The 576,716-nt window shown below is 38.2% G+C and overlaps 1 protein-coding gene, 3 long non-coding RNA genes and 1 pseudogene across 23 annotated transcripts; 2 read left to right on the top strand and 3 right to left on the bottom strand.

Moving 5' to 3' along the window:
- Positions 1–15,910: 15,910 nt before the first annotated feature.
- On the bottom strand, positions 15,911–264,396 carry LOC129524574 (uncharacterized). Of its 3 annotated transcripts, none has more exons than XR_008668399.2 (5): positions 263,932–264,368; positions 262,085–262,183; positions 165,932–166,048; positions 27,776–27,833; positions 15,911–16,044 (listed from the first exon to the last, which is right to left on the bottom strand). It is a non-coding gene; the product is annotated as an uncharacterized lncRNA (long non-coding RNA). The 3 variants fall into 3 exon arrangements; XR_008668398.2 differs by lacking the exons at positions 15,911–16,044; positions 27,776–27,833 and adding exons at positions 85,172–85,230; positions 86,611–86,651 and having other exon boundaries at positions 263,932–264,396; XR_008668400.2 differs by lacking the exons at positions 15,911–16,044; positions 27,776–27,833; positions 165,932–166,048 and adding an exon at positions 212,992–213,259.
- An 8-nt stretch (positions 264,397–264,404) lies between these two features.
- On the top strand, positions 264,405–425,489 carry ELAVL2 (ELAV like RNA binding protein 2). Of its 17 annotated transcripts, none has more exons than XM_055350522.2 (8): positions 264,405–265,100; positions 265,378–265,475; positions 353,345–353,588; positions 384,465–384,568; positions 410,462–410,615; positions 414,013–414,238; positions 422,105–422,143; positions 422,704–425,489. In XM_055350522.2, the coding sequence occupies exons 2-8, from the start codon at positions 265,449–265,451 to the stop codon at positions 423,032–423,034; spliced, it is 1,125 nt and encodes a 374-aa protein (XP_055206497.1). In that variant the 5' UTR covers positions 264,405–265,100; positions 265,378–265,448; the 3' UTR covers positions 423,035–425,489. The 17 variants fall into 17 exon arrangements, with proteins under 17 accessions (XP_055206497.1, XP_055206498.1, XP_055206499.1 ...); XM_055350523.2 differs by having other exon boundaries at positions 422,707–425,489; XM_055350519.2 differs by lacking the exon at positions 264,405–265,100 and adding an exon at positions 350,508–350,598 and having other exon boundaries at positions 265,406–265,475.
- Positions 285,159–291,021, bottom strand: LOC129524575 (uncharacterized). Its single transcript, XR_008668403.2, has 3 exons — positions 290,949–291,021; positions 288,853–289,628; positions 285,159–285,698 (listed from the first exon to the last, which is right to left on the bottom strand). It is a non-coding gene; the product is annotated as an uncharacterized lncRNA (long non-coding RNA).
- A 7,409-nt stretch (positions 425,490–432,898) lies between the features above and the next one.
- LOC101148091 (nucleolar protein 56-like) lies at positions 432,899–433,426 on the bottom strand (annotated as a pseudogene).
- Positions 433,427–463,645: 30,219 nt separating this feature from the next.
- LOC115935840 (uncharacterized) lies at positions 463,646–513,293 on the top strand. Of its 2 annotated transcripts, XR_010130190.1 has the most exons (5): positions 463,646–463,914; positions 465,606–465,801; positions 466,014–466,222; positions 466,490–466,604; positions 509,702–513,293. It is a non-coding gene; the product is annotated as an uncharacterized lncRNA (long non-coding RNA). The 2 variants fall into 2 exon arrangements; XR_008668402.2 differs by lacking the exon at positions 463,646–463,914 and having other exon boundaries at positions 465,164–465,801.
- Positions 513,294–576,716: the final 63,423 nt, after the last annotated feature.

Consider the following 576,716-nt stretch of genomic DNA (forward strand, 5'->3'; position numbering starts at 1 on the left):
TTTAAAGGACCCCAAAATAAGTAACCTATGAAACACACACAATCTGTATCCTTTGCTGTTTAAATTATTGCAACAGCCCCTATCTCCCAGCTTCCAATCTTGCCTGATTTTTATCTCTGTTCTGTACTACAGACAAAGTGCTCCATCTAAAACATAAATATGACCATGTCCTCCTCTTGCTTAAAAACTTCTAATAGCTCCGTATTTCTCCTAGGATTTAGTCTCAACTCTTTATTATTGTTTACTTTTCATGTAGTCAACACACACTTTATGATCTACACACAACTTGAAGCTGCCATTACAAAATTGTAACTGACGCAGTGAAAGAGATCTGACCTAACCAATTCCATCTTGTCTCTAACCTCCAAGCTGTCCTGGGCGTAGGCTGAACTAACTTTGGGAGGAACTTAGTTTATAGTTTATAGTATAAAACAAAGATGATAATAGCCCTTTCCTAAAACAAACCTCCTTTTTGCCTGGGGATTAGACTGCCTTTGCAAGACTAACAAATTCTCCACAAGATTAGAAACTATGGTGCAGGAGTCATACAGCTGGAGGCTACAAGATTCTGACCCTCCCTAAACTGCTCCTAAGATAAGTGTGTGAGACATTTTGCAGACCCTGCACTTGAGGGATCAGCTGGTGCCACCCAGATCCATAAACTGGCTCATCTGCTCTTAGGAACTGACTCAGCACATAAAGACAGCTTCCACTCCCTGTGATTTCATCTCTGACCTGAACCAATCAGCACTCCTGGCACTCCAGCACTCACTGGGACTTCCTGCCCACCAAGTTGTCCTTAAAAACTGATCCGTCTGGGCCAGGCGGCTCATACCTGTAATCCTAGCACTTTGGGAGGCAGAGGCGGGCGGATTGCCTGAGCTCAGGAGTTCGAAATCAGCCTGGGCAACACGGTGAAACCCCATCTCTACTAAAATACAAAAAATTAGTCAGGCGTGGCAGCGTGCGCCTGTAGTCCCAGCTACTCCGGAAGATGAGGCAAGAGAATTGCTTGAACCCGGGAGGCAGAGGTTGCAGTGAGCCGAGATTGCATCACTGCACTCCAGCCTGTGCGACAGCAGGACTCCGTCTCCCAAAAAAATAAAATAAAATAAAATAAACTCTGATCCCCAAATGTTCAGGAGACTGACTTGAGTAATAATAAAACTCTGGTCTCCTGCACAGCCAGCTCTGCTGCACAGCCAGCTCTGCGTGAATTACTCTTTCTCTATTGTATTTCCCCTTTCTTGATAACTTGTCTCTGTCTAGGCAGCAGGTAAGGTGAACCCATTTGGGCAGTTACAAATTTAGCCAGCTACTCTACAGACCCTACATCACATTCTTTGGACACACAAATTTGTGTCCCCTGCCCTCCCCCATACTTCCCATTCTCTTACCTCAAGAGACTAGAAGCCATGTGCTGTTTCCTATTAAATCGGCAGCCATACCACCACCATGTTGTCACTGAGTAGGCATTTCACAAATATTTATTGAAGGAATAAGTGAATGAATAATGAATGCACTCTGCATCACTGGTCCAAATCCAGGAATAGTGATCAGCAGCCCACAAGGGATCGATCTAGCAAGAAAAGGCACTGATTGATTCCTGGGAGTAAATTGCAGTTGATTTCCCATATTTATGAGTAATTATACTGGAAAGAGTTTTAATAAATCATATCTCAGAGAGAACAGTCATTAAGTCCCACTCTAAGTTTCTTTCTTCCTTAGAAATATGCATGTCTTCCCAATATCCCATTGCTTTGAATATAATACCTGATATGCCAGATGTTTCTAAGCTGACATTGCCCTATCTATCAGACAAAGAGTATCTAATTCAGGGCCTAAATATAGGCGATTGTTTCTCTTTCTCCAACATACTATTTTTGGATAAGTATTTTTCTACTCATCCTGTTTCACCATGTAATCTGGCAAACTTCAAAGTTTTTTTTCTGTTCCTGTTAATTCTGATGGTTAATTTTATGTGTCAATTTGACTGTGACATGGGGTGCCCAGAATAACCATTACTTCTGGGTGTATCTGTAAGGGTGTTTCTAGATGAGATTAGCATTTGAATTGGTGGACTCAGTAAAGCACCCTGCACTCAATCATCCAATCTACTGAGGGCGAAACAGAATAAAAATGTGGAGAAGGGTGGAATTCAGTCTCTGCCTGACTGAGTCTTCTCCTGCTCTCAACTGAGACTTATACTACAAGCACTCTGGTTCTCAGAACTACATCCCCAGCTCTCCTGGATCTTCCTCTTGCCGACACCCAATTGTGGGACTTCTCAGCCTCCCTAATCACATAAGCCAGTTCCTTAAGATAAATCATATATTACACACACACACACACACACACACATGCACACATCCCCTATTGATTCTGTTTCTCTGCAAACTCCTAACTAATACACCTACCTCCTTCATATATATTCTTATCAGGTACCTAAGACAATATGTTTTTTTCCAAATTACCCTGACAATTACTTTCTATGTATCAATACTTACTTAGATTTTATTTCATGCTGAAATAAGCCTTCCAATAATTACAAAACAATACAAACTTTTATATTCATTTATTTAAGAAATAGTCATTGAATACTTACTTTATGTACTGAATAGTATACTATAAGGTATATAAGATAATTTATATTGTACATTTATATTATCCTATATGCTTTTTTAATCTAGGGACATAATAAAATAATTTTATATCACTCAATAAATGATACAGATCTTTTATATGGTCCTTGCATATTTCCTTATTAAATGTTCTAAATATACATAGATGAAAGATAGATAGACTTTCAGATAGACACTTGAATACTAGGATTTAGTTAGATTTGAATATTTTTTCATATACATGTTATTGAGATTTCACATACCTATACATACATTAAATTGACAGTTAAAATACAGTTTATCATCACTGAATTGTTCTAGTTTTTAACAGTTCATAGGACAAGGCTTCCATCCATTACTTTTTTGTCAATATTTTCTTAGCTCTTCTTGCTTTTTCTCTCTTCTAGGTGAATTTTAATAAGATTTCCTCAAGTTCCAGATAATCATATAAGGGTTTTGTGCAGAATTGCATCAAGCCCATAAGTTAATTTGTGAAGAACTGACATCTTGACCTTATATAGTAATCCACGATGATTATATTAATAATGATGATCTGGGACAATCTGCTGTTGTCTATGCTTATTCTTAGTTTATAGAAATATCTAGATATTACAAAATATTACCATGAGTAATCTATCCATTTGATCATTGCTCAGTCAAAAACAAAGAAAAAATTATACTTTGTCAAAATTATTAATTATTAATTTTATATTCCTACCTCAAAAAACCATACCAGACATGCAATGGTGTCAAAATTTAAGACAGTTCACTAGCTGGACAAAGACATCCTGATACAAAATTCAACAGAAGCAAGAACTTTCTGCTTTGCATTCTTTTCATGAAAGAGTGACTATCTTTTAGTACTCCACTCCCTAACCTAATAAAGGTCATCAACTTCCTCAATACCAGAATATAAAATATTTAAAGTTAAGGATACAATAGTGTTTTAATTCAGAGAAATTATGAAAGAAAAGAATAAGCTTTGGACACAGAGAGGGGAACAACACACACTGGGGTCCTGTCCGGGGATGGGGGTCAAGTGGAGGGGAGAGGTTTAGGACAAATATCTAATGCATGTGGGGCTTAAAACCTAGATGATGGCTGGGCGCGGTGGCTCACGCCTGTAATCCCAGCACTTTGGGAGGCCGAGGCAGGTGGATCACCTGAGGTCAGAAGTTCAAGACCAGCCTGATTAACATGGTGAAACCCCGTCTCTACTAAATATACAAAACTTAGCTTGGCATGGTTGCAGGTGCCTGTAATCCCAGCTACTCGGGAGGCTGAGGCAGGAGAATCGCTTGAACCCAGGAGGCAGAGGTTGCAGTGAGTCGAGATCACACCATTGCACTCCAGCCTGGGCAACAAGAGTGAAATGTCGTCTCAAAAAAAAAAAAAGCAAAAAAACCTAGATGACGGTTTGATAGGTGCAGCAAACAACCGTGGCGCATGTATACCTATGTAACAAACCTGCACGTCTGCACATGTATCCCGGAACTTAAAATAAAATAAAATAAAACAAAGTAAAAAAAAAAAAAAAGCCATACAGTGAGATTAAGCAAAACCAGATAACAATAACAATTGTCTGCACTGCTGTAGTATCTTCCTGATTTTGAATCTATGCAAAGTAAAAAAGTGTAGCATATTGGTTTGTTAAGTACCTTCACAGCAGAGATCTTCTCTTTATTTACATCTTCTCTTTGTTTACATCTAGCACATGGCCAACAGTCAGAACTGGGGAATTTTTCAAAATAGGCTAGCTATAATTTTTAGGTCATAAGTGGTATTTTTCTGAATATTCAAAGTGAAAAATATTGTAGTCCATAGCTTAATTTTTGATCAGTATACATATTCTACTCTAAGAATCTCTTTAAGGTCAGAATCTGTATCTTATTTATCTTTTTACCAACAACATTTAACACTGACCAAGCTTGCACACATTAAATTAAAATAGAACAATGGCATCATCTCTGAGAATGAAAGTAATAAGTAAATGTGTGTGTGTCTGTGTGTGTGTGTGTTTTATTGTATCCCAATACAGAGATACATATGACCAGTGTGATTTCATGCTTTGAAAATTGTGAAAATAATTGGCTTGGAATTAACAAAGTTACTGGCATTTTAAAAGGCCATGTGCTAGAGAAAAAGTGCAAAACTTTTACTAAGTTGTAGGATAAGCCCTTAATAATTATATCTACGCAAATTATCACATAGCTGTAGAAGCCAGAAGTTTTCTAAAACTAGTTGAGAAGTACTAGTTGACCTTTCCTATCTTCCTTAGAAGTGTGCCTTTATTAGCGTGCCCTTCAAAAACTGCAAACTGCACAGAGACAGGAAAACAGTGTTCTCCCAAGGAGTTAGAAAGGAAAGTAAATCACAGATGAGTCTAGCCTCTGACAGACTCACATAGGCCTTGTCCCTTGGAAACCTCTTCATTTTTTGCAGTCAACTCTAGAAAGCAGACAAAGAAAAAGACATTTGTAATTTTGACCTACACTTAAAAAATATGCTTAACAAACAGAAAGATGCTACAGTTCAGAGGGACATAAAAATGTTAGCTTTGTAATCACCATAGCAGAGGCACACGAGATTGCAAAAATGCCAATTTTGTCCATGAGAAACATGTGCAAGACCTTGCTGCAAGCCACCATCTGTATGTTCCTTACTGCAGCCTTTTCATGCTAAACCAATGGTTTGTGTTTGTAACAATGTTTGGTAGGGAAAGTAAAATAGCAAGACAAAAGAAACATGAAGGATGCCTGTTCCATGATGCAGCATCTCTCAACTTTAGTCATGATTATATGTTAGCTAGCCATGTACAAGCTTTTCACAAAATTAATTATGCCAACAGGCACTGAAGTAGCCATGCTTTTCCATACAGACTAGAATCATTCTTGTGTTTTCACAATGCCCATCAAGCCCTGCTATAAAATGAGGAAGCCTCTTTCCCGGGAAGCCTCCTTTCTTCATTCATATCACTCACTATCAAACGGAAGAGATGTCATTGTTGATTAAGTGCAGGTATTGAGAGTGATGCTAGGATAGAACCTTCTAGTCCATGGCATGGCAGAGAATGGTGGGAAGAACTTTGAAAAGTAAGAATAACCTGCATCCCTCTGAATAAACCGCTTGATATATCTGCATTTACTTCTTTGTTTTCATCAAGGGTGTTTCATAATGTTTTTGTCCTAATCTCCTTAAGAAACAACAGTACTAAAATATTATTTAAGAAATTCATTCTATGTCTCAAATATGCTTAATAAAGTGGGGGAGAGGGAGTTATGTTCAGGAAATGTGACAATGCATAAAAAGATAGTCATAAAGAGCACAGATATATAGAAAAAGAGTCACATCTTCCTCAAGCCATAGTCTCATTTTTTTCCATAAAGCAAAGAGGACACAGGTGAGTGAAAACATAGAAAAAAATGTAGTAGCCAGACTACTATCACCTGTCCAAGAGGATTGTAGCTCTAAATGTGAAAATAAAAACAACCAAAACTCCTGAAAGACCATGTAAGTGAGTATCTTCTAAATGATTGTGAGGTTGAGAAATATTTTCCAAACAAAGAACAAAAAGCACTAATCAAAGGAGAAACTAATAAATTAGACTACATTAAAATTAAGAAGTTCCTTTCATTAAAAAAACACTTAAGAGAGTGAAAAGGCAAGCCACAGTATTTGCAACACATATAATCAACAAAGGACTAATATGGAATAAAGTACTTCAAACTACCAATAAGAAAAATCCAGAACTCATTTGCAAAAGGTGGCAAGAGACTGAAAAAGGATTTTACAAAACAGGATATCCAAATTTCCAACAAATATATTAAAAGGGGTTAAACTGGCTGGGCACAGTACCTCACATCTGTAATCCCAGCACTTTGGGAGGCCCAGGCGAGTGGATCACTTGAGGCCAGGAGTTCGAGACCAGCTTGGCCAAAATGGCAAAACCCCGTCTCTACTAAAAATACAAAAATTAACCAGGCATGGTCGCTCACACCTGTAATCCCAGCTACTCAGGAGGCTGAGGCAGGAGAATCACTTAAACTGGGGAGGTGGAGGTTGCAGTGAGCCGAGATTGCACCACTGCACACCAGCCTTGATGAAAAAGCAAGACTCCATCTAAAAAAAAAAAAAAAAGTGGTGTGATTAAACCTCATTAGTAGCCGAGGAAAGATAAAGGCATACCTCTGCAAACCCATCAGAATTCAAATAACTGAAAATACTAAGATTTGGCTAGTCTTAGGAACAACAAGCAGTCACACACTATTGACAGAATGGAAAACTATTTGGGATATCTGCTTTGTATTGTCTCCTCAAGTTAAAGATACCACATCTAGTGACCCAGCAACTTCATACCTAGATATAGACTAAACATGTATACGTACTAACCAAAAGACAAGGTCAAGAATATTCATAGAAACATTATTAGTAATACGTGAAAACTGAAAGCAATTCAAATGTCCATCAACTGTAAAATAAATGAACTGTGGTACATTCATATAATGAAACACACTACTGCCATTAATATGAACAAACTACACCCACGTGCAATAACATCCATGAATCTCACAAACATAATTTCGCAAAAGAGGCCAGGCACAAGGGAATACATTTCATATAACTCCACTTACATAAAGCTTTAAAAAGTAGGCAAAACAGTTCTATAGTGTTAGAAGTCCAAACAGTGGTTACTTCTGGGTAAAAAGGAGGGTTCAGTGATTAGGCGTGGACATAAATGGCTTCCAGGGTGTTGGCCCCATGTTCTATTTCTTGAGTAAGAAAGTGGTTTCACAAGTGAGTTTATTTTGAGATAGTTAATTCAGTTGAACACTTATTTCTGCACTTTTCTGTGTGTGTTACACTTCAATTGAGAGGTTTTCTCTTTTTTTAAGCAGCCAGATATAGTCTTTCTTTGGAGAATTAAAAACGAAAAAACAAACAAAAAAAGTCACTAGTATACTCAATTTCTATCAAATGCCAAGCCATTTATCAAAATAAGCTAATCTTTTTTTAGAAGATTAAGTCCATGTGATTGTCCTCTTAAAATTAAGATTGACCCAGTTATTAAGATGAGTAAAGTAAGAAATTGAGTGATGTATCTAAAATTTAAAGGTCAATAAATTCCAGGCCTAGGGTACAAGTACTAGGTCCTACTATTACAAGCCCAGTACCATTTCTGTCATTACACAAGTGCTTTGAAGTTTAAAGCATAGTTTTGCTTCGCATCTTCAATCCACCAAGAAATTGTATGTAATAGGATAGATAAGCTAGCCTCATTGTGCTGCCAGGAAATTATCTGTGCTAGAAGGCATCTGTTGCTGAAATCACCCCTCCTGAAAAGCCTTGGGGCATCTACCATGCCTACAGGCCCCTTCTGAGGGCAACCATGTTCAAAGGACTCTGGGCTTTGGATAACATAGCCCTGTGACCTGGCCTCTACCATATTACAGTGGTTAAAGGCAAGGGATTTGAAGTTAAACGGAGCTGAGTTTGAGTCCCAGCTCTGTCAGTATGTAGCACTCTCTCCTACCTGAAGACCCATCAGTGCAACCACACATTCTCTGTGGCAGAGGTGATAGTGAGATGTGGAGACAGCTGGAAGTCAGTGAGAATACAAATTGAAAATCCACATTAAGGAGGAAGAGTCCCTAAAGTGATAGGAGCCAAGTAGGCAGAGGCCAAGGTCAACAGAGAACACTTTGCTGGCAGCATGAGCAAGAAACTGAGAGACTTAGGTTAACAGGCAGGGTGCAAAAATAGTGAGCAATGGACAGTGTTTCTGAAGGAGACATTTTCAGACTCACTGTAATCAGAGTTGCTGGGTGGAAAGTGTAGCTTACTAACGGACACGGAATAAAGCTGAGGTTCTCTTTGAAGCCTCTTCTGTAGCTACTGAAAGCAACCTCAGCCCTCTTCCCATAACATGACCAAGCTGAGCACATCACTGTTCCCTGTGCCCAAAAGCTCTTTAACATCTGAAATACCCATTAGGAGAGAAAGTTAAAGGGTCTGTCCCAAAACCAAATAAGTAGACCAGAGCTAGATTAAGCCAATGGATAAAGGTTCAAGCTGATTCAAGAAAACACTTAACTTTTACTTAATGAGTGTTATTTGTAATCTTCTTAAACTTGTCCATCACAGACTGATTATTCAGTGAACAAATTATTTCTAAATCTAAACAACAGTTAGTAGAATCTTCTTAGCGATTCACACAGAGAAAACGTCTGGAATTGATCCACTCCACCAGAAACCAAGGCATTGCTTACAAGTCCCCAAATGGAAAACACAACCACAAGAGGAAACAGTCTTCAAAGTCTACTCGAAGACAAACCAATTTGAAAAGTGGCAATATGTATCCCACATGCTAAAAGATCTAGACTTAGACCACGAATTTGGCTTCAAGCATAATAAAATTACCACATTAATTATTTATGTTTTGTTTATACTAGAAAAACTCATGAAAAATAGAGATAAACAGTTTTATACATAAGGAAAACACCAGAATATCTAGAAGCCATTACTACCACATAAGGTAATGTTTGACCATTAGGGGCCAAAGTTTTGAATAGATATTTCCTTAGGCTCCTATTTAAGTTAATATTTAAACTATTTGAGTTCCTTTGGCCTTCTTCCTCATCAAATAGAAGTTGAGGACATCTAGCAGGTAGACATCCAGAAAAAGATGATCTGCAAGGTTATTTGAATAACTGGAGGTTAAATGAATATTGTGTCACTATTTTCAAAGTGAATATTATAAATTCCTTTCTAGGTGTTTTCTTAGAAGCATTTTACCATTATGAACACTATTTGACTACTAATAATTTGAAGTTCACATGAAAAACATTATATCTGCTATGATTCAAAAAGAAATAGCAACTAGGTTGTGAACAAGGGCCATGTTCATCTTGCTGCATTTAGAATAATGTAGCAGTGCCTATAACAAGTAAACAGCGGACAGGCTTGGTTCTGCTGGATTTAGATTAACCTTTACAAGCAATACAGAATTAGATTATGAAAATAAATTGAAAATGGCATCTCCTTAGACTCACTTTGTAGTCTGCATTTTCTTAAGCTTTTATGTCACTGTCAAATATTAGTTCAGGGCTCCATTCATATTTATAACATTTTATCTTTTTTTTTCCTGAAAAGATAAGCACCAGTCTTCAGACAAATATTCTGACTACTGGATACAAAAAAAAAATCTTTCTTGAATGGTTAATGTTTCAAATATGAGCACAGATACCAGATGGCAAAAGGGGGAAAAAAGAATTCAAGTTGTTTCATTGTTCAATGATAAGGATTCTTCCATCTGCTGACTCAGTACTAAGTTGGTTTGCACTCTCTTAGAGCCAACACAATTAAAATTCTATTTGAAGTGAAAAGTTTCAGAAAAAAATTAGAAACCTCAGAAATCACAGAAATACAAACTACCATCAGAGAATACTACACACACCTCTACGCAAATAAACTAGAAAATCTAGAAGAAATGGATAAATTCCTCGACACATACACTCTCCCAAGACTAAACCAGGAAGAAGTTGAATCTCTGAATAGACTAATAACAGGATCTGAAATTGTGGCAATAATCAATAGCTTGCCAACCAAAAAGAGTCCAGGACCAGATGGATTCACACCCGAATTCTACCAGAGGTACAAGGAGGAACTGGTACCTTTCCCTCTGAAAATATTCCAATCAATAGAAAAAGAGGGAATCCTCCCTAACTCATTTTATGAGGCCAGCATCATCCTGATACCAAAGCCAGGCAGAGACACAACCAAAAAAGAGAATTTTAGACCAATATCCTTGATGAACATTGATGTAAAAATCCTCAATAAAATACTGGTAAACCGAATCCAGCAGCACATCAAAAAGCTTATCCACCATGATCAAGTGGGCTTCATCCCTGGGATGCAAGGCTGGTTCAATATATGCAAATCAATAAATGTAATCCAGCATATAAACAGAATCAAAGACAAAAACCACATGATTATCTCAACACATGCAGAAAAGGCCTTTGACAAAATTCAACAACCCTTCAGGCTAAAAACTCTCAATAAATTAGGTATTGATGGGACGTATCTCAAAATAATAAGAGCTATCTGTGACAAACCCACAGCCAATATCATACTGAATGTGCAAAAACTGGAAGCATTCCCTTTGAAAACGGGCACAAGACAGGGATGCCCTCTCTCACCACTCCTATTCAACATAGTGTTGGAAGTTTTGGCCAGGGCAATTAGGCAGGAGAAGGAAATAAAGGGTATTCAATTAGGAAAAGAGGAAGTCAAATTGTCCCTGTTTGCAGATGACGTGATTGTATATCTAGAAAACCCCATTGTCTCAGCCCAAAATCTCCTTAAACTGATAAGTAACTTCAGCAAAGTCTCAGGATACAAAATCAATGTTCAAAAATCACAAGCATTCTTATACACCAATAACAGACAAACAGAGAGCTAAATCATGAGTGAACTCCCATTCACAATTGCTTCAAAGAGAATAAAATACCTAGGAATCCAACTTACAAGGGACATGAAGGACCTCTTCAAGGAGAACTACAAACCACTGCTCAAGGAAATAAAAGAGGATACAAAGAAATGGAAGAACATTCCATGCTCATGGGTAGGAAGAATCAATATCGTGAAAATGGCCATACTGCCCAAGGTAATTTATAGATTCAATGCCATCCCCATCAAGCTACCAATGACTTTCTTCACAGAATTGGAAAAAACTACTTAAAAGTTCATATGGAACCAAAAAAGAGCCCACATCACCAAGTCAATCCTAAGCCAAAAGAACAAAGCTGGAGGCATCACGCTACCTGACTTCAAACTATACTACAAGACTACAGTAACCAAAACAGCATGGTACTGGTACCAAAACAGAGATATACATCAATGGAACAGAACAGAGCCCTCAGAAATAACACCGCATATCTACAACTATCTGATCTTTGACAAACTTGAGAAAAACAAGAAATGGGGGAAGGATTCCCTATTTAATAAATGGTACTGGGAAAACTGGCTAGCCATATGTAAAAAGCTGAAACTGGATCCCTTCCTTACACCTTATACAAAAATCAATTCAAGATGGATTAAAGACTTAAACGTTAGACCTAAAACCATACAAACCCTAGAAGAAAACCTAGGCATTACCATTCAGGACATAGGCATGGGCAAGGACTTCATGTCTAAAACACCAAAAGCAATGGCAACAAAAGACAAAATTGACAAATGGGATCTAATTAAACTAAAGAGCTTCTGCATGGCAAAAGAAACTACCCTCAGAGTGAACAGGCAACCTACAAAATGGGAGAAAATTTTCGCAACCTACTCATCTGACAAAGGGCTAATATCCAGAATCTACAATGAACTCAAACAAATTTACAAGAAAAAAATTAAACAACCACATCAAAAAGTGGGCAAAGGATATGAACAGACACTTCTGAAAAGAAGACATTTATGCAGCCAACAGACACATGAAAAAATGCTCATCATCACTGGCCATCAGAGAAATGCAAATCAAAACCACAATGAGATACCATCTCACACCAGTTAGAATGGCAATCATTAAAAAGTCAGGAAACAACAGGTGCTGGAGAGGATGTGGAGAAATAGGAACACTTTTACACTGTTGGTGGGACTGTAAACTAGTTCAACCCTTGTGGAAGTCAGTGTGGCGATTCCTCAGGGATCTAGAACTAGAAATACCATTTGACCCAGCCATCTCATTACTGGGTATATATCCAAAGGACTATAAATCATGCTGCTATAAAGACACATGCACACATATGTTTACTGCTGCACTATTCACAATAGCAAAGACTTGGAACCAACCTAAATGTCCAACAATGATAGACTGGATTAACAAAATGTGGCATATATACACCATGGAATACTATGCAGCCATAAAAAATGATGAGTTCATGTCCTTTGTAGGGACATGGATGAAATTGGAAATCATGATTCTCAGTAAACTATCGCAATGACAAAAAACCAAACACCGCATGTTCTCACTCATAGATGGGAATTGAACAATGAGAACACACGGACACAGGAAGGGGAGCATCACACTCTGGGGACTGTTGTGCGGTGGGGGGACGGGGGAGGGATAGCATTAGGAGATATACCTAATGCTAAATGACGAGTTAATGGGTGCAGCACACCAGCATGGCACATGTATACATATGTAACTAACCTGCACATTGTACACATGTACCCAAAACTTAAAGTATAATAAAAAAAAAAAAGAAACCTGAGAAATCTTTTCATAGGTTATACCCATCCCTTAAACAGCTAAGGTTTTATGTGTACAAATTCAAGTGCATGACAGCATTAAGATAGAAAATACCTTTTGAAAAATTTTAAAGACACATTTATTTAAGTAATAATGAAGACTATTTTATGTGATTAAAATATAAGTGAACATCTGCAAGAAGTTAGAGTCATGGTGAAATAAAATGTACCTAAAGTAATGATATACTGGGGTAACCATCACAAAGGGTGAAATGGGAGACTACTGGTAATTGAACAATATGGCAGCCATTGACAAAGGAAAAAGTTTAAATGGCTGATACACCGAGATCAAATGGCAAGTAATGAGGAGAATGGAAGAGCAATGACTAGCAACCACAGCTTAGAGGACAGCAGAAGGCTTATACACTAAAGTAGGCCTAAAGAGGAGAAGTGGCTAGAAACAAATAGAATTCATAAGAACAAGACTCAAGTAAGAATCATGAACAAGAGAGTCCTAGGATCCCTCCAAGCAAGTTGACGCCTAATACATTTTCCCCATGATCCTTTCACAGAAAGAGTTCCTACTCAAAATAAAATATGCATAATATTAAAAAGGAATTTTCCAGGGTTACCTTCCCTTTTTTTTTTTTTTTTTGAAAACACTACCCAGTTTAGGGCATCTCTTTAATATTTAAAAGTTCCTCAAAAGATCATGACTTCTGTATTCCTGATGCCTACTACCTAGTATATGATTAATGTTCTACAAATATTTCTGGGTTTTTTCCCCAGCTTTATTGAAGTATAACTGGCAAATTAAAATTATCTCTGTCTATATATATGTAAGGTATATATGATGTTTTGATAGACATATGTAATTTGTGATATGCATACCACAATCAAGCTAAAGAACATATCTGTCACCTCGCCTAATTACTGTTTTGTGTGTGTGTGTGTGTGTGTGTGTGTGTGTGTGTGTGTGTGTGTGTTGAGAACATTGAAGACCTACTCTCTTAACAGGGTAAAAGATAGAGGCGGCCAGGTGTGGTGGCTCACACCTGTAATCCCAGCACTTTGGGAGGCCGAGGTGGGTGGATCACCTGAGGTCAGGAGTTTGAGACCAACCTGGCCAACATAGTGAAACCCCATCTCTACCAGAATACAAAAATTAGCCAGGCATGGTGGCGGGCACCTGAAATCCAAGCTACTCAGGAGGCTGAGGCACGAGAATCACTTGAACTCCGGGGGCAGAGGTTGCAGTGAGCCAAGATCACACCACTGCACTCCAGCCTTGGCGACAGAGCGAGACTCTGTCTCAAAAAAAAAAAAAAAGATAAAGACAAGGTAAAGTGATAAAGGGATATTTACTGGGTACTTTTTAGGTGGTCAGGAAAGTGGAAAGTTGACTGTAAAAGCTGAAATATGATGGAAGGCAAGCAGCAAGTCACTATATGTGGACAAACATCTCACAGGGTCCAGCAAGGGAAGAGGCTCTGAGGCTAATGCGTGATGATACTCTTCAGGAGTCTTTTGATTAGGAAAAAATAGAAAGATTTTAAATAGATGAATGTTTAATGTCTATTCATTATTCTTCATTAACAGAAAAAATATACACATTTATATATTCATACTTTAATAAAAAGAGTGTCTGTCTCAAAATAAACCAAAGTAAAATAGGAGTTCTCTCTTTCCCTCTCTCTCTCTCAATCTCCCTCCCTCTCTCCCCCTCTGACAGACATTTTGATTTTCAGTCTGGATGATCTGTTAATTGTTGAATGTGTGTGTGTGTATACATATATATATATAGAGAGAGAGAAAGATACACACACACATATATAATTTAGGTTAATCACATTTGTTTTTTAATAGAGGTTTACCTCCCATGCTTGGGATCTATAACATATGCCTTAACAACATTATTTCTAGTCAAGCAAAATAAGTTTCTGATATATTTCATATATTAGATTATATTCCAACAATGCAACAAAGTAATATTATCTTCATTCATAGATGAGAAAAACTGAAACTCAGAGGAAATTTGTAACTTGCTTAAGATCACATGACGGGAAATGATAGAATTCAGGTCTGAACCTGGGTGTCTTGACCCAAAATCTTAGGCTTTTCCCCATTCACACACTTAATACTAAAATGGTGCTATCTTTGATGTTTAGGGTATTGCCACCCAAAATTATTTTCTATATTTAAATAAATCAATTAAAGTTATTAAAATAATTTTATATATTTAAAATATATAGGTTTTTAATGTTGTTTTGATTTTATCTTTGACCCACTGATTGTTCAAGAATGTATTATTTAATTTACACATATTTGTGAATTTTTCCATTTTCCTCCCACTATTGATTTTAAATTGCACACTGTTGTGGTCAGAAAAGATATTTGATGGGATTTCAATCTTCTTAAATTTATTAAGACTTGTTTTATAGCCTCACATATGATCTATCCTGGAAAATGATCTGTGTGCACTTGGAAAAAAATGTGTATTCTGCTGCTATTGGATGGTATGTTCTATAAATACTTGTTAGGTCCATTTGGTCTATAGTGTTGTTCAAGTCTGTTGTTTCCTTACTGATTTTCAGTCTAGGCAACCTGTACATTGTTGAAAGTGGTATATTAAAGTCCCCTACTATTATTTTATTGTCTATCTCTCCCTTCAGATCTATTAATATTTGTTTTATATATTTAGGTGCTCTGATGTTGGGTGAATATATATTTATAATTGCTATATCCTATTGTTTAATTGACCCTTTTATTATTAAATAATAACCTTCGTTTGACAGTTTTGACTTACAGTCCATTTTGTTCAACATAAGTATAGCCACTCCTGCTCTTTTTTGGTTACTATTTGCCTAGAATATCTTTTCTCATCTCTTCATTTTAATTCTGTATGTGTTTCTAAAGTAAAACTGACTCCATTCTAGGCAGTATAGAATTACATCAAGGTTTATTTTTTTTAAGCTGTTCAACCACTTCATGTCATTTACTGGAAAACTTAATGCATTTACATTTTAAGTGATTATTGATAATAAGGACTTATTATTGCCATTTTATTCATTGTTTTCTTACTGTTTTGTAGTTTCTTTATTCCTTTCTTCCTCTCATAGTCTTCCTTTGTAACTTGATGATTTTTTGGTAGTGGTATGCTTTGATTCCTTTTTCTTTATCTCTTCTGGACCTGTAACAGGTAATTTTCTTTGTGGTTACCACAGGGCTTACATGAAATATCTTTTTCGGTTATAATAGTCTATTTAATCTAACAACTTAACTTCAATTACATACAAAAATTCTACACTTTTACTTTTCCTCTCCTCACTTTTTATGTTATTAAGATCACAGGTTATCTTTTTTATATTGTGCTTTCTTTAACAAATTGTTATGGCTAAAGTTATTTTTGATAATTTTGTATTTTAACTTTTATGCTAGTGTTAAAAGTAATTTATATGCCACCATAATAGTACTAGAGTCTGACCCTTTGATGATATTCTTACCTTTACAGTGAGTTCTATACTTTCACATGTTTTTATGTTCTTAGCTAGTGTACTGTTTTTCAGTTGAAGGAACTCCCTTTACCATTTCTTGTAAGGCTCATCTAGTGACGATGAACTCCCTTAGCTTTTGTTTGTCTGGGAAGATCGTTATAATTCCCACATTTCTGAAGGATAACTTTGCCAGGTATAATATTCTTGATTGAAAGGTTTTTTGTTGTTTTCTTTCCAACACTTTGTGTATTATGTCCCACTCCCCCTTGGTCTGCAAGGTTTCTGCAAAAAAAAAGTCTGCTGATAGTCTTATAAGGGAAGGTAGGTTCCCTTGTATGTGATAAAAGGCTTTTCTCTTGCTGCTTTCAAAATTCTCTTTGACTTTTTTCTTTTTTTATTTTATTGAATATTGATAAATTACAATTGTAGGTATTTATGGGCTCCAATGTGATGCTATGATATATGTATGGAATGTGGAATGATTAAATCAAGTTAATTAACATATTCAACACCTTAAATATTTATCATTTATTCATACTGTCTAACTGAAACATTATGCCTTTTGACCAATATCTCCCCAGTCCCCCTTCCTCGGCCTCTGAAAACCACAATTCTGCTTCTTCCATTAGTCTGGTTGTTTTAGATTTCATATAGAAGTAAGAATATATGGTATTTGTTTTTCTGTGCCCAGCTTGTTTCACTTAGATGAATGCCCTCCAGATTTATGCATGTTGCTGCAAACATACATACAAATGGCCAACAGATATATGAAAATATGTTTAACATCACTAATCATTAGAGTAGTGCAAATTAAAATCAGAATTAGATATCACTGCATACCTTGTAGAATGACCATTATAAAAGAGATGAAAGATAACCAGTGTTTGCAAAGATAGACAGAAAAAGGAATCCCTTGTATATTGTTGGTGGAAATGTAAATTAGTACAGCCATTATGGAAAACTGTATGAAGGCTTCTCAAAAACTAAAAATAGAATTACCATATGATCCAGCAATCCCACTTCTGGGATTTCCAAAGGATCTGAAATCAGTATGTCAAAGAGGTATCTGCACTCTCAGATTGCAGATATCTCATATTACAGCAGTATTCACAACAGTCAAGTTATGGAATCAATGTAAATGTCCATCAACAAATAAAGAAAATGTGGTATATATATACATATATATATATATATATACACACACAATAGAAACTATTCTGCCTTTTAAAAAAGAGAGATTCTGTCTTTAATTTAATAATTTGATTATAATGTGTTTAAGTGAAGATCTTTTTATGTCTAATCTAAATATACATTTATGTTCCATGTTTACTTTTGGGCTTCATGGATCTGGATGTTCATTTTCCTCTCCAGATTTGGAAAGTTTTCTATCATTATTTCCTTAAATAAGCTTTCCTCTCTTTCATCCTTGTCTTCTCCTTCTGAAAATTTCATAATGTATATATTTGTTTGCTTAATGGTGTCCCATAAGTCCCATTGTCTTTCTTGTTTTAAAATTGTTCCTCTCACTAGATATTCTCAAATGACCTATCTTTAAGCTCACCAATTCTTTCTTCTACTTGATCAAGTCTGCTGTTTAGGCTCTCTGTAGAAATTTGCAGTTCAATTATGTGTTCTTCAACCCTAGTATTTCTGTTTGGTTCTTTTCTATGGTTTCTATTTTTCTATTGAACTTCCCATTTTGTTCATATATTTTTAATCTGATTTTTGTTTAGTTGCCTATCTGTGTTCTCTTGTAGTTCACTGAGCTTCTCCAAGATAATCATTTTGAATTCTTTATCTAGCAGTTCATATACTTCTATTTATTTAGGGTCAGTTACTGGCAATTTATTTTGTGCCTTTGGTGGTGTCATGTTTCCCTGATTATTCATGATCCTTTTGGCCTTGTGTTGGTGTCTATGCAGTTAAAGAAATAGGCACTATTTCTAGTCTTTACAGACTGGCTTTAAAAGGAAAAACACTTCACCAGTTGGCTCAACCAGAAATTTTGGGCAGCTCCGCTCTGAGGGTGCATAGATAGGCTGGCTACTGAAGTCACCAGAACCGCTGGCTTGATGCTTCAGTCAGAGGGCAGACAGGTGTGGCACCTGGGTTTGTAACATTTGGCCTGGAATCTGGGATGACAGGGCCAGGTGTGGCACTGGGGCAGGGCTGGCGCTTAGATTTGCAGGAGCCAGCCTGAAGCCTAGGTCCATGGGTACTGGTCCAGTGCCTGGAGCCATGGTAGCTATCATACAGCATGAGTCCATAAGGGCAGGCCTGAAGACTGAGGCTTTGAGAGCCAGCTTAGCACTGGGACAAGCCTAAAACCTGGGTCTGTGGGGGCAAGTCTGGTGCTGAGGTTCACTGGGGCAGACCTGGTGCTGTAGCCTATGATGATGTCTTGTGCTTATGTAACTCTTTTCCCAACCTGAAGATTATCTCTCTCTCTCTCTCTCTCTCTCTCTGTCTCTCTCTCCATATATATACTGTGCTGTGTGGGCTTGGGAGAGGAGTGATGCAAGCAATATGCAACAATCCTTTCTACCTTCTTCAAAGTGCCTTTTCTTATTTCTGTGTTCCACCCAGGTACTGTAATTCTCACTTTGATTCCTTAGCTCTTGCAAAGGTATTTGTGCATGAATGGTTATTAAAATTGATGTTTCTGTGAATGAGCAAGCACTGGAGACTCCTATCCCACCATTTTCAATGAGTCTCTTCTTCAATCAATGTTTCTCTGTTATTATACATTTCCTTCAATCAGGATAAGCTTATTAAGATCAAAAAATTATTTCTTTATCCTTTTTTATGAACAGTTTACAATAGTGTCAAACCTCAATTTTCTCCATAATAAGTGATGACAAATATGATGAATGAAAGACAATATTTCCTGCAAGTATATAGCAGTTATCTCTGTTTCCTTCTTTGCTTCTTTACTACTAGTACAATGGTCTCCAAAGAGAGAAGTATGTGGCCCAGAAGTTGGCAAGGTGAACCATCAAAGCCCAGGAAGAAAATATTAGAATTTCTATTTCTATTTATTTTTTCATCTAATCCCTTCGAACATCTAAATTTTGCACATGCTTACATTATATATTAACCCATTAATACGCAAATACAATTTATAAATAAATAAGTATATTTTCCCTGTGAAGAACTGAGGACACAATTTAGAAAGATTGGAAACCATTCTACTAAACAGCTAACATACTAAATCCTTGCCACAAAATAAGAATGAAAAAATCATTTACCAAATTTACCATGTTACTATACTTTTTAAGTTCTAATTACTTTTTACATATTAAACTATAATGTGTTAAATAATATGGTTTGAAGTGCCAAGTGCCACTTAGACACAAAGCACTCAATCAATAAATGCTGTAAGCCAACAATATTTTTTTTAATAAATGAATGAACATTCTACCAAAACTGAAAACACTGTGGTAAACTGAGCTCTCAATAACTTGGTATGTTGAGGAGCTCCATGGAAAAAGGGATCCAAGTTCAATTACTTATTTTGTAAATGCTGCATACTATATTACACTCTTTCAGATTCACAGTAAAGATGAGTATGCTAAAGGCTCTGGGAAATCCTGCAAGTCACAAGTAACTTTAAGTTTGTTTATTCCAACATTTCCCATTTCCACATTTTTTTTTTCCACAGCACTTCTTCCCCATTCATAATGTCCACTAACTACTTACAGGGAATAGTGTTCCTAAGAATGCACTTGGTGAAATTCTGTTTTAATGACATTTCATCTAAAAACTGAAGGCTCAGCTGAACACAGAAGCATTCTTATTGGTTGCATATGAAGCTAAGGGGTAACTGAAGCCATTGTACATAGATTTCTGTATTATGCAATGTTATTAGCAATGACCTAGATTGTGGGTATAGCAAGGATGCACCTTAAGCTTCCTAGTGAAATCTAAGTATGAACTTTACAAACATGTTATTTGGTTGGGTATATTTTTATCTCAGATATTTAGCTAATTTATGTATACAGAGACTACCTGATTTGAAAGGAGGAATTATCATTTTTATAAAAAGGGGACAAGAAAAGAGGAAAAGGCCTATTTAACTAAAGTCTTTGCTTTGTGTCACGCTTCATGCTAAAAATTTTAACTTTTTAAAATATTTAAATCTCCCAACAATTGTATTGGCTATATATTTTGTTCCCTCTTACCAAGGAGGAAGCTGAGATTCAGAGAAGCATAAACTCCTAATTACAAGAGCCTAAAGTGACAATGCAGGTTATCATCCAAATTAGGATACTTCTGAGAATGTCCCATAATAATTCTGGGACTTTTTTAGCTTAAATTGCTCTATTCCAACCTTTCTTAAAGAGACATGGTTTGAACTCGGGTCTCCCAAGCATCTCCTCATTTCATTATACCTTGTTGCTTGAGATATGAATGGAATTTAAGATGTCAAGAGAAATCATCCATCAATGATAAGAAAAAACTTTACAAGACTGCTTTTAAAATGTTTTTAACTGCAAAATAGAAAAGAAAAAACAATGGTCAAAACATAAATTGTATCTTTCACCAATGCAGAGCTGCCTTTAAAAAATTCTAACATAATACTAGGTATATCCTAACAGGTGTATGATAAGAAATGGCTGGGAATAATCCTTTATCTTAGATCTAACATCACCCAGAATCTTTTTAAAATATTATATTGCTTGGTGCTTATTTACCACTTACAAGGAATATATCAAGAAACTAGGAGAAAAATCCAGAAAATAGCAATTGAAATGGTTTAAAGCATTGTAACATAGAAGTTATGAAAAAAATGAGATAGGATTATTTAGTCCAAAATGAAAAGTCAAAGGAGTAACTTTAAAATTGCCTTCAAGTGAATTAAAAATTGCCAAAAGAGGTCTTCATGTCCCTAAGGATAAAACAAGAGTCGAAGATTTAATTACACACTGTGAGATTCAGCGTGTGGAATTAAGTCTTGTTGATAAAAACTATTCAATAACACAACAAGTAACAAGGGGGCATCCCCCAGACTCTTCTACATAAAAGAACAACTCACCTGCAAACATACCTTGACAATTGCTTTTCTTGAAGGCAGAGAAATAGAAATAATAATCACTTCTTGTCATACAAGTCCTATGATTCGTTGCTCTGATTTTCCCGTTCTTAATATTTATGCCTGATATAAATAATTGATCATTCAACATTCCCCACTAATAAAGTTCAAACTTCTTATGATGTCATAGAAATGTTTTATCATATCTCTATCTACTCTACCAGCATAATAACTTGCCACTCCCTCGGCATATCATGCCTTCTGTCATACTAGAGAAAAAATACCGCAAGGAGCACTCCAAAACCACAATGTCCTAACAGTTCTTTGTCTTTACACATGCTATTTCCTTTGAACAGGGTGCACTTCTTTCCTCCTGACCACTCAGTCCATCCTCCCACCTCTTCCCAAGCCCTCAATTTATTCTACAAACCATTATCATTCTTGAAAATAAAACTCAAATGTCTCCTCAGCTGTTTAAACAGGTGAGTCGTTTCTGTCTGTCTTTAGTCTCAACAGACAAATTTAGCTTCTTTCTGTGCTTTCAAAGTACATTTTTCCCACCTTCATTATGGCACATATCACATTATTATTAAAACTCTTTATTTGCCTGGCATCCTGAGTAGACTATGAACTCTCTACTGGCTGCAGGATGGGAGAGAAGGGGCAAAAACAAGATGCTATTTGGCTTTATTCTTTTTGCTTCTCAGTTACCTAGCACATAGTAGGTTGCAAAATTTTTGCATTGAATTAATGAAGCAACTAATTACCTTTTGAGTGCAAAGAAATATTAAACATTCAAATTGTTGCTGTGGAAACCATATCTAGGGATTTCTATTGGTCTTTAAATTCAATTGATTTAGACTTGTTTTCCAAGTTTCTTCTGAAAGCATTTTTACCTTCAAACGATAGAATCAATAATGTATGTTTAAACTCTCTGGAGCAAACATGTGTGTCTGATCCACTTTATCAAACCCAGCAAAATACCCAGGACTCCAAAGGTAAAAACAGTGAAGAGCCTATCTGCATAAAAGGATGGTTAGAAAGTGTAAATCATCTCATCAAATCAGTTCCAGAAAAAGCTTCTGGGAGGTACACAGGCATCCAGATCCCCCTTCAGCTTGATTTGTATATGAATAAGGACAGCAGGGTTTTCCATGAGGAAAAATAGTACAGTGAAATATTTTATTTATTATTAATATAGACATAAAGGAATATCAGACATCTTAAATACAACTGCTCTCTTGTTGCCATTTGTGAGATGTTTGCTCTTTGATGTAAAGTTAATTTATTTCTCTACATTTGCAACATTTGTTAAAGCATTTACATCTTGAAGAAAATGAATAAATATGTCAAATGCAAGGATGCATATTTTAAATATACTATTTACTTTCATAAGACAATATACTTTCAAAATATTTCCTCTTACTTTAAACATTTTTACTTTTAAATGGATTCATTTTAGATTAAATCATTCTTAATTGGGCACTTCAAAAAGCAAAGTGAAATTACATATTTATACATTTTAATGGATTTTACTCTTTTTGATTCCAAGTAAATTGTCTTTTTAGAAAATTAAAATGAATGAAAATAATAGCTTAAGGTAACAAAATCTTGTCCTGCACAGTTAAACTGATTTTAATTTCTGCTAAACTAGAGCTAGAAACTAGAACTCATTTCCTTAATATTTGTTTCTCAAATACCTTCAACCTTTCCCTTTTTGTCTCCACCTTCCTCTCAGCATTTTGACTGGTCCAAATTCCTCCTGTATACACAAACTAACAAACTAAAATAGAAACATGTCAAATTCTGGCTATTTCCCCAGTTCTCTCTGCCCTTTTACAGGCAACCTTCTCTCTCCCTGTGCTTCCTTCCTTCAACCTTCTGCAATCTGGCTTCAGCTCCTTCTGCTCCACTGAATCTCTTCCTGTCGAAGTCACCAATAACTGCTTGTTATTAAATCTGAAGGTGTGTTTCATTATTGTGTTCTTACTTTGGCAGTAACAAACCGTTCTATTTTTCTAGAAGTGGAATTTTTAATTGCTATAATATCATTCTTACTTGCTTTTCCTCCTGTATCTCTGGTCACCCTTCAGTCACATAATGGGCTTCTTTTTCTACACTCACTCTTTAGATGTCGTGCTCTTCCGAGCATTAGATTATTCTCATTCCCACATCCTTTGTGACTGATGGTTAGATAACAGCCTTAGTGAATCACTGAATTCACATTCAATTCCCCTCCCACACTCACTGGGCTGGCCTTTTGCTTGAACCAATAGAATGAAGGGAAATGACACTGTGCAAATTCTGAGCTGGGCTTTAAGACATCTGCTTTCATCTTTTTGCCACCCAGAGATGCCACGTAAGAAAGTTTGGGGTATCCTTCTTGAAGATACAGGCCTATGTATAGAGAGAGACCCTGGAAGATGAGAGACCATGGGGAAGAGAAAGATCTGACCGGCTCCCATCCATTCCAACAATCCTATCTCAGGTGACAGCCACATTGCATCCTCCAGTTCCAGTTGTGCCATCAACTGACTGCAAATGCATGAACGAGCTCAGCCAATACCATGTGGAAGAGGGACAAGCTACCCCACTGAGCCCAACTCAGGTTTCAGAATTATGAATAAATATTTATTAGTGTTGTTTCAAACCACTAAGTTTTGAGATGGCTTGTGATGTGGCAATAATTAACTGATACACTCTCGTTAGGCAATCACAATCACTCCCATAGTTCCAATTTTCATCATTGCTTGATGACCTTTAAATCCAGACCTTCACTTTAGCCTCTTCCTGAGAGGCAAGTCCATATACATAACTGCGAAGTAAATTTTCATGCTGGGATGTCAATAGGACTTCCAAACCCTGGCACCTGAGTTGGGAGACTGGAAATCTAGAACTACTTTTAGGGTGCTTATTATATGTGGCCTTTCCATGTGGCTTGGTACGTGCATTCTGGTATGGTGGTCTTAGGACACCCAAATTTCTTATATGGCAGTTCATGGCACCGAACGTGAATGTTCTGGAAAACAAGGTGGAGGCTGCATTGCTTTTCCTTATTCAGCCTCATCAGTCATGCTGCATCACTTTGGTTGCATTCTATTGGTTACAAGCAAGTTACAAGCCCACCCAGAGTCAAGTGTTGTGGGGAGAGCCTCACCGCTTGATGAGAGGAATGTCAAGGTCACATAAGCAAAGATCACGTAGAATGAAGATATTCTTATGGCCATCATTAGAATATGGAATCTGCCACACTAACACACTCGTACATGGCAAACAGCATTGTAAATTGTTACAGCCATTCTGGAAAACAGCACAACTTCTTTCATTTTAACTCAGTAATCTCACTCCAGGAACTTCATAATGAGGGAAAAATCAAGAAAAGCAAAAAGATCATAATTAAATGCTGATAATCCATTAGCAAAAATAAATAAATAAATAGAAATAAAAAATTGAAGCAACTATCCAAACAACTACGACAAGCGAATGACTAAGAGGTACTTTTACACAAGAGAAAATAGTCACAAAGGCAACATAAAATATGGGAATTAAGTGATATAGCAATGAATAAAATTAAAAATGCAATAAAAAATAGATTAGAACGATTGGCAGAAACCATTTTAAAACACAACTGACTGTGCACTAGTGCTATTTTCTTTAATGAGTTTGGATGGTGACCTCAAGTCTCAAGTTGCCCACATGTTTCTACCCTTCCATACAAGACTGATACCAAAGGTGTGGCTTCCTAGTGTTCTGGGAAGATTTTCTTTTGTTTGTTTGAGTAATGCGGCTGCACAAAGAGAGAGGACTAGGGTAGCAGAAAATAGAGACATCTCCTTCAACTATTTAGCCTGCATGTAATAAGACCTGTGTGTCTATCCTTAGCAAAGTCACTTCAAATAATATATTAACCTGAGTGAGATTGAGGCCTAAGTGAATATAAACCTGGGGAATTTGCATCCAGGAGTCTATCTAGAAAAAAGGGCTTCCTGTTGTGCATGTGCCCTCAAAATGGGATTTCTTTCCTACTTATTGCCACTTTTCCAAGTTTGGATAACAGTGCATAGCTGGCCCAGCAGTATTCTCTCTCTAGACAGAATCCAGCCAGATTCAAGAGTCAAGTCATCTTCAGCTGGAGGTAATTCCAGGCCAGATTTATTTCATCCTGATTGAGTTGTTACCTCACCCCTGAGCGCCGCTTAGTAGGCAGTATGTTATATACTGTATAATTATATAATAATCTGCATTCTGTAACTTGTATGTATTTGTAGTTTTGTGTGTCATGGATGTATGTGTCCTGCTACCCTAGTAGATGCAATGCTCCATGTGGATTTATATTATGCCTTACAAATTTCTCATACCCCCGTCCATACCACACACTTTTGTATTAAGGATATAGCAGGTATGTAATAATTCCTCTATCATTAAAATACTTAGTGGGTTTTAAAAAAAATTTTTTTGTACAGACAGGGTCTTGCTACATTGTCCAGACTGGTCTCAAATTCCTGAGCTCAAGCAATTCTCCCACCTCAACCTCCCAAGGTGCTGGGATTACAGGCGTGAGCCACCACACCCGGCCGTATTATTAGAATACTTAATTTTATGTCAAGATCAGCTCTATTCAGAATGTATCACTCTATTAAAATACTTGATTATTTATATCAGGTCCTACATGATTCCCCAATCATACAAAGGTAAAATATAATTAGGAATAGGCAAGTCAAAAAAAACAAAACAAAACAAAACAAAACAAAACAAAACGAAAAACAGCCACGTCACAGCAGAAAGATTCCAGAATAACTTAACAAATGCACAAAAGCCCTCAAAAACGCTAGGAAGAAACTCACATTTTCTGACAAGAAAACAAATTCATGAAAACATTAGCCAATATTAATGTGCAGACTGACAGACTGATATTTAGGCATCAAGAGGTAGTCACAATGACTGGCATATACTGCCACCCTTCAACTTCATTGAATATGACCCTACATGGATAGGTATACTCCTTAAAGGGTCACATTCTGTAAGAGATGCAGTTTGGGTACCCGCATCTGTTCTAAGCTTTAGAATTTGACCTCAATTTTCAGCTAAGACTTGTGCATCCACCTTGGCTACTTCCGTCAGAATTCTCTTGTAAAATATTAGTAAATGAGTTTTTCCTGTACTATTCCTTTCCACAGTGACTCTCTCCCATTCTTGTCATGAAGGAACCCAAGAATAAAGATAGCAAATTCTAGACTTTCATACCTGCCAGATGCCAAATAAAAAATTCAGGGATAAATACATATAGACCAGGCTGTGGAAGCAGTTGTTTTCTGTTTACCCAGTCTAGATAAAAATCCCACGAAAATCCCAAGTTTGAGAGGATATGGATATGAGAGGTGTGATAAGTAAAGAAGGGGAAGGTTTAGCAAAAAGAGCAGCAGGAAAACATACTGCTATGGGACTCGTGTAGAGACTGCCCTGTGCCCACACCCATAAGAGAGCTCTAAGTCATAAGAGTATAGGACCCCCAGAAGGGTTTCAGGATCGAAGAACAGAAAGTACTGAAGCCTGGTCTCTGTCTTGTTGTCCTGGAAGCTGGCAAGCACTGCAGGCAGTATCCAAGCTACCCTGGCCTCTGAATAAAGCATAGTTTTTAAGTGCTCTAGCGGATGGGCAGTTTGACAGGACACTGGAAATGGCCATTTTCCCAAGTGATCCAGAATGGAGTGGATGCTGCTGTAAATGCAACTGGAACTCTAGGCTAAGAGGACACTCTAGAAGTGGCTTGAGTTTGGATACTGTATTAGTTTCCTAGGGCTGCTATAACAAGGTACTACAATCTTCATGGCTTAATACAACAGAAATTTATTATTTCACTGTTCTGGAGGCTGTGGGACTTGTGTAGAGACTGCCCTGTGCCCACACCCATAAGAGAGCTCTAAGTCCAAAATCCAGATGTCAGCAGGCCCAGGTTCTTTCAAAGGCTCTGGGAGATAATCTGTTCCATGCTTTTCTCTTGGCTTCTGATGTCACCAGCAATCCTTGGCACTCCTGGGCTTACAGATGCATAACTCTAACCTCTGCCTCTCTCAGAGCATGGCCTTCTCCTCTTGTACGTTCATATATTGTCTTCTTATAAGAAGATACTATTCTTATTATCTAGAGGCCCACCACGCTCCAGTATGATCTCATCTTAACTAATTACATCTGCAAAGACCCTATTTCCAAATAAGGTCACATTCTGAGATATGGGGGGGTACTTTCATATTTATCTTCAATATATAATTGATAAACTTCAATACATATTTTTGAGGAAGACAATTCAATTCAAAACAGATGCCCCATAAGATTCCATGAGAAGTATGGTCATGTCCAAGGACCAGAAAGGATTGTATCATCTTGTGGATACTCACTTGGAAGAAAAATGGCCCTGAGCCAGATCACCTTCCCAACTCCCATGGTCCAAAGCTCCTAGAAAATTATTGGAAAAAGGAAAGAATAAGTAAGAGGATTAAATGAGCTTAAAACAGACGCCTGAGTTTATCTTAAGTTGACTAAGATATTTTATTTTTTATTTTTCCAATCAGGCAACCTCAGGGTTCCAACATTGAAACTAAACAGAGGTATTGAGAAAAATATAAGTTGTGTTTCTGGAACATCCAAAGTTTTTAAAGTAAATATAATAACAGTTATAAATCTATCTGTTCTGTAGCAATCCTTGGGGAAAAGGAAGGGCCAGATGCCAGTTTTCTTTAACGGAGAACTTTATAAAGACCACAAAGGGATTAATTAAGAGTAGCTAAAGGAATGAAAACTACATACAATTTACTTAAACTACAAATAAAGAAGGTAGTACTGACATTATTTTTGCAGTCTCCCTGCGTTAAAGAATTTATGACCTCCAATGCATCGTGCGACTAAGGCTTTCCCCTCTGCTCCTTTGCTTTCACTGTTCAGTTTCTGCCTCATCGGCTTTCCCAATGTCCCCCACAGTTCACTTTCAACAACAATCTACGGTGTCAAGAATCCACTTCGAAATGGTAAGTTTTGTATTTTTTCTTAAGAGAAGTATCATTCTTATCAGACTTTAGACATAAATATTTGTCTTCCAATATGCTCTGAAATATGCCTGCCATGGCTCCTCTGCACCCAGTGATGGTGTATCTCTTTGTTCTCAGTACACACACCAAATCTTCCCTTCCAGCTGATCGGAACATAGCGCAGGGGTTAGGACATGAGTTTACATCCCGACAGCCTCAGTTTGAACACCAGCTCTGCCACTTACTAGCGGTATGATCTTGGGCATATTATTTAACCTTTCTGTGCCTTAGTTTCCTTACCTATAAAATTGTATCTACCTCATAAGGCTGTTGTGAGGATTAATTAAACGTGTTCATTCTTATAAAGTACTGAGAGTCAGAGTCAGGTTAAAGAGTAAGCACCCATTGTTTATTATTTCTAATAAAGAGTTCTTTCACATCAATTAGAAAAAGACAGTCTAAAATGAGTCAAAGATAAGAGCTGGCAGTTCACAAAAGAGGAAATGCAAATGATCAATAAAAAATGAAAATATACCATGATCAGTAAAGATAAAAATGCAAATTAAAACAACACAATGTTTTTTTGCCTATTACGTGACCATGTAAAAGTCTGAGAACATTCAGTGCTAATGAAAACCTACAGAAAATGGCAGTCTCATTTATTATTGATGAATGTACATTTTTATAATATTTTGGAAAATAAAGCTAGCAATATAAAATTTATAGTATGCACACTCCCTCACTGAGTATCTTCATTTTTAGGATTCCATCAGGGGGAAAGAAAAAAGAAAAATCAGCAATGTCTGATACTGTCAAAAGTCTTACCCAAAAACATATCTAAAAGATTTATAATAACAAAATCTGTAAATAACTGGACTATCCATTGCTATCGTCTGCATATTTGTGTTCCCTCAAAATTTATATGTTGAATCCTAATCCTCAGTGCAATAGTAGCAAGAGATGGGGCCTTTAGAGAATGAAAGGGATTTGTGCCCTTACAAAAGAGGCCCAAAGGAGTTTGTCTGCCCTTTCTGCCATGTGAGGATACAGCAAGAAGACACTGTCTATGAGGAACAAGCCCTCACCAGACATCAAATCTGGTGATACCTTAATCTTGGAATTCCCAGACCCATAACTGTGAGAAATAAATTTCTGTTATTTATAAGATACCCAGTTTATGATATTTTGTTACTGCAGCTGGAATAGACTTAGATATCCATATTTAGGGAAATGGTTTCCTAAACCATGATATATTAATTCTATGAAACAATAAGCAGCTATTTAAAAATGTGGATCATTATGCATTGACTTCAAAATGGGTCCACAACAGACCATTAGGGAAGAATAGCAGCTCCATGTTAGGTCCTCATGTTTGTTTGTTTTTTAATCTTCAATGGGTATATATGTATATATGTGCGCATGTGTGTGTGGCATTTGTTTCTATCAGCAAAGGAAATCATAGTTTACAGTAGTTACATTAGAAAATGGGATTAGATAGAGAAAGTGAGAGACTATCAATTTCACTTTTGATTATATATTGTTTGGATTGGTAGACGATGCAGGTATTATCATTACATTTCAATGGAAAAATTGTGAAGAATGGAGAACAAAAAAAATTTTCAATAAAAGTCAAAAATCAGCTACTGCATACTTTCCTCAGGGCACAACAAAGTATTCAAAGTTATATATGAAAATGTTTCCAAAGGACATGTTTAATAATAGAAAATAATTCTTTTGTAACTTTTATTTTAGGTTCAGAAGTACATGTGAAGGTTTGTTACATCAGTAAACTCGTGTCACGGGGATTTGTTGTACAGATTATTTTATCACCCAGGAATTAAGCCCATATCCAATAGTTACCTTTTGTGCTCCTCTCCCTCCTCCCACCCTCCGCCCTCAAGTAGACCCCAGTGTCTGTTGTTTCTTTCTTTGTGTTCCTAAGTTCTTATTATTTAGCTCCCACTTGTAAGTGAGAACATGTGGTATTTGGTTTTCCTTTCCTCAGTTATTATCCATGCTCCAGCTCCATCCATGTTCCTGCAAAAGACATGATCTCATTCTTTTCATGGCTGCATAGTATTCCATGGTGTACATGTATCACATTTGCTTTATCCAGTCTGTCATTGTTGGGCATTTATGTTGATGCTATGTCTTTGCTATTGTGACTACTGCCGTAATGAGCATTCATGTACGTATGTCTTTACAGTAAAATGATCTATATTCCTCTGGGTATATGTCCAGTAATGGGATTGCTGGATAGAATGGTAGTTCTGCTTCTAACTCTTTGAAGAATCGCCATACTGCTTTCTGCAATTGTTGAACTAAATTACACTCACACCAACAGTGTGTAAGTGTTCCATTTCCTCTGCAATATCGCCAGCATTTGTTATTTTTTGACTTTTTAATAATGGCCATTCTGACTAGGTGTGAGATGCTTTCTCACTGTTGTTTTTATTCACATTTCTCTAATGATCAGTGATATTGAGCTTTCTTTCATATGCTTGTTGACTGCATATATGTCTTCTTTTGAAGTATCTGTTCATGCCCTTTGCCCACTTTTTAATGGAGTTGTTGTTTTCTTGTTAATTTGTTTAAGTTCATTATAGATGCTGGATATTAGACCTTTGTCAGACGCATGGTTTGCAAATACTTGGATACAGAATCAATGTACAAAAAGTACTAGCATTCCTATGCACCAAAACAGCCAAGCCAAAAGCCAAACTAGAAAAGCAATCTCATTCACATTTGCCAAAAAAAAAGAATAAAATACCTAGGAATACAGCTAACCAGGGAGGTGAAAGATCTTTACAATGAGAATTGCAAAACACTTTTCCAAGAAATCAGAGAAGACACAAACAATTCAAAAAACATCCCATGCCCATGGATAGGAAGAATTCATATCATTGAGAGGGCCATACTGCCCAAAGCAATTTACAGATTCAATGCTATTCCTATCAAACTACCAATGACATTCTTCACAGAACTAGAAAAAAACTATTTTAAAATTCCTATTGAACCAATAAAGAACCTGAATAGCCAAGGCAATACTAAGCAAAGAGTACAAAGCTGTAGGCATCATGTTACCCAACTTCAAACTATACTATAGGGCTACAGTAAACAAAACAGCATGGTACTGGCACAGAAACAGATAAATGGACCACCCAATGGAACAGAATACAGAGCCCAGAAATAAGGCTGCACACCTATGACCACCTAATCTTTGACAAAGCTAACAAGAGCAAGCAATGGGGAAAACTCCCTGTATAATAAATGGTGCTGGGATAACTGGCTAGCCATATGCAAAAAACTGAAGCTAGGTCCCTTCCTTACCCCATAAACAAAAATCAACTCAAGATGGTTTAAAAACTTATATGTAAAACACAAATCTATAAAAATCCTGGAAGACAACCTAGACAAGATGATTCTAGACATAGGAAAGGGCAAAGATTTCATGATGAAGATATCAAATGCAATCACAAAAAAAGCAAAAATTGTTAAGTGGGATCTAATTAAACTTTAGAGCCTGTACACAGCAAAATAAACTATCAACAGAGTAAACAGACAACTTACAGAAAATAATTCTTATATACAAACTATCAAGTAGTTTAAAAAGTTTAGTGACGAGTTCAATCAAGCAGTGAAAATTAAATCCCTTTACACTCAGCAAAGGGCTGTCTATCAGCAAAGGGCTACACATGACCATGATACAATGAAAACGTGGAACATACACTGTTATAAGTTGGAAATATAGTTAGGTTTTCTCTTCCTAAGAGGAAAAAGAAAAATTTAATTTTCTGTCCATTTGTAACAGGCCTTGGGGTAAATGCTAAAATGCAGCCTAGAGTAGATGAAGAAACCTTTCTTGCTGGAAAGAGGCACAGTGTACAGCAGTATTTCTCTGCAGGATGAGAGGTATAGGGGACAGGGGTGCTTCCAGAATAGAAGAGCTGGGACCCAATCAGAATCTGAAATGTAGAAAAGAGAGGCCATCAAAAAGCATATTTAATATTTACTTATTTCATTGATTCTAAGAAGTATAGTTTTTCACATTTTAATACCTCTGAAATTAGGAAGAGTCTTAGATTTAATGACATATTATAATCACTGCTGGCCAGGTGGCAGTTTTGATGTGGTTGACATTGCTTTCAGTATAAATATTCACATTGTCGTCACTTCCATTGAGTTTTGAATATTCTTGGTGCTACAAGTGTTGAGTTTAATTGCCATTTAAAGTGTCTTCTAAAAGATTGCAACATGATTCGGCATTGAGGCAGAAGTCATTATATACACAAAAATATACAGAAATAGAGCAGTGGGGAATGTGTTTCCTTTTAGTGAGGCAAATATTCATCATTTTAGGAATGACTAGAGCCCCTTATTTCCTCACAAAACAATAATGTGTTTTACAGAACCTAAGAAAAAAATACCCAGAAGTAGATGAAGCTGTGTTAGGTTTTGTTATTAAATGCATACAAAAGGGATTGCCTATCACCTGCCACGCAGAGGAACTAAAAACAAAAGAAATTGCTAAATTTCTTGGAATTGATGAAAGACAATGAGTGGTGATGTGACTCATTCATGCATCATGCAGGACTGTTTTATAAGGCATTATGTCATAGTTTTGTTGATAGCATTTGTTTTTCTTAGTAGAACATACATAATCCCATGGTATGTCTTTCAATCAATGGCATCACAGATCAATAAAATATCGGTAAAATATATTTTTCAATAGTGAAAATTTTTTTAGAAACCCATTGGCTTTCTGATTTAAAAATTCAGAAAGAAAAAAGCCAGGAATAATATTTTAGGTTGGTAGAAATAACAAGCAACATTTCACAACTAGGCAGGGAAAGAAAAGTGGGCCCATGGCCATTGCATTCTCTTGGGTTTCAAAAAAAAAAGAAAGAAAAAGTTTGAGAGGCATTGGTTTAGGATAATCTGCATCCCATTTTGGCTCTTCTATTTATGTTTTACAGCTCCCTAGACAAGGTAGTGAATTTCAGCCTTAGTTTTTTCCTCTGCAAAATAGGTATAACAATACCTCCTCAACCACTTGTGACGATTTAAAAAGCAGCACAAACACGTAGTTCATCGGGCACTTGGCTTGCAAATGCTCATTAAAATACCAGCCCCTGTGTTTTTCCAAAGGAGCGTGCCATCTTTAGGTGAAATTCTGGTTTGTAGAGGTTATGTCATCTATCTATAAGGAGCATAAGCTGTTAAAACTCTAAGCTTTAAAACATACAGATTCAACATTTAAAACAGGATATGGGTTGATTTGAACAATACCTTGATTTGATAAGATGCATCTTTTCTAATGTGATTTAATCTCAAATATTTTCCCAAATATAATTCTTCTCTTGGAAGCTGCTACTAGCTGAGAAATAGTCACCTTCCCCTGCTATTTCCTCTAAAGAAAGGAATTCAGAAACAGCCTGGGAAAAATACTTCCCCTGTCAAAGGTAATAAATCAGAGTTTTTTTTCATTGCTATCTTAATTTTCATCTCTAATTATAGCTTGGAAAAAATATTGGGGTGCAAAATCAAACCAATAAAAAGTTTACTTTTGTAGATTTAAGATGGAGAGATTAATCTCCAGGAAAATTAAAAGACATCTTTGTTATGCCTGAGTCCTCTTAGTCTATGTGTAATTTCAGCCATCACCAAAAGTGCTCATCACATAAATGTCAAGGGGGAGAACAAATAAAAGTCACAACAATACAATAAACTGGTTACTTTAAAGAATATGAGGTCGTAAAGTTTCTAGCAGTTTTCTAACTGTTCTGATGAATTACTGAATTCTTCTTTCCAAACTGATATTGCAGAAGGATATCTATACAGCATTATAGGCAAGGATTATGACTCTCTCTAGGGACTATAACAGAGTATTGCTTCCATTGCCCTGTGGTTCATCTTCCTTTTCCCATCAGGATTATTACAACCCGGAAACAGGTATATAAGAATGTGCTTCTTTCACCTTTATGCACTGGACTAAGAAGCAAAGAAGAGCTCTAGAGATCCCATATTTTGGTTCCACTTAGAAACATTAATAGATGCTAAAATCTGAAGAAACTTTACATTTGGAAAACAAAATGGAAATAAACTTAGAGTCAAAGAGGGATGAAGTGCAAATCCTTTCTCTTTAGCTTTATAGGCATGTATTGAAAATCTACTACATACTACACTTTGCCAAGAGCACAGAGACCACTGGGAGAAGCAGATATATTAGTAGAGTTTTAGTGTCTAATATTGTTAGTGCTAAAACAGATGTGTGAAGATGGCTATGCTCTTCTACAAGCATGTTTTCAAGGTTTTCTGGCATGACTCCATTCTATATTCTTACTTGAAACCTATGTTTTAATCCAAAAGACTGCAAAGCTTGCAGCGTACTTGCCTAAATCCATCACTTTCTGAATCCCTGTCCACCTCCACATAGTTGGTATCATTTCATGTGCAACATTAGCAATCCCACTCTTTCCCACTTATTTCTTTGCAGCCAATATTAAGGCCCTATTTCTATTCCAGCTCCTTACTTCACGGAGAAGTGATACTGTATACTTCATGTATTCGTCCATTTTCAGGCTGCAGATAAAGACATACCTCAGACTGAGAAAAAAAGGAGAGTGAATTTGACTTATAGTTCCACATGGCTGGGGAGGTCTCACAATCATGACAGAAGGCTAAAGGCACTTCTTACATGGCAGCTGCAAGACAGAATGAGAAAGGAGCAAAAGTGGAAACCCCTGATAAACCCATCAGATCTCATGAGACTTACTCACTATCACAAGAATAGCATAGGAAAGACCGGCCCCCATGATTCAACTACTTCCCACTGGGTCCCTTCAGCAACATGTGGGAATTCTGGGAGATACAATTCAAGTTGAAATTTGAGTGGGGACACAGCCAAACCATATCATTCCACCCCTGGTCCGTCTCAAATTTCATGTCCTCACATTTCAAAACAAATCATGCCTTCCCAACAGTCTCCCAAAGTTTGAACTCATTTCAGCATTAATTCAAAAGTCCACTGTCCGAAGTCTCATCTGAGACAAGGCAAGTCCCTTCTGCCTATGAGCATGTAAAATCAAAAGCAAGTTAGTTACTTCCTGGATACAATTGGAGTATAGGCATTGGGTAAATACAGCCATTCCAAATGGGAGAAATTGGCCAAAACAAAGGGGCCAACAGTCCCTATGCAAGTCTGAAATCTAGCAGGGCAGCCAAATCTTAAAGCTCCAAAATGATCTCCTTTGACTCCATGTCTCACATTCAGGTCACTCTGATGATGCAAGAGGTGGGTTCCAATGTTCTTGGGCTGCTCTGCACCTGTGACTTTGCAGGGTACAGCCTTGTCTCCCAGCTGCTGTCACAGACTGGCATTGAGTGTCTGTGGCTTTTCCAGGCACACAGTGCAAGCTGTGGGTGGATCTACCATTCTGGGGTCTGAAAGACAGTGGTCCTCTTCTCACATCTCCACTAAGTGGTGCACCAGTAGGGACTCTGTGCAGGGGCTCTGACCTCACATTTCCCTTCCACCTTCCCTAGCAGAGGTTCTCCATGAGAGACTTGCCCCTGCAGCAAACTTCTGCCTGGACATCCAGGCATTTCCATACATCTTCTGAAATTTAGACAAAGGTTCCCAAACCTCAATTCTTGACTTCTGTGTACCCACAGGCTCAACACCACACGGAAGCTGCCAAGGCTTGGGGCTTGCACCTTCTGAAGCCACAGCCTAAGCTGTACCTTGCCCCCTTGTAGTCATGGCTATAGCAGCTGGGACACAGGACACCAACTCCCTAGACTGCACACAACACCAGGACCCTGCACTGGGCCCGTGAAACCATTTTTGCCTCCAGGCCTGTGATGAGAGGGGCTGCCATGAAGACTTCTGACATGCCCTAGAGACATTTTCCCCATTGTCTTGGGAATACATTCGGCTTCTCGTTACTTATGCAAATTTCTGCAGCTGACTTAAATTTCTCCTTAGAAAATAGGATGTTCTTTTTCATCGCATTGACAGGTTGCAAATTTTCCAAACTTTTATGCTCTGCTTCCCTTATAAAATGGAATGCCTTTAACAGCATGCAAGTCACCTCTTGAATGCTGAGCTGCTTACAAATTTCTTCCACCAGATACCCTAAATCATCTCTCTCAACTTTAAAGTTCCACAGATCTGTAGAGCAGAGGCAAAATGTCGCCAGTCTCTTTGCTAAAACATAGCAAAAGTCGCCTTTACTCCAGTTCCCAACTAGTTCTTTTCCATCTGAGACCGCCTCAGCCTGGACTTTATTGTCCATATTGCTATCAGCATTTTGGGCAAAGCCATTCAACAATTCTCTAGGGAGTTCCAAACTTTCCCACATGTTCCTGTCTTTTTCTAAGCCCTTCACACTGTTCCAACCTCTGTCTGTTACCCAGTTCCAAAGTCATGTCCACATTTTTGGGTAACTTTTCAGCAGTGCCCCACTCTACTGGTACCAATTTACTATATTAGTTCATTTTCACACTGCTGCTAAAGACATACCTAAGACTGTGAAGAAAAGGAGGTTTAATTTGACTTAGAGTTCCACATGGCTGGGGAGGTCTCACAATCATGCAGAGGGCAAAAGGCACTTCTTGCATGGAAGCTGCAAGAGAGAATGAGGAAGGAGCAAAAGTTGAAACCTTGATAAACCCATCAGATCTCACGAGACTTACTCTCCGTCACAAGAATATCATGGGAAAGACCAGCCCCCATGACTCAATTACCTCCCACTGGGTCCCTCCCACAACACGTTGGAATTCTGGGAGATACAATTCAAGTTGAGATTTGGTTGGGGACACAGCCAAACCATATCATCTCATGAAGAGGTGATACATTCTAGCTCATGAAGAGGTGATACAACACATCTCATGAAGAGGAGGAAGAACACAGTTCTAGAACTGAATTCAGGTTTCATTAATTAACAATGTGACCTTAGGCAAATTACATCACTTCTCTGAACTTCAATTTTATCCTTCATAAATGGGGCTAATAATACTCTCTTCAGGCTTATTTGTGAGGATTAAACAAGATCATGGATAAAAATAATTTATCGAGTTTAGTACATGAGAAGCTGTCAATAAGAGTTTGCAATTATTATGTTACTTTGTCCAAGTTAATTAATATAAAAGCAACCTCATCATACATGTAAGATCTTGTTCCCCCTTCTTAGAGAAGGAAATTGTCTGTAGTCTTGTGTAATAGAACCAAATAGTAATCATATCATTCACTTAATGAGAGCTACACAACCACCTTTTCAAGGTTGTTACTGAACACACAGAACACATACCAGGCATTTACTAAAAATATTCACTATATTTCAGAGGGAACTAGTTTACTTGGAGACACTTAAACTCATATAATGATAATAATAGCAAGCACTTACTGAAAAACTCCTGTGTGTCACTCTTACATGGTCTTTTATAGCCTTGCTATCTCCCATCAAGAGGTGGAGTTCTTATTTTCCATTCCCTTAAAACTAGCTGTGCTTTTGTGACTGATTCAACAAGTAGAATGTAGTGAAAAAGACATCATATGATTCTCAAGGCCAGGTTGTACAAGGCAATGTGCTTTTCATCTGTCTATCTCTCTTGGACTCTTACTTTTAGAATCCAGCCAGCATACAGTAATAAAACCAAGCAGCCACATGTAGAGAATCTGTATAAGTGTTCTCTCCACAGCCTCACTGAAGGTTCTAGTAACATCCAATATCAATCCCCAAACATGTAAGTTAACCCTCAGTTGATTCCAGTCAGAGCTTGTAAGCCAATTCAGCTGATGCCATACTACCAGAGATGCACTGTCCCCACTGTCCTCCCTTTCACCTGTCTTCCCTTCCCATGCTGGCCACTTCTGTCCTAACTCTGGTCCCTTATTACTTCATACATACTCATTTCAAGAAGCTCCTAGGTCTCATCTCTGCTGCCCTCTACTCCCTTAAAACCACTCAGCATATAACTAATAAAAGGCCTATCTTACTAAAACATTAATTCTATCCTGTCATTCCTCTATTAAAAGTACTCAAGACCTTCCCACATCCTAAAGAATAAACCCCAAGTGCACAGCAAAAACCTCCAAATTCTGTCCCAAATTAACTCTTACATCTTGCCATCATTTCCCAATATGAACCTCCAGATGCAGACAGTCAGGACTGTTTTCTGTTCCTTAGTGGGGCCTCACAAATCTGAACTCTTGCTCATAGAATCACATTCTTATAAAGACTTCATCCAGTGGTATGCTAAACACAGCTCAAACAGGCTCATGACAGCTAATTTTTAAATATTCAGGAACTTTGCAAGCATGTGGTTAAATTACTGATAGCTTCAAATTGGCCATAGCAGAAGTATTTACACCATGGAAACTGGCAAACACTGCAAAGTGGGGCTTTGCTGAAGTGGAAGGGGAAACCAGTTTACCAGTACACCATTACGCTCATTTGTGTGCTTCATGTACTCAAATCTACACACAGTTTGAATCCCAGATCAAGCGAAATCTTCTCCACAAAGCCTTCCCTCATTACTCAATTTGTACACTTCCTAGCCTCCTATAGTTTGTTTCAACTTCTCAATTGTCCTTAAAAACCTACTACTTTGTAGAAGATTGTGCCCCAGCAATAAAGCAGCAGAACTGAGGAAAGGGGCTATGCTTTGTTTGTTTTGGTTTGTGCATGACTTATAGTATCTAGTGGCATGCCATGTACATTGTAGGTATTCAAAGAGTTAGAATGAGACTTATATTATGAAATATTTCAAGGATGCTCTGAGACTCTAAGAGTAGGTCTCTAAGGACTTTATCACATCTTTCCCAAGCAAAAAAGAGGATTGTTCAGGGAAAGTATTATAAGTCAATATAGTATCTTGACTCTAAAAAGTAAATTTGAGATTATTGGTACTATGGTTTGGATATGGTTTTTTTATTTTGTTTTGTTTTGTTTTGTTTTGTTTTTGTCTCTACCAAAACTCATTTTGGAATTTGATCCTCAGAAGGGTGGTATTGGGAGGTGGGGCCCGTTGGGAGGTGTTTGGGACATGGGGGTACATCTCTTATGAATAGCTTGGTGCCATTCTCCTGACAATGAGTGAGTTCTTGCTGTAGCAAGACTGGATTAGCTCTTTAGGGAACGGATTTTTTCCCTTGTGAATGGGTTGTTATAAAGCCAGGATGCTCCTCGGGTTCTCTCTCTTTGTATGTTTTCACTTCCCCTTTGACCTTCTCTACCTTGTTATGACACAGCACAGAAGAACTCACCAGAAGCCAGGGCCATGCCCTTGAACTTTTCATCCTGCATAACCATGAGCTAAATAAACCTCTTTTCTTTATAAATTACCCAGTCTCAAATATTCTGTTACAGCAACACAAAACAGACTAAGACAATGAGCATACAAACAAAAAAAAAACCTAATAAGATATAAATATAAAACCCAGATAAAGGGAAAATGCATTTTTACTAACTAGAATATCAAATGCTACATTTAACCATTACATTTTGTTCTGAGCTTCCTGGCAACTGGAGCAAAATAAATGGAACGTAATGAGTTACATTGTTGGCAATGTAAATTTATTATTATTAAAAGGAGAAAGCATATGTGGGAAGAGACAGCATTTTCCCCTGTTAAATACTAAAAGGCATGTTTCTGAAGGTTTATATATAACATAGTATGTGATATGGTGGACAATATCCTCAATAATCTGTTAACAAAACAAGTTCAATATAGGCTGTTTCTTCTAGTGAACCTCGAGAAAAACTGACTGCATAATCTTAAAGCATAACTCATTCAAGATAACTATATAGACAAGTGTATACTCCAAGTATATAGATACCTAGTATTCTAATAATATAAGAGAAATAAAAGTAAATCATATATAGTAGTATAGTAGACAATACTATAATCTTTATACAACATTCCTATATATCACGCCTTTCAAGAAGGCATCTGGTAAGAAATTAAGTATTCTCAAGCCAGTAGTGATGGCATTCTGTAACAGATTCTGCAACAGATTGAGGTTCTATCTGTCAAATTCCTTTCTCTGGCAAGGGCAGTAAGTAGGCATGTCCCTTATAAGTGATTCCAATACAGAGAACCAAAAGTCAAACAGCAGAATGATCTCAGAGACAAAGAGCTAAAGCAGAAACTTGTTCAAAAGGGGATACGAGAAAAATGAGACCTGAGGCAAGAAAGATATGAATTCTGTATTCTGAAAGATCAGAATATAGAAAGGAGGAGAGTAAGCAGAAGAAGTTTGTCAAAACTTACACAAGAAAATAGAAATGAACATCAGAGAGTGGAGGCTACAAATTGCTAGAATTTTGCATGCCACTGACATTTGTTTGAGTAGACAAGGCAAATGCATTTAAAGATGTTGGACACAATGAAAAAAGGCACATGCTTTGGAAAATAAGAAGGTAGTGTGGTTGATATCTTCTCTGTTTAAAAAGTTTAGTCCTTTAGTCAGTATTTCCTCTAGAAAAAAATGCCATCCACTTCTCAGAGAAGATAGAAAGAGCATATGTTTAAGCTTTTTGTGAAAATTTTTCTCATCTTTGGACTGTTGAAGCCAAGCATTTGAACGAGTGCTTGATACAGTCTCAGGAATACCCACCACAGACCATGAGATAGATGGACTTTCTTTTGGAGGAGAGTGGAGTTGTACAGTTGAGGAGGAGTCTAAAATACTTTCTTATGAGGGTTACCAGCCACCTACTGTGGCCATAAAAAATGCTTCAGTTATGCTCCAACAGAACAGCTGTCTCTAAACAAAATGCACAACCACGGCACCTGCCAGGATAAGTTAACTGAAAAAGTCATCCCCTGATGACTGAAGGACTTGACTTGTTATTTAATATTGACCAAGCAAATTGGTGAATGTCTGCCAAAGACAAGGACTTTAACCTAGTGAATATGGAGCTGTATTTTCTGAGGCAGATACCAGAACCAGTTTCCTTTTAAGGCCACTCCCAATATTTACAATGAAATTATGCCATCTGTGCTTAGGATAATATTCATCCTTCTAGGTACTATGGCAGAAGAAAGTATCATGTTATGTCCCTCTCAGCCATGAAATTCCATGGCTCAGCTATATCACAGTTAGTGATAAATATCATAGAGATTAATCAAAAGAAATTGATTTGACTCAAAATAAAGCAGAATAGTTAGAGATGTCCAAAGACAGAATGAACAAAGTAAGATAATACATAGTGAGGGCTGGGCCTCTGAGAAAAAGGTAGATACTACACAGAGCTGATATTGTACAGTGACAATATTTAAGACATGATACAAATAATGAATGTATGTTCAGGCTTGATGACATACAGGATATCTTACAATCTTAAAGTTCTATGCCTCTGTATGCCTTTTATCCAAGTTTCTTCCCTGGATTTCTGACCTATATTTTCTTGCTTGGATTACTGGTATCTACAACCTATTTTATTTCCATACTTATTCTCATTGTATCCTTCCCACACACACACACATCTTCATTCCTTGCTTCTGCTTTCAAACCCTCACTGCTAGTACTAATCTTGCTGCTTACCTGGATGTAAAGAGGCTGTGGCGTTCTGGCTTCCATCTTACACTTAACCTCCTGTCACTGCCCTCATCCCACCATGGTCATTGTTCAAACATAAGCCTAATTAATGTTTCCAATGATGACTGACTCTAAGTAACATAAAGTGATCTACTGTTCTTTAGTAAGCAGAAGTGAAATTTTCAAAGATTAATATATTTGGAGTAGAGCTAAGATTTCTCCTCACTCTCAAATTCTATGTGCTGAGCTAAGTTCACCCAATAAACACGTCCCTCTTCTCCACCTGCATTCTGAAACAAATACAAAATACAACAAAACAAAAGAGTAAGACAGTTAGAATAGCAAAACATCACCTTTTATATTGATAAATCTAATCCTGGAGAATGTGGTTTGTATATTTGGCAAATTTAAATCCCTGTTATTGAGCATCAGAAGTAGAGTGTCCTCCTCATCCAGTCATTGGCAGCACCAGACTTCCCTGTGTGAGGGCCTGTTCTGTACAATTTAAGACATGGGGTAGCAGAGCAGAATGCATGCTCCTGTGTGTAGCTATGCTCCAAGAGAAAAAGGAGGGTAAAGAGATACACGATGCATCCTTAAGTCAGTTCCCAAACTAACCAGTCATCTTTCTCACTCCAAGGGGAATTGTAAGGGATGAGGCAAAAAAAAAGAAAAAAGAAAAGAAAAAAAGCCCAGGAATAATTAGAAGACATTTCCCTCTTGGAAATCAGAGAAAGAAGGAAGAAGGGCCTTCCTCTCCCAACACTAAAGATTATAATTGATTCAAGAAGGTGGAATACAAAGATTTATATGATTTAACCCAGGTCAATTTCAAGTGATCATGTCAGGGTTGGTGTAGGTGAGGGATGAGAGAGGTTCAGGGAGGAGAGTTATGAGAATGAATGTATGTCACCAACCATCTCCTAAAATGAATGCTCTCTTTTACTGACCAACTACCAGGACTACTGTCTGTCATGTACTATTCTACTCTAAAATTCATGTTATTTTGTTAGTTAATTTAAGAAACTCTTATTTTGTAACTACTCTTTGCCCAGCTCTGGTATACAAAACAAAATATAATGGTCTCTCACCTCAAGGAGCTTATGTTCTGGAAGGCAGGAGTTGTCAAGAGACAATTGTAATAAATCAGGAAAAGAACTATAACCAAAACAAGCACATGGTACCATGACACCCCAAAGGAGGACTTTTAAATCAGACTTGTAAAGGCTTCCAGGGAGATGATACGTATCTGTGGGATTTAAATATAGGACATGGAGAGAGAGAGTTATGTCGAATGACAGGAGGGGCAAGACATGGTGTGTGTGAAAATAGCACGCAGGTCAGAAAGGCATGCCAGATTTGCGTTATTTTCAAAATTACACAGAAGAAAGGATGGGACAGGCAGCTTCCAATAATCTGGCAATTAATCTAGGCAAGATGTGAGAGCACCTAAGGCCATGAAAAAGCAGATGGAGAGGAAACAATTGATCTGGGGGATGTTTACATTTTGAATCGATAGAGGCTATGTGGAGGTAGGGGAGTCAAGAATCGCTTCTCAACTGCTAAATTCAGATGCCAGACTGGCAACATTTCATCTCCTACTGCAAGGTCTTTCTGCCAAAGCTGCCTCACCCTGTTTGAAACACGTATTCCCTGTAATCCAAAACCTTCATGGTGATGAGGCATTCCAGACAGAGATCAGCATATGAAGAGCTGCATCCAGGCCTGTGTGATGCTGGAGAGTTGCAGCCTTGGGCTTCCAAGAACATCAAGAGTTAACTTTATTTACAAGGTTGGTATGTACCATATCCATCCTCCTCCCTCTTTGTGTCATAATCACTCAGCTCTTGATAATTAACATGATAACTGACCCTTTGACAATCACATTAAACTGCACAGCTCCTTTCACCTTCGGTACTCCACGGCAATCACATGCATGATAGGGACTGGGAGACTTTCTCCTTTAATACACTGGCTAGGGTTAAAATATACAGGGTGTCAAAACAGATGGCAGCAGGCACTATATTCTGTATACAGCTCAACCTATTCCATATCCACAGTGCAAAGAATGGCTGACAGAAAATCTATGGCTCAGGCTCCAGCATAGAAAACATTAATGCAGACATTCTCTGCCCAAAGGACTTGGCATTTACCACACTTTCTACTGGAAGCACAAGTGTCCTGTGCCAAAGGTCAGGGGCAGAGGGATTAACTTTTCCCATATATTTAAGCAAACTGTCCATCACACCAAAAGTGCAGGCACGCACACATACACACACACTCCATTTATTGTAGTTGATTATGAAAAAGGTCAGCTGAGTGATTTGCTGCCAGACACGCACACACACACACACACACACACACACACACAAATACACATGAAACACCTGCTAACATGAGCAAACTAGAAAAAGAATGACCAGCTCAACAATTTCAAACAACAAAGAAAATCTGGTCATTCCTATCGATAGAATCTATTGCTTTCAAAGATTGAAACGCAATGATGTTCACTTTTCAGTTCAACAGGTCATTTATTCCCTAAAGATTTTTGCAAAGTGAGAAAATAAAACAAACAACTGTGTGTGCCAAAATGTCAATAAGCACACATTTGATGGGCTTCCCACCTTAATAAATAAATAATTTCCTAAATAACGCAGAAAGAACACTTCGCCTCTTCAAATGTAACACTACAATATATTTTTTAAAAAATCAAGCATAACATTACAATATATTTACAAAAAGTCAAATAATGAATGTGTGGTTATACTACTTAGGTAATCTGAATATGCCACTTAGCAAGAAATATGTCACTTATCAAAAATAAAATGTTTTGTCCTAGTTTTTTGATTTTCATGGGGATCTAGAACACTACATATACATGATATACAGTGAACATATATATTGCAAATTGCATATATTTTACAAATTACACATCACATACATTTACATATTTTGTGTTATATATTAGAAAGCATACAAAATATAATATGACAAATATATGCATATTTTTGTTTGTATTCCCTCAAAACTAAAATTTAAGGCTTTTACATCAATATTCTCTCATTTTTTACACTCATATTCTCTCCTGAAATCTATCTAGAGTAGTAAAAATATGCACCCAGGTGGAATGTATAAGAATGTTCTCAGTGTCACCCACTCCTTCTTCCCATTTTCTTCTGAACACATCTTGTGAGTCCCAGGGAAGTATTTAATGATGAGCCATGAGTGATGTCATCCACTTATGTGTCATCTTGCACATCCGTCTCAGGGCAACGTTGGGAATGGACAGCATCTCCCATGGGGTCAGATACAAAGGAAAAGCTTCTTTCCTCCACAGATAGGTTTGAATGATGCAAAGCAGGTCAGGGCTTTTTTTTTTTTTTTTTTTTTTTTTTTTTTTTAGGCTGCTCTGTAAAATTCAAAGCCAAAAAAGAGTTCAAATTGAATCTTTGACAGACACTGCTTTTGAAGAGACTTCCTATCAGTAAAAAGTGCTGTTCTCCAGGTGATTTCGCATATATTTTTAATGCCAATTCGTGTCAGTATTGACACTATGTTTTGACGGTAAGAGGAATTAAAATGATTCTGAGTACCTGAGGTGACTCTATTGACACATCAGATTACGCTTAATGTTTCAACAGCAAAGCAAAGTGGAGCAAAGCAGTCACCCTACCATGCCTGGCTTATTAAAGCCTTTTTCCAGCCAGGACTACGCACCTCGCAAGGAAGAGCTATTTCAAATAGAATCAGTTGGCTTTGAATATATTTTTTTAATCATAGAATAAGAGATTCTTTACCCTTTAAAGGTTATGTTCAGTTTTTCAGTGGGAATATACAAAAACTGGCTCTTTGTTGAAGACTCAGAATTTCCTCCCTCGGGAATTCCCTGATTCCAGAAGCCTACGCGGGAGGAGTATAAGCACAGCAGCTGCAGCAAGGCCTGGGCTCCAGGTCTGAAGGCTCCCACGGTCCACCCGGAGAACGCAGCAAGGATCTCAGGTCTTTGTTTCAACAACTTATATTAGAGCAAGGAGTCTAAGGTGTCTAGGGCTTCGTGAATCATCACATTCTCATGCAACACTAAATCTTTTAATCATACAGGAGGAGCTGGCTTATAGAAGGTCAACTGTACAATTTGTTAAGAATTACTCCCATAGCTGAAGTATGCATGGACAAAGTGCAAAGGATACTAAAGATTAAGCTCTCTTCAGGCCAAGGGAGGTGCCAATTCGAACATCTTCTTTCTCTCTTCAAAGATAAAAATATCATCCAAGTAGACCCTACAAAGAGGGGCTAGGTATGCTTTTAGTCAGTTTTGTTTTTGTTTATTTATTTCAATTGATGATTAAAAACTATATCATTTATCATGTAAGGCATCGATGTTTTGAAATATGTACACAATGTGGAGTGCCACTTTTTTTTTAAGTTAGAAAGAGCTATTAGCCTTTCTATTCTTTTCTATTTTTTCTATTTCTATTTTTCTATTCTTTCTATTCTATTCTTATTTTCTCAAGGTCTTAAAAAATATTTGGCTCACTGGTAGGGACCACCTGATATTTCATACCAATGGAATTACATCTTGGGATTCCTACTCTTAACAACAATTACCATAAGGCAGAAATTTGTCACCAGAGGTAGGTTTGGGGATTTTGTTTATTTACAACTGAATATTTACTTTTTTGTTTTTCAGTGTTTACTTGCTTTTTTCACCTGATTCAGTGCAAGCTGGAATAGAAACTATCTGCTCGCCAGACACAGTGGCTCACGCCTGTAAACCCAGCACTTTGGGAGGCCAAGGTGGGCTGATCACAAAGTCAGGAGTTCAAAACCAGCCTGGCCAATGTGGTGAAACCCTGTCTCTACTAAAAATGCATAGATTAGCTGGGCGTGGTGGCAGGTGCCTGTAATCCCAGCTACTCGGGAGGCTGAGATAGAAGAATTGCTTGAACCCAAGAGACGAAAGTTGCAGTGAGCCGAGATCATGCCACTGCACTCCAGCCTGGGTGACAGAGCGAGACTCCATCTCAAAAAAAAAAAGTAAAAGAAAAAGAAAAAAAGAAAGCAACTATCTGCTCATACCTAGGACTATGGGAATCCAAAACATATTTCTTCATCGGTGTGTTTGTATATGAATCTAAGTGGAAGAAAGCAGATAATTCTCCCTAAAAGACATATTTTGCAGCTATCTGTGAAAAACAGGCAAGCCATTGCTCGGCTAGTGCTGGTAATCACAAAGCATTTTCCTGAAAGCTTTGTAAATGCTTTTCGCCTTACAGATAAGAGATTTAAAGTAGACAGAAATAAATGACAGAGCTCACAGGGACTTACCTCTATGGCACCGCCGCTTGCCTAGCAGGCTGAAAACTCCAGGCTTTTCACGGTCCCTGTCAGGTTTGACTCTCCTGCTGCCAGCCAAGATGTGACGGCAAATAGGCAGAGTGGAGAAAAGAATGTGAACAGGATTCAAGTCAGCCAGACCCCGGGTTGAACCCAGCTCTGCCACTGACTATCTGCGAAGTCCAGCTTCTCCTATTGTAAAATCAGGATGATAAACTAATACCAGAGTGCAGTTAGGAGGAGTAAATTAAAGTGCCTGGGCTAGTGGTTAGAAATAGGAATTGGTTGTTTTTCCTGCCTGAAGCACATACATTACTTTTTAGCCACATCTTGAAAGCAATCTTAATATAACAACTTCCTTTTACACACCAAAGTAAGAAGCACCCTACAAATGATATCCTACTCAGCCTTTTACCCAAGCCATACATGCCTTCAAATCCCTAGCAGTGTCAGTTGGGTTTTCATGAACCCGGCATCACAGAAGGCATTGGATACATTTTCTTCCCTAGATGTATGCTCTCCAATTTAAGAGAGCACCCAAGAAGCTGAGTTTACAAGAGAAGGGATATCTAGCATGTTGACCGCTCATTCTGAGTGCTACCAGAGCTCTAGAGTATCAGCAGAGCATAGGTGAGACAGCAAAAGCTTTTGGGAAATCTTATGTTAATAATTAGTTCGGTATGGCTAAAAAGACATTCCCCATGTGTACCCAATGGTAGTTTTTTTCACGGTGTTTCCTTTTTTTTAAAATTTTATTATTATACTTTAAGTTTTAGGGTACATGTGCACAATGTGCAGGTTAGTTACATATGTATACATGTGCCATGCTGGTGTGCTGCACCCATTAACTCGTCATTTAGCATTAGGTATATCTCCCAATGCTATCCCTTCCCCACCCCCAACCCCACAACAGTCCCCAGAGTGTGATGTTCCCCTTCCTGTGTCCATGTGTTCTCATTGTTCAATTCCCACCTATGAGTGAGAATATGCGGTGTTTGGTTTTTTGTTCTTGCGATACTTTACTGAGAATGATGATTTCCAATTTCATCCATGTCCCTACAAAGGACACGAATTCATCATTTTTTATGGCTGCATAGTATTCCACGGTGTGTATGTGCCACATTTTCTTAATCCAGTCTATCGTTGTTAGACATTTCGGTTGGTTCCAAGTCTTTGCTATTGTGAATAGTGCCACAATAAACATACGTGTGCATGTGTCTTTATAGCAGCATGATTTATAATCCTTTGGGTATATACCCAGTAATGGGATGGCTGGGTCAAATAGTATTTCTAGTTCTAGATCCCTGAGGAATCACCACACTGACTTCCACAATGGTTGAACTAGTTTACAGTCACACCAACAGTGTAAAGTGTTCCTATTTCTCCACATCCTCTCCAGCACCTGTTGCTTCCTGACTTCTTAATGATTGCCATTTCTAAATGGTGTGAGATGATATCTCATTGTGGTTTTGATTTGCATTTCTCTGATGGCCAGTGATGATGAGCATTTTTTCATGTGTTTTTTGGCTGTGTAAATGTCTTCTTTTGAGAAGTGTCTGTTCATGTCCTTCACCCACTTTTTGATGGGGTTGTTTGTTTTTTTCTTGTAAATTTGTTTGAGTTCATTGTAGATTCTGGACATTAGCCCTTTGTCAGATGAGTAGGTTGCGAAAAATTTTCTCCCATTTTGTGGGTTGCTTGTTCACTCTGATGGTAGTTTCTTTTGCTGTGCAGAAGCTCTTTAGTTTAATTAGATCCCATTTGTCAATTTTGTCTTTTGTTGCCATTGCTTTTGGTGTTTTAGACATGAAGTCCTTGCCCATGCCTATGTCCTGAATGGTAATGCCTAGGTTTTCTTTTAGGGTTTTTATGGTTTTAGGTCTAACGTTTAAGTCTTTAATCCATCTTGAATTGATTTTTGTATAAGATGTAAGGAAGGGATCCAGTTTCAGCTTTCTACATATGGCTAGCCAGTTTTCCCAGCACCATTTATTAAATAGGGAATCCTTTCCCCATTGCTTGTTTTTCTCAAGTTTGTCAAAGATCAGATAGTTGTAGATATGTGGCATTATTTCTCAGGGCTCTGTTGTGTTCCATTGATCTATATCTCTGTTTTGGTACCCATACCATGCTGTTTTGGTTACTGTAGCCTTGTAGTATAGTTTGAAGTCAGGTAGTGTGATGCCTCTAGCTTTGTTCTTTTGGCTTAGGATTGACTTGGTGATGCGGGCTCTTTTTTGGTTCCATATGAACTTTAAAGTAGTTTTTTCCAATTCTGTGAAGAAAGTCATTGGTAGTTTGATGGGGATGGCATTGAATCTATAAATTACCTTGGGCAGTATGGCCATTTTCACGATATTGATTCTTCCTACCCATGAGCATGGAATGTTCCTCCATTTGTTTGTATCCTCTTTTATTTGATTGAGCAGTGGTTTGTAGTTCTCCCTGAAGAGGTCCTTCACGTCCCTTGTTTGCTAATCCACAAAGGAAGCCGGCCTTAGCTCTGTCCATGGTATCTCCAGGCTGAACACATAGGAACCCTGTGTACCACTCAGCCCTGGCTCTTTCTGCCCTTGCACTAACCAAATCCCCCTTGACAGGCAGAGGAATGAAGTTCTGTGGCCCTGTGCATTCTGCCTCCCCCATGCACTTTACCTCTGCTTCATCCACTTCCCCTAAAACTGGCTCTCAAAATACATATTCTGGCTTTGCCATTACGTGACTTCCTTTCTCCGTCTCCAGTTCCAGACTCCTTTTCTGATCCTTACCAACATCAGCATAGAATTATATGTAATTATAAAGAATTACAATATACTCTAATTTTTTAAAATTTTATATATATATATACATACATATTAACAGAGTCAACTTAAGACTAAATATGTATTTATTCATATATTTATATATAAATAATTTTAAAATAAACCTTTATGTTCTAATACAACTATTTTATACTTCTTTTGGAAGAAGCTATAGAGGGTGGGAGAGAGGGAAGAAGGTAGAAAGGAAAAGAGAGAGGGAAATTTAAGTGTGTCAATACATCAAAGACTGAAAGGACAAAATGAAATCTCTCTTCAGTTTTTCACCTGAGTGTTATATTTTCTATATTCCCTTACAGTAGTCACCAATTGCTATGGGCTTCTTCAAGATCAATATGCCCCAGAAGTGCAAATCAAATGTGAAATAAGATCAAATCTTCTTTCAGCTCTTAAGTCTATGCATTGCCAAATGCCCCCAAACAATAGAGATGTTTTCTCCAAACTGGGAATTCTTCATCCATCATCGCAATGAACCTGTGCTTTTATCATTGCATTTGTATATTCATTCAATAAATATACATTGAGTATTCATCATATACCAGAAACTATACTGCATCAGGCCTCAAAAATGTTAAAAGCACTGTTGTCAACCCTAAAGAGCTTAGAATAAATGAGGGACACAGAAAAACCAGCAATTAAACTAACATGGATGGACACAATGTTAGGATTATGTACATGATTCTAGGAGTAGTAGAGTAAAAGCACAACTTAAACTAATAACTCCAGGAGGGGCTTCGCAGATGAAGAAATGTGACTTCACTATGGATAACTGTGCAATCCCCAACCAAGTGCCAAACAAACAACACAAAAAGGCGTTCCCAACAATGAAAATCAAATATGCAATGACATGGAAACATGAAACAGCACCATATTTATTGAAAACTGCTTTTCATATAATAAATAGACCCCAGATTGTAGTGTTAGGAAATCAGATTAGAGAAGCATGTACAGCTAGATCATAAAGAATATTGGGTGCTAAATTTATCCTGTGGGCTAAAAGGACTGTTAAAGAATTTTAATCAGTGGAGTGATGAAATCAAATTTGCATTTAAAAAGCTATGGCTGCAGGGTAAAGGCTAAATTAAAGTAGTGGGGTGGTGGAGTCAGCAAGTCCATTCACCTAGTAATCCAGTGAGAAGTGCTAAGGCAGGAAACTTGGCTATAAAAGTGCAGGGAATTTTGGAGATGAACTCTACAACTGCTTATAACTATTAAATGAGAAAGAAGGTGGGCAAAGTCATCTGAGATGACTCCCGGGTAGAATGGTAGTGCCAATCCTCAAGACAGGAACTATGTAGGGATGACATATTTGTAGGAAAATGAATAGTTCAGTCTGGACATTGAATTTGAGGCACCTGTGGAACATACTACAAGAGTAGTCCATGGACAATTAGATGTTAAGTTCTAGAGATCAGGAGGAAATCTGGGCAGGAGAAAAGAAGGCCACTAAAAAGGTAGTTGATATTGAATTACCTGGATACTTGCCTACTAACACACATCTCCCTTTTGTTTTCCTTTCTCCCTTCTCTTCCACCTCAATATTTCCTATTCTCTTTAACTCACAGTCACTTTCAATCATAGTACAATTAATCATATATGTTTTCTATGGGTCCTACTATATACTAAGGAAAAGAAAATATGAAAGTAAACTAATGACATCAACCAAGTTTAATATAATCAATTCTGTAAAATTTTATCGTATATAAAATAGCAGGTGCTACACACAAGTGAAATAAACACTGAATTTTAAGTTCTGAAGAACAAAATTGGTTTTATGCCTTCTACCTTGCAGCATTACTACTAGAGAGGATACTATATTATTTTATAATTGTTTGCCAAATGCCCACACATAATTATAAAATAAGACTGCATGTCCTACCAACTACTTCTTATCTTTCCCAGGTAACTATCAAGAATAGTCATTTATATTTAAACTCACTTACAGAAACAGTGAGGACAGGACATTTGGGGTCCCTGACACATCAGTTTGGGGCTTTACATAACACCTATCTTTAGAAAAAAATATGCATAGCTCTTTCCAGTCTTTCAGTTTCAGAGCTGACGGTGTGGAGAATCTACACCAAACTGCAAATTATTTTGAATTGGACACACATGCCACGCATTTGTGGCAGCCTAGCATTTGGCACCAATCACACGTCCAGTCAACAAATGCAGGAGAAAATGATTTTTCCCCCCTCAGGCACTATGCTACAGAAAAACCATGATGACAGTCCTTCTCTGATATTGTGTTTTGTGGGAGGGGAGAAGTTCATTTCAAATTAATTTATGATCTGTGAAAAGTGCTAGAAACACGCTTCACCGCACCTAGAAGCGTAATATCCACCACTCCCTTGTAAAATCCATTTGAGGGGCTCTCAGGGCAGGACGACGCTCCCTGCTCCTGGGTCAAACTGCCAGCATTAGCTACTGGTATTCAGAACCATGGAATCAATTTAAGGAGTCAAAGGGGCCTGTCACTTGGAGAGACTTGGAAAGATTTCACTAAATGCCGCTGTAGTATCTGAAGGCTGAGCTTAGAGGAATTTCAGTCCACCAGAGGTATCACCTGGGCCAGTGCACATATGTTTTTAGAAAACAAAGTCCCTTTCCGTACAAGAACCTCATTTCTTATTATTGGAGTCTGTGCAGGGCAACGGCCAGTTTTTCATCCAGTTTTGCACTAACGGAACGCTTGTCAATAGCCAATTGGTGCCATTTGATCCAGGGCTTACACATACCAAGAGACTTCATTACAATCACCAAATGTGTCAGGCCCTGATTAAAGTTGTTTTTCCTGCGGGGCTTATGGATCCATATCTATTTTGCTGCTCCCCAGCTGTCTCATAACTCAACTATGAAGCTTTCTTTCAAAGCTAGGCTTTTTGGTTGGCACCTGTTTTTCTGCAGCAATATCACTACTATACAAAATTATAACACAATTTTTTTCAGAGATTTATCAGCTTTTCCTCAGACTCAGCACAGTTCCCACACACCATGTCTGAAGCAAAGTTTTATTAATTAAAAGAAACAAAATAGAAGACTGTAGCATCAAACCCAAACATTTACCCTTTGGGACTTATCTTTTATAATAAATATAATTGTATTGACAGTCAGACTTCGACCAGCTATAAGACAAAGAAAAATTTGTTCAAGGCTTCTTGATGAGGAGGAAAGCAGTGTTCTTATGGAACCCAGAAGTCCTTTCCATACATATTCATAAATGTTTGTTCTGAAACTCTAGGAGGCAAATAGAACTCAGAGAGAAGGTAACGAACAGAGACCAAGTAACATATGGTAAGAGCCAGAGCTTGAGACAGAATATCAGAGCAGAATAATACCTGGAAGTTATTAGTTGAGGTAGAACCCAGGCACTCAAGAGCTAGGTATGTTATATGTGGAGAGAAAAATAAAGTATCGAAAAACCACATCAGGAATCAGGACACAACTGTATCAGAGTTTAAGGTAAGGTTGTGGAATAAAACAGGTAAGCAGTATTAATGGAGAAGCAAGCACCCAGGCTAGAGACACACATCAGCTTGGTAACCAAGTATACAGAGCAGCATTCCAAAATTCAAAGATAAGGAAAGCAGGTTAGAAAAGACATCACAGTAGTAGCCACAGACTGCTACCAATAGAGACCTTGTAGAGAGGATATCATTTGCCTCACCCAAAAATCTTAGCATTTCTACAAGAGCACTGACCATGTCCATAGCAGAATAACCTGTGAGAAATAAATAACTGTATGTGGACCAACTAAGGGAAATACTTCATGACTGGCAAATCCAAACAAACGTGTCTCACATGCCAAGACCTATCCCTTCTCGGCTTAACCCTTTCCTTTTCGGAGCTGAACTGATTTTAAATTAAAATTGTTCTCTAATTTTTTCATCCATTCTATGGGCTCCATATAAGATGTCTGCCTGTTTCTTCCCTAACTTGACCATTTTTCCTGTCTTCCCTAAGATTTGAGGGAAATTAGGAATGTGATACAACCAAGTAAATTAGAATAGACAAGGAAAAGAATAGAGATTAAGGAGTCCATATTCTATTCTCTGTCACACAATCCATTCAGGGTTTGAATCTGGAGAAGTTCTTAATTTAGAGTTGATACAGAATTTTCATTTTAAAGGGAAGTCTTTGTTCATGGGACTGAACTATGAAGATTTTTTGTTTAATCAGGATATTAATACTCAAAAGAAGACTATTGAACAAAATCTGTTCCTTTCTTAGGAGCCAATTACTTTTTAAAATAATACATATGCTAACAGGTCTTAAAAAAAACATAGTGCCAAGGGTGAGAAATCAATTTTTACTAGTATATTTTATATAATACATATCTTCCATGTGAAAAGCCCTAAAGAGCCCCAACAAAATATTCTATGACGTGGTCCTTCCATTCTTCTCTTTGATTATAAACAATTTCAACTATTACTACTGCAATGAATCAGACTGATGATAATGCTACAATAATAACACTTAACTTCTAAGAGCTTCCTGTTGGCTTTGAACTTTTTTTCCTATCATTTCTTTTCCAATCTTGATAGCCGAAGCAAAATTTGATTTGAGGATCTCTTGATGATTTTCTGTGTTGTATCTTTGGTGCTAAGAAATAGATTTAGTGTCTCATAGCTTTGTTTATGGTCAGATTAATATCAAGGAAAGCAGTATTCTAAGGAGAAGAAAGGGAAATTTGCTTTTAATCATATGCATTTTCTAGAAGAAAATAATGGTGGTAGAAAAAGCATTACTGGTATTCTAACTTTGGGTTTTTATTAATAAATACAAATTAAAAATATCTTTACAAAAGTATCTTGAAGACACATAAAAATAATTTTCTATTTGTTTTTAACCAGCCAGACATGTTCATGACAAATAGGATGTTGTTGTCATTTCAAAACTTTGAAAGGAAACTTATTTTCCAGTTATTTTATTGATAAACACATTTTAAAAGAAACCCTATTCTTTGACTCACTGAGATTTCTGTTCAGAGCCATAGTAGGCTTATACCAATGTAAATGCCACACAATGCTAAGATGTAAGATCATTCCCTTGAAAACTTCCCAGAAATTTTTTTAGAATCTTGTTTAGAAAATTAAAGATGGAACAAACTGCATTTAAAAAAACACAACTCTACTGTGGTCAAAACAAAGATGTGCTACACTTTATTGCGGAATCTATGCCTCAAAATGAAAACCTCCGAATATCACTTTAAAACATGAGATGAGAAATAAGAGTACATCTCCATGCTGAGAAAAATGGTCTCCAATCCTCCGATTGTGCTTATTATTTTGGACATCAGTGAGGGCTTGGAACTTCCAGGATGAGAGCCCACTGTTTATAAAGAGAACTAGAGAGTATTTTATCATTAGAACAATCTCACAATTTATCAAAGTAGCAGCAGTGATTCCTGGTGTTCTCATTTAGCTGAATACAATTTTAATTTTGCCCCACTGGAAGAGGGGACTGTTTTGTGAATGGCAGTGTTCATTAATGAAATCTACTGCTAATATTATATTCAAAGGAGATCAAACAGCAGATCTCTAAAAATAGCAAGAATTTTATAAAATTTGTTTGATTCTATAGATTTATATATCGGTGGCCAGGATTCTCAAATGTTCTAAGAGATGTAAGTTAGAAACAAATGTCATGGATTAAAAATATTTTTTCAAGCAAGAAAATCCTCTTTCAGACCAAAAGTAAGACAAAGATCTTATGACTTGACCACATATTCTGACATAAATTCCCTTTTCACCTGCTTTTCTCTTTACTTAACTTTTCTTTTGCCTTTCATTTTCCCTTATATATTTTTCCAGTTTTTGCATCATTTTCTTTCTAAATTTGCTCCTTTTATTCCCTCCTCATTTCTTGACATCTTAAAGTCTTATCCATTTGTCTTTTTCTTATTTTTATTCATACCTCCTGTGGTTCTTCTCTTCCTATAGCACCAGGCTAGGTTCAATATCTTCATGCTTTCATTTAGAAATAGTATCAAGAAAGATATATCTCAGTTTTAGGTAAGAATATGTGATACATTTTTTTAAATGAGTTCTCAACCAGAGAGACAGCTTCCAAAAAGAAAATAATATAAAAATTTTGAATCCTAACCAAGTTATGAAATGTTTTTCAGTGGAGCTATGATCAAGATATATGACTAACTAAAATATCAACATGTCCTACAGAAAGAATTCAAAGAGGATTTTATACAGAAATGAACTGTTGTCCTTTTGCAAAATAGTTAACAGTTCAGTAGCTTCATGTCTTGATCATTCCACCAACTTTTGAATTCAGGGTTTGTTTTTGTACCTCCCAATGCAAGGACAATGATTTTCCCATAATTGGCACTTTAAAAACGTGTATTGTGTTGTCTTCAAGTAAGAGTTAACTTGAGCCATGTTGTCAACCACCATTAAAACTGTATGTTTAGTCAGATGCCTATATTTCTTGCAGTAAGTTTCTTGTACTCATGTATGGGTAAGAATAACGAAAAGCAATCATCTTAACATTGGCTAATTATAATACCTAATGATTATTGATCATCTACTACATTCAAGTTCCTCCTGTGACAATCATTAGATTGTCTCCAAATTTTCCAACAACCCTTTAAAGTAGGTATTATGATGCCCATGTAATAGATGAGGAAACAATCCCAAGAGGTTTTGACAAGTTCATGTAAACCCAGGTAGTAAGTAAAGTGAGGATTTGAATGTAAATCAGTCTGGTGCCAAAGCCCGTGCTTTTTCCTTAACACGCCCTGCAATTGCAGCCTTAGAGGCAATAGATATGACTGGGATGATACTACAAAGGGAGGCTCTGAGAGTTAAAATGATTAATACAAACTTTACAAATACTTTTGTTGATTTTCATCCACAAGTTAGGTATTCTTTTCATTTATGTTTTCAAATTTGAGACTGCATTCAATAGGAGGTATGTTTCCAGTGTGCCTTCCTGCTGTCATTGCTCATGATTACAGAAAAACTATTTCCGTGCAGCTAAGTATGCAAGCTTACCAAGATGGGTTACAGCTTTCTCCTTATTTACTGCTTAAAACTATGTCCTTTTTCTTTGGCAAACAATATATTCATTTAAGAATAACTCCATGATCCTTCTGTAAACAAGACTACTGCAGAGGTGACACTCAATTTCTGCAGCAGATGGTTCTTCATGGCTCCCCACTGGCCAGGCCACAGAGTGACTTTGATAGCAGCCAGTTGCCTGCCCTCTCAGGATGAGGCACACAAATACAGCTGCTTTTTGGGGAGAAAGTTGGGCAAGAAGGGCAGGAAAATGACTGTCTAAGCGGGGAAGAAGCAAAAGGGATGAGGCCAAGACCAGAGGCTCACTTAGAACTGGCTCATTTTACCAAATAATTACTGCAGAGTAATAAAGACCATCAATATACACTTTTGGTTATGTCATGGGACAAAGCAAACACTATCTGACACCTGGGCTTCTTGCCCATAATAAAATGTATCATATAAATGAGACTGATTTCCTGCATTTATAAAAAGGTGAATAATCTTCATTTCCAGTGTAAATCATTACCATTAGTTCACAAAACATTTTCCTTGTTCAGGAATTATAGGAAGGAAGTGATGTCAAAAGAGAATGTAAAAGAGAAGCAAATTAAATGTATTACTTGATGATTTTTTATGGAATATGCTATGGTTTAGATATGATTTGTTTGTTTCCATGAAAACGCATGTTAAAATTTTATCCTCAGTGTGGTGATGTTGGAAGGAAAGGCCTAGTGGAAGTTTGTTGGATGATGAGGACAGGTTTCTTATAAATAACTCGGTGCCATTCTAGCAGTAGTGAGTGAGTTATTGCAAAACTGGACTAGTTCCTGCAAGAGTAGGTTGTTATAAAGCCAGGACTCCACTTGGGTCTTCACACGTGTTCCTGTCCCCTTTGACCTTCTCCATCATGCTTTGACCCAGCATGTGGCTCTCACCAGAAGCCTAGCAGATGCCAGCATTTTCCCCCAGCAGAATCGTGAGATAAATAAACCTCTTTTCTTTATATATTATCCAGTCTCAGGCATTCTGTTATAGCAACACAAAATGGACTACGAGAGAATCCTGTATTTTACCCAAACTTTTTTACCATTATTTGGCAAAATTGAACCAAAACCAAACCTTATAAGACATGGTTCACTATCCCCTTATTACAAATGAGAAATTTGTAACCAGTTGGTTTCAGTGGTAGAAAGCAAAGAAGCTGGGATTTTAACTGAGATTTTAAATCTAAACCACAGAAACACACTTTCCACAAGACTACCCAGCTTCTGAACACACATTTTACCTTTGAAGAAGCATGTATGTAAATCCAGATTTTTCTCTTACGTTTCCACAGCCAGGGCATGTGGCCTATGCAGTTGCACAGAGCTCTGAGATGAGACTGATCCTATATTTGGTTTAGTACCCTGATGTCACCATCTTGACATCTCAACAAGATACCCCACATTATTTTGCACTGGGCCCTATAAATTAGGTAGCCAGTCCTGTCCACAACACCCCGCACAGCCCTACACTAGCATATAAGACACTGAGCCTTGATTGTGGGTTTAGGAATCTATTGTCTCCGGCAGATTGTTACCCTTTCCTAGCAGGCCTCTATGACTTTCCATGATGATCACCAGTTACCCCTCTGGTCTCATCTCTGTCCTGACACTTTCCTCTCCAGCCATATCAGCCTCTAGGCTCTTTTCTACTACACTGAACACCATGCCCACTGCCTAAAACACTTTTCCCCCAAGTATTCCCATTCTTCTTTCCTTCTCTTCATTTCTCTGTTCAAATGCTATTTCAATAGACAGGATTTTCTTGACCGTCCTGTTTAAAACAATTTCCCCAGCATTCTACCCAATCATTTACCCTGCCTTATTTTTATTTATAGTTTTGGGGTACCAGCTTAAGTGATACATACTCACTGGTTTAATTTACATTATTATGAGATTATTTATGCCCCCCCACAGAGATGTATATGTTGAAGCACTGACTCTCAGTACCTCAGAATGTGACACTGGAGGTGAGGCCTTTAAAGAGGTGATTAAGTCAAAATGAAGCCACTAAGGTGAGCACTAATCCATTCTAAGGGATATCCTTATAAGAGGAAATTTGGACATACAGAGAGAGAGCAGGGAATGTGCACACAGGCCGTGTGAGGACGCAGTGAGAAGGTGGCCATCTGCATGTCAAGGAAAGAGGCCTCAGGAGAACAAACCCTGTCACCACCTTGAATTTGAATTTCTAGCTTCCTGAACTGTGAGAAATAAACTTCTGTTGTTTCATCCACCCAGGCTGCGGCATTTTGCTGTGGCAGTCTCAGTAAACTAATCCAACTGTCTTTGCCATCCTAAAGAATATTATGTCTCTCAGAGAAGAGATGTTGTTTTGTTCATTGCCATGAACCCCAGTGCCAAGCAGTAGACACAGCAGATATTTTAAATTATTGAATAAGCAATGAATGATTTCATAATTACTTAAGAGCAATTCAAAGAGAATATCCAAACCATTTATGATACCAAAATACTTTATTTCATGCTGCCTGAATTAATTCTGCCACAGAAGGACTTGGGAACCATTTTGTTAAACAAAAGTTTTTATTGTAATGGGACTTAACCTGCTCTTTGTTTTTATCCAGCCTTGTGATGTAGCCACTAATGGATTATGTCAGGACCATGAAACTAAAGATCACAATACATGCTTGAAGAAAAGCTATTGTCACCCAGTGTTTGTTATTAGAAAAATTACAAAAAACAACCTACAGCAAAAATCAATCAGGAATTAAAAGGATACCACACCACACAACCAGCCTCCCATGCATTTCTTTGATAGTCAAGATCAGTTACAACTAATTGCTTTTAGCACTTGTAAGGCTACGTAGCTATGGCTTCATTCCGACGAACGACACATTGAAATTGCTGTGCGTTCCTCAGGTTGTATCAATACTACCACAGCTTTTGTCCTCACATTAACAGGACAAAACAGGAGAGTAGCAGATTACTAATCAACACATTGATTGATAGTCCCACAGTCCTCTTGACTTTTATGCCCGGGGTGGCGAATATTCTGTGGGAGGTAAAAGGTATTGAGCACCTTCGGGCATTTTTATCCCTGATGACAGTTAGGTTTAGACATCTTCTACCAGGAAGGTAAATAGAGTTATTCGACTGTTCCTAACAGACTACAAGAGCTGAATTATCCACCTTATCCCCAGGTTATATTTGCTTGCTGCATTAACGCAGCCTAGACCTACAGGAAATATTATACAGATTTTCATGATTTCCATGTATAAATGTATGAGATCAAAAGGAAAGTGATCCTGTGGTAGGAATTTCAGAGCAGCTCCTATTTTACACTCAGCTTCCTCACGAAAACTTATTTCCATGCTACTGAAAGCAAGGAAAGATGTAATAAGGGTACCTACAAGCTGGGTATATGCCAGCAACTCTAGGACACTCTCTAATACCTTAGGCCATTGAATTATCAACCTAAACCTCTGGAGTAACTCTTCCTATCAATAGGAAGTGATGAAGCTAAAGCTGAAGAAAGATTGATAACTTGTCCAAGATCATGCACTCAGGAAGTGAGAGATATGAGTATCTTCCCAGCATTCTAATTTCTTGTTGTGCCAGAAGCTAACTTCTCCTTTTGCAAGGCCGGCCCTTACTCTGTTCTAAGTCTTTGAAATTTGGTTGGGGCAGGCCTACCAACTGGTTTTGAGGAATGGACATGTGAACTAGGTCTCTCCTTGTCCATAGCAGTAGGAGGATGAGGATGATAACCAGGGACTTCTGTAGGAACTGCTAGGTAGGTGGGATGTTATCCTGGACTTACCACACGTCATTATAGGAAGAAAACCTAGGTAAGAATAAAGCTACTACAGAGAAAAGTCAAGCAATAAACAGAAAGCCAAGCAAAGAAATGAAAAAGGAAAGGAGAAAAACAGAGAAAGATGATAAAAGTGCTATTTGACCCCTGTATCTAACCATGCCACAGAGCCCTCACAGACCTATACCCTAGGTGTTTTTTAGCTTATCTGCCATTGAATTTTTTTTCTAAAACCAAGTTTAGTATTTTTGTTTGTTTGTTTTTTGTCGTATGCAATCAAGAGTCTTCTATTATACCTGGGGTACTGACATGTGCTATTTTTGATCAATCACGTATTCATTTTATAATGTTCTTTTCCTGTGACAGACTCAATAGTTTAGGCTTTAAAAACAAATACAAAAAAAACTATTTGACTCCACTCTTTTCAATCTAACAGTTAAAATAATCAAAACCTCTATGTGTGCAATAAATCATAAGTGTAGTGTCAAATCCATTATGAAATGAGATAATAAGTGTTTACTAAGAAACCACTATCTTCTGATCCTCGCACCACCTGCTAAGGTATTGCCATAAGAAAGAAATGATTGGAGAGTTGAAGGGACTTCATCAAGATCCCTTAGCAGTTCTTGGTAGGGATAACTTGACTACTTATCACTGCTCTATTACAAATACCTTTTGGTATTTTAAGAGTAGATAACCAGAATGATAGGTGCCTTTTTCTTAAGTAAATTGTGAAGCATTTCAATAGGTTTAAGATACAAAAAAAAAAAAAAAAAAAAAAAAAAAAAAAAAAAAGCACTCCAGCACTAAACAAAGATCTTAAGAAAGGGGGCCTCATTTTTTATTCTTTTACACTTTAAGTTCTGGGATACATGTGCAGAACGTGCAGGTTTATTACACAGGTATACATGTGCTATGATGTTTTGCTGTACCCATCAGCCTGTCATCTACATTAGGTATTCCTCCTAATGCTATCCCTCCCCTAGCCCCCCACCCCCTGACAGGCCCCGGTGTGTGATGTTCCCCTCCCTGTGCCCACATGTTCTCATTGTTCAACTCCTGCTTATGAGCGAGAACATGTGGTGTTTGGTTTTCTGTTCATGTGTTAGTTTGCTGAGAATAATGGTTTCCAGCTTCATCCATGTCCCTGCAAAGGACATGAACTCATCATTTTTTATGGCTGCACAGTATTCCATGGTGTATATGTGCCACATTTTTTTGTGCAGTGTATCATTGATGGGCATTTGGGTTGGTTCTGAGTCTTCCCTATTGTAAATAGTGCTGTAAACATATGTGTGCATGTGTCTTTATAGTAGAATGATTCATGATCCTTTGGGTGTATACCCAGCAATCGAATTGCTAGGTCAAATGGTATTTCTAGTTCTAGATCCTTGAGGAATCACCACACTGTCTTCCACAATGGTTGAACTAATTTACATGTCCAACAACAGTGTAAAAGCGTTCCTATTTCTCCACATCCTCTCCACCATCTGTAGTTTCCTGGATTTTTAATGATCACCATTCTAACTGGCATGACATAATATCTCATTGTGGTTTTGATTTGCATGTCTCTAATGACCAGTGATGATGAGCTTTTTTTCAAATGTTCGTTGGCCACATAAATGTCCTCTTTTGAGAAGTGTCTGTTCGTATCCTTTGCCCACTTTTCGATGGGGTTTTTTTTTCTTGTAAATGTGTTGAAGTTCCTTGTAGATTCTGCATATTATCCCTTTGTCAGATGGATAGATTGCAAAATTTTCTCCCATTCTGTAGGCTGCCTGTTCACTCTGATGATAGTTTCTTTTGCTGTGCAGAGGCTCTTTAGTTAAACCAGATCCCATTTGTCAATTTTGGCTTTTGTTGCCACAGCTTTTGATGTTTTAGTCATGAAGTCTTTGCCCATGTTTATGTCCTGAATGGTATTGCCTAGGTTTTCTTCTAGGGTTTTTATGGGTTTAGGTCTTATGTTTAAGTCTTTAATCCAACTTGAGTTAATTTTTGTATAAGGTGTAAGGAAGGGGTCCAGTTTCAGTTTTCTGCATATGTCTAGCAAGTTTTCCCAACACCATTTATTAAATAGGGAATCCTTTCCCCATTGCTTGTTTTTGTCAGGTTTGTCAAAGACCTGATGGTTGTAGATGTGTGGTGTTATTTTTTAGGCCTCTGTTCTGTTCCATTGGTCTATATCTCTGTTTTGGTACCAGTACCATGCTGTTTTGGTTAATGTGGCCTTGTAGTTTAGTTGGAACTCAGGTAGCGTGATGCCTCCAGCTTTGTTCTTTTTGCTTAGGATTGTCTTGGCTATATGGGCTCTTTTTTGGTTCCAGATGAACTTTAAAGTAGTTTTTTCTAATTCTGTGTAGAAAGTCAGTGGTAACTTGATGGGAATAGCATTGAATCTATAAATTACTTTGGGCAGTAGGGCCCTTTTCACGATATTGATTCTTCCTATCCATGAGCATGGAATGTTTTTCCATTTGTTTGTGTCCTCTCTTATTTCCATGAGCAGTGATTTGTAGTTCTCCTTGAAGAGGTCCTTCATATAAGAGGGCCTCATTTCAAAGTTAAACAGGCAGCTAAAATATTTCTACATCCTTGGTTTTCAACTGTGTTTTGAGGAATGGAATTTGTTTCAATTTTTTTCAAATACAATATTGCTTGGTGTCCTATAATGTAAAATAGATGACTATTTTAAGGTGTATATACAAGTTAATGTATGTAGTATTTCCTTATAAAATACTCATTATAATGTTATGCATTATAACCACTTTTATAATGAATGGAGAAAACGAAAGTATTTTAGTGAACATTCATTTTGAAATCAGAAGTACGTATGACAAGTGCAGCCCTAGATAAGCTTTACATACAATTTCTTTCTAATTTTTTTTGGTTCGGTTTTATGGTATAAATAAAAGTCTCAATTCCCACATATGAATGTCTGCAAAGTGGGAACAGAATTTTTTGTTTATTATGAACCATTTTTCTCACCATCTCAGGATACTCTTCAAATAAGAGGAGATGGTAGATTTATCTAGAACTGGGAAAAAGAAAGTTACTCCATTGCACATGTGTTTTTTACTAGAACAATAATAGTTAATATTTATTAAAAGTTTTCAACGTATCCATTATGATGCTTTCAACCTCAAGCAGAAGACAATATAATTAACATTGATTTAAGCAAGGTGTCCACAACTCTTTCTGCAAAAGGCCAAATTGTGGATATTTTAAGCATTGTGGGCTATGCAGTCTGTGTTGCCATTAAACAACTCTGCCATTGTAGCATGAAAGCTGCCATAGAGAACATGTAAATGAATGGGCATGGCTGCATTGCAATAAAATTTTACTTAAAAAACAAACAAACAAACAAACAGCCAGATTTGGCCCACAGGCCATAGTTTGCCAATGCCTGGTTTAGGCTATAATAACTTTTGTAAATTTAACTAAAAGTCTACAATTTGGATGTCTTTAATTGGCTCAGTGGCTCAACAATGACATCATAGAGAAAGGCTTTTCCCATCCTTCCACTATCCTCAACACATTGATGTTCATTCCCCATCTTGGTGCTTCAGGGTTGCAAGATGGATGCTGCAGCTCTACTTGGCAAGTTTTCCAATGACAGAATTTGAAGCAGAAAGATAGAGGGCACAGCAAAATTAGGAAGGTCTTTCCTCTTCACATTTTATTAGTGAGTAATGCTTTTCCCCAAAACTCCTGAAAAGAAGACTTTTCCTTATGTTCATTGTTCATACACTCAACCCTAGACCCCCCACTGAAGAAGTGAAGTGGCATCCTATCTTAGCTCAATCAAATCCTGACTTAACTCCTGGGGTTGTTGCAGCCAGAACAACATTGGGTTCTCTTTGCAAGGAAAAAGTAAGAGTGGTTATTAGGTGGGAAATAACAAAATTTGCGACACAATGTTTCAAGCACTGTGATGAGTTATTCACATAAATAATCTTATTTTACCGCACAATAAATTATTTAATTACAACTTCACAGATTAGGAAACTAAAATAATGAAAAGTTAATCAACTTCTGTAAAGCCTCTCAAGTGAGTGATGTTGGAGCTGGGACTTAAACCCTGGAAGCTTGACTTCAGAATCCGTGCTTTATTGCCATAGGGTTGACACTTTGGGGTGGGCTCATAATAATTATAAATACAGTTAAGTAAAATTTTATTAAATATAAACATAGACTACTTGAACCATTTCCACAGATTTTGGGGAAAATTGAAAACCATTATTTTAGCATAAATATAGGAGATTGTGGTCTCTTAGGGTTTGAAATCAGAGAACAGTCTGCAAATGGACAGAATAAGTCAAAAGAGACCAGCAATAAGATCCAGCTACCAGTATAGAATAGATGTGAATCTCCCAGTAGACAGTGTACAGAGTAGGGTGACACCTGGAGGCCGCTGATTCAAGGACAAAGGTAGTTGGATTGTCAGAGTCGTAGTAACAGATAGCATGGCCCCAGATTTTGAGGACTTCAGTTCTAGATAGACAAAAAGTATGAGTTATAATCTCAAGTAGCAGGAATACTAGATGAATTATCAAAGCAGGGTTAAGACATAGGGCAAAAATGAAAACATGTCACTGAAACTGAGACACAAGTTAGAGTTTGGTATCAGGATTCCAATTCACAAATCAAGAACATTAGATCAGAGTATACCTGTCCAAAGACACTTAATATAGGTCCTCCCAAGCTATCTTCCTCAGGTTTCTTAACTTTCTCCGATCAGAAACAGGACTGTCTCCAGAATCTAAGTTTGAACTAAACATTCAGTTGAAGAACTTGATTGATCCGAGAGTGGAAATATTACAGAAATAGAGCTAAGAAGGTCGCAATACTGTCATAGTTTGGCTTTCCCATATAATATGTCAATTATTCCAAAATCTTTAAGTGAATATTTATATTTTAAATCACATTTTGACATTGAAAATTTTTCCCTAGTTGTATAATAACACAACCTTAAGAATCTCAATGCTTACATAAATTCTGACAAAGGGCAGCCTATTTGAATGCTTTCATTCATTCTCTTAAAAAATCAGATTGCCCAAGAAACAACAGGTGCTGGAGAGGATGTGGAGAAATAGGAACACTTCTATACTGTTGGAGGGACTGTAAACTAGTTCAGCCATTGTGGAAGAGAGTACGGCGATTCCTCAAGGATCTAGAACTAAAAATACCATTTGACCCAGCCATCCCATTACTGGGTATATACCCAAAGGAGTATAAATAATGCTGCTATAAAGACACATGCACATGTATGTTTATTGTGGCACTATTCACAATAGCAAAGACTTGGAACCAACCCAAATGTCCATCAATGATAGACTGGATTAGGAAAATGTGGCACATATACACCATGGAATACTATGCAGCCATAAAAAAGGATGAGTTCATGTCCTTTGTAGGCACATGGATGAAGCTACAAACCATCATTCTGTGCAAACTGTCTCAAGGACAGAAAACCAAACACTGCATGTTCTCACTCATAGGTGGGAACTGAACAATGAGAACACTTGGACACAGGATGGGAAACATCACACACCAGGGCCTGTCATGCGGTGGGGGGAGGGGGGAGGGATAGCATTAGGAGATATACCTAATGTAAATGACAAGTTAATGGGTGCAGCACACCAACATGGTACATGTATACATATGTAACTAACCTGCACGTTGTGCACATGAACCCTAAAACTTAAAGTATAATAAATAAATAAATAAATAAATAAATAAATAAATAAATAAATAAATCAGACTGTCAATTACTCTGTATCTTCTTGGCATATTCAAATAAAAACCATGCTATATTAAAATACAGTAGACTACTAATTTCCTTTTTCACATTCATTCTCTCTCCTTTCATATAATTTGAAATAAACTCAGAGCAAACCCCAACAGAAAGTATTGCTATTTGATGAATATTTAGCCACCACCTACTAAGACAATTTGAGTCCTTTGCTATAACACATCCAACCATCTAAAGTATAAAACTATGTTAAAGTACATATAATAAAAATTAGGTAAATAGAAGTATACAGTGTCTTATCTGATTTATGAATACACAATTCATCAGTCTTTCTCAAAAATGCACCACTTCCTCTCAGCTCCCCATCACTCACCAAATCAAAGTCTTCATCATTTCTTGCTTGGAGTTTGACCTTGCTAGCCTTGCTTATGAATGACAGGCTTAACTAGTCTTTTCTCCTCTTCTCTATCTCCAGACCTCCAAAATTATGTCAAAGCAATCTTTCTGAGACAAAGATCAAATTATGTCATTCTTCAATTTAAATCATTCTGTGACTCCTAATGTCTAACAAGATAAAATTTAAACTCATAAGCAAGATATAAAAGATTACACATTGTTCCAAACATGGGATTATTGATGTGTTTGCATTTCTGTTTCCTCCACCTTGGATGGTCTTTCCTCATTATCTCTGATATCCAGTCAACTTCACATCATCTTTCAAAGCCAAATTCAAATGTCTTCCTCTGTGAACTTGCCTATTTCCATTTATTCCTCTATGTTACATTTTAAGCATACTTTTATTACAGCCCACTATTCTGTAATCTCAACATTTTATTATTTTATGTCTTCTGGCCTACCACTATGCTAATTAAGCTCCCTTAGTTTCCTTAATGAATTTGAAAATAGAGCAGTTCAGAGAGAAGTGCATTTGATCATCTTCTGTGTGGGATCCTTTACAAGGCCAGACATCTCTGACATAGCATCCCAAAAATCCATTAGATAATTACGGCCATCTTCTTTTAAATTGCAGATTATGTAATCAGTATATTTGAGAAACAATGGTGTCTACTTCCAACATGTCCCTGGATGTTATTACAGTTTTTAATGCACCAGTCCAAAAATCAGACTTTTTAAGGTTAAACCTTCTTAAGTCCAGTCCACTCCACAGCCCCTTGTATTAATAAAGGACAAATAAGATATTCCAATAGTACTGGAAATTACTGAACTATACCAAACTATATGTAACTCAAATGCCCCTCTTATTTGTAAAAACCTACATTTTATGGTACTGACCATCACTTTCCCATTCTAAAAAAGAAATGGTCCCACGTGTTCTCGAAGGAACCCAAAGAATATCATCCACAACTTCATAAATAAATACTCTCTCTCTACCCTAAACTTACGCCTGTTAGGAGTTTACTGGGAGCTATTTTTTCCCACCATATCCCAGACACTGTAGTTCTCAAGATATCAAAGCCATCCAACTATTCAGCAGCAAAGTGAGAGAATGTTTCTCTCTCTTTCGGGTTTCTCTCTGCAGAAGGAGGTTGCAATGCAGTGTTACCATTTGTCTTACAGCTCCTTCAATATTGACTTCTAATCCCACTGCCTTCCTTGGGGTTCATACACAAATCAAGGCTAACTGGGCTAGGGAATTGATCTGAATGGGAGACACCATGCTGCACTTGCTTCTCTCCTCCAACTTCAAAGACTTTCACCTTTCTTCAAATGTACCTCCCAAGAGGCTCTGAGGTCCTCATACAATCGTTTTTTACTAAGTCACACCACACGTCTGCCAGACCTGCCCAGACAATTCTAATTCTCACTTAAACTAAAATTACAATCCTAGCCAAACATGTAAAATTCCATTCCCGGCACATATTACATGTTTAACAACTAAGTGTCAAATAAATACATAAGACTGAAGTCAGATTGATATATGACTTATTAAATCAATCAACGAGCATAGGCTCTCAATTTCTTCCCTGTAGCATTGATCCTTGGGGATTTCAGTCTTTTCTGGGTGACCTCCAAAGCCATCCTGTCTATCATAGCCAGAAAGTGCTCTTTCCTCAGGGACCCAGTGCCCACATCAATGCGTCAGTATTGTATTTCCACAGTTTCTGTGAAAGGCATTCTCTGCATATACCAATTACACACATCATGCCTCTTGATTCATAAGAGTAGGTGAGGCCAACCCCAACCTCCAGCCCTCTGGATGTTACATGGTTCAAGCTTTACTAATCAAAGTCATAAACACTCAAAGACTGGTATAATCATAATCACCTTTTCAGAGTCCAACCAGTCTCAATACTCCAAACAATTGCTGGAATTATTGAAAAAGAGACAATTTTTTAATGGGAGTTGCTAAGCTGGTAAAATATAAACCTAGAATTGCTGCTGGCTTCTTTTTTCAAGATTGAGAAAAGCCTGCCTAAGCAATAAAAACTGAAAAGCAAAGCTAAGATACGGAGAGATACTGATTCCTGCTGCCAACATCATTTGAGGCCTTTATCCACTTGTACTCTCAGCTAGCATTGTCCCCCAAATTTTCAGTTATACAAGTTAATAAATTCACTCTTTTTGATTGAACCAATTTGAGTTCAATTTTTTGTCACTTGCAATAAAAACATGCCATGAATATAACAAAACATTTTGCTTATATTTTCTGAATTATCTGAAAGATATTTTAATTAATACCATCCCCCTGGAGTCAACATCCTTGGCTATGCTCAGTACTACCAATCATATTTATTATTCAGACCACAGATCAAAAATTTCGCATAATTATTTTTTGAAACCCTAGCAAGATTTCATGATCACACACAATGTGATCATGATTACTCCTGCTCCATGGGTACAGATTATATTTTCCAAAACTGGCCATAATATTTCTGATTCCATATGCATTTCCAGCACTTTGTCACTCTCCGTCAAGAAACTGATTCTATTTCCTCATCCCCAGAACTGAGCTGGCCTTTATGAATGCCTACATGGTTAGAATGCAGCAGAAGTGATAATGCATGACTTCCAAAGCTAGGTCATAAATAACAATACAGTTTCTCTCTCTCTCTCTCTCTCTCTCTCTCTCACACACACACACACACACACACACACACCCTTTATCTCCCTCTCTTTCTCTTTGTCCTTGAAATCCAACCACCATTTTGTGAGAAAGCCCAGGCCACAGGAAGAGGCTGTGTAGGGTGTAGGAGTGTTCTGACCAACAAGCCCAAAGAGATCCTCTGGCATCAACCACGTGAATGAATAAGACTTCAGATATTCCCAGCCCCCACTCAATTCTTTCAGCTGAGGCTCCAGCCACTATAGAGCACAGACAAGTCATCCCATTATGCTTTGTCTAAATACCTGACACACAAAAATCATGTAAGATAATAAATGCTTATTGTTGTTTTAAGTCACTAAATTTTGGGATAATATTTTTAAAATAACAATAGATTATAAATACGCCCGTCCCCATTATAACTATCTTAATTGCATAATTCTCATAAGACCTATTACTTAGAACCATATTGACCACCCAGATGTTAAGGAACTTAGTACAGACTTTAGTCTCTCAGCTTTTACCAGTAAACTCCTCTTACTATTTCTTTCCATGGGCCTCATGCTTCGAAAGAGTTGATCTACTTAATAAGCTACAATATATACACATCAATCCGCTTTTCTTTTTCTCATTAATCAGATATTCCATAACTTTGATCAGGATGAAATAATCCAAATTGACACACTGTAATTCTAGTCAATAAAATTCTAGTCAAACACAAAGAAGTTGGGAATGTTGGATTGTCTATGCAGCCTTATCAAAAATATTTTTTGATTACCTCCCCAAGTCTCAGAACAAAATATTTTGAATATTTACATACTCTTAATTTGAAAACTACTGCCACAGATGATAAAACATAAATAAAACTAGATTGAATACTGAACATAAAAGTGTTACTGACACTAATAAGTTAATGTTTATTGCTTGACTCACTAATCCATTGGTAACAATGAGGAATTTAACCACCTAATACACTTTTGGAAGCTATCAACAATAATCTTAAAAAAAAATTATCTTACCGTGGGCAACTTGACTTTGGTGAACTACAGGCAAAGTTGGCAACAGGAGCAGTCCCATGATTACTGAACAAGAGACGTCACAGCTGTGCTTTATTGAGCATCTAATGTGAACCAGCAATATGAACGTGTGATGTTGATTGGCATACTATACTTGTATTTTGTCTACACACCCATAATTTATCCAATCTTTTTGACCAAACAGGTAGTGAGTTCAGGCAAACAACTAATAATGTAATTTTTAGAAATCAAATGGTTTAGTATGCTTGGATTGAGGCTTTGTTTAAATAACTAAACCAGTTGAAAATTGTCAATACAGCATGAGTCTTTCCATTTTATTTTCTACTTGCCTTTTCCACAATCTCTTTCCCTGAAAGTGTTTTTATATTCATTTCAATTCAACAAATATTTATGTAACAGTGGGAAAAGTGCTAAATATATAGAAAAATATAAATCAGCCATGGCCCTTGCCTCAGGGAGCTTATAGCTTAGAGGGTGATACAAATAAAGAAAGGTTACCCAAAGGCTCAGAGGAAAGCTATTTGGGCAGACTGTTTGCACAGATGGCCATAATAATTCTTCCCATCCTGTATCTCTCCCTTTTGCAATGTGACTTTGCCAATGCTCTCATCAGGAAGTGACATCAATTTCTCAGTCTCTTGACTCTGGGTTTGCCCATGTGACTTCCCTTAACCAATGGAATATTTGCTAGCATAATACAAGCAGAGAATTGAAATGTGTTTACACTCTGGGGCTTGCCTCTTCCAGATGCGATTGCAACTCTAAGACCACTATGAGAATGAGCTCCAGCTCGCCTGCTGGAGAGGCCACATAATGAAGAATCAAGGAGTTGACAACCTGCCAAACACCAGACATATGAGTGAGGTCATCTTAGATCATCTAGCTCCATCCGAACTGTCAGATGACTTGGGTTATATGATTGACCCCAGGCAAGACAGATGGTCACAGTACCACTCAACTTAGCCCAGCACAAATTGCTGACCCACATGATTATAAGCAGACAAGCAATTGTGGTTTTAAACCACTAAGGTTTGGTGTGGTTTGTTCTGCAGCAACAAATAATTAATGCAGTCATCAAATCCAGACTCAGAGTGAAGAGATGAAAAGGAGTTAAAAAGACTTCTAAAAACCTATGCATTCAAGAAAGAGAAAATACGTGACACAACACAGACAGTAAAGGAACTTAAATTCTGAAAGAGAAGACAGACAGCTATCATTACAATAACAAATTTTGATCATTGCCATGAACCCCCGTGGACAAAGCAGGGGTTTGTGGTAGCCAGGTTCTAAGACAGTCCCCTCCTGATCCTTGTTCCTTTTGATCCTAGGTGACCAATAGAATATGCTAGAAATGATGGTGCATAACTTCTCAGGCTAGATCAATGTACTGCAACTTCTACACTGGATTTTTGAATATAAGCCAGCTGTAACGCCACGAGGACACTCAAGCAGCCCTTTAGAAAGGCCCAAGTAGAGAGGAACTGAAGCCTCCCACCCGCAATCAGCACCACCAGCCAGTTACATGAGAAAACCACCTTCCAAGTAGATCTCCCAGTCCCAGTCAGTGCTTCAAATGACTCACCCCAGTCAACATCTGACAGCAATCTCATGAGGGACCCTAAGCCAGAATAGCTTAGCCAAGCCACAACCAAATTCTTGAACCACAGAAACCAGGAAAGACAGTAAATAAATATTGTTGTTATAAGCCACTAAGTTGGGGTAATTTGTTACACAGCCATAGTAACTAATACAAGGAACCTGGACATCACATAAACAAGTCCTGAGAAAAGAGGGTATCTGTATATATAGCAATTATTCTCTTGTTCAGCATTATACCACTTCAATTCTCAAGAAAATATGATCACGAATCATTCTCTGGAAATTCTCCAGGAGAGCTGGTATTTCTGTTAATTCAACAGATAGAAACTGGTTAAATAAATTATTTCTAATGTGATGTTAATAACCAAGCCTAAAACACAGTGTATTTTTTCAGTTATGAGTAATTCAGAAAGTGCCAAGTAAGTAGCTAGGGGAGACAGCATGAAGTTAGAGAAGTTCTGGGACTTATATCTTCAGCAATGTTGTCATGTCATTAAAAGTCATTTCTGTTCTTTCCTATTGCTTAAAAGCTCTGCATCTTAGCAGGAGGGTATATTGGTAGAGTCTCTAAGGAAAATAAAATTCTTATAACAATGATAATCATAATATGATGTGATGAAATATCTTTCCCTAGAGTTTTTGAAAATCAAATAGGTTAATCCCTGACTGAGAAAGAGGAAGGTTTTTCTCAGGGCGGGAATGGAGTAGGGGGAATTTTGAAGTCCATGTGGACACAACAATTTTCCATGGGGTTTCCTGGCGTATGATTCCTAACCCTCAAATTTATCACATTGGTGAGGCAGTAAAAGACAAAGCATAAACTGTGGAGAACTAAAGAGTTAAACAGAGCCATGGAGTTAAATCCTGTTTCTTGCTCTGCCACTTTGTCTTAGCTCTGCCACTGTACTAGATGGCAGGATCTAAGTTAGTGAGTTAATCAGCCTGCACCTCTGTTTTGCCACCTTAAACATACAAGAAACCCCCTTATCAGGAATCATCAGGCAATCAGAAAATTATAAGTATATAACTTAAATATTTTATTTTAAGCTAACATGTATATCCATTCATTGGCCAGTAGTTTGATTTAGAACCAAGGTCTTTTATTCAAGAACTTGGGATTCTTTTAAGTGGAATCAAAATTTAAATAAAATTGGGAAGCCGTTGTGAATGAAGAATTTGTCTCAGATTTTATTATTTTCTCTCAATCTTTTACAATTGCATCACTCATACTTAATTTGGCTGAATATCTTTGTACCTTCCCTTTATTGTCTTTTCATCCAGTTTAGGTTTCATGGAAATAACAGTTCTATTTCCACATTTATATTTACCATTGGCTTATGTAACAATTAACATAATTATATAACTACAGTAACATGTTCAATTGGTATAAAGAGGTTTGGAAACTACACATCTCTAAACACAAAACTCAGTGATTAGGAGCAGAAGTGTGCAAGCATAGCAGAAAGTAGCCCACTAGCCATGAATACTGATGATGCAGTGAGTAACAATTTGTACCTTTTACAGAAACAATGGAGAACATCAGTTACTTTTCTAGGGTGTTTGAATGTAGCTCTATTGAGAGAGCAACTGCCATATCTAGTGTGGGCTTTAAAGTCAGAAAAAAAACCCTGAGTTTGGATGTGCCCTCTGCCTCCTGCTAGTAGTGTGACTTTGGGCAGACGCAACATCTCTGAATTTCTGCTTATTACTAATATAGTAGAGATAATAATACATAGAATAGTGTAAGAACTTGTGCCTGGGTTTCAATCTATGTCTGCCATTTATCAAGTGTATGATCTTGAAGTAAATAACTTGTTCAATCTCTCTAAACCTCAGTTTTCTCACTTATAAAAGGACACTAATGATTGTACCTACTTTCCAGGGTTGTTTTGAGGACTTAATGAGATAACATATATAAGCCGATACACCCAGCAATTGGTAATTTGTAAACTCTAAATAAATATTAGTTGCTGTCGTTTTGGCTAAAGTTGGAAAAATTAAATTAGGCATGGATATAAAGTATCTCATAAAGTAGCTCATAAAGTTTCTCGTGCATAGTTGACATCCAATAACTGGAGGTTATTATTAATATTATTAAATGTTAATTTGGTAATTCTTGAAAAGTAACTATTACTGCCAATCTCTTCACAGATGATGTATCACAGAATCTTGGTAACTTATTAAGGACACACATTCAGCCCTATAAATAACCTCTCCCTTAGGAATTCCAATTTAACTCTATTTATACCATATCCCAGCTAGAGAATTCACTTTACCACACACAAAAAATAAGTTCTTATGCTTGGCAATTAGGAGAAACACTTTATCTTGAAAGTCAAATATGATAGTACTTAACCCAGAAAGAGTTTTAGGAACATGGATATGTTTCAATGCACTGAATAGGAAAAATTCAAAAATTTTTCCCTCTTTAAATTATTTTAAAAATATATTAGGATACTGTGTATAAATCCAGTGCATTTTATGGACATGTTATGCCATCATCATCTGAAAAAGAGAGGTAATAGTGCCTACCGATGCCAGATTATCTGTAAGGAGTAACTACTATTTCTAATGTTCTTTCTAAAATACACAGCCTGTAAAATGGCTAATAAACATTTTCTTAAATTACTTTTGAAAACAGCAACATTAAAAAGACACATCCTCGTGCTTAAGATATTTACGGTAACTCCTCAAATGCTCATATATCTGGATTTACGCAGCACCATACTAGACAAGGAAAAAAATGGAAGATCTCATCTAAAAGCTTCCTTGGAGGTTACTAGAGCCTTGTTAGGGTGCTAGTGTATTTTAGACAATGGCATCCTTTAGGCCTCAACTTTCAACAATAGCCCCTAGAAAAGATAAGGAATCTAAATTACCTGTGTAATTTTCGGGCCAGAGCTTAGAATACTCATCCACACACAAACTATTCACCTTGCTGCTCTTTGCTGAGTACGAGAGTGATCCATCTGTCCTCTGTTTTCTTATCGTTTCTCATAAATTGCTTACGTTCAAATTAGCCAACAGACACTGTACCTAAAACCATTAGGCCCTGAAAACAAAATATGTAATTAAGGTCTACCTTTCCCACCTCCATTTCCACTGTGAAAGCACTCCAGAGCATTTGGTGAAATTGTTGCTTTTAAGTTTGCTTTGTGAAGAAGGATTTGGTGACTCCTGACCCTCGAGCGTTGTTCTTTGACCCATCACTTTTCTCCACCATCTGGCATGTTTACTTGAAGTAAACGCCTTGGGTCAGAGGGCACAGCAGACATGTGGAGGGACAGCTTTGTCATAAAAGCAATAAAGAATGAGTGGGCACTTCAGAATATAGCACTGTGCATTTTGTTCAGCTGCTGAGCACAATGAGGTAGAGTTAGTCATATGGCTAAAAACAAAATAAATAAAAAGTGAGTTACCGCACAGCCCAGCAGACGGGTAAAATGCAAGATACTCAAGTTCAAAATCTGAGTGCCGTTTCCTTTTCTATTCCTGGGAGTTACTTTTTCTGCTTTACTGGGCACATTACTAAACAATATGTTACACCAGACACAAGGGGAAAAGTGGTTTATAGGCTAAATTAACCAGATTGATTATTCAGGAAGAGTGTTGATAGACCAATAATCCCCAAGCAACAAAATTAGAGATAGAATGGAGTTATGAACTAAAGATCAGGTAATCAATTTTTTTCATATCCAGGGCTTATATTGTAATGAGATAATAATGATGATTTTATTTTTTAATAAATGAAGCTTTTTTGAAAGTAACAACTCAAAAGCAAACCTTGGCATCAATGTGTGCACCCATATTAGACTCCCAGACAGGAAGCTATGTGCAATAATCCTCCGCCCCTTATTTTGGCTTTTGTCCTAAAAACTAGGACACATTGAATGAAGCTGTGCAATCTCTAGCACATAAGCCCCTTACCAAAAACTCGAGTTTCATTTATAAATAACTACTTCTGGTTCCCTTTGTAGAACTTCCCTGGAATCTAAAGATCGTTCAAGCCTATTTCTTCTCTCCAGTTTATAAAAATTATAAATGATCTTTGATTGATTCAAACTGCTTTCCTGTTGCCACAAGAAACATTTTTCTCCATAACTCTGGCATGCACAGAGAAAAGAGGGAAGATGGAAACTTCTGATCCTGCTGAAGTCTTGGTGCTAGGCTCACTCCAACTTTCTGTTGCTTACCTCTGAACATTTGAGGAGAGAAAGAAGGCCCTGAAATAGAAACTCAAACGTGATTTGTGTTTATATTCATTCTTAATGTAAAGAGGGAAAATTGCCATGAGTCGTGAGATGAAAATGACTAAAGGGAAGAGTTAGTCAGCAAGAGAAAATAAAAAAGGGAATTTTTCCCCTCAGAAAAAAAAAAGTCATAAAACAAAGGGAAAAGATTAAAGGATACCTCCTTCTTCCAGACTGATTGTCAGGGGATAGTTCTTCGCATCACGAATACGCTTTGATCCTGGATGCTCTGTATTTTTAGTCTTTGCCAAGTTGGTAAAAGGGATGTCCCTCGTGGAAGATTTTCTCATACGGAGCTTTTCAAAACAAAATTCATCTCTATCAAGATTTCTATCCCTTGCAACATTTCTCTTGAAAACTTCATGGCACAGAGCATAGTCATTCTCTTTCCAATTAGACTTTCTGTAAAGAGCAGCTATTTGCCCAAGTTTGTCCTTCCCAATTTCAGAACTGATCATACTATAGATAATTTATAGATGGACATGGAGATCATACTAATGTGTCCACTTACAAGCAGAGAAGGGATTCCTAGGCTTCTTTTGAGGAAAAAGCCTTCTAGTGAACTTCCCCCATTCATATTTAATAAACCAGTTCATGCAAGAAAGAGCAAAAAGAGCAGAGGCTTTGGAAAGAGACAAACTAGAGCATGAGCCTTACCAGTGCCTGCACTTACTAGTACCTGACCCTGGGCAAAGTGTTCAACCACTTTGAGGCCCAGTTTTCTTTTCGTAAAAGCAAGGATAATAATATTCATCTTTTAGTATTATTGTGAAGATGAATTGAGGTAATGTGAGTCACAACATCAAGTACAGTGCACTCAACAAATGTTGCTTTCATTGTATATTAGTTTTATGTAAGAATCTGTACCTGTTCCAAATCATGACTAAACTCAAGTTGTCCCTTGAGAAAATGGCCTTTTCCACAAGAAAGACAATCACAAGCACAAGACAATTCATTCTGCAAACTGGTCTTTTACTCTGATGCCCTTTTAAGCCAATTCTCTGTACTCTCAGAGCAGATGCATCACCAAACTTTCCCCTAAACCGTGTCTAATCCTTTCTACATATTATGCTTCCTTAGACAATACTGCATTGCTTTCAAGTTTGAGGGTGAAAAAAAAGGACAGGGATACATTGCTTTCAAAGTTGAGGGTGACAGGAGGACAGGGATAGAAGAGACTAATGGGGTCTGAGAATGGTGATAGTGGTGCAGGGAGACATGACCTCAAACATCTAATTAGAGGAAGTGGAAAAATAAAACACAGCCATAGCATTCTGAAGCATGAGAACCTGATCACAAGCTATGTGATTCTATGTTAAAAAACAAAAAAAGTATTTTAAAAATCTCTACCTTAGTTCAAAAAGAAAAAGTGATAGAAAAACACTCTTCTTAAACAAACAAACAAAAAAATCAACAACAACAAAAAGAAAATAGCACCCTCATGTCAGCTTCCAAGACATTATTTCTACAACCTGTGTAAGATTCTGTACTGCTCGGTTCAAGGCATCATTCTGCTGTCCTTTAGTGACCTCCTTGACACTGGCCCACTCTTACAGAAGGATCTGAGTCCATGCTCGCTACCCCAGGTCCTGTCATAATTATCAGTCATGTCTTGAGAGAGCATGAACTTCAGATGTGGTTTGAAATGCGGTGCCTGCCTTTCTTCTTGCCAGCTGTGTGATCCTGTGCAAGTTGCTGAAACTCTCTAAGCCTCAGTGTTCACATCACAAAATGGGGAAAATAATGCCTACCTGACAGGGTCCTGTGAGGATGAGATGAAGTAACATAAGCAAAGCTCAGGCTTGGGTCCATGGGGGCTGGGTTAGGGGACTATTGGAATGACCAGCACTCAGTGTACCCAAAGTCACCTCTCCTCTTTAACCTCAGCCCACTGACCTTAAACCAAATTTCTGCACCATGGCTTCTTTCTATCTTGTTTTCCGAAACAACTTCTCAGTATTTTTTGTACATATGAACCCAGTTAAACCTAACAAAAACCCATGAGGAAGGAAAAAGTATGTCCTATGTTATAACTGAAGATACTGAGACATGGATTAGTGAAGTCACTTGCCCAAGGTTTCACACAAAGACAGTGAAGGTTAGAAAAGTATCTGGGACTATCTGCTAAGAGTCATAGAAAATCAATTTAAAAACACTTCTTTCTATGCCCAAGTATGTAACAAACTGAGAAATATATATCAGAGTTAGACATATGGATTATTGGTAAAGGGCTAAACAGAAAGAGATAACTTAAGTACAAAGAAATAGGGTGACATGCCTCCCTGAATTGAATTTACCCTCCTCTCCAAAACACTATTGGTCAGACCCACACAGCCTGCACTGCCAAGGAGCAGCTGAGAATGCACCTTCTCTTCACACAGGCAGACCTCAAATAAAGAGAAGAGCAGAAAGGGCTAAGGCAATGGCATCCAGTTTAAATCTCCTTACTCACAAATGGGATGTCAGTCTTCTTGACATGAAGAGAAGAGAATGAAGGCACAGAAAGTGACTGGATAGGAAAGTCCCTCCACATGAAAAGACACATGAAGAGTGGAGAATAAACATCACCCACAACATATCTCATTCCAAAATCTGGGCTGCTACCACCATACTAAAGAGAAGCAGAATATCCCAGTGTACATTATGGAATCAAATACCCCTAATTTTTAATTTAATCACAGCTGTACCATGTATTAACCATGGGCCCTCGGGCATATTCCTTAATATCAAATGTTCTCATTTTCACGTTTGTAAATAATGGTGCCAAATACATGAAGCTGTTGTGCGTTTCATATTGATTAATATATATGAAGCCTTAATATAGCAACTGGTACATAGTAATTACTCACAAAAGGTTAGTGATTATTAATAATAATATTGAAGAAGAATATTCAGAGTGATTGTGAGGTCAGAAACTGTGATTACAAACCATGCTTTGGATAAATCTATTACTCAATTTAACTTTTATGAGAGCAGAAAAGCTTTTAATAAATTAATCTTATTACTGGTGCTTTCTCAGTGTGGTGACATAAGATCTATACTAGTCTTATGTCTCTGGGTTTTAAATTATAAATTTTTTTCTATTCTTCCTTATGTTTTATGTATTTCCAAATTTTCTACAATGAATGAATACTATTTTTAAATCAAAAAAGGGAAGAAAACAAAATATGAGATGGCCAGCAGTCAATAAATATCTACATTAGGCAATGGGTTGAATGATATTCAATTCAATAAAACTCTCTTCCTGGTACCTGTTATAAATGGTTCTGGGAAAGGCATCTTTACAATAACATAAAGAGGCTATAGACATTTTATTCATAATTATGTTAACTGCCCCTTTTATTTTTGAGGCTTTCTTACTCATGAACACAGGCACACTCTACATTTTTAATTTTTTATGAATGGATGTTTATTTCAAAATGAGAATTTTTATAAATAATAAAATGCATTAACATTGACTAAGCATTACAGTATTTGAGGGGCTTATAATATCTTCAACTGATACTATCCCTAATTTTCACAACAGACCTGAACAGTAGATTAATAATGTAGGCATTACTATTCCCATTTCAGAGAGGAGGAAACTAAGGCCCAGAGAGGTTATGACTCTCTCAGGATTTTTGTAATGTCAAGCACCCCAGGTGCATTTTAAAGTATATTTCAACTTACACAAACGTTAAGGTACCCACTGATTTCTTAAAGCAAGGTACACCTATAAAACCATACATGCTGTTTTGTAGACCACAAGGTTTTTTAACAGCATCCCATATTTCTGTTTTGAGTCTCTTGCCGCTTGGGTAAACATTGTACTTTTCATCGGATATACTGTAAGTCATTAAAGTCAGTAAATAGCAGAAATGAATAAAACAGCAACTTAGATATTTTTAACACCTCTGAGTTAAAACCACTTTGCAGTGGGGAAGAAGAACAGATGCCCGCTTCTAAATGTGAGAGCCACCAACTGGGAATTTGCTAGTTGTAACTGCTGCCATCTGTTTTCCACTGTTCTTTTTACCTGCCTCTCTTAGATTTAGTATTTGAATTCTGGGCCATGGATTCTTAGTATAGGCAGGGGAAGTGTGGGAGGGACTCCAATTTGAAATTTTCCCAGGTGCTCTCTCCTGCATTAAATCAAAGGTAACTTCTCGGGGGGAAAAAATATTATGAGGGTGATTATTTAACAACTGCATTTTATTCTTCTATGCATTCTTGGTACTCCTATTTTCATGTGCATTTTTTCCTATTTAATCAACTTCCTGCTTTTCCTAAGGGCTTTACGGAAACACCTCTCTGATGCCAATTAGGGCACTGCTGTGTGAATTAGTTTCTTCCCCAACTGCATAAATAATTTTAGTCAAGCCATATATCCCTTCAGAACTCACTAAATCAGCACTTAACTAGTTTTGGGCACTAGCTGAGTGGCTTTTTCTCCTAGAATAATCATGTTGAGTGAGATACTATTTGTGCCAAAAAGAAGCAGATAAAATAGGTTAGTAGGACAATAAAGGATAATTAGAGATTGTTCCAGTTCATCCTTCTGCCTTCCAGTAGAACTGCTTTTAAACCACACTAGAAAGAGAAAATCTGCCCTTTTCTTTTAGGAACATCTGTAGTGGAGGCTTCTCAACATTTGATTATAATTCTGAGTGACATATGTGCATGTGCAAATAACTTCTGGCTAAAGGCCAACAAAGAACAAGAATAATCACCCAACCTGTAAATGAGCTTTCTCTTTAAATCTACATGTGAAAGGTGGACTTCTCCTTTTTACAGAAGAAAAACAAGTTCAGAGAAGTTACATATTTTGGTCAGAATAACACAGCTAGTTTGTAACATAACAAGATTTAGTGCCAAATCTGCCTAATTATGTCTTTTGCCCAAATTAAGAGAGGAGTGCTTCAGAAGACAGGGCCCTGACTTCTATTAGTAATTTCTTCTGCTGCTTTCTTTTCAGATTCTGAGTCATTCGGAATGGTATAAGAAATACAAAAGGTTATAGCCAACTGCTCAAAGAGCATGTTCAAATGAGACAAACACCAGGCTGTGTCTAATCCAGCTGCTTCCGTACCTCACTTCGATTTTCTGTACATCAATTTCCTCTTTTCTGTCCATAAATCTTCCACTAAGAAAAGGAAGAAGAAACAAATAGAGAAGTGGCCAAGGACGGTGGCTTGTTCCTGTAATCCTGGCTACTTGGGAGGCTGAGGCGGGAACACTGTCCTGTCACCCAGGCTGCAGTGCAGCGGTGCAATCATAACTCACTATAGTCTTAAACTCCTGGACTTAAGTTTAAGACTATAGCTAGCTATGATTGCACTACTGCACTGCAGTCTGGGTAACAGGACAAGATCCCATCTCTCAAGAAAAAGAAAGAAGGTGGAAAGATCTCTCAAACTGTATACTCAACTGAAATGCCAAGTCAAAAGTCAAACCTAACCAGGTCTCTCCAAGCGAAACCAGGACACTAATCCCTATAGTGTTGTTATATTGCAGACAGAGAAACCTTCTTAGGAAAAGTGACTCTTTTTAAAGAGCAAAATACAATCAGTAACATGACCTTGATGTATTTGAAAGTCATCTTCAAAACACCTGTAGAAAAATGAGGGATTTCAACAATGATACAAGTTAGAGAAGATCATGACCCCCTTGATATAGTTTGATGGGCCACCTGATTCCCAACCAGGGCAGCAGTACATGTCTGCATTTAGAAGCTCTTCGTTTAAGGTACAAATATCACTAGGAGACTTAGGTGAGTGTTCCAGTGTAATTCTTTTCACCAAATATGCATTGTTCAACATTGGTGCTAATGTGTTGAGCTGATCTCCAGGACTGAATTGTCAAATCAGGTCTACACAAATCAGAGATCCCCTTTGGAATTAAGCTTTATTAATGATTGTGAGGATGCAGGCAATCAAGGGGAGACAGAATAGTGAGAGATGCAGGCCCTCCAGAGTGGTTCCTCCAACCCTTCCTCCCTCCCTGGACATAGGTTTCTGCCCAGAACAATAGTTGAGTTCTCCAGGTGAAGCTTTACAATTATGATTACCCCACACAGCAGGTGGATTTAAGTTCTGAAGCATCTCTATTTTATACCTTAGATCAGGGGTTGGTAAACTATGACCCACAAGCCAACCACCATTTTTATTTCACAGGAACACTGACAGGTTTACTTGTTATGTTTTGTCTATGTCTGTTTTTTCACTCCAATCCAAGTTGAGTAGTTGCAATCGAGGCCATGTGGCTCATATGCCTAAAATATTTATTCTCTGACCTTTTAAGAAAAAAAATTAATCAATCCCTGCCCTTGAATGTTATATAGCCCAGATGACATTCTCCAGGGAGCTAAGTTTCATTTTGCGGGTCCTATTTACTATAGGTCTTTTCCAGGGACATCCTACTAAGGACTATGTGCAAATAAGTTCTCTTTCTCCCCGAAAATATCATCATCCTGGAAATGAGACCAAGTCACCTGCCTCGTCTTTTTTCCAGGGGAATCTCTTACCCCTGCCCTCAGTAAAGGGAGTAAGAAATTGGATCTCAGGTCAGATGCTGTAATTCCTTCCTCCCCAGTGCTAAAATGCCAGTAAAACCCAGTTACTCTCAAGGAAGGGAGGAAGAGAAACAGGCAAATTATACATGATGATAACATAGAGTAAATGTTGTATCACAGACAGGTACTGAATGCTTCAGAATAAAGAAGGAATCAATAATCCAAAACTGGGAGAGGGAAGATAATAGAGAAGAGAAAGTAGGGGTTAGGAAAGTAAAAGTGAGCTTAAAGAATAAGTAGGATTTGACAGCAGGAACTAAGAAAGGAACAGCGAAGGGAAAAGCAAATTGAAAAAAATATATACGTATTTAATGGGTAGGGAAGATTGAGCCTGAAAAGCCATTTGCCAAACACAGGGTTCCTGAGCTCTGAAGGATGGGAAGCAGGACCAAGAAGGCAAAAACAAAAAGCACCTCAGGTCATGAGATCCGAGTTCAAGTTGAGAAGAAAATTTCTGGTGGCAAATTTAGTTTGAGAAGTTTTTGCCTTCTTAAAAAACTTTTCATGTCTTACATTCGCTTACTCTTGGTCACTGCATGACTCCAGTGAAAAGTGACATAATACTTAAAGGTTAAGTGCCACAAACAAATTTGCCTCATGATGAGAGAAATGTCAGGAAAAGAAATTAATTAGAAAACGACGTCCCTCAGTAACCGAAGTCTTCACCTGCAGTTAAAACAAGATCGTACCATTCTAAAATGTCAAATTTATCTCTTTTGACTCACTACATTTTTTAGGCATTATAATCTTGATATAAATTAATAACAAATTTTCTATAACAAGTGATCTTTACCTTTTTAAGTCAAAAAAGGAGTTTCTACCACAAGCTGAATATCACATGGGATAGTTGGATTCATTTATTTGTACATATATAAAGCAAAAACTTAACTCCCAAAGCTTACGTCTATGAACAGAAACCAAACAACATCACTTTTTTTTTCTTTTTAGCTCTATAGCATCTTTCAAGAAGAAAAGTTCTGTTTCGTTTTGTTTTTAAGTCCAAATTCAGTTAGTGTTTTTGGCTTAAAAATGACCAGCTTTATGTCACTGAGTTCAAATCGAATTTTTTTATCCAAACTAATTTGACTCTAAAGCAGCAAAAAGTAAAATATTTAAATCAACAAAGAAAATGTATTCCAAGGACACCGATTCTACTGTCAGAAATAACTGTTAAGGAATTTCCTTTCTAACAAACAGTGTCTTTCTCTAATCAAGGCTCTGCCAACTCCAGGTCTCTAGTCCCTTCTCTCTCCACTGTGACCGCTCAGGTGCCTCAGGGGTGGAGAACACATCAGGGCATCCCTCCTTATTCTGTTTCCAAGACAACTTCTGTTAAGACAAAGTTTTAATCCCACAGTTTATTAATCAAATCTCCCCCTTGATCCTTATTTCAATGAGAAAAACTTATGTCAAAGGCCAAAGGCAAACCAGAATTCCCCATTAAGATTCTTCAACAATCATTTCAATGCACATCAAACAAATACCACATTTAGAGGGAAAATCACTTAGTTGATAAAAGCAAATTATAGGATATGTTATTGCCATAATAGTGCATGTCGTTTGAAGCTTAGGGAGCTAAATCAAAAATTTTCTGCCCCATCCACTAAAATTCCAGCTGGGATGCAAAGGCACAAGATGACAACATCAGAAGCAGTTGAATTTCTATGACCTTTTATATGGTGGCCAGAAAACCACAGAGAGACTCTTGACAAATTCCTTCTGAACTTAGAGAAAAAACAGATTTCCAAACTCTCCCCCTGGAAGAACTTTAGGGCAAGAGATAGCATAAAGTTTTTGCTAATGGTTTTTCTTTATTCCAAGGTGAGCCAAAGAAAACTTTTATTTGTAATAGAAGATAGTTTAGCAATAGGAACAAAGCCAGTAAATACAGGGACTCCAGCTATATCATTGGGGACCCAAGAAATGCTATCTTTGGCATAAATATTACAGGTCTGTCATTTCTTACGATGGCAGCAAGATTTTCTGTAGGTGGCAGAAAGTTGTTCTTGTTCACTGATTTGGAAGGTCCCTGTTTTAATCTGCAAGGTAGAAGGTGGTTATATAACCCCAAAAGATCTGAATACATTAATATAGATCTCTTTATAAAACATGGAAAATGAATAAGAGAATAATTTAACTATAAGAAAATATTACATCAACATAACATGACATCTTTTTTTAGGCATTGTCCTATGCTTGCTGTTTTGTAATTGTTTTGGATTTTGTTTATTTGTTTTACTTTGTATGGTCTTTTTTTCCAGAAGCAGTCACGATGAACTTGGCAGTCCCACTTCTGCCACATTCCTGTCACGAGTAAATCTCTAAAAGGGGACTCCCAAGACCGTAAGATGAGTTGGTGGGAAGATACTGAGGGAGCCCTAGTTTCACACTTCAGATGATTCTTTAAAGAACTAAATTGGTTCTCCATTCTAGTGATTGCTTCATTTCCAAGACCTGGTGTGCAACTTACTCCCCAGTAAGACCGAATTATGTCTCTTTTTTTTCTTGTTGTCATATCTTATTATTCATTCATCAAATATTGGGTTTCTCCTCTATGCCAGGCAATAGGTTAAACAATGGAGGTCACAGTGATAAAAGAGAAAGATTCTGCCAGGTAGAAATTTACTAATGAGTAGTTCCATTCAATGAACTACTTTCCACAATCCTTATTCTTTGGGGACTAGAATGTGACTTCTTAACAGAGCCTTCCTCAAGCAGCTTGAATCTAATCCCTAAACCCAAGCACTTTAGCAAAACCCTTTCTAATTCCTCTTTAAATTCCTTCTAAGATGAGATTTAGATCCAGAATCTAGAAAAGAACTGATCTTCTTGAGCATCAAGTGGTTCTCAGGAAAGACCGAGAAGTAGTGTGCACACAGAGTTGCATAGATCACTATGTTCACGAGTAACCCTGGATGCTAACTTAGATCCCACTGAGATCCCTGGTCCCCTAGTCAACCAGGATCCTTTCAATTCTGTTTCCCATATGAACTCAGGTCTCTAGCAGCAAACAAGTGAAAAATAATGTAGGGAATCAGAAGCATTGCCCACTCAGGGACATCTGTCTTTCCAAGGCAGGAGAGACACGTTTGAGCCATCCCTAGTATTCTGGGAAGGCTAATCATCTCCAACGGGCCTTACACCTCTAAAATGCTACAATACTAGATTTCAGGTACAAGGTCTTTTTCACTTACAATGTAAAAATTTACTTCACAAAATTATTTTGACGTAAAAAAGAATGTACTTTTAATTGATGATAGCTGTTCTTAATTTAATTCAAGAACAGAGATAAATAGTTCATTGTAGACTAACTCTGAAAAAGTACCAAGAGACTGAAAAAAAACACATAATTCGCATTAGCTGTATTATTTTAAACCCAAGAATAGGCTCGTGGTGGATAAAATGAATTTGAGTCATACCTATCAATGTGTTTCTGATTTTTCTTCAGGAGAGCACATTTCTGAAAAAAAAAAAAAACCAGTAAAAGGGTGTAGAATATTATGTTTTCCAAAGTTTGCTTATAAAACCCTGACAGCTAGTGCAATCCTGGCCTCAAATCCTCCTGCTAGGACCTGGGTGACATAGAAGTTGAGCCCTATAGCAGCTGCTTAAGGCATAGAGGTTGATTTGAAAGAAGATCCTAGAAAATGAAATAATTTTAGTACTGTAAGGAACTCACAGGAATTTAGAAGAAGTAATTTTCTGCATTTAATGCATTGATTTATAATGGTAAAAATTAAATCAGAAAGATCAGGTTGTCTTAGGTAAGTCCTCTCAAACGCTAAGTTTTTTAATTGGAAAATATATATATGTGTGTGTATGTGCATGCAAACGTGTACTACAGATGTATAATATAATATATACATTTTGTAATTTTAAATAAGTATGATCCAATCTGGTCTGCTATTCTGTCCCACTCTCTCTGTCCGTCTATGCTTCTATTGGTGCATTACAGGGATATATATATTCTGAAATAATTATGTAAACAAAATGGTGCTTTGTGATAGTCTCAAAAAATAAAATAAACAAGGGATGCAACCAGGTTCTAAAACACATATAACTCAGTTTATTTGTTAACACAGAATAATAGCTACAGAATCCCCTGAAAAAATATGTGATTATTTCAAATATACTTACAAAATATCTTAAAAATTGTTTTGAGGTTTGAAATGGAAGTATTTAGCAAGTCAGATCTGAAACAGTCAACAAATGCATCAGAACTAGAAAGTTTTCTGTAAAATACTATTGTTTAAATAACTTGCCCTCCATAGTTTAAAATGTGCTGACTTCCAATCTGTGAACTAAGAGGGCCAAGAAGATTAAAAACTTTTTGATGGTTAATTCTCCTCTCCCAACTTACACCCACTTCTAGCTCCATTTCCAGGGATGACTTTCAACTGTTTCTTTTCTTCATTTCTTGGTAGTTTTCTTCATATACTACCATTTATGATTAACAGTAAGAAATTCACCACATTAGCACTACTGCCCAACCCCCAAAGGCAACCCTTGTTATTATCATCTGGAGACTGTCACTCCAGGAGCCATTCCCACTTATACACAGAGACGAGCAGAGAGTAACACATAAAGAACAGCAGTTCAAATGAGATCATACTTATTTTCAATTTCTAAATTAGTTAAATCTATTTGAATTTCAACATAAGAAAATAAAATGAAATGAAGAAACGGTAGTTTGGACACCTATTCATAATATTGGTACCTAAAAGAATTCTTTAAGAAAATAATTTTAAACATTAAAAGATAGGAATTGTTACTTCAGAGGGGAAAAAAAAACCTCATGATTTAAATTTAGAGCATCATTTTGAACCTCTACTATAAAAGATAAGAAAATTAAATAGGAATAATAAACCTTTCTCTTCTCTCCCCACCTTGTAATATTTAATTGTTCATTATAAGGTTTATAGCATGTATATTCTGTTCTGCAAACAAAATTCCCACAGTAATTTAATATTTCTATACTTAAGTATATTCAGTGAAGAGTATGGGTCCTCTATCCTGTGTTTTTTAATTTGCGTTGTGTCTTTTTTGGCTGGATGTCATTGTCCAGTTTTTAGATCATTTGCAACTAAGGTGCATGGGTACAGTATTGCTTCACTTCTCATTTACTTGAGAATATCTGTTCATTGCCTTGGTATTTGAAGGAAATGTTCGTTGGGTGTCAAAATTATTGGGACACATTTGATTTTCTCAAAGTTTTGGAGCTATTGATCCTCTGTGTTCTCACTGATAATTATTATAGAGAAGACAGAGGCCAACATTATTTTCCACCCACACAAATAAATTGCATTCACTGACTAAACATCCATAAAAGTCTTTATCTTGATGTTTAATAACTTCATGAGGGTATGTCTTCTTGATGCTTCATTTAAATTTTTCCTGGGACATGGTATAAGTATTAGTCCTATAAAATATAAATTCCATGAGAACAGTCAATCTTTTCCTTTTCAATGTTCTGTTCCCAACGCCTAAAATAGCACCTGAAAAAAACTAGCCACATAATGAACATTTTTGAATAAAACAATAATACAAGCTTTTATTTCAGAAAAGTTTTCTTCTAGTATATCATTAATCATTATTAATATTTTATATATCCTTTATTCTTCAGAACCAATTATGCATACATATAAACTTTCTAGTATGTCTTTCATACTTATTATAATTTTAATATTTATACTTAAGTTTTACATATGCTTACCTATCACATTCTTGATTGTATATATTTTCAGTTGTATTATTCTTTCTGTGTGGATTTTAATGTGGTTCTTAAAATATTTCTGAGTTCTTTTCCTCCTATTTCTTTTCTGAATGCTGCTACCTGTTTAACTGCCTATTCAATCATTCTACCTAGATACCTAAAAGAAACTTAAAACTCCACATATTCTAAACCTAACTCATAATCTACTGCAGAATCATAGTCTTCCTTCAGTCATTCCTATCTCAGTAAATAACATCACCATCTACCCAACTCTATGAGGCTGAAAATGTAAAGTTATTTTAGTATAACCTTTCTTCATCACTTCATCCGAATCACCAAGTTAATGCCCACTCTGTAAATCCTTCCTATAAAACATGTCTTAAATACATCTGCTTCCTTCCATCTGTTCTGCCACCAAATAATCCTTACCACCAATATTGCTTGCCTGGAGGTAGGAAGCAGCCAGATGGTATAGAGTATTATAGCAGTATGATAAGGAGATTAAATTTTACTAAAATAAAACAATTGGGAATCTCAATGGCTAAGCCTTTTACATACCTTATCCCATTTAACTCTTCGAACCCTCTGAGGTAAGCAGGGGTAAATCAATTTGGTACATGTATAAACGAAGTAGTTTTTCAAAACCACAGAAATGTTGGAGCTAGGATTCAAACTCAATTTAATATGAATCCAGAGGCCATGGTTTTAACCCCTGTACCATATTGCTTCTCACCTAGATGGAGGTGATAATTGAAATCATAAACACTAAATGGAAGATACAATATGCCAATAGAAGAGGTGAAAGTCAAGGATGTACCTTTAGTATACATATACAACTCTACTTGAAAGATAGGAAAAGTATTCAATCACAGTAACAAAGGAGAGGAAAGAACAACTTTCGGTATCATGGAAACAAAGAGATGAACTTTTCTTAAAATATGTAATATGTTTAGGAGAGATGGTGAACAATGATATCCGAAATCTTTGATCTGTGATAATGCCAGTGGATGCTGTAGTGACAAGGATTTCTGGTGAACTGTGATAGCACTGCCCTTCTGTAGTGATGAAAACAGACCACACTGCAAAACATTCACAAGTGGTGGTTACATAATTTGAAAATGAGTGAGCAAATTAGGTTTTTTTCTGGAGAAATTTGCCACTGAAGGGGAGAACAAAACATTTTATCTCAGAAGGGTGGCAATAGAGAAGAAATTGCTCAAGGAGGAGAAAACATTAATATGTTCATGTCAGTGTAGTAAAACAGCATTGGTGTATTAGTTCATTCTCACACTGCAATGAAGAAATACCCGATACTGGGTAAATTATACAGAAAAGACGTTTAATTGACTCGCAGTCCCGCAGGGTTGGGGAGGCATCTAGAAACTTAACAATCATGGCAGAAGGGGAGGCAAACACTTCTTTCTTCACATGGTGGCAGCAAGGAGAACTGCCAAGCAAAACGGGGAAAGCCCCTTTTAAAAACATCAGATCTCATGAGAATTCACTCATTATCAAACGAGGGAAACTGCCCCCAGGATTAAATTACCCCCAACCAGGTCCCTCTCACAACATGTGGGGATTAGGGAAACTACAATTCAAGATGAGATTTGGGTGGGGACACAGCCTAACCATGTCAATTGATCAGACAGACTCTTACCTCAGTCATCTGAACAAATCACTTAGCCTGATACTCTATTTACTTGTCTAGAAAATGAAATTAATAACACCACCTCAGTTATCTCACAATTATGATAAAAATTATATGAGATAATATTTGTGAAAACTCATCAGTGCTATACAAATATAAAATATTTTATTACAAAATATATATAAATATCAAAGTTGTTTCACATACATAAAAGTAGCAATTTAATATACAGTTTTTCTACTTTGTAAAAGCTTACTAATATAAGACTACATCTGTATGTGCCTGGAAAAGAAAGGAATTTTCAGATGAATTTTTTAACTAAATTAACAGTCAATATCTTCTCAGTAGACAAGATCAGTCATGTCATGTAGCTAGTACAATTAGCTTGGAAATAAATTTAAAAAAACAATCTGTATTTTGATCTTGTCCTTTATTATGTCACAAATTATGGATGGAATGCCAATTAATGTCTACAATAGTGACAAACAATTAATTGGAATTTCACTAGCACATCAGTGATTGGTTCTAACAAAAAAATCAACCTTTATTAATGTCAGTAAGTAGGCTTGAATTTCCTCACATGAAATTAATTTTCACATTCCTTCATTTGCATCAGAGATAAAAATACAATAATATCCAACATCTAAATACAGTACTCTGTTTATAACTTAAAAATAACAATAATTTTAACCCCCCGCCCCCGCAAAATTATGTCTTCTCACAATATAAACATAGAACAAAATTTAATTTTCAAAATATGCCCACTGGTCTTCATTGACAAAAACATTAAATTGTACTCTATCCCAAAATGCCCTTTCAGGCATTCAATACATGTCCTCAAGATGCAGGAGGCAGTGTAATTTAGTCATTTAAAGCATCATCTCTGGAATGTAGCAGACATAGTTTCAAATCTTGGCTTTACAATCTAGTAGCTGTAGAATTTGGATAAATTATATAATTTCTCTAAGGTGAGTTTACTCATTTGTAAAATAGAGATTTTAATAATTATTTCCATCTCATATTGGTGTGAGGTTTAGATGACTTAATGAATCTGAAGTTCTCAGCACAATGCTTGGGAAATAGTAATAGCTGTTTAAATATTAGCCATTTTTTGCATTTTTTTCATTGTTACACAGTAAATGTCAGGACTGGGAAGGTGAGGATTATACATCAAGATTACGTATGCAGCAATTTTATTTAGGAGTGCCCTCACGAACAATACCTATGGGGTTGTAAAGGAAGTAGGTAAGCAAAGGAAAAAGTTGAGGGGCAGCGATGTCACAACAAAGGCCTGAGCCAATCCTTTGGTGAGCTGTGGAACTGGGATAGCATATCAGAGCTGTCTCAATCAAGGCAAGAAAATAAGGTCTTTATAATTCCACCAAAGTAGGCACTGGGTGCAGACTGTTCTCAAAGATAGGATATGACTTTGGTTGATATGACACTCTTTAGTTGAGGGCTATCCTCAGTGAGGGACTCAGCTGACACTCTTCAGCCACCATTTCTAACAGTGTGGGAATGAGTGCCTTGGTCCTAAAGGAAAAACTGGGAATCGTCTACAGTAAGTTATCTAAAGTTTTCACTACTGAATAAATACAGTATAATAAAGCACTTTTCAAATCAAAGGAAGGTCCTTTTAAATTGCACAAAATATGCTGAAACAGACTTTTATATATTTGATTATTTTAATAGATGTTCTCATTTAAATTAGAAACCAGAGTTCATAATCTTAACTTTTTAAAATTTGGGATGTGTGTGTGTGTATGTTCTACCGTCTTAATTATGCTTCTTTCTCTGTTAAACCTCTTTTTAAAGATAGCATATTCAAACTTCTGCTCAGTGTAGACAAAATTAATACAAACTCAGCCTCACTAGAATCCATTTCAAGAAGTTCTATTGTTTTCTCATATAGACAAAGTGCAAGTACTTTGTCTGCAATGATAAAAGAAAAGAGGACATTTTATCCCCAGTTAATAGGAAAAAATTTCCTGAAGAAGGTTACACTTTAACAATGGAAAAAGTGGAACTTGTAGAGATGTAGAAGTTTTTAACATAGATGCAAATTGAGTGCATTTCAAAAATTCTGAGAGAGATAATCAGGCACATGGGAGAGTGAGTCAGTTTGCCTCAGTGACTATTCTGAGGAAGCCTGATTAAGAGATTTAAAGTAAGAATTTTGTTCTTGTGCCTAAGGTAATTAGAGTTTCCCAAAGAAATGTAAAAAATCTTATTATGGTGAAAGTAGCGTTCAGACAAAATAAATGTGACTATAGCATTCAATACTAACTATGGGAAAGTATGCTGGGACTTACAAATTGATGAGAATAGGGATAGAAACAGTACTTAAGAAATGATCAATACATAGGCAATGGATACACACTAAAGAAAATCAAAAAAGACAAGATATAAGAAATGATATTATATATTTAAATTCAATCTAACTCTGAAGGAAAATAAATAATGAGAAGTCACATTTTTTAACCTCTCTCTTTAAAAATGTAGTTGAGACTAAAGCATTTGTAATTCAAAAGAGAAGCCTAAGATAAGGGATTAAAGGAAGAAACAGCTCTCTTTTTGTTACTTTTCATCTAAATAAGTGAGTTTATTTTTGCATTGACTGTAGAAGAGGAAAAACGTAGGAGCCATAATTGGAGTTCGAATACTGAAAAATCTAGCAATTTGGAAGTATGTACAAAATCATAAGAAAACTTTAGAACTAGGAGTGACTTTAGATCTACCTAGGGAAAGAGATTTTAAACTACTTTTAATAGCAGAACCTTATTTTCCCCAAATGGAATAATCTTCAGTACTTCTGATACACAAAAGATAAAAGTGCAGCTGTCTGGCTTGAAGTAGGGACAGGAATTTCAAAGCACCACCCATCGGGTTCATTTTCCCATCCTTGGAATAAAATTTAATAACCCTTGTTCTAGTTCAACATCTTTAGTTCATGTATAAAGCTACAAAGAATGAAGAAGGCAAGCTAACTTATGAAAGTCAAAAAGCAAACACAGGGCAAATCTGAAACTAGGACCTAGGTAATAAGTATAGTATCTTCTGCACAATTTGCCTTCTTAGACAATGTTCCATATGAACAAGATTTTACTGCCATCAAAGGGTAAATGTTGATCATTAGGAAATAATATATCATAATTTGTAAAACAGGTAAGTATTATTAAATACAAAAGTCTAGAAACATTTTTATATTTTCTAGCAACATTTAAATTTGTCTGAAAATATGTATCAAAAACTCTCAAAATGCCTTTAACCCAGCAATTCCACTTTCAGAAGTGTATTCTACAAGTATATGTTGATACATGTTTATGAAAATTCAGCACAATTATGCTCACTGCATATCACATGAAATAGCTAATAACTGTGAATGGTCTTTATGCCTACAAATAGAGGTATCATTCTCAAAATGTTACACCCTTAAATTCTAATACTATGCAAACATTGGAAAGCTGGAGGTATATCTATGTAAGTGGAATGGAAAGACATCACAAAAATTTATTATCAGACACTTCTGCTTTTTGAGATTTGATGGACTAAATATTCTGGAAGGTTCACATATTACCAAAGAACTAGATCCTGCATCAAACTAATTACATTAATGGGCTCCCAAGAAGTAAGAGAAATCTCCAAAGGGAAGAAATAACCCTGTGAGCTGAAATCTGATTGGTGATTGGTAAAGACACATAATAGGCAGGCATACCTGATAGATACATGCCATTATTAAAGCCACAATCAGGAGATAAATACCTTAACCAGTGGGTTATAGGTACGAACTAGAGACTGTTAGATTAATCTGGTGATCCTGGAAAGGAAAGGGCTAAGGTAAAACTACTTTGGTAGTAGCACTTGGCTTCTAAAAGAAATATATGCAAATCATTTATGAAGCATAGCATTTGTCAGTTCAACCTCTACATTATCCACAAGTTAAAAGCAATTAAATATGATTTCACAAAGATCACAAACACATTTTAAAGGTATTATAAATAATGATCAGGCAGATTTGAATAAGAAAATAGTAGAACTTTTTAGTAAGAAAATAGATAAAAGAACTTTTTTGTAAAAGTCCTATTTATTTTCAGACCCTCTACATTTGGGTGAAGGGCAAAAAAAAACACCTAGGCCCTACTACGCTCAATTAGCTTGGGGTTGTGTCCTCTGTTATAAGCTTATTTGTGTGTCTCTTTCCCCTCCATCCCAATTCATATGTTGAAGCTCTAAACCCCCCTACCTCAAAATGTGTATTAAAAGATAGAGCTTTTACAGAAGTAATTAAGTTAAAATGGGGCCATTGGTGTCCTTATAAAGAGAGGAAATTTGGACACACATAGAGACACCAGGAATATGGACATATAAAGAAAAGACCGTGAGAGGGCACAATAATAAGATGACCATCTGCAAGCCAAGTAAATAGGTTTAAGGATAAACCAAACCTGCTGAAAACTTGATCATCGGTTTCTAGCCTCCAGAATTGTGAGAAAATAAAATTCTGTTGTTCACACCATCCAACCTGTGGTATTTTTGTTATAACAGCCCTAGCAAACTAACACATTCTCAAGAAAAGACATGCTGAAGTCCTAATTCCTGGTACCCGTGAATGTGATCTTAATTAGAAATAGGTTCTTGGCGGATGTAATCAAGTTAAGATGAGATCATAGTGGATTAGGGTAGGCATTAAATATCATCACAGATGTCCCTGAAATAAGACCATGTGAAGACACAGAAACACAAAGAAAAGAACACTATATGAAGATGGAGGCAGAGATTGGAGTGATTTATCTACAACCGGAGGAAGACCAAGGATTCTGGGAACCACCAGTAGCCAAGAGAGAGGCATAGAACGTATCTTTCTTCAGCGTCTCCAAAAGGAATCAACACTGCTAACAGCTTTATTTCTAATTTATAGTCTTCAGGATTTTGAGAGAATAAATTTCTGTTGTTTAAGCCAGTGAGTGGTAATTTGTTTCAGCAGCCCTAGAAAACTGAGACTTCCCTGCTCAGCTAAGCTGCTCAGAAGCAGGCTTACTAAGACTCCACAATCAAGACCCGGGCACACAACACATGCCTAGGACTCAAACTAAAACAGAACCTCAGAAAGCACTCTGTCACCTCCCCCGCCAACCAGGAAAGCAAGTAACAAATAAATAATAACAGTAATCTACTACTAGAAAAAAGGAGAAAACAGAGAGAGAACTTCTCTAAGGTACAAGTTTAACAGAGAATGTCAAAAGCTAAGTATAGAGTAAGTATATTCAGAAAAACCCTCCATTATCTCAACTCCCATCCTAAGCACAAAGTAATGCTAGAGGAATTTGAAAACTTTGGAGCATTATATAAATTATAGCAAGAAGAAAACACAGACTTGGTTCACCTCCCAAATGGATTGGTTTACAACCTAGAAAAGAATGAGGCATGCCTATTTACAAGCATTACTACTATGAACCTCAGTCCTACACAATGTGTCCAATTTGCAGCTAAAATTACAAAATACACAAAGAAGAAGGTATAAGGAAAAAGGAAAGGCCAGGCACAATGGCTCACGCCTGTAATCTCAGCACTTTGGGAGGCCGAGGCGGGTGGATCTCCTGAGGTCAGGAGTTCAAGACCAGCCTGACCAATGTGGAGGAACCCCATCTCTACTAAAAATATAAAATTAACCAGGCATGGTAGTGCATGCCTGTAATCCCAGCTACTAGAGAGGCTGGGGCAGGAGAATTGCTTGAACCCAGGAGGCAGAGGCTGCACTGAGCCAAGATCGCATCATTGCACTCCAGCCTGGGCAACAAGAGCAAAACTCTGTCAGAAAAAAAAAAGAAAAGAAAAAGGAAAAAGCAATGTGAAGAGGAAAAGCAATTAAGAGTACCAGACTCAAATATAATAGATGTTGCAATTATCAGACAAGGAATTTGATATAACTATTATTTATATTTTAAAAGCCCTGCTAGGAAAAGTTGACAACTTGCATAAACAGATAAAAATTTTTAGCAAAGAGGTAAAAAATAATAGAATAAAAGCTCAAATTGTAATGGTAGAAATGAAAAATAGTAGTAGAGATGAAGAATTCTTTGATAGGCTCATCAATAGACTTGAACACACTAAAGACAAAGAATTGGTGATCTTGACTAAAAGTCAACAGAACTGGAATCCAAAAAAATAAGAAGAAAGAAAGAAGGTGAGACGGTGAACAAAACATTGAAGAGCTGTGGACCAACAAAAAATGGCCTAACATGTCTGTAATTGGAATACCAAGAGAAAAGATAAAAAGTAAATGGAAATTCTAACATTAAGGAAGAGCAGCAAATTCCAGATCTAAGAAACTCAAGTAATGCCATGGAGAATAAATGCCAAAAAGCCCCACACTTATATTATAATATTATATTATATTTATTATATTATATTATATTATATTATATTATATTAAAATTTTAAAACCAAAAGAGATCAAAAATTTTGAAGGAAGCCAGGGGAAAAACAAGTTACGTACAAAGGAACTAAGATTTAAAAGTTACAGCAGACTTTTGTCAGAAATTATACATGCCTGAAAGCAATGGAAGAATATCATTAAATTAATGCAGAAAAAAAATTAAATATGGAATTCTATACCCAATGAAAACACCTTTCAAAATGAAGGTAAAATATAGACTTTTTTGGACAAACAAAACTTGAGAGAATTCATTACTAGCACACTTGCACTACAAGATATGTTAAAGGAAATTCCTCAGTTAGAAAGAATATGACACATCACACAGAAATTTAAATCTATACAAAGAAATGAATAGTCCTGGAAATAATATTTATGAACAAATATATAATGTTGCTCTAAAAGATAGTGGATTATCACAGCAAAAAATAGTACCAATTTATTGTGTATTTATAGCACATGTGAAGATAAAATTATAAAAAGATCCCAAAAGAAGGGAGGGAGGAATTGGGAGTATAACATTATAAGCATCTATGAAGCACTATATGTGATGTGAACATAAAATATATGATTAATTAAAATATGAACCCAATAACAACTATAAAAATATATACTAAGTAAAAATAATAAGTGAATGATATAGATAAAATGGAATCATCATAAAATAAATAATACAAAAGAAAACAACAAAAGAATCAGAAAACAGATGAGTGCATACAAAAAATAACTGGCAAGATGGTAGAATAATACAAAAATGTCAGTACTTACATAAAATGCCAAAACACACACTCGTTTAAAACTAAGATTGTTAGATTAATTAGAAAGGCAACATCCAATTGCATTATGTATTCAAGAAACTTACATTAGACATAAATATGCAGACAAATGAAAAATAAAAGGACGAGAGTGTATATATCATGCAAACAACCACAAAAAAAAAAATGCTGTAGTGGCTATCTAAATAGTAGACAAAGTAGACTTCAGGAAAATTAGTATAATAAAGAGAAGCAGCTTAGTAGAATGACAATAATTCCAAACATGCATTCATCTAATAGTACATCAAAATATACAAAGAAGAAAACTAATAAAATTGAAGGGAAAAATAGACAAACTACTTATTGTTAGAGACTTAAATATCCTTCTCTCACTAATCAATAAAATAACTGGACATAAATTCAGTAAGAATATAAAAGACTTCAACAACACAATCAATCCTCTTAACCTAATTGACATTTATAAAACAATGACTGACTATACATTCTTTTCAAATGTATGTGGAACATACACTAAAATAGATCACATTCTGGATCATAAAACAAAGAGGAAGTCAAATTTTCCCTGTTTGCAGATGACATTATTGTATATTTAGAAAACCCCATTGTCTTAGCCCAAAACCTCCTTAAGCTGATAAGCAACTTAAGAAAACTCTCAGGATACAAAATCAATGTGCAAAAATCACAAGCAATCCTATACAACAATAACAGACAAACAGAGAGCCAAATCATGAGTGAACTCCCATTCACAATTGCTACAAAGAGAATAAAATATCTAGGAATCCAATTTGCAAGGGATGTGAAGGACCTCTTCAAAGAGAACTACAAACCACTCCTCAGTGAAATAAAAGAGGATACAAACAAATGGAAGAACATTCCATGCTCATGGATAGGAAGAATCAATATCATGAAAATGGCCATACTGCCCAAGGTAATTTATAGATTCAATGCCATCCCCATCAAGCTACCAATGACTCTCTTCACAGAATTGGAAAAAAACTACTTTAAAGTTCATATGGAACCAAAAAAGAGCCTGCATCGCTAAGACAATCCTAAGTCAAAAGAACAAAGCTGGAGGCATTGTGCTAACTGACTTCAATGTATACTACAAAGCTACAGTAACCAAAAGGGCATGGTACTGGTACCAAAACAGAGATATAGACCAATGGAACAAAACGTAAGCCTCAAAAATAACACCACACATCTACAACCATCTGATCTTTGACAAACCTGACAAAAACAAGAAATGGGGAAAGGATTCCCTATTTAATAAGTGGTGCTGGGAAAACTGGCTAGCCATATGTAGAAAGCTGAAACTGGATCCCTTCTTTCCATCTTACACAAAAATTAATTCAGGATGGATAAAAGACTTAAATGTTAGACCTAAAACCATAAAAACCCTAGAAGAAAACCTAGGCATTACCCTTTGGGATATAAGCATGGGCAAAGACTTCATGACTAAAACACCAAAAGCAATGGCAAAAAAAGCCAAAATTGACAAATGGGATCTAATTAAACTAAACAGCTTCTCCAGGGCAAAAGAAACTACCATCAGAGTGAAAAGGCAACCTACAGAATGGGAGAAAATTTTTGCAATCTACCCATCTGACAAAGGGCTAATTTCCAGAATCTACAAAGAACTTAAGCAAATTTACAAGAAAAAAACAACCCCATCAAAAAGTGGGCAAAGGATATGAACAGATACTTTTCAAAAGAAGACAGTTATGCAGCCAGTAGGCCAATGAAAAAATGCTCATAATCACTGTTCATCAGAGAAATGCAAATCAAAACCACAATGAGATACCATCTCACACCAGTTAGAATGGCGATCATTAAAAAGTCAATAAACAACAGATGCTGGAGAGGATGTGGAGAAATAGGAATGCTTTTACACTGTTGATGGGAGTGGAAATTAGTTCAACCATTGTGGAAGACAGTGTGGCGATTCCTCAAGGATCTAGAACTAGAAATACCATTTTACCCAGTGATCCCATTACTGGTGTATATACCCAAAGGATTATAAATCCTGCTACTATAAAGACACATGCACATGTATGTTTATTGCAGCACTATTCACAATAGCAAAGACTTGGAACCAACCCAAATGTTCATCAGTGATAGAATGGACAAAGAAAATGTGGCACATATACCCCATAGAATACTATGCAGCCAGAAAAAAGGATGAGTTCATGTCCTTTGCAGGGACATGGATGAAGCTGGAAACCATCATTCTCAGCAAACTATCAGAAGGACAGAAAATCAAATACCCCATGTTCTCACTCATAGATGAGAATTGAACGCTTGGACACAGGGAGGGGAACATCACACACTGGGCCCTATCGGGGGATTGGGGGATGGGGGAGGGATAGCATTAGGAGAAATACCTAATGTAAATGATGAGTTATTGGGTGCAGCAAACCAACATGGCACATGTATACCTATGTAACAAACCTGTATGTTCTGCACATGTACCCTAGTACTTAAAGTATAATAAAAAAATAAAAATTTAAAAACATTTAAAACTTGTAGAAATTTAAATCATACAAAGTATGTTCTGTAGCCATAATGGAATTAAACTAGAAATTAGTAAGAGAAATATACTTGGAAAATCCCAAAATAATTGGTTAGCAAACAAAACATTTCTAAATAACCCAAAGATGAAAGTGAAAGTCACAGAGGAAATTAGAAAATATTTTAATTGAATGAAAATGAAACCATAACCTGTCAAAATATGTGAGATGCAGCTAGAGCGATACTTGAAAAGCAACTTTCTAAGAATCCACCTTAAAAACTGGAAAAATAAAATTATATTATACCCAAACAGAATGAATAAAACATATAGAAATTAAACTGAGAACAAAAAAATAGAGAAAAGTAATAAAACCACAGCGATTTTTTGAAAAAAAAAAAAAAAAATTGTACTCGTCCAGCCAAATTGACCAACAAAGTAAGAGAGAAGATATGAAGTACAAATAATAAGAATTTTTACAGGGAGACATCACTATAAATACTACAGACATTTAAAGGATAATAATAATATTACAAACAACTGTATGCCCAGAAATGAACAACTTAGGTAAAATGGGCAAATGCTTCAAAAGACCCAGACTAGGAAATCTCAATCATGTAACAGATAATCCAAATAATTCTATATCTATTAATTAAAGTGTACTTCTAGATTAAAGTTTTCAACCAAAAACTCTTCAAGCCAGAGGGCCACACTGGCAAACTCTCCCAAATATTTGAAAAAGAAATAATACAAATTTGACACAATCTTTTCCAGAATAGAAAAGAGGGGCCAGTTCCCAACTCATTTGGTAAAGCCAAAAATACTCTAATACCAAAAACCAACACAAGACGGAGGTGGGGGGCGGGTGGAGAGAAAAAATTACACAGCAACGTCCCTCATGAATAAAGAGACCAAAATCCTCAACAAAATACCGGTAAATTTCGTGAGGTTTTTTTTTTGTTTTTTTGGTTTTTTTTGTCTTTTGTTTTTTGTTTTTGAGAGGGAGTTTCACTCTATTGCCCGAGCTAAAGTGCAGTGGTGTGATCTCGGCTCACTGCAACCTCGGTATCCCAGCTCAAGCAATTCTCCTGCCTCAGCCTCTCCAGTAGCTTGGATTAGAGGCACACGCCACCATGCCTGGCTAATTTTTTGTATTTTAGTGGAGACAGGGTTTCACCATGTTGCCTAGGGTGGTCTCAAACTCCTGAGCTCAGGCAATCCGCCCGCCTTGGCCTCTCAGAGTGCTGGGATCACAGGCGTGAGCCACCACGCTTGTCCAAAATACCAGTAAATTTGAATACAACAATATGTAAAAAAAAAAATAATAATACATCATGACCAAGGGTTTTTTTTTTTTTTTTTTTGACGGAGTCTTGCTCTGTCGCCCAGGCTGGAGTGCAGTGGCGTGATCTCAGCTCACTGCAAGCTCCACCTCCCCGGTTCACGCCATTCTCCTGTCTCAGTCTCCCATGTAGCTGGGACTACAGGCGCCCGCCACCATGCCCGGCTAATTTTTTTTTTTTTTTTTTTTTTTTTTTTTTTTTTTTGTATTTTCAGTAGAGACGGGGTTTCACATTGTTAGCCAGAATGGTCTCGATCTCGTGACCTCGCGATCCACCCACCTCGGCCTCCCAAAGTGCTGGGACTACAGGCGTCAACCACAGCACTCAGCCACCGTGGGGTTTATTTTTAAAATGCTGAGTTTGTTCAACATTTGAAAAGCAATCGATGTATCCACTATATAAATCTAATAGAGAAGAAAAAAAAAATCACCATCTCGAAAGATAGAGAAAAATTTGAGAGATTTGAACACTGATTTGTAATTTATAGAAAATGTTCGGCAAATTATAAAGAAACTTCCAAAACCTGATAAAGAAGACATACCAAAAAAGCCTACAGCTTACATCGTATTTATTGATGAAAGATTGAATGCTTTCCCCATACAACGAGAACAAGGTAAAGATGTCTGCTTTCCTGTTTATCATACCAGATGTCCAAGACAGTGCAGTAAGGCAATCACAAGAAATAAAAGAAATACAAATTGAAAAGGAAGAAATAGAACTGTCTCTATTCTTGGGCAATAAGATTGTATAAAATCCTGAAATCTATTTTTAGAAAGCTAAAAGTACTAATAAGTGATTTAAGTTTTCAGATAGAAGTTCTATATTTAAAACTCTCTAATATTTCTATACAATAAGGATGAACAATTGAAAATTAAAATGTTTACAGTACTATTATAACAGTACCAAAACATTAAATACTTAGTTACAAATCTAACAAAATATGTACAAGATCTGTGTGCTGAAAACTACATAACATTGAGTTTAACCATCAAAAAAGTGACTTTTATGAACTGGAAGAGTTGGTGTGGTTAAGATATCATTTCTCCACATTCTGATCTATAGATTTAATATAATTTCATCAAAATCTCAGCAAGTTTTACATAGAAATGGACAAGCTGATTCAAAAATTTATATGGACAGTTAAAAGAATTAAGTAGTTCAAAATAATCTTTTTTTAAAAGTACCTGATTTTACAATACCTGATTCAAGATTTACATTAAAGCTGCAGTCATCAAGACAATATGGCATTGGTAAAATAATAGACACCTAAATCAATTTTTTTAAGTAGACAATCCAGAAGTAGATCACACATGTTTACTTGATTTTAACAGATACAAAGTCTGTTCAATTGAGAATAATCTTTCCAACAAATGATGCTGAAGCAATTAGCTATCCATATGCAAAAAATGTATAAATGTTGATCCCTACCTCACATAATATACTAAAAGTAACTGAAAGTGAGTAACTACTCTAAATGTAAAACATACAACTATAAACTGCTAGGAGAAATCAGAGATACTCTCTGTGACTTTGGGTTTGGAGAAAAATTCTTAGGTACCAAAAGCTTAATGCTTAAAACAAATTCATAAATTATGTGTCAACAAAATTAAGAACTTCTGATCCTCAAAAACTGTTAAAGGAATGAAAAGACAAAGCACAGACTGGAAGAAAATATTTATTAATCACACATCTAATTAAAACAAATTTGTATCTGTGCATAAAAATTCTCAAAACTCAATAAGAAAATAGACAACATATGTTTTAAAATTGGCAAAAAAAGTGAACACTTCACTAAACAAGCCATATAGATCATAAACAAGCACATAAAGTTGCTCAAAATAATTAGTCATTCAGAAAGTTTAAATTATAACTCAGTGAGATACCATTAATTTAAAATGGCTAGATTTGGAAAAAAATAGGCAACTGACAATATTAAATGCTAATAAGGGTGCAGAGCAACTGAAACTTTGACAAATTGCTTGTGAGAATGCAAAATGATACAGCCCCTTTGGAAATGTGTGCTACATCTTATAGTTTTTTATGAAGTTTAACATACATTTATCATATGACCCAGAAATTTCACTTCTAAGTAGGTACCCAGATGAAATGAAAATTTATATTTATACAAAAATGTGTATACAAATATTGATAGCCGATACATTTACAATTGCAAAAAACTGGAAACAAATTGCTCTTCAGCTAGTCAATCAATAAACAAGCTGTAATACATTCCTATAATAGAATACTACTACTCATAAAAGGAAATGAACTACTGATATGTACAAAAACATGAATGAATCTCAAATGCGTTATGCAGAAGGAAAGAAGGCTCAAAAGGGTATATAATGTATGATTCCATCTAAATGACACTCTGGAAAAGGCTAAACTCTTGGGGCAGAAAACAGATTAGAGGTTGCCAAGAGTGGGGAAAAAGGGGAGGGACTGATTTACAAAGTGGCATGGGATGATTTTGAGAGGTAATAGAACTGCTCTATATCTTAATTTTGATGGGTAGGTGTTTGTAAAAAGCCAAAGAATTGTAAATCACAATGAATAAAATTTACTGTATGTAAATTATACCTTAATTTTGAAAAATGAGATTATGAAAAGAATATATACTTATATGATAAAACCATTTTAGAAAAACAAATGATAAAATTCAGTTTACTGAGTATCTATAGGAAGTAGAAAATAGGATGAAATAGGAGTGTAACACAATTATATAAATAATGTTCCAGATCCTAATTGCATGGTAGATTCACTAGTGTTCAGTAATTATCATGCTTCATTGCTTACGTATCAATTACATGTATTCTTTTGTATTTTTCAAACACACAATTTTTACACAGAACAAAAGGAAGTGCCCTTCAATTGCAAAACCAAACAACAAAGAAGAGACATTATTTAAGTGAAAAGGGCAGGTGAAGAATACCTATTCCTTGATGTGGAAATCTGAGATATAAGAGTATGCACATTTTAAGTGGATATATACTAGCAGATATACATGTGTATGCGTCTGTGTGTGTATACATAAACTAGTTTCCTTTCTATAAAAAGTAATGTATTTACACATTTTACTATCTTTAGCGACATAATACTTTATTCTAACCCACTAATTTAGAAAGCTTTAATCCCTGAAAACAAAACATTCTCTTTCCAGTTTTTTTTTTTCTGATTTCATTACCTCCATTTTGAATTTTAACAAACCCATCCCAATTTCAGTGTCATGTACTACTATTGCAATTCTAAAACTCGACAGTCTTCCTCTGAGGTGTATATGTGAATTGCATATGTAATGTTCAATATCTTTACACAGGCACACCAATGCAAAAATTATCATAATTCACTGATCAAGTGTATATTTTAAAAGAACCCTGCTCAGTCATGCAAAAATTCACATGGGATCTGTAAACCCTCCAACTCTTTGACTAAATATTTCACATACTCTTTAATAAGGGTAATACAAATGTGAAACACTTCCTCTTTAATTGTCAATATATGACTGCTAAATATGCACATGCAATTGACATGCTGCTCTGCCACTTGCTGCCCAGAGGGTTGGAAAAGCAGCTGTCACCTCGATACTAGTGATCAGATCAGGGGAGCAATCAGGCCAGGCACACACAGATTCCATTATCTGATCAGCCTTAACCCTGATCCTGCCATCCCACTGAGAAGGGCTGTTAGAGGCGAATCCAGCAAGGGCCCCAGCTGCAAGTTTTTCGTTAGTTTTCTGTTAGTTGCCATCAGCGACAATCCACCATGGAGTCTCATGGGAAGTACTGATCCACAGCTTCCATCTACAGACATTAAATCAAGCAGTTTTTTTTTTTAAGTGTTTGCAAATTTTTTCTTTCTCCCTTTTCCACTCGTATATCCCTAATGTAATTTATTTATATTTATTATATCTTTGCAGATACTCTTTCCAGATTTTATCATGGACTAAAGTTCATCTGAGTTAAAATAGTTCAAGACTATGCGCAACGGGGAAAAGGAAATGTGAAAATTAATGTATTTATTCCAGATTGCATTTAGCTAACATCTTTCTTGAGTTTAACAGCTCAAGGGATTGCAAAATTATTGCATCAGCTTGACTGTGATGCTTTGTTCATTTTTTAAAAAAATAAATCTTTAGGCTCCAGTACTACCCTACCTTAAAATGCTATTATAGTTTCCTAGTGGCTACAGAGTCAAAGGAACTGTGTAGTCTCCTTTAATCTCTTTGACTCTTCAGAGATCTGCATACCTGACCCGTCTCCATTACCTCAGGAATTATGATCGGATTTAACCTTCTGCTCATTGAATTAGTGTCAGCTATCATTCTTAGTGTACATTTGTTAAATTCAATCTCTCCTATAGGGGAATGCCAGGCAGAGAAACGATAAGTGTATTAAATAGTCAGAGAGGGAAGACGGCAGAAATTGAGACTTAGAATCACTGTGCAGATAAAGGGAACTAAGTTCATGTTGCTGCTTCATTTCTTTCAAGAAGGATACAATCACAGCAGGAAGTGTAAGCCTTTATAGTCAGCCTTCCTGAGTGTAAGGAATACTAAGTGACTCAGGACTTTTCTTTTCCTTAAAGTGAAGAGGTGGATTTTTTTTTAAGTCAATGTTAGTCCTACTAGGAAAGCAACCATGTGGAAAACTCTAAAAATTCAGGTCTTCTGTTAATTCTCAAAAAAAAAAAAAAAATTACAACACAGGCAGTAGCTGTGAACACTTCCCTCCAGCAAAGCACAGCATCTTTGACTGCTGGGTCAGAAACGAGGCAATCATATCCTGCTTAGCCACATGGCTCACAATATGGAAGCACCCCTAATCTGCAAAGGTCCACAAGTGGGTTAGAGTGTGTTTTCATCATGCTTTCCTAGGAAATCTAATGTCTCTTCCAAGGCTGTACTAAAAATAAATAAACAAACAAACAAACAAACAAAATTACTCAGAAAATATGGCAAAACAATCCAAGTACAAATGAATAATCAAAACTTTAAAAATTGGTCAACAGAAGCAAGACATCACATTATTAAACTCACAAAGAAGAAAGCCAATAGGTTTAATGGAAAAAAAATATAAACCAACATGCCTGCTAAAACATATCCCACTCCACCTACCAACTCTCCCAAAAAGAGAGCCGACTGATTTCAGAAGCCTCCAGAACAGAAATATCCATAAGGCCCAAAGATAGGATAAAATATGAAGGAGTGACCAAGCACACAGAAACAGTATCTTGCATGCCTAGGGCCTAAAAGGAATAGAGTAGCCCAGAACATAAATTAAACAATAGGACTAAATGAAATTTAATGTAGGCCGCCTTTCATTTCATTTCCGTTTTAGCTCAGTTTTCTAAAGAATTGGTTCCTTAGAGTGAAACTGTATGTGTTTTAGCTTGAGGGAGAGAAAAAGATTTTGGCATCCTAAAATAATGTTGCTCTAACATGTTTCTCCCCAGCATTCCTTAATAAGGCAAAACATCCTGAACCTTTAAAAATAAAAAATCTGAGAGGGGCTCTGGGATCAGACTGCTAGAGAGATGCAAAACCATATTCGCAACATGTAAATGTGGAAAACAACTGGCCCGGACTACAGAAAGAGGACTAAACAATAGGACTAACTGGAATTTAATGCAGGGAAAAGGCATCAGCGTTCTATGAGGAAACAAGCAAAGGAGAGGGTAAGGGATAAGCCAGTTCTGCTCATTCCACTATGGTAATAATAAGAAAATGAAATTTTTAAAAAATTTTTAAAAAGAAAAGTATCTGGGGGGATTTACATAAAACCGAGAGCAATGTTTCCCTCCCATGAGAGGATAAAGATTGGGAATGACAAGCAGATATTGTCCAGCCCAGGGTCTCTCCATCAACACTGCACAACTAACTGTGTAAGGTGGTCTGTAGATTTTTTTTCTTTTATTTATTTATTTATTTTTTTGGAGACAGGATTTCACTCTGTCACCTAAGCAGGAGTGCAGTGGTATGATCGGGGCTCACTGCACCCTCGACCTCTCAGGTTTGGGTGATCCTCCCACCTCAGCCTCCTAAGTAGCTGGGACTACAGACGTGTGCCACCAAGCCTGGCTACTTTTTATAGAGATGGGGTTTTGCCATGTTGCCCAGGCTGGTCACAAATAGTCTGTGAATTTGTGCAACATTGTGGTCTTGGTCAAGGGATGCTTTAGCTTTATTTGCAATGTTTAGTTTATGCAATATAAGCATATTATTTTGCAAGAAAAATAAACTTTGAAAAAAAGAGATATCAGCTTTTTTCTGATTTTCTCCCAATTTTTATAAGGGAGGGTGGCTAGGGAAGTGGAGACATTAGAAATGATACAACCTCTGCAGAAATGTTTCGGTGTTTTCTTCTGCCATACTTTTGCCAGGAGATCATGCCTGTAAGAGTGAGTGGTCTGCAAAAGGACGTGAAGGAGATACCGTACTTCACGATGGAGGAATTAGAATTAGAAAACAAACACATGTAAAAATGCCCATCACCATTAATCACAGTAATCTACATTTAACGAAGTACAAGCATTGTGGTAAATCCCTAGCAGGAGTAAAAACTGGTATGTCTCCTTTGAAAGCAATTCGTCAACAAGAATCAAGAGACTTAAAATGTCTGAGATGCTTTTACCCAGTAATGTTCTTCGGGGAATGTATCCTAAGGACATAACCTTGAAAAATGAGAAAAGTTTTATTCAAAAAGATGTTCATCACAGTATTTATTATAAACGAAATTGCATCCAAAAATGGAGTAAGCGTTAAATAAATCCATGTGGTAATATACTCTGCAGCCATAAAAATGTCCAGGCAGAATGTAACATGAAAAAAAATGTTTGCAATATAATACTACATAAAAAGCAAGATGTAAAATTTTATATATGGTAGGAATCTGCCAGTATTTTTTAAAGTTGTACATTTAGAAAAGACGAGAAAAGAAGTGGAAAACTATTTACATTGACTATCTTCAATGTGTATAATTCTTTCTTCATTTTATTGTTTCAGTATTTTCAATTTCCTCTAGTAAAGAAAAATACCATATTTTTAAAATTGAGCTAAGTAAGAGCAATGTAAAGGTAAAAATTTAACTAAGAAGTTGTAAATGTGAGCCACACCAATGTATATTTTTCTGCCTGATATTTAAATTTGTACAGCTGATGCATAAAATTTGATGGCAGAAAAAGGTAAATGGCTGCCCACCTAAGATGGAAACTTTTAGGATGGCTGTTTTTTATGTCAGCATTTTACTGTGAAACAAGCAGGTATCAAACTTTCTACACAAAATCAACGCAGTCACCTTTGCTCCAGTTCCCAACAAGTTTCTTATTTCCATCTGAGACCACCTCAGCCTGGACTTTATTGTCCATATCGGTATTAGCATTTTGGGCAAAGCCATTCAACAAGTCTCTAGAGAGTTCCAAAGTTTCCAACATTTTCTTGTCTGCTTCTGAGCCCTCCAAACTTTTCCAACCTCTGTCTGTTACCCAGTTCCAAAGTCGCTTCCACATTTTCGAGTATCTTTTTAGCAGCACCCCGACTCAACTGGTACCAGTTTACTATGAGCTACCAAACATGAATTGCATAATTTTGGTGATTTCATATATGAGTAAAATGTTCCCCTGTGTGCATTTAAAACTGACAATACACAATATAAAGATGATTATTAATTTATGCTAATAATTTAAATTTTTAATTTTTTTCTTAGAATGATATTAAATACTAAATAAAAACACCATAACAAGTTAATAGAGAAACAATGAAGAAATGAAAAAAGCTTTATATCTTAGTAGCTTTAGTGGTTGTTTCTACTTTATGAAAAAAGAGTGCTTTTTTTTCTTTTTTTCACAGTGGGCTCTTCAAGTTATATATCTGACCCTGCCTTACATCATTGCCTTGAAATTCTGGGAAAGAGTTACATATAGGGAAATGAGGAAATCATTTGGGGCTGCAGCTATAGAAAAATGGATGGTTCTATTTAAAGTAAAACTGTTCCAGTCCTAGTGCCCTGTGCTTTCGCAAATAGAACACAGAGATTCACAGTAGCAAGAGTTCACTTATTTGTTTTCTTAGCCATGCCTGCAGGGATGAACAAAAATAGCCTTTAAAATTTTGAATGCAAATGACAAGTGTTTTATCATGGTAAAGGCCATTTAAAATTCATACACTGCCCTACAATGTGCAAGCTACCCTTGCAGTATAATGTCTTTCCTAATGTTAATTAATGGACCTGCTGTATCTTTTCCATTATCTTGGTCATTGATGAAGACGTTAAATAGATTCATTCTTGTACTGACCCCTTGAAGATGAGCATCTGCAATGTCAACCCAAGCTAATGCAGCTTAGGAGTCCTTTTTCAGCACAACACACTAATAATCTGAGCAATTACTTAACTGGAGTGTCTCTCCATTTGTTGAGCAGTATGTCATGCAAAAAGGAAAAGTCTTACTAAGTCAAGATAAATTACAACTGATGTCTTCCCACAGTTAACCATTTCTCCTCTTTGCCCACCCCCATACTGTCTATTAAGCCCACCTGCCTTGCCTCGGAATGAAATTAGATCTGTTTGCTTTCACTCGGAAAGAAAACAAATGAGTCTCAATGGTCTGACTTGTTTTGGTCTTGATTACAATTTGAAAAATAAAGCTGAGGCAAGAAGACATTCACCTTTGCAGAAGGGAGAGCAGTGAGGAAGGAAGAAAAAGCAACATCACCTGCTTCCATCCATTCTCTACTCTCAGGTTCTTCAAGGTTTCCCTCTAGGGCCCTTCTGCTCTTATTCTTTCCTCACTTATCCTCACCCATGAAAAGTGTGAACATTTCCACAGGCACCTGGGATCAAGGGATTCCATTCCCAAGATGGTATGGAATATCATTATCTTTTATTCATGTAAGAAAATACTCTAGGTACAAAAATAAAATATAATAAATAACACCTATTATTTGATAGCACAACAAGGTGACTATAGTTAATAATAATTGTACATTTAAAAATAACTAAAGGACTGTTATTGGATTGTTTGTAACACAAAGGATAAATGCTTGAGGAGATGAATATCCCATTCTCCATGATGTGTTTATTTCACATTGCATGCCTGTATCACAATATTTCATGTATCCCATAAATATATACACCTACTATGTACCTACAAAAATTAAAAATTAAAAATTTTTTTAAAACTCATTTTCTCATATGGTCAATATCTAAAATAGCAGACACTTAGGATGAGCAAATAATCTGTTCATCTTCTCTCAGGTTACTGTACCATATTTTTCAGGGAAACTTGAATTTATTGTAAATAAATTCTTGTGTTATCTCCTGTGATGTGGGTATCGGGGGGTGAAATTCTCTAGAGAAAGTAGAAGTAGAAATTGTTTATAAACATCCAGAATTAGTATTTTCACTAAAGTTAAAACAGGACACCAAAGCTGCTGCATTTCAATCACTTTTTTAAGCCATTATTAGACTAATTTAAGACTCCGAAGGATCCATTTTATAAAAAGTTCCAATGCTCAGTATACTTGAGCTATCTAACTGTATATTTGAATGGGAAATTTTATTAATTTGTTGACCAATATGTTGAAGAATTTCCCTGGTTGTATTCCTATAAATATGATTGTTAACACTACAGCAACATTATTCTTTAACTCTTCGTGAAATCTTACCTGCTTCTCTGATACCCCTTTTCCTACAAACCTTCTACTTTAAATAGATCTGACTTGCATTGGAAGAACTGTCCAGGTAAATACAAGGAATTGTTGTTTCATTACAAAATTGATAGGCAAGAACAGGGACCCACTGCTTCTAGAATTCTTTTAAAATGTTTCATTTTTCCATATCACTCATAGATGATCTTGGTGTACACGGTAACAATAACTAGTCATTTCTAGACCTGACAGATGAACCCTGGACAAGAATTTAATAAAAGATTTGCTTTCTGACTTCCAAAGCTTTTCACTATAAGCATAGAGATAACATCCTTCCTTTGACTGTTATGAATAAGCTGAAAAATTGGCAGATTCTAAGATAGTATACACATATCCCCTGTGATAATGGCTTAAAATGAAATTAAACTTGTCAACAGTTGCTCCTTTCCCATCCACCAACATTCTGAAACTTTTTCTTTAGTTAGTTCATCATTTATAAAATAATGTAGAGGACAATATTTTAGACAGAAATGTTCCCAAATAGGAATATCCTCTCTCAGTTCTAATATCTGACATGCAGGTGAACTTCACCTCTGGGATGTTAGAGAAGTATTTGTGTGTCCTCATCTTCTAGATCGGTTTATGGTTTTGTGCTTGTGCAGGCAAACATATCATTCATTGAAAAAGAAAAAATAAGTCCAAGGGATTCCAGTACCCTCTAATTGATATATTTCTTCCTATCAAGTAAATTCAAGGTATAAAAATAACACCAAATTATTATTATTTATTTTTATTATTATTTTGAGACAGAGTCTCATTCTGTCACCTATGCTGGGGTACAGTGTCACAGTTACCACTGACTGCAACCTCCACCTCCTGGGCTCAAGCAATCCTCCCACCACTTCAGCCTTCTGAGTAGCTGGGACTACAGGTGCACAACAACACGCCCAGCCAATTTTTTACTTTTTTTTAGAGACAGGGGCTCACCATGTTGCCCAGGGTGGTCTTGAACACCTGGCCTCAAGCGATCCTCCCACCTCAGCCTTTTAAAGTGCTGGGATTACAGGAGTGAGCCACCAGGGCCAGCCTATAACAAATTATTAATATCATCTTCTTTGCAAAGAAAAAAGAAGGCATCGAGTTCTTGTATCTCTTGAAAATCAAAATCTTCAAGTATCTTAAATTGAAAAAATGAAAAATGCATTCATTCAATATAATAATTAGTGGGATATTATTATAGACCATGCATTATATAAGCTTCCAACTCTAATGCATTTTTTCATTGTTTTTCCTTAGGTTTCACTATTACTTTCCAATTATTTCTTTTGATTTTTATTATTACATAAAATATTATATTTTAATATAAAAACATTAAGCATAGGGATGAAAAGGTGGTCTGGGCCCTACTGTTCAATAGAACTTACTGAGATGATAAAAATGTTCGAATAACTTAGATACTATCCACATGTGGCTACAGAACAATTGAAATGTGGCTAGTGCAACTTAGGAACTTAATTTCCAATTTTATTAAGTGTTCACTAATTTAATTTAAATAATCTCATTTTTCTAGTGGCTACCAAACTGCATAGCACAGATCCTGACTGATCAAACCTCAGATGGTTGGAAACACTCTGCAACATCCTTCCTATGCTTCTGTCTTCAAAACATCATTAGTAACATTTTAGATTTTATTAAATAATTTCAAAACCAAACAAAGCTCAGATTTCATTAAATGAAAACATCAATGGTATAGGTGTGTGTGTGTGTGTGTGTGTGCGCGCGCGCGCACGCACATGCGTCTATGTGCATATTCTAAGTTTTTCATTTGCTCAGACTTGTATTTCCTGTAATGAGTGCTGTAAGAAGAATAAACATGTGCCTATTTCTTGCCAAACAAGTTAAGGCAAACACATGCAAAAACAACCCTGAATAAAACAGAGCAATACGTAATTATGTGTCTGTGTCTGTAGAAAGTAAAAGACTTGGAAGAAAGAAGATTGGGAAGCCTTCTTTCACTAACTCTAGCCACTATGGCTTCCTAAAGAAGATAATAACGACATGTGTAGTGACAACTCCCTGCTAAGGAAACACCATTTCCAGGCATTTATCATCTTTTTGATGCCCTAATCTAAAGGCCTCAGGTAAAATTATTAAAATTTTACTAAAGACAAACAAATAATAGGTGCATGCCTTTTCTGAATTAAATACCTTTGCTATATAAACCGTAAGTAAAAGTTTTTGATGACATGTCTTAACGGCATTTTGATTTACTCTATTCTGGATGACTCTCTCTTTTCTCTTCATTATTCTCCCTCCCCTTTTCTTCCCTAGCCTTACTTTTCATAGGCATGTCTGCAATGTACTGTGTCTTTTTCCATTAAAAACTCCTTACTTGATTACGGTAGTCATAGCATGGAGGGAACACAAATCTTCGTTAAATTTTTCATTTTCTAGGTTGTTGCCAATTACTTTCAAAAGCAGTGGTGACTTTTTGTAAGGTGGATGCTTGTTCATTAGAAAGTGGCCTGAAACACTGAATTTCCTTCACATAAACCATTGAACTATCATGAGATGGTAACGACTTTCTGTCACTCCCAACCTAGGTCTAAGCCAAACTCCTGACCTAGAGATGTAAAGGCTTTGTAGCTCATTAGTGATTCCCCCGCAGCCATCAAGTGCCAAGTCTCTAGTCACAGGGCACCTAAAGTGAAAAAGTATTGTGCACCTTTTAGCATTACTGGAAAACATGATAGAATTTACTAAACTAAAGTGTTTAACATTTTCTAAAAATTAAACATTCTCTGTATTTTCAATGTGAGTCTAAGGTAATCATATTAATATGATTTAAAATACTTTATTGTAATTGCATTTTTATTGAAACTGTTTCATGAACTCCTAGTGAGGACACTAGTCCAATGCAGTAGGGCAGAAATAATTTTTTTCATTTATTCTGGTATATAAAATGACCTTTCCTGAACTAGGAACCAGATTGAGGGAAAAAGGGTGATTCTAAACGCTAATCTCAAAGTAGTTTTGCTTACATGATCAGGACAACTTAGTTTCCTTAACCTTTTTCTGAATTACTCTTTTAAAAAATATTTTAAAATCATATATATATATATATATATATATATATATGATTGAAAGGAGAATGAAGAATAAAATCTTTTAACCCAGTTTTTCTGGTACAAAATTAGCAAAAGTTTATAGTCTAAAAGGACTCTTTCAGCTAAGTAAGCCTGGTCAAATTTTCAAGCCAATGTAAGCTTTGGATTTCAGCTTACAATGCAATGCTTTGTAGCCCCATTGAAAATAATTTGATTAGTTTTTTTTTTCTTTCTGTTCACTGGTAAGCTTGAAACAAAACTATGTAAAACAATAGGTTAGTTATCCCAAATGACTGTAATTTCAGTTTCAGTTTTGGGGTCTATCAAACCAAGGCATTATCTATTTCATGCTTTCAAACATATTATTTATGGAACTATGTACTTCTGAAATACATATTCCTTTATAAAATGATTTGCTTTAATTTAAGAGAGGAAAGATCAATTGAACTATTCACTGAATACAATAACATATTGACATATTTAACTCGAATGCTACATAATATACATAATGGAAGCATTAATCATTTTATCTGGAAGTAAGGATCTATTAATCATTCTATTATGGCACCCAATTTTAAGTCTTTATTTGTTGCAAATATTTCATCTGAAAAATAAATTTGATGGCAAAATGTGATTGAATATGAATAATTTCTTATCTTATTTTTTTTCCTTGAAAATTGGTGATTTTAGGCTCTAGGGACTTATATGTTTATAATTATTCAATTTTAATTGAATTTAATGACAGAAAGAGTATATTCAAACATATTAATATATTATACATTTACGGTTAACAGCCAATAAATAGCTCATGTTGACATGCAATTGCTGTAGCAATTTAAAATTCCTATTAGCTTCTAAACACAAATCTTTTTGAAAGTGGCAGACATCTTAACAATGATCTCCAGTTATCGCATCTCCATCGTAGCTAGCACTTTGTAAGTTGATATTCTCTTTGCTAAACTGACCAAAGTCAATATATACTCCAATTATAGCTGGATGAACCTGACAGCTTGTATCTTCTTTCTGAAGGTTGTCTGCCTTGTTGAGTAGGCTGCACAGACAAGCTGCCAGAATTTCGTTAATACCTAGGTTGCTTTTTTATTGTTTAGGGGAAGTGGCATTTGTCTGTTAGATCATTCAAAGTGTGGTATACTTTCTTGTGCAGGGTAACTTTTTTATTTTGAGTTACATTTCTTTTCCTCTAGAATTCTGAAAATTTAGCCAGTAGCCAAACATTTTTGCTCTGTAGTTTGTTGTATTATTTTCTTCCTAGGTTGTAATCCCTAAAACAGTACACTGTGCTTACATTACACATTTAACATCAGAAATATTTACAGATATGTTTACCCTCATAATAAACTTGAAGTTAAATTAAAAAGATGATATTATTATAATCATTTAACCAATAAAACATTTGAAATGCTATACTTGGAAGTTAATAATTTGCTGAATATCCACCTGATGATTGCTGAATATTTTTTATAATATTCTGCATTTAAAATAGCCAAGCTATTTTTTAATATAAAAGCTGGGCCCTCTTCAGAGGAGAAATGGCTAATTTTGCACAGAGTGCAACGTAAGTGTCTTGTCATCTTCTTTAGGAAGCCACTCTAACAGTGGCTAGAGTTAGTCAAAGAAGTATTCTCAATCTTTATCCTTCTGTCTCTTAGCTTTTAAAGACAGATACATAATTATGTATTGCTCTGTATTTCTCAGGTTTGTTTTTGTATGTGTTTATCTTAAGTTATTTGGCAATGAATAGGTACATGCTTATCTTCTTATAGAACCAATTACAGGAAATACAAATGTGAGCAAATTGAAAACTTTGAATACACACATACACACACACACACACACACCTGTGCAACTGACACTTCAGTCTAATTAAATCAGAGCTTCATTTGGTTTTGGAATAACTTACTGAAATCCCAAACAGAATTCAGAAGGGTTATTAGTGATCATTTGAAGACAAAGCTTAGGAGGGATGGTACAGATTGATCCCAACCATCTGAAGTTTGATCGGTCTAGATCTGTACTATCCAGTATGGTAGCCACTAGACATATGAAGCTATTTAACTTTTAATTAATAAAAATTAAATAGGGCCAGAGCAATTAGGGAAGAGAAATAAATAAAGGGCACCTAAACTGGAAACAAAGAAGTCAAATTAGCCTTGTTTACAGATAACATAATCTTATACTTAGAAAAATGTAAAGACACCACCAAAAAAAACTGTTAGAATTGGTAAACAAATTTAGTAAAGTTGCAGGATAGAAAACCAATAGCATTTATAAATACCAAGAGCAAACAATCTGAAAAAGAAATCAAGAAAGCCATACCATTTACAATACCCACAAAGAATATAAAATACCTAGCAATCAATTTAACTGAAGAACTATAAGGCCTATACAAGGAAAACTATAAAACACTGATGAATGATATTGAAAAGGACACAAAAAAATGGAAAAATATTACATGCTAATAGATTGGAAGAAATAATATTGTTAAAATGACAATTCTACCTAAAGCAATTTACAGATTCAATGCAATCTCTATTAAAACACCAATATAGGCTGGGCACAGTGGCTCACATCTGTAATCCCAGCACTTTGGGAGGCCGAAGTGGGCAGATCACCTGAGGCTGGGAGTTTGAGACCAGCCTGACCAACATGGAGAAACCCTGTCTCTGTTAAAAACACAAAATTAGCCGGGTGTGGTGGCACATGCCTGTAATCCAAGCTACTTGGGAGGCTGAGCCAGGAGAATCACTTGAACCCGGGAGGCAGAGGTTGTGGTGAGCTAAAATCATGCCATTGCGCTCCAGCCTTGGAAACAAGAGCGAAACTCCATTTCAAAAACAAAACAAAACAATAACAACAACAAAAATAAGTAACCACAAAAGTAGAAAAAATAATGCCAAGATATACATGAAACCATAAAGACTCCAAATAGCCAAAACAATCATAAGCAAAAGGAACAGAGCTGGAGATATCACACTGCTTGACTTCACAATATACTACAAAGCTATAGTAACCACATCAGCAGGGTATTGGCATAAAAACAGACACAGAGACCAATGGAAGAGAACAGAGAACACAGAAATAAATTTACACACATACAGCCAACTCATTTTCTTTTTCTTATTTTTAATTTTTATGAGTATATAGTAGGTATATATATTTATGGGGTATATGAGATGTTTTAATACAGGCATGCAAAGTAAAATAAGCACATCATGGAGAATTGGGTATCCATCTTCTCAAGCATTTATCCTCTGAGTTACAAACAACCCAATTACACCCTTTAAGTTATTTTAAAATGTACAATTAACCTATTATTAACTATAGTCACTCTATTATGCTATTACATAGTAGGTCTTACTCATTCTTTCTAACTACCTTTTGAACCAGTTAACTATCCCCACCTCCCCCACCACCACTACTACCCTTCCCAGGCTCTGGTAGCTGTCCTTCTATTCTCTATGTCCATGAGTTCAATTGTTTTGATATTTTGATCCTATAAATAAGTGAGAACATAAGATGTTTGTCCTGTGTCTCCCTTATTTCACTAAATACATTGATCTCCAGTTCCATCCATGTTGTTGCAAATGACTGGATCTCATTCTTTTTTATGGCTGAATAGTACTCCATTGAGTACATGTACCACATTTTCTTCATCCATTCATCTGTTAATGGACACTTAGGTTGCTTCCATATCTTAGCTATTGTAAACAGTGCTGCAACAAACACAGGAGTGCAGCTATCTCATCAATATACTAACTTTCTTTGGTATATACCCAGCAGTGGGATTGCTGAATCATAATAGCTCAATTTTTAGTTTTTTGAGGAACCTCCAAACTGTTCTCTATAATAGTTGTACTAATTTACATTTTCACCAACAATGAGTTGTGGAAAAAGGGTTCCCTTTTCTCCACATCCTCGCCAGCATTTATTATTGCCTGTGTTTTGGATATAAGCCATTTTAACTGGGGTGAGATGATATCTCAATGTAATTCTGATTTGCATTTCTCTGATGATCAATGATACTCAGCACCTTTTAACATGCCTGTTTGCCATTTGTATGTCTTCTTTTGAGAAATATCCATTCAAATCTTTTTCCCCTTTTTGACTGGATTATTAGATTGTTTCCTATAAAGTTGTTTAAGCTCCTTATATATGGGGCTATTAATCCCTTGTCAGATGGATAGTTTGCAAATATTTTCTCCCATTCTGTGGGTTGTCTCTTCAAATTGTTGATTGTTTCCTTTGCTGTGCAGAAGCTTTTTAATTTGATGTGATCCTATTTTCCATTTTTGTTTTGGTTGCATGTGCCTGTGGGGTATTCCTCAAGAAATGTTTGCCCAGACCAACGTCCTTGAGATTTTCCCTTATGTTTTCATGTAGTAGTTTCATAGTTAGAGATCTTAGATTTAAGTCTTTAAACTATTTTCATTTGATTTTGTTGTACATGATGAGAGATAGGGATCTAGTTTCATTCTTCTGCAAATGGATATCCAGTTTTCCCAGCACCAGTTTCATTCTTCTGCAAATGGATATCCAGTTTTCTCTTATTGAAGAGACTGTCTTGTGCCCAGTGTATGTTCTTGGCACATTTGTCAAAAATGAGTGCACTATAGGGTGTGGATTCTATTCCACTGGTTGGTCTATGTGTCTGTTTTTATGCCGGTACCATGTTGTTTGGGTACTGTGCATAATTTGAAGTCAAGTAGTGTGATAACTCCAGTTTTGTTCTTTTTGCTTAGGATAGCTTATGCTATTCTAGGTATTCTGTGATTCTCTATAAATTTTAGGATTTTTTTTTCTATTTCTGTGAGGAATTTCATTGGTGTTTTGACAGAATTGAAATATATAGATTTGACGCAATCTGCTTTGGGTAGTATGGATATTTTAACATATTTATTCTTACAATTCATAAACATGGAATACTTTTCACTTTGGGGTGTCCTCTTCACTTTCTTTCATTAGTGTTTTATAGTATGCATTATAGAAATCTTTCACTTCTCTAGTTGAGTTAATTTCTAGGTATTGAATTTCATGTGTGGCTATTATAAACGGGATTACTTTTTTATTTCTTTTTTAGATTTTTCATTATTGGCATACAGAAATACTACTTTTTTTGTACTTTAAGTTCTAGGGTACATATGCACAACATGCAGGTTTGTTACATAGGTATACATGTGCCATGTTTGTTTGCTGCACCCATCAACTCATCATTTACATTAGGTATTTCTTCTAATTCTCCTAATGCTGTCCCTACCCCAGCCCCTGACCCCCCAACTGACCCTGGTGTGTGATGTTCCCCGCCTTGTTCTCATTGTTCAATTCCCACCTATGAGTGAGAATGTGTGTTATTTGGTTTTCTGTCCTTCTGATAGTTTGCTGAGAATGATGGTTTCCAGCTTCAACCATGTCCATGCAAAGGACATGAACTCATCCTTTTTTATGGCTGCATAGTATTCCATAATATATATGTGCCACACTTTCTTAATCCAGTCTATCATTGATGGAGATTTGGGTTGGCTCCAAGTCTTTGCTATTGTGAATAGTGCCCAACATACATGTGCATGTGTCTTTATAGTAGCAGGATTTATAGTCCTTTTGGTATATACTCAGTAAAGGGATCACAAGGTCAAATGGTATTTCTAGTTCTAGATCCTTGAGGAATCGCCACACTGTCTTCCACAATGGTTGACCTAATTTACACCCCCAACAGTGTAAAAGCATTCCTATTTCTCCACATTCTCTCCAGCATCTGTTGTTTCCTGACTTTTTAATGATTGCCATTCTAACTGGCATGAGATGGTATCTCATTGTGGTTTTGATTTGCATTTCTCTTATGAACAGTGATGATGAGCATTTTTTCATGTGTCTGTTGGCTGCATAAATGTCTTCTTTTGAGTTTTTTTTTTCTTGTAAATTTGTTTAAGTTCTTTGTGGATTCTAGATATTAGCCCTTTGTCAGATGGGTAGATTACAAAAATTTTCTCCCATTCTGTAAGTTGCCATTTCACTCTGATGGTAGTTTCTTTTGCTGTGCAGAAGCTCTTTAGTTTAATTAGATCCCATTTGTCAATTTTGGCTTTTGTTGCCGTTGCTTTTGGTGTTTTAGTCATGAAGTCCTTGCCCATGCCTATGTCCTGAATGGTATTGCCTAGGTTTTCTTCCAGGGCTTCTATCGTTTTAGGTCTATCATTTAAGTCTTTAATCCATCTTGAATTAATTTTTGTATAGGGTGTAAGAAACGGATCCAGTTTCAGTTTTCTACATATGGCTAGCCTGTTTTCCAAGCGTCATAAATAGGGAATCCTTTCCCCATATCTTATTTTTGTCATGTTTGTCAAAGATCAGATGGTTGTAGATGTGTGGTGTTATTTCTGAGGCCACTGTTCTGTTCCATTGGTCTATATACATATCTGTTTTGGTACCACTACCATGCTGTTTTGGTTACTGTAGCCTTGTAGTATACTTTGAAGTCAGATAGCATGATGCCTCCAGCTTTGTTCCTTTGGCTTAGGCTTGTCTTGGCAATGCAGGCTCTTTTTCAGTTCCATGTGAACTTTAAAGTAGTTTTTTCCAATTCTGAGAAGAAACTCATTGGTAGCATGATGGGGATGACATTGAGTCTATAAATTACCTTGGGAAGTATGGCCATTTTCATGATATTGATTCTTCCTATCCATGAGCATGGAATGTTCTTCCATTTGTGTCCTCTTTTATTTCATTGAGCAGAGGTTTGTAGTTCTCTTTGAAGAGGAACTTCACATCCCTTGTAAGTTGGATTCCTAGGTATTGTATTCCCTTTGTAGCAATTGTGAATGGGAGTTCACTCATGATTTTGCTCTCTCTCTGCTATTGGTGTATAGGAATGCTTGTGATTTTTGCACATTGATTTTGTATCCTGAGTCTTTGCTGAAGTTGCTTATCAGCTTAAGGAGATCTTGGGCTGAGATGATGGGGCTTTCTAAATATACAATCATGTCTTCTGCAAACAGTGACAATTTGACTTTCTCTTTTCCTAATTGAATACTCTTTATTTCTTTCTCTTGCCTGATTGTCCTGGCCAAAACTTTCAACACTATGTTAAATACGAGTGGTGAGAGAGGGCATCCTTGTCTTCTGCTGGCTTTCAAAGGGAATGCTTTCAGTTTTTGCCCATTCAGTGTGATATTGGCTGTGAGTTTGTCATAAATAGCTCTTATTATTTTGAGATATGTCCCATCAATCCTTAGTTTATTGAGAGTTTTTAGCATAAAGGGCTGTTGAATTTTGTTGGAGGTCTTTTCTGCATCTATTGAGATAGTCATGGGGTTTTTGTCATTGGTTCCGTTTATGTGATGGATTATATTTATTGATTTGGGTATGTTGAACCAGCCTTCCTTCCTAGGGATGAAGCCAACTTGATCGTGGTGGATAGGCTTTTTGATGTGTTGCTGTGTTTGGTTTACCAGTATTTTATTGAGGATTTTCACATCAATGTTCATCAGGGATATTGGTCTAAAATTCTCTTTTTTGTTGTGTCTCTGCCAGGCTTTGGTATCAGGATGATGCTGGCCTCATAAAATGAGTTAGGGAGGATTCCCTCTTTTTCTATTGATTGGAATAGTTTCAGAAGGAATTGTACCAGCTCCTCCTTGTACCTCTAGTAGAATTCGGCTGTGAATCCATCTGGTCCTGGACTTTTTTTGGTTGGTAGACTATTAATTGCCTGAATTTCAGAGCCTGTTATTGGTCTATTCAGAGATTCAACTTCTTCCTGGTTTAGTCTTGGGAGGGTGTACATGTCCAGGAATTTATCCATTTCTTCTAGATTTTCTAGCTTATTTGCATAGAGGTGTTTATAGTATTCTCTGATGGTAGTTTGTATTTCTGTAGGATTGGTGGCGATATCCCCTTTATCATTTTTTATTGCGTCTATTTGATTCTTCTCTCTTTTCTTCTTTATTAGTCTTGCTAGCAGTCTATCAATTTTGTCGATCTTTTCAAAAAACCACCTCCTGGATTCATTAATTTTTTGAAAGGTTTTTTGTCTCTATCTCCTTCAGTTCTGTTCTGATCTTAGTTATTTCTTGCCTTCTGCTAGCTTTTGACTGTGCTTCTCTTGCTTCTCTAGTTCTTTTAATTGTGATGTTAGGATGTCAATTTTAGATCTTTCCTGCTTTCTCTTGTGGGCATTTAGTGCTATAAATTTCCCTCTACACACCGCTTTAAATGTGTCCCAGAGATTTTGGTGTGTTGTGTCTTTGTTCTCGTTGATTTCAAAGAACATCTTTACTTCTGCCTTCATTTCGTTATTTACCCAGTAGTCATTCAGGAGCAGGTTGCTCAGTTTCCATGTAGTTGTGTGGTTTTCAATGAGTTTCTTAATCCTGAGTTATAATTTGATTGCACTGTGGTCTGAGAGACAGTTTGTGTGATTTCTGTTCTTTTACATTTGCTGAGGAGTGCTTTACTTCCAATTATGTGGTCAATTTTAGAATAAGTGTGATGTGGTGCTGAGAAGAATGTATATTTTGTTGATTTGGGGTGGAGAGTTCTGTAGATGTCTATTAGGTCCGCTTGGTGCAGAGCTGAGTTCAAGTACTGGATATCCTTGTTAAACTTCTGTCTTGTTGATCTGTCTAACATTGACAGTGGGGTGTTAAAGTCTCCCATTATTATTGTGTGGGAGTCTAAGTCTCTTTGTAGGTCTCTAAGGACTTGCTTTCTGAATCTGGGTGCTCCTGTATTGGGTGCATATATATTTAGGATAGTTAGCTCTTCTTGTTGAATTGATCCCTTTATCATTATGTAATGGCCTTCTTTGTCTCTTTTGATCTTTGTTGGTTGAAAGTCTGTTTTATCAGAGACTAGGATTTCAACCCCTGCTTTTTTTTGCTTTCCATTTGCTTGATAGATCTTCCTCCATCCCTTTATTGTGAGCCTATGTGTGTCTCTGCAAGTGAGATGGATGTCCTGAATACAGCACACCAATGGGTCTTGACTCTTTATCCAATTTTCCAGTCTGTGTCTTTTAACTGGGGCATTTAGCCCTTTTACATTTAAGGTTAATATTATCATGTATGAATTCGCTCCTGTCATTATGATGTTAGCTGGTTATTTTGTCTGTTAATTGAAGCAGTTTCTTCCTAGCATCAAAGATCTTTACAATTTGGCATGTTTTTGCAGTGGCTGGTACCGATTGTTCCTTTCCATGTTTAGTGCTTCCTTCAGGAGCTCTTGTAAGGCAGGCCTGGTGGTGACAAAATGTCTCAGCATTTACTTGTCTGTAAAGGATTTTATTTCTCCTTCACTTATGAAGCTTAGTTTGGCTGGATATGAAATTCTGGGTTGAAAATTCCTTTCTTTAAGAATGTTGAATATTGGCCCTCACTCTCCTCTGGCTTGTAGGGTTTCTGCCAAGAGATCTGCTGTTAGTCTGATGGGCTTCCCTTTGTGGGTAACCCAACCTTTCTCTCTGGCTGCACTTAACATTTTTTCCTTCATTTCAACCTTGGTGAATCTGACAGTTATGTTCTTGGGGTTGCTCTTCTCGAGGCATATCTTTGTGGTGTTCTCTGTATTTCCTGAATTTGAATGTTGGCCTGCCTTGTTACATTGGGGAAGTTCTCCTGGATAATATCCTGAAGAGTGTTTTCCAACTGGGTTCCATTCTCCCTATCAGTTTCAGATACACCAATCAAATGTAGATTTGGTCTTTTCATATAGTCCCATATTTCTTGAAGGCTTTGTTTCTTTTTACTCTTTTTTCTCTAAACTTGTCTTCTCACTTTATTTCATTAATTTGAACTTCAATCACTGATACCCTTTCTTCCACTTCATCAAATCGGCTATTGAAACTTCTGCATGTGTCCCAAAGTTCTCGTGCCATGGTTTTCAGCTCCATCAGGTCATTTAAGGTCTTCTTTACCCTGTTTATTCTATTTAGCCATTTGTCTAACCTTTTTGCAAGGTTTTAAGCTTCCTTGCGATGGGTTAGAACATGTTCCTTTAGCTCGGAGAAGTTTGTTATTGCCGACCTTCTGAAGCCTACTTCTGTCAACTCATCAAAGTCATTCTCTGTCCAGCTTTATTCTGTTGCTGGAGAGGAGCTGTAATCCTTTGGAGGAGAAGAGGCGCTCTGTTTTTTAGAATTTTCAGCTTTTCTGCTCTGGTTTCTCCATCTTTGTGGTACCATCTACCTTTTGTCTTTGATGTTGGTGACCTACAGATGGGGTTTTGGTGTAGATGCCCTTTTTGTTGACGGTTGACGTTGATGCTGTTCCTTTCTATTTGTTAGTTTTTCTTCTAACAGTCAGGTCCCTCAGCTGCAGGTCTTTTGGAGGGTGCTGGAGGTCCATACCAGACCCTGTTTGCCTGGGTATCACCAGCAGAGGCTGCAGAACAGCAAATATTGCAGAACAGCAAATATTGCTGCCTGATCCTTCCTCTGGAAGCTTTGTCCCAGAGGGGCACCCACCTGTATGAGGTGTCTGTTGGCCCCTGCTGGGAAGTGTCTCCCAGTTAGGCTAGACGGGGGTCAGGGACCCACTTGAGGAGGCTGTCTGTCTGTTCTCAGAACTCAAACACTGTGCTGGGAGAACCACTGCTCTCTTTAGAGCTGTCAGACAGGGATATTTAAGTCTACAGAAGTTTCTGCTGCCTTTTGTTCAGCTATGCCCTGCCCACACAGGTGAAGTCTATAGAAGCAGTAGGCCTTGCTGAGCTGTGGTGGGCCCTGCCTGGTTCGAGCTTCCTGGCCATTTTGTTCACCTATTTAAGCATCAGCAATGGCAGATGCCCCTCCCCCAGCCAGGCTGCAGCCTGGCAAGTTGATCTCAGACTACTGCGCTAGCAGTGAGCAAGGCTCTGTGGGCACGGGACCTGCCAAGCCAGGCATGGGAGAAAATCTCCTGGTCTGCTGGTTGCTAAGACCATGGGAAAAGCACAGTATTTGGGCAGAAGTGTCCCATTTTTCCAGGTACAGTCTGTCACGGCTTCCTTGGCTAGGAAAGGGAAATATCCCGACCCCTTGCATTTCCCAGGTGAGGTGATGCCCTGCCCTGCTTCGGCTCACCCTTGTGGGCTGCTCCCACTGTCCAGCCAGTCCCAATGAGATGAACTAGGTACCTCAGCTGGAAATGCCAAAATCACCCATCTTCTGCATCAATCACTCTGAGAGCTGCAGACCGGAGCTCTTTGTATTCAGCCATCTTGGACGGAAACTGCTACTGATTTTTGTATGTTGAGTTTGCATCCTGCAACTTTACTGAATTTATCATTTCTAATAGTTTTATTGTGGAGTCTTTAGGTTTTTCCAAATATAAGATCGTATCATCAGCAAACAAGGATAATTTGACTCCTTCCTTTCTAATTTGGATGCCCTTTACCTATTTCTGTTGTCTGACTGCTCTACCTATGACTTCCAATACAGTGTTAAGCAACAGTGGTGATGGTGGGCATCCATCAAGGCCTTCAGTTTTTCCTCATTCAGTACAGTACTAGCTGTGGGTCTGTCATGTATGGCTTTTATAATGTTGAGGTATGTTTCTTCATTGCCCAATTTTTTAGGGTTTTTATCATGAAGAGATATTGAAATTTATCAAATGCTTTTCCAGTATCAATAGAAATGATCATATGTTTTTTATCCTTCATTCTGTTGATAGGATGTACTACAATGATTGATTTGCATATGTTGAAACATTCTTGCATCCCAGGGATAAATCCCACTTGGTCATGATGAATGATCTTCCTTATGTACTGCTGAATTTGATGTGCTAGTATTTTGTTGAAGATGTTTGCATCAATATTCATCAGAGATTCTGGCATATAGTTTTCTTTTTTCTTTCTTTTTTTTCTGTCTGTCTTGTTTTGGTATCAGTGTAATAATGCCTTGTAGAATGAGTTTGGAAGTGTCCCCTCCTCTTGTATTTTTCAGAAGAGTTTGAGTAGGATTGGTAGTAGTTCTTCTTTAAATGTTTGGTACAATTCATCAGTGAAGCTATTGGGTCCCAGGCATGTCTTTACAGGAAGACTTTATTATGGCTTCAATCTCATTAATAGTTATTGTCCTGTTTAGGTTTTGGATTTCTTCCTGGTTCAATCTTGGTAGGTTTTATGTGTCTAAAAATTTGTCCATTTCTTCTAGATTTTCCAATTTATTGGCATATAGTTGCTCATAGTAGCCACTAATGATCCTTTGAATTTCTGCAGTATCAGTTTGTAATGTTTCCTTTTTGATTTCTGATTTTATATATTTGGGTCTTCTCTCTTTTGTCCATGTTAGTCTGGCAAAAGGTTTGTCAATTTTGTTTAACATTTCAAAAAACTGACGTTTTGTTTAATTGATCTTTTGTATTGTTTCTTTCATTTCAATTTCATCGATTTCTGCTCTGATCTTTATTATTTATTTTCTTCTACTAAATTTCAGTTTGGTTTGGGTTGCTCTTGCTTTTCTAGTTCTTTAAGTTGCACCGCTAGACTGTTTGTTTAAAATGTTTCCTCTTTTTTGATATAGGCACTTATAACCATAAACTTCCCTTTTAGTACTGCTTTTGCTGTATCCCATAGGTTTGGGTATGTTGTGTTTCCATTATCATTTGTTTAAAAAATTTTTCAATTTGCTTCTTAATTCCTTCATTGTCCCACTGGTCATCCAGGAGCATATTGTTGAATTTCCATGTATTTGTATAGTTTCCAAAATTCCTCTTGTTATTAATTTCTAGTTACTTTCCACTGTGGCCAGAGAAGACGCTTGATATTACTTCAATTTTGTTGAATGTTTTAAGATTTGTTTTGTTACCTAACATATCGTCTATCCTTGAGAATGATCCATGTGCTGCATAAAAGAATTAATATTTTGCAGCCATCGGATAAAATATTCTGTAAATATCGATTAGATCCATTTGATCTATAGTGCAGAATAAGTTTGATATTTCCTGATGATTTTCCGTCTGGAAGATCTGTCCAATGCTGAAAGTGGGGAATCGAAGTCTCCAGCTATTATTGTATTGGGGCCTATTTCTCTCTTTAGATTTAATAATATTTGCTTCCTATATCTGGGTGCTTGTGTTGGGTGCATATGTATTTTAAATTGTTATATCCCCTTGCTGAATTGACCCCTTTATCATTGTATAGTGACCTTCTCCTTTTTATAGTCCTCTTTTTATAGTTTTGGTCTTGAAATCTATTTTGTCTAATATAAGTATAGTGACTCCTGCTCTTTTTTGGTTTTCATTGAAATGGAATATCTTTTTCCATCCCTTTATTTTCAGTCAGTGTGTGTTTTTATAGATGAAGTGTGTTTCTCACAGGGAACAGATCAGTGGGTCTTGTTTTTTCAATCATTCAGCTATTCTATGTCTTTTGATTCAAACCTTTAGTCCATTTACATTCAATGTTATTATTAATAAGTAAGGACTTACTCCTGCCATTTTATGATTTTTTTTCTGGTTGTTTTGTGGTCTTCTCTTCTTTCTTTCTTTCCTTCCTGTTTTCCTTTAGTAAAGGTGATTTTTCTGTGGTGATGTAATTTAGTTTCTTGCCTTTTATTTTTTGTGTCTTCATTGTGTTTTTTGGTTTGAGGTGATTATGAGGCTTGTGAATACTATCTTATAACGTATTATTTTAACCTGATAACAGCACTATTTACATAAACAAACAAGCAAAAAGAAAACTAGTAAAACTTCTATGCCTTAATTTCATTCCTCTTCTTTTAATCTTTTTGGTTTTTTAATTTATACCCTTTGTACTATGTCTTGAAAAGTTGTTCTAGTTATTATTTTTATTGGTTCATCATTTAGTCTTTCTACATAGTTACAGTGTTATAATATTCTGTTTTTCTCTGTACTTACTATTCCCAGTGAGTTTTGTACCTTCAGGTGATTACTTATTGCTCATTAATGTTCTTCTTTTTGTCTGATTAAAGTACTCCCTTAGGCATTTCTTGTAGGACAGGTCTGGTGTTGATGTAATCCCTCAGCTTTTGTTTGTCTGGAAATATCTTTATTTCTCTTTCATGTGTGAAGGATATTTTTTACTGAATATACTATTCTAGGGTGAAAGTCTTGTTTCTTTCAGCACTTTAAATATGTCATAACTTTCTCTCCTGGCATGTAAAGGTTCCACTGAAAAGTCTGCTGCCAGACATACTGGAGCTCCATTTTATGTTATTTGTTTCTTTTCTCTTGCTGCTTTAAGTATCCTTTCTTTATCCTTGACCTTTGAGAGTTTGATTATTAAATGCCTTGAGGTAGTCTTTTTTGAGGTTGAACTTTGATATTGATATCTTTCTCTAGGTTTGGGAAGTTCTCTGCTATTATCCCTCTGAATAAACTTTCTACCCCTATCTCTTTCTCTACCTCCTCTTTAAGGCCAATAACTCAGATTTGCCCTTTTGAGGCTATTTTCTAGATCCTGTAGGAGTGCATCACTGATTTTTATTATTTTACCTTTTGTCTCCTCTGACTGTATTTTCCAATAGCTTATCTTCAAGCTCACTAATTATCTCTTCTGCTTGATCCATTCTACTCTTAAAGGATTCTGAAGCATTATTCAGTATGCCAATTGCATTGTTTAGCTCCAGAATTTCTGCTTAATTCTGCTTAACTATTTCAATCTCTTTGTTACATTTATCTAATAGAATTCTGAATTCCTTCTCTGTGTTATCTTGAATTTATCTTTGAGATTCATCCATAACAATATCTTGAATTTTTTGCCTGAAAATTCACATATCTGTTTCTCCAAGATTGGTCCCTAGTCTCTTATTTAGTTCATCTCATAAGGTCATGTTTTCCTGGATGGTGTTGATGCTTGTAAATGTTCTTTGGTGTCTGGGCATGGAAGAGTTAGGTATTTATTGTAGTCTTCACTGTCTGGGTTTATTTGTATCCATCCTTCTTGGAATGGCTTTCCAGGTATTTGAAATGACTTAGGTGTTGTGATCCAAACTATAATTGCTCTAGGGGATACCCCAAGCCCAGTAGCACTGGCCCACTTGCAGACTAGTAGAGGTGCCACCTTGATAGTCTTGGACAAGATCCAGAAGAACTATCTTGATAATCAGGCAGAAACTCTTGTTTTCTTCCCTTACTTTCTCCCAAACATAGAGTCAGTCTCTCTCTCTCTCTCTCTCTCTCTCTCTGTTTTGAGCCACCTAAATCTGGGGGTGGAGTAACAAGCATCCCTGTGGCCAACACCACTATGATTCCACTGGGTAAGACCTGAAGCCAGCACAGCACTGGGTCTTGCCCAAAGCTTGCTGTAACCACTCCCTGGCTACTCTCCATGTTTGCTCAAGGCCCTGGGGCCCCACAATTACCTGGTGGCAAAGCCAGGCAGGCCTGTGTCTTTCCCTTCAGGATGGTGAGGTCTCCCAGGCCCCAGGGAGGTCCAGAGGTACCATCCAGGAGTCGGGGACTAGAGTCAAAAACCTTAGAACTCTACCTGGTGTTCTGTTATACTGCCACTGAGCTGACACTCAAGCTAAAAGATGTAGTCCTTCCCATTCTTCCCTTCCCTTTCCAAAGGCAGAGGAGCCTTATTCCATAGTGAACACCACCTTAGGCCACAGGAGGACTGACAGACTACCTCCCTCTGATGTTCCTTAAGGCCCAAAGACTCTTAAGTCAGCTTGCGGTAAATGCTGCCTGGCCTGGGACTCACCCTTCAGGGCAGTGGGCTTCCCTCTGGCCCAGGGCAAGTGCAGAACTGTCATCCAAGAGTCAAGTCCTGGGACTGGGGACCCCAAGAGCTACTCCCTGTGCCCATGATGGTATCTAAGATGCAAGACAAAGTCCCTTTCACTTTTCCCTCTGCTTTTCCAAAGCAGGAGTTTTGCCCCATAGCCACCATAGCTAGTAATGTGCTGAGTCTCACCTGAAGCCAGCAAGTCTCAGAGGCTCACCCAAAGCCCTTGATGTAGTACCTGGGTATTGATGCTTGTTATTCAGGGCACAAGGATTCTTTAGCAAGCAGGTGATGAATGTTGCCATGACTGGGTCCTTCCCTTCAAGATAGCATGTTCCCTTCTGGCCTAGGGTGTGTCTACAAATGTCATCCAAGAGCAAGGCCTTGGAACACAGGCCTCGCAACTCTAACTGGTGCCCTATCCAACTGTGGCTGAGCTGGTATCCAAGATACAAGACAAAGTCCTCCCCAGTATTCTCGCTCCTCTCCTCAAGCAAAAAGAAGAGGTCGCTTTTGGAGCCCTAAACTGTGCAGCCTGAGGTTAGGGGAGGTGACAACAGCACCCCCTTAGCCGCCTCAGCTACTGTCTCAGTATGTCACTGTCCACTGGCTCTGGGCCTAGTTCAGGACTAGGACTCACCTAAGTTTTGCAGATTTAATGTCCTAGGCTGCCTTTCAAATTCATTTACAGACAGAGAGGACTGTATCCCTCAGTGGCAAGGTTTGCAGGAACTCAAGTTCCAACTGCTGGGATTCCCCTCTGGCTAGAATTCTTACAATGCTCCCTCCATGGGCAGACGTCAGCTGAGTTTGGTCCAGGTTTTTCTTTCTGCTCTAACAGGATAGCACTGAGTTCATGGCCTCACAATTTCTGTGCTCTCTGCACCATACTGCTGCTGCAGGGGTCGGGGAGGGGTGGCAGTTCAGGTCTGTTTTTCCTATCTCTTCAGCGCCTCTCTCAGTGATACAAAGATAAAATTAGCTACTATGAGGGCTCATCTAACTTCTGGTTCTTCTAAAGGTGTTTTTTTGTTTGTCTCTTTGTTTTGTTTTGTTTTTCGTGTAGATAAATTGTTGTCCTTGTGTAGGGAACAATCAGTGGAGCATTCTATTCCTCCATCTTGCTCTGCCTCGCTCCACTACAGCCAACTCATTTTCAACAAAAGTGCCAAGAACATACAATGGGGAAAGGACAGTCTCTTCACTAAATGTACTGAGAAACTGCATAACAATATGTAGAAGAATGAAACTAAATCCCTATCTTTCACCATACACAAAAATCAAATCAAAATGGATTAAAGACTTAAATCCAAGACCTAAAACTATAAAACTACTAGGAGAAAACATTAAGAAGTGCTCCAGGACATTGATATAGGCAAAGACTGTTTGGGCAAGATCTCAAAGCATAGGCAACCAAAGCAAACATAGATAAATGGGATCATATCAAGCTTAAAGGCTTCTGCACAGCAATGGACACAATCAGCAAAGTAAAGAAACAACCACAGAATGCAAGAAAACATTTTCAAACTATTCATATGACAAGGGATTAATAACCAGAATATATAAGGAACCCAAACAACTCAATAGCAAAAGATAATAAAAATTATATATATATAAATATATATATATATTTTGTTTGTTTGTTTGTTTGTTTGTTTGAGACTCTGGCGCCAGGCTGGAGGGCAGTGGCATGATCTCAGCTCACTGCAACCTCCACCTCCTGGGTTCAAGCAATTATCCTGCCTCAACCTCCTGAGTAGCTGGGACTACAGGCACATGCCACCACGCCCAGCTAATTTTTTGTATTTTTAGTAGAGACAGAGTTTCACCATGTTGGCCAGGATGGTCTCGATCTCTTGACCTCAGGATCTGCCCACCTCAGCCTCCCAAAGTGTTGGGATTACAGGCGTGAGCCACTATGTCTGTCCAATCTATTTTAAAAATAAGCAAAAGGTCTGAATAGATAGTTCTCAAGAGAAGACATGAAAAATACTCAACATCACTAATCGTCAGTGAAATGAAAACCAAAACCATTATGAGATATCAACTCAACCAGTTAAAATAGTATGTATCCAAAAGACAGGGAATAACAGATGCTGGTGAGAATGTGGAGAAAAGGGAACCCTTGTACACTGTTGGTGGGAATGTAAATTACTACAACTATGAAGAATAGTACAGAGATTTCTCAAAAACCTAAAAATTGATCTACATATGATCTAGCAATTCCACTACCACTTATATATCTAAAAGAAAGGAAATCAGTGTATCTAAGAGATATCTGCACTCCCACAGTTAATGCAGAATTATTCACAACAGCCAAAATATAGAATCAACCTAAGCGTCCATTGATGGACTAATGGATAAAGAATATGTGGTATATATACACAACGGAATATTATTTAGCCATAAAAAGTATGGAATTCTGTCACTGACAGTAACATGGAAGGAAATGGTGGTTGTAAAGTGAAATAAGCCAGGCACAGAAAGACAAATATTGCACATTCCCAATGATACAGGAAAGCTAAAATATCAAATTTCATGAAGATAGGAGTAAATTGGTGGTTATCAGAGGTTAGAAAGGGTAGAGGAGAGGAGGGGTGAGGAGAGGTTGATTAATAGGTACAAACATATAGTTTGATAAAAGAAATAAGACAGTATTTGATAGATCAGTAGGATGAGCATAGTTTACAGTAATCTATTGTATATTTCAAAACAGCTAGAAGAGAGTAATTGAAATGTTTCCAGCATAAAGACAAATATTTAAGGTGATACTACCCAATTACACTGATTTGATCTTTACAAACTACATGAATGTATTAAATATTCACATGTATCCAAAAATACGTACATCTATTATGTATTAACAAAAAATAAAATTAATAAAATGGGACGAACTAAATAAAATTAGAAATTTAGTTCCTGAATTGTACTAGCCACTTTTTAATTGTTCTATAGCTACATTTGAATAGTGTCTACACTTATATGGAACATTTATATCATCTCAGAAAGTAATATTGGACAGTACTGATCTAGATCACATTTTTATCTCTAGGGAAAAACCTCAGTTTTAAAATTGTATATCATGTTAAGAAGCTTTTAGATGCATATATTACAAACCCTGACTCAAACTGACTGAAATAACAAGGCTTAGGCTCTCTTAAGTGCAAGCCACGAGGCAGGTTAGGCCTCAGGTTAGGCTGAACCCAGTATTTCAGTTTTATTTCTCTGGACTCCCCTTCACTATCCCCTCCTCTGAGTTGGTTCAAAATAGCTTCCTTGGTGACAGAAAAAAATGGCTATGACATTTTTCAGCTTTATTTCATACAACTTGAAATCTAAAAGAAGACCCAGATCTCTTCTGGGTCAGAAAACTAATTCCTTAAAGTTCCAAACAACCCTGCTCCCTTGCATTCACCAACCCCATATATATCCCATATCCCTGCCTGACGGAGAAACTGATTCAGGCTGCCTGGCTAGGCCTATATTCCTGAACAATTCTTTTTAAAAGGGTGAGCTTGACGAGCCTTAGACCAAACACAACCTTCTCCGAGGACTCTGGTTGTAGTACCCTGTCTCAAGCACTCGGACAACATGATATGATATGGTTTGGCTGTGTCCCCACCCAAATGTCATCTTGAATTGTAGCTCCCATATTTCCCATGTGTCATGGGAGGGACCCAGTGGGAGGTAATTAAATCATGGGGGTGAGTCTTTTCCATGCTGTGCTTGTGATAGTGAATAAGTCTCACAAGATCTGATGGTTTTATACAGCAGAGTTCCCCTGCACATGCTCTCTCTTGCCTGCTGCCATGTAAGATGCCCTTTTGCTCTTTGTCTTCTGCCATGATGTGAGGCCTCGCCAGCCATGTGGAACCGTGAGTCCATTAAACCCTCTTTCCTTTATAAATTACCCAGTCCCAGGAATGTCTTTATTAGCAGCATGAGAACAGACTAATATGTGATGGAAGGGCAGCTACCTGAAAATTTGAGGGTATCCTTATGGAAAAGGAAAGGGGACAATGAATGCCGGATAGGCAATCATAGTGTCCACTATAGGAAAATAAAAACTTTGTTTTATTTTACAACTTTTATACATTCACTAAGACTTTCTTTGAAATGTGACAATTGAGGATGCAGTGTTCCCACCCACTTGCCCCTAAAACATGCAAGCATAAAAATAAACAGCCCCAACATCTTTATTTTTAAATTGTGTGAGGTGCTCACACTTGAGTGGGTAGAAAAAAGTGAGGCAAGTGACAAGGGTTATGCTACCATGGAAGAAAATTAAAATATAATATAAAAAGAAAGATCTACTCTGGGGAGGAGGTTACAGAGAGGAATCCAAATTAACATATGTAAGAAAATACTCTGTCCCAAGGCAGATCTTTAACAATTCTCTCAACCATAATCTAATTTGTGTCCTCTGGAGTTAAAAAAAAAAATCTGAGATATTAAGCAAGTCCCCAGAGGTGGTCAATGTCAGTGCCAGAACTCAAACCAGATGGAACTCTCAGGTTCATTCCAAGTCCCTCATGACGGCCAGTATATCCAAGCCAAAGTCTATGGACCATATATTTTCTGTTGAATCCCAATATCAACATGCAGTAAGGAGCACAGCATCATGAGCAACATACTGTGTTAAGGGCTGGCTGGGGAGAAAAGATACACACTTAAACATATACATCTGTGCATGGAAACAAATACAGAGTGCTCAAGCAGAATTCAGACAAGGAGCTCCACCGGGGTGCCGAAGTGAGGAGAAAAGAAGAGGAGAAGTCAGTAACTACAGTTCCAAAATAAATGAAAGGAAAGGGGACAAGATTATGGATCTTGGTAAATGCCAAGCAGTTTGGTGCTTCAGGCATATGAATCTGAGAAGAATCGAGATGGAAAGTTTTCAGAAGAAGGAGAGTCTTAACTCCTCACTTATAAAGCACTTGGTAAATTATAAAATACTTTCACATTCATAAATTCCAATAGTAGCTACCATATCATGTGTCAGATATTCTGCATGCACTGTCAATCCTCACTGTAGATGGTATCACAATCTTCCTTTTGCAGATGAGGAAACTGAGGCTCAGATGGGTCATATGATTTGACCGCAGTCATACAGTGAACAAGAGAGGTAACTCAGACCCAGATCTGTCTGACCCTAAAGCCTGTGCTCTTTTCACTACATTGTGATTCCTTTCATTATTCTCCTTTACCCTCAAACTGATATTTAGAGGTAGTTAGAATGTGAAACTCTGTAATATTTCAACTGAATTGAGTTGAGCGTTCATTACACAGTAAGGAGATCAATGCTTTGAAAAAGCATAACCAATAAAATGTTATTTGTAGGAAATGTGGGACAAAACTTTGTTTTTATTTTTGTAAATCACTAGCAAACACAGGCTATACATTCCTGGGTGAGTAAGATGCCAAAGAAGTAGCATTGATCCTCTATGGAAAATCCAGAATCCCTCTGGAAAAAATGAAGGACATTTGATTTTATGTGTATGATTGCCTGGGATTGCCCTTCCTCTATCCAGAGTGATGTTCATCCACATGAATGGATAGACTACTGCAAAAGAACATAATGAGAAACAAATACGGGAGGAATTATACTAGGATTCCAGAGGCATAGGATTGAGCCTTAAAAGTGAAAAGAAAGAGGAAAATAATATTCAGAGAAATAAAGTGCATCTGTATGTCTTAGGTTACCTAAACTAGCCTATCAGTTCTTATCAATGGACAGACAGCAAGGGTTTGAGTTTCTGAAGAAAGAAACTTACTATGAACACAGAACTTTCTCCATTGAATTGTGGTAGTAGCATACATCTGCCCTAGTATTATATTATGGTTTGCATTTACCCTATATACATGTGCTAAGTGACCACATCCCTGTAAACATAAATAAAACCAAGGGGAGACATTAATGGCAAACTTCTTTCAAATGGAGTTTGGTTGTTTTAAAAGCTGAAGTTCTTCCCCTCAAATCCCAAGCTTAATACTAACCTAAGTACATATTTGCAAAGGAGTTGAAAGTAGGAGATACGAAGAAGATAGGTCGAATCTAACATCAATGCTCCAAAAATAGGAGCACCTGAAATCAAAATCGTCAAAAGTAAACATCCTAACACCATAGCATAGCAAAATACTATTCTAGGTGCTATTCTAAATACTTTTCTTGTTTCAGTGATTAAAATTGGTTTGCTCATTAAAAAACAGAAAATATATGCTAATAACCACTGTTAATAATTTATTATATACTCCTCCCAAATATTTGCAATACATTTTAAACAAAAATGGCATACTAGTATATAATACCTACAAACTGCTTTCCTGTGCCACATTATGTTGTGATTACACTTCCATGTTAATAATTAAAGTTTTATATTAAAACTTATAACAACTTAAATACAAGTTTGGGAACAACTGCAGTAAATGGTCATAACAAAATTAAAGTCGAGGAGAAGTTCCATCTGTCGTAAACATTTTAAAATACTATTTGAATACTAAGAAAATTTAAGAGAATTTTTTTGAAAAAGAAACTGACATCAGGAAGGACAAAAATCAAAGATCTACTAGAAAAAAGAATTGGTGAAAATGCATTTATGTTTGTATTTACAAACTAAACTTTTAAATTTTTAGTGGCAATCTGATTAAAATCTTTTTAATATGGTAGCATATGTCAATCTTTAACCCTTTCAAAATAATATTTTAATTTTCAAGATATTTGTATTCAGAGTATTAATAAAATCTATTTTCTTTTAAAATGCTAAGTATAATGGTACATTAGCATTGGGATTTCAAATACAAATGCAGAGGTTATGCGTTTTTTCCCTCCTCAGGACTCCAATGTCCTTATTTTCTGTCTGGTCAGTTTTCAATTAATCACTGACTAATGATTATCTCCAATAGCTAAATTGACATTTTAAGAAAAGTTAAGTAACCACTTATAAATTTTGTTCATCTTCCTTAAGTGTCAATTTTATTCAAGGACTTTTAGTAGGAATAATAGGAATTCCTTACCTTTAATACTATTACAGCAAGAATTTAAGATTATGTTTACATAGTTTAAAGTTCAATGAAAAATCACACGTAAGATAAAGCAAAAAACTTCAAATAATGTTATGGCTGTGGGTTGTTTGGGAGTTCTATCCCCAAAACCTTGAGGGTAAGAGGTTTTATTCTCTGCATTTGGGATTTTTAGGTAAAAAAGTTTTGAGAAGTCAAGTCTTAAAATTGACACAATGGGTCTTGCATATAAGGGAAATTCAGTAAATAATTATGCCGAATTGATTAGAGTTGCCATTATATGTAACTTGAAAATCTTGGAAAGTTTGCTTTTGACACAGTAGATAGCACATCAGTGGGAAAAAAAAAGGAGGGAGAAAAAAAACAAGGGAAAAAAGTATAAATTTTGTTAAATGACTTCTTAACACCTCTCACAAGACTATTGAAATTCTTTGTGGTACACTGAGTTCTCCAGTGGCTGCATTAGTGCCAATTGATTTCTCAACTGCCTCTGGAATAAAAGCCAAATTCCTTAGCCTGTCACACACTCCATCCAGAATTTCAACACATCCCAAGTGTCCCACTTTATTTTCCCATTTTATTATCCTGTTTCAAGCCAAATCACACTACTCCCCGTTCTCCATACATACCCAAAAGCTTTCCTATCTATGTTGTCAGTCAGTCTGTTCCCTCCTACTTGAATACCCTTCCCTGTTCCACCATTATCATCAGTTAGGCATAGTCCAAATGCGACTTCTTCCAGAAAGCCTTCCGTAGTCTCTACCCTGAGAGGTTATGCTTCTTTCTGACTTAACAAATTTATGGATGCCTCTTTCACTGAACTATTCTTCTGCCTTTTATTTTCATTTCTGTCTTACTCTCACCATTAAATTATAAACTCTTTGAAGGAAGATAAAATATGTCTGTGAATGCTTAATAATGAATGAATGAATGAATGAATGAATATATTCAAACTCTTCCAAATAGCCAGAAGTGTCATTAATTTATTTTTGAGACTATCCTTCAAACATATTTAACCCTATGTGTAATCAGAAGCCCATAAATCAAAGGACTACTTAGGTAGTCCGTGGATCAATCTCCATCTCTCCTGTAACAATTATTTCATTGACTGGAGAAAGAAAGAAGGGAGGGAAGTGCCCTTTAATAAAATCTGCCAAGATTATATCTTCCTGCCAAGTTCCTTTTGGATTCTGTCAGCAGGCTTTCAACCACTTTAAATGATCATCCAAAAAATCTATGGCATTTAATACACCCACTTCTCAGTCATATGAAATTCAGTTTTTCTTTATGTAATTTAGTTGATAGTGCCAGATAACATCAAAAATATTCTGATTAATAGATGTTTCTGGTTTTGCAGAAATAACCAAAATAGATTGGGTGCTGTGGTTCATGCCTATAATTCCAGCACTTTGGGAGGCAGAGGTGGGAAGATCGCTTGAGCCCAGAAGTTGGGACCAACCTGGGCAACATGGCAAAACCCCACCTTTACAAAAAAATACAAAAATTGGCCAGGGGTGGTGGCACATACCTGTAGTCTCAGCTACTTGGGAAGCTGAGGTAGGAGGATCACCTCAGTCTGGGAGGTGGAGGCTGCAGTGAGCAGAGATCACGCCACTGCACTTCAACCTGGTCAACAGGGTGAGACCCTCTCTCAAAAAACAAACAAACAAAAAAAAGAAAGAACCAAAACAAAAGTTGGAAATTTTTTTTTTGGAAAGAAGTAAGTTCTATGAAATTACTTTTCATAGAAATATTTGGTGTAAATGTAGAACTAGACTCAGTAAGTGTTATAGGACCTGATCAGACTACCTATAACCATCACAGACTAGAAAAGGCACTTCAAACTGATATAAGTCAGAATATGACTACAGCAAAATACATATTTGTAATTTCTCTGATCATATACAAGCATAACAACATATTTGCTATTGTTTCAAAAAGGCTGGAAGCATATAAGAAAACAACATAAAAATCAAAAATAAAAATCACAACATCTTTTTGGACACAGAGAGATTACCAACAGGAAAATCTTGTTTTAATTCAGCTGCAACTTTGAAACTAATTACCCGCTAAAAAATCTCCAGAACTTCTTACTTTATGAAACGTTGTTTCTTCTATCCATGGAAGCGGGTATGATATAAGGTAAAAACAAATGGGTACGAAGGTATGTGATTTCAATTTCTTTTAAAAATTTTTATGGAATCCTGGAAGAGTAACAACCCAGGAAACTTAAATTTTATATAGTCTTCTTTTACTTTGAAAATTTACCTTTTTCTTTTCTATTTTCTATAGGATATAGTTGAAAATCAGTTTAAAGTCTGATAGGGGTGGGTTCAACGTTACCTCTGTTCCTAAGTTATGTAAATTTGGACTAGTCACTTTACATGTCAACCTTAGATTTCTCTACCTATTTCATATAATTTTGAGGAAGATCAAGAAACAGAGGGCAAGTGCCAATATGTGAACAACAGTAGGCATTCAAAACACAGGAGTTCTTTTTCATAAAATGTAATCTTCATTTGCATATGAAACACTAATGCTTAGAACTTCTAAAATAACGCTAGCATTTGAAAAGCAAGAGTACTATCACATTTGACTGTGGGGATATGTTTTAGATCACAACCAACTACTCTTGACTGAGAAAACTGGCTCCTTAAAAACTCCTTGAATGCCCAGGGAGACGCTACCCCTTTTTGGAGCGCACAGAGTTCACACAAAATTTAAGAACATTTGTTTTTATGCCACCACAGAGAGAACCCACAGATAGAGTATATGGAGTACAAAAATAAGATAATTTAATATTTCTAAGAAATGAGATCAGACACCAAAATACTCATTATGCATTTGAAACAAATGTATAACTCGCTAGCCACAAAACAAACAGCCTGGAAGACAATAAAATACAAGCAACAAATTTATGCAAGAAATACCAAGTCAGATAACGAGGGGGGAAATGACAATCTTTAAGTAAAACACTAAAGTAAAATATAAAAATGAACTATTCAGGATTGATTTTAGGTAGTAATAAGGTTACAATGGCATTGTGAGATAGAAGTCAGGAATGCAGAAAAGTTATCTTTTTAAAATTGTGATGTCTCTTTTCTTCAAAATTTCCACTGTTTAAAAAATATCCTTAGAAGGATTTCTTTGATATTTTGATATGAATTCCTCCACCACCATTAAGAAAAAAAAAGTAGTTTTAATTACCTCTGATTGTATGGAGTATGGAGGACAAATACAAATTTAATCTGGTCGTTGTGAGGGTGCCTTCCGAGCCCTTCCAGGTAACTCCAAAAGGAACTCTTCAGTCTGATTGGCCTAAATTTATGCAAAATGGTCTTTGTTGGATATAGTTGTTTGAATTGCTTATTTTCCTTAATTGGAAATTACCATTTTCATGGACCCTTGACTCAGTCTTTGGTCCTCTCTTAGAATTTCTCTACTTCATCTTAATCCATCATTCACAATATACACAGGTATTTTCATTGCATAAGAGCAAATAAGTAAGGTTTTTAGCAAAAGAAATAAACTCTATTCACACTCTACTTTTCCAATAACATACCATTTAGAGTGTAAATAATCTTATCTCCTTCAGTGCTTCAAATTTCAAATAAGCTGAATTGCACTGAAATATGCCCAATATCAAAATATACCATCAACAACTTCAGAGAGGAACTGAATACTTACCTACTATCATAGAGTAAACTGCCTAACTTTCTACCTTTTTTTGGTCAGGTTTATTGAAGTATAATTACATACAATAAGGCCCACTATTTTAAATGTACAGTTTGATGAGTTTTGATAAATATATACAGTCCTGTAACCACCGTCATCAAGAATCAGAACATTTTTATCATCTAGAAAAGTTCCTTTATTTTCCTTTGTGGTCAATACCTGCCCCCCCAACTCCCCAGCCTCTGGTAATCACTAATTTGTTTGCTTTCCCTATAAGTTTGCCTTTATAGAATGTAATATAAATGGAATCATACAGTATGTGATGTCTTATACCTGACTTTATTCACTTAGCATCATACTTTTGAAATTTATCCATGTTGTCTCCGGTTTTTGTAGTACACTCCTTTTTATTGCTGGGTAGCATTCCATTATATGAATATTAAAGTATTTATCCATTCGTTATTTGATGAACATTATGTTTGTTTCCAGGTTTGGTTTGTTATGAATAAAGCTTCTCTGAACATTTGAGTTCAGGTCTTTGTGTAAACCTGTTTGTATTTATTTTGGTAAATACTTAGAAGTGGAATTGTTAAATCATATGATAAATATGTTTATCTTTATAAGAAAAAAAACTGCCAATGCTGTTTTTCAAAGTGGCTGTATCATTTTGGCATTCTTGGACAACAACATGAGAGGCTTTCAGTTGTATCACAACCTCACGATCACTTGTTATTCTCAATCTTTTTAATTTTACCCATTCTGGCAGGTCTATGGCGGTATCTCAATATGACTTTAATTTGCATTTTTCTAATAACCAATGATGTTGAGCATCTTTTAATGTCCCTGTTTGCACTGGTACATCTTTGGCAAACTATTTAACTTGTTGTCTATGTTTTAAATTGGATTGTATACCTTATTATTATTTTAAAATTCTTTATAAACTCGGAGTTCAAGTGCTTTTTTAGATTTGAGCTGTGACTTTGTCAAATATTGGAATGCATATCCCATTTAATATTCATCCAATGACTTTACAGGCCAAATTAGACAAGAACTGTACCACTCAGGGTCAAATTCCCGAAGAACGTACCACCCAAAGGTTAAATTGTATAAAGGCTGTATCACCCAGAATTTAACTTCCAAAGCAGACTACCACTCAAAGGTCAAGTTCCATGAAAGCTATACCACCCAAATAGCAAATTCCGTGAGGAGTATCATATCACTCAGTATCTTAGGGAGAGAAATAACTCCCATGTATTATACTCTAAGAGCAATTACTGAATGCTTATATCAAAGATGATCCAATTCTGTCATTCTTATCAGGGAATGTCTTATATCTTGAGAACCAAATTGCTTACAATGTATACTGAGGGCAATATTTCTTTGTTGTTGTTGTTGTTGTTGTTTTCGAGACAGAGTCACGCTCTGTCGCCCAGACTGGAGTGCAGTGGTGCAATCTCGGCTCACCCCAAGCTCTGCCTCCCGGGTTCACATCATTCTCCTGCCTGAGCCTCCCGAGTGGCTGGGACTACAGGCGCCCGCCACCACGCCCGGCTGATTTTTTTGCATTTTTAGTAGAGATGGGGTTTCACCGTGTTAGCCAGGATGGTCTCCATCTCCTGACCTCGTGATCCGCCCGCCTCGGCCTCCCAAAGTGCTGGGATTACAGGCGTGAGCCACCGTGCCTGGCCAATATTTTTTAATATTTAGCTTTACTCTACCAATATTTAGTTTTACTCTACCAAATGTGTACTTTTGAAGATTCAATAAATCTCACTAACTCCAGTTTTTCTTTTTTCCATCTCCACACTCAATTCTTGGAACAGTTGGCCATGTTAATTTATGGTATGTTTCATTGCGTATGCCTGGTATCTGTTCTTTGCTTTTTAGTAATGTCTCTCCCCTAAGAATTACCCCTCTGTTCTGTCTAGAGTACAGAGGCTAATACATTTTTCAGTATGTAGCTGTGTACCAGTCAGGCTTCTGGTAGGAAACAGATTGTGCACTCAAATGGGATAATAAAGGGACGATTTACAAAAGTATGGACAGTTGTAAGGGAAACCTACAAGTTATAATTGCTATTATGCAATTATGCATAAAAAGGGGGAGGGAGAAGTTTCTGGAATCTTAATAGAGTAACTATAGCTATAGGAGCAGTGGTCTGCTATAGACAAGATTCAAGCAACCCTGTGGAGCCATGACAAAAAACAAATCAAAGAAAAAAATACCCCAATCTTACTCTTCTCTAGGCCTCCATTCTCCTGATAGTGACTGCCACTGGGAAATTCCCACAAGAAGCCAGAGAGCAGGAGATCCTACTGATGCACTTTATAAAAAGGTTAGCCTCCCAGGACACAGAACAAGACAGAGAAGAGTGTAGAGTGGATCTGGATGAGACAAATAAATTATCAAGCATAAGCAGATACTCGACAAATGTACTATACTTGTTCAATAGTTACTCCAAGAGAACTCTGGATCTGTAGGGGAAATGAACTGTAAAATCATGAGAATTATAAATGTCCTCAAGAAGAAAAAAAATTCCTCTTATTAAGTTAGATGTTCAGTAGGCTCTTTACATTTGGAAACATAGGCATTCTACATAGCAGAAACAGAACATGTATTTAGCCATTTTTGTTTTATAACCAACTAAATATTACATCAAATTATTTACATTTGAAGACTGGAGGAAGTAGAATTAGGGAAAAGCAGCACTGTTTGAATTTTATTTCCTTACCTATGAACATTTGGTAAAAATATCACTGTCGCTATCTGAACCACATACTTCTATGCTAAAAACTGCATAAATATTCTTAACATTTTTCATTTTATAAAAGTGTTAATTTACCTCCTTAATCTGACATTAATTACACTACTCTTAAGAAAATATATCAAAAATGGGCTGGGCGCAGTGGCTCACACCTGTAATCCCAGCACTTTGGGAGGCTGAGGCAAGTGGATCATCTGAGATCTGGAGTTCAAGACCAGCCTGGCCAACATGGTGAAACCCCATCTCTACTAAAAATACAACAATTAGCCAGGTATAGTAGCCTGCCTGTAGTCCCAGCTACTCAGGAGGCCGAGGCAGGAGAATCGCTTGAATTCAGGAGGCAGAGGTTGCAGTGAGCTGAGATTGTGCCACTGCACTCCAGCCTGGGCGACAGACCAAGACTCCATATCACAAAAAAAAAGAAAGAAAGAAAGAAAGAAAGAAAGAAAGAAAGAAAGAAAGAAAGAAAGAAAGAAAGAAAGAAAATATATCAAAAACGACACGGAATTAGGTATTTGGTTTACCTAGGTTGGCTCTATCTTTACTAGTGATATGACTTATGAGAAAATATTTAACCTCTCTAAGAAAAAAAATGTTCTCATCTGAAAAAAAAAGAAAAATAGTAATGACTGACTCTCAGGAGTGGAGTAAAACTTAAGTAATATGTGAAGAACTTTTCATCAATATATGTGAACTACTGTAGTCCCTATACAAATATTACCCTCACTCCCATTTACATGTGGCGGCAAAATCTCTTTGGTTCCTAGTGAAAGCACTGTAGATGCCGCTTGCCAAATAATTATAGACCCAGATATGTGCGCATTCTGGCCTATGATATTTGAGTCTGGTGATCTACTCCAATTAGCTTCTTTTCTACACATATTCTGGGCTCACATTCTAATTTCTTCAGCCTTGGGGAAAAAACGGTAACATTTTGGATCTTATAAAATTCTTCAAATCGGCAATAAAAAATATGATAGAAAATAACTCTTTCCTTAAATCACTAACTAAATGGAGATGGGAAGTAAAGTAAGAACACAGGGAAATTGATAACTTCTAAAAATGGCCACTGGACCAAGGAAGCAAATCACACATATATATATAACATGAATGATCATCACCAGAACCCACAGGGCTAGACTAAGGAGATGCCCTCATCCTTGGGAAGAAGAATAACATTTAGACTAACAAAATCCACACACTTTCTTTAAAAATAGATATTCTCTATGTATCCTACTCCACCCAAATTTTGCATGTGGCAATTTAAAGTTAAAGATTAGTAGCAAAGATTGTGATTTTATCATAAATATTTGCTCAAGTACACAGACAGGATTTCAAAAATAGCAAAGTAAAATATCTGAGCATTTATTTATTGTGAATCCCAAAGTAAAAGATCGTGTGAAATGTTTTAAATTCTATTTGTGAAAATGATTTAAATGTTTGCATGTACATTTTGCTTAATTTAATTTTTGTTATTCATTATTTCTGTAAGCACCCCTCAAAATATAACATCAATATCTTTTTCATTTTATCTATCAGACAAATTTAACACCAATTACTAAGTAACTGCACAGTCTGATGTTGGGGAATAAAAAAGCAATTAATATTTTGACATTTGATGTCATTGCTATCTATTAGTGGTTACAGAAACTTAGGTAAAGATAGATAACATTCTGTGAAACACCTATGTTTATCCCTGACATGCAAGGTAAATTTGTAAAATTGATATGTTACACGAAGTAGTAAGCCCATTACTGCTCAAGTTAGATTAAGAAGTAACCTACCCAGGGCTTCCTGGCCCTAGGAAAGAAGTAGACTGTGCAATTGATTGAAGATGCTGTCAACAGGATATTTTCCTGTGCTTTGGAACTGAAATATATAAATAAATGATGCCCCCTCAAAAGAATCACAGCAGAAGAGGAAGTATGGAAAATTTCAAAGTAACCAACTGAAAGAGGTGAGAGGATGTTAAATTTCTGACATGAATAAACCATCTCACCTGCTAATTTCCTCCAACTGAAATTATATCTAAACTACTGCTTCAATTTTAAATAATAATAGGCACTATGTATTGAAGAAAGAGCATTACATACATTGTGTCATTTAATCTTCAACATAACCCTATGAGGTGTATGTTATGGTTGCTATTTTATAAATTAGAAGATTGAAAGTCAGGGACATTAAAAACATGTAGCTGGGATTGCAGGCGCCCACCACCACGCCAGGCTGGTTTTTGTATTTTTAGTAAAGACTGGGTTATACCATCTTGGCCAGGCTGATCTTGAACTCCTGACCTCGTGATCTACCTGCCTCAGCCTCCCAAAGTGTTCAGATTATAGGCATGAGCCACTGCGCCTGGTCCAAGTGCTTCTTAAGATAGGTAACTTTTTAGGACAGAAACAACCAAATAATTGAATCATGACAACTTTGTATTATTAGTAGATTTCAACAGAGTACAACAATGATAAAAAGATTAACATTGGTTAATTATAAAAGCTAGGTATATTGATGTCTCTCATATTTATTTATGTCAATCTCTATTATCTTCATCATTAATTGTTTTCAAAATTAAGAGTATAACAAAAACAACAAATTTAAAAATAGATCAACATTTAGTATATCAGATACTCTGTCATCAGAATGATAGAGTAAGGAACTCTGAAAATCCATCTCTTCATAAAAGCAATGAGAAAGAACACTTGCAAAAATTATCAAAATCAACTTTTTCAAAATGCTGTAAATTAAAAACCGCAGCAATTCAATGAATGTTCATTCAAGGAAAGCAGCTAAAATTCAGTAAGAAGAGCAAATTTTGTGGCATTTTAACTTGCCCTAATCCTATCTCCTTTTTCTAGCATTGCAGTAGCTTTAAAAACCAACAGCCTCACAGTGATGGTAACTGTGAAAACCTTGAGCCTAGTAGCCATTAGAGAAGGGAGAATAGGTTTGGAGCTCCCTGAAGATCTAACCCTAAAGAATATATTTGACCTGACCAGCAGCATTTGAAAAGCACCATTTTCAGGGTTTATCATTATTTCACTTAACTCAGAGGTCAGTCTTTGCAAACTGACCTATCCTGGGGTATTTGTCAAAAAAAAAAAAATCACTGGCAATTATTCAACTTCATGGCTAACTAAGGCAGGGTTACCAGTTGGGCTAACAAGAGGATGACCAAAAAATTGAAAAGGAATAAAAAATGGGAAACAAAGTGTTCATAGGGAGCTTTAAAAGTTCAGACATATTACTGGGACCTAGAAAACCACATATATTTGCAGGGTTCTGTACATGCCCAAGAAATACCTAAGAACATGTAATTTCTCACCTCTGGCTCACCTTGAGTCCCTGCACAAGAAGAAAGTTAAAGCTAAGCCAGAATTGTAGACTGCAAATTGGAGCATTCAAGACATTTTGCAACACACACACACAAACACACACACACACACAGCCCCTCAGCAAAGGCTGGGAGACTTATGATACAGGACATTTTAGGAAATCTCTATTCAATCATGAGCTGACCATCAGGCTTACCAGGCAGAGACATCAGTGTTCAGTTAAAAGAAAAAACACAGGCTACAGAATTAGTGCAGGAATGTCACTAAACTAACAGCAACAAATACCAATAACAACAAACCCTCGAGGTGGGGGGCTATCATTTCCAGAGTTACCACATTATTTATTTTAAATGTTCAGTTTCATCAAAAAAATTTAAGGCACCCAAAGAAGCAGGAAAGTATGAGCAATACACAGGGGGGAAAATAATTAACAGAAACTATTTCTACAAAAGCCCAGATTGTAGACATATTAGAAACAGATTTTAAATCAGCTATTATGTTAAAATAATTTTTTAAAATTTATCTAAAGAGTTTTTAAAGTATGATAAAAATTGCTCCTACTTCACACCAGATATAAAAATTAACTCAGTATAAATCATAGAACTTTATATTTCTTATAAATATAGGAAATAAAGCTATAAAACTCTTAGAAGAAAGCATAGGAGTAAATCTTTGTGATCTTGGCTTAGGCAATAGTGTATTTGATATGATACCAAAAGAACAAACAACCTAATAAAAATAGGTAAGTGGACTCCATCAATATTAAAATTTTTTATACTACAAAGAATGTGATCAAGAAAGTAAAAGAAAAAGCCATAGAATGGGAGAAGACATTTGCAAATTATATATATATATATATATGTCTATATGTGTGCATTTATGTGTTATATATAACTATATATTATAGCTGTTATATATCTATACAGAGATATATATATTATGTATAACTATATGTAGATATGTATATCTACATATACATATAGATTTTTATATATATATCTATATATACATATAGATGTTATATATATATCTATATATACTCAAAAGATACCCAAATTAGTCATCAAGTAAACACAAATTAAAACCACAATGATGTACCACTTCCCACTCACTAGAATGACTATGATCTAAAAGAAGATAACAATAAGTGTTGACAACCATGTGGAGAAATTAAAAGCCTCATACGTAGCTAGTAGGGTGCAAAATGGTGCAGCTGCTTAGGAAACAGTTTGGCGGTTTCTCAAAGTTAAACATAGTTAAGCCATATGGACCAGCAATTTCTTACCTATGTATATTCTCAAGAGAACTGGACACATGTGTCTGCACAAAAACTTCTATGTGAAGGTCTACAGCAGTTATTATTAATATTTTATACAGACCATTTTAATTAAATATGACCTAAATAGAGATATCATATTCTAAAATAGGATAGCATGACTCAATGTCATAAAGATGTCAATTCTCTACAGAGTTATCTATTGATTCAATGCAATTTCAGTAAAGTTCCAGGAAGACTTTTTAAATTTTTAAAGGAATTCGAAAAGCTCTTGAAATAGAGTTTAAAATTTACATGAAAATATTAAAACTTAAGAATAACCAAAAAAAATGAAAAGGAGGACAAGAAAGCAGACAAGGACAAAGACTGAAGGAAAAAGAAGGAAGCAGAGAGTGTTGCCCTAGTATATATTAGAACTTATATTGAAACTAGAATAATTAATACAGAGTGGCATAGGAACTCTGATGGGCAAACAGACAGTCTAATAGAATACATTGTCCAGAAGCAGATCCTCAAAAAATGAAAACTTGATATTTGACAGAAGTGTCTTTGCAGTCACCTGGAAAAAACTAACTGTTCAAAAAGTGGTACTGAAAAAATGATTGTCCATATCAAAAAATAAATGAAATAGGATTAAACCATTTGCAAAAATTAATTATCAATGTTTGACGGGGGGAAATAAAGCAGAATACTTTTATGATCTTGAGGTAGGGAATGATTATTGAAATAAGACTTTAAAAAGTAAATTATAAAATATGAATAAATTAATCAAAAAACAAAGTCCAAATCACAAACTGGGAAAGAGATTTGCCACACTTAAGAGAAACAAAATATTAAATATGGAGACCAGCTGTGAACAGTGGCTCACTCCTATATTCCAGCACTTTGGGAGGCCATGGTGGGAGTATTGCTTGAGCCCAGCAGTTTGAGCCTAGCCTAGGCAACATAGCAAGACCCCATCTCTACAAAAATAAAATTAAAAAATTAGCCACGTGTCGTGGCACGTTCCTGTAGTCCCAGCTACTTAGGAGACTGAGGCAAGAGGATGGCTTCAACCCAGGAGATCAAGGCTGCAGGGAGCCATCATCACACCACTATACTCTAGCCTGGGCAACAGAGCAAAAAATACATACATAGAGAAAAAAATACATAAATAATGCCTTAAATTCTGTAAGAAAATAACATACACAATGCAGTACTATTCGGTCAAAAAAAAAGAATGAAATTATGACTTCAGCAGCAACATGGATGAAACTGGAGGCCATTATCTTAAGTGAAACAACTCAGAAATGAAAAGTCAAATACCGTGTGTCACTTAGAAGTGGGAGCTAAATAATGAGTACACATGGCCATAGAGTGTTGAATAATAGACACTGGAGACTCAGAGGATGGGAGGTTGGGGTGGTGGGTAATGAGAGATTACTTAATGAGTACAGTATACATTATTCCACTAATAGAAACACTCAAAGCCCAGAATTAAACACTATGCAATATATCCATGTAACAAAACTGCAATTGCACCCTTTAAATTTATATAAATAAAAAAAGAAAGAAAGACAATGACCAAAATCCCAATAGGAAATTGGAAAAAATGCATAAAACACATTTCGCAGAAAGGAAATATCAATGGCCAATAAACAAGAAAAGATTCTCAGCTCATTAACAATCAAGAAAATAAAGAGCTGGGCACGGTGGCTCACGCCTGTAATCCCAGCACTTTGGGAGGCTGAGGCGGGTGGATCAGGAGGTCAGGAGTTCAAGACCAGCCTGGCCAACATGGTGAAATCCCATCTCTACTAAAAATACAAAATATTAGCTGGGCATGGTGGTACGTGCCTGTAGTCCCAGCTACTTGGGTGGCTGAGGCAGGAGAATCGCTTGAACCCAGGAGGCGGAGGTTGCAGTGAGCCGAGATCATGCCATAGCACTCCAGCCTGGGCAACAGGGGAAGACTGTGTCTTAAGAATAAAAAAAAGAAAGAAAAGGAAACGCAAGAAGATAATAAGATAGGGGGTGGCTGGCAAGATGGCCAAATAGGAAGAGCTCCAGTCTGTAGCCCCCAGCAAGATCAATGCAGAAGGCGGGTGATTTCTGCATTTCCAACTGAGGTACCTGGCTCATCTCATTGGGACTAGTTAGACAGTGGGTGCAGCCCACAGAGGGCAAGCCAAAGCAGACTAAGGCGTCACCTGACCTGGGAAGCGCAAGGGGTCAGGAAATTCCCTCCCCTGGCCAAGGGAATCCTGAGGGACTGTGCCATGAGGAACAGTGCATTCCGGCCAAGATACTATGCTTTCCTCATGGTCTTCGCAACCCGCAGACCCGGAGATTCCCTCAGGTGCCTACAACACCAGGGCACTGGGTATCAAGCACAAAACTGGTCAGCCAACTGAGCAGATACCGAGCTAGCTGCAGTTTTTTTTTTTTTTTTCATACCCCAGTGGCACTTGGAGTGCCAGTTAGACAGAACCGTTCACTTTCCTATGAAGGGAGCTGAAGCCAGGGAGCCAAGTGGTCTAGCTCAGTGGATCCCACCCCCACAGAGCTCAACAAGCTAACATCTACTGGCTTGAAATTCTCGCTGCCAGCTCAGCAATCTGAAGTCAACCTGGGATGCTCAACCTTGGTGGGGGCAGGGGCATCTGCCATTACTGAGGCTTGAGTAGGTGGTTTTCCCCTCACAGTGTAAACAAAGCCACACAGAAGTTCAAACTGGGCAGCAAACCACAGCTCAGCAAAGCTGCTGTAGTCAGACTAATTCTCGAGATTCCTCCTCTTGGGCAGGGCATCTCTAAAAGAAAGGCAGCAGCCCCAGTCAGGGGCTTATAGATAAAACTCCCATCTCCCTGGGACAGAGCACCTGGGGGAAGGGGAGGCTGTGGGTGAAGTTTGAGCAGACTTAAATGTTCCTGCCTGCCTGCTCTGAAGAGATCTCCCAGCAAAGCGCTTGAGCTTTGCTAAGGGAAAGACTGACTCCTCAAGTGGGTCACCGACCCCCATGCCACCTGACTGGGAGACATTTCCCAGCAGAAGTCAACAGGCACCTCATACAAGAAAGCTCCAGCTGGCATCTGGCGGGTGCCCCTCTGGGACAAAGCTCCCAGAGGAAGGAACAGGTAGCAATCTTGCTGTTCTACAGCCTCCACCGGTAATACCAGACAGACAGGGTCTGGAGTGAACCGCCAGCAAACTGCAGCAGACCTACAGCAGAGGGGCCTGACTGTTAGAAGGAAAACTAACAAACAGAAAGGAATAGCATCAACATCAACAAAAAGGATGTCCACACAAAAATCCATCTGAAGGTCACCAACATCAAAGAACAAAGGTAGATAAATCCACAAAGATGAGGAAAAACCAGCACAAAAAGGCTGAAAATTCTAACAACCAGAACACCTCTCCTCCTCCAAATTATCACAACTCCTCCCAGCAAGGGAACAAAACTGGATGGAGAATGAGTTTGACGAACTGACAGAAGGTGGGTAATAACAAACTCCTCCGAGCTAAAGGAGCATGTTCTAACCCAATGTAAAGAAGCTAAGAACCTTGAAAAAAGGTTAGAGGAATTGCTAACTAGAATAACCAGTTTAGAGAAGAACATAAATGACCTGATGGAGCTGAAAAACACAGCACGAGAACTTCGTGAAGCATAACAGAATCAATAGCCCCAGAAGAAAGGATATCAGAGATTGAAGATCAACTTAACAAAATAAAGCATAAAGAAAAGATGACAGGAGAAAGAATGAAAAGGAACAAACAAAGTCTCCAAGAAATAGGGAACTATGTTAAAAGGCCAAACCTATATTTGATTGGTGTTCTTGAAAATGAGGGGGAGAATGGAAACAAATTGGAAAACACTCTTCAGGATGTTATCCAGGAGAACTTCCCCAACCTAGCAAGGCAGGCCAATGTTCAAATTCAGGAGATACAGAGAACACCACAAAGATACTCCTTGAGAACAGCAACCCCAAGACACATAATCGTCAGATTCACCAAGGTTGATATGAAGGAAAAAATGTTAAGGGCAGCCAGAGAGAAAGGTCGGGTTACCCACAAAGGGAAGCCCATCAGACTAACAGTGGATCTCTTGGCAGAAACCCAACAAGACAGAAGAGAGTGGGGGTCAATATTCACCATTCTTAAAGAAAAGAATTTTCAACCCAGAATTTCATATCCAGCCAAACTAAGCTTCATAAGTGAAGGATAAATAAAATCCTTTACAGACAAGCAAATGCTGAGAGATTTTGTCACCACCAGGCCTGCCTTACAAGAGCTCCTGAAGGAAGGACTAAACATGGAAAGGAACAACCTGTATCTGTCATTGCAAAAATATACCAAATTATAAAGACCATTGACACTATGAAGAAACTACATCAACTAACAGGCAAAATAACCAGCTAGCATCATAATGACAGAATCAAATTCACACATAACAATATTAACCTTAAATATAAATGGGCTAAATGTCCCAATTAAAAGACACAGACTGGAAAATTGGATAGAGTCAAGACCCATTGGTGTGGTATTCAGGAGACCCATCTCACATACAAGGACATATATAGGCTCAAAATAAAAGAATGGAGGAGTATTTACCAAGCAAATGGAAAGCCAAATAAAGCAGGGGTTGCAATCCTTGTCTCTGATAAAACAGACTTTAAACCAACAAAGATCAAAAAAGACAAAGAAGGCCATTATATAATGGTAAAGGGATCAATGCAACAAGAAGAGCTAACTATCCTAAATATTTATGCACCCAATACAGGAGCACCCAGATTCATAAAGCAAGGTCGTGGAGACCTACAAAGAGACACAGACTCCCGCACAATAACACTGAGAGACTTTAACAAACCACTGTCAATATTAGACAGATCGATGAGAGAAAATTAACAAGAATATTCAGGACTTGAACTCAGCTCTGGACCTAGTGGACATAGTAGGTATCTGCAGACCTCTCCACCTCAATCAACAAAATACACATTTTTCTCAGCACCACATCGCACTTATTCTAAAATTGACCAAATAACTGGAAGTAAAACACTCCTCAGCAAATGCAAAAGAACAGAAATCATAACAAACAGTCTCTCAGGCCCCAGTGCAATCAAATTAGAATTCAGGATTAAGAAACTCACTCAAAACCCCACAACTACACGGAAACTGAACAACGTGCTCCTGAATGACTACTGGGTAAATAAAGAAATTAAGGCAGAAATAAATATGTTCTTTGAAACCAATGAGAACAAAGATACAACATATGAAAATCTCTTGGATACAGCTAAAGCAGTGTTTAGAGGGACATTTATAGCACTGAATGCCCACAGGAGAAAGCAGAAAGGACCTAAAATTGACACCCTAACATCACAATTAAAAGAACTAGAGAAGCAAGAGCAAACAAACTCAAAAGCTAGCAGAAGACAAGAAGTAACTAAGATCAGAGCCAAACTGAAGGAGCTAGAGACATGAAAACCCTTCTAAAAATCAATAAATCCAGAAGCTGGTTTTTTTGAAAAGATCAACAAAATAGATTGCTAGCCAGACTAATAAAGAAGAAAAGAGAAAAGAATCAAACAGACACAATAAAAAATGATAAAGGGGATATCACCACTGATCCCACTGAAATACAAACTACCATCAGAGAATACTATAAACACCTCTATGCAAGTAAACTACAAAATCTAGAAGAAATGGATAAATTCCTGGACACATCCACCCTCCCAAGACTAAACCAGGAAGAAGTTGAATCCCTGAATAGAACAATAACAAGTTCTTAAATTGAGGCAGTAATTATTAGACTACCAACAAAAAAGAAGCCCAGGACCAGATGGATCACAGCTGAATTCTACCAGAGGTAGAAAGAGAAGCTGGTGCCATTCCTTCTAAAACTATTCCAAACAGTGGGAAAAGAGGGACTCCTCACTAACTCATTTTATGAGGCCAGCATCATCCTGATACAAAAACCTAGCAAAGACACAACAAAAAAAAGAAAATTTCAGGCCAATATCCCTGATGAAAATTGATGTGAAAATCTTCAATAAAATACTGGCAAACCAAATCTAGCAGCACATCAAAAAGGTTATCCACCACGATCAAGTCAGCTGCATCCCTGGGATGCAAGGCTGGTTCAACATACAACAATCAATAAACATAATCCATCACATAAACAGAACCAATGACAAAAACCACATGATCATCTCAATAGATGCAGAAAGGACCTTTGATAAAATCCAATGCCCCTTCATGCTAAAAAGTCTCAATAAACTAGGTATTGATGGAACGTATCTCAAAATAATAACAGCTATTTATAACAAACCCACAGCCAATATCATACTAAATAGGCAAAAGCTGGAAGCATTCCCTTTGAAAACTGGCACAAGACAAGGAGGCCCTTTCTCACCACTATCGGGGGAACCAGCCACCAATATTTCAACGTAGGTTCTTCTATTTTCCCTAAGTGTTGGCCACTCTGAGAAATAAAGAGTACAAAAGAGAGAAATTTTACAGCTGGGCCTCCAGGGGTGACATCACCTATTGGTAGGTTCTGTGATGCCCCTTGAGCTGCAAAACCAGCAAGGTTTTATTACGGATTTCAAAAGGGGAGGGGGGTATGAACAGGGAGTAAGTCACAAAGATCACATGCTTGAAAGGGCAATAAAAGACCACAAGGGCAGAGAGGCAGAGCAAGATCTCAAGGCCAGGGCAAAATTAGAATTACTGATGAGGTTCCATGTCCCGCTAGGCATGCATTGTCATTGATAAACATCTTAACAGGAAACAGTGTTTGGGAGCAGTCAACTGGTCTGACTAGAATTCACCAGGCTGGAATTTCCCAATCCTAGTAAGCCTGAGGGTGCTGCAGGAGACCAGGGCGTATTTCATCCCTAATCCTCAACCACATATGACAGACACTCCCAGAGCAGACATCCATAGACCCACCGCTGGGAATGCATTCCTTTCCTAGGGTTACTCCTTGGAAAAGAATTCAGCGCTATTTCTCCTATTCGTTTTCTGCAATAAGAGAAATATGACTCTGTTCTGCCTGGCCCCGCAGGCAGTCAGACCTTATGGTTATCTCCCTTGTTCCCTGAAAATCACTGTTATCCTTTTCTTTTTTTAGGATGCCCAGATTTCATATTGTTCAAACACGCATGTTTTACAAACAATTTGTACAGATAACACAATCATCACCTGGTCCTGAGGTGACATACATCCTCAGCTTACAAAGATGATGGGATTAAGAGATTAAAGTAAAGACAGGCGTAGGGAATTATAAGAATATTGATTGGGGAAGTAATAAATGACCATGAAATCTTCATAATTTATGTTCAGAGACTGTAGTAAAGACAGGCATAAGAAATTATAAAAGTATTAATTTGGGGAACTAACAAATGTCCGTCAAATCTTCACAATTTATGTACTTCTGCTGCGGCTTCAGCCAGTCCCTCTGTTTGGGGTCCCTGACTTCCTGCAACACACCACTCCTATTCAACATAGTGTTGGAAGTTCTGGCCAGGGCAATCCAGCAAGAGAAAGAAATAAAGTGATTCACACAGGAAAACAAGAAGTCAAATTGTCTCTGTTTGCCAATGACTGATTGTATATCTATAAAACCCCATTGTCTCAGCCCAAAATCTCCTTAAGCTGATAAACAACTTCAGAAAAGTCTCAGGATACAAAATCAATGTGCAAAAAACACAAGCATTCCTATACACCAATAATAGACAAAAAGAGAGCCAAATCATGAATGAACTCCCTTTCACAATTGCTGCAAAGAGAATAAAATACCTAGGAAGCAACTTAAAAGGGATGTGATGGACCTCTTCAAGAAGAATTACAAACCACTGCTCAAGAAATAAGAGAGGACACAAACAAATGAGAAAAATTCCATGCTCATGGGTAGGAAAAATCAATATTGTGAAAATGGCCATATCGCCCAAAGTAATTTATAGATTCAATGCTATCCCCATCAAGCTACCATTGACTTTCTTCACAGAATTGGAAAAAACTACTTTAAAGTTCATATGGAACCAAAAAAGAGCCCGCATAGCCAAGACAATCCTAAGCAAAAAGAACAAAGCTGGAGGCATCATGCTACCTGACTTCAAACTATACTACAAGGTTACAGTAGCCAAAACAGCATGGTACTGGTACCAAAAAAAGATATATAGGTCAATGGAACAGAACAGAGGCCTCAGAAATAACACCACACGTCTACAACCATCTGACCTTTGACAAACCTGACAAAAACAACCAATAGGGAAAGGATTCTCTAGTTAATAAACGGTGTTTGGAAAACTGGCTAGCCATATGTAGAAAACTGAAACTGGACCCCTTCCTTACACCTTATACAAAAATTAGCTCAAGATGGATTAAAGACTTAAATGTAAGACCTAAAACCATAAGAACCCTAGAAGAAAGCCTCAGCAGTACCATTCAGGACACTGAATGTTAAGAAAGTGAATTGACAGAAATATATTGTTAGACAACTGCTGTTAAAGAGGTAAATCACAACCACTTCAGAAACAACTGAACAACAGGTTTGAACTGCGCAGGTCCCCTCCTCCTCCTTAGCTTTCCTCCTTAGCTTTCTCCTCCTCCTCCTTAGCTTTCCTCCTTAGCTTTCTCCTCCTCCTCCTTAGCTTTCTCAATGTGAAGATGATAAGAATGAAGAACAATACAACAATCCAGTTCCACTTAATGAATAGTCAATACATATTCTCTTATAATTTTCTTAATAACACTTTCTTTTCTCTAGCTTACTTTATAATAAGATATACTATATAACACATATAACATACATAACATATGTTCATTGACTGTCTGTTATCAGTAAGGCTCTGATAAATGTTAGGCTATTAGTAGTCAATTTTTTTTTTATTTTGGAGGGGAAGTCTCACTCTGTCGCCCATGCTGGAGTTCAGGGGCACAATCTCAGCTCACTGCAACGTCTGCCTCCCAGGTTCAAGAGATTCCCCCGCCTCAGCCTTCCAAGTAGCTGGAACTACAGGCATGTGTCACCATGCCCAGCTAATTTTTTGTATTTTTAATAGAGAGGGGGTTTCACCATGTTAGCCAGGATGGCCTCCATCTCCTGACCTTGTGATCTGCCCGCCTCAGCCTCCCAAAGTGCTGGGATTACAGGCATGAGCCACTGCACCTAGCCCAAATTTTTGAAAGTCAAAAGTTATATGTGGATTTTCAGCTGCATGGGGAGTTATATGTGGCTTCTTCAAGGGTCAACTGTATATCCTATTGGTTCCGTTTTCCTGGAGAAACGACTATACAACAGTTTTTACAGCTCAAAGGCAAACAAAACTTGAGTAATATATTGCCTAGGAATAGAAATGCATATATGATATAATTTTTTTAAGCAAGGAAATGATGAAAACTAAATTGAGAATAGTTGATTAACTCTTAAGGAAAGAAGACGAATAAGATACAGGAAGTCACAGAGGTGTTGCAAAGTATTGGTATATTAGTCCATTTTCATGCTGCTGATAAAGACATACCTGAGACTGGGCAATTTACAAAAGAATGAGGTTTATAGATTTACAGCTACTCGTGGCTGAAGAGAGCTCACAATCATGTTGCAAAGTGAAAGGCATGACTCACATGGCAACAGACAAGAGAAGAGAGCTTGTGCAGGGAAACTCCCTTTTTTAAAACCATCAGATCTTGTGAGACTTGTTCACTATCATGAGAACAGCAAGGGAAATACATGCCCCCATAATTCAATTACCTCCCACTTGGTCCCTCCCAAAACACATGGGAATTCAAGATGAGATTTGGGTGGGGACACAGCCAAAGCCTATCAGTTGGTAATGTTCTAGTTCATAAGATCAACCAATAGTCATAGCTATTCATTTATATGCTTTGAAATTTTCATTAGCATCAAATATTTCATCATTTCAATTAGAAAAAACACAATGATAAATTTTGAAATTTGCAATCATTATAGAAGAATTTAGAAAATCTTTCAGAATTTAGGAGCTCAGGTGATTGAAAAAAATTAAGTAAAAATATAAAGGATTTAAATAACTAAGTTTTATCTAATAGTTCCACATAGCAACATTGCATTTTATACCCGATAAATGGTGAATGTGTATTATTTTCAAATAAAAATTGAGATATTTACATACACTAGAATGTTAATCAGCGTCCTGTCAGGAGACAAAAACTACATTAGCATATTAGGCCCCAAAGGAAATATTGATAAAATTTAAAAATAAAAACAAACAGATCACATTTTCTAATCACAATTCAATAACACTGTAAATAAAAAATTAAATGCTCCAATTTACTTCTTATCTTGGAAAGAAAATTAAAGCATCAATGTATTCATTTTCCATTGCTAGCATAACAAATCATCACATTTTAGTAGCTTACAACAACATAAATTTATTACCTTACAGTTCTGTAGATCAGAAGTCTGAAATGGGTCTCAATATACTCTCAAGATGATGGCAGGCTGCCTTCCTTTCTGGAGGCTCTAGGGAAGCATGTTTCCTGTTTATTCTAGGGAAGCATGTTTTGTCTTTATTCAGGCTGTTGGCAGATTTCAGTTTCTCGTAGTTACAGGACTGGGGTCTTGATTTTCTCACTCACTGTAAGCCAGGGGTCATTCCCAGCTTCTAGAAGCCAGCACATTCCTTGGCTCATAGCCTCTTTCTTCCATCTTTAAAACCAGCAATTGTGGGTCGTCTTCTTATGCTGTATTTCTCTCACCCCTTCTTCTGACTCTCTCTTCTGCTTCTAAGAGCTTGTGTGATTATTTTGGGCCCTACTGGATAGGATAATGAGGACAATCTCCCATCTAAAGGTCCATATCTTAATCATATCTACAAAATCCCATTTGCCATGTTCCCAGAACTAGGGCATGGACATCTTTGGGGACCACTGTTCTCCATACCATAATTTGATTGGCACAAAGAAAATTAGAAGTTTGACCACACCTACTTATGATGAGGATGAAATGAAACAGTATTGTTGTTGGTACATATGTAAGTCTTTGAAACCCAATTGAGTGGTATCTATCTAATGTAAAATATACATAAGTTTTTGACCCTATGATTTCAATTCTAGGGTGCTCTCCTGAAGAAATACCTGTACATAAGCGTTGATAAAAATATTTTGTAGCACTCTTTGTACAAGCTAAAATTCTAAAGGCTCTAAATCTCTACCTATATGATACTGGTTTAATAAATTATGATGCATGTATAAAACTTAATGCAATGCAACTTTTAAGAAAATGAGGCAGAACTTAATGTACTGACTTGGGAGAAAAATAGAATCATATTATAAATCGAATAACAAGTTACTCAATACATCAAATGAAAATCTGTCTCTTTAAAGATTAAAAATACCCTCCTAAATTACTTACATTAAAGAGGAAATCAAAAAGGAAATCAGAATTATTAAGGAATTACTGACAAAGTCTGTGTGATGAGCAAAGAAGCACTTAGCAAAAAAATCAACTTAAATACAGGTATTAACTGAAAAGAAAGAGTTGAAAATAAATAAACCAAGCTTTTAATACAAGAAGCCTGCGATGCTATTTGATAGCATTTCACTCATATAACTTTTTTCAAATTTGTAGACAATTCTCTTAAACACTGCCACTGAATTATCAAATAAGTTAGGTAACCTTCTAAGCTCTTTGTCATCATTTCAACAATGTTCATAGTATCTTCACCAGCTTCAGATTCCATAACAAGAAACTACTTTATTTGGTCATCCATAAGAAGCAGCTCCTCATTCATGTAAACTTTATAATGAAATTGTAGCAATTCAGTCACAGTCACATCTCCAGGCTTCAACATTGAACTCTAGTTCTCTTGTTATTTCCAGAACATCTGCATTTACTTCCTCCACTGAAGTATTGAGCCCCTCGAAGTTATCCATGAGAGCTGGAATCAACCTGTTCCAAACTCCTGTTAATGTGCATATTTTTACCTCTTCCCATGAATCACTAGTGTTCTTTTTTTTTTTTGAAAATTGATCACAACTCTTTATTAGCAAAGAAAATTGAAGAAACATCTTTTACGGCCAAAAAATAGTCTTTCCCATTAAAATGGTGGGATATATATATCATATATACTATATATAATTATATATAAATCACATCTATAAATATATAATTATATGTAATATATTATATATATTATATATATAATGGGTAAGTACTAACTAAAACTTGACACATAAAACCACTAAGAAAATTCAAACAATTAACAAGAACTCATTTTTCCATGGCCCATTAATTACAGAACAATTAAACAACTACATGAAAATTAAAGACGCCTACATATTAGAAATGCATTTCAACTCACCTAGGGGTCTAACACACTTTTAAGTGGATACACAAACATTTTATTAACTGATGAGAATAAAACCACTGCCTATTAAATTCATGTACTATGGCTTATAGAGTATCTACAGAATTCTCACCTCCATGATTCCTTACAAAACAAGTGAAAATCAAAAGTATAGAGTCCCTCTTTAACAATGAACCACTGACAAATACATTTGTGATGAGTATAAAATTTATGTGCATTTTTAGCATTATGCAATAATTACTTTGCATCACAAGTTCCAATTAACCTATATTTATGAGATTCCATTCCAGTGGGAGTTTTCACATAACTTTTAAAGTAACTGTTACAATTGAAAACTTCCCTGTATTTTCCAAACTACTGGGGTTTTATCTCAGCATGCTTTTATTTATAAGGTATATGTTATCATGCATCTTTGAATAAATATCAGAGAAATAAAAGCATTCCCACACTGTATACATTTATAGGGTTAGTCTCAGAAATGAGTTCTTTCATATCTTCAAATGGAACAGGAACAACTAAAGGACTTACCAAATGTTTACATTCATAAGGCTTTTCTGCACTGAGTCCTTCCATGATTTCAAGAAAAATAAAAAAACTAAAGGCCTTACCACATTTCTGAAAATTACAAGGTATATCTCTATTGTGAATTCTTTCATGTATCTGAAAGCAACTGGGAAAATGGAATGCTTTACCACCTTTGTGCATTTATGAGGTTTTCTTCCTAGTATAGGTTCTTCTGTTTTTAAAGGGAACTGGGGAAATTGCATACATTCTCATATTCCTTATATTTGTTGGGTTTTTCTCCAGTGTGAGTTTTTTCATGTGTTCTAGTGAAATTAGAACATCTGAAAGCTTTAACACATTTCTTACATTCATACGGTTTTTTAAAACCACATATAAGAAATTTCATGCTTTCAAAGGGAACTGGAACAACTGAAGGCTTTACCACATTTCTTACATTCCTCAGGTTCTTCAGTATGAGTCCTTTCATGGCCTTGAAGGACACTGGAAGAAGTAAATGACTTGCCACATTCCTAACACAAATGTTCTTAATAGAATCTAGAATTATGAATCCTTTCCAGCAGGTTTTCAATTTACTTTGCCCAGATCCATCAGAGGAATCACTATCTATGGCAGCTATAGCCTTACGAAATGTATTTATTAAATCATAAGACTTAAAAGTTGAAATTACTCCTTAATTCACGGGCTGCAAAATGGATGTTGTGTTATCAGGTAGGAAAACATCAGTCTCCTTACACATTTTCATCAGAGTACTTGGGTGACCAAGCACATTCAAATGAGCAGTAATACTTTAAAAGGAATCCTATTTTCTGAGCATTAGGTCTCAACAGTGGACTTTATTAAATAAACAAGCCATGGTAAACAGATGTGCTGTCATCCAGGCTTTGTTGTTCCATTTATAGGGCACAGTAGAGTAGATTTAGCATAATTCTTAAGGGCTTTAGGATTTTCAGAATGGTCAGTTAGCAATGGCTTCAACTTGATGTCACCAGCTGCATTATCCCCTAACAAGAGAGTCAGCCTATCCTTTGAAGCTTTGAAGCCACACATTGACTTCTCCTCTCTAGCTATCAAAGTGCTGGATAGCATCTTCTTCCAATAGAAGGCTGTTTTGTCTACTTTGAAACTCTGTTGTTTAGTGTATGCAGCCACCTTCATCAATGATCTTAGCTAAATCTTCTGGATAACTTATGGCAGCTTCTACAAAAAAGCACTTGCTGTTTCTCCTTGCACTTTTATGTTATGGACATGGCTTCTTTCCTTAAACCTCATGAGCCAACCTCTGCTAACTTCAAACTTTTCCTCTGCAGCTTCCTTACCTCTCTCAATCTTCACAGAATTGAAGAGACTTAGGTTCCTGCTCTGGATTAGACTTTGGCTTAAGCGAATACTGTGCTGATTTGATCTTCTATCCAGACCACTAAAACTTTCTCCATATTAGCAACAAGGTTGTTTCACTTTCTTATCATTCATCTGTTCATTAGACTAGCACTTTTAATTTTCATCTAAAAATTTTCCTTTGCATTTACAACTTAGCTAACTGTTTGGCATGAGTGACCTAGATTTCAGCCTATCTCAGCCTTTTAACATGCCTTCCTCACCAAGGTTCATTATTTCCAGCTTTCGATTTCAAGGGAGAGATGTATAACTCTTCCTTTCTCTTGAACACTGAGAGGCCATTGTAGGGTTATTAATTGGTCTAATTTCAATATTATTGTGTCTCAGGGAATAGAAAGGCCCAAGGGAGGAAGAGAAACAGAGAAACAGCCAGTTAGTGGAACAGTCAGAACACACACACTTATTAATTAAGTTCACCATACTACATGGGAATGGTTCATGGCACCCCAAAATAATTGCAATAATAACATCGAAGATCACTGATCACAGATCACCATAGCATACCAAATGTGACACAGAGACACAAGTGAGTACATGCTGTTGGAGAAATGATGCCAATAGACTTGCTAGATGCAGAAGTGCCTCAATCCTTCACTGTATAAAAAACGCAACATCTATGAAATTCAACAAAATAAAGCATGCCTATAAAAACAATTTCTTAAACTAGTTCTTTAGAAACAGAAACTTTGGAAAGTCTTTTTATACAAAAGCTATTAATAATAAATTCAGAACAAGAAAGGGAATATGGGTCATATTTTTTAAAGTTAAAGACAATAACATAAAAATTTATTCTAGTGGCTCACACCTGTAATCCCAGCACTTTGGGAGGCCGAGGTGGGCGGATCACCAGGTCAGGAGATCAAGACCATCCTGGCTAACACGGTGAAACCCCGTCTCTACTAAAAATACAAAAAACTAGCCGGGTGTGGTGGCAGGCACCTATAGTCCCAGCTACTCAGGAGGCTGAGGTAGGAGAATGGCATGAACCCAGGAGGCAGAGCTTGCAGTGAGCCAAGATTGTGCCACTGCACTCCAACCTGGGCAACTGAGCGAGACTCCTTCTCAAAAAAAAAAAAAAAATTATTGTAATGGGTTGGGGGAAGGGGAAATTAGATGAAATGGATAATTACAGAAAATTTCCCAGAAAAGCTTAAACTACTAATTTTGAGTTTAAAAATAGGAAGCCTCAATTAGACAATAGTGAAAAAACGTATTGAAAGCATATCAATATCTACCCTCTCTACAAAATGCACATGCCCAGTTTTACTAGTCAGTTTTGCTAAATTCAAAAAGAACAGATAACTCCTTGTTACTTAAATTTGTTCAGAGCGCAGAAATAAAGATAAAAAGCCTCCCCAAAATTGTGCCAAAATTATTTACAAAAAAAACTATAAAGTCCTCCTACTCATTAATAGAGATTTTTATAATGATAAATAAATACTGGTGAATCAGACTAGCATTAGATCATGTTAGCGTTTTATCACAAGAAAGAAAAGTTAAGCAGTAATATATCTATTAATATAATGCAATTCATTAACAAATTGGCTTTAAAATGTGATAATCATGATAGATGCTATTCATGTAATTTCCCGAGCTGGTGGCTCTAACCTGAGTGAGCACCATCTCTACGAACAAAGTATCAGATGAATTCTACAATGTTACACCTATTGAAGAATACACTTTTTCGGAAACGGAGAATTTATAAATGCCAGGAACCAGAAATGAAGAGATGGCGTAAGTGGAAACCCCTAATCCTTTCAACATGACACAGGAAGACAAACGAAGCCAAAGCACTGCTAACCCAGTAGACCCAGAGGTCTACTGCCAACCTCTGCTATCACCTCCACACCCTCATCTCTCCTCCTGATAATTCAATCATGAGAGTCTATCTTGTGGGTGGGGAGAGCACTCAGGCTGCCTAGCATCCGGTTTTCTGGATTTGGAGCAAAAACAGTTTAGAGGAATTGCCTGAGTAGGTCAGCCACCTGTCTTAGTAAAGATATTAGTGAGGTGAGATGTTTTAGTTTCTCCTTCAAAGGTGGGGCAGAGAGAGGGTGAAAGCTGAATTTCAGTGAATTTTCTCCTACTGATGTAGGAGAAATGTTGTTGTCCCAGCTAGCCTGATGTTCAAGCAAGCCAGCCTGAGCCTATAAGGTCACCTTCAGGCAATTCTGATTGTTGCCTTGCAAAAATTCAGTTCCTATGCATGTTTTTTTATCTTTATAAATTTGGAATACAAAAACATTTTTCTGTACTTTATTGGGGAGAATCTACCAAGAACCTACAGGAAATCTCATGTTTAATAACAAAAGATCAAAAGCATTCCCCATTTAAAGCAGGAACAAGAGAAAGAGGTCCTTGTATATTTCTGGAGACCTTCCTAACATAGTAGGAGCAAAATTAAAATATATTTCTAAAAGACAGAATTATCAATATTTGAAGATATAATGGACTACCTACAGAACACAGTTTTCTGAGATAGTAATAATTTCATTCCTGGACATAGCTGATAGTTACATGGTGTGTTTGCTTTGTAAATTAATCAAGTTTTTGTTCACAATTTGTGTACTTTTGTATTTATTCTGTTCTTTAATTTTAATTTTTTTACTTAAAAAAATATAATCAAGAAATAACTGCATATGTTTTTAGATGTTAACATTTCAAATAAGTAGTTTTTAAAAAATGGCAACTCAGTAAATAATAGTGAGGCAGATAACTATTAAGGGAGAATTTAATTTAGATCGGTTACATTAGGCAAAATTGGATAGATGAAAGAGCTGAACATTAAAAATTTATAAAATTACTAGAAGAAAATACAGAGAAATATTTTTATAATTTTTGAGTGAAGAAGTTCTTCAAGGCTTAAAATCTAACAGCCACAAAGAAAAAGCTGATAGATTTGGCTACAAGACACCAGAAGCAAAACTCAAAGATAATTAATAGACAAATGGGAAATATTTAAAACATACATGAGATTAAAAAGAAATAATGTCAAAATTTTTTAAAGAACTCATAAAAATCAATTTTAACAAAGGACAATTCAACATTTTTGAGGAGTAATGATATGAATGGTAATCTACAGAAAAAGGAATACAAATGACCACCACACTTAAGCAAATATGTCCAGTCATATATATTCAATGAAAAAATTAAAATAGTAATGCAGTATCACATTTTACATACCAGATTGGCCTGAAATGAAAAATCTTTACAATATCCAGTGTTAGTTAAGATATGGGGAAGAGGTGCTGTTAGGGAGCATAAAGATTCATACAGCTCTTTAGAAAGCAATTTGTCAATATCTATAAACTTTAAAATAGGCATATTTCTTGAGATAATATTTACATATAATACTATTCTACAGAAATACTTGCACAAATGAACAAAATAACAAAATACTCATTGTATCACTGTTTGTAATAATAAATTATCACAAATTTCCATCCAAATTATAATAGTTAAACTAATTTTACCTATATATTGGAGTTATTAAAATAATAGGAAGTTCCAGCCTGTGTAACATGGTGAAACCCTGTCTCTACAAAAAACACAAAAATTAGTGGGGAACAGTGGCACATACCTGTAATCCTAGCTACTGGAGAGGCTAAGGTGGGAGGATCACTTGAGCCAGGAGATGGAGGCTATAGTGAATTGTGACTGTGCCTCTGCACTCTAGCCTGAGTGACAGAGTGAGATTCTGTGTCAAAAAAAAAAAAAAAAAAAAAAAAGAATAGGGAGTTATATGTACAAACAAGGTAAAATAAAGAGAGAAAATAAAGTCAGATAAGATCTAGAGTATAGTCCCATTCTTCAAAAGAAACAATCTGTACATGCTTCTAGAGATTTTGAGCAGAATCTATCAACAACACTTCTTTACCATTCAGAGTTCATAGGAAACTGAGAAATAAGACCAAAGACATATAGGCAAAACATAAATATATCCTAAAACTCTAACTGACAAGATGTCAGATGGATTTTTTACACAAGCAGAGTATTTCATCAAGTGGGAAGGAAATTGATAAACAAGCACAAAATAAATAGGATAATTTCAGACACTAGTGAGTGCATTGATGAAAATAAAACATAGCAATGGAAAGAAGTTAAGAGCTGAGGTTGGTATGGAAGGAACTACTTTAGATTAGGGGGTACAGGCAGACCTCTTTGCAGACTTGAAAGGGCAAGACGTATGCAAAGAAAAGGGAACTCTTATACACTGTTGATGTGATGTAAACTAGTACAACCACTATGAAGAACCATATGGAGGTTTCTTAAGAAACTACAAGTTGAACTACCATATGATCTAACAATCCCACTACTGGGCATTCATCCGAAAGAAAGGAGATCAGTATATCCAAGAGATATATACACTCCCATGTTTATTCCAGCACTATTCACAATAATCAAGATATGGAATCAACCTTGAGGTAGGTGTCCAACCACAGATGAATGGACAAAGAAAAGGTGGTATATAAACACAATGGAATTCTATTTAGCCATAAAAAAGAATGAAATCCTGTCATTTGTGGCAACTCGTATGGTACTGGGAGGCATTTTGTTAAGTAAAATAAGTCAGGAACAGAAATTTAAACACTATATGTTCTCATTCACATGTGGGAGCTAAAAAAAAATGTTGATCTCGAAGGGGTAAAAAGTAGAACAAAGGATATTAGAGGCTGGGAAGAGTGGTGGAAGTTGGGGTTAGGAAGAGATTTGTTGAAGAATACAAATTTACAGACAAGTAGGAGGAATAATTTATAGCGTTCTATAGCACTATAGGACGATTATAGTTAACAATAATATATAGTTTTAAATAGCTAGAAGGAGGATATTGAATTATCCCAACACAAAGAAACAATAAATGTTTGAGATGCTGGATATGCCAGTTACCCTGATCTGATCACTGTGCATGGTACATATCACAACATAACTAGGTACCCCCAAAATATGTAAAATTATTATATGCTTATTAAAAATAAAATAATATAAAAATAAATGAAATAAAAAGAAACAACACATAGCTTGGGCAGCAAAGTTGAGCACTTCTATCCAGAGTAGGGATCAGTAAAATTTTTCTGTAAAGGGTCAGTTAGCAAATTTTCAGCTTTGCCGGCTATATGGTCTCTGTTATAACTCCTCAATTTTGCTGTTGTAGCATAAAACAGCTTTAGACAAACATAAATGAATGAGAATGACTGTGTTCCAATAAAACTTTATTTATGGACAATGATATTTGAAGTCCACATAATGTTCTTTTGGTTTTCCAACCATTTAAAATGTAAAAACCATTCTTAGCTTGCATGTTTTACAAAAACAGACAGCAGACCGGCTATGGCCTGAGGGCAATAGTTTGCTGACCCCTGATCTAGAGTCAAGGCTTGTCAGACGCCTACGCCAAACACTAAATTGATTTATACAGATCATCTTACAATTGTCACAACTCTATGGGGTCACTATTACTATTATCCCCATCTTAATAATTAGGTGACTGAGGCTTAGAGAAAGTAAGCGATTTTGTCAAGACCTGTTGCAGAACTAGTAATATTTGACCTGGATTAAATATAACACCCCTCTCTACTAGGCAGGTAACTTCAACTCCCTTGCCCTCTCTTAACTGTAGTTTCCACAAGATTAAGAATGATAATAATATATATCTAGCTTCCTACAGTTGTTGTAGAACTCAAATAAAATAATACACTTTGTAATGCATTTTATAAATTGTAATTTACATTTTCCCCAACATAGCCACCTCATTGCATTTTGGTGTTTGCTTAATTTTCACCAAATTAAAGAGATTTTTCCTGATCATCCTGTCTAAAATAGCAACCCCAGTACCCTCTACCAACTCAGTCTTTTTTCTCCAAAACTCTCTTCACACTCTGACACATATTCACTCTTTTTTATTATTATTGTCTGTCTTCCCACACTGGAACACCATGAGAAAAGTTCATATCCATTTAGGTTACTTCTGTATCTTCAATGCCTAGAACAGTGCCTGGAAGAAATAGTTATTTAATAAATCATTGTTGAAGAAATGAATATATACATATAATCCTTAACTTGTATAATATTTTTCTATTTTTCACCTTTGGCATTTCTAGCACAAAATCTAACTCACTGCACACATTCTTTCAAAAGAGAGTAGACATAGCAGGAATGCAGTTGTGGAAATAAGCACTAGATCTCTCCTGCTTCCTTAAAGAATACATCTATAATCTATTTTATTTTTAAGAAGAAACCTGTCGACTGTATTTTGAAGAGTGTTTTAAAAAAACCTCTTAGGCTAGGGGTGGTGGCTCACACCTCTAATCTCAGCATTTTAGGAGGCTGAGGTGGGAGGATCACTTGAGCTCAGGAGTTTGGGACCAGCCTGGCCAACAGAGCAAAACCCAGCCTCTAATAAAAATACGAAAATTAGGCTGGCATGGTGGTGCATGCCTGTAATCCCAGCTACTCAGGAGACTGAGGCACAAGAAGTGCTTGAACCCAGGAGGTGGAGATGGCAGAGAGCTGAGATCATGCCACTGCACTCCAGCATGGGTGACAGAGTGAGACTCTGTCTCAAAAACAAAAAACAAAACAAAAACCTCTTGAGTTCTACAGAACTGTGTCAGATTTATTCATAATAACACAAGACATTCAGTAAACAAGGACCTTTATAGTATTTTAAAAAACAAAAGCTATTGGTTGAATTGGAAGATATCTCTAGAGGTTAATTACTCCATACCTTGACATCTTGTCAGTTATTAGTTGCAGCTACCTTCTAATTTTGACTTTCTGAGTTTAAGTCCTTCAAGTCATCCTGCTTTGGTGTAATTCTTATACATGTCTCATTTTTCAAGGTTTTAAAATTTTGATTCAACTAGCAGTACCCCTGAATGTCTCCTATGCAACCTCATATACTTGTGTATGTGTGTGATTTTCTAAATGTTCCTTGAAATTCTTTTTACCTAATATTTTCTATTACTTCCCATTTGTTGACATTTTATTGAAATTTTTATTTTCATTATTTGTTATTCTTTCCATCCCTTAGAATTCCAAATTCCAACATTTAATTATTTATAAATCTTTTTGAAATTTTACATTTTATTCATGAATACAGTCTCATTCACTTGCTCTTGAGATAAAGATCATTTTTTAAAATCATAAAGATGCTTTCTCTTACTTTTGTTTTTCAACTGAACCTCAGAGATTCATTACATAATTATTTCTCTCTGCTTCAATATTCCTGGAAAAACTACTTGAAAATATAAATACACAAACAGTATAAATATATAAACATATAGTTAGATATTTGAGAATAGATCTTGATCTGTAAACTAGTGCTGTCTAAAAGAGGCCAGGTCCAGTGGCTAACGCCTGTAATCCCAGCACTTTGGGAGGCCAAGGTGGGCAGATCACAAGGTCAAGAGATAGAGACCATCCTGGCTAACATGGTGAAACCCCGTCTCTACTAAAAATACAAAAATTAGCTGGGTGTGGTGGCACATGCCTGTAATCCCAGCTACTTGGGAGGCTGAGGCAGGAGAATCACTTGACCCAGGGAGTCAGAGGTTGCAGTGAGCCAAGATCGTGCAACTGCACTCCAGCCTAGCAACAGAGCAAGACTTCATCTCAAAAAAAAAAAGACAGAGAAAATAAATAGCAGTAAATTTATCTTCTGTTTAAAATTCTTGAGTGGTACCCAATGATAGCAATATAACAAAAATGTTATATTTTGAAACATTAGTTGATAAGCTGCATTATGTAAAATTTACTGAAAGCAGCATTCTGTGAAAATATTAACCAAGATAGAACATTCATTAAAAACATTATGCTCAAAACTGAAATGTATGAAAGGCCATAATGGCTGAAATAAAATTAAGAAAACTCCTCCCCAATCAAGGAAATAAAGAGCAACAGAAGTGTGAACATGGCCCAGATTAATAATTTTTATTTTTATAATATCCATTCCTTGAATATATGCATCATCTCAAGTCATCCTGTGTGCTTGCGAGAGAGATAGGAGACAGCCAAATGCCAACCAGGTCACTGTGCACAGGAGGCTTGCTTAAACATGCCCAAGGTGAAAAATTTCATTTCCTAACACATATGCAGTAAGGGAAATAAATCAATGTGGAATACCTCAGACTAAGGACCCACCTGTATGTACACTGGGAGAACAGGGTGGAGACACCGGGAATTCACTCTTTATGCAGGGAGAAGCCTGTCCTCTAAGGCTCCTGTGTGGTGGTCTGATATTCAATATGTGAGGTGAGAGCCTGTTGGCAGGACCCCCTTTCTTTGCTGAGAGCTTTCTTTTAATAAATTCTACTCTCCTCAACTGTCAATTTGTCTGTGTGCCTAATTTTTCCTGGTCATGAGACAGGAGCCCAGATTTTAGCTGAGCTAAGAAGCAAAAAAAAAAAAATCCTGCATCATTTTGGTAGCCTGTTTGGGGAACAAGGAAAGGTGAGTAAAATGCAGACCAAAAAATCTTTATCCCTCGTTTCTGAGCCTTCCTGTCCTCATACTTCTTTGAGGGTAGAGGAAACTGCACCGCACCCCACCAACCCCCTACTGTTGCTCTTCGGATTCAGAAATGTCAGTCTCATTCCAACCCAGTCTTTTCTATGGCATTTTCCATCTTTCCTGTTGGGACTGTAATGGCATCTATTTTTTCCTTTACAATATTGGGGGTGTTCTACCCCCACCCCAATGGCTGCAGTCACGCACACTGGATAGACAGGCGAGTGGTGACTCCCACCCCCCTACCCTCCTAGCTGGGGCTATGGCACATGGCCCAAGTCCCCGCTTGGCTGGCTGGCCAGCATTCCCCGCCACACACGCATGGTGTCTTCCCCTCCCCCAGCCGAGGAGTCCATCTCCATCCAATGGCAATTAAAAGTTTCTCTCCCTGTTGGAAAAACCCATTTGCATAAGAATAAGAGGTTCTTCCCCAAGTTATCTTTCTAGCCCTGCATTTAAGCTGTTTTTCTTTTCCTTTTCTCCATTAGGTCAGGAGCTAACTTTTATGCAAGAGGCTATTCTTTCCTTTTCAAGGACGTTTTACTAGGCCAGGAACCCAACTATCACTGTTTACATTCTTTGTAAAGTTTTACTTACGAAAATGGATTTGTGAGATGGGTCTTAAGCTGTAGCCAATCTGGCGATGCTTTGGATGGCTTTAGTATGGTTCTGTCAGAAAGAGGGGTATCTAAGGATGGGATGTGGGCCTAGGACTCCATAGGCCCACTCTTCAAGCCAGCCTGGCTAACTGGTCAGTAGCAAACATTGCTGCAATCTTCTATCTTGTTTTACGTCCTTGGGAGAACCATGTGGCAATGCTTTGTTTTAGCCTCCACTATTTTACAATGGTGGCCTGCGTTCAATCCTGGCTTAGGGAATGAGTCCTTTCTGGTTTGATATCTGTGTGACCTTTGCCATTTGTTTATTCTCTTCCACTCCATGAACTGCCTTGAATTTTCCTTTCTCTGAGTACCCGGGTGGTTACCTTCAGTAAAGTTTGAAAGCCAGAAATACTGGCTGCTTGGTGCAGCTAAAGTCATGTAACAAGGGATTTAAAAGAATTTTCTTAAAGAGTGTTCAGCTTAATTAAAAGTGGATATCCAAGTTATAGGTATATTTAAAAGGCCTTTATGTTTTCCCTTCTTGGATCTTGTTTTGTTGGAAGAAGGATTTTTTTCTCAGTCAACTGAATTATTTTTTTCCATTTCATCTTGTCACTCTAAATGCAAGCATAAGGGGCCCTAAGATAATTTCTGATGGCTTCGGACTCCTTGGAAAAAACAGAAAAGGCACCACAGATTCCATTTTGAGAGAGACCTCTGTTTTCCTCAGGGAGCCCCACGAATTGGAGGCAGATGGATCCCTCTCAAAATCTGTTTTTGTGTTTCAGCTATACCTGTTTAGCAGGCCCTAGAAAGTGCATGCTTTCCTAGCCTTGCTCTTACAGGTCTCCACCCAGAGGCCAATAGTCCAGTTAGGAGATTAGCAAATAAAAAAACTCTTATAGCTATTCGATCTTCTTCTGTGAGTCTGTGTAGTTATATATGTGTTGTGTGTGATGTCTACAAAAAAGAGCCCTAATTAACTGGCTTGAAAGAAAAATAAATGCTTAAATCAAATATTTTTAAAGAGAACATAAAAGCTGTGATGTCTTTTGGTTTACAAGATTTTAATCTCTGAGAAATAAAAAGCCTTAAAGATTATTAGTAAAATGCAGATGTAGTCAAAATGTAAATTTTTGCCTAGGGTTAAAGGATTATTTTGAATTAGATAAGATAAAGCCAAAGGCTCAAAGAAGTTGTGTAAGCTTTCTAAATAATTAACCTTGCCAAAGAAATTCTGTGTGTGAACACTGACTAAATTCAAAACTGTTATAAAAGCTTTTTGCTTTTTTAAATTTTTGAGTTATCATTTTGGCAAAATAACTTATGGTAGTCTGGGATTCTATTTCATAACATCAAGTGTTTTAAACCTCTAACATTTAACAGGCTTCCCAAAATTATATTTTAGATTTGAGGTTGTCTTTCCTGAACCCTAGCTTTTGGATGCTGCAGAGGGCCTCTGGAGCATCCAGAAGAGAGGTAAACAGGACTGTCTGACATGTTTAGTACATGGGATTGCCAAAATGATGTTTAATCTTCATCAGGTTATATTTTAGGGAATAATAATATGTTCCAAAATTGTATGGGATTTCTAAAATTCTTATGGCTGAATATATGCTATCAATCACAATTAGGGTTGTTATGTTATTTTAAACCACACAGATAACCAAATTTCTTTGTCAATCATGTCTCTGACTGTAACTATCCCATTTTGTTATTCACAATTGTATTGTTTTGATCCTCTTCAAAAGATGGTTTATAACCAGCTATAGAACTTTGACAGTGCTCTCAAATGCAGGTTTCTGGTAACTTTGGAGATTGTGACATTGGAATAGAGAAAAAAATGTACAGGACTCATGAAGAGCTGATATGTTCACAAATATTAAGCAAAACAACAGTTAACTAAACAGACTGAACTAGTAGAAAGCTGAAGTAATTTTTTGACTTTTGCTTGGAATATTGCTGATCCTTGTTTTGTTTTTCAGAGTCAAGGAAACTTATTTTGAGCTATTTAAAGCCTTTAATAATTGAGTAAGATATACTTCTGTGAACAAAATTTGGAGCATTTTTTTTTCTCTCTCTCTCCCTGGCTTCTGCAGAATTTAGAAACTAGTTGAGTATTCTTAACTTATGGCAATATAGTTGATTGCATCAGTGCAATAACAACCCATTTTCTTTTGCAAAAGGATGCAATTGGAGAAACTGGTTGTTTTACCAAGGCTTTGATGAAAAGGTATGCTTCCCTTTAAGGAGTCAAGCTCAACTTGCAGAGCCAATAAAAGTCCCTTGGGAAAACTGGCCTCATACCTTGTCTACACAGTCTTCATACTGGGTTCCTAACCTGTGGTAAGTAAAGAATGTCACTTTCTAACAGGCCCAAGAACCCGATGCTCTTGGGACCTCAAGAAAAGAGTTTACCCACTCACAGATGTTTGAGGGTACAAACCCATGGGTGGGCTCGGCTTTAGAAAGTCCTATCTGAGAATCCTTGTGGAACAGAGTTCCATCAAAGCCAATCTAAAAGGCATATGTAAAAATAATTATTCTTGCTGCACTTTATGTAAATAATCAGGCTAAGTATAAGACTAAAGTCTATTTTGCAAGCAACTCAGTCCTATCATGATTTTTTTAACAAAAATGACTAGAGAAATTATGTTTCAAAACTTACTATCATTAAATTCTAGACTTATTAGTTGTTTTTAAGTTTTTGCCTACATTATAGACTAACCCTGCTTAATCCTATGAACCCATCTGTGATCTCTGTCTACAGCTCAGAAGGAACAAAAGGGAGGGCTGGGCACAGTGGTTCATGCCTGTAATCCCAACACTTTGGGAGGCCAAGGCAGGTAGATCACCTGAGGTCAAGAGTTCAAGACCAGCCTGGCCAACTTGGTGAAATCCCATCTCTACTAAAAATACAAAAATTAGATGGGTGTGGAGGTGCACGCCTGTAACCTCAGCTACTTGGGAGGCTGAGGCATGAGAATTGCTTGAACTCGGGAGGCAGAGGTTGCAGTGAGCTGAGATGGTGCCACTGCACTCCAGCCTGGGTGACAGAGTGAGAATTCATCTCAAAAAAAAAAAAAAAAAAAGAATAAGAAGGGATGGATAATGAAAAACTCTGGATCAATATTCTAGTTCTGGGCAATTATCCTGCAAATCCTGCTGGGTGATGGAAATAAATAGGATGCCCAAATGTTTCCTTTTTGGGTCCCTTGTTGGAGGAGGACTTAATTCCACAGCTTCACTTTAGCATTCAGCTTATGATAAGGAGTCCATGAAACCTCCTGAAGACAGATTTTTGGTCCCAAACTCAATTCCAAGCTTTTAGTTGAAGCCCTAGGAAAGAAAACTGGATCTGAGGGATGCAGAGGCAGACAATAATGTAGTTAAAAGGCCCAGTGCATGTGAGCATCACTAATTCCTGCCAATTAAGCCAAGCCTCTCATTTCATGGATAAAGGTCATGCTAGTATCCATGGTAAAAATGAGTTCTAGGGAACTCAAAGGCTACTGACAGCAGGAGAGATAGGGCATAAATGAGTAAGAGTGGATATTCCCACTCCCTATGCCCCCTTGTTGACATGGGTGAAAGCCGCTTTGACACCCATGGGTGGTACCCTGTTGTGGTTGCTGGGACTCAGGGATATAAGGACGGAAGAAAGAGGGATGCCTCACTTTCTCTCCCTCATGTACCTTGGGTATTTGCTAGGAAGAGAAGGGAACCTGGAATGCCCCACCATCCCCTTTCTAGATGAGTAGCCATTCATCTTCAGTCTGTACCCCTTTTGAATGCATCCTGAACCGCTGTGATGCCTTTGAAAACAATGCCTTCTTTTTTCCTTTTTCCTCCTCTTTCCTCTCTTCACAGATAGGTAGTTGTGTCTCTGTACTACAGGACACTCCCATCAGATGCATCCTCCAAACTGGGAAAAGTTAATTTCCCAAACCTTAAACTGGTTGTCTTAGGATTGGGCTCGGGGGCCAGAAGCCCAACATGCTGTCAAAAGGGCAAAGTTTTTGTTGCTGTCGTTGTTTGTTTGTTTGTTTTTACCAGTCAGGCTTTTGGCCTCCCTCTCTCCATGCAAACTAGTAAAAGGCTTTAGGATTTTTGATACATGTTTTCTAATAATCCAATTTATCTCTTCTTGCCTTCAGACCATCAAACTCCAAACAGTCATGCAACAGAGTCTCAGACAGTGGCTCCTTTTGCTAGGAACCCTTAAATAGGCTTCTGAAGGAGATCTGACTACTGTTTTCACAAAACAGCATCCCTGTCAGCAGGAATCAGTTACGATTGGTATTTGCCCTTATCCTTATCCTTGTTCTAATGGCAGTTAGATGTACTTATTTAGAGAGGGGAATGATAGAGGCAGGAGACAGCCAAATGCCACACGGGGTCATTCTGCACAGGGGGCTTGCCTAAACATGCCCAAGGTGAAAAATTCCATCCCTTAACACATGTGCAGTAAGAGAAGTAAACCAACGTGGAGTGACTCAGACTAAGGGCCTGCCTGTGCACTGGGAGAATGGGGTGGAGCCACAGGGAACTTGTGCCTTATGCAGCAGGAGGATCCCAGCCGCTTCAGCTCATGTGTGGTGGTCTGGTATTCTATCTGAGGTGGGAGCTTGCTGGCAGGATGCCGTTTTTTCCACAGACAGCTTTATTTTAATAAATTCTGCTCTCCTCACCCTTCAGTGCGTCCATGTGCCTAACTTTTCCTGGTCATGAGACAAGAACCCAGACTTTAGCTGAACTAAGGAGCAAAAAATCCTTTGTATGTGTTCCTATGTGTTTGTTTTATTATAAAACAACAGTTACAAAATGAACATATTCTAATAACTTCACAATGAAAGAAACTTAGCAAATGTATTAACCTTCATTCCACTTATAGCTACGTTGGAAAAAGTAATAATATACTGATTTCAGCAAAATCTTACAGCTTTATTTCTATTATCAAGATGGACAATAATGGCAAACAATGGGTGCTTGCCAGAAATACAAGCTTTATCGTTTTGAGGATTTTGTCATTTGCTAAGAGGGTACCAGCATGACAAAAGACATGAATTTCAACAGCATGCTACAGGACATCAACATTTGTTTCTTGTCCACTTTTGATTATTCTCAGCAATGTGAAAACTCTTCCTTCATTACACTTGTCTCTAGGCTCACTTCACTCAGTTACCTGGGGCCATCATTGGTTAATATAGCTCTTTTAAAAAATGAAAATGAGATAATACTGGTTGTTTCAGCAATAGCTCATCTATGTCAGTACCTTTTTTAAATCTTATGAGCTCAAATATTTTATTTTAATTCTTGCTTATGTAATTTTGTTCTTTCTGGTCCAATTAAAATTATTCATTCATTCACACGTGTAATCAAAAAAATACTTATTGGGAGGGGACCATATGCTAAGTTCCAAAAATATACAAATGAATTTTACCATTGCTGACCACAAGCATTTTAAAGTGAGAGTTACAAATATTTTTATGTGTGTACATTATAATAGCAATATAGTATGGCAAATGCCATAACAGCAGTAGAGAACAAAAGATGTTTTTAGCTACCTTGACAGAATTGGGAAAGCCTGTTCACGGAGAAGGAAGCATTTCATATTGCCAGGCAAATAATATTTTGGAAATTGCAGGGGAGGAAAGAAGTCCAGACAGGAGAAACAGTAGGCCAAAGGCATAGAAATGTGTTGGCAATAGAGAAATCCAATGGGTTTCATGGCTGGACGTGGCAAAAAAAAAAACATAGCTGACAGCAAAAATATTAAATGACTATTTATCAAGGATGTTGGATAAAGAATTCAAAAATTGGAAGAAAGGTTGAATTCAAAGATCCCTTTGCATTCAATAATAATATCAGTCTATATTTTTCACTGGCAATCATGTATGTGGCAATAATATATTATTTCTCCCCAATTAGCTATTTGTAAAGTGACTCATCAACTTCTAATTTACTATTAGTAATTCACAAGTTCACATAAAGAATTTGCTTATACTTTATGTGCCTTTATACTCCCAATAATAATTGAAAACCCAAAACTATCTATTGATAAATCATTCTTGCAAACTTTTGTAAGCCGTTTCATTTTATGTTTTCAGAAGGGTCAGTACATGGCTTGTTTCTCATTTTCCTTAACAAAGTGTCTCATGGATAATTGTGTTGAAAATCTCTATAATGGCTATATTAACGGCAGATTCTCCTAGAAAAAAAAGTGTAATCATGATTGTAAGAAGCCAAATATTTTACTTATGCATTTTCAATTTTAAATTATTTTATACACAAAAATTGTTTCCACGCAAACACTCAAATATTTACAAACCTATGAATTAATGGTATCATAGAATTCTACATCTCTAAGTATTAGTGTTTATAATATTCAATAACCGTATTGTGAAAGTAACTTCCTTATATTCTACTTAGTTCATACAAAAATTATATTTATGACATTATATATTATTTTGGTAAATTTAATTGCTTAGTATCTGATCCTTGTATCTTGGAAGAAGAAACTATGAGTAACAGTGGTCCTGCCAGAGCTTTGCCAGTCTGGCCAGATCTCCAAGACCTGCCAAGTTCTAAGTGTAGTTGAATAAACACAGACACACTTTCATGGAGAGAGTGTGCCAGTTTTTAATCATCCCTTTAATCACCGCCAACATCTGCTAGCTTTTCTCTTTCTGAAAGTGCTGCTACTTTTAGCATGCCACCCAAGAGACAGGTGCAATATACAGAAAGCATGGTGCACTGCTTTCCAATTGTGTCCCTCTTGGCTTTCAGTTTAATGATGTCCCATCCTGATTTGGATGAGATCAGATGGGTAACACCCCCACCCTGCCCTGACAATTCAATATGACAACACCACAGGGGTACTGGAGTCCTGAAGGAATTCTAGCAGTTTCTGAAATAAAATAATATAAAGAAGAAACATCTCAAGAGAAGGGTCAGAAGTCAAAAGGAAAAAAAGTAATGGGACATAGGTAGACACTGACACATATATGAACAAAAATAAATAAATTACAGGAACTATATAACATTCACCAACACATTAGATGCCCTAGTTTAAAACAGCAATTCTGATTGCAAATTAACTATACAGGAAAAAGTATTGGAGACAGTTTACAAATCAGATAGATTCAAAGAGTGTTCCTACTGGGGCTTGGCTTAGAATAAATCCTGCCTGAGTACCCTGAAATTCCGAGTTTAAATAATCAATTGCTATTGATTTTTCACTTTTGTTCTGCCAACACTTGGTTATTCCCTGAGTCACATAGCCTTGCCACTTGAGCCAAAGTCAATAAAGAATTTATTCATTCATTAGACTCTGTAGAGGTAGAATATAATGCTGAAAAATTACATTTAAGATTTTCCATAGTAAGTATCAAACATTTTGTGTGGGATTTTAATGTCCATGACAAATCTGTATTAAGAACACCAGCAAGATAAACTTAGATCTTGTGAGGGACTGTTTTGGATGACCTGAATTACATTAGGGAAACACTTTTTAAAAACTCAATATTTGGATTTGCAGGATTGTGAATATTAATTTGCCCACATAATTAACAATCATAAAGTATTGTTTTTATTTTCTTAATAATTTTTGGAAGCACCAAATGTAACTCTATATTGTGATCTGAGCTCTATTGGACAAGCTCATTAAAATGATAAACTGTTGGTAAGCACATAGAAGGGCAGATTTCTGTAGCAATATCAAGGTATATAGTTCTCAAGACATCTAATCATTGCAATTAGTGTTTGTGCAAACATCTCAATTAATTAGAAAAAGTTAATTCATATCTTACTTATTACATATGCTCTAAGTATTCTCTTTAATTTTTATGCAAAAACACCAAAATGCCTTGCAGTGCTTTTCAGTGAGCAGAAAGTTTTATTGATCACTTCTGCTAGTAATATCAAATTAACTTTTTAAAAGTGTTTAAAGATGGTAAATGCTGCTCAGAATAATTAAGTTCTATTTCATCATATAATTTAACAATTATTTTCTAAGACATTAGAAAATTTTAGAGTCATTCTTTTATTTCTGTCTCTTTGAGAGTAACCATTGGTGTACAATCTTATACTCCTTCTTATTTATTTCCATGATTCAGTAGGTGAATCTCCCAAATTTGTGAATATAGGACCTTCCAGGATCTTCTATATCTATCCTAATATTATAGGACCTTAGTGTAGCGCTTTTATATATGAAGGAATTTTCTTATTAGTTTTCTATTCTATCCTCACATCAGACATTTCCCCTGTTTTACTCTTGAGGAAATAGATACAAAAAGATTAAATGAAACCAAGATGTAAAATTTACTTGTAGGAGCAAGATTAGAACCCAATTCTTTCTTCATTAGATCAGTCTCCATTTGTCCTGCTTGAGTTAGCATTTAAGGATAATTACCTCTATAAACTCATTAGTTTCAAACAATGAACTGTAAGTTAAATGAAGTTTTAGCTAATGAATTTCAACTTGGGAAAATTAAAATAGGTGCCATTATATCCAATTTTTTTAAAATTAATATATGAATATTAATTTATAAAATTAACAAAATGCTAGCTCATATACACATGATTTCCTTCTCACAAACTAATGGATACATTAATGTAAAATTGCATTTTCTAAACATAACCATATAGCTTATATTTCTATAGTAATATATTTTATGGAATTTTAAGTTGTGAGGGGGAAGCACAAGCCTTTAAGAAAATAAATAAAATAATTACATTCATTTTAAGTTTCTTTTCATTAGCAACCATTAGAAACTAACACATGGATTTTCCATTTCCACATCCCACATCATCCAAAGCACTTATTTTGAAACAAGTCTTTAGATTCTTATGGATTTTTGTTCTTTTTATACCAAGTAATTCATTTCTATATTAAGACTGACATTTTGAATCATTAGATATTTTTACCAAATAAAAAATTAAGTGATTGACTATCTCAACATTTTAATCTTACAAATACAAAATGCAGATTTCAAAGATAGATTCAACAGTGTTTTTTGTGACTCTAAATGGTATTTTCTTTCTGCTTTTTCAAAACAGGCAAAAAAAAATTAAGTGAGGGTTTGTGTGGCATACAAGTGAACACAATTAAGGAAACCCTCATTGTTGTCTTCTGAATAGACTTGTCACATTACTATTCACAGCTTTGTCTAGTGACAGTGGAATATCAAAAAGATACTGAATAATATAGCAAAAATCTATTGTGCCACTGAGATCTAATCTTTGTCTGAATGTAATTGCCTTATTAAAAGATTTGCAAGCTTACTCTTTCTGTGATTCTAAAATAAGCCAAGAAAAACCATGCTGTAAAACTGCAACTGTAGTCTCCATGATATGACAACAGCATGTAAGTCAAACTGAAAATTAAAACCCCATTCTCTGTTTCCCCAGCAATGGCATGGATGCTTCTTTCTAGTCCTGCAATTATCCCTGGTGGTATGAATGGCATTTGGAAAACTTTCTTCCCATGAACTTAGCTTAGAGTGCGTAAGGAACTTCTTATGTAAATATGGATATCTCATTAAGATTGTAATTTATGTTATGTGGCAGTGTCTGCTTCTTAGTACCTGTTCATTAGAGCTAATAGATTCAGGATAAGCTCTTTTGTCTTTTTTTCACCACTTCCACCCCACCACCCTGAAACACCTTCCTCTAAACCTTCCTGTGGGGGGAATAGTTTCAGTATGGTGGAAGTAAAGAAGTAATTGCACATACTAATGCCAATATCCATTACAAATTGTCAGCTTTAGTAAGTCATATAAATGAATGAATCTTTGTGAATTTTTTTTTGGTTTGCCCTTCAGCCTATTCTTTTTTTTACATATAGTCACGTTTTACTTTTATGCTTTTGTGAAAGGCATTGCTTCCCACTTTCCTCACTCAGACTTAGCAATAAGAAGTAATGCAAGCTCCACAATAATAACAGCATTAATTCACTTCAGTTGTGGCCTCAAGTTACTTTTCTCAATAGAGAAATGAACAACAACCAATTTCATTTCTTTACAATATACCTTTCTCTTTAGGAAACAGAAGCCAGTTTAATACAATCCCTTCAATGCCCCTTTTATTGAAGGGGTAGAGGAAGAATATGGAAGCTGCTGATAAATTTATGTATATTTTAACAAAGTGTAAGTCAGAAGAATTTTTTGATATTCATACAGCCTTGATGGGTTTTTTATATATATTAGATATGTATAAAATATTACATATATAAATTAGGCAAAGATTTTCTTCAAGTATTACTCCCTTTGCACTTAGCATGAGAACAATCTATTCACATAACTGTAAATCTATAACCATTTGTTTGCCAAAATGAAAGTAAAATTTAAGTCTACTCAGAAACTATGACTCATTTCTATGACCACCATGAAACATAAATTTAACACCAAAAATCGCATTGAGTTTATCATCAAAACACAAACATTTCACATATCAACTACATAAGATGCAACTTGTTTAGTGCAAGCTTTAGCAAAATCCCAAGTATGGAAGTTTGTTTATAATGCTAAGTTTCTCCTTACAGAATCCAAATTTTGGTTTGCTGTTACAGAACATTAGGACTACACAATCGTCTTTAAAAGAACATTTTAATTCAAATTATGGGACCTTAAATTGAGAAGACCAAATGTGTTTGCATATAATTTGCATGTGCCAATTTATTTGTGCCTCCCCTTCTAAACAGTAACTTAAACACAGTAATTTAAATTATTGCTTCCCAGCAGAAAGTCATTTCTTGATTTTTTTTTTACTTCTTTTTTCCTCAATGCCTGACCAGATCTTCTAAGTTCATAGCTTATAATGGAAAGAAGATAGAAGCAAAAGACTAAAATATATTAACAGTCTCAGAATAAGTACATGTCCAATTATTAGTGTTCTTGAGCAGGAAAGCCAAACACTGGCTTACAACAAGATTAACCCAATCCTAGGAAACATGGTGAGACCTTGTTGCTACAAAAAGAAAAAAATTTTTTCTTTTAATTAGCCAGGCACAGTGGTGCTCACCTGTAGTCCCAGCTACTTAAGAGGCTGAGGTAAGAGGATTGCTTGAGCCATGATGGTGCCACTGCACTGCACTCCAACCTGAGCAATGGAATGAGACTTAACCCAAGTCTGTCGATTATGCAGCTTAATACACAATTGTTCAATTGAAATAAAAATTAATGTGATAAAACATTGAGCTTCTAACTTTATGCAATCCTGGGAAAGCTGTTCAATCATTCTCTTTCCAAATGTCTCTTGGAGCTCACTGCAGAGGCACACACCTATAATCCTCAGCTGTGGAAGTTGAAGCAAGAGGATTGCTTGAGACCAGGAGTTGGAGGCTGCAGTGAGCTCCTGCAGTGAGGACCTGCCACAGCTCTCCAGCCTGGGTGACCCAATGAGACCCTGTCTGTAAAAAATTTCTTGGACTAGCTGGAAGAATGTAAGCAAAAGAAAACAGCCACTCCACCTTTTCCCATTTCTGCTTCACTTTACCCCATCAGCATAGTTTAACCAAATTAAAAACTCAATACACCCAATACCTTAGGGTGTCCAAACCAAGAGTGATAGATTTGAGTATGAAAGAGAGAGCTGTTAATAACTACACCAAGATAATAGGTAAAAAAAGAAGTGTCTCATAAAAACTAGGAAGTATGGATACCATATCCTTTTCTCCTAACCATCCACTGTTTTCTCTTAGGAAAGAGAATCCGGGTAATAGATACAATGTTAACGATGTACCTTTGATAAAGATTTGACTGTTCATGGAGACACCCCTTTGTAGTCAAAGGTGTGCACTGTAAAACATTAATCTTTTAGGATCTCAAATTTTCATGCAGACAATGAAGATGCTGGGATAGATAATTTCAACAGTACAACTTTATGAACATCCATGCTAGGTTTTCTATTTATTGACATCAGTTGGTTACATTCTTTACCTTTTGTTTTTAACTTTATGGTTTGTAATAAAAATTAGCCTAAATCTACTTAGAATTTGTGCAGAAGATATGAAATACCTAGTAGCTCTATAAAATATTTAAAACTATTTTCTGAATCTATCCATGATTCTTGGCTACAAAGAATTAGAAAATGTATTATACTTGTGGACTTAATTTTAATGTAAATATTTTTTGGAAAAGATATTTTCATTTCTGTGTTATGTTCATTATGATACTTAGTCTTGATTTCAAATCGGAAGATATTTCACTCAACATTTGCATTATTGTAATAGCCAATATCGTTATCCCATTGAGAAATTCCAGTTCTCATGTAATGTATTTAATGTATCTATAACAACTGTAGGTTTTTTAAGTTAAAATTTCTTTTAAAATGTAATTTACTAACTTTTACATCTAAAAATGTATATTCTTTAAAATTCTGGGAACACGATCTTTTTTATACCGCATTTTTTTACTACATTTATACTATACCATAATTTACATTTACTTTGTTTTTGTTTTATCAGAAACAAGTCTTTCAAGTTATATGTTTATATTGATTATAGTACAGTGCAGATAAAAACAGAGAAAATCTACTATTTAAGCTTATCTAGGCATCAAATATTCTCAGACCAATTATTATAATGTACTTTGCTGTTGTTATAAAAATATATTAATTTTTTGTCTTCAGAAATCAATTAGGATTAAATATAAACACCAACTACACATTTCTTAATTAATCTGCTGATACTTTCAAAAATGTTTTCAATTTTATGGTATTTTAAATAAAAACTATGTCTAGATTTCTACTAAAATCATTTCTACTATAGCTTTTCCTTATTAAATGTTTACTTTGGGAGGCCAAGGTGGGTGGATCACTTGAGGTCAGTTTGAGACCAGCCTGGCCAACATGGAGAAACCCCGTCTCTAACAAAAATATTATCAAAAAAAAAATTAGCCGGGTGCGGTGGCATGCGCCTGTAATCCCAGCTACTCGGGAGGCTGAGGCAGGAGAATCGCTTGAACCCAGGGGGCAGAGGTTGCAGTGAGCCGAGATCATGCCACTGCACTCCAACCTGGATGACAGAGTGAGACTCCGTCTCAAAAAAAAAAAAAGTTTTTATTTTATTATATTTTAGTATCAAATTAGCACATAACTATTGCCTAAAATGTTACATTTAACACCCTGCAATGTTTTTCATAATAAAATAAACTGTTAATGAATGTCAATTTGAAGACTGTTACAAGAACTACATGAGATAGACTTGAAAAGGACATAGTATAGCTCATGATACACAGTAACTGTATGTCAGCATATGGCAGCTACAATCTTCATCATTATATTTACTATTATATAATACCCAATCATAAGGCTCTACCATAATAGATATAATCATCTGATTACTGAAAGATAATGAGGTTCCTTACATATTTCAGATTTATAAATAATGCTAGATTTGACATGTTTTGTACAGGAAGCTATTTTATGTTATTTCCTTAGGAGATTTCCAGATAAATGAAATGAATATGAAATAAATGAAATGAATCAAATAAAATGAAATGAACATTGTCAAAGAATTTAAATATACATCATCAAATGTTTTGCAAAGGGTTGTCCCAACTTCTACTTCAACTAGCAGTATGTAACATTGACACTTTCATGGCATCCTCACCGATAGTCAATATTTTGTATTTTTTTCTTAGTACTTACTCATTGACTTTAATCATTTTCTTAACTATATATATCTCTAATGCCATATTATCTTTTTCTTATTTTTTGGAGAATGTATTTATTGACGTAATGTAAGAGTAACATGAAAGAAACAAGGATAACACAAAGAATTCCCCCAATACCCTTCACCCGATTCCCTGAATGTTAGCATTTTATTACATTTGCCTTCACTTTATCTCTTTTTCTCTCTCTGTGAATACAGATATAATTTTTTTCTGAAATGTTTAAGAGTACATTGCATAAATTACACTATATTTATTGTATTTCATGGCATTAACATTTTAAAACCTCCTTTATTCAGAATCTCAGATAATTTGGTACAGGAAAAAATAGTATTTTGTTTTAATTTGCATTTCTCTGTTGATGAAAGTTAAAGATGTTTTCATAAATTAACTAACTATATTTGTTCTTTGGTTACTCATCTGTTGATGATGTTTGCCCATTATGTATTATTTTTACTTATGTATTTACTTGCCTCCCATGTGAAAGCAAGATGCTAATCACTTCTCAAGAGTAGAGAAGTTCTCTCTGCTCACAGTAAATTTACAACCTACTTTGACAGCAAGGGTGTAAGAAGGTAGCTTTTTAAAAAAATGATGTTTTGCCATGGAAACTATCTTCAAACACAATTTTACATGCAAGTACAATGAGAGAAAATAGATAAAAGCGCAGCTTCTCTGGTTGAAGTAAAGATAGAAGACTTGGATCCTCCTGGATTCTCTCCTCTTTTCCTTTCACTCTCTAAGTAACAAAGACCTCCAACTCATGCCCACTAGGAGCTCTTAAAAACTACAGACAGATAGGGTTTCTTTCCAACATAGGCAAGAATTTTTATATCCTTTGTATCTCAATCACTATAGTGTACTTATTTTTATCAAAAAGTAATTACATAAGATATCTTTCCAAATGTATGTCTGTCTTCTTCTCCTCCTTCTTTTTTCTTTTTAGTCTCTTTTGCTCACAATCCTTCTATGGATGAAGCTTATGGTAAATGTTGACATATTTGAGAGGTTCATTATACAACATTCTGGCCACCAAAAGATCAGAAGCATTTCCTTTTTTTTATGTTCTTCCATCACAAATATCTATGGCATCACCTGAAGTGAATTCATTAGTATGCAAATCTCCACACTTTACTATTCTCTCAGCTCATCTTCCAAAGTTAATGAAGCATAAGTAAATGTGTTTGATTAAATCATCCAGACTTCTTCCCAAGGCTGCTAAGATTGGGCATTCACCCCAAGGTGGGGAAAGTGGGGAAGCGGGACATTCAAGTATCCCTCAAGCAAAGGCAGACAAGTTAAAAAATATTGTATTGACATGTAAAGTAGTCATGGTCCCCTTCTGGGCCCAGACATACTATAATTTGTACCTTCTCCCTATCCTTTTTCTCATCCTTATTCCTTTCTAAAATAATTTTGCCTTCCTAATAAGATTGTTTATTCAAGAGAACCTTACTAGTATGTTTTCAGATTGTGCACAGGATATATATCTAAGAGAATATAGTATTAAGAAATTTCCTTTCAATTAGTATATTTGTCTCTCCTAATACCACGTACACACTTTCTCTGGGGCCACATAGGTTTCTCTTAAAAGTTTTCTTGTAACAAATTGTCCTCCAGTTCCATACATGTTGTTGCAAATGACAGGATCTCATTCTTTGTTATGACTGAATCGTACTCCATTGTGCATGTGTACCACATTTTCTTAAGTGAAATAAGGCACTTTGTCCTTTCTTCTTATATTCTCACCCATTTGTAGGAAAAACAAACTTCACATGTTCTCACTCATGAATGCAGACTAAAAATCCAAACAACTGAACTCATGGTGATAGATGGTAGAATGATGACTATCAGAGGCTGGGAAGGGTAGTCAGGGAAGGGGAGAGTGGGCAGGGTTAAAGAGTACAAAAATATAGTTAGAATGAATAGAATGAGTAAGATCTAGTATTTGATAGCACAATATGGTGACTACAGTCAACTATAATTTTGTTGGGTATATTTTAAAATAACTAAAGGAGTATAACTGGAATGTTTATAACACAAAGAAAGGATAAATGCTTGAGGTGACAGATACCCCATTTACCCAATTGTGATTATTGAGCATTGTATGCCTGTATCAAAGTATCTCATGTACCCCATAAATATATACACATACTGTGTACCTATAAAAATAAAAAAATTAAATAAATAAAAGATAAAATAAAGTTCTCTTGTAACAGTCCTAGAAATCACCCATAGTATTTTCCTGCTGATCTGCCTGACATTTTTTATGCACTTTCTTCTTTGTCAGGTCTGTATCAAAGTAGCACGTAAAAGTAGCCTCTTTTATATTTATTTTAATTTTATTAAACTTTGAAATTAAATTTAATTTTTGCCTTTCTATGAGTTTGAAATATATTAACATCTCATTGTGCCAGACACAGTGGCTCACGCCTGTTAATCCCAACACTTTGGGAGGCTGAGGTGGGTGGATTGCTTGAGGTCAGGAGTTCAAGACCAGCCTGACCAACATGGCAAAACCCCATCTCTACTAAAAATAGAAAAAATAGCCAGGCATGGTAGTACATGCCTGTAGTCTCAGCTTCTCAGAAGCCTGAGGCACAAGAATTGCTTGAACTTGAGAGGCAGAGGTTGCAGTGAGCTGAGATTACACCACTGCACTTTAGCCTAGGCAATAGAGTGAGACCCCATCTCTAAAAAAAAAGAAAGAAAGAAAGAAAAAAAAAACTCATTGCAATTTTAATTTGCATTTCCCTAATGACTAATAATATTTGATGTTATTGTGCATTCATTTATATATCTTATTTTATGAAATGCCTGTTCAAGTCTTCTGCCCATTTTTATGTTGGGTTATGTGTTTTTTGGTTGGTATACATTTTTGTAAATTCTTACTGTAATACCTTTATCAGATATATTTTCTGAACATTTTCTTTCCATCTGTAACTTGTCTTTTCATTTTTTAACAGTGTCTTTTGATGAACAAAACTTTTAATTTTTATTATTTCAACTTATTTTATTTTGTGATTAGTAAATTTTTATCCTTTTTAAGAAGCTTTCCCTTCCACAAGTTCACAAAGATATTTTCCCACATTACATTCTAGAAGCTTTATATGCTTATCTTTTACATTTCCATCTATGAGCTATCTGAAATTCATTTTAGGGAACAGTGTAGACTTACGCAGTAAAGTTTATTTATTCCACTTGTTTATCTAGTTGTTCCAGGATCATTTGTTGAGAAGGCTTTTCTCTTTCCCATTTAATTGCCTGGTACATGTCATGCAGGAAATTACCTCGATGTAATGATAGCCTCCAGATACCCTACCAGTGAAGCCACCTTCCAGGTCAGAAAAACAGAAATGTCCACAGACTAAATTAAGGTTGTACTCAAAACACATGGCTTAAGGAATAAGCATAAAACAAAGACACAAAAAGAAAGAGGTGAGTATATTAATACACTTAGAATACCTGAATCTTAGCTTATACTGTATTTATATGTCCTATAGCTCAATCTCTCTGCCACATCAGAGTTTTCAGCTGATGGTTTGTTTGAGATTTGAAAAACAGGACTCAGCAGATGGAAGGTGTCTAGAGCCAGCTACATACACAGTTATGCTAGAGAGACTTTGGGGAAAGTACAACTGACCACAGTCATGGTTCACCAGTTAAGGTGATGAGCAGCTACAAATTTAACTTGTGTTATTGGGTAAGAACATTGAGGCTAGAGGAGGCATCATCAATAAGTGACCTATTTAAATCCTCATGAATATTGGGAGACTCATGCGGCTCATGTTTATTTAGTATGCTACTAAGAGGTGAAGCTGGCTGGGCTTCTGGGTTGGGTAGGGGACTTGGAGAACTTTTCTGGCTGGCTAAAGGATTGTAAATGCACCAGTCAGGGCTCTCTGTCTAGCTAAAGGTTTGCAAATGCACCAATCAGTGCTCTGTGTCTAGCTAATTGGGTAGTGGACTTGGAGAAGTTTTCTGTCCAGCTAAAGGATTGTAAATTCACCAGTCAGTGCTCTGTGTCTAGCTAAAGGTTTGCAAACGCACCAATCAGTGCTCTGTGTCTAGCTAATTGGGTAGGGGACTTGGAGAACTTTTCTATCTAGCTAAGGATTGTAAATGCACCAATCAGTGCTCTGTGTCTAGCTAAAGGTTTGTAAATGCACAAATCAGTACTCTGTAAAAACGGACCAATCAGCACTCCATAAAACGGACCAGTGAGCACTCTGTAAAATGGACCAATCAGCTTTCTACAAAATGGACCAAACAGCAGGATGTGGGTGGGGCCAAATAAGGGAATAAAAGCAGGTCACCCGAGCCAGCAGTGGCAACCCTCTGGGGTCCCCTTCCATGCTGTGGAAGCTTTGTTCTTTTGCAATAAATCTTGCTGCTGCTCACTCTTTGGGTCCACACTACCTTTATGAACTGTAACACTCACTGTGAAGGTCTGCAGCTTCACTCCTGAAGTTAGTGAGACCACGAACCCACCAGGAGGAACAAACAATCCTGGATGTGCCACCTTTAAGAGCTGTAACACTCACTGCAAAGGCCTGCAGCTTCACTGCTGAAGTCAGCAAGACCACGAACCCACCAGGAAGAATGAACAACTCTGGACATGCCACCTTTAAGAGCTGTAAAACTCACTGTGAAGGTCTGCAGTTTCACTCCTGAAGTCAGTGAGACTACAAACATCTGAAGGAACAAATTCTGAACACACCATCTTTAAGAACTGTAACACTCACCATGAGGGTCCGTGGCTTTATTCTTGAAGTCAGCAAGACCAAGAACCCACTGGAAGGAACCAATTCCGGACACATTTCGGTGCCCCAGATGGGACACTTGATTATCACCAAGTGGTGAGTACCATCGGACCCCTTTCGCTTGCTATTCTGTCCTATTTTTCCTTAGAATTCAGGGGCCAAATACCGGGCACCTGTTGGCCAGTTAAAAGCAACTAGCACAGCCACCTGACTAAAGACACAGGTGTCAGGCTTTCTGGGAAAGGGCTAACAACCCCCAACTCTTTGGAGTTGGGAGCGTTGGTTTGCCTGGAACCAGCTTCTGCTTTTCCTGTGATTCCAGGCTGAGCTGAGGATTGACAGAGAGGAAAGCCATTCAGCTACGGGGTCCCGACAACAAGTTGGTTGACCCTGTGGCCATGAGCGGAACTCTCAATGTCATGTTACCCCAGCAAGACTTGCCCATCTATCCTATCCATCCTGACCCTTGCCTCCTGGGTTCAAATGACTGTCATACAAACTTCCTCTCACCTCTCTTCTCCAAGGCTAGTCCCGCTTCTAAAAACCACTCCTTGTCTCTGGTGCTTTTCTAGTTTCTCCTGTAAGAATGATTTCTAGTATAAACTCTAGGACTCTGTTACCTTCTTTAGGCACCCGGGCTCACCAATCAGAAAGACATAATTTTTGCCCAAAGCCCCGTTGTAGGGGGGACTATCTGGAATTTTAGGATCCCTCCTCAGACAAGCAGGCCTAACAAAAGCTATTCCTGAAGCTAGGATATGGGGAGCCTCAGAAATTGTATCCTTCCTATTCACATAACTGAGGACAAAAGACATCACTCTTCAAACTCTGGAGATCCCTTCCCTCCCTCAGGGTATGGCCCTCTACTTCATTTTTGGGGCATAACATCTTTATAGGACGGGGGTAACGTCCCAGTATTAACATAAGAACACTTAGGACTCTAACAGGTTTTTGAGAATGCATCGGTAAGGGCCAACTAAATCCGATTTTTCTCAGTCCTCTTTGAGGTCTAGGAGGACAGGCAAGGGTGCAGGTTTTCTAGAATGCATTGGTAAGGGCCACTAAATCTGACCTTCCTTGGTCCTCCTTGTGGTCTAGGAGGAAAATTAGCGTTTCTGCTGCTGCGTTGGTGAGCGCAACTATTCCAATCAGCAGGGTCCAGGGACAGTTGTGGGTTCTTGGGCAGGGGGTGTTTCTGCTACTGCGTCAATGAGCACAACTACTCTGATCAGCAGGGTCCAGGGACTGTTGCAGGTTCTTGGGCAGGGGTAGAAAGAAACAAACCAAAACCGTGGGTGGTTTTGTCTTTCAGATGGGAAACACTCAGGCATCAACAGGCTCACCCTTGAGAAATGCATCCTAAGGCATTGAGACCAATTTGACCCAAAAACCCTGAAAAAGAGGCAGCTAATTTTTTTCTGCACTATGGCTTGGCCCCAATATTCTCTCTCTGATGGGGAAAAATGGCCACCTGAGGGACGTATAAATTATAATACTATCCTACAGCTTGACCTTTTCTGTAAGAGGGAAGGCAAATGGAGAGAAATACCTTATGTCCAAGCTTTCTTTTCATTGAAGGAGAATACACAATGAGGCAAAGCTTGCAATTTACATCCCCCAGGAGGACCTCTCAGCTTACCCCCATATCCTATCCTCCCTATAGCTCCCCTTCCTATTAATGATAAGCCTCCTCTAATCTCCCCTGCCCAGAAGGAAATAAGCAAAGACATCTCCAAAGGACCACAAAAACCCCAAGGCTATTAGTTATGTCCCCTTCAAGCTTTAGGGGGAGGGGAATTTGGCCCAACCCAGGTACATGTCCCTTTCCCCTTCTCTGATTTAAAGCAGATCAAGGCAGACCTGGGGAAGTTTTCAGATGATCCAGATAGGCACATAGATGTCCAACAGAGTCTAGGGGAAACCTTCTATCTCACTTGGAGAGATGTCATGCTATTGGTATATCAAACCCTGGCCTTTAATTAAAAGAATGTGGCTTTAGCTGCAGCCTGAGAGTTTGGAGATACCTGGTATCTTAGTCAAGTAAATGATAGAATGACAGCTGAAGAAAGGGACAAATTCCCTTCCAGTCAGCAAGCCGTCCCCAGTATGAATCCCCACTGAGACCTCCAATCAGATCATGGGGACTGGAGTCGTAAACATCTGTTGACCTCTGTTCTAGAAGGACTAAGGAGAATTAGGAAAAAGCCCATGAATTATTCAATGATGTCCACCATAACTCAGGGAAAGGAAGAAAATCCTTCTGCCTTCCTTGAGTAGCTACAGGAGGCCTTAAGAAAATATACTCTCCTTTCACCCAAATCACTCAAGGGTCAATTGATTTCAAAGATACGTTTATAACCCAATCAGCTGCAGATATCAGGAGAAAGTTCCAAAAGCAAGCCCTGGGCCCTGGACACAATCTGGAGGCATTATTAAACCTAGCAATCTTGGTTTTCTATAACAGGGACCAAGAGGAACAGGCCCAAAAGGAAAAGCAAGATCAGAGAAAGGCTGCAGCCTTAATCATGGCCCTCAGACAAACTTTGGTGGTTCAGAGAGGACAGAAAATGGAGCAGGCCAATCACCTGGTAGGGTTTTTTATCAGTGTGGTTTACAAGGACATTTTAAAAAAGATTGTCCAACAATAAACAAGCTGCCCCCTCATCCATGTCTGCTATGCTGAGGCAATCACTGGAAGGTGCACGGCCCCAGAGGACAAAGGTTCTCTGGGTCAGAAGTCCCCAACCAGACAATTCAACACCAGGACTGAGGGTGCCCGGGGCAAGCACCAGTTCATGTCATCACCCTCACTGAGCCCTGGGTACATTTAACCATTGAGGGCCAGGAAATTGACTTCCTCCTGGACACTGGTGCAGCCTTCTCAGTGTTAATCTCCTGTCCTGGATGACTATCCTCAAGGTCCATTACCATGTAAGGAATCCTGGGACAGCCTGTAACCAGGTATTTCTCCCACCTCCTCAGTTGTAATTGGGAGACTTTGCTCTTTTCACATGCTTTTCTTGTTATGCCTGAAAGTCTCACACCCTTCTTAGGGAAGGATATATTAGCCAAAGGATAATAGCTCATGGAGCTATTATCTACATGAATATGGGGAACAAGTTACCCACTTGTTGTCCCCTACTTAAAGAGGGAACCAACCCTGAAGTCTGGGCATTGGAAGGACAATTTGGAAGGGCAAAAAGTGCCTGCCCAGTCCAAATCAGGCTAAAAGATCCCACCACTTTTCCTTATCAAAGGCAATATCCCTTAAGGCCTGAAGCTCATAAAGAATTACAGGATATTGTTAAACATTTAAAAGCTCAAGGCTTAGTAAGGAAATGCAGCAGTCCCTGCAACACCCCACTTCTAGGAGTAAAAAAACCGAATGGTCGGTGGAGACTAGTGCAAGTTCTTAGACTCAGTAATGAGGCAGTAATTCCTCTATATCCTGTTGTACCCAACCTGTATACCCTGCTCTCTCAAATACAAGAGAAAGCATAATGGTTCACTGTTCTGGACCTCAAGGATGCCTTCTTCTGTATTCCCCTGCACTCTGACTCCCAGTTTCTCTTTGACTTTGAGGATCCCACAGACCACATGTCCCAACTTACATGGACCGTCTTGCTCCAGGGGTGTAGGGATAGCCCTCATCTCTTTGGTCAGGCACTAGCCCAAGATCTAGGCCACTTCTCAAGCCCAGGCACTCTGGTACTTCAGTATGTGGATGATTTACTTTTGGCTACCAGTTCAGAAGCCTCATGCCAGCAGGCTACTCTACATCTCTTGAACTTTCTAGCTAATCAAGGGTAAAAACCATCTACATCGAAGGCCCAGCTTTGCCTACAGCAGGTCAAATATCTAGGCTTAATCTTAGCCAGAGGGACCAGGGCCCTCAGCAAGGAAAAAATACAGCCTATACTGGCTTATCCTCACCCTAAGACATTAAAACAGCTGTAAGGGTTCCTCGGAATCACCGGCTTTTGCCAACTACAGATCCCCAGATACAGTGAGATAGGCAGGCCCCTCTATACTCTAATAAAGGAGACTCAGAGGGCAAATACTCATCAAGTAGAATGGGAACCAGAGGCAGAAACAGCCTTCAAACCCTTAAAGCAGGCCCTAGTACAAGCTCCAGCTTTAAGTCTTCCCACAGGACAAAACTTCTCTTTATACATCACAGAGAGAGCAGGGATCGCTCTTGGAGTCCTTACTCAGACTCATGGGACAACCCCACAACTAGTGGCATACCTAAGTAAGGAAACTGATGTAGTAGCAAAAGGCTGGCCTCACTGTTTAAGGGTAGTTGTGGTGGCGGCTGTCTTAGTGTCAGAGGCTATCAAAATAATACAAGGAAACGATCTCACTGTCTGGACTACTCATGATGTAAATGGCATACTAGGTGCCAAAGGAAGTTTATGGCTATCAGACAACCACCTACTTAGATACCAGGAACTACTCCTTGAGGGACTGGTTCTTCAAATACATATGTGTGTGGCCCTCAACCCTGCCACTTTTCTCCCAGAGGATGGGGAACCAATCGAGCATGACTGCCAACAAATTATAGTCCCAACTTATGCTGCCTGACATGATCTCTTAGAAGTCCCTTTAGCTAATCCTGACCTTAATCTATATACCGATGGAAGTTCACTTGTGGCGAATGGGATACAAAGGGCAGGTTATGCCATAGTTAGTGATATAACCATACTTGAAAGTAAGCCTCTTCCCCCAGGGACCAGCATCCAGTTAGCAGAACTAGTGGCACTTACCCAAGCCTTAGAACTGGGAAAGGGAAAAAGAATAAATGTGTATACAGATAGCAAGTATACTTATCTAATCCTACATGCCCATGCTGCAATATGGAAAGAAAGGGAGTTCCTAACCTCTGGGGGAACCCCCATTAAATACCACAAGGAAATTATGGAGTTATTGCATGCAACGCAAAAACCCACGGAGGTGGCAGTCTTACACTGCCAAAGCCATCAGAAAGGTGAAGGAGAAAAGGCAGAAGGAAACCATTGGGCAGATGCTGAGGCCAAAACTGCTGCCAGGCAGAACCTCCCATTAGAAATACCTACGGAAGGACCCTTGGTATGGAACAACCCCCTCCAAGAGATTAAGCCCCACTATTCCCCAACTGAAACAGAATGGGGACTTTCACGGGGGCAGAGTTTTCTCTCCTCAGGGTGGTTAATGACAGAAGAAGGAAAGGTACTTATACCCGAAGCCAGCCAGTGGAAAATACTTAAAACCCTCCACCAAACTTTTCATATGGGTATTGAAAACACTCATCAAATGGCCAAATCCCTATTTACAGGGCCAAATCTTCTCCAGACCATCCAACAGGTAGTCAAAGCCTGTGAGGTGTGCCAAAGGAACATTCCCTTGGTCCATCATAAGGCCCCTTTGGGGTAACAAAGAATAGGTCACTATCCTGGTGAGGACTGGCAGTTAGACTTCACCCATATGCCTAAGTCAAAGGGATTTCAATACTTGTTGGTCTGTGTTGATACCTTTACAAATTGGTTAGAAGCTTCCCCCTGCAAGACAGAGAAGGCTCAGGAAGTGATTAAAGCCCTAATTCATGAAATAATTCCTAGATTTGGGCTTCCTCAAAGCTTACAGAGTGACAGTGGTCCGGCTTTTAAAACCACGATAACTCAGGGAATTTCCAGGGCTCTAGGGATACAATATCACCTTCATATGCCTGGAGGCCACAATCCGCATGGAAGGTTGAGCAGGCAAATGAAACACTCAAGAGGCACTTAAGGAAACTAACACAAGAAACTCATCTCCCATGGCCTACCCTTTTGCCCATGGCCTTGTTGAGAATCTGAAATTCTCCTCACAAAACAGAGCTCAGTCCATACGAAATGAGGTATGGATGACCTTTTCTCACAAATGACCTCCTACTTGATCAGGAAACAACCAACTTGGTCAAAGATATAACTTCTTTGGCAAAATATCAACTAAACCTTAAAAACCTACCTGAAGGATGTCACAGAGAAAAGGGAATAGAGTTGTTTCAACCAGGAGATCTAGTGTTGGTTAAATCTCTCCCCTTTTCCTCCCCACCTATGGACTCTGTGGGAAGGGCCATACTCAATATTCCTCTCTATCCCCACTGCAGTTAAGGTGGCAGGAGTAGAATCTTGGATTCACCACACCTGAGTTAAATTTTGGACATCCCCTAAGGAACCTGTGGGACCATCAGTTCAGGAGTCCCAAGATCAGCCAGACCAGCCTCGATACTCCTGCGAACCATTGGAGGACTTGCATCTCCTATTTCAGAAGGAAACATCCCAGACTAAAAAGGCTCGTAACACTGATCCTGAAGAAAAACCCCTTACTCCTTAAAAAAGATAAGTGAAAACCTACATAATCTTTATCTTTAACACCTCTGCTTGCCCCTTTAATGGAATCCTTTTACTATTTCATCGTATTATTAAGCAGCATACTAACCATACTCTTTGTGATAGGACTATATACTGTAGCTCCTGCTGGGACGAAAATCCTAATCACATCAACCTTCTTTCTATCTTCCTTCCTTCTGACAGCAATTTACTCCTTCCTTCCTTCTGACAGCAATTTACTCCTACCTTTAACTCAGCCTGGATAAAATGATCTCGTCTTCCAGAGTACCCTCTTTACCTTCCTATTTACTCTTTGCCTATCTACCCCTCCTGCTTCCTTGGATACTTCATACAATCACCCCTCCCCTTCCCCTAGCTCTTTATTACCTCTACAAGACTCTCAACTTAACCTGCTCTCTGTTAAGCCAGTCCAATCCTTCCCTAGCAAATGACTGTTGGCTTTGTATCTCTCTATCAACCTCTGCTTACGTTGCCACTCCCATTCCCACAAAAAACTGGATCTTTACCAATTTAACCTACCATCCTCTTTAGGAAGGAAAAGACCCTTTCCAACTTCTAAATATGCAATCATTAGCCAACTTCCCCATCTCTGATAGGACCAAAATTACCCTAACGGGATGTGCAATCCAACTTTAACGTTCTTACATTTCCAACCTCACCTATTACAAAAGCAATGAAAAGCACATACACGGTCCTGTAACTATGAATACCATCTTAACTTTCCAAGTCCCTTTACGCATCCAATGCAACCTTTTATCAGGCCTGCCCCTGGGGCACCTACTACCCCATCAGTGTAACTACACCCTACAACTTCAAACCCCAGCTGATCATAGTAACTTCTGAGTCACCCAAACAGCTCCATTCAGATGGCTTGTCTGCTTCTCAGGGTCCCCAAAAATCATCATCTCCTCCCTGCTTAACAAACAGTCCAGGTTTTATAATGGCAAACATACTCCCTGCATGACCATTCACCCCTGGATCCCCTGCAGCAGCACCTCCATCATTAGTGAATGCCTTCTCATCCCCTCTTTCAATCACTCTCTCGAATGGTTCCTAGTAGATGCAAAACAGTTTTTTCTCCAATGGGAAAATAGAATACAGGGAGCCACTCAGTTCACTCCCAACACCCCTTTCCAGCCATTCACTGGAGCTACCTTAGCAAGTACTCTAAGAGTATGGGAAAATGAAAACAACAAATTCACACATCTTTTCATCTTTTCAACATACACAACCCGTTCTGTCTACCCAGTCAAGGTATATTCTTCTTATGTGGAACATCGACCTATATATGCCTCCCCACTAACTGGACAGGCACTTGCACCTTAGTCTTTCTAAGTGCCAACATTAACATTGCCCCATGAAATCAGACCTTAACAGTACCCCTCAAAGCTCAAGTCCGTGAGCACAGAGCCATACAACTAATACCCCTACTTACAGGGTTAGGAATGGCTACTGCTACAGGAACCGGAATAGCCAGTTTATCTACTTCATTATCCTATTACCACACACTCTCAAAGGATTTCTCAGACAGTTTGCAAGAAATAACGAAACTTATCCTTACTTTACAATCCCAAATAGACTCTTTGTCAGCAGTGATGCTCCAAAACCGCTGAGGCCTAGACCTCCTCACTGCTGAGAAAGGAGGACTCTGCACCTTCTTAGGAGAAGAGTGTTGTTTCTACACTAACTAGTCAGGGATAGTAAGAGATGCCACCTGGCATTTACAGGAAAAGGCTTCTGAAATCAGACAACGCCTTTCAAACTATTATACCAACCTCTGGAGTTGGGCAACATGGCTTCTCCCCTTTCTAGGTCCTGTGACAGCCATCTTGCTATTACTCGCCTTTGGGCCCTTTATTTTTAACCTTGTTGTCAAATTTGTTTCCTCTAGAATGGAGGCCATCAAGCTACAGATGATCTTACAAATGGAACCCCAAATGAGTTCAACTAACAACTTCTACTGAGGACCCCTGGACTGACCCACTGGCCCTTCCACTGGCCTAAAGAGTTCCCCTCTGGAGGACACTACAACTGCAGGGCCCCTTCTTTGCCCCTATCCAGTAGGAAGTAGCTAGAGCGGTCATTGGCCAAATTCCCAACAGCAGTTGGGGTGTCCTGTTTAGAGGGGGGATTGAGAGGTGAAGCCGGCTGGGCTTCTGCGTTGGGTAGGGGACTTGGAGAACTTTTCTGGCTAGCTATGTAGGATTGTAAATGCACCAATCAGCACTCTGTGTCTAGCTAATAAGGTAGGAGACATGGAGAACTTTTCTGTCTAGCTAAAGGATTGTAAATGCACCACAGTGTTCTGTGTCTAGCTAAAGGTTTGTAAATGTACCAATCAGTACTCTGTAAAAATGGACCAATCAGCACTCTGTAAAACGGACCAATCAGCACTCTGTAAAATGGACTAATCAGCAGGATGTGAGTGGGGCCAAATAGGGAATAAAAGCAGGCGACCGGAGCCAGCAGCAGCAACCCGCTTGGGTCCCCTTCCACGCTGTGGAAGCTTTGTTCTTTTGCTCTTTGCAATAAATCTTGCTGCTGCTCACTCTTTAGGTCCGCACTAACTTTATGTGCTGTAACACTCACGACGAAGGTCTGCAGCTTCACTCCTGAAGTCAGCAAAACTATGAACCCACCAGGAGGAATGAACGACTCTGGACGTGCCACCTTTAAGAACTGTAACACTCACTGTGAAGGTCTGCAGCTTCACTCCTGAAGTCAGCAAGACTACAAACATCTGAAGGAACAAATTCTGGACACACCATCTTTAAGAACTGTAACACTCACTGCGAGGGTCCGCGGCTTCATTCTTGAAATCAGCCAGACCAAGAACCCACTGGAAGGAACCAATTCCAGACACATTATGAATATTCAGTACCCATGTGGTCCTTCTGAGCTCTTCTATCCTTTTATGTATAAACAAAACACAGATGTTCCAGTCCACTTAGTTTATTTGTGTTCACATGTCTCACAAGCCACTTGCTTTGTCATCCCTCAGTACCTGTGGAAGATTGGATCTAAGAAACTCCTGCAGATACCAAAACCAAAAGATGCTCAAGTCCTAGATATAAAATGGCATAGTACTTGCATATAACCTATGCACTTCCTCCCCTGTACTTTAAATCATCTCTAGATTAGTTATGTAAATAGTTGTTATGCTATATTGTTTAGGGAATAATAACAAGGAAAAATGTCTGATGCAGTATTTTTCCTAATATTTTCAATCCAAAGTTGATTGAATCCATGGACACATAGGGTTATTACCATATTTAGCTTCATTTATTCACTGTATTTGTTTTTCCCATGTTCTATAGCAGAGATAAGCAAACTATGACCTGCAGACTCACTATCTGTTTTTATAAATAATGTTTTGTTTAACACACCTGTAACCATTCATGAACATATTATCTATAGCTGCATTCCTGCTACAAAGACTGAACTGAGTATAATAGTTGCAGCAGAAACACTATAGCCAGCAAGTCTTGAATATTTACTCTGTGGCCCTTTAACAAAAAGATTCCCATTCCCCGTTCTATAGAAGATTTAATATTCTCGAATGAGTAAGCACACATTACTGAATCTTTGTTGAAATCAACTAACTGTACATATGTAGATCTATTTTTAGACTATTTTGATTTATAATGTCTGTTATTACGCTAATACTATATTGGTTTGACTACTATAGTTTTAAAGTAGATTATTAAACCAAGTAATGTAAATTCCCTACCTGTTTTATTTTTTCACAAAATTGTTTTGGCCATTCTAGATCTTTTGAATTTGTATGTCAATTTTAGAATCAATTTGTCAGTGTCTCAAAATAGACAGTATTTGTATTGGGAAGGCATTAAATCTATAGATAATTTGTGTAGAATTGTAATTTTAACAATAGTGAGTATTTAAACTATTTATTTAGGTCTTTATTTTTTCCCAGCACTGTTTCCTAAGTTGTCAGCATAGAGGTCTTACATATATTTTATTAAATTTGTTCCTAAGTATATTATGTTTTCTGGTGCTTTTGTAAACTGAATTTTAAAAAATGGTTTATATTAATACAGAAATACAATTAATTTTTGTATATTGAACTTATCCCTTGTGACTGTTCTATTCATTTATTAGTTCTACCAGTTGCTGTGTAGATGGTGTTGAGAGGTGACAGCGTGCTGGCAGCCCTCGCAGCCCTCGCTCACTCTCAGTGCCTCCTCTCCCTGGGCTCCCACTATGGCGGCACTTGAGAAGACCTTCAGCCCACCACTGCACTGTGGGAGCCACTTCTTGGGCTGGCCAAGGCCGGAGCCGGCTCCCTCAGCTTGTGAGGAGGTGTAGACGGAGAGGCGCAGGTGGGAACCAGGGCTGCGCACGGTGCTTGCAGGCCAGCACGAGTTCCAGGTGGACATGGGCTTGGCGGGCCCACCCTCAGAGCAGCCAGCCGGCCCTGCTGGCCCCTTGCAGTGAGGGACTTAGCACATGGGCCAGCAGCTGCTGTGCTCAACTTCTCACTGGGCCTTAGCTGCCTCCCCGCGGGGCAGGGTTCGGGACCTGCAGCCCACCATGCCTGACCCTCTCCCCCACCATGGGCTCCTGTGTAGCCCGAGCCTCCCTGATGAGCACCTCCCCCTGCTCCACAGCACCCAGTCCCATCGACCACCCAAGGGTTGACGAGCACAGGTGCATGGTGCAGGACTGACAGGCAGCTCCACCTGCGGCCCCAGTGCGGGATCCACTGGGTGAAGCCAGCTAGGCTCCTGAGTCTGTTGGGGACTTAGAGAACCTTTATGTCTAGCTAAGGGATTGTAAATACACCAATCGGCACTCTGTATCTAGCTCAAGGTTTGTAAACACACCAATCAGCACCCTGTGTCTAACTCAGGGTTTGTGAATGCACCAATCGACACTCTGTTTCTAGCTACTTTGGTGGGGACTTGGAGAACCTTTGTGTCAACACTCTGTATCTAGCTAATCTAGTGGGGACATGGAGAACTTTTGTGTCTAGCTCAGGGATTGTAAACGCACCAATCAGCACCCTGTCAAAACGGACCAATCAGCTCTCTGTAAAATGGACCAATCAGCAGGATGTGGGTGGGGCCAGATAAGACAATAAAAGCAGGCTGCCCAAGCCAGCAGTGGCAACCTGCTCCGGTCCCCTTCCACACCGTGAAAGCTTTGTTCTTTAGCTCTTTGCAATAAATCTTGCTACTGCTCACTTTTTGGGTCCACACTGTGTTTATGAGCTGTAACACTCACCGCGAAGGTCTGCAGCTTCACTCCTGAAGCCAGCGAGACCACGAACCCACTGGGAGGAACGAACAACTCCAGACGTGCCGCCTTAAGAGCTGTAATACTCACCGCGAAGGTCTGCAGCTTCACTCCTGAGCCAGCGAGACCAAGAACGCACCAGAAGGAAGAAACTCCGAACACAACCGAACATCAGAAGGAACAAACTCTGGACAAGCCACCTTTAAGAACTGTAACACTCACCGCGAGGGTCCGTGGCTTTATTCTTGAAGTCAGTGAGATCAAGAACCCACCAATTCCGGACACAGTGTCATTTGGATCTTCCGGATTCTTACTGATTTTGTATTTGTTCTATCAATTTCTGAGAGTTCTATATTAAAATCCCTATCTATGTTTGTGATATTGCCTATTTCTATCTTGGCTTTGATTTTGTTTCATTTATCTTGAGTCTCTGTTTTAGGTATATGTATTTATGATTATATCTTAGGTTGAATTGACCTTTTATCCAGAAATTCCTGTTTATCTCTAATAATTACTTTTCTGATGTTTTCTTTGTCTGACATTAACCTAGCTATGCCAATATTTCTTATGCTTATTGTTTGCATTGTATACCTTTTTCCAGTTTTTTACTTTTTTTCTTTTTTAAAATTCTATTTATTTATTTATTTTTGAGATAGGATCCTGCTCTGTCACCCAGGCAGGAATGCAGTGGCTGGATCTCGAATCACCGTAGCCTCAGCCTCCCAGGTTCAAGTGATCCTTCCACCTCAGTCTCCTGAATAACTAGAACTACAGGCTCACACCACAATACCTGGCTTATTTTTGTTTATTTTTTGTAGAGATGGGAGTCTCATTATGTTGCACAGGCTGGTCTCAAACTCCTGGGCTCAAGTGATCCACTCACCTTGGCCTCCCAAAGTGCTTGGATTACAGGCATGAGCCACTGCACCTAGCCACAGTTTCTTACTTTCAATTTATGCCTTTATATTTAAAGTGCATCTATTGTTGACTGAATGTAGTTGTGCTTTTTATCCAATCTGAGAATTTCTGTCTTTTAATTAAAGCATGAAAAGCTTTGTACTATCTCAGGTTCGGTTTTCATTTGTTACTTTTTTTTTCCCCCCTGAACTATAAGGTCACATTTTCCCGTTTTTGTTTTTTTTGTTTGTTTTGCATGATTAGAAAAAATAGTATTGTATATTGGACATTGTGAATGACAAATTTTAGACATGGAATTTTGTTACCTTCCTCTGAAGAGTTTTCAGTTTGTTGTTCTAGCATAAAGTAACTTGGTAGGACCCAAACTCCAAACTGTCTCTCTCCCTCCCTTGTGATGGGCAGCAGCTGAAATCTCTGCTCATCTTTTTTCAGGTTTCCAACTTGATATCCACTTAACTGTTTACAGTCTTTTTCATGCATGCCCAGTTCAAAGGCTAGCCAAGGATTTGAGGAGAGATTATATATAAAGTTGGGGGCTCTCCACACTGTGGCACTCCATTTTATGAGATTTATGCCTATTATTTTCAAGCTGTTCTGGTAGCCCCGAACTCCGTCCTCTGACATCTCAAGCCAATAGTTCTGTGGCTCTTTATTCAAGTCTAGCTGCCCTGCACTGCACCAACTTAGGAAATGTATCGGGAAAAGTCTGTATCAAGGTGAATCTCACTCAGGGCAGTCTCTCCTTTCAAGAATCAAGTTTTTTTCAGGTGCTGTTGTTGTTCTTACTGTTATTTTCCCTGCTTTTGATTAAACTCCATGACTTCAGGTGTGTGGATTTTAACCTAATCCACAGTTTACAATTGTTATATGCAGGATGATTATTCTAATACAAGATCCTTGGCAATTACTAGAACCAGAATTTAATGATTTTCTAGTCCACATCAAAACCTAACAAATTTAAAGCAGCATTTACCAACATGTGTTCTGGAGAACACAAGTAGTAGCATCTTCAAATGAACAATCAACAGGGATTGTTATATAGTCAAATATTTATAAAAGACACTTATCACTTCAGAGATTCCAAGGATTTTAGGAGCCCTCATTCCTCTTAAGACATGACCCAGTACTGGCCAGGGGCCCCTCTGCCATACACTATGTGTCAATGCACTCACTGTCCAAACCAGATTTGAAATGTTAACACAAGACCATGAAATCTGTGGAGGAAAATGGGAGAGTTTTATTTTCTATTTTTTAAAAAATCTATAGATGGGAAGACATAGCCTCCAATGTAAAATGGAAGTACGGTCAAAGAAGGAGAGAGGAAAAGAGGCATTTACATCTTTCAGTCTGCCTAAGGTGCATATTTAGCAGGCATGGGGAAAGTTTGTGAATATTTACAAGGAAAGTCAACCATATATGCAATGAGTAAACATATTTGTAATATATACTTTAGGCTCATTTTAGGGTGAAATTTTAACGTTAAAATGAGGTAAAATTTGGCTCTTTACACCAAAAGGTGAACTGAAGGGCATAAAAATGTTCTGTGGGGCACAAAAACATTCCGTGAACAGGTTCTGTAAACCTGGTGAAACTGGCTTAAGGTCTGTGGGTGTTTATCAGGAAACACTGTTCGCACAGTAGGTCTATTGTCAACTCAGAGCTGCTGGTGGGAGGTGGGGAGGGGGCAGAGGGGCTGTGTAGTGAGTCCAGTTGCCAGTGACTGGTGTTAGGCAATCCAGCAGGATCGGGCAGCTGGGAAACTCCCAGCAGCTGTTTTAACAATGTTTTTTTAAGGGTTAGTTTCTGTTCAATTACAGGACAGAAGATGTTATGGCAGCTAGTAATATAGGGGTATATGCCCAACCCTTCTCCCCGATATGGCCACTTGATTCTATTTCTGGTGTGCCTCATTTTGGCCGCAAGCGTTCATTTCATCTGTCAGCGCGGGGCATATTTCAACAAAGATGGGGGAGCTAGACCCCACACTTCATGGGAGAAATATCAAGAAATATATGGTCATCTTTTTTTTTTAAGAGATGGGGTCTCAGTCAGCTCCCCAGGCTAGAATGCAGTGGGTATTCACAAGCATGATGGTAGGACCATACAGCCTTGAACTCACGGGCTCAAGCAAGCCTCCTGTCTCAGCCTTCCAAGTAGTTGGGACTACAGGCACATGCCACTGCACCTGGCAATATGTTCATCGTTAATCCACCATGCCATTCTCAGGGTAAAAGGCAGTAGACGTTTTACAGAGTGGTATGAAAGAAAGAAAGGAAATTCTGTTCCCTTTTTTTTTAAGATGACATATATATATATATATATATATATATATATATATATATATATATATATGCCTTAAGTCCTAGGTTACACGTGCACAACGTGCAGGTTTGTTACATATGTATACATGTGCCATGTTGGTGTGCTGCACCCATTAACTCATCATTACATTAGGTATATCTCCTAATGCTATCCCTCCCCCCTCCTCCCACCCCATGACAGGCCCTGGGGTGTGATGTTTCCCATACTGTGTTCAAGTGTTCTCATTGTTCAATTCCCACCTATGAGTGAGAACATGCAGTGTTTGGTTTTCTGTCCTTGTGACAGTTTGCTGAGAATGATGGTTTCCAGCTTCATCCATGTCCCTACAAAGGACATGAACTCATCATTTTTTATGGCTGCATAGAATTCCATGGTGTATATGTACCACATTTCCTTAATCCAGTCTATCATTGATGGACATTTGGGTTGGTTCCAAGTCTTTGCTATTGTGAATAGTGCCACAATAAACATATGTGTGCATGTGTCTTTATAGCAGCATGATTTATAATCTTTGGGTATATACCCAGTAATGGGATGGCTGGGTCAAATGGTATTTTTAGTTCTAGATCCTTGAGGAATCGCCACGCTGTCTTCCACAATGGTTGAAGTAGTTTACAGTCCCACCAACAGTGTAGAAGTGTTTGTATTTCTCCACATCCTCTCAAGCACCTGTTGCTTCCTGACTTTTTAATGATCACCATTCTAACTGGTGTGAGATGGTATCTCATTGTGGTTTTGATTTGCATTTCTCTGATGGCCAGTGATGATGAACATTTTTTCATGTGTCTATTGGCTGCATAAATGTCTTCTTTTGAGAAGTGTCTGTTCATATCCTTCACCCACTTTTTGATGGGGTTGTTTTTTTCTTGTAAATTTGTTTGAGTTCTTTGTAGATTCTGGACATTAGCCCTTTGTCAGATGAGTAGATTGCAAAAATTTTCTCCCATTCTGTAGGTTGCCTGTTCACTCTGATGGGAGTTTCTTTTGCCATGCAGAAGTTCTTGAGTTTAATTAGATCCCATTTGTCAATTTTGGCTTTTGTTGCCATTGCTTTTGGTGTTTTAGACATGAGGTCCTTGCCCATGCCTATGTCCTGAATGGTATTGCCTAGGTTTTCTTCTAGGGTTTTTATGGTTTTAGGTCTAACATGTAAGTCTTTAATCCATCTTGAATTAATTTTTGTATAAGGTGTAAGGAAGGGATCCAGTTTCAGCTTTCTACATATGGCTAGCCAGTTTTCCCAGCACCATTTATTAAATAGGGAATCCTTGCCCCATTTCTTGTTTTTGTCAGGTTTGTCAAAGATGAGATGGTTGTAGAGGTGTGGTATTACTTCTGAGGGCTCTGTTCTGTTCCATTGGTCTATATCTCTGTTTTGGTACCAGTACTATGCTGTTTTCGTTACTGTAGCCTTGTAGTATAGTTTGAAGTCAGGTAGTGTGATGCCTCCAGCAAAAACTGGAAGCATTCCCTTTGAAAACTGGCACAAGACAGGGATGCCCTCTCTCACCACTCCTATTCAATATAGTGTTAGAAGTTCTGGCCAGGGCAATTAGGCAGGAGAAAGAAATAAAGGGTATTCAGTTAGGAAAAGAGGTATTCAAATTGTCCCTGTTTGCAGATGACATGATTGTATCTTTAGAAAACTCCATCGTCTCAGCCCAAAATCTCCTTAAGCTGATAAGCAATTCAGCAAAGTCTCAGGATACAAAATCAATGTGCAAACATCACAAACATTCTTACACACCAGTAACAGACAAACAGAGAGCCAAATCATGAGTGAATTCCCGTTCACAATTGCTTCAAAGAGAATAAAATACCTTGGAATCCAACTTACAAGGGATGTGAAGGACCTCTTCAAGGAGAACTACAAACCACTGCTCAACGAAATAAAAGAGGACACAAACAAATGGAAGAACATTCCATGCTCATGGATAGGAAGAATCAATATTGTGAAAATGGCCATACTGCCCAAGGTAATTTATAGATTCAATGCCATTCCTATCAAGCTACTAATGACTTTCTTCACGTAATTGGAAAAAACTAAAGTTCATATGGAAGCAAAAAAGAGCCCTCATTGCCAAGTCAATCCTAAGCCAAAAGAACAAAGCTGGAGGCATCACGCTACCTGAAGTCTGTCCCTTTTCTATTCCAGAATTAAATAGATAGGAACAATAAACTAGTAGAAATTGCTACTGTTAAGACATATAGTTAAGGGAATTATTAAAGATAACGCAGATTCCAAAAACATATGAGTATATTATAAACAACTTCATGCCAAAACATTTGAAAATTTAGATGAGTATGAAAATTTTCTAGAAAGTACAAATTATAAGACTGATTTAGGCAAAAATAAAATGACCTGCGTAGTCTTATGCTATTAAAGGAATTGAATCCAAAATGAAACATCTTGCCACATGGAAAACTCCAGATCCAAATAACATCACTAATGAAGACTTCCAGTCATTCAAGGAATAAATCATTCCAATCATATCCAAGTCTTCCAGAGAATAGAAATAGAGGTTATAATCCCTATATTATTTAATGAGGCTAGCATAATCTCATATATGATATATGTGTATTAGAGAAATTGTCCTGTAATTGCTTCTTCTTATGCTATCCTTCTTAGCATATTAATGGCCCAATTTTGTTAGTATCCTTTAAGATTTTAGTATCTTAAAATATGGCTTACATTATATATTTAATATTAACATACTATCAAACAATGATTAACATTAATCCATGTTAATGCATGAAGCTCCGACCCTCTCAAGAAACTTAAAAGACATAGGTGATTAGATTCCAGGTGATTCTTTTTCTTTTACATTTTTTGATATCACCAGGAAAAAACGGGTTTTTTATGTGACAGTGTATTCTGTTTTTCTCTCCTTTTCTCTTTTCCTACTAAAGATAGTTTTGTCATTGCCCATTTGGATTCTCCATTCCCACTTTCTCATGAGGATTCCTTCCTTGCTGGACCTGTTCTTTTGTGATGCAAAAGTGTAAGAATGAGAGAATGGAGAGTGTCCTTCGCTATAGAGGCTATGCTACTTACTTGCCATTGAAAGTAATGACAAAAACCACAATTACTTTTGCACCAACCTAACACATAACAAAGACCTGGGAGGGGGAGATAAGTGATCCAAAGATCTGGGTTTCTGGGAAGGTTTTGGGAGTTTCCTAAGAGTCTTCAGAGAAATAACAAGGTCAATAAGAGGTGCAGCAAACCACCATGGCACATGTATACCTATTTGGCACGTTCTGCACATGTATCCCAGAACTTAGAGTAAAATTTAAAAAAAGAGGTATTTTAGAAAGTATAGTTTGGGAATATAAATTTGATCCTCATTTTTGGTCTATAGATGCAAGTAAATATTAAAATTACTTTTTAGTGACTGTTGCAGTAGTAGTTAACCTTATAGTGCTAGTCTTTGCTAATTTATGACACCCTTCGAAGACTAATATGGAGCACTACAAGGAGCATGTCCTATTTTTACAATAACAATTTTAAAAATACGAATTTAACCAAGATATTAGCTGGGGGTCCCCTGTTCTGAACTGAGCAAACTTGGCTTGATCTTGTTACCCAAAAAGAACCGAGGTTCTTTCTCCTGTTAACAAGTGACTCGTCACAAGAACATGGGTTTTGATGAATAGTTTTATTACTTGTCAAAAGTAAGGAGAGCACTGGAACTATTCTCCAAAGCAGTGTCTCTCTGAGGGGAAGTGACAGGAGGGTTTTATGGGACAATGGAGAGGGAAAGAGGGTGCATCGTTGCATAGAGAGGAGGGGTCCCACTTGCACAGGTGCATTGAGTCATCATGCCAGCACACAGGTCACATGTTATGGTAATGAAGCCACAGCTGGTCCTGGGATGGAAACTTTAGCATGGTAATAAGGAAAGTTCACTCAGGTTCATGTATAAATGGGTCTGTCAGGAACTGGTTTCAACTGACTAGGTGGACACATACCACACAGGGCTTGAAAACTGACAGCCTGTAGGATAGGATGCTATAAAGCAGGTAGATTGCTCAAGGTGGATGAATTCCTATAGTCAGCTGAAGACCCTCCGTATCTGCTTACAATCTGATTTCTAACCCATAAAAACACTTCCAAAAATTACAACAAATTCTCGAAGGGTTGATGTTCTCAGAACCACTTTTGCCATCCTGGTTGCCCTGCCATGTATACAATATTACACAAAGCTTGAATCTAGATATGAAACTCAACACTGTCTTCAATGTACACATACACATGCACAGATGGCATAAAGCATTCATGAGTTTAGTAGACTTTGAAGGAGGAGATAGGAAATAGCTTCTATCTCAGCTATTCAATTTCCCAAAGAATATTAAGCCTGAACTATTTTTGAGTGCTCTTTTGCCACTTTACTATTGTAATATAATTACAGCTTTCCCCCAACTCTCCAGGATCCCTGCCTTCCTCTCCCCTTCTCTTCTCTGTCTTGTGCAGAGCAACTTTCCCTCTTCTGATGATGAAAAAAATAATAGCTAACATTTATTGAGTACTTCATGTGCTTCAGACACTGTGTTGTTTCACAAGTATTATCATATTTATTTTTCACAACAACCCTAGGAAGTAACTGTTAATATTATTGTCTTTATTACTGATGAGGAAACTAGAAGATCTAGTGATTCTTCCACATTCACACAGCTAATTAGTGGCAGAGCTGAGATTTGAACCCATACAGTCTGATTCTAGAGCCTGTCCTTTGAGCCACTATGTAATACTGCCTACATCTATAACATATGGTTTTGGCAACTGCCAAACCCTTGCCACAAAGTACAATTTATCACAAATGAGCTTTTTACCCTGAAACTCTTCTCACTGTGAGAAGAATTCTGAGGCCAATAATTGTTAAGATAAAATGTTTTCTCATCTCACTATCTCATCTCATTACACTTAATTTTTTTTAAAACTTGAGACATAAATTTGACATGGAACAAGGTAATAATAAACATACAAATAAAAATATAACTATTTGATCACACTAAGGATATTTATATTGATAAATCAGTGCTCAGAGTCAAGGCATAATGATCTGCTTGGGAAAATCAGAGAAGACAAGGGAAAAGGGTGGGGAGCAGAGAGGATCTGAAATACCTGTATTCTAAAATAACTAAGGTCCTGGGGATACTACCTTCATTATAAAGGTAGAGTCACGTGAATAATGCCATTTCCTACACGTACAGCTTTGGTGGTCTCAATCTATTAAACGGAGATCAGAATGAAGAAGTACAGGTAGCAAACAATAATTAGGAATTAGATGAACTGGAAGGAATTCATTGTTCTCCATAAGGCTTTGTATGAGAGACCAGCTGAGGGGAGGCAACCAATAATATAAGATTCAAGGCAGAAGACAGATCTATTGATTATATAAACACATACTGAGGGACCTGCAAAGGAGTTCTTGAGGATATGAGCTCCTAAATATGAGCGTCACATGGGCAACTGAAACTATTTGTACCAACCAAGGTTTCCTAGTGAAAGAAAGAAAGAGAGGTGGAGCTTAAGGAATTGCCTTACAGATGGGTGCAATGGCTTGCCTGCAATCCCAGCACTTTGGGACGCCAAGGAGGGAGGATCACTTGTAGCCCAGAGTTCAAGACCAGCCTGGGCAACATAGAAAGGGAATTCGAGACCAGCCTGAGCAACATAGAAAGACCCAATCTCTATTTTTAAAAAATAAAAAGGAATTGCTTTACCTTACGTGACTGACTGGCAAGTCTGAAATTTGAAATCCATAGGGCAGGCTAGAAACCCAGCCAAGATTTCTATGTCCATCGTGAGGCAGAATTTCTTCTTCTCTGGGAAACCTCAGGTTTTGCTTTCAAGGCAACTGATTGGATGAGGCACACTCACATTATCTAGGTCACATTATTATAAGGTGACATTATTATAAGTCACCTGATTATAGATCTTCAGCACATCTACAAAATACTTCCATTGACTAATATCTAGACTAATGTTTGAGCAAACAATTGGGTGCCATAGCCTAGCCAAGTTGATCAATACTTGTAACCATCAAAGTATTCTTTTGAGACATTAGATTCTAGACCTGGCGACTAGGAGGAAAGATTTATGGTGCAACAAGAGGACTTGCCTCATTGAGGAAAACCTGTGACTGAGGGAAAGGAGCCAGGCTATGTAAAAGTAGTGGACCTTTCTTTGAGAAATTAGTGAAATGGGAGAATATATGTAATAAGTTAGAAGAACAAGGTTTTAAATGTTAGGTTAAATAAGAATTACCTGAGCAATTTGTTAAAAATCAAGATATCTGCATTTTTTATTCCATATGTCTGTTTTGAAATCTGTATTATAACAATGATCCCAGGTGATGCTGATGCAGGTCACACAAAGATGAAAATTGAGGAAAAACTGATGTTAATGACAGACATTCATCCCATAGCTAAAGAGAAAATGAGTTCCTAAACATAATACAATCTCCATGAGGAAAAGCTTCACCAACTGAAATGACAGAGTGACCAACTAGACCTGAATTATATCATCCCACAGAACGAAGATAAGCTCCATAAAACAAAAGAAAATGATAGCCTAGATATGCCAAGCAAATTTAATTTCAGAATAGCCATTCTTGAATGTACGAATGGATTCAGAACAAGTCACAATTGAAAGCCAATTCAGGATATGGCCTGTACTCCACTTTCTATCCCTACGCCTATCATTTGTTTATAGTAATAAAATTAGAGCATATCACAGAGAAATGGAACAAAGTAACTGCAATGCTAAGTGAACAGTTTGTTCTCTGTACCCAGTTTTCCAAACTGCTGTTTATGAAAAAACACAACTGCATTCTTTTTGCCAAATGAGATGCTCACTAGTTTGAATGACTTATATAGGATATATTAGAATGCAAGCATACCAAAGACAAAACTCTGATAGAAGATGAGCTTGAAATAAAATTTTAATTGAATTACTCTTGATAATAGAGAATGGAGAGTAGAATCAAACTTTCATCTTGTAAGACAAAGCACTGTTATTATCATGTGTTTGAAACTGCTCTTGTAGCCACGCAAGAAGAAAAATAAAAACCTCTCTCTCTTTGAACTTAATCTAATTCATAATTGCCAGCCAAAGACCTCTAAGTAGTTTCCTATCATTTAGAATCATGAATTCCTAGACTCTTACATGTATAAGTGGCCTTGATATTAAATCCAAATATCCAAATCCCCTACACAATATATTGAGCAAAGTTCTTCAGGCTTTCAAGTTTCTGATGATGGGAAAGTATTACCTCAGAAGAAGTATCTCTGTACACTTAGCAACACTAATTTGAAAGTTCCTGTCTTTGATGTATTCTGTTTTTCTCTCACTTCTTTCCCACAAAAACACTCTGTATTAGTCAGGGTTCTCCAGAGAGACAGAACCAATATGATATATGTTTAAATAAATAGATAGATAATAGATAGGTAGAGGATTTATTAGGGGAATTGCCTCACACAACTATGGAGATTGAGAAGTCCCACAAGAGGCTGTCTGCAAGCTAGAGAGCCTGGGGTGCTGGGTACATGGCTCACCCCAAGTTCTGAAGCACCACAATCAGGGAAGACAAGAGTATGTTTCTCAGCCTGAGACCAAAGATCTGAGAACCCAGTGGTTGCTGGTGTAAGGCCTGAAGTCCCAATGCTGGAGTGTGGAGCTTCAATGTCCAGAGGTAGGAGGGGGAGAGTGTTTAAACTCCAGGAGAGAGAGAGAGGCAGAAAGGGAGAGGAAATTCTTTCTCATCCCATTTGTTCTGTCCAGGCCCCCAGCCAATTGGATGGTATCTGCTCACATTGAGGGCAGATTTTCCTGACTTGGTCCACTGATTCATGTGCCAATCTCCTCTGGAAACACCCTCACAGACACACCCTCACAGACACTGATGAAGTAATGCTTCATCAGTTCTCTAGATATTTCTTAATGCAGTGAAGTTAAAATTAACAGCCACTTCAAATTATCACACCCTCATCCCCACTCCATCCTACCCCTTACCTCCCACAAACAAAAATAGTCATACACACATCCCTCACACCACACACACAACATACACAGTCCAACCTCTTGGGGACCTTTGAAAGCACTGACCATGGCAAGGAAGCAGACAAGCAGGGCTATAAAACATTAATTGTTCCTCCAAGAAATAATAGGGATTCCACATGGTAATCTTTATTAAGTTTAGAATACTAATATTTTATTGAACACACGAGAAGTAAGTAATTTTCAGTTTATTGTTTGTTTCTTTGTTGAGGGACTTTTGCTATGTTGCCCAGGCTGGTCTTGAACTTCCCATCTCAGCCTCCTGAGTAGCTGGGATTAGATACTGGTGCCACTGTGTTTAGCTATAAACTCAATATTTAATCAGAAAAGAGATTAGAGCTGTAATTATAATGTATAAGGCAAAGTGGCAACTGTTTTCAAGCATTATGAGTTGTTCCATCCAAAATTTTTGCTTCATTCTTTATATTGAACGCATCTAAGAAAGTGGGAAGGATGAAATATAATTTGATATTAGACTGATGAGAATATAGATAAATAACAATGTGATTTCTGAATAGGCAGATCACATGACTCCTCATTACGTAAGCAGACATTTTGCAACAGAGCCTTTAATGATACCTTTCTTTAAAATGAATGCTAAGATCCTGTACATTGATAACTCCATATAAAATGTGGCATGGCAGTTAGTCAAGGTTCTTGACGCCTTCTGTGCATCTAATTAATGCCCCAATGTATCATAAAAGATGAATCAAGTTAGATAATATTTAACCAATTATTTTGTAGCTATATTTTAAAGCTATTACCTTGTAAAAATAATTTCCTGAAAATATACACATTTTATACATAATATAAAATTTTTCTAAATTGTTTAGGCTCTCTTTACAAACATTAATAGGAAGAATATTAATTTTTTACAATCTGAAACTACTCACGGAGTGAAATGGCACTGTTGGTAAAATGCTGTTGGTAAAACAGCATTATTTACTGGCATTTATTTAAAAATTTACTGAAAGTTAACATAACTACATCATAGAGCTTATAATTCTATTTGCAAAGATAATAGTGAAAAGTGAATTTACTTTGTATAAAAGAAATCTTGACCTAGTCAAATAAAAGTAAAAGGAATTGGAAACTGCTTCTGCTATTTACCGGCTATGTGACAATGAAAAAATTCTTTATCTTCTCTAAGCCTTGGTGTCTTCATTTGTGATCAAGGTATAAGTTATTATTATTAATTATTGTCATACCATTTACAGCATTGTTGTAAAAATTATAAATATTTTACACGAAATAATGAATATAGTACTTAGTACATAGTGAGCTTCAGTAAATCATAGCTGTTGTTGTTGTCATTGCTTCTGTTATTTTGAGTGAACAAAAGTCCAAGAAAAAAGATTCAAACCGAAAGCAGAAAGTTTGACTAGTCCTTCTGTAGTTTTGCTATTCTTTTGATTTTTGAAATCGTAGCTATTAAAGTATCATACTAAGAATTCTTATGCTGACAAGCCTGGGCAACAAAGTGAGATCCGGCATCTTAAAAAAAAAAAAAAAATTGTTTAAACTAGCCAGGCATAGTGCCTGTAGTCACAGCTACTCTGGAGGCTGAGGTGGGAGGATTCTTTGGCTATGATTTTGCCATTGCACTCCAGCCTGGGTGACATAGTGAGACCATCTAAAAAAAAAAAAAAGAAAGAAAAAAGAATTCTTATACATATTGTGAGCCTCTATAAGAAACTTCTTAATATATAGTAAAACATTTATAAATAAATATGCAAAAAACAGAGGAAGGAATTATCACCATATGATTTAGATAAGGAAATTGGGCCTCAGAGAAGTTGCTGCTTGATCTTGATCACAGAGCTAGTACGCTGGAAAATCAGAACTTAAGGCCAGGTCTGTGAGACAATTTTCAGTGTTTGGAATAAAAAAGTATGTAGAAAATTGGAGGCAAAAAAACTGTTTTCTATTAACAAAAGAGTTGTCCCATCTGAGAACATAAACCAAGAGTATACGAGCAAAGATATTTCAAATTATTTGATTCGTCATAGATCCCAAGTGAAAAAAAATCACCTCTTACAATTGATATTATGTTCATAAAATAAAATCAAATGCAGGATCTGCATAAGAAAATCCCTTAAATGTTTTCATTATTAATTATTTAATTATAATAACATATTAACTTTAATTTATACTTAAATTATATTAATATTGTTATATTTATATAATATATATCTTATGTAATATAATATCTAATTATTCTAAATATTTGCCGGGAATCATATAGCTATAACATTCACTACAGGAAAAATGTCACTTAAGTCACTCTTCATTAAAGTCACTCTTTATTAAAATATGCTCCACAGTCCATTTTCTTTATGAGTTGAATTATTATTTTATAGTACCTGATATAAACAATTATATGACTAACAATTTATCAAAAGGAATGGTTTTCTCCGCTTAAATTCCAGTTGGTCTGTCAGTGTACTGAGGAGTGTGAATAGAGCTAAGAACATGACTTAGCTGATCCACTAAAAAGAAGCTCAATAAATACTTGCTGATTATTTGACTGACCTGTCTATCAAAGCTAAAGAAAACTGTCAGCTTCAGAGTATTTCAACTTCAATATTTTCAGCTTGCTATATTCGAAAGCTATCCTGAAGAAAAGAGATTTCCCCATTTAATAGTGCATTTTAATTAATAAACGACAAGGCATCAGATGGTAACAAGCAATTATGGTTATGTGAGAAAATGTCATATTTCTTGGATGCATACTAAAATATGCTCATGTGTAAGAATAAAATAACAATGTCTGGAACTTGCTGTAAGATACTTTAGCAAATGAATATAGACCAGAAATGCATACATATTTTCACCAAAGACACATACGGGAATGTTAATGGCAGCACAATTTCTAATACCAAAGACAGGAAATAATCCAAATGTTCAACAGATTTAAAACCGATGAACGGTGGTCTATACATTCAACTGAATACTATACTACAACAGAATGAACAAACTACAGCTGAGTGAGTCTCATAAACATAATGTTGAACGAATCAAGACAGACGCAAAATTATATACTATATAATTTAACATATAAAATTTCCAAAACAGGTAAAACTAATCTGCTTTGATAGAGGTCATAATACTGGTTACTCCTGAACTTGGGAATAGTGACGGAGGTATCTAGATGGAGTAAAATAGTGAGGGGGGTGTAAGGATGGAGAGAAAGCTTCTTCTCCACCCACTGAAGATCTGTTACAATTACTGACAATAGACAGATTTTAAAAAGAAAAAGGCATACAAATTTATTAACATACATATGGACATGGAGTCCTGCAACGATGAGACTCCAAGAAGGGCCAGATGGTTGAGGCTTACATACACTCTTCGTAGGGGAGACAAAAATGGAGAGTTTAGGCAATTGGGAGAGGTGGTAAATGATTTTCAGGGGAAATGAACGAGCCCAATGCTCAAACAATTTTAAGTAAGTGATTCTCTTTGGAAATTGAACGGGACCAGAGGACAGGTAATAGTTTGGGACAAAGTTTGTGTGGGCCCTGGGTGTGCTGTTTAATGCTTAGTCTCTTCCTCTGAAATATGAGTTTTATGCTTCTCCATCTAATGAAATTTCAGGGAGGGGATCGAAGGCAAATGCGTTGCTATTTGGTGGGTCCAGTTTTTAGGCAGATAAGGGAATTTCAGAGAACGGTTTCGTCCTGTGGTTTGGGAACGAGAAAATTGAGAGACAGAAGGTCGGGGCAAGGTCATAGAGACATTGAGGCTGCCGCTTTAGTTCAGCATGTAAAAGTGCCACGTTTTTATGTATTGTTTTCTGAGCCTGTTAAATTAAGTTTAACATAAAGCTGTCTCTTTCATTTAAAGGTTTCTATAACCTAACTGCACGTGTGAACAGACTGTAACCTACTCTTGTGCCAATCACCGAGTTTCAGCCAATCAAAGGCAGCCAACTCTTCAAGCTAGGTTCAAATAAGGCAAACTCTGATTTGTAACCAATCTGACTGTTTCTGTACCTTACTTCTATTTTCTGTATGTCTTTTTCCTTTTTCTAGCCATAAATCTTCTTTGACCACACAAGATAGCATTGGAATCTCTCTGAAGCGAAAACAGGTTTGGGGGGCTGCCCAATTCACGAATCATTCTTTGTTCAATGAAGTTCTGTTAAATTTAGTTGCTCTAAAGTGTTTGTTTGTTTGTTTGTTTGTTTTTGGGACGGAATCTCGCCCTGTTGCCCAGGCTGGAGTGCAGTGGTGCGATCTCTGCTCACTGCAAGCTCCGCCTCCCTGTTCTCCTGCCTCAGCCTCCCGAGTAGCTGGGACCACAGGCACCCGCCACCACGCCCGGCTAATTTTTTTTTTTTTTTTTAAGTAGAGATGGGGTTTCACTGTGTTAGCCAGGATGGTCTCGATCTCCTGCCTCGTGATCCATCCACCTTGGCCTCCCAAAGTGCTGGGATTACAGGCGTGAGCCTCTGTGCCCGGCGTCTGTCTAAGGTTTTTAACAGTCCCAAAAGGGGCATTAGAAATCCTGGGGTTTTGCTGATGTTCTGCTTCTTGATGTAGATGCTTATACTGGTATGTTCTTATGGTATATGGGACTTTTCCTATATTTGTTATACTTCAAAAAAAAAAAAAACAAGAAAAGTTTATGTAAAATACTTCTACCAAGTAAAATGTTGAAGCAATCTCCGGAAACTCTCAGTAACTGTTAAAATTGAGTGATAAATATGTGGGGATTTATTTTACTCTTCTACTTTTTTGTGTTTGAAATTTTTCATATTAAAAACTTAAATATAATCTGAAAAATACTATATCATTAGGTGAGGATCTGAGAATGTTAAATTTATGAATCCTTCAGATGCACAAATTTAAGAATTTAAGTTATAGGTTTATAAATACATATTACATTGACTTTTGTGAAAAATCATCAAGAGTCTGTCCCAAATGCCCTTCCCCTATACACACAACAATTTATTGTTAAATTAAATTAAGCCACACACCTTAGAGTGATTACCAGGCTAACACAAGTATAATCACATTCGATTCCAACATTTCCTTATTGAAGAGGCTGAAGAAGTTAAACCAAATTGTCAACACTGTAACAAAGGTGGATACCTTTCCTGACACCTGAATAAAATAGCTATGCCTAAGTGAGTTTTATTAATGTTTATGGTGTGTATTCTAAAAACTAATTGTAAAAGATTTGGATGAGGGTGTGATGAGAAGGAAAAGGAAAAGTTTAGTGGCTTCAGAACAGTACATCTACAATTTTCAGCAAAGTAATTTCAAATTTAGATGCAGATACAGTTGAACAAAATATTATTAGGCTACTGATTTTAAAAGGTAAAGAAAAATTTAGCCTACAAGGAACAGTACAATATTTCATTATGTTAACATGAAACCTCAAGAGTTTGCTGAACAGGACAATATTTTATTATGTTAACATGAAACCTCAAGAGTTTGCTGAATACCTACTGGGTATGCATGCCAGACACATTGTCTTTCAAATTAGGCCATTTTTATACCCATTATGAAGAATGCTCTTTCTGAGTGTGTCATTAGTTAAGCTTGCAAGCTTAAAAAGGTATATGAAGAAATAATTGATTTCCCCCTCCTCTTTATTTCTATGAATACGCTTTTTGTATTACATATAATCAGAAAACTTGATGTCTGATGTGAGGCTGAACATTAAAAGCTCTAAGTATTGGTTTGTTTTTTTTTTCCTTTTGAAACCATTTGCTAGATTATTCCTACTTTTTTTGCCTAACTGGAAAAAAAAATGTTTTACAGCAGCGAGTTACAACAGAAGTCAGTTTCTTTTCAAGCAAACTAGCACTGCTTGTTGCTTTTTTTATGTCAAAGCTCAAAAGGAAATCACATCTAGTCTCAGGATATATGAATTGTAGTTAATAAACCATTACTCTCTGTGAACGTTATGATTCTGGGCTCCTACTATTACATATTCCTCAAATTAAATTTTTTTTAAATCTCTCTCCATTCAGTACAAGTAGAATAGGCTTCACAGTAAGTAATTGCTGATCATTTTTGCCAGATATTTTTATTAGAATTACATAGTAACTGTTAAAATTGGTTTGCATTTTCTTCAGGAACATTAATTTTTGGATTAAATAAAATACATGGTCTTATTTTAAATCGGGTTCATTTTATACAATACACCAATTTTTAAATGAGCTACCCTACACTTAATGTCATTAGTAAACAATGCACTTAGTCACACAGGAATACCAGGCTCATGCATTTAAAACACTTCTGCATCTTGTTATGCCAGCCAAACCCCTGCACAGTGATGTAAACTAACAATAGCTACTTACATAACTGAATGGATATAGAAAAACAGGTTTTCTAGAACAGACACTGCCTCTTACCTAGCCTCTCTAGGACAATGTCAAAATAGGAAACATTATCTTTACATGTTTAATCTATTTGGCATTTTCCTGGGAAAAGTGAGAAACTGATTGTTACCCACATGTTTTTACAGAATTCCATGGAAAGTCTAACGAATGAGATTTTCCAGATGGTTCTTAGCTCTAGACCTTTATTAAGGTATGTCATATGACTTATCATAGGTCACATCTGTTATGCATGGGGCTGTCTACAATGTTAACATCATCTTATTATTAATAGCCAATGATAATTAAGCATTTACAAGGCAATGTGGTAAATCCTTCACATGCTTAATCTCATTAAATATTCATAAAAGCCCTTCAGTAGATTCTACTTCTACTTCATTTCTTCCTTTTACAGAAAAAGAACCTGAGACTGAAAAAAGGATAAACAACATGCTAACGGTAATACAACTGGAAAATAGCAAACTTGGGATTCAAACTAGGTTTAACCAGCTCTAAACAGAAAATCACCCTAGCAAATTTTCTAGCTTTTTAAAATACTGACTTTTTCTTTTTTATTTTGTGCCTTCTGTTTAAAAGTAGAGCACATCTCTTCAAGGAGAACTACAAACCACTGCTCAATGAAATAAAAGAGGACACAAACAAATGGAAGAACATTTCATGCTCATGGACAGAAAGAATCAATATCGTGAAAATGGCCACACTACCCTAGGTAATTTATAGATTCAATGCCATCCCCATCAAGCTACCACTGACTTTCTTCACAGAATAGGAAAAAACTACTTTAAAGTTCATACGGAATCAAAAAAGAGCCCGCATTGCCAAGATAATCCTAAGCCAAAAGAACAAAGCTGGAGGCATCATGCTACCTGACCTCGAACTATACTACAACGCTACAGTAACCAAAACAGCATGGTACTGGTACCAAAACAGAGATATAGACCAATGGAACAGAACAGAGCCCTCAGAAGTAATACCACACATCTACAACCATCTCATCTTTGACAAACCTGACAAAAACAAGAAATGGGGCAAGGATTCCCTATTTAATAAATGGTGCTGGGAAAACTGGCTAGCCATATGTAGAAAGCTGAAACTGGATCCCTTCCTTACACCTTATACAAAAATTAATTCAAGATGGATTAAGGACTTAAATGGTAGACCTAAAACCATAAAAACCCTAGAAGAAAACCTAGGCAATACCATTCAGGACATAGGCATGGGCAAGGACCTCATGTCTAAAACACCAAAAGCAATGGCAACAAAAGCCAAAATTGACAAATGGGATCTAATTAAACTAAAGAGCTTCCACACAGCAAAAGAAACTCCCATCAGAGTGAACAAGCAACCTACAGAATGGGAGAAAATTTTTGCAATCTACTCATCTGACAAAGGGCTAATATCCAGAATCTACAAAGAACTCAAACAAATTTACAAGAAAAAAACAAAAAACCCCATCAAAAAGTGGGTGAAGGATATGAACAGACACTTCTCAAAAGAAGACATTTATGCAGCCAAAAGACACATGAAAAAATGTTCATCATCACTGGCCATCAGAGAAATGCAAATCAAAACCACAATCAGATACCATCTCACACCAGTTAGAATGGTGATCATTAAGAAGTCAGGAAGCAACAGGTGCTGGAGAGGATGTGGAGAAATAGGAACACTTTTACACTGTTGGTGGGACTGTAAACTAGTTCAACCATTGTGGAACACAGTGTGGCGATTCCTCAGGGATCTAGAACTAAAAATACCATTTGACCCAGCCATCCCATTACTGGGTATATACCCAAAGGATTATAAATCATGCTGCTATAAAGACACATGCACATGTATGTTTATTGTGGCACTATTCACAATAGCAAAGACTTGGAACCAACCAAATGTCCATCAATGATAGACTGGATTAAGAAAATGCGGCACATATACACCATGGAATACTATGCAGCCATAAAAAATGATGAGTTCATGTCCTTAGTAGGGACATAGATGAAGCTGGAAACCATCATTCTCAGCAAACTGTCACAAGGACAAAAAACCAAACACCGCATGTTCTCACTCACAGGTAGGAATTGAACAATGAGAACACATGGACACAGGAAGGGGAGCATCACACACTAGGGCCTGTTGTGAGGTGGGGGGAGGGGGAAGGGATAGCATTAGAGATGTACCTAATGTAAATGACAAGTTAGTGGGTGCGGCACACCAACATGGCACATGTATACATATGTAACAAACCTGCACGTTGTGCACATGTACCCTAGAACTTAAAGTATAATAAAAAAAATTGCAAAAAGTAAAATAAAAAAATAAAAGTACAGCACAAGCATTTGCTAGTAAACTGAAAGTTGCAGCACTAAATCCAACACAATTCAAGTACCTATGTAAGTTAATTGAAAGTGGCTTGTTTTCATTTGAAACAATCATCAAATTGCACTGCTTCTATGAGACAAAATAATAAATAAAAAATAGTAGTTACTCAAAATTTTTCTTAAATTTAATTTCCTAGTTGCTATTAATTATCATAAAGATGATAGTTCAGACTTTTAAAATAACAACAACACAGAATACACTAGGTTTGTAAATAAGAAAGGGGTTGTAAAGTTTTTGAATCACAGATACTCAATGGGATAAAAATGTACAACATCATCTGGTCCCTCAAAACCCCCAGCTCCAATCCATGCTCCATAACATACACACACAAACACAAATACTAATCGAATGCCCTGTAAACAGCATTTCCATAAGTGAAGATTCCATCTCTGATTAATTGCTGAGGAGTAATGGGAAAAGGAAACTATGTTTTAGGTGGAAGCTTATTCCATTTTGCAGGTAGTTCCAACTGCTTAAATTCATCCAAAAATAATGCTTGTCTCACAGTCTCATTAAGTATGGCAACTCTAAATTTAAAACAAAAATGCCCAAAATAACAATTGCAACATTAATAAATAAGTTGTCTCCCTCTCATTCTATTTTCCCTTGTGAATTCTTCTCTCTAAATTCTTGTCTATGATTTTAATGTAATCTTAGGAGAGTACACAGACAAATATGCTTTCAATGGGTTTATTTAAATGAAAGCTTCTCAAAATTTCTCACCTCAATAGCTGTCTTAAGAAAGGCCTCTTGTGGCAGAGCTTGCACTGAGCCAAGATTGCGCCACTGCACTCCAGACTGGGCGATAGAGCAAGATTCCACCTCAAAAAAAAAAAAAAAAGAAAGAAAAAAAGAAAGGCCTCTTGTGATTTATCCACCCCAAAGAGATTTAACTAGAATATGTATAGTGTTTAATTTTTGCACGTGAAACATTTCACAGCTAGTTTTCCTACGAAATACTTACATTTACATATATGTATTTGTATAAAAGCATAGATATATACACACAATTAAAACACTTTAGTGCACACTGAAAAATTATTTTGTTTTATGATGAGCAAAAGGAAAAATAACTGTTTATAATTTTTAAGCTAATAATTTAAATTATACATTTTTTTAAAGAATTAATTTAGTTTATAGATTTATGTTATGACTCAATAAGAAAGAAATTTTCAAGTTATTTTATCTGTGTTGTAACATCAAAATAAATCAACCAATAGTAGTGACATCTAAAAGACTAATTTAGGCTGGGCACTGTGGCTCACACCTGTAATCCCAGCACTTTGGGAGGCCATGGCGGGGTGGATCACTTGAGGTCAGGAGTTCAAGATCAGCCTGGCCAACATGGTGAAACCCTGCCTCTGCTAAATATATAAAAATTAGCCAGGCGTTGTGGTGGGTGCCTATAATCCCAGCTAGGGAAGCTGAGGCAGGAAAGTCGAATGAACCTGAGAGGCGGAGGTTGCAGTGAGCTGAGATCGCACCACTGCACTCCAGCCTGAGCTACAGAACAAAACTCCAACTCAAAAAATTAAAATAAAATAAAAATAAATAAAAGACTGATTTGGTTCATAGCTATAAGAGTACATTTACACAGATAGATTAGGTTCTAGTATTCAATAGAACAGTAGGGAATTTATATTTAACAATAATTTATATTTCAAAATAGCTAGAAGAGAAGAATTGTAATATGTTCAACACAAAGAATAAACGTTTGAGGTGATGGATACCCCAATTACCCTAATCTAGTCATTTTACATTGTATACATGTGTCAAAATATCACATGTACCCAAAAAATACGTACAACTATTATATATAAGAAAAAATACCAATAAAACAAAGCAAAATGAAGAAATAAAATATTATAGAATTTTTTAAAAAATCAAAGATCAACTCTCCTTCCTGAAAAGCAGTTTGTTTTCTCATTTCAAAATATAGTATTATAAAAAATATTGCTTTGTCATTTACTTTTGAATATTCTTCAGGTGTGCAGATGGTGAATAACTTGGTTTTCATTTGTTTTTGAAACACACTTTATAACTAAATTGTAGATTAATGTAAATGCTATTGCTCTGAGAGTCCATTTGCTATTTAAGAGAGGACTGATTTTCTTATCTTTGTTTATTTGAGATACTAGAGAATCTTCCCTGCATATTACTGACAGGTTAAACTTAAGAACAAGCCCAATTAAATTACTTCAAAACCTGGCACCAACCAAATAGGGCTAGCAGTTTTCTATCCATTTGCTACAGAAAATTACTCCAACAAATTTTTGTCAGAGAGAACTCTCATTTTTAAAGCAAAATTCAGTGATGCTATTAGTAGAATAAGTAGGTTAATTAAAATGTTTGTTGTAGATAAGTATTGTTAATATCTAAATTTAGATTAACACTTCAAGTTATTCCTGCTGCTAAAAGAGAGCAATACTAAAATTGATCAGAAAATTTGAGATAATATTTGAAGTTAGTGCCACTCACACAGTAACAAATGTATTTTGAGTTATTTATTTTCAGTTTAAGCATCAATGAAAAAATAAGATATGCCCCTAGAGGAATAACTTATGTGACTCGCAGCTTTAAATATCTAATTATACATATCTAAGTAAGATAGTTTTACTTTCTAAATTGCTTTTAATTCTCCTAAATCATCAAAAATATTTTTATTAAAAACTATGGTGGGGGCTGGGCACAGTGGCTCAGATCTGTAATCCCAGAACTTTGGGAGGCTGAGGCAGGATAAAACTTGAGGCCAGGAGTTCAAGACCAGCCTGGCCAACATAGAGAAACCCCATCTCTACTAAAAAATATAAAAATTAGCCAGACATAGTGGCACACACCTGTAATCCCAGCTACTCAGGAGGCAGAGGCAGGAGACTTGCTTGAACCCGGAAGGCGGAGGCTGCAATGAGATGAGATTGCACCACTGCACTCCATTATGGCCAAAAGAGTGAGACTCCTTCTCAAAAAATACCAAACACACAACTTTGGTGGGCAAACTTAGAAGAATGAAGCTAAAAAGAGCTAACCCATGTCACTCAAAAATAAAGTCATAGAAAAACAAACACCATTTTAAATCTAAGATATTCCTGTGAAAAAATTCTCAGTAAATTAAAAAAATGAAAATTAACAGTTTATTTAAATACTACTTTAGACTATGATTGCTGTGATTTCTCCTTCTTCATAATATTACGTGTTCGATTTTTCTGAGTGAGGTGGCGGGATTTGTGGAGAAGAAAATGGAACAAGGACAGGGTGATTAAGAGCAGAAAGGCTAAGGATATTTTAAACGGGCCTTGAAAAGTTAATAGTAAAAGAAAAGTAAGAGGCAATAATTAGAGTGAACAGGGGGAAAAAGCCAGAAAACTCTCTAAGGGGAAAGAAAAAAGGAGCTAACAGCAAATAACAATTATCCCTGTTGAAGGTGTAGGGAGAGGGGTTTGGTAATTCTGGAAGTAGCCTATTCCCACGATGCAATATCGTAATACAACCATAAAAATGAAGAAACTAGAGCAATAAGTAAAAACATGAATAAATTTTATAAAGAATTGTATCACCTTGAGTAAAAGAACACAGTGCAAAAATACATATTGTATGGTTTTATTTCTATAAAGTTCTAAAACAAATATAACTAAATTACAGCATTGGAAATCAAGATAGTGTGCAGAGGCAGTAATGATTGGGAAGGGATATAATCCATACTGGTAGCATTTTGGCAGTGCTCTATTTTTTGGACCTGGACAGTGGTTTTATGAGTTTTGTTTTGTGTTCAGTCGTTGAGCTATACATTTATACCTTGTATAATATACACTTCTCTTTATATGTGTTACATTCAAAATGGAGCAAAACAAAAAAGTATTGATAAAAAAGGTCAAGCTCAAAAAGCAATGATATACTAGTAAGACTCAAAGCCAAACCGCAAACTTCAATTATCAAATTTTTAAGGCTCACATACTAATATCAATCTGTGAATGTGGGTAAGTGGGACTAAATGCCAGGAAAAAAAAAGTTTAATTAAAAAAATAAACCAGTGAATTTAAAATGAAGGTCAATTTTGAGAATTATGTACCGAGATTAAAGAAAATATGTTTTATATAAACATTAAATGTGAACTACTAGCGTTGGATTTAACAGAGAAACAACAGACACATTCCCATTAAATCAGGAATAAGTAAAAGATATTCTTTACCACCATTATTGTTTAACACTCATGCATTCATTCAACAAATATTTATTTAGAACCAACTGGTGCTAACCACCATGTTAGTCAGAGAAGACAAACCTTTGTATAAAAACAATTACCCCACAATCATAGAGACTACAGTATTAAGAAAAAAACCAATAAATACATAAACAAATACTAGATGTGAAAAACAGCTATGGACGAAAAATAAAGCAGGGTAATAGAGATGGAATGAGATAAATTGGAGTAAAGGGTGTAACATTGTTATTTTATATACAGTGATCAGGAGTATTGTCTCTGTTAAGATAACATTTGGGTAGAGACTTAAAGCAAGTAAGAGAGCAAATCATGGCAACATATGGAGGGGAATCATTATTGAGAAGACATTAGCCAATGCAAACACACTATCAGAAAGAGTAAGCACTATAAAAATTGGAATAAAAAATAGATTATCATTATTAGAAGATACTGAAATTGTTTATCTAGAAAATGCAAGAGAATCAGCTAAAAAGCTATTTCAAACACCAGCAAGACAACCAGTATAATACTAATATACAAATAAATAGGCTTTATATATTCAAACAACAATTTAGAAGATGTAATGAAAAAATATCCAATTTAAAATAACAACAATTTAAAATAATAACAAATATCAGGAATAAATATAATAAGAAATATATTAGCTTGATATCAGTAAAACCTTAAAATGCCACTGATGGATACAAAACAGGAGGCAATTATGTAGAAAGACATATCATGTCCCTGGAAAGAAAAATTTAAGTTTATAAATAGTTTAATATTCTTTAATTTTTAAATTTTAACTTTATCCCAATAAAAATAGTTAGACAATATTTTTTGAATTTCAGAAGCTGCTTCTAAATTTCATATAAAAATAATCAAAAAAGAATAGCCAGGAAATTCTGAAAAATAAAGGTACTGAAGTAGGAGTAGAGAATGTTTCCAATTCCAGGTATTACGTCATTGAAAAACTACAATACTTAAATTAGAATGAGAGACAGAGAGAGAGACATTATCAAGGTGGCAGAATACGTGGCTTCATACTTTCCCTCAACCTACAGACATATTGAATATGCAGTACACATGGATCAATTTCCTCTGTGAAATATACAGAAACTAATTGAGAGACTCCTGCACATGGGGTGACTGAGAGGATACTGATATCAAAACAGATGGGAAAAGCTGAGTCACACTCTTCCCATAAACCCCATGCATAGCACAGTGCCATACAATTAGGAGGAAACTACTAAATTCCAAGTGAAGAGGAATGAGTTTGCAAGTCACATCTCGTGCCCCAACTTTTCCAGCTGAGGCCTGAGCAACTGGTTCCTAACTCACCTGTCTCTGTGAGCTAGCAGCCTAGCATTCATTAGTCCCCTCGACCAACAAAGAAAAAAGAGGTAGTTAAGAATGGATGCAAGGACACTTCTTGTAGCACTTCCTCCTGGCTCAATGCAGAGCAAATAGACAATAAATTCCAGCTCCCAACTTCTTCCTCAAAGAAATTAGACTATACATCTAATGTATTAACTTTTCTGGCTGCTGCCCAAAGGTTGGTTTCTAACTAGCCTGTCTTTATCTTTAGTAGCTATAGGGAAGGCAATCGCTAATCCTCTTAAGAGTGTGAATGAGTATGTAAGCACTCTGTGGCTCATCCCCCTGGATTGCTCCAACAATAAAACAGAAGTCTTCAGCTTCTACCTAGAAAGAGTTGAAATACTACCCATCTGGCCTCTCCCCACCTTAACTTTTCCAACTGCTGCCTGACAGTGTGGCTTGCAACTCATCTGTTTTAGGCCACTGACAGGACATAGCACACTCCAGTTTCCTGGGGGTTGATAAGAACAAATATGGTGGGTTTGGGAGAGCAAAAAGCTTCAGTAAGTACTGAGCATCTCTGGTCAGGCTGATGAGGGTCATCTCCCCTATAAGGCCAGTATGTGAAGATGCAGTGATATGGTTTGGATATGTGTCCCCAAAAAAATCTCCTGTCAAATTGTAGTCCCCAGTATTGGAGGTGGGAACTGGTGGGAGGTGGTTGCATCGTTGGGGTGGATTTCTCATGAATGGGTAAGCACCATACCCTTGATGCTCTTCTCATGACAGTGAGTTCTCATGAGAGCAGGCTGTTTAAAAGTATGAAGCACCTCCCCCTTCAATTACTCTTGCTCCTGCTCCTGACATATGAGACACCTTGCTCTCCCTTTGCTCTACAGTCAGTAGAACCATGAGCCAATTAAACCTCTTTTCTTTATAAATTACCCAGTCTCAGGAACTTCTTTACAGCAGTGAAAGAATGGACTAATACACTGAGAAAGGTGGCTGATTTATCTAATACACAGAAGCCAACATGAGAGTCAAAGAAAATGAAAAAAACAAGGAAACATGCTTCAAATAAAAGTCAAGATAAATCTCCAGAAACCAACTCTAATGAAATAGAGGTGTATGATTAATCTGATGGAGAATTTTTTAAAATTCTCATAAAGAGGCTTGCCAAAGCTAGGAGAGCAAGGGTTTAACACAGTGAGAATTTCAACAAAGAGATAGAAAATAATTTAAAGTACCAAACAAAAATCATACAGCTGAAGGATACAATAACCAGACTGAAAAATTCAATACAGAGGTTTCAAAAGAACATTAGATAATGCAGAAGGAAGGATCAGCAAACTAAAAGACAGGTTATTGGAAATCACTGACTGACAGAAGCAAAAAGAGAAAAGAATGAAAAGGAGTGAAGATAGCTTAAGGAACTTAAAGGATACAAGAAAGCAGGCCACTGTACATAGTATGGGAGTTCCAGAAGAAGAAGACAAAGAGAAAGGGGAAAACAATTATTCAAAGAAATATTGGCTGAAAACATCCCAAACCCAGAGAAAGAAATAGACATCCAAACCCAGGAAACATAAGAACATCAAGTCAGATGAACCCAAACTGACCCAAGCAGAGACAAATTATAATCAAATTGTCAAAGACAAAATTTTGAAAGCATCAAGAGAAAAATGACATGTATAGGAGAATCTTTGTAAAACTATCCGCAGAATTTTCAGCAGAAACCTTGCAGAACAGAAGGGAGTAAGATGATATACTTAAGTGCTGAAAGAAAAAAAAAATCTGCCAACTAAAAATGCCATACTTAGCAAAACTCTCTTTAGAAACGAAGGAGACATAAAGGTTCTTCCAGGCAAACAAAAGCTGGGGGAGTTCATCACAAGACCTGCCTTACAAGAAATGCTAAAAGAAGTTCTTCAAATTAAAGTGAAAGGACACTAACTGGAAGCATGAGATCATAGGGTAGTATAAAACTCATTGGTAAAGATATATCTATAGGCAAAATCAGAATATTATATCATTATAATGGTGATGGAAAAACACTTTTAATAATTGCATAAAAATTAAAAAAAATTAAAAATAACTATAACTAAATTATATTAATGGATATACAATATAAATAGATGTAAATTGTGACATTAATAGTACACAATGAGCCATCAAGGTGAAGAGGCAAAAATGTACAGTTTTGATATGCAAATGATGCTGACTTGTTAATGTCTTAAAATACACAAACCATTATATATCCAAATATATATATGTATATATATTTTTGGGGGGGTAGGGGAGATGGAGTTTTGCTGTGTTGCCCAGTCTAGAGTGCAGTGGCACGATCTTGGCTCACTGCGACCTCTGCCTTCCAGGTTCAAGCAATTCTCCAACTTTAGCCTCCTGAGTAGCTGGGATTACAGGCGAGTACCACCATGCCTGGCTAATTTTTGTATTATTAGTAGAGATCGGGTTTCACCATGTTGGCCAGGCTGTTCTCAAACTCCTGACCACAAGTGATCCACCCACCTTGGCCTCCCAAAGCACTGGGATTATAGGCATGAGCCACGGCACCCGGCCTATGTAAATATTTTAATAGAGATGGGTTCTTGCTCTGTCATCCAGGCTGTAGTACGATAGCATCAATGGCATCATCATAGGTCACTGCAGCCTCAAATTCCTGGAGTCAAGCAATTCTTCCTCAGCCTCCTAAGCAGCTAAGAAAACAGCCACACATGATCATGATCAGCTATTTTTAAAATATATATATACATTTAATATATATATATTTGTGGAGACAAGGTCTCACTACGTTGCACTGGCTTACTTTTCTTTTCTGTAGAGATGGGTGTATCAAACTCTTAGCCTCATGCACTCCTCCCACTTTGGCCTCCCAAAATGCCGAGATTACAGGTGTAAAGCACCATGGTCAGCCAAAACTATAACATATTTTGTGTAAGCATACCAAAGAAAATATCTATAAAAGTTACAGAAAAGAAAAGAGAGACACGAATCAAAGCCTATCAATTAAGAGAAAAATTAAACAACAGCTGGGCACAGTGGCTCACACCTGTAATCCCACCACTTTAGCACACAAAGGTGGGAGGAACACTTGAAGCCAGGAGTTTGAGGCCAGCCTGCAAAACACGGTGATACTCTGTCTCTATAAAAATTAAAATTAAAAATTAGCCAGGTGTGGTGGCACATGCCTGTTGTCCTAGCTGCCTTGGAGGCTGAGGCAAGAGAATCACTTGAGCCCAGATCTTGAAGGCTGCAGTGAGCATGATCATGCCAATGCTGCACTCCAGCCAGGATGACAGAGTGAGACCCTGTCTCAAAAAAAAAAAAAGGCAGAACATATACTATGACAGCAAGAGAGAAAAAGAGGGATAAAAGAATTACAAGAAGAACAAAACAGTCAACAAATTAGTAAATCTGTCCTTATCAATAATAATTACTTAAATGTATATGGAATAAACTCCTGCATTAATCAAAATTCTCTAGAGAAACAGAACCTATAGGATATATAGAGAGAAAGGGAAAGAGATTTATTATGAGGTTCATGCAATTATGGAAGCTAAAAAATTCCATAATCTGCTGTCTGTAGACTGGAGGCTAAGGAAAGCTGGTGGTGTAATCCAGTTAAATCACAGAGACCTGAGACACAGAGAAGCCAATAGTGTAAGACCCAGTACAAGGACAAAGGCTTCAAAATCAGAAATGCTGATGGTTTAGGGCAGGAGAAGATGGATGTCTTAGCTATAGAAGAGATAAGAAATTTGCCCTTCCTCCACCTTTTGGTCTATATGGGCTTTCAATAAAATGGATGATGCCCATCCATGTTTGCGAAGTCGATCTTACTCACTTCAATTTAAATGCTAATTTCTTCTGAAAACACCCACACATACACACAGAAATAATGTTTTCAAGCTACCTGGACATCCCTTGGGACAGTCAAGTTGACATATCAAATGTGAGACAACATTAAGCAAACTAACATCTGCATAATAGTAAATTTAAAAGGACAGGAGAGAGAAAAATATTTAAGAAAATAATGGCTGAAAATTTCCCAAATCTGGAAAACAACACCACCATTCAGGTATAGGAAGCTTGGATATCATCAATCAAATTCAATCCAAAGAAGAAATCTTCAAGAAAAAAATCATAATCAAATTAGCAAACATCAAATACAAAAAAGGATTACTCAAGCAGTAGAAAAAGAAATATATCACATTCAATGACACCCAAATATGGCTTTCAGCAGGTTTCTCAGCAGAAACCCTGCAGGCCAGGAGACAGTGGGATGCTATATTCAAAGCCAAGGGGAAAAAGGAAAGAACTACTCACCAAGAATACTACACCTAGCAAAGCTAACCTCTAAACATGAAGAAGAAATAAAGAGTCTCCAAGACAAACAAAAGCTGAGGACATTCCCCAATACCAGGCTTGTCTTACAAAAAATTATAAGGGCATTCTTTAAACTTAAAGAAATGGACACTAAAATGTAACAAGGAAACATCTGAAGATATTAAACTCATTGGTTTAAAAAAAAAGGAAAAAGAAAGCCTCTTTTTCTTTATAAATTACCCAGCCTTGGGTATGTCTTTATCAGCAGTGTGAGAACGAACTAATACAGTAAATTGGTACTGGCTAGTGGGGTGCTGCTGTAAAGATACCCAAAAATGTGGAAGTGACTTTGGAACTGGGTAACAGGCAGAGATTGGAACGGTTTGGAGGGCTCAGAAGATTAAAATGTGGGAAAGTTTGGAACTTCCCAGAGACTTGGAGGGCTCAGAAGACAGGAAGATGCAGGAAAGTTTGGAACTTCCTAGGGTCCTGCTGAATGGCTTTGATTAATATGCATATAGTGATATGGACAATAAGATCCAGGCTGAGGTGGTCTCAGATAAAGATAAGAAACTTGTTGGGAACTGGAGTAAAGGTCACTCTTGCTATGCAAAGAGACTGGTGGCATTTTGGCCCTGCACTAGAGATCTGTGAAACTTTGAACTTGAGAGTGATGATTTAGGGTATTTGGCAGAAGAAATTCCTAAGCATCAAAGCATTCGAGAGGAAGTAGAGCATAAAAGTTCAGAAAATTTGCAGCCTGACAATGCAATAGAAAATAAAAACCCGTTTTCTGGGAAGAAATTCAAGCCTGCTGCAGAAATTTTCATAAGTAACAAGTTGTTGAATGTTAATCACCAAGACAATGGGGAAAATGTCTCCAGGACATGTCAGAGACCTTCATGGCAGCCCCTCCCATCATAGGCCCAGAGGCCTAGAAGGGAAAAAATGGTTTCCTGGACCAGGTCCAGGGCCCCCCTGCTATGTGCAGCCTAGGGACTTGGTGCCCTGCATCCTTTTAGCCCTCTTTACCCAGGACTAAAAGGGGTGCAGCCCTTTTAGCTGCTCCAGCCATGGCTAAAAGGTGGCAAGGTACAGCTCAGGCCATGGCTTCAGAGGATGCAAGCCCCAAACCTTGGCAGCTTCAATGTGATGTTGAGCCTGCAGGTGCACGGAAGTCAAGAATTAAGGTTTGGGAACTTCTGGCTAGATTTCAGAGGATGTATAAAAATGCCTAGATGTCCAGGCAGAAGTTTGCTGCAGGTGTGGGGCCCTCATAGAGAACCTCTGCTAGGACAGTGCAGAAGGGAAATGTGGGGTTGGAGCTGCCACACAGAGTCCCCACTGGGGCACTTCCTAGTGGAGCTGTGAGAAGAGGGCCATCATCCTCCAGATCCCAGAATGTTAGATCCATCAACATCTTGCACTGTGCATGTGGAAAAGCTGCAAACACTCAACATCAACCCATGAAAGCAGCTGGGATGGGGGATATGCCATGCAAAGCCACAGGGACAGAGCTGCCAAAGGCCATGGGGGCCCACTTCTTGCATCATTGTGACCTGGACGTGAGACATGGAGTCAAAGGAGATCATTTTGGAAGTTTAAGGTTTAATAACTGCCCTATTGGATTTCAGACTTGCATGGATCCTGTAGCCCCTTTTTTGGACAGTCTCTCCCATTTGGAATGGCTGTATTTACCCAATGCCTGCACCCCCATTTTATCTAGGAAGTAACTAACTTGCTTTTGATTTTACAGGCTCGTGGGTGGAAGGGGCTTGCCTTGTCTCAGAGGAAACTTTGGACTGTGGACTTTTGAGTTAATGCTGAAATGAGTTAAGACTTTAGGGAACTGCAGGAAGGCATGATTGGTTTTGAAATGTGAGGACAAAAATTATTTGGGAGGAGCCAGGAGTGGAATGATATGGATTGGCCATGTCCCCACCCAAATCTCAACTTGAACTGTAGCTCCCATAATCCCCAAGTGTCATCAAGGGGACCCAGTGGGAGGTAATTAAATCATGGGGTGGGCTTTTCCTATGCTGTTCTCATGGTAGTGAATAAATCTCATCAGACTTGATGGTTTTATAAAGAGCAGTTCCCTGCACATGTTCTCTTGCCTGCTGCCATGTAAGACATGCCCTGCTCCTCCTTTGTCTTCTGCAATGATTGTGAGGCCTCCCCAGGCATATGGAAATGTGAGTTCATTAAACCTCTTTTTCTTTGTAAATTACTCCATCTGTGGTATGTCTTTATTAGAAGTGTGAGAATGGACTAATACACACACATACACACATACACAAAAACAAACAAACTAACAAAGCAAACAAGAAACAGACCTCAAAACAATAAAGGCCATATACAACAAAACAAAAACTAGCAGAATATTAAATGGAAAAATAATTGAAAGTCTTTTGTCTAAGATCTGGAACAAGACAAGGATGCCCACATTCACCACTTTTATTCAACAAAATCCTGGAAGTCCCAGCCAGAGCAGTCAGACAAGAGAAGGAAATAAAAGGCATGCAAATTGGAAAGGTAGGAGTCAAATTAGCCTTGCTCACAGATGATATGATCTTATATTTAGAAAAACTAACAGACTCTACCAAAAAACTCTTAGAATTGATCAGTGAATTTGGTAAATTTACAGGATACAAAATCAACAAAAAAATCAGTAGCATTTCTATATGCTAACAGTAAAAAATCTGAAAAATAAATCAAGAAATCAATCCCTTTTATTACAAGAGCTATATAAAATAAAGCAAAAACCTAGGAATCAATTTAGCCAATAAAGTAAAAGATCTCTATGAGGAAAACTATAAAACACTGATGAAAGAAATTGAAGAGGACACACAAAAATTGGAAAGATATTTCATTCTCATGGATTGGAAGAATTAATATTTTCAAAATGTCCATAAAATCCAAAGAGATATACAGGTTCAATGTAATCCCTATCAAAATACCAACAACATTCTTTACAGAAATAGAAAAAAAAAATCCCAAGATTTGTATGGAATCACAGAAGACTCCAAAGAATCACAGCAATCCTGAGCAAAAAGAAGAAAGCTGCAGATATCACACTACCAAACTTCAAAATATACTCTAAAACTATAGTAGCCAAAATAGTATTGTAATAGCATAAAAACAGACACAGAGACCAATGGAACAGAAAAGGGAACCCAGAAATGAATCTATACATATATAGCCAACCCATTTTGAACAAAGGTGCCAAGACATATATTGGGTGAAGAACAGTCTCTTTAATAAATGGTGGTGGAAAAATGGGATATCTACATGCAAAAGAATGCACCTAGACCACTATCTCTTGCCGTATACAAAGCCAAATCAAAATGGATTAAAGACTTAAATGTAAGACCTGAAATTAAGAAACTACCAGAAAAATTCTTTGAGGAAATGCTTCAGGACATTGTTCTGGGAAGATTTTTTGTGTAAGACCTCAAAAGGACAGGCCACAGCAGCAAAAATAGACAAATTGGATTACATTAAGCTGAAAAGCTTCTGCACAACAAACGAAACAATCAACAGAGGGAAGACACAATTTACAGAATGGGAGAAAATATTTGCAAATTATCTGACAAGGGATTAATAACTAGAAGATATAAGGAACTCAAACACCTCAATAGCAAAAAAAAAAAAAAAGAAAAAAGATCTGACTTTAAACGAGCAAATTAGCTTAATGGACATTTCATAAAAGAAGACATAAAAAAATGGCCAACAAATATATGAAAAAGTGCTCAACATCACTAATCGTCGGAGAAATGCAACAAATATATGAAAAAATACTCAACATCACTAATAATCACAAAAATGCAAATCAAAACCACAGTGAGATATCATCTCACCCCAATTAAGGGGTTATTATCAAAAAGACAAAAAATAACAAATACTGGTAAGAATGCAGATAAAGGAGAATGTTAGTACACTTTCGGTTGGAATGTAAATTAGTACAGCCATTATGGGAAACAGCATGGAGGTTCCTCAAAACAACTACAAATAGAACTACCATATGATCCAGCAATCCACTGCTGGGCATTTATCCAAAGGAAAGGAAATCAGTATATTGAAGACACATCTCCACCCTCATGTTTATTGCAGCACTATTCACAATAGCCAAGATATGGAATCACCATTGGTGTCCCACAGCAGATGAATGGATAAAGAGAATATGGTATATATACACAATGAAATACTATTCAGCCATAAAAAAGAACAAAATCCTGTCATTTATAGCAACATGAATGGAACTGGGAGACATTATGTTGAGTAAAATAAACCAGGAACAGAAAATTAAACACTGTATATTTTCATTCATATGTGAAAGCTTAAAAAAGTTTATCTTAAAGAAGGAAAAAGTAGAACAAAGGATACTAGAGGGTGGGAAGGTCAGGGAAAGGAGGGAATAGGGAAAGATTTGTTAAAGGATACAAAATTCTATCCAGATACAGGAATAAGTTCTTGTTTTCTATAGCACTGTAGGATAATTATAGTTAACAATAATATAGTGTATAGTTTCAAATAACTAAAAGAAGGATATTGAATGTTCCCAATACAAATAAATTATAAATGTTCGAGATGAAAGATGTAGTAATTATCTTGATGTGATCGCTATACATTATATGTATTGAAACATCACTATGTACCACATAAATATGTACAAATAATATATGTCAACTTTTTTAAAGTATACTATACTAAATATAAAGAAGAAAAGATATATCTTCAATATATACAATTCTTATTTATCAATTATACTTCAATAAGATAAAAAGAATTTTTAGAGGGCATAGAATTGTGGTGTATGAATATATGTGTGCATATGGGTGTGTACATATGTATATAATTCAAAAATGTATATACCAATGAAATATTAATAGACCAAAATATATATGGAAACACAACAAATGATAAAGAAAGCATTAAACATTGGGGTAGGGGGGTGGTGAAGATTGGCTTCTTTCATAAGTAGTGTGCAAATACATACCTGGACAATACAGCTTTGGATCTGTGTTGCATACTTCATACTGAAGTAAATACTAGTTGGATACAAAAATGTATTGTGAAAACAGAAGGTCATAAAAGATCTTACAGTGAGAAAAGCCTTTCTATGTATGATTTTTACAAAGAGGTTCATTAAGAATATGTAAATTAACTAACAAACTCAAAATTTTCTAAATAATTATCAATAGCCTAGAACAAGTCAAAGATAAACACATTTAGAAAACATCATTACCACTCATGCTACAATCAGTTGATTTCTTTAATACAGAAAAAAATATTTTTTCATTTTTTAGAAAGCTAATCTCCAAAAATAGACAAAAGACGTATAAGCACTTTATAGAAAAAAAATGGCCCTCAAATTATGAAATGATTTCACTTTCCCTTGGAATGTGAGAAATGCAATTGAAAAGGAAAATGAGATACAATTCCAACAATATGATACAATTTTTTATTTACCAGGTTGGCAAATCAGGATGTTTGCTTACACACTGTATTATATTTTCCTGTTTGTCAGAAAATGGGCATTTTCATAATTTGTCAGTAGGAATGTAAATTGACATATGTTGTCTACATTTTAAAAATATAAATCATTTTATTAAGCAATCCTACCTCTAGATATTTTTCCTACAGATGTTGTCATACAAATGAAAAATGGCACATGTAAAGAGAAGTACTGAAATGTTGCTGATAGCAAAATATTAGAAAATCTTAAATGCCTGTCAGTAAGGAACCAACTATATATATTACAGGGAATTAAGTTAGAAGTTTCTCCTGAGACATACATGAAGTTCCAAAGATAGACTGGTATACATAGAATTTACAGAGCACATTTTAAAAATAATCACTATATCAAACTTTAAAACTTCTGTTCAACAAAAAAAATCAACAAAGTGAAAAAAATCCCATATAATGGGAGAAAGTATTTGCAAATCATATATCAGTTATTACATAAGTTCTTAATATTCAGAATTCATATAGAACTACAATGCAGCAATAAGAAATCAAATAACCTAATTGTAAAATGGGCAAATCGGAGCAATCAGAAAAGAGAAAGAAATAAAGGGCATCCAAACTGGAAAAGAGGAAGTATAATAATAAAATCGTTGCTGTTTGCCAATGATATGATCATATACCTAGAAAACTCTAAAGACTCATCCAAAAAGCTCCTAGAGCTGATAAACAAATTCAGTAAAGTCTCAGGATACAAAATCAATGTACACAAATCAGGAGCACTGCTATACACCAACAACAACCAAGATGAGAATCAAATCAAGAACTCTATCCTTTTTACTACAGCTGCAAAAAAAAAAAAAAAAAAAATGAAAACACATCTGATGCTCATGGATGGGAAGAATCAACCTTGAGAAGATAACCATACTGTCAAAAGCAATCTATAAATCCAATGCAATTCCCATCAAAATACCATTATCATTCTTCACAGAACTGGAAAAAAGAAGACTAAAATTAATATGGAACCCAAAAAGAACAAGCATAGACAAAGCAATAGTAAGCAAAATGAAAAAAATCTGGAGGCATCACGTTACCTGACTTAAAATTATACTACAAGGTTATAGTTACCAAAACAGCAAGGTACTACTATAAAAACAGGCACATAGACCAATAAAACATAATAATGAACCCAGAAAAAAACCCAAATACTTATAGCCAACTTATCTTCAACAAAGCATAACATAAATAACAAAGCAAAACATAAATTGGGGAAAGGACACCCTATTCAATAAACAGTGCTGGGAAAACTGGCAAGCCACGTGTAGGAGAATGTACTTGGATCCTCATTTCTCACCTTATACAAAAATCAACTCAAGATGGATCAAAGACTTAAATATAAGACCTGAATCCATAAAATTTCTAGAATATTGGAAAAACTCTTCTAGACATGGGTTAAGGCAAAGAATTAACGACCAAAAACCCAAAAGTAAATGCAACAAAACCAGAAATAAATGGAGCTAATTAAACTAAAAAGCTTCTGCACAGCAAAATAATCAGGACAATAAACAGATAACAAGAAAATATTGGCAAACTATGCGTCCGGCAAAGACTAAGATTCAGAATCTGCAAGGAACTCAAATCAGCAAGAAACAATCACATCAAAAAATGGTCTAAGGGCATAAATAGACAATTACCATAAGAAGCTATACAAGCAGCCAACAAACTTAGGAAAAAATGCTCAACATCACTAATTATCAGGGAAATGCAAATCAAAACCACAATGCGATACCACCTTACTCCTGCAAGAATGGCCATAATTTAAAAGTCAAAAAACAATAGATGCTGGCATAGATGTGGTAAAAAAGGGAACACTTTTACTCTGTGGTGGGAATGTAAACCAGTACAACCACTATGGAAAACAGTATGGAGATTCCTTAAAGAACTAAAAGTACAACTACCATTCAATCCAGCAATCCCACTACTGAGTATCTACCCAAACAAAAAGAAGTCATTATATGAAACAGACACATGCAAATGCATGTTTATGGCAACACAATTCACAATTGCAAAAATATGAAAACAACCTAAGTGCCCATCACCCAATGAGTGGATAAAGAAATTGTGATATATATATCACACGGTGTGTATATATATCTATAGATATATATCTATATCCAAAGATATATATACACACCCTGGAATAATACTCAGCCATAAAAAGGAACAAAATAATGTTTTTTGCAGCAACTTGGATGGAGCTGGAGACCATTATTCTAAGTGAAGTAACTCAGGAATGGAAAACCAAATATTGTATGCTCTCACTTATAAGTGGAAGCTAACTATGAGGACACAGAGGTATAAGAATGATATAATTGTCTCTGGGGAATGTAGTGGGGGAAGCTTGGGAGGTAGTGAGACATAAAAGACTACATATTCTGTACAGTGTACACTGTATAGGTGATGGGTGCAATAAATCTCAGAAATCACCACTAAAGAACTTACCCATGTAACCAAAAACCACTTGTACCCCAGAAAGTATTGAAATAAAATTTAAAAATAAAAAATAAAAATGGGCAAAAGACTTAAGTAGACATTTCTCCAAAGATGATGTACAAATGGCCAATAAGAAAAGATGCTCAACATCACTAATCATAAGAGAAATGCAAATAAAACCACAATGAGGTATTTCCTCATACCCATTAGGGTGACTACAATTTAAAAACAGAAAATAACCGGTATTAGCAGAGATGTAGAGAAGGCGGAACCCTCGTACACTGTTGGTGAGATTGTAACATGGTGCAACATCTAAGGAAAAAAGTATGATTCTTAAAAAACTTACAAATAGAACAACCATATGATGATCTAGCAATCCCACTTCTGGGTATGTATTCCAAAAATTTGAAAGCAAGGACTTTAAGAGGTATTTGCACAACCATGTTTATAGGAGCACTGTTTACAATAGCCAAGAGGTGAAAATAACCCGTATGTCCATTGACAGTTTAATGGAGAAACAGAATGTGGTATAAAGATACAATGGAATTCTATGCAGACTTTAAAAGGCAGGAAATCCTGTTACATGGTACAATACGGATAAATCTTAAGAACATTATGCTAAGTTAAATAAGGCATCCAAAAAGGACAAATATGATTCCATTTATATGAAGTATCCAAAGTAGTCAAATTCCTAGATGTCAAAAGTAAAATGGTGATTATCAGGTGCTGAGGAAAGGGGACTATGGGGTTACAGTTGTTTTAAGAAGTTTCGGTTCTGAGGGACAAAAAAGTTCTAGAGATTTATAATGCAACAGTATAAATGTAAACACTACTGAACTGTACATGTAAAAATGGTTAAGATGGTAACTTTTATGATATGTGCTTTTTACACAATACAAAAATTAAAAATACAAAATCACTAACACATTTTACTTTTTGAATATTTGGTATCACTACAAGCACTTTACATGAATTGATTCATTTAAATGTTACAAATCTATGAGAACATTATGCTATTATCAGTTTTACAGAAGAGAAAACTGAATTTCAGAAAGCTTAAGTAATTTCTCTTGTAACTGGCAAAGGTGGAGTATTAGTGTATTCTCACATTGTTATAAAGAACTGCCTGAGACTGGGTGATTTGTAAAGAAAAGAGGTTTAATTGACTCACAGTTCTGCATAGCTGGGAAGACCTCAGGAAACTTACAATCATGGTAAAAGGGGAAGCAAGCACATTTTCACAAGGCAGCAGGAGAGAGAGAAGGGAACAAGAGCAGAGAAAACTGCATTATAAAACCACCAGATTTTGTAAGAACTCACTCACTAACATGAGAACAACATGCAGGAAACTGCCCCCATGATCCAATCACCTCCTACCTTTGACACATGGGGATTACAATTCAAGATGAGATTTGGGTGGGGACAACAAAGTCTAACCATATCAGGCAGAATGTGAATGGGCTCGTTTATTTCTTGAATCCGTGTCTCAAAATGCTAACCTATACTACCTTTTCTTTGCCTATTCGGAACCAGTTTCAAGACTAGTGAATGTCTCAGCTGGATCAAGGATACAAAAATAGCTCAGAGTATGCAAAGAGGGAGGATTTTGTGAAGCAATTTCCTTGGAGAGAAATGCTGCACTGATATAAACAGAAAAGAATGAGGGATGTTCCTTCTTGAAGCTCAAGGAAGAAACAGGTACAATGGCAAAACTTAAGGGGACTATCTTTGATTATTATGTATAGTGCTGCTATAAACATTCATGTAGAAATTTTTCTTGGGTATATCAATAGTGACAGAAAATAGAGTACAGGTTGCCTAGGCTGGGGGTGAGATAAGAAAAAAGGGGAGTGGCTGCTGATACGCTTTTTAATGGGGTGATTAAAATGTTCTAAAATTCAGATGACTGAAAACTCTTAGAAAATACTAAAACTATTCAACCGTATTCTTTTAATAAATGAATTACCTTTTTTTGGCTTTTACCACAAATTGCTTTATAGAACAATAAAACATTGTCGATACTATCAGCAGTACATATATGGTATGCCAATTCCTCTCTGCAATCTTGCTAGTTTGGGATGGGCATTCTTTCTTTTTTTTTTATTTCAGTAGCTTTTGGGGGAACAAGTGGTGTTTGGTTACATGAATAAGTTATTCAGTGCTGATCTCTATACCTTGGTACACCCATCACTCAAGCAACGTACACTGAACACAATATATAGTTTTTTATCCCTCACCATCTCACAATCTTTCCCCTGAGTCCCCAGAGACCATTATATACTTATTATGCCTTTGTGTATCTTAGCTCCCACTTATAAGTGAGAACATATGATGTTTGGTTATCCATTCCTGAGTTACTTCACTTAAAATAATCGTCTCCAACTCCATCCAGGTTGATGCAAAAAACATTATTTTGTTCCTTTTTATGGCTTAGTATTCCAGGGTGTGTGTGTGTGTGTGTGTGTGTGTGTGTGTGTGTGTGTGTGTGTGTGTGTGTATCACATTTTCTTTATCCACTCATTGGGTGATGGGCACTTAGGCTGATTCCATATATTTACAATTGCAAACTATGCTGCTATAAACATGTGTGTGCGTGTGTCTTTTTCATATATGACTTCTTTTTCTCTAAGTAGATACCCAGGAGTGGGATTGCAGGATTCAACGGTAGTTGTACTTTCAGTTCTTTTAAGGAATCTCTATACTATTTTCCATAGCAGTTATACTAGTTTACATTCCCACCAGCAGTGTAAAAGTGTTCCCTTTTCACCACATCCATGCCAACATCTATAATTTTTTGATTTTTAAATTATGGCCATTCTTGCAGGAGTAAGGTGGTATTGCATTCTGGTTTTGATTTGCATTTCCCTGATAATTAGTGACGTTGAACATTTTTTCATAGGTCTGTTGGCCATTTGTATATCTTCTTATGAGAATTGTCTGTTCGTGTCTTTAGACCACTTTTTGATGGGATTATTCTAATTTTTCTTGCTGATTTGTTTTAGTTCCCTGTAGATTCCAGATATTAGTCTTTTGTTGAATGCATAGTTTGCAAAGATTTGCTCCCACTTTGTGGGCTGTCTGTGTACTCCACTGATTATGTATTTTGCAGTGCATACGTTTTTTAGTTTAAGTCCCATCTATTTATCTTTGTTTTTGTTGCATTTGCCTTTGGTTGCTTGGCCATGAAATCTTTGCCTAAGCCAATGCCTAGAAGAGTTTTTCCAATGTTATCCTCTAAAATTTTTATGGACTCAGGTCTTAGATTTAAGTCTTTGATCCATCTTGAGTTGATTTTTGTTTAAGATGAGAGATGATGATCCAGTTTCATTCTTCCACATGTGACTTCCCAGCACTATTTATTGAATAGGGTGTCCTTTCCCCAATTTATGTTTTTGTATGTTTTGTTGAAGATCAGTTGGCTGTAAGTATTTGGGTTTATTTCTGGTTGTCTATTGTGTTCCATTGTTCTATGTGCCTGTTTTTATACCGGTATCATGTTGTTTACTATAGTCTTGTAGTATATTTGAAGTCAGGTAATGTGATACCTCTAGTGTTTTTTTTGTTTTTGTTTTTGTTTTTTTCTTACTATTGCTTTGTCTATGCATGCTCTTTTTGGGATCCATATGAATTTTAGGATTGTTATTTCTAGTTCTATGAAGAATGATGGTCATATTTTGATGGGAATTGTACTGAATTTGTAGATTGCTTTTGGCATTTTCACAATGTTAATTCTTCATTAACACAATTTTACAATATTAATTATATTTATGAGCATGAGATGTGTTTCCATTAATTTGTGTCATCTGTAATTTCTTTCAGCAGTTATCTAGTTTTCTTTGTAGAGATCTTTCACCTTCTTGATTAGGTATATTTCTAAGTTTTTGTTTTTTGTAGCTCTCATAAAAATTGAGTTCTTTATTTGATTCTCAGTTTGGTCGCTGTTGGTGTATAGCAGTGCTCCTCATTTGTGTACATTGATTTTGTATCCTGAAACTTTAATGAATTCATTTATCCAACCTAGAAGCTTTTTGAATGAGTCTTTAGGATTTTCTAGGTAAATAATCATATCATTGGTGAACAGTGATAGACAGATTACCAATTTGGATGCCCTTTATTTCTTTCTCTTGTCTGATTGCTCTGGCTCGGACTTCCAGTACTATGTTGACTAGAAGTGGTAAAAGTGAACATCCCTGTCTTCTTTCAATTCTCAGGGGATTGCTTTCAAATTTTCCCTGTTCAGCATAATGTTGGCTGTGGGTTTGTCATAGATGGCTTTTATTACCTTCAAGTATGTCCCTTCTATGCCAATTTTGCTGAGAGTTTTAATCAAAAAGGGATGCTGGATTTTGTTAAATGCTTTTTCAGTGTCTCAAGACGATTATGTGATTTTCATTTTTAATTCTGTTTATGTGGTGTATCACATTTATGGACTTGCCCATGTTAAACTAACCCTGCATCCCTGGTATGAAACCCACTTGAACATGTGTATTATCTTTTTGATATGCTGTTTGATTCAGTTAACTAGTATTTTATTGAGTATTTTTGTATCTCTGTTAATCAGGAATATTGTTCTTTAGTTTTCATTTTGTTATATTCTTTCCTGATTTTGGTATTAGGATAATAATGGCTTCATAGAATGATTTAGGGAGAATTCCTTCTTTATCTTTTGGAATCATTTCAGTAGGGTTGGTACCAATTCTTCTTTGAATGTCTAATAAAATTAAGTTGTGAATCTATCTGGTCCTGGAGTTTTTTTGTTGTTGGCAATATTTTATTACTGTTTCAGCCACACTTCTTGTTATCAGTCCATTCAGAATTTCTATTTCTTCCTGGTTTAATCTAGGAGGTTTGTATATTTCCAGGAATTTATCCATCTCCTCTAGGTTTTCTAGTTTGTGTACATAAAGGTGCTCATAGTGGCCTTAAATGATCTTTTATATTTCTGTGGTATTGGCTGTAATATCTTCCATTTCTTTTCTAATTGAGCTTTGGATGTTGTATCTTCATTTCTTAGTTAATCTTGCTAATGGTCTATCAATTTTGTTTTTCTTTTCAAAGAACAAGATTTGTTTCATTTGTTTTTTGTATTTTTTTGTTTCAATTTCATTTACTTCTTCTCTTTGTTATTTCTTTTATTCTGCTGGGTTTCATTTTGGTCTGTTCTCGTTTCTCTAGTTCCCCGAGGTGTGAGCTTCAATTGTCTGTTTGTGTTCTTTAAGACTTTTCCATGTAGTCATTTAATGTTATGAACTTTCCTTTTAGCACTGCTTTTGCTGTGGCACAGAGATTCTGATAGGTTGTGTCACTATTATCATTCAGTTTAAATAATTTTTAAATTTCCATCTTGATTTCATTGTTGACCCAACATCATTCAGGAGCAGATTATTTAATTTCCATGTATTTGTATAGTTTTGATGATTCTTTGGAGTTGATTTCCAATTTTATTCCACTGTGGTCTGAGAGAGTACTTGATATAATTTCAATTTCCTTAAAATTTGTTGAGACTTGTTTTGTGGTTTATCATATAGTCTATCTTGAAGGATGTTCCACAATTTAAAAACCAAAAAATAATAGAATGTATTTTCTGCAGTTGTTGGGTAGAATGTTCTGTAAATATCTGTTAAGTCAATTTGTTTTATAGTATAGTATAAGTCCATTGTTTTTATCTTGATGACCTGTCTAGTTCTTTTGGTGGAGTACTGAAGTCCCCCACTATTATCATGTTGCCATCTATCTCATTTCATAGGTCCAGTGGTAAATGTTTTATAAATGTGGGAACTCCAGCATTAGGTGCATATATACTTAGGACTATGATATTTTCCTGTTGGACTACTCCTTGTATCATTATATAATGTCCCTCTTTGTCTTTTTAAACTGTTGTTGCTTTAAAGTCTGTTTTGTCTGATATAAGAATAGCTACTCCTGATCACTCTTGGTTTCTATTTGAATAGAATATCTTTTTCCACCCCATTACCATAAGTTTATGTGAGCCCATGTGTGTTAGGTGACTCTCTTGAAGACTGCAGATACTTGGTTGGTAGATATTTATGCACTCTGCCATTCTGTATCTTTTAAGTGGAACACTTAGGCCATTTACATTCAACATCAGTATTGAGGTGTAAGGTAATGTTGTATTCATCTGGCTAGTTGTTGCCTGAATACCTTGTTTTATTTTTTCATTGTGTTATTGTTTTATACATCTTTAGAGATTTCTATTTTAAGGAGGTTCTATTTTGGTGTATTTTGAGGTTCTGTTTCAAGATTTAGAACTCCCTTTAGCATTTCTTGTCATGCTGGCTTGGTAGTGACAAATTCTCTCAGCATTTGTTTGTCTGAAAAAGACTTTAACTCTCCTTCATTTACAAAGCTTAATGAATTTAAAAACAGAAGAATGGAGAAAAGAGGGGTTGCAAACTTAAGGAAATATGAGATGGAAACAATATCATTAAAGAACTAATAATAAATTTCAAAAGCAAGGAAGAATTGAGATAGTAATAGCAAATACAGATTTTTTTTAAAAAAAAGGATGAAATTAAACAACCAGCAAAAAGCTCACAGAACTGGAAAACTGACAAATTCTGTGCAACACAGCAATGTATCTTAGGTTAAAAAAAAACAAAACCACACAGAGGAACAAATCAATGTATCCAAAGAGATAATTTTAAAAAAAAAAACTAATGAAACTTTCTCTGAAATGAAGCAAAAATTTAATCTTCAGATTGAAAAGGAACATATATTCCATGGAAACTTGACACAAACTCTCAACCCTGAGATAAGTCATTAATTGGTTTCATATCATTCCACAGTAACATTCATAACAGTAGCCACTGGAAAATATCTAAGAAATTTTGAAGGAAAAGAAATATAATGCACCATCACAAACCTTCAAGGTATACAAAATATCCATGTATACAGGATAAAAAACTGCAATAGATAGAGCTTATAGATGTCTGCAAACATGCACCCTTCTCCACTAAAACCAACCAAACTAAAAACCAGATAAGTACACATTACTTGATAATGAAATCCAGCTACTTAAGAAATGCCTGAAAGGTAAGAAAATGAGGAAATGCATAAAAGGTCTTGAGTGAACATCAAATCCATTGAGAATATATTTAAATAATTATAGAACAGAATATAAATGTGTAAACCTTGGCAATATATAAATAAATATTATAAATAACAAGATCAAGAGGTGGAAGAGGGGAAAAGGAAAAGGCCAATGTCTTTTTTCTTTCAGAACAGGAAAACAATTGATGCCATAGCAATTAACATATGTAAATTTTAGAGCTATAATTTCATTATTTTAATGTTTTCAATAATCTCTTCTTAACTTTTAGAGGGATTGCTTAGAAAATACTACATTCTGTACTAAATAAAACATTTATTTGAAGTACAGAATTCCATTCCAATTCATTTCAGCTTCATTTGGCTTCTTTCTACTTCAATACTTATTTATAAAAATAGCATGTATTATATGTTAATAATGGTAAAAAAATAGGATTTGGAGTGATTTTTTTAAACCTCTTTTTACTTTTCTGCATGACTTGAACTCATTATAATGAGCAAGTGTTATATTTACAAAATCAATAGTAATTTTTGTTTTAAAAATGAACAAGAAAGATAAAATCAGAGAGACATTTTTCAACTGATTGTAAGCTTAATAAAAACAGTGTGGTAATTTAATTATTTCTCAGACTTAAGATTTTTCTCTGCACTTGGATAGATCTCATCTCCAAATTCCAGATAAGCCCTTCCATTTGAAAATCCTTTGATTCTGTAAACATAATTTAGCATGCAGAATAAGTCCTAGTACTTAAATTACCGACTTGGCTGCTAAATCAGCAGCATAGATGTTATCCAGGGTTGGAGCCAGAGGAAATGATGAAGGTTTGAGACTAAAAATTATTACATGATAATAAGACTGCAAAAACCTGCTTTTACTTTTCATAAAGGCATCTTTTGATCAGTTCCTTGTGTTTACACCTGTACCCATTTCATTTGAGTTGATCACCATTTCTTCATTTGGGGTATGGAGGTCGGGGTTTTATTAATGCTTTCCTCATACACATTAAGCGTGAAAACCAATACATACAGAACATGAACTACAGAACCACATACGCTTTTTAAAAGGTACATTCATACAGGTTACTGCACAGTAATTTCCTCCTCAATCTACTTAGAATTTTCACTACATTATATGAATTCCCTAAGGTCAAAGAGCCTGACACATTTTTATTTCTATTTTGTCTTTGTGAATCCTAGAGAATAGATATTTTCACAAATACATGTTTACCATGAGAATTTGTTTCCTCACTACATAGATGTGGAAGGAAGAATAACGCTCCCACACAAGATGTCCACATTCTAATCCTCAGAATTTGTAAATTTTTATATGGCATAGGAGAATTAAGGTTGTAGATGGAATTATTGTAGTTAATCAGATTAGCTAGAGATAGGGAGATTATCCTGAATTATCTGTGCAGACTCAAGGTAACCATGAGGGTCCTTATAAGTGCAAGAGGAAGGCAGGAGAGTCAGTGTCAGAGTGATGCAATATAAGAAAGATTCAACCTGCCACTTCTGGTGTTGAAGATGAAATGGGTCCAGAAGCCAAGGAATGCGACTGCCCTCCAGAAGCTGGAAAAGGCAAGGAAACAGATTCTTCTCTATTGTTAACAGAAGACTCTTAGCCCAGTAAGACCAAATTTGAATTTCTGGCCTTCAAAACTTTGTGTTGCTGAATTGTATTGTTTTAAGCCAGAAAGTTTATGGTAGTTTGTTAGATCAGCAATAGACAATACAGTAAAGGTTAAAACGAGGCACAGTGTTCCTCCCTGGACCATGTTTCTAGATGTGCATAAATACAGGGCATTGCTTAGGAAAAACTTAAAGTTGCTGTCTTGGGCCACTTGTTTCCTGTCAACACCTTACTGCTCCTTCTGGGTAGCTTTGCTTCATAGAAACCACAGAATTCCATGGCAAGATGGCCGAATAGGAATAGTTCCAGTCTGCAGCTACCAGCCATATCAATGCAGAAGGCAGGTGATTTCTGCAGTTCCAACTGAGGAACCCAGCTCATCTCACTGGGACTGGTTAGACAGTGAGTGTAGCCCACAGAGGGTGAGCCAAAGCAGGGTGGGGCATTGCCTCACCTGCGAAGCACAGGGGGTCAGGGAACTCCCTCCCCTAGCCAAGGGAAGCCATGAGGGACTGTGCCGTGAGGAATGGTGCATTCCGGCCCACATACTACACTTTCCCCATGGCCTTCACAACCCACAGACCAGGAGATTCCCTCAGGTGCCTACACCAACAGGGTACTGGGTTTCAAGCAAAAAATTGGGCGGCTGTTTGGGGAGACACTGAGCTAGCTGCAGGAGTTTTTTTTTTCATAGCCCAGTGGTGCCTGGAATGCCAGTGACACAGAACCCTTCACTGCTGTGCAGAGGGGGCTGAATACAGGGAACCAAGTGGTCTAGCTCAGCGGATCCCACCCCCATGGAGCCCAGCAAGCTAAGATCCACTGGCTTAAAATTCGTTCACCCAGCACAGCAGTCTAAAATTGACTGGAGATGCTGGAGCTTGATGGGGGTAAGGGTGTCCACCCTTACTAAGGCTTGAGTAGGCGGTTGTCCCCTCACAGCGTAAACAAAGTCACTGGGAAGCTGAAACTGGGCTGAGCCCACCGCCGATCTGCAAAGCTGCTGTAGTCAGACTGCCTCTCTAGATTCCTCCTCTCTGGGCAGGGCATCTCTGACAGAAACGCAGCAGCCTCAGTCAGGGGCTTACAGATAAAACTCCCATCTCCCTGGGACAGAGCACCTGGGGGAAGGGGCAGCTGTGGACGCAACTTTAGCAGACTTAAATATTCCTGCCTGCAGCTCTGAAGAGAGCAGAGGATCCTCCAGCACAGCACTTAAGCTCTGCTAAGGGAGAGACTGCCCCCTCAAGTGGGTCCCTGACCCCCATGCCCCCTGACTGGGAGACACCTCCCAGCAGGGGTTGACAGAAAACTCATATAGGAGAACTCTGGCTGGCATCTGGCAGGTGCCCGTCTGGGACGAAACTTCCTGAGGAAGGAACAGGCAGCAATCTTTGCTGTTCTGCAGCCTCCGCTGGTGATACCCGGGCAAACGGGGTCTGAAGTGGACCTCCAGCAAACCCCAGCAGACCTACAGCAGAGGGGCCTGACTGTTAAAAGGAAAACACACAGAAAGTGATATCATCAACATCAACGAAAAGGACGTCCACACAAAAACCCCATCCAAAGGTTACCAACATCAAAGACCAAAGGTAGATAAATTCACAAAGATGAGGAAAAACCAGTGCAAAAAGGCTGAAAATTCCAAAAACCAGAAAGCCTCTTCTCCAAAGGATCACAATTTCTTGCCAGGAAGGGAACAAAACTGGATGGAGAATGAGTTTGACGAACTGACAGAAATAGGCTTCAGAAGGTGGGTAATAGCAAACTCTTTTGAGCTAAAGCAGCTTGTTATAACCCAATGTAAGGAAGCTAAGAACCTTGAAAAAAGGTTAGACTAATTGCTAACTAGAATAACCAGTTTAGAGAAGAACATAAATGACCTGATGCAGCTGAAAAAGAAAGCATGAGAACTTCGTGAAGCATACCCAAGTATCAATAGCCAAATCGATCAAGCGGAAGAAAGGATATCAGAGACTGTAGATCAAGTTAATGAAATAAAGCATGAAGACAAGATTAGAGAAAAAAGAATAAAAAGAATGAACAAAACCTCCAAGAAATATGGGACTATGTGAAAAGACCAAACCTACGTTTGATTGGTGTACCTGAAGGTGATGGGGAGAATGGAACCGAGGTGGAAAACACTCTTCAGTATATTATCCAGGAGAACTTCCCCAACCCAGCAAAACAGGCCAACATTCAAATTCAGGAAATACAGAGAGAACACCACAAAGATACTCCTTGAGAAGAGCAACCCCAAGACACATAATTGTCAGATTCACCAAGGTTGAAATGAAGGAAATAATGTTAAGGGCAGCCAGAAAAAAAGGTCGAGTTACCCACAAAATGAAGCCCATCAGACTAACAGAGGATCTCTCTACAGAAACCCTACAGGCCAGAAGTGAGTGGGGGCCAACATTCAACAATCTTAAAAAAATGAATTTTCAACCCAAAATTTCATATCCAGCCAAACTAAGCTTCATAGCAAAGGAGAAATAAAATCCTTTACAGACAAGCAAATGCTGAGACATTTTGTCACCACCAGGCCTGCCTTACAAGAGCTCCTGAAGGAAGCACTAAATATGGAAAGGAAAAACCTGTTCCAGCCACTGCAAAAAACGTCACAAATTGTAAAGACCATCGACACTATTAAAAAACTGCATCAACTAACAGGCAAAGTAACCAGCAACCATCATAATGACAGGATCAAATTCACACATAACAATATTAACCTTAAATATAAATGTGCTAAATGCCCCAATTAAAACACACAGACTGGAAAATTGGATAAAGAGTCAGGACCCAATATGCTGTATTCAGGAGACCTATCTCACGTGCAAAGACACATATAGGCTTAAAATAAAAGGATGGAGCAGTATTTATCAAGCAAATGGAAAGGAAATAAAAAGCAGGGGTTGCAATCCTAGTCTCTGATAAAACAGACTTTAAATTAACAAAGATCAAAAATGACAAAGGAGGGCATTACATAATGGTAAAGAAATAAATGCAACAAGAAGAGCTAACAAGAAGAGCTAAATATATACGAACCAAATACAGGAGCAACCAGATTCATAAAGCAAGTTCTTAGAGACCTACAAAGAGACTTAGACTCCCACACAATAATAGTGGGAGACTTTAACACCCTACTGTCAATATTAGACAGATCAACGAGACAGAAAATTAACAAGGATATTCAGGAGTTGAACTCAGCTCTGGACAAAGTAGACCTAATAGACATCTACAGAACTCTCCACCCCAAATAAACAGAATATACATTCTTCTCAGCACCACATCGCACTTATTCTAAAATTGACTGCATAATTGGAAGTAAAACACTCCTCAGCAAATGCCAAACAATGGAAATCATATCAAACAGTCTCTCAGACCACAGTGCAATCGAATTAGCACTCAGAATTATGAAACTCACTCAAAACTGCACAACTATGTGGAAACAGAACAACCTACTCCTAAATGACTACTGGATAAATAAAGAAATTAAGGCAGAAATAAAGTTCTTTGAATCCAATGACAACAAAGACAAAATGTACCGGAATCTCTGGGACACAGCTAATGCAGTGTTTAGAGGGAAATTTACAGCATTAAATGCCCAGAGGAGAAAGTGTGAAAGATCTAAAATTGACACCCTAACGTCACAATTGAAAGAACTAGAAAAGCAAGAGCAAAGAAATTCAAAAGCTAGCAGAAGACAAGACGTAACTAAGATCAGAGCAGAACTGGAGGAGGTAGAGACACGAAAAACCGTTCAAAAAACAAATCAATGAATCCAGGAGCTGATTTTTTGGAAAGGTTAACAAAATAGATAGACTGCTAGCCAGACTAATGAAGAAAGGAGAGACGAAACAAGTAGACACAATAAAAAAATGATAAAGGGGATATCACCACTGATTCCACAGAAATTCAAACTACCATCAGAGAATACTGTAAACACCTCTACGCAAATAAACTACAAAAATCTAGAAGAAATGGATAAATTCTTGGACACACACACCTTCCCAAGACTAAGCCAGGAAGAAGTCAAATCCCTGAATAGAACAATAACAAGTTCTGAAATTGAGGCAGTAATTAGTAGCCTACCAACCAAAAAAAGCCCAGGACCAGACGGACTCACAGCTGAATTCCATCAGAGGTACAAAGAGGAGCTGGTACCATTCCTTCTGAAACTATTCCAATCAAAAGAAAAAGAGGGATTCCTCCCTAACTCATTTTATGAGGCCAGCATCATTCTGATACCAAAGCCTGGCAGAGACACAACAAAAAAAGAAAATTTCAGGCCAATATCCCTGATGAATATCAATGCAAAAATCGTCAAAAAATACTGGCAAACCAAATCCAGCAGCATATCAAAAAGGTTATCCACCATGATCAAGTGGGCTTCATCCCTGGGATGCAAGGCTGGTTCAACATACGAAAATCAATAAACATAATCCATCACATAAACAGAACCAACGACAAAACCACACGATTATCTCAATAAATGCAGAAAAGGCCTTCAATAAAATTCAACAACCCTTCATGCTAAAAACTCTCAATAAACTAGGTACTGATACAACGTATCTCAAAATAATAAGAGCTATTTATGACAAACCCACAGCCAATATCTTACTGAATGGGCAAAAACTGGAAGAATTCCCTTTGAAAACCGGCACAAGACAAGGATGCCCTCTCTCACCACTCCTATTCAACATAGTATAGGAAGTTCTAGCCAGGGCAATCAGGCAAGAGAAAGAAATAAAGGGTATTCATATAGGAAGAGAGGAAGTCAAATTGTTTCTGTATGCAGATGACGTGATTGTATATTTAGAAAGCCCCAACATCTCAGCCAAAAATCTCCTTAAGCTGATAAGCAACTTAAGCAAAGTCTCAGGACACAAAATCAATGTGCAAAAATCACAAGCATTCCTATACACCAATAACACACAAACAGAGAGCCAAATCATGAGTGAACTCCCATTCACAATTGCTACAAAGAGAATACAATACCTAGGAATAAAACTTACAAGGGATGTGATGGACCTCTTCAAGGAGAACTACAAACCACTGCTCAAGCAAATAAGAAAGGGCACAAAGAAATGAAAAAACATTCCATGCTCATGGATAGGAAGAATCAATATCGTGAAAATGGCCATACTGCCCAAAATAATTTATAGATTCAATGCTATCCCCATCAAGCTACCAATGACTTTCTCCCCAGAATTAGAAAAAACTACTTTAAATTTCAAATGGAATAAAAAAAGAGCCCATATAGCCATGACAATTCTAAGCAAAAAGAACAAAGCTGGAGGCATCATACTACCTGACTTCAAGCTATACTAGAAGGCTACAGTAACCAAAACAGCATGATACTGGTACCAAAACAGCTATATACACCAGTGGAACAGAACAGAGTCCTCAGAAATAACACCACACATCGACAACCATTTGATCTTTGACAAACCTGACAAAAACAATCAATGGGGAAAGGATTCCATATTTAATAAATGGTGTTGGGAAAACCGGCTAGCCATATGCAGAAAACAAAAACTGAACTCCTTCCTTACACCTTACAGACAAATTAACTCAAGATGGATTAAAGACTTAAATGTAAGACCTAAAACCATAAAAACCCTAGAAGAAAACCTAGGCAATACCATTCACAACATAGGCATGGGCAAAGACTTCATGACTAAAACACCAAAAGCAATGGGAACAAAAGCCAAAATTGACAAATGAGATCTAATTAAACTAAAGAGCTTCCACACAGCAAAAGCAACTATCATCAGAGTGAACGGGCAACCTACAGAATGGGAGAAAATTTTTGCAGTCTCTGCATCTGACAAAGGGCTAATATCCAGAATCTACAAGGCACTTCAACAAATTCACAAGAAAAAAACAACCCCACCAAAAAGTGGGCAAAGGATATGAACAGACACTTCTCAAAAGACATTTATGCGGCCAATAAACACATGATAAAAAGCTCATTATCGCTGGTCATTAGAGAAATGCAAATCAAAACCACAATGAGATACCATCTCATGCCAGTTAGATGACAATCATTAAAAAGTCAGGAAACAACAGATGCTGGAGAGGATGTGGAGAAACAGGAATTCTTTTACAGCGTTGGTGGGAGTGTAAATTAGTTCAACCATTGTGGACAACAGTGTGTCAATTCCTCAAGGATCTAGAACCAGAAATACCATTTGACCCAGCAATCCCATTACTGGATATATACCCAAAGGATTATAAATCATTCTACTAGAAAGACACATGCACACAAATGTTTATTGCAGCACTATTCACAAAAGCATAGACTTGGAACCCACCCAAATGCCTATCAATGATAGACTGGATAAAGAAAATGTGGCACATATACACCATGGAATACTATGCAGCCAAAAAAAGGATGAGTTCATGTCCTTTGTAGGGACATGGATGAAGCTGGAAACCATCATTCTCAGCAAACTAACACAGGAACAGAAAACCAAGCAACGCATGTTCTCACTCATAAGTGGGAGGTGAACAATGAGAACACATGGACACAGGGAGGGGAACAACACACACCAGGGCCTGTCAGGGGTTGGGAGGCCAGGGGAGGGATATCATTAGGAGAAATACCTAATGCAGATGATGGGTTGATGGGTGCAGCAAACCACCATGGCATGTGTATACCTATGTAACAAACCTGTACGTTCTGCACATGTATCCCAGAACTTAAAGTGTAATTTTAAAAAAGAAAAAAAAAGCCATAGAATTCCAAAATTGAAAAAGCCGCTGCCCTCAAGATACCTGCATTGCCCTGTCTTCCAATGACCATGCACATGGCCATGTTTCCATCATTTCCCATCTGTGGCCACTCATTTCTGAGGCCTCAGTGGTATGGGTGACAGCCACAATGAGACAGCCTATAGTATACAATAAAGACAGGATGTCTGAACATAGAAACCATGCAAGAGGGCAAGAGGTTCATTATCCAAAGGATAGAACATTCCAGGGAAGGTTTCAATCTTTTTTCCTCGTGAGTGGGAAGGATGTCGGGGGGAAAGAAAGAGGAGCAGACTAGATACAAACACAGTTGGCAAGTAAATCCTGTAGCAAAAAATTAGCAGATATCCAGACATATAGATGGTGGTTTAATATCAGATAAACTGAAAGGCAGTACTGAGCTGTAGGACAGGTGATGAATAATATCTGTGCATGGGGATACCAGTAGGTTAATGTACACGAATCAAATACTCATTAGCAAACCAAAAGGAGAAAAAGGCAGGAGACTGCACACCAGAAAACTATGGTCAAAGCAGAAAAACCTTTAGGCTGAATCAATGCTAGGCTGAAAACTTCCAACATAAAGATTCATATATTGTTATTACCCAGAGATAGGTGTCATCTAAATGTAGGGTTGCAGTTAAATGCCCCATTAGGGAATGGTATAAAGCTATATGAGCAGGATCCAAGCTAGTCATTATATAATTACTGTTGTCAAGACGTAATACTTCTGAGTCCCATTCTCACTGAAGCCTTTATTTATTAGATAATACTGGGTGAGAGTAAATTTATCCAGATAAACAAATTGAGGCAGCACCACTCAGTACAGAAGTAACTTCTCAACCTTCCTTGTGCTGCGCTTGGTTTTTTGTCTGTTTGTTTGAGACGGAATCTCACTGTGTCGCCCAGGCTGGAGTGCAGTGGCGCGATCTCCGCTTACTGCAAGCTCCGCCTCCCGGGTTCACGCCATTCTCTTGCCTCAGCCTCCCGAGTAGCTGGGACTACAGGGGCCCGCCACCACGCCCGGCTAATTTTTTGTATTTGTAGTAGAGATGGGGTTTCACCGTGTTAGCCAGGATGGTCTCGATCTCCTGACCTCGTGATCTGCCTGCCTCCGCTTCCCAAAGTGCTGGGATTACAGGCGTGAGCCACCACACCTGGCTAGACTGCTCTTGTTTTTAACCCCTGAATACCTGAAGGCTGGAGAAGATAACATAAACCCATCAGTAATAGTAGTTTACCATAGCAAGGGTTCCCATTTGAGGGGACTTTGAAATGGGTTCTCGGACCATGAAGGGGTGGTTTGAAAAAGCTCCTTAGGGTGATTCTGTTACATGCCACCTCCTGCCAATCCTGCATCACCAGAGGGAATCCATCTACCTACCCTGATGAAATCACTGGTGTAGTTTAAAGCTGGCCTCACCGGGAATCAGAAGACCAGATTTTGAGCCCTGGCTCCACAACTAATTTGACTTAGACATTCCGGGATAATTTATGACCCATCTGGAGCAGAATCACCTGTTACACTCATTTAAAAATGAAAATTATCTACCCAGGTCAAAAGAACTCTGACATTGTTGCTCAGGGTCTCCATTTTCATAATCAGAGGTGAGAATTTGGCATTACAAAGATTGAAAACTTCACATTGTAAATGAGTTTAGACAAGTTATTACTACACTTCTATGGTTTCATTACCTGAGAAATAAGAGGTTTACACTGGAAGGTATTTATAGTCCTCCCAGTTCCTCAGTGTGGGAGAGTAGTAACAGGGACTTTGGAACCAAAAGGATATAGGTTCCAATATCAACTGCACTAGAGGCTTAAAACAATAAACATTTACTATTGCTCATGGGCCTATGGGTCAGCTCTCCTGATTTGGCTGGGCTGTCTCACATGTTTAGGAATTGGCTGACTCTAGGCTGGTTTGGATGGCTGCAGCTAGGACAACTGGACTCTTCTCCATATGATCTCTCATGTTTTACCAGGCTACTTTAGGACCATTTACATGGTGGTACTAGGGTACCAAGGGAGAGGAAAAGTGAAGGACTCTTGAGGCCAAGATTCCAAACTGTCATGTCATTACCACTACAACATTCTGTTGGTCAAAGCACTTTACAAAACGAGGCCAGATTCCAGGAATGCAGATAGAGACTCCTTCTCTGGATGGGAGAAACTGCACTCTCAATTACAAAAGACATACTCCTTTGCTGAAGCCTACAGCAGTGGTTTTCAAATCTTAGCTTGCATCAGTATAACCTGAAGGTCTTGCTATTGATAAAACATAGGTTGATGGGTCCACCTGAGTTTCTTATTCAGTAAGTCTTGGATGAAGCCTAGTAATGTGCATTTCTAACAATTTCCCAGGTGACAATGGTGCCAGCTGTGGATCACACTTTGAGAACCATTGCTCTACAATAGACTCTTCTACTCTATGTAAAAAGATTAAATTAAACTTTAACATATAAGGCTGTGTTCCATGGCTCACACCTGTAATCCCAGAACTTTGGGAGGATGAGGCAGGAGGATGAGCACTTTTGTATTTCTCTACAAAAAAATTAAAAACAATTATCCAGGTATGGTGGCATGCTACTTGGGAGGCTGAGGTGGGAGGATTAGCTGAGCCCAGGAGGTCAAAGCTATAGTGGGCTGTGATTTCACCAGTGCACTCCAGCCTGGGCAACAGAGACCCTGTCTCTTACAAAAAGAAAAAAAATAACATACATAATTTTATTTCTAGGTTAACTTTATTTCTGGCATAGCTTAACATATATTATTCATGATATATTTCTCTCCTAGTAAAATATGGAATTTTAAAAATCTAAATACTTTTTAGAGGACTTTGACTTTCCCTCTTTCCTGAAAAAAATATTCTTTTTAATATTCTACCTTAAACACATAATCAACTCTAATCAATCAGAAACCACTGAACGATTTTATTTCATCTCTCCCCATGCCTACATTCTATCCCCCTCCATGATTAATACAATTAGGCCAGTAAGGGGAAGGTATTGTTGAATCAAATGAGAAAATTGTCTTTTATATTTTGTTAAAATTAACTAGAAACAAATTAACTAGAAATAATTGAACAACTGAAAGCTACATTCATAGTCTACTTACTCATTGCATAGATGAAGTAACAGGCTCAGAGGAGTTGAGCAACTTGCACCAAAATACTAATTATTTGTTTAATCATCTGGTTGATACATCATAAACATACATGACCTAAATCAATAGTAATCTACCTTCTACTCTGATCTTAGTTCTCCAAGTAATGAAATATCTCTGGAGATCTTTTGTAAACTCAAAGTTAATTGTGATTTCCTGGTTCTTAGAAAATACATCCGGGTTTCTATTCTTTATCAGCAAGAGAGAGAGAGAGAAGTAATTACCAGGTTCTTACCTATTTTTTAAGAACATTTCCCTGGGAAAACGGTCATTAGTTACATTATACTGTGGAAAATGAGACTTAGATAGGCAGAGATTTACCTATTATCACACACTGGAATTAGGCCTATTTATTTTAAAGGACCAAATTTTTTCTACTGCATCAAACAAAATGATAGATAAATATCCGGATCAGCCTATGTTAACTATCCATGATTAACTCATAATTAGCTGAATTATTTTTAGATTTGCAGTTACTGGTAGCAACGCCTATAAATGGTCTAATATTCTTTACATTTTAAGTATTTCAAAGACCTTGCTATTTGCCTAACATGGTTTTATCATAAGTAATGCTTATTAATCACTTACTATATGCACAGCATTATACACAAACCCCATATTTATTACCCTATTTAATATTCATGACAACTCTCTAAGAGACACACTATTTTTATCTTCATTTTACAGATAAAAAACAGACTGAAATGATTAAATAACCACTCAAATCACACAGCTAGTAAGAAGTAAGGTTGGAGCTCAAATAAAATTCAATTTGATTCAAAGTCTTAATATCATATCGGTGGCACTGTTCTGTCTTGCTACTTGTACATTTTTTTTTAATCAACTAAAGTGATGGTACTGCAAAAATAGCTTTGAATCAATTGAACACTGAGTCTGTTTCAGAATAAGAAATTTATGACAGAATGGAAGGGGAAAGGTGAAAAGGAAACATCTGGCTTATTCAAAGAAATTACAACTGAAAATAGCTATGAGACTGACGTGTTTAGCTAACACATGTGACCAAGTGTGTGGGCCTCCAAAGCTGTCCCTTAGGAAGATAGATGCTTATGTGAAGGATGCCTTCCTTGCTATAACACATTTTACACATGTTTTAGATCTTATTATTTTGTGTATATACCTAGTTTCTTTGTAACAGCAATGAAAAATCCTGTATTATCCAGTTTTTAAGTGATTCCTCACTTAATTTACTTGATTTGATTCTGAACAACGTTTTAGGTATTTTCCTAGATTAAATCCAACCTTCAGAGAACATACTATTGTCACATTGCTGACATTCTCCTGAATTGTGACTCACATTGTAAACATGACTCCTAAAGAGGACATTTTAAATTATGTAGAAACCAGTCATGGTGGGTCGGGTCATGCCTATAATCCCAGCAGTTTGGGAGGCTGAGAATAGATGCTAGATTGAGGCTAGGAGTCTGGAGTTACAGTGAGCTATGATCGCACCGTTGCACTCTAGTTTGAACAACAGAGCAAGACCTTGTATAAAAAAAAAAATGTGTGCAGCTATGGCAGCAAACTAGGATCATCAATTAAATAAGTATTTATCGTTTTCCAAAGTGAATATTCTGAATATTTCAATATAAATATATTCAAAAATAAACACATCCCAGTATGTTTATTTGAAAACAAAAGCAACAATACATTATGAAAGGAAAGAGAAAAGATATTTAGACAATATAAATGTTAGATTCTGTCTCTTTTAGTACAATTATGGGGCTTCCTCAAAAAGAATTGTCAGTTGTGGGACTTTAAAAAAAAAAAAGGTCCTTACAAACCCACTCCAGGTTCAATACTTTGAGCAGATCATCCAAACCCAAAACGGTGACCTAGTCATAGGTGCATGGGTGGAGTCTCAGAAAAGTTTTTTACCTGAAATTCTTCAAAATGGCTGACATTCAGAGTCATATAATCAAGGCAGATTTTATTTAAAAGCAGAAAACCACAACAATCGTGGCAGATATTTCAGTATCATAATATTCAGAACATTCAGCTAAATATGGCTTAACTAAAGAGCAGTTTATTTTTTCGTATACAACAAGATGTCTAAAAGTCAACAGTCCAGGACTAATTGAGCAAGTCAAGTTTCCTATCAGAAACCCGGGTTCTTCCTATCTTCCTTCACCATCTTTCAGAGATTGGTCTTCAACTGGTTCATAACTGCAAGATGGTTGCTCTAGCTCCAGAAATCACATATACCACATAGTAAGAAGCAGGTAGGACAAATGGGGCAAAAAGTCGTGGCAGCGGTCACTATTAGTCTTTCATCAGGAAAACAAAAGCATTTTCAGAAGGTTTCTCAGCAAATATGTATTTACATTTTTTCTTTCTTTGAGACAGAGTCTCACTCTGTCATCCAGGCTGGGGTGCAGAGGCATGATCTCGGCTCACTACAACCTCTGCCTCCTGGGTTCAGGTGATTCTCCTGTCTGAGCCTCCTGAGTACTTGGGATTACAGGTATGTGCCACTGTGCCTGGTTAATTTTTGTATTTTTTAGTAGAGATGGGTTTTTGCCATGTTGGCCAGGCTGGTCTTGAACTCCCGAACTCAGGTGATCTGCTTGCCTCGGCCTCACAAAATGCTGGGATTACAGGCGTGAGCCACGGCGCCCAGCTGTATTTACATTTACTTTGCCATAACTATGTCAAACAGCCACTACTAGATGCAAAGAAAACTGGGAAATGAAATATTGAAATTTCCAGTCTCTAAGTTAGAGTAAGACAAGGAGGGTGGAGGTTAAGAATTCATGTTGAGTGAGGCAAATTACAATGTCTGTTTCAATAGGACTGACATTTTACTAGGCAGCATGTTTTTACACTTTGTATCATTAAATCATCACAACTGTAGGAGTTGGTCCTTGTTCTTTTAATTTTACTAAAGAAGGAAGTATGATCCAGAGTAATTAAGAGAATTGTACAAGTCACCCAGTTTATAAGCATCGGAACCAATTTCTATATGACTTTAGAAACTCCACTGTCTAACTTGGGTAAAGAAATCTTAACAGCATGCAAACAAATGCTTTCTGAAAAACTGAGTATTGAACTTGCTTTTCAAAGGTAGCATGCAAGACAATCTTTAAAATCCTTACTGGATTCTTAGACATGATCTTGCTCTTACATGCAGCAGAACTTGTTGAGAAGTTTCTAAAAGGATAGCCAAGGTTGCTTGGGATGAGCAACTGTATTCCATTAGTCACTGAAGCCCTTATATGACTCTCAACATTCACCCACTGGTAGGAGATTTATAGACAGTGAATTACTTATTTAATACCTAGCTTATATATTTTCCAGACTTGGTTTGCTTGTATTGATTACAATGTAGTCCTTGATGTATGCCAAAGAAACTCTTTTGCCCTCAATTTTTTCCTGCCATAGATAACACAGAGCCTGAAATACATCACATCTACAATCCCATTAACAAAAATAGGAAATAGAACATATTACCTTGTTCAGATATTAAACATCTTTTCCAAGTCGTACTAACTGTCATATAGGTTACTATGGAACAGGCTAGAAACTTTTGGTAGGACAAACATTTTTGCAGGACAGTTTTTAAAAAATATATCTAAAGTGTTTTGGGGGGCTTAATAGCTTTACCTCCCAGAAAAAAATGTATTTACATTTAAGTGTATAATTCTTGCCAATTTGGTACAAGTGTGTTCCACATTTGGCTCAAGTTCTCCTTATTAAAGCTGAATGAGTTGGTAAGTCTTAATAATCTCCAATGGTGTTAACTTTTCCCAGGTGCAATCTTATACATCACAAGGTTAATACATTTGGTGCATATACTTATGGGAGCTGTTTTTATACATCTTAAAATTTTCATTTGTTAAAAGCCCGGTTTCTAAATTTATGGTTCAATTACTTAAGTCTGTTTTTCAAAGTTCAAAGAAAATATCTTTCTTCCATTAGTTAGCATTCCCATTCCTTCCATTTTCCCTGACTAAATAAAGTTCAAGGTTAGAGGAGCAGCCAAGAACAGAGAAAAATGAACTTAGTACAGTGGCTATCTTCCAGGATGCCTACCACCATCGTTGAAAAGTCCATTGAAAACAAACAAACTTACCCAGCCAGCTAATGAGCTATTTTTTCAAAAATATCCTAGTAGTTTTCAATCAAGATGATGTATTCCAAGAAAAGTATTTGGTATCTTGCCCACCTAGGTCTTAAAGAAATGGAGAACTTTAATAATAAACTTTTGTTATGATCACAATTAATAACATACTACAAAATCAATTAACTTTCTCCACTCCCAACTATTTTATACTTATCTTTTTCATTATGCAAGTTTATTACTAAAACAATCTAAGAGGAAATGTCTGAACAGTTTTCAGATGCCCTTACAAAGAACTATTTACATAAAAACAATTATTTTGCTAATTTTATACAATTATACATCATATATAATTATCTATAATTTCTATTTTTACTTATTAAGTTATATCACTAAGGACTTCTTTTAGGCAAGCTTACGTTGGTGTTACTGTTAGTAAATTAATTAATTAGTCAATTAATTTAGATGTCTCACTAATTCCAACTGGCCTTCTCTTGCCCCCTACCCTTGCCTTTATATTTAATTCTAGGAAATATGTGAACAGAAGTCTGGTACTACCTTCAAAACATACAATTGTAAAAAGGTGGGAAAAGCGGCCCAGTGCGGTGGCTCACGCCTGTAATAACAGCACTTTGGGAGGCCAAGGCGGGTGGATCACAAAGGTCAGGAGATTGAGACCATCCTGGCTAACACAGTGAAACCCCGTCTCCACTAAAAATACATAAAAAATTAGCCGGGCATGGTGGCAGGCACCTATAATCTCAGCTACTCGGGAGGCTGAGTCAGGAGAATGGTGTGAACCCGGGAGGCGGAGCTTGCAGTGAGCCGAGATCGGGCCACTGCACTCCAGCCTGGGCAACAGAGTGAGAATCCGTCTCAAAAAAAAAAAAAAAAAAAAAAAAAAAAAAGGTGGTGGGGGGAAAGCAATTGCTTCAACAAAAAATAAAAAAATAAAAAATGAAGGGGAGACTTCTGAGGCCTTGCAGGTTTATGACCCGAAAGAACCACTGAGGTCAACACCATAGTGTTCCTTTACTTTGCTGAAAGCTTTCTGACAAGGTCTCTCCTTCCCATCAATTAAAAGTGGTTTCTTGTTAGAAGCAATTAAGAGCTGAAGGTTATTTTGCCTTCCCCGTGGATCAGAAGCTCTTTGAGGAGTGGCATAAAATCTTTAGTGCTATCCCATGGCGTAGAGCAGGCTGCACAACCTACACAAATTTTAACTGATTAATAAATGGCTTACATAAAAATGAAGAGATGCTTCATTGACATAAATACCCTGTTTTCTCTATGCTTCTTGCTTTCTCTTAGCTGCTATAAGACATCAATGATAAAAACATAGAAGTCTATTACACAGAGTCAGAGAAATGGTGCTCCATAAACTCTAATAAATATAAATAAATAGCATCCGCACGGTTCTGGAGAAATCGCTCAGGATGTCTGGCAGGTGCACATGAAGAGTGTACAGCATCACAGTTAAGTTGGAAACGGGAGGCTGAGTGTAAAATAAGTGTACTTGTCCACACAGGGCAATAAAAATCATTCTGTAAGGCTTTCCTATAGAAGAAAAACCGGTGCCTGTGAACTGGGTTCTTGGGACCATTAACAAAACTGAAAGGGGGGAAAAATGTCAATGGGATGGTGTCAGTGGTGTGGTAGTGAAACAAAGATCCAAGGCTCCCCTTAAAGGGGGAGAAAGGAGAGATATTTTCTTTTCTTTTTTTGCCTCCCTGGGGCAGCCTGGCCAGCACAGGCAAGACTCAGAGTGGAGTGAGAAGTGAAGAGGATGAAGGGTCGGGAGAGAAAGGGAAGAGAGAGAGGCGGGGGCTAGTCCCCAACGTGGTGACTTCGCTGCGCACCTGTGGGGCCGACGCTCTGAAGCGGGACGGGGGTGTTGGTCCGAGGGGGGTACCCAATGGCCAGGGGCAGGAGCCCTCGCCCGACTTGGGAGTCTCGGACCCTGACACTCGCTCCAGCATCCTGGCAGCCCTCCCGGGTGGGTCGGACTTTCTTTCGGTCAGGTTGCAGAGTTCTTCCCCGACTGGCTGCGCGCTGCCTCGGTGCAGAAGTTACTCCTGCAGTCTCAACCCCAGCCAGGGCCTCTCGGGCTGGTTTTATTTTGCTCTTCTCGCCGTGCAGCCCGCCCCCGACACCGTCCCGGGCACTGGGAGGAGCGCGGCGCACGTGGAGGCGGCGTCCCGCGCCTCCCGAGCAGCGCTGAGTAGGCTGCGCGTGTTGACCGGCAGTTGCAAACTATTGGCCAGTTAACGTCCCACTCGCTCCTCCACCCAACTCCACCCCGTTCTTCTCGCCCCTTCCGCCTTCGTTTTTCGATTTTAGGATCCTCTCCTTGCTTAAGTGTTTGGATAAATTCGCCGTCCGTAATCGGTTCAGTTGGAAATTACCCGATGGTTTTCGTACTTTTTTTGAACGCTGACTGCAGAAAATGGCATAGGGAGGTGGGGGAAGAGGGAGGAAAGTGTGTGTGCGTGTGTGTGTGTGTGCGCGCGCGAGTGACAGGGGACAGAGACGAGAGATAGGAGAGAGAGGGAGAGGGAGAGGAAGAGAGGGAGAGAGAGAGAGGGAGAAAGCGAGCCCAAGACCTGAGGGGAGGGCAGGGGGCTTCCCTCTCCTGGAGGACGGACAGAATGATACATACTGTCATTAACAGTGTTGACCCACCCAGACCCCACCCTTCGGTTGCATCCATCATACAGTCATTACAAAGAGGTAGCGCTGTCACACGGCTTGCCCTGCTCCTGGGGCTCTCGGCTGGCTTAATGAGGTGCACCCAGCCGGGGCTATTGTGCAGCTCGAAAGAGGCAGGAACGAGACGGCAAGGATCCTAGCAGCTGCTCGCAGGAGCCTCGGCTGCAGCAGCCTCGCAGCAGCAGCCAACCCCAGACCTCAAGTGGATGAATGCCTCTGGAAGTGTTTTCCTGAAGGAACCCATCAGGCAGTGGAAGACTGTGGCAGGGCTAGTGAACTTAGATGGGGCTTTCCTCTCCTGCAGTTGAGCTGGCTGGAGGCAAGTGCAGTCACTCGGGTAATCGCGGGGGTGCTGGGGGCGGGGGTGGTGGTGGTGGTGGTTTTAAGCCAGTCCACGGTCAAAAGGCGGCTTGGATCAATTTCCTCTCGAATCACTCAACTCTCCCCTTTACCTTTTGTTTTGTTAGTTTGGCTTTTTCCACCCCCACCCCCTCCCCGGTATGTTCTGAACCGTGCGTCTTGCTCTGGGGTTTGATTGTATATTTAAATGTAATTCTGATTGGTGAATGTTCTCTCCTTTTTGTTGTGATTACTAGAGATACTTTAGCCCTGCCTTCCCAGTTCTGCGCCCAGCACAAGCAGTTTTGAAAATTTAAGTGCAAAAAGCATGACAAAGCAATATGAGGTTGCCGTGGTAAGTGAACTTTTAAACCGAAAATTACCATTTCTTTTCGTCTGCTCGGTCTGTGGGTGGTTTGAAGGGGAATCCTCACACACAAAGGGTTGGGGGCTGGGAGGAGGGGGTGGTTAAACAACAACAAAAAGAAACCCGTACAAACCAGTAGTGCTAATTTTGTTTTTCTCTCTACTATGGTCAGTGGACAAGTTCTGTATTTATATGTTTGATACTCTTGGGATGGTAATAGGCTTGATGCATTTAAAGTGGGTGGGAGTTGGCAGTAAGCAGGGGAGAGGTGCAGGGAAGGGAGGCGAAGGGAACTAGGGTTATTGTCTGGTTTCAAAAGAACCTTGCAGCTCTGACTTCCTGAACTCGGCACATTAGCCGGGTCACTCCTGATCAAAATCCTGAAGAAGAAAAGAAACAATGGGGTCATCCTCAGCTACTGCAACTATCTCTGTGTCCTCTCCTGCAGTTAGACCATTCTTCCTCACACTTCCTCAGGTAGCAACATTTGAAGCCATCATTCTTAGACAAATCTTAAATACTAAATGATGATGAAATAATACATTTGCAAAGTTGTGGTCTTAAAAGGTTTGAGGCTGGAGAAAGGAATTGCTTATTAACCCTCCTTCCCACTGCCCTCTGGTCTCCTCCCTCTTCCCATTCATCCCACTTTTTAAAGTGTACAGATTCATTCATTTAAGAGTCCTTCTTCAGCATCCTTTCCTAATCCCTTTTGTTTTTAAGTAGGAGATATATTCCAGGGATGGACTTCCAGGTTTTGCCACTTTATCTCATTCATTTTCCAAGAATAGGTATCAACACAGTATTTGTGACAATGTAAACAGTTCTAAGTTTGGTAAAAGACAGCCTTTGCTCTGGAGAATTCTACATTGTTTGGCCTGTTTTGCACTTTTAAAAAAAGGATCAATAGTGCTCAGTAGTCTTAAAAACTTTCAGTTGCCTTTTAGCTTATCCAGGGCTGTTGCCATGGAGAGAACTGGTATGCCCTAAATTGGAATGGACCTGCTCATTTTCTGATGAGGCAAGGCCATCTAAGTTTTCTCATTTGAAGGTTGGGATGGAAACAGAAATACCCACTGAAAGGAATTGTTTTGTTGAGTCCATTCTTAATTTTCATTTATATGTGTGTAGATATAATTGCATGTGCCTACATGCAAGACCTATTGTGAAATAAAGATTTTTAAATTATAAACTTCCTGTGATCATAGGAAACACAGAAAATAACTTAAAAAATGATTGTATTGCAATAAAGCTTAATGTATTTTAGCGGGCATATATTTTAATAACTTATTTTTAACAACTGACTTATTTTTTGCCTATTCTGCATGAAGTTACTGTAGTTCAACAGTAACTACCACAGGAAAGTGATACCTTATGCAGTCAGCTTCCAAAGTCATCAATATTGATTTTAGTCTAGCTGTTTGCAATAACCATCCTTAAAACAGTTTTCATTTGAGAGCTAAAACACCAAAATGGTTAAACTACTAATTTGTTGGTACAAGAGGAATCAATTTAGTAAAATTTGTGAAAAAAGAAGAGTTTAGATTAGAATGTAGTATTTTATGTCTTTGTATTAGCAAGAATTTCAGTTGAGAAATTTGCTGCTTCTACCCACTAATATCCATAGACCACAGGTAGTAAGCTAGCAATGTTCTTAACTATATAATTAATTTTAGATCATATTACTCAACTATCATAGGATTTAATTTTGTAATTAATCCTGAACTATACTAACACTACCTGGGGTTTTAAAATAAACACTTTGAACTATATGTATACAGCGCTAAACAAGGAAATAATTCATTATCTACTACTGAGGTATAGATATTTATAAATAAATATATGTCCTGTATATATGTAAAATTAAATTACTTTGACATGTGGAGAAAAACAACTTTATTCAGAGTTAGTTTAATCATAGTCATAATCTCAAACAAGCCATCAGATTTACTTAGTTTTTACCTAAACACTGAAAATACTGTTTTAGTTGAAGTAATTCATTAAAAATTATTATTTAAAATAAGCTGGGTAATTGAAAATTATCTTCTAAATGATAATTAATAGTGCATGTAGTTTAACTGCCTTTAAAATATTTAAATCTTTAATGCTATATATTTAATGCTATATATTCCTCATACTTTCCTTCACCATAATTCTGTGCCAATTTTAGGTTTGCTAAATATTCTTAATATGGAAATTTAAAATGTAAAAGTACACTTACCAATTTTTTTCTACAAAATACGAACATTTTTATTTTCAGTATAATTGCTTTTATACCAAAATTATAAGTGTTCTATTTATGTTATTGGCACATTGGAAATACAGTGGTCATGTTCCGATATTTTTCTTGAACCTCAGTTTATTAGAATAAGTTTTACAAATAGCAGAAAGCTTATAATGTTCATAAGCACAAAATTCTTAAGTTTTGTGAACTAAGCAATACTCTCATAGAAAGTCATTGATTCCAATGACAGTGACTCACTTTAAGTGAAAAAGTATTCATGCATAAAAGAGAAAAGTGAGATTTAGGAAGTGGCGGTGGATGGCAGCCAGGTTATCTAATGGGTACATTGCAAGTTTTGCCCTTTGTACCATATCCAGGGCATGCAATGTACCTGCAAGCATAAAGGCAAAAAAGGATGGCTGAAGTGACATTAGAGTTTTAAAAATGCAAAAATAATCTTCATTTATTGTTTCTAATTGGTATTAAATGTAGTATGTATCCTATGTCAAATATACAATCTAAAATCTCAAAGAAGTTAACTTTTAATAGTTAACATGTGTTGTCTACCTGCTATGACTCAGTCATGGATTTAATCATATATGTAAGTGCCTTATATGCAGTATCTCAGTTAATCTTCAAAACACTTTAGGTGGTAGCTTTTATTTCACCTAGAAACTGAGTACCTAAGGTAAGACAGCTTATGAACCATAAAGTGAGGATGTGAATCAAAAATCTATCTGACTCCAAAATTGGATCCAAAATCAAACAAAATGACAATCAAATAGAAAGATACTAGATTTTAAAAGGCCTTCATATAAAGCTCATGTAATTGCCACATATTCTGAGGGTAGGGATTGCCTGTCAATCTTGTCACTTTTGCAATACAACATTTTTGAAGAAAAAAGTTTCACTGAAATATTTTTAACTGTACCCACATTGGGTTTGGATACATTAGCCTGGTTTGTCTAGTTATTTCTCTTTTGGGATATTAATTATGGAGAATTTATTATATTCTCAATTCTGTTCCAAAAACAAAAGGAGAGAAAGATTAACTCAGTTATAGTGACAAAAGTATTTTAAAATAAATAGCAAAAATACCTACTAAATAAAAGGAAGACCTAACTGTACCCAATTTTCCTTAAAAGGGAACTTAAATAAGCAGAGTGATTTTAAAAATCTTAATGACTAAAATGGGATTTAATTTTTCATTTTTAAGACTTTTAAAATTTTGATTACACTTACATTTGGTACTGTCATAAAATGTTATATGATTTTTATAGGTAGCAAATCATTTGATATTTTTTACGATAATATGTATTTTCTAAGCTAGAGTTTACTTTGATATACTTAATCAATTAACTTCTAATCACAGTGATTAAGGGGGATTTTTTAAACTGCCCTCATTTTGTGAACTAAAGAAACATGTAAGTGATATAGAAAATTAAAAGTTTTAAATAGGGCCCTACTATATGATTCCTTTTTAAATATTAAAGATGATAGACTCTCTAATAAATACAGAGAAAACGTCCTTTCCCATCAAAATGCTCTAATTTTGATCTTTTTTGTTTATAAAATCTTTGGACTTGAGAGATTGGGACATAAATATTGCCTATCCTTGGGTTTATTAGCTTAGATGTGGAGTAGAGATGTTAAGAGTTTATCAATTCATTCAAGCCTCTTTAAGTAACAATGAAAAATGTTTAAGGACATCATTGACATTCAACAGAAAACTGCTCAATATTTCACTTTTCACCTGAGAAGAAATGATAGCACTCAGAATAACTCTATCTGCACTTTATGCAATAAATGCGCTCCTGAGTTGTTTTGTGTAAATCTTTTTTTTTAAAAATTGCCTTACTTTTTTTTTAAAATGCAGAGAGCTCACACATTAAAATAGTATTTGAATTAATGATCTTGTTAAGTGAATAACTTAAAAAAATTGATACATCCATTTTGTAAGTTTCAATTTTTTATAAAGTGAAACCATCGAAATTAATCATGTTTAAACCTCATTACTATGAGAGTACTAGTAGTTTTTTTTTTAAGTCAGATAATTTTGGAATTTTAAGAACCAGGTTATTAAGGGGAGAATTATGAGGCTTGAGCATTTCAACCCACAGTATTCTAGCATTCAACCACTCAACTCTGTTTCACTTTGATTTTGGAAAAAACCCTGAATTTTTACCCCTCTCAAAACTAATTTTAGTTACTGGTCTAATTTTAAATAAAATTCAGGCCAAGTTTTTTTAATAGCTAATAAAATGTTCATATAATTTTCTGTTTCATCCCTTGATGTGGAAATTTATATTACATGATTATGTACTAAAATCATACAACCGTCTATACAATTTTTCTTTCCATTCAAATTCATTGAAGTGCACAAATCTGTCTATATAAATAATGAATATATGTAATTATACATATAAAAGTTATGGTTATAGCAATATGAAGCTAAAAGGGAAAGTTATTAGATGTTCAGTTTTAAATTTATGGTATAATTAACTCCTCATAACATAATTTTATCTAATGATAATAATATTAACTATTACTAACTAAAAATCCAGGAGTATTTTAGGATAAATTCTGGAGTCTATTTTCTTCTACCTCTCCATTATTGTTTTGTCATAACTGTACAAAATGATCATTTCACTTGGAAAACTGGTAGGAAAAATGTGAACTATGTTTAAAGTAAGAAAAAAACAAAGGATCTTAAGAAAGTTCCTGCATAGGTCCTGGAATCCTTCAAGCTATGCACCACAATTATCCCTGTAAATCCTTTTGAATATGAAATCATCACATTTTGTGTTCAAAGTAAAGTTATCTGTTGTAGATTTTCAAAGCCTCTCAGAGCATTACAGAAAGGGCAGAGTAATACAAGCTAGATACCGCCTCTCTTGACAGACGTTGACAAAGGCTGAGAAGGCAATGTTAATGCTTTTAATTTTTTAAAAATAGAGATTATAAAGTTAATGAAACCTGAGGTCATTACCATTAAGAACTAAGAACTCAGCTTTTCAAGTGTTTTCAGTAAAAATAATTAACTATGGGATAGGTAGTTTAAAGAGCTGATTAACATTATAAATATTTAACAAAATCTAAAATACTACCATGATCCTTTGTTAAAGATAATTAGAGCTAAGATTGCTACAGAAATCTAGACTTTTGAATTTCTAATTTCTTAGTGCTTAATTTATCATTAAATCTGATATTGTTGCAGAGATGATATTAATATATAAGTTTGATTCCTACCATGAATACCACAACATTTTGATGTCTTAGAATGCAGTGAATGATACACTTCACTCAACAGACATCATTACATGCTTACTGGGTTAGGCACCGTGCTAGAACCTGATAATACTTGGCTGGAAAAAACGGCTGTGCTGTCAAGTAATGCATACTCTGTGTAAGAGATAGAGATGTCAACAGATGGTTATAATGTAGTGAGATAATTGGTATCAGAGATATGTAAAAAGTACTTTTAGGAGCACAGAGGAAGCTATCGCTAATATGCCTGTGGTTGACTTTAGTGTGGTATTCAGGAAGGCTTCTCAGTGGAGGTGGAATTTTGCTTACTGACTTTTTTTCCATTTTAAAGAAATGTAACAGTGGCTTTTCAAATAATATATAGAAAGATGAAGTATATATTTTTCTTGTCTTTACATATTGATATGTACTTATGATGAGAGAGAACAAGTTTTCTGTGTAGAATGCTGAGTTGTTCAAGATTCATTAGTGTAATTTCTCAGATATACTGCCTTTGACAAATGTGCACAGCCGGGAAAGCCTTTAATATATTGATTATGTTAGTGTTTTGTTGCTAGTAGCATAATGGATAAAGCAAAGGCCCCATTTTCATTCTTCTATGCTCTACCAAAAAAGAAAAAAAAGTATTTTGTAAACTGTGAAAGGCACACAAAAGCAGAAGTAATTAAATAATGTAAATGATGAGGGAGATTGCCTGTGATCTGGGCTACAATTAGAAAGGGGGGTGTAAGAAAGAGATTGTTTGAGAGGAAATGATATGAAAATATTTTAAAATAGGAAACAGAGTTCTGTTTTATAACAATAGATTATCAATTTAAGCCATTTCACTTTCCTTTGTATTACTTTCACATTTGCAATGGAGGAGAAGGGAAGTACTATTAATCTGAAATTTTCCTTATTAGTAAGTAGTACCAGTGATCAGAACAAAATTTGTTTGTTAAACTCCTAAATGTGTGTAGTTTTACTGTAAAAAACCTTCACTTCAGAGTGATTAGTACTTTGTGTGAATATCATTATGCATTTTGCTCTCTGATATCTTGACAATACAGTTTAGCTTATTCCCTCTGGGATTCTCTCCTGGCAACAATTTTTTATTTCCCTGTGTTCATTTTTAGGAAAATCCTCTCAACATTGTTATAAGTATTATTTTATAGGAAGGAAGTATGTAAAATACTCTTGAACTCATTTTACTTGTGAGTTTGAATAGCATTCAGATTAGAATGATTTCCCCAGAATTTTGTAGGCTTGCCCAATCCAGCTGTATATTTTATATGCTAATGTAAATTCTATTTTTGTTCCCCTTGGGGGTTTAAGTGATTATAATTGTTGCTCTTCAAAAGCCAAACAGATGATGATTGCTGCTTCAGGAGTATACCAAAAGAAACTGGCTTTCATTAAACCTGCTCATCCACTTCCTAATTATCTCCATTTTATCTAGCTAAGAAGCAGGAAAAAATGGCAAGTACAGTTCATTGAAGCCAGTTCAGTTATTTAAACATCGCTTTATTGAACTAGCAGGAGGTGTTAAAGTAGGGGGAATGTTTTCATTCTAACACTGATATGTAGCCAGTGGCCCAACTCAAGAGTCAGTTGAGCATCAAATGCCAGAGGCCATAGAGAATGAGAAGGGAGAGATTTCGAGTTATTCTGAGAGGAGTCCTCTAGTGGATACAATAAATAGTGCTGCAGTGACAGCTATTCTGAAATATTCTTTTTGTTTGTTTTTCTTCCTATAAAATCAAAATGGAGTTAGCTATTTAGTATCCACTAAGAAGCACCCAGAAATGCACTTTGAGTGAAAAGAAAATTTCCTATATATATGAAAAAAAGAGATATATGTTGATAAATTCTAAACGGACACCAAATTCCTAAGACTGGCCAATATCAAGGGTGCTTCAGGTCACTTAAGCCTTGAGATCTGGCCATGAGTCAGAAAGTAGATTCTCAGGGAGGCTGGTTTTCCTCAACAGGGAGACTATCTCTACCATTTGGGCAACAGTGGCTCGGAGTTATCTGTTCTCCAGTCCTCTAGGGTGGCCTTGGAGTTGAGTTGCACTGGAACATGTTTCTGACCCCTTTACTGGCTGTCCTCCTGATGGCACAGAGAGGGTCCTTGAACTCTCACTCAGGGGAACAGAAAAATGTCAGAGTCAACAGCTGTTCAGCTTCCAGCTGTGAGAATGCAATTCTCTGCTGGTTAAACAAAAATCTCTGAATGGGCTCTCTCCTCTCTGAAATTTCAAAGAGCCACGTTTTGGAAACCAATTGTCTAAGGTGAGACTTAGATAAAACATTATATTCATAAACAAAAAACAAAATGGAAGGTTCTGCATTTTCTATAGATTTTCATTTTCATGTTCCATGATATTTCAGCAAGTGTCAGGCAATTTCACTTTTTGAAATTTTAACATAGAGTTGTTATCTGATGAGTTGATTTTGAAACTTTTGAGAATCATATTGAAAAAGAAAAAGTTTACTTAATTTTAAAAAAGGAAATATGTTCCTGACAGGCATTTGTATAATTTACTAGAAAGTTATATACATTAAAAATTATTTTCCTCTAGTTTCTTACGCCAATAGAAAACTTTCCAGTGTTCATAGATTTACTTTTCTTTTAGCTTTACAATAACCCTACAAAGTAAAACAAGCAAACACTATCATTCGCTTTATACATAGATACATAGTGATTCTCAAAAAGTTTAAAAACTAGAATCTGGGCATTCCAACTCTCTCATTGACATCTTGATCAACATCTCCTTGATATACCAACAGCTTGCCAATACATGATGTTGAATTATATTTACATTGCAGAGTCATTTCTAAACCCCGAGTGTAGGGAGTCCTCAGAGAGTAAGTATTGTCCCAATGAGCCCTTAGGTAATCTATGCGGTTTGCATTCTTAAACCTAGAGAGAGGGTATAACAATTCTTAAACCTAGAGAGAGAGTTTCTCTAGAAACTCTAAAGTGAAAACTCTGTCTGGTGGTGTAGCAGCATTGGAATTTCTCTGAATTCCTGTATAGAGATATGCCAGGGTATAAATCACTCTGGTTTCCTACCAAGAAGGCCTATAAAAGCTGTAAGTCTGAGAATGTACCAGCTGCACCCAGACTTGCCCTAGGCACAAATGGTGGAAACTATCTGATTGGTTTCCTCACCTCCTCATCATCTTCTCTTGATACTTTTAGGACCTGGCTGTCCTTTGTTCCCCTAGGCTTACGCTGCCACCTTTACTGACATTGCTAATACCCAAGATCTCCTAGGACATATCTCTTTCCCTTTCAAGGTAACAGGTTGTTCATCTAATAAATTAATCTCCACTAATGGGAAGATATTAAGGAGAGTCCTGATTTCTGTTAATATTTAAAATTGGCTCTCAGGGAAAATGCACGTGTTTCTGTTATACAATCATGGTGAGTAACTTGTGGGGTGGTCATGTCAGTCCAACATGTATATTTTTCTGATAGTTTTTTTTCTTAACAGCATGGCACCACCTGATCTCTATCATTGAGGAGAGTGCATACTTGAAGTAGGACAGTTAGAAATGAACTAACTCAAAAGGAAAATATAACTCTGAAAAAACTGATTAAGTAATTTTGGCTTATTTGCCTATGTTTATTAAATAGAAGTAACAAACATAACAAGCACTAAAATATATCTATGCCAGTGGAATGACTGCAATTTCCCAGGGTTATCTCACATGTTCTTTCATTTTACTAAGAGGAAGTTGTAGAAAATCACACTTATTCTGTGACCTCATAGCAATATGAATGTAAATAAAATCTTTCAAAGATATCCTAGTTAAATCTTTTTCAGTATAACACAAAGTATAAAATTGGCAATTATTCCAATTAATCTGCTCAGCAGAGATAACGGAACCAAAATAGCTCAAGCCACTGTTTAACTCCATGTTAACTGCACAACTGAAAAACCTGTACTGATTTTTGCTCTAAATCAGTTGTTCATCAGAATCACCTGTGGAGCTTTTCATTCACATATGTGCTTAGATTACACCTCAGAATTACAGTGAAATCTCTTGAGGTAAAGGGGAGGCATCTGTACTTGAAAAGAAAAAAACCTCACAGGTAGATTGTGTTGCACAGCCATGTGTGAGAATCACTGGGCTTTCCTTTATCCAGTTCTGTCATCTAATGAAGATTGACTCTGTGCCAGGCACTTGATAAATACTTTAGTCACTTAATGCTCACAACAGCCCTAAAAGGTAGGTTATTTTTAATGCCCATTTTAAGAATGAGAAAGTTGAGGCTTAGAGAGGTTGGGCAACTTGCCCAAAGTCATATACCAAGGACACAGGAGAGGCAGAACCAGAATTCAGGTCTGCGTGAATACTTTTAACCAAGACAACCCTGAACTTGAAAGGCCTTTTTAATATACAGATTGAAAATGTATGGCTGTATTTTATAGCTGTAATTTCCAACCTAGAAGCTTCAATTTTGCTGCTTTGATTACCCTAAGAATATCTGGAGCATACAGGGATTGTTTCATTTTATGGCCTTAAAAGAGAGCCACTATATTCATGTGAAAGAAGACATGGTCTAATAGGTAAAAGATACTTTAAAATTATAGGTAAAATGTTTTGCTTTCTTTATATAAAGGTCACAGATGACTTTCTACCTCAGTTCTTAATTCAGAAACTCAAGGAGCTGCTATAAACTACCTGTTAATTTCATTGCAAAAATTATTCAGATATGAGACAGAAGAGCATGATTTTCCTTTCAGGTCAATTTCTTATAAAAAATTAATAATTGTGTAAAATCATTGCTGATAAATGCAGTTTCCAGTGTGGACTGTGCAATCTTAGGATTTGTTCTTTTTGATTTGGGACTGACACCAATATTTAGAATAGTGATGACTCATGTCTAGGACTGAAATTTGTTTTTCATGGGTTTATACAGTTTTCCTCTTGAATTGCACCAAAAATGGTTTTTTAATTGGCTTTAACTCATGCCCAATAAATTGGACGAAAATTGATTGCCTCAGTCATGTTTCAGGACTGCGCCATGAGTCAAATGAGTGCATGAGTGAGGGCAGCAGCACTTTATGTCCTCTATATATGACAAATAAGTTTTTTTTTCAAAACAGTCGTCATCATATCTGAAAATTAATATATGTCTGTGGTTTATAAAACTTAAAAGATAACAGAACACATTAAAATACATCATATTAAAAAATAAGTTTCTGTTATTTTGGTATTTTTTCTTAGTACCTTCTTTTCCAGTTCTACCAATGTCATAAATCTAATAAGATAAATAATACCTGTTAGATAGCTCCTGTGAGATTCTTGGTCATGGTATTAGACTATTTCTAAATAGCAAAACAAAATAAGTAAGAATGTTCAGAGACTGCCATCAGTCACAGTTGAGACATTGAGCCAGTTTTCCATTCTCTGAATAGTGATTTTAAAGACAAAAATTAAAGAATATGAAAATTGAATGAACTCAGGTGACTGTTTAGGACATTGAAATAGCAATTCACTAATGGTACCTGTCCGGAAGCCAGTTTTTGTTGAATCTCATTATAATTATTTACTGTATTATGGTTTTCACTTACTTATATGCCATAGAAATATAAGCAAATCACTTTAAGGGTTTTGCTGGCTGGGAATGAAGATTCATTTTATGAGATTCTTGAGCAATTTGAGAAAGGATTTAATAGGGAAAAAGAAATGATTAATTCATCGAAAAGAAGAACATTCCTTGGCCATAATACAGATAGTCAGTAAGGGAAGGAAACACTTTATGTTATTGTATATAATTAATATTAGGCAATTTTAATTGGACAGGATAGTTATACCTGATATTGTTGTCTAAGAAAATGGTAGAGCAATTTCTGAGATTTTTGTCATATCTATTTTTCATGTGTATTAAATCTCAATTTTTTAGAAGTGAACATTATTTTGTTAGTAAACTGTAAAGCTCAAGGGGTATTATTCTGACCTCTCTTTTTATCTAAGTTGTCTTTTAAGAGGTCACTGGTCCTTACCATCCAGCATCTAGCACCTGTTCCCACCTGGTGGCTATAGGCCCTCAAGCTTGAGCTGTAGAGTTTTTTCTTTCTGAAACAATAAACTACCTGTTTTTCTGACTTATGAAAAAGAATGCGTGCTCAAAATTTTTATAAACCCAATAATGCAGAAAATGTAAAAAAAAAAAGTAACTATAAATCCAACTCCGATTACCTCAAAATAGCCATTGTTTAATGTTCTAGTAAACATCCTTTATGTGATGTTTAATATGCTTAATAATATTTCATAAATATCTTCACATTTCATTAAATAATAAACACTATATTTTTAATGGCTTTATAACTGTTTACTATATGTTTATGGAGTAGACTGCTTAAAATATGTAAAAGCTAAATAATTAAACTGCAAAACAATGTTACCCGCTGGTTGGAACAGCCAAGGACATCTTATATAAAATATTTCTCAAAATCATATTATATTTGACCCGAATCTTTTTAAAGGAACAAATCATCCAACTATAAATTTTCTCTCTCTTCTATTTGTCAGCAGTAGAGAGCACGGCAAGGTATAAGAGTATGATTATTTCTGAAATGAAACGTACAGCTTTATCTGTTTATGTTCATAGTAATATCTATTTTCTGGAGGCTTTTGTTCTCTTGCAAGTGTTATGTCATCTGTAATTTCTGTTGTATTTCTTTAAAATTACAAAATTGTACATCTGGAAGTACCTTAAAGGTACTCTAATAAATAGTGGCTAAGGACTTGGGTTCTAGAAACAGCCTATTTAGGGCGAAATCCCAGCTCTTTTAATTTCTTGCTGTGTTATCTTGGGCAAATTACTTAACTTCCTCAGTTTCCTTATCTGTAAAATGATGAGATTCTTGTGAGAGTTAACTGATTTAATGCATGTAGAGGATTAGAATGCCACCTAGCATACACTATTATTACTAATCTAGTCTTCTCCTGGGAATCATGAAATTTAGTCAGAGTGACTTTCTGAAGAGAATCAGCTAGTTAGCGGGATAAATAATACTAGGACTCATGCCTCCTTTCTCCACATCTAGAGATCTTTGCTTAGTGCCACAGTGCGTACTCTCCCAGCAGTGTTTTTAAAGCCCTCCCTTAGGCACAAAGGTATCTTAGAGGCGTCCTGGGCTACGCAGAGCAGCAGCCTGACAGGCTCTTGTCCCTGGTTTCTCTCTCTCACAGCTTCTGTGGGCTCATTGGCTCAGAAACATTATATGCTGAGAGCTCTATCTCTTTCCCAGTGCTGATGGAAATATTTTGGCCATCAAAACACTTTCATTGTTGTCAGTGTCATGAACTCTTCTTCTATACCTGTCAGTCTTGTCCTCATATATATTATAGTCTGACCCTGCCTCCTCATTGTAAGGAGTCTTGAATTTTCGACAAAAGCTTCTTAACCCTGCTTATGTGTTGGTTCTAATTCCTCTACCTTTGGGTATCTTTCTGTCTGGCATTTTCTAAAATTCACAGTTGTCAATAGGTGTATCCTGTTTCTAATAGTTGTATATCTGTACTTCCCTCTACTGGCTTTCAAAGCCAGCATAATGTGGTACCACAATACCCAACCAACCTGATTTCCTATGCTTTGTAGCCCACTTCCTCTATTATAGACAGGCTGGTATACTCCAACAAATTCCTGTAATTTTCACCTCTCAACCTCCTTTTATTTGCTCTAAACCACACACACACACACACACACACACACACACATGCATGCACACACACCCAATTGAGATTTATATAAAGATCTTTTAAAAGCGAGGACTGAACACTATAATATATATGAATATTTTCCTCTTTTATACAAACCTTACAAAGAGGCTCAAACTTTCATGTATCCTTTTGATATGACTAATATGGAGACACATGTATCTTTTCATATTCATTTTATATCTAGAAATATTGGTATTCTAGAATACATCAGTACTCTATAAGTTAAATAATAAGCACTGACATAAAAGAAAGTTTTTTATTGTTTGCACAAGGAACGTAGAAATATCATCTAGAGGAAAAAATTCACAGTAAATTGTGTGAAAATAATTCAAGGAAATGTCTATTTGTTACTCATACAGCTTAAACAGTCTGTAATGCCATTCATTTATGTGACATCTTCCAACTCATGTTTACAAAAACTGACATTTCAAGCAACCATATTCTCTAATTTCTCATATTAGAATGACAATGACCAAAGGTATAAAATATTATTTCTATTACAACAGTATCTTCAGCCTTAAAATGCGCATACATAATGCTCCATGAGAGAAATGGATTTTGTATTTAATCACATCAACATGAAGAGTTAAGAGGGGTTAGTGTGAAATGGCAATAAATAGCAGCACTGGCTGTTCTGTGTTTATGCATATGTGTTTCTTCTTGGTGCTAATTACACTTGCTCATAGAAGTCTGGCAGTCAGATGACTGGGCTTGACCTTGAGTGGGTCAATTTTATCAAATTATATGATACATTTAAGATGCAGACAGACGCCTATTGAAGCTTAAAATAAAAACATTAAGTCCGTTTTCTATTGTTACCTACAATGAATTTAGATCTCTAAAAGTTTAAGGTTCATTCTTTTATCAGACTGCAAAATGTTGTTTCCTTCCATTTCACTTACTCACTGAAAGTCCACAGCTATAGCTCCATCTATATGAATTCATAGCAATGTAAGCCCAGGAGGGAACTGCAAAACTATAAACCATAAGCAAGTTTTAGTGTTCTTCTGATATTCTATGTTTTATAATGTCAAGTAGACATTAGTTATACATTTTGTTTTATTCAAAACAATACATTATAAAAAGCCCTTTATATAGTCTACCTGTATATTCCTTTAGATATTTATTTTCATAGATTTTTCAAGCACGATCTAAACAGAAAACTAGAGCAGAAAATACTGTTAGCCTATGTAAATGGAATAAAGATAGTAGCCTATAAAAATATATGTGGAGATGGAAGAATGAGCCTAGGGAGAGGTGAGTGATAAGTAGATTGGAACTGGTTCCTTTCAAGGCCATAAATGAGTAATAACCTTTAAAATCTTCCCTTAGAAATTAACACAGAATGGTAAATAAGAATAATGTATGCATATATAAAATTGAATAATAAAAGTGTCTCAACATAAAATCAAAATATTTTAATTTGATTAGACTGTGATGGTATATATTTGACTCAAATTGATTTCATCAAGTGATTAACTGAATTATAAGCTATACTTAATGCCAAACACTAATGTTTGAGCCTAACTAAAGTAACAGTAGCCATAATTAATGCCAGAGAGAGTAACAGATTGCAGAAAGACTGACATCCGGGAAAACTATCTCTATTAACCTTAGAAATGTTACCTAAATTCCTAATGCCTCTGTTATGCCCCCTGAAAATGAGAAATAATTTATGTCCTTCTATACCTCCTGGGGTTACAATGATAAATATGTAAAAGTACACTGAGCTTTTTGTGATAAAAGGCACTATAAAAATCTAAGGTGTTTTTATTATTATATCAGTCAAATGGGATCTCAGACTCGGTTCCATTTTGAAGACCCACAACTTTTTATGGGTGAATCATGAAATTGTATTGGGAAATATATTGAAGTCACATAACAGGGCAGATAGATGATTTTATGCCTTTGGGCGCCTTTTAAACTTGGTTGCAATTAGAAATGTGAGAGAATATTTATCATGAAATATGTCAGTTGGGACATTAATGAGAGCTAATGAAAATATTTAAGAGACAGTATGCAAAGGCAGGAATTCTAATTCTGGCTCCATCAAATAAATGTGATAGGTTACCATTTTTGTTCTCATAATTGTAGTTACCATATATTGACTGCTTCCTCGACGTCAGGAAGTTTTGAGTATTTTATACTTATGATTACATCTAACCTCACAGTGATTCTAAATTAGGCATTATTATCACGATTTTATAGATTAGAAAATCAAGGTTTAGAAGAAATAAGGTAGCTTGTCCAAGGACCCGTGAAATCAGGTTCAAATCCACGTGTCTGAAGTCAAAACCCAAGCCGTTAACAATTTGCAAAACTGTAGCTCCTAGAAGGATAATATCCCTTCTATGATATTCCTATATAAAGGAGTAATTTTTTGACAAGTTATATTATTTTAAAAAGTGATATTGTACAAAAATTTATAAGGATAAACAATAACAACAACATAAACCAGACACATTGTGAATATGTATTATACAACATATTAACTGAGTTATTTAAACCCCTCAAGTTTTCCATTTACTATCATTTCGTAAAATATAATCTGATTTCCTTCAAGCATTTATTGTCTCTAATCTAATTTTGTTATTCTGGCACATGCTAGGCACTCGAAGGATGCTGAACCAAATTGAAATGGGCCTTTCGTCAAAGATTAGGAAAAATATTTAGAAATAGGAAGTGATTATGTATTGCTCATTTCACTCTTACCTGATGATAAATGTTATATCTGGAAGGACATAATTAGTTATGTGTGATATTTTTGGTAATAGAATTATAATCAGTCATTAAACAAAAACATGAAGACTTTTGGATATTTCAAAAGCTTCCAACATTTTTGCCTTAATACATCATAGGAAGATTGTTTGCTTTAAAAATATAATATGCCATTTCTCACAGAGGGGGATTAATAATTGAAAATCATTTAAAAAACTAACTTCACATTTTTGGTTATTTTTTATTTTTCATCATTTATAATGAATTGCTATGCCTTTAGAAACCATATGTAGCATTCATTTTGTGACAAAAATTTTTAAAAAAACAAGATTATTTTTATACTAATTTCATGCTAAAAGATTTTATGTTCATAATGAAAATGTCACTTCTTAAAATTATCTTAGTTTTGAAACGCTATAATTTAAATTTATAAAATATCTTTTTTCACATTTCAAACTTGGTGACAGTGTATCTTTTCATCTGTATGCAAATTAACATCTTAAAAAAGTCTCATCTGTATTAAAGAATAGTTTAAGCTGTCCATTGTGTGCATATTTTCAATTTGATTAAGAAAAAAATAAAAATCATAGCTTAAGGGGCTTATTAAAGCTGGTAATTCAAACTTGTTTTCTAACAAGCAGAAAAATATCTTGTTATCGGATTATTGGAGATAATATAATACTGCCTAAAATGCTGGAATTCATTAAAATAATATTTCTTAATATACATATATAGTAGCCATTATTTAAACCAATATAACTTTATGGAAAATGATGGTATGGAAAGGAAAAGTTAGCTTACATAACCATAAATTTCTCTCTCATTAAAGGATACACAAAGCACTAATTCATCCATACACTTAAATTTAAAAGAATAAAAAAAACCCAAACACCTCTTTTTTTGTTAGATATGAAGGATTTTTGCATGTAACAATTCAACAGAAATGTCTTTGAGATTTCATGACCTATATTTATTTGCTTCCTAACCTATGAATAATCAAATAACAATTTCAAAGTTTATAATTGTTTTTAATTCAAGTAGTTTAATAGTTGCTAAAATTTATGATAGCATGTTAAAATTTTTCTCACTTTTTCCAACAAGTTCATTTTTTATTTTTCCTTATCCTAAAGTGATATAAGCCTTTATATTGTCAGTTAAATGCATTCTGAGATTGATCACATTTTTGAAGTTAAACAAAATAAAAATTGATTCATTTTCTAAAGCTGTATTAACTATGTGTTGTCAGCTGAAGGTAACTTTTTATAAATGTTTCTAAGACTTAAAATGTAAATGCCCTTGTGGAAAATGCCATGTATCTTCTCATACTTGCTATCCACCTCATAAATGGACACCAACGAACTTGCAATTCAGTTAAGACACAAAGAACAAGGTACAACACTAAGACATTAGTGAATCAAGATGACAATGTCACTGGCTATATGCTGGTCATTACACATATTAAATATTTGTGAAAAAAACCTATTTAAATAATGCATAAAATTTCAAACCTCATATTCAAAAGAGCAGACAGAAAACTGTAGATATAAAGTGTGCGGTAAGAATCAGGTATGTGTTAGAGTACATACCTGGGATTTTTTTTTTGTTTCCTGTATTATCCTATACTAATTACCTGGGTAAAGGGAGGAGGGAGTTGAAAAATAACTGTTATTCCTGTAAGTAGCTAAGCAGATTCTTTCCTGTGGATGACAACTTGTTAGGCTATTGTAAAAATCATTCTGGAATCTCTCCCGTGGCCCTATCACTTCAACCAAAAGGCCAGGTTAACTTCAATTTATGGTAACTCCTCTGTATCCGGTTGATCTGCTTTTCTTACCATGAAAGGAAAACTTTAGAGTCCATTTGATATCCACTTCCTCTCACCCCTGCTCAGATAAAGACGGAATTCCCTTTTATACCAGATTGGTTTAAATTGTTCCTTGATCTCTTATCACACCAAACTTTACACAACTCCATACTGTACTTTTCAAATTGTTTATTCATAGTAGCTATGATTAGGAATCATGGCCAGATGCTGTATGCCTTTTCCACTTCTCCTCACAGCTTCCCTTCCCCAAATAATTTTTAAGCCCCGTGGGCTTTTTCTTCTCTCTCACTGCCCCCTCCCACTACATTTTTTTTTTTTTTAAACAATATTCCATTCCATGCGCCCCCTCTGCCTGCCGAAAGCATTTTAATGCAGTTTACTTTAGCGGTCTATCAGCAGACTGCTGCCTCTGCCACCTGAATTTCAATTTCTTAATTTACAGCCCAGATAAAACAGAATGGAGCAGGATCCGGGCTTCTCTCTACATTGGGTTGGCCTTATCAAGCGTGAAGTTTGGCGCATTGCAAACCTATTCAAGTGATTATCTGTTGAGGACCTCTCGAGCCATCTCCATCTCTGCAGCGGGCTGATAAGACAGCTGTTTCTCTAGCCGCTGTGTCTCCCCGGGCCTCAGTCTTCTTCTGATACAAACTCCGCCTTTGTCACCGTGGCCCGGTGCCGGCACTTGCTCTGTGGGACAAGGGTTTGATCTGAACACACGTGGGGGTAAAAGTGTGAGCGCGTGTGAGAGCCGAGGAGGGAGGAAGGAAGAGGGGGAGGGCCAGGAGAGTGAGAGGGGGAGGAGGGAAAGAGTTAGAGACCGGAGGGAGGTGGGGGGCAGGGCGGCGTGCGGAGCGCCCTGGATGGCTCTGATTGACTGGTTGCTCTGCCCGGTTTTATTATTTCAAATTAGACGTGCATCGCACACAAGTGGAAACATAAATCTTCAATATAAGAAAGAGCCTCCGAGCATCGGAAGCAGAAAAACCGTTTCTTCCCAGGTCCCGGTAAAGGGGCCGGAGAAAAGACTGATTACTATCAGCTGAGACAGATGGTTTCCTTTAACTTTGGAAACTGTTATTTTTAATTGCTTGTATTAATTTTGCATGAGATGTATCGGCTCCAGGGGGAAGCTTAAAGAAGGCTGTTAGTATCCCTGAAAGAAACGGACATAAGTCTCTGATTTGCCCTTTTTCACCTCCGGGTTTTTTGGGTTTTTTTTTTTCCTTCACCCTCGCCTAGTCGCCTAGATTTTCCCTTTGTATGCTCAGGAAAGACGTGAGTTTATCCTCCTAAAAGTTACTATTGAGTAAAAGAGGGGAAGGAAATCTGGGGATATTTGTGGGAGCGTCTACATAAAAATAATCGTCGATCTGAGGCTGCAAATATATTTTCCTAGACACTCTGGGACATGTGCAACAGATCTTAGTCTGAATATCTGCAGGCAAATCATCTAAAGGAGAATGAACCTCATACATTGGTCCAGGAAAAAAAAAAAAGGTGTGTGTGTGTGTGTGTGTAAGTGGGGGGCTGGGAAGGGAGAACCAACCTAGGCTGGTCTCAAAGATTTACCGCGACACTAGTTACATTTTTTAAAAGAACATTGAAATGAACAATTCATGTGTCTTTAAGTGTAAACAGCAACCTCAGGATTCGGGGGGAATATTCCTTGAGTGTGCTCTCTTACTTTACAGTCTTTCCCCCTTGAACAGGAGTTTACAGACACAATGTAAAGAGAAAGTAAAGGATGTTTGAGATCCCGCTCACTGCCGCCCCTGGCACTGTCCCTAACGAAAGTGTTTGCAATGTAAAGAATCTTTCGCAAAATAGTCTTGGGAGTAACTCACCTTCCAGTAAAAGGCTTTACCCCTTTGCTAGGGGGTGGAGGGAGCAGGGAGACGAACGGGGGGAGGGAGCAAGGGTAAGCAGGTAGGCAGTTTTGCTGCAATTCCAGCTGGGATATTCGAGGATTAAAAACTCTAGAGCAGGTTTACCAGACTTTTCGAAGACTACCTGGATTTGCATTTATTTTTCATGAACACTCTGAAGAAAGGCGAGCTCACGCCGGCAAGGGAGTGTATGTAAAACAGGACAGTGGAAGGTGCACAGCGAGTTCGGGGCTCTAACTCTCCTGACAGTTTGTCACGATGGCTGAGTCTTAAGAAATGCCAGCCTAATTCAAAATAAATGAGTTTCTGTGGAGTAGGACAGTCTTTTCCGCAAAGTCCCGTGGAATAAAACATTCCCAAGACACGCAGTTTCCGTGTCTCACAGAAAGGGACAGAAAACACCGTCTCAAGCTTTGCAAATCTTAATTTGAGGGCTGCTCGTCTCTGTCCATGGTGCTAATTCCTGCCTCTTTCTCTTGCGTGGTTGCCACGGTATAAATTCACACTGGTGTCAATTTTCACAACTTTTCCCCCCTTTCGGTGAAAGGCAGGTCCACATACTACTTTAGGAAGAATAAATAAAAGAGTAATCAGCAAGATATATGATATCTGTATTTCTCATGCAGGCATTAAACTATCATACTTCCAATAGTATGAACCATAACCCCCTACTCCACCAAACTAACATAATATTTTTATTCATCTAAGAAGATTTACTGTTGGAAATTACTGCCTTAAGCCAAACATTGTAAACTAATTTTAATAGTTTAACTTCTTTATTTACTTAAAAAACGTCACAAGTAGTTTTCAGTAACTTTTATTACAAAATGTAAAATCACTCCTTCCCTTGCTCCCAGGACCTCTAGTGTAAGGGAGTTATTTATCCTAAAAGACATTTTCCACAACAGCTTTGCATATTCTTATGAATAAATGTTCTGTTATATAGAAACTTCAGTAAAATAATTAAATTCATTACTTTTTCGGTTTTGAGAACTATTCTTTTGCAACTTTATCCACCTCACACTTTTGCTCCAAGTTCACAGTCATTCCCTTCATCTCTCCCTTTTCTGCTGCAATTCAAAATAATGCCAGGAACTTGGAAGATAAGTCAGAGTTCATATAACTTAATCATATTCAAATGTCTTTTAAATACTTTCTAATGCAAATTCAGATGTTGTGGATAATTCTTTTACCAAACTATGAGTGAAAAGGGGTTGATTGCATTTTTTGCTTATTCTTAAGTGAGATGTTTGCACATAGCCTTCATTAATTAATCATAGGATAGTATGTATTTGTTAATGTTTCAAGCTATGAGACATGAATTTCAAAGTGAAATCTACATCCAGATATCACTTGTTTTAAAGAGGCTGTAATCAATATTTTTTATTTTTAAAAGTTGAAAAAGTACATGTTGCTTATAATACATCTATCCATTTAAAAGTTTTAAAATGTAAAAACATCTGTTTTAATGAGGAAGTAAAATAATATTTTAAGATACTTTCACTTTTTAAATAATTTAAGTCCATCTTACCTACATAAAAAGACAACATGTTAGGGATGACAATACTTTGAATAATATTTTGTCACTCTGCCCAAGCTGAAAAAAAACCATAAATACTGAATCTACAGAATTTAGCATTTTTCATTTGAATGAACAAGTTTACTATTTTCCATGTAATTTCTTTACATAATATACATGCTAGATTTTTATTACTCCATATCACTCCCAGCTTTTCACACCTGTCCCTATCATTTTGGGTTATCTACAGATATCACAGTTACCTACAAGTCTTTTTTTGTGGATATAAACACGCACCAAAAAAAAGGTATTAGTTTCCACCTAGTTAGAAGGCACTTATATAATTATAATGGTAAAGATTTACTTCAATGTACTGAAATTATATGGGCATATGCAACTAATTCGATATTAACCTACGAGCATGGTAAAAATGAGGAAAGAGAATTCACTTCATAGGTAAGTCTGATGAAATCAAACAGTATTATACTTTCCCCAAATTGTATTCATTTAAAGGTTATTTCTCTGTATGGAGCTGGGGACAAGGGGAGGGGTTGAAGGAAGATGACTACAAACCCAACCTTCTGTTATTCATGCATCTAGTCTAGATGGGGTGGAGTCTTTCTTTTCCCCCTTGACTCCATTTCTTCAAAGTGCTTTTCTTTCTTCTTGCTATGAGTTTCACCCAGGTCTAGAGAATAGTTTTAAGTTGAAATTAAGACTCCAGAGGTTGTTATACAAAAAGTGGGGGTGGAGGTTAAGGCATGATTTTATAAACACTAATTATAAGATAACATAGATTCAGGCCTTCTTTCTCAACCCCCAGTTATTGTCATGCAAAGTAATAGAACTCGTATATTGTTACACAGGCTACACGGGAGATAAACAGGTCTGTTTTTCACCATTAATCATTTATCAACACTCAAGGACACTCTCAAAGAACACTGATTTACTGTATTCCTCACTTCCAAGTCATTTTGCTTTGGGATCATCTGTCCCATTCCCCTCCATGACACCCTACCCTTTTGCAATCTCTAACTCTTACCTGTGTCTTCTTTTTCCGGCATTCTCAAAGATAGCGACTAGTTGTAAATATGTAAAGGAATCCCTTTCAAAAAGGAATGCGCCTCTGGTTAAGACACATTACATGTGTAATGTAATGTGTACATTACATTTACACATTCTGGTAAGAATGGTAAAAACTGTCTAGGAAGTTGGTGCTATCTTTCAAGATTGAAAAGAGAAATGCTGGCTGGAAAAGAACGTAGGTCAAATGAATATTGTGTCTACTTATACATCCAGGCGATCCTGAGGACCTCACTTTCACTTAGAGGAAGAAACAATTATCATGCATAAAACTGTATTTTGGTCTCCTGAATGCTGTTAAAATATGGGGTTGTAATAAAGTAGTCTTCCTCTATGAAGCAGAAACATTGATAGCACTTGGTCTTCTGGTTAAACTTCTTAAATCCTCACAGAAAGAGCCCTGATAAAGGTTCAACTATCTTTGCTGTCAGCAATACATGTGTGGTCCAAGGACTGTACCTGTCTGCAAATGCAGAGGAGTGGCTTGTTCCAGTTTCATATACAGCTGCTCTTTTTGAGAGTCATTAGACACCTCGAAGTGAAGGACCTTAGCTCTACTCAATACCTCTTTTTCTGGATAGGATATTTATCCTGCACTTTTCTATTCTAACATGAAGTTAAAGCTAATTCAAACCGTGCAGCTTTATTTGAGAGCATTTCTGACTTCATCTTTATCTTAAAAGGATGCTTTAAAAAGGGGTTCATGGGGACACATAAATCTGAAATATGCGTATATTAAAATAAAGACATACAATTACCTAACATCTAATACAAAATACAGTACTGAACACAAATCGAAAAAAGGCATGCGGGCAAATAATGGATGTACATTCATCCCTTTCACTCAGATCAAAGAGAGGGAGCTCTCAATGACTCATACATACCGGACAGAGAGTTAAATGTTATAAAGAAATATGCCACAGATGCAGCAGTGATGGCAAAGGAAATGAATCTTTCTGAAGCAGAAAGATTTAAGAGGAAAGGAGATCGTGCCATATCGCAAACTCTGATAGTACAGTTCCAACCCTCCCACGTTGCTCTCTCCACATTTCTTTTTGCTTCTTGCATTTCCCTTCGCCGCCAGTGTTAAGAGTGTACCTCCCCGCACAACTTACCTTGAAACGGGACTCCATTGAGCTCTCGAGAGTGACACAAGCCCATAGCCAATCGTCTCACGCGGCCCCGCCTGGGCGGCCTCAATGGAAGCGTCTGGACCAATCAGGATCCTGGGGCGATGAGCAAGTTACGTTGTGGCGCGATTCGGCGTATACTTCCGCGCGTGCTGCCCGGGATAGGAGCCTGGCAGAGCAGCTGCACACACGGCAGTGCGGAGGCAGAGAAGGGGTTGGTGATACGGTGCTATAAATCTGTGGTCCAGTCCACCTCCCTTTTAAGACGTCCTCCCCCCTATTTCTGTTCTCAGTTAGGGATGCAGCAGCTTACTCCTGTAGCGACCTACTAAAAAGCAACAAGGAGAAAGACATCGTCTTTTTGAAAAAACGTTCTTTCGTCTCTTTTCTTTGTTCCTTGGTTTGTTTTTCTTGCCCCTTTTTGTTTAGTTGAACGGCAATAGGAGGGTAGTCTCTCCGTCTTTTTAAACTCTTTTTTAAGTTTCCCCTCCCCTTTCATATTTTTTTTTCGCCATTTCTTTTAGCATTGGACTTTGGGGTCGAAAGCGTTTCTTTTTATTTGCTTCTTTTAAGCCGAGCACAGTTTAGGTTTCGTGCTGTCTTAAGAGAACTATCCAGCAGCTTCTTGCTCATCCTTATTGGGAGAACTGCACCGTTACTTTAAAAACACACATACACAAAAACCTTAAGGGAGAAAGGTAAGTTTCGGTTTGGTTTCTTTAATCATTAGTTGCAGCGATGCGCTGGCAAACCCAGAAAACCTGTAAGTGAGCGGAATACAGAATATGAAGTTAATTGCACATGTTTGTCTCATTTCAAAGCTACTGTTCTGCTTTTTTTAATTTTAAAGAGCTAGACTAAAAGACGGTGGACGCATGCTTAGCGTACTGAATATTCGTAAATGTCCATGGCAGAAACTTAAGTGGTAAATGTGGCCAGGGGGGAGTAGGGGTACAATGGGAGGTTAGATGTGGAGTGAGCTTCAAGATTGAGATCGGAAGTTCATTTCGTGGGGAGAGAGGGATAACTTGGGTGTTGGGGATGCATGCCTCTACTTTCGCTCAGCAACGGAAGGACGGGAGAGGCTTTACAATCATTAAGGGGAATCAGAAGCCTGGACTGGCAGATTAGACCAGCGAAAACCACAGGCTTAATTGCATTAACCAGATAGCATGTGCTGGGGAGATGGGATTGCCAGATGGAATTTAGATGCTGCACCAGGCAGCGAGTTGTAGTTGACTGAAAAAAGTACATGCCGCCTGAGGGCTGGGGCTGGGGCTGGGCTGAGGCTAGGGTTGTTAGAAGCTGTCAGAACTCATCATTGTATGCGGGCTCTGATTCACGGACTCCAATTATCATAATTCAGTTTTAAAAGAAGATAGCCAATTTGGGGCTGAATTCTTAAGCCTGTACCGGATATGAGATTCCCTTTGTTCAGAAAAGCGTAAATAAGATCCTTGGAGCTGTGTCTATGAAGTGCCGGCTGCTTGGGAGCCTCGCTGTGCTGGGCGCTGGGAAGTGGATTCCAAGCCCTGTCCTTGGTCCTACGCGGCTGACTTCGCCTTCGGGGAGAGGGGGAACCCCTTTGCAGCCGCGAGGCTTCGCAGCCACCCCAGGAGCCAACTCGGCCACGTAGCCCTCACCCCCTCCTTACCGCCCCCCCTTCCTCGAATAGCTATTGTTAAATTGACGCCGGGAGAAAGATGGTTGGGGATGACAAGCTGGGCAGATAGGTACACGCTTCATTTTAACTTTTGTGATTTCTCAGGGTTTAGGAGAAATCATTTGGCTTTCTACTGCCAAAGAGAGGATCCAGGGTAGATGTAGGAAAGGGGGAGGATGTTCGTGGGCCGGGGAGGGCGGAAGGGGTGGTGGTGGTGGAACAAGCTGCTGGCTTTCCTAAGAGAAGTTTAAATTATTGGCACGAGGGGGTGTGGGTGAGTGTGTGCGTGAGAGCGCTCATGTGGTGCTCGAGAGGCAGAGGATGGGGAAAAGCTACAAAGCCGGCTGGGGTTAACGTCTCGTTGCTCCTCACCCCACCCACTCTACCGGCTGGGAAAGCCAGCGCACCGTCAGCCTACCGGACTGGACTCTGCGAAGGGCGGTGGGGGCTAGGGATGGCAAGGTGGCAGTGCCCACCACTGGAGCTCCGCGGCGGACGAGACCTCGCGTGGCCATTGTTGCTTAATTTATGCCCAGCACGTTGCTACGTACCCACCTATTTCACGTCTGTACAGAATTAATACGAGAGCTATACAACTGTGACAAATTGGAGGTTGGATACGTTCCCCGTTTCCCATTTTCAAGTACCGGTTAGCAAAACCGATGGCGAGACTGGGTATTTTCTCGTAATTACCGGCTGCAGGTCTGGTTTTATTATGGCGAGGGTGAGAGAAATAGCCAACCATTTAGTATTTACTCTTAACACTGCTGGACAGGGATGGAGGTCTCTTTACTTTCTCCTCGAAATGCACGGATTCTGTCCCTTCCCCCTCTCATGTACAAACACTCCAGTTGGTTAAGATTCTAAACCTTCAGCCGTTCTCCGCACCCCTATTTATTATACCCATTCTCTGGGGGTGGGAGGGAGATTAATGTTTTATTTCCCAGGCCTACACTATTAACTGCAACCTATAAAACGTAGACTTACAATGAAAATTTTTAGAAAGTACACAGCAGACAATAGTAACTAAAGAAATTATTTTCCAAATTGAAAATCAGTTTCTAAAGGTCAGAAAAAGGGTGTTCGTGTTTTGGGGAACAGAAGGGTAGGAAACGTGTTTGGGCCTTAAGACTTCCTTGTAAAATGGCTTCTTAAATGGGACATCTGAAAGATTTGTCAGACTATGAACAGATAAGCCCGCAAAAAAATATGTTGAGAGTTTCGAAGTTGTTATGGGGTTAACATTTTATTTTTTAACTCTCGCCCTTACTTATTGCTGTCATTGCCTGAATATGTCTTACAGCAGGCACTTCTTCCCCGTTCCCTCTTTTAACCAAGTGCTTGGGCACCCCGCTTCATAAAGCTAACCTGTTCTGGAGCTCTTCACAAAAAACGCTACGGTTGTAGGAAGAAGTGGTTTGGAAGACTTGGGGAACTCTTTTGAGAGCTCTCCCATAATTTAGTCAGCGTCAGGAAGTAGGGCGTAGGGCATTCTAAGAGTTTTAGGTTTGGATTGACAAATTAAGTAGGCCCATTTTCGCCTAACGTTTTGGAAATAGGCATTTTTAGCAATCCCGCGTGCCTGGGATGAGAATATTATAATTAACTATTTACTGAGAGGTCAAAGAGGCGCAGGCGCTTTGAGCAGTTTTCCCAGGAACCCACACAAAGTCAATTAAGGTCATTTAATTGCAAATCGGATTTGGGGTGACACGGAAATGCTGATATAGAATCCATTAGCTGTATCCGGTGTCCCCAGACTGGGTCGCACAAATTAAGGGATGGCCTATCTCGCTTTTGACCTTGGTTGAGCCCCCTACTTCACTATGCTGATTAGACTTCGCCCAAGAGGGCAAATTTGCCTCTCCCACACCCGCCCTGGGTTAGACGAGTCCCCTCCCTTCCCCCCAACCCCGCTCCGCCCGTCGCATGGGGGCGGGGAGCGCTGGACGCCCTTAGCGGACCTTGCTGCATCAAACCCGCATCATGCCCTTGAAGCTGTAACCTCGGTCACGTTCTTGCGGCGACTGGGTCGCCCACTGCTCGGTTCCTTTCTCTTACCTCCTACAATTTCAGGTAGGTATGACAGGTGATTTTTTAAATGTAGTATTTTAGGAGAAGGGCTAAAACCGATGCCTTTGCAATGAAAAAAATCCCAACTACAGGTGCTCTCGTAATTAAGCGGCCGAGCAGGTGTAAAAACGTGCTCCAGCCGCGTGGCTCCGGGGTGGGTTTTGACTTCCAGCCGTGGGGCCGGGTCTGAGGACAGGCACAGGTTTTTCTGGGGAAAAGGGATTGAGCTTGGCGAAGGGGCGGGCCAAGGCAAGGCAGCGATGGGACGCCCCCTCGGTGAAGAGTTGGCCATTTCGGGTCTTGAGTGGGGGGGCGATAGAAGGATGCGGCTAGCGGCAAGCGTTTGCATAGTCCAGTGCAGGATTTCCTACTTTGCGTTTGAAGCAGAGTACAGCACCCCGCACAGGTACTCTGGGCTTATTTAAACGTCAGGTTCTCTCTAGAGAGGCAGGGAGGGGCAGCAGGGGGCTAAGCCTTTATTTTCTGTCCAGGGACAGGACCCCTTGGCTGCGAAGTAGGGGGAAAAAGAGAATTTTTAAAAGAGACACACATATGTGTGTATACTTATATATATTTATAAATACATTTATGAACACATAAAGTAACCCCCACGTTAGCTGCTCTGACTCCCCGTTAGCGCCCCGGGCCTCCGGATTTGCAAACTTGCACCTGGAATCGGCCTCCTCTGGGCGCTCAACGCTCTCCACCGAGTCCAGAGAAACCTTGTCGGGGAAGCCTGGTGAGACTCGGAAGCCCGGTGAGACTCGGAAGCCCGGAGGGACGGAGCTGAGCTGCTGAAGCCCGGCGTCTCCCTGCAGGCACGGACCCGCGGGGCGGTCGGGCAGGGCACGCGCCGGCGGCGGCCGCGGCGCCGCGAACTCGCCGCCGGCCCCGCCTCCTGGCGCTCTTCCAAGCAAGCCCCTCCTTCCCGCCCCGCTACAAACGGCGGGACCGCGGCGCCTGGGCGTCACTGAGGCAGTAGCCGGCCGGGTGAGGAGGGCGGTTGCCGGCGCGGCGCGGCGCGGGTGGGGCGGGGGTTCCGCCGGCTTCCAGTCCCCCTTCCCGCCGCCGCCGCCACCGCCTCTCCGCGGAGCTCGCCCCGAGCGACTCCTCCGCAGCAGTGCTGACGGCCAGCGGCACGAGCCGTAGTAGCTGCAGCTTCGAGTCACAGCAGGCAAGTGCTGGGGGCGTGGGGGCGTGGGGGCGGGGACGGCGCCCGCGCGTTGCCCCTGGTCCATTTTGGACGCCGAGGCTGAGGTCTGTGCGCGCCCCCGCTGCGTCTAGCGGGGTAGGGGTGGTGCGCCCTAGTCCGAGCTCTGGGCGGGAACACTGGTGGGGGCGTTGGAGGTTGTGCCCGCGAAGTTCCTAGAGCTCAGCCCGTTGCGGCGGGAGTAGAGAGAATTGGGCGCCTCGGGAGGTGGCACCGCCCCTCCCGTGGGCACAAGCAGGTTGGGGGCGGCGGGAGCCGAGCGGGGACAGTCGCGCCTGGCAGCGTGTACGGGCGTGGACGTGCCCGGGTGCGGACGCGTGTAGCGCAAGAAGGAAACTGCTGAGACGCAGGTGAGTGTATTGGAGGGAAAGTGGGGGAGGGGGCTTTTCTAGAAAAAGGGCAGGATTCCTGTGTTGCACTGACAACCCCGCCTTGCGGGAGGATGTGTGCACTGGCTTCTCCCGCGGAACACGCCGGGGTGGTGTCTGGTGTGTGCCCACTTGCTACGGCGCCTCCGCGCGCGCGGTCCTCGGAGCTCTCGGGGCGTTTGGAGACTTAACACCGGCCGCGTTGTGTGCGGAGGTGGTGTAGGGCCGCGGGCGCCCAGGGCAGGAGCAATGATGATCCCCTCGTGCGCGTTAGGTGAGGCCCGTCGCAGCCGCGCGAGGTCGCAGCTCGCGGTCACATCTCGGGTTTGCGCGCGAGGCGTGCGCTGCGCGGGAAGCGCGGGCGCTCTGCCGGGCGAGGCCGGCTCTGGGATTTCAGTTCGCTTGCCGTGGTTGCGGCAGCTGCTCCTCCAGTTTGGCTGTGAGGGCCGGCCAGCGGCGGCCCGGGTGCACGGACTAGTGTGCGTGCACTGGTGAGACTGGGGGAGCCAGCGTCGGTTCACTGGCAGGTGCTCCTCCAGTGGCCGTGACAATGCTTAGCCAGCAGAGTCTTTCTCACGGCATTTCCTTAAAAGCCTCCTTGTTATCCTTCAGGGCCAGAGCGTAAAACCATGCCTCTAGATGCGAGCTATGAGCATGCAGTTGTAGCTGCGCAGATGGTCGTTTAGAATTGTGTGCATTTTTAAAGACCATCTTTATGACAAAGATTTTCAAGTCCTATCGTCTCTACATTTTCTGAAAACGTGGGAAAAGGAGGATTTGCTACGAGTTGTCCACTCTCCTTTATTCCCTCCCTCAAAGAACTGTTCTTAGAAGTGCCAAAATGTAATACCTTCGGCAAGGACAAAAGCGCTTTTAAAACTTAATTTTCTAGTGGCCCTATTCCTAATAATTCTTCATAAAAATTTAGCTCAGCCTCAAAACTTACGGCGAATCAGTCCATTTAAAACCATTCGAATATCAATTGGTGTGTAATGTCCCCATTCCCTCAGGTAAAATCTGTTTGTTTGAAATATTGTTTTGTTGCCCTTGAAGAGTTTTCTCAAGAATCGTTTCGCCAGAGTCGCTTGAATTTCCCATTTCTTGTGGAAGCTGACCTGGAGTTTCCATTTTGGTGAGCGGGTGGAAAAGCTGTCCTGCATCTACCTTGTCTTAGTAACCTTTGGGTATATATAAATGGTGAGTGTATTGCTGAGTGGACCCGAATGTTACTGCATTTGTGGTAGGGGCCTTCTTTATAGGAGGTTTGTAGGGATGCTAAGGTAACACTTAGGGTTGTGGGGAGGATATACTTAGGGGAAGTTCGCTTGCAAACTATGGGGAGAGAAAGAAGAGGAAGAAAACATCTGGAAGATAAAGGCCAAAATGGGGTAGGAAAAATTAGAATATGAAGAAACACGTTACGTTAAATTTTCTGTGATTCCTCCTTTGTAATTTTCCTTTTTGAGAGAGTATTTTTATTTTTGTGTGGTTAAAACCAGCCCCTTGTTGCCTGTTATTTGGGTAACTTTGTGCTGCCACCTTTCAGGGAGTTAGTTGTTTTTTTCTTCCTTTGAAAGACAACTTTAGGTGTGTAAGCCCCTCCCTCTTCCTTATCTTTAGGTGTTTCCTTCATTGTGTAGTGTCTTCTTTCAGGAACAATCAAGTCAGCTATATTCAGTGCTCACACTCTTTCCCTGTGGTTCAAGATAATTTTAGTTATAGGGTATGCTTCTTGTTTACAACAAGTACCCACTGCTGGTCAGTGTCTACCACTCTTTTGACACTCAGTGTCAAAAGGTTACTATGGAACCTTTTTTCTTTTCTAGGCCTAAGATGTGTTTTTATAGATCCTCTCTGATTTAGTTTTCTTGGTTGATTTGTTCTGGTTACCGCCTCTTCACAAGAGAAAAACAAAGCCTTTCTGTCCCAGTTTCAGTGGTTTTAGTTAAGACTCAGCTCCTGGTAGGTTAAGGGAGAATGATGCTGTGAGTGTCGTATACCATCATTCCTTGAACCAACCTTTTGATTATTTATACACAGACAGATGCTGCTGGCTGAATCCTTGTAACCAACCGCTCTTGGCTCTTCCAGCCTTCCCTGCTTATCTTTTAAAAATAATGTGCCTCCCCTCCTGCCACCCCACTTCTATTCTAGAAGCAAGTCTTAGGTTCTCTTTAAGGACACAGCAAAGCCTTCCAGAATATCCTGACTTTTAAGCTGGGATCAACCTTTTCCTCTTTCTTTGCTGAAAGACATTTTTTTAAAAAAACCTGTGACGCTTTTCAGGCATTATTAGCATTGCACAAGAGCACCACAGTGGCAAATTAGCCTTCATGTTCTTTTTCCCCAAAGGACTAGATACTCTGAAATAGCTTCTTAGGCTTCTTATCAAGACTGACTTTATCATTCCCCTTTTTGATGACTTGTCTGCGTGGTAGCATCAGTATTTTCGCTCCCATTTGATGTCTTATTAAATCTATCACATCGTCACATTCTTATTGCCACTTTTATCACTCATAATGTTTATTTGGAATTGAGAGAGGCTAGAATCTGTGGTACTTAGCTTGGTTTGGTTACTTTTTTGTTGACATTTTAAGGGGGCTAGATGGTGTGCCACCCTGTGGGAAACCTGCCCATCTCAGTCTATCCCCAGCTCTTTGTTTCTTGGCTACTCAGCTGGACAGGTCAAAAATTATAGTAAGCTACCACATTTGAGTCTGTGTGGTGGGAGGTTAATTTTATTTCTGGCGTGAGTACTTAGTTATAGGCAGGACTGCTTTTCCAGCTTGTAACCGGTACGGTTGCACATCCTACCCAATCTTGAAATTCTTAAGAATTTTTGAACAAGGTTGCCCTGCATTTTCATCTTGCACTGGGACCCACAGATTACGTAGCTTTTCCTGGTTAGATGCCTTCCCACTTGTTAGTATTTAGCTGTCAGTATTGCTGCTTTGTTGATATATTATAGAACTGTTTGAAGGCTTTATGTCTAGTGATGCCACACCTGACTATCAAATTCACTATGGAGGACATAAAATGCATAAAGTTTTTTCTTGCTTTGGCCATTTTCATTTTACAGGTGTAGAAGTCTTCACCGGTTCTGATTACGCACGGAGCCCACATATTGTAGTTCAGTGCCAAATCCACACTTTTGTGTGTTCTAATTTGGGAAGAACATTTATTGTATATTTATTTGGTTCAAGATACTAGACGGTTTATAGTGCTAGTTAATTATTTAAGGATTTCAAATAACGTAAATTTGCCAAGTGGAAACAGAAGACACTTAAGCTTGAAAGGCAGTGCTTATTTTAAGGCTTTTACATATTAAAAGATAAGTGTTTTATTATGATTTAAATGATAACTTTTGGAGCCTGAATTAAAAGTCGAAGTTTGCGTAATAAAATCTTAGATTTTTGTGGAGTACTTAGGCCATTTTTCACTAGTAAATTTAACAGATTTGGCTTTCAGCTTGTGTGATGTGTATCATAAGTTTCATTTTTGTAAGATCGCTAGAAGAATTTTTTATTTCAAGGGAAGAATTTTTTTTATCTCTAGGCTTGTATTCCATTGTGCAAAACAAAACAAAAGGTAACTCTTGTGTGAGCAACACTGTGCTAAATGCATTCTCATAGACATCTTCACCTTTAATATCAATGTTAAGTTTCTAGAGATTGGTCTTAATAAAAATAACTATTTTTGCAACGAGCATTCTTTTCTCAGAGCTTTGAGTTAGGCTCTCAATGCGTGAACTGAATTGATAAGCTTAATGACATGGTACCTTTTTGAATATTGCTGAATAGTTCTGTGTGATAACAGATATAGGTTTTCGTTGTAAGAAATCTTTATGAAGAGAAGGATGGGGGCTTTGAGGAGAAAAATAGGTAAAATAACCCAGAAAGTCATAAGAATAGGTGGAATGGGGATAAAACTAAACCAGTTTATAGACTGCCTTACAGTTTCTTTTTTTTAAAATAAACTTGCAGTTTCTTAGTATATATTTATATTACTGATATCTATTACATCAGTTTCTGACTGAAAATGAATAGCAGATAAGGTCTGACATGCAAAATCCCCTTTCCCACTTTAAAAAATGTATTTTTAAAAACTTGACAAATTTAAAATTATACTTACTGTAAGACAGTAACAGTAAAATGATAGGTTTTTTTTTTTTTAAGACACAATTGAAGGTTTTGCTTTAGCACTGGTATATTTTGAACCAGGTATGTTATCTACAGTTTGATGTACCTGTATATTTTTCCCTTGGCCAATCTAATACAGATGCTCCTGATAAACCCATTGCAAGTTGAAAATGGCATTAAGTTAAAAATGTATTTAATACGCCTAACCTACTGAATATCAGAGCTTAGTCTAGCCTACCTTAAACATGCTCAGAACATTTATGTTATAGTTGGGCAAAATCATCTGGCAACACAGAGTATCCGTTTTTCACTCTCATGATCCATTGGCTGAGTGGGAGCTGTGGCTTGCTACCATTGCCCTATATCGAGAGAGTCTCTTACCATAGACTGCTAGCCCGGGAAAGGATCAAAATTCAAAATATAGTTTCTCCTAAACGTGTGTTACTTTTATATCATCATACAGTTGAAAACTCGTAAGTTTGAACCATCATAAATTGGGGACCATCTGTAGTGATAGATGTAATACTCGGGTTTTTCCTTTGACTTAAAAAAGTTTATCATGAAAGGGAAATTTATATTCTAAATGTTCTTTTCTTCCAGAATTTTGTTTTTGTGGGTTGTTCATTATTGGAGATTATTTCAGCAACTTTAAAGACTATGTTAATAGGATATCACAAAAATCTTTTATAAATATCAAAGCAATAAACTATTCCTTCAAGATGGATTTGTATCTCTTTTTTTTTTTTTTACTGAAAGCTTTTAGTACACACTTTCTTGACTAATTTCATCTCTTTATGGGACTAGGGAATGATAGTTGTTTTGAGATTCTTAGCTTTCCTGCATTTCTTTAGAGTCATTGTAAAATTGGAAGTTCTTGTTAATATTGAGGGGCTAGAGTCTCTTTAAGCATTTGAAGAAAGCTGTAGCTGTCTCTTCCTAGAGAAATATATACAAATAATTAAGAAATTTCCATACAGTTTTTAGTATTTTGCACTTTGGAAGAAAGCGTGTTAAAATGAGGTTCCATTTGGGAAATAGGACTTTGGCAATTAGAGTTGTCTTCTTATACTAGTGAGAACTGGATGAAGTCATTCAGAGGTTCTTGTCTGCTGTTGAGTTAGTGATGTGGGCCTTTAGCATTCTTTGAAGGATGACTGACTCTAAGCTTTCCCGTCTCATAGTTTGTTTTAAAATCCATTCTGTTTTTGTGAACAAATAATCACACACATAAGGTCTTGTGATCACCGTGCAGCCAGTTTATTTGCTGAGTTGTCTCAGTAGGTTTTGTCACTTAGGTTGAAATTCTTAATTTAGCACAGGCAGGTGGAAAATACTAGGCTAGAAGTCTGAAGTTTTCAGCATCTGGTTTGGTTTAATTACTTATATCCTTGGTTTCTTAACCTTTGTGTATAAAATCTTACCCTCCCCATCTCAAGGATCACTTAAAGATGAGCATATTGAAGTACAAGATTTTTTGACAATGAAATGACATTGACTGAATTGGAAAGGTGGTAGTAGGTGGTTACTGCTTGATTAGTTTTATATTTTTGGCTTTCAATGTGTTATGAACCATTTTTAGTGATTTTGTTTTTTTATAATACACCATCGTATGTTTATTTCTGCCATGAAGTAAAAGAAAAATCCCAGACTGCAGGGAGGATTTGGGAGAATTGTGACTTTGGATATTTCAGTATGGAAATAGACATATTTATACCTATGATGATGGGACTTGGAAAGTTTAAAATGCATTTTCCTTGAAAATATAAATAATGCTAAAAGATTACATATGAGACTGAGAATTTAGCCAGCTAACATTCCAGGAATATAAATTTCTTAATTTAAATTTCTCATATTTTTTTCAGTGAAAAATCAAAATTTTAAATTTAACCATTTATATTAAAATAGTCCGCATTTTCTCTGATTTGAATTTTATTTAACCTCTTATCAAGGATCCATTCCTATACATCACAAAATGGAGTTTACACAGAAATACATTTTTTCCCCTCATTGCTGATGGTGTGAACATCATTGATGGATGCCCTGTCAAGTAAGTTATTGGAAATTGCTCACTTGTTCAGCTTTTAAAGGATGTTTAGCACTTTTTTTATTCTTTAGGCATCATTTGTGTATATCAGAAGTACAAGAGCTATTTCTCAAAGCAAATCACAGTGTATCTGAAAATAAATTCAGTGAATTGGGTAGGGATGGGAAAATATTTCTGGAGCACTTGATCTTGTTTTCTCTGAGCTGCTTTTCAAAAGTAAGAATTTCTTATTATACTGATGTTGCTTTATTGGAGGTGATATGGCAGGTGAGGGGGTCATCCACCTTTATTGCAGAGGTATCCAGAATGTGTTAAATATACAACATTTATTATAGAGGGAGCAAGATTTTATAACCTGTTCCCAGGTAAGGCCTATTTCTATTTGAGTTTATTCAACACCACTTTTGATCTCCCCAGGTGCTATTTACTGATTGCTGGCTTATTTTGTTTAAAAACCCTTGGGGTCTTTTCTGTCCTGTGACTCTGAATGACCCATGGACTTTTCCCAAATACGAGGTCATCAGTGCTTTTGACTTTCATCTCTTCCCTTCTCCATAGTCTCCGCAAGGAATTTGAACTACCCACAGCCTTCCTCCCCTCTTTGGGATGCCTCTGTACTTGCCCTCTGTCCCTTGTTTATCCTTTTAGCCTTGTGCTTAGTTCCAGGGCCTGGTAATTTGGGGTCAGGTGCAACCTGCTCACTTGTCCCTTTATTTTCTTATCCTGCTTGTGCTTTTGCATTGGCTGTTATGCACTTTGTTACATTTTACTTACTGAAGAATATCTTCTGTGACCAAGTGAATCACTGATACCAGAAGGAGCGGTTGGTATCAGTGGACAAATTATTTGTGCCACAGGTCCTGAAGGGTGATCCGTGAGCTTCATATGGCCTATAGGTGTTTTGATTGCCCTGAACTGTGTTTTAAATAGTTGTGAGTTGTTGATTTACGGTTTGGTAATATATAAAGATCTGGAGCCAAATGTATTGCTTCTTGAAAACTTGGAAGGATGGAGCAACAACAATGGAGTCCACATTTATCGACTGCGCCTTAAGGATGAAGCATGGCTTGTTTCACTTTGACCTTGGTTTGTTTGCCTGGCCTTGGTGTCTCTAATGCTATACTTCCTAAAGCCACGTGAATTAAAAAGTTAAGTGTAAAGACAAAGGCAGTAGTTCTAAAGGTTTTGTATTCTTTTGATCTCTTGTATTTACGGATAATGTTTGAATCATGTTAAATTGCTCCTTACATATTTAGATCTTATAGTCTCCTTTACTTTAGAGAAGATTTGTCTTGGGTCTCTCCTTCCTTAATCCGTGGTTGAAAAACAGTTTCTCCTTTTATAAAATGAGCTTCTCTCAGCTTAACTTACCTTTTCTCTCCTTCCGCCCTGGGATTTTAGAACTGTCCATATTGGGAGTAGGGATTTCTCCCTGCCAGTTTCCTGCTTCTATTTGTTCAGATGCTTTGGGGTCAACATTGCTACTTGGTGCTGTAAAAACTGATAGGATGTTATGAGCTGTTTAAAAGAGGCTTGTGGCCCACCTGCTAACCTCATTGCTGATGTTGTGAGCTTATAAATGACAACAGATTTATAAGATTGTTGTAAAAAAAAAAAAAAAGCCGATATGAGACTACCAGGTGTGTGGTTTATGTGTGTGTGTTATTTCTCTCCCTTTCCCCTTTATTTTTTTCAGTCTTCAGCCTTTTCTCCCCCACTCCAGAAGCAGCAGGGCAGCCTTAGCAAGGCCCTCTCCCATGTGTGCCGTAGAGCAGACTGATGCACCAGCAGAAGTAGAAAGAGGCTCCACATGTCATGTTTGGACCAATGCTGTAATTTTATTTTACAATAAGGAAGGTGGATAATATTAATCTACTCCTGAGCATAATAGCACAATTTGAATAGCAGAGAGCAACTTCGGTGTGTGTTAATGTCTAGTGAGATGAATATAGTTGAATGCTAAGTAGGTAGAAAATGTCAGTGTGGAGCCTTCCTTTTGGTGACTTTAAGCACTTACATTTCTAGTTAACTTTTGTTCAGCCTGGTAAATAGATATGAAGATCTGTTTTATCATCCCAGCATTAATGTAGCTTCTTAGGATGGAACAATGCCCATAAAACCCTGCTCTCCTGGCAGCCACTTCAGCTAGGCCAGTTATAACGATGAATCAGAATGTGCCCCTGTATTGAACATCTTAGCAAAACCCTTCAGAATAATAGCTTAATGTTGGCAGTTTTAAGCATTGGCTTACTCTACAACCCAGCCAATTTTTTTTTTTTTTTTATATTTGGAGTGTTAGTATAAGTGTATGCTCACTTAAAAACTTAATTTTGAATTAACTGTGTATGATTTTAAAAAATCATTGTAGGTACATTTGGAACTTATTTTTCAGAGGCACGTAAAAATTCTTGGTACCAAGCATCTTCTATTCTATGATTATATGATTCTTTTAGGTGAACGTGTTGCTTGTTTTTGATGCTCCCTGCAGCATCTCATCGCGGCACCTCAGGGTGGCTTAGTTACTGGGTTGGGGTGGGGAATTGAACATCAGTAAAAACAAGCATGTTTTATCCCCCTAAAGATTGGGAGTCATTCCCGTGGAGCTTCTACTGTGCAGTAAGAATGACTTTGATATATGTGGGCTGCTAGTTAACTTGAAGTTTAGGGCTTTTCCAAATTAATCTAATTTTGTTTTTGAGTTTGTTGAAGGATCAATAAAAATATTCTTCTAGGTTTTCTGTTGAGATTATGTTCAGAAGCCAGGAAGATTGTGTAATACTTATTGTTTCATCACAAATTACTGAGTGCTGGATACTGAGAACGTTGAGACTTGTATAAAGTGCCCTTTACCTCATATTCCTTGGTCTCTACCTAAGGAGATGAGGCAGAAAATGATAACTTAAAAAAAAATCACACACTCCCCACTCTTGCATTTAATAGTAGAAACTGAGTGCTTGAGGAATTAAGCAAAGGGATATATCCCTGTTGTCTGGGAATCAAGGGATCAGGCCAGGTTGTTGCTTATTGCTTTAGGGACAGGACTGTGTCTTTTCTTGGTCCATTTTGTCTATTTTTTGCTTTTTGTGTCTTATTTCCCTCCCCCATTCCTCCCATATTGTTTTTGTTACCTTTGATTTTCTTTTATGGTATGAGTAACTATTTCCTAGTTTGCCAGGAGCTCAGTCACAGGTGAAAAGTATTTCTGCAAAACCTACTCAAGTTTTAGGGTGTGGCTAGAGAGAGACAAGCTTTGACTGTCTTAATTCCACTGTTGTCCCAGAAGAGTAGATCCGAGGCACGTTGTGTTTTAAACTACATGAAGCCTGGTGTTTCCCCCAGAGTTTTATTCTGTTGACAACATTATGTGCCAGCAGCCTCCTCTGGGTATAACATTTATTTTTCAAAACACCTAGGAAAAAGTCAAAATAATTATAACTTTTTTGACTTCCTCCCTTTTGAGAATATAGTTGCAGGAGCAAGAAGCAAGTAACAGGAGAGAAGCTGGGGTGCTTTTCAGAGCATTGATCTATGCCTTCTCCTTGCGTCGTCTTCATGGCTAAGGCCATGTCTTCCAGGAGCATGTGTTGTCTGGGCTGCTGACTATGGCTTTCTCATGCCAGTGCTTGGTGTTCTGAGGCCTGGCCACTGCTTTTCTCCCTTAATGGCATTTGCATTACTGTTTTGTGGGTTTTTTTTTTTTTCCTTGAAAGGTGATTGAACAGCTTGTACGCTGCGTTACCTTTTTGGTTTAGTGGAGAGGCTCATTCCTTCAGTTGGAACTGGCTATTCGGGGAATAATTTGTGTTCTTGTTTCTTGGACTTTTTGAAAAAAATTTTTCCCAAATAGTTTGGCTGTCTTATAAACATTGTTTTGTGGACAGTAGGGTGAAATCTTTGGTTTTATAGTGAATAATAGTTTGTGACCTAGACAGGAAGAGTGAAGACATCTGTTTTGGTTTTCCTTTTGTACAACTTCTATGGTAACTTCCAAATGACTCTCCCTTGAGAATGCAACAGTAAGAAATTTTGTGTTGGACAGTCAAGTTAGCAGTGGATTGGGATGGGGCAGCAGGGATCTGCCACTTTTTAGTTGTTGACTTACCATTAGGAAGATAGAAAAATACGTGGAGTTGACAATTGAAGATGGTGAACTATACCACAAGGTGATGGAACCAGAAGACACGGAGCATTTCCTCTAGTAATGGTGATTAACACCTAGTCTTTCTGTCCTTATAGAAACTTGCCACAGCTCCCTGGGAATGATGTTTTATAGGTGAGGAAAGTGAAGCTCAGAGGTCAGGTGGTTTGCCCAAGGATACAACCAAGTGGGGAAGTAGGATCAGGTCAGACTTCTAGTTCTGTACCTCTTTCCATGGATCCCAGAATGATGTTCTTTCTACTTTTGATAGTTCTGCTGGCTGTAGTTTAAGGTGGCTGAAATCAGATCCAAGAAGCAACTCAGTTTTCATGTTTGAGAATGTATTGCTTCTCTTAGGGGTGTTTTGAAATAAAATGGTGTGACTCCAGCAGCAATTGTATCTCACCTCCATATTAAATTGCTTTATAGGCTGTTTGGTTCCCCAGTGGTGGGGTTGTTGTACCAGGATTATTTTTTATTTTTATAATTTTTTTTAAAGCTTCACTGTGTGGTCCCTGTAGCACTCCTAGCAGTATGCCCACAACTTGTTCCTCAGGGCCAGGATTCTGACCTTGGATTATTTTAGGTCCATGACTGGGTGACTTCTGGAGGCATTTCCATCGCAGGCTGGTGACTTTCTGATGCCAGCTGGCATCCTTGACTTGCAGGATTACTTTTTGGAACCATACAAAGTATGGATTGGTTATTTTCTGTAAGCAAGGAAATGAAGACACTGTCTTCAGGCTTTTTTTAGGATGCTGTTAAAATCAAGAAAAAGGTGAAAGTGACATTGAGATAACCCTGGCTCATTGTAGTAGATAATCTGTAAGGGCTGTTTTTTAAACTTGTTAAGTTTATGAAAAAAAATGTGTTTCCAATCAGGCGGGATTTTAGAAATACTGCTTTTTGTTCTGAGAAAAAAATGGCAGGTCAAGTGTTCAATAGGATGTTTGATATCCAAATTGGAATAAACAAAATATTCACCCGGTAAAGATTGTTCTTGATTCCCCTTTCTCCAGTAAATTTTCAGTATTTCTCCAACTTTACTGTTTCTCCAACTTTACTGTCAGAAAAATTGGTTGGGAGTGGATGACAAAGAATTACAGATTCAAAATGACCTTTTTGCTCTTCCCTAGAAAGAGGCCATGTGCCCTTTTTCATTACTTGATCTCTCACATAGTGTGTTTTTAGGAGAAATTCAGGAAAATTTGTGGAGGTCACTGGAACAGTAGAACTCAAAAGTCTGGAATAGAGATAATAATTTAAAGAAAGAATATAGTACATGAGACTGATAATCAATTGAAAGTTATTTGCATCTGTAAGTAAATCATGAATGATAGGTAATCTTACTAGAATTTCAATCTCTACAGGGAAATTTTTGCAAAAACTGCCTTAACTAATCCCATGTTTTCTCATGTCTTAGATATGCAATTTTTATATTACTTTTGAGTCTCTTAAGTTTACTTAATGTCGTGATTCTATGTCCCCGAAAGCTGTGAGGTTAGTGGGTGCATCTTTCAGTCCAAATGTTTTAGAATTGAGAAGCTGAAATAGCTGCATGCCAACATGTTCTCTGATTTATTATCTCTGCAAATATTTTACTCTTTCTAGAGTATAAATATTATCCTTGTGCTATGGAAAGCTGGTGTAAACCTGAGAAAATAAGGTCATCAGATTGTCTCTACATATTTCAAGCAGGTGCCTCTGGTATAAAATTGGCCAACAGGCTTTGCACAAAGCAGTCAGGTGGGATCCTGCCAAGGCTGCTCCGTACTGGTTAGCTGTAATTTAGAATATCACAGAATGAAGCAGAAGTTAATTGTTGAGGGTGAAAGCTCAATAGCATTTTACTCATCATCACATTTTATAGGACATAGTAACCTTAAATTTTGACCTTAATACGTATCATTTCTCTTTAATTTTTGTTGTGTTTCCTTAAATTTGGCGAAGACTACCAGAGATTTTGTTGGGTAAAATGCTTTGTAGTTCCCCAGTTCCCTATGGAATTCAGAAGCATTAAGAGATCCAGGGACTTTAAGTTTTGGGTGTTATAGTTCAGTCTCCTTAAGGAATTTTCTGGAACTTTACCCATAAGGAATTTTTCATTATGGCTAACATTTCTTTCCTCTCTCATTCCCTGTGATTATTCTCTGTTATCGTCTCAAAGAAATGTGGCAATTTGATGACAGTTTATTAAATAGCCTATGAATATTTGAAATGTTTACATCTAAAGATTTTATTAGTAGCCGCTTTAAAACTTAAACTTATCTCTCTTTTCCTAGCGTTTAACATTTTATTATTTTATTGTGTCTGGCCTCCTGACATGAATGGCATTTTGCTCTTTTTGATTGTCCTTCTATTCAGTTTTTGATTTGCTGATCCAGCCTTTTCTGCCCCCAGTACTTTAAAAGCAATTATTTTGCCAGTTTACATGTGAACATTTCTTGGTTTCCTGTGCAGATTTTCATTTGTTTAGTAAATATTTGTGATCTTGCTGTATGCCACATATACTACCTTAGGTATTAAGACTATAGTAGTGAATACAGTATACTCCCTGCTGATATGGAACTTAGAGTTTATTGGAGGAGATATTATGTTAAAGTTCTACAAATTATTACATATAATTGTGATTTGTGCTGTGAAGGAAAATAACCTTTAAGGCTTATAACACAGTGTGGGAGGTGATTAGTGAAGATCATTTGTTGATTTCCTTCCTAGCTACCTTATTTTTACTGTACATAAAAACAGACTAGTTTTTAATTTTATAGGCATAAGAATAGACAGAGGTCCTAAAATTAAACTCTATTCTCCTTGATAAATTGATGGTGAACTTTGAGTCCTAGAGCTGATTCCTGCCACCCAGCTTCTATCCCACCATGGATCTGGCTTTTTATATTTTTTACGAGAAACCAATTTTAATGTTCTTCGCAGGACAACATAATTTGGCAACTTTTACTCTGAAAGCTATGTGGTGAATGCAAAGCCCAGCAGTGAGATCTGCATTGTCTAAATCCTTTATTCTCTTTACCCATGGCTTTGAAAATGTGTTGGATTTTGAAATATTATCAGTATTTTTTTAAATAACACTTTCTAATGTATTAATTGATGCAGTAAGAACTTAGGAATATTTGTTAGGGTTTTTGCTTGGCGGAAATTAGAATTTCACTAATTCATCTACAGTTGTATTTTGTCATTGATTGGATTATTTGGTTTGTTTATGAATGACCTTTTAGATAATCCCTTTGACAGATCACCCCATTGCTTTACCATATTGTGTTCCTTCCAGTATTCATTTAAATTATAACTAAAAGGAAATACCATATTAATTGGAATTGTTTTTAAAATATTTGTTGGAGTGGAAGAGACTTAGGCAGGGTTTTTTTTGTAGAAACTTTGGAAGACATTTGTTGTTTAAGAGTGTCGAAAAATACTTTTTAAAAAAATGTCAGTGGCTTCTGTGGAGTTCCTTAATCCTAAAGGGCTAGGTATGTTCGTAAGAGATGGGTAGAATATGGGAAATTACTCTAAGCAACTGGAAAAGACACGGAAAAAAGGTTAAGGAAAATGAGGAAGTGAATTTTCCATCTGGCTAGTTTCCTCATTCACACAGATCACCAGACCTAAACAGTACAGTGAATGCATGGCAAGGATATGATATTTTAAAATAGTGTCTTTCTGACCACCTTATTAGATTATTAAGCTTACTTGACTAGGCTCTTAGTTTCCTCGGAGAGATGGACTCTGGCAAACAGTTTTATTTTTAATATAAGCTGGTCTTTAGGAAGATAATAAAAACTTTGCATGCCTTTTAGCTTATACCATTTATAATTGTTTGATTTAACATGGATATAGCATTTTTTTGTAGGTGGATATTATTTCATCACGGCTTTTAGATTTCAGCCCCTTTTCCTTAGGTGCAGAAGGAAGCTACTGAAAATATAGACAGTAACCTCTACTCTTGATGGAATTTGGAGAGAAGTAAACCAAGTTTTAGTTCAGGAGAGGAGAATTTTAATTTTACTTCTGGCATTACAGGGACAGCAGGTATGAGAGTTAAGGAGCTGTCACGGAATGGGCACTTGGGGTAACAACTTCCCATTGCCTTTGGTGTCTGGTCTCTTCTTAATAGCTTTTTATATTGGTTTAAATTTTTAGGGCACAACTTAAATGTTACTTTCAACTACATTGGAAGCTCTTTGATGTCAGTGATTTTTATAACTTTGTTTTCTGAATATAGTGGGTCTTATTGTCTTATTACTGATTTTTTTTTAAAGAGATTTAGTCTCAATGCAGTGGCATGATCATAGTTAACTGTAACTTCGAATTCCTGGGCTTTTAGGGATCCTCCAGCATCAGCCTCCTGAGTAGTTGGGTCTATAGGCATGCTTTACTGCAACTGGCTAATTTTTAAATTTTTTTGTAGAGATGGGGTCTCACCATCTTACCCAGGCTTGTCTTGAACTCCTGAGCTCAGGGGATCCTTCTGCTTTGGACTTCCAAAGTGCTGGGATTACAGACCTGAGCCACCTCACCTGGCTAGTCTGATTTCTTGAATCTAATAGGTCCTATGTCTTTAAAATGAAGATTAAAATTATATATGCTGAAGGTAAATGTTACATGCAAGTTTTTTTCTTTTAATTGTGTATTCGGCCTTGGTAGTTTGGTTGCTATGAAGTTGTCTTGTATAACTTACATATTTAACCAATTGGAGTTAACAAAAATTGTTAATATTTAAACTATAGAAAACATTTCTATATTTTTTAGATATCACTACTATATGATGGTTATTAAGTGCTGGATACTGAATAATATTTTAAGATGACTTTATTAAAGTGCTGTTTCTTTTCATCCATACCTGTGAATAATTAAGAATTTATGGTATCTGTTTGCAGTCTAGTTGGTGAGTTTAATTTACTTGGACCACCCAGAAAAAAATATACAATGATGCTTCTGTAACCACTTTGACTAAGCTGAAACTATGCTTTTTGCATGTATTTATAACCTGTTAATACTGCTTCAAAGTGTGCTATATTGAAAAGATATTGGCTGCTTCAAGGTTGGACTGAAATGACTGTGTTTGCCAGGAATAAGGAGGGGTCTCCATGGATGACCACTGGGCCAGTCATTTAATAGCCATGTGGAACCCCTTTGGCTATCAGAAGAATGTTTTCTGCTCTACACTGAGTATCTTTGGAAGCAGATAGAGAAGTTGAGGTCTAAGGTAGATGCTCTAATCATGGATGGCTAACTTTAAGAAGCATTATTGGGCCAGGTTCTCCTGTAGTATATGCCAAGCTCATGCTCGTGCATGGGTACACACACAAACCCAAGGTACAGTAGCAGCTCCATCTGTTTTGTATGTTGTAGGCCTGCCTTGACATAGAACTGTTTGTTCTAAAGCAACTCATTTTAAAGCTGCAGTATGTTAAATGGGCAACCCTTCATTGAAGACCTTGGGTATGTTGGCAGTTTATCAGCAGCAGGGTTGTGATCCTGTCACTTCTTGTTAATGAAGGCTTTTATTTAGCTTAGCAAATCATATCTCTTGTTAATATCCACTCTCTCAAATGGTAGACTTGAAAGGGATGTTTGTACCGTTTTATTTATTAGTAGCCATGAGGGTGCTTTGGCCCTTACTTGTTATAGCCATTTAGCCATATTTCTTTTACGGAGATGTGGTTTGTTTTAAACTAGGAAAATCCCCAAATGATTAACGTCTTTCTTTTGTTTATCATTTTTGAAATGGCATTTTATATTTCCTATTAGGTGGTCTTTTTCTTCAGTCTCAATTTCACTTCCATTTCGAAATTCCTAGCAGGGGTTTGTCAGAGCATTTATGTTCCCAGTGTTGCAGTTGACTTTCCCAGCATTTATTTGTTGTTCTTGGGTAGTCCAAGAGAATAAGCATTCTGTCTTCGTATTTAATGTACATTTCTTAAATATAACAAGTTCAAGGACATCAGAGAATGTTAGAGCTGGAAAGGCCCTACCCATAGTGTTGAACAGCAGTCTCATTTCATATGCATTCAGAACTGATGCTAAGATGTATTGTCTAAAGTCTTAGGTATAATGATTGCGGTTGGTGACTGTGACCTTGTGGCTGGTTCCCGACTTGCCTTTACTTCCCCCAGTGCCCTCTCTACACTGCTGCATTATTTCCTTTTTAAAAATGTAGGTTATGCTTTGGTGGGACTGCAAACTGATAAGTTTTTAGAAGTTTTTTTTGGCAGTGACTAGCGTAATTAAAAATGCAAATAGACTACAAACCAGCAATTTCTATCTTTAAATTTACATTTTTGCTTTACTGTGTAAGGTATCTATTGTAAGCACTGTTTGAAATAGCAAAACCTTGGAATGTTCATCAGTAGGGGATTGGTTAAATTAATCAGGGTATATATCTCTATTATATAGTATCTGTAAATAAAGAGTATGTGCTGATCTTGAAATGTAAAAAGCAAGGTTCAGAGAGCATTCAAAAAGATCTATTATTAAGTATTTACTTTTCCTCACCTGTGCCAATGTTTGTATTTTCTTTGAAAGTGTTCAAAATGTTCATGAAATTGTTAACCTCTCAGGTGTAGATTTGAAGAAATTAAATATTTCTGTCTTTTATTGCTTGAACCCGGGAGGTGGAGGTTGCTGTGAGCCGAGATCATGCCATTGCACTCCTGCCTGGGCGACAGAGCGAGACGCCGTCTCAAAAAAAAAATAAATAAATAAATAATAAATAATAAATCCATCTTTTAAACAGTTCTGTGGTTATCTTTTTGCATCAAATATATATTTTTTAATTTGCACAAATTATTATAATAGAATTACTAATTACTTCAAAAGCTGATCCCCCTTGGGCTTTTCAGAGCATTTTAATAGATTTGCACATATGAGCTGTTTGTTAGCATTCAGTGCCTGCCTTGAGCTGAGCGTTGTGCATGGTCGTTGGGTGCTCAGAAACACTAGGATGTGGATGCCACTCTTAAGTTCTCCAAGTCTGGTTGACAGTCCAGAGGAAGAAAACGTGAGTTTATGGGAGGGGAGTTTGGTGAGGTCTGCTGCAAACATTGGGAAAAGGTTCCTGAAACCAGGTAGATGTAGTAGCACTTGTGAAGCTCTTTTATACAAATAGGGGGACTTGTTCCCCCACCCCACCCCCAACCCCCCAGGAGAAGAGGATTAAGTGTGGTGTACTCCTAGCATGTAAGGAAAAAGTTTTGATTATTGGAACATGGGTGGGTTTCTAGAGGACACTGAAATCCATACAGGAACATTTCTCTTATTTTGTTTGAGAGAGCCAGCCTTGGGACAATTTTACAGGACGGCTTAGTGTAAGGAAAACTGAAGCAAAACACATGGGCTGATGTGGCTAAAGGGGCCTTGAGAAGGAACGCACCAGGGCTTTGAGAGGAAGATGGAGCATGCATGCCTTCCTGACTAGGGTGTAAACCCCCAAATGAAAGTGAAAAACTGCTTCTGGCATGCTTTGTATTCTGTAGGAGAGACTCATAAGATACTCAAGCATTTTTCTAAACCAGTGTAAGTATGCAACATGAAACATGTAATAGCTTGTTATGCTTTATAAAGCATCTTTTCTGAGAACCAGAATATACAGTTATATTCATGTTTCTCCGACAATGTTTATGTAAAAATTTTACATTAAAGGCAGTTGAGATGATTCACGTTTTTTTTCTTATAAATCAGGGTAGTACTGGGCATAAGAAGTAGTTTACATAGTCCCAGAGCTGGAGGAACATCCCTTTGAAGGTAAGGAGAGTAGTTGGAAGCTGTTCTAAGGTTTATCTATATGGGCTAAAGGGATTCACCGTAAAGGCATGCTTATGTAGCAGTGAATTAGACCAGTAATTCTCAAAGTTCTTGATCAGAGGATCCCTTTATACACTTAAATTATTGAGGACCCCAGGACCTTTTGTTTGTTATGTGTATAAATATTTACTGTATAAGAAATTAAGATGAGAAAGTTTAAAAACATGTTTAAATAGCAAACCCATTACATATTAAAAAATATTTTTAAAGTGAGGAATATGTATATTTTTAAAAAGTAAGACTGGCATAGTTTTACATTTTACATTTCTTTAATGTCTGGCTTAATAGATCTAGTCAACTGTATTCTTATTGCAACAGACTGAATGCAGAAGCAAGTGTCACATATAACCTTTAGAAAGCTCTACTGTACATTTATGAGAGAAAAAGGCATTCTCTTGACCTCCCAGATGTATGAGGAAGTCTCAGAGGACTCTTAGGTTCTCAGGATATACTTTGAGAACCACTGGATTAGGCTAATGGATTCTTGGATGACAGGGCTAGGCCCATCTGAGTCTTAAAACTTGGAATCTGTATTGCAGGGAGGAGTGGACAGTCATCTTTCTAGGGGAGGGGTAAATTTAAGAATAAAGCTGTGGAATTGGAGTACTTTGGAGGTAAGATTGTCTTCGGGAGTTGAAAACTTGAATGCTATGACCAGGTTCTATCACTAGCAAATTCTATCACTAGAAAGTTTGGCCAAGTCTTTGGGCTTGCTTTCTCTGTCTAAAAATTGAGGCTGTGGGCTAGCGTTTGGAAGTCCCTTGTAGCACTAACATTCTATGATCTATTAATGTATTTTTTATAGCGCTCTTGACCCTTTCTATAAATACATGCCCACACATCTACATACAACATACTTGGAGCACTTTGGAAGGTCACATGAGCTAAAAATGCACCTCGGAGTAGTTCACCTACTCCATGCATTTTCTTCTTCCTGTATTGGTTTCATTGTCCTAGTTTGTTGCTCAAGTAGACATTGACTAAATGGTACCCAGGATGTGTATAGAATCTTAACCTCTTTCTTCAATTGTGGAACACATCTGCACTTAAAAAAAAAAACGAAACAGATAAACAATCTTCCACTGTATTTATTTCAGCTTCCTGCATTAGTCGTGAGATTAGGTGGGTAAGGAGGAGGGAGGTGAGATGTCGTCTAAAACCACCATTGTCAATCAGGGCTCCACTTGTCAATTCCTATTTGCAGCGCTTGTTAGAGGAAAACTCTGTGGGAGTCCCTTCCCCCTTTAAAATGCAAAATGGGGTGTTGGTAGTGAAGGGTGCCCATTTATTTTTCTGTGTATGATTCCACATTTAATATTCTAATAGAATTTCTTTCTAGTTTCAAATGTGCTGATTTAGACATTTTCTGCATTTTAGTTTGGATAACTAATTCGTGAACATTCTGTTGTCAGATGTTGACCTTTATACACCCTCACTGGATCAAGAAATGTCAGTAACAGTGACATCTAGCATTCTTAATGATGTTGATTTCTGTTTAAAACTAAAGTCCCTTAGCTAGGACACTTCTGTTGATGAGATCATTGATACTCTGGGATTTCTGCTTGCAAGAAATTTACTTGTCTGAAAACTGAGTAGCCCTTGAAGGCAAAGACACACTTTATATTCCAATAGCTCCTGTACATAGAGCTTAATATTTATTGAATGAATGACAGTATAACTTTTCCTTTCAAGCACAACATTCAAGAGAAGAAATATTATTTTTTCATTTTGAAATCCCTTGTAGCTTTAAAAAATCTTCAACCTGAGAAAATTTCTTCGAGTTTAAAAGAAATAAAGCAGCAGTTAAGTTTTAAATGTTATTTTAAAACATATTAAACTTGAGCCTATTTCCAGTAATGTTTTTGTGTTTTGTTCTAGGCTCTTAATATTTATTTCATATTTCAGCTATTCCTGGGTGAGTGTACCTACTTCCAAACAGAAAGTTTTGAGAAATAGTCTGGAGGGCTTCTGTGTCTGTTAGGTAGCTCCAAATTGAAATAAAATGTAAAAATGGAAGACGAAGGACATTTGCTGTACAGTTCACAATTAGCCTTGATTTATAGATCTCTGCTGGGCCCAGCTGTAAAGTTTATTGGTATAAAATGTGTTCTTGATCTGGAAAGCCCTCAAATAAGGTGCCTTGCTTTCCAACAAGCAGGAAGGAAATGTTAATGCCAGTTTTCCTGTGGCTTCTGTTTAATGTGAATGGGATCCTCTGAGGAGATTTAAAAAGCGGCTCATTGCCCTTGAAGGCACCCGTATCAGATGAAGATAGATCTAAATTAGTATTTGAATAAAAAATTTCATACGTCATCTGTTTTCCCAAACTAAATTTAAAGTTTAGTTTTAAACTTTTACTGTAAGTTATTTTAAGTAAGTCGAATTTTCTAATTTTGTAGATTCATTTGCTTGAGAAGCATTCTATACTGATTCTCTACTCCCCAAAACCAAGTAATCTGAAGTAGTTTTCCAAAGTTGGGGATAATGACCTATGTTCTTTGAAAGAATTCTTAAAATTTCCATCTGATATCTTAAGCATATAGGGCTGTAGTGCATTTCACTTCATCCTTGAATAAGAGGGAAGGGGGCTAGGCTGGACATGTTCTGCAGCTTGTGAGGTCCCTCTCCTCATGTAAGCATGGTGCCATTTGCTCATTCTGGCTTAGTAGAGCTACTCTTGGGCACTACCATCCCGGGTTGTGAAGGGTGCACTTAGGCCCCTGCATGAGCAGATACCCTGGGTTACACATTTGGTGTTAAAATAAGCTGAGAAGAGGAATAGGAACTCTGCTGTTTTAGGACTGGATTGTTACACCTCCAGTTCAGAATTTGGGGTCCCTATTCAAAGTTACTCCACCTTTCCAAGCCTTCGATGTCTGACCTACAGAATGGGAATAATGAAAGGTTGATTGTGATGCTTTATGGTCAAGCCCTCATTATTAGCTACTTTCTTTTCTCATTTTTGAATTGGGATTCTTTGGAAGACCGAAGAAAACTTGCCTTAATGAGGTTATTTTAGGAGAAATATTGGACTTTAAGGCTTTTGTTTCTTTAATGCTTTGTTTCTCTAATACTCTTCAAATCTTGCATAGGGAAAGATTAGGTCTGTCCCCTGCACCCACCCACAGAGTCCTTGGACAGGTATGTTTAAAAGTGAGGGGTTGGTTTAGGTTTGCTGGGAGATCTCTTAAAGCTTTTGGGAAGGGAAAGAGAATGGGAAACTACAAAGGGCTTAAGATTTTTCTTTTCAGTGATAAATAGAGCCCTTTCATGGTTTTCTAATTCTTAATAGATTTCTTGCCCAACTGTGGTCTCTTGTTTGGTGTGTTAGGTCTGTAAAGAAGCTTAGTCTAGCCGGAAGCACCTTGGGTGTGGTAAGGCAATTAGGGGCTCTCAATAGAAGATGCACTGGTGACCTGCATGTCTTTCAAACTAGGGTGTTGGCTGCTGGGAGTAGCAAGAGTTACTATTGAGCATCAGTGACAAAGAATTAATCTTATTAAGTTGGAAATGGGGCTGGATATTGTAATTAGATGTGAGAGACCCAGTGATCAGACTTGAGGATTGTAGGCCCTCAAAACTCTGCTTTTCCCCACTCACGTGGTGGAGTGGAGTAAGAGTACAAAATCTTGTTTTTTATGGAGGGACATCTAGGTTCTAGTCCAGGTTTCACCGAGTGCCTTAGGAAAATACTCACTTTTCAGGTCCTGGGTTTCTTATCTCTTAAAATGCGGGATGGGAAACAAGGTAACAAATAGGATTGCTTTTCTGCTCTAAAGATCTGACTAGGTGATGTTAGAACCGGGGGAAGGTGTGGTGGTACTCCTGACTTTGCTTGTTTAGAAGTCACAGGCGAGAGGTCCTCCTTTGTATTTTGGGTTTTTTGGTAGGTAGTTTGGAGATAGAGATGGAAAAAAATTTTGAAAAGCTTCTGTGAGATTGCATTAGATTTTCTTAGGCTTTCTAGTTATGTCTGTCTCAATTGTGTAATAATTAGCACTTTAGGAAGGCCATTATGATAAGGGTTTTAATAGTTCTTCCATCCTTCACTTTACATGACCACCACCTGGGAGAAAATTTTGTACACATATCAAGGAAGAAAATGATCAAGTTTTGGATTTAAGAACCTAATTGTTAAGTCTTGATTAAATGATGCCTATTAGGTTGTAATTATACCTATCTATAAAAAACAGATGGTAGCAGATTTGATTGCTGCATTTCCTGAAGCAGTTTTTTAAGATAATGAATTTAATTACACGTGTGCCTGGGAACCATTTTAAACCATCGAGAAGGGAAAAATGGACAAGGCCTATTGGAAATGGAAAGTGTTCACCTAGGTGTATAGCTTTTAGCTTGTGGTTTTGAAGGATAGGAACAGAAAAATCTGACTCCTCCCTCGTCTCCCTTCCCACACACACCCCCTACAAAGGCAGAATCCATATTCTGATACTTTATATGAAATGTTACGATAACATTTATCAGATGTCAAAGGGTATGGCATAGAAGTGGTTGTGTCAGCATAATTTGAAGGCTGCTACTCTGTGCCAGGCACTGTTCTCAGCAGTCTACATGGATTCACTCACTTGAGTTCTTAAAAAACTCTGAGATGTAGGTGGTATAATAATCTCCCCACCCCCGCCATTTTATAGGTAAGGAAATGGCACGTAGAGTGATTTAAGTTACAGGCCCAAAGATGCAGTAAATGACAGAGCTGGAATTAGAACTCAGGCAGTCTGGCTTCAGAGTGCACAGTAACATCTATACTGGAATTCTCTCTGCCCAGGTATTAGAACTAAATTATTTAATCAAATAAAGGGTCCTGTTTTGCTGTTGTGACCTTTTTGCACTAATATTATGAACTGTCTCCTCAGATAAATAACCTTGCAGAATTTAGGCACATTTGAGTTAGAATCTTGTAAGAGACAGATAAAGGACAGCTTTGGCTCTGTCATCCTGCCTGAAGGTTTCAGTGGCTCCCTATTGCTTACAGAACAGATTTCAAACACTTTCAGGCATTCAGAGTTCTCCCTTCTTTGCCAGATGCAATGTTTACTTCATGAACTAGCCAAATAACTTTTTCTCTTGATCATGACCCATGAATTCTTATCCCATACTTTTTTTTCTTTTCTTTTTTTTTTTTTTTTTTCGAGACGGAGTTTCACTCTTGTTGCGCAAGCTGGAGTGCAATGGCGTGATTTCAGCTTACCGCAACCTCCGCCTCCCAGGTTCAAGAGATTCTCCTGCCTCAGCCACCCGAGTAGCTCGGATTACAGGAATGCGCCACCACGCCCACCTAATTTTGTATTTTTAGCAGAGGCGGGCTTTCTCGATGTTGGTCAGATTTGTCTCAAACTCCAGACCTCAGATGATCCACCTGCCTCAGCCTCCCAAAGTACTGGGATTACAGGCGTAAGCCACCACGCCCGCATCCCATACTTTTTATTCACTCAAGTGTATCATTATGGCAACCCTAAATCGTACACCTGGTGTCCTTTAAAAAATCTCCTCTCAGTCCCTACCTTTAATTATTCTGTCATTATCTACCACCCATGCCCCTCCTGCTACCAAGCACCCTTTCTGTTTTAAATTCCCAATAGCTGGCCTTTGGGATTTTATTGAAGTGTATCATACATGAGATTTACCAGATAACATGAAGATGACTTACACATTTCTTCATTTAGTTTGTGTTTATATTTACACTGTTCCTGTGATGTGCTAGGGACTTAGCATGCCTTACAATTTAAGATCAGTTTAATGATATTTAGAAAGTCGTGCTGTTTTTGTAGTGCCTTTACTGGTTGTATTTTTTTGAAAACGCCTGTGTTTTTCTTTTAAACAGAGGATAGAGGTTCACTTTTGGGCTTAAGTAGAATTAGTAGGATTCATTCTGGATTTTGGTTCATTTTTGTCTCGAATCTTAAACTCTTCAAATCCTATTAGCTGCTCAGGACTCAGCTGGGCAGATGGTAGCTATTGTACAAATTAGGACATTGAAGCATAAAGGTCAGGTTAATTCAACCTGTGTCCATTTAGCTAAATTGGCTACCATGTCATGCTTGTGAGTTGGACTCTGCATCAACCAGCTTTGCAGTCCATTGTCCCTGTCCTCATTCTTTATAGTTAGCTATCTCTCAAATGCATCCTTACTATTTGGAATGAGGAAAATGGGGTTAAAATGAAGAGATAAGCAAGTCCGAATCTATTTTCTCTAGTATATTCCATGACTGATATTGAATCAGTAGAATAACCTATACAAAGGACGTAGGGCAAGGGCAATTGTTCTCAGGATATCTTTTACATATTTGGGATATTACTCTGTTTTGAAAAAAAATTACAGAGCTATAATTAAATATCTTCTTGTGCAGGGAACTAACTCTACATATAGATTTGGCAATAATAGTGTCAAGGCTCTCCGTAAGGATGGTGTAAACCCTAGATATCTTACTTATAGACAGCCATTGCCCTAGTGAGGCAAGTCATGCATCTTTGGATCATAATGACTAAGCAGCAGAATTATAATCTGGCAATTTTGTGGGTTTACCGTTAGAGTGTGAAGCTGTTTTTGCCTTTTGGCAGTATTTTGCTTTCCTCGAGATGATCTCAGCTTTCATTAAGATTTCATCTGGCTGAAAAGATTGATTTTTGAGTAGGTGAGAGTCCTTTTATGTGATGTCTCAAAGGACAGAGTATGGGTCAAATCGCTCTTCAAATGGATGGTAATTGTGAGGAAGAGGCTTTTTAAATGGAGATTGCAAGTTACCCAAAGCTTATTAGAACTAAGAGCTTTTATATGTAATAAGCTTCCACATTTGTAAATAACAGGAACTGTAATAACCCAGTGAAAGCCCCATAACCAGGGCTTGAACCAGAGTTGTATGTTAACAATGATCACCCTTCTAACTCTAGTGTTTTATAGTAGGACCTAGAAAGTTCATCATTTGTGTTTTGGTTTAATTCTTCTTTGGATTGCAGAAGTATATTACTGTTCAAATTTTTGTTTCTCATAAAAATTAAGAAGCAATTGAAGGTCCAAGGACCAAAATGGGTACACTTCGTTTTCATAATATTCCAAAATCTGGTGGGAAACAATATTGATCAAGAAAGTAATTTAAACATCCACTTATGCGTTTTTCCCCCGGTTTGTAAGAAGGTGGTGGTGCTGCAGAGCGGGCTGTGAAGAGGAGTCAATATTAAAAATGATTGTTTAGCTCTTGGAAATTATTTCCTGAAAATGCTAAATAGCAATAAAATCAACTTTCAGGGAGGAGACACATTGCCATTAAATGTCTTGTTTTTGTCTCAGCTTTGTGATGAACAAAGGAATATTCGTTCTTAAATATGTGGAATCTTGAGATTTTAAATTCCATTTTAATAGTGGCAACTTAAAATTTCTTCTCTGTAAGAGGTTCTGTATTTTATGACAGTCCTATTTTTTGAGACATTTTATATATCAATGACTATGGACGTAGTATTTTCCAGTACTTACAATGTTGTTTTCCCCATTTATTTTTTATTTTTATTTTTTTGAGATGGAGTCTTGCTCTCTCTCGCTCAGGCTGGACGGCAGTGGCGTGATCTCGGCTCACTGCAGCCTCCGCCTCCCAGGTTCAAGCGATTCTCCTGTCACAGCCTCGCGAGTAGCTGGGACTACAGCCGTGTACCACCACACGAAGCTAATTTTGTATTTTTAGTAGAGATGGGATTTTACCATGTTGGCCACGCTGTTCTCGAACTCCTGACCTCAGGTGACCCACCCACCTCAGCCTCCCAAAGTGCTGGGATTACAGGCATGAGCCACCACGCCCAACATTTTCTCCATTTCTTAAATAGACACTGGCAGGATCTTAGGTTCTTAGGGAATCTTATATAAAATATAAACAAACTACCCACTTAATTATAACGAGCCTGTGGTCTATAAAGATAAGGACTTAATTTTTCAAAGTTGTTGACTTTCAAAATATTGCTTAGAAATGTGTTTTTTAATGTCTGAAGAGCAGTAATATTATTTTACTCCTTTAGTTTGTTTTGATAGCAGTTGATCAAAAGCTATTATAAGGCATGTATACAGATGTTTTGTAGGTGTGCATAAGATAAAATAAGGTGGGAAATTTGATTAAAGAAGTGTTCATCTTCTTTAGCTTTAGTTAAATTTTATTTTTCTAGGAGCTGTATATACCTAATTTATATGGTCCTGGCTCTCTACTTATTATTAAAACAAGAGACGATGGAAGGATTAATGCATACTCTGCCATATTTTATCTGTATTCCATTGGTCAGGAAATCTTCCCAGATTGTAGGGAGCATTGCTAAGTGGTTGGTGTACTGGATCTGAAAAGATTAGACTGGTTTCCCCACACAAATTTTTTCATGATTTTCCTAAACATTAAGGATTGTTTTGTACAAGCTTTGTGTAATTTTAATAATTAGTCTGGTTTGACTAATGTAGTTATTTGATGTAAAAATGGTTGATACTTTGGAATTCTCAAATTCTAGGAATGTTTAAAACTGAATGTATCTTATTCAGCCTTGAATTTGAAAAATGGGGGCTGTCTATCCAGTATGAATTAGGGTATATATTTTCACTCCCTAAGAAAAATTGTTGTCCTCAGAAGCTTTTAGGAACTCTGGCAGGACAGCTTGCCTTTTCTCCTGCAAGAGGCCTGCTGTACGTGTGTTTAACAGTCAATCTGTTGTAGAAAGTGGGTGGTTCTTTTCCCCTCTTGAGGGGAAGCTGATGGCCCAGCCCTTTTGGGCACTCAGTGTTCCAGGAAAGTGTCACTGAAGTCCCTGAATGTTACACTATCAGTTTGCTTTTGATTCCAGGCCCTGATTGTAGATGTCATTGGTGTCATTTCTCTGCCCTACCAACCCTGAAGTTAGAAGGGGAAAGATAAGCTCATGAAGCAGCTTGAATGCTGTTGGTATGCTAGTCAGTGACATTGGAGTATCTCTGGGTGCTGCTGACTGCAGTGCCCTTTGATTTAGATCACAATGATGAAAGAACTAAAGCTCCTCTAGAATTTTATGTCTCTATTCTGGTTGGGTTTCTATACAAAGATGACCACATACAGGTGGAGTCATTGATGGGGCCTTACAAATGGCTGTATGATGTAGTGCATGCTAAGTTACCAGGAAAGAGCTCTTGGAGGACTGTTTTTAAAGAGGTAAGCAAAATTTATTAGAGAAGATCAGCAAAGCTTATAATGAAGAGCATGCGTGTAAATTGGAACCAGTAGGGAGAAGATCATGAGTGGAGAAAATAGTTATAAAAGTTTGGAGGTGGAGAGTCCACTGAATGGGACAGAGGCTATTTTGGGGGCATGTAAAAATCAAGAGCCAGTATTCAGGTTGTTGGAAATCTTAGTATATTACTGTGTTTTGTCACTCACATGATGAAAATCAATAAGGATCCAGTATAGGTTACGAAGCTCAGGCTCTCATAAAGAAAGTGTTGAAGAGGCTTGTTATGATGTTCTTTGGAGGAATGATAGGGGAGGGGATCGTTGAAAATTGGGAAAATCTGAGAGACTCTATTAGTTTTGTTGCTGGGATTTAGGTGGTAGCTTTAGAAAAAAAGTTGAGGGTTTGAGAGAAGAACTGATTGAGCTCAGATCAAATCTATATGTGTGTCTCATGGTCTCTAGACCTTACTTAGGATGATAATACTTAGGGGGAGATGAGAGCCTCTGAAAACTCTGAATTTCATTTGTGTCAGATCTTCCCATTTTCTATTTATGTGGAGCTGAAATTGGTACCATCTTTCAGATATTGTGTAAGTACCTGGCATGATTTGGTGGAGGTAAAAGCCTATTTGAATAAAATCAGTATGTGGCAGAGCAGCAGTTGAGGGTAGAAGGTTTTGCCATAACAAGCCCCTTGTGATTGTGTAATGTTCTTCAGAACTTCTTTCTTCCAGCTGCCATTTAGAAAGGAAATAAGCAGAGAGGACATTCCAAATTGTCACAACAATAGGAATAAAAGCAAGGAAACAGGCCAGGCAGTGGTGCCTCACTCCTGTAATCCCAGCACTTTGGGAGGCCTTGCTGGGAGGGATTGCTTGAGGCCAGGAGTTCAAGACCAGTCTCGACAACATAGTGAGGACCCTGTTTCTACAAAAAGTAAAAAATAAAAAATAACTGGGTGTGGTGATGCATGCCTGTAGTCCCAGATACTTGGAAGGCCGACGGGGGAGGATAGCATGATTCTAGGAGTTGGAGGCCACCGTGAGCTGTGACCACACCGCTGTACTCCATCCTGGGCGACAGAGTAAGAACTTGTGTCTAAAAAATCAAAGAAATAAAAATATGAAAAAAGGAAGTAAATAAAAGAATGCAACAGATTCAGAGGATGGTTATGGGTCATTTTGACCTTATGCAGGGTTTTGGCTTGAGAAGTTGGGAGATAATATTAGGGATGGATTAGAAAGTTAAAAAGGCCCTTAAATGAAGGTCTGTATGTATACAGTTGATGGTATTTGAGCAGGTGATAGCATGAGATGTTTTTGGGAAGTTGAAGCTAGCCATTATATAAAGATGAGCATGTTGGAGGAGGAGACAGATTTGAAGCAGTGTGTATGATGATAAAGGCTTGCCCTGGTGTCATGGGAATTGGAGGATGAGGGGTAGATATTGGTAGACACTCATTTTAGTGAAGGTAAATTAGCAGTTATGGATAGATGACAGTGTTGATTCAAAAGCGAGGGGGCATGGTTCAGTGGCTACAAGAAGGCGCTCTGACTTATGATGGGGCTTATGTCCTGATAAACCCATCTTTAAGTTAAGTTGAAGATATCATAAGTAGAAAATACATTTAACATACTTAACCTGCTTAACATCATAGCTTTCGCCTAGCCTGCCTTAAATCTGCTTAGAACACTTGCATTAGTCTATAATTGGGCAAAACCATCTAACACAAAGCCTGTTTTATAATAAAAGTGTTGAATATTTCATGTAATTTACTGAATACTGACAGTGAAAAATAGAATCATTGTGTAGTTACTTGAAGTGCTGTTTCTACTGAATGTGTATCGATCTTGCACCATTACAAAGTTTAGAAACTGTTAAGTCAAACCATGTAAGTTGGGGACTATTTGCATACCTAAGGTTCAGATTCCAGGAAAAGATTGGGTGGCAGCAATGAGAGGAAAAGACAACTGAGAGGTTAAGAATTGGTGTGGGGGTTGTATTATTTTGCTTAGGCTGCCATAACAGAATACCATAGCCTGGGTAGCAAAAACAATAGAAATTTATTTTCTCATGGTTCTGGAGGCTGGAAGACCAAGATCAAGGTGCTGGTAGTGTTGGTTTCTGGCGAGACCACTGTTTCAGGCTTGCAGAAGGCCACCTTCTCACTGTGTCCTCACTTAGCTTTTACTCTGGGTATGTAAAGAAGGAGAAATCACTGGTGTCTCTTCCTTTTCTTATATGGACACCAATCCTATTGGATTAGGGCCCCATACTTGTGACCTCATTTATTCTTAATTATTTACACTTATGACCTCATTTAGCCTTATTTCCTGAAATAATTAAGGAAATAGAGTGAAAAACAGAGTGGTTGTGTAGTTACTTGAAGTACCGTTTCTACTGAAACTACTGAACTACACAACCCTGTTTTCAAATACAGTCACGTTGGAGATTATGGTTTCAACATGTTAATTTTGGGAGATACACTTCAGTTCTCTAACAGGGGTAAGGTATTTAATTTCTCGAGGCATGAACAGAAATGATTCTTTTACCCTGAATTTCTGATCTACAGTTTTAGTTTTTCATTCCAGAAGGGAAATGCTTTCTCATCTTTACGATTGGTCAAGACTCCTTGCTCCCACCCCTGCGATTAGCATTTGCCGTTTTCAACCTGGAGATTTCTTTTCCATTTACCCTGTCTGTACAGTAGTTTCTGACCACCTCTGCCTTTTAAAGTTGAGTTTTGACAATTGATATACAATTGATTTCTTCTCTAACCTCTTCAGTTTTATAGTTTGACCTCTTGTTACAAACTGCTTTTAAAGGCACTATGCTTATGCTTTAAAAGCCACTTAAACAGAACATATATTTAGAAGACAGGATGCTTTTGCCACAGATGTCAAGAGGGTCTTGGCAGTGTTTTCACAGAATGTCTGCTGGTGTCTGTGCAGCTCTGAGACTCTAGGCACTCTGTACTTAGAGAACATGTAGAGGTTAAGTGTTCATCAGGAGACCTGCGATGTTTTGTTGGAAATACTAAGAGATGTGAGGTTTAGGATGTTTTGTGTTGTGTTGCTCTGTGTACTTATCCAGAGCAGACATCCTCAAGTCAGAACTTAATGAGGTATGCGGAAAATCACCAGGGGAACCGTAATATATAAAACGTAAAACTAAAGCTCTGGGATGAATGGCTAGTGCCTAGTTACGTTAGCTAGTCAGTTTATAGTTATTTGCTGCAGCCTAATTTGGCTGTCTATTCAAGGTAATCAGCAGAGAGTCAAACCTTTAACTTTTTCTTGAGGGACTGCAGTGAGCCTTTTAGCTTTCTTTACGTTGAGGTTTATGGTGACAGATGAGATGAAGGATATTATTTCAGTTCCTTCAAGTTTTTAGTGTGGCCTCATTTTATTTGAGAGTGAATTCCCAGAGCAGCCGATATGCCTGTAACTAATCCTAAGTAGAAAATCTATTCCAAAGCAGAAAATATATTTTGGCTTTACCTGTGCAGTCACAGACTGGGAAAGCGGGTATTGGGGTGTCTGATAATGTGGATTTAAATGGTTTGGTTAGAATATCTACTCTCCTTTCATCCAACCAGGTATTTCCATATATTTTTGTATTCCCTCTCTTTTTTTCTACCACAGAAGTTTAATTTCAAGATTTTCTGTCTCATCTCTCTCTGGTATTCATTACACCTGTTACATCTGTTTTGTTTCCAGTACAAAACAGCACTCGGACCTGCCTCTTTTACAGTGGTCCTCTAACCAAAGAATGATTTAGGAGAAAATCTGTCATTTGTTGAAAGGTTTTTTTTTTTTTTCCTTTTTTACCATCAACCTGTCATTTTGTGTATCTTAATGGATTATTCAAGCATTTGTAGCCCTTTGAAAACTTTGGTTTCAGGCATTAGAAATTAATGTAATTTAGGAACATGGTTACCCCTTACCTTACCTCTGAGTGTCCTACCTCTATACATTCAGGAAAGGGTTTAAAAAGCATAGAACACTTAAAAACTTCAAATATGTTTTCTCATTTATAAGTGACATTTAGTAAAGGCTTGAAAGATATAAGAAGCTAACTGTTTTGCAACCATACTGTGTTCCTCTGGGCTCTCTTTAAGAATGTTTATTTACTTTTCTGGGGAAGGGAGATATGTGATAGCTTGTATTTAGGAAGCAATTTCTTGCCATTCAGATTGTGGGTTTTGGATCATTTAGCTAAAAGATTACCCTACTGAGTGTGTGGAAATCATCTTAAGACAAAATAAGGTTTGTGAAAATGAAAGTTGAATAGGAAGTTGTACAGATGACCAAGCTTTATCATTCAGCAGGTGTCAGATTTTAAGTTGTGTGGATTCTTTTGAGAAATAATCAAAGTTTTACCGAATTCTATTACTATTTTGAACTGTTTCCTCAATACTATGCCCCAAGAATTCAGTTGAGGACACATATGCGTTTTAATACATAATTTTGTATATAGCATAAATTTAATAAATCACTTAATATATAAATTCACTATTTGTGAAATGACGGTCACTTCAGTAGGGGTAGGGGACATACATTGCACCTTACCATTTAGGAAAACTTCCATTTCTTGTGGCTGCATCTAGTGTGTGGGCACTGGCCTAGACTGATATAGAGGGTCACTGACCCTCTGTATAGGGACTGAATAAGCAGTCCCTCTGTATAGGGACTGAATAAGCAGTCCCTCTGTATAGGGACTGAATAAGCAGTCCCTCTGTATAGGGACTGAATAAGCAGTCCCTCTATATAGGGACTAATAGGAACTGAATAAGCAGGTCAAACTTCTATTCCCCATTTACTGAGTCTTTAACAAGGCCATCTAAAGTTGTAATGGTAAGAAGGAAAAAATTGGGGGACTATATTCTTACACTGCCCTCTATAAGAATACAGAAGCTCTTGGTCTCTTTTCTTTTGCTTGGATGACAGTAGTCCCTCCTTACCCACAGTTTCGCTTTCCATGATTTCGGTTACCTGCAGTCAACTGTGGTTCACACATATTAAATGGAAAATTCCAGGCATAAACAATTCACAAGTTTTACACCGCGTGTACTTCTGAGTAGTGTGATGTACCCTCATGCTGACCAGTCAGGATGTGAATCCTCCCTTTGTCTAGTGTATCCATGCTGTTAGTCCCTTAGTATAGCCATCTCAGTTATAAGATTGACTTTCGAGGTATTGCACTGCTCGTGTTCAAGTAGCCCTTCTTTTACTTTCAGCGGCCCCAAAGCACAAGAGTAGTGATGCTGGCAATTCTGACATGCCAAAGAGAGGATGTTAAAGTGCTCCATGTTCCCTTTAAGTAAAAAGGTGAAAGTTCTCGACTTAAAGAAAACTAAATACGCTGAGAGATCACATATACATAACTTTTATTACAGTGTACTCTTACAGCGGTTCTTAGTTATTGTTAATGTCTTACTGGGCCCAGTTTAGAAATTAAATTTTATCATAGGTATGTGTAGGAAAAAACATGGGTAGGGGTCAGTACTATCTGAAGTTTCAGGCATCTATTGGGGCTTTTGGGTGCCTGGTAAAAAGGGGACTGCCATATCTCATATATTTATTCCAATAACTGAATGAGATGATAGGATTATTTTCTCCATTTCCTAAATGAGGAAATCAAGACTTAGGATGGCAAATGCTAGAAGGGATCACCGTAGAGTTAACAGTTGTAACTACTAGGCTATATCCGATTGCTCAGCAAGCTCTGTTTATTGTCGCTCACTTGTTATATTTTATATCCTGGTCCATTGGCTTTAGGTTAGTCAACTGTTATTTTTTCCTTATTTTCCTAAAATTCGTACCCATTGGTTACATTAGCTGTAAAAGTCATTTTGTGTTCCCTTCTTACTTACAGTCTTAAAAGTAAAAATTTTCTAACCTGTAGTTCGTTCTCTCAGCAAAATGATTCCAACCTGTTTTTTTGTGCCTTTTTAATCACCGCTTGGACTAAAGCCTGTGTTCAGACTTTCCCTGAACTTAGTCTGGATCAGCTCTGCCTCAGCACCTCCACTGTTTTTGAACTTCTGTTTGCCCCCTAAAAGCTGGATGAATTCCCCAGTCTCTGATTATTTGACTCTTGTTTGTTTGGCACTACCTAGCTGATAGTCCACTTGTCTTATAAAAGTCTTTTACAATGGTTCTTATCCTTGCTTGCAGATTAGAATCAAATCGGGTCCTTATAAAAATGCCAGTATCTGGGCCCTTAGGAGAGATTCTTATTTAATTGGTCTGGAGTGAAGCAAGATATTGGTTATTTTAGCTGCTTCATTGATGTGTGGTGCAAAGAGCACGGGCTCTGGAGTTTGTTAGACCCACATTGGCAGGTTTTGTGAGTTCTGGAAAAGTTAATCTTTTTTTTTTTTTTTTTTTAAGCCTATTTCCTCATTTGAAAAATAGGGATGAGGCCAGGCGTGGTGGCTCATGCCTGTAATCCCAGCACTTTAGGAGGCTGAGGCGGTTGGATCACCTGAGGTTAGGAGTTCGAGACCAGCCTGGCCAACATGGTGAAAACCCATCTCTACTAAAAATAGAAAAATTAGCTGGGCATGGTGGCGGGTGCCTGTAATCCTAGCTACTCTGGAGGCTGAGGCAGGTTGCAGTGAGCTAAGATCATGCCATTGCACTCCAGCCTGGGAGACAGGAGCGAAGTTATTAGGATCACAGGAGGGTAATGCCCTTTAAAACGGCTTAGAGCATGGCCTAGCGTATCCTAAATTAAATTAATAGCTGTCATCCTACCCTGTCCAACAATGTTGTCTTCCTTTTCCAAATGCTCATATTCTTTCTCACATTTGCCATATATATATCTGTTGCCCTTTCCTCATGTTTGAATTCTTGTCTTTCCCATTAAAATTTATTTACAGGTCCAAGGTCCTCAGTGATGTTTTATTCCATTGTGTGCTTAAATAAAAGTGTACCTTTTATCTTTTGCAATATATTAGACATGAAAAACTTCCAAAGAGAAATAGAGAAACAGCATCAGAACTTCTTTGAATAGAACAGTAAACTGGGTCATGTGGGTGTCACTTTAAAATTTCAGTGGCTTAGATTTTTAAAAGGCTTTCCTTTCTCTCTCTCTCTCTTTTTTTTTTTTTTTTTTTTTTTGCCACTAAAGTCTGTTACTGAGACTACTGCAGGTTTCCTGCTTATATACTTTTTGAACACTAATGTCTTCGTTTTCTGTCTTAACAGGCTCCTGGTCCTATCTGTACCTTGAAGTTTAATATTTTCCTCCAAGCTTCTTATAGCTTCAGGGTAACTTTCTGAGTGATACAGTCTATCTCCAGTAATAAAGGGCAGATCAACACCAGTTGAAAGGGATAACTGTCTTTCTATTTTTAATAGGTACATTTTTATTGAGCTGCATTTTTTTTTTAAAGTGTGAAAGAGACTCTCACCCTCAAGTTTCATTGTTATTCTTCTGATATGTCAGTAATCACCTTTGGGTTGTCGTCATTTCAGTAGCTCAGGGTCAATATATATTGCTAAGTCATTCATGTCCTGTAAATTTCAGTATGAAATAAGCATTTACTGGTTCCTTGCCTGAATAGTCTGAGCCTATATAGTTTATCTCAATATAAATGAGATCTTTGTTGCTTACATCATTTTGATGAAATTAGGTATTACGGTTATAATTTTTTTAAAGTTCTCCTTGACTTTCCTGGTATGTTAAACAGCTTTTCTATGTTACTTTTTAAAAAATAGTGCACACGATGTGGGCTTTCACAGCAATTCTTCTGGAAGGTGACTTTTCTTCATTGTTAACAGAGATAAATACTCTGCATTTATCACAAATGTTTCAAATGTCCTTGGATAGACTTAGAAATCTCTCAAGTTCAGCTAGCTTGAGACAGAGTACAAAATAGAATGTAGCATCAGTGAAGACCAGTCAGGCTGTTCTTGCAGTAGATCACTATTCCAGGTGACCTCATAGTGACCTTCAAGTACCGAAAAGTCTGGGATTCTTACTTATTTTACAATCTATTCTTTGGGAATGTAAATTCAGTGAAAAAGTTGAGATACTTTATTTTTGAGTGGGACCCAGTGTCTCTTCCTCTATCAGACCGATCAACTACTTTTCCCATTGTGTGCCCTCTCCAGTTTTGATCTGTTATTCTGCTCAGACTGGAGCTGGTCATATGCTTCGGAAATACCTGTTTACAGGTTGATGCAGACCTGGAGCAGCTGCTCATTGGCAGAAAAGGTCTAGATTTCTATGTCGTGACTGATTCGTACTCATACTGGGAGTTTTGGGTTAACAGACGTGAGACAATGAGGATTGAGCTATAGTGGCTTCAATTTGAAGGGGATTTTTTTCCTCCCTTGTTATTTTTGTTTTCACACTATCCTTAAAGTAATGCAAAATTTGGGAGATATCTGATTAAAAATGTTTCATTTTGCCTATATTTGACTTGTAGGTGCAGCTGTGATAACTAAAAGATCCTAAGTCCTTTTTTGTCCTCCAGGACACTAAATTAAATTCATCAAAATTCTCATTTTATAATATGCTTTGGTCTATGTGTGGGCTCTTACTTGGCTGCTGAAGAACATTCAATTGTGTGAACTTGTATGACTTTATCTTCATATCTTTCTTGTTCATCTTCCTTGATAAACACTTTGTTTTCATTTCTTGTGCTTTGATGAACAGTGCTGCTGTGAACTCTGGGAGTGGCTCCCTCTACTGCCTCAACCCTCGTTGTGACAGTTGTTCCTTGATATATGTACTTCTCAGGGAAGTACAATAAGAAGTAAAACTGTACATTGTGGGAGGGGAATAATAGGTTTGTCAACTCTATTTTGCCAAGGAAAGGCATTTAAGACCATCTGACACATTATCTATTATCACTGTCGTTTCCTGGTTTGCTTAGATGCCCCAAAGTAGGATGCACGTAACTTCACAAGAGAAATTGAATATATTTCACTTTACAAAAAACTCATTACATTTCTTATTTTGCCTGGAACCAAATAAGATTTTTCCCACAATGTCTAGTGAAGTGCTTGGCATTTAGGCCCAAGTCTACTTATTTTTCCCTACGGATATTAAGTGTTTCTTGTACATGATCAATTTACTGAATTCTGACATTCCAAATAAATTCTGATTAAAAAGTTAATTGGCAGTGTGATGTAATGGTAGTTACAGGTTGTGCCCCACCTCTGCACCTACCTAGTTCAGAAACACTGAGCCAGCCTCTGGGTTTCATTTCCTTCATTTGATAAAAAGGAATGGTTGAGGATAGATGGGTTTCAAGATCTCTGTAGCTTAAGTTTTATCCATAATTGTAAAACTCTGCCTGCTGGGTTCCACATATTGCATGTAATTGCATCCCTAGGATGACATTCCTCAGGGTACAAATTATGTCTTATTCACCAGTCCCACTGCCCCCAACACTACCTAGTATGTGTGTGGCACCGTCCTTTACCTTCCAAAGACCAAGTATTACATATATGTAGTCATGTTTATCTTTAGATCTCAGCTTAAATGTCACTTAACCTGCAGAAGTCTTTTCTTCTGATCACTGTCCCAGTTTTATTCCCACAGCATCCTTTTTTCCTTCATGGCATGAACTGCAATCCTCAACATTAGCTTTATTCTTTGGCTTGTTTAATATGTCTCTCCCACTAAGTTCCCTTAGTACCTGTCTTGTTTATGCTATAGTCTCTGTGCCCAGCGTTTTTGTTTTTGTTTTTTGAGACAGAGTCTTGCTCTGTGGCCCCAGGCTGGAGTGCCGTGGCGCAATCTCGGCTCACTGCAACCTCCGCCTCCCAGGTTCACGCCATTCTCCTGTCTCAGCCTCCTGAGTAGCTGGGATTACAGGCGCCCGCGACCACGCCCGGCTAATTTTTTTGTATTTTTTTTAGTAGAGACGGGGTTTCACCGTGTTAGCCAGGATGGTCTCGCTCTCCTGACCTCGTGATCCGCCCGCCTCAGCCTCCCAAAGTGCTGGGAGCCCAAGGTGTGAGCCACCGCGCCCGGCCTATGCCCAGCATTTTAAAAATGATTGCAACTGTGTGTACTTTGCCCTCCATTTGAACCTATGACAACAGAGAGCCTAGTGCACATGCCTTTTCTCTGTTCTGAGCCTGATTTTTTTTTTCATCTGTCATCCAGATACAATCTCTCCTTCTCACACTTACCAGATTGTGTCCTGTGTTGTGGTTCTGCATGTGTTCCCTTCGTTGCTTAGACAGTAAGTGGGAACTCCTTATCTGAGTCATCTTGGATATCCAGCACAGTGCCCTGCACATAGGATTTGTATGTTAGAATGAATGCAGATGTCTGTCCTTCAAATTTGTTGATATTTGAGGCATATCTATTTTCTTCTATGTCCTTTTAGCAGTGACTAAAGCCTTATTTGAAAGCTCCATCTCCAAGAATTCCTGATGCCTTTATTCAATAATTATCTCGTTGTTTTCAGGTTAGTGCATGGCCACTTTGTAGTTGTGCAGAATTGTACCAGTTTTTCATGCTCTCTGAAGTTACATGTTTTTCTTCAGTTTAACTTTTGGTTTTGCTTGGAGTTACTCCATTTAAGTGGCTTCAGACTGTGAGCTGAGTGAGATCTTGCTGTCTTCCAGTCTTGGCACCTTGAATATTTCCTTTTGTTTACAAGCTAGTTTCTCTTTGGCTGTTTTTAATTTGGAGGACTAAAGTGTAACAAATGAGGTAAGGATAATTCTGCTTATTAATGTCTTATCTGGAAGTATGATGACTTCACGCCTCCGGAGAGTAGAGTTTGGCTACCTTTCACAGGTATTGGAGTAAATTCCAGGTATACTTACTGCCCTTTTGAGATAAGAGTTTGTTGGATGCATAGAAAATGAAGTGGGCTCTCACTCTAGCCAAATATTTACCAGTTAGTATCTTGGGATATCTGCAGACTCAGCTGAGCTCTCAAATGGGAGAGGGGATGAAGGCACAATGAGCAACTGAGATGGGAAGCTGGGATTGGAAAGAGAAGGGCCTATCAAAGAAATTTGTCCTCCTTCCTGGTTTCACTTCAGCTCACTTCTTGTGCCCCGGGGTCTCCATCCTTAGCTATGCTTCCACATCGGGCCCAAGTCTGTTTACCAAACCTTGGTGGTCAAGCAGGCTGGTAAATAGTTTATTAATAAATTCAGGTAGAATCGCCTCATTGGCAGAATATACCAAGAAGTATTTGAGCATATAAAGTGGTTTTCTTGGTATGGGATGGAACATACGCTAATTGTCTTCAGGCTTAATCTTAGTTCATGGTTGCAGCTCTTTAAAATGGCTTAAGCTCTTGCATGGTTTTTTTGTTTTGGTTTGGTTTCTTTTCGTTTGTTTGTTTGTTTTTTGGAGACAGTCTTGCTCTGCCACCCAGTCTGGAGTGTGGTGGCAGGATCTTGGCTCATTGCAACCTCTGCCTCCCAGATTCAAGTGATTCTCCTGCCTCAGCCTCCTGAGTAGCTGGGATTACAGGTGTGCACTACCACACGCCTGTAATTTTTTTTTTTTTTGTATTTTTAATTTTTGTATTTTTAGTAGAGCTGGGGTTTCACCATGTTGGCCAGGCTGGTCTTGCATGTTTTTGAGAATGCTAAGACTCTGCGTTAAGCACTATGCTAGCCTCTGAGCAAATGCTTACCATGTACTTTGATTTTGAATTTTTCAGGAATAGCTATAGCGTGTGATTCTTAAATTGCCAACTAAAACATCACCGTCTGCTGTTCAGTAATAAAGTGTTTTGACTTGGTTATCTGCTTGGACATTTTCATGTTAAAGAAACTTCTTGGTCGGGCATGGTGGCTCACGCCTGTAATTCTAGCACTTTGAGAGGCTGAGGTGGGAGGATCCTTTGAACCTAGGAGTTTGAGACCAGCCTGAGCAACATGGCAAGACCTCGTCTCCACAAAAGATTTAAAAAAATTAGCCAGGCGCGGTGGCTCACGCCTGTAATCCCAGCACTTTGGGAGGCCGAGGCGGGCGGATCACGAGGTCAGGAGATCGAGACCATCCTGACTAACACGCTGAAACCCCGTCTCTACTAAAAATACAAAAAATTAGCCGGGCGTGGTGGCGGTTGCCTGAAGTCCCAGCTACTCAGGAGGCTGAGGCAGGAGAATGGTGTGAACCCGGGAGGCAGAGTTTGCGGTGAGCAGAGAATCCCGCCACTCCAGCCTGGGTTGCAGAGCAAGACTCCATCTCAAAAAACAAACAAAAAAAGATTTAAAAAATTAGCGGGGTGTGGTGGTGTGTACCTGTGGTCCCAGCTACTCAAGAGGCTGAGGTAGGAGGATCCCTTGAGCCCAGGAGGCTGCAGTGAGCTGTGATCACACCACTGTACTCCAGCCTGGTTGGTGACCGAATTAGAACCTATCTTCAAAAAAAAAAAAAAGGAAAGAAAAAAAAGAAACTTTTCTTAAATACGCTATTCTGCTGCTGTATGTTTTGGTGGCTTAAATATTTGGTACTTGGAACGTAGTATATTGTAGAGTTCCTGATCTGTTTGGTGAAAAGATGACCTTTTGAGGGAAAGAAGAAAGCAAAGCCTGGAGTGTGTGTGTTTATGTGTATCTTTGACCATTAATTTGAATTTCTCAGGTTGCAGTGATAATGGCAGTTTGACCTTACCATAAATTAGAGATGTGTTTTTAGGAGAGCATGAAAGCAGAAAACAATTCTCAAGAAGGTTAGTGCCTTGAGAACAATACCCTACTTTGTATAGTGCCTGAAATTTTTTATAAGCCATTCTTTTATCTGTAATTTGTCATAACTTATTTCTTTTAATAACCCTGTTCGCTAGCAGAGTGAGAAAAATCTGTTCTTAATAGATGAGGGAAGTTATGAACATAAAAAACTTGTTGAGGGTCACAGAACCATTCAGAAATAGATTTAGGACCAGCAGTGATTGTCTTTGGACTTTATGTAGGCTTTTACCTTCATTCTAGTCTTTTTTTCCATATCCTTGTTAGTTTGTTAGCCTGGGACTTGGGAATGAGATAATTGCTTCTCTGAGGCCACTCCTAACCCTGACTGTTTTATGTGAAAGCTTAAATTTGCTCCAAATTTCCTGAATGCTACATAGTGTTGTGACTTGCCCTTTTTTGGCCTTAATTTACCTGGCCATGTCTTAACTCTCCTGAAGAGCTGAACTAAAATCTTCATTTTGATATAAATGGATGCCTTAGGTTCTGATGTTTTAGTTATGGAAAATAGTGCTTATGTTTTGGGTGCTGCTGTGTATTACACATGATCATTTGATTTGAGTTTAGACCAAATACTCTTATTTCTGTAACCTTGACCATTAATGAAGAATATAAGAAGAATGTTGGTGTAAGCCAACATAGTTATGGATGCAAGCTAAGAGGTGTGTTTAAGTTTTACCAAGGTCACAGGAAATTGACCACAAATTTTCTAAGAAAATAATTATAAAAAGACTCATAGGATTCAATATTATAAACTTTCAACAAATTGAAAATATGCTTAAAAAGCCATTTTCCAAGTTTATTAAGTTGGAAATTTATCTTAAGAGTTAATAATAATTGAATGTCCAGGGGGAACCCTAAACACTTTTTAGTGTTTATATTTAAATAAATGTGAGAGCTTCACATTCTGTTTAGAAAATTCTCTGTTGTTAGACTGCTTTCTTATTTTTGAATCTCATGCACGAGATTAGGAAACAAGTGTAAAATGATTATTATAATTTACTATTAATACCAATTGTTGATCTGTTCTCAGTTCAAAATGTTTTATAATACAGTCCTGGAAGAGAGAATCAACCTAAGTTATGTGTGAGGTTTTGTAGAATAGATGATATTCTCTGCAGATTTAGGAACCCATACTTTACCTTACAATAGAGATTGGACTTGGAAGTTCATGAAGTTTTTTTTTTTTTGTTTGTTTGTTTGTTTGTTTGTTTTTAAGGAACATTATCACCGATTCTGGGAAAAAAGAAGAAAAAGCCAATAGCATTAACATAATACTCTGCAACCTTAAAGGTTTGCAGTTGATAAGGAATAATTTAATGTGTCCTATAAAACCCACAATTTTGGAATTGCTCCAGCTTTTTATTTTTAGCTGTGGCTTTTAGTTAATGAGAAGAGGTGAAAAGTATAGTTTCTCCTGGTCTCTGCTTGAAATCACAGAAACTTTCCACACTGTGAAAGCTCAGGGGATTTTGGGAGATCATCCTTATGAATTGGGTGGTGGTGTCTCCTCCTCTTTGTTCAGGCCTCTTTTTCTAGAGAATAGCAAAGAATGGTGAGTTGATTACCTTCAGATTTTAACCAAACTGTAATTGCTCTGATATTGTCAAATGCACCTAGGGACAGTGTTGCAGTATTTTGAAAACTTACACAGGAAACAAAATAGCAGCTTTGGAGGCAGGGAAGAATGCATTAGTTTCTGAGTCTAAGGAAGCCAGAAGGAAGCCCGCCCACCCACTCTCTAGCTTTCATATTCCCTCAGCCACCTCCCAGATCTTCCATTGCTGTGCTATAAATAGCCAGTGTTTAGGCAGGGCGTTGCTTTCTTCCCTTGCCTTTAAAGACTTTCTGCAGGCCCTGGAATTGCCTTTGTTCCTCTGTCTGCCCACTTTGCCAGTGTGAAGCAGGTTTTCATGGGATTCTACTGGGGTAAACCAAAAGCAGCAGAAAAAGTGTGAAGTAAGACCTCTTATTTACCCTTCAGTTCCTTCCCCACTTACCTCCTGTTTTACCTCCAAAATACAATTTGTGGTTTGTCATGAGACAGTTTTTAGAGCGTTAACCTGGAAATTTAATGTTAATTCAAGGGCTTCTGGTGTAGTGCCAGGTGATTTTTATCTTTTTTGTGTGCTGCCCTACTCACTGCCTCATCCTGGGGATAAAGCACTTCATGGGCCCCTCCTCTTCTTTCTCATAGCAAAATATTTGATTAGGTTTGAATTAACTGTCTCAAACTCAGCCCCCAGAAGGGACAGGATATACCTAATTCTTTGTGGACAGGATGACTTTCTAATCCAAATCCATAGTAGTATAAACAGTCCAAAATGAGTTAGAGTGCTTTGAATGTCTGTGGCAGTCATATTAGGATGTTTAGTGACACAGACTTGATGCTTTTTTGCCTCATTTTTTGTTATGCATATTCATTAGAATATTTTCACAGATGATTAGGTCTACAATTAAAGATCCTCACTTTAGATGACCTTGGAAAACCCCCTCCCTCCCCCAGTACTCTGACATTCTGAACCTCTCCATCATGGTAGAAAAGCATATACTCTTTAGTACGTTTGACATTTAGGCTATGATACTCTTTTACTTAAAATCCAGCCCTTGCAGGGGCCGGAACATTAAGGCTGTGTTGGGAGAGCTGGAAAGAAGGCACCCCATTTATAGGGCAACCTGCTGGCTAGTAGCTCTGGGAATATGGACTCTTGCCAAACTTTATTAAGCAAAATCAGAAATACAGTTTTATGAATGTGAAATTGTTACATTGGTGAAATTTTAAATGTTGAACACTACTGTTTTTGTTTTTTGTTTTGTTTTGTTTTGTTTTAAGGACGTTGGAGAAACCACATAACATGTTTTGAGGCTAAATCTACCCTCTAGCTGCCAGTCCGAACTTTGGCCTGGAGGTTGAGGAGAGTTACAGATCTGCTTGTTTTTGTCTATCCCTTGCCACTTTTCCTTTGTCCTTCTTTTCAACCTCGCACGTGATTTATTTAAGCAGAGTCCGTTGTTGGCTTTTTATTTTTTGTTTTTACAAGCTGGCCCTCGGATTCTGCCATTTATTTGAATGCTTAATACTTTAAGTAGACTTTTGACTCCCATCCCCTCAATGTTTTCTTCCTGCTGGTCATAGCCACTCTGGGGGGTTTTGTTCACCATGCCCTTAGGTATATGATGTACTTTGTATCAGGAAGAATGTTCAGAGTGGCCACCTGGCTGCTGCTGTTTATGTTGGCCATGTTTATTAGAATAGGTCTTAGTTAATGTGTAGTCAACCTTGGTGGATAAAAAAGATTCACTTGTTTCCATTTTGGTAATTTGTAATGTAGGAGGCCAGCTGTCTTTATTCTTGGCAAGTAAAAGTATGGGTCATTTTCCAGTTAGAGCAAGAAGTTACTTAAGAGAAATAACTGCTGTCTTGGTAGCCAGCGATGCAGAGCAATTGTTCTTTCTTAATTGATGGCAGGCAAATTTGGTCTAATTACTGTTCCAATGCAGTGGAAGTTTTCTTCAGTTTTAATTTACCGTTCTTGCTTCTACCTCATGATACCCCCCCTTTCCCACTTTTGCTCTTTAGAAATGGAGAATAAAGAATAGTGTCCTGATGACTCAACTCAATTCCAAGGCCTGCAGTCTCCAGATCTTTGTTGTGAATCCTGGGTTTTAGCCTGACAAAGGATGGATGTAAAAAGCATGCTTGGGTGGGGCAGAAGGGTATAGAAAGGGCACGTTTCTAAACCATCTATTTCCCTTATAGTGATTCTCAACTAGAGACTGGCACTCAGAATCGTCAAGGAACTCTTTAAAATAGTCTAAGATAGAGTGATAGAGTGGCGTTTGAGTAGATCTACACTCTTCACAGAAGAATTGAAAAATTTGGGTTCAGGGTCATGGTTCCCTTTAGAAGAGTGGTTTAAGGATCTTTTTGTTCATACCCATCTCAGATTAAAGTAGTGGATGATAGCGAGAATTTCTTTTTAGCTCGATCTGAAAGAGATTGCAGTCCTAACTGCTGTAGACTATATTGCCTGGTACTTAGTAGGTACTTCCTGAAAGTTTTATCAACAGTTAAAGACTATTTACTGCTAAGCAATTTACATGTTAAATCTACTCTACTGAGAGTTCTTTTTAAAGAAACTTGTACTTTACATAGGATGAAGTTGTAACAGGAAATGGGTACCCGGAAACTCTCTGAGCAATTCTAAATCCGGAAAACTTCAGCCTGCTCTTCTTTATAATTTAAAATTTTCTTAGTGAGGCAGAAGTCCACTTTAATGTTCAGTATCAATGCTGTGCACAGTCTCCTATTGTTTAGCACTTTAAACACTGGGAAGCAAAATGCCTCATTTCTTCTCAAATACGTGTCCACACTCAAATATTGAAGTTAGAAGTGGTAGTTTCCATAGCAGCAGTGATTTTGCCATCTTTTTTTTTTTTTTTTTTTTTTTTTGATAGCAAACTATTTAGCATAGGTCAGGTAGAGAAGGGATTATTTCTGGCTGTGGGTTCTTAAAGGTTTCCTTGTGTGTGTTTGACTTCTTTGGACACCTTCTTAGGACACAGGTGTGTTTTGGAGAAGTTCCGTGAGGGGTGGAATGAGTGGGGTTTTGTACATCTTTGTTTTCCCAGCATCTGAGCACAGCGCTTGGTACATGCAGTAGATCAGAAATGTTGCTTTTCTAGCCTTGGGGAGTTTCTTTACTCCTCTTTTTGGTATTCTACACACCAGACCTTGGCTGTGTTGGGGAGAGAGTATAAACTTCAGGTTTCCTCTTGATTTTACACATTGGTGATGAGATTGGCTTATTTTAAACTGTGAGGTGGTGACAATGGAACACACCTGTCCCTGGTTCCTCCCTGAGGTTTATATTGTTTTAACAAAGGCTTGTAGCTAGGAATTAAAAAATGCTGATTCCACTTGAAGTTTGAGCTTACAATATGGAATTAGTAGCTATATGTGGAAAGAGATGTGTGTGTTAGTGGTAGGACTTGACAGGCTACTTTCCCCTTTTTCCCCCTTGACAGTCTACCTTCCTCTTTATAAACAACCTGAGATGACTTTGGCTGGCTCCTCCAGCTATACAGGGTTGCAGTGGAAATTTTTCCCACTTGGCAGGGAACATAAAACCACATGGATAAGTAAGGGGGTTGTTTTTTACTTGCCACCTTGAATCACAGTTCATGGCATTCATTCTCTTCATCGATCTGTCTTGATATTTTTTACTGGGGAGATAAAGGTAAGTCAGGCATATAGGAGCACACAGAGTTATCTGGTCCAACTGAGTGGTTTACAGAAGGCTTCCTGGAGGTGTTGTCTGCTCTCTTCCAGTGCTGAGGATGTTTCCATGAGGCAGGAGAAGAAAGGTAGGCTGTTGCAGGTGGAGAAAACAGGTTGGGTGACACTGGAAAGCACTGGGAGTGGGAAGAACTACTGGGAGCTTGTTAGAGCTTGTGTATATGATGGGGGGGGGGTGCTGGGCATGTGGATGAAGAGGTAGGAGCTGGGTCAAGTCAGCTGCCTCACTAGGGAGCTGAGATGTTACTTCATAGGCAACATGGAGTGAGCAGAGCTTTAAAAGAGATAGTAGTGGAGTGCTGACCATTATTTTAGTTAGATCCCCACAGCTGTGGAATGGAGGAAGGATTGGAGAAAGGGGCAAGCCTGGAAATAGAGAGATCAGCTAGGAAGCTCTAGATGGGGTCTCAGCACTGATTTCAAATTCCAGTTTCTCACTTAATACTTGTGTGAACTCTTGAAGTTTTGAAATTCTCATTTGTAAATTGAAGAGAATGTAATATAGCTTATAGTGCATAAGATTTGTTTTGGAGACACGGTCTTGCTCTGCCACCGAAGCTGGAGTGCAGTGGTGTTAATCATGGCTCACTGCCGCTTTGGCCTCCAGGGCTCAAGCAGTCCTCCCACCTCAGCCTCTGGAGTACCTGGAACTACAGGCACATGCCACCATGCCCAGCTAATTTTCATATTTTTTGTAGACATGGGGTTTATCCATGTTGCCCAGGCTGGTCTCATACTGCTGGGCTCAAGTGATTCTCCCACCTCCAGCCTTCCAAAGTGTTGGAATTACAAGCATGAGTCACCTTGCCCGCTCCACAAGAGGATTAAATAAGATTTTGTTTGTAAAATATCTAGCTTGAGACTGGCATGGAAAGAGGAATCAATAATTGCTAGTTTCTTTCCCTTGCCATTTATTTTTACTTTTAGTTGTAGGATTCGTTGGATTCTGCAGAAGGCAGCGAGATCATCTGAACTTCTTTACTGTAGCAAAAGATACTCGGAAAGTTCCTTTTCTATTTTTCTTGTAATTAAATGTGATTTTAAAGCCACAGTTTAACTTCAGGTCATTTTTGAAGATGATGATAGGAGAAAGATGATAGGAGAGTGTATGGTTTTGTATGAATGTAGATACATGGGTCATTTGCCTGATCCATTAATTGTGGAAACTTGATCCCATGTGATCTCATAATGTACATATTATTAATCTAGATTCTAGGGTATAATCGTGGATTAGATTTCTACACTCTTGTTTTCTCTGTATTGTAAATCTGAATATAAGTACAAGATGTCTGGATCATCTTTGGAGTTCTTAGCAAGAATAAGGAGGTAGCAATTTCTAATCTTATTAAAATTCCAAGAGCCTGAGCATAAGCAGGCTCAAAGAGGATGGGAGATGTGTATTTTTATGGGGAGTTGGGGAGGGGGTCACACACTTTTAAAAATAAGGTAAATTAAAATAGGCAAGGCTGTAATTCTAATGTGAAGTACTTGGGCTGTTAGTACTCTGTATATTTAAACATAGTCTTTGGAGGTCTGGGGTTAAAAATTGCAGCATTGCAAGTAAAAATTTTTAACTTCCTTAGTCACCGTTTGTGACTGTGCTAAATGTAGTTTAACATAGCATCTGCTTCAGCAGTCCAGGACAGGAATTAACAGTCATGATTAGGAAAAGTCTGCATACTGTACTTTCTGTCCACAGTCTTTCCTTTCCATGTTAAAAGGCTCCCAACACGACTCTGCAGCCTTGCTGTCCATTTAGATGTGGGGGGAGGAAAAACTGACAGGCTTAATCCAAAAGACAGATAAGCAAATTTTCTTTCTTTCTTTCTTTCTTTCTTTCTTTTTTTTTTTTTTTTGAGATGGAGTCTCTCGCACTTTTGCCCAGGCTGGGGTGCAGTGGTGCGATCTAGACTCACTGCAAGCTCTGCCTCCTAGGTTCATGCCATTGTCCTGCCTCAGCCTCCCGTGTAGCTGGGACTACAGGCGCCCGCCACCAAGTCCGGCTAATTTTTTGTATTTTTAATAGAGATGGGGTTTCACCATGTTAGCCAGGATGGTCTCGATATCCTGACCTCGTGATCTGCCCGCCTCGGCCTCCCAAAGTGCAGGGATTACAAGCGTGAGCCACTGCGCCAGGCCCAGATAAGCAAATTTTCTATGCTAACATTTTAAGAGACATCTTCTTTTGTCCAGCAATAATGATAATACCCTCTGTTCACTTGGCACCTTAGAGTTTGTAAAGTGCTTTGACATTATCAGACAAAATATGTGTATGTAATTAAAGCTTTTAAAGAGAACAGACACCTTTACCTACTCTTTTCCTTCCTAGAGTGGAAATAATTCAAAGGCTAATGCTTTTGTGGTTTGAGTCTTAAGAATAATTTCCTGTTAAAATGTAGCCTGTAATTGCGTATGTGCTCCCTTCTCCTCTTCAGCCTGTGGGGGATAGATGTTTCTCATCAACACTTGGGAATATGTGTGTATGATGTGTATACAGGTTATACATATACATATATGCTCATACACTTGCTTCATTTTTCATCTATAACATGAGGGTACTTGCCCCACCTACTTTTTGAGATCCTTAAGCGTTTGTTTCAAATGTGCTTTACTTGAATGATACTAAGACAACTTGCAAAGCGGGAAGTCTGACAAAAGTAGGAGTAAGAGGAAGCTCTATGCTGGGTGAGATGGTGAGAGGTCATCAATCTAAGCATATTGACCCCTTTCTCTGTTAGGGGGTTGTTTGAAATTGGGTGTATGTGCCTGATGTGGATATAAGTGGATAAGGTCTGAGGCTAAGAAGGGCCTTACCTGTTCTATAGTGTCTAGCATTAACTTTTTTGAAAAACATTATTAACTCTTATATACATTCTTATGTAGCAGATTAACAAGACATTTCCTTGAGATACTTCTCTCCCTTAGCAACCCTTTCCTCACTTTGGAATCACTGAATAAAAATAACACTTGCATTGAATGTAAATTCTCCCCCTCCCCCACTTTTTTTTTCTTGAAATGTAATAAATAACCAGGAACTTAATTACCATAAAAAGTCACAGATGTACCTAGGTGTGTTTTGTTCTAGCTGGGATGTCGGTTTTTAAAGAAAGCTGTCTTTGGGGGAGCAAGAGGCAGAGGTGGACCAAAGGAAATAAAAGTTACTATCTTAGGGTGTGAATCTTGTTTTTTTAAGATGCCTCAAATTTCCATAGTAAATCAATCATAGTTGTGTCTCTAAATCACAAGTATACATGTCTTGGGAATCTCAGGACGTTACACATCAACAGAAAAGAAAAACACATTTCATAGGTGAATACCAGTAATTGAGATGATCCACAGTTCAGAGCAGAAGGAAGCTGTCTGTATTGATCAAGGTTTTTAGATTCCTTGTTTTGCTCTCCACAATACATCAATGAATTATAAGATATTTATGTGCCCTGGGATGGCATCCCTTTATTTTCAGTTTCTCTGAAGTTCTATAGAAATATTTGTAGCCTCCTAACATTACTAAGGAAATAAATCTTGTTGGTTGACATTTTAGATGCCTTTTTTTTTTTTTTTTTTTTTTTTCGGTGTAAGCTGCTTGAGGTTAAACAGTGTAGCATTTGGTTTTCTATCTCTAAGTCCTGCTAAATAACAGTGAAAAATAAAATGTTAACCTCACTGGCCAGGAGGAGTGTTGTGGCCTTTATAACATTTGTGAGTTAAAAAACATTATTTCTGTCCATAAACCTTCCTTGTCGTTTATTTTCCCTTTAAGATTAGTCATTCTTTCTGCTTTGGAGTTTGTACATGACAGAGTATTTTAGTGTCTGTATCCAACAGAGGAGCTATGTTTTTAACCTACCTAATGAAAATACTCAACTACTGGGATTAATTTGAGGATTTCTAATCAGCCTTTCACAATTTGTACTACCCTGAGGGGGTTCCTGATAGCTGTGACTTTTGTAGAAGAATGTGAAGTTAATCCAATTTCTGTGTTGATTACTACGTTAACTGTCTTAATTTAGCAATTCAGATTAATCTGCCTATACCGAACAAAACCTCTGCCACAAAACTGAGGGAGTAGTTGATTTTATTCTTATTGTACTCATATCCCTTTTTAGATTCTTTTGCCACATAATGGCATGGAAATTAATTGGGTCCACTTAGGTTGGAATGAAAGAATGGGGTTGGAATGATTCATCACCAGAAGGTAATGATTTAGTGTATTCCAGCCTATAACCAAGACTGAGTTAACTCATGGCTTAACCTTCACTATTGTAGAGATATATAAATGACCCTGTTGAAAAATACAGATTTTAAAGTTTACTCGCATTTTACAAAATGTGACTTAATCTCATCTTCATCTACTTTGTTTTTAAACTTTTGGGGAGAGCTTTGAGATATTTTACTTTGAATTCTGAAAGTTTTAAGGGGGCTCACATAGATTACAAATCAATTTTCTGATATACTATGTTTAGTAGTAGTTGCATGTTTTAAGCTACTGATTTGTGATTTTATATTTGCTCCTAAATGAATCAGTTGATTCTTTAAGAAGCTAGCAATGGATTCATTTAGTAGCAAATATAAAGTGAATAGTGAATATCCAACCGTAAAGTGAATAACTCTTGATTTAATATTTATAAACTCAAAATTTTTGTATGTTGGGTTTCCTATATATATCTGTATATAGATATATATATATATATATCCTTATTTTCTTTTTCTTTTAAGGCACAACTGTCCATAAAATCTCTTCCTTTGCTTATTCATCTTGTGTTCTTAGTGTCCAGAGCATAGTAAACGTTTTGGTGGTTTGTAGGAATGTGAGCAGTTAGTATCTAAACCAGTTTTTTGACAATGGATTTCAACAGTGTACTGATGTAATTAAAATGTAGCACCTTAATAATGTGTTTTCTTCTGGGTATATCCAGAATCTGATGACTTCTCCCCAACTTCACCCTGGTGGGAGTCACCGTCATCCTGCACCTGAATTGCTGCAGTTGCTTCTTGACTGGTCTGTTTCCAAACTCACTGAGTCTTCCTGCACACCCACACACAATTTATTTTCACAGTAGCCACATGCTACTCTTTTGCTGAAAACCTTTTATAGTTTCCTTTTTTGTTATGGTGGCCTTCAAGGCCCTATGTGTTCCGGCCTCATTACCTCTTAGACTCATCTCCTCCTACTCTCCCTGTTATCTCCTTGTCATTCTGCACAGCAGACAAGCTTTGCACTGGCAGGTCTCTGCCTAGAATCTTTTCTTCTAGATATCTCCATGGGGGCTGTCTTTACTTCCTGTTAGACCTCTAACAAATTACTTTAAATTTACTGGCTTAAAACAATACAAGATTTATTGTCTTAAAATTTCGAAGAACATCAGAAGTCCAAAGTGGTTCTCAGTGGGCTAAGATTAAAGTGTTGGCAGGGCTGCATTCCTCCCAGAGTCTTTATGGGAGATTGTTTCCTTGCCTTTTGCAGCTCCTAGAGGCTGCCTATATTCCTTGGCTGGTGGCCCCATTTAAGGCCAGCAATGTCCTTTCGATTTCTTCTCATGCTTCATCACCCTGACAGTCTCACCTTCCTCTTTCACTTATAAGGAACCTTGTAATTATGTTAGGCCCGCCTCAGTAACCAAGGATAATCTCCCTTTCTCAAGGTGAGCTGATTAGCAGCTTTAATTCTACAATCTTAATTCCCACTTGTCATGTAACATAACATATTCACACTTCTGGGAGTAGGATGTAGACATTGAGGGGAAGGGGATTTTTCTTCCTGTCACAGCAGCCAGCCCATATCTCCTTCAAACCTTGGTTCAAAGCTCACGTTTTCATTGAGGCCTGCTTGTTTAATGCTAGAAACTACCCGTCTTCATCTCCACATTTTCATCCCCCCTTATTCTTCTCTATATGTATTCCAAAGCACTCTTATTTATTGCTAATGTACTGTTTTCTTCTATGTGTTCATACTTGTATATGTTCTGCACACACCATCCACAGCAAATCAGCACTCCAAGATGCTGCTTCATTGCTGTACTTCAGGACTGTCCTGAATTTGTGGGAGCTGCATGGAGATGTTCGTTGAATGGATGAATGAACAAAACATGAAACTTAAGCAGATCTTTTTCGCCAGATCTTTACTTTCCCATTGCTCAACTGGATACCTGTAATGGACTTAGACTGAAGAGAAGGACTTGGGACCCTAAACTCATTATCTTACCTCTCTAACCTCAAAGCTTTTAAACCTGCCAGCTCTCAAACTACAAAACCTCAGAAAGACTGGCACGAAGGAGACTGTGTACTTTGTCTGTAGAAGTCATAAAGGGCCAAGAGACAGAAAAACGTTAGTGTTTGCTGCCAAAGAACATTCTCCTTATGATGCGTGCAGCTGTTCAGTGCATTGTCTCTGCAAGTTCTTGGGCCGTTGTTAGCCCCAAGGCCGAAAATGTGGGTTTGAGGAATTCGTAGAGCTAGTGAGACAGCTAACATGGTATGTGGGTGGGCTGGAGAATTGACAGGGATTCTAGATTGAAGAAATCCTTTGACATTTAAAGCTACAAACCTTTATTTTAGGAATCACAAAGCGAAGAGAGTTAAAGAAAACAAACTAATGGCTTGTTCCTGTAACTGACATTGTTAGCCTTGTGATTTTAGCACTTGGTTGACTATTCTCTTGCTTAATTAAGTGAAACCACAGACATATCCTGAAAATACCACTTAGTGATTTGAATGGGAAAGATAAAGCATTTGCTATAGGAATGGTGTGTGTCGGGCAGATGGTCCCTTTGACTGCCTACCCAGCTGTCATCTATAAGCTCATATGACTTATTTCACCAATTTTGGAGTGCTTTTGTCCCTGCTGCAAGTTCCCCAAAGGATGGTGTGGTAAAGGTTGTGATGCCTGGTTTTGTTTTTTGTTTGTTTGTTTGTGTTTTGTACGTTTGGCTCTAAAACTTTAGAGACAAATGTCTTCTGTTCGTGTGTAACTTGGCATTTAGGGAGAGGTTTGATGTGGTCACAAGGAAGGCCTTTGCACTGGGCTGATTCTGTCCTGGTGTGCTGTGTTTGAATACTCAGGGTATTCAAACCTTCTAGTTGCAAATAAGTGTAGAGACCAAGTTCACTCTATTCAGGCTGGACCTTTCCAGCCTGAGAGATATGTTTGTCTTTGCCTCTAGCCGTGATTCTTTTAAGAGACGTTATCGTTTCCATTTGCCTAAACTTTTCTAGTTAGTATCAAGATCACTGGTGATCCACGACTTAATCATGATGTGCTTCTAAATGCCTTCTTCAAGATCTGTTTAATTTTCTTGCATTTACCTTTGATTTTGCCATTTTCCTGAAGTTGGACCCAAATTCCACATGCCCATATCCATAACCCTGCAGGCCAGAGGCTTGGATTTGTCTTGTCTTCCAGGGTTTTGTAGTTAGTGTGATGGATTGTTGAAATAAAAATACACAACTTTTCACAAAGGTACATGGTTTCCTTTGTTTTACCATATAATAGGAATTTAGATTTCAGTGGATGAGGGTGGCTGATGGAGTGCGTCAAAACTTGAAAATATGCTTTCATAATTACTTCTGGTTTGAAATACTTGGTGGGATAGAAAAACAAGTTAGAGCCACTCATGATTATTTGTGTTGCCAATTTATAGTTTAAATGTATTTGTAAAAAGTAAAAAAAAAAAAAAAAAGTTACCAAGTTTGTACACATTTAGGGAGGGGATTTGCTCTTTCAGTCTCCAATTTTTAAGAAACTGTTCTTGCCCTTTGCTTTTTCAATGCTTAGTTTGTACAAACCCCTGAAATGGAGATGGGGTGGATTTGGATGGAGCCTTGAATAAGGGAGATGGGACTGCATAAACAAAGCTAGAAGAGTGAAGGTACTGGACTGTTTGAGGGACAAGGAGTAGTTCAGATCTTAGGGTGCTTGAATAAGTGGGCTGATAAAAGTAGTTGTACAGGATTTCTGTTGATACCTAGTAGTTTACACTTAATTTGATAGGCAGCAGGGAGCTGTGGGAGGGTTTAGAAAGTCTACCTGGGAACAGTGTTAAGGTAGATTAGGATGAGGAGAGAGGGACCTTTTGGAGGCTTTAATTTGCTGGCCCTGAAGAAGATGAGAGCCCAGGTCAGGATGGTGACCATGGCAATGGAGTGGCTGGAGCAACAGGAGCAGCCTCACCAGGGGTCATTGTATTGGCCCTTTCAGCAGCCCTGCTATGACTTTAACCTGCAGAAGTCTGGTCCCTAAATCAGGTGGTTTCTAGGCTATGGAACCTTTTTCCTTCCTTGCAACATTATACTGAGTGAACTTAATAACAACTCTCAGAATATAGTTAGGATATATTTATTTATTTATTTTGGAGACAGAGTCTCTCACTGTCACCCAGGATGGAGTGAAGTGGTGTGATCTCTGCTCACTGCAACCTCCCCCTCCTGGGTTCAAGCCATTCTCCTGCCTCAGCGTCCTGAGTAGCTGGGACTACAGACCACGCCCAGCTAATATTTTGTATTTTTAGTAGAGGGTGGGGTTTCACCATGTTGCCCAGGCTGGTCTTGAACTTCTGACCTCAAGTGGTCCACCCACCTCAGCCTCCCAAAGTGCTGGGATTACAGACGTGAGCCGCCGAGTCCGGCCTATTTAAGATGCTTTTGATTAACTACCTGGTTTGGTGGCTGTCTGCAAGAGGTTTGAAAATAGTGAAGAAGCTGATTACCTTAGTTTGCAGAATTTTTTAATTGTAAGATTAGAAAATATAGACTGCTTTTCTCTCATGTGACCAGGAAACTATTGGATCAGTTTGACTTCTCAAATTCTTAAGTCTTCCCAGATATGAGCTATAAAGCATTTATTTTCTGAATTCCACTATTGTGAAAACAGTAGATGTTAAAATTCATAAAGGATCATTTAAATAAAAAGTTTAGAAGTCTTTATGGCTTTTTGGAAGTACCTGTTTGTATAAAAGTAGAGACACTCTTCTATTTCCCAATAAAACCTACGCTTTCACCATAGTAACAACCATTTTACCTTGGAGCCCAGTGAAAGTTTAGAATATTCTAGATTCATCTATGCTAAAGTGCCTTTTCATAAATTATTACTTGGATAATAACAGGAGGAAAAGCAGTCTGAATTGGCACAAGTGATGTCTAAATTAAGAGGAGAATATATATTGAAACATTATTTTTTTTAAGCCTTAAAATTAATGGCTCTGTTTCACTGGAATATGGCCTTTTTTTTTCTTTCCGAAGAGTTTCAGAGCCAATGGAATCTATAAATAGTACACAGCCCAGTTGTCTGTGGTAGATTGAGTAGAGCAGAATTGCCTGTCGTTAAGTGAAGGGAAGTAGCTTTACATTTTTAGTAACTGAATTGTTGGCCAGCATAAAGGTAAGGGCCATGTGAGCAACTTATTTATAACTTCCCATAAAGGTATGTGTCTGCCTCAAGCGGAGAGACTGTCTGGGGTGCTTGAAATGTAAAAGTGCAGTAGAATCGTTTTCCATACACAGCCTTCCTATCTAGTTGGTGCAATAAAGTGATTGTTCACCTCCCTGGGGCTTTCAGAAAGAGGGGTGTCAATAGATTAGCTCATTAGTGTCCACCTCCTATGAAATAGAAGGGACTGAGGCAGTTAAATTAAAATCTGTTTTATGTAGTGAGCAATGTTTAGATTGAACTCCTGAGGGTATTCAGGACATACATTTATGCCTGCTTTACCCTGCTGGGTGTGGTCCTGCTCATGTAGTCTAACTACAGTTGGGTTCTTATGAAAAATCTTTCATGGGTGTAAAGCACTTTTTCACAGGTTCATTTAAACTATAAGTAGTTTTTTGAAAAATAACATAGGGTCAGACCAAAATCTCTTGTTACAGTGGGAGAACGGAAGAAGAGTAAAATATTTTCATGGCTTCCTGTAAAAAAGTATGTTAACCCTTTTTGATAGATGCCAGAAAGTGGAATCCATCGTTACTGGCGGCATTGCTAATATCAAGAGTAAATCACAGCCAGGATTGCCTCTCAGGATAAAATTTTTATAATTATCAATAAGTAAAAGACATTTTTGGACCTCTTCTGTTATTCACTGTCTATTTTTAGAAACTAAGTTTTCTGATTATGTTGACCATTTGAAGCATCTGCATATATGGCAAAAAAAGTAAATTTTGGCTTTTGTGCCAATATCATGGCTCTGGTATTTGGGCAAGTTTCAATAAGTGGTAAATGGCCCATTAACTATATTGGAGGCCTCATAGCAGCACTAATTTCAAATCGTGCTGGGTTTACAATTTACCTATTAAAAAATGTTCACTTGATTTCGTTCAGGGACAAAGCTGACATCCTATGCGAGCATTACTCCAAACAATCCTATTTATCGGTCCAATTATTTCAATTGAAAGATGCTGGTTTACTGCCTCTTAGTATATGTGAACAATTCTCAGTGAAACTGTTAGAAACCGTTTGACTGTAGTGGCAAAATAACCTCACAGGGTTTCAATTCACTTTTAATTTTAAGTCCCAGGATTAAGGATCATTTATAGTATAATGTAACAGTGTGGGCAAATATAGCTTCTCTTAATGTCTTTCTGATATTTTGGGGAAAGAGTGCTTTTATGCAAACCAATCACTTAGGAATTGCATGATGACTTTTTCCCACTATAAAATTTCATTCACATTTCCTCCCTTCTCCCACATCCTTAAGAGATAAGACAGCCTGCAGTATTTTGCTTTATTTTACTTTATTTTTTAAATTTTTGAGGTGTGGTTTACATTAGTTCTTCAGAATAGATGCCAAGATAACTAGTTAATACTGTTTTAAAATCAGGCTCTTAATTAAAAATGCTTATATTTGTGCAAGAAAACTACATGTTGAAATGAATTTGGAAAGATTAGATTGGAATTGCCTCAATTTCAATTAAGCCACACTGCATGGACGTGCTGGGAATATAAATACAATCACTGTAAATTTTGTACAAACTGATTTGTTGCATTATCTTGCTCATCTAACATACGGTACTTTTTGTGTCCATATTGCAGACGGCAACTCCAAACTAACATGGCAGTCAGACTGTGTGATGTGGCTTCTCTGCTTAGAAGTGGTTCGTGGGCAGCAGAGCCTTGGACCGGGGTCTGTGGGATTTTTCTTAAATTCTGTAGGCTACTTTTTTTTAGCATGTTGGAGGAGTGCTGAGGCCATACCAAACACTTGAATCTTTCATTTGGCATACTAATTATTCTTACATTTAACCTATTGTGGTATGGCCATCATTAGGACTTAAAGCACATTGCAATTTTAACTGTAGTGGTGTATGTAGCATCAGAACCATGCTCTCGTATGTAATTTTTTTACAATCTAAATTAGGATTTAGCGCAGACTCAAAAGAGTGACAAGCTTTTTTAAAAAAACAAAAAAAGTTTTGGTATGGTCTGAATACTAAGTTACCGTAATTCTATACGTTCTGTTTACTATGTATTTTTTTGGTTACTAAATTTTGAAGTTATTTACAATTCTTTATGCTCCAAAAAAAAAAAGTTGAAATTGTAAATCTGGCTGAAAATTATTTGCCCAGTAACTGTTGAAAGAGTTTGCATTCTGTGAACAGTTGTGTTGAGCCTATCAATGGAATATGCATTATTTGTAAAATATAGCACATTAGTATCATTTTATTCTGAGCAGATGGTCCTATAGCAGAGAGATGCTGTAATTTTCAGCGCACACAGCCTACTGCAGCTGTTCACTTGAATGTTGGCTTAGGAGCTCATTCTTGCCACCTGAACATGGAAATAAATGTGCAATTAAGTGAGGAGTGTTTGTTGTCCTTTCTAAATCTTGCTGATTTCAGTCAATGAACACTTTGTATTTCAAATGCTATCCCAATGAGCTTTAGTCCGAATCTCCCATTCGGGTCTCTTGTAGTTTCTACACCTATCCAAACTTTTCAGTAGTGATTTAAGTGTCTTTGGCCACTTTATTCTTGTAGCTCATTGTTTCCATAACTGCTGGGCAAGGGTTAACCCCAGAAGAATTTTTGCTGTGAAAAGAGTGACCCACAGCTAATATTCTACAAACCAGAACAGTTATGTTTAATTAGGAAATCTGAAACTTCCCTTTTCAAATTCAAATAGATTTGCTAATTATAATAAAACCCATATCTTGAATTATTTAAGATTTTTAAATACAGATTTCCAAAGGTTTATTTTCCTTCATCCATTTAAGTATTCCCTGAGAAAGCTTACGTAGAGAAACAGCTTGCAGCTTGTAGAATAAATTCCCACTTCTTTGACAAGGAAATGAAGTCACGGAGGGGTTACAGGTTGTTGGATATTTCAAAAGCTATTCTGGATTTTGCCTCATTTTTTTTATCATGACAGCACTGATTCTTGTCCAGTCTGACCAGTCTCAATATGTCCAACACTGCCTTCTTTTGTAAACGTCTCCTGGCAGTAGAGATTTCTTCCTATATGTTTATCTGCTAATGTGCCGTTTTATTTTTCTTAGGCAATATGTGTTTTAAAAGACAGTTTTTTCTCTTTCCTTGTAACCCTCTTTCCCTTTACTTTGCTTTTTTTCTTTGCCTCAAGTTCTTTGCCTTTTCTATGTTAAAGCTTCCCTAAAACTAGCATCCCGTCAATTCAGAATTGTCAGTTTTAAGAAGCAGTTCTTTGTGGAGGTGAGAGATGTATGCAATATGAAGGATAATCCTTTCAGTGATGCTTTGATTTTTAGATTCCACCACAGTCTTGGCTGTCCAAAGATAGGTAGTTAGTGGAAAATGCTTTTGGAAAATTTGGGGCTGTGGTTTGTGACTCTTTTGCATAGGGTTGGTTTTAGGAAACTAGATTTAATACTGCTTAATAAGTGATTTTTAGAGTAGCCTGAACAGTTTGAGGCCATTTTCCCCAATTCTGTTCTTTATCTGGTGTTTGGAGTTTATAGATACCCTATTACTTGCATTTTCAACAGGCTTATGTGCTCAAACGAGAATTCCTTGGGCTGGTCTGTTTGCAAAAGTTGATATATCTACATTGTTGTTTTCATTGACTGGATAGGTTTTCTTTTTTCTCATTAAAAAGCAGAGTCAAGGAGAAACACCAAAGCGAAGTGTTTGGGGATTTTATTTTGATGTAGATCAGTCACCTTGTTGGTAATTTTTAGCTGCCAAGGTTGACAAGAGTGTCCTATTAGATTCTACCAGTTAGACAAAGTATTCATAGCTCATTCCCAAGTTACCTTACAATTCCTTTCCACTCCCTAAAATATAGCATCTATTTTTTTTTCTTACCAATGGTAGAGATAAGATATTGTCCATCAAAAACGTTTTCAGTATGTAACCAAAACAGTACATGTTGACAAATTTATATTTTTAAAAGTACTCTTGCTCTTTGATTTTTAAGTTAATGGATATCTGTCAGTTTTAGAATATTGAACCTCTTAGGATAACTGAAAATCTCTTCAGAGTTAGGTCATTTTTTCGTTCATTTTTGTAGCATGTTAAGCACTTTTATTTTCTAGTATGATTTTTAGTTAGGGTTCAATTCTGTGCCCTTTGGTACTTGATTTTCTCATCTGTGGACACTGCAGGTGAGTAAGGATATGTGAATAGACCCAGAATGTGATTCTAGAAAATGTTTAAGATTTAAATTGTGCTTATATGCATGTATGGAATATGTATGTGAAAATACAGTTGTAACCTTAAGATGAATAGGTTAATATGAAGTGAAAATTAGTGTAGGTATTACACTTTTTGTTGAAGCATTGTTGTAATTTCATTAGAACGACTTGTCTTTAGTGACAAGTGTTTAAATTCTTGGATGGAGTCTCTAATAGGTTGTGAAATATGAATTCTGACATTTCTTGTTTTCTCTGTTTTTAGCAGGTAATTGCTGCCATGGAAACACAACTGTCTAATGGGCCAACTTGCAATAACACAGCCAATGGTCCAACCACCATAAACAACAACTGCTCGTCACCAGTTGACTCTGGGAACACAGAAGACAGCAAGACCAACTTAATAGTCAACTACCTTCCTCAGAACATGACACAGGAGGAACTAAAGAGTCTCTTTGGGAGCATTGGTGAAATAGAGTCCTGTAAGCTTGTAAGAGACAAAATAACAGGTAAGCAGTTTTATGTAGATGATTTATATTTAATGGATCGTGTCTCGAGATATGAGAAAATAATAAGATTACTGCTTGTAAATAATTCACTGCTGCAACTTTACATATCTAGATTTTCTCTGTTATTACATCAGCAATATGAAATTTAGTTTAAAATTTTCTTTTTAAAGCATAAACTATTTTGGGGGCAGTATATATTTTAACTGGACTTTAATGTACTCTGATCTGGACAGGATCTTTGGAAAATCTTCTAAAAGTATATGTATCTGGGATAGCCAGTGTCATGTTAACTTTTATCTTTTAGTATCCTGAGTGTATTTAAGTTAGCATTTCAACAGTGAGATACAATATGTGTTTGGGAGAGGGGAAAAAATCTTAAAATGTGTTTTCCTTATGTTAATATAATCATGTTGCTTAATATATGATAAAATAAATGGTAATGTTCACATTGTCAGTGTATAAACATTTTCACTGATATAATACCAAGCGTGATGAGATCTTATGTTCTGTTCCTTAACAAGGAAAGGACATGGTATATGATTGTCCTTCTTGTTATAAAGATAAAACCTTAATTATAGTACATTTTGAATATTAGTTAGGTGAAAATCTCCTTAGTATTTTTTAAGATTTGACTAAATTTTTAGAGTAAACCAAAACCTAATTTAAGGAGCACGTTCTTGGGATAGAAGGGTTAATGCTTCCTGCAGGAGTTGTTTTCAAACACTAAAAATATATGAAGTTAGACATATATATGAAGTTAAACACTAAAAATATATGAAGGTAGACTCTGTGGATTTTTCATGTTAATTAAATTTGATTGATAGTGTATACCAAATTGCTTTACAAAGCTTATAACCAAAAATATAAAATGGAATATTTGAAATGAGTAAAAGATATTAAAGGCAGTGTGAAGAATGAGACCAGGAGTCTGAACTCTCACCTAGTCATGTGACATTGGACAAGTCAGCCCTAGACTTCTGGTTTCCATTGGCAAGATGAGGTAAAAGGCAGAGAAAAAGGGGGTCACACTGGGCCATTTCTAAGTTCACTTTTGACTTTTTCATACATGGGACTTTGAGCTATTCCGTTAATCGTTAGGGCTCATTCTCTCCAAGATCTACAAGTGACTTCTAGAGCCAGCCCCTGGGCTTGGCTCATAATCATATTTCCTCAAGCTACAGATTGAGATTCACAGAGAGAACTTACTGAAATCAAGTTAAAAACTAAGTACAAACTGATTGTCATTGATCCATAGCAAACGGCCATTATATTTTAATTATGTTGCTTAAATGTTCACTATGATATTAGGAAGGTGGTTCTTATGTTTCTGAACACTGATAATCAGATGGATGAGATTTTTCAATTTCTTTTCCAAAATGAGTGTGATAAGCATATGTGAAATTTATAGTGTTTTTAATAAGTTGAAAAAGGTGAAGAACAAAAGGCGGCTGCTCTTATGTCTCTGTCCTGATGTTTTTAAACATCTTTTTAACACGTTTTAAACATGTTTTAAACATGTTATCTTTTGTTTTTAAAGTAAAACAACATCCCTGACATGTGGATTTTGCAACCTTTTTAATATAAAAGATAAAAATATGATAAATGACTTGAGGGCTATGACACAAATGATGCAATTTCTGATTGCTTAGTAGAGCTCCCCTTACCATTAAAAAGAAAGATGCATGAGCAGAGCACAAAAGTCATGTTTTGTTATGAAACTGTTATGAAATGATACATTTTATCATTTTATAAGATGAAAATATTAGACAAATCATACATCTTTCATATTAGGCATCTGCCACAGGAGACATCTTACAGATTCTCACGTCTCACCTCTAGTCAATCTTGAATTAATCTTATTCTTTTGTGAATCTTTAGAGCTGTTATGTGGCAAAATGGGATAAATTTGAGTTCTTTATCTTCACCTCCTTTGCCTCTCTAGCTTTAGTGTGGTAGACGGTGGTAATAGAAGCACAACACATGGGTATTCTTTAATACATAGCTAGATACTAAAAAACTGTGTTAATATTTCTCATCCATTTCCTTCACCGTTGACCCCTGCCTATTGTCTTTTCAGTGGCTTGAGGGGAAGGATGTAATGGAGATTTCCACTGTGGTAAAATTTCTATTAAAAATATTTGGTAAGCAAGTAGAGTCCCCGAGAAATTCCACAGTGGTCATGAGTATTGAAAGATGTTTCTAAAGATGTAAGACGTTTCTATACATTATATATATATATATATATATAAAATACTATATATGATGTATACACATATATATTATGTATACACTACTATATGTAGTATATATTTTTATATAGTTAACACATAATTGAACAAATTTGTGGAGTACAGTGAGATGTTTTGATGCTATATACGTTATGTAATGATCAAGCAGGGTATTATAGCATTTCCAAATCTCAAACATTCATAATTTCTTTGAGAGTGTTCAAAATCCTCTCTTCTAGCTGTTTGGAAGTATACTATACAATATTGGTAACCATAGTCACCCTTCTGTGGAATAGCACACCAGAACTTATTTCTTTTAACAGTGACCCTGTACGCATTAACCATCTGGCCCCCTCCTTCCTTCCTCCTCTCTTCTCCATCCTCTGGTACCCACTATTCTGCTCTCTCCTCCAATGAGATCAGCATTTTTCGATTCTACCTATGAGATCATGTGGTATTTGGCTGTCTCACCTCACTTAACATAGTGTCCTCTAACTTCACCCATGTTTCTGGAAATGACAGAATTTCATTCTTTTTTTGTGGCTGAATGGTATTTCATTGTGTATATATAGCATATTTTCTTTATCCATGTATTGGTTGATGGACATTTGGGTTGAGTCCATATTTTGGCTGTTGTAAACATTGCTGCAGTAAATATGGATATGCGTGCATCCCTTTGGACAAATTGATTTCATTTCTTTTGGGTTAACATGCAGTAGTGGGGTTGCTGGATCATACAGTAGTTCTGTTTTTAATTTTTTGAGGAACTTTCATACCATTTTTCATAGTGTATTTGGTGTATTAATTTGCCTTCCCACAATAGTGTATAAGATTGAAAGATGTTTTTCAACCTTCATTTCGTGAGATACTAGTAATCATTTCTTAAAATAAGTATTATATTGACAGACAAGTTTAGGAAGTGCTGCACTCTGTAGTTCTTTATTTAAGATCCATACTTGATAATCACTGTATTAAGAACTATGAAAAATCCAGCAGTAAAGAAAACCTGTTTGATTTATAGTTCCCCGGCCTTATTTGATCATAGAGCCTATTTGGGGACTGTGGGAAGAGTGAGTATCTCTCCCTGCCAGTAGATTCCACTGAACATGGTGCTATAAAAGCTTTTGAAATCATTTGTTGTTAACTGGTTATCAGACCAGGTTAACCTGTTCACATCAATAACATATGAGCATGATTCCTAAAAGAAACATATATGATAATAAATTCAAAAGTGGAGTAGGTAAATCTGAACACTAGGCATCTCAACTTCTGGTAATCTTGTTTTGATTTGGACCACTGACATATTTATAATATGGGTTAAAATGGCTTTTAGAAGGATCTCACTCGTTTAGCTTAAGCATAAACTGCTTTAGGAATTTTTTTTTCTGAGTTTCTTACTGAATACTTATATTGAGTAAAATAGTCTAGAAAATGGTAGTATCTAAATCTGGGTTCTGAGTGGTTGTACTTTGAAAAGTAGGCATACTTCGTAAGAGGTAGTACTAATGTATCTCTAGCAAGGTTTTGAAAGAATTTGTGGAGCTTTGGACCCTGCCCTGTGGTGTGTAGCATTACCCATCTTGTGCGGTTTCTCAGTACGTATTTTAGGGACAGACCAGAGTTCTTTGGTCCTTCTCTAATTATCCAGCTTATTCTACCTCCTAGGAAGCAGTTGGGACCCATTTCTGTATTCCGATTTTGTAGGAGCATGAGCGTTAATTGGGTTACAGGAAAACTCTGGAGTCACTCTACAGGAAGATTTGAAATCTTTCCTTTTCCCTTTTCTTAAATCTTTCTTAATGCTGAATTAGGAAACTATATCTAAGGAACAAAAATATCTAGTTAGGAAAGTGTGTGCTTCTTAAGTCCTTGAAGAGAGTGTATAATTTTTAGACTGTGTCAGTGTTAGCAAATTAATGTCACTATTTTGATCGAGTGAGGATTAGGGAAGTGCATTAAGAAATGTCTTCAGTAGCAAATACAATAATCTTCTCTCTAGACTAAGTTCTATTTATTATGTTATTTGTCAGGTCCGTCTCTTTGGGCTTCTGCCCAGCTGTATGCTTCAGCCTGTTTGCTATCTATAGGCATTCATCATGAGAAGCTTCTGCTGCTTGTACAGCTTAGCTGACTTTAGTCCATCCCTTTGTGTTTTTAAATGCACTTGGGAGTCCTTGACACCTGCTGATGCTGCATTCTAGATGAACGAAATGGATTTTATGATGCAAGGAATGAGTAATAAAGTGTTACAGTCAGAAAAGCCCTAGAGGTGACCTTAACCAACCCTCTCCCTTCTTTGCCCCAAACATCATAGGTGATGAGAGGCCCAGGTTTGTGAAATGACTAGTTCAAGGCCACAGAGCTATTAAGCGGTAGAGTAGGGACCAGAATTCTGATTATCTTATGCTTTACCTGGATGTTTCCTCTTTGCCACTTGTTGGAGGCAAGAGCTCACTCTTTAAAGATGAAGCAAATGGCCAACTGATGAATTTATAGAGAGATGTGTGATTTTTACAGAGTTATCCTGAGGGCATCTTCTGGTGAGTGTGTCTTCTCTGGAAGGAGAATGGAAGGTTTTTGACAGTAAGGACTGACGAATACACCAAATGAACAAGAACATCTATGCTTCTCTAGAAACATTATAATCTGTGGTTGTGAACTTGATATTCTAGCCCGGTGGTACCCAAATTTGGCTCTACATCCTCACCTACTCACCTAAGGGAGTTTTGGAATCTGTTGTCATAGAGCTTCCCAGGTGATCTTGAAGCCCAAAAAAGTTTTGGGAATCAGGCTGTGTCTCATGAAGTATGGTCACAGGATTCTCGCATTGGAATCACTTGGAATGAGTGCTAGAAATGCACGGTCCTGGGTTCTGTCCAGGCCTACTGAATCAGAATCTGTAGTGGGGACCTGGAATGTACTCGTTAGCTAGGAGTTATCTATGTCTTGAACATTTCGCAGGGAGATTGAACCAGGGATTTCCAGGTTTACCTGAATTCTAGATTTAGAGCGTTATGGAAGAGATGTTAACAATTGCAGTACTTAATTCCTTGGAAAGTTTAAGTTTAAAGTGCTGTCCCCTCTTCAGCCTTGGTCTCTGAGTTAATTCCTAGGGTTCAGAACTAGACATGTTGAGTTTACGTCACTAGGCTGTGTCCTTACTGATCTGATATGTTGCTGAAAGCACGTGCGCGAGCGTGTGTGTGTGTGTGTAAGTGTAATTAGGTTTTTGAAACTCCAGGGTAGATTGTTCTTTCACTGTTATTTTTCCTTTCTTCTAAAAGAATGGCTAGAGGAGTAGTTAGTGGAAGACCTCAGGTAATGAGTATTTCACCATTACTCTGAGTTGTTTGAGGTAGGTCTCGTACTGACCTCATCAGCTGCTAACTAGAAGCTTTGACAAAAGGGGAAAAAACAAAAACCCAAATATAAATTCCAGAGGGCCCAAAGAGATGTTGATTACCTCTGAATAGGTAGTGCCTTGCATGATAAGGCTCCTGCCATGCCCCAGCACGCCTTAGGGCTAGTATCTTAAAATATTTTTTATTAATATATGAGTGTTCTTAGCTAGGTTTATCTTGTGTCTCTGCTTGCTGAGAATTTTACAGCTAGTTTTGATCCTTCTTTATTCTATCAAAATAATGTGATTTCCAAACTGTTTTAATGGCATAGGATTCTCTTCTTTTTAAACAAATACAATCTTAGCTCTTCAGGATTGAAACAGATAAGTGGTATTTTATTAGACTAATGGGAACCTTCAAATTTAATAGCACTTATTTCCTATGAGTCAATCACAGTGAACACAAAGCTGTTTTGATGAACATTAATTTGAAAATGTGATTTTGTATGTCAGTTACAGTTGTACAGTGAGCATGTGAAATGTCCATAGTATCAAGAGATCAAGAATTCTGATTCTTGCAGACTGGTAGTTGGAAACAGCAGGGTGGTTGGGTGGGTGGTAACTTAATAAAGACCTCACTTTGCAAACTCTGTATGCTATTTAATTAGAAAGATGGCAGAAAGGTTGTGTGTGTTCTTAGGTCTGTAGGAAAGGAGATGCCTGCACAGGGGTAAAAGCTTTGGTCTCCAGTGCGTTAACTGTGGAATACAGTACATTTGAATCTATTTTTAGATTTTAGTGCCCAAGTTTGTATAAAATGAAATTTGTGTCAAGTTTGTGGAACCTCTATTTTTGGAACATCTCTCATAGGCAAAAGGTAATGGAGAAACTTTATTTGTATCTTCATTGATGTATCTTTAAACTTAATTATTTTTTCATTATATCTTGTTTCTTTGCCAAAGGTCATGCAGTCATTTAAAAAATTTGGTGTTATCACTGTAGAAGCTTCATATAAAATTTTGGAGAAAGTCTTTAACGTTTATTCTTCTAGGTTCACTTTTTACTGGAACCTGGGTATTTTTATAGAACAGTTTTCAGTGTCAGCCTTGATTAGTTTAGTGGAAAGATTACAGGATGATGAAACTAGAAATTTGTAACATTTTAAGAAATCAAATACAGTACAGTTCTTTATCATTGTTAGGAAAAACAACTTCTGTCCTCTTTTGTTTAGTACCTGGGGACTTGGAAATTAATTGGAGAAATGGCACACAATTTTTTCTCGTATTTTATGTTTGGGAGTTGACAGAAAAGTATTATAAAACTCAAGTGGTCAGGGTTTGGGGGGCTTATATACCGTTTTAACAAAGGAAAGGTTTGGATTTTGTGGAATAGGAAATTGTGGGGAAGTGTTCAGAAAATATGTAGGGGTAAGTAATGACAGATAAGGGCACTTTTAACAAGGTTGGTTTATACAGAACTGTATGCATAAACAATCTGATGTCGACTGTCTCAAGTAATGAGTCGCTTACTTCTGAACTGGTACAGGACAGAGAGACATCTTCCCATGGGAAATTTATACTCTGCTTTTAGGGAGAAAAGGGGAGGGCAGAGAACTCTTCTTGCATCTGTTGATTTCTTATTTTCCTCAGCCTAAAATAATACTTGATGCCAGCCAGGCGCAGTGATTCACGCCTGTATTCTCAGCACTTTGGAAGGCCAACGCAGGCGAATCACCGGAGGTCAGGAGTTCAAGACCAACCATGGCCAACATGGTGAAACCCTGATTGTACTGAAAATACAAAAATTAGCCAGGTGTGGTGGTGCTGCATGCCTGTAGTCCCAGCTACTCACAAGGCTGAGGTGGGAGAATTGCTTGAACCCGGGAGGCAGAGGTTGCAGTGAACTGAGATCGTGCCACCGCACTTGCATGTCAGCCTGTGCGACAGAGCAAGACTCCATTTCACAAAAAAATAAAAATAAAAAAAAACTTAATGCCAAAGTGGAATACTTTGGGGTGACAAATCTGGACCTTTTCACCATTCAGTAAGTTAATTCCCAGTTAACATCTCTTCATAAATCAAAGAGCTGCTTCTTTAGATAACCTGTGGTAATGAAGCCTTTAATGGCTAGTTGCTAGGGTGAAGAAACATCTATTTGAGGATACAGAAAAGTATGAAACAATATGCTTCTCTAGTAATTCGTTAATCATCCAGATTTGTTTCTCTGATTTCCTGATATTGATATTTGTGTTACTTGGTGTTTTGTTCCGTTAGAATAAAATGTAAAAAAAAATATGTGTCACTCCCACGAGACAGTTATACAGTTTTCCAACAGCTGTCTTAGAATGTTTACTGGGAAAATAAAGTTGAACCTATGGTGTAAATGAGGTTTAGGAGTTTTGATTTTGTGCTTTCCTAGCCCTTATCAGAGGAACTTTTAGAATAGCCATATTTGCCTTACCAGTAGATGGGGAATAGTCTTCAGTAACCTTTCTCTTTGTTCCTTTGCTAGTTTGATAGAAAACACAAACTTTGTAAACATATTCAAATTCATAGAAAATAAAATTACAGTTGAAATTCTCTTGTAACATTTGCCCCTTTATAATTTAGCATAAGAGTGCACGTGTGCTGTTTGCTATTCCAGACCTTTGCTGGGGGGTGGTCTTTGTTTACTTTGCATCAGGAGATTGGTGGTATAGAAGAGACACCATTCTCAATTTAAGCGCTTGTCGTAGGAATGATGGAAAACGTAGATGAGAAAGAAGATGGTGAACTAAAATGGAGATAGTTCAGTTAGAAGATAAAAAACAGTTAAATTGTGATATGAACTTGTTGCTTATTTTTTTGTAGTTTATAGAATTTTAAAATTCTGTTTCTTTGGTATGAAAATGATTTTTACCCCCCATTTTTATGACGTAGTACAAAATCAACCTGTTTTTGACAGTTTTCATTCTATTTCACTACCTTAACTATGACACAGCTTTGGCCACCAGCCTTTTTTTTTTTTTTAACTTTGTTTAAATTCAGAATAGACCGAAGCAATTTTATTCTGTACCTGTTGGAACATTTCCTTTCAAATATTCCTGAACGGAATAGTTGATTATTGGAGCTAAAACTGTGCTTCAAAATTTGCCAACTTCTTTTGAGCTTGTTCTAAGTTAATTGACTTTCAGCTGAGTACACTGCTGCTACTGAATGTTGAGAGCTGTGGAAACCCTCAGAGCGTGCTTTTCCAGCTCAAAAGGTCAACTTTAACAGATATTTTCTGGCATTTTACTTGAGTGTCATTCGATTTGTCAGGTCTATACAGTGGCTTAATTAGCATGTTTTAGTCCTTAAGGTATTTGTTTTGGCTCTTTAAAGTTTTAGAATGTCAATATTTCAACACCCTTGGATGCCCCTTTTATTGGTGATGGGAAATGTAATCAAATATTTTTTGAGGGGCTGTAAATCACAGAGTAGCATTTGCTGCTCTAAGTGTTGTGAAGAAACAGATTCTCAGTTAAAACCATCTTTTCAGACTCCACTCAGTAATTTCTGACACCATATATCATCTTTAGGTAATCGGGGAGTGATCATTCTGTATTGTTATAAATTAGAACAAAGATTTACCTTATGCCTCCTTTAAGGGGGAAAAAAGCAAGACGGAAGTATTTAAGCTGTGTTTATAAGAGTTCCTTGGCTGGGCGTGGTGGCTCATGCCTGTAATCCCAGCACTTTGGGAGGCCAAGGTGGGCGGATCATCTGACGTCAGGAGATCAAGGCCAGCCTGGCCAACATGGTGAAACCCCGTCTCTACTAAAAATACAAAAATTAGCTAGACGTGGTGCTGGGTGCCTGTAATCCCAGCTCTTCAGGAGGCTGAGGCAGGAGAATCGCTTCAACCCGGGAGGCGGAGATTGCAGTGAGCCACTGCACTCCAGCCTGGATGACAGAGGGAGACTCTATCTCAAAAAAAAAAACCAAAAAAAGTTTCTTAAGTGGTAGTAGGATTTACTAAACCCCTGTGTACACTAGGGTTGTTACTTAGTTTGGGATCAAGTTCTTGGGATTAAGTTTGAATCAAAATACCTTTGCTTCCTCCTGCTAGGGAGGTGGCCTACTGGACACTAATCTTAGAGCTTTTAGCTTAGAACATTGTTACACTTGGGTTCAAATTCCAGCCTAGCTACTCAATTTGTGTTGTGGCCTGTGTGTGCTTTTTGACTCTGAACTTCAGTTTCTTTCATAAAGTACCTAGCACACAGGGGTACTGTCTCTCTTTCCTGTCCTCTTCTTACCAGTTAATACCCATTCAGTTACGTGACAGTTGGAGACTTTTGTTTTTCCCCCCATAGATATAAAGTAGTTTTTGAAAAACATCTTGAAGTAGATCCGTTGTCCTAGATTTCTTGGAGTTTGTCATGATGTGGGAAGAATGCAAAGCTCATCCTCCATCCTTTGCTTTCTAGGTGATTTGACCAACATAATTGATTTTCCAGGGGTGGAACAAAGTAAGAATAGAAAGTGCGAGGCAGGACTTGGGAGCCCAGAATGATGATTAATGATATTACACCAGCCTTTATGAACTAGAGCACCCGAGTGTGGAATTATTGCTCTATGTGGTATTGTGTGAATGTTTCAGAATGAATTAGCTTGACTTAAAATATGAAGGTGCTCTCAAGTGAGCTTCCCAGTAAGCTATTACTGGACTTTCGAAGGTCAGCAAGTTGTTAAATTGAGCCATGAAGTATTGGTTAGATAAAAACCAACTGCGGCTTATTTTTACTTTTATTGACATCATCTTCCTTAAGATGAGTATCCCTTAAATATAAAATGTAAATACTATACTAAATATTCTCATTTTATCAAAGATGATGTTCAAGTCTAGATATACAGAGACCTGTGTTTTGGGATGTTCAAAAACCTAATATTCCTGCAGTGTTAGCAGATCAGAAGGCTGAGGAAAAAAAATTACTATCCCTTTGTTTTCTTTTCCGTTGAAATATTCATTGAAAACATTTAAAGCATTTCTTCATTCAGTCATCACAGACTTTACAGATTTCAGTTTGTGTGTATGGGGGAGGGGGCAGTTTCCATGAGGGTATGGTTAACTTAGCAGATGCAATTTTACATCTTGTTTTCCTTTTTTGTTAAATCCTTATGCATATTGTGAATTAGAGTTTATTTTTAGCTCTTAATGAGTTCTTTTCTCATCATTGTACTTTTTGTTGGAACTCTGTTTTGTACATACTGCTTTGATTTTGTAGGGAAAATGTGTATGGCGTACAAGTCCTGTATCCACCACCCCCAACCCCCATCCTCTAGCTCAACAAAAATTTGCATTTCTTGGTGAGGGATGATAGACTTGAATGTTTATTACCTTGTAGAGTAGATCTGATGGGGCCCTTGACTCTTTACAACCTGTTTGACCTTTGGACTTAATACTGAGAAAGTCAAATCCTCCTTTTAAAGTAAAGTTTAAGGGAGGCATAGCTGTGTGTAAACTGGTAAATCAGAATCACTGCGCTGTTTTCAAGGTCACTGGAGCCTGAGAGAACAGTTTTATTTCCTCACATTTTAATGCTTTAAATCCAGTCTTAAGGAGTTGCCTCCAAGGGTACTGTCTTATGAATCCTTTTTCCTAACCCTGGTACTAAGCAAGCCATGGGAGCTTTCTTCATTCCATTTAAATGAATTGTAGTTTGCTCTTATTCTACTTTAAATGTATCTAAACATTTTGAATATAAATGAGAGACTGATGATGGTGTATCAAATCAATTGACATCTTCTCATGTAGACAAGGGCTCTCCTAAATGACTTCCCAAATCCTGCCTCTAAAATTGTCTTTTTTTTCTTTTGTGAACCTGAGTATTAGGTTAGCTCTTTTTAAACATGGTGCCAAGTGATTTTGCCATTATATGGTGCAGACAGTGTACTACCTTCTCAAGTAGAATGATTTGGGATCTAATATCTTAAAATCTAACAATGTTATACCGGGTTTGTTTTCAGACCTTTATATTCTTTATTATTTGTTGTCCTTTTTTATGGCTTAAGCCCTTTTATACATATTGGAATAGGATTAAAATACAGAATTGTTAATACCGATTTGTTACTGCGTTTTATATCAATATGTGTATTTTTTAAGTGCTGGAAATTGGGAGCCTTTGCAAAAAGGCATGATAACATTCCATTATATCCCCAGCTCTAGAACATACAAAGCTAGTCCTGATGTGCTACTTAAAAGTAGAATATGGAATCTTCTGGGGTTAGTTTCTTACTCTATCTGATATTTTAGTTCTCTGAATGCTTATGGAAAACAATATATTTGGATATAGCCATCAAAGTAAGGAGGATGTCTAATATTCTTTCCTAGCCTTTATAGTTGGACAACCGACTTTTAAAGAGTCTTTTTGTTTTCCTTTTTTAAGACAGTACCCTTGGAGGCCACTGGGTTCATGACCAGTGACTCCTTGAGGACTGGGTTTATTAAATGGACCTGTTAGTATAGTGAATAACAGCTCTTAGGTAATTTTGCGTAGTTGTTAGTAGGCACCAGAGGAGGAAGGGTTGAGCGTTAGTTGCTCTATAGATTATAATGAAAGAAGGTCTCAGGCCAGATCCCACCACATATAGAAACCTCTATCTAGCAAGCAGGACCAAATCGATGGAGAAGCCTTTTCTGAAAGCTTGGTAAAGTCCCACTTCCCTCTTCTTTTTTAAGTGCTTTGAACACACTTTAAATGAAATGTTCACCGGAGGCTAACAACATCCCAAAAGTCACGTTCTGCACCCTCACTTTGCATCATGCAAAAAGAAATCCCTTTAAACAAAGACTGAAACCCAGGACCATTTAACATTTAGGGGTTCTCTCCGTAAAGATATAACCACCTTGGATTATGCCACCTTGGATTTTTGTGCCCTTTTTATACGAAGGTGGGAAGTGTCTCTAAACTAATTTAGCCCATCTGCGTATCTTGAATTCCTTTAATTTTACCGGTAAGACTCCATTTCTAACACTCATTATGCTAATTAACAGATAACTGGCTTACAGAACAAAACCCTATTTTGACATCCATTAGGTGAATCAGCAGAGAATTGGTTGTTGATTTAGGTATGGATAGTATGTAGGCTTACACTAGTCACTTGAATTTTAACCTACTTGTATTATACTAGTTAACTAATCCTGGATTGTGCATTAATGATAGTATGTTAGATGACCACCCAGAATTAAAGCTTAAATGGCTGGTGCACACGTGTCATCAGATTAATTCTAAACTTTAAAAAGAAATGTTTTTATTGTGGCAAAATATAACATAAAATTTATCATTTGGACCTTTTCAAGTTTACAGTTCAGTGACATTAAGCACATTCACAGTATTATGCAGCCGTCACCGTTATCCATTTCCAGTACCTTGTCATCATCCGAGATAGAAACTCTGTAACCATCAAACAGTAACTCCTCACCCACCTCCTTTGCTCCCAGCCTTTGGTAACCATTATATTTTCTGTGTCTCTATGAATTTGCCTATTCTCGGTACCCCATATAAATGAAATCATACAACATTTGATATACCAAAGTATTTTGAAAGTAAATTATGATAATTGTTTTCAGGAGATACTAGTTTTTTTCCCTTTGGGCTATAGACTCTTCTGTATGTTTTATTTCTCTTCCTCTCCAAGTGGCTTTAGGACCAACCCCTCCCCCTGAAATAAGTAGCCTGGCTTCAAATTTAGTTCATGCCACATTCCCCGTAAAAGAAACGTCCAATTAAAATACTGAATTTGTGCAATATTTTGCCAGATTGCTGACTACTTGCAGGGACTTCATCTTACCCCTTTTGCAGTTGTTCTGCCTGGTTTCAAGCTTGTTTTATTCTTTTGAAAATTGCTTTCAATCTCTTATCACTCCCCATTTTGGCAAGTTACCTGAAGGAAGAGGCAGTTGGTGTATGTACAGTGGGTCAGAAAGAAGAACCCAAGTAGTTTTGCTCACTGGAAGTCTTCTCTACCTTCATACTTTTCTACTCTGCTCCCAGAGAGTCAGAGCATCCAGGGACAACCATCCGTGTGGGGTCTTGGGACACAGGACACAGTGTGTAACATCCCCAGACTACTTCTCGTTACCTCACTTCATTCTCTGCTGAGCACTTGAAGGAAATCTTGGTAGAAAGCCATTCCTCAATCAGAGTCAAAGAGCGACGAGTTAGAAATTCTCTTCTGTAGTTTTAGTTCTTCCATTTTTTTCTCCCCCTTCCCTAGTACTCTTTCCCCCTACCCCTCAAGGAAGCCCCCCATCAATATAACAGTCAACCACCCAACCAGAAACCCACAGGACAGAGCCATTTCTTTTTTTTTAGACCACTGGAACAATTATTGTAGTTAGAGAAAACTTACATATCTTTCTGAAGCAACCTTGGGAGACAGATGCTGATGTATGTTGAAGCTAGAGGCAGGTGGTTTGTGGCCTATTTCTGCCTTTGCATTATTTCAGATTCTGTTACTGAGTAGAACAGTCCTTTTTTAAAAAAAAAAAAAAAAATTAGGTCTTATATCTTGGCCTCCTGCCTTCTCTGTTGGCATCAGCCAAATGCATGTTGGCTGCAAGTACATCATTCCACACTTAGTGACTGGATTTATTTTCAGACGTTGGCTATTGACAACTGAAAAGCAATTTCCTGTGTTGGGGCTTAACAGAAAGCCTCCCCTGGGTTGTAAGAGTTTAAAATAACGAAAAAGGCGAATACTTCATGGGTAAGTCTTAATGCAAGCTTTGTGTAGACTTATCCCCACTGCCTACTTTGCACTCATGTTTGTAGGGAGTTTCCAAAAGCCTCTGATTGAGATGATGAAGGTCTTCTACCTCTGGAGCTGTAAGGTCTTGTCTTGATTAAAGATGACTCAAGCTTAACCAGTTGTTCGGTAGTCTTTGTCTGAGCTTTGGGTGTGCTGGAGAATACCAGCCAGTGTTAAGTTCTTGATTTCAAGTGGTGACTATCTGTTGAAGAGAGCCTGTGCCATGAAATACCGTAGTCCTCCCATTATCAACAGTTTCGCTTTCTGCAGTTTTAGTTAACTGGTGGTCAACCATGGTGTTAAAATATTAAATGGAAAATCCCAGAAATAATCCATAAGTTTTGAGTTGCTCACCATTCAGAGTATCGTGATTAAATTTTGCACCTTCCTGCCCAGGATGTGAATCATCCCTTTGTCCACATTATCCATGGCTGGTACATGTTTCCTGTCCTTTAGTCACTTAGAATCCATCTTAACAGATCGGAAAAAAAAAGTAGTGTATATTATGTTGGATTCAGTACTATCTGTGGTTTCAGTTATCCACTGAGGGTCTTGTAACCCCCAAGGATAAGGTAGGGGGTGGAGGACTACTGTACTCGGCTAGTGGAACTTCTTGTGGTATACCTCATGGTTCAAGGGAGGTAGAGAAGGAGGGAATTGTCATACTGTGAAGGTGGAATGCAGGATGTTCTAAATTGGTGCTTGTTTTGTTGAGCGAAGATGTATAGTCTGGTCCACTAATGATTTGTTGATTATTTCATTTGATGATTAATATTTGATGCAGTCATTTATTTGAACAGAAATGAGAGAGGCTTTTTTTTTTTTCTTTTTCAGTTTACATGGAAAGATTTCTAAGGATGTTCATGGATCCAAGACAAACTTGTCTCAGTCTTTTATTTCATTAGGGTCCTTCTGTATTGGGGAATTCTCTTTCTTAGTATATTGCTGATGGGAAAAAGCTAATTCCAGAAGCCACTTGGGTGGGTCCTCTCTCTTTCTGCCTGCCTATAGGCAAGCAGCCAGTAAGGAACCGAAGTAAAGTCAATTAGGCATTTTATCTCAGGACCTGGGGTCTTAAGGAAGTGATAGAAGGATAAGATGGTGATGATGACTCACCTCTCTGTTCTGAGGTGGGGGTAGTTTTACTTCCTACTACTTAACTCCTTGAAGTGTGGTTCCCAGCCCTTACTCATTCTGAAAACGCTCTGTGACTCTTCCAGTGTGTTTCTTTGTGCCAGTTAGCTAGAGTCAGTGTACAATCTAGAACTCCATTGAAACAATTTTTATGTAATTCATATTTTTTATCTTTTTCTATCAGTGTTTTTTAATTCAAAAGTAAGCTTATTAATTTTGTATTGGTCTCAATTTGACCTGTAAGAGAATAACTTTTGTAATTGGTTAGAAGCCCCTGTTGTGAACTTGCCATAGCTATTGGTAAAGGAGTTTGAGAGGTGTGTATGTATGTATGCATATTTTGTAAATAAAGTCACTTGTCAGTGCCTTTCAAACAATTTACTCATATTTGTGTCACTTTGTTAGTGTTGGAGGAAAGCAAAGTTTGAATTTAATTATGAAAATAGTAGGTGCAGTGAAGATACCAATCCTCCCTTCCAAGTCATCTCTTGTGACTTCCTCCACCTTTTGATTATGTTTCTTGGGCACTACTTTGCTCACTGAGTGTGAGCAAGAACAACCTGAAGAATGACTGAGATGACTACTAGCAGTAGCATTCACACAGCAGGTCTTTTTGAATGTTTCATCTCTAGCTGTTAGTCTTCAGAGGTCAGTAATGTTCGGTGACTCCCATTGCTTTTAGTAGCTAAGGAGAGCCATATATCTTGTGGTAAAACAGATTTGCCTCTGAATGACCTACATTTATCTCCTCTGCTTATTTAGTGGTCATTTCTTTAAAACCCTTCAGTTAACGCTTTTGGTTTCCAGCCATGTAGGGACATGTGTATGCTTACAGGCATTATATTTCTGTGTCCTATGGGATAAGTAGCATATGTCATCATTAGGTTTTTGGACAGTCTTTGGTTCTCCTTGAAAAGATTCAAGTCTAGTTTTACCTTTATTACAGTATGTTTTTTTTCCCAGCAAGTAAGTCATTGATGGTGAATTGTAAATGTAATTGTTCAAAAAAGAATCTAGTCAATTGTGTGTTCTTCTTTGCAACCTATTAAGATGTTTGTGTACACCTAAAGGATTTGAATGGGATATCTGTTCAGGTAGCTTTAAGTGAAAACATGGTGGAGAGTAGGGCAGGGGAATGACCTGGCCAAGATACTACCAGGTTATAGAGGATTACACAGAAAATCTTTGTATAACATCTTAATTTGGCTGTAGATTATACATTCAGAAAACATTCTTCTTTGGGGATTGTAAAAATCTACCGTAGTTCCTGGTTATTTGATTTGTATTTTATTTGTTTCTTGAGACAGAGTCTTGCTCTGTCACTGCCCAGGATGGAGTGTGGTGGTGTGATCACAGCTCACTGAAGCCTCAAGCTCCCAAGCTCAAGTGATCTTCCCACCTTGGCCTCCCGAGTAGCTGGGACCGCAGACATGTGCCATTATGCCCAGCTAATTTATATATTTTGTAGAGACAGGTTCTCCCTATTGTTGCCTAGGCTAGTCTTGAGCTCCTGAGCTTAAGTGATCCTCTAGCCTCAGACTCCCAAAGTGCTGGTATTTGGGAGCCACTGTGCTCAGCCTGTTTTTTTGGTTTGTTTATTTTTAAAAGAATTTTTTTGCTTCATTTTCTTTAAGTCATAGATTACAATGACAGAGAGTGCAAATGAAGGAACAGATTAGCTTTGTAGGGAATAATGATATAAAAGTTCTAATTCCTTTACTATTAGATTTAATTATTATTTTTATTTTTATTTTTTTCGCGGGGGGGTGCGCAAGAAGGATAAAGAAGCCCAAAATAGTATAGTAGGCTTTTGTGTTAAGATCCATTTCAGTATATATATGTTTTCTTGCTAGAAAATACTCTTGCTTGAGAAAAATAAAGTTTATAATCTAAGTAGAATCCTTAATAATGTTGTTGTCAATTAGGACAACTAGAATAAGCACTTAATAGGTTATATTCTGTTTGAGTACAGGGGCTAGTAAGTGATCTGGCAGCATACATATTTAAAGTTTTTCCCTGAATAAAGGAGATTAGTTTATAATATATAACTATTTTATTCCTTCATTGGAAATAGCAAGGAAGAAGTTTTCAGCAACAAAATAGGAAAACTCTTGACAGCATAGGCTATTGAATATTGGAATGAGCTGAAAAACTAGTTATTTAGTGAAACATTCATTTCTTCGAGTGGTGTACTTGTAATTGAATACCTAACATTTTGTATGGCATTCTACATTGTAGGAACCTGTTTAACAAGAGTAATTCTAACACGCAGATCAGAATCTATTTGTGAAACTTAAGGTGGAGACGGTAGAATAATAGGTGGGGGCGAGCATCAGAGAGTACCTTTAGTGCAGTTTCTTTTCCCACAGATGAGATCCCAATCTCAAATTCATAAGGCTAGTTAGCTGGAGGCCTTAAACTCCTAACCTCCTTTTCCTTAGGGACCCCTTTGTGGTAATAAGATGGATTCTTCTGATCCACTTGTCTTAGCCTTAATCTTAAAATGTGTTTGCCAAGTGGGCATGTAATGTGGCCCAAATAGCTGAGAAGCTCTGTGTATAGAAGTTACTTCCCACATCAGATGGTCCTTCATATTGTTTAATCTGGTGCCATAAAAACATAGCGCCTTCCCCAAGAGTGGGTCTCAGATATGTGAATAAGCAAATCTAGTAACTTCAGTAACAGCAGATTAAAGAAAGCATCACATTAAAAGTTTTTAAGATGAATTAAAATTGAAGTGTTGTTGAATAAGATTTTTTTAACCCTCTACCCTGTTATACATTTAAGAGTACTTGAGATGGTAAAATGATAATATGTTAAAATTATTTTTGTGTTTAGGTTTTTCCTGTTTCATAGGAAAGACGTATCCAGAATTAGCAGCAATGGTCAGATGTACTAAGTTGCCGGGTATGTGATTTAGATAGTTCGTTTTTAATATACTTTAAAGTCAGTGGTAAAAGACAAGACAAGCCTCTGTGCTCTGCTCATTCGGCAGGATAATGCGTTTACTATACCATGCTGATGTGGATGGTGCCACATTACTTTTGTGTCCTAATGAATCATTGTCTAGGTAAAATCTTTTTAGCAAAATCTTCCTCAAAGTATCCGTGAATTTTAAATTTGGAGGATTACAATAGCTAATCACTTCAACTTTTGGATGAGGTGATTTCGGAAGAAATGCTTATGTGTGATATGAATGTGGCAATCGTAGGAGCTGCACCATTTTGTACTTCTCTTTAGGAGCCATCTGTTAATTGGTGGGCAAGTTGCCCTGTGGTCTCAGAGTGGTTTGCTGTAGCATAAGCTGTCCCTGAGCAAAAACAAAATTGATACTTATTTCTGTCAGGGTACCTCTTTGACTTAATTCGTAGCCATGGTTCCCATCTGACCCATAGCCTTTACAACTTTAACCATGTACAGCTCAATTTCCTCTGGGGACTGTGTTCCATTAGGATTCCTTTTCTTTATTGCTTCAGAGAGAGTGTTCTTGAGGTTTGTGAAGCTGTGTCTGTAGTATTTAAATAGGTTTCCTTTATACTCAGCATTTATACCCCCACCAGCCCAAACACCATCAGTCTGTTTGGGAATTTTTCCTAAGCATGTAAAAATCAGTGCTGTGTGTGACTATTTTAAGTTTAGAAGAAAGAAAGAAAAATGTTCCTCATACCCTCTTGATTAACTACTTCTTCATTAACTATAAACTAAGCAACATGTCCTGTACAAAGAGAAGAAAAACCACGTTATTTATACTTAATCCTTGTGTCGACTGGGGACGATGGATGTCCTTTGGAAATTTACTTCCTTTGTCTTTGCTAAAAATACCTCTAATTTAATTCTGCTCTTTCTTTTTGATACAAAAGGAATTACAGTGGACAGTTTCCCCCCCGGTGGAAGGGTTGTACATATCGGTCTATAGCAGATACTTTATGATCAGTACACATAAGGTGAAATATGTTTTTATTGAAACACCTGATCATGTGATGCTACCCAATATTCCCTTCTTAATGACTCAGCTTCCCTCCCTCTTTCACTCCTTTTCTAACTTGATGTCACCATATTGTATGCGAAGGACGTAGGTATGTACGTGCATTCACAAGGCATGTGTAATTTTGCAGTTGCTACTCAGAGTTAAAAATAAGGTTTGTTAACACTTGCAGTAGTTTTTCCCCACTTACTGTGGTAGTTATTAACACTTTGTCCACTCATAATAGCAGCTTAGCTTGGTCGGCGGGCAGAAAGAGGATTCAGGTACTTGTTTTTACAGCTGTGTAAAGGAGGTCTCAGAAAATCATAAGCCCTGCCTGATGTAGTCATTTTGGGTTTAGCTTTTTGGTGGTTGGGGTTATCCATATCTGTTAGTTTTATAGTGCAAGAATACTTTCAAGGCTGCTGAGTTGGTGTGTTGTATTAATCTCTGGGTATTATGGTTCAAAAGGTTTCTTGCCCTTCTAGTTACTTTTACAAAGGCCAGACTTTATCATGCCAAGGAAGTATGGATCCTCCTGGGACACCAGGAGTTGCTAGGTTTCAATCCTGGCCATTACTCTAGAAGGCCTGTAACCGAACCCAGGTTCAGCTGCTTGCCACTTGAAAGCCAGAACACAAGAGGCAAGGATTGGTGGAAGGAAAAGCATTTTTAATGGGAGCCAGCAAACTGAGAAGATGGCAAACTAGTATTCTAAAGTACCATCTTCAGCTTAAAAATTTACCATAGGGCTTTCAAAGGGAAAGGTACGGGAGACGTGCAGAAGTGGTGCAGGATCTGTGTGTCTTGTTCAGTGGCTCTCTCCGGTGTCTGAAGGTCTAATTGGCATTATCTTGACTTTGGCTCAGTGGTGGTGGACTAATTATGACTCCTCCTAATCATGAGGATTTTGCAGTGGGGACTCTGTTGCTGGTTTGTTTCAAGATTAGCCTGTGGGATTTCTTAAGAGCCTAAGTAGATAAGCATGGATTGCCTAAGGGGAGTGTCTAGAGAGGGAAGGAATAAAGAGTTGAGAGGGGAGGGAAGAAGGAAAAAGAATGTGGGTGATTTCTAACACTGAGGTCCCTAGTTACAGTCTTACATCTGCATCTGCTCAGTGATTTTACCAGGCCACTAAGGTGACTGTCCCTGCGTCCCTCGTGTGCCTCCTTCCTCATTGTGCCTCAGTGCTTGGTGCATCCTGCAGTTTGTCTGCTGTAAACCTTCACATGGGCCAGTCTTGCTTCCAGGATAGGGGGTCGGTTTGCTTACCTCTACATAGATGCCTTACGTTCAGCGTAGTATGCTTTTGGCCTGTCTCTTTTATACTTCTTTACAAATTTGTTCTTCTCCATGTTCCTATTTCCTTAATTTGTTTGTCAGGAAACACCTGAATTTCATCTTCTCTGTTTTGACACACTAAAGAGTTCTCTTTTTCAAGCTGGTCCTGGTTAGGCCTGAAACCCCTGCGATGCACTTTATGTATTTCATGTTCATTAGGTGCCTGCCTCTCTCCCTTGTTTACTGTGTTGGGCTTAAAATTTTTGAGCATCTTAGAGGGCGGAGACCATGTGGTATTGATCCCATCTTTTTTCCACCGCTATGAAATCATGCTATGCGTATGAAAGCATTTTAATGCAATCTGCTGAGGAGAGAAATGTCTTGTGTGGGAGACCGTTTTGGCAGTAGCAAACATGTTTGGCTTTAGCCATAAGAACTGCTTTCTGAGTTTGGAAAAGGAGTATGTAAATCAAGGCCCATTTTAAATGGATCTTTTTATAATGCAGATACCTCTCATCTATCTGTTTTGTAATGATGGATTTGTTTTGGGGGCTTAAGTGGTTTGTGCACCTGCAGGATGTCCTTCCTTTTCTTTCAGGTCATTTTTTTTTTCTTTCATAGATAGTCTCTTGGATGGATTAAGAAAGAATTGAAGTTCCAGTCAATTTATTTCATGACAAAGAACAAGAAAAAAAATACAGATGTATTTGGAGATTATAAATATTCTGAGTGGAAAGTTGTAAACTTTGGACGTACAGGATTCTGCCACAAAGTAATTTCCACACATGGCCAAAGGCAATAAAGTGTACACTTTTGAAAGACTGAGTTTGGAAAGGTTGATTGTAGTGTGGAAACCCAGCTGCTCCTTTGAGCTAGCTGTGTGTGCCCTTGAGCAAGTTAACTTAGCATCTTTGAACCTACAACTTTATGTCCGTAAAATGGATACAGATGTATTTACATGTAGCCTTGTGGTGAGAATTAAATGTGATATATGTAATGTAAGGATCCTAGTTGCTTGATAGTTTAGTTTGGCAGTGGTACTGTTGCATTTATGGGGCAGTGGGAATGGGCATTTTTCCCCGACAAACTTACTGACTTTTTCATACTGGAAGGTTTGGGCTGGTGAACCTTTAACTTTTGGGTGAGAGAGTGATTTTTTTAAGAAAAATGTGTTCAAGAAGAAAATTTATCTCTAACGAGAATTTTTTTTTTTTTTCACATGGACTTGGTGAGTTTGTTGGAGTCTTAATTTTATAGTTTCCCGTTCTTGACAAAATGGGGAGCTCTCCGTGGTGGTTTGCAGGGACTCTGACATAGTTTCAAAACAGGGCCTTTAAATTTTTTGTTTCTTGTGGTATCTGAGTTAAAAAATGATCCTGTACAGAGAGAAAAACACATTAAGAAGCTGTACTGCCTCTTGATGGACTGCTTAGTGGGGTGTGTGTGTGTGTGTGTGTGTGTGTGTGTGTGTGCAGGCACCGGCAAGAGTGCATGTTTGTGAAGATTGACACCAGCTGGTCGCACAAGCGACAGCAGATGCCCTTTTTACTACCACAGTTAACTTGTTTTCCTCTACCACAATACTATTTTGAGGAATACAGTTCCTTTGCCTTCATCCCAAATGATTTATACTTGAACAACTCCATTGTCTTTTAAGTAAACACAAGATAAAGCAGATAATATAAGACTGTTAGTGTGTGTGGGGGTGGGGGTGGGGGTGGGGGCGGTGGCGGATCTGTGTAGAATTAATTATAATTAACAAAGAAATGAGAAAGTTGCAGTATACCCAAACCTTTAATTGAAAGTAGATTGGACTAGCCTAGAGTTGTTAATGTCCTAACCTTTTTTGAACTGTCAGGTATGACTTTCAGGCTATCTGAAGGTATTTTGGCATTTGCTGTATCCTGGTGGCAGCTCCAGTGTTTGAAGGTAGAACTGCTGACCTATCTTTTAGAGAAACTACCTATATCAATAAGTGATGAGAACCGCCTTTTGTTTTCATTGTGGTGCTGAGCGTGCTACACTATCTCAGTCACTTTCTTTCAGGCTGGAGAACCTGCTTTCAGGTAGAGTCTCATCCTGTGTGTTGTAGAGGAATTGGTTTATTTTCCTACTGCAGATAATTTTTCCTCATCTTCCTGGTCTTGGATGCAAGATATCTTTGTGTACCCGGTGTAATACTTGGCAAGAATTTAGAGGATTTAATATGCTGTTTCTGTTCTCAATAGTCTTAAGACTGAATTGTGTGGGAGTTCTTAATGTTGTCTGAAAATGTGATATATTAAGAACCCACAGTATAGCCAACTTAAGCAGGGTCATGCTGCATTGCCAGCAGATTCATAATTACTGGGACTGGAACTACAGGAAGATAGAGCTCTACCAGTTGCATAATCAGGGGACAGATATGGCTATTAAAATTAACTTGAAGGGAAAATGCCCTGGTGCTGAGGACATTAACCGCTCTCTCTAGAATTAGGCTGCTTAGGTAATATTTACCAAATGATCACTATTTGCAACTTTGATTTCAGCAGAAAAGTTATAATTTAAACTCTTCTATATTAGCTCCATGTATCTGTAAAGTCCTGAAAATCATTTAGAAACTTTGGGGCCTTTCAGTCTCAGGCCAGCTTTATTAGCATTTGGGCGGAAGATGAGTCTTCGAGTGAGCCATCTGTTTTCTGTATTATGTGAGTGTCTAGGTTGAATTCTCCATCCTTGTGATAATCCCTGGTAATGTCCTTTGGGAAGCTGGTAGAAATGCTCCCAGCTTTCAGGAAGGCTGGCTTGGACTGTAGTAATAGGATCTCACCAGTCCTCCATCTCACAATTTGATCTTACTCATTAGAGGGCAGCAAGGAAGACCTGTTTAACTTGACCCACCTTAACTTGAGTGTTTAAATGGAAGGACCTGCTGCATCTGGCATGCTGCATTTGAGGAGACTCAGGCTAAGTCAGGAATTAAAATGTGGAGAAAAACGTGACTAGAGAGAATTGCATCCCTCTGTTCTGAGATTCTCTCAAACCTTTTCCCTGCTGTGTGGTACCCACATGGTTTTGCTATGTATCGGATCTGAGATATTAAGAAAGCTCCTTTGTGAAGTCTGGTGCGAGTTGCTTTGGTGCCAGAGTTGCAGTGCACAGCCTGTCTGAACAGACACACATAATGAGTGCCCAAGAACAGTAAGTCCATCTGAAGAAATACAACATATTTGCAACTTTATTGTGTGTTTGAGGGAGGAGAGAGAAGGATATTAGGAGGCAACCGGGTCTTTATTAAAAACAAAAATTTTCCCCCTTTGTAACGAAAACTTGTTTTTGCAAATCAAATTATTTGCTTTTTTTTGTCGTTAAGGCATGCAGTTTTATGCAAGAGCTGTGTTTGGAGGAAGCGAATCTTTCCATTTTGCTTTTTAAAAGTATTACATTATTAAACCTCAGGTTGCAAGTCTTCCTTGACAGAGAGGACCATAGTGACCTGTTTCTGCTAACTGTGGGATTTGAAAAAGATTCACACGGCTTTTATTCTTTTATTTCATAAAACATTACTACTGCTGTAAATGAAATAATAGATACACATCAATCAGTGTAGTCACCTTTTATTGTTGATTCAGCTACCAGGTTTTTACAGAATTCACTCTGCATTTTATTTGACTTGTACATGAATAGTCTCAGCAGACTTAATTATATTAGTGAAAAAGTACTTTCAACAAAATTATATGCTGACATCCCATAATTCATACTTACCGATTTGTGGAACAGATTTATGTAAATCTATCAAATTACTCTAGATGACACTTTTTAAAATTGAGACTTCATCTTAATGGTATTTGTAGAAATTTTTCATATGAACAATTTTACATGAACTGTTTAAAACTCGTATGACTTCCTTATGAAGGCAGAATTACTATAACATTTGAGCATCTTGTCTCCACAAGTTCTGTAATCCATCTGGTACAATGTAGGGACATGAACATGTTTATAAGGGCAACTATCTCCTAAACCACAGGCTCCTGGAAGGCAGATGCTGCTGTTCCTTCATTTGTTTTTCATTCAGTCATTCACAGAACATTTAATGATCTGTCTTAGGGTCCTCTTTTTCAGGAACTATGTTCTGCTTGCCCTTGCTCAGCAGTCTAGTGAGGGAGCATCCAAATGGACCCCAGACACACGTAACAAAGATAACGGAATAATATAAGAAGCTGTGGGAGGACTAGTCGAGAGGAGCACTGTACAGTGTGCACTGGGGATGGGGCAAGTTGTGGCAGGAAATGACTTCAGAGAGTCTCAAAGGATACATGGGAGTTGGCTAGTTGGAGAGCTGTGTTCCAGACATAGAGAACTGAATGTGCATTTTAGGGTGTATGTGTAGGAGTGGTAGAAGATGAGCGAAAGTAGAAGTGAGCAAAAAACTGACAGTGACTGGAAACCAGAGTATGGTTAGATTTGTGTTTTAAGAAGTTCTCCTGGACAATGTTTTGGTGGAGGATGGCTGTTTTTGGAATTAATGGGAGTCTAAGCAAGGGGTGTCCTATTAGGATAGTGTAGCAGTGATTAGGGCCAGAATAATACAGAACCAATGCTAACGCAGACAAGGGGCCGATTTAGCTGGTAGAACTGGCAGAATGTGATGCGGGTATGGCAGAACTTGGGCTGGAACGTCTTGCACATCTTCACTGTTAGACTTGAGCTAGTTCCTTCAAGCCTTGGATCAAATGTCACCTGCAGGATAGGGCCTGCTCTGACCATTGTATTTAAACAGCAGCCCTGCTCCTCCCCTCCCCACTCTCACCCCCTGCTGCTTTTTTCTCCTTAGCTCTATTTTCTTCTAATACCCTGTAGAATGTGTTAATGTCTCCCCCTGTCAGAATATAGGCTTTATGAGAAAGAACTTTTTCTCCTTTGCATTCTCAGGGCCTAGCAAAAGTATGGTTCCCATAGTTATTGAATGCTTATTGTAGATGAGAAATTTGTAGGGTGACTCTTGTTTTTTTTTAAATACAAAATTTTATTTTCCACAACTTTGTGTTGAGGGTCTTGTTTAATATTGGTTGGATAAAGTTAATATACTTTAAATCAAGAATTACGGTAGTCTATTGCCTTTACCTTTAAACCTGAGGGGGTAATTTGATTTTTCTGAACATTCGTAGTAATTTAAAATAGAAAAGACTAAATAAAGTGACCTTTGAATGAAACAGGTCCAGAAGATTGTGTATTTTTAATTAAAATATGCAATTAAAATTTTAATTAAAGTAGGGTATTAAAACAATGTAGGTGGCAGGGGAATAGCTGATGCTTTGAATTACACACAGTTTGGGATATATTGCCGTTTACTGTGTTTCCCACAGTAGCACTTTGCCACTAAACGGGTTTTCTTCCTGTTTTCCTCTCCTTGCTCTGAACCCTGCTCTCAGTAGTCTTTGGTCCTCTTCAGAGGCCTGTGGAGTGCTTCAGCTCTGTGGTATAGATCCCTTGACCATGATTTCTACCAGGCTGTTTATAAGTGTTCTCCTTGTGCCAGGAGCATTTTATAAACTATTTTTCTATCTCTTGTGAAGAAGGGTTTCTTTTCTGTGGCGTATATGTTAGATTAAAAAGAAGCGTGTGAAACAAAAGGCATTCATACACAACAGTGCAGCACAGAATATAGCAAAAGTTCTAGAATCCCTACCAAGGCCATTAAAATCAAGACTTTGGGCCAGGTACGGTGGCTCACGCCTGTAATCCCAGCACATTGGGAGGCCGAGGTTGGTAGATCAGTTGAAGCCAGGAGTTCGAGACCAGCCTGGCCAACGTGGCGAAACCCTGTCTCTACTAAAAATACAAAAAAATAGCTGGGTGTGGTGATGCATGCCTGTAATCCCAGCTACTTGGGAGGCCGAGGCAGAAGAATCGCTTGAACCCAGGAGGTGGAAGTTGCAGTGATCCGAGATGATGCCCACTGCCGTCCAGTCTGGATGACAGAGAGAGAGACCTTGCCTCAAAAGAAAAAAGATTTGAATTAATGGTTTGAAAATTCTTAAGAACACTTGACCACAGGTAGCTTCTGAGAATAGCTGAGGACACGTGGCGTTGAGCCTCTTCTTTATGTTCAGTTACCAGGCAAATTTTTTGGCATTCAAAGACAGGATTTGTTTTTCTTAAGGGCCTTTTTTTTTTTTTTTTGAAGAGCCTTAGCTTTGTCATTTTGGTCAGAATAGTCTTTTAATCATGTTGGTTTCCATAATGGTTGTACTTGGAATTTAAATGTAGCATTTTATAAAACTTTTTAAAGAAATGAATCTTAGTTTGGGGATTATCAGTATGCACATTCTAAATTCAGAGAGACTTGAAAAATAGGTTTGGATGATATGGGTAAGTGATGCTTGGTTTCCAAGCCTTCCCTGGTGGCCCATGACTTACTGATGAATATAAGAGTGGGAAAAGGGTAGGTTAGGTATTTTTTTTTTAAATGTTTGCCTTGCTACTGCTTTTATTTTTAAAAACTGTGTGCTCGTTTATAACCAGAAATATGCACTATATAAATAAGATGCAATTTATGTTGTCATAGGAATGAATAATGGCACTGAAATTCATATATAGTAAAACTGATATTTGTACAAAAGGTACAGAAGTTTGAGATAGTAATCAAACAAGAAACAACTTTTGCGGTAAAAGTGTCAGAAGTGCCTGGTCACGTTATTATTCAGGCATATTGGGTACAAACTAGTCCTGGGCTTCTACGCAATATGCCTGAAGTCTCAGTTCAGGTATAAACTAGTTAATTGAGTGGAGAAGAGCACAGCATTTTTGAAAGTCCTGACTTCAAGTCCTGACTTTACTACTTCCTCCCTGCCTTTTTGATTTGTAGAAGCTGATTGACCTTGCCAAGCTTCAGATATCATTTCTACCTTGTAGGAGAAGAATCTGAATACCGAACATGGTTAATGTGAAGCTACAATTAAACAGTAAAATACCATGTAGCTAAAAGGTGAGAATGGGGAGGCTTGCCTATCTTGGTATCATCTGCGATGCCCTTAATATATTTTAAACATCCAATAAATATTTGCTGCCTTGATTACAGATTTTCACTGTAAAGTAATTTAAAGTTCTAACTCCCTTTTGTTATAGTGCCAACATTTTAATACACCAACGACGGTAGGTTTAGGAATGCAGTCTTTTAATAGCAGATACCCCCTTTCATATTATTTTGCTTAGGATAATAATACAGTTTTGCTTACCTCAAACATATTCTGAGTGGCACTCATCCTAATAATGCCACTAGGCAAATAAGAAACTTTTTATAAGGAGGCAAAGTCATTTGGGGATAAATATTTCTGAGTATAAACAACTTAACAGATACTAGATATTTGACTGACTCATATAGCTAGTCATGATTGCTTGAGGGTATCAGGTGGAAGACCCATTTGATGGTTGGGTCTTCTGATGGTGGTGGTGGTGGTGGTGATGATGATAATACCTTTGGTTAAATAAATAACATCAATAAGTTTCTCATTCTTTCATTTAGCAAATGTTTCCGTGCCTACAGCAGGCCAGGAGTAAGGGTTCAGAGGCTAGAGTGGGAAACAGCTAAGTAGGAAGTAAGCAAGACAGGCTTTTCACTTTACCCAGTGATCTAATCTCAGTAGGCACTCCTGCGCCCCAGACAGACCTCAGGAGGCCAATAAACTGTTTCTTTGAAGTAATAGGTAACTTGAAGATTTTAGAAGAAACACATCCATGTGTACCTAAACAACACAACTGTGAAACAGCAGTCATCCCTGCAAGACCTTTCTTAGACCTCCCAGCAGCCCCGTTGTAGCCCCAGCTAGGTTCTCACCATTAAGGCAGTGATTTCTCAACATGGTGGTTGTACGTTAGTCACCAGGATTTTAAAAAGCTAGTACCAGTGCTTCATGACAGACTGATAAAATCAGAGCCCAAGGTGGGAGGATCGCTTGAGTCCAGGAGTTCAAGCACGGCCCAGCCAATGTAGTGAGATCTCATCTCATATACATATATATATATATATATACAGACACAAACACACATATATGTATATATATGTATCTATTTTTGGGAGTGGGATTCGGGGATCAGGTTTTTTTGTTTTAGTTTTTTTTTTTTTTTTAAGCTTTCCAGATGATTCCATTGCAGTCAAGTTTGAGAATGCACTGGGGTTAGAAGCTGCTAAGATGCAGGAGGAGGAGTATCTATCAGTAGAAAGGGCAATTAGACTATGCTGATACAATTGATTTATTTTGTCATAGAATAGCAGTATGACAAAACTGTATTTGTATTGCCCTTTTCTTTTTCTGTTATATTTGTGGCATCTTTTTTATTTAACTTTAAATGAATGTACTTAAAATCTTTAACAGTAAGCATGTTATTTTTTCTCATGTTATCTTTTGACTACGGTGACGATCCACTTTCATCATTAATGAATATTTTCATCATTGCATCAGCAACCTAGTTGGGTAGGAATTACCCTCGTTTTAGAGAGAAGGAAGCTGTGGTTCAGAGAGGTGTTAAGTAGCTTCTTCAAAGTTGCACAGCTAACTGCGAGCCAGTAAACACCAGAGCCGGTATTGGAAGTCTGTCTTTCCACTATAAGCTGGTTCCTTGAGCAGATTTTGTTACATTCAGCCAATTTAATTCTACTCAATGACAATAGGACTGCAACACATTTTCATAAGAGGGGCACAGTGCATGCAGTAGACACATGATAAATGTTGAATTAATGAAAAGCTGAATGCTTAAAAATACAGTGGCTTCACATGTGACTCTTTACTAGAACTGTAAAATAAAACCTCAATTTTAGTGTGAGATGAAATTAACCTAATGAGTTTTTAGCTCTCTATTCCTTTCTCTTTTTTAAAAAGGAAAAAATACATTTTGATAGAGGACATATATTAGCAGTGATTATCCAAAATTCTGATTGTGGTCCCAAAATATAATCACTAGTTTTCATATTGGGCACTGTATTTAGCCTTCTCTTTTCGTTTATGTAGTAACAAGTATCCACATTAGGATAACCAGAGTAGCTGTCCTAAAAACCCACATTGATAACCACTTGCACCTACGGTGCCCCATCAAGAACAAATACCTCACTTCCCTATGAAATTGATGCAACAGCAGTACTTAGTAAAAGCATTTGGACCGTCCTTGGGCATCTGGGAAATCGTCATTTAGTTTGTTTTGACTTTTGTAGACTAAACTTTTCTTATGCCATTTTTGTCACCTGTATAATGTTTCTTGCCATTTCAAACTGAGAAACTTGCTTCATTGAAAAATTGAGACCGTTGCGATTGACTTTAGTTATCTTTGCATTCCATTGATTCACCTGCTTTTGATAGCTCCCATTTTCTGAGATCTAGGGCATCAGTGAACCAGGAGTGAGAGGGCTCAGATGATGGGGGGAGGGTGGCAACAACAACAAACACTTAGAAGCAACTTTTACTCTAGACTTTTTTTCTCCTGTTATTTTTGTTTATGTCCTATTTCTTCTTTTCCTATATGTTCTCATTGTCTTCGATGTCATCCCTGTAAGTCTTTTGTGTTCATATTTTCCTTTTCTTATCTAGATCATAAAATCCTCTTTGGAGAAATTTGATTGAGTGTATTTGAAGATAAGCCCTCGTCTAAAATAAACTTACATGTATACACGCCTACACATGGTGGTTCTTCACCATTTTAGACTCCGACATAATTGTACTTGGTAAAGGCTGTAAATAGGTCAGGGTACAATTTACTGAACATTGACAGATTCTTGGTTGATGATTTCTGTCTTCCCAGTTTTATGGCTAAGGAAACTGAAGCTGAAAAGGTATTGCCTGTTAAGCCCTCTCCATAGCACAGAGATTTATCCCCACAGTTTGTGAAGCTGACCTTGTCTTGCTGCTGGTATACTCTGGCTCAGGCAGGGCATGGATGGTGGAATCCTTTGGGGATGTGTGGTTTTTTTCCTAAACGGCACTGCTTGCTGAGTTCTAAAACTTGAAAATGTAGTAGACAGGAGACATAAAGACTTCATGTATATTTCTAGAATTAATAGAGAGTTCTTTTTACTGTTGAGGAAATATGCTGGTGTTAATGACAAGACCATATGCCAAAATGAAAGTTGATCTCTGTCAGCAGTATAGAACTAATATATGCCTTTTCACCCTTCCTTTTCATTAGGGCAGAGCTTGGGATATGGCTTTGTGAACTACATTGACCCCAAGGATGCAGAGAAAGCTATCAACACCCTGAATGGATTGAGACTTCAAACCAAAACAATAAAAGTATGTTTAAAGTTTTTTTATATCTACTTGCAGAACAGAAGTTTAAAAAAATTAAGATTTATTTGTAGTTCTTTCCTTTCTTCCTTTTGGGCCCATATAAACAGTTACCTGGGAGACATAGTGGAATTTTGGTGTTTGTTGCAAGATGGAAGAAACTGTTTGTTCAAGAGTGCTATATATAATCATTCATGTATTCGCAAAGGGGGACAGAGCAACAACTCTCTTAGATAAATGTTTTAGGAAGCCTACGGAATCAAGTCTCCTTCCCTTATAGAGAATTACTTGCCCTATAACTTGAGGAAACCTTAGACTTGTTCTTCTATAAAGGTCTGGGTAGTAAATAAGCAAAGTTTTGCAAGCCATGCAGTCTGTCACAACTTCTCAACTCTGCCTTTATAGTATGAAAGCAGTAATAGCCACTACATAAACAAATGGATGCAGCCGTTATCCAATAAAACTTTATTTATGGGCAATGAAACTTGAGATTGATAAGATGTTTATGTATTACAAATATTCTTTTTATTTTTTCCAAGTTAAAAAATGTAAAAACCATTCTTAGCTCATGGGTTATACAAAAAGGTGGCAGGCTAGATTTGGTGCTTGAGTTGTAGTTTGTTCTAGCTAATTCAGCTTGCTTTGAGGCGACTGGAGGAACTTACATGACACAGGTTATTTTTTTGTTCGTTTTTCTTTTTAAGACATACAGTAAATAATTTTGTACATACTTTCCTGCTTTTGTGGATCTTTGAAATTCTTATGTAGATTCTCTCTTGAGAGGGAGCTAATCTAATTCACAGCATAGATTTCTTTTCCTTTAGAAAATAAGAGGGATGTCGCCTCTAGCGAATTCTTAGTTAGCTGTACCATCAATTTACTCTCTCCTGCCCAGTGCAGAAATTGCCAATCAATTATGGCACTCTTTCTCACAGAGTCTAGATGTGGCTCCCAAATATTTTTTTCAAAATAGTGTTCCAGACAACTTCTATCAATTGACTCAAGTTTGAACCTATTTTCCACCCTTGATTTAAGAAACCAGCTCAGACTATAGCCTGAAGTGGTGAGGGGAAGTTAGTCAAGGCTGACTGTAGTATCCATCTTGCTTAGAGACTTGTGTAAAAGATTTTTGCTCATTTTTTTCAGGTATCTGGACATGAAGTGTCATTTTTGTGCTTTAAAGTTGATTTTCTTAGAATTACCACTTAAGGTAATTTATTAGCCCTGAGTGGTTTTGACACATCAGTCTTTATATTTATTGGCCCCTAAGAAAAATGCCTACCAGCCCTGTCTTATCTAAATGAAAGTATATAGTGGTTCCCAAATATACTAGGGTATGAGAGGTCCAAAAATTCTAGATACTTCTTGAGCAAGAAAATGTTCTATGAAAAGATTCACCAATCAGAAAATGAACTGGTTACTGTATATTATCAAAATGTGAAGGGAAAAGTGAGATTTCCAATAAAGTGTAAGACAAGTTTGTTTTGAAGTTTTTTCAGTCTGAACTGCTTTTTCTCATTATCTATATTTCTCTGCATACTTTTTGTGTCAGAGATCTTTTACTAGTACTATTAAGTAACAATAAGTGTTCTTTAAAAAGACATCCAGTGTTCAGTTACCTTCAGACCGTGTGCTCTCTATCCTACAGCAGATTTTTGCAGGTTTCTTTTCCTCAATTTATATTGATTTCCAGCGTTGCTGCTAATTTGTCCTAGTTCTGAGGTCCTGAGTTGTAGTTGGAATAGATGGTCAAGATGGCTTGTCCCAGGAACTATCCTTTTCTCCATTCTAGAAATAATTACCCTTATTTCATTCTAGCGTGTCAGTTCTTTTACTAAATAACCTCCTGCACGAAGATCCAGAAGAAGGTAGAAATGCAGGGGAAATAGGTCTCCACAGGAGAAATGCCCGTGGCCTTCAAGGAGACAGTTGATGACAGCTGCTTCCTTACTGTTCATCATCCAGCCTTTTCTTTTTAGGGCCCAGCTGCTTGGGCTGAATATGTGGAAGAAAGGACAGTAAAGCCTTGTGGCTTTTATAGTGTGACATCAGTTTCTGATTTTCTGAGATGTGGGTCAGGGTAATGGGTAAACAGCAGGCTACTTCTTTCCCCGCCCCTATTTGGTTCCTGGAAAAATATCAGATAAGAGCTGGCATCCTCAATTTGGCCCAGATTTGTCTAAGAGGCAAAGCAGACCATTTCCCACAAGTATATAGCACCCCCTTTGCCTGTTTGTTCTTTCTATGTTTACTTATTTCCGTTAGACAGATTTTGTGCTCTTGTACAATGTCTTGAGCCAAGCTTTTCTAGTATTCACAGCTTTAAGAATGTTTTGGAAGTTGAGTTAAGCCTTTTCATTTCCTGGGATACTATTCCATAAATAAGTCTTTTTCCCTCGTCTAATCTATACTGGTGATGGCTGTCAGCACCACTTTCTTACACAGCACCACTTTACTCATGTTACTGCTCACTCAAAACTCTATGGTGTTTCTCTACTGTTTTACCCTATCATCTGGCTGAGTTTTGTAGGAGTGACGCCAGTGCTATTGCCGTTCTCCACTGTACTCAGACTGGCTCTTTACTTGTAAGCTGATCTTACTCCCAGCGTCCATGCATATGCTTTTGCAGCTCCGACTTCTTGGTATACCCTTTCACACTCATTTTTAGTTTAACTGTGGTCATCTCATCTTTTGGAGCCCATCTAAAGGAATTCTGTCCTTCAGCTTCTGTCTTGCCAGGTTGTTCCAGCTCCTGCTGAGTTCCCCCTTCTTTGAAGTCTATATTCTTTACCCTTGAGGAACCACAGAAGTTTTGGAATTACAGGGGGACCCATATGTAATTTAGGCTTAAGCACTGTTCTCTGTCCACAGTCTGAGTGGAGATCTTGATGGTCATACAATTTAGCCAAGACCAGGCAGTTGAAGAAAGAGCTGTGACTCAAACAAATCCTTGTCTTCTGAACGTTATGTCAAAACTCTTGCCAGGACACTGTGCTTTACTTTAGAAAGGTACAGAAGATGGGTTAGTATATACAAGTGTTTGTGTACTCCAAGCCACTTAGAATTTAGTATGCGTTTGGTAAAATTCCTGGTTATTGGGATATTGAAACAGTGAATCAAGTGCTGTGAAAGGTGGTTTATTTAGCAGTTTCTCCTGGGGCTCCCTAATAGCATTAGCTCAGTAGGGCTTAGTGCAGTAGTTGGTGTGTTGAATAAATGACAGATGTTCAGTATTTCCATGGTGAGTGAAGTGAAGTCCCTCAGGCTCTGTGAGGACCTAAAGCAGTTGTTCCCAAACTTTGGTTGCATCTTAATCCCAAGGGAAGTGAGTTAGAAATACAGTTTCTGGGATCCACTGTAGATCTACTCGATCCCTGTCCACAGGTGAGATTCAAGGTTCTGTTTTTTATTATGCTTCCCAGGTAATTTATGACAGCAAGTCTAAGGCCTAGCACTTGGGAATCACCAAAGATGTTTGGCGGTTCTCTATACATTTGGTATTTGTGTGTGCAAAGTTCAGTTTGTCTTCTAGCATTTTACCTTAATAATCCTCCTGTGGTTCATTCTGTTAACCAAAATATTAATGTTTTTTCTTGAGCATGCTGGGCGATCGTTTAGCATTCAGAGTTCAATGTGGTTCACCAGCCTTTGCTTTTAAAAAAACATGGCATAGAAATTGAAAACAACGTATCCGTCTTATAGTAGGATGCTGTTTGTTTAAGTAGTAGCAGATACAGGTTAAAGTCTCGAGATACTTGTTCTCTTGTCCTAAAGGTCACTTTTTTTCCTGGTGAAGGAGATGTCCCAGAGGCATACCTTGCTGGTGAAATGACATCATCCCTGTACTGCATGGGAGGTAGCTATTTTGGGTTAAGCCTGCCCACAGTGTCCCCAGTGTTGACATGGTAAATAAAGTGTGAATATTACAAAAATGTTTTAAGATTCTCATGAGGGAAGGTAGTGAAAAGGTAATATGTGTACAGTTCAGGCATGGGGGTGGGGGAGTAATCTCATGGAAGTGTCAAATTGTATGCTGGTGAGAAGAAGAGAGGTTTTTCTCCAAGATCCGTCAGGTCCCTAAAGGAATCCTTCCTTTGGTGAGTTATTCATGAAGTGAGTGGTTGTACCTACTGTGTTCAGTCTTCATGCTCTTTCTCTACTCATTTTATTTTTAGGGGTCTTAAGTATTGAAAAAATCTAAACAGTATGTGGAATTTTTATGGCTTAAAGCCAATACTTTTGACTTGTTAGGTTAATGGTGTCAGACTTAAATTCATGATTAGCAAACTAAAATCATTCATTTCCAAGAATATGTGTAGACTTCCTCCCTCCTCTGCATAGAGAACTCTGGATAGGTGATTATCACATAACACAGTGAAATGGATACGTGGCTCCCAGCATCTCTCTCAGCTTTTCCCTCCTCTACAATGGGCCTAGGATGCTTTATTTTTCCTGAAACTGGGGTTGATTTATCTGGAAAGAAGGAGCTGTTATCTCAGGGAATAGAATGTTTTATTGTTATTGGTAAGTTCTAACCCCTCAAAAGAAAAAAAAAATTTTGTCTAGAATTAACTACCATAGAAAAACTGCCCGATTTTGGTCTTGATTAAAGAAATATTTTCCTTAATCATTCAGCTATAGACCAGGCTAAAATTTACCTTTGCTTAAAAGTTATTAATTGCTATACAATCATGAAATTTCTTATACTGAAATAAACCACAATTTAACCACATTTGGAAAATTCTATTATAAAAATGAGAATATTATAAATAGTATTATCTATTTTTTGTGTTCAGTTTGAGAGTGATTAAGCAAAGCTAAGAAACCTGTATTCTAAGCTACTGTATTGCCATTAACTTTTTGTTAAATTTATACCTTTTTCTAACTAGCTTATCCTTTCCTCATTAGTAAATGTCATATTTATACTTTTTTTTTTTTCTGTTTAGCATGAACTTGAACCTTAACATAGGAATATAGAACTACATTTCTGAAATCTTACTCCGTCTAAATTACCTTACTAAAATGATTTAACTGGCTGCTTAATCTTGGACAGAGCTTTTAACCATTTAAGTTTCCATTTATATCGTTAAAATAATTTATTCATCTCTGAGAATTTTCATTACCTGCTTTTTAGGAGAGGAAAAAAAGCTTTTCATGGTCTGCTAAGTTGCATATTAAGAAAAAATGTTAACTATTTAAACAAATTCATGTTTATTGCATAAAATGATTTGATGAAAAGCAGCAACCTCTCCTGAAGAGGGAATAATTTTAATTGCCTTCTTCTTTCACTCTTGAAAGTTTAATAGCCACTGTAAACTTTATATTGGGATTTGAGTTTCTAGTTCAAACTCCTTTTGCGACAGGATTATTGGGATTGGGTTGCTTTTTCTTTGTCATTATAATTTGTTCTTTTATAAAAGTTAATACTGACCAGAAGGAAATATTCTTAGATGCTGTGTAAACCAGCCCCTACTGTAAAGAAGGAGGAGAAGGTATGCAGGCAGGAACGTAAGTAAAGCTATGCTAAGGGCTTGCCACCCAGTAGGTCCTCTGTTAAAATACCTGCAGCACAATTCTGTGTTTGAGACGAGTGGCTCTAATAGCCATAATGCTGGGAGTTCATGACTTTAGTAGGGCATGGAAGTTTTAAAGCAGTTGATAGGGGAACCATATAGAATTTGCCCAAAAAGAAAGCAGGATGGGAGGCGAATGTGGGAAATGAGCCTGAGTTATGCGTTATAGAAGTGTGTTCTGGGTGCGCATGTATGTGAAGGCGCTGATGTTTTGTTCTGTAGGTGAGGAAGGGGCACCGGAGGGTTTTGAGCAGAGTAGTGTTGGGATTGACCTTGAGTATTTATTCGGAGAGGAAGGTTTGTTTTGTATTTAAACGCCACATCTTTCTCAGCATTTCAACCCACCCTAGTGTTTTTCTGGCTTGTGTAGTTTGTTACTTCCTGTGATGGTACAAAGGGTAGAAATTTATAAATCATCGTCTACAAAGTACCCCTCATTTAAAAACCTTTACCTTGAGCAGATTTGGAAAATTTAGAAGTAATAGTTGGAAGAACAGGCCTCAAATTAACTGACCTACTTATGAGATGTTAGCCTAATAACTGTTATTTATCTGGACAAAAAAAAAATTGAAAAAGTATATGCCAGGAGTGGGGTAAAAATGGAAACATTGAGTAAATTGTTCCTCTGCCTTTTAAAAAATACAGACTGACCGAGTACATGTTTTCCTAACTTGATTGTTAACTTGTGTTCTGGAAATTTCCACAGCCACATGTCAAGTTTTAACAGTATATTACATCTGATTATCAGCACCTCTTCAATACATTTAAATAAAATGCTTCTATCTATATTGAGTCCCATTTACATAGTCCTTATTTGAAGTGAGAAGTCACAGATGACTTTTTTATCGTTATTTTTATAATGCCCTTCATTGTAGAATGCTCTCTTGTCAGCTTTAATTTTTTTCATACAAAAAGCCCAGAAATTTCTTACTCATCTAATGTGGTCTAGGGAATGTGGGTAGGTAGCCCAAGTAAGGTCCAGAGCTTGAACGTCCTGTCCTCAGGCCTCTTGTGTTACTTCTGTTCCTTCTAGCTACCTCCAAAGTGAGAGTTAATTGGAATTCTCAAAGGGCAATAACTAGGCATTCTTCCAATGGATTTCCTTTAGATTTTCCCACAGTTGTTGGAGCAGAGGCAGAGCCTACAAAGAGGGAAGGATGAGGAACAGGGTTCTTGGTGGCAGTGTCCCCTGCTTACTTCCTGCCTGTCAGCCACACAGTGGATAGTGATGGTAGAAGAGTCTCAACAGTTGACTGAACCCATCTTTATTGGAATTGATGGATCATTTTGTTACCTAAGCATGCTCCACAGGGGTATCGTAGCCCCTCATGGCAGATGCTTAAACTTATGCAAAGTATGGTCTATACCAGAAAAGCCTGGCTATTTCATTTCTGTAACCAGCATGGAGAATGTCAGGTTTTATGAAGACCTCCATTGGAATTAAAAGAGTAACTGCCTCCTTGTGAGTATTGCTTCTGTGTAAGGTAGGGGGAAAGCCACAGAAGTAATAACTTGTATAGGTTTAGGAAATTGTTGCTGTCTGTGTGTGTGTGCACGTGTGGAATTGAAAGGGGCATGTGGGGATGTCACTGAAACTTACTGTTTATCAGAAATTTGAGTCATTGAGACAGAACCCTTATAACAGCTCACAGGTCTAGAATGTTAAGTGCAAAATTGGTTTCCTAATAATAAGGAGGCTGAGGAAGAGATTCAAGCAAACCATGTGCATCATGATAGAAGACACTGAAAATAGTTGAACCACATGTTCAAATGTGTTTGAGTTTGATTTCTAAGATAACAGTGAGATATAAGATAAATTGAAACTGATCTGGATGTCCAAAAATCTTTTCTTCTTTTTTTTTAAATTATTATTATACTTTTAAGTTTTAGGGTACATGTGCACAATGTGCAGGTCAGTTACATATGTGTACATGTGCCATGCTGGTGTGCTGCACCCATTAACTCGTCATTCAGCATTAGGTATATCTCCTAATGCTATCCCTCCCCCATCCCCACAACAGTCCCCAGGGTGTGATGTTCCCCTTCCTGTGTCCATGTGTTCTCATTGTTCAGTTCCCACCTATGAGTGAGAACATGCGGTGTTTGGTTTTTTGTCCTTGTGATAGTTTACTGAGAATGATGATTTCCAATTTCATCCATGTCCCTACAAAGGACATGAACTCATCATTTTTGATGGCTGCATAGTATTCCATGGTGTATATGTGCCACATTTTCTTAATCCAGTCTATCATTGTTGGACATTTGGGTTGGTTCCAAGTCTTTGCTATTGTGAATAGTGCCACAATAAACATACCAGAATCTACAATGAACTCAAACAAATTTACAAGAAGAAAACAAAAATCTTTTCTACCTGAACATCACACTGCTAGCCCTTGTTGCTTTACTTTCCCACTGCTTTTTAAGGGGAATGTGGGGTAGGGCTTTTCTTTCATTTATCACCTGGGAAAAGTGGTGCTAGGTCAGTTTGGCTTCAGTCTGTTCTACCGCATACCTGGCTTGCAAAGTTAAGATGATTGTGTTAACTTCCCAAGAAGGAGCCCTTAATTCTTTGCTGTATCTACTTTTGAAACAAATTTCATAGGACTATTATCTTTTTACTGTTTTGAATTCGTGCAGAAACAGCAGTAGTCTCTGGTAGGCAAATACTTAATCCCTTTGATGAAATAAAGCTCAGGTTAAAAGGGATTTGTTCAAAATGAAATAGCTAATAAGCACTACTGGCATCAGAAATGTAGTATCATGTTGGCTGATGCCGTAGCTTTTGTTGTTTTCTTTCTGTTTCACATTATTGATGTTAAACTGTTTTGCTCAGATACCACTCTAAATAAACCAACTAAGAGAGGCCTTAATTTGGGCCTTTGAGTGTCTTTGTCTTGAGACTTTCTGGACCAGATCTCTTAGGTGCCAGAGAGTGGAGCTGTCTTTGCCAAGGAGTGAAGAACTCTGCCCTCTTGCAGAGTGAGCACTTGAGACAGCCAGACGTACAGTTTGAGAAGAAAACTGGATCTGGAGGTCATACTTAACAGATAAGTGAGTTAACATTGATTCAGTTATTTCAGTTGTAATGAACAGTAAAATTATTGTTATAGTAGTAACTTCCTGAAATTATTTTTTAGGCAGCTACCCATTCTTCAACAATGTTTTTCTGGTAGGTTCATGTAAGTCGTAGATGCTAGTTTAAAAGTTACAGAAATGTGCGTTAACATTGGTCTCTCTTTAAATTTGCATAGACTCTTTAAAAAAGCATGGATGGTACATTTTCTTTTACTTTCACTTGTGCCAGCCATTCCTATCATTACTTTTAGTGTGTGTTCTCAGCCGCATGTACTACATTAGAATTACTTGTGGATGTTTTATTTCCAGAAGTGTCTTGACATGCTGCTTTTGGGCAATGAGACAGAGCTGTACAGTTGACACTTGAACAATTCGGGGGCCACGGGTAGCAGCCCCCATATAGCAAAAAGTCTAACTTTTGACTCCTCAAAAACCTAACTACTAGTAGCCTACTGTTGACTAGAAGCCTTACTGATAACGTAAACAGTTATCACATATTTTGTATGTTTCATGTATTACATATTATGTGTTCTTACAATATAAAGTAAGCCAGAGAAAAGAAAATGTTAAGAGAATCATAAGGTAGACAAAATATATTTACTGTTCATTAAGTGGAAGTGGATCATCATAAGGATCTTCCCCCTTGTCATCTTTATGTTGAGTAGGCAGAGGAAGAGGAGGGGTTGGTCTAAAATCCCATATTAAGTGCACCCAGGCAGTTCAAACCCATATTGTTCCAGGGTCATCTGTATTTTGAAAACAGTACAGGAAATCTGATACTTGCCTGCCTCCTCTCCCTTCCTTCTGTGAAGAACTCTTTTGAATGCTGCAATAGGACTTGGAGGTGTAAGTCTTGGATTTGTGTTCTGTTCTTGGTTTCTTGATCAGGTGAGCTGCAGGAAGGGCAAGGAAAAATAGAACAAGCATGTAGTCCTGGAAACTGATAATTCAGAAAAAGTTTCAGTTTCTAGTTTTGGTTGTTAAATGTCTATCTAGAAATTTGTGCTTGCCTTAACCAAATAACCATATTCATATTCCTAGAAAGAGTCATTGAGAGAAGCTCCTAACTTCATAGAATCAAGCACAGTGGCCTTTTTGAAGAGGCTAACCCAGTTGAGCCACATCCAGCCAGTCTGGGTTCTTGGAAATACCTTTGGATGAGTTTCATGGGCTTTATTTTACGTCTGCATTTTTGCATTTGCAGGTGATTTATATTCCTAAATGCTTTGCTTTCAAGCTACCTGGCATTTGTCTTATTTAGAAACTAACAATCAAGTGGATGGCAAGGAAAAGGGCTTGGCATCCGTGATTGTTATGAGCTATCTAGGAAACCCTAATATGCCCAGAGTTTTGAGGATTATTTCAAATGCCTTTACACAAGAGACTGCCAACACTTTAATGTTTATCAGGATCAGTGGGGTGGGGTGGTTGATTAAAAATGCAGATTTCTACACCCCAACCAAGACTTACTGAATCTGATTATCTGCAGAGAGAGACTGAGGAAATTGTATTTCAACAGCCACCACAGGTGATTCTTAAGCAGATGGTGGCCTGACCTGAGAAACACTGTTCAGTGGATCTTAATGATTTGCACTTGGGTAGGTCTGTGGTGCTTATTTTAAAACAAGTCTACTTGTAAAAAATAGGATTTTCATTTGTGGGTTACATCAAGATATGTTGAATGGCTGGGATTCACTAATGTGTTTTTAATGAATATAGTGCTGGATTTACCTAAGAAATAATACACGTTCTCACACACAATTTGCTCATTTTCAAGGCATTTGTGTGTCATTAAATACTTCAACATTACAATTATGCTAGCATAATTTATTTGCTTCTGAGGGTATTTGGAGAATTTTCAGTATGGTTCTTTAGGGCCTATCCATTTAAAATGGGTGTCTTGGCCAGGCACAGTGGTTCATACCTGTAATCCCAGCACTTTGGGAGGCTGAGGTGGGCAGTCAGAAGTTCAGGATCAGCTTGGCCGCCAACATGACGAAACCCCATCTCTACTAAAAAGTACAAAAATTAGCCGAACATGGTGGCAGGTGCCTGTGATCCCAGCTACTCCGGAGGCTGAGGCAGGGAGAATTACTTGAACTTGGGAGGCGGAGGTTGCTGTGAGCCGAGATTACACCACTGCACCCTAGCCTGGGTGATAGAGGGGGAGACTCTGTCTCAAAAAAAAAAAGGTGAAAGGGTGTCTTATAGAGATTGGGAGTTAAGTTCTGAAAGTGGCTTTTGAGCCAGGCGTGGTGGCTCACGCCTGTAATCCCAGCACTTTGGGAGGCTGAGGCGGGTGGATCACCTGAGGTCTGGAGTTTGAGATCAGCGTGGACAACGTAGTGAAACCACGTCTCTACTTAAAATACAAAAAATTAGCTGGGTTTGGTGGCAGGTGCCTGTAAACCCAGCTACTGGGGAGGCTGAGGCAGGAGAATCCCTTGAACCCGGGAGGCGGAGGTTGCAGTAAGCTGAGATCGCACCATTATACTCCAACCTGAGTAACAAGAGCAAAACTCCCGTCTCAAAAAAAAAAAAAAGTGGCTTTTAAAATTTAATAAAAATTTGTCTTATTTTTATAGCCTGCCAACCAAACCCCTCTTCCTTCCCTACCCAGTGTCTTGATATTTGAGCTTTCTAGTCAGGGCCTCAATAAATGGGAATTTGCTCTATTATAAGAGCTTCCACACATTTTATGCTATAATTTTTTAAAGGAAAAAATTTTTTGCTATATGCAAACTTAATTTAGAAACCCTTTTGACCTGTAAACCAAATGTTGCCCCAAAGCTATGTGAAAGCAGTGCATACTCTTGCCAAAAGGCTTACAGTGTTTTCCCCCTGCTCAGAGTTGCAAAAATGAATTAATAAGAAACCAAGGATTTTTCTTCATGTTCTTCATTAAGCGATGTCTGAGGGGAATTGTAAAATATGCATTGTCTACAGTATATGGATATCCTGGTGCACAAAGTCAAATGAACTGTGAAGGTGAGGGGTAAAAACACCCCTCTCACCTTTGTACTTTGTTCTCTGGAGTATTAAAGAACATTGATCTGCCAAGTGGCAAAGGGGATACTATTTGGCGGTTTAATTACAGCCAGTGAGTGTTATTGATGCTATCAGTCAGCAAGACCCAGGGAAAGGGCCTGGTTCCAAATCATTCAGTGTAATTAAATACCTCAGGACGGGATTCTCAAGGTGCTTCTGGAGATCTGAAGCAGGAGAACACTTTGTCTTAGAACAAAGATAAAGGTGGTTGTTCCCCTCCTCGCTGCCCCTCTTTAAATTTCCGCAGGTGTTGCATAGATGGCAATGATACGGTCTCTTTATTGCATACAGTGAAGGTTGTCCATGTTTTCCGTAAAAGCTCTTTCTTTTAAAATCTTCACAACTGTCACACAAAGGGTTTTAGGAATACAGTAATTATTTTTTGTTAAAGCTGTTAGGGGGAATATACAGCTCAGGTGTCTAATAGATACTTGGAGAATGAAGGATTGTCTTTGAATGAGACTATTAGTCTTGAAAATCAGTTCATTTAAAAAAAGCTTTCCCTGTGGTTATTCTCTAATGTCTAATCATGTTGTGAGAGAAATATCTTGGTAGACTTAAAGTCATAAAACACTCACTAATGTTTCAGGGGTTATCCCCTTATGTATTGAATAAATTTTTCATAGTTGCATAACTTATGTCAGCTCCACAAAATATGTGTAGGTAAAACTTCCTTTGGCTCTGTGGGGAGGGCTTTTAATAACATTTCTGTTATTCTTTTTCCTTGCTTTCTCCTTTATCTACGTGCCTCACACAAATTTCCATCTCTGCCTGTTAAATGCCATAAGCAATCTGCAGTGTTTGCTGTTACTGCTTTTTAAATTTTTAAAAAACTGGTACAGTTTCTACTGATTGAGGCTTACCAAAGACAGGCTGCCCTTGAAAGAAAGTGAGCTGGCTTGCTAACTTCTTTGTGTATGTATACCTGTATACATACATTAGATCCCTGATAATTGGGTCAAATCAGGGCCCAGAACACTAAATCTTGGATAGCGTATGGTTTACTGGTAATGTAGATAGGGCTTGCAGATTGTGTTTTAAATTTAAAACAGGTGTTTGAATGGGGGTTGTTGAAATAAAACATCCTTTAAGAGGAAGATTATTTGTTAGGAATTTTTCTCTGGGTGTTTGAGGAATCATATTTTTAAAATACATTAAACATTTAGTAGAAGTAGTTATTTTATGTTCAAGACTTCCCTCCCCTTAGGGCTTTATTATATTATATGGAACCATAACAAGACTAATAGGCCTGTCTCCAAGTTTGTAGGAAAGGTCAGTAGCTTTAAAAGATGTGCATGGTGCTCACCTTGCCCACAAAACAAAGGGCCAGGATGAGCAAATGTAAAAATTTTTGAGAAGTATTTAATTGCAAGTTGTTTTTTTGTTTTACAGAGACCATGTAATCTTGGCTATACAGTGTTGGACAGGGAGTATCTGTAATATTTTATAAACACTTTGAGTGCTGAATGTGGGCTAGTTAGCTTTGCTAAATGTTTGAACAGCATTAAAATAAGACAAGAGGTAGCCTTGTCCTTGGTGTCATTGTGTAGTAGGGGAGACAGCACTTAGTTTATATGACCATTATCTGGATATATGATGAGTAAGTGCAGAATACAATGAAAATGGATATGCCACTTGCTGTCTAGAGGCCTCTGTGTTGATTTCAGAGTTGATGGTGTTTTACAAGCTAGGTTTTATTGGGCGGAAAAAGAAGAAATGTATTACACATAAGGGAATGTCTCATTCAAAAGCACAGAGGCCTTCGCGTGATGTGTACCTTTTAGGAGAAGCTTACATCTGAACACCATAAAGTATACTTATTCTGTCAAGTAATAACCTTCTACAAAAATGATTGGCAGGAAAATTTGATTAAACCTAGCCCTGTACTTTACATTTATCCCCCTTTAGTGAAGACCTAATTTATAAGAGAAACAATAGGAGTGAATTTTGGGTGGATCAAGTAATTTGCTCGTAGAAACATATTTGCCTTGCTCTGCAAAGACCCATGGAGACCCATGGGACTCATTTAAGTATTTACAAATGGTATCAAGATGAAGTTTCTCTAAGCAGTATTTAGTGTACACACAGAGGAAAGGATCATTATATTTTCATTACTATATGAAGTAGGTCAAAGAAGACTTGGGTTTCTGAACATTGTTGCAAAGCAGTTTTTCTTCTAGTTATGGTACAAAGGGAAACTTAACTGTAGATGGCATTTACATTTAACTTTACTACCACACTGATTTTGACTGTTCTCCTCACCTGCGTTATGATGGGAAACTGTCTCTGTATTCTCCTTCCATACATTTCTGTCTGATAATACTTACCAGCATTTAGGTTGTCATTCCTCTGCTCATAAAAGTTTTGCCCTGACATTCAAGGGCTCTAGACTCTGCCCTCAACTCACTGTTCTAGTGTTGTCAGTGTCCTACAGAAATCTTTATTCTGGCTCAGCTGGGCTCTTCATCATTCAATATGCAAGCCTAATTCTCCATTGCCTTGGATAATTCTCTGCCTACACGGCCCTCTAACCCTGTCATTTACAAAGTTTTATTTGGCCATAAAATAAATTAATAAAGTGGATAAAAATTTCTTCACTATACATTTCCTTTCTCTTCTATTTGGTGGTCTGCTCTCTGAGGGCAACGGGATTTTTGTCTTTGGAGAGCAGCTTGCGGAATGTTTTTATTTATAACCTCTGCATGAGGAAGCTTCTGTCTATTGCTTATAAGAGACAGTGAAGACCTCCCCTGTGTGCTTAAAGACGGAAAAAGTCACAGTTTAAGTGAAATTAAAAGTTGAAATTCTTGGAGGTTTTTTGTTTTGTTTTGTTTTTGTTTTAATGCCATTTTTAACTTTGGGTGTGTTTTTCAAAACTTCTTGGTAGGTGTCACTATACATTGAAGATATGGTCGGATGAAGGATATGTAAAGGACTTAACAACTCTTTTGTTTCATATAAAAACAAAGTTTTTTTATATATACATATTTTTTAATTATACTTTTAAGTTCTAGGGTACATGTGCACAACGTGCAGGTTTGTTACATATGTATAGATGTGCCATGTTGGTGTGCTGCACCCATTAACTCATCATTTACATTAGGTATATCTCCTAATGCTATCCCTCCCCCCTCCGCCCACCCCACAACAGGCCCCGGTGTGTGATGTTCCCCACCCTGTGTCCAAGTGTTCTCATTGTTCACTTCCCACCTATGAGTGAGAACATGTGGTGAAAAACAAAGATTTAAGTAAAGGTATCCCATTATGTGAGATTTTCTGCATAATGTCCACCTACCCGTCTCTTGTCTTATCCACTTCTCCTTTTCATGTACTTCTCTCTGTCAGATCATGGATGAAGAAGTGTATGAAAGTCCTAGGATGTTTAATTCACCAAAATGGACTTGATGAGAACCTTTTTTCTTTTTTCACATTACCAACCGGTACTGGTTGTTTTTTATTCTAAGACACCTGCAGTTTATTTATGCCAGCCAGTGTGTAGTCCTTCTTTAGTTTAACATTCTAACTCAGCATTTTAATCTGTTGACAGTGCCTTAGGCATACTAGATATTCAGATACTACACAAATTATATCTTAAGTACATTTTCGGAGATAAAGTTGCCATGGTTATCTTGATAGTATTGGCATCTGTTGGAGATGTCATTTGGTCAAGTTTCAGAATCTTGAAAGAATACTTAAGCCATTGCTGGAGAATGGGCTTCTAACAATTGAATGAGTATATCTGATTTTCTGCAAGCCAATTTAGCCTCCATTGTTTTCAGTGAAGCAGTAAAAGCCAAGTTATTTGGGCAAATGCCACAACTTCTAATCATCTTGCTTGAGAGGTACTTCAGAACAACCTCCTAGCTGGGCGCAGTGGTTCACGCCTGTAATCCCAGTGCTTTGGGAGGCCGAGACGGGCGGCTCACGAGGTCAGGAGATCAAGACCATTCTGGCTAACACTGTGAAACCCCGTCTCTACAGAAATACAACAAAATTAGCCAGGCGTGGTCTCGGGCGCCTGTGTTCCCAGCTACTCAGGAGGCTGAGGCAGGAGAATGTTGTGAACCCGGGAGGTGGAGCTTGCAGTGAGCCGAGATCGTGCCACTGCACTCCAGCCTGGGTGACAGAGTGAGACTCTGCCTCAAAAAAGAAAAACCTCCTGCACAAGGCCATGGAATGTATACATTCAACAGGTAGTAGAGTCCCTACTTGGTGGGTGGGACTATGTGAGATAGGCATCATATAAGACTTAGTTTCAACCCTCCCTGTAGAAGTATAAAAGATAGTAATATAAAAGCTTTGAATGGTAATACTATTAACTTGGGAGGAAGCTTTGAGGCAGTCTAGTTCTCTGTCCGTATTTAAGAAGGCTCAAAATACTGAGTACTGACTAGTGAGTGCTGAGATTTTTCTTTTAGTCTCTCGAATGTATTCATAGTATATTTAATGAAAGTGTCTAAAGTGAAAGTTTTATAGTGGTACTTGATAGTGTAGCCTCTTCAGTATTTTTTTTTTTAACTGGGAAATCATATTGAATCATCAGGTGGCCGATTGCATGGTAGCTTGTAACACATTTTACATGCAGAAACATACCCATAACCTTCATCTCGAGACAGAAGTTATTCCATGAAGTTCATTTATATTTCTACTACTGTCTATCCAAAAGAATCTCTCATTTTACGTTTTACGGGCTTAGGTTCAACATATCTCTACAAAAGAGAATTGAGGTAGTGAGAGGTTTAATATGTAACAGCTTGATGGGAGAAATAAAATTTTGGGGCCTTAACTGTTGGCCCATTTATAGATGTTGAATGTTTGCTCTCTGTATGTCAGTAAGACAGCTCCTTCCTTATGTTCCCTCCATCCAGGCTGCAGGCTTCCCAGCACACTCATCTGCTGTCTTCTTACAAAATATTTGGAATATTCAGGAATTAACTTTAATAATTATCACCATGGATTTGGAAGAAGCCTCATTTATATATGTGATTTTTGAACTGTTTCTGTGTTAGAGTGCATACATTGTTCTTGTGCCATGTCTCCTCCTCTGTGTCATCTTTCCTGACCTCAAAGATAATAGTATTCCTTGAGTTTTTGTTCGATAAATTGGGGATGATGATGCTGCATAAACTTGTTGGGAGGAGCAATTGAATTAACATATATTACATATCCAGAACAGTGTCTGGCACATGTTAAACAATAAGTGTTAGGAGCTATCATTATCTGAATTGTTTCCTATGTATGTATATAAAATGATGTTATGATTAAAACATTTATGGTTCCCCTGCTCTTTGCTAATAGTTTTATTGTTCCATTTAATACTTGTAAGGTTTCCATGAGGTAAGTACTGTGATTAACATCAAATTACAAATAAATAGATAGAAGACCTAAGGAAATGATTAACTGGTAAGTAACAGAGCCAAGACCTGGACCTAGCTCTGTGTGACTCCATACCATATGTTTTTACTCCTTAACATTGGTGGGTTCTGGTCCAAACATTCCATCCTAACCACTAGTTTCATAGTATGCTGTGTAGTGGCCAGAACTTTACCAGTTACAGTGTATTCTCTTCTGCTTTGTATAATATATTTTTTAACCTGGTGCTGAGCTAACTCGTGCTTGCCTCAGTTGCAGCCTATTCACATTACTTAGTATTTATAAATATTATGTGGCTAAATAAATGCAGGCTCATTTCTGAAGTTAAAAGTAAGGGAGTTAGCATTCTTAACCACTACTGAAAATTTTCTAATGCAGAGAGCTGCCGGTAGGAATAGACTCTTTGGTGGTTATAGCTAAAACTCCCATCTATTTTTTATACTACTTTAGTGTAATCACCTTCGAAAGTCTGAAAAGGCTAAGTGAAATGTACAGGATTGGAAATGGAACATGGAACGTTTTGATTGACAAGTTCCTGCTTAGACTTGGAATGGCTAGTCTACTGCCACTACCATAGTGAATTTGATTTCACTGCCTCCACCTCAGATGCCATATCCACTACCATTGCTCAATTGTTGTATTTTCTGTTAAGTATCTCTGCAGGTAAAAAATTTAAGAAATGGTAAGGTATTTATGGCCTAAGTTGCATTTCAAGAATATCTTTACCATGTATCCCATTTGCCTTTACCAGCATGAGATGTCCTTGTTGAACCAACTTCATACTAAAACCAAGGAGAAACAACAATAAAAGGGCAGAAGTTATCTACCAGTTGTACTTTAATAAAAACGAGATGCCTGTCAGGGCAGCCTATTTAGACCCTCTTTGATACACATGGATGCAACTGTTTGGGTAGCATTTAATAAACCCCACTCAGTGCAGTGTAGTTTGTGAGAGGCTGTTTAAGATGTGTGAAAAAGGAGGTCTAATTTGTCAAGTCTGTAGTTGATGATCAGTTGCTTGATACAGTTCTTACAGCCAAAACACTTTTTATTTTTCTGTGGCTATTCAGTAGTTTTATTACTGTCTTTAACAATGTCATAGGATCACTTATTTTTATGACATTACTTATTTATTCCTAGGTCGTCTTTAAGTTGAAGCTAAGATCAACTGCCTTGACTAATATTTAATGATGTTGCACTAAAACTTGAAAATTATATGAAAATGAGAAGTCTCCCTAGTGTAAACAGCCAGTTGCCATTCTGTTTTCCTGTTAATTGGTTTGTAATTTTATAAAAGGGAGAGACACTATCAAAAAGATTCTAGCTATTGTAGGTTGGTACATTTTAATTGGTGGAAAGTACTAATCTCAGGATTCTTAGTTTGATTTTTCTCTTCAACTCCCAAATAATTAGATTTTTTTCTCCAACATCTCCTAAATAATTCTCAGGCATTACTAGTAGAAGAAATATAATAACTGTCCTAAGACAGTTTCTTTGATGTGTTTTATTATATCCTTATGTGTATACAAGAAAATATTCTATGTAGCAAAGCTAAGGTTCTTATTTTCTAGGAATAGCTCTTCTGGTGTCTCCTTGGAAATGTCTGATTATTGTCCCAGTCACTGTCATTTCACAGGAAAATTTTATGATTTTGAAGACTGTGTTGCAGCTAATGATGTAATGGAAAATCCCGTGATGAAGAGCTAAGACCCCGAGTCCTACACCCAACTCTTTTTCTTTGTGTCTTTGGAAAAGTTGCTTCACCTTTCTGTGCCTCAGTCTTCCTATTTCCCAAATACAAAGAAATTGGACTAAATGATCACTGTATTTTCTTTTTGCTCCAAAATTAAGACTCCCCCCGTCACACACCCTCCTATCAGCACCATATTACTTTGTTGAAGATTGTGTCGCCTCTGGGGACTTGAATCCCCAATTTGAGAAATGAAATTTCATTTTTGAAATGTTTAATAGAATTTTCATTGTAGTCTGTACACAACGTACCAATGCGTATAATGTTTGGTATATGACAACGATTGTGGCTTCTGTTAGCTTTTAAACAATATTTCAGAAATAAACTCTCAATTTAGTATGTGATTATAAATCATCTTCATTACAGTAAGTGTGTGGTAGGTACCAGGATGTACAAAGTAGGATGATGACAAGGTTTCTTCTTTCAAGGGGTTAAGTCAGTCACAAGAAAGGGTTAAGAGATAAGTACATTTTGGTTAAGTCAGTATTTAAGAAAACAAGGCATATAATGCAGTGTGGGTGCAGGTACGAGGCATCCAACTAAGACTGTAGTGGAGAGGACTGATTAGTGTTGACTTTAGGGACTAGGTGATACCCATGAGGTGTCTGAAATGACTGAAATTTAGCTGATTGGAAGGAGGGCAGCTTATTTTTAACACAGAGAAGTGAGAGGCAGGAAGCTTGGAAAACTACCGAAGGTTTTGTATACTTGTATGGAAGAGGTAGCCAGTGCTCTGACCATAAAGGAATAAGAATTCTAAAATTTATCTGAAAGTCTTAGGGAGCCCTTTAGGTAATTTAAGTTGAGGATGACATTATCAAATATATTCCATGGTATCTCTGAACTTCTCACTTGAATTAAAGCAATTGTTTAGTCTTAAAACATTCAACAAATCCAGTCACGATAAAATTTAAGGTTCTGTGTGTATTTTCCTCTGATAGTTTTCTAAATCCTATATTTTGGAATACCTGTTAAAGATAACTGCCCTAACCTTTAATACCTTTTATAAAATTTCCTGTTTGGATGTGATTATTTCTTTTAGCTCTAACTTTGCTGGAGCTAATACTTAATTTCTTATTGTTATCTTAGGCTTATTCATTTTCAACCCATTGTGAAATATGCCCTTCCTTATTGAAAACTTAATATTGGACTGTGATACATGTATGCCTTGATGTGTGTTTGAGACTTGTTCCTGGTAGGAGTTTGAATTTAGAAGCAGATCAAAGTACACATCTTCCTTTTGTGTGAATTTTGAGGTCTCTGGCCTGAGTTGTGGTTAGAGATCCCCCTTCTGTGTACTATACTTCTGAGCTCATTTGGAAGGTCCGATGTAGCCACCTGTCCAAATATCCGTGATGCTGTCACAAGACCTTTGCTACTGCTTACTTAGAGCCTAGAGCTAACTTTTATTGAGTTATAGTGTCATTTTTCAGATAGTCCCATGAAGACTCCATCTTTAAAAAATATGAACAGCAATTAACTGTCCGTTTAAATAGGCATAACTGTGACCTTTCAGCTGGAGAGATTGAATGGAGCTTTTTGAAAAAAGTCTAAAGTGGCAAGTGTCTAATTTTCAGGTTTAATGTTTGTAGTCCTGGGTCAGTAATTGACAAGTGATAAAAGTTGTTCAGTGGTGATCTTAGCAGTGGGTGACTTCTCAAATGTTTTTAGTTTAAAAAAGAGGGAACTTCTTTGTTCATTTATAGACCTTATCACTTTAATCTATTGGTATTAATGTCCACTGTCACTGATCTTTCCATTGATGAATCAGAGAAACGAGAGCAGTTGTGTGTTTGGACGAAAGCATTTAGAGGGACTTCTGATAGTGATGCACTGGGATATTAAACATTGCTATGTACATTTAATAAAGTACTAATTCATAAGATGGTTTTGTTTCTTTGTATATTTTGATCAACTTGTGTTTGATAGCCCACTCTTAGTGTGTGTGTTACTCATCTTTGTATGTTTAATGTATCATTAGTTTTAGCTGCTGATGAAGAAATGAGCTTTTAATTGCAAGTAATACACTATATTTCAAACGGTTCCATTTTCAAGACATAATTCGATAAATATATTCTATCTTTACTTTGTCCAGTCTAGTCTTGTTTGTGAAGAACAATTTGAGAAGCCATGGGCCATTTACTTACCTGTAGTAGCAAGTACTTACTGCTTCCCCGTCCCTCCCCTTCCCTCATATAATCTCAGTATTGCTTGTCTTTGTTTATTATATCACTTGTAGGCTTGTGAGAAATTCCAGAATAAACCTGAGTTTTAAATTGCTATCTTTGGAGTAGATTGGTGTTCAGTGTTGTACTCCCGGTATCATCTTTAAATATTTAAATTGCAGACTCTCTGGCTGCCTCTTAAATTAGATCCTTCACTTAGTAGTTTTGACATTTCATAACCTTGCTCCTCATGCATTAAATATTCACCTGTTTAAGTGGCAGTGAAAATTTAAAATCCAAACTCATATATTAATCCAGCAAATGGAAAATGGAGAACAGATTGCAGTGGAGAAAGAGGCTATTTTGACCTCAGTAGGACATATGCTAGAAGTCCATTGTATTGAAGCATTTCTAAATAGAATTTGTCATTTAAAGCGAACTCTTTTGGGCCTTCAAGGGAGTTTAGTCTTGTAGAACCAAAAAGATACTTAACACTTTCTGAAAATAGCCCCTGTATGATTCTGTAGGTGCATATGAAGGCACCTGTAAGATCTAAATCCACAGGAAAAAAAAAATCAGAATGGATAAGGTTGCTGGTAATGGTCAGATACAAAATTTAGTTTGGTAACTGATTTGAATCTCCAGAGTGTGAGTCCTTATTCTACTGTCAGTCTTCTTCCCACTTAGGTCTAAATACATTTTTTATTTATAATCTTTTTAGATGAAAGAAGAAATGTTTTCCAGGAAGGGAGGGTTTTGATGACAGCAATATCCTTGATAGTGGAAGGGAAAGGAAGCTGTTTTAATTCCAAGATCAGTAAATAAAGGGATAGGGGTAGGACCTTGAGCCTTGGTCTGGAAGGAAGGAGAAGGCAATTACCCTTTCTTACATCTTTATTTCCTGAAGGTGAACGAAAATGGCATTGCTTACTCCTGAGAATTAGAAAGTAACAAAAATTAATTTAAAAATTCTAATGATGATGTGTAGTTTCTTTGGTTAATTGTAATTAGTGGCCACTTCTCTTTTCTTAGAAAAAATTACTCTTAAAAATATTAATGGAGCCGGGCGTGGTGGCTCATGCCTGTAATCCCAGCACTTTGGGAGGCCGAGGTGGGCTGATCACCTGAGGTCAGGCATTCGAGACCAGGCTGGCCAACGTGGTGAAACCCTGTCTCTAAAAAATGCAAAAAAAGCCAGTGTGGTGGTACGTGCCTGTAATCCCAGCTACTTGGAAGGCTGAGGCAGGAGAATAGCTTGAACCCGGGAGGCAGAGGTTACAGTGAGCCGAGATCACCCACTGCACTCCAGCCTGAGCAACAGAGTGAGACTCCGTCTCAAAATAATAATAAGTGGAATAACTTTTAACTAATTTCTAGCAACATCCTGTTTTCTGTCTGTGGCCAGTTTCTCTGTGTATGCCTTTAAGAAACAGCCAGGATTCATTTAATTTTTCCTAACTCAGAACAAGTGAACTGAAACACTCACTTACCATAGTATTATTGAAGGAAAACTGGATGAGGAGACCAGGACACAGAAAGAGAAAGATCAGAGTTTGAACCCAGAATTCAACACTAGCTGTGTATAACCTTAGGCATGTTATTTACCTTGTCTGTGCCTGTTTCCCCAGCTATAAAATACTAATATGTATGCTGCCTACCTCATGGGGTTGTTGTGAGGCACAGACAAAATACTGTAGTCTGTGAAAATGCCTTGTAAATGGTGAAGTCTCATAATGCCCTAAATGTAAGTTTAACATTAAACATTGTTACCAACGTAAGTTTATATATAATCTAATCACTCCTGTCCTGCCTGTGGTAGTGGAAAACGGTTCTTTGACAATGTCACTGAAAGATACTGTTTTTGAGAAGGTTTGTCTTGGAGCCTTTTTAATGTGTCTGGGAACTAAAGAGACAATATAAACTGAAGAGTGGACATTGGGGAAAACACATAACTGACCTAGGTATGTTTTCAAAGCCTTTATATAAGCATTAAATATAAGCCCATTTTCCTAAATATATTTTAGGATGACTCTTAAGACACACCACCTACACTCATCTGAATTGCACAGAGCAGTGAATGTCACTGCATGAGTAAATTGTTATAGAACACTGTAATGGACCCAGGTTTCTCTCTACTTTAATGGGCTGGGCATTTACCTAAATTTTCAGATGCATGTAGAGGTAAATAATATTTATAATGTCACATAGATTAGGCTCTGAAGCTTTTCATGTGGATTATAAATTATTTAATTATTCCTAATAGCCATATAAAGAAGGTAGAATTGTGGTAATAGGCTTGAAGAACTTAGTTCTAAGTTCACAGAACTGGTTATGAATTAAACCTAGTTTTGAGCCCAGGCATACCGATTAGCTGTTACCTTTAACCACATTTCCACTGCCTCCTGTGACACTTGATCTCATGCAGAGCCTGTCACCTGCTGCTGGTTGCTTCATCAGTCATTGGAAGTTAGCCTCCTTGGAGAATGTGTAGATGCCTGCCCTGGAGCCCATGGGACATGGCTGTTCATAATGGGAGTACTTCAGTCACATGAACTGGAACAGAGTAACAGCTGATTGTTGGGTGCTCCCTCCTGTGGAAAAAAAAGCCATAGAATCCTAGATAGGGATGCACGTCCCAGCTGGTGAGGTTTCACCTTTTCTGGATAATTGAGAATCTTACACGAGAAAAGAAATTAAGTTTTCGTTGATTCATATTACTGAATGCATATATAATTCATTGGCCTTGTTTCATCAGTTTATAGCAATCCCAAGATTTGATTCCATCTAAGTTACATTAATCACTTGAAATTAGCCACTTGTTCTTCACTTACATTTAAGTTCCCCAATCTTCATTGTTCTTAAGAATTTAGGCATAGAGAAAATAAATAGCGTATGAATAGTTACGTATGTTTTCTCCACCACTATTCCAAATTCCTTGTTTCTTCTGTAGGACAGGACAGTGCTAATATCACTTCCAAATATAGCCTTTGGAACAACAGGTATATTTTCACTTGTTAATGAGCAAACGGTTTGAATAAAGAAGAGTATTAAATGTTAACACCATTGGGGCAGGGGTGTGAAAGATAACGAGGTCTTTATAAAGTAGTATAAAATGTGGCTTATATTTTTTTCTGGAAAGCCAAGAAAAAGTGGCAACAGAGAGCTGTGGGTACAATTCAAATTATGGGGAAAATGTTTGGTGCTTCATACTAAAAGTTATTTAAGTATTAGTGTAAATTGGGAAAGTTTGTTGTTAACTGGATTAAAGGTGGGTACCAATAATAAAATGAGCAGGCAGTAGTTATCACTTTACCTCAGCAAATCAGTCCCAGACACATTGACCATTTTTAGTAATAATCTGAGGAAGGCGTATATTGTGAAATTTCTGTCCCTTGAAGTAGGCTAGTCCAGAATATTACAGCTAAACCAAAGGGAATGCAATCAGGAATAGCTCATGAGACTAAATGTTGGCAAAGATAGGTTATAGGCAGAGAGTCATCAATTACAATTGGGGCAGGAGATCTGGATGACTTGAACTGACCCTTAAATGCTCTGGTTCAGTAAGCCGTTGTGGATCTGCATGATCAATGGGGTATTATTGGATGGGCTTTACTCACCAAATGTGTTAGCGTCTATCACGTCAGGCACTCACTAGGCATTGAGGATACAGTGATGACCAACAATGATGTGGCTTCTTCCCTCACAGAGTTTACATGAGGAATGGTGATTATAAACAAATACATGCAGACCTATTTTGTCTTTTGTCCTTGTAGGATTTTGTATACCGTATCTCAAAGACATGAAACTTTTTGAAAGTACATACAGTGGCAGGCAAAGTTAATTATAGGGACTTAAGACCTTTTGAAAATCAAGGTTAAAAAGACCTGTGGATGAGAAGACAACAGACAAAGGATAATGAGGGCTTGTTCACACATTCAAATCTCTGGGAATTTATGGACAATCCTACAGCATATATCAAAAGAGCGTACTTACTGATAAGGGTGAATTTTTTTTTTTAGAAATGTAGCACTACAACCCACACAGATGTGAGAGGCTAGAAAACAAAAATGTCTCCATGAATTTGGAATCTTTAAGCTTAGAATGATTGGGCCTAAATCCGTGTTCTAGAGCAGGTGTTCCCAACCCCTGCCCATGGACCCATACCAGTCCGTGGCCTGTTAGGAACCAGTGCACACAGCCAGAGGTGAGCAGCAGGTGAGCCAGCATTATTGCCCAAGCTCCACTTCCTGTCAGATTAGCTGCAGCATTAGATTCTCATCAGGGCACAAACCCTATTTTGAGCTGCACATGCAAGGAATCTAGATTGTGCGGTTTTTATGAGAATCTAATGCATCCCCCACCATGGTCCATGGAAAAATTGTCTTCCACAAAACCAGTCCCTGGTACCAAAAATGTTGGGGACCACTGCTCTAGGGGATTGGCCCCACAGAAGACAGCCTATTATTGTGAACAGTACTGTGCTGTATGCACCACTGGTCTGTTTTAAGAACTTTAAGTTTTAGTGAATTAAAACTGGACTAAAGGTGGATACCAATGATAAAATGAGCAGGCAGTTGTTAAATCACTGTACCTCTGCAAATTGATCCCAGACCCATTGACCATTTTTAGTAATAATCTGGAGGATGGGATATATTGTGAAATTTCTGTCCCTTGCAGTAGGCTAGTCCAGCATATTACAGATACTCTTCCCTGTCCACCTAGGGAAGAGGGAATGGGAATACTACTACCCATTTGTCTAGAATTTTCCTGGAAATGAATAAAGCAGTTAGCACCTGACTTGCTTGAACTTCAGTGTTCTATGCTGTTCATGGGAAAGTTACCGAGGCAGTTTTTGAGTTTCTAAAGGGAGGTGAGTGAGCGTGCGTATACATTTAATTTTATTTTCCTTTTCCAGGTTTCCTATGCTCGCCCAAGTTCAGCTTCTATCAGAGATGCAAATTTATATGTCAGCGGACTTCCAAAAACAATGACCCAGAAGGAGTTGGAACAGCTTTTTTCACAATATGGACGCATTATTACTTCTCGTATTCTTGTCGACCAGGTCACTGGTAAGTAGACAGCCACTCCGGACAGTCTTTCCCTGTCTCTGACTAGCAGATTGTGAAATATTCTGTCTTTCCATGTAGCAGTCTTGCTTCTAGAACATATCAAAAGGTATATGTGGGCCAGAAAATGCAATTTTCTGCTGGAATTGTTCATAAATATGCATGGATAAAAATAGATTGTGGAGTATAGTGAGCGTGCTTGAGTCATTTCCACCCTGAAGGTGCAGGATTGAAGCCTGTTTCGTGGCTTGTAATAAATTGATAGATGCTATAATCTTCATTTCCAAGCCACTGTGTGATAAAAGCCCCCATCCTGCTTATAAAGTACTAATAAACAACCTTTCTTCTGTCAAAAAGCAAAGTTTAATGCAGCGGTATGCAGCTAGTTCTCCAAGGGAGGATTACACAACATCCACACTGGTAATTGCTGTTCAGGCGGTTTTCCAGGTTCATGCTGTGCTGTATGGGCATATGTAAGAGTATGAAATTTTGAATGTTAAAAATTTATTTTATTCCTAATATCACTGTTGGCCCAACTGAAATGGGAAGACTAAAATGTTCATTAAAACTCTTGAATGTAAGGGAGTTGTTCTGCCAAATCTTAGTTAAAAAAGCTATAGCGATATAGATTTGATTATGAATTTTAAAAATAAAATACAGATACAATTTTCTATTATAAAAGCAATACTTGGCCAGGCACAATGGCTCATGCCTATAATCCAAGTACTTTGGGAGGCCAAGGTGGGCGGATCACCTGAGGTTGGGAGTTCAAGAGCAGCCTGACCAACAGAGAGAAGCCCCATCTCTACTAAAAATACAAAATTAGCTGGGTGTGATGGCGCATGCTGTAATCCCAGGTACTCAGGAGGCTGAGGCAGGAGAATCACTTGAACCCCAGAGGTGGAGGTCACGGTGAGCTGAAATCATGATATTACACTCCAGCCTGGGCAACGAGCAAAACTCCATTTCAAAAAATAAGTAAAAAATAAAATGAAAGCAATACTTGTTCTTTAGGAAACAGTTAAAAAATAGAGAAACATTGTGAGGAGGAAATATTAGCTGTAGTACCGTAGACTGAAGCAGCCACATGAAGATTTGTGAGGTTGTTTTTGTTTGTTTTTTTTAAGGTAGCTTTTCTCCTCACTGTTTGTTTCTCTCCCCCCCACCCGCATAATAATAATACCGTGGAGGCATGTTGTATATTACAATCTCTAATTCTTTTGAAGCAGTGACTTCAGAAGAAAATTCAGCCAGATTTTTCATTCATCAAGTGAAGATCCATTTAGTTGATCTGAATCTAATCAGAGGAGCCCATATTACCTGCCTCTGTGCTGTTAATTGGCTTCATAGGAAGCACCACCTTTAGAGTTCTGAGTAGAGAGAGCTAGCACTACATGCATGCCTGCGAAAATAGCCTACAGATTTTGCTGTCATGAGACTATTTAGTCAAGTGAGAGTATATAAAATACAGCCTCCTTAACTGTGTTAGTTAATTCATAATACTTATACATTGCCACCCTGTGTTGTTATCACGTAGACTAATAATGGTGTTAAATAGAAATCCAGGCCTAGAAATAAAGATGAATTTGTTCAAAGCAACAAAAATATTTTTTATTTCATTTGTGCTTTCTAATTCATTCATTCTGAGATCTTGTGAAATGAGAGTACGTTTCACCTATGACACAAAGTGCGTCTCATCTTTTACCTGCTAGTCCATCACAGGTGGACCTAGCTTGTTTTAGTCTGCGGTTCTCAAGTATGTCCCGCACCTGCAGTATCAGCAGTCTTCTGGAACCCTGCTAAAAATGCAAATTCTTGGGCTTCATTCAGAACCTACTGAATAAATCTCTGAGGGTGAGCCACAGGTTGTTCTTATGTATGCTTAAGTAGGAGGACCACTGATTTATGTGACTCTAGCTGTGTAGAGGCTGTTTTTTTTTTTTTTTTGCTAATCTGATGCTTTTCTAATGGAACAGCTAAATTCTAGAGGTTATTAATTCTTAATAGGCACTAGTCGATAAGTGAAAGGATTTGCTATCATTTCACTATTTATTCTTCATACTTAAGGCTTTCAAAGTGAACTTACTCAATTTACCTGAAATGAAAAATGAAACCCTGCAATTTTCTTATTCAGCCATCAGGTGGTAATAATGTGCAATGCATGCTCTTTAAATAGAAAAGGTAAAGTGATAGGGGCTGTCTTAGATACGCATATGTGGAAAAAATGCTTTATCTACATTAGAAAATTCTTAGTCATTGACCTTACACAGTATTAATTTTAAAGCAAGTAGACCTTCTTTCTTTTTTTTTTTAAGCTCCTCCAAGTATGATGGTCCAGTGCTTTCTCTCTGCATACCTTTCTTAGTAACCCCTGTTATTTTTTCTTCACTGACATACTCTGAATCATCTATACTTTCTTGCTATTCGTCTAATCTGGTCCTGCTAGTACTCATTTACTTGCCAAAAAAAATTTCCCTGCCACTGCTTATCTCATGATGACCAGCTGTGGCCACCCCACTAGCCTGTTCACGCTAATTAAATGGAATAAGCTGGGTTTCCCTCTACAATTTTTCATAATCTGGAAAGGTTCTTGGCTATCCTTTCCCATTTGTGTCTTTCACACTGGGCAGAATGTGGGGCAGGGAGTGATCTTCTGTAGTCAGGAGTGATGCTGCTGAGGTCAGAAAGCTTTGATGCTTTACTTCTAGAAATTTATTTATTTTTAAAATCTACGTCTTTTCTTTTTCTCCATATAATATTTTTCTGTAATAAAATATAGCTAGTCAGAAGCACAAGAGAGCTTCAGAGAACTGGAAGAGCATTTTCAGGCATTTTTTTCCTAAAGGACCTATATCCTATGCAATATTATTAAGCTGAATATATTATTTAAAATTTCAACCGAAATGTCTTTCTACCACAGTGTATGTATTTTTAGCATAGCTTTGTAGCATTTTTAGCAAATTCTTCTTTCTGTTCTCCTTGTTTCAAGGACAGGAACTACTGTGTCCCTCATTTCTGAGCTGTTTATCCAATAGCACAATTTGAAAAATGGAACTCCGGTACACTGTTGACATTAAAAGAGTGTACGGGAGGGAGGTGGGAGAGAGAGAAAACATGGACACGCTTGTGTTTTCTTGTCTTAGCTGATTGGAATGCATGTGATAATGGGTACTCAGATTATGTAAGTGACAATAATTTTTCTAAAAATGCAAAATTGTGGTTCTAAACTGAATGGCTAGTAAGTAAAGGGGAAAGTTTCCTCCTGGTGTGATTTTGTGGGAAATGTTATATGTAGGTGAAAACATGTTCTTGAGAAGGAAAAATTAATGTGTCCTTTCTTCTCTCCTTCCCTTCTCCTTCTGTTCCCTCTTTTCCAAATCTTTACTCAAATCTACCATAGGCATATCAAGGGGTGTAGGGTTTATTCGATTTGACAAGCGAATTGAGGCAGAAGAAGCTATCAAAGGCCTAAATGGCCAGAAACCTCCCGGTGCCACGGAGCCAATCACTGTAAAGTTTGCTAATAACCCAAGCCAAAAAACCAATCAGGCCATCCTTTCCCAGCTGTACCAGTCTCCAAACAGAAGGTATCCAGGACCGCTAGCTCAGCAGGCACAGCGTTTTAGGTAAGTCTGGTTTGGTTCTTGTGCCCAGCTACTAAACTGAAAGAGAATACTCAGGTTTACTGTCCAGTACTTTTATTGACAGGATTTCTGGTTTGCTTTTGTCAGTGTTGTTGCTTTTATTACTATTAATTTTTCATCTCCATGGGCACAGAATCTACTTGAGGAATAGTGTCTTTTGCTAATATTGAAGGTGGGGACCAAAGGACAGTAACCTACAGCAGTGATTCTTAACCAAGGGTGATTTTTGCCTCCCAGGGAACATTTGGCAATGTCTAGAGGTATTCATGTTGGCACAACTTGTGGGGGTGCTACTAGCATCTAATGGTAGAGGTCAGGGATGCTGCTAAGCTCCTACAATGTACATCATAGCCCCAACAACAAGAAGTTACCTGGCCCAAAGCATCAATAATGCTGTGGTTGAGAAATTCTAATCTGTAGATTTCTGGGGTTATCTGAATTGTTTCCACGGCTTCAGATTTCCTCTTTTTTTTCTTAAAGGATTTTATTCTCATGTGTCAATTTTTAGGTCAAGCTGTTTCTGTTACTTCACTTTATAGTATGTGCACCATTAAGGGTATATAACCTATGTGACTACATGAAGTTTCTACAAATGAGTTCCTCTCTTCCTTTTCAAAATTGTTTACAAACAGGTTGGCAGACTTTCTCTGTACAGTACCAGATAGTAAATATTTAACTTTATGGGTTATGGTCACTGTTGGATCTGTCTTGTTTTTGTTTTTGTTTTTAAACAACCTGTTAAAAATGTAAAAGCCATTCTTAGCTTATAGCCCATACAGCAACAGGTGGGAGGCAGTCTCCATTTGGCCTGTCAGTTATAATTTACTGACCTCTCTGTAGTTCATAGAATGACCGTGGCTTTAGCCCAAAGAAGACACTCTATCTCACTGACAGGCGTACATATGCTAACTGTTTAAGTTTTATTCTGATCCTGGGATAATAAACCAGGAGTCAGTCAAAAAATCTCTAATCTGCATTTGAGAAGAACAATGACTTTAAGAAGTTAAGCAGAGCAGAGAGTTTTTGGTTTCATAAGCAAGTCATGCAGTTTTTATTTTCCAGGACATTTTTAAATATCCTTTTTGGCCATATGGTATACTATACCCAGAATGCTATCTAACCCCACACTGATTTTTAAAAATTATTTCCAAGTGCATGTCAATTTTATTTATTTCATTCATGGGACAGAATAATTACCAAAAATATAATCACAAATATAACCTAATAAGATCAGGAGTTATGTTTTCTAGCTTAAATGTATGCATTTATTTTTTTCATTGGAATATTTGCAGTGCTGAAGAGAGTGGAGATAAAATCAGTTAAAATAGCTCCTTTTAAAAAAATACTAAATTATGTTGCTTGAGATATGAGAAGGAAATTTATTACGAATGCCACATTAAATTTCAACTTAAGTTGGCCTTTGCTGTGGGAGAAGAGGTGGTACTGTCAAAAGCATTGAGCCTTGTACTTCATGCTCTGCTGTGAGGAAAAGGCATTGGTATTAAAAAAAAAAAAAAAACAAAAAAAACAACCTTTGCCACCTTTGACTTCCCATGGTAGTGGTGATCAGACTAGTGTGGGAGATGCGTGGGGCTGCCTGATGCTTGCCTTTGTGGAGAAAGAAGTCTCAGAAAGCCCCTTTTCAGCTCTGCACATAGGTTTCCTCTGTGACATCTTAAGTGAATAATATATGTATAAATATACTTTTTAAAATTGCAAACGTAGGATGAACAAGCCTGAAGGAATTTTACAGGTATTTCCTAGGCAGCTTGTCCAGTTAATTTCAGAGCTCTTTGGGGCCTTGAAAATGATCTCGAGTTTAGATAGAACAAAGTTCTTCCTAATGTATTGATTGATTTTTAACATTGTGAAGTTATAAAATGTTTGCTGTTAGTGGAAAGCTATATATAAGTTACTTTTTTTTTCCAGATTGAAGCAATGGTTTTGTTTGATAGTTATTAAGTAAAACAAAGTTCTTGGAATCAAGATTGAATTCTTAGGAAGATTGAGAAGACAGGATTTGGGAGAGTGCCTGATTATTGAAATGGCAAGGCTTGTAGGTGACTCAGGTGCTAGGTTGTTGATGGGTGTCAGCCCTTAGGTTTACCTAGCCTCCATCCCTGCAGGCTCTGTGCTTTTTATTTTTGGTTGAGTAAAGCTTTACAGGATGTTCTTATGGTCAAATTTAATTATCTTTTTCTGGCCCATTCTGTGTTTTTATCTTTTAGTACCATATGTTATCATTAACTTGAAAATGCTTTTTCCTTGACTCCTATAGAAGGACATTTTGGAAGAAGAGAATAAGAGATTGTCAGTTGTAAGGGAAACTTGGTTTCAGAATATGGGAGAAATTGTTATTCTCTCTTCAGATTTTTAACTGTTGTCCCATTCACCCCATTTCTCATTCCTCCCATGATCCCTGTCCAGATAATAAAATATGAACGAGTTAGTGTGCTCAGAGATAGTGTTTGATCTAGATTGGGTGTGTTGGAAGAAATCAGATTTCAGGTTCACCCTGATGTTTGATGCTTTTCTTTAATACAGTATATTGAACTTGGTTGTCATTATCTTGATTTCCACCCCACTCCCCCTTCTTCTTTCACCTGATAAAGAAACTTGAATTAAGGGCCTGCTTGTTTTGTTGGTATTTTGCTCTTTTCTGTACTTCGAGTCTAAATCATCACACAGATCTATTTTGTCCCTGATATTTGTGTTTTAATGCTCTTGCCTTGAGTTTTTGTCATCTTTCAGCAGACATGTAGAAAATTTCTCACTGTATTTTTATGTTCTCATAGTACCTTGGGAGTTGAGAGAGATTGAGCAATATAAGTTATATGTATTATAGTCAAGAATACTTCTAATAATCATAAAGTATGAGCCATATCTTTTATGGTCAGAAAATTAAAAATCCATATAATAAGGGTTAAGTTTAAAGGTGGGTTTGTGAGGTTTATGGCTTAGTCAACCTATGTGAATAATTAGAGAATTATTGTAATATGAGCACTGCTGGTCTAATACGCTTATTTAATTGACTGCAGTTTTCAAAATAGGACAAGCCTTATTTATTTGGATGGATGGTGTAATTCAAGCCCCTTAAGTATATTCTTGGGACATGATATCAGAATTAAACTTTAAGCCAAATTTTTTCATGTTCTTTTCTGTGAAACAGCTTTAATTTTATTGAATATGATCTAGTGTAATGACCTGTGTGCCTGCTTCTATGAGCCTTTATGCATTTTTTAAAAAGCCTTTTAAATCAGCACTTGAGTTGCCTTTAAGGCATGACGTACTGGTTGCATTATCACAATTTCCTTTTGGAAGAAACCGGTATCAATCCCCTTGAATACTTTGCCTCTTTCTTAGAGGACAGATGATACCATCTAATTGAATAAGGCAGTAAGGCAGTAAGAAGATGGTCTTGTTGTGGATAATTTCCAAGCAGTTCTTGGTTGGTGCTTTGGAGAGATTTTGATAATCATTATTTGTGGGATTCCGAGTATATTTTCTTACCCATCAATAACTTATCTTCCTATTTTTATTTCTGACTTTAATCGGGTTCACATTTCCCCTTACTTACATGTAGGCCTTCCCATAGTCCATCAGCTAATTTTTTTAGAAATTAGGCAGGTACTTTATTTTTATTTTCTACTTATAAACACCTAGCTTTAAAATAGGAATGATCTGATACATGGTTCTGTTCAAAATTTTGACAGGTTATAATTGGAGCTGTGGTCCTGTTGATAGAAAAATATTTATACGCATCTCTCTCCTATGTGCCTTTTTCATAAATTACATATGTACATGGGCGTATGCTATTCATTAAATTATAAACTAATCAAACATAAAAAAGGATAAAGATGAGACAATCTATATTAAATGTCTTGCTAATTACTATACTGGCTGGCTTCATTTTCCATGTACCTAATATCTTAATAAATGTCTTTTAAAGCAAGACCATAAAATAATTTCAGATATCTCATCTGACTTCATGTGATGCATGTTGTATTATCTTGTGTCTAACCTTATAATGTAGCTTGTACTAAGAGTAGGAGAAATAATCGGCTCTCCCTTTCCTTATTTACTTGTATTTCCCTTACTGGTACCATTCTTTACTCTGATTTATATTTGTAGTAATCTTTTTTTAAGTTACTTTTTCTTTAAATGGAGGTCATTTTAATTAAAGCAGGTTATCCGGTCTAATCCTCCATATCTGCTTGCTGTGTTATTTGTAAAATGGATTTTGTTCAGGCTAAAGAGCAGGGGAGAGTGCCACTGGCCACCTCTCCCCTTCGATGATTGCTCAGTCTTCCCCAGGGAGGCAGGTGATACACAGGACTGAGAGGGTACTGGGTTCAGTGCATCTATTAAATATAAGTAAAAAATACTTTATTTTAAATACATATTTATTTTATATTTTATTTTAAATATATATTTAATGGATACTTTAATATTTACCTTCCATGATGTACTACATTATCATCCACACCCCTCCCTGAGATATTCTGGAGGCAGCTAGCTTGCTCTCCATTTAAAAATTGACTTCCATTTATAAATGACCATAAATAAAAGATGGCTGGGCGTGGTGGCTCACTCCTGTAATCCCAGCACTTTGGGAGGCCAAGGCGGGTGGATCACGAGGTCAGGAGATCGAGACCATCATGGCTAAATGGTGAAACCCCGTCTCTACTAAAAATACAAAAAAAATTAGCCGGACGTCGTGGTTGGGTGCCTGTAGTCCCAGCTACTCGAGAGGCTGAGGCCAGAGAATGGTGTGAACCCGGGAGGCAGAGTTTGCAGTGAGCCGAGATCACGCCACTGCACTCCAGCCTGGGCGACAGAGCGAGACTTCGTCTCAAAAATAAATAAAATAAAAAGATGTCCTTGAGCAGTGGACAGACCCAGCAGACATACTTCTAGGGGCTTGTTGTAGTAGTCCTTGTGTTTGAGCTGCTGCACCATTTTCTCTTACAACTGCCTGTGTTACAGTTTGCCAACTGCTACTGGATTTGGAGTGAATGGTGCCCATGTAGAGCACCCGCTGCCTTTTCTGAGCTCCCATGGGAAACATGAATGTGTGGCACCGAGAAAGCTAGGAAATACTTCTGGGCCCAGATGAATACAGTCAGGGGGCTTCAGCAGTGCCTGGGCACTGTTTTCTAGGTTCCATGCTTCTCGCTACACTCGTTGGTGATGGAGGAGAAGAAAGATTAGAGTGGATAACTTGGCTTAGTTCCAAAGGACCAATTTTTTTCTAAAATGAGAGAGAAGTGAAGGAATCAGTGAAGATCATGGTATCATATAAAACTTCACAGATAGGGTAAAAAAGATGCCCTATCATAATTTGGAGGGTCCTCAGAGATCCTGTTATAAAAAATTGGAGACCTCCTGTCTGGGGATGCCAGAGATGGAAGTGAGGGAGATGGAGGATGGAAAACGAAATGTTTCTCCCTCATTGCATGTACAGTCATGCATCACATAACGTTTCAGTTAATCACATGTACGACCGTGGTACCATAATATAGTAGACTGCAAAAAATTCCTATTGTCTAGTGATACCATAGTCATCCTAATATTGTGCAATGCATTACCTTTTCTGTGTTTAGATATGGTTAAATACACAATACTTAGCATCGTGTTAGAATTACCTACAGTATTCAGTACAGTGACATGTTATACAGGTTTGTAGACTGGGAGCCATAGCCTATACCATATAACTAGGTGTGTGGTAGGCTATTACCATCTAGGTTTGTATAAGTGCATTCTACGATCGTACAACAACGAGATCACCTAGTGACACATTTTCAGAACATATCCCCATTGTTAAAAAATGCCTGACGGTAATTCACTTCAGGGGCAGATTTGGTTTCTACCCTGTTTGAAAATTCTGAAAACTCATCTGTCTCTGGGCGTATGCTTGGTGTCCTGAGTGGGTGGTAGCAAAGCATGACCTGTCCCTACATGGATGCAATTAATGGGCATAGATGGTGTAACTTTTGAGTGAGTTGATAAGGTGCCTCTGCATTCTGGGTCTTCTAGCACTTTGGTTGGAGACCTCAATATGTGGTTCTCTTCTACAGGTAGCATATGCCAAATGCATTCTGTGTTGATCATTCCAGCAATTTGATAAAATTGTATTGTTACTTTATGATTGGTGATGCTAATATGTGTTTGTCTTTATTGCTGGTATTTGTGACCCTTATTCTTGACTATAAAGGCATGGCATCTTTGACTGTACTTACCTCTGCAAAAAATAAAACCCCACATCTTTTTACTTATGTGCAGACAAGGTCATCCAACCAATCCTCTTAGTAGTTTTCATTCTGGACTAAGTTGACCATAATTTTGGTAACCTCATTGTCTTTATTTGGTCATCACATATTTATTATAAACTATTAATGACCCTGGCTTGTGCTCAGTGGTGCAATGAGAGGGTGGTGGGTCAAGGCACGCACACACACACACGCAACACGCACACAGAGACACACTCACACACAAAGATCTTTTGTCGTTGTGGTCTGTTCTGTTTCCTTACACTTTGCATAAGCTCAGTTCTTTTCATCTTTACAAAACAAAATTTTCAGTGGAGACTGGGGGCAGGGATGTGGGAGGCTATATATTTCCCCATTCTGAAAGACCAGATGAGATGTGTTTTGGCTTTTACAAAACTAAAAGGTGTTGCTTTTGCATGTGTACTTTAGCGTGACTTGATGCCACAGGTTAGGCGATAAGGTTGAGACTTTTCAAACTTACCTTTCATGGGTGTTAAAGAAAAAATTCTCACCCCCACCCCCGGTCCTGGAAGGACAACCCTGGGATGTCTTTGGAGAGTGTTGAGCATTGTAGCAGTTGAGGGTGGTTGTGGGCTATGTATTAAGTTATGCCTCCTCCTCAGAACACATAATTAGTTGGTAAGCACTGTGGAAATTTGGGACATTAGAGTGGTGTTTTGAAACTGATAAAGAAGAGTCAAATGCTGTAAAACTAATATTTGATATAGGAAAAAGGTAGAAGGTTTTAAAGAGTACTTACACCCCCACCCCCACCCATATTTACTTTCTGTGAACATTTTAAGTGAGGCTCAGATTGGCTTGTTTTGTTTCCTACCTGGCCTTTGAAAACTGAGTAGGACGACACTTCCTGTAGCATAATTTGAATACAGCATCCAGATCAGGATCTGAACTCTTGGCTTTGTTGCACACTGGAGTGATGGATTTTTCTTTTTTCCTTCTCTAGACCTCAGCTGAGCACATTTGAGAAATGGGAGGGTTAGCTTGGGTTGTCCATAAGGTTTTTTCTACCTGTAATTATACCTCCTTGATTCTAAGAGATGAAAGCCCTTCAAAGTTGGGAAATGAAAGGAAAATATATAGAATTCTGTAACTTGCAGAGTTTGAGTATCAATGCCATAATTGACTAGCCCTGTGGTCTTGAGCAAGCCACTTAAACCCTGTGTGCCTTAGGTATGTGCAGGCACCAACAGAGTTGTGAAAATCAAAAGTAGTATAAAGAACATGTAGCTATACATTGATCACTTTGAAGCTACCTGATGAGAACCCTAAAGTTAACTATCCCAGAGCTTTCGCACTTCCTCTCTGAAAGGTATCCTCAGATGACCGTCACTGTGTCCCATGTACTGACCCTTGTAGAGAGAAACCATTCATTGGAAGAACTGTCCTGTGGCAGTCGGTGCCCATTAGCTTAAAAACGTAAAAAGACCCAGCATTCTGAGTCTTCACATATAATCAGTGTACAGATATCCCCTCGGAAGATGGCAGTAATGAGCCCAACTTTCTTGAACATGAAGGGGAAAAATTAAAAACTGAAGTTTGCTAAATGTGTGTTTTGCAGGTTGGACAATCTGCTCAATATGGCTTATGGAGTAAAGAGGTAATGATAGAGGTTCATGATACTCATAATCCCTTTCCACAGTTGATTGGTTTCTTTGATTTTGGGAGTGCTATTCACACCCCTCATAAGTTTTTGTTGGGTTTTATTTTGCATGTGCAACCTAATGAAAAGCTGCTCTTTGAAGCACAATTGACTCAAGAAATTTTTATACCACCGGATGCCACCTGGTCTTTTAAAAACCCATCATTTGTTTCGTATTGCCTTACGACGTTACAGCATGTTTACGTATGTGTTGATCCCTTCCCCTGCCAATCCTGCTTAATTCATGAAGCCAGTTCTAAATATATTTCTTTGCTATTGTGGATGATATTTAGTACAGTGAATAATGGTCATTTCATAACTTATTAATATCTCAGTAGTCTAGCATGTCACTGCAAAGCCACACACAGACCTTGGTCAAAACATGAAATAGTTTATATATTTGCTGGGGGAGGAGAATTACTAAAATTCTTGGGCATGGAAAAGGTACAAGTTCATTGCCATAACCAACCTCTGTTTTTATTTTTTGTGTGTATGTGTGTATTTCCTATTCTGTTTAGCAGGTTTTCTCCAATGACCATTGACGGAATGACCAGTTTGGCTGGAATTAATATCCCTGGGCACCCTGGAACAGGGTGGTGTATATTTGTGTACAACCTGGCTCCTGACGCAGATGAGAGTATCCTGTGGCAAATGTTTGGGCCTTTTGGAGCTGTCACCAATGTGAAGGTCATCCGTGACTTTAACACCAATAAATGCAAAGGTTTTGGATTTGTGACTATGACAAACTATGATGAGGCTGCCATGGCGATAGCTAGCCTCAATGGATACCGTCTGGGAGACAGAGTACTGCAGGTCTCCTTTAAGACAAACAAAACGCACAAAGCCTAATGAGCTCTTGTCCTCAGTCCATTTATATATGAAAACTATACAACAAAGGCAAGTTAAGAGAAACTTTATACATTAGTAAATGTCTTTGTAAGTCAGTGTTGAGATGGGGATAAAACGACTACTTAGCATCCTAAGAAATATGTGAGATTTTTTATTGCTAGTATTTGAATTAAAACTTCTTAAATATCTTTTATGTTTGAATATGGACAAGAGGTACAGGGTTTTTACCTGTCACATTGCATTCTATTGCCTTCTTTGAAGAAGGTGGACCTTTTAAAGTGTTTCAGCTAAGGGAAGACATTTCTTTTCTTTTTACATAACTGCCTTGAACCTGTGAGTAAATATTGAGGCTTTGTGTTGTAATTCTTCAGTTGGTTGTGTCTTTTTTTCCCCCCCTTTTTTTCCTTTTTCTGATTAGCTTTGTGTTTGGTTTACATTTAAAGCATTGCTGTTACGTCTGTTTAAGAGAAGTATTTTGAAGTTTACATTTTTATTTATGAAGTTTAAAACAGTATTTATTTTGTAATTATGATTTGGGTTGGGGAAGGGGGGGCTACATTATAAACGCTTATTGTAAGAATACTGGAGAACTTTTCGTAAAGCAGTACCTTGCCAAAGAGATAAGAGCCTCTTTGATGTGGGTTTAAAAAAAGCATCTATTTTTATAAAAAAGAAAATTTGGAGAAACTTTTTACTGGTCCTGGAACAAATATTTTGACTTGAATACTTTGAGAAATCTCTTCATATGACACCTAGTGAGCTTTTAAAATTTACCAGGAAATTTGCAGCGGTTGGAAAATTTAGAAAGATTTATGGTGTAGAAAATACTTTTGAGATCTTTGTATGAAAGGAGTAGAATCAATGGGGGGAAACACTGCTGGTTTCATTTTTGTAATCACCAGTGGAGCGTCTGATCATCCTGGTTATTATGTGATAGGTGGCTCACATTGATTTGTGATTTTGAAACAAATAAAAAAAATTTACAAAAGAATATATAAGAGCAGGCAAGAAATTTAAATTACCGAGAGATGGGGGAAAAAATCTGTTCTTCCTAAAGAAATCCCTTCAGATAGAGCTCATGGTGTTTAGTGATGTACTTGCAGTATTGTTTGAAGAATTGTTTTGTCTTAAGGAAAAAAGACGTTGCACATGATTTGTACTGCAGCAAATCAGCAAAAGTGATCTGAGTTGGATATATTTGAAGGTATTTTGAAAGTTACGTTCAAGGCTAACACCTGAGCTTTGTGTAATGTAAATAAGACCTTGTGTTTATGAACCTTTCAGCTAATTTAATTTTTTTTCCCTTACATGCCAAGTGATGTTCAGGTTTTGAATGTTTTTGTATCAGTTTTTTCCTTTGTAAATGGCATTAACATTGTTACTTGAGGTCTTGCTTAATCACTTTTGTTGTCCTGAGGACTTGAATTTACAGTGCATCAGATTTGTTGCTAATTTTGTCTGTAGATAGTCTAGCTTCAGCTGTTTATGGTGATGCTACATTTTCGTTTATAAATATGTTTGTGGTATAAAAAAATGAGTATAACCATAGGTTTTGAACAAATTTCCTTACATTTTTCATACAAAAATCATAAATATCTGTATGCTATTGAAATTTAACTTTGTATGATGCTTAAAAACCACTATTTGGGGAAATAATAAAATAAGTCTTTACCATGTATGAAAGAAATTTTAAAAAATACAAAATATTTTCTGATTAGCATCTAGCTTATAATAAATTTTCAAAAAAGCTGAAGGCAAAAATGCCTTCATCAGGATGCACTGAGAACTATATAGTTACGTCCTGCTTTTTGTATAAACTGAGATGCTCACATGCTTCCCCTTAGAACAGGCAATGTGCTATGCATAACATAGTTGTACATTATCTTTGCGGTTGCTTTGAGTTTTATTTTTTATTATTTAAAATTGTAGTTATAAAATTTTTCAGTATAGTACAGTACATATACTGTGAGGCGCGTGCTAAAGTGAATAAGCGAGTTTTCATGCTGACCCACTCAATGCTATTCAGAAATCAATTGGCTTAGCACTTTCTCATATCCTTAGGTGCATTTAGATTGTCAGAGTTAACCTTCTGCGTTTAAAAAAAAGAAAAACACTAAAAAATAAAATACATGTATATACTTAAAAAAAATAATAAGGTTTCCCTCAAGGGAAAACAGCAGCTACATGCTTCTTTCCTATACTACTGTAGCAAACCAAGGCATTGATGAGAGGGCATGCAAATTGTGCTTCACTTTACAGTGTTTATCAGAGCACTTAATAAAATGTAAGGCTGGTATTTATTTGAAGTTGTACAGTATGACTTAATTCACATCTGTTGGAATAGAAAATATATTCTGTTGAGTATTTAAGAGGCTGTACATGTTTTCTTTTGTGTTTGGATTCTTTGTACTTTTTCATGTTCAGTACATCAATAAACAAAGTTGAAGGGAAAGAACAGTGTGGTGAGTAGGTCTTTATACACAATTCGGGGGCACCTGTGCTCAGTCTAATAAGCAGACTTGCTTTCTTGAATTAAAAGAAGTTCCCTGAGAGTTTTAGTGGAAAGCAGTGTTACCTCTTAGAATTCCAAAAGGCAAGTTAATTGAAGTAGAACGTGCAAAAAATTTTTGGACTGAATGACACCTTCTGATTAGTTTTCAAGTACTGCTAAATGAGTAATTCTCACAAGAGAGCATACTCTGATCTGCTAGTTGTAAAGTTTGGGAAATCGGATATTGACACCATTTTATGGCTGGGATTCAACTTTCAGCTTTTTGCACAGATAATCACCCTTACACGTCAGTTAAAAACCAAATAGAAGGAAAGTAGCTTACTCGGCTTCCACTGGCAATCTTTAATTCCCTCATGGGATTAAGTGTTGCTGTGTGAAAGTTACTTTTTTGCACAAATGCTAGATTGTCAAGAGATTCTTCCCTAAAATCAGAAGTTCAGTTTCTATTAAGTTAGTGTTGTTGTGTGTCACACACGTTACAAACCATGAACTCTGCCAACCCCGTATTTTGCATACAAGTTGAGTTCTTGTATACACCCTTAACAGATCTGTGAAGGTTAAAAGGATTTCCTGCTGATCTTTTGTGAAAGGATTCTACTTCTATAGAACTTCAGACAAATGAGTATAATAATGAAACGCTTTTTTTTTAAACAAAGTATACTAAATGACTTATTTTAATTTTATTGTATCTGTCGGCTTTTTTGGTAGAAGCCATTCTAAAAGTAATTGTCTTGAATTCACAACCTACTAGTCAAGAGCGTAGTTGAGTGACGAGACACTTCCTTTTTTCAACATGCAATTAGTCTTAAATCTCCATACTCCCTCTTCTTATTATATGAATTTAATACTCTAATTTTGTGATGTTGGAACATCCTCCCCTCACCTCTCTCCTCTTGCATGTTTTATCGGTATTTTGATTGGTTTGCATGTCAGCAGTTCTTTTATAATTGAGCAGATAGTGGAAAAATTCTCAGCAAAGGAAGTTGGTATAGTAACTACTGGTATATTTGAGGAGAAATTTCGTCTTTCTCCCTTTTTTTTTACCTGTGCTTGGAAATTATCTCAATAATATTGAAATTCAGTTTTAGAGCGGCCAACGTGAAATTCTTAATGTTAACATCATTTTACATTATTTTAATCTGAGAAAAAAATGTTAGCAATTTAACTGTTCTGTTTTTTTAAGATAAACAGATTGCAAGATTTCTACTCTTTATAAGAGGTTTACAAATGAATTGTAGTGGAAACTGACAACTACTTGCTTACAGCGTTACCTAGAACAAAGAAAATGTGTTTTTTAATAAGTTTGTTGAAATTGTAGTACCTAGGCCTATTAACCTACTTATGGAGCAATAGGCCATATACCTTTTATTGGGTAGAAGAAAAAAAGAGGGGCATTTAGCTTTTTTATGCCTGTATTATACTGGAACCTCAAACAGTGGGACCGAACAAATACTGATAAACTCGTGACAGTTTATTATTATTGGATGAAGAGCATTTATAGTCTGTGATTGCAGTTAATAGCCCATATTTTTCTACTTCTAGTAGTATTCACACTCCTCCTCTGAAAATTTCCAAAAGTAGGCCCATCTCCCTTCAAGTTGGAAAGATTGAATATTTACACCACTAATACAGGCATCCTGTTGATATAGGGTGGACCTTATTGAAATTAACCTTTCTAGAATTCTGGCTCATAAAAATAAACAGATTTTTTGGTTGGTCAGCACATAGTTAACTATCTACCATACTGTGCCCTGGGTCTATAAAAGTGAGCAAAATACTGCTCTTACCTTCTTGGATACCACCTGGAAGGGAGGACTAACAAGCCAGCAGGTTACGACTGCAACGTCCCAAGTGCTATGAGAGCCCAGGAGCAGCTGTCAAGCTACTTTGCTGTAGTTTTTATAAATCCAGTTACAACTCACAAAAGTAAAACATGTTCTACTCCTCTTATAGATGCTTCTTTTCCTTTCTTGGACTAGTTGTTGGCTGATTGTTTAATTTTCAGTCTGACAGTGGTATCACTTAGTTTTGCAAATCTTTGAATGCTCTCATACTCAAGTTGTCCAGATCCTTTCTTTAAAAAACGCAAAGCTACTAATAAACGATAAGACATTGTCGATCTGAATAACTGGATGGCGTGAGGTATCTGGCTGGATAGTCTTGCTCTCTCTAAACATAAACTATGGAGTGACGATTTTGAATGTACTAATATAGTAAAGTACCCTGGATATTAAAAGTATGCTTGATGGGTTTTACCCTACCTTAAGACTCACCACTATCTTAGGATCTTAAACTTAGTATTAACATTACTTTTGGTTTAAGTAACTAAAGATATAGGTGAAGACTACATTAATACTCTGCCTCAAAATCACTCATAGGTGTTTTTTCCAATAAATACCTTATAGCAACCTTATAAATACAAGAAAACAGTCTATTTCTGCAGACATAAATGTGTGGAAGACATACGCCTTTCTGCTCTCCTGGAGCCTGTCGTGCTCTAGAAGATTACATCTGTAAGTAACTACAGTAAAGTGTTGTACACAAAGTGCATTGAAAGAGGAGGAAGGGGGGAGACTCCTAATGTTGCATGTAGTCGTGGAGAACGTTGTTCCTGGGATGGGAATGCTGAGCCACACGGAAGTGGCAGCAGTTGAGCTGCATCAGTAAGGGTAGGTGGGAATTTAAAAGATACCGGGGGAGGCAATTCAAGAAGACATCCCTGTGATCAAAGACATAGGCAAGCCTCTATCTACCTCTATTATTTCTGGAGAATTAATAAGTCATATTCAGCCTAGACTTAGGAGTTTGTGCCCATGACTAGTTAAGTCTAAAAAATACCTAAACAGCAAAACATTTTTTCTTGCCCATTTCTACTGCAACACTAAAAATTACTTGCCATGATAGATTATGTGTGGTTTGGGGAGTTCCGTAGAACTTGCTAGGGACATTGCTCTCTTTTAAAAGAGGCATTTATTTGGGGTGTGTCAGGCAGTCAGTATATGTGAAAAGATGAAACAAAAATAGAATCTCTCCAGCAACAGAATACTGATCTTTTTCTCCCACTATTGTACCTATCAAACTCTATTGTTAAGATGATAAAAGTTATCATTTTTTAGGATTTATACTATTTCTAGTGTTACAGTACCTGATTCATTCCTTTCTTGGATATGAATTTTACACTCTTCTTACCTGTATCACTCAAGCATCACCTTCATCGAAGGTGAGGGAAAAATTATAAAATTCAAATACTTCTCAGATATATGCAAGATGAGGTTTTAGTTTGATAGGTTGCCTTTTTTTTTTTTTTTTTTGATGTTTGGAAACTCAATAACCATTTCAATGATGAACCTTGCTGGGTTTTTTTTAATCCTGTAAGACCCTTTGACCTACAGGTTGTTGATAGCCACATGCTATCTCTAATGCTGATTTTCATGGTATACTCCTTTTGAGAATGCTCCTCGTCCTGTTCAATGCATGCTTCAGAAGCAACCCGCCCATCTGCGGATTTTCTTGCAGACATGATGAGACCAGCAGCCATTCTCAGGGTGACTCACTCTTTGGAATGAAACACATTTGGCAAGGTAGTTTTGTTATCTGGATTGCGGGTTTTTAATTGCAGTGTGGCAAAGGTGCAGCAGCTGGCCATGAGAATGGGGGAGGGAGGTCATGACCCATAAATCTATGTAGGCATCCAAAAGATGCAGTGCTTCATTCCTTGGACCTTGAAGAAAAAAAGCAGCCCATCAGGAAGTACCATTGAGCACCTTGTTGAAAGAAAATCCCCGTACTTTTACATCCATGTTGTAGATCATCTGTTTCTTTAAAAATGTTTTCTTATGCCTTAGGTAGTAGTAATTATAAGAAATAATGCAGATTTTCACACCAAGAAAAAAAAAAAACCTGGGTTACTATCAGAAAGGTTAAGCAGATATTACTGTAAATGCTGAACCAGAAATTGCAGTTGTTACTTTATGAAATGTTCTTTAGTAGAAATTTCATCTCTCGAGAATGGTTGCTGCAGTGTGTTGTCTGTATGTAGAGAACTGTATGTTGAATGTATTCTGTTTTTCAGGGGTTACTCTTAAAGAAGTACCTGTGTTCTATTCATACATTGCATAAAGAAGTCCTCTTTGCTTAAGTAAACTGCTACTTATGTTTTCTGTCTTAAGATGGCCTGAGCACCAGTTGATAAGCCAAGCATTCGGTCTTTCCTACATAAAGGGTGGTGAGAACTTTTCATAAATTTAGTCTGAAACTTATCCTAATCCTAATAATGAAAATTTATTTTATTTTTTGCTGAAATAGTAGTACATTTTAAAAGTTGTGCTTCCCAAGCTCGTTTATGTCATGAGTGCCTGTCCTGAGGGGGAACCTTTATCTCCGCACACGTACAACCACTTCTAGGCCTAGCAGCACACCAGGGCTTATGTGTGGGAAGCTCTGATTTAAATACTTTACTTTTTTAAAATTTCCTTTCTTTCACTAAGTGTACATCAAGCGTCTACGCTGTACCAGTCACTATGCTGTAAGATTTAGGCTGAAGACTTAATTTATGTTCTATTTCTCAGTCTGGTTTTGAGTTGGAAGACAATTCAGTGGTCTTGTTCAGCACACCTTATTTTGCAGATGTATGAGCCAGACCCAGAGAGATTAAGGTTCTCCAAGATTTTTTGCTAACCTGAGACCTGGCACTTAAACCCAGCCCTCCCCACTCTTGGAACTCTGTCTTTCCTACCATCAAAGTACTAAAACACAAGCTGAATTAACTTTAATAGGCTGTGTCCTTTTATGATGTCAGATTTTTGATACCCTTCAGGATATGTATGGCATCTAGAAGTTGAACATAGGTAAGTGCATATGGTATTTTTTGATGTGCTCAATATCATTTACCTCCCTTAAGAATAATTTCAGTCAATAATAGTATAGTCACTGTCGAAAATGCATAAAGTACAAAAAAATACAAGTCAAAATTTACTCAGTCCTTTCATGGAAAGAAAACATTTTTTAGTACATTTTGTCACTGCCTCTTTATTTTTAATCCTTTCTACAACATTTTTAAACGTTCAGATTTGCTTTTTTCTTTAATAAAGTTTTTTTTGCTTTTTTAATTGTGTTCTATGCGTATATGAAGAATATTTTTTGAGATAAAATAATGCATTTCTGATTTTTAAGACATGTCAAAGCTGTTGTCTGTTTTTTGTTATATTGATTGTTGCTGACATTATGTCAGGGAGGTGTAAAAATCAGGAGTTCTATGTGGTTTCCTATTACAACTGTATTTCTCCAGGCTTTTTTTTTTTTTTTTTTTTGAGACGGAGTCCCGCCCTATCGCCCAGGCTGGAGTGCAGTGGCACCATCTCTGCTCACTGCAACCTCCGCCTCCTGGGTTCAAGAGATTCTTCTGCCTTAGCCTCCTGAATAGCTGGGATTACAGGCACTTGCCACCACACCCAGTTTTTTTTTTTTGTTTGTTTGTTTTTGTATTTTTAATAGAGACAGGGTTTCACCATGTTGGCCAGGCTGGCCTCAAACTCCTGACCTCACGATCCGCCCGCCTCAGCCTCCCAAAGTGCTGGGATTACAGGCATGAGTCTCCAGCCTTTTAAAAAGGCTAAAGACAGATGAAGTCCAGACGCTAAGATGATCTCTCCAAACCTCAGTTTAGGGTAGTGATGCCTAAATGACTACTTGCTACTCTGTTCGGTGGGTAATTTGGTTGCAAGCATCAGCTATGCAGTAGGGTCATGGATAGGGAGAGAAGTATGAAGCTACTTTTTCTCTCTATGGACAGAGGGCGAGTAGATGTCATAGGGTACTGATAACTACTTCTGTCCTTCTTTTCTTAGCAAAAGAAAATGCTTCCATCCCTAATGGGGACAGGAGGAGAGGACGACGATGAACCCAATTGTGTGTGAGTAATTTTTCCTTCTCCTTCCTGGGTCTGTGATTGCGGTGATGTTCTGTCTTGCAAGGGTCTGGGTAAATACTGGCTCCTTATTGCTTGTGCTCAGAGAACTAGCTGATGGTAGAAGAGCACTTTTAAAGGAATTGATGAGACTGAAAGCTGCTCGTTAGAGTGCACCTGGATCCTGCCATGACATCACAGGCGGACCATAAACGGCTCTCCAGAAAGCACGACAGCCTTTTTTCACCCCTTTCTTAACAATGAGACGTAGATTGGGCTTGTTCTCTATTCAAGCATCCTTATGAGTAAATGTCTATTTTTATGGTAGAGCTGCACTTTAAAAATAGCTCCAATCAGTGCGACTCTTTTCCCCCATATGTTAAAAAGTTATACACGAGTTAAAATATCTCAGATTGCTTAAATTCTTCCAAACGCAAGGCACATTCCTTTTTCCTTTTTTTTAACTGTGGGGGAGGGGGTTAGGTGGGTGGGAGGGGCGAGTTAACTACAAAGTAAGGACTTTCAGGGCCTCCTTAACTCTGTTTCAGACTTTTTAGCAGTAGCAAGATTTTTAAACCAAGATTTGAGATTTCTGACTTAAAAAATTCATTAATATTTGGTGGATACAGTCTCCTTCCTGAAGCGATTGTTTATTTTTGTTGCTGAGAGCAATTAGCTAGAACAGTCACAGTTGCAGCTGTTAGATACTATAAGCTCCAGTGGAGATCACAAAAGGCCTTATGCACATTTAGAGGCTGTATTTGGATTGTTGTTAATGGGTGATTCTTCTGGAGTCTACTGTGTTAGCAAATTCGATTGGGCGATCCTGAGCCAAATCAAATGTACAATGGGGATCATCAGCATGCTGTGTTGATCAGAGTCACTTAAACACCTTGCTGTTTTGTGCAAGCCAGGATGGCTGTGGCTGCATGTGCAGAAAGAGCATGTACTGTTCCTTTTCCTGAATCCTCCCCATGCAAACCTGGATGTGACTCATCTCAAAACATTATGCTGTTTTCTCAGGAATTTTTCCTTTTGTGTTTACTTCTTGTTTGCTGCTTTTGACTTGTTGGAGCTTTTGTGAGATAATCTGCATGTGCACGCATGAGAGAGATTCACAGATACAATCTGGTGCCCATTGATTTATGTCTTTTGGAAAGAGTATCTTCTTAGAGAATCTTGGCTCCAGTTTAATGGCTGACACTTCAGAAACAGCAGCTCAAATGAAGGAGTTGTTTCAGTATTTTTCTAGTGTCTGTACTTCTGCCTATGAATATCATTTTGGTGAAGGAGTGTATATTTCTGTGCATATCCATAATCATACTGCCTTAGGATTCACAATATGCTTCGTGTGTGAGAATTTTTTATTGGGGTATAGGACACGGAATGGGAAATGTCGCCTTGGGGTAGCATGTGCCCTGCCTGACAGGGAACGTCCGTTTGCATTCTAATCTTCCTGGGGTACTTTATGTAACTTTTTCTTCTTCTTGGAGCTGCTCTTGCTGCCAGCAGCCTCTTCAGGTCCACTGCTGACCAGCTCCTTCCTCTTTGAAGGAGAATTTCCTGTTTTTTCTTAGCGACATCCTGTTGCCTGCCTCTTTGGGATCATTAACTGCTTCCTCCTTGGGTGAAGATGTCTTCCTGTTGGGAAGACTGATGCTGCCAGCGGTCTCTTCTCAATGGCTGCTAACCAATTTCTCCTTGGAAAAAGATTTCCTTTTATTAGGTTTGGAGAAAGAGTTAGATGGGTCTTTGATTCCATTCTCCTGAGGAGCCTCCTGGGGCTTTTGCTTTTCCTTCTTTTTGGGTTTTATACTCGTCTTTGCACACTCCTCTGGAGTTCTGTTTTCCAAAGATGGGATGGCAAGTGCAGCTAGCATTTCTTTTCCTTCTTTAAGCGTTTCTACTCCTGTTTCTCCAGCTTCCTAATAATCTCAGCAGCCGTTTTCTCTGCCTGAACCATTTCTGTCTTCATGACATCCATTTTCTTTGATAGGATCTCTCCAGTCTCATAGAAAGACAGTCTCTCTTCAACTTGTTCTTGAAGCTTCTCCCCAAATATGCTCATGAGCACCTCAGCGAAGCAGTCGATTTGCAAGGCAGTACTGCATTTGTTTGCCAGGTATTGGGAGATGCGGCCTTTATTCCTGGCAGCTGCTTGGCCAGTGAAGGTGGAGTGGAAAACGAGTCCATATTTTGGTGTATTACCCTTTGTCATCAGGGCTCTGGAGACTTGGTCCTTTTGCTGGGCCCTGGGAAACAGTGTGCTTTTACATACATTTTCTCTCTGATTCTCACAACCTGTGAGGCAGAGAATTCTGTATTGTTCCCATTTTACAGAAGTGTACATAATCTTAGAGTTGGTAAATAGCAGCACCCGCTTACTTTTGTGTACTGTTGCCATTTTGTGGAAATAAGAAAATGCGTATTTTCTATATTCTGTAGCTAAAGCAAATTGATGGACTCCCCTACATTTAAAAGGCTGGTAGAGATTGCCCTAATTGTAGGACTAGTTTATAGTGGCTTCATAGTAAGTGGAATCAGGAGATGTTAACCGTGTCTCTTTTTGGGGAAATAATTTGGGAATCTTGGAGGGTTTTGGTAATTGTATTATAAGTGGGAATCTCAAGGGTACATTGAAATTTTGTTTCCTGCTAGCTAGCATAAATTACTTAGAAGTCATTACATTTTGATGAGATTTACGCACTTATATGAAGATATTTTTAGAGCAGCTTTTCAAATGGCAATTGATTGACCAGATGGCAATCTGTTTGAGTAGCCAGCTTAGATCTATTACTAAGTCAAGTAGTGTAGTTCTTTAATCACACCTCCCTGCAATAGAAATTTTCATACAATTGGAGAGGTATAAATGCTGGTATATTTTATCTAGTAATTTGTCCAGTAATTTTAATGAAACTTTTTCTGTAAATATTTTTTATCTTTCTCTGGATAACGATTTTTAAATAATTCTATAGTCTCCTACAGTATTTGTGTTTTGAATTGACCACATGCAAATTTCAGCAAATGCAAGACTTTCTTCCCTTTTTCCTTCTAATGACGATTAAATAATTATCATAGTGTGAATTGTTGATGGATTTTTTTGTTTCTTTAAGACAATTTATATTTTATCTGTTTGGAAACCAAGCCAATATATACTAGGGCACCAAAATCATTAGAATTGGAGTGTGTCTATTAGACAGTGTTTTTTAATACTCAGACTTGATTTTAATACTCAGTATTTGAAAGCAATGTGGTAACATCATCTTGAATAAATTAGTTAAGGACCCATTAGAGATAGGGAAAAGTGAGATGAGAAGGATGTGGAGCTATGAGTGAGGATAGATGGGTTGACCAGACCTCAGAGCAAGAGGGATCAGTGAGGGCACCTCTGTGTCATGCTCTTCTTTCCCACACAATGGGCAGGAGCCCTGGGCAAGGAGTGGAGGTAAATCAGGAAGAATTCCATTAGGAAGATTTCTGAGTGACATTTTGGACAGTGATCCTGAGATTTTGAAGACTATAGACAGCTGTATTGGGCTCAGAGTAAAACATCAGATCTTAGTTGAATCATGTCGCAACAAATATTGAAACACTTGTAAAACATTTTATCTTCCACTGTGGCTCTCAAACTTAGGTATGCATGGTAACTCACCTTTGGAACTTATTAATACAGATGCTTCAGACACAACTGGATTCTGATTCAGTGGCTCTAGGGTAAGTCCCAGACAGGCGGTATAACAGACAGGGCTTTTTCAGCCAAGGCAGAGACACATTAGTGGTTGGAGTTAGCTGGAAAGGGTATAGGAAATCTGAGGTGTTCTTGCACTGCTCATTCCTCCTCCTCCTCTGTTGTGTTCTCTTCAGGGTCCAAGAACCCTGTGGTTGTCTATTTCTATACTAGTTGACACCCAGAAAACTTATATTTGACTAAATGATTTGAGTCAAGCACCATGCTAAGTATTTTCTGTGCATTATCTCGCTTAACAATATGAGAGAGATAATCTAATCCAATTTTACAGAGGAATAAGATGAGACTGAAAGAGATTTAAAAACTTGTCCAAGGACTGTAATTAGCAAATTGTTAAGCTAGATCTGCAACTCGTGTGACTTCAAAACCTGCAGTCTTAACACAGTATACTGTAATGGTTAATAGTAGGTGGCCTTGATAGAAACATTTTACCCTTAAGTGAGGTGGTTTGGTTTTACTGCTGAAATACATCACCTGGAAAAAAGCCTAGCTGGGCTTTTTGTGTGTGTGAGGGGAAGTCTATAATACATACATAACTTAGCTCATGTTTTAGCTTCCTAGACTGGAAAATCCCTTAGAGTAGTACCTTTCCTGCAGGTCAGCTTGGTGTTTCTTTCCCTCTGTATCCACCACAGTTCCTTGAGCATTGTGAGCACTCAGAATGCATGTAGGATACATAAAAGGGGAGGGTGAAGTCTGAGGAGTTATTACCTACTCACAGTTAGGGTGTGAGGCCTGGCTCATTCTAAAATGTTATTTTCTCTATCAGAATATTAGTGCTGATAATATTCGTTGTGGGTTTTTTGTTTTTTGGTTTTGGGTTTTTTTTGTTTTTTTTTTTTTTTTCACATTTTGGATTTGCTTGTTTCGAGGGTGTGTCAGGGTTGAAAATAATGCCTAAATTATAAAACAGTGACTCCAGGAAAAGTAGGGAAAAGGAATTACTGTGTTTCGAAAGAAAGTGCAAGTGTACACACTCAGTAAACTTTGCTGTGTGTTGTTTCTGTTCTCCTTGGGTAAGAACATCTTCTAAGTGTGAATGTTTCTTATATAAAGTTAGTGATATAAACAGTTAATTATAACGTCTTCCATCTTGGACAATATATAAACTGGTCCTGTGACTGAAGTGTGTGTGTGTGTGTCTCTCTCTCTCTCTCTCTCTGTGTATATGTGTGTGTGTGTGTGTGTGTGTGTGTGTGTGTATCAGTAAAAATCAGACGAATGTAAAGAAAAGTTGAAATGTCTGGTGTTCTGTTTCTTAAGAGACCAGGTGAGTGGTATTTAGTGTACACTTACAAATACAAGACTTCATAACTTTCCTCTTTTTGATGGTAATATTATGGTGTTAATAGCCAAAAAGTAACCTGACCTGCTTGAATTTACTATTAGTAGTAGAATATCCTGTACTTAGAGTTGATAGCTTGACTAATGCCACTTATTCACCAAAGCCAAATCCTAAGAGTCATACAACAATATCAGGAGGTTACGTGCATGTAGAGTTCTTGGGTGTACTTGGGCAGATATTTCTCTGACTTAGTATCAGACTCTTATATAAAACTGTCTTGTCATTATTGCTTTCCTTTGCTGAATGTAGACCATGACCTGATTACTAATTTTCATAATTCTGAAAGATACATATTCCCTAATGGAATAAGGGGTTAGGGGTTAGGGTTTAGCTTCTTTCATCATCACAGAATAAGATGGAAAGATGAGTTATCTGTTTCTAGGTAAGTGAGTGAAAAAGATGAAAGCATGTATCCTGACTAAAGCATGGTCAGAATCAGACTTTGTGGAGTAGAACCCAGATTATTTCCCTTTTGTCTTGCGGTATGTGAGCCTCTAACAGGTAAGAAAGTTTGCAAGCTTTAATGGAACGCAGTTCAGATTAAAATCTTTGATTAAAATCTTTATTTTTCTGTCTTCAGAGACAAAACATTTGTTCTTTTGGTGGCAAGATAGGCAATTATCTTAACTGCTTTGTATGTGTAGAAAATTACCTCGGTAGCAGTTACGGGTATTTCTGTTTTTGCTGTTTCCTGTTGTTCATGCATGCTGTTGTACCCATAAGGAGTAATAAGCCTTGTGGATTAGTTGATGCAAATGCCTTCATTTGGCAGGTGAGGCACTCTGGTAAAGGAAAAGTGATTGACTTGACTAATGTTGAGCACTCTGTGTGATTAGAATCACAGACCTCTATGTACCAAGCTATTATTTAGAAACTGAGTAGTATCATATGAGTGAAATAATACCTAAAAGTATTCAAATACATTTTACAGTAGCACTTGCTATCTAAATTGACGTGCATAAACATGAAGGATATGGACTTTCCTGAAATAAAATGTGCAGTATTTCACACAGTGTTCCAATTACCACCATATCACCTTCAACATGACATAATCTTGGTTGCCAAAGTAGATTGCTAATAAATTATTATAGTACATAGAATAAGACCTGGACTCTGTTCTCAAGGTCTTGTTGTTCTAAGTATGGCCCATGGATCAGCAGCATTGATATCTTTTGGAAATTTGTAAGCAAACTTATTTTATAATAGCTTCTACCCCTAAACGACTGAGGCATAATCTGCATCTTAACAGAAGTCCCAGGTTGATCCATTCGCATATTAAAGTTTGAGAAGAAGTGATGTAAGGCAGTGTTTCTTGAACTTGAGCATTCTTAAGATTGACCCAGAGGGCTTGTTGAAACATGTATACATAGATTTCTGGGCCCAAAAATTGATTTCATAGGCCTGGGGTATGTGCATTGGGAGTTGTCTTTTCCCTGGACGTCTTGCAGCTTTGTTTGGATGGCTTCCAGGGCAGGGATATTCCAAGTGTCGTTTAGGTGCTTGAACTCAATTAGTTTAAGATTGTGGCTTAGTCCACTTTGTGCTGCTATAACTGAATACCACAGACAGGGCAACTTCTTTTTAAATTTTATTTTAAGCTCTGGGGTACATATCCAGGATATACAGGTTTGTTACACAGGTAAACATGTCCCACGATGATTTGCTGTACCTATCAACCCATCACCTAGGTATTAAGCCTAGCATGCATTAGCTATTTTTCCTGATACTCTCCCTCCCTCTACACAGGCCCCAGTGTGTGTTGTTCCCCTCCCTGTGTGTATTTGTTCATATTGCTCAGCTCCCACTTTTAGGTGAGAATGTGCAATGTTTAGTTTTCTGTTCCTGCATTAATTTGTTGTGGATAATGCCTTCCAGTTCCATCCATGTCCCTACAAAGGATATGATCTCATTCCTTTTTATGGCGGCATAGTATTTCATGGTGTATGTGTCTTCATTTTTCTTTATCCAGTCTATCATTGATCGACAATTGGGTTGATTCCATGCCTTTGCTATTGTGAATAATGCTGCAATGAATATACGTGTGCATGCATCTTTATAATAGAATGATCTATATTCCTTTAGGTATATACAGACCGGGTAACTTATAATGAACAGAAATTTATTGGTATCATGGTTGCGGAAGCTGGGAAGTCCAAGAGCATGACACCAGCATTTGGGTAGGGCCTTCTTGTTGCATTGTCCCATGGTGGAAAGCTAGAGGGCAAGAGAATGTGAGAACAAGGGCAGAGGAGGCCAAACTTGCTTTTCATCTGGAACTCACTCCTGTGATAATGGCATTAATTCATTCATGAGGGCAGAGCTGTCAATGCCTAATCACTCCCAAATGGGTCTACCTATTATATTGTCACAATGGCAATTGAGTTTCAACATGAGATTTGGAGGGGACATTCAAACTGTAGCAGATCCTTTGCAACCAATTCTGGTTACTTTTACCAAGGGCTGGAGGTGGAGTCTACAGTAGTTCCACATTTATTTGTTAAAAGTTACTCTGCAAAGGACTATGGTTGATGGAAAAAACTGTTCTGTGGTTACTAGAGGTGAAAATCTGTGTAGAGATAAATAGGCCAGAGGAATAATACGCTAACTGTTTCCAGTTAACCATTTAATGGGTTGGCTAGGGGCTTTACTGTCTTTTTCCATGGAAAAGAAAAAACAAATTGCACATCTCTGCTTTTCTACATTCTACTTCCTTCTAAGAATTTTGATAACTTCATCATTTCTCTAGCCAAGTACAGCCAACACATATCAGAACCCGGCAGTTGACATGGCCATTTGGTTTTGCCTTTTAAAATTGATTTAGGGCAGTTCTTGAGCAGCCAAGGCTTGGCCACCTCCTACTTTGCCTTAAGATGTTTTTATGTGTTTATACGCTGAGAGCACGGGTACCTCTGAGGGGCTGCAAACAGTTCGGTTGATCAGTGTGGTCAGGAAGTACTGGCCCTCACCCTTGTAAGACTGCTAAATCTGTAAGACTGAGGAAACAGGAGGATTTGGATATTGGATGAGTTTCAATAGGTATGTTTGTGTTCTTGTCAAAATGAAAATTCTTTTGAGTTGATACGTATTCTTGTTTGTGTTGTAAAGTCTTAATATAGCAGTGACACAGGAAAAATACCCCAAAAGTAAGTTTTTCTAAAGGATCTTTTTCCTGTAATGTTTAAACCATTATTTATCTTCTCTGGTTGGCATCAAGTACTTGGTATGTCTTAATAGAAGGGAAAAAAGTTGCTTCATTACTTGTAGTGGGTGCAATCCTTAGCAAACTCCACTTTTTAGAATTTTGGGGAAAGCCTGGGTATGTGAAGTTTTGTTCATTTGCCCTTAATTTTCACTTATCTCCTGTAATAAAAAGTAAGTCATTTATAGATAATATAAAGTAACTGCTAAGAGAGGACGTTCCTATATGACACGTGTCAGGATTTTTAAAGATTTACTGCCTGTAAATTTCTTTTGTTTCAGTTTATAAAGGTGTGCTTTTTGGAACAATGTCAGAATTGGAAAGGTTGGATATCTTCAGTTTTGTGTTCATTTTGGACATTGTATATTATATATTAAGATATAATACCACAAAGCCATTGGATGATTACAGAAGATTTAGTTGGAAGGCACCACAGGATTAGAAGAAGAAAACCAGTATTTCATTTAGTATCCATTGTTAGCCCCGCCTCGTGTGCAGCACCTCATAGTTCTACAAAATGAATTGTGTCTTCCGCTTTTACAGCTGAGGAAACAAGAGTGTAAGTAGATTGCCAAGATTTATTTAGAGAGCTAAGATTTAAATTTGGGGTTTTAACCTGGCCTCTGGAACCCATTCTCACCATGTACCCTGTTTTATTGAAAGCTGGGTAAAAGAGATTTGAGTCCATGCCACCATTAAAAATGAAAATGCCTGATGACTACTTCAGGGTTGTAAAGCTTTGAATATACATTTTAATTTGATCTGCAGAATCTCGTGAGATAGATAGGGCAGGTGCTAAGATGCTCATTGGGATTGGGGTGAGAAGGTAAGAATCTGAATCTCAAGAGAACTGAAGGACTTGCTGGATGTAACAAAGGCTAGTAAATGGCAGAACCTGGGAGCGAGTGTAAACTCGCTCCTGGTGGCTCCGAGCCTCATATACTTTCTCACACCTGTCCTACCAGTTTGTTAGAAGTGCATTTAAAAGAGCCTGGAGAAGTTAAGTGGAATATTTCAGGATTGTAACATTTCATAAAAAGGGCCGAAAACTACGCCTTTACTTTCACTCCCCCCTCGTCCTTTCTAGGCTGACTCCAGCAGGAAGCTGTGTGGAGCTGAGCACCACCTGGATGAAGTGTGTTAATAGTTAGGTTCTGATCTAATGATACTCAGTAACCCATATCTTCAGAGTTTAATTTTCTTAGGGAAAAAAATGAATGCCCTGCTTATTTGAACATTAATTATTCTTTTCAGTGGATTGATCCTACTTACTATAAAGCTTTGTTGATCTTTTGGCTTATATCACCATGTAATGTTTATGTGATTAATTTTTGTTTGCATGAAAAGGAGGTTTTACTTACCACAAGAACATTTTTAACCTCTTTGCTCTAGAGACATTTGGAGTTCGATGGAAGTATCCTGTGTGAATACCTGTGGTTTTGATAGTGATTGTTGCAGGGTGGGTTTTCTTCTTTCTGGAGGCCAACTTTGCTTTTATGATGACCTATTATCCCTGCGTGTCTGGCTGTGTCTAGTCATATGTATGGATCTGTTCTTCCTGTCTGGTCCACCCAGGCTTGGGAAGTAACTTGTCAACCCTGCCCTCAGAGCCTGCTTGAGAGGGTTGGCAAACTCTACTGGTCCTGCTGTGAATCCCTCAGGCTTGCGAGGGACGACAGATGGTTGAGCTAAACTGGGAGCCACCCCTCTACGTAATGATGAAAAATGACCAGCCTCCTGGTAAGTGGAAATCAGGACCATGCACCTTTTAATTCTAATAAACAGGACTTTGAAACAAACAGAGTGAAGAAGGAAGAGGAAACCCTTTCATAAGTAACCTGTCTTTGTTAGTACTCTCTGTACTTATTAGTAGGAAAGATCTTCACGTATGTATATACTATTTTATCCATGTAGTCACTACACATAGACTGCTGGGACTGAAAAGTAATCCCGTGTGCCCTTTTGGATATAAACAATCTCTGTAAAAGCCAAAAAATGTGAGGCAGAGTACAAACATGGATGCAGAATTGCTTTCTGTACTACATGAGCAGCATGGGGCCCACTGTTCTTATGGCTCCTTCCATAGGTGTCTGCCTTTCCCATAACTTCAGCTGAAGTTGGGGCCCTCAGCAGCCCTTGAGGCCCCTGCTCTTGTACCTGGCCTCAGTTAATTGAACCATTGCTACCTAACTTAACAACAACCAGTCTGTAGCCTAGCCAATGAGTGACTTGGACCAGTTACAGAGAACAGAAACAAATTAATAGAAGGGAAAGCAGGTAGGCAGAGTAGCTGTGTCAGTAATAGTGATACACAGGAGTGAAGACCCATGAACTTGTGCTGCCTGGCATCCTTCTAGTTACTTTGGCTCCACTTATTGTCTCCCTGAAGCATGTTTCTGGGCTCTTATCCTTGTCTTCCGCTTTACCACTCATATCCTTATGATGACACTCCCTTGTGTGAGCGGCCTTACATGAATCTCAGTCCATGGTCAATATAGTTTCATGGTTACAAGTGAAATTAGTCTCTGGAGTCAGCAGCTAAGCTTCAATAACAGCTTTACCCATTTCAAACTGATGAGCTCTTGTAAGTTCCTTAATTTCTGAAAGCATCTTTATTCTTCCTCTATAATATGAGACAACAGTACCTACCTGAGAATGCTGGAAGACTTAATAAATAACAGACGTAACCATTAACATAATGCGTGGTGCATGCTCGAAAGATGTTAGCTGCTGCTGTTATTATTATTAATATGTGATTCTGTTGGGGCCTTTCAACACATTAAATGATGCAAGGCTTTCTTTTGTTTTCCCTAAGCCCCTTGGAACTCTAACCATTGACCTGATCATTGTCTACAAACCTGAGGCTCTTTTCAGCTGCTCTGTTTGAGAGAGAAACATCTAACCTACAAAGGGAATCCCCAAATCTCACAAGTCTCAGATTACTAAGGGATTGTCATACCTGGATAAAATCATATTTATATGCTGTCTTCCTTAAGTGTATGCCCACTTAAAATGTCTCTCTGCCAACTAATTATAATAGGGAAAAGGAGTTTAAGACGTTCCATTCTATTTTCCCAAATGACTGTTGTTGCTCACTGAAATGCACAAACATGCTACAGTCTTTGGACCATATATCTTCTCTTTTGATGACCAACATGCTCTAGGTTCTCTCCTGCTGGCACGTGGACCAGAAGTTAGCAGATACGGTCTTCTATCTCTGGACGGTTCACCTTTGGCTCAGTGCCCTACTGCTTGTATACAGGAAAGAGAAGTAAGAAGTAGTTATTTAAGAGAACTTCCCCACCGTCTGTGCTTTGACCTCCTTCTCTGACAGCCAACTTTTTAAACAAGCATCTTAATATTTCAGCAGATGGTGCTAAGGTTTGTTGAAACAGCCTACAGTATTCCCAGTTTGTTCCCACATTTCTGGATTCTTTGTAATTAGCTCGCAACATGCGTGAAAGTGAGCTCAGATGTAACCTAAACCCATGGAGCTTGGAAAAAGAAGCATCTGCCGAGAGGAGCGGGGTTGATCTTGATTTGCTTTCAGGGAGTTGCCGCAGAGGTGAGCTTTATGAGATTATCAGTGGCTGGAAGTTGTCTGTCCTGGCTGCCCATTTGCTTCTAGTTACAAATCAAGTATTGGTTTTCATCTATAGAGACCTATGTCAATTTTGTTCCCACCCTGGTTATCATGAAGTAAACTCTTTTTTTCCTGGTTTATTATTTGCCATGGTCTCTGTTCTACAATTTGTGCCTGTGTCTGGGGACCTCACGTAGAAGGTGTTACAATTTTAGAAAAACACTGAGTTAAATTTTGTAAACCAATAGTATATTCTTAAGAAAACCTTGTAAGGCTAAATTTAAGCCAAGTACTTTACCGTGTTAGGATCAGTGATATTATTTTCCTAATGTTTCAGCTACTTATACTTTCTTTGTCCAAGAAACATTTATTTTACAACCCACGGAGCAGTGCTGGGGATGTAACTATTTCTTGATTGATTCCTGTGGCACAGCATCGTCTGCAGAGACCTGCATTATGTGAAGCAGCATCTTCTTTCCCCTTGATGTTGAAACTGGATGAAGGATCTTGTCAGGCTCACAGGTAACGCTACACAGGGTTTTGGGACCAAAAGCACTAAGAATTTTCCTTTTTCTCCAAGTATATGACTCAGAAGAAAATCAAGAAAGATATTTTTCCCTTGTGACTTCTTCTGTGCTCCACCTTTGTTTCTGCTTCTAATAGCAACTATTCTTTTAGCAGGAACTTTGCTCAGTAATGATTGTTAGGTACATATTAAGGACTTACTATGTTGTGACTCAGGCACTATTAAATGACTTATATGCATTTTTCATTCAATCCTCACAATAACAGCGCCAGTAACTACGTTATTATTTTGTTTTATAAATGAGGACTCTGAGATTATCCAGGTAGTAAGTGGTAGTTCCGTATGTTCTCTATACAACTACTCAACTCTTTCACTTACACCCAAGTCCATCATACTTCAAAAGCCTGTTGGCTAAGATTGAATGATCAGAATATGTCAGCAGTTGCTTTTCTTAATGCCTCTACTTCTAGTTGCCTAACTTTCCCCCTATGTCTGATCTTAATATTGTCTCTTTCCTACTTGGGGCTGAACAGAACCAACCCTCTACGGCGAGCTTGCCCAACCTGTGGGGCCGCTTGCAGCCCAGGATGGCTTTGAATGCAGCCCAACACAAATCCATAAACTTTCTTAAAACGTGAGATTTTTTTTTTTTTTTGCGATTTTTTTTTTAAAGCTCATTAGCTATCATTAGTGTTAGTATATTTTATTGTAACCCAAGACCATTCTTCTTCCTTCAGTGTGGCCCAGGGAAGCCAAAATACTGGACACTCTTGCTATATTAGCAATCTTGTCCAACCCGCCTTATTTTGTTTTTGTTGTTGTTTCTGTTTTGTTTTGTTTTGCTTTGTTTTGTTTTAGGCTTTTAGCCTGAAGCCGTGTCATACCTAGATAAAAATCATATTTATATGGTGTCTTCCTGAAGTATATGCACACTTTAAATGTCTCTCTGCCAACTAATTATAAAAGGGAAAAGGAGTTTAAGACATTCCTTCTATTTTTATATAGTTTTTATATTATGTCTCTAGTGATAAGCAGAAAAGAGGGATGAGGAAGAGGCTTTATTGGCTCAACCAGAAACAGAAACCAAGAACCCAAGTATTCCTCTCCCTTGGACACCCCCGGCAGAGCGTTAGGAATGAAATGGGGGGAAATGCGTTAAGATCAGAGTCCTAATTAACTTTGCAAATTTATGGTTTGTTCCGCGGGGAAATATTCTTTAGAATAACAAGGTCTGAATATCAAAGATGAGTTAAGGTGGTTAATGAGAAGGAGAAACATTGTTATATCTAGGGGAGAGCTACTGTTGTTAGCAGTTCAGAAAGTATTGTTCTTCCTGCTTTCTGTACATAGCAGAATATCAGGGTATTATCTTTTTCATCTAAGGGAAAATTTACTGCCAAAGGAAAGTGAAGAAATTCTCTGAAAAGGAGTCCCTGAATGAGTAGTCAGCTATCCTTGTCTTCATCCTTATAATCATCTTCTGTCATAATTATTTGAGACTTCTTGTCTAAAGGGCTTTACTTAACATTTTGATAGAGAGCAAATACCTGAGGTTCTAGCCTTGGAACTTAGGATTCCCCTCCTGAATGTTCAGCAAACCCGAATAGCAAAGGTACTCCTAAGGAATCCTCTTTGGCCAGATGGATCAGGGATACATTTCCAAAATTAGTGCTGCACAGAGAATTCTCTCTCATGGACTAATTCTTCTCCCCCTCTCTGAGGACCATCTGTCTCATGGGCAGAAGAAAAATAGGCATCTGTTCAGATTTGCAGGGTTGCCACCTGGACCTGTTCCTATAGTGTTTCCAAGCAGAGGGTTGGGATGTCTGTGGGCCAACCCAAAGCCTTAAGTACTGGGATCTTCAGTGAGGAATTACAGCATCAAGACAAAATAATTTTGACCTAGAACCAGGTTTTGCAGAGCAAGAATTAGTGAATGCTCCACCATTGTAGACCAGGGATTGGCAAAATTTTTCTGTAAAGAGCCAGGTAATATTTTAAGCTTTGCGGACCATATGATCTCTATACAACTACTCAGCTCTTCCACTGTAGCACAAAAGCAGCAGTAGATAATATTTAAATGAGTTATTGTGACTATGTTCCAGTAAAACTTTATTTACAAAAAAAGTGGCTGGCAGGAATTGGCCTGCAGGCCGTAGTTTGCTGACCCTTTCTCTGGATTACAAGAACTCAATCTGTATAGGAGATTTTCCCATCCAAGGATTTGGATTCATGCGATGCAGTTGACAAGGCTGCTGTTGTGAAGTCTACACCCTTTGGTTTTGTAAGTTTGGTTTAAGATAGTTTAGCCCTGCGCCTACACAGTGTTCAGTCTCTATTCGCAGTTCTAGTGATTTAGCAGTAACGTTACCAACACAAGATGACACCAAAAGATCTCATGCTGATGCTGGACTCCCAGTGGAACACCAGGTACCTTGGAACATCCATCAGAACACATCCCCTTAGATAATGTTGCTTTTAAACCGAGTGTGACTAGATCAGTTCTTAGACATTGTTGGGTGTACTGAATACAGTTAATCATGCTGAATAGACTGTTCCTTTACTTCTAGATTCTGCCCCTATGTGGGTTGGAGTTCTTCAGCATGAAACTAATAGCTTCCTTCTCATGATGCTGTGGGTGGTTCAGCATATCACAATCACAGTGATGGATTTAGGCCCAGTAACTTTGTTCCCTTCCTCGTTTGGCTCTGAAAAAAATACATTGAGGGGGAAAAAGCTGCAGATGTGAGCCACCAAAATAAACACACTTGTGACAGAACTTATGCTTCCTGTTTCTTGGTTGAGTTTGAAGTCTTTACATCCAGACTGATGGTTAACTGTCTAGGCAAGTGAATTAGAAATTGTTCGCAAGCTAGAATGTGAATACCAGTTAAGTGTTTCTGCATTATTTTGCATCATTTCCCCTCTCTCTATTCTCCCTTGGGAGGGTGCTAATTGTGCCCACCTGAAAGTTCTGCTTTTATCTGCCCAGTTTAAAGAGGCGCGTGCCTTGTTTGATATGTCTAGTATTTGCCTTTGGATTTGTGTTCAGGAATATGTGGCAGGGAGAGGCACTAACCTCTTTGCCAGGTGATTGGAGGGCAATATTAACATTATAAATGTTTTAACACTTAATTTTCTTTGATTGGATGAGTCAACAATTGGGTGACTAGTTGCACCCCCACTTAAACCTCTCGTTGGAGATATGTGGAAGCATCAAACACACTTGAGAGCTTGTCTTCACTGGGAGAATTTAGTCTCAAACAACAGAGAAGACTGAATGAAGAACAGAGAATGTGAGGAAATGCAGTGACATAGAGGGATGAATACTGACTTATTTTCTCCCTTATTAGTCCAGTTGACTGTGTGCTTCTCGGTACCAACTGAGGTTAATGAAATTTATGTAATAGTCTCATGAAAATGGTACATGGAGCAGTCGCTCGTCGTACTTATTTGTATATTAAGTTGACTCACTTATTGTACTCTCATACTGATGGATGTTTGTTAAGCCCTTGAAGGGGCCAATATCTAAGGTGTAGATATCTCTAAGAAGAGGAAATAAATGGAAGAGAGTGGAAAAAATTATGTGAAGATACAGTTCTTTTTCTTTAGTATTTTTCTTCAGAATTTGAAGAAGAGTTGTGAAAAATGAGTAATACATGAGTGAATTCAGTAGTATTGGCCTGTTATGGAAAATAGTTCATTTTTTCATGTGTGAGATTGCAGGATTTAATGACGCTCAATAGCTCAGTAGCTGCTTAAGATAATAAGTGAGAAAGACAAGTAGAAAAGCATTTGCAATACTGAATGGTGAGTATGAGTATATCAGGGTGTGTAGAAAGCAAAGGAGCGCACCTTAGATGTGAGGAGACAAGACATATCTTCCTGACAGACGTAACATATCAGCTGATACTCAGAGATAAGGAGGAATTAGCTGGGCACATGTGAAGAGCAAGGAGAGGCATGCCATGTGCAGAGGTGGTCCTGTGTAAAGGCTCAGAGGTAAGAAAGAATATATGAGAGTTAAAAACTTTCCAGTAGTTCTTTTAACTAGAGTTAGGGACAAGGCAGGGAATAGTGAGAGGCAAGGCTCACAGATACGAGTAGGAGCCAGAACTTGGTAGAGAAGGCGTGGGACCAAGTTAGAGGTGCATGAATGTTCAATGTGAGGGCAGGTTTGCAGATGAGGAGTAGTGACTTAGTTTGAGCTGTATTTGAAGGAAAACTCGAGAGATGGAAGAGGACTAGGATATTAAGTGACTTTGGAGTAAGCCAAGTAAGAGGAAAGGAAAATGCCTATGGAACTGGAATGAAGAGACTTGCAAGAAAATGCAAGTATAGATGTTGATGGAGTTTGTCAGTGATGTCGAAAAGGTTTAATACAATTCCAAAGAATTCTTGCTTGCAAAACTAGCTCAATCTCGTCTTTCTAGTTTTACCTTACACGGTTCCTTTCACATGCTTAACCTCAGCCAACCTAGGCAGTTTGCGTGTCATAAATGTGAGCTTCATTTTCCACCCCGTTATATTTTTTCTTCATCGTAAATGTCCTTTTTGCACGTATGAGTCTATGATAAATCTGGAAGGGAGAGTAGGATTTTAATGAGAAAAGGGAACCTTTTTCTCTCCGCCAAGCTTTACTTCAAATACCACCTTCTGAATCCTTCCCTGTTGGTCTAAAATCTGTTGTAGTGCCTGTATCATGGTTAGTGGGTCACACTTCTGACACATTGACCACGTATGTCTTGATTATTTTTGCCTGTTTTTCTCATTATACCTAGTAGTTTCTCAATAAAAGCATGCACAGATGCTTATTAGAATTAAACCACCCAGGATTAAATCTGTCCTGTTTACTTCTTGGCACTGTTACCTGGAACAACTTAATTTACATCTTTGAGCCTCAACTTGCTCATTTGTAAAATGAACATGATAAAACCTACCTTAGAAATTTGTTGTGAAGGGGTAGATAATGATGCATATCCAGTACTTAGTGTCATGTTTGGCACATGACAGATGCCATTATTGAGAGTTATTAATAGCAATGTGTGGATATTGGGTTACAAGGAGCCCTTCCCATAAGAATTTCTCAGAAATCACAAAGGACACCTATACTAATGGATGTCCCAGAGTGTATGGATGAGGGGACATCAAAATGATATATTCTAATGATTTTTCTCTACTTCTGGAGGGGCTGGCAGATACCTAAATCATATCAACAAGAAGTTTATGGAAAAGAGAACTACAGTCATCATAAACCCAGTCATGTTTTACTTGGTGTTGAAGGACATTAAAAAATACCTCCCACCTTAATTTACTAAATTATCAAACAAATCCTGTTCCCAGATCTCAGAAAACCACCTGGCTCAGTATCACAAAGCACCCTGATTTCTCCCTCATCTTGAGATGTCAGGATCCCTCAGAAAACTTCGTAGAGGTGCCCTAGTAAGTAATATGCCTCCAAAAGGAGCAAGTCTGATAGTGAATGAATTCATCTGTATTTGCTTCACTTAAACACTGTTTAGCTCTACTTATTTCTCACATTTATGCTGAATCTTTAAAAAAAAAAGACGAGGTCTTGCTCTGTCATCCAAGCTGGGGTGCTGGGTTGCAGCGGCATGATCGTAGCTCATTGCAGCCTTGAACTCCTGGGTGCTCAAGCAATCCTTCTACCTCGGCTTCCCAAAGCACTGGGATTACAGGCACGAGCCACCATGCCCCTCCCTGTTTCTTAAAGGTTTATGATTTTATTTGACTTCTTGTTATTTAGTGGAGATTAATTGCATGCATTCTATAAACTCTTATTCAGATTTCACCTTTGTATTTCACTCAAAAAAGGGGACTTTGCCCTACTTGGATAAACAATAAACTAGCTAACTTACAGCTTACAAAGCCGCTTTTATCTTCTGCCCCGCAAGTAGGTAGGGAAAATTCATGTATGAACTGGGTCTCTAGTCCTTATTTTTCTCATTTTCCCCATGGATACTTTTATGTGGCTCATAGTCTGTAGATACTTTTCACATCATGGAAATTTAGCATCTCACACAATCATCTTGAAGTGAAATCTGTTTGTGTTTTTAATCCACACAGGCAGTTTCCCATTATAATGAAGTTGAGTACCACTGATCTCTTGTGTTCTTGAAAGTGATTGGTGATTAAAATCACCCTTTTTGCAAGCAGCTACCTACTGTTACTCTCCACAGAGAATAATGAATCACCACACACAGAAATATTAAGATACCACTTAGGGTATTAGAATTTTAACCACTTCATGTGGCTGAGGCACAGGGGCCTTTTCAGCCCCAATGCTAGTTTTCTCAAAATCGGTACTGCGGCCCAGCTTTACTCTTATGCTCTCCTGGGCCCAGGCTGCCTCCTGCAGTGTGGTGTGAAACTTAACTGTAATTTGTTGTGACTGATCCCTAATGCAAGTGTTAACAGTGGCTACTTGCCATGAGTAGGAGAGTGAGAGTAAGTGTTGTTTATCCAGACAAGAAGTGATACCAAAATGAGACTGGAGGTGTGATTCTAATTTGCACCTCCGTTTCATTTGCCCAGAGGAACTACATTTTTTTGTCATTATTTCTGAATATATATAGTGACAGGGGAAGGCTTACCAAATGCACTGCTAACAGATGTGGCAATCACACTTCTGTGCAGCCCCTCTTTTTGTTCATTCATGCTTTGGTTAAATCACCTTGTGTTTTGAAGAAAAAGGGCCCTTACCAGAATTGCCTGAAATATCATCCAGGTAGGAAACATAGTAATTATGCCAAAAAGCATTGTGAAACATGCTCATTGTGCTTTACTATGTTGTAATATACATAGAAGTATATAAAATACATGGCATTATATAAAATATCCATATGATAGGTGGAATAGTGTGTGTATGAGTGTCAGAGAGAGGTAGGAAAGACAGTAAAATATTTCAGACACTGTTAAGTGGCCTATTCCAAAGATTCAAAAAGCTTTGTGGAAGACTAGCCCTACAAACTGTTGCACTTTATAAGAAAAATTCAATAAGAAATTATTTTAAATTCATAATACATGTCAGAATATTAAAAGCTCAGAAATGTGGAAAAGTAACCCATTTAACTTTTATTTAACTCTATACCGTGTACTTATTTGGTCATAGAATTTTTTTTTTTTTTTTTTTTTTTTTTTTTACTATTCACGTAATGAATTCACTTTGGAAAATGACCACCTTTTCTGATTGTTAAGATAGGCATTTCTTGCTACATCAGTCAGCTGTTGTGATCCTCTGTTTTTGGACAGACTGACAGTATATTCAGTGCCTAAACAAGGTGCAGCAGCTTTTCAGTAAGAATATTCACGACATTGTCATTATTTTTTATTGCTACAATTGACTCTAAACAGCTCTATCCTAAAGAAAACCAAAGTGTCAGTTCAGGAAATAAAGTATAGTTGGAATCAAGCTGAGACCATTGTATTTTTCACTCATGCAGTTGAGGAGAGAGTGGGAAGTCCTGCTAGAAACCTAATCTTAGCAGCTGTGGGAGTCTTCACTAGTCAAATGCTGAGGAATGCTTTTACCCTGTAGTCTTACTTATTAGAAAGCCATGTTGGAGGTTTTCAGGCAAATTGAGACATTTCTTCATTTCTAGCACTTACCACATATTGTGGAAATAAAGCTTTAGGAGATGCACAATTAATGCCCTCCTTCCCTTTGTGACTTTTTAGCAATATCTTACAAATATGTACTTTGAATCAAATAAAGAAGTATTATATAAAAACTGCAATACCAACTGAACTACATTGCCTGGTAAAAATGCGGGGCTGGAAAATGTATTTCTAATGAATCAAAAGCAGCTGTGGCTTCACTGGCCAGCATTTGATCACTTTAGAGCGTGACTCATGTAATTGGTTTTCTTGCTGTCATATGACAGACATATCAACCCAACATTATATTAGAAAGCTGAAAAATAAACGGCCTAGATAGGGATATCTGGAGCTAGGAAAGAAGAATGCCTGCAGTTTAGCACTGGTTGCTCTTTTAAAGTTTGTTCCGCAAGGTGTGGCCTTGTGAAGAGAATTACAGTCAACGGGAAAGTGCGCAGATGTCAGTCATTGTTAAATCAAGGATCCTTTACAAGAGATCTTGGCGAGATTTCACCACTGATAGTCCTGTTCGCCTGTGTGAACAGAAAGTTGGGCAGGTATAAAACAACTGCTTTGTTTTTCCAAAACTTGGCCCATTACAGCATGAAATTCACACTGGCGAAGTGAAAAGGATTAAGCCTTTTGCAGTAGAGCAGGTATGAGGGGACTTTTTAGTTGGTAAGAAAAACTGTTGTACAGGAAATGAACATAGTTGACACTCCAGTCACATTTTATGCAGTCAGGAACTGGGTGAGCAGAGTATCATCCCAGGCATATACAGTCTGAAGATCTTTTAAGGTTCTACATAGTTTCCTGTGATACAGCAGATCTAGTCAAGAAAGATTTCCCAGGACCCAGTTCCCTGGCTTGCGGGCAGGTTTCAGATAACTGTGATTGGCCTCATTTGGGGACTTTGAGGTATATAGAGACAAATTCACGTAACTAGTGCTGACAGGTTATTTTATCTTCAATTAGGTGGTGGCATGCACCAAGATCAGATTGTTCTACCTGAGTTAAAGATGTTCCTCCTGTTGCCTTTTGTGAAGCAGGAGAGAATGAGAGGACCAGTGGGACAACAGCAGTGAGAAGCTCATCAGCTTCACGAACTGACCACAGACCAATCAGTGAATTCCTGTCCTGCTTTCACTTTGCTTTCCGTGCTATGTGGAAATAAGAGCTCTCCTCATGGGTCCAGTGTGAGGAACAGATAGCAAGCACTGATTGGGTGGAACCAGCCAAAGGTAGCTATGAATAATAGGACAAAAATAATTTTTATTAGGGAAAGGTGAAGCCGATTAGCACTCAAATCCTCCATTTCTAAGCATAGCCTCTTGTTAAAGGTTGTACCCATTAATGTTTATCCCCACCACTGATCCACCATTGTTACCCAGGGTTATTCTGATTTAGGTGCCGCTGAGGAACTGGAATGGATAAGTCAGTTCATTCAGCAAACCCATGAGGCTTATCATAGTACCCAGAGCTTCAAGCTGCATGTAGCCTGGTGTTGGTGGTGGGGAAAAGTCCCTGCTGTGCGTCACATGAGGTGGTGACTTCACTGTTAACCTGAATCACCAGTGTGAATATCCAGTTAAGTAGTAAGGCACAGCCCCTGTGAGAGTAAGTCCTCATTTCAGTGATGAGTCCAGAGAGTAAGAATAGCATAAAGATGGCAGAGGACTTCACAGTGGTATAGGGGAGCAAGCATCACTTTACTGGGGCAGGGTTCAGGGGGGTCTTTATCATCACCAGCATCATCTTGTTCATGCAGAGGTCATTATCTGATAAAGTGGATGGAAGTTCCAAAGAAGAGGGCAGGGACTGTAAACTCTGGGCTATTCTTCATTCCGCAACATTGATTAAAAGTTGCTGTGACAGGCTCTGCCCTAGGGCTCCAGGATACAGTGAATAACACAGACGTGGTGCCTACCCTCGTGAAGGTTACCTTCCATTCAGGGAAGACAGGCATGAGTAAGTAATAAAAATAATTATAGATTTGATAAGTGTTTTGAAGGGAACAAAAAATAAGAGGCTGAGGTAGAGAATCATTGGTGAAGGGTGAGAGAGAAGCCATTTTTCAAAGAATATTAGGGCAGGAGATATTGAAATTGAGACTTGAATGAGAAGGTAACAACATAGTAATAAATATTTGTGAAAAAGGAAACATACAAAGGCCCTAATGTGTTTGAAGAAGTTTGAGAAAAATGATGTGACAGTTCATGGTTGTGTTACGGTTACACAGAGAAATAGAACCAATAGAAGATACATGTCTATCTAGATACATACCATATATGTAAAACATTTTTGTGTTTTTATGTATCAAGGTCTTTATTATAAGGAATTGGTTCACACGATTATGGAGGTGGGCAAATCTCAAGATCTGCAAGGTGAGTCTGCAAGCTCCAGACACCGGACAGCCAATGGTGTATTAATAATATGAGTCCAAAGGCCTGAGAAGCATGAGAGCTTGAGACCCAGAAGGAGCCAATGTTCATGTCTGAAGGGAGGAAAAAGTCAATGTCCTAGTTCAAAGGCAGTCAGGCAGGCGGAGTCAGGCAGAAGGAGTTTTCTCCTGTTGACTAGAGGGCCAACCTTTGTGTTCTATTCAGGGCTTCAACTGATGGGCTCATCCACATTAGGGAGTGTGTATTGGTTAGTTTTATGTGTCAGTTGGGCTAATGTAAGAGATGCCCAGATACCTAGTTAAACATTATTTCTGGGTGTATCTGTGAGGGTGTTTCTGGAAGAGATTGTCATTGTAATTGGACTGAGAGCAAATTACCCTCCCCAGTGTAGGGTGGGTATCATCCAACCCACTGATGGCCTGACTGGAACAAAATGGCACAAGAACATTAATCTGACTGCTTGAGTGGAGACATTAGTCTTCTGTCCTTGTACTGGGACTTACAGCATTAGCACCCCTGGGTTTCAGGCCTTCAGATTGTAATTTGCACCACTTGTGGGATTTGTTAGCCTCTGTAATCATGTGAGCCCATTCCTTATCTCATTACAGACGTACAGATATTTTATATGTATAATCTCCATCTTATTGGTTCTCTTTCTCTGGAAAGCCCTGACTAACACAGAGGGCAATCTGCTTTACTCAGTCTGCTGATGCAAATGTTAGTCTCATCCAGAAACACCCTCATAGACACATTCAGAATAATGTTTTACCAAATATCTGGGCATCTCTTAAGGCAGTCAAGTTGACACATACAGTGAACGATCACATAGAGTCAAAGACAAGGAGAGGATTACAAAGTTAGAGAGGCAGGGCCTTGCAAGGCTTGGCACAGATTATAGAGTTGATTCTGATTATATTTGGGGGGTGGGCTGTTGACTATTGAAGGAGTTAAAGGAGTGATGATTTCTTTTCAAAGCCCTTCACTCTGGTGGATGGTGACTACTTTGAAGGTAAGATTATTGTACCAGATGAGGTGGAGGCCATGGGAGAGATGATGGGAGCAGAGACAAAGGAAATGGAGACAGTGGACCCCATTGGAGGAATATTTTGTAGGATTGGATTTGGGAAGGGAAAGGGATAAATTGAGTATAACCGAGCTTGTGAAGAAAGACTCTGCACTTTGCATTTTCTGTGGTAAGATGCAGAATATGAGTTGTCTCATCCTCTCAGTCAGGAGTCATCAAACTAAGGACTCCTGTTTTTATATGGCCTTCGGGCTAAGAATTATCTTTATGTTTTTAAATGGTTGAGAAAAATCAAGAGTATTTTTTGACCTGCAAAAATTACATGAAATTCAAATTTCAGTGTCCATAAATAGTTTTATGGGAACACAGCCATGCTCATTCGTTTATGTATTTTCTATAACTGCTTTTGCCCTAGAACAGCAGAGTGGAGTAGTTGTGACAGAGACCATATGGCCCACAAAACCTAAAATATTTATCATCTGGTCCTTTACAGAGAAGGTTTGCTGACCTCTGTGCTAGTTTATTTAGCACTCTCTGGAAAAACATGCTAGTGTTTACATGTCCAGCACATCTAACCCTTAGATACCTCTTGGCAAGGATGCTGTCCCACGTGTGAATTTATCTGTCTTTTCTCTGTAGAGCGAAGAAAGCCAACTTATTAAACGAGCACTTTGTTTGCCAGCCTTAGAGCCTTGACCTTTCCAGCAGCCAATTAAGGCATTTTCTAAAATTGCAGATAGTGTAGAGGTGATCAGCAATGATCATGAACAAAGCCTCCTATTATGCTAGGGTTTCCACAGGTTTCCTCTGTCTTGGAAGGGACCAGCTGGGCCCTGTTGGAGGGAAAACAAGTTTGAGGGCTTGTGTACCCTGAGAGTAGAGGGGCAGAGTATGAGAAGGAAGTAAGGAAAGCAGTGCCGGCAGTAGCTCATACCTGACCTTTTTTTTTTTTATTTAAATTCTCCAGGGATTGTCTCCTGGCTTGATTCAGCTCTTCAGGCCCTGGAGATGAAGTTCTGTGTCAGGCACCAAGCATCTGTATGCGGTAGGCAGCTGGAGGTCACTCTCTTGATCACCTCTTGTGTGGACAAGTTTTCTTACAAGCAGAAGCCAATCCCCAGGCATCCTCTAGTGCTGACTGACGAGATAGGAGCAAAACTCAAGCAACCTGCCTTTCAGATGCAAATAGAACATTCCTAAGTCCTTTGAGGCACTCTGCCAATGTGATAAATATTCTCTAATAGGTATAAATTTGATACTCAATTTTTTGTTCATTTGGGGAAAAATTCTGAGCATTTATGGTTGGATACAATTTCCCAAAACATACTGTAGGGGTTTCACTTTGTTAGGATGTATTTATACAAACATGAACATGACCTCATGATTTAAGATCACAGAAGCATAGAAGGGCTTTTAGACAGGGCTTCTCAGCCTAACTCCCTTATTTTTAGTAAGGATCCAGGAGTCGAGAGATTCTGCAAAAAGGCACCCTGGTTAGTGAGAAAGTCAGGGCAAGATACTGCTGTCTGTGGCCATCGTCGTGCTCCATGCTGCCCCGGCGCTCTCCACACCCTCTTCTGAGAGGTGCCTTTCTGGGCTCCATGCATCTGCAAGCTCTGCTGATTCACTTTTAGTGACATGAGAGTGTGAGAGTCCTGCTGTCAGAGAAATGCCATTATAGCTTTTGATAGCTGAGATAGTGTAAGTAGGACCCAGGCTTTCACTTTTGAAGCCAGAAATGGGAGGTTTCCCAGTGCAGTTCTTGACGTTGGCGCATGCAGAGATTCTCTCTTGGGCTCAGTGAAATTTCTAGAGCAGTGTCACATCTTCAGTAAAGAGTATTTAATGTTCCTTTTTTGTCTCTGTTTACTTTCTGTTTCCATCTTCTTGACCTGAGATTCCATTTTGCCTTTGCTTATACCTCATGGAGGAATCCGAAAATAATACCAAGCAGGAAGCGTTCTTAAAAAATGGAAAAAAAAAATCTGCTGTTCCAGCATTATTTTTTCATACTATGCTAATCATTTTTGAATACATTGTACAGATGGTAGGTTGTATTTTAGCAGAGGGTTTTTTTTCAAGCCAAGTTCATAGACATGATCTTGAGTTTGTAATGCTGTATTCCTAAGTGTCTTTTTTGGCTGTCAAAATAGTGCTGTCTTTAAAAAGTACAATGTAGCTACTCTGGGTAAGGCTGATTATTTCTGCTTTCTTTCTTTATAAAAATAAGTATTTTCTCTTATTACCAAAGTAACATTTACTAGAGAATATTGGGGGAATAAAAGCAAAAAGAGGGACAGTAAATTGGTTTAAGTACCACCCTCAATATCAGCCACACCCTTTTCTTATCCCCAATCCTCTCTTTGCTTTTGTCATACAATGAGTACTGTGATACAAATTCATTCAGTTTCATCTTGACTGTCTTTCACTGAGCCCAAGAGAGAATCTTTGCATGCACCAGCGTCAGGAGCTGCACTGGGAAACCTCCCATTTCTGGCTTCAAAAGTGGCTTCAAAAGTGAAAGCCTGGGTCCTACTTACACTATCTCACCTATCAAAAGCTATAATGGCATCAGATACACAGGAGATAACAATACCTAGCCTGGAGGACAAATTAATAGAGGGCTTACCTGTGTGATTTTCATGAGAGACTGAAAGATCATGGGTTTTTGGGACATAGTGACCTGGGTTTTAATTATAGAATTAAAGTTCTGTGTTCCATGTTACTTGCTTGCATTTTAACTATAAATTAGGATAATGGTTATTTGGGGAAGTATAATGTAAAAAACCTCAGGTAATGCCTGGCCAGGGAGTCATATCCGTTGACATGGTAGCTGGCAGTGTTGGCCCTTCACGTCCTGAGCACCTACTGTGTACAGGCTTGGCTATGGCAGACTTTATTGTAAAGGGCCACATAGTCAATATTTTAGGCTTTGTGGAGTTAAGGGGCAAAATCAAGGGTATGAAGTAGGTACTTACACGCCCATCTAAAACGTAACCATTTAAGAATGTAAACAGAAAACTTCCTTAGGTCACAGGCCATACAAGACATGCAGTGGGCCAGATTGGGCTAACTCCTGTTGTAGGGCGCCTTGACATTTACTTGTAATTTTCACAACCCTATGAAATAGTCACACTTTTTTTTTTTTTTTTGAGGCAGGTTCTCACTCTGTTGCCCGCCCAGGCTGGGGTGCAGTGGCACAATCTTGGCTCACTGCAACCCCCGCCTCCTGGGGATTCAGGGGATTCTCCTGCCTCAGCCTCCCAAGTAGCTGGGACTACAGGCATGCGCCACCACACCCAGCTAATTTTTGTATTTTTAATAGAGACGGGGTTTCACCGTGTTGGCCAGGCTGGTCTGGAACTCCTTGCCTCAAGTGATCCACCTGCCTTGGCCTCACAAAGTGCTGGGATTACAGATGTGAGCCACTGTGCCTGGCCTTGTCACGCTTCTTATAAATGGCAAATCCCAGATTCAAACTGAGGCAGCCAGAGCCAGGAGCCGCCTCAGTTGGAACCACTGCACTCTCCTGCTGAAGGTCTGTTTTACAACTAACCGCTAGGACCCTGTTTCCCTCGTCCTGCACCTTCAGCTTTCCCCTTCTTTGCTGCCCCCACCCCCTCAACCCCGCCCTTAGGCTGGAGCTTGTGGAGCTCTCACTCCTCAGGGCCTTTTCCTGTGCCGATCTGTCTTTGTAGAATACCGTTCTCCTGGTTGCTTGGCTAGCTCCTTCTTCAGGTCTCAGTCCAAATCTTAACGTCATTTGGAGAGTCCTTCCTAACATATTTGTCCTTGGGCCCTAGGTGATCTGTCACATCATCCTTTATTCTCCAGATGCTTTGCCTGCTTCCCTCCCTCGCAGCATTTATCAGGTTCTGCAACTGTATTGTGCTTTCTCTTTGTTTATGTGTTTGTCTGCTTCTGCCCAGTGGAATATAAACTCCTCAAGGGCAGGATCAGGACTTTGTCCTTTTCATTGATACATTCCTAGGTCCAGAACAGCGTCTGGAACATAGTAAGTGCTTAGTAAATATTTGACAAACGCCTTAATTTGCTTGCCGACTGTCCTTGTTTTTCAGAAATCAGCTTAAATTTTTCAGCGTTGGCTTTCCTGATCCCAAATCCAGGTAGATTTATTATAGTACCCCCATTATTTTCCTTGGTACCTGTAAAAGCCACCTAAAATTTGGTAAACTCAGCACCTGAGAAGCAAGTCAGCACCTCTTGCATGGAGGGGGAGATACGAGGCTTGAATCTTAGTAACCTATAGCAGCCAACATTCCTGCGTGAGGCAGAATCTCATCTGCAGCAAGAGATGAGAAGTCACGCAGGGAGAAACATGCCTGGCAAAGTCATTACCTGACTCCAGATGTGGTAGGAGCTGAGGGTCCTGCTTCTCAAACCTTCATGTGCTCAAGGGATACCTGGGATCTTATGCACATTCTGATTTAAATTATCTGGGGTAGGGCCACAATTCTGAATTTTTGATCTACTTTAAGATGCTGCTAAAAGCTGCTGTTTCGACAGACCACACTTTTAGTAACAAAGACTCAGATCAAGGTTTCTCAACCTCGGCAATGTTGACATTTTGAGCCAAACTATTCTTTGTTGTCAGGGGTTGTCATGGGCATTGTAGGGTATCTAACACTATCCCTGGCCTTTACCACTAGACGCCACTAGCTCTCCCCCAGTAGTGACAACCAGAATTGTCTTCAAACATTACCAAGTATCCCCTGCGGGGCAAAAATCATCTTAACTTGAGAACCACCGGCCTAGATGCTTCTCTGTTCCTAGTTTGCTATAACACTTCCTTGGAATCTCTGAGCCAATGAGTTTCCCTTTTGCCTGAGCTAGTTTAGTTAGATTGTTATGAGCTTGTAGTTGAATCCTGCAGCTTACATACTTGACAGTATATAGTTATTTGTGTGCTTTTATATATATTGACCGTCTACTCTGCCGAGCTCTGTAACTATACGCTTTATGTATCTTCATTTCAGTACTTAGTGTGGAGTCCAGTCTGTGGGAGGTAGTTGATACATGCTGCCTATTGAAATTCTATAAGGGATGAGGTATATATGCTTTTTTAAAAAATGTTATTGAAGTACAGTATACATATATACCCCAAAAACCCAGAAAAGTGCACATAAGTGTATATAGCTTGATGAGTTTTCACACTTTGGAAATTCCCATGGGTTTTTAGAATTGGACTGGTTTTTACACTGGAAACCCATGGGTTTCTCAGTCTCTTCTAATGAAAGTGGCCAAAATTTTCTTCAAGTACAGAGTCTGTTTAGTTGCTCACTAGTGATTTGCATCCAGTTTTCTTCACAAATGCATGCAACTCATCGCTGATTGTCAGCAAATTGCTGTCTTGGTGTTGTATCGCAGCTCTGCCTGCCCTCTGCTCTGATTTCCTGTCCATGCTTCAGCCTCCCTACAATAGTGTGAGAAGTTATATTCTGCTCTATCAGGTAGTAAGAGTCCCTGCCTAAATGAGGTTCAAACTAAAAGCTGTTTCCTGGATGCAGATGCCCTCTAACTTCTAAATAATTACTATCTAAAAGCCCTATCTTTATCTTCCAAAGCCCAAGGTTTTACTTCTTATTTCTTAAAACTACCATGTCTAATGTTACATGACTACACTTACAGGAGCATTGCTGATGCTTATTTGTTCTGTTCTTGATGAAGGATTTGGAGATCAAAAGTGACATTCCTTCATTAAAGTAATTGAAATTATTTCCAGATCAGGATGTCATGGCTGAGATAGGCTAAGTTATAGTAACAAACAAACAAAGACCCAAACCTCATTGGCTTAAAATGGCGTTCATCCGATTCATTAGAGATGAAAGTGAGCTATTGAGATTGTTACTCTGTTTTCTAGTAAGTTATATATAATTCTTTACATATTTATGATATTAAGTCATCAATACTTTGTCATTTTGCAAAGCCAGGTTTTCCGGAAGTCTACCAGAAAAAAATACCATGCCTCCTATGCCCAAAGTACTCTGCCTTGCTGTGTCTTCACTCTGGGATGCATCCAGGCTGACAGAGCAGCCTCGACTTCTAGGTGCTTCTTTTCTCTCCAGATAGATATATTTAATGAGTTACCATGCACCTTTCTATGGTGGGTGTTTTTCCCCTTTCTTATTAACAGTCAGTCACTACCTGACTTTAAGACTTACTGTAAAACTGCAGTAATTAAGACAGCGTGGTATTGGTGAAAGAACAGACAAATAGAGTAGTGGAGCAGAATAGAGACACTAGAGACCCACACAAATATTGTCAACTGATCTTTGACAAAAGAGCAAAGGCAATTTATTGGAGAAGGGACAGTCTTGCTAACAGATGGTTCTGGAACAACTGAATATTTTTGCAAAATAGTGACTCTAGATACAGATCTTATACCTTTCACAAAAATTAGCTCAAAGTAGATTATAGCCCTAAATGTAAAACGTAAACTTACAAAGCCCCTAGAAGATAACCTAGGATAAAATATAGGCAATCTTGGGTTTGGTGATGACTTTTTAGATACAACAACAAAAAGCATGATCCATGGGAAAAAGAAGTTGATAAACTGGATATTATTAAAATTTAAAACTTTTGTTCTGCAAAAGACGCTGTTAGAGAATGAAAAGAAAAGCCACAGACTTGGAGAAAATCTTTACAAAACCCCATTATCTGATAAAGGGCTATTAACCAAAATATTTAAAAACCTGTTAAAATTCAACAATAAGAAAACCCAATTAAAATGGGCAAAAGATCTGAATACTTTACCAAATGATATATGCAAATGAAAATAATTATATGAAAAGATGCTTGAGATTTGTTAGGGAACTGTAAATTAAAGCAACAGTGAAATACCACTAGACATCTATTAGAATGACTAAAATTCACACGCTCATCATACCAAATGCGGGTGAGAATGTAAAGCAATGGAAACTCTCATTCATTGCTGGTAGGAACGTAAAATGCTACAGCCACTTTGGAAGACAGTTTGGCGGTTTCTTTAGAAAGCTAAACATGCAACCCAGCAATCAAGCTTTTAGTTATTTACCAAAATGAAAACTTACATCCACGCAAAAACCTGCATGTGAATGTTATAGCAGCTTTATTCATCATCGGCAAAAATTGGAAGCAATCACGATGTCCTTTAATAGTTGAATGGGGACACCATGGTACATCCATGCAATAGAGTATTCTTCGTGGTAAGAAACGAGCCATCCAGTCATGACAAGACATGGAGGAACTGGCATACTACTAAGTGAAAGAAACCACTGTGAAAAGGCTACATGCTGTATGATTCCATCTATATGACATTCTGGAAACGGCAAAACTATATAGAGACAATAAAAAGATCAGTCATTTCCAGAGTGGCAGGGGGTGAGAGGAACAGAGAGATGAATTGGTAGTCAAGGGATTTTTAGGGTGGTGGAACTATTCTGTATGACATTAAAGGTAGCTACATGACATTATGCATTTGTCAAAACCCGTAGCACGTGCAACACAGTTAATCCTAACATAAACAATGGACTTAAGTTAATCATATATCCATAGTCGTTCACGAATTTTCAAAATATACCACATTAATGCAAGAGGTTAATAGTAGGGAAAACTGCATATATCAGGGTGGGAAGGAGGGGTATATGTACTTTCTACACATTTTCGCTGTAAACCTAAAACTGCTCTAAAAAAGTCTTAATTTTTTAAAAACCTGGATACTTACCTTTTCTATACAGCTTTATCAAAATAAGGTTTTGAGGGATTTTCACATGATTTTAACTATCAAAATAAGGTTTTGAGAGCTTTTCCTATGGGAAAATTGCCACATCTTTAGTCACTAGCCAGTGTGACAACTGTCTTCACCTCTCAGAGACCTTTTCACTTTTTGGATGGTTCTCCTGGGTATCATTGCTTGACAGCTTAAGCTCTGGATAGATGGGATATTAACTTTGTATTTATTGTCCTTTCTGTTTGTTTTTTCTTCTCTCCTTCAATATGAATTTAAAAAGAGACATGAGATAGAAATACTCTGTGATTAATATCTAATAGGGATGTATAAAAAGTGATGAAGTGTCTAGATTTGTAAAGGAGTAATTTGCCTAACTGAATATGTCCTTTTTGGAAACGATTACCCTGGGTATATTTTAGAAGGTGGGTTAAAAGTCATCTGTACAAAACCTTGGATTTGAGATGTAGTAATTCAGTAGCTTGTAAACTTAATCTACCTATTACTGGTTCTTTGCCTTCCTTAACTACCACATCCCTTAAGGGGAAAAGTGTATTCTCTACCTCTGGTATGTGGATGTTTTTCTCAAATCACAGTTTTAACTCTGTCTGTGCATACCAGACTGTGACTTTCCATTCAGGAAATGCCTTCGGAATAAAGTCCAGTCTCCCCAGCAAAGGTACTAACATTGTTGGGCAGTGGTATTAACATTATTGGGCAGTGGTACTAGTGTGTGAAGGGTGTTGCTGAGAGTACCAAGCCTGCAGTTACGGCTCCCCTGCCTGTACATGGAGCCCCGTCCCTTACTTCTTGCCACCACTGCATCCCCACAGGGCCCACAATCATCGGACACCTTGCGGCTTTTGCGTGAGCTTATTCCTGTGTTTGGAAAGGCGCCTGCCATGTCTGTACTTCAAGAATCAACTTAAGCTAGCTTCATTCTCCCATTTCCACAAAAACTTCCAGAACTCTGTACACATTTCATTCATAGGACTCAGGACTGTGCATCATTGGATTTTTGTCTAGTTACATTGTTTCCTTTACTTGCTGAATTTTCAGGGTGAGTCACTTGTTTGTTTTCTGTCATGTTTTGAGTACCCAATGTGTTTTTGTTATAACTGAATCAATACATAAGTTAACAAATAAAGCAAAACCAATGTATCAGTAAAGCTAATGCTAGCTACTGCAAGAAATCAGTGCCAATCACATATATTTATTCTTCCAGGCTCCTTCCATTTTGTGGCTCTGCCGGTCTTCTTGAACACATGGCTCCTGAGGCTGGGGTAGAGAAAGGTAAGGAATGTGGAGAATTGTTTCTTTGGGGGCATATGGGCCAGGCCAGGAAACAATGCACATTATTATACTTGCATTTGATTGGCCACAGTCTTAGTTCAATGCTAACTGTAAGTGAGGCTGGGAAATCTAGTCTAGCTGTGCACCCATGAATAAGACAAAACGGGTTTTGAACAGCTAGCAAGTCTCTGCCACAACCTTTATTTGAAATTAATCGACATTCAGATTTGAATTCCCATTACTTTACATTGAGATAGTAATATACTTTTTACTTTAATTTTTTATTTTGTTTGATGTGTGCTCTTGCTCTGTCACCCAGGCTGGAGTGCAGTGGCACGATCATACTGCAGCCTTGACCTCCTGGGCTTAAGCAGTCCCCCTGCCTCAGCCTCCCAAGTAGTTGGGACCACAGGTACATGCCACCATGCCTGGCTAATTTTTAAATTTTTTATAGAAACGGGGTCTCCCCAGTGACTCACGCCTGTAATCCCAGCACTTTGGGAGGCCGAGGCGGGCGGATCACGAGGTCAGGAGATCGAGACCATCCTGGCTAACACGGTGAAACCCCGTCTCTACTAAAAATACAAAAAAAATTAGCCAGGCGTGGTGGCAGGCGCCTGTAGTCCCAGCTGCTGGGGAGGCTGACGCAGAAGAATGGCGTGAACCCGGGAGGTGGAGCTTGCAGTGAGCCGAGATTGCGCCACTGCACTCCAATGCAACTCCAGCCTGGGCAACAGAGTGAGACTCCGTCTCAAAAAAAGAAGCAGGGTCTCCCTGTGTTGTCCAGGCTGGTCTCAAACTCCTGGGTTCAAGTGATGTAAGCCACTTTTATGTAGAGCGTGGTATAGAGTGAGGTATTAGGAAAGGGAATTAAGTCCCTCTTGAAGAAAAGTGAGTTATTTAGATTGTTACTCTGTTTTCTAGTAAGTTATATATAATTCGTTCCATATTTACGATATTAAGCCATCAATACTTTGTCATTTTGCTACTCCAGGTTTTCTGGAAGACTACCAGAAAAAAATACCATGCCTCCTATGCCCAAGGTACTCTTTGGCATAGAACTACTAATTTTATCACTGTATGACAATAACACTGCCTCGTTGAATTAAATGATGCATATGTTACATTATTTTTGGAGGATTAAGGAGTTCTATAAGTGTGTTTCTCAGTGGCACTAATGTTTGAAGGAAATGGTTTTCTAGATTTCAACATTGTAAGAGAATTAGAATTCAATCAGTATGATAAATCATTGAACTTGCTGTTGAAGGACCTAAATTTAAATTAAACCTTTAAATGCAATAACTTCTTTTCAATTTTGGTACTGCTTGGAGATAATGGAGCTCTTAAGTGGAATGAATTTGATTCACAAGTACAGCAATTGTTCCTTCAATTGGCGATGTTTCCCACAGTATATGTTTTATTCTTTCAAAGTTTAATCAATAAGCTTAGTGAGTTGCCTCTTTCTCACCTGTTTCTTATATACAACGTTCTCTAGTTTCTAGATTTGTGGGGCTTTTTGTTTGACATCAGGATTGTAGGTGTGGACATAATTGTGTCAGATGCATATTTTATTAATTTCCTGGCAAGAGAAATGATTTTAAACATCAAGCTACGAATCTCAGGAAATGATGTGTTTAATAATAAACGGACATTATCCCAGGTATTCACGTGACCGGATTCACATCTCTCAGATTTAGTTAACACGCTTTAACAGTGCGACTAAAAGGACCTGCACCCAGAGCTTGCAAGCCAGTGCCCTGCTCATCCCTGCACCAGCGTGGAGGAATAGTCACCAAAGGTGGGGATTGTCTTCAAGATCCAATCAGCCAGAAGGTCCGTCTCCCCAGCCTTGCAGAAGTCAAGACCACTTGCCTACTTGCGACTGGGGTATTGCATTGGTTTTCTATGGCTTCTGTAACAAATTACCACAAACTTGGTGGCTTAAAACAACTGAAATTAATTCCCTCACAGTTCTGGAGGCCAGAATTGTGAAGCGGTTCCACTGGGCTAAAATCAGTGCTTTCACAGAACCACACCTCCCCCTGGAAGCCATTCTTCTCACAGTCTCTAAGGGAGAATCTGTTCCTTCCCTCTTCCAGCTTCTGGTGGCTGCCCACGTTCTTGGCTTGTGGCTGCATCACTCCAGTCTCTGTGACCACAGGCCTTCTCTTGTGTCATCACGTCGCCTTCTGCTTCCCTATTATAAGAACACACCTGACTATATCTAGAGTTCACCCAGATAATCCAAGATAATCTCCCCATCTCATGATCCTTAATCGTATCTTCAGAATCCTTTTTAATATATAAGGTAAGATTCACTGACTCCAGAAATTAAGACATGGATATCGTGTGTGTGTGTGTGTGTGTGTGTGTGTTTTGGGGCCAGGGATGGGGAGGGGGGGTTGTAGTGTGTGTGTGTGTGTGTGTGTGTTTTGGGGCCAGGGACGGGGAGGGGGGGTTGTAGTAATTGTTGTCTAGCCTACCACAGACATTAGAAACTGTTCCATAAATGACTGTTCTGAAAGTAAAATATTGGCTATAATGCTAATGGTTTTCTTTTTTTTCCTCTTCCAAGTTCTAGTTAGGTAAAAACATAGCTCTCTAGCAGTTTGCTGCACATTTCCTGTGAAGTGAAGATTCTCCTTTCTTAATGAAGAGCAGCTCATATATGATGACAAAACAGAGGCAAGGTTAGCGCTTTTGGGACATGTTTCATATTTTAGTTTTAATTTCTGATCTAGGTTTTCTGTATTCTCTGGTTGGTTATGATGATAAAAATCATGGCATTGTAACTATTTATGTTATGAAATATCCCCTGAGAAGAAAATATATTAGACTACCTTTTAAAACGATACTTATATTTATTTTCTGATTAGAAAAGTATAGCTCATTTTAGGGAATTTACAAAATGCAGAACAGCGTGAAGAAGAAAGAACTCATAATCTTAACCTAGAAATGACTAGTGTTGATATTTTGGGTTCTTTTATCATATGACATTTGTTGTCTTTCTAGAGTGTTTAGCTATTGTTACACCATTTGTCCAGACGGATTTGAAACACCATCATCATTATTACAGGGAAACAGGTTTTTTCAAATGCAGGAAAACTGAAGAAGCAGAGTCGTTGTTAAGGCTTAGACTCTACTTTCTTCCTCGGTTGAAGACATAGCCTTATTGACCTGAATTTACAAACAGAGCGTAATATTTACAGATGCTTCTTTTAATGGAAGTCCATCAACTGTTAGTGTAAATTCTTTCTGAATACATCTTTAAGCTATTTTCTTGCATGTTTGAGTAGAACTCAAATATTGAGAGATGTTCTGAACAGGGAACAAAAGTTGATGAACAAATGAGTTTGGGAAATAGTGAATACACACAGTCACACACACACGTTTTAATAAAAGTCCCAGCACGTATCAGCGTATTAAAATATCAGAGACTTTCCAAAACAATGGAGCTTGTTAAATCTAGAGTTCCCCCCAGCTGATTGATTTTTTTTCCCTAATCCCTATAACAAGAAACTTTGTGGAACCAAATTTGTGAAGTAAAATAATAATTTAGATAAGGGTTATCCAAATGTTTTTGGTAAGAAAAGAGTTTGGTTGGTCAAAAAAGGATGTGTGTGTGTTTGTGTGTGTGGATGGATGAGTAAATAGAGGTGTGTGTGGATGTATGTCTCTATATAAATATTTTTGTTGCCACCCTTGCCAAAATAAGTTTTTAAAAAGTGGCTTATTTGAATCTGGTATCATGAAAACCTTATTAAAGATATCTTACATTCTAACACATTAGATGGCTTTTCTCTGCCCTTGGGAGAATTTGGAATTAAAATCTAGGAATAGTATCAAGCAGAGTGAAAGTTCAAGGGAAGAGTGAAAGAGATTTGTATTTTTTTTTTTTAATGTGTGAAAGCCTCCCGACCTCTCCCACCAAGTGTCGTTATGGCCTGAAGCTGAATTACTTCTCATCTGATTAAATCAGAACCAGATTCTGATACTTCCTAACTGCTGTGAAGTGCAGATTTTTAAAATGTGTTAAAAAAAAAAAAAAAAAAAAGCAAGAATGTAATCCTAGTAGGAAACAACTCTCTTAGATAAATTAGCATTTTTAATATCATTTTACAACTTGGCAACATACAAAATTATTCACCCCCTTTACGTAACATGTAATTATTAACCGCCTGGTCAGAATATGAGCATTAATTTTGAAATTGAGGTTTCTACATTTCTATCCATGAAGGTTTGAGAAATCGTAGGCATAGGTGGAAAACCATACTAACCTTGTTTTAGTGTCGGTGGTCTGTCGAATCTGAGATTTGGTGACTTCAGTAATGTCATTAAACTTTTGGTTTTTATACTTATGGAATAGAAAAGGGGCTCAGTTAATAGAAACAAGTGGGTAATCCAGAAATTGGGTAATCGAATTTAGGAAGCAGCCACAGGTGTGCATTTTTACATTCTCTTTTCAAGAATATTCTCTCAAATATTTGGGGAGTGAAAAATGTGGTTTCTCTGATGGGTTAAAAATGTAAAAGCCTGAGGCCGGGTGTGGTGGCTCACACCTGTAATCCCAGTCACGCCTGTAATCCCAGCACTTTGGGAGGCCAAGGCGGGTGGTTTACCTGAGGTCAGGAGTTCAGGACCAGCTTGGCCAACACAGTGAAACCCCATCTCTACTAAAAAATACAAAAATTAGCCCGCGTGGTGGCAGTTGCCTGTAATCCTAGCCACTCGGGAGGCTGAGACAAGAGAATTGCTTGAACCCCGGAGGCGGAGGTTGCAGTGAGCCGAGATCACGCCATTGCACTCCAGCCTGGGTGACAAGAGTGAAACTGTCTCCAAAAAAAAAAGTAATAGCCTGAAAAGAGGAGTAGAAGAGGCCATTATAATTGAAAAGCCCATTGCTACTAGGTGATTTTACTTGGCTTGGCTTATGTATCTTCATCGCTGTCCTGTAGGGCAGTGGCTCTCAGGAATACCAGGACTTCAGCAGCACCTGGTGTGATGTTTAATTTTGGGTGTCAATTGGACTGGGCCATTATGCCCACTTGTTTGCTCAAACACCAGTCTAGATGTTGCTATGGAGTTATTTTTTAGATGTCATTAATATTTAAATCAGTAGACTTCGAGTAAAGCAGATTACTCTCCATAATTCTGGTGGGCCTGATCCAATCAGCTGAAAGCCTTAAGAGAAAAGATTGAGAAACCCAGAAGAGAGGAATTCTGTTCCAGTTTACCTTTAGACTGAAGACTGAAACAGTGACTCCTACTGGAATTCCACCCTGCTGGCCTGCCCTGCAAAATGTTAAACTTGCCAGGCCCACAGTTGTGGGAGCCAACTCTTTGAAATCAGTCAGTCTCTCCCTTCTCTCCTTTTTTCTCTTTACACACACGCACACAAACACACACACACACACACACACACACACACACACACCCCTATCCACCCACCCACCCAGTTGGTTCTCTTTCTCTGGAGAACCCTGTTAAACTTGAGTGCTTATTAGAAATGCAAATTCTTAGACCCCACTCCAGACCTGGTGAATGGAAGTGGGGTGGGCCGCAGCGGTCTTCTTTAACAAGCACTCCTGCTAATGCTGGTGACCCCCAAGCCTGAGGGCCACTGCAGGCAAATGAAAGAAGCCCCCTTTTACCATTGAGGAAATTTAGGTTCCGAAAGATTTAAATAACATGCCCAAAGTCATCCAATTGGTTAATAGCGTCAGCCAGATCTATTCTTGGTGCTTTCAGAAAGATAAAATAATATCCGTAGATATCTTAGTAATTTTTGAATCTGCTTTTATATAATCATTCATTGTTATGATGCCCATTTTCCTTAAAGAAAAAAATAACATGAAGGGACCCAACTGTATCGATATGGTATGTGAGAGCAGTGATTCCAAATCTTTGTACCACCAGGCATCACTTCTATTATTTCATGTAATGAAAGATTTTTGTTGACTAAACAAGCTGCATTTTACAGGGATATTTATTTGGCCATACTGCAGCTCCAGGCTCCTGACTGGCACGAGTTGGCCAGTGCTGCTAGCTCAAGTGATGCATCCCAGCCAAAAGCAGAGAGGCTTGATGTTTTAATTAGCCTGGAAACCTAAATGTAGAATTTTCATTAGGCATTTTGAATATTGAACATAGTTAAGGACTTTTCATTACTATATTATAGTTTTCCAAAACACCTGGAGACCCTTGTGGGGTATCTTTGCTCTAAAGAATATTTTCATGTATAGATGCTTAGTGCTGCCATATGTACAGCTAGGATGTATTATAAGGGCATAAAAGATAAATTCCCAAATCTTAGTAGTACACCACTTTTTCATTCACCAGTTCTGGTTTAGGTGGCAGCTCTCCTGCAAGCAGTAGATCAGAGGCTCATGGTCGGTCTTTCTGTCTTGAGGCTCCATGGCCATCAGCATGTAATTTCCGAGGTTGCTGGGCAAACAGGAGAGTGTGGCAGTGTTTCCTGGTCAGGCTGGCACGTGGTGTTCATCATTTCCATCCATATTCTTTTGGCTGGAACTCAGTCACATGGACTCATCCAACTTCTAGAGAGGCTGGGGAATGTCGTCTGAACGTGTGCCCAGGAACAGGAAAAAATTAGTTTGATGATCAACTAGCCGTTTCTGCCACCTGCGGCTTCAGTGCTCTGATTGTTGGTAGTTTTGTGTTTCTGCCCATGATGGATCTATGTCCCTTCCTGATAACCACAGTGTGGCGGATATGAGTGGTGGTAATAGATTTAGGCGTTATTGATGCCACCTGACTCTTTCTGAGTCCTTCCTAGCTTGTGGAAACAGAGCCACAGAAACTATAACTCAGATTGTACTGGCTCTTGCCCACACCTTCAGCTGGGATCTTCTACCATTCCTAGGTTTTCATTTCTTTATATCTTATGGACTAGTTTATTGGCAATACTTACCATATGGCCTCTATCATCATTTTGCTCTCCCACTTCATGTGCACTCCTACTTCTCTTGCCACCATTTAAATTCACTGCCTGTTTAGTCATCTAAGGGCACCCCAGTACTACCACTGTGCCAAGAGAGTACTGTCTTTTGGGATCCGTAGACCACTGTCCCCCTAGAGGCTTGAGTGGTACTGTATTAAGAGCAGAAGTAAGGAGAATACCCTTTGTCTTAGTTATCTGTTGCTATGAAACAAATTATTACAGAGAACTACAATTTATTTTTCCTCCCAAGTCTGGGCTGATTGGGGTGACTGAGCACTTATTCTGTTCCATGTACTTTTGGCTTAGTCACTCAGGTGGCATTCAGCTGGAAACTTGGCTGGAGCAGATAAGTCCCAGATGGCCACATCCTTCAGGGCTTCTCTCCATGTGACCATTCATCCTTCAGTAGTCTGTCCTGGCCTCCCTTTGAGCTTGGCTGCAGGGCTCTAAGAAAGAGGCAGCCGCCAGGTCTCTTAACCTCTTGAAAGTCTCTCATCACTTCCACTGCATTTTTGTTGGTCAAAACAAGTCACAAAGCCAGCCTAGATTCTAAGAGAAAGGAAAAAGGTCTTGTGTGCTCAGGGATGGGAGGAATTGTTGGCGACTATCACCATGTCTTGTCAGCCTGTCTACTTTGCAGCTTGCACCTCAGGGCTGTGCTACCTGTATTGCAGTATGTCAGTCACTCATTGAATGATTCCTTCTACCACCAGTTTAACCATTCTCCAGAGGGTTCAGGCTACTGCCATCATCTTGATAGCCTCAATTCTGGGAATGTGAGGTATGCAGAGGAAATAATGAATGAAACAGTTTGGCTGGTGCTGAGAGTTTGTGTTATGAGAGTAGTGAGCTTGAAGAATTAAGCAGTTCCTGAATTCTAGGCTAACGGGCTGGGGAGCTTTGAACTAGTGGTGGTAAATTGGAGAATAGTCTTTAAGGAACATGAATCCCACAACAGTGTATAAAGAAGATTGATTTGTGACTTAAATAATCGTAAATTTCAAAATTGCTGAAAAAGAGTAGGTCTTAAATATTTTAGCACAAAAAATAAGTGTGTGAGGTGATGGATTTATTAATTAGTTTGATTTAATCATTCTATAATGTAAACATGTATCAAGACATCACAGTGTACCCATATAATACATACATATAGTTTATGTATACATAAATACAATTATTTGTCAATTAAAAATTAAATTTTAAAAAGCATATATTAAAAATAACATTTTAAAGATAAGTAAATATTAAAAAGAGGGTTGAAGGGTAATATCATTGGCCATAGCCACCGTATGCAGACATGGAATGAGCAGTCGTCCATGGACTACAGGGAGAATAGGAAGGCCTAAAAGAAACAGTCATGAAAGGCAAAGGAATAATCACTGTGACTCTGAGATGATGTGGGCAGGCAGAAAGAAAGCAGGGGAGGCTGGGAGCAATGAACTCTCCCATAAATACCTGTTGAAAAATATTGGCAGCAGAGAGGTCTGAAGTTAATATGGAACACCAGCACTAATTGGAAATAACTGAGGGACTGTTGGTCTTGTGGGGGGTGGTGGTAAATTTGCTTTATTAGTCAGCTTAGAATGTGTTATTGCATGGTAACAAACAGCCCCATATCTCAGTGGCTTATGGCAACCCAAGATAACTTTCTTACCTGTATTTTGGCTATGGCAGGTCAGCTCGAATCTGCTTCACATCTTTTTGCTGTCCAGGCTCAAGAAGCATCTCCTATCCAGAGCATGCTTGTCTCAGGGTGGAGGAAAAAAAAATTGATGGAAGCACATGATAAGTCTCAAGGTTTTTGTTGGGAGTTGTACGTGTCCCTTTCACTCATATTTTATTTTTATTTCATGAGTCAAAGTACGTCACATCATTAAGCCTGATGTCTATGGGGACAAAAATTATACTCCTCCCATAAAAAGAGGCACCAGGAAAGGGTCACTAAGAAGGGGCAGTGGATATTTTTGAATAAATAGTGTAATCAGCCACAGTTGCATTTTTTCTATTTATATTACACAAATATGAAAAATCATCATAGAAAATACAGAAAAGCACATGGCAAGTATTTCCAATCACCCCCAAAATTTCTCTCACTAGAAATAACTCCTGCTATTAGTATGTTGATGTAAATATCTTCAGACATTTTTCCCTGGGTAATGTTTATAACAGAATCAAATGATATGTACTATCCTGTAACTCACATACTGACTTAATGGCACATGATGAACATGTGTCCACATCAATAAGTATTCATCTACATCTTAACTCATACCTGTCCTCTGGAATTCCACTGTATGAATACACCATAATTTAATTGTTGGACATGTATCTTTAATAAAATGTTATAAGCATCCGATATGTACATATTTTGCCCATTTAACAGACTATTGCTCTTGGATAAATTTCTAGCAGTGAAATAATTGAAAGGAGTATCTTTTAAAAGTCCTTTTGATACATCATTGACGGATTTTATAGCTTATTTGTTAAGGCCCACTCTTTCTTTTCCGTCTCCTACAATGGAGTAGTGTTACCATAGCAATAGAAAAAAAAATTCAGCCCTCTCATAGAAGTGCGTAATTTGTCTTTGTCTTCATTTTAACCCAACAAATTATATTCTGTGCCAAGGTTGGCACATAAAATACCTGAGCAGAGCCTCTTGGGTTAAGAGGTCAGTGCTCTCTGTGAGGTGACCTCCACCATCTCTGGTTACCGTTTCACAAATTGGCTCCCCTGTTGTCTGCTGGGACATGCTTTGTCAGGAACAGTTGGTCAGATAAGTTGTAGTCCGTGACTAATAGGTGTCCCATCAGCATGTAATTTGGAAAATGATCAGTCATAAACAAGGCAGTTTATGGAAAGATGAATTAATTTTCAAAAAACATTATGGTAGATTTATTTTGGGATCTGATACATTTCTCACGATGGTTAGAAAGCACAATACAAGCTAACTGTCATCTGGATTTTGTTGAAGACAGGGAGAAAATCGATGATGATGAAATGGTTAATTTAATGATATTTAGTCCACACTCCAGAGAGGGACTGCTATTATAAAAGCTAACTCCGAAATCTGGATTTGGAAATGGGTGGTTGAATGAAGAGATGGTCATAGATGGTCAGATGTAACATGTGAGGCATCCACATGAGGTCCTCATGGGGTGAAGGGAAGAATGCTGCACTTGGGGAATGGGGAAGGTAGAGGTGAGCATCAGAAAAGCATCTTGGTTATCCAGCTGCCTCCATTGGGCTGGGAAACCCTGAAGCTAGACTTACACAACTCTTCAGTGTTGTTAACTAAAATACCAAGTTGCCTCTTCTGTATGGCAGAAAATAAATTTACATTTATATTGTAAAATGCAGTTTCATGTGGTAACTGGAGCAAGAGCCATTACACCACATTCTGATCTTGCTTACCTTTTTTCCTTAGAGAAGGCAGGGTAACAAGGGGTGAGGCATGAGCTTTGGAGAAAGACAGAGGAGCTTGAGCTTTGGCTATGTAACTTTCTAACTGTGTAACCTAGGCTTTCACCTTTTACCTCTAAGCTTTCCCCTTTACAAAATGAGACATAGTAGCAATATCTACCGTATGTATATGGTACCATATATATATATATATATAGTGGCATCAATCATTAATCATATATATATGTATATATATATATATGATTTTTAAAAATCCATAAAACACACAGTAAGATCCCTGCCTAGCACATAGGGAAAGGTGAGTAAATTGTGGCTATTTTTAATCAATATAATGGTTACAATTTTTTTCAAAAAGCAATAGAATACTCTTAAGGGGTTAGATTCCTGTGGTCAAGGGCAATTCCATAGCCCTCAGTATCATGCCCATGGAGATGGTTTTAACTGAAACCTTAAATATTTCTAGTTGTCCTGATTTTTTGGTGCTGTAAAAAAGCACACTTCAATATTTTAGTGAATTATTACGTGAAATTTATGTCTTCACATATCAGTGAAACGTGGGTGCTGCTGGACAGAGGATACTTTACTTCACATGGTGATGCAGAACCCAAGCGGCTTCCTTTCGTGGCTCCACCGTCACATAAGACCCCAGATTTCATCACAGCCAGCAGAGAAGGGAGAAGCATATAGGGGCTCTGTGAGGAAGTTTTTCATGGGCCTGGCCTGGAAGTGACACACATCATCTCTGCTCACATTCCATGGCCTAACATTTACTAGCACACCTTATTGCAAGTAGGGTAAATAGAACTTCAGAGTAGGCAGTCACTTCCTGGCAACAACTCTACATTATAGAAAGGGGGCATGAATTTTGGAGAATAGCTAACTACCTAATGTATGCTGTGGTTCTAAAACATAGTCAAGCGAAGGCTGAGATGTTTTTGGTGTGTCACCAAGTTTTTAAAGAAAGAAATGATGAGATTTGGTGATAGAGGAGAGACATAGGAATGAAGAATGATTTGAGGATTTTAACTGGTAAATGTAACCAGGCTGCTGATCATACCATTGTAGGAAAATGGACCATTGGCCAGGACAGCACGTTTGTGGGAAAAAGAAGGGTGTTTGGGGCATAAGGAGTTTGAAGTGACTGTGAGATGTACTGTGGGATTTGAAGTGACTGTGAGATGTACTGTGGGAATCTTCCTTAGGCACTTGGTAAAACAGGCGTAGAGCTTCCGTGTGGCCATTTTTCCTAAGAAGGACAAGTATGACCTGCCTTTACATTTGCCTGTATCATTTTAGTTATTGAGCTGTCAGAAAATGATTCTCAGAATTCACTATTTTGTGATAAGAAATGCCCTACCCAAATGGCAGGGGAAGTAGGCTTTTGTTGGAAAGATTTTTTAGAATGTGTGTTTTCAAGAGGATCATGCCTAATATACCTTGGGACTGTATATACACTGTTACATGATTAATGATTCATGCCACTGCTGCCCAGAAAGAGTGAGTCACTTTGGAATAGAAGAGACCACTTGAAGAATGTAGATCCAGAAACTAGGTAAGCAATCCATGTTAGTTATAGTGTCATATCTGGTATCTGCACGCTTTTTATGGTATTTTGATTAAGTTGGCCTTAATGTGGGACAGCATGACTAGCTGCTTTATTTTATTGTATTTTATTTATTTATTTATTTTGAGGCAGAGTCTCATTCCATCATCACCCACGCTGGAGTGCAGTGGCGTGACCTTGGCTCATTGCAACATCCACCTCCCACACCTCCCAGGTACAAGCAATTCTCCTGCCTCAGCCTCCCTAGTAGCTAGGATTACAGGCATGTGTCACCATACCCAGCTAGTTTTTATATTTTTAGTAGAGACGGGATTTCGCCATGTTAGCCAGGCTGGTTTCCAACTCTTGATCTCAGGTGATCCATCTGCCTCAGACTCCCGAAGTGCAGGGATTACAGGCATGAGCCGCTGCACTCAGCCTAGTTGCTTTTATTTAAACAGCATTTGTCAAATTCACACTACAGGGCAAGAGTTTTCTTAATCCTCAGATTCTGTAAACAAGTGTTTATTACCAGCAGCAGTCTTTCTCCATAGCTTCTTATCCAGATACCTCACTTAATCATTCAACCAGAAGGAGTATTTTCTGTAGTATAATTTCCACTTCTTTGGTACTACCTATATTTAATTCAATATGCTTTTAAGGCAAAGCACCAGTGAGTTTCTTGTGCTTGAGAATCTTCCACCTTAGTGTTCCCAAGCCTTCTTTATATTGAAACATATTTAGCGGCACTGAGGGTCTTTTCTAGATTTCAGGTGGAGAAAAAAAAAGGTATAGCTTGATCTATATTACTGTACTCTTTTCCTGTTATGATAATGTAGCCATTGCTTCGTTCTGTAAACATTGATGACACATTTAGTTACCAGGCAATGAGCTAGGTGCCAGGGATGCAAAGATTACTGGGGCATGGCCAGTACCCTCAGATAGCTTGTGGCTTTTTGTTTTTTGTCTTTTAAAGGTGGGGTAAGGGGAGTTGACCTTCGATCAAATATGTACAGCAAAGTGCTATGATAGGAGTTAGCAAGCATAGGATAGAGTGGGGCCCCACAAAATGGTTCATTCTGCCTGGAAAGATAAGGAGATTGGAAAGAACTTTCTGTCAGAGGAGGCTGTGAGCGAAATGGTGGCTTGGTGTTGAGCAGGCAGGCATAGAGGACATGGGCATTTCAGGTTAAGGGTTAGTGTGAGTAAATTCATGTGACTCTGAAATTATGTGTGGGAAAGCAAATAGTTCAGCTGACTGGACCATAGCTTAGGTAGGGGCTTAGCTGGAGTTGAAGCTTGATGTGTAAATAGGTGCTGCATCTGGGAGGAGTCTGTCCTTCATGCTAAGGAGCTTGGACTTTATCTTTTGGGCCATAGGGAGCCACTGAAGGAAATTAAGCATAGGAATGACATTACTGACTTAGAAAGATCACTGTGGCAAAGGATGGAAGAACAAACTTAGCAATTCATATTACGTTTTATTTCTGGACCACAGAGGTTGGGACATGTATTTCCATGTGTTTGAAGTATTATGAAACATCTTTTGAGGATCACTATGACTCAGATCTAGAAATGCACTTATGAGAAAGTACGAGACAGACACGAATTCCTTTGTTCAGCAGCTCTGCATTAAACACTGACCTAAAGAAGCTTGAGATCACCAGCCATTTCGTCCCAGGGCACTACGCTCCCACCTGGAAAAGGTCATTGGTAAAACTGCACTGAAAACTGCCCTCAGGTTCTGCTGCCTTGACATCATACTGTCAAGTGATATATCTTAAATGAGAAAATAGCATGCTGGTCTGAGAAAAGGAGTGTGCCCTTTTTCTTTTCTTGTTTTGTTGGTTGGTTGGTTGGTTGGTTTGTTTGTTTAAGACAGGATCTTGCTCTTTTACCCAGGCTCGAGTGCAGCCCGACTGACGACCCACTCCCACAAGCAAACTTTGAGCCAGTTTCAAGATAGTTTCATGAAGTTCCATACATACCTACTGTGGCATATATGTAGTTCTTAATCATCTAATATGTGTAAAACTGTGCTATTTTTATTAGGTTCCTCTATGTCAGTAACAAAACTTTATGAGTGACCCCTAGCCCCAATTTTCCTGTGAGCCCTGTGGTTTTTACCATGTGATTTTGCATAGCAAGATATTTGTTCCTAATGCCTGTGCTGCATGATGGCATAACTGACTTTTTTTAAGGATTAAATATTAGGATGCACATGATAAAATTCTCAGTACAATATTCACACATTATGGGCATCAATCCAGACTGATTTTCTTCCCCTCATGAAGTGATTCAATGGGGACCAGATCAAATGGGAAGAGTCTTTTTGGTGGGAATCATTAGGGGTCACACTTCACCATCAGTCGAGGGGACAGGATGTTTGGTGATGAGTTCCTTCAGCCTGCCCTGTCTATTCTGTTTACCAGCACACCTGGCCTAATGGGAGGTGTGCTAATTAGTATTTAAGCTTTGTCTCCAACTTCAAACACACCCTTCTGTACTTAGCTTTGTTTTTGGACTGAGAGTTCCTGAAGCTGGTTCTTCAAGTCCTTAGATTCTGCCTATAGGAGCACTAGAAGAAGACTGGGAGACTAGAGGAGAGGAAAAGCGTTCGCTCCTTCCTATATATTTGCAGTTCCTGTTTTCACCCTAGCAACAGTGGTTAGTTTCAGTCTCCAGTTCATTTTGGTACACCCAGTACCAGCTGGGCAGCTCCTCAGAAGTCTGGTGCCCAGCTCTGCAGAGTTCCTCCTCCAAACTTCCAGATTCTAATTACCCTGTCTCCTCCTTACGTTCCCTAGGGGTGGTTGTTGCTTCTTCTGGTTTTGATGCCTGGATTGCCTCAGTGTTCTTCATGTACTTTTTCAGTTCCACAACATCAATTTAACTAATTTCTTATCTCAAATTCTCTCTGGTAAGATATCTGGTGTGGTTTCTGTTTTCCTCCTAAGATGGAAGATTTAGTGATTACAGTGTAATTAGCAGAAGTGGTATTACACCACTACCACTATTACACTTTTGCTATTACAGCAAAAGATAGGAGGGCTCATTGAGGACTCAGATTTGCTAGGCCTGACTGAGACGTAGAAACCCAGACATGGTATGATTAGGATGCCAAAGGAATGCCAGTGAGGTGAAGAACTTGACTCCTGGAGCCTGAGTTCTTTTATTTACTAGTTATTTCTTCAGTAGCCTAGTTGACACCTTTAAATCTGAATTTCTTTATCTGGAAAAATGGGATAATAATATCAGTGGGTTGTGGTCAGGAGTAAATGAGATGATGCTTACAAAGTGCATAGGGCAGTGAGTGGCACATGAATGCATTCTCGCCTAAGGGTTGCCCATTTCTATGGTGATGATGGTGACCCTGGGGAGTGCCTTTTGATATCTGTGGCTGCAGTTACTAAAATACTTTTGTTTTGAAAAGGCATCAAGACAGACATAGCCCATATTTTCAGCACTGAAACATAAGTGATCATTCCCTCTCTTTCTACCCATAGGAAACTTGCTGACTGTGAAAAAGAGTGACTCACCTTTTTGAAGTTCATTTTAAGCAGAAAACTTTCTTTGATGACTTCAATTTAGAATGGTTGGTTAGTTGCTTTGCAGGGGAGTTGCAGCTCATCTGTTGAGGAGGCTGGTGACTGTGTTCCAGTGCTTTGTCACAAAGATTGGACGTTAGAATGTGCTGTGGCCTGAAGGCATGATAGAATAGCACTGAAGTTGCCGTGATATCACTCCAATGAAATGAGGACACTTTACTTCCCCACACTTAAAGAGAAAAACCCTCCATAGAATTAGTGTGAGTCTTCCATTTGAGTGATGGGTATGAATTTGTTCTATAACATTTGGGTTTATGGATGTTATATTTTCTTATTATTCAAAACTTAAATGTGAGTCTAAGCCCATACATGCCAAAGTGGACAGATGCCCAATGCTAATGAGGTGGGGATCTTCATAGAGTTTTACATGCCTTCCAGAGACCTTACACAGTTCTGACATTCTGTGATGTGCCGTTTGTTCTGATCTACGTTGGTCACCACCAAGCAACTTACTGAAATCAACATAGTCCATTTTAAAGGCAAGTTATATATAGCAATCATTTGTCAAGGCTCTAGGCGGAAGGATTTGGTTCATCCCTTCCAGGCACCTTGTAGTCTTATTTGGAAAATTAACTTGGGCACATATTTGCCTTCTCAGGTGAAGGAAGGTTAACTCTTCCCTCTCCCAAATCAAACAAACCATTTATATTAATTTAACCCAAACCTGGATAGAAGTAAGAGGGCAGGAACCCCACCCTCTTCCCTTGCTACCTTCTGCTCCCTTTTAGCCCCCAGGTGAGACCCCAGAACTCAGATGACAAGGGCATGGCTACGTTATTATAACAGAAGAAATGCCGCTCATGATTTTGCTTCTTAAAGCAGTTAGTAAAATGCAGATTATTTTCTGAATAGATATTATGCCACAGTGCTACATTCTAGAACCACAGCCTAGACTTTGCGTTCAGCAACTCTAACCTTGACGATTCTGCATGGCACTGGCTCTGTTCAACATATAAGGAAACTGAGGATTCAGGAACGTATATGATATGCCTTAGGATATGACAGAGCCCGGATTAGAAGATCACTTTTAATATGTGAGACTTTGGTACATGTTTCCTTATAAGAAGGCTGGAAAAAATAGATGATTTGATGATCAACTCAAAATGAAAGAGAAAGGGCTATCCATGTGAAGGAGAACTTTGTACCTTGGAATTATATTTATACTTGAAAGTGTTCAGCATAGGTGTTTTGCATTTTGCCTTTAAAGAGAAAAATAAAGTGAACATAAATATAGATAAAATTGTGACTATGACCTAATGAACGCTCTGAGGTTAGAGGTTGTTACCTGCAGGAAGCCTACTCGTTGCATTAATGTTGCAATGGCATGCTTTGATTTCTGGGCCAGGTTGTGTGGCTGCAAGTATTTTGGTACATTGGTATTTTAAGTTGTTGGCCTAGAGCTATTAAATAGGAGATCACTGGTTATGAGGATGTAAAATCCATTGGCATGACCCCTTTTCTCCTGTACCCGCATACCCACATGGTGGTTTAATGACCTTTTTTTTTTTTTTTTTTACCTGCATTACCACAAGTGTAACTTGCTTTAAGAGCACCTGGCAGCGAAAGCAGTAGGCTCATAATTAGAAAATAAATGTACAATTTTAAATGGGAGAAAAACTCATCTTACCAATAAAACCCACCCATTGTGTTGCTTTAAATAATAACCTGTCGTAATGCATTTAGTTTCATCCAGGCAACACATTTACTGAAAGCTTACTTTGTGCTAGGCGCTGTTCTAAGTGTTCTGGACATATCGCTGAACAGAATACAGATTCCTGCCCTTGTGGATCTTACAGTCTTTTGAAGGAAGCAGGCCATAAACATTAGGCATAGTATATACATATATTCATGTACATATAGAAAAAGTAAGATATGCACTGTGGATAAAAAAGGAGAACAAGAGACCTCCAGAATTGGGGTGAGGAGTGTTACATTATTAAATTCAGTGGTCCAAAGGATTGTATTTGCATGAACTTATATTGGATATTGCTAAAAGTTGGAATACTAATCAACAAAAGGTTTTTAAAATGTACCTAAGACTTATCTAGTTATTCTAAGGCAAATCTGACCTGTAATTTTTGTATCGGATGGTGAAAACGGATATTGCAATGTAGTTTTGTGTTTCGAGTCAAAGATGCTCCACTCTTGTTTTCCTTCTGCCTATGACATCGCATGGAGTTTACCAGACATGGTTTCTCCACAGATATGTTAAGTCTAGAAACACTAATTTTTGTAATGAGATTTATTCAGCTTCTGGTTTAATACAATTAATTTGAAAAAATTAGAATAAGTGTGCAGATATGCTGGCTGTATGCTGGATAGCACATTTACAAATTCATTGTTCCTCATAAAGTAATGGTTGTCTACTTTTATCACTTCTCAAATAGACTTTCTAGAGGTAGTTTTTCCAGAGATAAACACACACCCTCTTTGTAATGGTGAGTGAGAAAAATCAATTTGATTCATTTTTGGCCGAATGTAGGTAAGCAGCTGCGGGATTAAGTTTGTGAATTTATTTATTTATTTTTAAACAAGAAGTTTATTTAAACAAGACACTTGACTTGAAGGGAACACTACTGAGGATTCATTTTTTTAGAGTAATTTATCCCTACTTAAAGACATTGCCCTATATGTAACAGCTGTATACAAAAAAGTTATAAAATTGGCTTTGGTTTACCAGTGATGAATGAAAAACGTTCAAATTCTCCAAGTGAGCCAATCAAAGATATGCAAGGATTTTTGTTGTTGTTATTGTTAAAATTGAGAACAAAATAATTTACTGGAATATAAAAATGAGAGCTGAATGAGCATGCAACTAATGAAGAAAGGGGGCATTTTCACAGATCCAGTACTTTTTCCCCATCTCATCTCCATTTCATGACCATCAAAAAATATCATTGGCCATTTAGTTAAAAAAAAAAAAAGCATTATGCTTGTGCACATACACAAGCTACTTTATGTACAATAAAAGAATAGGGAAGAGGGAAATGAAAGAACAGAGAATGCTGTAGTAGTCAGGATGTGGTAAAACCGAATTAGAGCTTTCTAGTTGAGACTGTATTCTTAGTCTGTAGGAAAAGAGTTCTGGAGTTAAGTAGTAGGTTCATTTGTGAGTAGACGCCTCCTGTCTGCTGCTGGAATACATCAGTTGTATCTTCATCCTTGTATTTAACTGTGCAGGTGTGCCTGTTTTATTGATTGGAATTTGATCTGCCTCATTGACAATAGGCTTTCATTAGTTTACTAAGTGGTGTATACCACCTAAGCTTAAACTACACCACAGATGTATTATGCCCATCCACCTGCAAAGTAATGCAGTGGTGGTTCTGAGTCTTCATTCCTTCCTTGGGCTTTTCATTGGCCTCAGTGGGTGCCAGAATCTCCTCAGCTGCCACCTCACAAAGGAGGTATCGAGTCTTCACCTAAGGAGCACTGAAGTGGCACCAGCAGTGGCAAAAGCAGTTTAAAAATTTAATTTGAAATCAATTTCTCACTTTTCCCTTACCTGCATTGCTAAAGGGACCCATTTTTAACAACCTTTGAAAAATCTGGCAGGCAGTATTTAACTGGTGTCACAATTCATCAAATATATGTTTGGAGTATTTTGTTCATTTTACTAGTTATTATTTTTGCATTGGAAAATTTTATCGTTTGACTTTTTGGCAGTTATCAACCCATATAAATCAATCTGAAGTCCCATTATAGCTATACTTTTTGAGAGAAGGAATAAAACACAACTATTTAACAAAACTGTTCATTTTTTCAGTTTTTTTTATGGAAACAAGTTTCTTTTGACCATGAAACATTGTCTGAAAGAAATAATATGGTCCATCAAATGCTTTCAAAAGTTGCTAATTCATTAATGTATACATTTTAACTGTATGTGTGGAAAGGAGCCAGGCACGATGGCACATGCCTACAATTCCAACTACTGAGGAGGCTGAGGCAGGATTGCTTAAGGCTGGGAGTTTGAGACCAGCATGGGCAACATAGCGAGACCCCCATCTCTACAAAAATAAATGAATGAAATAGGTATGGAAAGGAAAAAGAAAAAAGAGCTAATAATACGGAACTCTGCTTCTTACTTTGGTTCCAAAAGAACTGTTTAGCTCTTTTCAGCCCCAGCATCTCTGCTGTGGAACACAGATATGCAAGTTCTTACCCACCTTGTGCCCTCACTCTAGGGGAGATGAGGAGGGAAAAGGAACTGAGTAACTACTTGGAGGCAGACACTGTGCAAGGTACCAGTCAAAGTCACGATGTGGCTCACACCATGCTGATTCTGTTCTGAGCTCACCGTACAGAGCATTGGTTCATTGCCATGTGTAATCTACACTTAATCCTTTGAGACGAGTAGCTGATATTATTGCCATTTACAGGTGAAGAAACTGAGACATAAGGAATTAAAGGTGGCCTAATAATACAAGTTTTAGTCAATTTTACTGGATTTCAAATTGGTGTTCTTTTTTTCTGCATAGTGAACCAAGATATGAATGCCAAAGTATACTGATGTTTCTCACTCCTCTTATCCAGGAAATGCTCTCTGAGGAGGCCTTAGGGAAACATTTCAGAAGCAGCCTTGTTATTCTATCGTATTGGCCCATTTATCCTTCCTAGTTCTCTCCTTTCTCCCATGGCACTGGGTGCTGTCCAACATAGTAGTATGTGTCTGTGTAGAATTTTGTTTAATGGTGGTAGAAACTTTAATTAGCAGTGATTCACAGCACCTAGAACAATACCTGGCTTGCAGTAGGCATTAAATAAATATTTACTGAATGAGTGCATGAATCCATCCTCCTCCACTGCTTCAGTCTGCTTACCCCCATGCTCTGCATTTGCTGGAGATTCTAAGAAGGGAAGGCTGCTGCCCCTGTCTACCCAGAACAGAGCACTTTCCATCCTTGCTCATTGACTGCCCACTTTGAGGAAGCAGGCCCTGTGGTTGTGAAGCCTTTTGTCAGACTTATGATGTAATTTCTAGCCCTAAACTCCTTTTGACCATCAGGAAATTCACCTGGGATGTCCTTGTGTAATGAAATTGCTCTTAACAATCCCTGAAATGCTGAGGAAAGCCAGGTTAAAGAACCCTTATTTTGTCTACAGTGCTTTAACAGGAGACTCAGATCATTCAGTCCTAATATCTGTGAAAGTAAGTCATCTGAGAGTCAGAGCAAACGTATTTCAATAAATAAGAACCGGCAAGTTTATTTTAATAAATAAGACTGACTGTAGAGATCAAATGCAAACTACTTACTAGTCCCATATGCCCTCTAAAACCTTTAAAAGAAAGGCAAAATATCAACATCAGTTCCCTTTTTATTTCTTTTCCTTGGAAATTTTGAACCTAGTGTTAAGTTTGCTTTGAGAAGAGAGAAGAAAACATAACATGTGTTTATATCCAAGGCCAGCTGGTATGCCCCTTAGGGCCCTTCTGGCTTAAAAAGTAGCATAGTTCAGGTGCCTACGCTCTAGTAGGATCTCTATTACTTTCTGCTATGGAGATGAATTACAAACTTTTACTTTAGAATTTGGATCAGATGATATAAACCAGTGGTTGCTCAGCTGCATCTAGCACCAGGTGTATTTTTTGACCTGGATGACTTTTACTTTCATTGCCAACATTTCAGAATTGGGAGATTTCACAATAAAATTTGTATTTTCACTTCTCTTAAAATATCACATTTGCCATACTAGACCTGCATGCTGTCATGGCAAAACATTGGGTTAGAGTTGAATAGTGGCTGCCCTTTGGATAGGGCCTGGACTTGCCACTTTGTCTTGATTCTCTGTTCTCTAAGTACTTCCCACGCTTGCTTCCCTCAAATACTTGTCTGGCTCCAACAGAATTTAGGCAGCAACTGATTCAAGGCTGGCTTAAAAAACTCAACTCTTGGCCATACCTCATACCTCTGCTCTCTCCTCCTCAAAGTACTGCATCTTTCTTTGGGTCTGAATTTTTTATAGCAATGCCCAGGTTTCACCAGGGTGGCCAAATTGATCGGAACCTTTTGAGAAAGGCTCAGAAAGCTGATTTGGAGATTGGCATGTGTCTCTGTTATTTTACTGAGATGGGAATATTTGATTCAGTGTCTGCAAAATCAAAGATAGACTGTAGCCTTTTCCTCCTTCCTGAGCTTTATCCCATCAGGAGGAGGCTCAATAGAAATTCTCAGTAGACCTTCAACATGCTGTGCTAATAACTAGAGCCAGCACCAGCTATCATGTCTGTCCAGCGGGGTAAGCACATTGACAGTCCTCTTCCTGACCACCCACTCCTTTTGATATTCAACACTCTGCTTCTTTTGCAGCCTGTTTTAGTTGGCTTTTATGTGACCCAGTGGATAGAAACCTTAATGTCAGTGCCATTAAATCAGTACCTACAAAAAAATCTGAAAATGCTAAGCCCTGGCAGGAAGAATGTCCCAATTAGTACTGATAAAAGTTCAGTGAGCTGAAAACAAAAGTAACTTCAGCAAGGAGGAAGGATGAAGATACAGCTCCTCTGGCTCACTTGGAATATGCAAGGAGTCTCAAGAATTAATCTTCTTTGTTAAGTGTATTTATAACTATTTTTATAAGATAGTTTCTTTTAAATTTAGTTCACTGGTTGAAAGGGCCATTGAATGTTCCTTTGCAGATAGGTCTTTAAGACTCTGGGACTTTTAGTAAGAGAGAGAGAGTGTGTGTGTGTGTGTGTGTGTGTGTGTGTGTGTGTGTGTGCGCGCGCGCGCGCGCGCAAGGGAAAGAGAGAGGATTTTAACTGCTGTCTTCTCCAAGCTCCATGTATTTGAGATGTCATGGAGTTTGCACTGTATGTCCCCAGTGCCATCAGAAGAATCAGTAGGGCTTGTGTTAGGAAAAATCATGCCAACTTTCCCTGAGCTTCAGAGAGAATGTTGTGTGCTGTCCTTAGATCTGATCTTTCCATGGATATAAAAGACATGGAAAACTTTTACATACTGGGAATGTGTTTTGTTGTTACATGTGAAAAACAACTATTAGCTTTAAAGTACTATTCTTCTTTTTACCCAACTATCTCCTGCTTATCATTTAAAACTCTTTATTCAAGAAACCTTTAGAGCTCCCATCTCCTCCCTTATCTGAGGAGATAAGCAAGGTATCCCTTCTCTTTGCTCAGAACAGCATCTGTAATCCTCTCATACACTGTCTTATGATCAACACCATGTCTCTTGTCAGATTCCAGGCAGTATCTCCTTGAAAGATGTGTCTGTTTCTTTCATCTTTTTATCCTCAGTGCCTAGCACATAATAGGAGTGCAGTATATGATCACTGAATTTTAAAAATGAATGGATAATTGGATGAATGAATAGAGGATTGCATGCCTTTTTTAGTGATTGCCAACTTAGCATAATTTCTGGATTTTATATATGATTGGACTAAAATACATCTCCTGTGGTGACTTGTCATTTTGCTTTATTTTAGGGATTTGCATATTCTGACTTTAAATTCTAGTATATGGCGTGTTTTAGTTCAGCATAAATATGAAGCATTTTTTTCCCAATTGGTAATTGGAGTGTTCTATGAAAAATATGTGGTGTTGAAAACAGGGACTTGGCCCTAAGGAAAGTGAGGGCAAAATAGAAACATTTACTAACATATTGACAGGTTTGGTTATAGCAGCACTGAGGAACTTCATAGAAGTTATTTTTACTTGTAGGCCACTTCTTCTACAAGGCAAAGATCCATGGTGATTTGCCAACTTCTTTATAGATGAGGAGTGTTGGAGGGGACAAAACCACCTCACTCTGAATGCTCGGATTTAATCCACCTTATGTACATCTTTTTTGCTGATTTTTTTTAAAATTCAGATTTGAATGGCATTAGAGGAAGCATGCAGTCTCCAAAGTCACATTTTTATGGTAGCTGCCCAACTCCTGAAGACATTTACTCTCTGCATTCTCACTGTCTATCCTTTTTTTTATATATATATACTTTAAGTTCTGGGATACATGAGCAGAATGTGCAGGTTTGTTACACAGGTATACACGTGCCATGGTGGTTTGCTGCACCCATCAACTCATCATCTACATTAGGTATTTCTCCTAATGCTATCCCTCCCCTAGCCCCCAACCCTCGACAGGCCCCAGTGTGTGATGTTCCCCTCCCTATGTTCATGTAGTCTCATTATTGAAGTCCCACTTATGAGTGAGAACATGTGGTATTTGCTTTTCTGTTCCTGTGTAGTTTGCTGAGAATAATGGTTTCCAGCTTTATCTATGTCCCTGCAAAGGATAGGAACTCATCCTTTTTTATGGCTGCATAGTATTCCCTGGTATATATGTGCCACATTTTCTTTATCCAGTCTATCATTGATGGGCATTTGGGTTGGTTCCAAGTCTTTGCTATTGTGAATAGTGCTGCAATAAACATACATGTGCATGTGTCTTTATAGTAGAATGATTTATAATCTTTTCGGTATATATCCAGTAATGAGATTGCTGGGTCAAATGGTATTTCTCGTTCTAGATCCTTGAGGAATCACCACACTCTGGTCCACAGTGGTTGAACTAATTTACAGTCCCACCAACAGTGTAAAAGCGTTCCTATTTCTCCACATCCTCTCCAGCATCTGTTGTTTGCTGACTTTTCAATGATCGCCATTCTGACTGGTGTGAGATGGTATCTCATTGTGGTTTTGATTTGCATTTCTCTGATGAACAGTGATGATGAGCTTTTTTTCACATGTTTGTTGGCCACATAAATGTCTTCTTTTGAGAAGTGTCTGTTCATATCCTTTGCCCACTTTTTGATGGGGTTGTTTTTTTCTTGTGAATTTGTTGAAGTTTCTTGTAGATTCTGAATATTAGCTTTCGTCAGATGGATAGATTGCAAAAATTTTCTCCCATTCTGTAGGTTGCTTGTTCACTCTGATGATAGTTTCTTTTGCTGTGCAGAAGCTCTTGAGTTTGATTAGATCCCATTTGTCGATTTTGGCTTTTGTTGCCATTGCTTTTGGTGCTTCAGTCATGAAGTCTTTGCCCATGCCTATATCCCGAATGGTATTGCCTAGGTTTTCCTCTAGGGTTTTTATGGTTTTAGGTCTATTCATTTTTATATACCTTACTCTCATTACCTCTTACCATACAGGTGTAAGGGCTTACCCAAGGTCATAGAGTTCAAGCCTTTTGCCTTTCAGTTCACTACAACCTCGTTGTTTTTGTAGGCACCTTGGAGAGTCCCATCTCTAGCAACAACAAAAAAGGCATTTTTTTAAAATGTGATTTAAAATTAGAGCATTTGAGTGAAAAAGTCTCAAAAAGCGAAAAGATCTTTCCCGTAAGGCAAACATTTATTGAACTGAAACTTTAAAGAAAGTGTGTTGCTTTTGTTGACGGCCTCATGCATGAGAGCTTTGTTTTCTTTGTTACTCTATGAGCCAGGCAGCTTAAACCCAAGCCTTGAATGTGTTCAATGCAGGAGCCCTGGCTTTGTTGGCGGGCTCTACAGATAACATAATTTCAAAACCCACTAAACCTACAAAAATACTCCACAAGGTAAAACCATATTAGAAGTTTGCCTTTAGCTTTTAGCACATAGAGGGCCCAAAGAGACTCTTAAGTAGCTGTAACTCTTTCTTTAAACTTATGCTATCAATGGGGAATTTAAACTCAACAGAATTGATATTAACAGATAAAATGTAGACTCTAAAAAATACAATGATATGAAATAGGATTATTTCTATTTAGTAAATAGCATAGAGTGTATAGATGAAACAACTGCTTAAACAAATAGAAAAACTACATAATTTGCAATGAGGTATGTCGACTTACCAGTTTGAAAGGAATATTAAGAGGTCATTCATTCATATTCATTCATTCACAAAACATGTGGTTCCTCTCGCTGTTTAGTAGTTCTTAATAATCCCAGACAAATGAGGAACACTGGAGGTTGTGATTTCCAGATAAGTTGTTTCCATTTTTATCTTAAGTAACTCATCCAAAAACCAACCAAACAAAACCCCAAAATGTTCTATTATCTTGAAATTATATTTTATCTTTAGTAATGATGGAGAATAAGCTTATTATCTTGCACTGTATAAAAGCCCTTTACATACTTGGAATACCCATCATAAAGATTTTCTTCACTGTTATTTCTCCAAGCTGAATAAAATTATCTTTTCTAACCTTCTAGGTTACTTTTTCACTCTACCCTACTTCTGCCATACGTGTCAATGAAAATTAGGACAGACTACAAAAAATTTTGGAAAAGAAAGAAAATTTAGTCTGTTTAATTTCCATTGAACTTTATTCTGCTTTGATTATCATGAGCTCTCTATATTAGTCATTGTGAAAACCAATCCTCCAAAACAAATTTCTGATATCTCCTCTGTAATGCGTCACTTTGATGGATTATGTTTTCAGGACCATGTTGGGAAAAGGACCTTAGAGATCCATCTAGTCCAAGGTTTTGTGTTATTTCTTGTAATGTGATATCTGTTGGTGAATGTCAGGGGAAACACAAAATCCTGGAAATTATAAACTACAGGGTTTGTGTGTTTCTGTGCAGAAGGTTCATAACATTTATCAGATTCTCTAAAGTGTCGGTGACCTCCAAAAAGTTAAGAATCATTAAACAATACATCCCTACCTCCCCTTTCATTTTTAACTTGAGTGCTTATACAGTTTGCCTGAAATCCATGCATTAACAGCCTTTGGATTTCCAAACTCATAGTATGGTGTATCTCACAGGTGATCGTAGCAGATACCTACCAGGAACTGATAAGTAGAGGGGACTTGGGGACTTGGTGTGGTCTTTCCATATAGCACTGTCAGTAGAACTGTCTTGGACATCGTGACCAAATAGACAAAATCTGTTTGAAATGTCAGGAATCCATTTGGAAAATATCATTTTAATGTCCATAACAGACATTATAGGGTGGGGCAGAGTTGAGAAATACAGAAAAAGAATGAGTATTCTGCCATTATATCACAGGTCTTTAGATTTAAAAGGGGAGATATTTATATATTTTAGGAGCCAAAGAACTATAGAATCCAGTCAAGTGGTATAGCTACCTGAGTGACAGTTACAAACTCTAATCTCATTTGCAGTTTGGTTACAATGTGACTCAAATCTTAGGAACTAAGTTACATGACCGCCAACTTTAGTTTGAAGTCTCTCACATAGTCTATAAATAGGGCTCATGATCTCCCATCAATTTTGCAAAGACTCTAATGACTTGGTCAAAATCAACAGTGGTGTTCATTAGTTGGAAAAGAAGTCATCATCTCTTTCAACTAGGGAGTTAAAAGAGTAAAGTTTTAAATATAGCAGTATTTGAGAGAATCAAAACTAACACAACATGCTTTTGTGTAAAAAAGGAATCCATGTTTATTTGGTATTTAAGTTTTTGTAATGCTTAAGAGAATTTGTTCTGTTAAACAGACCAGCCTTATAATTCCAATATAAAATGCATAATTGAGTAATTGACTTAGGCTTATGGTTTTAGGTTGAAATATTACTAAATTGATCTACAGTGCTGGAATATTTAAATGAATTTGATTCACCATATTTATAAATTTAATTCATTAGGTTTCAGAGATTTATTTAATTACCCAGGAAGGCTTAAAGTCAGACAATTGAAGTACTTAAAGGAAATCAAATATATTAAATTTATAAATGAATTTAAAAATGTTTTAAGAGGTTTAATTAATTATTTATAAATGGGGCTAAATATTCCTCTAAGTACCCTTAAAAGCAATTGCTAAACTTTACTAGATTATAAACAGAATTATATTTGTAAGCTGAAGGAAAAAGTAGGCTTTTAAATTTATTTATTTTAGACTTTTAAATTTATAACCTGAAAAATCAAATATTAATATTTAAAACCAAAGTGCCATCATAGTAATCTTTTCTGAGCATAAAGGTCAGTCTCAAGGACTCCAGAAACTTCAAACACAACACACACTTTTTGTTTTAGACTTAGGATTGTTCTTCATTTCCACAGAGAAGTATACATTCTCTTTTGTTCTAGAATCATGCAGTGCTCTGGCTAGCTGTAGTTTTCCTTTTTCCATGTTTGCTAGACACGTTTTTGCTAGGATTTCCTGGGAAAAATCAGTGCAAGTGTAATGTATGGGAAACAAAAAGTGGTGGGGATTGTGGCGATCTTAATACGTACTCTTTAACTGATAAGAGCTATGTGGTTATCCCAATATATTAAAACTGCTGGGAGTTTTTACCCCAGAGGTCAGAGTTTCATGTTGGTCTCAATTTTTAAAACATCTAATGGGGGATCTTGGTGGGGGAAATACCAAAATGTACATCTGAGACTGAATCACCGAACCAGTGACTTGTTTTGGAGCTCTGGTATGTTAGAAAGTGCTCTGAACAGGGATGTAGCTAGGAAGTGCACTGTCCCCTTGTCAATGCCCACCTCAGATGTAGGGCATGGCAACCTTCCGAGTGACTCTAGAATCACCTCCTACCAAAGTGTTAGTGGATAATGTAGTTTGCACTGAAGGTTTTTAAGAATAGAGGGGAGAGGAAGTTTATTATATGTGCATATGTGTGTCTCACATTAAGAAACAAGAAACTATGAAAAATCATCTGTTACAGATTTCTTTTCTCCAGTCTTTTCTACATAGCTATTCTTCCTAGAGCAGAATGGAGAGTAGGGGTGGTGATTTTTTTTTTTTTTCTTCCTCAACTTTCACACAGTACCCAGGCTCCTAGGCATCTGTCTTCTTTCCTTGATTCTCTTAGGGCACATTAAGTTCGACACCCCTTATTAAGCAGAACAATCCAGCTTTGTCTTCCACCTAAGCATTCTGGGCACTGGGTGGTGGTAGTGGTTGTGTGGCTGCAGCTGCTGGGGGTATATGAGTAACTTCTTTTGGTTTGATTGAAGCCTGTAACAAATGTTAGTATCTACAAGCGACACTGAAAGCCCATGTTTTCTAGTTCGCTATAGTCCACTGGCGCTTGCTTCCTTTTTGACTTTTCTTCCTGCAGCAGCAGTTGCTCTTGCTGCCCTAGACCCCTGCCATTTCAGTGCACACTGGGCTTGACCTCTGGTGCAAGCCCCAGCTTCTTTCTCCTTACGTGCTTTCCGTGGCTGCTGAAACCCACTCGGCTTTCTCCCTCAACCACCACCCACTCCTCCACCCTCAGGCAGGCAGCAGGTTGGAAAGTGCTGGACAATTAAGGCCTTTTTCCCACCCCCAGCATCCCATAATGGGGAGCTGGTATGTGACTATACTTCCTCTCTCAGGCGGGTTAAGTTTTGAGGCACATTTTCCATGCTGCTTCCTAGAATTCCCCAGTGAGATTAAGCGCCACTTGCCCATTGTGGTAATTTATTGACAATGAACCTTTTATTAGCTCACTTCCCTTTTCCTGTCTCATGCTTTTGCTGGAGTTGCCCCAAATCACCTCCCACTTGCATTCTAATATCCACCTCTTGATCTACTTCTGAGGGAACTGAAACTAAAATATTTTTCAAACCAAATGTCATTTTAATGAAATTAATTAGGCCTAGAATTTAGTTAGCCCTTAGCAATCTTATAGGAAAGCATGTATTTCCTATATAACTCAGGCACAGCACTTCCCTTACTCACTTGAAACAAAAATGTGCTTGGACAGCAGGGTGGCCTTAGTTATGGTTGCCCAAGTATTAGACAAGGGAATTCTCACCAGAAATTTTGATTGAATGATTAGAATTTTAATAAATCATACTGACCCCTTTTTTCTTACAAAATCACATAGCAGTCATGCCATCCCAGCTTAAGGTAGAAAATGATGTTGGTGTGGCTGAAGAGAGAGTTTACGCTTTAGGTTCTTCCCCAGTTGTCTTCATACAGTTCAAAATGTGGCTGCACTAATGGTTTTCTGCTGAACCCTGTTGGGAGGCCTCCTATACTCTTGGGGCCTAATGGATGCATGCAAAGTAGTTCATTATTCCTCCATTAAAGGTTTTCTGTCTGCCTCTAAATCACCTTAGTTGGTGACTCAACTGCTCCCAGGAAGTTTGCTTCGGGAAAGACATTTAAAATTTCTAACCGCTGACCAGGGAGTGGCTTACTCACCCAAAGGATGCAATCTATTCATGCTGACATAGGCTGTCTAATGCAAACATTATAAAGTATTCATAAGCCTCCCCTTTGCCTCAAAATAGAACCCATTTCTCCATTTGGGGAAGATATTAGAGCCTTAAATGCCTCCAAAATGAATCTGCTCCCTTCTGGTTCTAATTGTCTCTCTCTTCCTTTGAGGGTGACTCTAGGAGGCTCTGCTTTTCTTAGCCATCTGTCCTTTTGCATTGCTCTCGCCTCATCTCCCTGTCTCACTTTTCCCTTCAGCCTTGTTTACAGTTCTTTTTCTGGAGGGGTGGTTGTGGAGTTGACTTCCCAGGGAAAAAAAGATTAAATATGCATGAGAAAGATAGTGTGGGCTTATGGGATCTGGAAGAAGGCGCACTGAATATATAGTAAATGAAAAAATTTAAACATGTTAATTTTAATACTTTAACAAGCATTGGCATGTCTGTAGCCCCTTTCAAGATGTAAGTCTTCTTAAAGCTGGATAGCCTGTGTTACAGCTATTTTAGTCATGCATGATTTTTCCTCTCTGTCATTAAATTAGAATATGATTACCTCCCACAGACAAAATCGCACCTTTGGGTACTAAGTAATATAATTTATTTCATAAATAGGATCAAAACACCTTTATTAGATGCTAGCGACTAGGGGAAAAACAGCATTTTATTAACATTTTAGTATTGACTCTCTTTTATTACATTTAATCAGAAAGGGATTTTGACAGCAACCCAGAGATGTACTCTAAACTTTTATCTGTGCTTCAGCTACCTTGCTTGAAAAATGCTTGTTTTTGTTTTTCTTTTAACCTAGAAACCAAACTGTTTGCAATGGATTCTTTTGAAAACCACAAAAGCTACATGTTCAGTTCGTCTGAGATCTGGGCTCCTAGTGGTTTTCCTCTTGATATGTTCAAATGAAAAGGCCCGCAAAGAAGCTAATGTGCCGAGTCCAAGGTGGAGAATCCTTGAAGATACTTTCTTCCTCCTTCTCTTCTTTACTTTCTTTTCTATTTGCAACAAATATTTACTTAACACTTGGGGATATAGCAGTCAACGATAACAAAAAAAATCCTTTTCCTTGTGGATCTGAAGGTTATGGGGAGATAGACAATAAAAGTAAAGAAATATGTGCTACACCAAGGGCTGAGTCCCTCATTCAGCACAGCTTTTCAGAATGACTGTTCTATGCAAGTATTGAAGTACAGTGTTATGTGCCACCTACACTCTGAGCCCCCATGGTGCTGGACAGTCACACTTGGACATTTTGGAAAGCTTTTTCCCTGGAGATGATAAAAATAGGATAGCAACTCATTGCTAGTTGAGGCATAAAAAAATTACTGTGAAATTTAGAGGACACATTAAAGGTCATTTAAAAAGCTGGCTCTGCCATTTCCTGGCAAGGTGAACTCGGTCAGGTTATTTGACTTCTGTGTCTTAGTCTGTGCTGTAAAATGATGACAGAAGCACCTGCCTTCTCAGGTTGTTGTAAGGATTAAATGAGTTCATATTTGTCATGTACCTCGAAGATTGCTCCTGGCATGCAGTTGGTGACATACAAATGTTAGTTATTTTGTCTGCTCTGTAACCTAAGGCTTGAGCTTTTCAACCCTATTGGATTGGTTAGCCAGCTTCTGCTTAAACAGTTCTGCTGATGGGAACCTGGAACCTTCTGAAAGGCCCTTGTGAACTTTCGACTGTCACTTTGCCTGTTACTGTTCTTCCTCATGTGGAGCTGAAATCTTACTTTCTCACTTGTCTTCTACCTTGTGGTCTTTCCCCTGGTGTATCATCCAGAGCAGTTCCAGTCCTCCTTCCACATGATACCTCCAGACATTTGAAAAGAGGATGCACCATCTGAGAGTACCTTTTACTGGGGCTGAATATCCCAGGCCCTGCAGTTTTCTCCCAAAGCACATGGTTTCCAAGTTTTTTTCTAGTCTCATTCAGGTTTTTAGGTGGACCAGACAGTAGCTGCTTCTTCATAGACTGTGGTGTGGAGTCTCCTAACCATCCCATGTGTGCTCTCCTCTGGTCCATTTTCTCCTTATCTGTCATAGGATGAAATGGCCAGGTGTGAATAAATGGTCTAGTGGTACCCATAGTTCTGGACTATACAAGTAACAAGGCCTTGGCAGTCTTGCTCTCATGGAACTTGCACTCTAGTTGTGAAGACAAGCAATAATCAAGTGAAAGAATGTGAACATTTCAGTTGATGCTATTTTAGATTGGGTGGACAAGAGAAGGCCTCTTTGAGGAGGTGCTACTGAAATGAGATCTCGAGGTTGGGAAGGAGTGTTCTACGGAGAGGGAGGAGCACATGCAAATACTTTGTTGGGAGAACAAGCTTAGCTGTGAGCTCAAGCAGCAGAAAGCAAGCCCGTGTTGCTGGAGCAGAGTGAGCAGGGAGAAGGAGGAGGGTGGTGTAAGATGAGGGCCTTGGTCTCTGCTCATCCTATGGTAACCCAGAGGTAACTCTTCCCCTCTCCTCTAAAAAGTCAAAGATTCCCAGGGTTGCAAAGAACATGTCCTCAACTCCCCAGTCTCCTTTTTCAACAGTGCCCATACTCAAGTTTCACTCAAACAGTGCTTAGGTTCTCATAATATGCTCTGTGTGGGAATGTTTACAAAATATACCAGTTACCCCAATGTAACTATGACAAAAGTAATTCTTTTCTACATGGGTTGCTTTCTCAGACCTCTAGCACCATGTTTTCTCACACTTCTGTTCCTTAACCCCCCTACTGTTTTCTCCATCTGGAATTTCTTCTTCCATCTTGGCAAATTCCCGTACGTATTCTACAAAACCCAACTTCAAGGCCTCTGAGAGGCCTCCCTATCCTTTGAACTGCCCCACACCCCAATAGTTAGAGGAGCCCTCTGTCCTATCCGTGCCTGTTCAGATTTCTAGATTAGCCATTTTTCACTCTCTTGAAGCTGGTTACTTTTTCTCTCCCATTAGTCTCGAGCCTCTTGTAAGAAGAAACTATCTTGTGCAGCCTTTTAACCCTAAAGTTTTAGCAATGTGCTTGAAACTTGCCAGTCACTCAATAAACACTTACTTCATGATTGAATGTTGATCTTTAAAACATTCCCTCCAGGATTTGTCTAGCTCAGTATTTCTCAAGAGAGATGCTGTTGGCATTTTGTGTGGTGGTAATTTCTTGTGTGGGGACATCCTTGACTGCATTGTTTAACATCTTTGCTTCTCACTGTGTGCCTCAGTGCATTTCCAAACACCTTTTAGGAAGAATTAGTAGCCCCGGTTGAGAAACACTGCCAGCCTATTCACTCCTTCATTCATGTAAAAATGTTAAATTGCTACTGTATGCCACACCTTGTACGTGAGTACTACTGGAGCAGGAATTTGCCTACTTCCTGAGGTTGACTATTGCACCTTGGGCCGTCTTTGTAGGACAGTTCTTCCTCATTATATAAAGATGTATCTCTCTGTAACATCTAAACATTGATTTTGGTGTTATTATTGTCTAGTGCAATACAGAACATACCTAGTCTTTTTTTTTGTAATAGCCTTTCAGCTATTTGAAGATACTTTTTTTATTGCCCTCTGTGCACCTACATTTTTCTTTTCTCTAGGTGAAACATTGCTGATTTTTTGGACCAGTTCCCTGTGACATGAATTGGACTGATCTTAGCTTTTTGTTAGGGGGTAAGGATGTGTCAGTATGCATTCACTTCGACTATCCCATTGTAATATTTTCACTCTGTTTTCATGTTTGGCATTTTCCCCATTGTTTACAACTCAAACAGTGATAGACCTGCAAGGTTTTTGTGTGTGCGTGGAGGTATTTTTAACTGCATAAGGTCAGATAGATTAATAGCACATAGCAAAGCTATCTTTGTGAAATGATTGCTTCTTTATAGGCTCCTATCAAGTGGCAAAATGTTGAGCACCCACTGTATATGTTGAACAACACAGAGGGCAAAGACAAATGTGAAGCATTCCTATGATCAAAGAGCTAATGAACCTAGTGGAACAATTTAAAATGTGCAAAAGCTAAAATCAGTGGTGTGCCTCTAAGTGTTTAACAACTGGCACCAGAAAGTAGGGGCGTGGAGCCTGGGCATAGTGGCTCACACCTGTAATCCCAGTACATTAGGAGTCTGAGGTGGGCGGATCACTTGAAGTTCGGAGTTCGAGACCAGCCTGGTTAATGTGGTGAAACTCTGTCTCTACTAAAAAATACAAAAATTAGCTGGGCTTGGTGGCATGCACCTGTAATCCATCTACTAGGGAGGTTGAGACAGGAGAAGAGCTTGAACCCAGGAGGTGGAGCTTGCAGTGAGCCGAGATCACACTACTGCACTCCAGCCTGGGGACAGAGTGAGACCGCATCTCAAAGAAAAGTAGGGATGTGGAATCCTGATTTGCAGCATTTGCTGATTTCTAAGGTGTGAATTCTCCTGCCATGACCAATTGCAAGTTTCAGGTTGCCAACATGATGACACTGAATTCAGAAAGAGAGGTGAAGTAACACTCCATTTTATAGTGTCCTCTATACATATATAACAGACATAATTTCAAGAGCATAGATAATAGCAAAATACTATAAATGTTATACAAATGGTGGAAAGCATTATGTTTTGGGTATTGCCTTTGTTTTTAATATAACTTATTTAATCATAATTTTCTGTAATTTAATTTTTAAATAATGGGATATTTAGCAACTATCTCTCAAAATTTCTGAAAATTTGATAATTAACTCCAAAGATCTAATGTGAACTGGCTCCAGCCTAGGACTGGAAATTCAGTTTATGACAAAATAAGATAAGGGTATCAGACACACATTTGTAGTAAATGGTTTGGAAATCCAGAAAAAAGAAATCACCACATTGTGTATTGAAGTAATCAAGGGAGATTTTCCTGGAGGAGGTGGTGGGACTTGAAGAATGCATAAGATTTTTGTTAAGAGAAGGGAGAACCATTGGGGTTTTTTAGTATAGGTAAAGATTACTAGTGTCTTAGAAAGAGTAATACAACAAATATTTATTGAGGACTTACCTTAGGGCAGGGGCTTTATGTACATGGTTTAATGTAACTGTCCTAAAAACCCAAGAAGTAGATACTGCCATTAGCCTTCTCTTAAAATGAGGAAACTGAGACTCTGGTTAAACAACTTGCCTAAAGTCACACAGCTAGAAAGAGTTATTTTGCTTCTTGTGTTCATCTTGTCTAGGATTATCTTGAGATACATTGAGTAGAGGGGACCATACCATGAGCATCCTCTGGCTTGTCAAGTTGTCTATTCATTTACCACCATCCGTCATTTTAGAAGAGCTAACTAGTGGGTTTTTAAAATCACTTAAGCATTCCCATCAATTTTTCACTGGTGGGAAAACTACCAAATATGTAATACTTTCCCATGGACATCACACGTCATTCTTTGGCCAGGAGGAGAAGAGATAATGGCAAGTGACAAAAAACCCAGCTGAGATTGGCTTAATGAAAAGTGAAATGTATTGGCCACAAAACTGAAAGTACAGAGATAGGTCTGCCTTCAGGCACATCTGAACTCAGCGGCTCACACAGTATCGTGCCATCTCTCCTCTGTGTTGGCTCCATTTTAGGCAGGCTTTCCCTTGGCGGAGCCAGATGTCCGCCTGCAGCTCCATGCTTATATTTTCACACTTTACGTCAGGCTCTTTCTCTGCAATCTGAAGAGAAGTCCTAATTCAGGACTTCCTAGTCTGATCTCATTGGCCCAGGTTAGGGTACACCTTGTCTCTTAACCATCACACTGGCTAAAAGGATACCCTCCTCTCGCCAAGACTGAATCACATGGCTTTCCTGCTTGCCACAATGCAGGAATTGAAGGAGTGAGAATCAGGAAAGCATATTCCTCAAGGGGAAATGAAGATGCTGTTAGTGGGTGTCATATATATTTATATATATATATACACACACACGTATACATACATATATATATATGGAGCAAAATAAGAGACAGAGGAAGAGAAATTCACAAAGGAAAAGATGTTTTTTGTCTTTATACTTGATAGCTAAATGAGGTACAATAAACTACGCACATTTAAAGTGTACAATTTAGATTTGACCTGTGAATCCGTCTATGAAACCATCGCTACATCTAGAAAACAAACATCTATATCACCACCATCTTTATCTATATCACCAATTTGTTTATCCATTCGTTTGATGTTGATTTGGGTTGTTCCTAGTTTTTTGCCATTACAAATAAAGCTGCTGTGAACATCGCCACCATCCCTCAAAATTTCCTTGTGCCTATTTGGAATCCATTCCTTCCTCCAAAACCTTCCCAGACAGCATCTCTGATCCGCTTCCTGCCACTATAAATTAATGTTTCAATTTTCTACAATTTTATATAAATGGAAAAATACTATATATACTCTTTTTTCATATAACTTTTTTCACATGGTGTCATGATTTTGAGATCTATCCATTTTGCATGCATCAATAATTTCTTCCTTTTTGTAACAGAGTACCACTTCATTGTATGGATGTGCTACAATTTGTTTACCCGTTTATTTCATGTTGATTTGGGTTGTTTCTAGTTTTTTGCCATTACAAATAAAGCTGCTGTGTACATTCATGTGACATCTGCATGTGAACATATATATTTGTTTCTCTTCCCTAAATTCCTAGGAGTGGAATACTTGGGTTATATGGCAGTTGTATGTTTAATATTGTAAGAAACTGCCCAATAGTTTTTGTTTTGTTTTGTTTTGTTTTGAGATGGAGTCTTGCTCTGTCACCCAGGCTGGAGTACAGTGGCACAATTTCAGCTCACTGCAACCTCCATCTCCTGGATTCAAGAGATCCTCCTGCCTCAGCCTCCCAAGTAGCTGGGACTAAAGGCACACACCACCACACCAAGCTAATTTTTGTGTGTGTGTATTTTTAGTAGAAATAGGATTTTGCCATATTGGCCAGGCTGTTCTCAAACTCCTGATCTCAGGTGATCCCCCCACCTTGGCCTTTCAAAGTGCTGAGATTACAGGCATGAGTCACCGCACCCGGCAGCAAATAGTTTTCCAAAGTGGTTGTACCCTTTCGTATTTCTATCACAAGCACGTGAGAGTTCCATTTCCTGCATGTCCTTTCCAGTGCTTGGTATAGTCAGAGTTTTTGGTTTTTTTGTTTTTTTTTTTTTAACTTTATCATTCTAATGTGTGTGTTGGAGTATCGCAGTGAGGTTTAATTTGGCCTTCCTGAAGACTAATGACACATTCTCATTTTGACATAATTTCTTACCCGGAGAGGATAGGAATTTTATTTTACTATGGATAAAATTTCACCATATGTATTTAATAGATATATATATATAGAAAAAATCCGATCAAAATAGAAAGATCTTTCATATATATTAGAGATATTTGTTGACAAATATCTTGCGCACAAAGGTACTCTTTCCATATGGGATAATGACGATTCAGTCATGTGGTATCTCCCTTGACTGATAATGTCTGTGAAACTTTCTTTAAAGAAACTATCCTTTCAAAGTCATCTACCTCTTGAAACCATTGGTTGAAACCAGTGTAGTTTAAAATAATAACAGACTATAGCTGACCTGCTGGTTTTTTTTTTTATGTGACTGAAAATTTGCATCTAGAAATATATTTGCATCTAGAAATCTATCTTTAAAAGTAGTCAAGGCAACATCTTTCTTGAGTGTCTTCTCTCTGGAAAATTCCGGACTCACAGCCAGAGGTAAAGCAACATAGTAAAGGAGATAACATTTACATTATTGTCAAATGGTGCAATTATTCTACTTTCTGGAATTGCTCATATCCACATATCAGTGATGCTGAGCATTGTCATGAGGTTGGATTTTGTAGAAATAACTGCTTGTTTACTGTGCTTCCCTTAGTTCTGAGGCTGTATTTTACTCTTTCTAATCTTAGTTGACTGCTTCTGATTAAGTCAGTATGTTCTGGTGCACATGCATGCACACAAAGCTTTAATTTGAAGGAGGAAATAGGATTATTTATCTTTGTTCTCTGGTTTCCACCTTTCTGGCATGCAAGTCAAATACCTGCCCTTCGTAAATGGCTTCCTTGGTTTCTGGAGAAATTATCATCCAGCATTTCAGCCAGAAATCTATCTGCTAACCTTGAAAATCAGTGGTAGTTGTTATGGATAGTTAAGTTATGGGATGCAAGAGGAAGAGAAAGGATAAGTAGAGGAAGTGTTTTTAAAAGATGTCAGGGCAATGCTGGCAGCACATTTTAAAGAACTCCATCCAAGTTATTATAACCACTTCTAATACATCTTAAGCATTTGGCCTGTGGCAAATACAGGGCTAAGTTATTTACTGGCATCCTCTGATGTAATGAGTGTAAGCAGTGTCACTATCTTCACATTTGTAGATGTGGAAACTGAGGTTCAAAGATTTTAAATAATTTGCTGAAGTTCATTGTGAATGTCTTGGCAGAGCCAGGGTTTGAATCTGGGCCTGTATATTCCAGAACATGTGATTTTAATCACCGCGTGGTACTGACTTGACTGGGTCCAGAAGATCAGGTTATCAGGAAAGTTGGAAGAACAATTTTTATAGCCTTGGAAAATTTTTGCTATTTATGTCTCTAAAAAATTGGTTTTATGCTGGATAAATAACATGGATTTAACTACAAAACTGTGCAAAGCACTTATGCCATAGCTGGATGCTCCACTGAAGATCAACACAGACTGGCTACACTGAAATATTCCTAGAAAGAAACATCAGCAAGATAAGGCAAACATAATAAGCTTCAACAAATTCCCCAGTGCATTTTCTTTTTTTCCAAGTTCTGGATGCCTGTATCCCCTCCTGATAAAACACCGTAGATCTATGTTTGGAAAGGTCTTCATCATCATCCCATTGAGACCCTGTTGATGGTTAATTTTGCAAGTCAACTTGACTAGGCCACAGAGTACCCAGAAAGTTGGCCAAACATTACTCTGGGTGTGTCTGTGAGGGTATTTCTGGAGGAGATTAGTATTTGAATTGATAGACTGAATAAAGCAGATTGTCCTCTAATGTAGATGGGCCTCATCCAAGCAGTTGAGAGCTTCTAGAACAAAAAAGTCTGACCCTCCCCCAAGTAAGAGAGACTTCCTCCTGCTTGACTGCGTTAGAACTAACATGTTGGCTTTTTTCTGCCTTTGGACTTGAACTGAAACATCGGCTCTTCCTGAGTCTTGAACCTGCTGACCTTCCAACTGGAACTACACCATCAGCTCTTCTGATTCACAGGCCTTCGAACTGAGACTGTAACTATATCCCATTTCCTCTGGGTCTCTGAGCTTGCCGACTCACCCTGCAGCTGTTAGGACTTTTCAGCATTCATAATCACATGAGCAAGTTCTTTATGATAAGTCCCTTTACACACACAAACACACACACACACACACCCTATTGGTTCTGTTTCTCTGGAGAACCCCAACTATCACAGACTTCTAATTTGATTTCCTCTACATAACCCCATGCCAAGTGATCATTCAGTCTGTGTGTAATTTTCTACTTTCCTGGCTCAGGGGGATGTGGGGTTGGTTTCTTCAACTCTGCCAAAGCGTAGTAGTTAGGCCTTTTATCACCAAATTCATCTTGCTAGGTGCTTAGCATTCCACTCTCCGCCCTTTAATCTCTGAAGCCTAAACATCTGGGCTGTTGTGAGGCTGTAGTGGGAGTGAGTTCCCCTCAGGAGGTGAGTCTTCCAGGGGCTGTGCGAAGTCTTGCCCCTCACATGCTTCTTGCCTCCAGGGCAGGCATCCGTGTACTTAAAATACTGAAGCAGGCAGAATGCAGCACCCTGAGGCACAGGCATGTGTATGGACCTTGTTCCAGGGAAATTTGGACCATCTGCAAATGTTGACTTGGTTCTTGCCTACAGGGTCTCTCCAGGTAAATGCTGTCATCCTGAGCTTCACAGACTCTGAGTTCAAAAACCTCTAAGTCTGTCTCCACCTTCTGCCTCAGAGCATGATTTTGGTTTCTAATGTAGTGGGAGATTTTTTTTTCCCCGTTCTCATTCCCTGAAGAGTCTAGGCTTTGGAATACAAATATAAGAAAGGGCTCCATTTTCCTCTGCTTTGTGCTCATCCCTTCCCAGTGGCAATGAGGACAGGCATCTTGGCTGCTTGTAAAGAATCAAGAGCTACGAGGGAAAAGAAAAGTCTTAGAGGTGGGCAGAAGGAGTCAATGAACATTTCAAACATAGTATTGTTATATTTGTTCAAATATGTCCTGGGATAGAGCCTTAGCTAGTTTACCTCCTGCCAATCCAGGGAAAACACATTCAATTTTTGGATGGTGCTATTAGCAGGAATCAGTTTTTCCAGGTTTAACATCCCCTAGTTCCTTCCTTCCTTTCATTCCTCAACTATTCATTCTCATGTGTCATTTATTTAAGTCTCTCTTTGTCCTGGTTGCTTTCTTCAAATGTGCTACATGTCTCTTTTGAGGCTTGTGGCTGAGACTGGCCACCACCTGTGGTCTGACCCAGGACACCTACATAATTTCAAGTGGTCTATGTTTTAATGATAAAAAGCATCCAAACCCTGGAGTGAAAGTGTGCATGTATACACACACACACACACACACACACACACACATGCTGTAAGTGTGAGGCTTAGTCAAGGATACAGAAACTTAGCAGAAGCGATATGACAACACAGAGCAAAAGCAGCTGCAGAATATCTTCCTGCCGCTTCACCTGGACCCCAGAGTCTGTAATGGGTGAGGTGGGGGCATGTAGCTGCTGGTAACATTATCCATGTAAGGTAAGGTCTTGCAGGATCCAAGAAGCTTAAGTTTGTGCTGGGTCAGAGTCACTTTATATTGTGCCTTTCATCACCATTCATAACGAATCTACACACTCAATAAAATCTCTGTACTTAATTCTTCAAGGAGATATTTGCGAACTTTAGGCTCTGCTGGTTGTTGAGCCAAACTCAGGTCAGAGCATTCCATCCTCACCTAGGGGAAATGGCAATCAGTGTGTAGGCATTTCTGAGCACTGTTTCTCTGCCCTCAGCTCTCCAGCATCCTGGAAAGCCCATTCATTCACAGCACTGTAGAACACACTATTGCTCTTTAATAGTGGCTTCACCTGGCTATGGAGAGATTTGCTCTATGCAGTGTAGCTTAGTGGTAGACCTGGCTTTGCCAGACAGCACAGAATTTAAAGCTATTGTCTTGTATTTTCCCTGCCTCTCATCCCTTAACACAAGAGCCTAAAAACATAAAAATTCTGATGAAAGTTCTTCCATAGGAGTGGAGAACTGGGAAGATCACCTTTGTCTGTGAAAGAAGAGTAGACCCACCATCCAATTTGGAAAAAAATAATGGCTCATGAGAGACTGAGCAAGCAAAGGGGCAAAGGCCAGACCATGTGTGACAAGTGACTCATGAACTGCACAGCCACCAACCCGGGACACCAAACCACAACTTCTGTAGCATCAGCCCATTATTATCAGGACTTGGTTAGTGACCCTCTGCTCCCCTAATTTTTGCCACTTACCACTCAGGATCAAGCAGAGAAAGTCCAATATGCTTCACAAGCAATCACTTAAGATGTCTGGTCCTGGTTAGCCCATCTAGCTTCCCCATGCCAGCAGCCTCCAATCAAAGCATACCTGAAGCCTTCCCTTTTTTCATTATAAAGTTTTCTCATTCCCTGCCTGACCTTGACTCTGCCAAATGCAAGTGACGGTGGCTGACTCCTTGTTATATCAAGTTCTAATTAAATAGCTTTTGTTCTCATTTTGGGGGTATCTTTATTGAGATGCCCCATCATTTAATTTTCACAACAACCCTGTGAATAAAATATGACGGTTATCTCCATTGTTGAGGTGAAGCAGAGAAGGGATATGCTATCTGCACAAGGTCACGCCACTGCTAAGTGATGGGTTAGAATTTGAATCTAGGTTTGTTGGCCTCCTAAGCCCCCGCCTTTAAACCGGGACTGTATCACTGTGAGGACTTAGGAGCCAGGCATTGATAATCTCCTGGAAGACTGGTAAGAGTTGAGATTGGTAGATCATGTGTGTGTGTGTTTTAAAAAAATATGCCTACATTAGGTCCTCAGGACAGAGATGGCTAGCTGATCACCAGCAACGTGGCATTCCCTTTCCAGGAGGTTGAATGCCATTTCGCCGGTTTTACATTTCCCAAGGCTCTTGAATCTAGGTGAGGCCTTTGGCTATTTCTGGCTTATTTAATGTGAACCTAAATTATTATGTGTTACTTTGGAAGAGGTGGTTAAATTTTTGGTAGGCCATGCCTACACTCATATTATTCCATGAAAACAGTGGTATGTTATGTTGCAGTTGCAAACAGTAAAAGTTGGAAGGAACCTGGATCCCCTAGTTTGTGTTTAGGAGAACAGCCAGACCAGGAATATCCACATTACATTTGGCATAGATGAGAAATAATTGTTGATTATATTAAGTCATTGGGGTTTTGGGGTTCTTTCCTCACTTAGCCTACCCTGATTAATATACTTCTCTCTAAGGACACTTCTACAGGGAAGAATAGGCCCCTAGATCGTTTTCTAGTAGCAATTATATTTCACCTGGATAGCTAATAGGTAGATGTTGATATTTTCTTGAAAGTGTTTATAGAATTTTTAGTGTGTACAGCTAGAAATGCAGGCACAGTAGACTGTGGTACTAGGAGTTGACATGGAATGCAATTGATTGTAGCCACACCGGGAACAGGACAGACAAGGTAAATAAATTATGAATTCCAGGGGAAAGGAGTTTGCAATAGCTGCTATTTCATTTCCTTCTTAACCCCCTGTGACTGTAAACACGCTTATAGATATATTTTATTAATCATTGTTTTGATGTATCTGGAGTTTGCAAGTGGCTATTGTAGCTAGGGGATTTCTGGACACCCCTCTAGCTAATCAGATTAGGGACACAAATGCTACAGTGACAAGCTAGTCTGTGTATGAAAAGACAAATGAAAAAGCTCTCCCTCACCAGCACTTGTAACTAGCTATTTGTTTAAAATAACAGCTTTAGGCCTCTTTCCAACTGTGCTGTCCTCACTTCTGTCTACAGATGATGGACTTTAGACTGAAAATTACATGAGAGATACTTAACAAGTGGATATCTTTCAAGGGACATCATCAGAATAAAACACTTCAAAATTCACTTTATGCTGCTTGAAGAAAGATAGCATTGATATGATATTTTGAAAGAGCGATAACTACCAGAACTTAAAAAGACCTGTTCATTTTATAAAGGAGGCAAAGAAGTGTGTCATTAATGGTACAGTACGCTAAATCTTGAGAGGAGAGGATAGGCTTTGCATAACTCCAGACTTACCCACAATAAACTGTGTGTGTACTGGTGGTTTATTTCTATCTACACTTCATTGGGTGGTGGTAACTACTAGTCTCAAACCTTGATTCTTTCCCAGGACAGCTCACAGTGAAGTCTGACCCAATCTAGCGTCACCCTAGGTCTCAGAAAACCTGGTGAGATCTCTTCTCATTCTGAAGTCTGTCTTGGTAATCTTGCCACATTACCTTTTACTATAGAAATATAATTTTAATTTTTGTCTGATTGTTCCTCTGCCTGGTTTACCACTCATCTGTTTTGTTCACTGCTGCATCTCCAGTGCCCAGCACACTTCCTGGCACATAGAATACATTAATTCACTGTGGAATATACACAGTTGTAAGCAAGGTGACTGGAGATGGCAGGAATTGGAGAAGTCTTAACATCTAAATATAAGATGGGGCTTGGAACAAAATGTGAAGGTTAGATAAGTTTGAATATGCAGAGATAAAAGTGTTCCACCTGGAGAATGGAACACTAAGGAGCTAAATCTAGGAGTCAGGAATGAGTTCAGTATGTTTAAGGGACAGCAAGTAGACAGCTGGGGAGACTGTGGAGGAACGGAAAGTATGTTTCATGGCTTTAGAATGTCAAGCATTAATAGAAGTATGCAAAATTCTTCATTGAAAATTATAGGATAGCCTTGCGTTAACTCAAAAATTGTAAAATACCCTGTATGGAATAACTTTACAAGTTAAAACCACACACTTCAACTTCTGTTATCCTGTGTGGTTCATCTGCATGAAGCTCTCTTTAATACTCTACATGTAAAACCAGAATATAAGAGCATTTTTGGTTTCATGGCTTGCTGTGGACTGAATGTTTGTACCTTTCAAAATTTGTATGTTGAAGCCTAAGTTCTCAATGTGTTTAGCGGTGTGGACTTTGGGAGGTAATTAGGTCATGAGGTCAGAGGCCTCATGAATGGGATTAATGCCTTTACAAAAAGATAAAGAGGCCAGAGCTCATGTACTTTCTGTCTCTCTCTCTCGGGTGTGTGTGTGTGTGTGTGTGTGTGTCTGTATCTTCACACATACATCATGTGAGGGTACAGCAATAAAGAGGGGCCATCTTTAAACCAGGAAAACAACCCTCACCAAGAACCTGGTACCCTGATCTAGGACTTCCAGACTCCAGAATTATAAATGCGTGTTATAGCAGCCAAACTAACTAAGACGTGGCCGCAAACCAAAAGAGAAATTCATCACTTAGCCGTTGCACTTTCCCTTCTTGGCCCCCAAGATAGAGGACTTTTATGGGTCATGAAATATTTCCTGGAGCAGATGTGGTTATAACAGACATAATGTTAGTGTCTCTTTGTGGACCAGAGTTCATTTGGTTGGGTTTGTGCGCCCAGTCCTGGAGAGAGCTGGAGGAGCAGGGCTAGATCTAAGATGTCATTCTGATAAGCTGGTTGTAAAGCCAGCTGCAGTAGCCCCACTGTGTTTAGGGGCTCATATTTTTAATGGTCTCATCTGCCTGCTTCGCTCCAACTCCTGATAGTTAGAGAATAACACGTTTATCACTGGTCACTACCCCATAAAACTCTTACATATGAAGCAGGAGTCTTATCTCTCTGATTCATTTCCTTCTTAGACAAAAGCAGAAGAGCAGGTAGTCTTAACAACCTTCAGCTCAGTAATCTTAGCTCACTTAGGAAGGCCAATAAATCAGAAAGAACATTCTTCCACCTCAAACCTGTTTTCCAGCAACAGTAATGACCATTACTACATGTATTTCATCATTGCATTAGGGTTCTCTAGAGAAACACAATCAATAGGCTCTGTCTGTCTGTCTGCCTGCCTATCCATCTATCTGTCTATGAGGAAATTGATTATAGGAATTGGCTCACACAATTCTGGAGGCTGAAAAGTCTTACAGTTTGCCATTGGCAGGCTAGAGGACAAGGGAAGCCAGTAGTGTGATTCAGTCTGAGTCCAAAGGCCCCAGAACCAGGAATGCCAGTATGCAAGGGCAGGAGATTGATGTCACAAGCCAACTAAAGATAGCAAATTCATCCTTCCTCTGCTTTTTTGTTCTACTTGGGCCCTCAAAGGATTGGAAGATGCACACCCACATTGGTGAGAGTGATCTTACTCAGTCTGCCCATTCAAATGCTAATATCTCCCAAAAACACCCTCACAGACACACCCCAAAATAATGTTTTACCAGCTATCCGGACATCCCTTAGCCCAGTCAAGTAGACACCTAAAATTAACCATCATACCTATGTTATTTAATTTATTTTCAAGAACGAAATATTTTTATGGCCCCCATTATGCATATCAGGAAACTGCACTGAGAGTTTAAGGAACTTCCCTAGAGAAATATAGTCGGTGAGTGACAGCCTTATTCGTAGATTCATGATATGTTTTTATCTAACATATAGTCACTGTATAATGCTAGCCTTTGTCTCCATTTTAAAAGGGAATGATTTTAACATTTCAGCTAACATCTTCACGCTTTTCCTCGGGATCTCTAAGTTTAGACAGCCACAAATATCACTGTAAGAGAGATCCTTTACAGTGATTATTCAGGTAGAACTAAGAACACTACAAGAATGCAGTGAATTTAATACCCACTTATTGGATGGCCTGGGCTCAAATCCCAGTGTTCCATTTACTAGCTATGTAACTTAAGCCTGTTTTCTCATCTGTAAAAATTGAGATAATACTTCTCAAGGGCTTTGAGGCTTAATTAAGATACTATATGTAAACCACTTAGCACTGTACCTGGTACGTGAAGACCTCTGTAAATGCTGTTAGTAATGTCTTCTAAAATACACAGAGTTGAATTAATAATGGTAGAACTATTTTCCTAGTTCAGTAATGTGCACTGCCTTACCTTTTTTTTCATTTTTTTTTTTTTCTCGTAGAGAGCATATGTTGGAGTACCTGGCATTCTATGTCATGAGAGAATGAACCAGAATGGGGCATATGCTTCTAACCTGAAGACAAGACTGCAGAACTGACTATATACACAGTCCTGTGTCACTTAAAGACAGGGATACATTCTGAGAAATGCATCATGAGGCAGTTTCATCATTGTGCGAATATCGTGGAGTGTCCTTACACAAAGCTAGACGGTATACACCTACTACATACCTAGGCTCTATGGTATAGCCTGTTGATCCTAGGTTACAAACCTGTACAGCATGTTACTGTACTCAATACTGTAAGCATTTATAACACAATGGTAAGTATTTGTGTATCTAAAGATATCTCAAGATAGAAAAGGCACAGTAAAAATATGGTATTATAATCTTATGGGACCACCATTTTACATTCAGTCCATTATTGACCAAAGCATCATTATGCAGTGCATGACTGTATTTGTGTAAGGAACTTTAAAAATAAAAAGGTATTTTTGGAAACTGAGATTAAAAGAGGGATCATAAAGTGCTGAAAGGACTCCTGTTTGAACCCTGAAATTTCTCTAGCACTGTTCCTAAACTTTTGGGGTCACTGGCCAGTTAATAACTGTAGGAAAACCAGACAGCGTGTACCTTCTAAATGTACCTACACATGAAATTATGCATACAATTTTGGGGATTCACAGAAAAGTCCTTAAAGGTCTATCCATGTGATTGCTCTCAGTATGTATGAGAACACCTGGCCTGAGTGAAAATTCTCCATCAGGAGGCTTCTCCCCATAGCGAACATGGAGTTAGAGGTTGAAGGCTGAGGAGGAGTTCTGTAGGTAGAAAAGAGAGAAAGAGGCCAGGCGCAGTGGCTCATGCCTGTAATCCCAGTACTTTGGGAGGCCAAAGTGGGCAGATCACTTAAGGTCAGGAGTTCGAGACCAGCCCGGCCAATACGGTGAAACCCCGTCTCTACTAAAAATACAAAAATTATCTGGGCATGGTGGCACATGCCTGTAATCCCAGCTATTCAGGAGGATGAGGCACAAAAATTGCTTGAACCCAGGAGGCGGAGGTTGCAGTGAGCCGAGATTGCACCACTGCACTCCAGCCTGAGTGACAAGAGTGAGACTCGGTCTCAAAAAAAAAAAAAAGAAAAAGAAAAAGGAAAGAGAGAAAGACATTGCAGTAGAGGGGATTTCATGGATGAAGTTACAGAAGGGTGAAAGGGAATAGTGGAGTGGTCTCTGGGGAAGAGCGAAGGGGCTGGGACTAGATGAAGAACAGTTTTTTATGCCATGCTAAGGAGTTTCACTTTGTCTTTAGATAGTATCAAAGTGCTCAGATATTTACAGCGGAATGAGGCTAATGGAGGTCTTGAAGCACCTACTAGAGTTATAACGAGAGCAGCTACATTTTATGATGTATATATAAGATTTGGTTTGAATTATATAGCTCTAAAATGTTGGGAAAATGTTATAAGCAATAGACACCAGAGAAGAATTTTAAACAGGAGATTGACTTGAGCCCATTTGTATCTGAAAAGATGCCTAAAGCACAAGAACGCCAGTGAGGAAGTCCGTATGAGTCACATCTCTAGCTCAGCACTGTCCATACTTTCTGCAACGATGAGAGTGTTTTGCGTCTGTGCTGTCCCATGCAGAAGCCACTGGCCACACGTGTCGACCGAGCTCGAAGTGTGGCCAGAGTGATGGAAGAGCTGAAGTTGTAATATTATTCAATTGTAATTAGTTTAAATTGCTATGTATGGCTACAGCTACTATTTTAGGCAGTGCAACTCATTGGTCTTCTGTCTCCACAAAGGAACGTAGCCCTACTCATACCTTGATTGTAGCACACGGAGACCTGTGTTAGGCTTCAGACCTGTAGAACTGTAAGATGATGCATTTGTATCATTTTAAGCCCACTGTGTTTGTGGTAAGTAGTTACGGCAGCAGTAGAAAAGTGATGCAGTTATGAATCTGGAATGGCATCATTAAAGGGGCTTTTGGCAAACATTATTTCAGGTTAAAAGTTACCAACTGAGCTAATTTTTTGAAAAAGTTTATTTTTTTTATTATCTGAGTAGTATATGGGCGTTAGACAAAATTTGGAGAAAGCACAGGACACTATAAAGAGGAAGAAAGCCCTTTTCAGAGGTAGCTAATAATGTTTGGATATATTCTCCCTAGTTTTTTCATTGTATTTTTATAGTGGACATGATAAAGAGCTAACAGTTATTGAGTGATTATTATGTGTTAGTCCCTGTTCTAAATACTTCACTGATATTAACTCATTTCATCCTCATTACAATCTATGATGTAGGCATGGTCTTCCCATTTCCCAGATGAAGAAACTGAAGCAAAAAGATACATCACTGGCTTATCTGATTAGACACAGCAGAGTAAGGCATCTGCCCCAGGCAGTAAGTTTCGGAGCAAGGATGAATTCTATGGTATACTGCCCATATTCTGAATATATGACTTTTAATCTTGATTCCTTTCACTTAACCCTTTAAATTCAAAAATTTCTCATGTTATTAACAACTCTTAACTGTGGTTTGCAGATCGTGTAGGTGGTACAAGTGTCACCATTTTCTTTTTGCCACGTTTATGCCAAAAATTATAATGACCTCTTTGTCATTGAGAAGAGGTATGTTAGAAATAGAAACTCTTTAGCTTAAAAATGAATTTTAGCATAATGCTAGTTTATTAATAGAGATGGAGGGTGTGGGAGCAAGTGTCAGATACATTTGTAAAGTTATTTACTTGGAACTTGAAGCTAATTTTTCTGGAAAGTAATATGATACATAACTGGACCTTCAGTAGCCCCCATCTTCCCACATGCCTATTTTCCCTGCAAAGTAATGGAAACAGTAAATGCTGTTAGTATGTTGAGGTTCAACCCAAGAGCTTATGTATAAGGGAAAAAAAATACCCCCTGGGGAGTGCAACTATAAAATTAGTATAAAATTGATCAGAACAGTGATATGCAAAGTTACCTTTAAGAAGCAAAATAGCTTTGGGGCCTGTAAGAATGTTACTCAAAGAAGGGAAACTCAGTTCTTAGCCCTGGAAGAACTGAGAAATTAGCCCCTTGAACAACCATTGGCAGCATCCCCAGGTGGTACTACGTATTGTAGAGGGAGCTTTAGCCAATGACTGCTGAAAGATCTGTCTCTCTGGAAAATAGATGCATCAGCCTGTTTTAGGGAGTGTAGCTAAAATCAGCTAACTCTCTTGTTTTATTTGCATACTCGCCTAATAACTTCTGGTTAAAATTGGGCTTCTTATATAGGTCTACAGGGAGACATTTCTCTGGTTTTGTTGCCACAACTATTACAGCTCTGTCATAATTATGTTTATTATTGTAAAATTAAAAGATAGGTGTTGCAGTTCTATAAATGTTTCCTGAGTTTGATTAATTCAAATGTACCCCTTGAGAGATGGGTCCATTCTTAGCAAGCTGACAAAATCAGACCTCAAGCAGAGCCTGTGATCTGAAGGTCAGGCCCTGAACTGGGTACCCCCCGGGTAGCCTGGGTCTTCCCCTTGCTTCACCTCCTCTAACGTTATCATTGGCCAAAGCTAGGCTCCTATTATTATTTAAGTAATTTTAGTGTGTGTTTGTAATAAAAGAATAGGAAAAATATAGTTGCAGTCAGTAATTACTACAAAAGGAGGGTAAGAGCAAAAAAATAACAGTGTAATTGGAGAAAGATGTAGCTGCTGTTGCTGCTGATAATGATGAATAACATTAATTGTGGACTTAAAAATTTGTGAGGCATTGTGTTATACACTTTAAATAAGTTATTTCATTTAATCCTAACAACCCCAAGAGGAAGGTACATTACTGTGCCCAATTTACCAATGAGGAAATTGAGGGATTTAAAGGTCAAGTAACTCACCCATGGTCAGATATCCAGAAAGTGCAGAGCCAAGATTACGGTCCAGGCAGCACAAGCCTTTGCCCAAACTCTTGACTGCAAAGCTCGATTAAGAAGCCTGGAAGGGAGAATGGCGTGAACCCAGGAGGCGGAGCTTGCAGTGAGCCGAGATCGCGCCACTGCACTCCAGCCTGGGCGACAGAGCGAGACTCCGCCTCAAAAAAAAAAAAAAAAAAAAAAAAAAAAAGAAGCCTGGAAGGAGGCTTTAGGGGAGAAACTATGGGAGCCCTTTATTTCAGTTTCAGGAGTTGATTTCTCTGGTTTATGGTTAAACTTTCTTCTTTTTGACCAGGTATATCATTGACTTCTCATACTGACTAGTCCGGATATGATTCCAGTCTTGGCTCACTACTCAATCAAATACTGGGGTGGGGGTGGAGAGCTAAGAAAAGTGGATAAGACTTGGAAGAGGCTGAGGCAGAGTGAGATGGAAGAGGTCAAAGATGATATATGTGTATGGAAAAGGTAGCCAGGTAAAAAAAATTAAGCAGTGCACATCAACAGAAGGGAAGAGGGACGGCAGGTTTGACGCCCAATCATAATCCGTTTGAGGGAGAAAAAGAGTAGATCAGACACCAGTAACTAGAGAATCTTTGTTTCTGACTGGAGAGGCAGTGCGGGGGGTAATGGAAGCATGCTCAGTTGGATATCAGCCTGCATGTTCCCTGATTTGTAACTGGAAGTCCTTGCTATTGCCTTTGAGCTCTGGAACTGTTTTATTGCTTTTATAAACTACTAGTTATCTTCTTTGAGGGGGACATAACAGATGGTCATGCTGGAACTGAGCTTTTTATCTGAATCTTCAAAACCTTTTTGTGCACAATTTATGAGGTTCACTTCTTTGCAAATTCAGTGCTTTCTTGTAGCTTTTCCTTTTGAGATGAGCCACAAGAGCCTCATTTTCGTTGGCCATTGCCTATTAGTGGCAAAATTCCTTTCTTATTTAATCAGCTTCTCTAAAGGAATAAGGCTGAATCCAGATAGGTTCTGTTTATGAAGACAAAAAGATTTTGGTGGTCTAACTAAAAATAACACATGGAATCTGCCACCTGGGTCTCCCTTTGATATTCATCTTATATTTTTATGCATTTTGCTCATGAAGTTCCTGCTCGTAAGTCAGCCCCTTTGATCATGGAAGAAATTTGACTGGTTTAAGTGTTTGTGGCTATAGAAAGGACATTCCCAACCGGTCATGTGGTTGGAAGGCAAGGCTGACATAATCCAAGATCCTTGCCTTGTTGGGTTCAGAATATACAGAGGATCGTTGCATACACTCTCAGTTGAATGAAAAAAAAAATGAGTAAAACAGTATTATCTATGAAAAAAAAAACTCGGAAAATGATATGTTTTTCATAATTACCAGAAACCTGCAAGATAGGTGGATACACACTGGGCTCAGAAAACAACCAAACCAAAACCGACTTTGCAAACTTCAGCATCTTCATAGTTCATTTTGTTCTATAGGCTTGTTTCCCAAATCATTTGGAATTAATACTGTTCTGGTTTATTATTCAAATTCCTGAATCCACCAGAGATACTTTCGCCAGCTTTTGTGCAGTCTCTGAATATTACCTAGACTCCAGAGTGGCAGTATAGTGTCTAAGAAAACACAAACTTTGGAGTCAAAGCCTTTGGGTCTGCTACATATAAACTGCATAACTTCAGGCTAATTGTTAGAGTCTTTAAATCCTTCAGTTTTTCTCAACTGCAAAATGGAAATAATAACAAGTATCTTCCAGGGTTATTATAAAGATGAAATCACAGGTACACACACGTATACATATATATGTGTATATATATGTGTGTGTGTGTGTATATATATATACACACACACATATATATTGCATAGTTTGTACTTTGCATGTATATATGTATGTGTAAAGTGCTGGCCTGTAATACACACAATAAACAATAGTTGCGTTATTGTTCTTTGGTTGCACTTTGCTTCTCTGTTGTCCTTGTGAAGGAAGAAATGCTTCTCTCAGTGGTGGGTATTGTTTGCTTATGAAGTCTCTGAAAAGTTCTTCAATAAAGAAGCCGGTTAAAATTCTTATATGCTGAATGGTCTCAAGCTTATTTGATCACCAAACCAGTTTTTCCAGTAATACCTATTAATATCCTGTGGATCCACTGCTCTGCAAACACAGCAAACATACTTCAGGAAATGCTGATCAGGTAGATACAGCCATGATCTTTAATATAGAAATGTGTATTTGAAGCCTTGTTCTACACTTCCTGGGCTCTGTGACTCTGACAAGGCACTGAATTTAGCTGCTACTATCAGTTAAGGCTCAGCTCATATGTAATCAGTTCCAGGACCACCGGTCCCCAGAAAGAGGGTAAGAAACCTTTCCTGTGTGTACTTATAATCAGTGCCATGCAGAGCCATACTAGAACCTGAGGCACAAGACAAAAATCAGCCATCCTGGTGTTGTCTGCTTTTAAAATGAAGTTGTTTCCTTGCCTTGTCCTAGTCCTGGCCCTGCTCATAATGCCCTGAACATGTATGGATCATACTATAATAATGTATTTATATATGTCTTCACAAATAGACCAAAAGCTCCTGGTAGGTCAAGACCGTGCCTCATTAATCATTATATCTACGGTACCAAGCTCAGTACTGGCACGAAGTCGGTTTTGATAAATGTGTCTCTGGTGAGAGTGCTCTTTTCCCATATATCTACTCCTTCACTTCATGTTTCTGCTTAACTGTCATCATCAGAGAGGCTTTCCATGTACAAGGGCTTCCCTGTCACCACCACCTCAATATTTATCCCTTATGTTGTTTAGTTTTTCTTCATGGCGCTTACCATGTCCTGACATCTTTTTGAATTGCATGTGTGTGTGTGTTTCCCTTGACTTAAACCATGGTCGAGCAGGGTCTGTTTTTTCATTCCTGCATCCCCAGTACCTAGAATGGTACCTGGTATGTAGTAGATATTCAAATATTGGTTGAATAAATTAATAATTAAATGGATGCATGACTATCTTCTTTTTCTTACATTGCCTCATCTAGCAAGTGGAAATAATGCAATCTCCCTTATCTGCTATTAGGGTTACATCAAAATATGTATGTGGAGGCACTTAGTATAGTGCTTTGCCCATTGTTAGTAGTCAATAATGTATGTTAAAGAAATCTGTATCTGGCTGAATGTGAATAGAAGATGGTAACTCCTATGGATTTTTTTTTAAATATTGATAACTTCTGTGCCAGAGTTTTCTAATACTGTGGAGAGAATGTGAAACACCATGGTGTCATTTGTTGAGTGTATTTTTATAAGCAGAATACGAATGAAGCAACAAACTACTTTTGTATAGTATTCAATCAGAGACTGAGATAATGGCTTGTAATCTTATGGTCTTACATATTATCACACAGCATCAAGGGTATTAGAGGCAAGTGTCTGGGCTTGAATTCTGTCTCTGCCCTTTACTAATTGTGAGTGATTGCAGATAAGTCACTCTCCTTTTGAGGTTTAGCTTCTTCCTTTGTAGAAGAACATTGTAAATAGCTATATCTCAGATTTGATATAAGAATTTTATGTGCTCATTTTATAAGACATAATTAATGTTAGTTGCTACTGTTCTTTTTACAACTATTACTACTACTAGCACTACCACTGCTGGTGCCAATACTACCACTACTACCAATTGACATCTGGGAGTTTAGAAGACGAAATATAAAGAAAAACAAATGCTATCCACTTTTTTTTTCTCTCATAAACTTTTAGCAGATCTCAAAGTCCAAAGGGAAGCTGAAGCCAGGACAAATTGAATTAACAGATTATACCCACTGACAGAATCCAGAAGCTGCTACTGCCACCAGTGAGCTGTCTTTTGGGTCCTGTAACTCCAATCTCCACATCCCCTTAGGGTTCACCTGCTATTTCAGGGAGGTTCCAACACAATCTGACAAATCTTTAGGACAGCATCCCTTCACTAACAAGCAGGTTGTTGTCTTGAACATGAAGAATTGCAGATGACCCACGTTGCTAGTCTGTTTATGCACGATTTCTCTATTTCCTGTCTATGTGTTTTTCACAAGGTAATTAAGCAGTTTTGCGTAAATTAATCATTCCTATAAAGTGCAGAGTATTTCCAGAAAAAGTCTAGAGGTATGATCTCGGTCTCCTTGGAAGGGTGACGTCAGCAAGGCCATGGGAACTTTGATGGAAGTTCAAGGAGCTGTTCTTGAAAGTGAATCATGACTCTTTAAGGTTATTTAAAGATTACACTGCTAAAAAGGTATATTTGTTTATGCTGTTTTCCTGAGGACTTGAAAAGAGCTGGCAGCTTCCCTTGGGTGCTTTTTCTTGCCTAACTCCACTCCCTTTCTTTTACTACTTCTTAATTTATTTTTGGAGAGATCACAGCAAACTGTATGTGTGTGTGCGTGTGTGTGTGTGTGTGTTCTCAGTAAGCATTAGAAAGAAAAGATAGCCCCCTTAAAATAGAATTACTGAGAACATACCTCCTTAAAAGAAGCTGAGATAACAGATTTCATTAAAACTGTGCTTTAATGGAATTGAAGGAAATCTATCATTAAGATGTGTTTGCAGAAGGTAAGTAGAAAGTGATTTTAATTATTGAATGTTTCTAAATATATCCACCCACTCCTCCCCAGCCGAGTAATGCAGATCTGTAGTTCCAGGAAAAACCATGTAATACCACCGAAGGATGATAAGAGGTATCCAACTGACCGTCATTTGGCAAGGTCACTTTTTAATTAACCCAAAGCAGAAATAAACCTAGAATTTTCTACTCATATAATGGAACCATGTTTTGAAATACTACAACTATGCTTCTTTCCCCCATATTTTCTGCTAAATTTACCATGTTCCCCTTTCAGGCAGTAGTAAAGTTTTCATTTTTTTCTCTCCTACGGTTTTCTATAGCCTATCTGTAGAAAGATAGAATAGGCAATGCTCAGATTTTGGGTTTCAGAATTAACTTTTCAAACTTGAAGCACAGATAAACCTCAAAACAGTTGTGGGAATTCTGCTTTCCAAGTATCCTCCTTTCCAGAAAGTCAGGCCGGGAAGGTACAGAGTCATAGAGAAGCAACTGTGGCCAGCATGGTTTAGGCTGGTAGGTGAGAATGGCTACAAGAGGTGCCCTGGCAGGGGCGGGCAGCTTCAGAGGGTCCCCATCCCTTCATGGTATGGAGTGTAGAGTGGCAGAATGTTTGCCCATGTGGCTTGCAGTAGGGCAAATGTGGCCCAAGAAGTTAGAGCTGGAGAATCTTTATAGTTGCAAGAAGAAGATGATGGCAGGCACCAGATAGGAACATGCATGTCTTATCAGATGGATAGCAAAGGCATAACCTTGGTTTAAACCTTCCCTTACAAAGAATATTCTTGTCACATGAATTTGTGACAATTGTAAGCATACTTGGGAAATAATGGAAGATCGATTAGTTAAGTTAATATGGTAGCACTTTCCATGCTTGGCATTAATTTTTGATTTGATATGTTTGGCAACTAAGAGTAATTGTATTAAATAGTTTCCCTGGAAGGAGAGTGACAAGGCAAAATATGCTTTAATTGGAAGAATGCAAAGGATATTAGAAGGAACAAAGACATTTAGATTTTAAGAATAAGGACTGGGTTTTATTCATCTTTACACCTCTAGTGGCTACTAGCACAAAGTCTGGCACACAATGTATTGAATGCACATAAGTGCTTAATAAATGTCTGTTGAATGAGAAAAAGAGAACGTTTCTATCCTATTGAATCCTCACTAAAATCTAAAAGGATTTCAGCAATTTAGTGCAGATATGAAGAAGGTTTTCCTGGTGGGAAATTGTTACGCTGTGAAATAGAAACTGAGGGAAAATGTGCAACATCTTGGGAGGTCGCTAGGCTTTAGGCTTGTTCTAGCCTAAATGTCAGAGGTAATTTTGCTGACTGTTCAACACTAAGGTATATATGACTTAGTCAACTCTTGTTATGCAGAGTTGTTAAAAAAAAACTTTAATGAAATGACATAAACCTTAAATGAATATTCCTAAGTGAAAGAAGCCAGTCTGAAATGGCTACATACTGTATGATTTCAAATATATGACACTCTGGAAAAGGCAAACTATAGAAATGGTCGAAGAGACTCAGGGGTTGAGGGAGAAAGGGATAAATAGGTGGAGCACAGGGAAGTTTTAAGGCAGTAAAATTATTTTGTATGGTACTGTAATAGTGGATACACGACAGTATATGTTTGTCAAAACCCATAGAACTGTACAATTCAGAGTGAACTCTAATGTAAATTATAGACTTTAGTTAGTAATGTGACTGTCAGTTCAACTGGAACAAATGTGCTACACTACTGCAATATGTTAACACAGGAAAACTATGGCAGGGAAGAGAAAGGGAATATATGGAATGTACATTAACTCTATACTTAGTCTGCTCAATTTTTCCATAAATCTAAAACTGCTCTAAAAATTGTATATTAGTTTAAAAAAACTCTGGAAATCATCAAGACGTTGAGGAATGGGGGTTCTCTTAATTTGGGGGACTACTTTTTCTAACATGTTAGTGAGAAATGGTACACCAGCCTTTCTCTACTAGTTAGGAAGGATTAAGAGACATTGAGAAAAGAAGCATCATTATTCTCTGTCAGACAAAGCAAGTGAATTGTAGCAGTCGGTTCCTTTATGCCTACTCTAACTGAAAGACACAGGAGAAAAAAGGCTCTTCTTTGACTTTTCTCCCTGGCAATTGATGGCTTATGCTCTTGGCAGTTAAAGCAACTGACACGTGAGTAGGTATATGGAAATCAAAGTGCGGAATAGAGTCCAGTCCTCATTCAACATTTTACAAAAGTAGGGTCCAGTATTCAAAAGGAAATAGCAAATCCCATTCCCACAGCCTAGATTGTTCCCCCTTGCTCCAGCATTTCCTTGTGTTTTGTCTCAAGCTACCGTCGTATTTTGGGGACATGTTGATTCCTTTGGTGCCACTCCAGCCTGCTTTGTAATGCCAAATGGTATTTCCAGTTTGTATTTCCTTCTTTTCCAACTATTAGAGTGGACTTAGCCTTCTGTTGATTTTTTTTTTAATTTTTATTGGAAATTGAGCAGATGGATTTGAATTCCTAATTTTCTTTAAAAATGTGACAAGTATTTGTTCCTTTGTTCCTTATTTTCCTCTTGACCAATTCTTTGTGTCTTTGCATCTTTTTCTTTAAAGGCATCTCACTGATTAGTCTCATCTCTCTGTGTTCTAGGCATCTCTTTGGAAGCTAAGTTCTCTAGAATTGATTCTCTTTTTGTCTTGATACATTATTGTCCTAGTTTCACACTTGTAGTGTATGTAGGTATATGCACAAATAATATTAGTGAAATAATTGAAAATTAAAATACTAAAATACAATTCATACTTATGATTGCTTTAAAAAAAGAGATTGGAGAGACATATTTGTCTAGTCTTTTATTGAGTACTATAAACCAGCTACTTTGCAAAATGTTTAAGATAAATTATCTTATTTAACCTTACTGAATGCCCCCAAGAAGTAGACTAATAGTCCCATTTTACATAATAGAAGGATAGTGAGACTACCAGAAATTGGCTTGCCTGTGGTTAGATAGCTAGTAAATGGTAGAGCTAGGAGGCAAATTCAGATTTATCTTACTGTATAATCTACTTTGCTTTTAATTGAAAGAGCATTGGTTTTATCATCTGAAAGGTTTAGCTTTGAGTTCTTCCTTTGGTGGAGTGGGGACATGTAGAACTTAATTGACTTACTTAACCCTTCATTTGTCTTTAAAATGGGAATGATATTCATTTACTTTCAGTATTGATCTGAGAAGAGGTCATGAAGTAAGGTCTTTGCACAGAGCCTAGCATACAGCAATATGAGAAGTGTCAGTTATATTTACGTTAAAGCTATTGTTTTTTTGATGATATAATTCATCCTGGGACAGAAAAGTAAACTATATTAATTTAAGAGATAGAAATTATCACATGTCACTAGATCTGTGTTCCTTACTGTTCTGGTCCATTGTGTGATGCTATAACAAATACCTGAGACTGGATACTTTATAAAGAACAAAAATTTATTTTTTCACAGTTCTGGAGACTGGGAAGTGCAAAATCAAGGTGCCACAGTTGTCTGGTGAGGGCGGCTCTCTGCTTCCAAGATGGCGCCTTGATGCAGCATCCTCTGGAGCAGGAAACACTGGGTCCTCACAGGTCAGAAGACAGAAGGGCAAAAAGAGACAAACTCCTGTCAAGCCCTTGTATAAGGGAACCTAATCCTATTTACAAAGGAGGAAGTCTTGTGGCCTAATCGTCTCTTAAAGGCCTTATGTCCTATTAGTATCAAATTGGCAATACCTGAATTTTGGAAGGGACACATTCACCTGGGATGTGTGACTGAAGCCAAATCTTAAATTGTTGAGAATATAGTCCCATATTGACATCTGCAATCTCATTTCCCAACCCTGTGGCCAAAAAAATATTAGGAGACCTGATGGTTTTGCTCTTTTCTTAGAAGCTGTGTTTTTCTGGTCAGCAGATACCTATACAATTTAATGCCAGACTTTCTTCTTCTGTCAGCACATCTGTCTAAAACCTTCCTACTAGACTGAAATGATCTATTTTCAATCCTTAGTGAGACTCTTGTTGGATTAAAGGTGAGACACCCACATCTGCAGCTCTTGCCTTGCTTCTGCAGCTGCCTGTGCAAACAGCAGTGTTACATTGACTTGTTTTGCTGTCTTCCTCCTGCGTCTCTTTCTACCAGTCAGATATTAAAGCCTTACCTTGGCTAGGTGCTTACTTGCTTTTGCCACTGGTTTTAGGATTTGAAATGCAGGATCTCCAGAATCAAAATTATTAAAAATAAAACCAAGCAAAATAATAAAACATAAGCAACCAGTGACCTTTCAGACTATAGCAAATGGCATATTGGATGTTTTAAATTAAGCACATTTTGAAATTCTTCTTTCATGCTGTAATGTAGACTTGTTTTTCATTCTATTTTCTTTAAAACATGCTTTTTCAACCTTAGGAAAGTCTGCCTTATTTTCAAGAAGAAATTGGATCCAAAATTCAAGTCAGTCTATAATAACTTAATGGCATGGTGGCAGGCAGGGGCAGGGGGACACATTGGTAGTTTTCTATATCTTAGTACTCTATTTTTGTCAAGTTAACCTACATGGAACAAATATCTGAATGGCTGTGGTGTGTCAAATAAAACTTGCGTGGCACAGGGTATGAAATAGCCAAACAGAAAAGGTCTAGGAAGCTACAGGTGGGAGGGTAGTTTAGAAAATTAAAAAGGAAACATAAGGATGCTAGATTTCAGCCCAACAGGAGGCCAGTTTCTAGTTATGATACAACCAGGAAGCTCTGCTTCCCACAAAAGAGCTTGCAAATGAAGACTTTTCAACAACCTCAGTGGCCTAAAGAGCACAAGGCAGCCGGGCAGAGAATGCCCAGAGATGGAAATGAGACAGAAAGGCTTTTTGCGAATGGTATTGATGGAAAGTAAAGTTTGCTTAGTGGTGTAATTGACTGTGTTGCTGACTTAAAACCTGAATTTTAAACACTTACAGATATAGACAGAGAAAAAGTTTTGCAATTGAAAATCTGAACTCTAATACAACAAAGCAACATGCTAGTGTGCCCTTTGGTGGAATAAGAACAGAGTTGGAATGGAAAAGATCATCTGGCATTTAAACATTACCAAGCAGATATCATTCTTAGGTACACTGGGCTAGGGTTTATCAATGTCTTACTAAGTAGGAGTTAGAAGTTGGTAACAGAATCTTACTTTATGGAAATTGAAATTTGCCATGTATTAGCCATGCTTAAGCTAAACACAATGAACTGCAAATGAAAATTCCCACATCAAAGGACTCCTCTGGATTTTGTGAAAAATGAATATTTGAACCAGGTGGTCCAGCCTGACCATTGCAGTAACAGGGGCATACCAAAATTATTTTATTTATGTTTTATTGTCAAAGTAATAGATATGCATGTTAAAAACAAAGCAAATATTAAAAGAACAGCCTATGTATTTTTTGAAGTCCCCTGACCCTGCACCTCCCTGCTTCCACTCACTATCTAGACTCAACTACTTTTAACTACTTCTATTTTTAGATCTTCTGTTAGTTGTGATTCCAGCACTAAAATATATGTGTAAGCTACTTTATTGGTAAACATGCATTATCTATTGTTCCACATGACTTTAAGATTTAGCTCACCTCCTGCCTTATGCCTATCAAATTTTATAATTGTATAATTGTGTTTATTTCTTCTGATTATTTTTATAACTAATTACATCTGTATTTTTCCATTCCACCAACTTCTGAGGGAATCTTTTTTCTTTCAGCGTTCTCTCCTTCAGGCTGTCTACAGTTCTTGCCCAACTCCATTATCAGAGCCTGAACTTCTACAGTGTAAAAGGCAAATAAGTTTTACTTTCTGTTTCATAGGGAGGCTTAAGTCTCCCTTGCTTTGCATGCAGATTATTTAAATAGCAGTATAACATTCTTCACAAGGAAATGAAGCATGCATAGTCCAGGTTATTCTGCTAGTTACTTTATGAGATCTGAGAAATCAGTATAGGTGAAATAAATGGAAAATAATTCATGAGGCATTAGGACATGATCTGAGTCTTAAACAGTGCAGATTGTGTAAGCCTCAATGTGCAACCTCTAATGGGCAGAGAGGTTGAAGGTACAGAGTGGATGCAAAAACAGAATATTCAGAATGAGTCTGGTGTAGCCAGGTGATAGACACATGACAAGGAAATATGGAGAAAATTATTTCTTGGAGCAAAATGGTGGATAAAGTTGGAAAGGTAGTTTAGAACCAGATGGTTGGCTACGCGCCTCAGGCTGTCTGCTTCCCAAAAGTTGTAGCCTACACTTACCCTGCCTCCACTTTCTGCTCTCTCTCTCTCTCTGTAACCTCTTTCAATCTGTTGAAAGCCCACATAGCTCTGTTAAAATTGCTCTCAAAGACCACCAGGACCTTCACTAATAGTCTAGTCCTAACCCATATCTTCCTTTGAATCTCTGAGATTTGATACTATTGGCCATAATCTACTTCTTAATGTTTCTCACTCCCTTTATCATGTGGCATTGTATTCATGTTCTTCTCCTGCCCATCTTAATATTACTCCTTTGTCTCTTTCAGTGTGCTTTCTTGAGGGTCTGTTGGGTTCCTGCACTTGACTCTCGTCTCTCTCCATTGGTCATTCTATTCACTTCTGTCTTCCTTATGCTGTTGACTCCTGAGTCTCCACCTTTGACTTAATTCCTGTGTTTTAGATCTACTATACATTATCAAGAATTTGCTGAAAATCTCGTTCTGAATAATCAATCAAAACTGTTTTTACGCTCAGCATGTGCAATATTTACCATATCCCCTTCCCTGCCAATTCCTCTTCCTGCCTCCTCTGTCTTGCTTAGTTCTGTCATTGTCCTTCAAATCAGCTAGGTTCAAACCCTAATTATAGCTCTTGATTTCAACCCCTGGCTAGCCTTCATGTCCAGTCACTCACTGAGTTCTATCCATTTTCTACCTATGTCATTTCACCCCACCTTTACATTCCTAGTATTGGAACCCTGATACGGCCCCCTTTTGGTCTCATGTGAATTGAGGCAAAGATATTCATATCTTCTAATGTCTCCCCATTTTAATCTGTACTTTACAATAGTACCAGAGTAGGATAGGTTGGATCATTCTGTCTCTTGCTCGGAACCTTTCAGGGTTCCAAATTATTGGCAGAATAAAGGCCTAATGCTTTACCTGGCCTGCCCATTCAGGATCATCCACATTGATTTTTTTCCAGAGCTGTTTTTCACTGTTTACTCTCATGGAACCTATAGTTGGGCAATACTAGATTTGTCAGTTTTTCCTCCACTTGATTTCCTTCGTTCCTTTGCCAGATTCCTGTCTTAAGCTCTTGACATCTTATCTTTCACAGAAGACCCAGATAAATTGATAAATTGCTGCCTATGTCATAAAGTCTTTCCTGTGTAACACTACTTTTCTTCCACTTGAGTAAAATAATATGTCCGTTTCCTTTGTTATATGTATATAACATTTTGCCTTATACCACTGAAATATTATTCAGGGATGTCTTAGTTCCTTTGTACTGCTATAACAAAATACCAGAGACTGGGTAATCTATAAATAGAAATGTATTGCTCACAGTTCTGGAGACTGGGAAGTTCAAAATCAAAGTGCTGGCAGATTTGGTGTCTGGTGAGGGATGCTCTCTGCTTCAAAGATGGCACCTTGTTGCTGCATCCTACAAAAGAGACAAACACTGGGTTTCCTCAGGCAGAAGGGACAGAAGAGGTGAAGTTGCCCCCTCAATCCCTTTTATATTTTATATTTTATCCATTCATAAAGTCAGAGTCCTCATGGCCTAATCACCTTCTAAAGCCCTACCTCCTAATACTGTTGCATTAGGGATTAAATTTTAACATGAATTTTGGAAGGGCCACAAACATTCAAACAATAGCAAGGAATAAGATAATGGCTTAATTTTATATCACTCCCCTTGTCTTACCCTGGGAACAATTTGTTATTTAACATGATTATAGAAAGGGTGTATTGAATGAGAAAGACGTGCCTTTTGAGGTCAAATTGCTTAGTAAAAGCAAGGGTCCTGTTTAACCATTTTATCTTAAGCAAGTCACTGAGCCACTTGAGCTTTTGTAAAATGGGAATAACGATACTTGTACCTCCAATTCTCTGAGAATCAGTGAGTTCATATCTGTGCAAGAACTTTGCAGATTGCAGGGTTGTATATTTTTCTTCCTTTTCCAAGAGTTAAAGAGCTATAGTCTTCCAAAACACTGTCTACCAGGCTGTATCACTCTAAGATGGGTGTTACTCACTAATTCTGTTTTAGAGAGGAGGACTGTGAGAAAGGGAAGAATTGAAACTTACATTTATCTAAATAGATATCCTGTCTCTGGAAAGGATTCATAGCCCAAAGAAGGAGGTCTACTTTCCTTGAAACTTTTTGTTAAATACGCTGAAGTGCCTAGAACTTCTGAAGCAAACCCAGAAGTCTGCAGCTGCTTCAGTATCCCTTTCATACCCAGGCAGCCTCCTGGCCAATTTAGCTAGTAAAGTACTACAGGTCTCAGTCTCTTTGGGAAAAGGGTCTGGAGAAGGCATTCACTCAGTCTGGATATCCCCCTGCCCACCAGAGGGTGCTCCATGCAGAGGCAGTAAACCATGGTAATAGACTTAAAAGTAGCCTCTGGAGCCCTAAGTTCAACTCTTTAGTTACTCTTTTAATTTAGCCCAGTTGCCTGTCATTTTAGAATAGGAACAATGGGATAATACCTGCTTTGCCTAATTGTTAAGATTAAATGAGTTCATGTAAATGAGAGCACCTAGCTCTCTAGTCCTGGCATGCTATTGGTACTCTGTGAATTCCCTCTTTCTTTTACTTCTTCCTATTCTCCCATTTCTTCTCCCTGTCGTAGAGTTTACTCCCTTGGCTTGGGTCACGAGAGGCTTCCTCAGAGCAGGATCACGTCACTTGACCTGTCTCAGGGTCCCTTAAATCTCTAGGGGTTGTCACTCTAAATATAGCTTTTGGATGAACAAGGAAATGCAACCAGTCAGCAGCTCCTAGTGGCTTCACAAAAGCAGTTACTGGCAGGGAGCCCGCAGTTAGAGAGTGTGGAGACAAGAATAGTACTCAAGGCTAGTTCAGGGTTCTTTCTGCCAGTTTCTGCTGCCACTGCACATGTGGGCACAATTGGGGATTAACTCTTCCCTTCTTTCTGTAGCATAGCCACAGCCACAACTTTTAAGTATGAGCTCAAATTCAGTTCCTTATAGAAAAATTATTTTCTCATGCTTAATAAAAGGGCACAGTAAGTCCACCTTATGACCAATACCTTTGTTTACCATCCCAAAATTATAGATTACAGGCCTTTCAGGTTGTTTACTAGGCTGCCTTGTCTATCCACTTAAGCGAGTTTCGGGGAGGACCAAATGGAGACATGGGCCTCTTGAAAAGGTACAGACCGTATTTTAGCAGACACTTACTTAGTTATTCCTCTAGTTACTTTAGGGATGATTACTGCTTTGCCATGCTTTCCCAGACCACTTAGCTTTATTGTAGCTGATTGCACAGAACTAAGATATCAGATCACATTTGGTCTGCTTCATTGCCTAATTCATTGGTCTGCCCTTGACAGAAAAGGGGAAGTATCTGTTCTCTCACTCTGATGATTAGTGGCAGTTGATATAGGTCACTGGCTTTCTGTATCTGTGTCTAGTCTGGTCTGGGCATCTCAAGAGTAATTCTTGCTTTCTGGAAGCCAAAAGGAATAGAGCCAGAGTATTAGGAAAAAGAAATTACTCCTATGGAAAAATAAAAAGCAGCACCACATACCCAGAAGATCATTGAGTGTTTTTTTGTTGTTGTTTGTTTGTTTTTTTCACTGAATAAAGTAGAAGTTTGGTTCCAGATATCAGCTGCTTTCTCTTAAACAAGCTTGAGGAACATAGGATACCACTGAGATTGAGAGAGCTTAAAGTGCAGGATGTAGAGCTGAATAGGAAATTGTCATGTCCCAGGAGGGAAGGCAAGAAGAGAGATTCACGAATGGCATTCATAATTTAAAACTTCACCTATTTAATGAGCACTTTCTTTGTGCTAGACACTGTTGTAAATGCTTTATGTGCATTATTCTACACTGACCCTCAAACCTATGAGATAGGTGTTATTCTTATTTTACAGATGAGGAAGTTGAAGTTTAGAGAGGCTAGGTCACCTGACCAAGGTGACTCCAGTAAATAAATTCAAAGTTCTATTAAAGTCATAGTATATATCATTATTTTTATCAGTTAAAAATATAAGAAAGAATATGGTTTACTCAATTGTCACTTCTTAGGAGTAGAAGCATTTGATCACATTGATTCAAGTACTCACTACCTAAAAAGGTGCCATCGTTGCTGACATGGCTGAAGTGTGGGTTTACCACAAGAAAGGTAAATTTAGAAAGGTACAATTCAGGCTGGTCTGCTGGCTCTCCCTTCTACCCCTCCCACCCATATGGCTGCACATCACATTGCACTTCTTTAGCCCTCTTCACACTGCACTGTATTTGCCTAGTGGTCTGACAGCCCTTTAGACTGAGTGACCTAAGAGTGGGGTGGGAACCAGGTCCTTTTCTATCTCTCCAAACACTGGATACAAGGCCTATGATATAGTAGTTCCTCAGTAAATGTTTGTTGGATGAAAATCAGTGTATTCGGTGAGCCAGTGAGCTAAGTCTTTTATAATGAATAAACTCCAGATTATTTAAGTACACATGGAGCCAACAGGGATTTAGCACAGAGTATTAGGAAACAGAAATCTCTCCTTTTATGGAACTACGTGGACCTACAGATGCTCATTCAGAAAAAAAATCATTGAAATTTTAAAATGGACTTATATGGAAATATGTGAACACAAAGTTTACATTGTGTCACTTTTTGGACACCTTCTCTAAGGGAGTATTGGAATATAGCACCCCATCATCCAGTCGGCACTGTATACTGGGCCAGTGTGGGACATCAAGAAATATAGGGGATTGCTAATCCTCCTCAAGATGTGTGTCAGGATGTGCTTTTCAAAACACTGTCTCAAAATCACTGAAATCACTCCATCAGTCACAGACACCTGAACAAAAACATGTCCTTTTATGTCTTTATCCAACTGTGCTGATATTGGGGTTTTAAATATCAACATAAACCTTGCCAAATTCTTGAGGCTTATGTGAAGGCTTCAGTTCAGCCATTTGTTGTTCGAGTATCTTCATCCTGTCTGGCACCTTGGTTTTAGAAATAGACATGGCAGCCTCAGAAAATGGAATATCCATAAATCACTTATGATGATGGAATGTGACTTTATTTTCGTGATCATTTTTGCCCAGGTGCCTGTTACTGTGTTACTAAAACAGAAGTAGACACTATTCCACTGTTTGGCATAGAATCTTGACAAATAACTATTTGCAGAGGAACAGGCTTAGAATCTTAGTATGTTTCATTATCACCAAGAGTTTCAAGGTTTGAAGTGTGCATCCTGTTAGGGTAAAGTGTTTGGGACCAAGATCAACTACCTTGCTGAGAGTCCAGAGGAGGAACTGCTTATTTCTCATAACGGTCTTGAAGTAGAGTCTACCATGGGCTGTCTGTTGACACGCAGCATGCACAATAAAGAACCTTCAGTTTTAATTCTTGGTGGCAAAGTCACGTCCTATTCTTTTGTTCTTTTCAAATCCAGATTGAGAAGTCTGGCTTATGGAAGAGCCTGCCCAACTCATGCACTTCCACTTTCTGGCTTCATAGCTGGTGCTAGAGATATCTGTCCTTAAGGTGTTACCATGAAAGTCTCCTGCTATTTCATGAATTTATATTCTTGACCTAGCTCAATTGTGAGTGCCATAAGGGTGGCAACTTATCTTTTATTGCTTGTGTATTTTCCCCACAGCACCTATTACGACATTCTGAGTGCAGAGAAGTTCTCATTGAATATGTTGACTGAATGACCAAGATATTTGGAAACACATTGGAGTGGTGACACGATGTCAATATAATCTTTGGCTTGTGGTGAGAAACATACAGAATTTTAGCTATTGTTTCTCCAGATGCTCTGGTGTAGAGTAGTTGTGTTGTTTTGCTTTGTGTCATCCGGCCTTACCCTCCATTCCCTTCCCTTCCTTTTCTTCCCTTTTCTGTTTTTAAAAAATTTTCCCTTGCTTTCCCTCCTTTCCCTATCATCTTTTTAAGAAAATATATCTGCATGGTTCTTGAAGACTTCTCAGGGATATGAGGATTGAGAGTTGAGTATAGCAAGATGTCATAAGAACAATGTATGTTCCACATGGTTTGCCTCTCAACCTTTGAGTCTCAGTTTAGTTTTGTGTAAAATGGGGATATGACACCTGTGTTGTGGAGCTGGTTGCAAGGATTAGATATTTTAAAAGTGCCTAATGTTATTAGCAATTGGCATCAAAGGAGCTTAATAAATGGTATAGATTCTTTTGTTGCTGAAAATTTTGAAATTAATTATTTTTTTTTTTTTTTTGGAGATGGAGTTTCGCTCTTGTTGCCCAGGCTGGAGTGCAGTGGTACAATCCCGGCCGACTGCAACCTCTGCCTCCTGGGTTCAAGTGATTCTCCTGCCTCAGCCTCCCAAGTAGCTGGGATTACAGGTGTCCGCCACCATGCCCAGCTAATTTTTTTTTTTTTTTTGTATCTTTAGTGGAGATGGGGTTTCACCATGTTGGCCAGGCTGGTCCTGAACTCCTGACCTCAGGTGATCCACCTGCCTCAGACTTCCAAAGTGCTTGGATTACAAGTATAAGCCACCACGCCCAGCCTGAAATGGAAATTTATAACTAATTTTTGTTACTCAAATGAATTATATGTTCAGTCATTTCTATTAAGCTGTTAAAAAATGGAGTAGGATGACACAAAAAGGCTCTACTTTCTGTCCCAAGAATATTTTCCACACAGTTTTGCAGGTGACAGGAACAGACCCACACAGAGCATACTGTACTGTTTGGTACACAAGTCACTCAAGCTATAATCCTCTGTTTTCCTACAACATTATTCATTGTTTTAAAATTCTTTCTGTGTGTGATAAACCTATTTATTTTTGCTTTCTAGATGAGTATAGTTACAATATATAAACCCCTGAGAGTGAGAGTATGTGAGTGAATCAGTGGGCAAAGGATAAATGTGAAAGTTACTGTAAAATATTAGTTGGATCCTTAACCTACAGTTAGTAATACTTAAGTGATGGAGAACGAAGGTCTTACCTATTTGACCTGCTTTAACGTATGAAGGGTAAATATAACAATTAAAGAGCTGATCATGATTATTCAGAATAAGGAAAACACATTTCTCAAGACTAATTTTCTTGATTACCAGTTTTCAGATTGATGTGACTTTGACACAGGATATTTCTACTTGGAGCGCATCTCAAAATATCTTGTACTAATATAGCTTTCGTTCTATAAAATTTGATTCATCAGTAGGAAATTTGTCATAAGAGGAGAATATGAAATTCAACCATAAGCCGACCTGAGTTAGAAATACAGCTCTACCATTACTAACCATGGGATCTTGTGGTGTAATAAAAAATATAAACTTGGTCTTTGCCCCTGGTTCCTGGCACAGATTTCTAAAACCCTTGGACTTCACTGTCTTTTGTGTACTAATGAGATGACTAAACCATGGGCAGAGGCTTTAGAGAGTCATGTGACTAGAATGTTAGAACTTTCAGCCCCACCCCTTGATTTCCATAGAGGAAAGAGGGGCTGGAGATTGAATTTAGTCAGCAGTGACCAATGATTTAATCAACCGTGCCTATATAGCGAAGCCTTCATAAAAACTCCTAAGCGACAGTGTTTGGTGAGCTTCTTAATTGGTGAACCTGTTGATATTCTAGGAAGGTGGTGCACCTGGAGAGGGCATGGAAGCTCTGGACTACCCTCTACCCCTTCCATATCTTGTTCTAGTGTCTCTTCCATTTGGCTATCCTTTAATTATAGTGTTTTCCTGAGATCTGTGAGATTTTCTAAGGAATTATAAACTTGAGGAGAGGGTCGTGGGAACCCCTGAATTTGTAGTCAGCTGGGCAGAAGTGTGGGTAGCCTGAGCACCCCACTAGCAGTTGGCATCTGAAGTGGGAGAAGTCTTGTGGGATTGAGCCCTTAAGCTGTACGATCTGTGTCAACTCTGGGTATTGACATCTGAAGAATGATGAGTTTTATAAATTTGGACAGGAGAACTTTATTTCTCATAAAAGAGAAATAAACTGGCCATTCCACAGGCTAGGAACCATGGCCTTTGGCCACCGAGAGCAAGCACTTTGAGGGAAGGAAGCATAATACAGGAATTTATGCTGAACAGGTTGGCTAAGTATACATATTTAATAGCTATATAAGGAATATTTGAAAGGAGAAACATATGCATGCACAACTGAGCTTCATGGCTCTTCATGAGTCACATGTTCAAAAATAAAGGGTGTTGTTCGCATGGTCCAAGGGTGGAGTTTTGAGCTCGCTGATGTCAAAAGGTGAAGCAGAGGGACATGAGAACCCTCACTGTGCATCCTCCATGAGTTGGCCAAAACCAGCCTGGAGAGGGTGGTTAGTTTTCAGGAAGGATGCGTTGTGAAACTGGTGAGTTGTCATGTAGAAACAGCAAAGAGGGAGGGGAAGTGCAGACATGGCCTCAGATGGTTGGTTAAAGGTGATTAATGAAATGAGTTGTCTGTTTCTTCTTTTCCAAAGCTGGTTTCTGTTTACTCCTTAGGAAAGAATTCTGGTTAAAGGTTAATGAGAAAGGAGCATACTGAGGCATGTCTCACCACCTGTCCTGTCATGGCCAGGTACTGAGTTTTTAAGATTTCTCTGGTGTCTCCTTGGGTCTTAGGATTTTGTTTTTATTTCTCAATAGTTGTTGGAATTGAATTAAATTGTTGGACACCCAGTTGATGTCAAAGATTTAGAGAATTTGTTTGGAAAACAACGTGTATTTGGTGTCCAGAAAAATAACATAGTTCTAAAGCAAGTTTCTGAACTACAATAAACTTTTTAGTAATCTCTCTTTAAAAAGTTGGAGGGTATTGTAAGACCTTAAAAAGTGATTAGGAGGACAGAAGGAAATAAGGTATATAAATCTCCTAGTGCAGTGTTTATTTAGTAACTGTACATAAATTACATAAATGTTAACACCCACCCTCATTTTTCCACCTGAGTTTTAAAGGAGTGCCAGACATCTGTGGTGTACTGTTTAAAATGTGGTGGAGAGCATGGCAAATAAATCATTTATGGTGGCTCTAAATTACCTGGTGGAGAGACAGAAAGGAAAATCCTGAGAACTCTGCATGAAATGGAAAAATATGGAGAGTTATCTTTTGTGGTACATTAACAGACAATTGAACAACAGTTTCACCCCAATATTTATAAATGCCTTGATAACCAGAAAGGAAAGCTCTTTTAGCATATTGTCCCTGCCTTGTTGAATTTTTTTATTCTAACGATTTGGATGACAACATGGAGGGCTTGTTTGGCAAATATGTTGAGGGGGAGAACTTGCATATTTGATCAGTAAGGATGTCAAATAATTCTTCTTAGGCCCAGAGACGTGGACCAAAATCAAAATGGTGAGTGTTGACACCAAGGGTAGTTGTAGACATCTACAATCACCCTTGGCGGTTGGTTGTAGGCATATTGTGTTATTGTGTTATTGCAAGAGCTATAAAATAAGTAACATTCACTATTTCAGAATAACCAGAGAAGGGCAACTATCTGGAATGAGGGGTGGACAAAGGGACTATGGAAGTTGCGCCAACTAAGGAAGAGTTCAAGGCCCAAATTGTTTCTCTACAAGAACAGGGATCTCAACTTTGCTGATTTATTTAAAGGGCTGTCATATGCAAGGAGACACAAACTTATTCTGCTCACTCTAAAAATCAGCATTAGAAACAGTAGATGCATAACACTGAGAAGTAAAATCCAGTTCAAATTATGAAAGACTTTTCTGATCATTAGAGAAATTTAAATGCTGAATTGGCTACTTCACAGAGTAGAGACCTTGTTGCTGGAAATTTTAACCAGAGGCTGCATGATATGATGAAGAATATAGTTTAAATAGAGTCTCTTCCGATTCCACCTCTACAAATTCCATAAAATATTTTTTAAAATATTGGACTGCATTAAAACCAAAGGAAGACCTTCATAATTCATCTAGCTTTGACAAATCAAATTTGTTTGTTTCTATCCTGTATTAGGTCCCCTTTTGACGACAAGAGACCCAGACATAGTATGTAGTTGAGTGCATCACCAAGATACATGCATTCTCAAGTTACTTGATTAGCCTTGCTGTTGAACCACCCACAACTTCCAACTCACCAAGTCACTATTATCCGTAGCAGCTGTCAGTGAGTGGTCATACCTATGGAAGTTTGCACGGAATGTATGTTCTTTTCTTGATTGTTTTATTAGCTGTTTTCAATTTCTACTTTTTATTTTCACTTTAAAAAGATGGAGAACAACATTTCTTGAGGCAGACACTGTTAACTGACTATCCAGTACCCATTTCTCCCTTTTTTGTTGCTAACAGAATCCAGATTCTATGCCCAACTCCAGACACAAGCTCCAGGAAATATAAGCAGTTTCCCAGACTCTTTTGCAGCAAGAGGAAGTCATATAATACTGCTAATGAGATTTAACTGGAAGTCTACTGGGGGCTCATCAAGGCGTACTCTTGCCTTGAAAATGGATTTGTGACCGAAGCTAATGCAGCCATCTTGAGGCATAAGGGGAAGGCTGAGAGAATTTTAGAGATATCACCCCTGACATCGCTGAGCCGTAGAACAAACATCAACACCTGCTTTCTTCTGGACATCTAGCTAGATAAGAAAAAGACACCTATATGTTTGCTTATATCACTGCCTTTGAGTGTTCTGCCACTTGCAATTGAAATTATTCCTAGTTGATCATTTGCCCTTGGCCTTTATTCAGTAGTCAACAAATACTAATAAAACTTGTGCCTTGTGCTTTGTGGGATCCTAGTCACTGTACACAAAGATGAATGAGACAAGAGTACTTCCTTCAGAGAAATCTCAGTTTCAGCTAAGGTCTAAAAGCAGTCAGACAACAGCATAAATATTCAGTTCCTTCTTTTCACTTCTTTTCCTAGGAAGTAGGATACATTAGAATGACTGGAGGACAGCTGTTTCAGGAAGTGAGGCCTGTGTTAATTGGCACCTGAATGCTGTTTTCATCATGTGCTTCTCAGAGTTGTTGTGTTAAGATTTTGGTGGCATCTGTACTTGGTGATTTAACTGTTGAGAGGGAAGAGGTAGGGGCAGTGTTTGAGGAGAATGTTAAATTGCATTAATTTTCTGGGTACTTTATTTAGCTTTATTTATCTAAAAGGTGCATTACCACTGTAAACTGTGAATAAGATATTTAGAAATTTCTATTTAAAACCATGTGAATGCTCTTTGTCAGATGCATTTTTGAAGTGGCAATTTATCCCCAAATATCTTGATGATCATGTATTAATATTTTCAGGGAAATGATACATATATTCTTTTCAAGAACTACATATAAACTATGTCTTTAAAAATAAACTCAGCAAAATATAATCTTTAAATAGAAAAAAAATCCCCAAAAGGAAATACACCAAATGTTCATCTAATGCCACTGAATGTTAGGAATTTGTGTGATCAAGAAAATCTTCTTTCTACTTTTTTGACTTTATTCTAATTTTATTGTAATTAGGAAGCATTATTTTTATACTCTAAAAAGAATGAGTCTAAGGAATTATGTACCAAGTCATGACAAATGAATTGACATAGAAACAGCAGAACCATTTTTAATGTGTTTATATAAATAGATCTGTATAATTATAATTAGCATCTTAAGCACATACTGCTAAAAAGAACAGTTCTATTTACTCAAATTGAAGCTGGCTTTTATTACAATATACAACTCAGTAAGTTAGATGATATTCTAAAGAGAATGAGATAATGGCAGCATTAAAGCCATTGTATTCAGTATGTCTATGTATTATGTATCTGTACATTAATACCTATCTATGTATGAAGCAGTCAGTGTTACATATCCAAAGCTTTGGTATCAACCTAAAAGGGCTGATGTATTGCTTCTGGGACCTTGAGAGAAGACTATATTGTCACATCCTTTTTATGTGATAAATTCAAGAATCTTCTATTGAGGGAGTCTTTTCCCTAAGTGGATGATACTTGATTCTTAAATTCATAAAACCACTGTAAGAAGAGCACACAATCATATATTTTAGATTTTGAAGTCCAAACCTTTAATTTGAAAAGATGAAGATATCAAAGCTTAGTGACAGAAGCATTTTATTCAATTATCTATTTGATAATCATTATACTCTTACTTGACATACAAAGATGATTAAGTGATGGGTCCTGCATTACCAGCATTAGTGCCAGGAAGCGGTTCAGTGGACGAAAAGCAGGAAAGCTCAGTTCATGGGAAACAGGGAAGAAAAGGAATCTACATTAAAATTGAAAGCACCCATTGGATGGCAACTGTGGCAGGACAGAGTCACAGATGAGCTTCACTTGAGTAGATTCATCAGAAAGGTGGAGGCAGAAACTAGCTTTTGGAGGAGAGGGGAGGTGGGGAAGGGAAAACACTGGCGGTAGGTTGTCTCTTCTTTCAAAGGTAAATAGGGGTTTGGGGACCAGAATTCAAGTCTGCTGACTCCCAGATTATTACCCATTCTACCAAAGCATTTAAAAGTTTCATGAATGCAGAATTCCATCAATATCAAAATTTAGTAACACTCATCTTATATTCCTCAGGAAGAGCCCCGTGTTCAATCTTTATAACCCCTCAATAGAGCTCATTGGCCTATTTCATAATCATGTGCAAGCTCCACTGCAGCAGGCTACTAATTTTTGTTTGTTTGTTTTGGCATGGGAGGGCTCAATAAAAGCAAGGATTCTAGTTTTATGTACACATGTGTTTATGTGCATGGTCATCTCCCCTCAACCCCAATCAGGATTTTATTTTCTCTAAAAATGAGGCCACATATTACAGAACTTCTTGCTGCCCCTGCCAGTACAGACCATTTTGTAATCACCTGCCAACTGTGTGATAGTTCCTACTCTTTCTCTCTCTTGACCCTTGGAAAGTTTAGGTACATGGCTGTTAGGCCAGTTAAGCCTGGTCACTTCCAACAAACTGCACCCTTCCATTCCCAGCAAATTGTCCATCCTCTCTCAAACCCAAATTATCTGATTACTCTGCAGTTCCCTACTTCTAGGTCCACCAAATATTAACCCTCCTCTGGATCCTTTCCACTGAGTGCTCAGAAACATTCCTTTCTCTGTTAAACTGTACCCTACATCCTCAACCTTTTAGATGGAGTCTTGCTCTGTTGCCCAGGCTGGAGTGCAGTGGCATGATCTTGGCTCACTGCAACCTCCTGCAACCTCTGCCTCCCGAGTTCAAGCGATTCTCCTGCCTCAGCCTCCCGGGTAGCTGGGACTACAGTTGCGTGCCACCATCCCCAGCTAATTTTTTGTATTTTTATTAGAGACTGGATTTTACCATGTTAGCCAGGATGGTCTCGAGCTCCTGACCTCGTGATTCATCTGCCTGAGCTTCCCAAAGTGTTCGGATTACAGGCATGAGCCACCACGCCTGGCCCCTCGACCTTTTATCAAAATGCCATTCAGCCAAATTAAAAAACCTTTGTCTTCCTCAGAATACTCTTTTTTAAAAAAAAAAAAAATTGCTCTGCCGTGAAGGCCAGTCTTCCCTTAAACTCCATATTTCATGGGGCCAGGAAGGCGGCTTGTCATTCTCCCAACTTTCCAAAATATTTCCAAGTCATTAATCATCCTCCGTCATTGAAAACACATTCTACTCCGAGGATCAGGCCTCCCATTTGTAGCCTCAACCCTTCTCCTTCCCTGTTGTCCTCAGGCTTGCCTCTCTCTTCCAGTGAAACCTTGACACCTGGGCACAGAGTTTTCTTCTTTATGCTAACTACCCGAGTATCAGGATGTCCCTAGCTACAGAATAAGCCAATAGTATGCAAGTGAATGCTTCAGTTGGCCACATAGGCATTTGCGTTCCCATTTTGAGCAGGACTACCAGGAGGAGCAAAGCGGATTCCAAGCAGGGACTATGTGCTTTCAAGAGCAAGTGGTGTGCTGAGTGGCACATCCCAGGACACTTTCTCTCTAGAACATCTAGGGGCTGCAGGGAGACAGGAGACTTTTCAGAAAACTTCAGATCTATTCAGGTAGGATCTTAAAAATCCTGGCACATGTACCCTAAAACTTAAAGTATAATAAAAAAAATAAAAAAATAAAAAAATAAAAATCCTGGACCACAAGCAGAAAAAGACGTTGTTTCAGATTGCCCCTAGGGCTCGGGTGAAACACTATAGTATGACTGCAGATTTTAAAAAGAGCAAGAATATTCCGGCTAATCAGGGAATTGCTTGAAAAAAATCTTTCAATAATAATAATAATATTAATAAGGAAAAGTCAGAGAGCTCCAGGAGGCTCTCATTAAAAAAAAAAAAAAAAGACACAAATATGTTACAATCTTTGGTGAAAGGAACTCAAAATAGTTTCCTCTCTAGTTTCAACTGCTTGCACGTCTGCCTTTGCTCTCCCAGCTTAGCTTTATCTGTGTGGTGTCAGTTAGATTTGACCTGTGAGGGAAGATCTTTGCTTTTCATTTCTGCCAGCTGCAGGAGTTTCTTGCTGGGCAATGCTTTTGCTTCATCCTTTTAATGGTTGACCAAAGTGATAAATGCTGGGGGTGAAGGGGAGAATCATCTTATTCAGAAACCAGAATAATTCTGAATCCATTGAATGGAGAGGCCAGGCTAAGAGTCTGCCTTGGACCTTCCCTATCTTGGCTTTTATTAAACAACAATCAGACAGGGGGAGTGGGGGTGTGGAGGAAGAAGCAGAATGTTTTCTCTCCTGAATACTGGATTTATTTCTGACACATATAGCAGTTCCAAAGAGAAAATGGCTCTTTAACATGTCTTAAGCAGACAGCTAAAAATCTTGAATTCTGAATCACGATCTCAGCTCTGACTTAATTCACAAATAGTATAGCCAGGAAGAAACATAGTCTCACCTAGCGGAACCCCTCCATTTTACAGATGCACAAATTGAGGCCCCAAGAGCATACCGTATGTGACTTAAGACAATATGGCTAATGCTCTTTTCTCATCAGCATCATCTTTGCAGCGTTTTCTCTCCCAAATCAAATTCTCTAATATTCATCTTACTTATATGGTAAAATTCTTTTCTCCCTACCCAAACTCATTTCTATTGACTCATTCTTCCAAGAAGTCAGGATACCTGATAGCCTTTATCTCTTATTTTACATAGTTCTTATTAAGTAAGGGATATAGTTTCCTGGGGACGGTTAATACTCAGAAAGTGTCTTATGACTTGTTCAAGATAAAAAAGAATTGAGAACCAAGAGCTGAAAGTGACAGGAATCCAAATATATATTTAACAGAAGAAGTGACTCTCTAGAGTATGCTAGAAAGGAGGAGGCTTTAGATCTGGGGAATTACTATGATTAATCACACTGTGCATAGTCGACTCATGGAACCTTGAGCCAGTTTACTTCCTTCTCTTACTCTTCTGCTTCCAGGTCAAATCGAGGCTAAAGCACGGCACACATTTTTTTTTCTTTTTAACGATTTCACCTTTCTGACTTAATACTTGTTTGCCATCTTACATTACCTAAATAAATAGATACATATGAGAAAGGCTGATCTCTAATTTTTTCATCTTTGTGTGTGTGTGTGTGCGCATGTGGTGATATAAGTCCTTTATTCTCTTTGTTCTGCTTTCAACTGAACAGAAAACAGGTCATAGTCTCCATGAACCATTTGGTCTTCCCCAGACTTGATCAGATGGGCAGAATATAGTTTTTGTTCTTGGAGACAGGGTAATTACTTTGTACTTTTCTTAATGGATTCTTGATCAATTGTATTGCCTAAAATTTTCTCTTTTACTTCATATCTCAGCATTTGACTCTAAAAACTAATATGTTGCTGTCTTTGTTTTATGATTCTTCTTAGCACCTTCCTCTTGGTCTGAATGAGAAATATCATGGGATTAAAAAACAATGGGGATGAGGACAACAAACATCAATCAGAGGTCGGACCTTGAAGAATTTGTAATCTTATGTAGAAAGTAATAGGAAAACCTTGCAGAAAAGAAAAAAAAAAAGCAATCCCAGAAAGTTGTGCCATGTTGAGATTTGTGAAACTATAGCAATGTTAGTGGACATTCCTCTTGAAGAGAAGATGATTAGCCAGAAGATATGAATAGTGAATAAGCCTTCATTTTCAACTTAAATTCTAATTTCCTCTAGCATACAAGTCAGAGTAGTAACATACTGGTGGTACTTTCTTTTGAGAGAGCAATTTTGGTTTCTCCCTGCCTCATTCTTAAATGAAAAGGTTACTTCCTACCACTAGAGGTGAGAATGTTAAAATGGCATTCTTTTATTTATTTTTAGTTGTATATCTATGATCTTTCCAAATGATTTGTGAAAAGTAAAACCTTAACATTATGGGGTTGGAAATTTTCTTTCTCTCCTTTTTAAAAGAATTTTTGAGTAGCAGTGGCTCCCAATTCTATAGTGTGACTTTGGGTGGATAATTACTATAGAATACTGCAGACCTTTTTTTTTTCTCCTGTAGAGTGATTGATTTTAACCTTTCTCCTCTGCCAAACCTTTGTTCTGTGCATGACATTTCAACCCCCACCACTTCCTATGTTCTATTTTGCTAAAGAAAATAGCATTTTCTATTTCTAGACAAAGCATGGTTGTTTGTGTCAGTCAATTTAACACAATACACCAGTTCTTATTTGTGCAGAGGAAGCACTAATAAGATTCCAGCAGGAGATGGGTCCTGAGCCCATGACCATGTCTCCCATTGGGCCCAGAAGATGGAAGCCACAATAATCCCTTACTGACAAGGCTACTTAATGGTGATATAGGACCTTTTTGTCTCAGAAACTTCCAAGTAGTATGGAGTCCCAATTCCTGCCCTATACACTCATTCCTGCAAATTGTACAAGGACATAGAAATAAAATGGTTACGTGGCATAGTGGAAAGGGCAGGCATTTTGGAGATTGTGTCATAACTTCGATCTCTGCTCTGTTGTTTACCAGCTCTGAACCATTAGCATTACATATCTTTTCTGAGCCTCTGGTTCCTCATCTGAAATGCCAAAAAAAAAAAAAAAAAAAAAAAAAAAATATATATATATATATATATATATATATATATATATATATATAGGTTTCAACTTTGCAGGGTTGGTGAGAAGATGAAATAAGCTAATGAACACAAAGCTCTTAGCACAGTTTATGTTATGTTACATGGCAGTCACTCAATAAATGGTAGCTATTGAAATGAACCTATGGCATTTTGATGAAATAAGCAATTCTGTTTTTGTTGTTGTTGTTAGGGTGATATGGTTTGGATTTGTGTCCCCATCCAAATCTCATGTGTGAATTATAATCCCCAGTGTTGGAGGAGGGGCCTGATGGGAGGTGATTGGATCATGGGGGCAGACATCCCCCTTGCCATTCTCCTTACTGTGAGTGAGTTCTTACAGAGCTGGCTGTTTAAAAGTGTGTAGCACCTCCCCCTTCATTCTCTTTCTCCTGCTCTGGCCGTGTAAGACGTGCCTGCTTCCTCTTTGCCTCCCGCCAGGATTGTAAGTTTTCTGAGGCCTTCCGAGCCATGCTTCTTGTACACCCTGTGGAACTGTGAGTCAGTTAAACTTCTTTTCTTTACAAATTACCCAGTCCCAGATGGTTCTTTATAGCAATGTGGTACAGGGTCTCGCTCTGTTGCCCAGACTGGAGTGCAATGGCATGATCATGGCTTGCTGCAGCCTTGACCTCCTGGGCTCAAGGGATCCTTCCACCTCAGCCTCCAGAGTAACTGGGACCACAGGTTTGTACCACCACACCTGGCTAATTTTTTTATATTTTGTAGAGATAGGTTCTTGCCATGTTGCCCAGGATGGCCTCAAACTCCTGGGCTCAAGCAATCCTCCAATCTCAGCCTCCCAAAGTGCTGGGATTACAGACCTGGACAAAGTAAGCAATTCTTATTGTGAGGTGGTGTTTTCCATTTAAAACAAGGTTACAAACCTCCAGCCTTTTTGTTCCATAGAGTAAATTAGCTATGGGAACAGTTTAAAATATTTTATATCACTGCTATTTATGCCTTAATCCATTAGGCAATCACTTAATGAATGACTACTATATGCCAGGCACCGTGCTGCATGCCTGCGTCTAGAAGGAAAGACAAAGTGCAGAGAGGCAGTATCATGGAGAGGAAAGAGCCTCTAGTATAAGCAGATGTGGCTCCCCATTCTGGCTCTGCTGTTTACTAACTGTGATTTGGTTGGGTTATTTAACTTTTCTGAGCCTCATTTTCTGAGCCTACATTCTACAGATAATGTAGAATGTAGATAATAATACATCCTTCACAAAGCTGTGATGATAGTTAATAAAGCAGTTAGATTCAAAACACAATTGGGATGATGATAAAAATATTTACTAACCAGTATGATTAGTAAATCAGGAAGAAGCAAGTGTAGAAAAGCAGTAAACTTGTACATATCAGCATGTCAGCAGAATATCAGCCCTGCTTTCAACAGGGCCTAGAACATAGGAGGGAGGAACTCAGATTTTAGTTTGAGGCTGGGAGTTGTATCATTTACATTGTTCCTTTTCTATATATTATAATGTTTTTACATCTTAAAAATCTTTCTTACTGGGGAGAGACTGTTAATTCTTAGAGACAGCCCAGGACTCAGCCAGGAGCATTGCCTTTGATATGCAAACTAACCAATCAAGAGCTATACCTCTTCTGTCTAGCCCATACACCACAGGAAGCAATATTCCTTTACTGTAAGCATCCCTGGCCAGGTACCAGGCAACTACAGACCATCCCTAGAGCCCAAAGGCCACCAGAATTACTCAGTTTGGTCAGTCCTAATCTGTTTACTATACCCCGCCTTGCCTTTCCTGAGGAAACCCCCAACAAAGGCTCTGGTCTAGACTTTCCCCTGGCTATTTTATTTTGTCTCCTGACCAAAACCTGGTGCTTCCCCTGTGACCCTACATAGGTAGGTGTATTAGTCTGTTCTCACACTGCTAATAAAGACATACTTGAGACTGGCTAATTTATAAAGGAAAGAGGTTTAATTGACTCATAGTTCCACATGGCTGGGGAGGCCTCCAATCAGGGCAGAAGAGTAAGGGACATCATACATGGTGACAGGCAAGAGAGAATGAAAGCCAAGCAAAAGGGGAAACCCCTTTTAAAACCATCAGGTCTTGTGAGATGTATTCACTACTAGGAGAACAATATGGGGAAACCACCCCCATGATTCAGTTATCTCCCACCTGGTTCCTCCCAAAACGTGGGAATTACGGGAGCTACAATTCAAGATGAGATTTGGGTGGGGACACAGCCAAACAATATCAGCATGCCTTTTGTTTCTAGGACCAGTGAGTATAATAAACTTTGTTTCCCTGAGCCTCTTCTGTGTTTCCTCTTGTAAGCACACCTGACTGACCATCATAAACACAGGAGTAGACATAGAGATATTTAAATGATGGCCATACAGTATGAAATGTGCTATAATAAAAGCATATAAAAGGACAAAGCCAGCACAGTGTAGAGAGCCCCTAAACCTAACTTGAGGAAATTAAGGAATGAGAAGAAGACAAAGCATTTGAGCTGAATGTTGAAGGATGGGTAGGCAGGTTTGTGAGGGCTGAGAAAACTCCATGCAGAGAGGGAAAAGCATGCACCACAGTGTGAAGGTACACACACATAGAACGTGTTTCAGGATGGACGAGGGTTGCTGGGCTGTGAAGAATTGGGACTGGATAGATAATGGACAACTCTGGAAATGTAGGTAGGAGCTTGATCTTGAAGGGCCTTTGAAGTCATGCTGTTGCAGTGTGAAGAGCAATGGGAAAGGGGGAGATATGGGATAGAAGAAAGTGATTGACGTGGCTGCTTTGGTCAGCAGAGATATGAGAGCCTGAACTGTAGAGGGATGTCCAGTGGGCAAGGAGAGCACCAATTTAGGAAATGTTAGACTTAGAACAGATGGAGCTACATTTGGGATTAAATATAGGGGTAAGAGAATGGACCAATTGGAGATGACTTTTGGGTCTTTAGCTTTAGTGACAGGTGCCAGTAGGAATCCCAAAAGAGAAAACGATTTTAGGCCAAAGTGCTTCTCTACAGGCCTGTGTAGCTACATCATTCCCCTGACTACCAGGTCAAGTGAGGCTTTTTTTCCCCCTTGTCTCACAGCTGTAAATATTTCATGCCAGTGGCCATGTTTCGGTTTTATTTTGGGAATGGCACTTTAACTGGTTTTTCAGTTTAAACGACTCAGGAACTGAAGGGCCATTTTTGTCCTCAGGGATATGTTTGGTGCTGAAGATGGCAGACAGTTGGGTGTGGGTGAGGACAAATAGCGCCTGAGGTCTTGCAACTTAGAAGTAACATCTTGTCGTTTGAGGATAACACTGCCAAAGGTGTGTGGGTGTATCTTTGAAGCAACAAAACAGAAAAAGCATGACCAGCAATCCGATCTAGGCTAGGTGTCTATAAAAAAATCATTATTCTCTTTATTGCTGTAACTCTTGTGGAGCTCCCTTATTGGCCTCAGAGACGGCCCTGTGTTCAAAGGAAACCACCCCGTTGCTCTCAGAGGGTGGTTGGCCAGCCTTTCGTTGATGTTTTCTTTTTTTTTTCCCTGGCACTGCCCCGTTATGCCGATTCATTTAAAATTTTGCTTTTGTGTTTCCTCTCCCCATCATCCTTGGCAGTAGCTAGTAATCACCCACTCCTGGGCCTGTAGAGTGCAATAAGCCCCTGGCCTATGTGTTCCAGCAGGCATCGCTTCAGAACTAGGGAGGCTGCATACAGGCCAGACTTCACTACCCCCTTACTGTTCTGCTAGCACTGAAGCCACTTCAGTGGAGGACAGATTTATAAGAGGATTCCTTTCTCATCGTAGTCAGTCCCTGTCCAACTTTTTGATTCCAAAGAAATTTGCAATGGTCTGGAATTTTCTTGACAGCACACATTTCCATTTTCTAAAAAATCTACTGAAAGCCAGGTTTTTTATACCCATCATTTCATTTGCTACTACTCTACAGCCACCACTGGCTACATTTGTTGAGCGCTTACATGCCAGGCCCTGTGCTAAGCACTTTATGTAGATAATAGGAGTTCATCTTCACAACAACCCATGCAATAGGGCCATGACTACCTCTCTTCTTCAGAGGAAGAAACAGGCTTGCAGAGGTAAAGTCATTTGATCAGGTTCACTGAACACTAAGTGGACAGGCCATGAATCCAACCTAGACATTCTTAACTACACAGTTTGCACTCTTAACCATCACTTTGTACAACCCTGCAAGTAACTAAATATTACTTTTAAAGAAGATGAAATTGAGAATTAGACAGGGTTAAATCCAGAACCCAGGCCTCTCTGGTTTTAGAGCCATGTTCTCATTGGTTATAATTTGTGGCCAAAGCATTTCTTCATATAAATTGTTTTATCACAGGTAACTGACCTTGAATCCTGTGATCTTCAGAATAACTTGATGAAATTGGTATTGGTTTATGGTGTAATGATATTTCTGGTCTTATGTCTGATCATGCCATGCTTTCTCAACCTTGATGGTAGAAAGTACATAAAAGGAGACTATCTGCGTCATAAATGATTAACTGTGAAATCCCAGAAAGTCAGTTTGGGCTTGCTGACTTTCACTGAATACCAAGCACTCTGCCATTAAGGCTGATACATGGGAAAATTTTTCCCTCTTTCTTTGGAGTTTACAATCTTCAGAGAAATGCAGGACAGCTATTTATTTTTGTATTTATGCAAATTATATAGACATAAAGAGTAGTTAAAATATAAAAACAACATATGGTTTAGAAGCATTTCTGTAAGTGTTCCTGGCATCTCCAGATACAGAAATAGCATGGCTGCTAATAACATGGCTTCCTCAGCAAACAATGATCACAGTGCTTAGCCTCTCTCAGAATATGAGAGGTGAGGGACTCTTCGAGAAGCGGGTGCAATTTTTTTACTTACACACTAGTTTTCCATCCTCCTTCATAATAAATAACTGCCATTTTAAGGAAGTTGAAGCTGGGGGAAAAGCGGGGAGGGCTGAGGTGACAGAATAGAACAGAGCAAAACTCACTTATGGGATCTAGCCTGTCTTCTTGGGCTGAAACCAGCCAAAAACACTGATCTATATTATACAGCAAACTTGACACACTTAGCAGAATTTGATTGAAGTTTGAGCCTCTAAATTGGAAATATTTAAGGACAGCATAGAACCAGCTCCTTAATCAATGAGCCTAATAATATCTCTTACTAATCAGAAGAAAAGAACCAAAAAAAATTTTTTTTAAAGGGAAGATAAAGAAAGATGGACCTGCCAGTTATCAGAGTCTGTCTACATGCCAGGGTTGTTGTGTCATATTATCTTCATAACAACCAAGGGGAGCAGATGCTGTTCTTAGTTCTCCATGTTGTAGATGGGAAAACTGAGGTTTCAGAGTTTAAGGGATTTGCCCAAGATCATGCAGCTAAGGAAGTGGTAGGCTCAGAATCCTTACCCAACTCTTTCTAATGTAAGAAAAACCTGTACTTTCCTACCTTAGTGGAAAGCTTTCCTGAAAGACTCCTAATCACTGCCAAGTGGCGTTTGCAGTCTCTGGGCACATCCTGCCTTGATATTTGGCAGAAACCGTGGAAACCGAAGGTGAGCAGTGTGGCCAAAAAGCAGCTGGGGACTCTTCAGTTCTCTCTCCTTCCAAGCTGGTGGACGAGAAGCACAGCCCTCGCTTTATACACCAGGCTTCATTTGTTCTTTGCACCACAATGCAGCCCCAGTGCCTACAGTGCAGAAAGAAATTAATTTTCCCAATATTATGTAATTTTTGGCATGTACTGAATGCAGCCAGAGAGACTAAGCCAGGATTGTATCAAGGACTTATGCCTGTGTCTGTGCAGAGGGATGTGCAGTTGCCATAGCAGCAATCAATCTACTAAATAACTAGTAACATAAACTGATTCAAAGGCAAAGACTGATTTGGGTCAGAGAATTGCACTCTATAAAGCACAACTTCTTGGTGACTTCTGAGGGTTTTTTTAGCTTTTATGGGTGGCCCTAGAGATGTATAGTGAGTGACTGCTCAGATGCAAGAGGGTGTGTGTACCTCAAGAGGAGATCAGCATGCTGTTCTCAGGCAGTCAGAATAGAGAATTCCATGGAACGTGCCATGAAACTGCTTCCACTGCATATCAATTTCCAGGGGCTTAGGAGGACCAGGAACAAAAATAATAGCATCCAATTATTGAGTTCTTACCATGTCCTAGGATGCTTCTCGGTGCTTTACAAGCATCTTGTCAACAATCCTACAAAATGGGATTTATCACCACTTTTCTACAGATGTGGACACTAACATTAATATGTCCCGAGTCATACAATTACCAGGTGTAGATTGAGGATTCACACTCAGGTGGGTTTCATACAGATGCTGTTCCCTCTCCACCCTGCCATACAGCTTCTCTACCTTGGACTTTCTCTGAAAGGGAAGGATATTTCCTCTTGGCCACCCACATGGTGAGGATTGCAGTGTTCTGATTCTGCTTTGCACAGTGTGGAATGCTACTAATTATTTTTAATCCAACATGAAAACTGGTAGGGCAGAAGGACTTGCAGCCCCTAGAGGTAGCACTGACTAATTCCAAAGATTTGTGTTGTCATACTCAAAGAAAATTTATTTTTTCTTTTCCTTGAGATTTTAGAATAGTATCAAGTATTCTGTTGTCTCCTTTTGATCTTGCCAAGCTTTTGGGTAAACCTGGACTAGGGAGAAAGAATTTCTGAATTATAATAAAAGGTGGCATGTTGTAAGCAGAAACCAGTGACTGGATAGTCTATGTTGCCTTATGGGCTGTGCTACTTTGTAGATGTGTGATCTTGGGCAATTACTTCAATTCTTTTAGCCTCAGTTCTCAACTCTATGCAATGGGAATGATTATGATAATAGTGTGATGATGAAGCCAACTAACTCTCAGTTGCCTAAAATACTTTTGGGAATGCGAGGTAAAAATTACCTCACAGGTTTAAGAATTGAAGACTCCTGCAGACTCCCTTGCAACAGGGAATATATTCCCTCATCCATATATCCTAATTTTTTTTTTATTTGCTTTTTGGCTTAGCAACTCTCCATTAAATGTTTGTAAAATGAAGGAAGTCTAGGAAAGCAGTTCATACAGTGGTGTCACATGGTTACGGTTTAATGAATACTCATTTTCTGTTTAAACAAGGCTAAATTTTAGAGAATCTTTCATCTACAGTTTTTAGTTGCTAGTTTGATTCAGTATCTCAGAAGAACTTGAGCCCCAGGAACCCGGAGGAAGGAGATTTATTTGGACATTTGGAAGTACTTTTATGTTTTGCCTTCCTTCTTTCTGACTCTGTGGCTGAAAGTCAGGATGTAAGGTAAGAGATGTTAACTGAGTGTCCCCCTGGAAGCCTCACCTTCCCAGGGCCCACAGCCACAGAGCCTGGGTCGAGAACACCGGAAATGGGCTTTAGTCAATGGGCAATTGACATGGCTGTGCCAGCTGGAATACACCTCAAGGAGCTGCATAGGTGAGTTCATTTGGGGGGTTCCTACTGTTTCTCAGTCTCTTCCCTGAAAGGACGACATTTCTGGTGAAAAGATAGTCTCTGAGCCGGCCCTTTTTACATGGACTGTCAGTGGGTTATAAACATCATACAGGCAGGGCTGGGCAGCATTTTGAACTTGTGACCTGGAGGTGAAAACTCTGCCCGTCCCTTCTAATCATTCTTCCCCATGCGGTAGTATTTTTGTATTGACCTATAGCCCCTCTACTGGTTTTCTGTACATGGCACTGCTGTAATCTGTGGCTTTAAAATAAGTGCTCAGTTTTCTTCCTGTGCGTGGACATTGATTTTTAAAAAAATCCTAGGATGCAAACGGAACCTGTGCCTGCTATCTGAATATCTCTAATTAGACTACTTGTGCAAATCTACCAATTGACTTTAATAGATTGAACCCAAGTCTGCAACTGTGTTGGAGGGGAAATGAGATTGCCTTGCCTCTCAAGTTATCTTCAGTACTTTGAAAGCAGACAGATTTCCCAAATTCAAGATACAACAGTAGGCAAAAGTTCCTGAGACACTGGAGGCACTATGTAATCATCGCACAGGTAAATTATCTCTGCCATGAGAAAATTGGAGCAGTAAATGAAACATTAGTCCACTTCAATAGGAGGTCATATATGTTTCAGTGCCATGTCAACCTGCTTCTCAGATTATATAGAATTGAGACAGCCATTCATGCCTTCATTTTTTTAGTCCTTTTTCTCTTTATATTCTCCTGAGCTTTGTTTTACTTGAGCTTCTTTGCCTTCTACCAATTAAGCCCAAAATTGGCAGTTAAGACAAAATACAAATGAAAGGGAGGGTGCGGTGAGAAAGTAGAAAGACAATGGAGAATAAAGTTGAAAATTGATCTTTTCTTCCTTCCTCTCTGGCAGCTGTGTTGAGCAAAGGAGATACTGAGCATTGCATGACAGGGAACCAATAATTTGCCAGGTTTGAATCCCTGAGCAGTCTTGAGTAAAACCGTAGGGGACAAAGGTTTGCTATTTGAGCCTATCCTCTCCCCATCTGACCTCGCTGCTTCAGTTTCTGAACCCCCGCTGGGCTCTTCCACTTGCAACAACTTTGGGTAACATTTATCAAGGTTTGCTGTATGCCATCCACTGTTCTAAGTGTTTCATGTGGACTACCTCATGATTATCTTATAAAAACCCTAAAAAGAACCATCATCTCCATTTCCAGATGAGAAAGCTGAAGCGGTAGAGAAGTGTAGTACTTGCATGAAGGTCACAGTTATAAAGAAGTGGGAATAGGATTCAAAAGAGAGCATCCTTGCATTTTCTAATTATAAAAATATTCTGTCTTTATCATAGAAAACCTGAAAAATATGCAAAAGCATATGGAAGAAAATAAAGCCATCCACGCTACTGCTCTTATAAAACCACAATTACAGCAGTTTGTTGCAGTTCTTTCCTTTTTAAAAATATAAATAGCAGCCGGATGTGGTGGCTCACACCTGTAATCCCAGCACTTTGGGAGGCCAAGGCGGGCAGATCACAAGGTCAGGAGTTTGAGACCAGCCTGGCCAACATAGTGAAACCCTGTCTCTAATAAAAATACAAAAATTATCTGGGCATGGTGGTAGCCCCAGCTACTTGGGAGGCTGAGGCAGGAGAATCGCTTGAACCCGTGAGGCAAAGGTTGCAGTGAGCCAGGATTGCCCCACTGCACTCCAGCCTAGGTGGCAGAGTGAGACTCTGTCTCAAAATATATATATGAATATATTTTAAAATGAATATATTGTTGAGTTCATACTTTCAATAGAGTTTTTATGGTCCTTTTAGTCAAAATTGGAAGTGAACATTTTTGTATGCCATTATAATTTCTTCCTTTGGATAGTCCATGATGTAATTAGCCATGCCCCTATTGTACATGTAGGATATTTCTGGTACTTGCATTTTAACAGTGGAATAAAAGCACACTTTAAGGGGAAAATGAATATTTTTAATGTGTGAAGTCAGGAAGGGGTGGCCTTTGGAATCAAGAAGTCGTTTGATCTAGATTTATTTTTATTTCTCAGGTTGTCATGTTCACTTTTTATTTGTATACATTCTAAGCCATCTTTAGAGAACGTATACGTTCCTAAGCTTGCTTTCCTTTGACATCTGTACTTACAGAAAAGTGTAATTTCACCTTAAGACTGACTGACTGACTGACAATCTGTAAAGCAAAACTTATTCAAGAGCTGCAGTGGACTTATTTTGCTGGCATATTTCCTAGGTTTCCTGGAAAATCTTCACAGCATTCCACTGTCTCTAGTCACATCTGGACTGTACATCCCAGGAAGTGCCTCGTTTTCAACTCAATCACACACTTATTGTTTGTTACTGTGGTGGGGTGGGGGGAGCAAGGGGCAAGATACTCAACAGGCCAACGGGAGGAAAGAGCCATCACACGTCGTTCTTGTCATCAAGGACATACCCATCTAGCCAAGGATGAGAATGAAGAGCAACAATCATGACTTTCATAAGTGCTGTGATACATGTGGTTATAAAGGGTTATGGGAGGCTGATCCAGTGGCTCATGCCTGTAATCCCAGCACTTTGGGAGGCCAAGGCAGGTGGATCACTTGAGGTCAGGAGTTCGAGACCAGCCTGCTGAACGTGGCGAAACCGCGTCTCTACAAAAAATACAAAATTATCCAGGCGTGGTGGTGAATGCCTGTAATCCCAGCTACTCGGGAGGCTGAGGCAGGAGAATCGCTTGAATCCGGGAGGCAGAGGTTGCAGTGAGCTGAGATCACACCACTGCACTTCAACCTGAGTGACAAGAGCGAAACTCTGTCTAAAAAAAAGGTTATGGGAACCCAGCTTAAGGAGCATGTTTCCTAGGAAGAACAGGTATCAGCAGATGTGGTTTAAGCTCAGCTTGGAAAGATGATTATGAATTATGAAAGTAAATGAGGTGGGGGAAGGGTACACCTTACAAAGGGAATGTTACACATAAAGGCATAAGGTGGGAGTTGTTAAGGAAACACATGCAATACAGGGTGGGTCAAGCAGAGGATAGATAGTAGTTGAAGATTAAATTTATACCTAGTGTTCCATCATTGGAATGCTAAGCTTGTGGGAGTTATTTATATCCTCCCTACTGCTCAAGGTCATTGCCAAGGTCTGATTTTTCACACACAAAAATGTGCAACCTCCAGCATAAATGGGTTAAAGAGCTGGGCAGGGATGAGATTATGGAGAGTGTTTAGTGCCAACTTTAGAGGTTTTGGACTTTAGTCGCTGGTGCATACATGAGGCATTTAGACAAAGAGGAACCTGATTACCTCTTTCAGGAGCTGACAGATTTGGAAGCGGCATCTTAGGTACCAGTTGCATTACCCCCTTACTCATCTTTCCTTCTGTCCACTCCTCCTTTATAATTTGTTCCTCTTATTTGCTCTGGCCTTTGGAAATTTATTCAAAAACCTTGTTATATCTTAATATAAAGTTTTTCAACCATCATTATCCAGTAGAACCATTTAGAACATCTGCAGTTAACTCATTCATCTGTAGGTTAACTCATGGCCTACAATATTGTGGTCTACTATGGCGGGCCCTGTGTCATTTCTGCCTTTGGTTGGTCATGCCTTTGGTTGACTTAGGGTTGGTCAGCTACTGGACAAAAAAACAACACTGGAAGCTCAGTCACTTAAGGCATTTGCTCCCTTCCATTGTGGTCTAATGTGGGTCAGGGCAGATGTGTGTGGAGGGGTGGGATGGCTGTGCTCTGCTTAGTCATTCATGGTTCCAGGCTCCTCTAGGTCTTCCATTCACGTTTCATTGGATGGAACTCAGTCTCAAGGCCACACCTCATCTAGGGGGAGGCTGGGAATATGGGCATAGAAGATGAACCCAGGGAGAAAAGGAAATGGGATTTGGTGAACACACAACTACAGTATATATGCATATGACTGAAATTATAGTTTCACTTTTATGGGAGGCATCAGCAAAACCACAAGTCAGGCTTTCTGATTTGGGGACATCCCATTCCCACAAATATTTTATCACTTATGAAACTTATCTAATCCAGTTTGGATGTACAGTCTGACTTATTTGCCCAGATTTTCTATTTCTGCCTCTTATCCAGAATTTATTTTCCATTTTTGTCCCCATTTGGTAAAGCTCTTATAAAGATGTTTATAATTTCTACTTTCACTCTGATGTTGAAGTGATGATTGTGAATCAACCTTCAAGTTGTAAATGCAAAATTGAATATTCTATCAAAATAGTTCTCTCTGTTAATTTAGAGACATCTTAAATAGAAGGTAAATCAGAAGCTTGTGAAAGGCTGAAAACAGTAAGACAGTGTGTTCAGACTACATTTATAATAGAGGAAACTGCTAAAAATTATTTTCAATTTGATGTGATTTATCTGTATAAAAGTGTGACTCTATTGTGCCTTTTGCCCTAATCTTTATATAGAATAACATTTGCTGTTTTTACCTTGTCCTCCACCAAACCAATCAGTCTGTCATATAAGTCATATATTTTGTTTTGTTCTGTCACCTCCACACCTGCCTTATTTAATTCCATGCAATCAGGAATGTGCTAGGGAGAATATAATTAGCACTGCCAACAGACTAGCAATGAAATTGCATCTCTGTATGGAAGAAGAAAGAGATGCTGCTGGGTAAGGAAATAGATTTTAGTTTAAAATTACACAGGAACAATTGGAAACCCAAAGGATAGGAATCGTTGAAATACAAAATATGCTTTGGTGATATCATTTGACAATTAATAGGTCTTTTCGGGTTTTTCCCTTCATCCCTTCTTCCCCCAGCCTCCCTCTTCCCTGCCCAGCAGTCTATGAGAGTCAGAGAGAGAAAGGCATTATGCTGTCTCTTTACCACCAGGATTATGTTCCTGATAGAAAGCAGGTTGCTCACTCCTATTCGACCTTCAGATAACTTCAATGACACTGCCTCGAGAAGGGCTTCCCTGAGCAATGAGGCTAGGCTTGAAAGAGTTCCCTCAGTTTGCTTCCTTAGCATTCAGACTCCCTGTCTAATACTAATGATACTTTATCTATCAGTAAATTATTGTAATCCTGGTATCTAGCATAATTCCCAGCACATGGTTGACACTCAGCCAATATCTGAATGAATGAAAGAATGCATACTATTTGTAAATAGGAGAAGCTTTAGAAACAGGCATACGTGGGTTTCTACTTTGGCTCTGCTGGTTCCTACCTCCATGTTTGTGGGCAATTTATTCATTCCTTTCATGATCCAATCACTATAGCTGCAAAATAAAGATGGTGGTCCTAATTGTAGGGTTGGTCTGAGGATTAAGTGAGACAATGTATATGCAGCCCTAGAAGAATTCTTATCACACAAAAGTAAATTAAATGTTAGTTCTGTGATCTGTGGGAAAACATGGAGGGTTCAGAGCAGGGGAGTGTTGGAGCAAAAGTTGTGATTTATGAGAGACGAATCTGATGAAAAGGTGCAGAAGAGATGAGGAAGGTAGTGAAGAAACTGCTGTGTTATCCTTAGTATAAGGTAATGAGGGCAGGGAGCAACTAATATCCTGGATGGAGTATGTAGACCTAGATACCATCTCTGGGTGGAGCAGTTCATTTTGTTAAACTGGCATTCATATGACATTTAAGTGGCATATGAATGTGCTAACCCCTCACTGAGCCCCCTTACTAAACTGTTGGCTATCTTGTCAACAGGTACTGATTCAGCTTAGTCAGGCCCATAACCAAATGAGGAACAGTTACTCATTTAGACCCCTTCATAAATGGGGTTTATTTTAAAGACATCCTGCAATTTACTACAATTGAAACAGGAAGGCTATGAGGATCCAAGGCAGTTGCTTCATCTCTCTTGACTGTCACTACTTCACAGTCAGAGGGTGTCTACTTCTTTCTGTGTATTTACTCTTTTATGTTTTGCTGATTAATTTCCAAACTGCTCTAATTCAAATCCCACAGGATAGCTATCTGTCTTAGTTACCATCACTCCATTTAGAGTTTGCTTTATGCTGGACCAGCTCATGAGTCCTCAGCCTGGCTGGGAATGAACTTGGGGGCTCTTCTTGTCACTTACGAAGAAGGCCGCTAGGGTGAACTAGAAAGAGACATTGGGAATGATAAGACACCATGACCGCTATGCTCAGGACAGAGCAGTTGTGAGGGCAACATAAGTTTGTTACTGCTATTAGAAAAACTTGTCCCGTATGTTGGCTTAATTAAACACGGGCCTACTCTGATGGCAGCGGCTCAGTGACATAAGCAGGATAAAGAATATGGTTTCCAGAGCATCTGAAAGAAGAGGTAAATATGAGGTCATCAGAGAGTGTGCCCCACAAAAATGCATTTAATAATTCAAGAAATAGTTATTGGTGTCTTCTGTGTTCACAGTTCCAAGCACTGTACTAGGTACTGAAAATACAGTGATGAATAAGAGAGGGTCTCTGTCCTTGTGTAGCTTACACTCTCATGAAGAGAGGCAATTAAAAGGTAAGCAAATAAATATGTGATTTCATATCAGGTAGAGATAGGCCTTATTATGGAGACAAATATAATAGCATGAGGGGCTGGTAGGTATAGTAGATTACCAATCCCATTTACTCTTTCACATGGACACAAAGATGGAGTGTATATTTGTCAACTTCCCTTGCAGTTCAGTGTGGCCATTTGACTGAGTTCTGGCCAATAAAATGTGAAAAGAAGTGACGTGCCACTTGCAGGCATGGACCATAACAATTTTTAATTTATGGTCCTTCATGCTTTTTTCTATTTTGGTTGACTTGGAGGGAGACTACTCCTGGGACAACTGTGGGCACTGTGTTAAAAGAAGTGGAGCCACAGGATTCTTGAATCACCGGATGGAGGAATACTTATCAGCTCGAAGTGCCTATATAGAATGGTCATGTGAGTGAGAAATAAACTGTGTTAAACCAGTGGTTCTCAAAATTGGGTCCCTAGACTAGCAGTGTCAGCATCACCTGGGGTTTTAGTCTGTTTGTGATGCTATGACAAAATACCTAAGACTGGGTAATTTATAAATAATAGAAATGTATTTCTCATAGTTCTGGGGACTGGGAAGTCCAAGATCAGAGCAAAGCAGATTTGGTATCTAGTGAAGGCTGTTTTCTGCTTCCAAGATGGCACTTTGAACACTGTGTCCCCACATGGTAAAAGGGACCAAAGGGGAAAAGGAGTCTAGCTAGTTCCTGCTGGTCCTTCTATAAGGTCACTAATCTCATTAATGAGAGTGGAGCCCTCATGGCCTATTCACCTCCTAAAGTAAAGACTCCACCTACTAATACTTGATATGGTTTGGCTGTGTCTCCACCCAAATCTCATCTTGAATCGTAACTCCCACAATTCCCATGTGTTGTGGGAAGAACCCGGTGGAAGGTGGTTGAATTATGGGAGTGGGTCTTTCCTGCATTGTCCTCGTGATAGTGAATAAGTCTCATGAGATCTGATGGTTTTAAAAACAGGAGTTTCCCTGCACAGTCTCTCTTGGCTTGTCTGCCACCATGTGAGACGTGCTTTTCACCTTCCACCATGATTGTGAGGTCTCCCCAGCCACATGGAACTGTAAGTTCAATAAACCTCTTTCTTTTGTAAATTGCCCAGCCTCCAGTATGTCTTTATCAGCAGCATGAAAATGGACTAATACAACACTGTTGCAGTGGGGATTGTTTTAACTGGAGGTGACAAAAACATTCAAGCCATAGCACCTGGGAACTTGCCACAAATGGATATTCATGGGCCCTACTCTAGATATACTGAATCTTGGAGGGATGGGGTCTAGCAAACTGTGTTTTAAAAAGTCCTCAAAATGATCCGGATGCACCCGAAAGTTTAGGACTGTTTTAAATCACTGAGATTCTAGAGTTTGTTCATGACATCAGCAAGCATTAGCTTAACCAATACACAGAGTAATTTGGATGGCAGGAGTGAAGTTAGCAGTTTGAAATGGAGTGGTCATGTCCTTCTGAGGAAGGATACATAATTAACAGGGAGGGAGGAAGCCATATGAAGATGTAGAAGAAGATCATTTTAAGCACTGGAAAGCTATTGCAATGAACTTGAGAGAACAAGTCTGGTATTTTTGCAGAAAAAACAAGAGTGCAATGTGGTCAGAGTAGAATGTTTATGGGAAAAGGGTAGGAGATGAGATCAGAGAGGACAGCAGGAGCCACATCACATGGTGTAAGGGGCTGTGAGTAAGGCTTTAGTTGCTCTTCTAAGTACAATGTGATTTATTTATTCAGCAATTTTTTTCTTTTTAAAATTGTGGTAAAATGCACATAACATAAAAGTTACTATTTTAACTATTTTTAAGTGTATAATATAGTGGCATTAAGTACATTGACAGTGTTGTGCAACCATCACCATTAACCCATTTTGAGAACTTTTTCATCATCTCAAACAGAAACTCTGTACCTACTAAACAGCTCCCATTACCCCTTCCCCTTCACGCCCCTGTCTCCTGATAACCCCTAATCTAATTTCTGTCTCTATGAATTTGCCTATTTTAGGCATCTCACATACATGTACAATATTTATCCTTGTGTGTCAAGCTTATTTAACTTAGTATAACATTTCCAAGGTCCATCCATGTTGCACATGTGTCAGAATTTCCTTCTTTTTAAAGGCTGAATAATATCCCATTGTATGTATTATATGCCACATTTTGCTTATCCGTTCATCTGTGATGCACACTTGGGTTGTTTCCCACTTCTGGCAATTGTGAATAATGCCACTGTGAACATTGGTGTACAAGGATGAGTGTGTGTGTGAGTCCCTACTCTCAATTCTTTTGGATCAACAAACTTTTTGAGTGCCCTGGTGCTGTGTACTGAGAATGAGGAGAAGCATAGGATCTGTTCTGGTCAAGGCACTCATTCCAGGGAGGGAGAAGATAAGTGAAAATCAGCTGCAATGTATGGGAGTGCTAGAGGTATGCTCACATAGAGCACCTAGGAGGATCACTAGAGGGTGTCAGGGAAGGCTTCCTGGAGGCAGCAGTGCTGAGCTCCATCTGAAAGAACAAGTAGGAATTAGATGAAGAGAGGGAGTGGCATTTTAGGGAGATCGATGGTAGAGCATCAAAGCAAAGAGGCGTGAGTGTGTAACTCCTCTGGAGAAGCTCAAGCTGGCAGAGGAGGGATGAAGAATGGGTAAGGAGGGAGTAGGAGAGAGTGGTGAGTGATAGGGCCACAGAAATAAGCAAGGGCCTGGCTGCAGAGGATTTGGCAAGAGATGTTGAGGAGCCTGACACTAATCCCTTAGGGCAGTGGTTCTTAATCTTGACTGCACTTGAGCATTGCTCAGCAGCTTTCAAAAAACACCAGTGCCAAGCCTGAGTTCCACCCCCATAGATTCTGGTTTAATTGGTCTGGGTTGGGGCCAGGACATTGGCATTTTTTAAATTTCCCCAGGTAATTCCAGTGTGCAGCCAGGGTTGAGAAGTACTGCCTCAGGCAATGGGGAAGCTTTTGGAGGGTTTTAAGCAAGGGAGTAACAAGATCAGATTCTTAACCACTTGCACATATTTCAATGTAAAGTGAATTTTATAGCTGAGGAGGCCTCCTTGGGGAAAGAGGCCCTTCTCTATTCTCTGAGAATCATTTTCTTTTCCACTATAAAATGAAGATACTACCTACATACTTCAAGGGCTGCCATAGGATTACACAACACTGCATTTTGTCCCTACCCAGGGTAGATGGAGAGCACATTTTTTTCCTGGGCAAAGCTGACAGTACAGAGAAAACGTAGGCAGGGTCCTTTATTCTCAAGATTCTGAGACCCACGCTAGGGGTAGCCCTGGAAGGCAGCATTGCTCCCCCCTCCACCATCCCAGAAAGACAAAAGCAGCCTTCCATTTGTGTGGCTAAGTCTCCCTCAGGCAGAGAGCCACTGGGGGTCTGAGCTTCTCTGGTCTTGGCACTCTGCTGGGATCGCATCAGAGTCTCATTTCCTTAACAGGAGACTTCCTGATGAGCAGGATGAATTTACAGTGTATTTGATCGGAATGAAAAGTAAAAGCTGATGCAGCTGTGTGTGATAACGATGAGGGGGATGAGGGAGAGTGAGGCGGCACCTGCCTGCTGACTTCATCACAGGCTCCATGCTGTGGCAGCAGTTGTGTAGTGTTTGCTTGTTTCCATCTCTATCCGGAGCAAAATCCTATAGCAGAGCCACTCAGGCAACTCCCTTCTCTCCCCTTCCCAGGAGGGAGGTGTGTGACTGGGTTCAAAACACAAATATTAAGAACCCTGATTCTGATTTGCATCTTTTCTTTCTTAGGGCACAGCAGCCCTTAATTTTTGGGGGAGTGTGGATCTTGTTTCCTCTGCCTTTACTATTCCTTGAGGGCTTGAACCATGCCCTTAGTCATTTTGTACTTTGAGTACATTAGGTGGACAAAAAAAAAAAATGAGCCTTCAATTGACAAAGGATGTTGGAATTGATTGTGCTAGAAAGTAGGGGAATGAAGATAACTTGGGTGGCCTTGGGATTTGGAGAGAAGTGAGGTTATGGGGAGGTCTCCACATCTCTCTCCTAGTGCAAGTTAATTTTACTGCTGTATGTTTGTGATTTTCATAGGTTCAAGTTGCCCCCAGAGTAGTGAAATTCCAAGCCTCTCCTACTCCACTGACAGCAGTGCCAAGTTTAACATGAGAGTACCTGGGATGAGACATCCAGAAACAACAGCATGTTTGGAAGGGTACACCAAGATCTTGCATATCCTTGATCCTTTTTGCATCAAGATATAGACAAATCAACGCAATGTTTTAGATTTTATGTGCTCTTTGAGGTCACAAATAAAATCTAAAACAGCATTGATTTATCTACACCTCTGCTCTCTCTCATTTAAGTGGATAAATAAGTAGCTGATGGTAATTTTGGGGGATCCTGTATCCACTGGCCTAAATGTTAAAGGGTGTAATGTTTCTCTTCTCTCTAGATGGTAAACCTCACCTTGTTGGCTAGATTTATTTTTAGGCTTTATACTCTTTTTTCAAAATAAGTTGGTTCTTTCATTATTTAAAAATAGAATCGTGGGGTTAATAGTGCATTCAGGGTAAGCATGTCAGCCTGTGGCTGTCTATGGGGCTGTCCTAGAGCCATGGCCCAATAGGGGGCCCTATGATTCCTAACCTCAGTAACAGGGCCTGGCCATGCATGCATGCTCAGATGATGGGCCATCTGTGCCCTGCCTTGAGCCAACACATAAAGTACCTCACTTGCGAATTAAAGGTAAGGAAGCCTTAGGCTTCCTAGGTCATTATGAATGTGGAAACCAGCCTCTTTTAAGAGGAACTAAAAGAAAGGACCCTAGTGAAAATATGCCAGACATATTTTATAAATTACTTCTTTGAACTCTTACTAACCTTGTGAGACAGGATTTTTTATCCCTGTTTTACAGATGGAGAAATTGAAGCTCCAAATGGCTAAGCAATCTACCCAAGATCACACAGCCAGATTGGTGGCATCTAAAATTCGAACCCAGTCCTGATGTGCTGAACTTCGCATCTGGATTTCTCGAAATGTTAAGGATTGATATGCTGGGCTGGTAATTCCTTATTGTGGAGGGCTTCTTTGTGTATTGTAGGATGTCTAGCAGTATCCCTGGCTTCTATTCTACATCGTAGTAGCACCCCTACTCCTATATGACAACCAAAAATATCTCCAGATAGTCAGTTGTCTCCTGATGGGCAACATCACCCCACTCCCCGTTGATCACTACTGCCCTGTGTTAACATATGTTTTCTCATGTAATTCTCACAACAACCCTATACACTAGGTGCCATTATCATCCCCATTTTGAAGATGAAGAAATGAAACCCAGAGAAACTGGGAGTTGATGGGGGTCACAAAGCTTGTAAATAGCTCTCATTTTTTCCTGGGTATAAAGTGGTAGAACTAGTGAAGGTGATGAGAGGCTGAACATTTCAGTGGTTGATACCAGGCAAGTGCAACTCCGAAGTCTTGATTTTATTGCTGCTTTATTAGGCATTTGAAAAATTTAGTGCTTATGACACTAATAACCAGGAGTAGGCTGTTAAAATTCAAATTCTTGATAGAATCAAATTCAGTAGATCTGCGGTGGGCACAGAAATGTGTATTATAAAACATAGCTACACTGATTGGCGGTGCTGTTGTCCAGGGAACCTAAGCGTGAAACATGGAACATTGTGCCCCTAAAAGAAAATTTCGGGAGAAAGAATGGAGATGATAAGCGGAAAGGAGAGAGTTTGGGATGAGACCTGATGTGCAACTACTTGCACAATTCAGTTTAACTGCCACACAAAGAGGGCACCGAATATGCATTATACCAAGTGACCTGCAATGCTTGGATGAGGGGTCTACTCTAGACCTTGGGATGATGCATCCAGTGCCTTCAAATCACTACTCACTCTTGGCTAGTGTTGAATCCCAAGGCTGAGTGGGCTGCCTCCTTTGGAAGCTTAGTGCATCCTGAGGTTCTAAAAATGGTTACAGTGAAACAAAAACAGCTGTGTCAATTTCCAATTTCCGCTCTATTCACATTCACACTCTGCCTCCTCTCCTCTCTTAGAGGCAGTGGGACACAGGCACACACATGCACTCATTCCACCTCCTTTCCTCCCTCAGGCATGGAAGGACATGAGCGTGCACACAAGCAGGCACACACAGACACACATGCGCGCACTCTGCCGCCTCTCTCTCACTTACTTGAGTTCATTCCCCCATGGAGAGGGAATGTTTCTAGTTTTCCAAAAAGGAATGGCAAACAAGAGAAGCCACAAGAGCCCAGACTACAATAAAATGCTACAATATGCTTTCAAGCTGGAGCGACTAAAAAGCTGGGAAGAGAAAGCGGCGGTATAATGTCTATTTTTATCTTCAACTATAATCTACCCACTTGTAGTTTCATAGCTGTCAGGAGGCAGAAAAGGACATGTAATCAGCCTACCGTTCTCTGCTCGCATCCTACACCTGTGTGGCATGAATGTGGGTGTGTGTGCACGTACACAGATACTTTAACACACTGTCAGAGGATTTGATTGAACTCACACCTGAAGCCAGATTTTTTTTAGAAGTTATCCCTTTGTTCGTTATTTCTTGGCCAGACACAGAAAATTAAAAGCAGGTTATTGAAACCCATTTTCTGGGTCCTGAAGGATAATTGTTAGCCTTGGATGATCAGAAGGAGCAGCTATGCACCTATTAGTCTTTGTCAGCCTTGGCCACACTGGGTTATGGGGATTCCTAACCTCCTGAACACTACTCACTAGTTTGGTGATTATCTGTCTCCTTGAGAGAAGGCAAGTATGGCCCAATGGAAATAGCACAGCCTTGGAGTCGGGACACCTGAGCATCTTGCCTCATTCTGCCATGTACAAACTCTGTGACCTCCAGCAAGTTCCTTTACCACTCTGAACCACAGTGTCCTCATCTGCAGAGGGACGACAACCCCTATTTGATATTGTTGGGAGAATTCAAGATAATGTATGCAAACAGTAAGTGTTATATGGTAGAGGCTAAAGAAATGCTGACTACTGTTATTTTTGTTATTGCTGTTTTATCTGCATTATTATTTTATTAATAGTAGTCATAGAAGTAGTAGAGGTAGTTTGGGGTTTGATTTCTACATCTGTTCTATATTGTTTGTTCTGTTTCAGTTGTTGCTCTCCTATATTGGTGGTGTGAGGTATCACATAAGGTTCCTACATCATCATCATAAGCAAGGCAGAGGAAGGACCTGCTTTGGGCGTAAGGCTTAGCTTTTGAAAAACGTCTGGGATGCCCTAGTCTCCTTTAACATGCTGGCAGATAAAGGACTTAAGATCTTAATGGAGAAGCTCAGTCCCTTGAAAGCTCCTTCTATCAGAAGCTTCCTTTTTAGCTGTTTCAGTGACATCTCAGCACATATGGGGGAACTGAGAGTAAGTTTGGTGATAATTCTTCAGAAAGTCAAGCACCTGGAGTCATACAGGTCTCCATTCAAGGGTTGTCCCTGCCTTTTATTAACCACATGAACTTGTGTATTTTGTTGAACCTTTGAAGGACTCAAATTTTCTCATCCGTAAAACAATACGTTTACAGTGATATGGTGAGGTTCAAAGTGTGAAAACACTATAAACCCTAGAGGATCAGACAACTGTTAACATGCTACTGTTATCGTAAAATATTGTAGGAGGATGATCTGGCCTTTACAAGTTTTGAAGTCTAAAGAAACACAGTAATTCCTGTGGGCTCCAAACCAGTTTTTTGCAAATGAAGTATTATTTTTGAGCATAGGTCTCCCTCTGTGCATTACCCCCAGCCTGCGTGCGGACCCTGAGCTACACACCACACAGTCATGCCTTTGTCTGGAAGCTCATTAATGCAGCAACAACTTCAACAGAAGAGCAGCTGTGTGGTGGTGTCTGGCTCACTGAGAGGGACACACAGGTCCTGCTGCTGCTATTAAGCATTTGCAAGGTGACAGATTGCCTCAGTGACGTGTCCATGTGCTTCCTCATTATAATGCCTCAGGTCTAGAAAAAAAGCCTGGACCCACCAAAAAGCTTTCACAGATTGGAAAGTGCACAGTTTGGGGGTGTTTAGCACTTCAGCACATGCTCTGTGACTGTGCATTCAAGGCAACATGTCACAAGAAATTAGTCTGCAGCAGGCCACATATGTCAGCCAGCCGGTGGAAGCATTTGCCCAACACCCAGGCAAGAGACTCAGAAGAAAAGGCTGCTCACCTTAAATCGCCCTCACGGTTAGCACATTGGTGAGATCATCCAGAAGCCTCTGCTCAGGTCCAATATTGCTGTGGGGAAGCATGAGCTTGGATAAAGGGAGAAGTAACCAGGAGGTGCTAAGGGGAAAAAAAAAAAAGGCATCTCATGCCATTTACTTTGCATCAGGCAGAGAGAGATTTGCGTTGCACACATTATCACATAATATAACAATCCTGCCAAGTGAGCACTATTAATATCTGAATTTCCAGATGGGAAGATGGAAGCTAGGAGAGGCCATGTGTCTTGAAAGCCATCTAACTAGGGAGTCCCCCAAAGATCTCTTAAAAGCTAAAGTCTACCGACACTCCTTCCCTTCCATTGAGCATGTGCCTGAAATGTGATGAGGTTGATTTTCTTTGTGACAGACTTACCTACACTTGTACATTCAACTATCATCTTCTTCAGAGAAGAAACGGTGGCAGGTGCTATTCCACAACCCATGTTTATGTTCAAGCTTTGTTGGATTCCTGTTTGGGAATTTCCTTCCGAGGCTGGCAGTGTCACATTCATTTGAAGTCAGTCAATAATGGTGAGTTATTGCCTCTTGCAGGTAGGTTTACAAGGGGTAAAGAGAATGATTAGGACTGCATTGTTAAAGTCTGTGCAAGAGATGACTGAAAGTCAGGGGCAGTAGTGGTGGAGGCAAGGGCAGATGTGAGAGAATTGAAAAGACACAGTGACTAACTTGCTATGGGAGAAACATTTGCAGCTTGGGAGACTGTATCTATAGTAGTGCAGTTTTCTAACTAAATATAGGAGGAAGAGGAATGATTTTCTGGAAAAATTGGTGGGGGGGGCAGATAGGGAAGGAAATGGTCAGAATGTGCTCCCTGTAAGACTTAGGCATTGGTTTGGAAGTTAGGAGAGAGTTCCAAACTGTTGCTAAAGAGTTGGGAGTTTCTGATAAATGAATGACCAAGGAAACAATGGGAGGAGATATGATGGAGAAGGTGGAAAAATGAAGAGGGAAGAACACTGAAGCTTAATGATGGTTAAAGGGTATATGAGGAAAGGGAGTGATGTTAGTAATCTTCAAGTAGCAATGCCTCTGTTTCAAGCATATCTTTGAAGATAGCCAGTTTTAAATCGACTGAACATTTGTGAGAGCAGGGAGACAAACATAGTCATGTGGCTTAGGCCAGTCACCTTGTCCAGGCTTGGTCTTATGAAAATGGTCAAAGCAGGTAGAGTGATGCTAAGTGAAAACATCAGATGTTTGCCAGCCACTGTGTACACACAGACACTCCCACGGGGCACCCTTCAGCCACAGAGTAAGATTATTTGGGCCTGACTGGCAGAACTCTGCTTTGAAGGGTAAATTTGGGAGAGAAAAATTCAAGCAAATATTCAACCCTTCTTTTCCTACTAATGGGATCTCCATTCTCTGGGATTCTGTGTAATCTGCAAGTTCCTGAAGAGCCACGAAGTGTGGAAGGAATTAACAGTGAGGTATAGGGCAAGAAGAAAACACTAGCTTATTACAGTCAGTCCCCTCTTAAGACTTCATGCCTAAGACAGCAATTCAGTTTTTTCTCCTTCTTAATTGACTCTCCTTTCCTTAGAGGGGCATGCCATGGGCCTAAACTATATGGATTATATGTGTTAAACAGAAGGCAGTGTCAGGGAAAACAAAGGAGAAGACATGGGAGAAGACAAAGGCAGGCTAGACTCTGAAACAGTTGTTCATACTGTGGCAAATCACTTCAGTTCTCTGGGCTTTAGCTTCCTCAATGTCAAATGAAGGCCTTGATGTGGACTCTTAAGTTTGTCCCCACTCAGATATTAGAGAATATCTGTGATGTGCAAGTGAACATGCAAACCCATTTATACATGTATTTCACAAATAACAGTTCCCAGTGATCAGAGAGTACTTAAATAAGGCCAAAATAAGCCCATGGTTTCTTTGATAGCTGGGTCACAGAGGCCCTGACCTCCATCTATTTTCTTCCCTAAATTTCACTGCAGTCCTCAGGATTGCAATGCTAGTACAGAGGTGTCCTCCTCTTTGCTCATCTGCTGCCTCCTCCAGGAGAATTAAAAGCCTGATGCAGCCCTCAAAGGGGCATCTGATTAAGTAATGGTGTCTGATAAGATTCATGCTGGAACCTTGGAAGTCTCAAAGAGATTGAGATTGGCCAGACCTCAAGCTCCTGCTTTCACAGTGCCTTGCTTGATTCTCTGAAGACCTCAGTGTAAGCCTCCATTCTTATAACGTTACATTAAAAACCTAAGCTCCTTGCTATGGTCTGTAAGTCCTAAATGACTGGGCCTCTGCCCACCAGCCCAGGTTCTAGTGCTGTCCTTCCTGGTTGCTAAGCTCCAGCCACAGTACCTTTCTTATGGTTGCTCAAATACACTAAACCCCACCTCTCCCTCAGGCTTCTCTCTGCATCTGACCCTATTGCACCTCCAACATCTCTCTTTCTTTCTTTTTTTTTTTTATTTAAGTTTTAGGGTACATGTGCACAACGTGCAGGTTTGTTACATATGTATACATGTGCCATGCTGGTGTGCTGCACCCATTAACTCGTCATTTAACATTAGGTATATCTCCTAATGCTATCCCTCCCCCCTCCCCCCACCCCGCAACAGGCCCTGGTGTGTGATGTTCCCCTTCCTGTGTCCATCTGTTCTCATTGTTCAATTCCCACCTATGAGTGAGAACATGTGGTGTTTGGTTTTTTGTCCTTGCGATAGTTTGCTGAGAATGATGGTTTCTAGCTTCATCCATGTCCCTACAAAGGACATGAGCTCATCATTTTTTATAGCTGCATAGTATTCCATGGTGTATATGTGCCACATTTTCTTAATCCAGTCTATCATTGTTGGACATTTGGGTTGGTTCCAAGTCTTTGCTATTGTGAATAGTGCTGCAATAAACATACGTGTGCATGTGTCTTTATAGCAGCATGATTTATAATCCTTTGGGTATATACCCAGTAATGGGATGGCTGGGTCAAATGGTATTTCTAGTCCTAGATCCCTGAGGAATCGCCACACTGTCTTCCACAATGGTTGAACTAGTTTACAGTCCCACCAACAGTGTAAAAGTGTTCCTATTTCTCCACATCCTCTCCAGCACCTGTTGTTTCCTGACTTTTTAATGATCGCCATTCTAATTGGTATGAGATGGTATCTCATTGTGGTTTTGATTTGCATTTCTCTGATGGCCAGTGATGGTGAGCATTTTTTCATGTGTCTTTTGGCTGCATAAATGTCTTCTTTACTGGTACCAAAACAGAGATATAGACCAATGGAACAGAACAGAGCCCTCAGAAATAATGCCACATATCTACAACTATCTGATCTTTGACAAACCTGACAAAAAGAAGAAATGGGGAAAGGATTCCCTATTTAATAAATGGCACTGGGAAAACTGGCTAGCCATATGTAGAAAGCTGAAACTGGATCCCTTCCTTACACCTTATACAAAAATTAATTCAAGATGGATTAAAGACTTACATGTTAGACCTAAAACCATAAAAACCCTAGAAGAAAACCTAGGCAATACCATTCAAGACACAGGCATGGGCAAGGACTTCATGTCTAAAACACCAAAAGCAATGGCATCAAAAGCCAAAATTGTCAAACGGGATCTAATTAAACTAAAGAGCTTCTGCACAGCAAAAGAAACTACCATCAGAGTGAACAGGCAACCTATAGAATGGGAGAAAAGTTTTGCAATCTACTCATCTGACAAAGGGCTAATATCCAGAGTCTACAATGAACTCCAACAAACTTACAAGAAAAAAACAAACAACCCCATCAACAAGTGGGTGAAGGATATGAACAGACACTTCTCTTTCTTTCTTTCTTTCTCTTTCTTTTCTTTCCTTCCTTCCTTCCTTTCTTCCTTCCTCCCTTTCCTTTCCTTTGTTTCTCCTTTGTTCCTTTCTTTCCTTCTTCTTTTCCCTTTCTTTCTTTCTTTCTTTCTTTCTTTTCTTTTCTTTCTTTCTGTCTTTTCTGTCTTTCTGTCTTTCTTTCTTTCTCTTTCTTTGTCTTTCTTTATTTTCTTTCTTTCCCAGGCTGGATTGCAGTAGTGTGACACAGCTCACTGCAGCCTCTAACTCTCAGGCTCAAACAATCCTCTCACATCAGCACCTCAAGTAGTTGGGACTACAGGTGTGGGCTACCACACCTGGCTAATTTTTGTAATTTTTTTTTTTTTTTTTTTTTTTTTTTTGTAGAGATGGGGTTTTGCCATGTCACCCAGGCTGGTATCCAACTCATGAGCTCAAGCGATCCACCCGCCTTGGCCTCTCAAAATCCTGGGATTACAGACATGAGACATTGCACTCGAACCAGCATCATTTTCTATCCCTGTCCCCTTCATGCTCTCTACTTCAGCCACCCTGGCCTCCTTGCTGTTCTCTGAGCCTGCCAACCATACACCCACCTCAGGGCCTTTGCACTTCCTATTTCCTCTGTGTGGGGTAACATTTACTCTTGTCTGATCTCACATGGTAGCTTCTTCACTGCTTTTAGCTCTCTACTTAAGTGTCACTTCCTCAGAGAAGCCTTCACAGAATACCCCATATATAATAAAATATGAAATACCAATTATGTATCTTTTTTTGCATCCAGCTTTCTTTTTCTTCAAAAGCATACTTGATATTGTTATATTTGTTTATTGACTATCTCTGCATACTAGAATGTAAGCTCCAGGAGGACAGTGACTTTGTTCATTGCTTTATCCTGAGCATCTAGAATGGTGCCTGGCATAGGGTAGGTGCTTAATAAGTGCTTTTTGAATGACAAAAAAAAAAATTAACAAACAGTAGAGAATGTGCTCTAAGAGTTATCTCTCTTGGTGGTACAACTCTTTCAACTCATTCCTGTTGTGATTAAGAAAGATAAGATCCTCATTTTCGTGGCCTTTATGTTCTAGCAGGAGAGGTAGTTGAAAAAGTATGCCTATATTTTCATTTCAGATGATAGCATGTCCTGTGAAGAACATAAAGGAGGGAAATGGGAAAGACCATGGCTGGGCTGGGATGATGGAAGTTCTTTTAGGTAGGGTGGTTAGGAAAGACCTCTGTTTCAAAAGATGTGTGCAAGTGAAGAATTGAGGAAATAGCAGGTGTAAAGCCCCTGAGGTTGGAATAAGTTAAGTATATTTGAGCCAACATAAGAATGCCAGTGTGGTTGGAACTTGGTGAACAGGAAGGAGAGTACTAGGTGGGCAGAGGCCCAGTCCTTTAGGACTTACAAACCATAGTAAGGAGCTTAGATTTTATTCTAAGGGTAATGAGAAGTCATCCACTGAACCAGGCTGGCCCAGTCAAGTTTTAGTGTATAGCCTGTTTATAATTCCACTGACCTTGACCCTGCTGTGGGATCCAGGTTACACAATCCAGAGTCCCGCCTTCTGGACAGTTTCCTTTATGAGGCTTCATGATGCCCTTTCTCATCGTCCGGTTTTAGTTACAGCAAGACAGTCCATCACACACATTTTAAAATAAGTATATTTGATATTCATCTGGGAAGAGTCAAGCTCCCATTCTTTGTTTTCCAGGTTTAGGAGAAGGGGTCTACCTCATTTCTCTCTTAATGCCCATACATGATACTTCAGCGTCAAAACTCTGGACTATGCCCTTGAACTGCTAAAAATGTTAGTTAGTACCCACTTGCACATGCATGTACATGTGCACACCACAAATATACTCAAAGTCTTGCAGCGTGTTTTTTTTTTTTTTTTTTTTTTTCCAGACAGAATCTTGCTCTATCAACCAGGCTGGAGTGCAGTGGCGTGATCTCAACTCACTGCAACCTCCGCCTCTCGGGTTCAAGCGATTCTCCTGCCTCAGCTTCCCAAGTAGCTGGGATTACAGGCACATACCACCATGCCCGGATAATTTTTGGTATTTTTAGTCTCTACTGAAAATACTCTACTCCTGACCTCAGGTGATCTGCCCGCCTCGGCCTCCCAAAGTGCTGGGATTACAGGCATGAGCCACCACACCCAGCCACTCTTTCAGCTTTAATGTCTATACTTTTTTTTTTTTTTTTGCTTTTCCAGTAGAAGACCCTTTTTACTTCCTGCATTGGATTTCTAACATAGTGTTGAAAAGTTCTGCAAAATTTCCATGATTTTGAGCCACTCAGAAGAACTTTCTGGCAAAGAACTTTTAGAGATGTGCAGTTCAAAGAATCTCAGGTTTGGAAAAATTTTTAGAGATTCCCATCTTTAAGGTTTGTTTCCAGTAGGAATAGGTTATTGGGTATCAAGTTATTACCATTTACTTTATCTTTTTTTTTTTTTTTTTTTGAGACGGCGTCTCGCTCTGTCACCCAGGCTGGAGTGCAGTGGCACAACCTCGGCTCACTGCAAGCTCCACCTCCCAGGTTCACTCCATTCTCCTGCCTCAGCCTCCTGAGTAGTTGGGACTACAGGCGCCCGCCACTACGCCCGGCTAATTTTTTGTATTTTTAGTAGAGACGGGATTTCACCGTGTTAGCCAGGATGGTCTCTATCTCCTGACCTTGTGATCTGCCTGCCTCAGCCTCCCAAAGTGCTGGGATTACACATGTGAGTCACCATGCCTTGCCTACTTTATCTTTTAAAATGTTGTTAGGCCAATATTTTAATAGTCTTGTTTTCTTTTTTCTTTCGGTTTTTTTTTTTTTTTTTTGAGACAGAATTTTGCTCTGTTGTCAGGCTGGAGTGCAGTGGCGTGATCTCAGCTCACTGCATCCTCTGCCTCCTGGGTTCAAGTGATTCTCCAGCCTCAGCCTCCCCAGCAGCTGGGACTCCAGGTGTGCGCCACGACGCCCAGCTAATTTTTGTATTTTTAGTAGAGACGGGTTTCACCATGTTGGCCAGGATGGTCTTGATCTCTTGACCTCATGATCCGACCACCTCGGCCTCCCAAAGTGCTGCGATTACAGGCGTGAGCCACTGCACCTGGCCATATTTTAATACTCTTCCAGGTTTGATCCAAATTCGTTACCTTATAAAACTGCCCAGTGGAATATTGGGCTGAGATGGCTAGTATTAGTCAAGGGTAGTGGCAATCCTTTCAAAATTTGCAGGGAGAAAAACATTGTCATATTAGAGGAGATAATTTTCTCAATGTTTTATCCCAAAATTTATTCTTTGACTTTGATGCCTGCTACCACTTGTCTGGTAGCAAGCACTAGCAGACGACCAAAGAAATGAACAAGCAGCAAATGAATATTAATGGAAAAATTCTGAAACAGTTGATCATGCTTGGTTTGACAGCTTGTTTCTTTGTGGACATGTGGGCTCCCAGTTCTACATACAGAGTTTTCCTCCTAGTAAAATTGTTCCTGCTTCACGTGATGAAATTCACTATGCTGATATTTTAAGGTATTTGGCAGAACATAGTATTTTGCAAAGAGCGTTATTTCTTCCAGGTTCTTCTTTTCTTTCATAAGTCTGAGAAACATTAAGTTTTAGGGATCAGTAAGGTCTAACCCTTACAATGTCCCCAAATAAGGTTCTGTCTCTCGGCCACCAGAATGTTTCTGACTAGTTTTTAAAAGGCTGTGTGAAAATGTGGCTACTTCAAGTGTTCAGGGATTCATGTTCACTTACTCATTCACTCGCAAGCCTCGGCCTCTTCGTGTTGTGCTGAGTCGTCTGTTATCGGCTTCAAATGACCTTCATCCGCATCTAAGCTTTTATAGAGGAGAAGCTAGAAACATGTCTTCCAGGATCCCCCTCCCCACATGGTTCCAAGTTAGGGTCTGCCCATGACAGCCAATCGTGTCAGATTTAGAAGGTGAACAGAAAAAGAGGCCATTATACTCCAGAGGCAGTGTATGCAGATTTGTGAACAGGTGACAGAGGAGGTTTGCAGAAGCTTATAGCAAGCTCCTGTGAATTACCTGCTTTGTGATCCAGGCAGTGGAGGTAGACAATGTGGCTTTTAAAAAATCTTTAGTTGCATGTTCTGGCTGAGATAGGGAGAGGGAGCTTCCTGGAGGTTCTTGACATTTGCAGCAGCTTCTTGGGAATCACAAGTCTCACTGCTGTGGCAGAGATCTTCAGCAAATGCTTGTCTGTTGCTTGCTGCCCCAGCCCTTCCAATGATTGCTCAAGCCTCTGATTCCCTCTATTCAAACCCTTCATCCTTAGAACATGTGGAGGTTGGAGGTTTTAAGAAATGGGACGTTTGGTTGGTCCTATCAGGCATTTTGTGCCACCAACCTTCACAGTCCCATAGTATATCATCAAATGGGTTGTAATCATTTTTCAACTAGCCTAATAATCCCTTTTGATAGCATCAGCCTGGTGGGAAGAAAATCTCTAACACACAAGTCTCAAAGGACTTGAGAGGACACTAATCTGTTCAGATTTTACATCACTGGATTTACCAAACCCTCCTTGAATCTGTTTACATTTTCAGTGTTACCAGCACTTGGAAAATAATTTCACTCTCCTTCTTTTATTTTTCCCCATAACTATCATGTTTAATGCAAAACCTGGCTGGTATCACTGAAACAGTTCCTTCAGGACTTTCCAAGTTAAACATACTAGGCATGGTGAAATCAAACTTTTTCCTAGGAATGTTCTCTTGCCCAATATCTGTGTTAATTATCATACTTGAAGCTGATCAGGGAAGGGTGCTGAAAGCAGCAATGTAATAGACATCTACTACTTCCTCCAAGTTTGCTCAACATGCTCAACATGATTGTGTAAAAATATTTTCATCTTAGCTGTTTCACAGAGAAAAAGCAGCACAGAAGTTCAAATAAAATAAATTTTAAAATAGATATGGAAGCAGAGTGAAGGGATTACTTAGGTAGCTTAACTCTTTAATGGATATAGGCTTAGAGAGCCAGCTGGGCCCATCTCCACCATTGATGAATCCTGATGAATGGACCAAAGTCTCTCCTGGATTAGCATTAAGATGAGTGCAGCTGTTGGCATTGGCCTCCATGTTCTATGCCAGGTGGCTAACAGGGTGGCTAACCCCATTTTTTGTCAACATAATTTTCTGGACATGTTAAAACATTCCATTGTGTTACCTTGAGTCATGTTTTAGGAAGCATCTCCAGGGCTGATGTTCCACTGTTGCACCACCTCTGTGACCCTACCAATTATTAAACTATTGGAAAACTTTCTTGCTACTGGGTCGCTCCTTTGGGTCTTCTCATTGTACTCTACCATCTTTCCACATTTCTCTGTATTTCAGCAATTAAGAGGTTCCTAATGTCTGGCACAGCTGGGCAGCCCCCAGGGCCTGTACATTCTCTCTGGTTGATACCTCATTCATACCAGCTGTTAAATATTAACATTATGCCAGTGTACATTTGTTGAAGAGCTGAAATCTCAGAATAATTTTATTTTCATTTCACTGTCTCCTACTACCATCAATGAGTGGCCAATCAGGAATATTTATAATTTTAATGTAATCATATGTAATTTTGGTGTAAAACAAACATAGACACCCACAAATGAGGCTATTAACAGCCTGGTTAGATATTCACTGGACAAGAGAAGGGGAGTGAAACTTCAGAGAAGGGTGCCTTCAATTCTTTTCTACTCTTGGAAACTTAAGCCATAGAGACTGTCCTTCTCTTGTTGTTCCATTCTCAGACCCAGATGTGGCACATGAAACAGAGTTGCCCAGGAAAAAGAAGTCCCTGTAAAGCTCATGTCAGAGAGAGAGAGAGAGAAGGAAGAAGCATGGATGGTTCTTAAAGATATTCTAGGTGTGTGGGTTATTCACCCCTGAGATGGGTTTACAGTGTGTGGTGAAAGAACCTTGGCTTTGTTGCCACAAACCTGTTCTAATCTGAATGCTGATTTGGCCACTTCAGGCTCTGTGACTTTAACCTCATTGGGTCTTAGTTATTTTATTTTGTTAATTATTATTTATTTATTTATTTATTTTGAGATGGAGTCTCACTCTGTCGCCCAGGCTGGAGTGCAGTGGTGCGATCTCGGCTCACTGCAAGCTCCGCCTCCCGGGTTCACGCCATTCTCCTGCCTCAGCCTCCCGAGTAGCTGGGACTACAGGCGCCCACCACGACGTCCAGCTAATTTTTTGTATTTTTAGTGGAGTCGGGGTTTTGCCGTATTAGCCAGGATGGTCTCCATCTCGTGACTTCATAATCCACCCGCCTCAGCCTCCCAAAGTGCTGGGATTACAGGCTCACGCCTGTAATCTACCTGCTCTTCAAATTTCTTATTCTTGACAGTGTGCAGCAAAGGCTCCTGGCCAGTGGCACTCTGTGTTGTGAGTGTTTTTTGTTAGTTTCTGTGATGGACTTTCTTATGTATTAACATGCCACCTGAGGGGCCTGTATGCTAATATGAAGGTCCTGTCCAAGAAAAAGGAAATGAGATCCAAGGCTTTCCCTTATCACTTCTAGGAAGATGTGGCCAAGGAGAAACAACTTCCTGTTCCTATCCTGTAGTCTGCCAAGCCTGAGAAGCTACCACCGTGAAAATCTTCCTAGGACTCCTCAGCTTCCTCAGTGCTACCAAATACCCACTATCTCCATAGACACTCACAAGTGTAAGTATGTCAAGTTACCATTTTTCTAAGCTTGTCCTCCCATCATGATCCTCTACCCCATCCCACAGGCTACATTCCATGTCTTCTTGTGGAAACCAGGAGCACTTCCTGACAATGGTGGACATGCCCTTTTCATAGTAAAAGTTGCATCATAGTCTTCTCCCTGCCTCTTGAGCAATGAAGCTCACTTCCTGTGCTTTAATATTTGCAATATGTGATTATTATCTTTAAAGAAGGTGACAAATAGGAGCAATATCAAACACCAGCACAGATTGATTGGTAAAAGCTGCTGGTATACTGTGCTTTAGCAGAATTTGAAGGCTACGATTAAGGCCTTTAGTGACCAGCAATGTCTGTAACGGGTATGAGAAGGGATGGTGGCAGTCTGTCTGTAGAGCATTTGCTCATCTTATTTTAAAGTGGTCTCTTTGGTTCATGTTATAACAAAAAGACTTTTATAAAGGTAAAAAACAGTAGATTGAATGGATTAGAGAAGTCTTTCTTAGAAAATTATAGAACACAAACTGTAGAGATACCCACTCCTAAAGAGTGTTCTATGATTTCAAATTGGAGGGTGTATTGTTATATGTGCAAGATGGGTTTTCTGGTACTTATGTCTACATGAAAAGAAAAGCTAACATGCCGTAAAAAGAAAAGCATGTATGTAAGTGTGCATAAACAATATGTCCGGGCTTTCACCTCTATCTGCTAAAGTAGGATATATAGGCAGGCCTCCTTAAATTTTCAATTTTTGACTTTCTTTAGGGGTGTTTGCACAATGTTCTGTACTACAATGGGTTATGTCCATTTCCTCCTTTTCTTTTTTCTTCAGCCCCTCCACCCACAATGATGTCCTGGTAAGCTACTTGGTATCTTACTGCAACAAGTATTCAATGAAGAAGCTTGATGTCTGTGCTAAAGATGCCATCCCCTGAGGTTCTGAAAGCTGTAAATGCTCAAGCTCCTGCAGCAGTGCTACTCAGGGGAAGACATTCCCCACTCTCCGTGTCACACTTTGTATCTTGGGCACTAAAGCAGCACTGCACTTAATCCATTCCTTCTGCTTTTGCATGTAGCCCCTGTCTACTAAGGGCTCATGCAAATAACTGGGTGAGGTTTACAGGCCATGGTAAGCTCCTGTCCCATCCCTCACAGATGTGTCAATTGCACTTCTTGCAAAACTGCTTGTCCAAGTTGCTAGCTTGTGGGCTGGTCTTCACCTGACATTAGTACTTGGGCAGTTAGAGTTTTTGATCTTTTAGACTATACGTTTTTAGTGAGTCAGGTTTTCTTTTTAATTCTTCACAGCCATTTTACTTCACAGTAAAATGGTATGGTTTTTACTGTAGCATACAGGAATATCTAGAATAGTGGGGGTATGGAAAAAATGTTTCACATTTAGTTTAGAGATAGTCTTCTTTTACATTTTCTTATATTCCATTTTGTTAATTTCTGTCATTCGTTTATTCAACATTTATTGAGCTACTCTGAAGAGATAACACTGTATCCTGAACCAATAAATATGACTACTACAATCTCTGCTTTCAAGGTTCTATAATTTTGGGGAGAAAGGGAGATAAACACGAAAACAAAATTCTATGGATGAGTGTAAATGGAAACACTCAAGCATTTATTTCCAGAGGATAACTTATGAAAAGGAAAACATTAATCCCAGCCAGATGAGGGGATCAAATGATATTTCTCACTTTCACTTTGCCACCCAATCTCAGACACTATCCTCTCTGGGCTGACATTGACTTCCTCCAGCTGACAGAGGCATCATTAGTGAGTCCTGAGCTGCCAGTATGGTCTAAAAACTAAAATTTAACAGCCTCCTGAGCTGGGGAAAATCTTAACTGAGAACTGCAAGGAATAGCTGCCTTGGCACAAGCTGTGTGGAATCTTGAAAGGGAACAGGTTTTGAGGCCAAGATTTATGTTCAACAGCTAATGCTTTAGAGACAGAGTTATATGTAGAAAAGCTGACTCCGTGTTTGTCCCTTACTGATGCAAATAAGAGTCACATCTGTAACCCATGCTTTATCTGTTTATTTTTTTTAGACCCTGACATAATATAAAAGGTGAGTATTAAGGCCCACTAAACCTCTGAAGGTCTATCTGCTTATCCCATTGCAGGACAGAAGTAAAAGGAGCCACGAAGATGATGGAAGTCAGTTACCACATCGTCCCTAACTGTAGGGGTTGGTTAGCTGTACATGTCAATAGTTCTAATGAGGGCTGTGGAGTAATTTGTTAAATAACCGAGTGAGCATGCCAGTCAGAAGCTGCTGGATGAGAGCACAGCATCAATTAGAGACAAAGGAAATCGCTTGCTTTTCTCTGCAGCGAGCGGGCCCTTGGAGGCGCGGCACTAGCTGGTCCAGAAAAAGCAGAGAAAGCAGAGGGAAGGAGTGGGGGAAGGACAAGGCAACTCAGCCCCCTGGAAGTCTGAGGGGTGATAAAGAAAAAGACCCCTCGCTCACGCTGAGCAAACACATATGACCAGAGCGGAGAGTGGAAAGAAAACCCTGCAGTCCCCAGGGAACTTGACAGAG

Source organism: Gorilla gorilla, chromosome 13, assembly GCF_029281585.2.
Source record: "Gorilla gorilla gorilla isolate KB3781 chromosome 13, NHGRI_mGorGor1-v2.1_pri, whole genome shotgun sequence".
NCBI classification, from domain to species: Eukaryota; Metazoa; Chordata; class Mammalia; order Primates; family Hominidae; genus Gorilla; species Gorilla gorilla.

What these genes read in the sequence shown, in the direction of transcription:
- ELAVL2 (XM_055350519.2), top strand. Translation starts at nt 350,527, where the DNA reads ATGGCAGTCAGACTGTGTGATGTGGCTTCTCTGCTTAGAAGTGGTTCG. An exon ending in TGTAAGAGACAAAATAACAG is followed by an intron (nt 353,589 to 384,464) that starts GTAAGCAGTTTT and finishes CCTTTTCATTAG; the next exon opens with GGCAGAGCTTGGGATATGGC. An exon ending in TTCAAACCAAAACAATAAAA is followed by an intron (nt 384,569 to 410,461) that starts GTATGTTTAAAG and finishes TTCCTTTTCCAG; the next exon opens with GTTTCCTATGCTCGCCCAAG.